Raw genomic sequence first — 538710 nt, 5'->3', positions numbered from 1 at the left:
AGTCTTTAAACAGCTATATCATTTTATTTAGTCATGCATAGGAATGTGCGGAGGTTTATATTAGGGGATTATGGCTGCATATAAAGTTATTGTATGCATATGCTAATAACTGCTAATGTTAATATTTAATAGAAACTAAAGTATGTTTTACACTGTTGTCAGAGCTTCAAACATAAAATGAACAGATTTGTGAATGCAGTAAATATTGTTGCGTAAGTTCCATTTTCACCCTCTAGAGGGAGTCAGTGCTGTGAGAGCCACACACTGCATTTGCGCAAATAAACTTTGAGGCTTTTATTTCATGATGCCTGCGATATATTTGCAGTTGATATGCAGCAACAACCACATAAAGACAAATCACTGCATTTTTGCCTGTGTGCGCTGTCGCACATGAACAGTGGTAATGATTACTGTTGTACATGGGACTTCTGCACAACGCAGTGGTTCCCTCTTTTCCCACAGGGCAGCTTATTTACACGTCTGGCACCGGGTGGAAGAGGCCTGCTTTTCTTAACCAGCATGTTGATGTTTATAAGAATATGAGGCGGACCGACGTTTCCCCCGTTGCGGCCGCTCCATCAATCACAGTGGGCGCGGAGGGGGAAAAAGCAATAACTTTGTAAGACTCCCAGTAAAGAGTCGTTTTAGAGGCCGGTACCTCTGCGGAGGAAGGTCGGGTCTCAGATTAGAGGGATTTCGGGGCAGTTTTTGTTCTTGATTATTCATTAATGAGTACTCTTCGGTAAATTCTGCCGTAAGGGATAAAACACGGTTTAAAATGTCTGCGGTTGTCGATGTGGGGGGTGGACATTCCAAGGGAGTTGATCTTCATATGGGAAGGGGGGCAGAATAAAGCCAGCCTTTGTGGCCCCTACTCCTCTGATAAATTAGTCCCAGCGACAAGCTCTAACTGGGAGCGGGGAAGAGGAGGTGAGGTCATTTGGTCACTCTATGCGACGGCCGATGAGAGAAACCGTCAGCAGCCTGAAATGAAGCTGGGCAGGTGCACCACTCCAACACGGAGCAAAGGTAACTTTAAAAGTGTGAGGCCTGCAATATCACACATGGAGAGAGTCAACCTGTGCTAGCCAACGCTAAACAGCTGCATGGGTGCTAACTGGTACATCGGGCGATCATAACACCTCATATGAAAGAAAATCTCTTCTCATATCTCTATTGTTTTTTAGGGTCCAGTGACAGATGGCAAATCTTGACTATATATTGTTGGACAGCTCAATGAGTTTAGTTTTCATATTTTTTTATCACCATTTTGGGAGAATAATGACGTAGTGAGAGTCAGTTTCTAAAAGGTCACAGGCCCACAGGTAGGCAAATTTGTTTTTACATATTTATAACGCTAAAGCCCTAATCTAAATCTAAAACATAATACAAACTATATATCACTAGAAAGCTCTCAGAATGTAGTTTTCATATTTCAAGGTCATCTGATGATAGAAATAATGTAGTGACAGTTTTTACATGACCCCCCCCCCCCCTATAGGAATGCATATTAATTTTATATGTTCATAATAAATCTGCAAAAATGTTGACAAACTATATATAATTGAAAAGCTCTAAGAATGTAGTTTCATATTTTGAAACCTTTTTGCAGTAATAATAATGCAGTGACAGTAATTTATTAATTTGTGACAAGAGTATGCAGCAAACCGTTGAAACCTAGTGGCTGTTGTTGGTAAAACCACTAAAAGTGAGAGACAAACCTCATCTTTTTGTGATTTTAACTTGAAATTTGGATCACAACTACTTGAGGCTTGTGGCTTCATGTTTACATTATTACTTTTGTGAAACATTTTTATAATTGTATTTATAAAATCATATGTTAATATGTTATTTTTATTTCTTAAAATAAATTTAAAGGCGGAGTCCACGATGTTTGAAAAACGCGTTGAAAAAGGAGACGGGCCGACTACCAAAACACACTAATAGCCAATCAAATCAAATCAAATGCCGGGTTGCGTATGTGTGGGGCGGGTCTATCAACAGAAGGTCCAGATTCTATTGGGGTAGGGGCGTGTTTGTTTAGGTGATTTCAAATATCAACATTGGCTTTCAAACATCATGGACTCCGCCTTTAACTGCTATAACAATTTTTATTTTATATTATTACTTTCAGACACTTCTGTGAATAACCTTAAAATGTCTTCTTTAAAACAAGACCAAGAATAGGCTTCTAGACCAAAAAATGTTTTATATTACAAAAAATTGTTATATTAATCTGAAGGTGTATATCACAGTTTCACCCCCCCCACACTCAAAAGGTATTTTTGCCAGTTAAGGGTAAAATATTTGGTTCATTGTTCATGTTAGATAATGCATTTACTAATTTTAACAAATACAAATACAATCTTATTGTAAAGTGTTATCAATTTAACTTTAATATTTCAAATTTTCTAGAACCACACATTATCTGGCCTAATATTAATTGTATGACTATTAGACTAATCTTTTTTTTCAGAATAAATTTTTTTAATGTCTTCTAGGAAACATGTGAGTCTGTACTTCAACTAAACACAAGTGAGATCTCCATTAATGCCCATAGCGATAAAAGAGCAAACTCTGAGCAATAAAATGTCTTTTTGACACTGCCTGCAGTATTTAAAGGGACACTCCACATTTTTTTTAAATATGCTCATTTTCCAGTTCCCCAGCTGATCTTCGGGTCTGGCGGTAACACTTTTAGCATAGCTTAGCATATTCCATTAAATCTGATTAGACCATTAGCATCGCGCTAAAAATAACCAAAGAGTTTAGATTTTTTTCCTATTTAAAACTTGACTCTTATGTAGTTACATCGTGTACTAAGACAGACAGAAAATTAAAAGTTGCAATTTTCTAGGCCAATATAGGAACTATACTCTCATTCTGCCGTAATAATCAAGGACTTTGCTGCCGTAACATGGCGCAATGATATTACGCATCAGCCGAAATTAGTCCCCTTAGTAACTTTCAATGGCAGGGGACTATTTTTGGGCACTGCATAATGTCATCAATATCACTATAGAAGAGTCAAGTTGTAAATAGGAAAAATATCAAAACTCTTTGGTTATTTTTTAGCGCGATGCTAATGCTCTAATCAGATTCAATGGATTATGCTAAGCTATGCTAAAAGTGGTAGCGCCAGACCGGAAGATCGGCTGAATGGATTCCAAAATGGTAAAAATCAAATGTTTAACTCTAGGGGAGCTGGAAAATGAGTAGGTATATTTTCAAAAAAGTGGAGTGTCCCTTTAAGAAGACTGAATTCACATTATATTTTCATTTCAGACACTTGTTACAAGATGCATTACAGAGCCAAAGATAAAACAGTGTGTGTTGGGGTCAATACGTTTTTCTAGTATCAGTGTGTGGACCACATAGCTCCACGCGAACCCTTTACATTCTTTACCCATACACCTCGCTGATAAAAAAATCGGTATAATCTACTATTTTACACTGTATACAGGCAGTTGTGTCAAGAAGTTCTCTTATTTGGAGTCAAAGAGATTAAAACATCATGAGGTTGTTAGTGGTCAGAAGTAGGGTATCATGTTTGGTGGATGAAGATTAAGCTGTGTGCTAAGGAAAGATAATCAAAGGGTTTGGGTCTGTCAGCTGCAAAAGCAAAGTGCAAACCTGTGTGCACTGTGGACCACAGGCTCACTTTCACCTGTTCTGTGAAATCCTCTGCTGAATTAAAGGTCTTTCCACAGATGTGCTGAAGCTTTTCTGCAGACGTTTTTGACTGGCCCAGAGCGGCCAACACCTCACCATCAAAAGACTCAAGAACAATCTTGAAATATTTGACCAGGATTGTGGCATTAACTAGACATTCTTTCTCAAGCAGACATCTTGTTGGTGGACCAAAAAATGTTAACCAAGCAAGACATTTGAGGATTTTTCACGTAGAACATGGAGTATTGCTTCTTCATGCGTGATCATTGCTTCATCACACACATGTGCTCAATAATAAACCTTCAGAATCTATATAATCTGGGAAAACAGACCGAGCAAAGCCTACCACCTTCACAGACCTGAGCAGGATTTGCAGGCTGCTGAATTCCTGTGGGGAGACAGCTGCTTGGTACAGTGGAGTCGAACCCGCAGCTCTCCAAAGCTTTAATCACAGTCATTCCAACACTTCATTTAGTCAGGATGTTGCCGGGCAACGAGCGTGCCAACCCGGGTAATTCCGGGCGAGGGGATCGGGCGTCTATAAAGGGAATGGGGGTTTATATGAATCAGCATGATGCCGTTTGATTTTTCATTTTGATTAAGGCACCCCTCTACCTCCTGACAGGTGGTCTGTCTGTTTCTGGCTGCCCCATTGTCCAGCCATAATCACTCTTTGGCCTGGACATGGCATGGTGAGTTGAAGAATGATCAGTCTTGTGTGTGAAAGTCTGCAGTTTATCTGCAAGCGTCTTTGAATGAGTCCACTACGGGTGTTGTGTTTCATGTGCCCTTGACCTCTCTCGTGTTTGTTTGTTTGCACTTAACCGCTCATTATAAAGGGGATTTTATGATGCCACCCCCAACATTTTACAAGCTCTTAATATGGTAGAATGGGGTAGGTTTTTTGTGGTAATATTTTGTAGTCATTGTCCTGGGCTTTGTCTTTAAAAACTGCACATGTTAAATGAAGTTTTCTCAAATCTGAGCTTTAGTCTATACCACAAACACACCAATGCAACATGCATTTTTAATAAAGTATTTGAATAAAGAGCAAAGATATCATTTGGACATTACTTTTGGTCACAATTGTATGAGGCATAATTTAGACATACTTTAACATATGGACATGTAAGTGCAGAGCCCAGGGGTGCGTTTCCCAAACAACAACGTAACTCGTTGCTGAACGACCATAGTACGATGCATCATTGGAGAAACGACCTATAGCTTCTCACGACTGTTTCCCGAAAGCATAGTAACTTTGTCGCACATTCGTGGTTTGAACCATGTTTGTTTAACAACATAATTGATGATGTCACGTGGGAGGTGAAGTACTAATTAATCTGTGCAAATCGATTTAATGGCAGATTATTGCTGTAAATGACATATATTGCATCGTAAGACTGATTTTGTTATCGTAATTTAGTTATCTGTTGTTTATTTATCTGTTGATATTTAATTCACGCGCAAGTTCCCTCTAACGTCACTCCTCCCGGGATTTCCAAGGGTCTTAAAACTCGTAGTTCTGCGCACATGCGCAGTTTTCAAATGCAGCGCTTTCATTCTGTTTACAATTTTAAAGACGTAAAATAAAATTGTAATATATTTAGAATGGTGGATATAGACTGTACTACATGTTTTTTGCTTATTTTGTTCAAAAGCATGATCAACGTAAGTCTACATATGATAATAACAAGGAACGATGCTTCTAACGACAGGTGAAGAGCTGGTTTTCCAACGACACAAGTTAGCGATGCAGTTTGCGAATGTTCGTTTGAACGATGGTTTCGGGAAACACCAAATTGTTGAACGATTTTACTAACGATGGAACTTACGATGTTCGTTGGCTAACGATGCTTTTGGGAAATGCACCCCAGAGTTCTGCACTATAATGTGTTTTTATGTGCATCAGCCAACAGTAAAAAAATTTTTAAAAACTTTTTAATTTCTCTTTTGCCCTGTAAAGTTCTTTATGTGACTGGAAACACTGCTACCACCAAGAATATTGACAAGACAGTAAAATACCAACACAATCTCACGGCAAGTCGTGTTATAGTCACAAAATATTTGTTTAATTTATTCGTGTTCATGGACACGATTTTCGGCTTTTCGTGCCATTGAGCACGAATGTATTTTTCGTTTCAATCAACACAAATTTCTATAAATAGTTTTTCGTGTTCGTGGCACGACTTTCTTTGTTTTCCTCATTGTTTTTCTTATTTTTAAATCATAGTCGCTTAGGGTTGGGGTTAGATTTGGGGTTTAGGTTAGGATGTAATTTTATGTATTGGTTTCTACATGTTTTTCTACCGATTTTAAAACTATTTTCACTTGGGGTTGGAGTTAGATTTGGGGTTTGGGTTAGGATGTAATTTTATGTATTGGTTTCTACATGTTTTTCTACCGATTTTAAAACTATTTTCACTTGGGATTGAGGTTAGAGTCGGGGTTTGGGTTAGGATGTCTGAAATGTAACAAAAAGTCATTCTAACCCCAACCCCAAGTGACAATGGTAAAAAATACGAGAAACCAACACATAAAATGACACACAAAAGAAAGTCGTGCCACGAACACGAAAACTATTTATAGAAATTTGTGTTGATTGAGACGAAAAAGACATTTGTGCTCAATGGCACAAAAAAAGCGGAAAATTGTGTCCATGAACACGAATAAATTAAACAAATATTTTGTGACTATAACACGACTTGCCGTGAAAACTCTCTTAAAAAATGCTGGGTGGTTTCAACCTGTGGTCAGGTAAAATATGGACAACCCAACCGTTGGCTTAAATTGAACCAGAAAATGTCCATATTCGACTTAACCATGGGCTGGAACAACCCAGCAGTTCTTTGGAGTCAAAAAATCATGGTGACCAATCTCCAATAGAGGAAGAAGATAATTATTTGAAGTCATTTATTTCCAGCCTTTAAAACATTAAAGAGTTTCCTATCCGGCAAAATATGGGACACATTCAGTAAGTCAAAGCCTTCCTTTCTATTTGGTGTTTGCGATGGAAACGTATGAAATAAAAAATACACACATGAAAGAGTAATTTTTCCTCTTTAAGTCGTGGAAGCACCTTTAAAAGCACATTATTAAGGGGGATGGAAATTATTTTATGTGCCCCCTTCTCAAAACAGAGGAAGCTGTATTGAACACACTTGTCCCTGCGCAGCCAGTACATTTTCCCCATTTTCCTACGCATTAACTTTAATCCATTCTCTCACCGGACCGGAGTGCCCTGTAAAAGCTTGCTCATTAGAGTAATGCTGTGTTACTGTGATTTTGTCTAGGTCAGATTTGGGTCCTGTAACGACCCTCCATCCCCACATTATAACCCACATTAGTCAAGGTATTTTTCACATAACCATGCAACTAATTGTGGCCTGAAGCAAGTCTATAAAGCTAAAAATGAATTACAGATCCAAACGAAATGGGTTCAATGGGTTTAACTAAAAATAAGCATTAAAATCAATATTATAGTGTTAATGCATTATATTGCATAGCAATGATCAGTGTTGGGTAAGTTACTTCAAAAAACTAATACTCATTACTAATTACATGATCAACATTGTATTTAAATTACTTACTCTGCACTGTAAAAAAATCTTGGCTTCCCTAATTTTTTTTGTTGAATCAACTTAAATTGACAAGTCATGTCAACTTACTATTATTTATCTTAACAAGAGATGAGTTGCTACAACTTATAAAATATAGTTGAAAAAAGTCAACTTCATTTTATATTCATCTGTTGTCAAGATAAATACTAGTAAGTTGTATTGTAAAGTATGACTTGTAAATCTGAGTTGATTCAACAAAAAAATTTAAGGCAGCAAAGAATATTTTACAGTGTGTATATATTATGGCATTACTCATTACTAGTTGCTTTATAAAAACATAACCACATGGACAATCAAAGTAAAAAATGTTTCAATCTTGACATTTCTTTACAATTTAAATTGAGATGAACTTAAAACTTTAAACATTACACTTTCAATACTATTTTAAATTTTTAACTAATTTTATATTAAGTTTAATTTAATATTGTTTTAGTTGCTGAAAATGTATACAGTAAGGCAAGTAACTAATTCAATTACTTAAAAATGAAGAATAATCAGGAGAAAAGTTATTTAACTGATCATTATGTTTATTAAAAGCACCTTAAATTATATTGACTCAATAAGTATACAAAACCTGTACTTAAGCAATGCTGGGCCCTAAACATGCATGTTTTAAATTAAGCCTAAATTTTGGCCATTAAGTAGCAAGATTTTTATTTCCAAATTATTTAAAAGCAAAATAAAAGCGCTCAAAGTTGTTAAAACTCAGTGGCGCTAATTACGCTCTGCATGTTTTCACTGAACGTTCTTACAAAAAGCCATCTTATAAAAATATACAGAAGTCCCATAAAACAGTATGATTCAAGGAATGTAATTTTGCGATTTTATTATCAAAACCTACTGAATAATTAAGACCAACATTTGTTGAAAATAATGGCCAAAAGACTGGACCTCGCTAGCACTGACTTACACACTTTGTATAAAGTGACAGAGTACCAAACGATCGTGATGGCTAAAGAAACACATGTGTACCGTGTGTCGGGTTTTCAAGAGGCCCGTAAAAAGCTGCTGGGGTGGAGAATGGCGACTTTTGGCTGTTTATAGTGAGTGATAATAGCCCCTGTATTTAACAGCCCGTGTGCTAATTATGCTGGCGGTCACACAACTGTTAGCAGTAACCAGCTAGTAACCAATGCTACTTCAATATGAGTTTCTTCAATCCTGCATTTGTGCCTAGCAAATCAGATTTTGAAGGACATTTTAATGCTTATAACATTTGTTTCGAACATATTTTTAAAATAAAAGTATATGGTCAAAAACTGGTCCAAAGCTATCACAGGGGCAGTACTTTTTAAAAAGCTCCTAACATGCACCATTTGGTGCCATTTATATGACATTTGCACATGAACTCTTTAAGTGCAAAGGTGTGGTTTTGGAAAGGGCACCGCCCCTGTGACCTCTAGGGACTTCTGAAAGTGCATTGTATTGATTTTACGGCAAAACACTGAGTATAAAAATATTATAAATTTTTAAGCATTATATAATTATTTAAAATATTTCCTAAATAAAAGAAAAACATTTTGTAAAATTAATATAAATGAAAACCTTTTTTTACTTCACTTTGAAAACGCAAGGAACGGTGTTTCTCAAATATAGTGGAGTAGATTTTGGCACTTCATATAAACATAGGAACTTCACATGAAACACACATGTATTTACATCCAGTATGCAGCCAGCTACGTCCTCAAAGTACAGATCTTGCGAATTCATAAAGCAGGAAAACACTGCTTAGTCTGCCATCAGAGAGATACCAGCTAACACCATAATGTGGAAGATAGGGGCAGTCTTTAAACATGACCCGGAGATTAGCAATTTCCATTATAGATGACTCATGTTTGTCTTATTTTTACTGGAATTTTGTAATGGCCAACAGGTGGCAAAGAAAGTATGTGAGGGAAACAAGAGAGTGATGTTTTTTCTCTGTGTATCCAAATTACACAACTCGCATTGCTCATTTTCTCTACATTCACTTAGAGACGGACATCATACACACAACACTGTGACACTTCCCAGCATCCAAGGAATCCATCACCATTAACACACAAAAATGTTTTTTATTACTATACAAGTAGGGGTTGGCAGACAACCAAATAATAACACATGTCTTTGCTAAACATATTAAGTGTGCTATTTCTGTACATTATACTTTTAGAAAAAAGGTACAAAAGCTGTTACTGGGATGACAACCTTTAAAGTCAGCTATTAGATCTGTTCTTAGTTTGTCACATCACAGAAAAAACTGTTATTAACTACCCGACTATAAATTATGTAAAAAACGGCAAGTAAATAAAATAAGTTAGCAAAATCTTGGAAAATTGGCAAGATTCTCTGTTCTCAAGCGGTGGGGGCGTGTCCACTGTATGTGATGAAACCACACCCACTCACAGGAAAGCTGCCGTCTCTCTCAACATTCAAATACCACTACAACTACAACTGAATGGATGCTTGCTATTGTGTTTTTTTGTTGTGTGCAAAAAAAAACTGTTTAACTATCTAACTCTGCAATTCAGAACATAATTTACAGTCTTTGTGCGGTGTTTTAGCAATATATTTCTAACCCTTATAATGTTTAGAACAACATGATCTCATGGAAAGTCGTGTTATAGTCATGAAAAATGTAATTAATTTATTTGTGTCCATGTCATGAAATTCATTTTTTTCATGCTTTTTCATTTTATAAATAGTTTTTTTGTATGCGTGGTACGACTTTTTCCTGTCATCTTATGAATTGTTTCCCCCCCCTATTTTTAAATTATTGTTGCTTGGGGTTAGATTTGGGGTTTGAGTTAGGATGTACTTTCATGTATTGGTTTCTACATGTTTTTCTTCCGCTTTTAAAACTATTCTCGCCTGAAGTTGGGGTTTGGGTTAGGATGTCATAAAATGTAACAGAAAGTGATTCTAACCCCAACCCCAAACGACAATGGTAAGAAAATAGGAAAAAACTATGAGAAAACAATACATAAAATGAAACGAAAAAGAAAGTTGTGCAACGGACATGATAAACTATTTATAGAAATTTGTGCAAGTGACATGAAAAAAACATTCGTGCTAAGGCACATAAAAAGCTGAATTCCGTGGCCTGGACACGAATAAATGAATCAAATTTTGTGTGACTATAACACGATTTTCCGTTTAAAAACAATTTTTAAGATTGACTTATTTTTCCTAATATGTACTATTTAGGTACAGATATGTACTGTTGAGGTACTAATATGCACCCTTTAGGTACAAAGTTGTTCTTTTTAAAAATCACTCACGGTATTATACGGTCTGTATTATACGGAGCCTCAAAGGGGACATGGAGCAAAAATTAAATAAAGTTTAGTTTTGCGTGCGCACATGAAACTATCGCATGCTTACGTGAAACTACCGCGTTTAGTTATGCGTGCTCACATGAAACTTTCACGTGCCGCAGAATAAATTCTGCACATAAAGGTTTCGCGTGAGCACATGAAAGTTTCACGTAAGCACATGAAACTAAACTTTAGATTTTTTTTACTCCAATATCACCTTAGGGGCAACAATATACTTCAGACAACCAACAGCCTTAATATAAAAGTTAATCTCACTTTCCATCCATACTGATGATCGCTATTGAATTTCGGAGAACTACAGATAACAGTTTGGCCTGCCAAAAAAAAAATTATTAGTATTTCTAGCATCAATGAAGCAATCAACCTCCACCTATTTAATCTACAAGATTTTAATTCAGTGCTTTTGCAAAAACAAGATTTATGAGCACTGTGAGGTATTTCATGAGAATGGAAAAACACACCCTTAACAGTGACCTGGCACGCGCACGTCCAAAGTCATGACTGCAGTCCTCTCTCATCAATTTTACAGCACACACTTGAAGCCCAAAAGAAATATTGGTGTATTACTATATCAGTGGTATCCAACAAGGTGCCCGCGGGTTTGTGAGTCTTTGAGTTTCCCGCCAAAGCACATTCTATTAAGCCTCAATTTTAATATTTATTTATTACATATTTTTTATATTAGCTTGGCTACCTTTATGTATGTTACAGTGGGAGCTCGTGACTGCTCATGTTACATCATGTAAACAATGTGCATCACGTGTTTTGTCAAAATAAATGCCTGCTGACACGCATCAAAACCGTTTATGATAAAGGAGACGCTCATGTTCACAAAATACATGCAAGACACTCCCTCAGTAGTAAACTTTGATTACGCATGAGATTATGCGAGTATCTGGCAAAGGCGAGCGTCTCTTTTATCATAAACCCTTTGGACGCATCTGCGGCAGGCACTTATTTTGACAAGACACGTGATACACATATCACTCAACACGCAGAACATATATTCTGAAATTACGAACCACACACATGACGGGCTACATACATGTTGTGACGAACTTCGCATTAAGCGCCCTCGAAAAAAGAAGTCACCGGCCGCCACTGGTATGCTAACATTTTAAACAATGATAAAACACATCAACAAGTAAAATAAAATGAAATCAACAAGTAAAACAAAAAGGTTTGAGATACATCCTACATAATGTAAAAAACATTCAGTAAAAATAAAACCTTGCTATTTTTAATATTGACTGAGTAAGGTCATGTCAAAGATGAAATCAATGATAGAAATTAAACTTTGATGTTCCTAATCATCATTAGATTAGGGGTCACGTATACATTTTGGTACCAATATGTACCCCTGAGGCCCAAATATGAACTCTTTAGGTGCAAAGGTGTTATTTTATAGCACAGCTAGGAACCCATTTTATGACCATTTTTCTCACAGTGTTGGATGCAAAGGGCTTGTTTGGGGTGGCACTATGCAAACGTTCTCGTCTACAAAAGCGTCTGCGAGGCGTGTTTAAGGCAGGTTGCAGTTCGCCCTTGTGTCTGCTTATATTTCACATGTCGTCTGAAGAACTAAAGAGAGAAAGCAAGTCAACAAACCCGCAGACCTTTTGATTGACCACAGGCACACACGCACACATTGTGTTACTGCACACAGGCAGATAACGCCGTCTCAGAGCTTCCATTGAGAACTGCCATCAGTCAGAAACCCCGGTGATGACAATTGCTCAGAGCAGAGAGAAAAAGTACTGTTCCCCAGAGAAAAGACTGACAAAGCGAGAAAGATGCGGATTGAAAAGAGGGGACACGGGACGGTACGGAGAAGCGAGGCAACGAAAGAAGCGCATTTGGGAAGGTGGATGAGAGATGAAGAATCGGCATGCGAGTCTTTTCCCGGCTCACCTGTGTTCAAAGGCCAGGTTGTGAAGATAGAGAGCCCTGCCCCAATCTCTCAGGGTCATGCCTCATTGGAACACAAACATCCTGCCTGGGCCTTGTGGCTTTTTATCTGTTCTCTTCCCTGCCCTCCCCTCCACCAGCGCAACCTGTAACCATATCCTACCTGCAGCGTATCCTTTACAGACATTCATCATCATCATCCATTAAGTCCTGTTTTTGGAGAGAAAAGAAAACTAGAATTTTGGGTTATAGGATGAAATATTATATTGGTTATTGTGACAAGTTACGTAAAATTACAGCTAAATGATTTTTTGTGCAAAAGCCACCACCAGTGGTTGTTTTAGCAATGTTTTAATGACCATTCGTATTTATTTTTCACTCTCTGATTGGTCTGACCTCTCTTGGCACTAAGCACACCTTGAACTCTTTTGACGAGTCCTGAAGTCATTAGATAAGATTTCAGGAGAGCCTGCAGGTAACACTAAATCCTCGATACCTCAGCTTATAATTTTATCCTATTTATTTTATTACTGCAAACAAATTTCCTGTATTTTCTTTTTTATTGTAATAAAGAGACTGAGAAAATAATTATATGGTCGATATACACTGCAAAAAAAATTTTTAAGAAAAAATGTTCTTAGTATTTTTGTCTTAAATTAAAAAAAAATCTTAAATTAAGATGCTTTTTCTTGATGAGCAAAACAAATATGAGTGCTTTGTGAAAAAAACAAGCAAATAATAATAATAATAATAATAATAATAATCTGCCAATGGGGTAAACAAATTTTTCTTGAATTTTTCTTGAATTTAGTGTTTAAGAAAAATGTTTTGCTTACCCCATTGGCATTTTTGCTTGTTTTATGCACAAAATCACTTGAATTTGATATTTTTGGTCTAAGAACTAGACTTATTTTCTTGGGTCGTTTTTGCTTATCAAGATGAAGCATCTTAAATTAAGATTTTTTTTATATTTTTACTGAAAAAAGACAAAAATACTAAGATTTTTTTTCCTGAATATCATTTTTTGCAGTTTACCGCTGCAAAAACATCAAATGGCGTAGACATTTTGCACAGTCCAATATTTACATTTATTAATTTAGCAGCAATTTCAGTACATTCAGTGCAAGTCTTAAATATGGTATTTTTCTTTAAAAAAGTTTATATATATTTATATATAATTTATTAATATATAATTGCATTTTTGTGAAGGAATTTTGTTAGAGATCAGATTCAGAACGATTATCAAAACATACACAGAGTTTAAAATTAGTAAATAACGTTTTGGCTTCAGTTTTTTCATTGGGTCATCAAGGTATTGCAGATTAACATAAAATTAATCAGAAACATGTTTTTTATGCAAATGTTTTCTCTTAATTGACAAGATAACTTGTCAATGGCGGGGAAAGGATTAAGTAAAGATCATTTTCCATAAAGATTTTTGGCATATTTCCTACTATAAATTAACAAAATGTATTTATCATTAGTAATATGTGGACTTCATTTGGACAACTTGAAGGTAATGTACACCTTGATCTTGTTTAAAAGAAAACACTTTAAAATTTTCACGGAAGTGTTTGGAGGTTGAAATATTTATATACATTTATTGTAATAAATAAAAATAATGCAATAAAGTATATATTTTATACATAAAATTATTACAAAAAATTAGGTTTGTGTTACACTTTTAGTGGTTTTACCAAAAACGGCCACTAGGTCTCAACAGTTTGCTGCATACTCTTGTCACAAATTAATAAATGACTGTCATTGCATAGAGACAGAGCGCAGTTATGCAAATTTGAAAAACACGCCCACCGGAGGGGGGGGAACAATCCAACCGTCTCAATAAGTTTTTATAAGCTGTCGAGCAGTAAAACCCAACCTTTAAGGAGAAAAAAGTGGATCGCCGACTACTTTTCCCCCTAGTGGATGCAGTTCTACTAATAGGAGTACTATGAAAAGTTGCCTGTTTTCCACTTTTGTGTCTTTAAACGCTTGTTTTTTGTGGTTGACAGCTTATAAAAACTTATTTCTGGGTTCTTTGGCTTGTTAGCTGTACATATTGTCACACAGCAGCTTTTAGGCATTATTCTGTTTTTTGTTATAAGCCAGAAATGACAAGGAGGCAGCCTCTCGCAATACAAAGTCAATGGAGACGGTTGGATTGTTTTCCCACGGTGGGCGTTGTTTACAGGTTATGACGCGCTGTGCTCTGTCTCTATGCATTATTATTACTGCTAATAGGTCTTGAAACATAAAAACTACATTCTTAGACATTTCCAATGATACATAGTTAGTATCTCAGGTGTCCCACACACGGGACAGTGACCGTTAAGGGTTAAAGGTATTTTTGCACCCTCAGATTCCAGAGTTTCAAATAGTAGTAACTCGTCCTACAACCTATACATCAATGAAAAGGTTACTTATTCGTTAGGTGAGGTAGAAATATCAATTTTTTTTAAAAAATGACCCTTGACTAGCTTTGTGGTCCAGGGTCACATATCTGCATTCATTAGCTTTTGCACTAAAACCAGCAATGGACGCATTTTTTTAATATTTGGAGCTGCACGAAAGTAAAAGCGAAAACAAACCTGTAGCATGTTATCACAAAACATGTTTTAGATTAACCTCAATGTACACGTGCCGCAGACATTCAAGATGGTCTGAGCTCATTTAGCGTGTTTAAATATAAGCCAGACTTCATAGAAACTCTCCAGAGGCTGACAACAATGTTCTGCATCATTTTGATAATGCACGCAGCTTGAATCTGACAATGGAGATATGCAGTCCTACAGGCCCTGTTTTAAGGTCTACTGAACGCCGTGAATAAAAGTTTTAGTTAGGAACAAAGATCAAAACAATTCCCATTTTTTTGTGTAAGTTTGAATTACTTTGTTTTATTAAATGTGCCTTTGCTTGTGTGACAACAGAACAAGGTTCTTCAGAACACAGACGCCACCAGCACCTCACATTTAGTCAATTTCCGGAGGCTTTAAAATTTTTACCTTGAACGTACAGCAATTACATGCCGGTTGACACATCAGATAGCGAGACTCCTCGGGCAATGGAGAAGCGTCAGTCAAATACAAATATACAGAGAGAAAGGAACTGCAGAAAGGAGACCACAACAACAACAAAAAAATCATAAGAGCACATAAAGCTGTTCTGCTTTTATATCATTCAGAAACTCTTTCACATTAAAAGAAATAATATTTAATATTAACATGTGGGTCATTGGGGCGGTTTCCTGAACAGGGATTAGCTTAAACCAGGACTAGGCCTTAGTTTAATTGAGAAATATAACTAGTTTTAACAAACATGCCTTACTAAAAACATTACTGATGTGCATTTTGAGGCAAAACAAAGGGCACTGGTGTATTTTAAGATATGTCAATGCAAATTGTTTTCAGTTTGGACAGCTATTACATTTATTTTAGTCTAGGACTAGTCTAATCCCTGTCCGGGAAACCGCCCCATAGTCTTAGAGTAGATTAGGGTAAAGACTCCTCACCTCTTCCCGTTGATTTGTTTTAAAGTAATTTTTTTCAATTGAGGCTTCTGTCCTGAATCTTTGTGCAATTGGCGGATTTTCACTTTGGTCTCTGTGTCAATGATTTAACCATGAGTCAAATGTTGAAAGATCTAAGGAATGTCTTTTGAGGTGTTAGTTTGATTTCGTAATTTAGAACAATCATCAGCCTTTAAAACTGCCTCTGAAAAAGTGTTTTGAAGATTTTTCGAGCCAACTCTTCAGAATTGAAGAGAAGTGACAGTATTACTAGCAGCTGGTTGCCTGTTAAAAAGTTAAATGAACATTAAACCTGAACAAGTCTTTATCTTTACAGAATAAAACTAAAATAACAGCCTCTTGCAAAGCATTCTGGGAACCAAAATCTGAAAGAAAAAGACTTGTTTAATGTTCCTTTAACTTTGAACAAACTGTTGCCAGTAAATAACATAAATTTAAATCTACAGTAAGTTACTGGCAACCAGCTGCGTAATTACAGCTAATTTTTACATTGAGTGTTGGATCCAGTTAGATTAGAAAGAAAAATTTGGTGGTGTGAATCCTAGTTCATATTTCACATTACCATAAATATATAAGGAGCTCAGAAGCAAAACCCCTCTTATTGTGTCCGTGTAAGTGTGTTTTCTTGTAAATTAGCTTTTTAAAGTCAGACTATGGATTCTGCCAACAAATCAATATTTCTGATTGGCCCCATCTCATTTTTGACGGAGGTGGCCCCAAACTTGGTAAACATGTTGAGAATGGATGGCTGGATAAATATTTTTATTTTTGCTTTTGTGGTTATATATTATCTGGAATATTCTTGACAGGTTTCAGCTTATTTCACCCAATGTCCAGAGATTCATCCAATAATTTTTTTAAAGCTGTTATGTGTCTAAAGAGAATGTGTTTCCCAGCAAGGATTTTAAGCATAGATGTTTTGTTCCTTAAATGCTCAGATCCAACCTTTTTACATGACAGTTATGATGGATCGCCTAAACTGTTTTGAAATTCTTTGACCCTGTTGGACTTTATGGGGCATGGGTTGGTGCAGGCATTTGTTTGAGTATATGGGTTTGGATGTGTGTGTGTGTGTTTGCTGTGGGGTTGTTCCTAAACCCGCATTTGTTAAGAGCAGATTATGATGCCCTCATCTTCTTTACACCTTGTTTACCACACCACGCGCTTTTGCCTTTACTTCTCTAAACATCTTCAGCAAAGTTGCAACAGATCCAAAATTCTTTTGTGCCCTAGTGATCCAAAGAAAGTTTGTCTGGATATGTACAAGCCACCTTTCCAGGTTCAGTTGGAGAGAGTTCATCTGGAACAGTAATAGGAAAGGTCATGTTTAATTATTCAACAATTACCACTAATCTCAATTAGCTTGCATCACCATTTGCTTGCATCACAGTTAGATTTGTTTAGAACTACAGTGAAAACACCTTTAACAGGTTAATTTTTTTATGAAATATAAATGTTTTAAAGGGGACATTTCACAAAAAAAAAGACTTTTATTGTGCTATAATTGGGTCCCCAGTGCTTTTATCAACCTAGAAAATGTGTAACTTAGTTTTGGTAAACCATTCTCTGCAAACATATGAAAAAAAGGTCATTGGAATTTGGCTCCCCCTGTGATGTCAGAAGGGGATAATACTGCCCCTTAATTTGCACTATCCAACCACTGCACTGCCATTTATTGCAGAGATCAGCTCATTTGCATTTTAAAGGACACACCCAAAAACGGCACATTTTTTATCAAACCTACAAAATTTTAACGTTATAATAAATTATCTGTAATAAATTATGTACTCCGGGGACACCAAAGACTTATTTGACATCTTAAAAAAGTCTTGCGAAATGTCCCCAGATAAATTTTATATGAAACAACCTTGCATGTAGATATATAGTAAAGCCTTAAAGAATGTATTTTGGACATAAGTGTGCTGCAAAGTTACACTGCAGTTTTATCACAATAAACATATGAAGGGCTTGTATGCAAAATCCACTAAACACCTCTTCAAAAATGAGATGATGATATTGACAGAATGCTGGTTTGTGGCAGAATCCATTAAATACCACAACAATTTTTCATCTAAATGAAGTTAAAAAGTTAATTAAGGTTCAGGAGCAGGACCACGCCTCAACTAATCAGCTCATTTCCCGTTTGTGTATATATACAACGAACCTACCTTCAACACACGTTTGTCTCAGTTTTTTCGACATGGATTCCGAGCTGCAGATCAACCCCTCTGACTCCGAAGACGACCTATTCGGAAACTCTTCTCCGTCACAGAGTATCGTCATGTCTTCACAACAATCCCTCGATCTAGCGGGCATTCACGGCACAGTTCATCATCGAAGATTTCTCCAACCCCGACTCGACAGGACCATTCTCCTCCGCAAACGAGAACTACCAACGATCGCTACAGGCACGAAAGCCGGCGCAAACGCTCTCCTCGTCAACCGCGCCATTACACAACAAACCGCAATAATTCTCAGCGCACTCACGCGACGTCCCCCAGAAGAGAGAATGCCATCAAGAATTGGACCGTGGCTCGCCTCCAGCGAGCTCTTAAAGATAAAGGTATCCACTTCAGCCGATCTGACAATAAAGCAAGACTTTTTCAGCTTTTCACAGCATCTACACAGACTCCAATTTCAAATCCCGAGCCTCCAACACTTCCGGCTCTGACACGCGATCCTCCAATCGTCACTCATGACGTCACCGCACTGCCTCCACGGCGACCTCAGCCAGAAACATGTGCGCCACCTAGCGGAGACCAAGCAATACTACCCTCAACATCCGCAACTTCCTCATCAGATTTAACACAAATTATGACATCTTTCTTTGCATATTTAAATTCACAAACAGCTCAAAATCTCTACAGTCATTCATCCCTCCATCCCAGCATCCATTCTTCTACCCTTTCTTCCGGCACCAACAGCCACATAGCTCCTGTCATTTCCGATTCTTCCTTACAAAATAACCCTATCCAAGTCCCTCTTGCAGCAAACACAGGGTTTCTACCTCTCAGTGGACCTTTTCAACCTCCTCCTATTTCTTCATTTTATCAAACTAATCCAACCCTGCTCCCCCTCCCCCCCCAACCATACCCCTCCCTTTCTCAAAACCCCCACATCCTCCAAATAAATACTAGTCCATATACCCTGGCCACAGCCGCTCCGCCTCCTCGTCCAGCTTCATCAATTCACCGACCCTCCCCAGTCTCTTCAGGCTTACGTCTTCAGATCTTATCAGGTAACTATACAGATCTAGCCCAGCTCCTCCATCCGTCCCTCATAAATAACAGCCAGCCCAGAGAGCTGCAAACCAGCCAAGGCTTAATGCAGTTCAGTCAGCCATTAAACTCTCGTTCTAAGGAACTCACTCCCACCGAATTCGCTTTAGCTTTCTCGATTTACAGAGATATAATTTGCTCCGTTTATCCCGATCGAAGAACCGAGCTAGACGATTACCTCTCAATCATTTTAGACATGGCTGTGCGCTTCGGAGGAACAGGCTTCTACAACTATCATGTTCTTTTCGCCACCCAAGTAGCAGGCCGGTTACAGCAATTCAATCAGGGGACCTACTGGGGCACTCTTGATGCAGAACTCTACTGTCGGATCTTTGCAGCACGCACTTCCATGTCGTGTGAACTATGCGGGGCACCATCACATCCAGCTTCAGCATGCACCATCACACCCTCCCAATCCCAACCTTCCTCACGCAAAACATCAGTATTCAATAGATTATCCGCAGCAGCTCCACCTCCTCCTTTAATTCCGAAACCTCTCTACACACAGCCCACAGCCAACGTTCCTCCCAAAATCATTGACAAAAGAGGACGACCGATCCTCTACCAAGGAGGCAGGATGGTGTGCAACAACTTCAATCATCTCGGCTGCTCTCTTTCCAACTGCAGATTCCTACACACCTGCTCCTTCTGCGGAGGCGCCCACTCCAAACCCTCCTGCCCCCACAACCCAACTACTGTTCCCGACTGACTATTACAGTATCTTAACACACCAGTCAAGGTAGAAGAATTAGCCACCGCCTTACTAGACCACCCCGACAGAGAATTCGTAGACTTCCTCATTAATGGATTCAAAAACGGCTTCCTTCCAGGCATAGAAATAATCCCAGACACTTCTCATATCTCACATAACCTCCAATCCGCCCTCTCAGAACCAGACATCATCGACACATTAATAGCCAAAGAAGTCCAAGAAGGTTTCATGATAGGCCCGTTTAAAGAACCTCCTTTCTCTCTTTTTCGCATCAGCCCCATTGGAATCGCCACCAGGAAATACTCCGGGAAAAAGAGATTAATTATAGACCTGTCCTCTCCACACGGCACATACGTTCCCAGCATCAATAGCATCATTCCAGCCCCAGACTTCTCCATGAAATACGCTTCCATCGAACAAGCCATCACTCTCATCCGCAAAGCAGGCCATGGGGCATGGCTCTCTAAAGCAGACATCACCAGTGCTTTCAAAGTCCTACCCATTCACCCAGAATTTTGGCGTTTCTTTGGAATATTCTGGAAAGGAGCTTATTATTTTTCAGTGCGCCTCACTTTCGGCTGCAGAAGCAGCCCGAAGATCTTCGACTCCCTCTCGGAGGCTTTATGTTGGATTCTCATCAATAACCACAAGCTTCCCTACGTCCTCCACCTCCTCGATGACTTCCTCATCATCACACCTACATCCGCACCTCCACATTCAGGACTTTCCACCCTCGTCAAAGTGTTTTCTGAAATAGGTGTACCCCTTTCAAAAGAAAAGACCTTAGGGCCCTGCACCTCCATCGAGTTTTTAGGCATCACCCTAGACTCTATCTCTTTTCAAGCATCTCTACCTCTGGAGAAAATACAACGCATCGCATTGCTCCTATCAAACTACATTCTAGCAGACAGATGCACAAAGCAACAACTGCTAGCGCTCCTTGGCCACCTCAACTACGCCATCAGAATAATTCCCCAAGGAAAGTCCTTTATTTCCAACCTACTAGCAAAAGCAGCAACAATACCCTCTCTACATGATAAAATCACCTTGGATGAAGCTTGCAAAATGGAAATGCGGCTTTGGCAGCAATTCCTGTCTTCATGGAACGGCATATCCTTCTTTTATAACGACTACATCACACATCCAGAAGACATCCAGATGTACACAGACGCAGCGCCTTCCATCGGATTCGGCGGCTACTACAGCGGTCGCTGGTTCGCTTCTGAATGGCCACCAGAGTTCAGCAATCTAATCCAGCAGTCAGATTTTCCCTCATCCGCACTTTACGAAATGTATCCCGTCATCATAGCGGCCATCCTTTGGGGGCACAAATGGTCCCGACATTCCATACTCATCCACTCCGACAACTCGGCAGTAGTCGAAATCATAAATAAAGGCAGATCCCGTTCCCTGGCTATCATGCAATTAGTCCGCAGACTGACACTTATATCAGCGCAACATCAGTTCATCATCAGAGCAGCACACATTCCAGGATACTGCAATAGCATAGCTGACTCATTGTCCCGTTTTTCTTTTCAGAAGTTCAGAATCTTAGCTCCAGAATCAGACATGCATCCCACGCCAGTTCCACCGTTTTCAGCCACCATCTTCAACTAAATCCACAGCTGGAAAACCTTTCACAAGCTTCGAGAGAAGCTATTCTCAATGGCCTTGCCCAGAGTACCCTCTCTGCTTACTTGACCGGTTGGAATTGTTTCAAGGCGTACCATTTCTTCTACCAACTCTCATTCCCTCTAATGAATGTTTGGTCCATCTGCAATTTCGTTACTCACGCCCATTCCTACCAAAACATCAGGGCTTCCTCCATTCAGACTTATCTATCTGGAATTAACTTCATTTACAAACTCGCCACTGGCGACCAATGCCAAACCATTTCTCACCCTCACGTATCTATGCTGATTAAAGGTCTACGAAAACAAGAACCAATCCCCAACGTTAAATGCCTGGCTTTAACTTCTGACCTCCTCAGCCAATGCATCTACACACTACGTTCTGGCTACTCAAGCCCATCGACCAACCAAACATTAGAATGCATGTTCCTTCTTGCTTTTTCGGCTTCCTGAGATGCTCTGAATTCGCCCCGTCGACTTCAACCTTCGATCCAGCCATCCATCCCAGCCTCTCAGACATCACCACTCATACGTCAGATTCTCTGATCTATAACCTAAAGAGAAGCAAAACCGACCAACTTGGAGAGTCATTTCCAATATACATATTTCGCCTCCACTCATTCCTCAGTCCTTATGAGCCGATTTTGGAATATGTTTCTTCTAGATATGCCAATCATTCATCTCCCAAAGAACCACTCTTTCTCACAGAAAACAGGAAAATGGCTACAAGATTTTGGTTTAACAAACACTTCCAAAATATTCTCAGGACCTCTGGCATATCCCCCGAACGTTACTCTCTACATTCATTCCGGATCGGAGCTGCCACTACAGCCGCCAGGATGGGCATCTCAGATGAGACGATCAGGGTCTTAGGTCGCTGGTCATCTGAAGCATACCGCTCGTACATCCGTAATAATCTTCACGATCTCCATCAAGCCCAAGCCCGTATCGTTTCATCCAACCTTTTGGGGGTCTTCAAGTAACTCAGCTTACTGCCTACCGAGACGAAGCCCCCACTCTGAGTCTCCCGGGTCAGACTCCCTGATCAGCCAGATGGAGAATCGACGTAACTTCTCCTTTTCCCATTCCCTTTCGACCCTTATTCTCTAATAAATCTATTAGCAATTCTATGCAGTTGTGGCGTGGTCCTTGCTAGTGAAATGAAGTTAACAAGTTAATTAAGGTTCAGGAGCAGGACCACGCCTCAACTAATCAGCTCATTTCCAGTTTGTGTATATATACAACGAACCTACCTTCAACACACGTTTGTCTCAGTTTTTTCGACCCCACCCAGCCCTCCCTTTCATCCCACTTCACCCCCGACCCCCCCCCCCCCCTCCAACCTCTAACTTCGACCCCACCCACCCTTCCCCATCTAAATTCATCCTTCCATCCCACTTCCCCCTCGACCCCACTCTTCTCTCCTTCAATCTCTAACATCCCAAATTTACTTTCACAGGCTGTATCCAGGGGGGTCTTCAAGTAACTCAGCTTACTGCCTACCGAGACGAAGCCCCCACTCTGAGTCTCCCGGGTCAGACTCCCTGATCAGCCAGATGGAGAATCGACGTAACTTCTCCTTTTCCCATTCCCTTTCGACCCTTATTCTCTAATAAATCTATTAGCAATTCTATGCAGTTGTGGCGTGGTCCTTGCTAGTGAAGTCCTCTAAATGACCGAAAGATGAACTGAATGAACGAGGGCGAGAGTGCTTCAATGTGCAATTTTTTTACCCGGTTAAAGGTAAGTTTACCAAATATATTAGTAAATTGACTGAATTTTTATGCCATTTACCTTTAATTAGAAAGCACGAAAAGAGTGAGTTGAGATTTTTGTTTCATGTATATAGAGCGTTTTGCATTTGAAGACATTTTTTTAAATACCAATAAAATAACTTAAGTAACATTTGTTAAAATAAGACATTTCAATTACTGACTAGCCTTTTAATTGGAGGGTTTTGCATCTGAGCTCTTTCAAAAACAAGTGAATAACAAGTAAAATAAGTCAAAATAAATAAATGTTGTTTCACAGGACAATTCTGTTTTGAGGGTTTATAGATATTTTGACTGGAAAACAACATAAATCGCATGTAAAGAATATGAATTGTGCCATGAAGGGAGGTTCATTGACATATTTGAAGAGTTTGGTTCCAAAACGCAATACATCCATTTTGACTAATTTGGGTAAAAACTGTTTTCTATATCAAGAAAATGACAAGATGAAAACCACTATTTTCTGTTGCAAACTTTACATAGCATCTTTAGGTTATGATAACATAAAAAATTCAAATCCATAATTTGATTTTTTTAAAGATTTATTATAAAAACTGATTATTTTTTCCGCAAAATGCAATAAATCCATTTTTTTTCAAAATGCTATAAATCTATTGAATGAATATATAAATGTGCATTCATCTTTGCCATGTTATTTTTATTTAGTTGACTAGTGGTATACACAGATTAAAAAATTAGCATTAATGGCATTAATCAAAACACGTCCTTTCTCATATTAAGAACACTGTCATTGCCGCTGTCATCCTTGGGACGTCGTTGCTGAACTTTTTTGACAGTGATCAGCTGTAAAATGTTTTGGTCCTGCTTGATTTTTGTTGACTTTGAGTAAAATAATGGAAAGTTTTTCATAAGATCCTTTGGGGTCAATGTGTAGCATGACAGAGGCTTGATGCTGTCGTGTGAGAACAAGCAACAGCCGGCATTTTTCCTGCCTCTTGTGTAAATTTTTAAATTTTGATAGCTTACGTTTCTTCGACACCACAGAAAACCACCACAGGTTTATCAATGCCATCAAAAGTATTATTTTGTTCTTGTTTGTTCTAGGATTCTGTGTGTATTCTGCGCTGCCTTTGTTGTTTACAATGCGTGAAATGGTGCGCTGTGATTTGTTGAGCGGATCATTGCATTCTGCAAAGGAGGACTGGTGTTTGTCGCGGTTTGGAAAAAATGGAGAAAAGGTGACAGAAAAACAAAGTGGATATCAGATTTTGTGTAAAATTAAGAATTTACTTATATACTGACCAGATATAATTCTGATTATGGTGGTTTGTAATTTTTTTTTAAATGTCGTTTAGCACGTTTGGAACCAAAATCTTAATTTCTTCTGCTGTTGTAAAATAACTAATCACAACAGAGCAGGTTGTATTTAATAATCTAAGTTTTAGAAGGAGTTCTTGTGCCTACCCATATTCCCCCATTTCCCATACTTTCACTCGCCCAAACAGAAGGCTTTGATTGGCTAAGCTGATAATACTAGACCTGCTTTTCAAACCACTCTCCCTTCTTATCATTTCATCTTACTTCAGCAAACAACATCAAAACTATCTGCATTATAATAGTTTTTATATTTAAAATGCTTTTATTTCAAATTGTTGTATAATTTATTTAAACTTTATGTAACAGTATGCGTATTAGCTGGAAACCCTTGACATTTACAATTATGTTTACATTTAGGCACTTAGCAGACATTTTTTCAAGAAAATAAATACATAAATAAATATGAAGTAAATGATTATTCCTATGAATAGAAAGAGATGCAAAATAATAAAAGAGACTAAACTAACACAGCTGTCCATGACATCGATAAATGTTACAGTTTACCGGAAAATGTCATTGAGTTTGATTCTAAAGAGCTGTGTAATTATAACACTTACAGTACAACAGAAAGCACTTAAGAAGTACAATGTGCACTTTGTCAAATGTTTGGATGTCTGACGGGGCCCCAAAGGGACAAAAAGCACAAAAGCAAAACAGAACTTATCTTACAGTGTTAGTGTATCTCTGCGGATCTGTTTATTTCTGTTTCGTGTTGAAAGGAAATCTTTCATCTGATCTAGGCAGTAAAATCTGTTCTCACAGGGGAAGCCGAGTTTTTATCTTTCTGAGGTTTACACAGAGAGGTTCAGAGACGAGCTACACATTAAGTGCGATTGATAAGAACTCCAACATCTCTGCCCTGATATGAAGAGTTTCCTGTGTTTGTTTACCTGAAATATTGTACTTTATCTTTAAAAGTATTTTTTTTTATAAAACCTGTGTGCTTACATCTAACAAATTGAGTAAGATTTATGAATTAAACATAAAAACAAGAGATACAAGAAGTCAATGTTAGGCAGTAAGGTGATTCTCGCGAAATTAGACTTATGAGGTGTCATGAAACATTTTGATAAAAAAGTAAATGCTATCAAAATAAGAAGCATACAGTTACATCTCTTCATGTACTATTTTGCACATGATTTCAAATGACATCATACGAACCAATTTTGTTATTTTTTCACATTTAAGGGGAAAATTTTCATTACCGCAATGTATCCATTAATTTGGGTTCTTTGACATGGAAATATTTATAATTAAAAAATCTAAAAAAAAAGAAGCTTCAGTGCGTTTTATACTATAAACATTTACAGTAAAGAAACATGTGGTATTTGGTGATCATTGGTAAATGTATAAGACAATAATAAGGAATATAAATGTGTCCAACACCAATTTTCTCATCCTCCGCAACAATTTTCAATCATTGTTTAAGCCCTCAAGGAACTAACATTTAAAAAAAATAAAAAATTGTTTGAAGGGTCATAATTGACTGTGACACTCAAAATGGCTACCAGGTAAGCAGTTCTTATTTTTTTCTCTCCAGATAAAAGTTAAAATTTTGTTTGTCATAGTACCTAGACAACTTTTTAGTTCTCATTACCGAAACATGAGTTTGTAAATGCATATATTTAATGTAATGTTGCGGTAATGATCATTTTTGATAATGATAATCTAAAAAATGTAAATAATTTTATAGAAAATATTTTTTAAATCCTTTAAAAATAATGGTTATAGTAAGTTCAGACCTTAATCTTATATGTGCAAAAAAATTTGGCTTCAAGGGCTTTTTACAAATTCTGATGCTGGACACCTTCTAATTCTGGATTTTGTGAGAATCACCCAGTATTGTCTTAAAACAAGTTTTAATATCTTGCATAATTTGTTTAGATGTATGTTTAGATATAAAGCAAGACTAAAGAAACAATATCTTCCACAAAGCCCAGAAAAGGTCAGTATGATGCACCCTACAGCAAACTTTTATTTTATTTATTGGTACAAACCCAGTGAAAGTGGTGATAAAAGGAACACAAGGTTAAAAAACACCTTTCCAACACTTCAGGGACACAATCTGGGCGTGAAATAGAAGACCACGTCCAAAAGTTGTTTGTTTTCAAACTTGTGCCGGCTGTGTACATTCCTGCACGGCTCCTCGCTCAGCTTCAGGGCTTTAGGTACACAATCAGAATCACTGTTCCGTCTCTCTTATCACCGCAACGCACTGAACTGCTTCACATCTTCTCCCGCAGCTCAGACGCACTCTGTCTTCACCCGCCGTGTCGGACGTGCCAGCCTCTGACCTGTGGGTGTGCCCATCCCCCTGTGCAGGTCATGCAGGCATCAAGCGTCATCATCACCGTCATCATTTCTGTCAACGCTGTCACTTGTGACGTCACGGTGTTCCGAATGCTCATACAAAATGTACCTTGCTGAACAACAAAATCTCTTCGGACAATTCAAAAGGTGGACAATGAGGGGGCAAGCTGTTACAACAAAGGCATGAGACAGCCCACAGCTCTGACCAGCCAGCTAAAAATTTAAGAATGTCTGACTTATTATTATTTCTTGCCGTTTTAATTAATTTCACATTTGAAAATACATTTTTGGCTAAATTTAATTCAATTGTGGATGGTGGTCCAACATCCTACATATTGGAAACCATCCTTTTACACTTAAAGGAACAGTATGTAGGATTGTGGCCAAAACTGGTATTGCAATCACAAAACTTGTGGCTAAAACTGGTATTGCAATCACAAAACTGGTGGCCAATACACAACATGACAACATAAACATCAGTTGAGGGCTGCAACTCCACTTTTTAAATGACAATATTCTGGCCAGATCACTGTTGTCAGTGATATAAGTATTTGAAGTGAAAATGATTTCTTAATGTCTAGTGACATATCAGGGACATTTTAGGATTAATTGATATAAATTTCTTACATACTGTTTCTTTAAACTCCTAAGACCTGGATCACATTTTGTTGTTATTTGCACCATAATACTTAATTCTGTGTAACTGGAACCTGTTGTACACAAACATGGACAAATACACTGCTTCATGTTCTAAGAAAAAAATTTGTTATAATATTTATTGGTTCTTTCTAACCCTAAAATAGCTGGTAGAAATCTGAAAACTCGGGTCTAGGAGGTTAAAGATCAGTATTTTCTTTTAAACATCATACACCTGAAATAAACTCTACTTTAACTCTTTCACCGCCATTGGCGGGATATCTCGTCAATTAGGAGGGGGCGCTTCCCCGCCAGTGACGAGATTTTCCGTCTTTCCGCAATACCGCTATTATCCACCTTCCGCAACTTTTTAAACCCGGAAGTATTGCCCTATGGCAAGCGGCTGCATGTCCGTGTTTGTTTTAAAGATCGCTCTAAATGGGATCTCTATGAAAAGTCCGTCACAAAATTGGAATTATCTCTGCTTTTTGCTCAAAATGTGGTGTTTTTGCAGAAACCTACCCATATTCAAAAGCATTTTCTGGAAGGCATTAAACTTTGGTGAAAATCATGAAAAACGCTGGCGCTGGCTGGCAACTTTTTAAAAAACGCTGGCGGTGAAAGAGTTAAAACATTTTAGACCAAATGTTAAATGCTTTATTATTTAACCCCTTCAGACTTTTCAGGTGTTTAATCAGCGTGCCTCATTTTGATTGGTTGATCAGCATTTTTATTGGTTTGAAACATGTGATGTCCATTCCAGTCGATGCAGGTTCTGAAGGGGTTAAAAAGCACCTGCTAAATGTAAGTGTAAGAATATGTATCAGATCATGTACACTAACAGCAGAATCCTAAGTAACCCTAAAAATTAAGCAAGGTTTTACCACATTTCAAACCAAAAAGCCAAGGTTACTCTTGTTAAACCATTGTTACCACAAAATTACCAAGGCTGTTTTACAAAAACTGTGGTTAAATGATGGTTACTTGTCAACGGTAATTAATACGCCAAAAACATGGTAACTACATGGTAACTACGGAAAGCTATTTATTTTCTGTAAAGATAAACAATACAATTAAATATGTTATAGCAAATTGCAAAAGTTAGCAATAGCACACACTGTTAAAAGATTTGTTGGTTCAACTTAAAAAAGTAAGTTACCTGCTTGCCTTAAAATTTTGATTCAATTGATTTAACAAAAACAAAAAAGTTTTTTTTAAGTTAAAAAGTTTTCTGTAATATTACAGTCTCACGATATTATGTACCTATAGTTACGTAATATTTTTTTTCGTGATACTGTCACAAATGTCCACGTTTTTTCGTGATCGTATCACGAATTTTTGTTTATGTGTCATTGTCACGTATTGGTTACTCAACTGTTTTGTCCTATTTTCTTACCATTGTCACCTCGGTTCAGGGTTAGATTTACGTAAAATGACATCCTTGCCCAAACCCAACTCTAACCCCAAAGGCAAGCGACAATGTTTTAAAATTTAGAAAATATAACAAAATATCTCAGAAAAAAAGTTTAAATCAATACTTAAAGTGACATCCTAACGCAAACACCAAATCTAACCCTAAACCGAAGCGACAATGGTTCGACAATAGGAAAAAGCAGCTAAGCAACCAATACCCGACAACGACACATAAACAGAAGCTGGGATACGATCACGAAAAAATGCGGAAATTCTTGACAGTATCATAAAAAATAATCAAAAAATTAAGTGACTATAGGTACATAATTTTGTGAGACTGGGTAGAATATTAACTAATATTAATTAACTAATCAGATAAAAATTTTCGTTAAGCCAACTTTTTTAACAGTGTAACATCCCAATGTAATTTTCCTTTGAATCATAACTTTTCTTATTTATGTTTACATTGCAAAAACTATAACAAAATTGAATATTAAACATTAGCAACATTTTTCCTTTCTCAAAATCCTTAAAAACACATAAAAGAATACCCAATTGATCTTTTCCCCTTCCTCAAGTTTTAAAAGTCTCACAAAAGCAATGCACAAAAAAGGAGAGATCTCATTTTCCCTCGACCTTCCTTCCATTCCTTGCAGAAATAGAAAACCTACAACATCCCTCCATGTCCTATTCCAGAAACAAGGCCCATATGTGTCAGCTCCAAAAGTGGAATTCAGGGGAAAAAGTGACCCCATAATATCAGTTTATGTATTTTAAATTTAATGTGGCCAGTCTCTCTGATCAACTGGCCATGTGTCAAGAACATCCTCTGTTCTGCTGCTTGAGCCGAGCTGAGATCAGACTCTGGAGTCTCGGTTTTCAAAATTGCAAGCAGGTGTTTCTTCGTCATCTTTCTCTTTAGATCACCTCACAATGTTTCTATAGTAATTGCTTTGCTTTAGCTCTGAGCTCCACGAGCGTTCTGTGCGTGCTGCTGGTCGTAAACTTATCTACACCCAAATGCCATTTCTTGGAACCGGTATGTGAGGTGGCCATAAATGAAGGCTGGTTTCCTCCTGTAAAGAACAGTCAGGGCACTTGGCACGGAAACATCGTGGAGGAACGTTAGGGAGCAATATGCCGTTTATTGCGAGACCTGACAAATACCTCTGTGATTTACTATGAAACAGATCTAAAATAAGGAGGTGGAATTATAGGCTTAATAATGTACGGATGACCACGCTCCTTACAACGCTGGATATTGTTAGGGTACGCAGCGTGAGAGGACGGAGTTTACGACAGTGACATGTGCGTTTGAGATGGGTTAATCCGACCCTCAGTACAAATGCTAAAGGCAGACGGATACTGGCTTTCAATGATAGCTCAGATCGGGGCGTGCGGCCCCTAATGCAGGTGAGGAAAGGCTGGGGCCCATATAAACAGGTTCTTTAAAGTTATTGAAAGAAAGATTCAGTGAAGAGGTTTCCATCAGTGTTGCAGTGATCTTGGTTATTAACTGATAATACACTGCGTTAGCAATAATAAGGCCTTTGGATAAAAGTGTCTGCCAAATGTCTCTTTTATCATAAACCCTTTAGACGCGTCTGCAGCAGGCACTTATTTTGACAAGACACGTGATGCACATAGGTTCATTCGACGCGCCGAACACATATTTTGAAATAACGAACCACACACGACGGGCTACATACATGTTGTGATGAACTTTGCATCATGCGCCCTCGAAAAAAGAAGTCACCGGCAGCAACTAGTACTAATATGAACTTTTTAGGTGCAAAGCTGTATTTTTAAAGGGTACACCCACATTGACAGCTGGGGTACATATATTCAGACCATTTTTTCTGACAGTGTTGAAAGCCTCATTCTAAAAATTTGGTAAAGGTTATGAATTGATTAAAATGTACTTCCCATCACACAAACCCTGACCTGTTTTTCTCAGAAACCTGAAAGGGTCCTAAGATTAAACTGCCAAGAAACATCTTAAAATTGAACAAATTAAATTCCTAAAAACGAATCCTCTTTGCGCTCATTCATTTCCAACAATGCTCAAAAGCAGTCGTGACTGAGAAGCCCTGCTGTTCGCTCGGTTTCACAGTTTAACACCCCACAGCTGGGGTTCAAGGAGGTAAGAGCTCCTTACATCATTCCCTGAGGCTTCTGGGTGCTGAGTGCTAAAAACATCACGGATCAAAGCTTGCGCTGTTTTGTACACAAAGCAAGCCAACATTGACAAACACATACTTTATCTGAACCTGTCGTCGTCACCAGGTCAGACTAAACCGGCCAACATGTGGAGCTCTTATATAGCGCAACATGATGTGACACACCTGCTCTGCTGTCTGGGAAAGTCAGTATGTTTCTGGCTGTTATTATAAACGTATCAAGACAACAGAAAATAGACAAGTATTTTTTTCGCTGATTTAGGGGTATAATCTGACAAACTAGCTGTGTCTAATAGCCGTCCAAACACAACCCAGACATCTAGGCTAAAACAAGACAAAATCTGGGCTTTAAGTGAACATTTAATAAATAAAAAAAATAAATGAAACCAAACAACTTGCAATCACTGTTAACTTTGCTTACATGATGAAATATCATACATCTCGCAAGTTATTTTGGCAAAACTTGTGTAGCCAAATTCAAGTTTACATTGGCCAGAAGTGGGTTACACATAACAGGACTACACTCACCTTAAGGATTATTAGGAACACCATACTAATACTGTGTTTGACCCCCCTTTTGCCTTCAGAACTGTCTTAATTCTACGTGGCATTGATTCAACAAGGTACTGAAAGCATTCTTTAGAAATGTTGGTTCATATTAATAGGATAGCATCTTGCTCGTTGATGGAGATTTGTGGGATGCACATCCAGGGCACGGAGCTCCCATTCCACCACATCCCAAAGATGCTCTATTGGGTTGAGATCTGGTGACTTTGGGGGCAATTTTAGTACAGTGAACTCAATGTCATGTTCAAGAAACCAATTTGAAATGATTCGTGCTTTGTAACATGGTGCATTATCCTGCTGGAAGTAGCCATCAGAGGATGGGTACATGGTGGTCATAAAGGGATGGACATGGTCAGAAACAATGCTCAGGTAGGCCGTGGCCTAAAGTGTGCCAAGAAAACATCCCCCACACCGTTACACCACCACCAGCAGCCTGCACAGTGGTAACAAGGCATGATGGATCCATGTTCTCATTTTGTTTATGTTAAATTCTGACTCTGAATGTCTCAACAGAAATCGAGACTCATCTGACCAGGCAACATTTTGGTGAGCTCTTGCAAATTGTAGCCTCTTTTTGCTATTTGTAGTAGAGATGAGTGGTACCCGGTGGGGTATCTGCTGTTGTAGCCCATCCGTCTCAAGGTTGTGCGTGTTGTGGCTTCACAAATGCTTTGCTGCATACCTCGGTTGTAACGAGCGGTTATTTCAATCAAAGTTGCTCTTCTATCAGCTTGAATCAGTCAGCCCATTCTCCTCTGACCTCTAGCATCAACAAGGCATTTTCGTATACAGGACTGCAGCATACTGGATGTTTTTCCCTTTTCACACAATTCTTTATAAACCCTAGAAATGGTTGTGCGTGAAAATCCCAGTAACTGAGCAGATTGTGAAATACTCTTGACTGGCCTGTCTGACACCAATAACCATGCCACATTCAAAATTGCTTAAATCACCTTTCTTTCCCATTCTGACATTCAGTTTGGAGTTCAGGAGATTGTCTTGACCAGGACCACACCCCTAAATGCATTGAAGAAACTGCCATGTGATTGGTTGATTAGATAATTGCATTAATGAGAAATTCAACAGGTGTTCCTAATAATCCTTTAGGTGAGTGTATATCGGGTCTATAGTTAACCTATACAGTGAAATGATGGTTATTGCTTGATGGGCAGTTTCATGTAAACAATGAAGTTATGGTACTTCCCATTTTGACGTCATTAGGCAGGCCTTGTGCAGATCTAACCAGCATCACATTGTCATGACAACAAACCTGAAAGATTGAGCATCATTTCACAAAGACAAGGTCACAAGGTTAGTAATGATCTTATAACACTACAGCCTTAAAAATTGTCAGACTGTGTGCTTCCGTAAAAATCTTTTAACATGCTCATGATTCTGTTCATTCTGTTGCACAAAATGTTTTTTTTGTAGTTGGATAGGTTAAACAAATTATAAAAAATTAAGAAATCGTGAGATGTTTTTGGAGAACAAAAATCAAAACGGTGCTTTTGGTAATTGACATGGTCACAATGTTGTCGATTGAGCTTTACTTGATTTCATGATTTTAATGATCAAATCTTGTATGCAGAGTTTTGACTCATCTAGTAAATTTGAAAATAAATCCAACAATATCTACAATCATTACACACTAAAAATGCTGGGTTATGTTCAATGTTGGGTCAAAAATAAACATTTTCTGGGTTAATTTTTACCCAAAAGCTGGGTTCATCCCCTTTTGACCCAACGCTGGGTTGGGTCAAAAATAACCCAGAATTTTTTAGAGTTTATATTCTGAGTTCATAGACAACGAAGCAAGCCACAATCATGACAGTTTTTCCACATGTCTTCCATCTTCAACTCCTTAACACTTCGATTTTAATTCTTTCATCCACCTTGAGCCCTCAAGGACTCAAACGACCTCTGTCTCGTACCAAAAAACAGAAACCCCCTCCCCAATCCCTCACTCCCAAAGGCACAAACACACTGGTACACACCTCGCCTGCCAATTTGTCTACACATATCTAAAAAAAGTCTCTGGTACGATCCGAAGCCAAATCCCTTGGACTCGGAATCGTCGCCTCTGGCCAGATTGATGGTGAGCGTAAGTGCTCTCGTTTCCTGAAGTTATTAAACACATTTATCAAGCATCTCACAATTGTTGGAAAGAAAGGGGACTTAAGTGTTGGCATGCTGTGTGACGTGATTAAAGAGCGTTTAATGAGCTGCAAAAACTTCTCCCGCAGCTCGCATGCTCTCATCACACCCTCCCCACCAGAGATGGCCAATCAGAGCGTTTGTGTGTTTTAGCGCACTGTGTGACTGTTAGGTCATTCTTCAGATGGCCACCTCACATGTGGTGCTGAATGCTGAGTAAGGTTTGATTACCAACTTGGCATATTGAAGTACAGGTGCTGGGTGGGCTAAAGCCGTCCGTGCCAGGCTCGAAGAGAGACGTGAATTTACAGTTTCTCTATTTTTCTTTGAGCACAGAGCATGGCATTACAGTTTTTCTTATGGCAGTCAGAATTATACAGGCTTAAAATCAGCATGCAAAAATTGGCCTTATTTTCCATATGAAAATTAAACATGGTTTTATTATAAAAAATGGATACAATGGTTACCACAGTTTAACTATGATTTTGCTAGCATTGTACTTGAGACTGGTCTTGGTCTTGAGACCTGTCTCAAGATCATTTCTTGCCTCAATCTCGACTGTCTTTGGTCTCGACCTGATCTTGGTCTCAGACTTACTGGTTTTGGGTGTTTTATTTTAAGACCGGTCAAAACCACAGCTGCGGGAATTTCACTGCTGCTGCAGTGTTATGTGTTAACATCATTAATGTGATTGGATATAAAACTTCTGGCTTTAAAAGTAATCACTCACTCAAAAAAATGAAATGTTGGATTTACTTAAAAATATTTTGTCAACAGGTTCCACATAATTTGTTAAGTAAACTCAATGAACAATAATTAAGTTCATTTAACAAAAGAAGATTAAGTAAACTTAACAAACAACAGTTGAGTTGATTGTACATATAATTAATGATGACAAAAATTTGAATAATGCCATTTTATAAACTCCACCCCTTTTATCTAATAACTCCTTAATACTGAATCAATCAACCAATCAATCATAGTGCAGCTGCTTAATACAACAAATCATATAAGCCTCTTAATTATAACTTATCAAGTACATCACAAATATATTTGAAATGAAATGTTACATTTCAAACCATTAATTTTTTGTTTTTGTTCTAATAATATATCAGAACAAGTTAATTCACTCATAGTTGGCCACAGGTACCTATCTAATGGTGCTACACTTCTGCAAGAGGGTGCCAGAACAACAACAATTACCCATAATACACTGCAACATCATTAGCCAATGAGATGCCAGTCTGTATTGGTTTTATTAATCTGTTAATTTTACACAACACTGTTATGTTGGCTAAACAAATAATTTTTAAGTAAAGCTGACAAGACACACCTTTTTTGTTGAATAAACTCAATTAAATTAAGTTCATGTTGTTAAATTATTTTTTTAAGTAATCACAATATGAAAAGATTAAGTAAAACTGACAAAGGCGAAAGTTCATTTTTTTGAGTGCTGACTTGAAATCATTGACATTGATTTCTTATTTGATTTCTTTTGTGCCGATAAGAGATGAATGTGGGATAGTCAAAAAATAAATCTGTGATAGCTTTTGCCCCCGTGATAGCTTTTGTACCTTTTGAGAGTGAAGAGCGTCGGTTTCCCCATCCAATGAAATGCAGATGTAAACTCTGCAGATACAGAAATTTGTCCTTGCTGAAAATCCAATTTCTCTCAAAATTAAGTTGCATTTCCAAAGTTAAATGAATTGCAAATGTCATTCCACATTGACTTTAAGTGCATTCTAGGCATGCTTTTATCAGCACGTGCTGTGTTCTTTTGGAAACAAACCAATTGCATTTTGGCAACAATCTGCCTTACCAGTGAATGTGAATGTGAATGTCTTCCTATTTCAAGACATAAAAATGAACTGAAGTTTTTAAAAAGCCTTGTATAAATAAAGAAAGAAAAGTTATTCCTCACCAAGAATGGAATCTTAGCACAAAAAAGCGTTAATGACACAATTTATCTTGTTAATTACAAATAAGACAATGCCTTCATTTTTTGCAAGTAATTTCCTCTTCAATCAAAGCGGCCGAATTCTTCTTGAAGACCATGCATCTGCTGTGTGTGTTTATTTAACCGTTGCACAACACAGTTGTCCATCACAGCTCTGTCGTGCCTCCCGTGGCCCCAACGCACGCTCGCGTCTGCCTGAAAAGTGAGAGAACGGGACCCGGCAGATTGAAACCTGACCTGAGATCAGTGTGATATTAATGACTGTGTGACTGGTGACCTCCGCTGTGCCTCTAAGCATTGGTCTCTACTGTAGCTCCCCCACTGACTGCTTCTCATTTGCGCCGGACTGTTGCTGCCCGTCTGCCAAACAATTCCCAGCATTCCATGCACACGATTTATGGATTTTATTAAGTCTCTCAAGATGCATGCCCTTGGCACTGTAAGGAAACGTCAGTTTGGCAGCATCTAAAAGAAGATATTTTTCCCCGATTCTCCCCATTTCATGCGTTCACAGAAGTTTCTAAATTCAGAGTCCTGGTCTGATTCAGTGCCTAAATAGAAAGGGATTTCTTAAGCCTCCATATTCTGGAAAATTTAGGAGGACATTGCCAGGTACGGACATCAGGATGAACTTTATTTCACACTTGGGAAAATATACCAGTTTTAACTGTTTAATTGCCACGTTTAATGTTTTGTCTCGGACCACTATAAACATTTAATCTTTTCCCTGCGTCATTTCTCCACTGCAATTTTTGCTCCGATGCCCGGTTCTGTCCAGTGTTGGGCTGGTTTAAGGCTTGCTTCAAGTTCACACTGCTTATATAAACAGACCATAAACGAAAGCCTGACAGTATTTATGCTGCATTTGTGCTTTAAACTGCTTTAGAATAAAAAAATGACTGAATGAAAGTTGTTGGTGTGACTGCCACTGTATGTAATATGCGTCACAATAGACATATTTTTGGCCCAGTAAATACTGTTGTTTGCTTTATTATATTAATCTGAGTTAATAAATAACATGGTAATGCTTTACAAAAAGGTTAAATTTGTTAAAGCATCAAAAAATGTTAACAAGTTCATTAGGGCTGGGTATCGATTCAAATGTTCCAGATCGATTCGATTCACAAGCTATCAAATCGATTCGATTTCAATTCTCGGTTTGATTCAACTCAATGAATATATATTATATTATATTATATTATATTATATTATATTATTTTATTTTATTTTATTTTATTTTATTTTATATTTTATTATATTATATTATATTATATTATATTATATTATATTATATTATATTATATTATATTATATTATATTTTACATTATATTATAATATATTTGAATATAGACTAAATGAATGAATGACAGGCTCGCCTCTCGCTCCTTGGTAACATCGCGCTAGGCAACAAATAGGGTGATATCAAGTAGAGAAGACTAGTAATTAGATTAACGTTAATCTTATGTTCAATGTTTGCGAAAATAAATATGGGAAAAAAATCTATTTGTGGCCTTTTAGAATCAATTTTGAATCGACCACGTAAAAAAAAGATTATTCAAAAAAAAAATTTTTTGCCCAGCAGTTTATGTAATATGAACAAAAACAAATAAATATAATCGTATACTTTGCCCCATAGTGATCCCTATCGTGGCAGGTGCAAAAATATTTTGGGAGGGCGCAAACATCAAACTTTTACTTTACAATGCAGAACTGTTAATAGCCATTTATTAAGTGACAATGCATCATTACTGCTTAGCTAAAATGTTACAGTCGAAGTAATGTTACTTTTAAGCTCCATAAGCAACAAAGTCGACCAAGCCATGGAAAATAGAGTTACTGGGATTATCTGAACTCTCGCTCTCATTATGTCCACGCAAAGCCAGCTCAAACTCGCCACAAAATTTTGCGCAGTCTCTGAGGCATTCAGACTTTAAAACAGCAAACTGGAAAAACAATAAAAGGCATGAATTACATTGCATCCAGCTACCCAACCCCATTTGCCATAAGTGGTGGAAAAGCACACAGACTGCAATCACTTGACTCTGTTGGTCGATCCTTTATTTATTCTTCAACTGAACGCCTTGTAAAGAGTGATTTTGTAAGGATAAAGTCATATTTTGTTTCATCTCGAGATATTTAGTTTGATTCCACTGATCAGTACTGTAACTATCCGTTACATGACAATCAGCAAGGCGTTTATGAGACTCTGAGAACGATCTAATCACAAAATCAAAAACATAAAAAAATGTATTTGCTAACAACAAAAGTGGGAGGGTTTGGGGCGCACAGTGCTGTGCCCCAAGGCAGATCTGAAACAAGCCAATTAGAGCTCAGCCTCAAGTCACATGCTTTTAACAAGATTACTGACCTACATACACACTACTTTGGGTGGCGCACCAAACACACACATATGACACACACACAACAAACATTTTTTTAATAAATGATAACATGAAACTAAATGATTTTATTTTGTATTAATTTGCACTATATATTACAATTTTTGGTAATTAAAGTAGCTTTTCTCTCTGGCTAACTTTGAGGGGGCGGCGCCCCAGCGCCTCCTATTGACCAGCTACCACTGATCGTCAGCCTGTGGGATCGCTGATACACGATATAATCAGGGGGCGGGGCATTCGTTTACTAAAATAATTATTTTTTCATTTTTACTCATTTATGACAAGCCACTGGATTGGGACTATTTTTTGACAGTGTAACCTAGATTAGTAACTTTTTAGATAAGCTTATGTTCAAGTTCATTGTTAGTTTATGATACTCAAAGCTTTAAATAATGTTAATCATTTTTGTAAAGTGTTACCAATAAGTTTATAATGCATTTCAACTAATTTTATGCTATGTGTGCTTAGAGAGGAAAGTGAGTACTTCAAACTGCCAATATATTGGCACTGAATAAATACAGGTACATGCCACTTATAAGCCTAAAACAGACAGAAAGTGAGATAAGTGAAGTGAGAAAGTAAATGTTGAGATCTCTGTAAGCACTTTTTTGAAAGACAGCAGCTGGATTACAGGTGTTTACATGCAATAGACAGGGACTGGAAGTTTAATACAAATCATTACAAAGATCCCTTGAGCCCAACCTGGCCACAAACGTTTGATCTTGCACCTGTTATACCCACATCAAGTTTGAAGCAGCAATTGTGTACAAAATATAAACAATCAACGTTTGATATTTAATCCATCTCTGTGCGGCAGCATTCTTGATCAATGTAATGAGGTTGGCCAGCAGGATCCAAAAAACGTGTTGCGTATTGAACTTGGTTTAAACAAACACTCCCAAAAGATATATTGCTTGACATTTTATCGCATTGCACCTGGTTAGTACGCTGATATGTGATAAATTATAAGTCAATGATGAAAGCTTTTCATTATTAATGCATTACTGTAGTTTACGGCTCCAGTGTTTCCTCTCAGCTGAGGACACGAGTAGCTCTTCGTCAATGAACTGAACCTTCTTCCCGGTCAAACCACAATCACAGACACATGCCAAACCTTAAACACATTAACTTTCATGTGCATTGACGGAAAACCACTTCCTCAAGTGCCCATTGCATCGCACGCTCACATGGGACAGGAACAATGAAGTGCCAAACTGATGACGGATATCAGTTCAAGTTGATGCACACTGCACAGTAGTTACTCTCCATCCGCACACATTACATCTAGTACTGACTAATGCCGCACGCACGACATGAGTTTAGTAAATACAGATGAGCCAATCTGGACGGATTGCACATGGAACCTTTAATTCGAATGCCTTTAGGCAAAGGTAATGGCATCAATATGGCATAAATGTCGTACATGAGTTTCCAATCAAGTATCTCATTTGGACTTCTCTACATATTCAAACATGCTGCGTGGCAGACATGTGACACACAGGAATCAATGACATACTGATGTCAAACCTGGCTGGTGCTATCTGAATAAACTCAAATCAATTAAATTCAGCAAATATTTACATAATTTATACGCCTGTTCCTTAGCTTTCAAAATACTTTAGTGTACGAATCATATGAAAATCAGACCTTGCATATAAAGTCATTCGGGTTACACGGTCAGATGCTTTCGTACATATTTCATCTGATAGTAGTTTAGTACTAAAGTCCGAAAACAAATGAGGTACACATTTGACTTTAGTTAGTTAAAGCAGAACTCTTGTTTATTTCAAACTATACTCATGCAATTATCTCTTAATGTCTTTGCTATGAAAATGAAAGTTTAACAACACCAATCTTGAAACAATCTTGAAAATTAGATTTTCAGTTTCTATCTAACTTTTTCCATGCTATTATGGCTCAAGCCAATTCAAGTGGTAAACAGGACCAGTGACCACTATTGCCTTTTCCTGCACAAACAACATTTCTTTTAAGTTTCTAACCAGAAAGCGTATTGAGCTTTCCCACTCTTGCGGCTATAGCTTCACTTCAGAACTGACAGATTGCACGATATTTGCTCATCTCGAAACCATACACATAACTAAGGATGCACCCCAACACAAAACCATACTGATTGACCACTAATCAGATTATTGGTGATGCATTCCTAAGCAAAACGAGTTGCTTATAGCAGCATTATTCAGAAAATGCAACTCAGCACAATAAATACGGGTTCAGTTGCAACAAGTATAAACATGCTATGTGCCAACCACAATTTGTTATGTGAAGTGAATTACTGGCATGAACCATTGAATTTCAGGGACATTTACAAACCAAACACTCCAACTGAGCAAGCCTGAGTTTTTCCATTTGTAGTTTTTCTATTAGAAATCTTTTCACAATGTTTGATTTCTTTTGTGTTTATTTTTGTAGAATTAACAGTTTTGGTTTTTGAAGTCTTGAACTTGAGAGCCACTGCTGTAGAAAATGTGCCAAAAGTGGGAACTTAGTACTATCCATTCATTTCTCAATTAAAGAGAGTCATTTAGCAGTTGCTTGTAACAGTTAGAAAAACAATGAAGTGATTTATCTATAGGGACACAATAATATAAGGGTGTTTTCACATCTGTAGTTCGCTTCATTTGGTCCGGACCAAAAGCAAAAAATTATACATTGTAATTTTTTTAGCAGTTTTGGTTTCTTTTCACACCACACTGAATGATCTGATCCGAACCAGTTGAAACGAACCAAAAATTCAGTCATGTGGTAAGATCCACATCACTCATTGGCCACATGTATTTGAACGTATTTCCTAAACTGCTTCTTGATTTGTCAGAATCAACATGCGCAAAATTCCAACGGAACCCCAGATGTAAACAAAAAGGAGGAAAATACAGCAGACACAGTGGACATACGACTGCGTGCTGTAATTACGTCGTGGTTGTTATACATAGTTTGTATACAGCAGTCTAGTTCATTTCCAGAATGAATCGCGGATGCGGCTTGAAAACAACGTTTTAATGCACTGCAAACGTCGAAGACACCAAATTTCTGAGGCTCCGCCCGCACCTCCTCACAAATCCAGGTATGTCTGCGATGTGTCATTGTGCTAATATTGGTAATAGAAACTGTCAACAAACACTTCCTCATCCGATTATGCACTGCACAGCTGACTACGGCAGCTGGTTTAGTCCAAAATGCGCAGTTCTTTTGCAATTAGGTCGATTCGATCTCGGATCGTGTTCTCACCACAAACAAACCGCTCTAGAGTTTGTTTGAAAGCGTACCGAGACCACCTCTTCAAGGACGTCTCGTTCCGCTTGTTTGGTCTGCTTTTGGTGCGCACCAGAGTTTGATTGCTGGATTCTCACCTGCCCAAATGAACCGCACCAAGTGAGCAATCGAACCTCGGTACGATTCAACCAAACTAAATGAAAACACCCTAAGGGCTCAGTCACACCAAAAGCGCTTTAAACGCTTGCAAACGCAAGGCGCGACGCACTGCCTTTTTTAAAAAAGAGCAGTGCAGCGCGGCTTTTCATATTGCTAAGCAACCACCGAGTCAGCTGTCTTGTCAATCAAATATTGAAGCGTGAGCGCTCTTTTGCTGTTAACTGTCATATTAGCAGAAACTTTAAAAAGAGGGCGCTTGCTCTGACCTTGTTTGAGGGCGAGAGGTGCACAAACACACAGGAGAGAGTGAGCGAGTGGAGTCCGGTTCTTCAAAGCAACTGTAAAATTCCCTCGCCACAACGTAAGGCCCGCCTCTCCCCTCATTCGATTGGACAATGGAAGACGCGAATGACGTCAGGCGCTCCTCCGCTCTCAGCGCTCCTTCAAAAACGCGTGCGCGGCAGGCGGCAGAAAACCGCAAGGCGCTCGGCGCGCATAAACAGCGCGCAAACGCGCCCTGCCCATAGAATATCATTCAAAAAAGGCGCCTGCAACTGCCATAAACGCTTTTGGTGTGACTGAGCCCTAAGAAGTGCAATACAAAGTAAGATGTTTTAACAAATTTTAGAATCAAACTTTCCACCAGTGAGATCTTTCTTTCAGATCAGACTATACCTCATTGGCTCATTTTATCGATAAATATTGAATCAGTCTTAATCTTCCAGAGATTGCTCAGATGCAACAGCTGCTAAACGCTACCTTGTACTATAAATTCATCAAATACTTCCACTTCAAATCCACTTAGTCCCGGCCTCAGGCCATTCAGAAATACCAAGAATCCGATTAAAAATTCCAATTTTTTATGCAATGATATTACACAGCAGCAGAAAATAGTCCTCTGCTATTGAAAGTTACTAAGGGGACTATTTTCGGCTGCTGCATAATATCATCGCCCCTCCTGCAGCCATGTCACGGTAGCGTCCTTGATTATTACGCCAGAATGAGAGTATACAAGCCATATTGGCTATCACAACTTCTAATTTTCTGTCGGTCTTAGTACACGATGTAACTACAGAAGAGTCAAATTTTAAATACGAAAAATATTGAAACTTTGGTTATTTTTGAGTGTGATGCTAAATTGTCTAATCAAATTCAATGGATTGTGCTAAGCTATGCTAAAAGTGGTACAGCCAGACCCGGAGAATAGCTGAATGGATTCCAAAACAGTAAAAATCAAATGTTTAAATCTAGGGAAACTGGAAAATGAGCAAAGATATTTAATATTTAATATCCCTTTAAAGACTTTTGCACCTGGTTTCGACCGCTCCATATGTAGACGCATCCGCCATTTTGAAACAATCCAGTTGCAGATGTCACTCACAGTTTCCAGGATACCCTAACATTGCGTATGATGTGTGATGTTATGGCAAGCGAAACTGGTACGCTAATGACTTTACATTATTGCATCCAGTCATGCTAGAAGACAAACAAAAGCATAACTACATACAGCTCTAACCTTCAAAACAAAAAGGCATCGAGTACTTAAAGTCTAAAAGCGTTTTACGGTGGAAATTTCCTTTAAGGGTTCATGCTTGTGATAAACTTGTTTACAAAGTTTTATAAAAATACATCTAAAGACTTTTAATGTGCGTGTGGTTGAGCGGGGAGGAATTAAGCATTTGGTCAGGAAGTCTCATCAGATCCCCAAGCCATGCGCTGAAGACAAAGGTCTACTTGCATGCAACCCAAAAAACTAATTACCTTAAACTATAATGACAAAAAGTCCACGCAACCCCAGCTCACGCACATGCATTCGACACGTACGTCGCAATGGATCGCTCTCGTGCTTCAGCACTGAAAGTTCAGGTACTAAAACGTACATTTTATTCGTTTCTGAAATTGCAAACAGGTCACAGATGTGCATGCAAGTCTTTGTTCTTGTTTATGTGCTTTAATCTATTTGATTTGTATGGTATCATTTTATTTTTCTGTAATTCCTAACTTTTTGTCTTTTAGATTTATGCGCCATTAGGACACATCAAAGTTACCAGGACGCATGCATCGGCGGGCGTCGTCTGACCTCAGCTGGTTAAGAGTCCTGCAGCCTTCTGATGAAAGCATCTTAGCATTACGGTCAAACTCTGCACTAAACAAGTGCCGCGTCCTCATTTCTCAACTCACAAACTAGACAATAAGGAACAAACCAAAAGCCGATCACTGCATGATGAACATATTGTTTTTATAACCGAACAGCTGCTTTGTTTCATATTAGTATGACTCTTGAGGGGAGATGATTGTAAGTGGGAGAAAAAGAAAAAGTTGGAAGATTAAACCAGGGGAAGATATATGAAACTTCAGTAGACGAGCCTAGTGATTTTCAAAAATGGGAAAAATGATCTTCCTCATGTTAACGATATATGGACAGATTAAAGAGAAGAAATTGGATTCAGAGAATTTATCCTCTGTCTTGTTTAATCTTCCTGTGGAGATTGCCTTTACAATTATTAAAACCAGAACTGCGTTTTGTATGCTTATTCCTGACCTGTTTGCAGATTTTATATTTACAATGAGTCATCAGATCAATTCAATCTTGATGTACCACCTGTATGGTCTGTATTATGGAGGGAATACATCACCCGGTTTAAAAAGGACTACAGTCCACCTATGATTGACAAACATCCTTGTAAAACAGATTGCTGTGGACTCGGCAGTTATCAGAATGGTGTGATGTCACTGTGATCCTCCAGTATCCACCTTTTCCTAGTGAGATATAGGAAGAAGAATGCCCCCATTGTGTTGTTTTGCCTCCTCTTAACCTTTCCAACATTTTGAAATCAAAATGAGCTCACATATAGCTCACACTGATGTCACTGTGATCATCGTGTGATCTCACGTGTTGACTGGGTACATACAAAGTGAATGCAAAGACACAAATAGATGCATACTTGTGCAGGGCAAATGGTGCAAATTGGGTTGCGAGATTGCCGTCAAAACACACACTATCCCCTTCAAATGTGTCTTCGTGCAAAATATCCAATTTAAGCGAAAAATTTGCATGACGCAAACTTAAATCCTACGAGTAATCTAGAGCGAGGAACGCAATGCTTCGTGCTTGGTGTGTATGCAGCATGAGGATATACACTCACCTAAAGGATTATTAGGAACGCCTGTTCAATTTCTCATTAGTGCAATTATCTAATCAACAAATCACATGGCAGTTGCTTCAATGCATTTAGGGGTGTGGTCCTGGTCAATACAATCTCCTGAACTCCAAACTGAATGTCAGAATTGGAAAGAAAGGTAATTTAAGCAATTTTGAGTGTGGCATGGTTGTTGGTGCCAGACGGGCCATTCACAATCAGCTCAGTTACTGGGATTTTCACGCACACCCATTTCTAGGGTTTACAAAGAATGGTGTGAAAAGGAAAAAACATCCAGTATGCGGCAATTTGCTCCCCAAAATTGGACAGTTGAAGACTGAAAAATGTTGCCTGGTCTGATGAGTCTCGATTTCTGTTGAGACATTCAGATGGTAGAGTCAGAATTTGGCATAAACAAAATGAGAACATGGATCCATCATGCCTTGTTACCACTGTGCAGGCTGGTGGTGGTGTAATGGTGTGGGGGATGTTTTCTTGGTACACTTTAGGCCCCTTAGTGCTAATTGGGCATCGTTTAAATGCCACGGCCTACCTGAGCATTGTTTCTGACCATGTCCATCCCTTTATGACCACCATGTACCCATCCTCTGATGGCTACTTCCAGCAGGATAATGCACCATGTCACAAAGCTTGAATCATTTTAAATTGGTTTGAGTTCACTGTACCAAAATGGCCCCCACAGTCACCAGATCTCAACCCAATAGAGCATTTTTGGGATGTGGTGGAACGGGAGCTTCATGCCCTGGATGTGCATGCCACAAATCTCCATCAACTGCAAGATGATATCCTATCAATATGGGCCAACGTTTTTAAAGAATGCTTTCAGCACCTTGTTGAATCAATGCCACGTAGAATTAAGGCAGTTCTGAAGGCAAAATATATTCATAAAAAATATAATCATCTAGTTTAGTGAAATATGATTTCTTTTTTACATACATTTTTACATCATTTGTCAAAGATTATTTAGAAAACAGAGCTGTTTTCAGCATATGTCCGGACAAATATTACAAAAACGCTTTAAAATTTATATTTAGAAATAACTTTTTATTTTCGTTTGATATTTTTTTTTGATGATTATGCTTACATGCCACAAAGGTAGATAAAATATTTAATATTTCTTATTCTTTGGCCCAATTGGTGGTAACACCATTTGACATTTTCAGGTCCATTCAGTCTTAACTTTCATAAAAATGGTGCAAATGTAATTTTTTGTATTGCTTACAATCAACAAAATTGTGCATTGAAATATACCTGATGCATGCTTTTAAAACAAATTTTTTAAAAAGATTTTTTAATTTCTTATCTTGCCAAACCGTTTTCGTCCATGACCCATCTACAGTAACTATAATGATAACTTTATTAGCATCAACACCAATACAAAAACGCTACTGTAGGGCGCTCGATGCAAAGTTCGTCACAACTTGTATGTAGCCCGTCATGAGTGTGGTTCGTAATTTCAAAATATGTGTTCTGCGCGTTGAGTGAGCCTATGTGCATCATGTGTCTTGTCAAAATAAATGCCTGCTGCAGATGCGTCTTAAGGGTTTATAATAAAAGAGACGCTCGCGTTTGCCAGATACTCGCATAATCTCATGCATAATTAAAGTTTACTGTTAAGGGAGTGTCTTGTGTGTATTTTGTGAACGTGAGCGTCTCTTTTATCATAAACGTTTTGACGCGTCTGCACTCAGGCACTTATTTTGACAACACACGTGATGCACATGGTTCACATGACGCAACAAACACATATTATAAAAACACAAGCAACACACATGACACTCCGAACACTTACTTTGAATTTGCGCCCCTCGGATGAGCAGTCACGAGCCACCACTGATCATTTGTCAGCTGTAATTACAAATCATGCTACAAGTGATTCCAATAATATCACCTGCTTCTTTATCGTTATACCTATTCTTTGCTATTCACTCAAAACTAAAATGTTTTTCAAAACTTCCCAATTGTGGACTTACTGCAGAATTGAAAAACAGTCAGGTTTGCTCCACCTACTTTTACAGCTCCACCTGGTCGAGTCGGTGCCAGATTATAAAGGTTTATCTGCATCAGGAGCAGCCACCCGCACATTGCATGCTATTTGCCTTCCTTGGCATACACTGCGTGCTGCTTAGAGGCGACCATCCCAGACGTGCTCTCTCTAATTGCCCAACAAAAAGCATCTTGTTTTGACACTTTTTGGGATGCTGGGATGGCATTCGAACGTGACCTGAAAAATAAGAAATATGAAAAAACATGATTGTGCAAGAATGCAAGAATGCCAAACATTCCGGAAAGGTGCATTGAGACATGCCGAGCACTAAAAGTGCTTTCAAAACAACCACCCATCATCTACACCTGTGGGATGGGGTCGCTGCGTTGCCATGGCGACAGACGCTACACAGTTAAAGGAAACAGTGGGGTGTTTCTTTGAAACACATCAAGACGGGGCATCAACACTTCCTCATCATCGGCACCAGGGTGTTATTACGGCTATTTTTAGGGCTGCACTAAATGTCACTAATCGCAGTTAACACGGAGCAAAACCTAACAGCTGGGTCACGAGGTCGAACTCGGCTGAAGTGGTAAGGTGGAAAGTTTATTGGGATATACAAGAGCAGTCATCAATAAAGTGGAGTTAAGTTCACTGCTGGCTTTGTTTGTTTTCGGTGGGTAAGTCATTTGTTGGGAGGGAGTTGGGTTATGGAATAACAGATCATTCATCTTTTCCTGGCGAACAATTAAGCGACTACTCAAAGCGACGGGCAGGAGAAAGGTCAAAGTTATGAAGGGAGGACCACATCACAGCAGGTGACTGTCACTGAAAATGACGCCGAAAGGAAAAAACTACACTTCACCTCTTGTCTACCATGTCGGGAGTCATAAACCTAAATAAATTCCCGCTGTGCAATGGCAGGCATCATGCAGGCAGATTTTTCCAGTCACAAACTGTGGTATCTGCCTTTATCTGAATCCCAGTCTAATATCCTGCTCATATGATCCAGAAGAAACCAGAAGTTGTGTTTTGAGTTTGCCTGCTCTGTTCCATTCACTAACCTTCCTTACAAGAGTTAAACAAGAAGTAAAAGCAGATGTCGAGTTTGTTTTAGACATGCAAAGCAGCTGGGTAAACTGCGGGCATGGGTGTAATATTCCCCTCATTCCGAGCCTTCCACATCTCCCCCGCTGGTTGTGAAAACCCAAAGCACAACCAGAAGATGTGTCTAGTGATTTATCTCCTTGGACAATTCACCTGTACTGTCATCTACTGGATATGTCACTAAAATTGTCTTTTAAACAGTAGAGTTAAGGTTGACAGCCCAAAAGATTGTGGTGTTTGATTCCCAAGGAACACACATACTGATAAGATGTACAATGTAATGCATTAAAAGTCACTCTGCCAGATGCATAAATGTAAATGTGATGTAAAAGATAAAGGTGTAGTACAACAGTATGAGCAAATGCAATCTTTTTAATCTAGTCAAAAATAAGATTAAATGGAAGTCAGATGGATCGTATTGTATCATGTTCTATTAAAAACTCTAATCTCGAAAAAGCTCATCTAAAGTTTCACAAGACATCTTAAAGAGGTCGCAAACTGCTCAGATTTGCCACAATATCAAAGTCTACAATCGAAAATCCATATGATCTTATTCCATATTAGTTTCATAGCTCTGTTTATAGAAGAATACAAATTTTAGGAGTACCATCTTCATGCATTGTATAATCTTCAAAGGTCTCTTGAGCTTTAAAAATGAGCTTCAGTTTTTCTCTGGATAAACACAAACTCAAAAGCGTTACCACATTGAATGCAAGGTTGATAAACTTCAAAATACCACAGCAAGCACTTTAGCTTGACAGCCTCAAACCGAAAGCTTTATTTTGGTCATATACGTTCGTATTTGCTAGCGCAAACCACAAACAAAAATGCAAACAATTTAAGAAGTTGGTTGAAAAGAAATTTCACTGGCATCTAAGAGGTCATTCAACTTTGCCTCTTTTCCGAAGCTGTGGTGCAGACCAGAAGAACCGTCATCTGTTTCCAATGAGCGGCCTTTTTGATTGTTGAACTTACTGAAGGGCCGTCTGACAGAGCCCTCTTTCGCATTTTGGACAAAATAAACAGGAAAAAGGGTCGCGTAACCAGGGGCCAATTGTTCAAAAATAATAGTAAAACGTAAGCTTATGGAATAAATTAAATCCCAGGGTGTGCTCGATACCAAACGTGTGCTTTTTTATTAACATAACATTGATTGGGAACATTGTTATTTTAATTTTTTTCCCCCAGATGTTAGTTTGTCCACACATAAACATTTTCAACGTAGAAGACCATAAAGATGTTTAAGTTAAACTAACTTTTCATACGACGGTGCTGCTGTGTTTGTTGAAACACTGTGATGTTTATTGAAACGATTGATAGTTTAGGTTCAGCCATTCAAGTTTCAAGCCGACGCTGTTTGCCAAGTCTGAACACACTTCAAAATCATGTCAAATCAAACAGGATAAAGTAAATTTACGATAAAATATCTACGACTACTGAGGAACTTAACAAGGAAAATGGTATGGTTTCAAATGATCCCTTTGAACTCATTTCAGACACCTCTTTACAGATGATCCAGAGGTCGTTCCAATATTATCACAGTAAATCTGCGTTTCGGGGCAAATCTTGGAGAGGAAGCTTGTTTGTTTGAGAAGATGATGTCATGTAATGGCACTAAGCTGTGTTTTCTGCATGAATGTGTTTTCGCAGCGAAGCACATTCATCCCCAAAGAGACAAATTCGTTTACGAACACTCTTAAGTGGTGCCAAAAGTATTATGAAAAACAAAGTATTATTTTACGCATTATTCGCAGTGAAATATTGTCGTTTATTATTATGGATTCAATCTTTTCGCCGCAGTTATATAAACTAGTGTGTTTGTTTGAATAAATTCCAGCTATCCAATTTGTGACGGTCAAGCGAGCTGATGTTTTGATTTTATTTATGCTAGCAAATTATAATTATATGGTGTAGCATTTCTGAGAAACAAAGTTTGAGGCACAAAGTAGTGAAATGTTGTGTTGATTCTAGTGGTCAACACTTGTAGTTAAACTAGCTTGACACTGTGCACAGTCCAGTTATTTGGCACCTATTTTATTCACATGGTAATCTTCATGTCCATTTTAATTTAAAGGATATATTCTTCAACCATCACAGTTTAAACAACTTCATTTAACCTTTATATATTTCGAAATCTAAAATGCATATTATAAATTTTGCCGTGCACCACAAGCTCTCTCAGCCGAAACCAGAAGTTCGTCTTACAGGTGTAGTTGATGTGAATTGTCTTTAGGTGTGTTGGCCTTGTATAAATGTTTCCTTTACGAAATTGACACCGAAACCACCATGTGCCATTGATCAAGGGAATATGATTTTGCACTCGGGTTACAAAAGGGCTGATATGTCTTTTGTGAATGCAAGCAAGGGTTTGGTGCTTGGATGAGTACATTGTGCTTTGGCACTCTATATGGGATCTGAGAGAGCTGCATGTATGCTAGCATGTATAGAGATGCTGGACAATGGAGTTACTGTTTTAATCTTCTCAAAGACATATGAGGCTTCTCCATACCACTGGTCCCATCACATCATATCCTCTGTTATAACCTTAGTGGACAACAACCATGTACCAAAACTGCATTTTATATGCACTTTTAACAATCTGATGCTATACAAAAACCCCACTATGATTATGTAAAAACCCAGTTACAGTATCTTCATGTGTTGTTCCTTTTAATTAATTGTTGAAAAAAGTTGCTTGATTGAAAAACCTGATTGAACTTTAAACTGTATTGTTGAATAATAGTTATTTATTTGTTTGTTTAGTTAATTCATATTCACAAGTCATGTCAACTTACTATTATTTATCTTGACAAGAGATGAGTTGCTCCTACTTATAAAATGAAGTTGACTTATTTCAACTACAATTTATGAGGCGGTTTCCCGGACAGGGATTAGACTAGTCCTAGACTACAATAAATGTAAGAGCTGTCCAAACTGAAAACATCTTGCACTGACATATCTTAAAATACATCAGTGCCCTTTGTTTGCCTGAAAATGCACACAAGTAATGTTTTTAGTAAGGCATGTTTGTTAAAACTAGTTTTATTTCATAATTAAACTAAGTCCTGGCTTAAGCTAATCCTTGTCCGGGAAACCAGCCCTATAAGTTTTAACAACTCACCTCAAGATAAATAATAGTAAGTTAAATTGACTTGTACATTTTGATTAAACTAAAAAAATTACCTTGAAACATTCTGGGTTATTTGCAACCCAGCACTGGGTTAAAAATGGACAAACACAACCTTTGCGTTAAATTAACCCAGAAGATCTTTATATTTGACCCAACAGTGGGTTAAAAACAATCCAGCATTTTGGGTTAAAACAATGTTTAATATTTACGATTAGAAATCTTGATGTGTGGCTGGAAGCCCGAGGAAAAACGCGCGAACGCTCTTGAGATTATCACGTGAAACTAAACAATATTAAATATTCTTCCTGCATATCGTCCGCCATGCTTTTTCTGTAGTCTCACGAGATTTCGCGAGATTTCCTGTGTTCACAGTCGAGACTCTGGTTGAAAATCTGTATGTGTGTGGTTTGCTGTCTTTGACACATCATGGCACACCACACACTATAGGTGCAAAACGGTAAAATCTGGGATTTTTTATCCTCATGTCTATCCCATTTTGAAAATCTTATAAGATGTAAAAAATCTTTTGGTGTGTACCGTAGACTGTAAAAAATATAGACGTAGTGTCCGTGACGTCACCCATTGGTTTGTAAAGATCGTTTTTGAAGCTTAAAGTAGGCGTTGTCTGCCGTCGCCATCTTGGCCGCACGTCACCACAAAATCACTCACGGAAAATCGAAAATGGGTAAAAAGGCGGGACATGGGTGAAGCTGAGGTGGCTGGTTGCTGAAACCACGCCCACCTAGCTCGATTCTAGTGACAGCAGTGGCCATGCACCCCTCACTCAAGTGGCCACACCCTTAATTATGCAGAACTTTAAGGCTTAATATCATTTAAACGGATGAGTTACAAAAAAATTCACCCCCCTCACAGTTGTCATGAAGGGCACAATTAGCTATACAGACCGAAAAAAAAAATTTGTACCAAGCTGTAAACATATTATTTTCTACTGTAAAGTTGGGCATTTTTAACATGGTGGTCTATGGGAATTGACTGCCTTTTGGAGCCAGCCTCAAGCGGCCAGTCGATGAATTGCAATTTAAATAACTTCCGTATTGGCTTCATCAGAGAGATCGGAAGGTTGCCCCTCGCTGTGTACCCAGCATTAGGACCAAATATGAACTCTTTTGGTAAAAAGTATGACCCCACTGAGAGCAGATTGTACAAAAACATTCAAATGAGATTGTATGAATTAGTTACTTCGTAAAATAGTTACAAACTGCCATGAGATTGGCTTAAAACTCCCTCTCTCTCTCTATAGTGGCAAAAAATGCACATGAAGATGGTTATTTGTTGAACTTATTAAAGTACTGCAAAGAATTATTGAAGAACACTTTCAAGGGTGTAACAAAGAAATTTCCACCAGAAGCTCCAAAGTCTCTTGTTTCAAATAGTGTGAAAAAGAAGTCATGCATTTGTTGAATAATAAATCTTTAGACAACATTTCACTTCCTGGTCCCTGAGTGGCAGTTAATGCTGGATTTAATGGTGTCTCTTAACCCAGGAAACTCTTGCGGTGTTCTGAGGTCCCTGTCTTCAACCTTTATGAGTTATTTTTTACATTTCTTTAACCCAAGACGTCTCCTCCTTGAAAATGAGTTTAATATTATTAATGACTTCGCACCAGTGAAGCTGTTTCCATCAAGACTAAAACTATGCAGGCCAAACATTGTGGCGCCTGGATCATCTGTATTTTGCAGCACCGCTGAACAAGCTGAGGATTAATAGCGGTTGGGGAAACTCCAGCAACCAACACAAGGCACCATTAAACAGAACCGGGGGACACTGAGAGGGTGAAAAACACGATGACCTTGCTAATGGTGTACCAGAGGTCCATCCAGACCATGACCGCTGAGAGATTTATCCAGTCTCACTCAATGCTTCTCCTCAACGTCTGCTGTATTTCCACCAAGAGCTCGGGTCTCTCCATCATTCCCTCATTCTTTCTTGTATCTCGCGCTCTTTTAGCGTCCACAGACGTCTGCGGACCCCCTGAGCAGCAACTCATCTGTCTGTCTGTCAGTGCCTGGGTAATTGGAGTTGTTTAGGAGGTCATCTAATACAGGTGGGCAGGGGCAGGAATGTGTGATAGACCAACTACTATGTTTTCTCATGCCTTGTGCGACTCAGTGATCACGCTTGTAATACTACTGGTCATACAAGAGTGACTATATAATATATGGCTAGTTAGTCAATGAGGTTGTCTATATGCTAGTATGCTCCTAAAAGTTGGCAATACTTACTTTAAGCACATTTAAAATGTACAATATTTCCTCTATGGCAAAACGAGCAAAAATACTTATTATTCAATTTGAGAATTTTAGAGATTTTATGAAGCAGATGTTTTTGGCATTTACAGCGCGATTTTTTTTGTGTGTCTTTGGAGACACGTGACTATTAATTTCAACTTCTGAACTCTATTTAAGAAGCCACGATAAAGGTGTTTAGACACAAGCGTCTGGTTTGTTAAAACCTTTCACGGCAAATTTAGATTTATAGCCTAAACGTAGCAATGTTTATAGAAACAAATGTTACAGAGTCGATTTTCAAAAGGTCAGTTTGCTATTGACTGATCGGTCTCATGTTTGTAGTGCTTTGCGTAGACTAATGATAGACCTGATTCTATTTATGAAACCTGTCAGCAGCGAGAAAGTGAGACAGTCTTTTTTCATTTCGCATAACGTAAATGTGCGTTGCGTAGTTTGACGAATGAGCCGATAGGTTTTCCATCCGTACAACTGGTTGGCCGGTGTCTGCGTGTGTACTGAACCTCTGTCAGACGTAATCACTGTGAAGGCGATTTATGCGTTATTGTAAACAAAAGAAAGAAAAAGACAAATAGATATGAAAATAAGTAACAGACAGAAGCCACATCTGCATGAACGATTGTGACATGTAATTTACAAGAGTCGAGGCAGAGCATGTTGTGATGCGATGAGTTAACAGGTTTCGTGGACAGATGCCGGGAAAAACATATGACAGGCCAGATGCATTAGGAGTCACGCCATTGGATGAGATTCGGTGGTTACCTAAAATGAAAAACGGAGAGTTATCAATCATAATTTAAGTAGCTTTTGTGCAAATAACGGGAGATTTAGAGCCATGATTTGAATATACAACAGCTTCAAAGATTCATGGGATTGCGAGGGAGAAAGCATATGTCTGGTGTTTGTGTAGGGGGTTGGATATGGGGTTGGGAAACACTGACGGCTTGTTTTCCTCTCCGCAAAGGGTCACGAGGAAAGGTCTTGAGGCTCTCGGGAATAATAGTCACCATTTACAACCAACTCACTTTCCCATATTAACCTCTAATGTGCCCCAGTGGTGTCATTCCGAAATTCCAAGCGATAGGAACTGAAATATATTTTTACTTCGAGTATGCAACCTGATGCTCCCACGTTATTTGGGCGTTCTCTGTTTAAAGTGCAATTTTAAACATACAGTACTAAATCTGTTATGATGCAAGCAGGTATCATGCCAGTTGTGATAACGGTGGTGAGATCTTGTTATGGTGTGGTCTGTTGATGTTAAACAAGGTATTTTTACAGAGGAACTCGGGCTGTTCAGCACATGCTTTGCGCTCAATGGCGCCTGTTCCAAATCTGTGAAAACCCCATTGCAAATGGTCAAACCCAGGACCGAGCTCAGACGTCAAAGGGGGGCGTGAGTGGAAAATACCCTCTTAGCACACGCTGGCGGTTTGTAGAGACAACACGAGTGTCCAGGAAGAAAGCAATGGAATATCGGACCTCAAATGTCATCTGCATTCAGCTGTGATGACAAGCTCTGTTTATTACAAGCAGATAAAATCAGTTCATGGAGATATAAGGGGACAGAGGGTGTGGACATTGGGCTCGAACTCTTCACTAGATGCCGCATCTAGATCTTTGGAGATGTGACATTGCCTAAAGGTTGTTTCTGTTTAAAAAAAACACAAGCTTTCCGAAAACACTGCATAGTAGACAAGCAGATTTTTGAACTAGTAAATACGCCAAAATATATATCGTCAATAGTGGTTCACTTTACAATTTGATGTTTGCACAACAGATCATGTTCATACTAATCATATTGAACATAACCGACACTACCTTTTGGCTGAGATTCGAGTTCGAAAAATACATCAAACAAACTCATCTCCAATGCACTTGCCATCTATCCTCTTCCCAGACGAAACCATTTTCCTGTGATGACAACTGAGTCTATCCGAGCTAATGAATCACTTAGTAAAAGGCTGATGCCTCAAAGGAACTTAGTCTGAAACATGAATCAAATACGATTCAAACAGTCGGAGATCCCTGAATAACTTATTTTATGATACCGTATTTTCCGGACTATAAGTCCCACTTTTTTCTCTCATAGTCAGGTGTGACTTATATGTCAAAATTATTTTATACGAACCAAGAGAAACCATTACCGTCTACAGCCGCAAGAGTCTGCTCTATGCTGCTATGTATTTATGTAATTCAATGGATTCAGTGATGTGGAATGACTTCGGGACCTTTTTGAACTTGATTTGGCTTGTCGTGTTAATTTAGCATATTCAGCCTCCCAGCTATGTTTGATATGCTATTGTGTTCTGTGAAAAAATATTACGTTAATATGTACGGACACCTATTCAACCTGCTGTTATGTGTGCCATTGTTTAGTTGAATAACTTGCCTTTCCAGATTAAATGTCTGTTCTTCGACTTGGATTTTGTGAAATCATTTTCTAAATAAAAGCGGCATATAGTCTAGTGCGACTTATATATGTGTCTCCCTCTTCAAAGCGCATTTTTGACTGATGCGACTTATACTCCGGAGCGACTTATAGTCCAGAAAATACGGTAAGTCGTCAAGTATCGCCAAAATACACCTTAACAGCATATGTACAGTATGAACATTCTGTAGTTTATGTTTTATGGGAAGCAGGGGTAAAATAAGCATTAGCCAAAATCCAAATTCAGAAGAAGGACAATTTCCACATTACAGTATATGGTTTAATATTTTAATCTTATTCCTGATTCCAACAAAATCCATCAGTTTTATTCATCATTAAATTATCAAAATGGACTAATGCCTGGACAAGCTTAAATTTGTAACCACTGTTTTATGTCCATGAACATTACTGCTGCTACTGTATATCTCATGTGAACATTATATAATAGTTGGCCTTTAATGGCATTGCTTTTGCTGACTGTAATACACTAACTGTAAACGTTTTAAATATGCATCACGGGACAAATAAAATAAATATAAACACTAGAACAAAGACAAAGTGCATTACCTGTTGCCAAGAAGTGAAATCATCAGCTGGGGTGAAACATCATTTCTAAAATGTCTATATCATCTCTGAATCACTATTGACCATCTCTTTTATAAAACAGGCAAGTAAAAGAATAAAGACAAGTGCAAAAAATAAAGGCAAATACTAGTAAACAAGAATAAAAATTTTAACCAGTACTAAAACAAAGAACAGCTTACTTCCCAACACTTAGCCATTTTAATGTTAGTGTTTCATGGGTAAATGATCCCTCGCTTTCACTATGGCGTTACCCAAAAAAGTACACATTTGCACCTAAAGTTCACATTAGTTCCTAAGAAGTACATATTGGTACCAAATGTATATGTAACTGGTCCTACACTTATTCAACCCAGTGTTGGGTCAAAAAGGGACAAGCCCCATTGTTGGGTTAAAAATAGCCCAAGAAAGTTTATATTTGATGCAATAATGGGTTAAAACAACCCAGCATCGGTTAAATTACAAGCAATCGGGTTGGGTTCGTCTCTTTTTGACCCAACGTCTGAAAATAACCCAGCATTTTGTGTACTCCCACACGCCCAAGCGGGACTCACACTGGCGATTATAGCAGTTGTTGTGCAAATGCATTAATGGCACAATTGACCAGCATTAAACAGTCAATGAATAGAACTTAAAGGGGACACATCATGAAAATCTGACTTTTTACATGTTTAAGTGCTGAAATTGGGTCCCCAGTGCTTCAGTCAACCTATAAAATGTGAAAAAGATCAACCCAGTAACTTAGTTTTGGTAAACCATTCTCTGCAAGCATGTGAAAAATCATTGAAATTTGGCTCCCCTTGTGATGTCAGAAGGGGATAATACCGCACTATCCAACCACGACACTGCCATTTAGTGCAGGGATCAACTCATTTGTATTTTAAAGAACACACCCAAAAACGGCACATTTTTGCTCACACCTACAAAGTGGCAATTTTAACATGCTATAATAAATTATCCATAAGATATTTTGAGCCAAAACTTCACATACGTGCTCTGGGGACACCAAAGATTTATTTGACATCTTGAAAAAATTTTTGTGAAATGTCCCCTTCAAATAAACATAAATTTCATTTCAGATGTCTGCAAATCTGCCAATATGTTATTGGTAGAATTAATTGATTTATGTATTTGACATAAACGTTAGTCCACACATTTATTATGGTGGTTTTTACATGAAGGCAGAGGGCTCAGACTGTTAATGTCCTATAATAATTATTTTAATGTCTGTTGTGAACACATTTTTTGTGAGCTGTGCACACTGTGCCCCCTTAAAAATGGTGCATGCTGTCCATGATCCGTTCCTAAATGATACATATTAGGACCTTTTTATAGGGCACTGCCCCAGTGACAGCCTGGGACCATTTTTCTGAATTCGACAATAAAACTAGCAAGCAAAATTCATCTGACTGGGAGACATAAAATTCGGTCATTGCGTACAGCTAGATATATCATCTTAAATATTGGTGATCTTCAGTATTGGATTCAGTATACAGCCTCACAGTGGGGAATGTTAATTCCTGCTTTATTACAACTCATCTATTTGCTTTATGCCTCATTGAATTATAGGCAAAATAATAACCCACCCCTGATCTACATCAAGCCTAGGATAATATAAAGAAATAGTGTATGCGTTTGTCATGAAGAACTGGGTCAGAAATTATTGCCTAATATCTAAAAGCTAACATTTCCATTTTTTTGGTAATAATCAAAAATCCCTCCTTCCACCATAGCTCGTGAGTACAAATATGATACATCTTGGGCTGCACATGCACAGACTGATAAATTGCATAGCTTTTGCACAGTATGTAACGGTATGGTTAATGCATCCCGTATATGTACTATAAACATGATTTTTGTTTCAAACTAAATGACAAGTCTAAATTATTTACTGCAGTAATCCCAAAATGCTTTCGGTAAAGCTATTGATGTTGTTCGCAAAGCATCTTGCTTTTATAATGTCATTTAGAAAGGCTAAAAATAAATAAAAGTACAACTAATTCCCTCGGAAAGACTACGGGCGTATTTTAATTTGAGTGACAACGACAAAGGAAGGAGAATTTAAAACACATTGCTCAGCCGTTTAAAATCTACGCAAATTCAACAATTAAAGATACGCTCAATAAAAAATAAACAACAGTGCCGTATTACATCCACAGACTGAGGTCTGACTTAAATAAACCAATGTTCTACATAAAACTACTTTCATTTCGCAGCGGTTTTCCACACTACTTTCACCCATATAGCGGAAATCCAAGAGAATTCCACTCAACGTGATCACGGCTCTCAAGAATTCAAATAAACAGACACTCACTAGTAACGGGTTAAAGATGTCACACGCAGACTTCTCATCCATCTTGCGCTGTGGCGGCCGCAACGCTGTCAATGCATGTTAACAGGAAACTAGAAAGGGGCCTAACAGCTACATCACACGTTACATGTAGTGCCAAAGCAGCCCGCCTCAGGATTTGGAAATAATTACTTAGAAAATAAACAAAGCGTAAGTACAATATACAAATCTAGGACTATAGACCCAGATGTACATCAAAATCTTAGCGGGCAGGATAGCGGGTGCAAATGACTGAGGCCTTGTGGTTCCTCAGAATTAATGCTAACACACATTGTAATTGTTCTTTTTTTCTTTACGAAATGAGAGTCAAATAAGGTCAAGTCCAGTTGGTGTTTACTAATTTTTTTATTTTTTTAAAGGTGTGAAGGATTTTGTGTATATTTCTTTTGTGTGTAATCAATGTCTGATGCGTAACATTGCAACTGTGCCCTGATGTTAGAAACTTTCTGATTACATTACAACTGTGCCCTGATGTAATTAACATATATGTCGGCAGTGAAGGTGTGAACCAAATGGCCTATAGAAACTGATCAGTGTGAATAACAAAGAATAACCATTCCTCAGTGTAGACTGCTCGATAGACCAATCTCCTGTAGGAGGTCCTAACAGGTTTCTATTGTTTGTAGGCCTTTTGTTATCTTGTATAAAGTTCTGTCCCACAGACAGAACTTTGGGTTAAGAATGTAGAAGGTTGACACGACAACATCGCTCCTGAAGAACTATGCTACATAAGAACCTTCATTAAATCTCTTTTCCCCACGTGCACTTGGTCGTGCTTATTATTTTACGTATTAGATACATTCTAATACGTTGGCGAGCCATGAAAGACTGAGCAGCCAAATTCAAGAAGATCTAACAATTTGGCAAGCCAGCCAGGAGAGACATAAAAGAAGAGCACTCATGACTGCAACAAGACGAGAACTGAAGAATTTGGAAGATTCTAGTTTCTGAAGATTATTGAAGACAAATCGACTATGTTTGTGGACTTTGTTTGTGGAAGCAACTATCTTGATGACTTTGTCTTAAAAAAATCTTCAATTGGTGAGTGAAACTTATCAGCTCTTTTAAAGAACTACTTAAGAAATTAAGCAGACCAATGTTCATAGTGTAGCATTGTTAATCATTTCAGACTTGGTCCTTTCTCTAAATGTCTGTAGGAATTGTTAAGAAACAATTTAGTCCGTTCATCTAGAGATTGTAGAAGTAGAAGCTTGGTCCTTTCTCTAAATGTTTGTAGGAATTGTTTAGAAACAATTTAGTCCTTTCATCTAGAGATTGTAGAAGTAGAAGCTTGGCCCTTTCTCTAAATGTCTGTAGGAATTGTTTAGAAACAATTTAGTCCGTTCATCTAGAGATTGTAGAAGTAGAAGCTTGGTCCTTTCTCTAAATGTTTGTAGGAATTGTTTAGAAACAATTTAGTCCTTTCATATAGAGATTGTAGAAGTAGAAGCTTGGCCCTTTCTCTAAATGTCTGTAGGAATTGTTTAGAAACAAATAAGTGTCACACCCCGGGGGCGGACCCGAATATGCTACTGGGCCACACCCCTCTTAACTCTTCCACCTCGAGGAGTTTCCCAAGACCACCCCAATGACCAGACAGACGAGTATACTACAATTAAAACAAACTTTATTAAATATTTAAAAGGGGAAAGGGGGAAGGGAAAAAGGGAACTTTTAAAACTAATGGCTCTTCTTTGCCTCCAGGGCCACTTGGGGAAAAGACTGGGGGCCGGGGCTCTGGCTCGACAGCCCGTGGTGCGCTCCGCTTCTCCTGGAGGCAGAATCGAACACAATCAGACCAGGGCAAACACTCCACTGATGCCCGCAGCCCTGGGGGATCCTCGTTTCCCACACAGGGCCTCACTGGTTCAGGTAGGTAGTTGCTGCAAGCATAGGACAAATTAGTCCACGGGTTGCGTTACTCACAGTGCCGGGGGATCCTCGTTCCCACACGGAGCTTCACTGGTTCAGGTAGGTAGTTGCTACAAGCACAGAGCAGATTATTCCACAGGTTGCGCTACTCGCAGTGCCGGGGGATCCTCGTTCCCACACGGAGCTTCACTGGTTCAGGTAGGTAGTTGCTACAAGCACAGAACAGATTATTCCACAGGTTGCGTTACTCACAGTGCCGGGGGATCCTCGTTCCCACACGGAGCTTCACTAGTTCAGGTAGATAGTTGCTACAAGCACAGAACAGGTTATTCCACAGGTTGCGTTACTCACAGTGCCGGGGGATCCTCGTTCCCACACGGAGCTTCACTAGTTCAGGTAGGTAGTCGCTACAAGCACAGAACAGGTTATTTCACAGGTTGCGTTACTCACAGTGCCGGGGGATCCTCGTTCCCACACGGAGCTCCACTGGTTCAGGTAGGTTGTTGCTATAAGCACAGAACAGGTTATTGCACAGGCTGCGTTACTCACAGTGCCGGGGGATCCTCGTTCCCACACGGAGCTCCACTGGTTCAGGTAGGTTGTTGCTATAAACACAGAACAGGTTATTGCACAGGCTGCGTTACTCACAGTGCCGGGGGATCCTCGTTCCCACACGGAGCTCCACTGGTTCAGGTAGGTTGTTGCTATAAGCACAGAACAGGTTATTGCACAGGCTGCGTTACTCACAGTGCCGGGGGATCCTCGTTCCCACACGGAGCTCCACTGGTTCAGGTAAGTTGTTGCTATAAGCACAGAACAGGTTATTGCACAGGCTGCGTTACTCACAGTGCCGGGGGATCCTCCGTCCCACACGGAGCTCCACTGGTTCAGGTAGGTTGTTGCTATAAGCACAGAACAGGTTATTGCACAGGCTGCGTTACTCACAGTGCCGGGGGATCCTCGTTCCCACACGGAGCTCCACTGGTTCAAGTAGGTAGAAGGCGAAGCTCTCGTTGTCACGCCCCGGGCGCAAAGCTTGATTTTCTCCCTCTCTCTATAGGATTCAGGCCGCAACGGATGTCACCATCTCGCGTCTCGTCGGAGGCTGGGCAGTTCGAACGCTATAAGCACAGCATACGCACAGCAAGTCAAGCGTAAACACCACCAATCAGGGAAACTCACCCACAGCACTCTTATACCACGTCACGTGAATTCTAGATCGTCCTTGCCACCTGACCACGACGACCTCGAGAGATCGGTTGGGCAACAACTGGATCCCAAGGGAGGGCGAGATGTATGGTATTCACAAGCCCGGCGTGTCGGTTATCACTTCCCTGGCTCACCTGCACTTCCTCTTTCCCACAGGGCCACTGGCTTACTGGCGGCGGGTGCTTCGTCCACGCTTCTGGTCAACCGCGGCTCACCCACGCTCTCCTCTCCAGTGGGGCCAGGGACCTCACGAAACACAAGAACACACACCAGGGTAATCCTTCATACAAGACATTTGCAGAGAAGTATCACAGCGGTTACTCACGCTTAGTTGCCAATAACCTCTGTTCACGGTGCTCTCGATGGCTCTGTGTCCACTCCTCCTTACATAAACTCCACAATACCCCTTCGTTCGCTGACTGCCTCTCACTCTCTTCCCCAGGAGAGCGATCCGACCAGCGTGATCCGTCTGCAAAGCAGCAACACAACGTACACAACGTATACCACAACTCCCCGTTTAATGTCTGCAAAGGTGTCTTTATACCCTGACTCTTCTCCTCGTTAGCCTATTAGCAACCGCTGTGTTAATTTGCCCCACCTGAGCGTGATCAGGCTTAATTTTGCCTTTGGGGAAACCCCGGAAATGAAGTGCGGAAGCCGGATTCCGCCCGTCGTCCAAATAAAATATGGAAGCCGGGTTCCGCCCGTCGTTCAAATAAACGTCACCTGTGACATCCTCCCCCGCCGAAATGGTTCTAGTCCCTAGAACCGCTTCCTGTAACCCACTCTCCATACCGGATGGGCGGCCGCCCCCGGGTCTCACGCTGGGGGCGCTGTGGTGGGGGCTCTGGGGCTTCTTCGGCAGGTAAGTCATCCAGCTCTCCTGGAGCCTCTGGGGCTCCTTCAGCAGGTAAGTTATCCGGCTCTCCTGGAGCCTCTGGGGCTACATCGTTCACTGGACCCACTACGACAGGTAAGTTCTCAGGCTCCCTTGGGGCCACTCGGGCCGGCCCCTCCGCCGGGCCTCTTGGAAAGATGACCCACCCTCCATACCAGGGGGTAACAGCCTCCGGCTCCTTAGGAGCCACCTCTGTAGCTAGTGGGGGATAATTTGGACAAGGGCGGATCATATTCCGATGGACCACCCGATCCGGCCCAGGCTTCCCTTCGGGCCGGATCGTGTAGACCGGCTGTCCCGGTCTCTGCTGCCGTTGCACAATGTACGGCTTCGCCTCCCACCGATCACTCAGCTTGCCTCCACCTAGTCGCCGATTGTCCCGGACTAGTACCCTTTCTCCAGGGAGCAGGGGAGCATCCCGCGCCGTTCTATCATACAACCTCTTGTTCTTCTCCCCGGCTGCCTGGATCTTCTTGTTGACCTGCTCGTAGGCAAAGTGGAGACGATGGTGGTGCCGTCCCACCCTCTCGGTCACGTTCCCTTCTTTCTCACCTCCCGCTGCTCCCAATAGGAGATCTGTGGGCAAGCGGATGTGTCTTCCAAACATTAAGTACGTGGGGGCATACCCCGTTGTACTGTGCACACTGTTATTATAAGCTTGTAATAAATTCGGCAAAGCACTCACCCAATCATCCTGGCGTCTCTGGTCCAGAGTGCCCAGCAGATTCAACAGGGTCTGATTGAAGCGCTCACATCCTCCGTTTCCTTGGGGATGGTACGAGGTCGTATGGGTCTTTACACACCCGTACAGTTGGCATAACTCTCGGATGAGGCGGGACTCGAAGTTCGGGCCCTGATCTGAGTGCAGGAACTCAGGGCACCCAAATGGCTGGAACACTGCCCTCCATAATGCTGTGGCTGTGGTACTTGCTGTCTGGTCGAGGGTGGGGATAGCCCAGGCGTATTTGGTGAACAAGTCCGTCACCACTAAGATGTTCTGGTACCGGTCCTTGGGACGACTCAGGGTCAGATAGTCCATCGCCACAATATGGAGGGGGGCCTTTGCGAGGATCGGAACCATCGGTGCTCGGGGTTCCTGCCGGGATTTAAACAGAGTACATCGGGGACATGCTTGAATGAATGTACTCACGGAAATCTCCATTCCTGGCCAATAGAAGTGTCGGCGTAGCAACGACATGGTGCGTTCCTGCCCCTGGTGTCCCATCTGGTCATGGTAGGCCTCTAACAGTGCCCGAACTTGGCTGGCCGGTACCACAATCTGGCTAACCTCCTCATCGGTCCCCGGGTCCCGTATGGCCCTACACAATACACCTTCACACAACTTCAATTTCTCCCATTGTCCCAGTATTTTTCGACCCACCTCTGTCTGGGCTTGTCTCTCGGCGGGGGTCGGTCGCCGAGCCTGCCGAAGCCACTCGCCCAGATTCCGCAGCTCTCGATCCTCCTGCTGTCTAGCCTTCCAACGCTGGGGGTCCCATCCCCAACTTACAGGTGCTGTCTCCCGTTGGCTCCCAGGTGCCTCCACTACGCCGACCATCAGTCCTTCCTCTCCTTGTTCTTCCTCGAATGGGGCCGGGCCCCTCGAATCGGCCCTAGCTGGCAACCGGGAAAGGGCGTCTGAGTTGGTGTGCTCCCGCCCCGGGCGGTACTGCAGATGGTAGTTGTAATTGGCTAGCTGAGCAACCCATCGCTGCTCTACTGCTCCCAACCGCGCTGTCTGCAAATGTACCAGAGGGTTGTTATCGGTGACCACGGTTACCTTGGCTCCCCAGAGGTAATCCTTGAATTTCTCGCTCAAGGCCCACTTCAGCGCCAGCAGTTCGAGCTTGAAAGAACTGTAATTTGCATCGTTTCGTTCCGCGGGATGGAGGCTCCGGCTGGCATAGGCGATCACCCGTTCCACTCCATCTTGTTTCTGTGCAAGCACCGCTCCCAGGCCCAGATTACTGGCATCTGTATAGAGAAGGAAGGGTTGAGAGAAGTCAGCATACGCCAAAATCGGGGCTTGTAAAAGTTCTTGCTTCAGGACCCTAAAGGCCGTCTCACATTCTGGGGTCCATCCCACCGTGGGGGATCCTCGTCCCCTTGGTCGTCCCGTCCCGACCAGTAGCTGGTTCAAGGGTTTGGCGATCTTAGAGAACCCTTTAATAAATCGTCGGTAGTAGCCAACAAAGCCTAAGAATGATCTCACTTGCCTTACAGTCCTGGGGACCTCCCAGTCCCGAACTGCCGATACCTTCCCGGGATCAACGGCCACACCAGCTGCGCTCACCACGTGTCCCAGGAACTGCACCTTACGGCGCAGCAGGTGGCACTTCTCCGGTTGCAACTTCAACCCATACCTTTCCATCTCTCGGAATACCTTTTCCAGGTGCTGCAAGTGAGTCTCGAAGTCTGGGGAATACACAATCACGTCATCAAGGTATACCAGCACAGATTCTATTAACTGACCTCCCAAACATCGTTGCATCAGTCTCTGGAAGGTGGCGGGGGCGTTGCAAAGACCGAAGGGCATCCGGTCCCACTCAAAAAGACCAAATGGCGTGGTAAAGGCGGTCTTCTCTCGGTCCCGTTCCTCGACTGGTACCTGCCAGTATCCGCTGGCCAAATCCAAGGTGGAATACCAGGCCGACTTGGTCAAACTCGTCAGGGAGTCCTCGATACGAGGTAAGGGAAATGCGTCTTTCTTGGTCAAGCTGTTCAACTTCCTATAGTCCACACAGAACCTCCAGGCCCCGGTCTTCTTCTGGACAAGCACTATCGGTGCCGCCCATGGGCTACTACTCTCTCTCACAATCCCCTGCTCTAACATACCTTGTAAAAGGGTCCTCACTTCAGTATATAGGGTGGGGGGTATTGGTCGGTACCGCTCCCGACTTGGTGCAGCTTCTCCCGTAGGGATACTATGTCGTATTACCGTCGTGCAACCATAGTCTTCATCGTGGGTGGAAAACACATGTTGCCATTTCTTCAGTAGCTTCTGTAGCTCTTCCGCTTGTTCCTGCTCCAGGTCCTCTCCTCGTAAGGAGTCCCCTGTCAAGTGGGCCGGTACCTTGTTCTCCCTCGTCCTAGACGCTCCTACGGTTTGCGTTAGTGCTACCTCAACTACTGCAGGGTGCACTCGCCGGAAACTCACATCTTCCTTGTCCCGCACCTGATGTCCCTCGACCGACGTCACCGTCACCAGCCGCTGGTGCTTGTGTAAGTGTATTGGGTAGGGATTTTCATTACAGACCTTCACTGGCACTCGGCCTCGTCGTACTACCGTCAGTCCTCGGGCCACCCTCACCTGTGTGCAGTCTTCGTGAGGTTCCACCAACACCCAGCTCTCAGAGCCTCGATGCTGTTGTGGCACCCTGGCCCACACTATGGCTTCACTTTCCGCTGGCACCGACAATGCGAATCGACATGCTACTCGACCAACCTCTTCTCGGCCATCTTGGTTCTTAGCCAGCTGCACTCGCCTGCAGTCGGCCACTACTCGTTCCCAGCCTGGCCGCTCGGCCCTCGGTATTGTCTGAACGGGCCTAGCCCGAAATAACTCCTCCCAACACTCCGAGAGGACATTCATACCCAGGAGGGCTCGATGACGGCCGAGGCAATGGTCCTGTACAATGATGACCCCCTTCTGCGGGACTCGTACTCCATACAGTTCGAAGTCGGTAAGTCGATAGCCGATGTAAGGGATCTCTAAGCCGTTCGCCCCCTTCAGGGTAAGCCAGGGCGCTTCAACCTTGTGTGCGGGGTGGGCTCCAAATAATTCATGGGACAAGCTTTCTGAAAATAAAGTCACTTGAGAACCAGTGTCGACGAGACAGCGCACCGTGGTGCCACATACCTGGGCCTCTACTATTGGGCTAAGCCCAATCATCCCGTCCTTGGGTTCCATTCTTCTATGGGGGTCACTTTGGGGGGCGCCGACCACATGACCCACTGTGGCCGGTCGTCTTAAAAACCCCCCTCGGAGGCTCTTCGTGGTCCGCACTGCCTACTCACATGCCCGGCGGTCCCACACCGATTACAAATGGGCCTCCCTTGCTCGTCCCACTCGAACCTAGGGCGACTCGCCTGCCAGGGCCGCCTCATCCCATCCCGGCCTCGCTCAGAGTACGTCCGTTCTCGGGGGGCGGGCCCTTCTTCTTTCCTTCCCGGCCCTAGGCGCAGTTCCCCTACCAGGGCCTTGGTTAACTCGGCCATCTGATCTCGCACATCTTTTAAGAGCTCCATCTTCAATGTTTGTTTCCAGTCTGATACCTCCGAGGCTGCCGCCGGGCCACTCACTGCTGCACATACGGGGGCCTCCTTGGCTTCCGCTTGGTCGCCTTCCAAGGCCATGGCCTCCTTTTTCAGGTCATCGAACGTGAGCTCAGGGTCTCGTCTAAACTGCACTCGGAGATTTTGTCGTAGGGGGCCCTCCCGTAGCCCTAACAGGAACTGGTCCCTTAACAGGGTCTCCTCATCTCCAATCCCATGATCTCGTCGTCGCTGTAGGCGGGTATACTGCTCGCGCAGCTTCAGGGCGAAGGCTCGAATGGACTGGTGGGGGCCCTGCTTACAATTAAAGAACTGCGCCCTCAGGACGGCCACTGGGGTGGTATCACCATACTGCTCGGTGAGGAAGTGGAAGATGGTCTGGGCGGTGGCTCGAACGGCTTCGGGGGCGGCCTGTACTTCTCGCCGGGCCTCTCCTCCTAGTGAGTTTAATACAAACTGCTGTTGTTGACTGGCACTCAGCCCCTGAAGGCCGGCCAGATACTCGATTTGGGCTCTCCACTCCGTCAAATGAACCTCGGACTCGACCCCAGTATACTTCTGCACCCAGGGGTTTCCCAGGAATACGGGCATGACACGGGGTGGTGTTTCCGGCCTTTCCGGCACAACACGGGGTGGGGTTTCTGGCCTTTCCGGCACAACACGGGGCGGGGCTTCGGGCAACTCGTCGTCGGCCATTGGAGGACCTTGGTCGCTCAACTCGAGGTGGAACCCTGCCGACTACGCCAAATCTGTCACACCCCGGGGGCGGACCCGAATATGCTACTGGGCCACACCCCTCTTAACTCTTCCACCTCGAGGAGTTTCCCAAGACCACCCCAATGACCAGACAGACGAGTATACTATAATTAAAACAAACTTTATTAAATATTTAAAAGGGGAAAGGGGGAAGGGAAAAAGGGAACTTTAAAACTAATGGCTCTTCTTTGCCTCCAGGGCCACTTGGGGAAAAGACTGGGGGCCGGGGCTCTGACTCAACAACCCGTGGCGCGCTCCGCTTCTCCTGGAGGCAGAATCGAACACAGTCAGACCAGGGCAAACACTCCACTGATGCCCGCAGCCCTGGGGGATCCTCGTTTCCCACACAGGGCCTCACTGGTTCAGGTAAGTAGTTGCTGCAAGCATAGAACAAATTAGTCCACAGGTTGTGTTACTCACAGTGCCGGGGGATCCTCGTTCCCACACGGAGCTTCACTGGTTCAGGTAGGTAGTTGCTACAAGCACAGAGCAGATTATTCCACAGGTTGCGTTACTCGCAGTGCCGGGGGATCCTCGTTCCCACACGGAACTTCACTGGTTCAGGTAGGTAGTTGCTACAAGCACAGAACAGATTATTCCACAGGTTGCGTTACTCACAGTGCCGGGGGATCCTCGTTCCCACACGGAGCTTCACTAGTTCAGGTAGGTAGTTGCTACAAGCACAGAACAGGTTATTCCACAGGTTGCGTTACTCACAGTGCCGGGGGATCCTCGTTCCCACACGGAGCTTCACTAGTTCAGGTAGGTAGTTGCTACAAGCACAGAACAGGTTATTTCACAGGTTGCGTTACTCACAGTGCCGGGGGATCCTCGTTCCCACACGGAGCTCCACTGGTTCAGGTAGGTTGTTGCTATAAGCACAGAACGGGTGGTTTCCCGGGCTGCGTTACTCACAGTGCCGGGGGATCCTCGTTCCCACACGGAGCTCCACTGGTTCAGGTAGGTAGTTGCTATAAACACAGAACAGGTTATTGCACAGGCTGCGTTACTCACAGTGCCGGGGGATCCTCGTTCCCACACGGAGCTCCACTGGTTCAGGTAGGTTGTTGCTATAAGCACAGAACAGGTTATTGCACAGGCTGCGTTACTCACAGTGCCGGGGGATCCTCGTTCCCACACGGAGCTCCACTGGTTCAGGTAAGTTGTTGCTATAAGCACAGAACAGGTTATTGCACAGGCTGCGTTACTCACAGTGCCGGGGGATCCTCGTTCCCACACGGAGCTCCACTGGTTCAGGTAGGTTGTTGCTATAAGCACAGAACAGGTTATTGCACAGGCTGCGTTACTCACAGTGCCGGGGGATCCTCGTTCCCACACGGAGCTCCACTGGTTCAAGTAGGTAGAAGGCGAAGCTCTCGTTGTCACGCCCCGGGCACAAAGCTTGATTTTCTCTCTCTCTCTATAGGATTCAGGCCGCAACGGATGTCACCATCTCGCGTCTCGTCGGAGGCTGGGCAGTTCGAACGCTATAAGCACAGCATACGCACAGCAAGTCAAGCGTAAACACCACCAATCAGTGAAACTCACCCACAGCACTCTTATACCACGTCACGTGAATTCTAGATCGTCCTTGCCACCTGACCACGACGACCTCGAGAGATCGGTTGGGCAACAACTGGATCCCAAGGGAGGGGGAGATGTATGGTATTCACAAGCCCGGCGTGTCGGTTATCACTTCCCTGGCTCACCTGCACTTCCTCTTTCCCACAGGGCCACTGGCTTACTGGCGGCGGGTGCTTCGTCCACGCTTCTGGTCAACCGCGGCTCACCCACGCTCTCCTCTCCAGTGGGGCCAGGGACCTCACGAAACACAAGAACACACACCAGGGTAATCCTTCATACAAGACATTTGCAGAGAAGTATCACAGCGGTTACTCACGCTTAGTTGCCAATAACCTCTGTTCACGGTGCTCTCGATGGCTCTGTGTCCACTCCTCCTTACATAAACTCCACAATACCCCTTCGTTCGCTGACTGCCTCTCACTCTCTTCCCCAGGAGAGCGATCCGACCAGCGTGATCCGTCTGCAAAGCAGCAACACAACGTACACAACGTATACCACAACTCCTGTTTAATGTCTGCAAAGGTGTCTTTATACCCTGACTCTTCTCCTCGTTAGCCTATTAGCAACCGCTGTGTTAATTTGCCCCACCTGAGCGTGATCAGGCTTAAATTTGCCTTTGGGGAAACCCCGGAAACGAAGTGCGGAAGCCGGATTCCGCCCGTCGTCCAAATAAAATGTGGAAGCCGGGTTCCGCCCGTCGTTCAAATAAACGTCACCTGTGACATAAGTCCGTTCATCTAGAGATTGTAGAAGTAGAAGCTTGGTCCTTTCTCTAAATGTCTGTAGGAATTGTTTAGAAACAATTTAGTCCGTTCATCTAGAGATTGTAGAAGTAGAAGCTTGGTCCTTTCTCTAAATGTCTGTAGGAATTGTTAAGAAACAATTTAGTCCGTTCATCTAGAGATTGTAGAAGTAGAAGCTTGGTCCTTTCTCTAAATGTCTGTAGGAATTGTTAAAGAACAATTTAGTCCATTTATCCAGAAACTGTAGAAGTCACAGAAATAGTTTGGGACTGATATTGCTGCAAGATTTTAGGATTCTTGACTGGGTGCTAATCAGTAGCCACTATTTGGTTAGATTCTAACAAGGTTAGAAAAATATGGTCTAGAACCAAAATTATGGAACTTTAAGTCAATTTGCCTTCCATTGAAAGATATGGAAAGTTCTGAGTGACAAACATTCTGAAGTAGGATTCAGAAAGAATTTGAGTTTAAACTGTAAAGTCTAATGTTTATTGGTGTGCAAACTGTAGATGCATTTTATTCTTAATTGTTGTATTAAGAACAAAACAATAAGTTAGCGCAAACTAATTATTGTTATTAAGAGTACATTTTAAAAATGTATGTTTGAGTGGGTTTGACTGTATACTCCAAATGGTCAGTCTGAATAAGCACCTTTAACAGATCTAACACCTTTTATTTTGTTTTCACACCTCTGAGGGCACTTCTCCTGTACTGGCCATGGCTGAGTCTAGGAAAAACAATGGTTGTGGATCTAACCTGAGACCCACTACAGAACGGCATGGAACAGAACCTCCAAATGTAACCATTGATCAGATGATGGAAAATCTGAATGCATATTTGGACAAAAGACTGGAGATAAGGACATGCCATGATGACATCTGTAGGAAATACAGTCTCAAGCACTCAGAGAGTGGACAGTGGGCTTTGCCAGACATCAAAAGGGCTTATGGAAAGATACAGCGCTTAAGGACAAAAAACAGGAAAGATGGATGGTCTGTGATTTTGCTCAAACAAATTCAACAGCACCTGCAGAAGTGTGAGATGGACAAACTACAATGTGAGATTGAAGCTGAAAAGGCTAAGGTTCGAGCATTAGCTGAACAACTGGAAAATGAAAAGAAAGATAAAGAACATCTGTTAAACCAGATTGAGAAGTTGCTGAATTTGATTTGCAAACAAATGGAATCAAAAGACTGTTTTATAACAAGGACATTAACTAAAGAAACTAGCAACTGCAACAAGCAAGTTACTGAACAACAAGTTACTGAAAATCAACAACGAATGGCTCTGCTAAGAGAGCTACCACATGATCACTGTGAAAGTGGTGATTTAGATAGAGAGGCTAAATCAACTATTCACACCTATGTCCCGTTGTTGATGAAAGGTTCAGCAAAACAGAGGGATGATAAGCAAGACAGCAATTACGCCCATAAGAAACCTGGATTAAGCCCTTAAAAAAAATGTCACAGACAGGCCCATGCCCATACTCAGAACAGAAGACATGCTTAAAGCTCATATGAATGACAGCCAAGTCCTGAACGACCCTGAACGACTCAGCCTGGCAGGACAGGATCCTGAAGAGCAAGTTCTATTAGAAAATTAATTAGTCTGCCTAGAGATGAGGGATAGATGGCAGTAGTGTTTATTAGAGTCCATATATTGCGGGACTAGAGTTTTTAGGCTCTAGCATGTCGTCTGAGGATGAAGAGGTACACATACCACCACTGGTAAACACTGTAGTGTCCTGCCAAAATTAAATAGGGATAGTTTCAGGTAGAAGTTGTTTGTGAATAATCTGTTTTCTTTGGCAAGATATGTTTCCCTTTTCTCTTGTGTGTGATTGCAGGTGTTCCTGAGAATAAGCAAAGACCTCCTATGCTTGACAGCTTCACCAAGCAGAAACCTGGGAAGATCCACAGAGCACATCCACGTCCGCCATTTCCACATTACTCTAACTTGCAAATAACCTGCAGGACTCCGCAGAGTACAAAAAGATCAAAACACAACCACATCCGCCAAGTCCACATGATTGCAACTTTAAAATGAAATTTTAAAAAGGACTCATGCATTTTCACAAAGAAATGCAGCCATTTTTACATTGAATCCTTTTTCAGTGATCACAAGCAAGAACCTGTATACTGCATGTGTACATGAACGACAAAATCTTTTATTTTATTTTTTTGTGATCAAAATATGATCAAATGGGGGATTGAAGGATTTTGTGTATATTTCTTTTGTGTGTAATCAATGTCTGATGCGTAACATTGCAACTGTGCCCTGATGTTAGAAACTTTCTGATTACATTACAACTGTGCCCTGATGTAATTAACATATATGTCGGCAGTGAAGGTGTGAACCAAATGGCCTATAGAAACTGATCAGTGTGAATAACAAAGAATAACCATTCCTCAGTGTAGACTGCTCGATAGACCAATCTCCTGTAGGAGGTCCTAACAGGTTTCTATTGTTTGTAGGCCTTTTGTTATCTTGTATAAAGTTCTGTCCCACAGACAGAACTTTGGGTTAAGAATGTAGAAGGTTGACACGACAACATCGCTCCTGAAGAACTATGCTACATAAGAACCTTCATTAAATCTCTTTTCCCCACGTGCACTTGGTCGTGCTTATTATTTTACGTATTAGATACATTCTAATACGTTGGCGAGCCATGAAAGACTGAGCAGCCAAATTCAAGAAGATCTAACAGGTGCCTTAGAATCTGAAACTGTATTTTTCTAGGCAATACGGGCTCTGTACATGGTAATGACATGTCGTGAGCCTCAAAAACGATTGTTTCCTCCTTCTTATGTAAACCTTGTGCATGCGAAAGACAGCTGGAAAACAGGCCAATCTCAACATAACATCGACCGTGACATTACAGTAGAGGTCTACGCCCCAACATTAAATTACGTGCATTGATTACGTTTACATGTACACCAATAATGCGATTATTTCCAATAAGCAGAGTTAAGACTTAATCGCAGTAAAGGGGGTCGCACACCGGATGAGAAGCTCACATAGTTTAACATTAAATAACATCATATTTGTCCCAAATCGTTAGCAATTAACATAGACAGCTAACGTATATTTTGCATTTTGAAGTAGATGCTATCTGACTAAGCCGCGCTATTTAATGTGCCCTTTTGGTGTACGATACCTCCGAGTTGTCCTAGATGCAACGCTGCGCTTCTCTTCTGGCGTGCGACCCTCTTAAGATGTTTACATGAGTGGAGCAGGGTTTCCCACAGCACTTTGCAGTTCGGGCGGCCCGCCAAAGCTGGGAAACCCTACCGCCTTAACTAGGTCATCAAAAAAATAATAATAAGTGCTGCACAAAAGGCTGTTTAGTGCATTTTGGAGAATAGGCCGGATGCGCTTTACAACTCGAGCGGACACGTGCTACACACGGCAGAAATGAGAAAGACGTGGTCCGGACTGTCACTGTCTGGAGGATAACTAGCCAGTTTATAAAGCATCTCGGAGAATAGTGCGGACGCGCTTCACATTGCTAGCGTGCACGCGCGCCACACGGCTGAAATGAGACAAAGAAGTGGTCCGTCATGTCTGGAGGATAGCCAGTTGTTAAAACGTGTCCGTGAGAACTATAAGTGGACTTATGTTTTGGGGTTATTTAAGCCTGTTAAGTATTAGTCTATAGTTCTTGCAAATTTAAAGTAAGTTAGCTGGTGATTTTTGTTGTTTGAGCAAGCTAGGTTTGAGTTAGCTAGGTTTCACGTGCCTGTTGATTAGCTATAATTGTTGAGCGCCCTTGCTCATGTTATTTATGTGCATTATTTACATGCTACAGTAGTTACACTCCTTTAAGATAATGTAATTAATAGTGGGACATAATCTGTTTTTACAATTTTTGATCTATCATTGTTTCGCCAGACGTTCTACAACATCTGCTTTAGTTTGTGTTTATTAACCCTTTAGTTTCACTTCATCACGCAGCTATTCCCGTTACAGGTAAAAACATTTAATTCATTAATAATCTAGTATGTGTTCATTTTCTGTCATAGTTTCTTCAAAAATAAGATTTATTTGAGTGTTTTAAATAAAAATATTTTCATTTTCATCATGACGCGTACGCCCCTCCCCTTTGCTTGCCACGCCCCCCGGCACCGCCCAACCCTACCACCTTAACTAACAGATTTTCTGCGGGAAACCCTGCTGGAACTAAACTCTTCACTCCTATTTGCAGTTTTTATTTTCGGATTATTCACACGTAGCCCAATGCAGAGCACAAATTATGATCTTACATATAGGCTACTCTCCACTTTTTTAATTTACTTACGTTAAATGACAAACACGTTCTTATCGACGTATTTCGCTATTTTGTGCCGTGATGAAGACAGAAATATTATGACAGTGCCTGTAACAATTTTATATGCTGCTGTCGCGTTATTTGAGATATTTCTGGTCGTGTTGACAGAGTTCAAGAATAACTTTCTAATGTTAAGTTTACAATTAATTTTCGCTTAAGATGCGTGACTAAAACACACGCGCACTTCAGTTAGTATGGTATAGATGCCATTAAAGCGTTCACATGGACACATACTGCGATTAAAAACGGCTTGCGCCACCTCTTTTAATACGATTATACTTACTGCGATTATCGAGGTATTGTGTTTACATGATGTAAAGTATAATAACAATATTGACAAAATCCAATTATAATCGTATTATATGGGTGCAAACGTGGTCAATGTTGTTACAAAGCTAAAAATAATTTTTGTATGTCCAATAATAGGTGTTTATTCGTAGTCCAGCTAACTACTAAAAATCATCTCTACAGCTTTCCTTTCCTCTTTATTCCCATCTGAAGAACAGAATTAAGTTGTCACTGTGTCTACAATCACCTTCCTCCATTAAAACAATAAAAAATAAAACAGATGCAAAGCGAAAGTGGATTGGTTTTAGGGTAGTGTGCGAAAAGCAACTGGAACAATGAAACTTTTTACTGCCTTGCAAATTCCTCCTATGACTACGGAGCCAGCACAGGCCATAAATTTAGCACTTTATTCCCTGAACAAATAAATAAATAAAAGGATGAGTAATGGAGAGAAGCACATGGTCAGTCTTTCACCCTGGACAGAATTTCTCTATTTATCTGCTCCCAGGAGCCTTTCTGGCCAGATGACTGTGGACAGAGGCGTCATGCCCATTCAAACTGAGGGGGCACCTGCCCCCTTGGTTTTTTTGAGCCAATGGATTTTGCATCCAACCTCAAAATCAAATAAGCGTCCATTAATCTGTTATTTGACTTTTAATCTGTTTAATATGCACAATATTATACATTCTGTGCTGCATCCTTGTCACTTTTCAGAGATTTTCGCCGTTTTGATAGTGTTTTGATCATGTTACATAACTTTTATTCTGGCGGCAGCTGGCGCTGCAGTCAGAGCGCAGTCGCAGACGTCATCAGTTTCTGGGCGCGCTCACGAGCTCTCTGCTGTTGCTGGCTTGCTGCTGCATTTGGCTATCTGAGGAATTAAAACGTGTTAGAAACGCTCACAACATTTTCAAACCCCAGTACGGTAATGTGTCCTCTGTGTAGAAAATGTATAGAGACAGAGCGCAGCGCGTCACAACCTGAAAACCACGCCCACCGGGGGGGAAAGCAATCCAACAGTCTCCATTGACTTTGTATTGCAAGAGGCCGCCTCCTTGTCATTTCTGGCTTATAACAAAAAACTGAATAATGCCTAAAAGCTGCTTTGGGACAATATGTACAGCTAACAAGCCAAAGAACACAGAAATAAGTTTTTATAAGCTGTCGAGCCGTAAAACCCAGTCTTTAAGGAGAATAAAGTGGATCGCCGATTACGTTTCCCCCTATTGGACGCAGTTTTACTAATAGGAGTACTATGAAAAGTTGCCTGTTTCCATTTCTGTGTCTAAACGCTCGTTTTTCGAAGTCGACAGCTTATAAAAAATTATTTATTTATTTTTTTGGCGTGTTAGATGTACACCTTGTCACACAGCAGCTTTTAGGTATTATTCTGTTTTTAAGTTTAATCTGTAAATAAGTTTTTATAAGCTGTCGACCCCAAAAAACGAGCGTTTAAAGACACAAAAATGGATACAGGCAACTTTTCATAGTACTTCTATTACTAGAACTGTGTCCACTAGGGGGAAACGTAGTCGGCGATCCACTTTATTCTCCTTAAAGGCTGGGTTTTACGGCTCGACAGCTTATAAAAACTTATTTCTGGGTTCTTTGGCTTGTTAGCTGTACATATTGTCACACAGCAGCTTTTAGGCATTATTCAGTTTTTTGTTATAAGCCAGAAATGACAAGGAGGCGGCTTCTCGCAATACAAACTCAATGGAGACGGTTGGATTGATTTCCCCCCCGGTGGGCGTGGTTTTCAAATTTGCATAACGGCGCTCTGTCTCTATGGTTTTAAATGTGACCGTCTCAACGTTATATTAGTAGAGATTCATATTCTTGGCACAACGCCAAAGTTCACGCGGGCGCGGAATCTCACATGCTCACATGAGGTAAAATTTAAGGCAAAAATCCGTTCCTCTAATAATTTTATCTAAACATATTTTTTTAAATCATTATTGAACATTAAAATCAATCACATGGCTATAGCTTATGTCATTTTCGTTGTTTATACTTTATGGATTTTATATGATAATGTAGTTGTTGTGCAAAATGCATTAATGACACAATTAAACAAGCCATTAAGACTTAAATGAAACATGCCGTTTCAGATGTAAATATGATGCAAATGTGTCATTATTTCGATTGAATAGTATTTGATATTAAAGTTAGTCATCACTTTTATTTTGGAGGTTTTTGCATGAAAGCAGGGGTTTTCAGATTGTTAGAAATGTAAGTGCCATGGAAAAGACTGAAAGCTCTATATTTCGTTTGATGTCTGTGTATGCACAAATTTCTGTGAGCTGTTGACACTGTGCCCCCTTAAAAAAAATTGGTGCATGACGCCCCTGACTGTGGACAATGGAAGCTCGGCTCCGTGCTTCACAGTAAACTGTTACCGACCTTAAAATGGCCAATAAATTCTCCCGTTTGGCGTGGAAGTGACGTATATAGAGCACCGCTTCAATACTCTCTCGGTTTTGGAGCCGAAATGGGCCACTGTGTCAGATGATGTCACTTATAAATGAAACGAAAAACTAATGAAAGCAATAACCAGCTCCCCTCGGTTTACTTCATCATAGCCTTTGTGTGATGTCAAACTTTAATCGCTCTCATAGTACAACTTGACTAATATGAGTTCAAATCAACACAGGTGATCAGCTGTGACTTTCCACCGTGCACTAAAGTTACTCTAGCATCCCGAGCACGTGTTGGTGCGCATAGGGGCTCCGTCCATGGCGGGGACCGGAGGGGAGATCAGTGATAATGGGAGCCACATGGTCCACACAATTCTTTTACTGTAAATACGCTTTCACGCTTAACCGCGCAGAGAGTGTGAGAAAAGTCTCTGAAGGTTCTGTTTTTGCCTCTTCTGTGCAGCAGATGTTAGGAAGTCTCTGTGCATTATGTAAGTAGTGTGTAAGGTCAAGGGCGTGTGGTCTTAATCAACTAAAGATAAGAATGTTTCACCTTTTATACGGCACAGCATTCTCTGATTTATGTCTTAAGGATGTAATTTATGCAGCACTAGCGGCACCAAATGAAAGCCTAAACTATATTTTTCAGGTTAATCCATCTAATGTGCATGCATGATCTAGGGGACTCTAAACTTTTTGTGAGCTACCACAATGGATAAAACAATCTGGAAGGCTACTATTTAATATAGTCTACTCAGATTTCATTTTATTTGGTAATTAAGCAATATCGCTCGAGTAGGAGTGTGATATAGCTCTATATCATCACGGCTGTGATTAGGCCAGAGGCACGAGGCCGTAGGCCGAGTGCCGGAGGCAATCACAGCCGTGATGATATAGAGCTATATCACACGACTCCGAGAGCGATATTGCTTTTATACAACAGTTCGACGGCACACGTTTGAAAAACGAAAACTAGAAAACAACAATGGAGTAATTTTAAAAGGCTCTTTGTTTGAGAACTACTTCTTCCGCCACGGATTTGAGGGCTGCCAGAATGACAGGTAACACTTTCGGCTGCTTTGAATCTCATAACAACTCAATGGACGGAAAAGCCGTTTCTTTATATTACCGTTTCTTGGTCACAAAATGTAGTTTTAAGATTAGTTCAGTCGAGAATGTATATGTATTATATTTAAATCTGCAGTCGATTAGTAAAGATAGCGCCTGTTTGAACGTTTGCTTAGTGAGATTCGGTACGTATGAGAACCAAAGCATGAGCGGACGTCAGTGTTCACTCGCCCCGCTGACCACCGCCCTCTCTGGGCTACATCTCTGACAGGGATTCCCTGGCTCTCACGTCGGCCTTGTTTGTTTTTTGGCGCGAGGTAAAAGTGAATAAAACTATACTTGTATAATGTTACTATTGCGTTCCCATTTACTCTTAACGCGATACGAGCACTCGATTATTATTAAACTTTGTTCTTGTCAGTACTATATAAAACGGTTTTTTATAAGTGTCAGAGAGATGGTTTTGCATGGCGATATCTCATAACATGTTTTAATAGTCACGTCACGATAAAATAAATGATCAATGTCCACATTTAAAAGCTGCGGTGCTTACCTGCAGTTCCACTGTGTTTTCGCGTTCTGATAAGAGATATTGCTCCAGAAAAAAATTGTTTACATTCCTCTTTCCAAGTGTCCACACGATGTGACAAGACATTAATCCCATTAAGTTTAACGTAACATCCAAGAGCGCTGATCTTTGACGGAATAATAACTTCCGATTGGAATTCACACACTGATTCACGAGCTAGTGTACTAATGAGACACACGGAGAGTGATTCAAAACAGCGCGTTTGTGTGTGTCCGTGTGTGTGGGCAGTCTTTCCATTCAGAGATGAGCCTGTTTAGAGGACCTCCATTCAATAGGTGGCGGAATGATACGAGAGGTGAAGTGGTTACTGTGCCGTTATCAGTAGAATATTGCACGCCTCTTAGCCAATCAGATTCGAGAACCAGAAAGAACTGTTGTATAATATGTTTTATCATTGCTTAAAACGTTAACATATGTTGGAGCTGATGGTGTAGTGGACGTTGGTCCGACATACGGTGCAAATGCACTTCCGGCAACCCCGAGTTCGAATCCTGGCACGAGGTCATTTGCCGATCCCATACACCTCTCTGCATTCTGTACTTTCCTGTCATCTCCTTAAAATTTTTTATCAAATAAAGGCAAAAAATTACTTACTTCTTTTACATACATAAAAGAAGCCAGGCTAATAAATGGCTAATAAATAAATAATAAATAGACATTAAAATTAAGGCTATTAATAAAACGTGCTTTGGCGGGCAATTCACAGACTCTGTTAGAGACCACTGATCTAGAGAAAGACTGTGCCAAGGTCAGTAAAATGTAATTCAAGGTGAAAAAATTAGTGTCAGAAATGTTTATTGTAAAAAGAACCCGGAACTTTATTTTACTAAACACTAAAAAATATTGATTGGAATTGTTAAGTATAATTTACAATGGCTTGTTTAAATCAGTATTTGAGCTGAAGTATTTCTAAACAATGTGACTTCTCACCGATTTGACCTCTGAGCCCTGGATGTGTGGAGAAGAGGCTGTAGTGAGTGGCTGTCGCTGGGAGCAGACGGGGTGACGGATAATGGAGGTCTGAAAAATTGTTGCTTGTTTAGGGGTGAGTGCGAACTGCTTGTTAATCACAGATGACAAAGTGGGAAAGTGAGTTTGGGATATATTTTACACTGAGTATATAAATAAAAATGTAACATGTGCCATATACCTCAACACTCGGTCACTCAACAAATACTAAATGCACAATTCTTTCAATAAAGAACTTTTAAAGAGCTCCTATGGTCCAATTCACGATTTTCCCTTGGCGTGTAAGTGTGTGTAAGTACATCTTCACGATATGCAAAAGGTACAAACCCCAAAGTAAACGATGATGCGAGTTATCATTTCCAACGTAAATCTCCTTTCTTGGACTACAACAAACACATGGATTGAATGCAACAGTCTCCTTACTGGGATTGGTGATGTAGACAAGACCGACATTATCATAATTCCTCCTGCTTCGGACTCATAGCCTGTAAGTTAACTCCTGTTAGCATTGGATTGCAACCGAATCTTTCAAACATGGTAAGGAGCGTTACATTTCTGGCAGAAGTCATAGATATTCAGGACAATCACAACGTACAGATTAGCTGTACCTCAATCACAAAGTGTACAGTGGCCCCCAATAAGTATTTGGACACTTTAGTCACATGTAAAATATCTAAATGTTACTATGTCACTAAATAAAAAACAAACCAAACTGCAAGATTTCAAGACTTTTTGTGAGTTTGTTAGGTTTAAATCTATAGTTTTTAATATATAATTCTCCAGAATCTAAACAAAAGTATTTGGAAAATGTCCATAGTTATTGTGATGAAGTACACCAGTGCTTACCTGAGAGGAATAGGGGAGAGCGGGGCGAAAGTACCAGAAAAACTTAATTTTGAAAGATAATGTCATAGACAGAGATATATTTTTGCTGTGGTCAATAACTCACAAGTGTGGTCTATCAATATCAGGTGGAATTTTGTAAAAATGTAAAACAACTTATACTAGCAGTATAATTTCACTTTAAACACAAGTTGTGAATTGTTACTTTTGACCCCACCTGCAGGGACGATAGTAACACAACAAAACAAGATAGATTTTTGTGTAACACTTTTTTTATTAAATATACATGACTATGACTTCGTTAATATGTAACTGCAAACATATTTTGTAATTTATCTTTGTAAAAAATAATGAAATGACAATTTAATTTTAAATTTCAGTTTGATCAAATGTTACAAAAGCAACCAACAGTACAAACCTAAGTTGTTAAAGGAATACTCTTTAATGGACACCCACACTTAACACTTAACTCAACACGTAATAGTTTTTTTCAACGGAGTTTCAAAGGACTACGATCCCAAACGAGGCATAAGGGTCTTATCTAGCGAAACGATTGTCATTTTTGACAATAAAAATAACAAATATACACCAAAATTTCTCTTCTAGGTCCGGTCCTGAAAGCGTCAGCGTGACCTCACGCAATACGTCATGACGTCAAGAGGTCACAGAGGACGAACGCGAAACTCCGCCCCAGTGTTTACAAGTGTGGAGAAAGAGGACCGTTCCGATGTTGTTGTATGTGGAATGATACTAATTAATGTCTTTGTGTCAGTTTATTGTTTACAATGGTCCGCAAATGTGCGTTTTATATATGTAACACGTGACCTCCCTACGTCACTACGCATTTACGTTAGGTCGCCCTGGACCGGACCTAGACGAAAAGTTGTGATTTAAAAGTGCATATTTTTTATTTTTCTTGTCAAAAATGACAATCGTTTTGCTAGATAAGACCCTTATGCCTCAATGGGATCGTTTAAAGTCCTTTGAAACTCTGTTGAAAAAAACTGTTACGTGTTTAGTTAAGTGTTAGGTGTCCATTAAAGTCCATTAAAATGAGAAAAATCCTGCAATGTTTTCCTCAAAAAACATAATTTCTTCTGGACTGAACAAAGAAAGACATCAACATTTTGGATGACATGGTGGTGAGTAAATTATCTGGATTTTTCTTTTAAGAAAATGGACTACTCCTTTAAGAATAAAACATTTTTAACAGTTTGAACACTATATGAAAATTTATTAAATCATATTAGAATAACACAAATTTTCAACATATACAACAGTATTAGCTCCGGGACAAAAGTAACAAGTGTTACTTTCATCCCGAAAGGATCTCCTCACATTTAAACACAATTTACTTTTATTTTGAAAAACTCAGAGAAGTCAAACTTCAGGATGTGTTAGAGCACTAAATAGCCTATAGATTGATTTAACACATGAAACCATAAACACAATGCTTTATAAGAAAAAAATGACTGCTTTAGGAATTTACTTATCATGGTTGAAACAGCTTTCTGGACCTACACGCGATAAACAGTGAGTAAATAATGTGATATTTGTCAGCTCTGTCAGGGGTTGTGTGCTAAAGATGCTGTCATAGTTTGGGATGCAAATGGTATCAAGGCTTGGAGAAAGTCGCTTTGTTACTTTCGTTCCACGTTACTTTTACCCTGGTTCTCCCCAACATCTATTTAAACCTTGACCCAAAAAAAGTTAAAACATTACTATGAAATAAGCTCTAAATGAAGATCTAGAATATTTTGTTAGCAAATGCAATAATGTGCATATATCAAATACACAAAATTCATCAATATTTAAACTAGCTTCCATGTTAAAATAACAAACCGCTCATAATACAGATGATATGATCACTATTTCTCTCCAAAGATTATATTTTTTATGTAAGCGGCCAAAATGTGAAACCACAACTCTTGTAACAAAACTGCAGTGATAGTTATCCCACACCATGATTGATGTACAAATAAAATACAATCATAGATTGTAGAGCCTTCTTCCTTACATAGACACATTGGTTTCAAGTAAAGGAAGTTTCTTTTTCAAGGCAGGCAAATGTGACACTCGTCCAACCTCTTGTACCAATTGAAAATAGCTCAAACAAGCCGTCGGCTAGGTCTCTTGTTTAGGCAGCAAGTGGGGAATGAACAGGCTGGGTCAAGCAGGGTCAAGAGAACCAGGGGTGACTGAGAAGAGTTTCCTTACAGTCGAAGGAAAGTAAAGATAACAGCCCCATGGTCAGTGTCAGACTCAGACCCATGAGTCAGACCTCATATATTTACTCCCTTCAGCTCCAAACCGGTCATGATAAAAGCAACAGGACCATCGGTCAGGTCTCTCTTAATGTGCTCATACCAGCTCTGTATAAGCATGAATGCGGGCGGCCGCATGCTGGTTTTCACTGCAGGAGTCGAAATAAAACTAAAGTCTTTGCTATTGAGCATGAAAAGACAGACTGGGATTTAATGATTTTGCCTCCATTGAGCCAAGACTGTTTGTGGGTAATGTGTTTATAAGAATTTCATGAATTTTAAAGTATATTTTTTTAAAGTGAAATTGTAAAGGATTTTTGTCGGTTCCAATAAATGTAAAGCTGGCACTTCTTTTTCCTGGAATGAGCAAAGCGAGTGACGCAGTTAGCATTTTATTTCCCAGCTGCAATTGTATTTGTATTTCAGAGGAACTGTGATCTTGAGACAGCACAGAGGAGCTTGTAAATCAAATCAGCATTAATTACTGAGTCATGGCCGTATGTGAATCATCATGACTGTCTCAGCTCTTCTGTTGAGTCAACAGGTCAATATGATAAACACCGGGTGCAGAGAATGTCAATACACTGCTAATCGGGAATCTTACGTCCTTGTGATGGATAATAAATGGAGGAGACATTGGCGATTGCTGACATCCTGGCTCTTTAAGAGTAAATGAAACCATTACGATGTCTCAATAACAAGAAATTATAAATCATGATGTGCAGATTTTAAATGAAATTTTAGGATATTACAGCAATGACGTACACTCCAAAACGCTGTTGGATTAAATTAACCCAAAAAACTTAATGGGTTCAAACCCAGTCAACAAACATGCACTGAAGTTGGTTTTGCAAGCCAGTTCAACATATTATTTTAAAGGAAAACACCACCGTTTTTCAATATTTTACTATGTTCTTACCTCAACTTATACAAATTAATACATGTCCATGTTTATTCAATGCGTGCACTTAATCTTTGTACAGTGCGTCATGAATGTGTTAGCATTTAGCCTAGCCCCATTCATTCCTTAGGATCCAAACAGGGATCAATTTAGAAGCCACCAAACACTTCCATGTTTTCCCCATTTAAAGACGGTTACATGAGTAGTTACACGAGTAAGTATGGTGGCACAAAATAAACGTGGTGATTTTTAAAGCGGATAAAAAATGAGAACTATATTGTATGGCGGAAGAACACTTATAGTTTGCAGCACTTCGACCTCAGTAACATCATCACTCCTGACTACTTCCCCTCTCTTTCAAACTTCCATCCAAGGTCAAAGGGTTGCAAACTTAACGCTCTTCCGCCATACAATATAGTTCTCATTTTTTATCCGCTTAAAATATCGTCACGTTTTTTTTTTTGTGCCACCATACTTACTTGTGTAACTACTCATGTAACCGTCTTTAAATAGGGAAAACATGGAAGTGTTTGGTGGCTTCTAAATTCATCTTGTTTGAATCCTAAGGAATGAATGGGGCTAGGCTAAATGCTTACATATTCACGACACACTGTACAAAGATTAAGTGCACGCATTGAAAAAAGATAGGTATGTATTAATTCATCTATGTTGAGGTAAGAACATGGTAAAATATTGAAAAACAGTTGTGTTTTCCTTTAACTTTTGGCTTGTGATAAGTTTACATAATTTATAAAATCAAGTTGAAATTTTAATTTTTTAAGTTAAAGTAACATAAATATATATGTTAATTTGACAAAAAATTGTGCGTTTTTTTAACAGTGTGCTGATAAAAAAATGCATACCTACACTGTAAGTCGCTTTGGATAAAGGCGTCTGCCAAATGCATGAATGTAAATGCAGATAAGCTGTATGTTTCTGCAGTGATCTACCAATGTTGATGTGACATACCATGACCCCATTCTAAGCAAGTGGGAATGTGGATTAAATTGGGAACACCTCTCTCTGTTCTCCATTCACCAGCTGTGGACTAAGGTCAAAGGTCTGACTTAGGGTCAGCGCTGTTCACAACGCGGTGGACACTGACCAGAACAGTCACTTAAGGAAAGGAAAGCCCATTAAAGAGCCGGGTCTCAGCACAGATCCCAGCTCTACAGCACTAGTGTCACATTCACTTCACATTTGTTTTGTTCATCACCCTCCCTGTTCTCGGACGTTGTGAATCCGAGGAAGCCATAAAGAGGTAAACGCAAAGCTCTCAGCCATAACAGCAAAACATCCAGAGTGAAACTTTAGACAGCCATTAAGCTAATGGGCCATTCGGGCTGTGCTAACCATCTCCTTGGGTTTCAAATTCTGGAGGCCCCCGGACTTCATATTGATATAAACATTGCACAATAAGTAACATATATGAAGCATTAAATAGACTTTGATGGACCGTCAGGTAGAGAAAATTCAATCCAGGTGTTTGGTGTTATTTCAATAAAAATAAAACATATTGCGTGGGGCATCATTTTAAACAGAATAAAAATAGAAGTACAGTTTTGGCCCGGATTATCCAAACAGTAATATATTTTGTGGAAAGGAAGACAGCGGATTGGATGAGGGAGAGTAAGTTAAGACAGCCAATAAAGATTTCACATGTAACAACATATCCAGATGTTCCAAATATTAGTTGTAATTATTGTACTTTTAGTACGAGTATGACCTGAAAACTCCTAACAGACCAACAGCAAAAGAAATATGATGTTTCCTAACATTTTTTGATGAGGTATTGAGATATATATCAGCGTTCGTGTGAGAAATGAAACTGAACATTGATAAAAACTCATATGAATAATTACCCTGTTAAAATGCATATGCACTTTGGAGAAGATGACTATTATTCTTAAAACTTGTCCCGACAGATTTGCCAAGGAATAGTTAGCTCAAGCCACACATTAACTAGTCTACGGTTCCAAGTGGCTAAAAGACGGAAATATACCAGGTGCTGCTTATACAATTTCAACAGTTTCGCAATGTTTGTTGGATGGTGTCACAGGAACACAGACACGCACAGCGGATCTGTTTTTACCAATATAAAGGAATGATACCATCAATTCGAGTGGAACTTTTTATGGGTTTGTCTCTGGAGGTGCAGGGTTGAGTTCTGAAGTGCTACGATGAATGATCGACTCACCCCGTCTCCATCACAGTCAAAGCCAGTTGGAGGTCTCATCCACAGCACACATACCAACACAACACACACAGATGGGGGGTGAAGGATTAGTAGATCTTCTCACAGGCTCCAGACGTCCCATCCTGTTCTGTTTGCTTTTACCACTGATGAAACGATATCATCCACCATTAGAGGGGAAGTGCTTTTTTATGGCCACATCCTAACATATGTTGACACACAGGTTTGCCTCACTATATCATAAAGACTTGAATGGTCAACTTTAAATTTATTGAAATTAGTTGAATATTTAATGGAATAGCTAACCATGATTTGTAATCACATCTTTCATGGGTCCTATCGCAATCTTTTACATTGCTGTTGGGTGACTTCATGCCACTCCTGAGGTTTGCTTTCGTTGGAATTTAAGAAACACTGGACTGAAATGGTCACAATGCATGTATAAATAATGATATGACAAAAATAAAAAAATCCAGCAGCTGTATGTGTACAAACACACACAAGTGTATATGGCACAAATTGATCATCAGGTTGGGATTAGGTCTCACTTCCTGAGACATTCATTTTAGTCAAAATAAAGGGACACTTCACTTTAAAAAAAATGCTTATTTTCGATCTCCCCTAGAGGTAAACATTTGATTCTTACCGTTTTGGAATCCATTCAGCTGATCTCCGGGTCTGGCGGTACCACTTTTAGCATAGCTTAGCATAATCCATTGAATCTGATTAGACCATTAGCATTGCACTAGAAAATAACCAAAGAGTTTTGATATTTTTCCTATTTAAAACTCGACTCTTCTGTAGTTACATTGTGTACTACGACCGACGGAAAATTAAAAGTTGTGATTTTCTAGGCCGATTTGGCTAGGAACTATACTCTCATTCTGGCGTAATAATCAAGGACTTTGCTGCTGTACTTTGGCTACAGCAGGCGTAGTGATATTACGCATAGCCCGAAAATAGTCCCCTTGGATACTTTCAATGGCAGGGGACTATTTTCAGGCGCTGCATAATATCACTACTATTTTTAGCGCAATGTTAAAAGTCTAATCAGATGCAATGGATTATGCTAAGCTATGCTAAAAGTGGTACCGGCAGCCCCGGAGATATTTTTGAGTGTTGAGTGTCCCTTTAACAAAAAACTGATCAAATTGGTATTGTCACGACATTGTCACCAATTGTGAAAAGCGCTATATAAATAAAATTGAATTGAATTGAATTGTGTTCACCCCCATTTCCAAACATGAAACCCATTACACAGACATTTTAAACAGTCCAATAAACATTCATATCTATTTTACATGCTTTTAAAGGCTACAATTAGGTATGGGCGATAAACCGGATTGACATGATTAACCTGTAGAAATTTATCAACCGGTAAGGATTTTGGACTATCGTCTCTATCGAGGTTACTCGCCCACGTTACGCTCCTGTGCAAGTGGTCATGAAAACATAACGTTTGTACACGTATTTAAGCACCGCAGTTTTAAGTTATTATAAGCCATTGAATCACAAACAACAGATCTTTATGCGTGCGCTCTTTTTGTGTGTGAGGAGCGCGCAAGACGCGTAATCGCTGCTCTTTCTTTGTGTGAGGAGCGCGCAAGTCGCGCAACCGCTGCTCATTAAGCTCGTGAGCATTTTTGCCACTTTATTGGCCTTAAATACATATATGCGTCAAAATTCCCGTCTTTGCAAGTATCCTCATAAACACGACCAGTTAGGGCTTAAGAGAAAGTGAACAGCTAAAAGAGAAAACGCGTGTAACAGTGTATTGGATCCGGACTTAAAGGGGAAGTTACCTAATTTTGCTCCTGTCTGTCACTCATGTTTATCAAAAAGCAATGAGAGAAAATCTCTTAAATAAAATATATATATACATACATACATAATTATTTATTATCATTCCTTTATCATTGACTGTTTATCTTCAGAGAGCTTGAGTTTTGTTTGTTTTTATCTTCTTTTTATGCTTGTATAAAGTTTTTGTGAGAATTATGAAAATTTCTACGGTACTAAAGATTTTAATAACAGAAAAACCTTATTAAAACATAAAAAAACCCTCTACCGTGATACATATCGTTATCATTATATAAAATAAATCCTATAGTGATAGAAGATTTTGGTCATATCGCCCACCCCTAGCTACAATTCAGAAGATTTTATGTGACCACTGCGACCCAACACTACATCAGGCAGACACAAAGCTTGCTTAAAGACACAAAGCCAAAAAGGTGATTTCCCATAAGCATGCTGTGCTTCATCTCCTCAGTGAGCAGACCCCTGTGAGGAACTATACTAAAGCCATCTACCTAGACCACAGGCATGCGGGAAATGACTTTCATTTCCCTATTTGAACGTCCATGCGACACACCCCTCCTTTCTTCTAAACAATAGGAGGACATGGGGGAGTTAAAGAGCAGGAGGTCTCCATCTTCACGATTGGGCCGTACATACCGGGCCCTCCTCCATAGGTGTATAGATGAAGCGGGGGAGACTGAGCTGCCTGCGCCCCCCTGGTCCACAGCGGGAGCTGGAGAGTAATAAAAAGGAGGGTGGGAGGGATGAGATTCCAGGACGCCTCTGTGGAGAGTTTCTTTCTACCGGCCCGGCAGGCAGCGAGGACCTGGTCCGCAGGTCAGGATTCCTGCACTCGCTCGCTTTATTTCTCTGACTACCAAGTTAATCACACATCTCACACTGCAGACTCCATTCTTTTGTCTGAGGAATTTTTTTTTGCTCAGAGGTTGCTCTTGCTTAGGAGAAATCGAAAAAAATAAAACTGAGGCAATTGTCCAAATACATTAAAATAAGATTGAATATTTTATTAATTATTAAAATATTTAATAATACTGACTTGTAATAATATGCAATTAACAATATTTGTTGTAAACTAGACAAATCATTGACAGTTTCTTACATTGCTGGGATCTCTTCTGCAACTCATAAATGAGATCTATAATTTGCCATAAATGAGATCTATAATTTTTCTTTTAGGTGGATATTTATAGGCCCTTTCATCTTCTTTTCCTTTTTACAGTAAAGAAAAATCTCAAATGAGATCTACTGTATATCTCTAAGCTTCTCTTCTAGACAGATAATGAAGACTTTAAAATGAGACATTAATTTTAAACATCTCAGAATCTTAAACTTGCTTATATAGACCTTTTGCGAGTCGATGTCACAGTTACTTCACGTGCGCAATGTGGTGGCAGAAACACAGTGGAAATGAATGAGACATGAGTGAAACTAACAATATAACTCACTAAAAAATGTCTTGTTGTGCTGTTGAGTGTCAGAATAGGAATGCCAAAATAGATGACCTTCATTGTTATAGTATACCGTCGTCGAAGACACCATTTGAAGATAAACGTAGGTGTTTATGGTTGCAATAAAAGCCCTCAACCGGACAGACTGGAGTGATGAAATCATTTGGAAATGTTTTAATAATTTGAATAGAAAATAATTAGAGAAGATATTCGGTGTTCTGTCGAAGTCTGATCCCTCTGTGTGTCTCTAATAGCGTTTTTATTACGTTACGTTTATAATTTATTTAGAAAGATTAAAGATTTGAATGAGTTCATAATATCAGTAATATTACCATTTATTAAAGTTTTCATTTTTTTTTGTTTTCTATTACTTCTTTTTACCTTCTATCTTAGCCTATGTCTTCTTTCTGTTTGTTCTAAATTATGATGTTATGATGACTAATAAATATATAAACATAGCACACACACACACACTCACATGATGTAAAGTGTTAATAAGATATAAACAGGCCTATACAAATTAATTTGTATGTAAACATAATAGTTTTAGAACAAACACGTAGGCTATAAATATAAGGAAGAAATTGAAAACAGGAAAATTATATTTAATAAATGATATTATACAGAATACATGATAGTATTGCTCTTATAAGTACTTCAGCGATTCATACAGTAAAAATAATTGATTTACCAATAAAGAACAATACATACATTACATACATGCACACATATCAGTAGCCAAGCCATTAAAACTTTTAATTTATTTAAAAAATAAACGTAACTTGGTGAAAATGTTATAAGAAACATTACACTTACAAGAAATATAGGGGAAACAGACTTTTACAGAACACCGGATCCATAAAAATCACAGTTTAACACTATAACACTGCTATTGCGGAGCTGTCACTTTCTGCCACCAGTTGGGCTCCGCCCACAAAAAAGGTCATCTCTGTTTGCAAACGCAAAAGGTCTATTAGCCAATATAGGCTAAGTTTCTAATTAAAATTCAAATATTTAAATCTATGCTTTATAGCTCTATACTTTTATTACGCAGGACATCAATAGGAAATGGCAAAAACAATTTCCAAATCAATCTTGCCACAGTTCTTATGGATTTAGGCTGTCTCAGTTTTTTCTGTCTTTCGTGTAACTGGACTCTGACCGTGTGACTCATAATGATTTTGCGGAAGTCTTTAATTATTATTTAAATATTTAATTATTACAATACATAGCAATAAAGGTTCATACATTTATACACTGGGAAATCTTTAAAAAACTTGGTTTTGCAAGTCATTTCAACATATTTTAAGTTTTGACCTGTGATAGGTTGACAAAATAAAAACAAGTTGAAATGGTTTAACTTATATTTTTATGTTACTTTAACTTAACCAATTACGTTGATTTGACAAATATGCTGCATTTTTTACAGTGTAAGTTAACGGACTTGTAAATCTGAGTTGATTAAACAAAAAATTAAGGCAGCAAAGATTTTTTACAGTGAACTCCTGACATACAGCACACTGTAAAAAGGAAGCTAGATTAACTTAAAATTTGATTGACTTTCTTACTTTTTATGTGAAAAGTTTATAAGGCTTACATTTTTTAGGTTTTACCAATTAAAGTAATATTTTAAAAAGTTTTTTCACCTTCAATGTTCTAACTTTAAATGAAACATGTAATTTCATAAAAGTAAAAATTTTTTGTGTTACAAATTGAAGTAATTTTTAAGTACATTTAATTTTCACTTTTTGCAGTGTACTGGTCGAAAGTTTTGAATCAGTTGACTGAAATGGTCTTAAAAAATCTTTTAATCTGAAGGTTTATATTTAAGAGGTGGTTTCCCTGACAGGGATTAGCTTAAACCAAGCCTAGATCTCAGTTTAATTAGGAAATATAGCTAGTTTTAACAAACATGCCTTACCAAAACCATTACTTGTCTGTATTTTGAGGCAAACAAAAGGCACTGATGTATTTTAAGATATGTCAGTGCAAGTTGTTTTCAGTTTGGACAGATCTTCAATTTTTTTAGTCTAAGACTAGTCTAATCCCTTTCTGGGAAACCGCCCCAATGTATAAAATAACTTTTGTAGACAAAAATAAACATATTACTACATTTTTTACAAAATATCTGAAATGTCTATGATTAAATAAATTAATAAAATAAAAAATTAATTAAATATTGAAGAAAGTATTGCAGCCAATAAGAGCCCAGAAAAGATGTGAACTCCATCAATTTTCTTTCAAATTCATCTCAGGTTGAAACCTCAAGAAGCTGCTTGATAAAATGCCATGAGCAAGATTTTGAAAATTGTAGGCATAATATTTGAACAGTATTTTGATTTATTTTGGATGCTTTTAGTCACAACCTAATTGCCACAGTTAAATGTGTGTTATTGCATAGTTTTGAAGACTTCACAATTATTCCATAACATGGAAAAAATATAAGTAAAGAATGAGTGTTTCCAAACTTTTAACCGGTAGTGTATACAAAACACATCCACCTCTGAGCAATAATATGTCCTTAAGAAAAAAATTGCCCACCAAAATTATTCCTCGACAAGTTAATCATATTGAGATGATTTAAGGTGAATCCCTCCATCTGGTCAAAAACACCTAGGGTGGCCTTTAGGAGCCCACCAAAACATGCACAAAGCCTCCATCATTTCTAAAGCAGATACCATACTCCCACTATAGGCGCAGTTCTTGCTCCTTGGTTTTCCCTCTGAGTGTGAGTCTTGGGAGGCAACCTGCCGCAGAAAGATCTGTCAAATAAAAGCTCATTACTGCTAATGTTGCTCTAACATGCCTCACACAGGGGGTGGGCTGAGTGAGGTCATGGTTCAGCAAAGCAGGGCACCAACCAAAGTTAATTACACTCTCCACAGCAGTTCCCAGATATTTAACCCACTCATGGTGATGCCAGGACGTCCCACAGACCTTCATATACAACAGGACGAAGAGACCTCATTTAACTTGCTTCTTTTATAGAAATAATATTTACGTGACAAGAAAGCTTTGCATACGAGAATGTCTTGCTAGTGATATGAGATGGATGAAGCTGGTTGCACAACACAACTCTAACTATTGTGTTAATTGTCTTACATTCAGAATGATCTCACGGAAAGTTGTGTTATGTCATATTAGGACCTCAGAGGTATATAGTGGTACCAAAGAGTGCATATTAGTACCTCAGAGGTACATAAGGTTTTTTTGGGATTCAAAAATGGTTCGTATATGGCATTGCTGCAAAAAACCCGAAACATATGGTTCAGAAGGACTTGGAACATAGCACACAAATCATATGGAATATTTTATAGCGTTTCGAAGCTTGACGAAAATAGATTGTCATTGTATAAAAAATCTTGAAAGATTAAAAAAAAAGAAAAATGTGCAAAGAAAATAAAAGCATATGGGTTTAGAACAACAGGAGGATGAGTAAATAATGACAATGTTTTCAATGTTGGCTGCATAACTTTTTTGGTAACCTTTCATTACGCACACACACTAAGTGGGTCTGTTATCACATGAGTTTACTTAGCTGCAAAGTTTATATACCAGCAAAATCGGATAGTCGAAATTAGATATCCTTTTTGTTGCTTTTGCAACATTCCTCGTAGAAACACTTCTGTTTTTAATTTAAGGCATATGGTATATACAAATCCAAAGTTAAAGAACAGCTACAATTTCATAGCTTACAAATGCAGTAATCGTTCAAAAATATTTAAAAACAAATATAATAATCATATATAAAACATTTAATAAGACACAAAAATGTCGATTCAGGCAATCTAACATCTAATGTTTTCCACATTAGTCTAAAAATGTAGGAGATTGCATAATTCAGTACTATAATTTAGTAATAAATATCAATCAAAGAAGGCCAAAAATGGCACGTGACTGATCTGGACCCTGTTCTTTCTTATATAACCGAAGAACTAAAAAACTCTTGTGAGCTAGCAGGACCTGCACCACCAGACCCAAAATAATGCATTCACATACCACAGAAAAAGTCTGGTTTTTAATGGTCTGGAACCTGCAAGGACAGATTTCCAAAGAGGTTGTTGTGTCACTCATGTCGATGTGTGGTCTCCAATCTTCACCTCATTAAAGGTGCATTTAGGGATTTCACATTAAAATTACGAAGAATATTTGCGTTCAAATAAATGAAGAGCGTAAATGCAAAACCCTCTAAGTGCATATGACATGCTTTCTTATGAGCTTTTTTTATCAGACGCTTAATGGGTTTTGCCAACAAACCAGTATTTCTGAATGAACTGAGGCCAGGATTAAGTGGATTTGAAGCGAAAGTATTTGATTAAAGGATTAGTCAATTTTCTTAACAAATAAATCCAGATCATTTACTCATCATCATGTCATCCAAAATGTTGATGTCTTTCTTTGTTCAGTTGAGAAGAAATTATGTTTTTTAAAGAAAACATACCAGGATTTTTCTCATTTTAATGGACTTTAATGGACCCCAACACTTAAGAGTCTTAATGCAGTTTAAAATTGCAGTTTCAAAGGACTCTAAACGATCTCAAACGAGGAATAAGGGTCTTATCTAGTGAAACGATAACTAAATGGTAAATGGACCGCATTTATATAGCGCTTTTAACAGACCTATGGCCATCCAAAGCGCTTTACAATTTGCCTCACATTCACCCATTCACTCCCACATTCATACACCGACGGCGGTGTCAGCCATGCAAGGCGCCCGCCAGCTTGTCGGGAGCAACTGGGGTTAGGTGTCTTGCTCAAGGACACCTCGACACTTGGTCCAGAGGAGCCGGGGTTGAACCACAAACCTTCCGGTTAATAGACAACCTACATGAACCACTGAGCCACTGCCACCCAATAAAAATATGCACTTTTAAACCACAACTTCTCGTCTTCCTCCGGTCCTGTGACGTGCCAGCGCGACCTCACGTAATAAGTCATCACGTCAAAAGGTCACAGATGATGTATCGAAACTACGCCCCAGTGTTTAAAAGTGTGGAGAAAGAGGACCGTTCCGACATTGTTGTATGTGGAATGATACTAATTAATGTCTTTGTGTCAGTTTATTGTTTAAAATGGTCCGCAAATGTGCGTTTCATATATGAACACGTGACCTTACCACAGCATTATGCAATTACGTGAGGCCGTGCTGGTGCGTCACACAGCTGGAGGAAGACGAGAAGTTGGTTTAAAAGTGCATATTTTTTCTTTTTCTTGCCAAAAATGACTATCGTTTCGCTAAATAAGACCCTTGTGCCTCGTTTGGGATCGTTTGGAGTCCTTTGAAATTTTAAACGGCATTAAAACTGTTAAGTGTTGGGGTCCATTAAAGTCCATTAAAATTAGAAAAATCCTGGAAAACAAAATTTCTTCTCAACTGAACAAAAAAAATCAACATTTTGGATGACACGATGGTGAGTAAATTATCTGGATTTTTTTTAAGAAAATGGACTAAGCCTTAAATATAATTTTCCCGTTTAGCTTTTAGCGGCTTTTGCATCTGAGCTCCTCATATTTAAAAAGCAGATCCGCATAACTTCATACCAGGCTTTTTTTTCCAGAGATGAAAGTGCTGAATCCTTCTTGCATCACAAGACACATTTTTGGAACTGTCTCGATCAATTTTGCAATCGACAAGTTGAGCCTTTTTATCTTGTAAATAAGAAATGCTACCCTGGTTGCACCCCACCCATATTTTTATAATGTTACAAAATAAAATGTGCAGTTTATTTGAAACCTGCTCATCTTTAAATATTTATCCAACGCATGTGCCAAACGAACAACTGATGGCTGTTTACGCACACTCATTGCTGGGGAGTGAGGTGAACGAAAGAAAAATGTTTTCATAAGAGGTGAAGTGTGCTTTTCAACACATTCCTTATTCCAAAGCATAGTGGTTTCGAAGTCACTGCAATATGACCTCATTACCTTATAAAAAGCACAATTATACAGGATATCATCTAAGTGGAGTAATAAATGTAGCATAAAGACATGGAGAAGAAAGGGGCACCTCTGCCACATGCTTTGAAAAGGAGCCATGGAGCATTCAGCCCATCTTTGACCAAGCAAGGCCCTGTTGACAGGTTGAGATGGTATCCACTGATAAAGGCTGTTCGTCATCAAGGCACAGCTAGAGACGATGGCCATCGACTAACTGGTCACAGTCTTGCAACTTACAAACAAAACGCCATAAATGATGACAGGCATGGTGAAGAGAGGTAGAGGAAATGTAAACAATCTCCTTTCAGAACCAATTCTTCATAAAACGGCCTCCTTGGTGGATTTACGTGTCAGGAAGGAGTGATAAAAGACCTCAGCCCGGAGAGGCAGCGTTATATATTTCAGAGTTTGAAAGGATTCTAGCGTTCCTAAGATAGCATCAAAGAGATTTCTCACAAATCAGGTAATAAATATCACAACGGGTGATATGAATAAAACACCCAAGACCTTCAGTCAAAATCTTACAGTAGTGAGATCATGACCAACAGACCCGTTTAAGGTGAACGGCTCCAAAGATCTCACATGCACTGAAGGAAGCCATTAGCGTGCCAAAAAGGTCTTCAACATATTTAAAACTGAGCCCACGTCTCTTCAACAGAGCATGTATTCTGCAGACTAAGCAAAACTAAGACCAGGCCAACGCCACATTTCTCAACTTGGTGCCTTTTTCTAGTCTTCTGAAACCAAATACACCTCCATGTTTTGTTTGGCAGTCATGCTAACACGGAGGCGTAGCTGAACAGGTTCTGGCCGGTGCGTAAACTCGAAGGATAGCGGAGTTTGAAAACTCTCTCGATTAACATGGTTTGGGTCTAAAAACAATCGCAATATATTGAATCACTTAAATCGACACAAAAATGGATGCAGTTACTCAAAATTCCATCGCAGTTATGCATTGGCGACGTTTGTGTATATCACTACATCTGTCAGGGATTACTTAAATTTCTTGAGAAAACATCCAACTTATGTCAAATAAGTGCTGTGAACGAACCTGACAGGAATGAAAGTGAGAGGCTAGGTTGTGACGTTGACCCGGTTAATGCAAGAAAACAACTTAATTACACATTGAACTAGGAAACTAGTGAAGCTCGGCCAAAAAATTCGGTATGTTTCCTTGATGCAGAAATATCACGCTGCAATATTTCTCAACTCTGATAAAATCGTTCCAAAACAAGTACACAAAAAGAAAACCGAGTCTGCATGGGAATGATACTATTTAAAACAATTAAGTTGAATTGAATTTAAAAAAGGTTTCGAAATGAACAGAATTGCATTTCTAATCTAAACAATATCTAAAACAAAGCAAATCTATATGTCCTATTGACCTCAAATCAGTTGCCATTTTGAAGTCAAGTCAACACCCTGATGGCAGCGTCAACGAAGCACCTCGCAGTATTCGCATTGCCCTGTGTTACCCAGCGAATCAGGGCCTGCCAGTCTCAGTCAGGGGCCATTGGACCTGGGGTTTGTTTTCCCATGAGTCATCTATAAACTCAGCTCAGGTGCGCACTGTCCTAATCCAGCGTTTTACACACGTCGTGTGATGTCATCCAGTCACCAGCAGAGCAAAAATAATATTTAACCTCAAAAGGTCTATGTGTTGGTTTCTATGGTTACTTAAATATTGTGAAGAGCTGGAATTGGTGGGTCACTCCTAATAATATAGGAGACGAAGGTCAAGGTTTACTTCAAGCTGCGGTGTAATTTCTCCTTAACAAGCATCACCAAACAGAATCCTGGAAGTAATGATTGAAATTTGAAAATGTATCTTGTCTTCCATCAATCAGACAAACAGATCGTCCCACCATAAACTTGCAAGCATTGTGTTACCAAACCAAAGGTCATGTGTTTGATCCCAGGGAACCCACATACTGCTAAAAATGTACAGGTAGGTTGAATGCACTGTAACAGTACATTCACACGGGGCGAAAGCGTAAACGCTTTGCAGAAGGCTTGCCTGAAGCATGGCCAACAGCCAATCACAGTGGCCGCAACACATGCTACGGTCTTCCATAAACGTAATTGGCTGGCTCTGCCTAAGTTATTTGCATAAGGCGATCTGATTGGCTGACAGACGCGTTGCCGCTTGAAAAGTTGAGAAATGTTCAAGTTCGGCCGCGAGCAGTTCGGCAACGCATGACGTCACCCATTAAAAGTAAATGGGAAGCGTCTACGCGTACGCCCCGTGTGAATGTACTGTAAGGGGGCGTGCACACCAAAGCTTTTACGCCCACAAATAAGCCAGCAGCTAGCGGTTTTCTTCCGCGCTGAAAACCGGCGCTAGGCAGTTTTTCTGTGCTCAACGCTGAGAGTTGGAAAATTTTCAACTTTGGGTGAAAAGCTCCGCTCGTCAATGTCATTTCTCACATGGCCGTCCAATCACAGTGGAGGAGGGGTGGGACATTACCACAGCAACCAACCGGCTCACAGCTGAAGTATCACAGCTACCAAAGCGCTCAGCTGAAGAAAGCTGGCACTCACCTGAAAAACAGCTGGCATTCGGTGTCCTCCAGGCGTTTTCAGCTGCGTTTAAAACCTTAGGGGGCGTGCACACCAAAGCTTTTTTACGCGGCTGAAAACGCCCAACGGATGTTGTCTGGCAGCTTTATTTCAGCCCACTGCCCACTGAGCACTTTGGTTGCTGTGATACTTCTGCTTTGTTTATCTGTCATTGTACGATACGCCGGTTAGTTGTTGTCCCGCCCCTTCTCCAGTGTGATTGGGTGTCATTGACGAGCTAAGCGTTTTACCCAAAGTTAAATATTTTTCAACTCCCTGCGCTCAGCGCTGTGTGTGGAAAAAACGCCTAGCGTTGGCTTTCAGCGCTAAAAATAAAACGCTGGCTGCTGGCTTTTTTTGAAAAACGCCGCGCTTCCAATTGAAACAATTGAAAACATACGCCGGTCGCCGGCGTAAAAGTTTTGGTGTGCACGCCTCCTAAGCTGATTTGAATAAAAGCACTTACCAAATGCTTTAATGTTTTACAATTAATTGTAACTTTCCTGACTAGAAAAATTTTTAAGCAAGAATTTATAGCAACCTGAATAGTTGTTATAAATTATAAAGTTTAAATAACTCAAGCTAACTTAACTTCATTTTTATAATTTATAGCAACTCCTTACTAGTCAAGAAAGTTGAAATTACTTGTAAATACTAGTTGATTAACCTTAAAAATTTAAGTGCAACACACAATTTTTTAGAGTGTATTAAGATGGAAAAGTATTTCATCATTTAAAAAATCACATGCTTCAGTTTTAATATCATCTGCCAGTTTTGTTTGTTTGGAAGTAGACTGGAGGCTCTGGTTAATCTTTAAACATTTTTAAAATAAACACAGAACCTGACATTTCAAAATAATTCATTAACAAATAAATCACTGATACACTGTAAAAAAGAATACGCTGAATTTACTAAAAAATATAGTGCATCATTTTTGCGTCCCTCTTTGTAAGCAAGTTTCACATGGACATTTAAGCAATTGTAGCTACAATTTTTTAGTTTGCAATGCTTAAATTTATTGGTTGGTATCACATGGAATTTAAAGCAATTTTAGCTAAAAAAATTTAGTCTGTAGAGCTTAAATTTATTGGTTGGTGAGACAAAATATTTTAAGGCATTTTACCACTGTATTTTATGTTATGTCTACCATTAAAGTCTTGTTTATACCATTACAACTTATCATTTACATCTAATTTATAATACATTACCTATAAGAAGACACAGGACAATAAAAATAAGTTTTTTTTTTATTTGTAGAACTTTTTTAAATACAACATCTATTGTTTTGAACATTTTTGATTAAGTTAAAAAAATCATAGAAACAAGGCTGTAAAAAATAAAACACTGGATTTACTTAAAAATCTGGTGAATTAATTTTGCATCCCTTTTTTAAAGGAAGTTTTACATTAAATTTTAAGCAATTGCATAAATTGCTTAACATTCCATGTGAAACTTCATTTAAAAAGTGGATGCAAACAACATCCACTAAAAAAGGCTGGATTAACTTAAAAATATAGTGCATAATATGTTGCTACAAGGCATAAAAATTCATAAAAAATTAAACAAGACATTTCATAACAATGAATCAGCATGTAATGTCTATTGTTGTATGCCGTATGTTGCTAACAGGGCAAGACATTCATTTGAAAATAAGTAAACAACAAGTAAATGTTGTAACAATAACATTAATTAACATGCTACTAAATTTGTGTTGTACATGTGTGTCTGAGTGTGGTGTATGAATGTGTTTAGAAAATTAACTCAACACTCAGTTTATTTTTTAATGTTAAAATCTTCTGAAACAGTTTTGCACTGTGTAAGTGCAGCAGTATTTTTTAAAGAATTTAAAAGTGTACCCAAGTCTTAAGATCAAGACAATATATTCGGCCAAACAAGGAAATGCACCCTTTGGTGAGACTGGACAATCCTCACAGAACCTGAACACCATTCCAGAACTATTTCAGCCTCAAATGGAGTGTCATCTGGTGCGCCCCCTCTGGTGAAAAATTAAAGAGATTAAAGTTACATAAAAACTAAATCTGATTTATAAGATACACATATAACATTGGGGGTGCACTAAAAGCCTGAAATGAATGCTGCTTATTTATTTTATTGCTTTTCTAAACATGCAGTAAATATGGTTTTTGATTAGCTGCATAGTTATTTTGAAGGAAAGCACTGCAACCTCAATGTTGCCACTGTCTCACCATAACAACCATAGTTTAACCATGATACGGTAATCAATCCTGTAAAAAAACAATACTTTCTCTTTCCTATTTCATTTATTATAATAGTGACCATCTATTTCAAACACAAGAAATCTGCATTAAACGTCATTTTATAAAAGAAATATGTACTTATTTCACGTAATGTGCGGAAGCCTTCCCACTAGGGATGCATATCAATTAATCGCGATTAATCTATAGCAGAATAAAAGTTTTTGTTTACATTATATATGTGTGTGAACTGTGTATAATAATTATTTATATATACATATGCACACATGCATGTATAATTTTAAGAAAAAAATATATTTATATATTAAGTATTTATATTTATATATAATATAAATTATACATAAATATACAAATGTATATACACATGTAAACATTGCTTAAATATATACATGCATGTGTGTGCATTTAACTATACAAAGTTATTATACACAGTACACACACATATATGATGTAAACAAAAACTTTTATTCTGCTATAGATTAATCGCGATTAATTGATATGCATCCCTACTTCCCACATCCAGTTTAATTTGCTGTTCTCATAGCGGATAAATAAGGACAAAGATTCCTGTTAGAGAATCAGTCAATGGAGAAGTAATTCCTCAAACTTCTAACTTATTTATTATAATTAAGCAGCCAAGCAATGATAGCCATATACATTGGTAGTATTATGGAGAGTAATGATGAATTACGTTGTGGTCTGTAAAATAAACAAATAAATGAATAAATCTGTATACATTCACTTCAGTAGTTAAGTTTCAGTTATGTGATTAAAACAGCCATGTAAACATTACACATAACTATTAGTTTAGTTAAGTAAATGAACAGTATATAACATGAACTCAAATAGTTGTTGAATGTGGTGCGGGGCACATGGTTGCACTTGGGCATCGGCGTGTGCGGTGCTGGCATGGCTGGTGTACATGTCGGATTGCTGCGGTCGCGTCGCGATCGTCATTTGCATATATAAACACTGGCATAACTTCAAACATTCACAATAGCAGGCAGAAGGTGCTAAAGACGTAACAATATGCGTGATTACTCACATATTTGACATGAACGCACAACATGAACGATATCAGAGAGCTCAGCTGTCTGTCACAGCTCTCAGGCCAGCGGCAACTGTTTAATGGTCCGTCGGAAACAAACTATAAAGGCAACGAAGCTCCCTTCCATGAACGGACTTTATGACACGTTACATTTAAATGTAGAATGTAATTTTACTTACCTTAATTCCTGAAGAGGTCTTAACGTTAACAGTAACACCACCGTTTAAAATGGCTGCTGCGCAGGCTCCCGATCTGCGTCACGTGACTCTTGACTTTGCTCAAAATTGCTTATAGTGTTAACAATTTTTATAAGTAAACCAAAAGCTCAGTATATTTAGTAATGATTATAGCCATAATTCAAGTAATGTGCAAAACTTAAATTAATAAGCAAAATCTTTACATTTATTTGAGCTATATTTGCTAAGGACAGGAATCAATTTTACTTAAATTTATTAGTAAAATCTGCTTGTATTTTTAAGCTATATTTGCTGAGAATTAAAATCATTTTACAGTGTTAAAAATAATTAGCTCGATTTACTAAAAAATATAGTGCATCATTTTTGCGTCCCTCTTTTTAAGCAAGTTTCACATGGAATTTTAAGCAATTGCTTAATTTTTTTTTAGCCTAAACTGCTTAAAATTCCATGTAAAGCTTACTTTAAAAATTGCAAATGCTTAAACTGCTTTAAATTCCATGTAAAACTTACTTTAAAAAGTGGGTGCAAAGATTGTGCACTACATATTATTATTTTTTAGTAAATCCAGCGTATTCGTTTTTTCAGTGTAAGATCTACTGAACAGCATATTTATATTTTTGGTTAGCCTGGTGTAGTACAGAACACACCTTTTGAAAAGTGATTGAAACTAGTCAATGGTATTTTTGGGGGGATTACCAGGTTTACCACTGTACAGAATTTTGTGAGACAGCACAACAGTTTGCTGCAACCGAAGTCTGAGATCTACCCCCTCCGTTCACCCCTAAAAAATAGCCGTTAAACAAGAGCTTCTCTCCCTGGGCCAACATCAACATCCAATAAAGCTTAAAGATAAACACGGGGAGGGAATCCATGGCAGAATAGATTTCATCCCTCGGGAGACGAGGCCAGTTCTCCCCCATCTGCTCAAACACGACCCTGCTGGCTGTAACACTGACGTTAAAAAACATTACCTGGAATTTTTATGTGATTGTCTTCACGCTGCTGGGAGCGTAATAAATGTTTTCATGGTGTCCTTCAGTTATGATTGGCTTACGTCTGTGACAAGTCCATTTCTCTTGGAATCATCAGCTCGCGTGATTCACCTCTGCACACTTCTGCGGGAGTGAGCGGTTTGGATTTAAAAACATTAGCAATGTTACCTTCTCACTTTCACAATGTCCTTGACTTTGTACCAAGATAAAGAGAACTGTTTTACGCTGGAGGACGTTCAAGTCGCGGACAAGACACAGGTGTTTCTCGCCATCGCAGCAGAGGAAACTGGTTAAGAATAAAATTTGGGTATACAACACAAAAAACAAACGTTCCAGAAGAACCAGATGCGAAAAAGATTCATCCCAAATTCAGTGAATGGATTTACATGCACAAAATAAGCGGATATCTATTAAAAATTTACCTGTTTTATACGCTATTGTGGCAAATCGATCTCTCTATCCACAAAAATACTCTTTTTCGAACAACAAAGCTGGGATGCCAAAAACCATCTCCTCTCTCAATATCTGATTCCCTACTTAATAGACTTCAAACCATGATTTTTTTGCAGACTTTCATTGGACCTGCCACTATTAATCATTAACCTCCTTTTCTCCACTTTAATTGTTTAAAAACTTTAAAAAGTTTTTAAAACAATATTAAAGTATCAAAAGTGTTTACATGCAGGTTATTCTTATGTACATATGAAAAGTTTGGTTCCAAAACGCGATACACGGCATTTTTGAAAAAAATGAGTTACTGCCAAAATCATATTATATCAGGTCAGTATTTAAATGTAAATTCTTAATTTTACGCAAAATCCAATATCCGCCGTGTTATTCTGTCATCTTCTCTCCCTTTTTTCCCAAAATGCGATAAACGCCACTCCCCCTTTTTTACAGAACGCAATAAATCCATTCCGGGCCGCTGAGTACACGGAGTCCTAGTTTTCCTCATCTACTTTGTACTTCGTGATCAACAAACAAAACAAAATTATACTTTAAGTGCATTGAGAAACCTGTGGTGGTTTTCTGTGACGGGAAAGAAACGTAAGCCATCAACATCTAATAATTTACGCGAAAGCACTCGGGAGACTGGTGCTTATCTCCCGTTAGCATCAAGCTTCTCATGCTAACACATTGACCCCAGGGGATCTTATGAATAACTTTACATTATTTTACTAAAAGTCAATGAAAATCGAGCAGGACCAAAACATTTTACAGCTGATCGCTGTGAAAAATGCTAAGCGAAGACATCAAGTATAACCGCAGCAAAGACAGTGTTCTGAATATGACAAAGTAAGTGTTTTTATTAATGCCATTAATGTTTATTTTTTTAATCAGTGAGTACAACTTTTCAACTAAATGAATATAAAATGGCAAAGATGAATGCACGTTTGATTTCTAGCATTTTGAAAAAAAAACTGTCATGGATTTATTGCATTTTGTGGAAAAAAGAATTTGTTTTTATAATAAATCTTTGAAAAACAAGTTATGGATTTGAATTTTTTATGTTTTTAGAACCTAAAGATGCTATGTGAAAGTTTGTAACAGAAAATAGTGGTTTTCATCTTGTCACTTTCTTGGTATAGAAAACACGTTTTACCCAAATTTGTCAAAATGTATTTTTATTTTTACTATTGTATCCGTTAGTTTTCTTTTTCTTTCTAAATGGATTTGTTGCATTTTGGAACCAAACTCTTCATATATTGTCTTTACTCAAAATTGTAATATGTGATGGTCAATAATTAAGTGTGTACAAGAATATTCGTTGAATATTTAAGCAATATTGCTCGAGTAGGAGTGTGATATAGCTCTATATCATCACGGCTGTGATTAGGCCAGAGGCACGAGGCCGTAGGCCGAGTGCCGGAGGCAATCACACCCGTGATGATATAGAGCTATATCACACGACTCCGAGAGCGATATTGCTTTTATACAACAGTTCGACGGCACACGTTTAAAAAACGAAAACTAGAAAACAACAACAGAGTTATTTTAAAAGGCTCTTTGTTTGAGAAATAGTAGCTTAGCGTAGCGTAGCGTAAGTTCTACCAGGAAACTCGAATGTCACGTCACTCATTTCACAAGGCACAATCAATCACCCCTGATACTGAGAGTATATAAACCTCCCACTCACCTGTCTTTGCGTTCGCAGATACTGACGCCAGCTTTACAGCGTGCTTCAGTCGCAAACCCAGAAATCATGTCACGGAAAGCCATGGTCGATAGTGATTCTACCGAATCAGATGACGAACCTGTACCACCTTCTCCACAGCCAGTGCGACGCAGCTCTCGTTTATTAGGTCGAGAGAATCCATGGTATCACTGGCCTCTGGAGCTCATAGTAACTACACTCGAAGAAGCAGGCATCCCAGTCAATACAGAGCTGTCGAGGGACGACCTGCTCCAACTCGCTCATAGTTCACTGGGCAGTCCCCGTCCTCTCTCCGCGGACGTTAATCCAGACAAACGCGACCCACCTGGTCTAACTAAACAAACAGGGAAAAAACGGACAAATAAATCATCCTCTCCTCGTCCAGCCAAACAATCCAAAGCTTCAACACAGCCGCCGTCTTCTCCTTCTCGTCACTCATCTCCTGATACCAACGCTCTGCTTCTCCAAGCGGTCCAAGGCCTCTCAAAGACTGTAAAAGCACTTGAATCCAGACTAGAAGTTATGGAAAACACGCACTCTAACCGCAGCTCCGGAACTTCGCAGGCCAGTACATTTACAGCTTCCCAGCCGGCTTCTAACCCGATCTTCAGCCTTAACCAGCCTTTGCCCGCTACTTCATCTTCATCTGGTACTCCAGCATCATCTACCCGTCCTACGGATTTAACCCAAATGCAAGAAACTTCCGCTCTGGCTACGACATCATCATACAATCTTTCCACCGCAGTACCATCACAAGCCTTCGGTAGGCGATTTGTTTCACCTACCGCCGCTACTGTTTCCCCAAAGTTAAGATCCAACATTTGTCAAGGTAAGGACATTAATCTTGCCTCTCTACTGCTTCCCACGCCGGCAGCAGATCGACAAATGGTCGAATGCGGTGACGTAACCGTATTTCTGAAAACTTCAGACCCCAGACTGCAACGTAACCTGTCGTTTTCGGAATTTGTCATCGCATTCGGAATTTATCGAGACATTTTATGCCAAGTTTTTCCCGATAGGAGGGAAGAATTAGATTTATACCTGGCTATGCTGGCAGACTTTAACCATCGGTACGGGGGAACACTCTTTTACGAGTATCATAAATCACTCTCAGCCAAATCTGCCTCCTTCATAACGCTACACAACACACTAATAGACTGGTCAATCACTGATACGGATCTCCTAGTTCGCCATTTCGGAGGCCAGAAAATTCTGGCGTGCACAGTTTGCAGTTCACACGGCCACTCTGCCTCATTTTGCCCTAAAGCTCACACCAGCGACAGCGCATGCGCCGGTCACGGCATCAAGGGCGCTAGCCATGGTCCTGAAAACTCAAGCACTCACTATGATGTAAAAGGCCGTCCTATTTCTGATTTTAACGGTGTTCCTCTGTGTAACAATTTTAATGAATCTGTCTGTTATTTTACCAAATGTAAATTTGCCCATGTTTGTAGTTCCTGCAAGGAGCCCCACCCGAAATTCGTCTGCCCACGCCGGTTCAGACCTTCAACAAAGAGAAAGGCTCATACTACGAAGAAATTCTGAATAGACATCCTTCCACCCCTGTCAATGTCCCAGCACTATCTCGCTATTTAGCGGCCCACCCTGATCCATGTTTTGTTGATTATTTAATCACAGGGCTTTCACAAGGATTTCGAGTTGGAGTTCTCTCCCCTTATCGTCTACTTATGTAGCTAAAAATCTACAGTCAGCATTAAACGATTCGGATGTCACGTCTGCCCTAGTCGACAAAGAACTTAATAAAGGCTACCTAATCGGTCCATTCAGCTCTCCCCCTTTTTCTCCTTTCAGAATTAATTCTCTCGGCATTGCCACCCGGAAATACTCCGGTAAAAAGCGCTTGATTTTTGACATGTCTTCTCCTCATTCTGATACAATAGCTAGCGTAAATGAGTGCATTCCTTCAGAACCATTCTCCCTACACTACGCTTCGGTTGATAACGCTATTCAACTAATTAAATTAGCCGGCCACGGAGCCTGGCTGGCTAAAGCTGATATCACCGATGCCTTCAAAATAATTCCAATTCACCCGTCCGACTGGCCTCTTTTCGGCGCTAGATGGAAATCCAAATTTTATTTCGCAGTTAGACTTACATTCGGGTGTAAGAGCAGTCCACACATTTTCAATTGTCTCTCAGAAGCATTGTGTTGGATTCTGCTAAACGTTTGCAAAATTTCATTCGTTTTACACCTGCTTGACGATTTCCTGCTCGTTGATTTTCCGTCTCCTCGAACCTCCATTCTTGACACACTTAAACAAGTGTTCAACGACGTTGGTGTTCCTTTGTCTAAGGAAAAAACTATAGGTCCAGCTACTTCCCTCGAGTTCCTCGGTATTTTACTCGACTCTGTAAAAATGCAAGCTTCCCTACCTAATGAGAAATTAAACAGGATCACGTCCTTTATGGACTCGGTAAGCTCCTCTCGAGCCGTATCTAAACGCGAAATGCTCTCTCTTCTAGGTCACCTTAACTTCGCAATGAGCATTATTCCCCAAGGTAGGACTTTTATTTCCCGCCTGTTAGACCTAGCTCACTCCGTCGTTAATTTAACTGACACCGTGTATTTGGACGAAGGGTGTTTTTCAGATCTCATGTTCTGGACTAAATTTCTGAAAAGTTGGAATGGCATCTCTTTTTTTTACAATGACACTACAGAATCATCCGCTGCACTGGAACTTTACACGGACGCTGCTCCCTCCGTAGGTTTTGGGGGTTTCTTTCAAGGGCAGTGGTTCGCTGAAAAATGGTCAAGTGAGTTTCGTGCCTTCGCTTCAGGTTCTGATTCATCGGCGCTACACGAACTTTATCCCATTGCAATAGCAAGCGTCCTCTGGGGGCCTCATTGGTCACGCAAACGCATTATTATGTTTTGCGATAATGAAGCAGTGGTTGCTATTATTAACAAAGGACGATCCTCCTGTCCGGCGATTATGTCTATTCTGAGACGTCTAATCTGGCAGTCCGTTACTCACAACTTCTTGATCAAAGCAGTACATATTCCCGGGAATTTTAATGCTATGGCCGACTCACTTTCTCGTTTTCGTCTACAGGCATTCCGACGTCTCTGCCCAGCGGCCAACACGGATCCAACCCCTTGCCCGACTCTACAAGAAATAATACTAGATTAACCGGTTCCCTTGACGACCTATTTTACACAGCACGATATTACATCACAAAAGGGGTAGCACCTTCTACACTAAAAGCCTATGACTCTGCTTGGTCATTATATAATAGGTTTTGTTTTTCTTTTCAGATTAACCTATTTCCTATCCTCATAACTACTGTTTGTTCATTCCTAGTGCATAATTTTGAATCAAGGAATCTAAAAATCACTACGATTCGTAAACTACTCGCTGGCATACAGTTTTATGCTAGGTATAATGATCCTAATTTTCCCAGCCTATTTTCAGCTCCAACAATACGCCTCCTTCTCAAAGGCATGAAAAATTCCTCCTGCAAAGACCCCGACAAACGGCTGCCTATCACCTTTACTATTCTACAAAGACTTGTCCTTAGTCTACGTGAAGCCCCTTTCAACCCATATATCAACATTCTCTTAGAAGCAGTCTTCCTCACAGCTTTCTATGGATTTATGCGACCTGGAGAGTTCACCTCAGATTCCCGACGCTTTGACCCAACTCAAGGTTTAACTCTATCTGACATTCGTTTTTCACCAAATTTTTTCACTATATTTATCAAACGATCTAAGACAGACCCCTTAGGGTCAGGTGTCACCATTACTATATCGAAAATCAATGACCAGTTCTGCCCCTTTACATCCATGCTTCACTATCTAAAAATCCGTCCCAGTATCTCCAACACCTCTCCTTTATTTATATTACCTAATGGCCTTCCCATAACCAAAGACTGGTTTAGAACTCATCTAGCATCGGTTGTAAAAATCTGTGGCTTATCTCCCTCTCTCTACACTGGACACTCTTTCCGGATCGGAGCCGCTACAACAGCAGCTGAACAAGGAGTTCCCTCCTCTTCCATTAAGATGCTGGGCAGATGGTCTTCATCAGCATTCGAAACCTATATAAGGTGTGACTCGAATACCATCCTAAACGCTCAGCGTGTCCTTTCTAAAGTCTAATAAGGTATGTACCTTTTGTTAATTACTGGTGGTGGTGGTGAACGGTAACGCAATCTAAATTGCGTACTTCTACGGCCCACACGGCCCCACACTCTGGCATATCTTTGCCCCTAAAGCCTACCTGGCATTTCCTGCTCGGCATATCGTTGCCTTCTACGGCCTACGAGGTCTATCTAACCCTGGCATATCTTCGCCCTTTATGGCTTACACAGCCTCTCTCAACACGGCATATCGTTGCCTTCTATGGCCTACGCGGCCTTTCCCACTCGGCATATCGTTGCCTTTCATGGCCTACGCGGCCTATCTCTATCTGGCATATCGTTGCCATCTATGGCCTTCGCGGCCTATCTCTATCCGGCATATCGTTGCCTTCTAAGGCCTACGCGGCCTATTTTCTCTGGCATATCGTTGCCTTCTAAAGGCCTACGCGGCCTTTTCCCACTAGGCATATCGTTGCCTTCTATGGCCTACGCGGCCATCTCTATCTGGCATATCGTTGCCTTCTAAAGCCTACGCGGCCTTTTCCCACTGAGCATATTGTTGCCTTCCACGGCCCACGCGGCCCTATCTCTCTGCCTATCTATGCAGCTATCTCTCTCACTGGCATATCGTTGCCTTCTATAGCCCAAGCGGCTCACCACACAGCCTCTATGGCGTCTGAAATGTTAGTCGATATTTACAGATGTCTAATATTTTCTCTTATCTCTGTTTCAGGAACCTCTAAGAAACACTGGTGGGTACCGATCATTGTTATCAATTTTTGGGGATTAGATTCTGGCCTGTCTCCATCTTCAGACAGGAACCGCAGGAATCCGCAACCCCCGGATTCGAACTATGGTCGGGGCCTACGCCAAAGAACTATATTGTGTTACATTCCAGCCTTGGCTGATAACTACTGTTAAATAAACTCATATCAACTATTAACCTATCTTCGAGTCTTTCTGGTAGAAATAGTAGCTTAGCGTAGCGTAGCGTAAGTTCTACCAGGAAACTCGAATGTCACGTCACTCATTTCACAAGGCACAATCAATCACCCCTGATACTGAGAGTATATAAACCTCCCACTCACCTGTCTTTGCGTTCGCAGATACTGACGCCAGCTTTACAACCCACCCTCCCTACCACCATCACCAGGTCGGTCCTGTCCATACTCGGGGGGGATTAGATTCTGGCCTGTCTCCATCTTCAGACAGGAACCGCAGGAATCCGCAACCCCCGGATTCGAACTATGGTCGGGGCCTACGCCAAAGAACTATATTGTGTTACATTCCAGCCTTGGCTGATAACTACTGTTAAATAAACTCATATCAACTATTAACCTATCTTCGAGTCTTTCTGGTAGAACTACTTCTTCCGCCACGGATTTGAGGGCGGCCAGAATGACAGGTAACACTTTCGGTTGCTTTGAATCTCATAACAACTCAATGGACGGAAAAGCCGTTTCTTTATATTACCGTTTCTTGGTCACAAAGTTTAGTTTTAAGATTAGTTCAGTCGAGAATGTATATGTATTATATTTAAATCTGCAGTCGATTAGTAAAGATAGCGCCTGTTTGAACGCTTGCTTAGTGAGATTCGGTACGAATGAGAACCAAAGCATGAGCGGACGTCAGTGTTCACTCACCCCGCTGACCACCGCCCTCTCTGGGCTACATCTCTGACAGGGATTCCCTGGCTCTCATGTTAGCCTTGTTTGTTTTTGATCGTCAAAATGAGATCAAATCAGCAGTATTTGGTGTCATGATCAAACTATTACTTGTTTTTTTATTCATATTTAGTGTCTTTTGTGTTGTTATTGTTTTGGCGCGAGGTAAAAGTGAATAAAACTATACTTGTATAATGTTGCTATTGCTTTCCCATTTACTCTTGACGCGATACGAGCACTCGATTATTATTAAACTTTGTTCTTGTCAGTACTATATAAAACGGTTTTTTATAAGTGTCAGAGAGATGTTTTTGCATTATGCTTATAAATATATCAGTGGCGATATCTCATAACATGTTTTAATAGTCACGTCACGATAAAGTAAATGATCAATGTCCACATTTAAAAGCTGCGGTGCTTACCTGCAGTTCCACAGTGTTTTCGCGTTCTGATAAGAGATATAGCTCCAGAAAAAAAATAGTTTACATTCCTCTTTCCAAGTGTTAATCGTCCACACGATGTGACAAGACATAACTTCCATTAAGTTTAACGTAACATCCAAGAGCGATGATCTTTGACGGAATAATAACTTCCGATTGGGATTCACACACTGATTCACGAGCTAGTGAACTAATGAGACACACGGAGGGTGATTCAAAACAGCGCGTTTGTGTGTGTCCGTGTGTGGGCAGTTTTTCCATTCAGAGATGAGCTTGTTTAGAAGACCTCCATTCACTAGGTGGCGGAATGATACGAAAGGTGAAGCGGTTACTGTGCCGTTATCAGTAGAATATTGCACGCCTCTTAGCCAATCAGATTCGAGAACCAGAAAGAACTGTTGTATAATTGAGAATATACCAACTGCGTTAGTCAAGAGCACACTTATATGCACTACATTATACTTCAGTTTTTATGTTTATCTTTTACATGCAGAACCGTGCGAACATGAACAAAACGGCGAGGAAGACGGTTAAGCCATTTATATGTAACGCAAAATCAGTGTAATGGTAAGAAACTAGGGACTGATTTTGCTTTAGCTGTTTATGATCTTTTCCCAATTAAAGAAAATTATGCATGATCTTACACATGATCAGTTTATTAAGCACGGTCGGAGCATGTAAACGCACTCAGTGAACTCAATTAGGCATTAAAGAGCATCAATTATCTGATTCACGATTTTACATTTCCTTTACATGTTAACGATATGCAAAAGGTACAAATCCCAAAGTAAACGATGACGTGAGTTATCGTCTCCAACGTAAATCTCTTTTCTTGGACTACAACAAACACATGGATTGTAGGCAACAGTTTACTTTCTGGGATTGGTGTTGTACTAAAGACCGACATTATCGTAATTCCTCCCGCTTGGACTTACAGCCTGTAAGTTAACTTCTGTTAGAATCTTTCAAACATCAGAGTTCCCACACCTTAGTTAACTTCAAATTCAAGGACCTTTCAATTACTTTCCAGGTCCAATACCCTCAAATGCAAGGACTAAATGTGGGGACACATTTCAAGTGAGAGCAAGGTTACATTGTGTTACCTTTAAAGATAAATTGTTACAGTTCCCTTTCGAGGGAACTCGCGCTGCATCACTGCAGTGATACTTTGGGGACGCCTCCAGAGGTAAGTGCGTCTGAATGTGTATATCAAATTCAACCAATGATGAGGCTTAACAACAAAGACAGAGTGACGCGGGAGCCAGAAAGTATATCATTATCTGAAATATTTCCAAAAGTCGGCATTACAGGGACGCAGGAAGTATGACAAGGGAGACACAGCGTCTCGTTCCCTTCTCCAGGAACAAGTGTTACATACATAACCCAAGACGTTTTCATGTGTCAAACACAACTATGCAATAAAGCATTTTGGTATGAATCAACATTTGCATACAGAAGATATAAGCATTTAAAGCGAACAGTTTAGCATGTGTGCTTAAAAAGTCTAGAATTTTTATGATATTATCCTACATTACACAGAGAATAATATTGATTTTTTACCAGAAAACTTCTTGCATAAAATAGATTCAAGCACTTTCAATGACCTGTATCTATGTATGTATATTTTCAAAAACATCCCAGGGCCTTGAATTTCCCCCCCAGAATCACAAACTTTAAGGACCCGTGGGAACCCTGAAACATGGTAAGGAGCATCACATTTCCAGCTGACATCAGAGGTATTCAGACCAATCACAATGTACAGATTAGATGACCAATCAAGGACAGTTTTGTACAAAATCCTTGTGTTTTAGGAAGAGATGGAGATCTGGAGCAACAAAAATGTACGGTATGTGGAAAACAATGTGTTTTTCGAACCATAAACCATGCGAACACACTGTATTATACCAAATACACAAAATAACGTTATTTTTAGCAATGAAATGGGTGCCATTTAAAAGTGATATCTTACATATATGCAAATATACTGCAGAAATCTGAACCATTTGTGTAACATTTTTTCCTAAGATGTGTCATTTTATTCGGGCTAATCACAATATTTTCCTTCCAGGCAAACCACCAAGAGTAACAACAAAGGGTTTTGATTTAACATTTATCTGCGTAATTATATTATCTAATCAGCTTAACTGATTGTGAAAACTCCAGAGGGTCTTCTTCCATCTTCTGGACCCTCTGTGTACTGTTTAAAGCCAAAGTGCTGGTCAAATCTAAGTATTTCGGCCATTGAATGCACGCTTTCCTGTCAACAGATGTTTCAAGGGAATGAAGTGAAAAGGAAAGGCTGCGGGATTAAGCAAGAACAACTGAGTGTGGCTTTTTAAGTGAAAGTGTATTCGTGCATCACACCAATCTACTGCAGATCTGTCGCTATGTGCCAATAACCAGATGTTTGGCTTTTTAATAAGGTGACATCTGTTTTTTTACAATGCCATACAATACCATTAAACAACTGACATTTACACGAAGGCCCAAATTATTTGTGATTGTGAAGTAATATGTCGTGTTACATATTAATTTGTTTGTGAGTGTGTGGGTGAGGGTGAGTTTTTTAAAAACGTTTTAGTCTTTATGGCAGGGGAATAAATGATCACATCCCAAAGCTTATTTTTCCAAAAATGTGTTTTACTGGCTTAAACAACCACAAATAGAAAAGCAACCGAGTTATTTTAAATATCCCTTATTTTCGATTTTATGATTTTACATTTCTTTTGGTGCGTAAGTGTGTGTTAGTACATGTTAACGATCTGCAAAGTTACAAATCCCAAAGTCTACAATGACGCGAGTCCTCCAACTGAAATCTCTTTTCTTGGACTACAATGAACGCAAGGATTGCAGGCAACAGTTTACATCCACAGCGAGTTAATGTGGACTCGATGCACATTATCATAATTCTGCCCATTTCTGACTCACAGCCTGTAATAGGGATGGGCGATAATTTGCATGCATTCTCATGCGCATCTCATCAGTAAAGCCGGTTCCGTGATTAGAAGTAAATCGCCATCAGCTGCTTTCAGATGGAGCGGCATTTACTACACAAAATCGTAGTATACGGACAATCGATGCAATTTCGCATTAATTACTGCGGGCGTATCGCCTGAGATATGTTTGCGATATGGCCCAGCTTGTCAGTGAACTACGGCTTTGTGTAGTAATTGCCGCTCCATCTGTAAGCAGCTGATGGCGATTTACTACTAATCAAGAAACCGGATTTACTAACGACATGCGCATGCAAATTATCGCCCATCCCTAGCCTGTAAGTAGCTTATGTTTTCATATTTAAAGAATTTGCTACTGACTATTCAAATCATGATTCAAACACGAGTTTTGAGCAGTGCAGAGTAGCGCTTGTTGTGTGATGTTTTATCTACGATCACAAATGCAGACATGGTTTTATGTTTAAGTAAATCTTTATCAGATTCGAGCTTGTATTGATAAGGTAGTAAAGACGATATTATCACCTATTGGGAGCTGGTCTTTCAAATATGGTAAGGAGCGTCACATTTCCGACACACGCCTGAGGTATTCGGCCAATCACAACGCACTCGATAGCTGATCAACCGGAGCACAATGCGCTTTTAAGGAAGATTAGCTTTGTAGAAATTGACGGGCTGCAGAGCATAGAGGAGCATAGAGGAGTGTTTTTGAACCATAAACCACATGAACACAGTGCATTACACCACATACATGAAATGTGATGCTTTTAGTAACATAATAGGGGCTCTTTAACCTACAGTAATTTGCTTAAACAAATAAGTAACGTTTTGAATACAGCTGCACAATAAATCGCATGCGATAGTCATGCGCATCTCGTCAGTAAAGGCTGTTTCTCGTTTAGTAGTAAATCGGCATCACCGCCTTTCAGTTGGAGCGGCATTTACTACACAAAGCCGTAGTTCACTTACAAGCTGTGCCATATCGCTTACATTATCACAGGTGATACGTCCGCAATAACGAATGCCAAATTGTCCCGATTAACAGCAGAGGTGGAAAGTAACGAATTACATTTACTCACGTTACTGTAATTGAGTAGTTTTTTTGTGTATTTTTACTTTTTTGAGTAGTTTTTAAAATCTGTACTTTTACTTTTACTTAAGTATGTTTTATTTAAAGTATTGTACTTTGCTACATTTTAAATCATATCCGTTACTGAGTAAAAAAATATTTTAAAAAGCAAGGTGATAAAGACGCGCAACGGATTTAAATGGGCGGGGCTCGGGGGAACGCGCAAAAAGAACCATGAAGACGGACGAGACAGGCGCGCGCTAATGCAGACCCGCCTCAGTTCAAATCTTATGAAAGAAACCCCTGGTCATATTTAAGCGACCACTTTCCACTGACGCGAAGCGAGTGTTTCATTTCTATGAAAGGTAGGATTCATGCTCTTAAGTACGAAATTGCACGACGCGTTTTTAATACAATGCGCATTATCTTCCGAGGTCTAGCAGCTTCGCGTCAAGTCAAACACAACTTCAAAATGTCCTTGAGAATGCGCAGGTCATTAGACATTGCAGAGAGAGAGAGAGAGAGAGAGAGAGAGAGAGAGAGAGAGAGAGATAGAGAGAGAGAGAGAAGAATAAAGGTCATCAGGTCCCCAGGTCAGGGAAGTAAGAAGATAATAAACATGTCAAATGTATATAGACATGGCACTCATCTCATTATATGCTCATTTAAACTATATATAGTTTAATAAAATAATGTATGTTGCAGCAATACATCAATTACAACCTTACTATAGTGATTGTATTTACAAGCTGCTGACCACCTTCAAAAGTGCATAAATCACATGTAAAAATCATTAAACAATTCCATAAATGTTTCTTACTTTAAAAAAGCTTTTTATTTTATTAACTTTTTGTTATTGCACTTTAATTGTAAAGATGTTCCTACAATTAAAAACAACTAGTTTAAGATTTATATCCCCTTGTCGTTTTTGAACTATACTAGAATCCTCCACCTCTTCCCGCTGTAAAAAAAAGTAACTTTTACTCTGAGTAAAGTTAAAATGACTTACTTTTTACTTTTACTTGAGTAGATTTTTAGACAAGTAACTTTACTTTTACTTAAGTAAAATATTATTAAAGTAACTTTACTTTTACTTGGGTACAATATTTTAGTACTTTTTCCACCTCTGATTAACAGTAAACTACGGCTTTGTGTAGTAAATGCCACTCCATCTCAAAGCAGGTGATGGCGATTTACTGCTAATTAAGAAACCAGCTTTACTGACGAGATGCGCAATGACAATCACACACAATTTATCATGCAGCCCTAGTTTTGACAATCACACAAAAGACAACAAAGCTTGTTAGGACATCAGAATGCCTCGGCTACTGAAGATCTTTATCATTATCATCTAACAGGTTGTTGTTTTGCAAATTCTTTGTAACTAATACAATCTCACAATGAAATGCTACTCTACAAGGTGGTGGATTAGTATGAATTCTTACAATCCTATTTGTGCGTTTTATTTCACTCTGCTTTTGCCCCAGTGACACTTGGATTGCTTTTTATAATAATGATGCGTATTTGTGCAATTCTCATTGCCAACTCATAAAATAGTTGCATTTTTCCATAAACCTGGTTTGTTGTAAAACATTCCGATGCTTGTACAAGAAGCATCTATTTAATGTTGCTGTCTCGGATCAGATGTAATAATGCCAATAAGAGTTCAGCTCAGGTTGAGTGGGCTAAATCAGATCAAAAGTAGAAAGTGAGTTCTGAAGCATATCAAGAACAGACATGGGTCTTTCCAAAAGATCTCCACCTTTAATAACTCTAATAAAAATCTGGACCCTCCTGTAATCAAATGCACCTGATTCGTGCTGGCTCTAATTCACTCTGAAGACCATGTTAATATTAAAAGCCCTGTTATTGGAGAATGATGTCCAACAAATTTATCAGTTCTTCTTACATCATCCATACTTTGCCCGGGGTTGAACCAGAGTAAACGGTTATTATTGTACTCTGGCATACCTCAACTATGCAGTCTCGCAGCAACCATCCAGAAATTAAAATAGCTGGTTTGTATATCAAAACCAAACATTTTCTTGCAGATCAAGGAGATCTTAAAATACAAAACTTTTATGCATTTGGCAGAGACGTTTATCCAGACAACCGGCATCCAAGGTATTCATTTTATCGGTGTGTGTGTGTTCTCTGGGTATCGAACCCACAACCTTTGCGCTGCTAATGCAGTGCTCTACCAGTTAAGCTACAGGAAGTTATAACCTAAATGGTATCTTTGGAAAGGTATCTGTAACTAATAAGGTTTGGTTTTGGCCCAGACTCCAGACAGTGATATGGGTATATCCCATTATATATCTAAACATTAGGCTACAGTCCAAAAGGATCTAGAGCAGTGGTCTCAAACTCCCGGCCCCTCCCCCTCTCTGCGGCCCGCGTCAACGTTCAAAAATATAAAATAATCTGGCCCGCAGAAAGATTTTTATTCACTTTTTTTATATTCGTTAGATTTTTTATTTAAACGTTCAAGTGTTCGTTCACATGTCGAGTCTTACAACGCGTTAAAACGAGTCAAAGCATTACTTTACAACGTGCTCGAGAGCGGAAGTTGCGCTCCGGGGCGTGGGTCGCGTCACCGGTTGCTACGCAGCCATGAACCGCACGCTCCGTGATGTCGAGGATCACTGAATGCGTGATCGGATTTTAATTCCTGAACTGAACCTCGCGTCAATCATATCATTGTCACCATGCGATCAGTTAATCTGGTCGGGACTTTGTAGTGTTTGTCTAGAGAAGATTTGTTACTTCCGGGTGGATATCAGCTGTTACTCAGAGAAGATTGAGCTGCGGTGGGCTTAGTTCACCTCACGTCACAGCATCTAATGGAAACACCGCATATGGAGGCAGAGCGGTAGATGTAATGCAACACATTTTAAACTACAAATAAGAAAAGAGACATCAAAGTGCCCAGGTTAAGAAAAGAGAAAAGATGAGGAGAAATGTAAAGAAGATAAAAGTATGTATACTGCTATATATAATGAAGTATAATATATTATTATGTAGCTTTCTATTCAATTACACATAGAGCAGTACTATTATTTTTTTCTGTCCAATATATCTTATATAACATGGACTAATTCAAAAGTTATGGGATCACTTTCAATTATAAATATTTTCCCACATATAATAGAAAATTTATGAAAACTGAAATAATAAAGAACATAATGAAGTCAATACTATGACTGAAAACAATCCAAAATAAATCAAAACAGAAACACTTACTGGTGGTAATTTTTATAATAGTTTATAAATGTATACAGGAATTAAACTTGTTAGTTTAGTGCAAGGTTTTAATAGGTCTTAGTTAAGATAAGATTAAGAAAAGATTTACTTAGGCTACTTTTATAAAATAATGTATAAAAAGATAAAACAATTGCTTGTATATTTTCAAGTATTATTATACATTAAATAATAGAAATTAAACATGACATTTACAGAAACATTGTACTTTTTTGAACGTTAAAATAGCTTTGCGGCCCCCCGATGAACTGTCTGTCTTAAAAATGGCCCCAAGCCCGTTTGAGTTTGAGACCCCTGATCTAGAGCTTTAGACGTGATTGATTCACCATCTTCTAACACATAAAAGACCCTTAACCCTCATAAGTCCCTATTTCCTGTATACATTTGTAACGTAAAAATTACTTCAGAAATTAAAAGAGTGATTACAAAAAATAAACAAATTTAATGATACAAATAATATATACATTTTTGTTTACTTCCCATCTATACATTAATGCTGTGTTTTGGGAGATATGAAGTACTTTTGTACCTGTTTACCACTAAATTACTCAACTACACCATAAGCTTGCCTGTAAAATATCAAATGTTTGTGAAAAAGTCACATAAATTATAATCTAAATTTGATTTAAACTGATTTTCTTCTTCTTCCTTTATTTCTTAACGCCATTCCAGCATCTACGGCTATATTCATGGCAAGAACCAGTTAATTCATACATAAGTTTTTATTCAGAAAAGTTGATCTATACGGGTGATTCTCACGAAACCATTGAAACACCACGGCACTAATGATTTTAGCTTTAAAATGTGTAATATAGTAACATTAAAAAGCATCAGAATTAACACAATACTGTGTTCTACCTTGCACAATGTGTGATTTCAACATAAGAATTTATAATTTTAAATTTTATCTAATTTTCTGCTGAAATTCTCATTACCGCAATGTGTTCGACTGTGTTTGAACATGCGTTATGTTGTAATTTAATCAAATTAACACAAAAATACCATGAAAAAAACAAATGGATGCCCTGCTAGACCACTCCAGATGACAGAAAAAACACCCACTGAATACTCATGTACAATAACAATGAAGAAAAATCAGGAAAATGATGTGTCCATGCCCGATGCTCCCACCCTCCGCAACACTTTTTGAGAACAGTTTAAGCACACATACAAATTTTAAAAAAGTTTGATTTTGAGTGACCAAGCACATGGACCAGTTACTTCAAGATGGCTACCAGGTAAGATCATTTTTTTACAGTTAATTTGAAATATTGTCTTGTCAGAATGCTTACACGACATTTTGATTATCATTACCGCAACAGATGCTTATTAAATGTTAATTTAATTAATAAAAGCATAATACTTTGATTTTAAATGCATGTGCAGAATCTCCAAATTATGTTCTTTCAGGTTTGTCAAGTCATTTTGAAAATATGTCAGTGTTGATGTTTTCTGACTGTTGCGGTAATGAGATTTTTTAGGACTAATTTTTTAAATTATGTTACAAAAAGTGTTAAATGATAAGTAAAAGTTTTTAAATTAATGTTCCCATTTACTCCAGACTTTGTTTTTCAATGTCTGGTGGGAAAAAAAGTAAATTTAAGCAATTTTTACATTTTCATGCTTGACATTTTTAAAACCAAGTTTTCGTGAGAATCACCCATACACAGGTTGGGGGAGTGACAATTTGGTATCTCCAATTTGCCTAACTTGCATGTTTTTGGCCTGTGGGAGTAAACTGGAGTACCCTTAGTAAACCCACGCTGACACAGGGAGAAGATGCAGAAACTCCACACAGAAAGGCCTCTTGCCCTAGCCGGGGCTCGAACCGGGGGCCTTCTTGCTATGAGGCAACAGTGGTAGATTTAAACTGTTTTTAGATAATGATCTAGATGTTATGTGTTGAATTCGGCCATCAGGTGTTTAGAAAAAAAAACATAAAAGAATTACAGTTTAGGAAATCAATCATTTCGACCAGCAGAGGCCCATATACCTATTCATTTCACTGGATGTGGCCAACTGCTCAAATCACTACTTTAGTATACATTTTGTGAATTTATGTATATATGAACATTAGAAGGACATTAAAAATAAATATTATTTTAAATAGTAGAATTTTTTGTAGTTTTTGATGCATTTTGAAATGTCTGTTTTTACAAAATGCCACAGAAATTTGACAATGTAAATGCGTGTGCACGTGTGTGTATGTGTGTGCATTTGTGTATGATTGAGCATGTCTTTTCTATATTGCATTTGTGCTCTAGTACCAGGCCTACTTTTCAGTGTTGAAATTTTCAGATTTATTCTAGATGCATTGATTTTATTTTGACATAAAAAAGGTTTTTTTTGCATTTCCCATTCATTTTCAATTGGGGTCATTTTTACCCACAAAGGGCCACATTAAGAGCCATTTTGCATGTGTGGTTATTTCACATTAAGGCATGATCTATTGAACTCAAAGACTCCAAACTTTCCAGGAAAAGGATTTTGTGTCTACGCCATTTATCAATCAATGCGCAATACCTCCAACAGAGGTCTTTTCAAAAGAGGTGCACTGCACCCCAGCCAGTCAGGTCTCCAAACTCAATGTCCAGTTTCAATTCCCCGTAAATTTCATTAGGTTATCTAATTAAATCTGCTCTGAGTTGGTCTCAGGCATTGTAAGGCCACAGCTATGCAGGTTTCTGGACAAGTATAACAAATCAAGAGTTTAGAAAAGCCAGATTAGAAGCAGGCCAGGCGAAGGGGGTGATGTGAAGGAGCCTGGGGGTATGAAAGTGCAAATGAGCTATAGCAGAGCCCCAGAGACAGAGACCAAGCACAAAAACTCAACAGCGAGCGAGGTATACGTTTAGGCCGCAAGCCAGCAAGCACTGATGGTTAACTAGCGAGGTGAGGAACTGTGTTAAACTCCTTCACCTGGAACATCATCTGTAAATATCCAGCTGCACAAATACCTACGTGTAGAGAGAGGGCCCCAGGCCGGGTGCCCTGCATGAGGGCATCCACTACGCAAACAAACTAATGCAAAGCCTTTTAAAAGTAATGACTTCTATGGTGTAATGAAATCAAGCATAGCAGATGTTTTAATTCTCACCTTCCGCCCATTACCTGCAGAAGCATATCTATTAAACGTTGGATAGGATCTAATCTGTTTGCTTTTCTTTATACGTTAAAGGTTCGTATTTTATGTCGGTTCATGGGGGATTGTAAAAGCTTATCTAAAGTGACTTGAAGGAAACTTTAATGTTTGCTACGGGTCCTGCACATAAATAAACATACCATAGACCTTCTCTTGTGGTACACGTTGTGTATTGGAAGGTGCCATCTTGTTTCTTAGGGGCTTGGGGATGGAGAGGTTTTGTTGGAGATGACGCAAGACTGAAATAAAAGCTAAAGCGAACAAGGTGAACAACAATTAGCTTTCAGCATAAAGTAGCTTTTGTGAAAATCCAGCATTGCGTCAATACCCCAATCGACCGCTGTTCCATAGTTAAGTCTTTCCAATGCGTCGTGGCAAACATTTTGGCGAGCGAAGGCGTGTTTCCAGCTCAACATTTACTAAGTGCTTTACAAGTTATGGTTAAGTTAAAAGACCAACCTATGATTGACGCCGACCTGACACACAAATGTCTGGAATGACATCAGAAGACTTGGATACCTTCTCTTCACAGTGTTTTATAACCGCAAGGGTCAGTGCAGTCCCCTGAATAACGTAAGCAGAAGCCTCACCACAAACCGTGCAAGACCGCAGAGGGGCAACAGCATCACTATGACGCGTGTATGGGTGTGGGCGTAAGAAGGTCTCTGGTTCATTAACCTGGGTTTGGACTGGATAAGCAGAAGGACCCTCTGCCCACATAAACCAGACCCTAGTGCCATCTCAGGAAAGCTTCCATTAGCTCAGCCCTACATGAGTCACAAAAAAACCCACATCCATAGCGTGATGTTCTCTTTTATAATATAAAAGGAAATTCTGAGAATAAGGAGTATATGACTGTATATGATATGTTTCTTTGGTGATGTTTAATGCAGAGTTACTATCGTAAATGAACCCTAGAACAAATGAGTAATGAAAGAAAGAATAAAAACTAGCATCATTTGGAGAAAGAACTAATTTAAAATACAAAAATACATTTACTAAAAATTGTGTAAACATACTTAAAGGGATAGTTCACCCAAAAAAGTTCTGTAATTATTTAGTCACCATCAAGTTGTTCAAACCTGTATATTTTTTGTTTTGTTTTGCTGAACACAATGTAGATATTAGTATCAAGCAAGAAACAGGAGCACCATTGAATTCCATAGTAGGAAAGAAAAATATATGGACGTCAATGGTGCTCAAAAACGGTTTGGTTACAAACATAGCTCAAAATATTTTCCTTTGTGTTCAGCCGAACAAAGAAATTGATACAGATTTGTAACAACTTGAGAGTGAGTAAATTATGACATAACTTTCATGAATTTTCATTGGGTGAACTATCCCTTTAAATGTTATCAGTTAGAACTAGGGCTGTCGACGAATATTCTAAATTCGAATATATATTCGAATAGTTTAAAAAAAAAAGAATTTCGAAGGTGAAAATTAATATTTGGATTTTAAAAAAAATGTGTAAAAAATGCCCGCGGTAGTAGAGGCGTGGTTGTCTTCTTTGTGAGTTGGCGCGCTAGTGCGCCTGGTCCGGGGACAGGTCACAGGAGTCGCACTGTCTGCATATTAATTTGGTTGTCACTTCACCTTTTAATGCTTAATCCTGTTCTGTACACACACCGTTCAGTAATTTACAACCGCATTCTACAACCGAATTAACTCCTGCAAATTGCAGGTAGGGAACCGCATTTACAGAAACTCGGCATAGTGTGTAAGTTACATAACTGAACGGAACAACTAGTTGATAGTTAATAAACGTGCATCATGGAAATGACAGGTCTCCTAAACAAAAAAAATCATAGAGGGGGGAAAAGTCTTGTGTATGCGCGGTGCAGAAAATGACAGAGGCACAAGCGTTTGCTGCTCAGTGATCTTGCACTAAAATAAAAACAGCGAACAAGAAAAATCTAATAATAAACCAAAATAAATCCAAATGCTTTACCTAAAAGATCAAAATATTGGGACCGGCACCTTCACACTTTAATAACACCAAAAACTTGATCGCTTCATGAGCCAAAAGCCATGAGACAGATCAGTGTCGTGAATGGGGCAGGCTTCAGGGAGTTCTGTCAAGCAATGTAACCGAGGTATCCCCCAATACCCTTTATTGATGTCCCTTGATTTACTTGTTTTTGTGTAGGTAAAACATTGTCAAATATGAACTTAAGTAGACTACCTATACAAGTAGTTATGTCACGTCTTTGTATTAATTTGTCCTGTCATTGACGTAATGCAATGTTAAATTGCTAATGGAGTAAATTGGCAAAATGCGCAACTAGATGTTCGAATAGTTTGAATATTTGTGTTTTTTAGTGGGAATATTCGAACATCATTTTTGACGAGTTTTGACAGCCCTAGTAAGAACATTGATTCTGACAGCGCCACAAAACTAAAAGTAGTTTTGCAGTTTTAAAGGGGACATTTCACAAGATTTTTTAAGATGTCAATTAAAGCTTTGGTGTCCCCAGAGTACGTATGTGAAGTTCTTGCTTAAAATACCATATAGATAATTTATTAGAGCATATACTTTGTAGGTGTGAGCAAAAATGTGCTGTTTTTGGGTGTGTCCTGTTAAATGCAAATGAGCTGATCTCCCGGATAGTGCAGATTAAGGAGTGATATTATCCCCTTCTGACATCACAAAAGGAGCCAAACTTCAATGAGCTATTTTTTCACGTCCTTGTGGAGAATGGTTTCCCAAAACTATACTGGGTTGATCTCTTTCACATTTTCTAGGTTGGCAGAAGCACTGGGGACCCAATTATAGCACTTAAACATGGAAAAGTCAGATTTGTGCCCTGTAATAAAATAAAAAAAAATATATTGAATAACTTTTTCCCATGAATTGGTACAGATACATTTATTCATGTAGCTCAATTGGTAGAGCATTACGTTAGCAATGCACAGGTAATGGGTTCGATCCTACATATATATTGAATGTACTGTAAGTCACTTTGTATAAAAGTGTCTGCCAAATGCATGACTTCAAATGTGCTGTCATAATTGATTTATATAACAAACAGTCTAATTAATACACAATTATATTAGAAAGTAATGGAAATATAGATAGATAGGAAAAACAAAGTGCATGCTAAATGCCCATTACGATGCATCAGGTGCTTCCATCATCAACATATCAGTTCATTGAAATAAAACTGAACTCATTTTGTTTTGTGTAAAATGAATCACTTTATATATCACCCCCAGGCACTGACATGAGCGGTTACTGGTGTTGACACCAGCAGGTTTAATGGCCCGGTGCAGAGTCAATTGATCTTCAGTTGTACCGCAAGAAAAGGTTTAGATTGGAATTGACTTCTGTATTTTCACCCTGTCTGTGGTAAATGGGTATAAATAAGTCTGACTGCAAAATTGAGACATAATGCACTTGTGATACCTTATACCTATAATTATTAGAAAATAGCTTAAGGATCATTTGAAATGCCATTAAAGTAAATCAAAATAGCAGTTTATAATGCAGTAATTGAACAAAATGGGAAACGCCTGGAACTGCAGCCAGTCAACATATTCGTCTCACCGTTTACTTGCTGCGAGTTCATGACAACTGAAGTTATGCGTCTATAATGTGCAAGCGGAGTTTCACACTCTGAAGTTAAACAAGATCAGCGAGGACTGTGGGAAATGTCCATAAAGGCCAAAAGGTGTATTTGCATGTGTGGCATCCATCTTCACCAACATCCAGAGAAATGTACCCTTTTCCAAAGGTCAGCATTTTGTGTAAATTGTGTACAACACTGATCAACTCTGCTATCGGGCGTTTTCAGCAGTGTTGCCCTCTTCTGGTGAGCATGACGGATTGAATCATGAATGCCTGGTTTTACAGAAGATTCGCCAACATCTCAAACAGCACAACAGACAAAACTCCCTGATTTGAAAGTAGATACCACCCTTCACAGTTATGAAGACAACATACATAGATAACGGAGATGAAGGCCGCCCAAGACCTACTGGAAAGTGTTATCAACAGGTTTCTCTTAAAGACTGTTGTAACAGTCTGTTTTAGGCAGAGCACAAACACTTTGCAGATCAATCGCCGGCAGCCCAATTAATTCTGACAGTAGGATTAGAGAAAGGTCTCTCCCAGGTCACGTGACCATGAGTGGGATACACTTGTAAATACACAAGCAAAGTGAGACCTAAACATTTACTTTCCTCTTGTCTTGGGGGTCAAGCCCTTTGGTCCCACACAAACAAGACATTAAAACAAGTTATTTAAGCTGAAACCAAACTGATTGTCACTTGTGTCGACACTACATCTACTAAGATACCTCTATCTGGTCCATTCTTGAATGGAGTGAAGATGTGCAAATTGGTGCCTATGATATACCACACTCCTATGTGCGCAATTTGATAGAAATGAAAAAATATAAATGCTATATTTCAAAGCATGAGAGAAGTGCAATTATGAGCTCCAAAATCACCGAAACCACCAAAACCTAGTGGTCACAAGGTTTGAGAAAATCAACAAAGCAGATGTAAAGTTGCCTTTGTTTATTAAGCTGGGATGGGAATAAAGTCGGCATGAAACGGAAGTAGGGTTCGCCTTATTTTCCACGTGGTGACGTATATCCGAGTGAAACGGCTTCTGAAATGAAATAAGGCAGGGCTGGATTTGAAGTTGTCCATTAAGATCTGATTAGATTGTTTGAAGTTGGCTCGTGTTGCTAATTGATAATCACAGCGATCTTCTCCCGGACCCCGCCCACCTGCCATGACCGTAAGTAAATAGATCGTTACCAGGAGGGGAGGAGATTTGCGTATTTGATTAAAGATTATGAGGGCACATGAATAAAAAAATAAATAAAGCTCACAGATAAGTCCTTTGTAAAAAAAATACCATAATATTCTAAAAATAAATTACAGTTCTACATTTTATTTTCATGGCAACTTTAAAGGAATCGTTCACCGAAAAATAAAAATACTGTCATGATTTACTCAACCTCATGTTTTTGTAAAACTGTAGGAGTTTCTTTCAATAATGGTAACAACACAGTTGACGGTACCCATAGTAGGAAATACAAATACTATGGAAATCAATGGGCACCATCTTTTGTGTGCTTACCATCACTAAAAATATCTTCTTTTGTGTTATCCCCTTAAGTATTTTAACATTTAAAATGTATACACAAACATCACAGTGTTGCTGCTTCATTTTTAAAGCTCACTTAAATTTTATACACTAGTATAAATGTAAATTTTTATTTTATTTTAATCAACATACAAATTACAATTCATTTCAACTTAGTGAGGAGTTGTTATAAATTATAAAAATAAAGAGGAATTAGCTTAAGTTATTTCAACCTTATTTTTCATAATATATAGCAACTTCTCACCAGTCAAGAAAGTTGAAATTATTTATAATTAAAGGGACACTCCACTTTCTTTTTAAAAATATACTCATTAATAAACCCAGCTCCCCAGAGTTAAACAATAGATTTTTACCGTTTTGGAATCCATTCTGCTGATCTCTGCGTCTGGCGGTACAACTTTTAGCATAGCTTAGCACAACCCATTGAATCTGATTAGACCATTAGCATCGCGGCAAAAAAAAGAGAGAGTTTGGATATTTTACCTATTAAAACTAGAGACTTCTGTAGTTACATCGTGTAGTAAGACCGACAGAAAATTAAAAGTTGCGATTTTCTAGGCCGATATTGCTGGGAACTGTACTCTCAATCTTAAGTAATAATCAAGGACTTTGCTGCCGTAACATGGCTGCAGCAGGCGCAACGATATTACGCAGCGCCTAAAAACAGTCCCCTTGGTAACTTTCAATAGCAGAGGACTATTTTCGGGCACTGTGTTTTAAGTTGTAAATAGGAAAAATATCGAAACTCTTTGATTATTTTTAACGTGATGCTAATGGTCGATTATGCTAAGCTAAGCTAAAAGTGGTACTGCCAGACCCAGAGATCAGCTGAATAGATTACAAAAAGTTAATCAAATGTTTAACTTTATAAGGAGCTGTAAAATGAGTAGAGCCCGACCGATTTATAGTTTTGCCGATTTTATCGGCCGATATGAGCATGTCGCAGATATATCTGTATCGGCGTATAAGCCGCAGATATGCGCCGATATGAAAGTTTGTTACAGAACACATTAAATGCATTTGAAAGATGTAAGTACTTGTTTGTCCAGCAGAGTGCGCCCTACTGGTTGCTAATGGTGACCCAGATCACTCACTGTAGTGACACCATCCAATCCCCCACCCCCTTCACTTCAGTTCAGTCAGTCAGTCTCTCAGTTCAGGTGGCATGGAAGCAGTCACGCAGTGTCTTCTTCACAACATTGTTACACCTGGTATTAAGACGCGCTTTGGTCGATTGGATTATAAATGGACAAGAGAGACGCATTCCCGCTTACATTTGGTGTTTTTAATCCGTCTCTTTGTCGACTTGCGAGTTAAAACGCAAGCGGGAGAAATGACGCGAGACGGAGAAATGACACGTTTAAACTACGCGCAGCCGTGCACTTATATATCACTATATGAGATTACTGCTGCTTGTGTTGTTAGTTAACATGCTAATTTCAGAGCAATTGATTCAATAAGCTCGCGCAACTCTACACCCTTGCTAAATAAAAGAGGCGGAGCGAAGACGCTTTAGTTTTATAAAAGTTTAAAGTTTGCACGGAACCCTGGGTTTGTGTTATAAAAACGTTGTGCACATCATTAAACATAGCGTACATTAGTATGTGCTCCGTCAAGCATTGTCTTCGTAACTGTGAGTGGCTAACTAATTTGTGAAGTACACAACTTACTGTAAAGCTAATAATCAATGACTTCATAAGTTTCTCTTTATAACGTTATTCTTGTCAAAACTGCAAATGATGCAAGTTTTATGTATTTTGTTCTCTTTGTGTTTTAAAGTTATTTATAATAAGTCAAGTTTACCGTTTAGTGCACTGATATCCGACTCATTTTGGATAATAAAGTTTATTGTTAACTTCTTGCCTATAGTACATATCTTTGTCACATCAATATAAGTGTTGGATCACCACATTTGTGAGTGATCATTGCATTTAATTGTATTTATTCATAAACAGTATATTATGTTGAAGTATATAGTGTATTCTATGTACAGTACTGTAGTATAATATACTGCAGTATATGTGTACTGAACTATAATATACACAAAGATATCGGCCGATATATCGTTATCGGTCTTTTTTTACTCCCTAATATCTGTATCGGCCCAAAAAAACGCATATCGGTCGGGCTCTAAAAATGAGCATATTTTTTTAAAAGTGGAGTGTCCCTTTAATTCTTAATCATGTATATGTAGGCCTGTAGCCAAACATCAAGCGATGATAAGTTCATTTAAAATAGGTATTCATAAAAAAATTGAGAAAACAAAAGGGATCATGTGAACTGTAAATGGATTTTTTTATTTTCATGAAATAAATACAATATTCACATGAAAATAAAATCAAAAATCTTTAATGGTCTCAATAACAAGCTTCATTGATAATATAAAATAAAAAAATCTTACATTTCATCATTTGATTTTTGGGAAAAATATGACTAGGACATTCAACATTCACCCAAGTACTTAATTTTCTCATGGGTAGGTTAGACAGATCATTTTGATTTCAAATTGAATCATTACTATCTCATTTCAAGTGGTGCATTTGATACCAAGTCAACACAGGACGGCGTAACATCATCCGAGTTAACTTTCCAGCTAAGACCTGCTTTCGTGAGCAGCCACAGATAATGGTCCCACTGTTGTCGATGGCCAACGGCCAAACATCTTGTTGTTTTACAGAGCGGGGAAAGAAACACTGCACGGTTACTCAACCGTCTGTTACCCATGTTAAGTGGTACAAATTGTTTATTAACAGGTGTTGCGTAATAATTCGTTCTTAAGAGCCGAGGGTCACCTTTGCTGCTTTAGATTTCCGGGCTTGATACTGTCCATCATCTAAAGTTTACATAAATCTTTCCCATGACCTTTACAAAGCAAAAAAAATCTAATTGACAGGAACTGAACACAGATCACACACTAATAACATCCACGTGGGATTATGACACATGCCGACATACATAGAAAATTAATACAAGTACAATTCACATCATGATGACTACCAAACTGTTAACATCATGGGGTCAAAGCTTTTGTTAAAAATAAAGTTTGATAGGAAGTTGTCCATGTTATCCACGTACACTCTTTAACAGTTTCTGTAACAGAGAAAAAAGTTATCAGTTAGAAACTGAACACACAATTTAATAAAGCAAAAAATAGGCTACCTCTTTGGGTACACCCATGTTTGCCAAATACGCCCTCTTTTCTTACACCCGCTTTCCATCAACAAGCTCTACATTACACACCTGATTCATAGGTGGCCATGCTGAACCAGTCGGTGTCTGAACTCTGTAAGCGTGGAACGTCTAACATCTTCAGTTAAGGTCATCACGAGCACTCTTCATTTGAAATAAGGTGAGGTCTGCTGCACTACAGCATCTGTGCAAGAAGCACTCGTCTCTGCACACAATTACATCTAAACCAAATAAGCTCTCCTCCCCCATGAAAATAAACGCGGGGCGATGACTTAAAATTGGCCGGATCTCTGTTCAGTGTTCTTGGGACTCATTTGATGTGGTGCCCCGTTCGCATCCACAGCCCTGGAGAAAAAATCCACCGAAAAGGTGCTTGCAAGATGACGTGGCTGGATTCCGGCTGCGATGTGAGTTTGTGCAGTTGCTGGGGATTAGGTCACGTAAGACCTCGGCTTCAAAACAATACATGAATAAATAAATAACAATAAGGGGAGCGTCAGCTGGGCCTAATCTAAAGCACAAGACTCGCATAGCTAAACTTCAAAACGCCAACATTAATCAACACAACCATTTCAGACATACTTCAGTCAATGTAAATATATCGTGAACATTTTGGGAGGGGCCTTCCTATGTGTACTAAAAACAGACTTTATTATTATTATTAATATTAGGTATGGAACAAAATTGAACAGATTACGAATGATGGTTTCAACAGAACATCACAACAAACATTAAAGGAAGATTCCATTTTCTTAAAAGAAAAATCCAGATAATTTCCTCACCACCATGTCATCCAAAATGTTGATGTCTTTCTTTGTTCAGTCGAGAAGAAATTATGTTTTTTGAGGAAAGCATTGCAGGATTTTTCTCATTTTGATGGACTTTAATAGACACCAACATTTAATACTTAACTCAACACTTAACAGTTTTTTTCGACGGAGTCTCAAAGGACTACAAACAATCCCAAACGAGGCACAAGGGTCCCATCCAGCAAAACGATTGTAACCTTTGACAATAAAAATAACAAATATACACTTTTAAAGCACAACTTCTCGTCTAGATCCGGTCGTGATGCGCTAGCGTGACCCGACGCAGTACGTCATCACATCACGAGGTCACAAAGGACAAACGCAAAACTCCACCCAAGCGTTTACAAATGTTGAGAAAGAGGACCGTTCCTACATTGTTGTATATCAACTGATACTAATTAATGTCTTTGTGTCAGTTTATTGTTTACAATGGTCTGCAAATGTGCGTTTTGTATATGTAACACGTAACCTCCCTACGTCACCACGCATTTACGTTAGGTCGTGCTGGACCGGACCTAGACGAAAAGCTGTGGTCCAAAAGAGCACATTCCCTACTTTTCTTGTCAAAAAAGACAATCCCTTCGCTAGACAAGACCCTTATGCCTCGTTTGGGATCGTTTATAGTCCTTTGAAACTCCGTTAAAAAAAACTATACATGTTGAGTTAAGTATTAATTGTTGGTGTCTACCAAAGTCCATCAAAATGAGAAAAATCCTGCAATGCTCTCCCCAAAAAACACAATCCCCTCCGGACCGAACAAAGAAAGACATCAACACCTCCGATGACATGGTGGTGACCAAATTATCTGGACCTTTCTTTCAAGAAAATGGAATATTCCTTTAAGGGTTTTGTGTTGTTACGCTAGGCACTGGCACAAAACTTCAAATTCCCAAAGATGTTTTCTGCACAATGTTTAAGTTGTTATGCAGCCTCAAAATCAGTACAGATGTTTATTTCTTCCTGTTTATTGCGTGATGGTCTGATCTCAGCTAGTCAGATGGCAGGTTTGAACTGGTAACAAAGTGGACAGAGATAAGCTGCACCTGATGTACCTCTTGGAAGTTCACCAATGATCAAATTGATTGCTGTAACGCATACTGTTGAGAAGATCAATAGAGCGGCCATAGGTGACATCTGCTAACAATGCAGCCTGATTCACTTAATATGCATCTGAAACCTAACCCAGTCAATTTGAAGTACCCACTGTCCTTACATGAAAGCATCACTGCCTGAACACACGCTGGACCTCCGGCTAAAATAAATCAATTGCAGTATAAAGAACGGACTTGGAAGGACATTTTGTTTTAAAGTTCAATGATGTTCAATTGACCAGGGATTTTCTGGCTTTTACAACGATAATCAATAGAAATAAAGCCTACGTGTCAACAATAAACTGTTTTTCATTAATGACTTTCAATGTAATAACAAAACCAATATATATGGACTATATAAAATAATAAATGGCAAAATGTAGCATAATGCATAGGGTCATATTCACTATAATAGATTTGCTTCAGAAATGAAGTCAAAGGCAATTTCTAACACTATATAATATGATATGAGATATATACTATAGGTTAGTTAATGCATGTCTCTTCATCAGTATAGTTGCCATAGATACCTTGGCGACAGCTCTGACGTGGTGATCTTTGATGGTTGCTGATTTTTCTTCAAAGGCTTTGACCCTGGACTCCTCTGCTAGACGATGTAGGACAACCAGAAGATTCAACTGAGCCTATAGACACAACAGAAATTATTTATACGCATTGATATTAAATAAACAACATTTCACAACAGTTCACCACAGCTGAAACCTTGATCCAATCCTCTTTATGTTATAATAAATATTTTTATGAAGAAAATACTTGTGTAGATCTGTTTTTATTTGCCTTTGCAACGGCATAATGACTTTTGTGTGCCTTACAGATACAATGTGTTTTCTCTTAACAACTCTTATTGTACAGCACTTTAGGCATAACAGTTGATTTTAAATGTGCTATATAAATAAATCTGATCATGTAACTTAAAGCATACTTATAACATCAGGAAAGCTTTTCTGCATCAAAAAACATGATTTTGTTTTGCACAATAAGCCGTAGGGCTGGGTTTCACATCATGCACTCATGTACACAATACACATCCCAACACATATGTCATTCATGACTGAATATTGTATTTGGATTACAGTCAAAACTGGATCAAATCCTAGGATTTCTATGAGCGTGAGCATGTCTGCAGTCAATTTCTCTAAACGGTATATATTAAAAGTGCCGTCGAATGGAAAACTCAAACACGATTGTTTCCTCCTTCTTATGTTAATCTTGTGCACACAAAAGACCGCTGGAAAACAGGCCAATCTCAACATGCAGTAACTCTGACTGTGACGTTACAGTCGTCATGTACGCCCCAACATTACAATTTTGCATTATATTAAGTACAATGCTGAGGTGTGATTGCTAAGTTAGCATTATATGCTAGTTAATCCTATATGCTAGCGTTGAGGCTGAAGTTCTACTATTGATGTTACGGTTACGTTTTGCATGTCCATACAAAAAACTCCACAAACATACCACACAGAAATGTCGATTAACAATCTCCAAACAAATGAATGCATTTGAATCAAATTCTGCATCTTTGTAAGATACAGGCTCACACATAAGGTCTGTTTACACACATAGAGAGCTACTGAAAGGAGGTGCTATGTGAAAGAGCCAATCAGAGCAGAGCTTAAAGGATTAGTCCATTTTTTTAGACAATTTACTCGCCACCATGTCATCCAAAATGTTGATGTCTTTCTTTGTTCAGTCGAGAAGAAATTATGTTTTTTGAGGAAAACATTCCAGGATTTTTCTCATTTAAATGGAATTTAATGGTCCCCAATACGTAATAGATTTAATGCAGTTTAAACTTGCAGTTTCAAAGGACTCCAAATGATCCCAAATGAGGCATAAGGGTCTTGTCTAGCGAAATGGTTGTCATTTTTGAGAAGAAAAAAAAAAAAATGCACTTTTAAACAACAACTTTAAAATCTCCAATCCTGTGACGCGCCAGTGCGACCTCATTGCGTAATGCCAGGTAAAGGTCACGTGTTACATTTATGAAACGCACATTTGCGGACCATTTTAAACAATAAACTGACACAAAGACATTAAATAGTATCATTCGACATACAACACCGTCGGAACGGTCCTCTTTCTCCACATTTAAACACTTGGGCGTAGTTTCGCATTCGTCATCCGTGACCGTGATGACGTATTATGTGAGGTCGAGCTGGCGTGACGCGGGACCGGAGGTAGATGAGAAGTTGTGGTTGAAAAGTGCATATTTTTTATTTCTCTTGTCAAAAATGACAATCGTTTCCCTAGATCAGGGGTTTTCAAACTGGGGGGGCCGCGAGATGGTGCCAGAGGGGCCTCAGTTTTATGAAATTTTATAAAATACATTAATTTATCGTGAATTCTGTGTAATTAAACATTAAAAAATAAGGCTACTAACCAAAAGCACTACTTTTTTGTATAATTTAATATGTGTTTTAGTAAAATAGTGAGTTTAGAACAGTTTTTTGTCACACAGTTTCTTTGAGGGGCGGCGAAGGAATGCACCATACACAAGGGGGGCCACACGCTGAAAAAGTTTGGGAACCACTGCCCTAGATAAGACCCTTATGCCTGGTTTGGGATCGTTTAGAGTCCTTTGAAACTGGACTGTGTTCAATCTGTTATGTGTTGGGGTCCATTAAAGTCCATTAAAATGAGAAAAATCCTGGAATGTTTCCCTTAAAAAACATAATTTCTTCTCGACTGAACAAAGAAATAAATTAACATTTTGGATGACATGGTGGTGAATAAATTATCTGGATTTTTTTTAAGAAAATGGACTAATCCTTGAAAAGTTATTATTCATGATGACACTTTCAAATAAGGTAGTAATAGACCATTTTATTCTGTGGGCAAATCCTAGGTTTATAAATGGACATTAATAGGGTAATAAAACGGTTTCTGGATCATTTTTGCACTTAATAAAGCCACATAACTTAGATATCAGAGAACAATTGAACATATTATTTCAATGCATTCTTTGGCTCCTCTAATAACTAGCTCCAGTTTGGATTCAGATTTTATGACCCAGCATCTGTAAGAGATAATGCAAACCCTGCGAGGACTTCAGATGATGTCAACTCTGAATCAACATACAAAACTTTCCATATATTGTTATTGATATGATCACAACATGTAATTGTTGCTTTAATGGGAATAGTTTCTGCTTATATGAATATATGATCTTAGCAAACTGAATCACTTGTATTATCAATATACTTTGAAACAATCACCTTTGATAATCAGATTATAATAATTACATTATATTACATAATCTAAATCAGTGTTCTTCAACCCTGGTCCTCGAGGACCCCCTTCCAGAATGTTTTAGATGTCTCCTTAGTTAACACACATGATTTAAATCATTAGCTTGTTAGGGAGACATTCTGGAAGGAGGCTGATGAGATGGTTCAGGTGTTTTAAATAAGGAAACATCTAAAACTTTCTGGAAGGGGGTCCTTGAGGACCAGGGTTGAAGAACACTGATCTAAATACAAAGAGGCATTTACGTCTGTGCATACTTTGAAAGAATTTCTTTATTCACAAGACTCATTCAGTCAAATAAACCAAATAAATAATTTTCCCGCAATGTACCGCTAAGAAACAGGTTCTGTAGATCATCTTCTGCTCTCCATGTCTTAAACACAGACAAATGAAACAAGTGGCCACATCTACTGAACCCAATCCAGCTATTTTCCTAATGATTTCAGCGGAAAAAAAGGCAGCACTCCTTGTGCATCTACAGGACAGCCATTTGGATGCAATTTAAATCTATTAATACCTCATTTTCATAATTGTGGGTCATCTCAGGGGCGTCTGAATACTTGTCCAACAGCTGGTGTTGAGAGTGTTTTCGAGATCCCTGTGCCAGAGGCTTTGCCAAAACATAACAACCGGGCTGAACTGATTAGAGCAGAGGCGGTATCTATTGCCTCATGCAGACACGGAAAGCACATGGAAACTTTACTGAAGGCAGAAAGGTGCAGAAAAAAACGATTTGAAATGCGATAGTAGGGAAAAGAATCTGTGCAATCTACCTCGAAGACTTAAGACGGGTGCACATTGTAGAGAAGTTCACTTTGCAATGTCATGCAAATGTCAACCTTATCATAAAAAGTTTTTAACCTTACTGATGTCTCAGATGTCAATTTCTGGTGGTTTAAAATTAAATACCCATGCAAAGTCTCTGTTAAAGTTTATATAGCATTTTTTCATAGTCAAGGAAATGCACATTTCAGAATTGTCAACTGCATAACAGAGAAATGTCACATCTATAATGCTGCTGCTTCTTCCTCATAACTGTGCATCAAATTTTTTAATTAAAAATAAATACTGAGTGCTATTTGAAGAGTCATCATTTCTCCCAAAAACGTATGTCATCTTTTGTTTCCCTTCATCTAAAATAGAGAGCACGCAAATAAACTCATATTTTTTTGAAGTCTGGACTCTATCATCAGGGTTTAGAAAAATATAAACAGATGGTTTAATATATTGGTAATAATACATGCACTCTGATCATTTATATTTCGAGTTTTGACTGCAAATTTCACATACATAATGCTGGAATTGCTCTGCTGCAGGACTGACACTGGCACAATTTTACTGCTGAAAAACTTATCGCAATGGTTGCTAATTGCCTGTTGGCTAACATGTCAGACAAGTGATGTAAGACTACGGGGCAGTTTCCCAAACAGGGTTTAGGCTAATCCAGGACTAGGCCTTATTTATATTAGGTCATTAAAGAAGTTTTTACAAACATACCTTACAAAAAACACAACAGGTGTGCATCTTGAGACAAAAAAAGTCACCGATACATGAAGAATTTGGTTCCAAAGCGCAAAAAATCCAATTTGACTAATTTCTGTAAAAATTTGTTTTCTATATCAAGAAAGTGACAAGATTGAAACCACTATTTTCTGCTACAAACTTTCACATCATCTTTAGGTTATAATAACATTAAAAATTCAAATCCATAATTTGATTTTCAAAGATTTATTATAAAAACGGATTATTTTTTCTGCAAAATGCTATAAATCTATTGAATCAATATATAATGTGCATTTGCCATGTTATATTCATTTAGTTGACTAGTGGTATACACTGATTTAAAAAAAATTAACATTAATGGCATTAATCAGAACACTGTCATTGTTGCTGTCATCCTTGGGACGTTGTCACTGAACCTTTTTATCAGCGATCAGCTGTAAAATGTTCTGTTCATGCTCGATTTTTGTTGACTTCACGTGAAAATAATGGAAAGTTTTTATAAGATCCACTGGGGTCAATGTGTTAGCATGACAGAAGCCTGATGCTGTCGCGTGAGGAACAGTCGCCATTTTTCCTTTGCCCAAGTGCCTTACGTTTCTTCCCCGCCACAGAAAACAACAACAGGCTTATTAATGCCATCAAAAGTATTTTTTGTTTTTGTTTGTTTGTTGATCACAAAGTCCAAAGTAGATGAGGAAAACTAGGATTCCGTGTGTATTCAAAGCGCCGCCTTTATTGTTTGCAATGCGTGGAATGGTGCGCTGTGATTTGTTGAGCTGATTTATTGCATTCTGCAGAGAAGGAGGACTGCCGTTTATCGCGTTTTGGAAAAAAGTTAGAAAATATGACAGAATAACATGACGGATATTGGATTTTGTGTAAAATTAAGAATTTCATTTTTAATACCGACCTGATACAATACTGATTTTGGTGGTAACTATTTTTTTTAAAACAACTCTTCATAAAATTAGTTTAAATTTAAGCAATTCAAACATGCATTTTAGTCTGGGACTAAGATAAGACCTGTCTGGGAAAGCACCCCAACAGATTTCAGCCTAGGATTTAAGTAATCTTTTAAAAAAAATTAAGCTAACCATCGAATCCCATTTTATAACAACTCTCTCATATCAAGATTTTTGTAGTCACTGTCGCGTTTGTCATAAAGTTCTTTGTTTTCAAACAACAGCTCTTCATCTTGCCTCGATGCATCTTCTTGGTGTGTTTACCTCTTCAATGTGGTGCCCTGTGAGACCGTTATGTGCTTGAGCGCCACCAAGTCGTGTTTTACTGGAACCTTAACCGCTCCAGGCACGTGAACAAAAGCGCCAATCTCATTGGTCGGCCAACTTTTAAAGCGCCGCGTCAAACAAACAAAAAAAACATGTCTGAGGCGTTTTTCTGAAAATGACGCTTTTGCGCCTGATGCTTTACGTGTGGCTGTGCTTACTCACATTGGCGCTCGTTCTTGAGTCACGAAGACCTTTAGATTCTCAAAATTTGTCTAAGATAGCCATATCGTGGGGGGGGACTTAGTGTACGAGCAAAAAAAAAAACAATTTTGAGGTGACTTTCCTTTGAATTAAAACAAGAGCAATGTAACATCTTATAAAAGAAATGCAATGCACCAAATAAGTGCTAAAAAGAAGTAAAAAAGTTTTAGGTAAGCGGCCTATGTGTAATGCTTTGAAAGAAAAACATAAACATGGTTTACTATTTCACGGTTACAAGGTTCATTTTTCAATTTAATTCGAATGTCTCATCAAATATTAGGGCTGGGTATTAGCAAGGGCCTCCCGGTATGATATGTATCACGACACATGGGTCATGATGCGATACGTATCACGATACGATGCAATGCGTGTTTTTTTATCAAAAATGTAAAAAAAAAATAGATCTGAACAAAGAACTGCAGGTGTTTTTAAATTTTCTGCCATTTTCTGACTCCCTCTAACTTCTGAGACGTTGGCCGAATGGCCGTAAATGGCAGACAACTGGACAGTGACAACTACAGCAGCGGCAGAGGAGGTCGTTTGACGCACAGAGGGATTTGATGGGTTTTAAAATATCGATAGTAGAGATCGAAATATCGATACACTATATGCGATAGTTAGCTGTATCGATATTTTTGCACAGCCCTATCAAATATAGCGTTTTAAAACGCTTATGGCTAACATTATTTCCGAATAACCTCACCACACATTTTTACATCTCTGAAGAACTGCACCAATCAGTGCCTAAATAAACACCAATTTCAGACCAAATGCTTTCAATGACCTATCATGCCATTACATTAAACAAGCCAGCGCCGCTCGTAATAACCCAGTGTGACAAATGCCAACAGCTTCTGGTCTGACCTCCAAAATCTAAAGAGCTATAACACCAGGGAGCACACTTTGCTGTCAGGGGGCAGAAGGGGGTCCTGGTTCAGGACAAAATCTAGAAAAAGAAAACAGATACTTTCACAGCTTCCTTGCAGGATGAAGCAGATTATTTTCGTGTTCAACCAACCATCAAATGCAGCACAGGCTCTATCAGTTCAATGAGAGAACAAAGCTACGTCTTAAGCCACTGACCCAACGGGCAAGCAGCTCTTATAAACAGGAGGGATGAAATGGTATGGCTGGGATAATCTCGCAAGCTGTTGTTGTGCTTAGAGAGACTGCACTTGTTATGGGATTGTGACCGGTCTTTACCAAAGCATCCGAGAGTCAAAACCGATGCAGCTGAGGGGGAACACATAGCTTAGTGATTGTACTGACAGGACACGGAAAAGGTAAAGGGTCGCTGCCAACTCAATTGTCTTTGAATCCAAAAAAATGGTGCAGGCTGATATATTTTCATGCAATTTTAGCAGAACTGTAAACTGTATCAGATATTATTCACCAAACTGATCAAACAAAATCATGTCATTGTTTTATGATCCAAAGTGATGTACAATGTGTAAACAAACCTGTTCTTGTTTTGTATTTTGACAGGCACCTACTCATATAGCCTACTTGAGCTTACTGAGGCATAAAATTGCCTCTGCAACTAAAATAAATACAGTATCCAAAAACACTCAAATTGAAGGTTTACAATCTGGGAACTTCATTTGAAAGCAAAAACCTATTAATAACAACGTTCAACATTACAAGCAGCGCTACTGATCCACAGGAACAGTAGGCAATGTGCGAAGGTCGACGTTATTAGGAATTTTGCCATTAAAAGCACAGGAAACCAGATCAAACCGGTACATATTCATAGCAGGGTAAAGTGAGCCTTTCTTTCATTTTCCTAAAGTTTTTCTTTCAGTTTAATGGCTGGATTAGACCCCTGTAAAGCGGAGCACCTTTCAGTCGGCTTTTACATCCCCACCTCCAGTCTCCATAAAGAAAGACCAGCTGCAATGGACCTTTAATTAGGAGCCTGTTAGTGCATGGACGGCATTCCCCATCCACCACACACACAATGCATATCCAGCCATACTAGTAGTGACAATTATGCTCCTAAACTAAGAAGCAATGGACAAGAGATGCCCAATTGTTTAATCATCTTGGCTACCTTGATCTTGAGCTACTTAGCGGTCAATATCAAGAAATCAAAGAGGCGGCATTCACCACTGTCACACACAATAATGTTTACAGCTGCTCAGAAATAAAACATTTAGCCACACAAATGTGAAGACAGCTATCTGTTAATGGGCCACATACCTTAAATTAATTTAGCTTTTTATGTCTTATCACTGTTAGGGTAGGGACTCACCAAATCGATGCCATCGACCAGACTGTGGGTAAGGCTTGCATTGTTTGCGTGATACACCAAATAGATGGCGGCCAAAAAAAAACGCCTGTGTGAGATCACTTTCCGTACCTGCTGGTGAAAGTAGTTGGTATTCATTACTCAAAACAGGAAACCGGAAGATCTAGTGACTGCTGGGATACAAAACCTAAATGTAACACTTTACAATAATGTTGTATTAGTAAATGTTAGGAGATGCATTAAAGGAATAGTCTACTCATTTTTTAAATATTAAAATATGTTATTACCTTAACTAAGAATTGTTGATACATCCCTCTATCATCTGTGTGCGTGCACGTAAGCGCTGGAGCGCGCTGCGACGCTTCGATAGCATTTAGCTTAGCCCCATTCATTCAATGGTACCATTTAGAGATAAAGTTAGAAGTGACCAAACACATCAACGTTTTTCCTATTTAAGACGAGTAGTTATACGAGCAAGTTTGGTGGTACAAAATAAAACGTAGCGCTTTTCTAAGCGGATTTAAAAGAGGAGCTACATTTTATGGCGTAATAGCACTTTTGGGAGTACTTCGACTCGATGCAGTAACACCCTCCCTCTCCCATTATGAGAGTGAGAAGGGGAGCGGACTTTTCAGGCGAGTCGAAATACTCCCAAAAGTGCTATTACGCCATAAAATATAGTTCCTCTTTTAAATCCCAACAATTCTTAGTTAAGGTAATAACATTTTAATATTGAAAATGAGTAGACTATTCCTTTAACTATCATGAACAAAAAAATAAACAATATATTTTTAAACATGTATTAATTCTTATAATGTTAGTAACTGTCAATAAAAGTTATTTATGTTAGTTCATGGTGCATTAATTAACGTTAACAGTTACAGTGCTTAATTTTAAAATTGTATTAGTAAATGCCGAAATTAACATGAACAAAGATTAATAAATGCAGTATTGTTCGTTGTTAGTTCATGCTAACTAATGCATTAACTAATTGTTAACAAATAACAATTAACATCGCTCGCCTAACAGTTTTGCACAAATTTTGCTCACCACAGACGGAATTTGTGATATATTCGTAATGTGTTTAAAGCCATATCTTTTTAAAATATTCATGAAATTGGAATAAGACATGAATAAAATAAGATAAGCATTTGGTTACATTCCCTCTTGACTTTGTTGTTTGCGTGCTTCTCACTTACGTTTTACATTTTTGTGCACTGGTTGGCTATGCTGAAACAGCCAATCAGAATGATTGACTCCCAGGCGTGCATGTAAACAAGTTAAAACAACACCTCAAACGGAATAAAAAGAACCAAACCGATTAAAAATGTAATCCGTTTGAAAGGGGTGGTTTGTGCTTTTGAGCAGATAACAAAAGGTATACGTAAACACTTGATCAGATTGATAACTGAAACTAGAAAGCTCTGCCCATGTGCAAACTTCTATTCTTTTTTAACGGTGGTTGGCATACCACCTTAAAGTGCATTTCCATCACCTACTGGATTGGAGAGCAAATGCAATGACTTAGAATTGGCGTAATGATGTATGACGCAAAGAATGCAAGCTTTTGTTGTTAAAGGAAGTCACATGAAGTGACTGTCTTGTCATTCTAAAATTTTTCAAATCTCCTTCCAATCCTCTGTAAAGTGATACGAGACAGCAATGTCTGGTCCGTCCATGATTTATACTCTGATTCACAAATGCATGGACTTGCTCTCGATGACGGTGAAGCACACTTTTTGGGCACATGTGAATGGGTGTTTCTGCCACTGCTTGATAATCAGCGTGGCACAAAGCTCCATGTGCTCGTTGTTTATTAATTTTGACCTGAAAGACGCACAGCCATTTTGGGATGATGGCTTTTATGTTATGTTGAAACCATATTTGTGTAACGTGCGCATGTCAAATGATCAAATCTGATTTAAAGCTTGTACCAAATAAACACACACATCAATCCGATCACATAATTAAGTGTTCATGTAAAAGCGAAGATAGGATTTATTAATGTAAATGTAGCTAGTGACTTACTGCGCAGAACATACTAAATAAACTAAGTTAGACAACGCTCAAAACCTGCACAACAGCTGACCGATGGCTTTGTGTGAACCTAGCTTTAGTTTTAATGTGTAGTTCATCCTTGTGTGGTTAGTACAGGTTTACTAATTATACACTTAGGGGTGGGTCCTGGACAGGGATTAGACTAGTCCTAGACTAAAATAAATGTAAGAGCTGTCCAAACTCAAAACAACCTGCACTGCCACTGACATATCTTTAAATACATCAGTGCCTTTTGTTTTGCCTCAAAATGCACACAAGTAATGTTTTTAGTAATGGCATGTTTGGTAAAACTAGTTTAAGCTAATCCCTGTCCGGGAAACTGGCCCTTAGATTTTAAGCCTAAGTGACAAGGTAAAGGAGAGACATACACGTTGCACACAATGTAAATTTGCTGTCTTGTGCTGTGCATGTCCTGCTACAATTATTCTCAATTGAACAGGTGAAAGGTTCGACTTAGAAATGCCTTGAATTTAATATTGTCCTGTTCTTGTTACTAAGCCTGAAATCAAACTAAAACTTTATAAACTAACTTAAAGCTAGCTTAGGAGGCAAAGTAGAGGTACAGTACTTTCAACAGCAAGACAACAGTACTGTCAACAGACAAATCTCATTCTGCAATGCTGCTAAGCGTACACATGAAAATAAAAAAACGGTATTTTTCACAATTCCTGTTTAATATGATCTTACTATTTTGTTTTCTGCTTTTCTCCAGTCTCCACAGTTTTTGTGCTAAAATAAACTTGTAAAGCTCCTTTGCAAGAGCAAAAAACATAAAAAGCGCAATAAAAATGAAACTGAATGTTACTACTAGTTACCAACTACAGGCTGTTTATTTGAACATGTAATAAAAATACAAAAATATACATATATATAATAATAAAGTATTTATACTGTGTATACATACATACAAAACAAACAAAAAAATAAAAATAAAAATGACAGATAAATAAGGACATGTACTTCTCAGCACTTTCAACCAAAATTATTATAAATAATAAATAATTCAAAAAAACACAAAACACAAATATATTCCCATGTTCAAAAGGAGTAGGAAGAAGTTCATAAACTTTTCAAATCCCACCCCCTTTCTCTAGTTTTATCAATTAGATAAATACACAAGGATTCCACACAATTCTTATTTACATAAATATTCACCTCATATCTACCTACCTACATCTCACATATACCCATACATACATAGACCACGGACAGATGCAAACATGCATACATACATACAACACTATTTTCATTTCTTTCAATATCCATACTATAACCTCAAGTCCTTTTTATAGCCATTCAATACATGATTTTTAAATAATCTCTTGAATTTACTAATTGTTGTACATGATTTCATCTCGTCACTGCAGCTATTCCATACATTAACTCCTTTAGTTGTAACACATTGATATTTGGCATTTGTTCTAATATGTTTCTTTTGAAAAACTGACTCTCCTCTTAAATTATGCTTGCTATCTCTCATTTGAAACAGCCCTTGGATACCGTTCGATAGCTGATGATTTTTTACTTTGTACATAATTTGTGCAGTTTTAAACTCAACCATATCTCTAAATTTTAGAACTTTTAATTTAATAAAAATGGATTAGTTGTGTGATTTAGAGTAGTGGTTGACTACATAATGCAATAAGGAATACAAATTTCAACTTGATATCTAATGATACATCAGATGTTTGTACTGAGATATTCAATAGTATTGATTACATTCACCTCCACTACTGTGAGAAACACTACACTAGTGCCGCCGCATCAAACAAATAAGCAGCCATAAACAACTTAATCACAAGGACAGCATTAAATAAACTCACAAAACCACACGTATCAAGTTCATTTAACTTACATGTTCTGTATTCTCTTCTCTAAACAAATACGGCTCGCCCATCAAAATACGTGCTAAAGCGCTGCCAGGTTTTAATGTTTTGTGTGGGCACAGCCTTTATTTCTCTAAGGAAACGAGACAGAGTTTTAAGACACAGACAACTGTATGTGCCATGGACACCGTTAAAATACAGGTAATAAAACAGGCAATAGTCTGATTAAACGACAACATTGTGGACAGGCATTTGAACTGCGTTTACTATTAAACAAAGAGTAACATATTGTCGGTTCATGATCGTTCACTCACCATTAAATCCGCGTTTTTTCCTATCCGTACATCTGCGTTCTTCTTCATATGAAACTTCAGTGTTGCTCTTGGTGCTTTCTTAGACATGACTGAAGGATTAAAGTCACTCTTTTGCCGTTCGGTTTTAACAGATTTAACGGTTAAAAGTGAAGCTCACGGCTGCAAGTTGTTTGTTTTGTTCAAAATATCGCGCGTTTTACTACCGGCTCGTCTTGATGACGTATAGGAAGCTCATTGGTTAGGATTGGCAGCATGTGTTGGGTAATGTAAGAAATCGTTTAACTGCACTTGCAGTCTCTCTTGATAACTTTTAAAATTAAAGAGCGAGACATTTTTTTTTCAAAGATCTTTGTACCCAATAACTATTTGTAACCCATTGTATTATCATTATTTTACTTTAAGTTTATTATTTTAATTGTATTATTATTTATGTTTTTTATGTTTTTCCTTTTCTTTTGTTTGTTTGATTAATTAATTATTATTTATATTTGTTTAATTCCTTACACTTCTTTGTAATTTCATATCTGAACTATAGCTGTTGACAATGAAATACGTCTGTCTTTGATAAATGTAATATACAGTAACCTAATTTTATTTGTTCCAAGTCTATTTTGTATGTACATTTGTTGAAAAACTTGCAGTTATACACATTAAACATGTAATTTTAGTTATTTAGGTTTAATTAAATGTTTTATTTAATGAAGATTTAGATATTATGAAAATGTTGCAAAGTTGCTGTGTGAATTGTGCTAGCTGTAAGTTTAAATATACATAAATGTTTTTATTGGATAGTACAATTATTTTATACACAATATATGCATACACAAGTGTTTAAATGTGTATGTTTATAAATAAAAATTGCCAATTTTTTGGGTTACTTTTTCTGATTTTTGTCCACTTTGCACAAAGAATGTACAACATCTGCAAAGCATTTGTTGAATTAAAAATTAATTAATATATAAGATGGAGCTGAACCCATGCCAGAACTTTGAGTCCATTTTAATGGCTCATGCTGTATGGTTTCTATTAATTGCTCTGGGCTTTGGCCGAGTTTAAAATGAAAGAGTAGCCGTGGGCTGTACACATTTCATTCACTAATAAAATGTATCAGCTAAGACCACTCATTCTTTTTCATCCTCAATTAGGGTTTGTAATAAATGTGAATGCATGGACATGACTGATTTCTTAACTGATCGTGATCTTAAATGACTGTGCTGTAAGGGAACAATGTGGTTGCTTTCATTGCAGCCTTTATTTTTAAGTGTTTATTGCACATATATATATTTTTAATTTTACTCTAGACCCAGAGCACCACATAAACGGCACAATTTGTACTTGTGGAAATGTACTACACAATAACAAGGAAACATATCAACACTTCAAAGGCCTGATTAGTGGTAGTTCTTATTCTGGTATTTCATGTGGGTTTCATTTACAGATTGCTGAAATCCTTTGGATCAAAGCATTTTCAGCACTGAATACACGATCAGATATTGTCAGCAGAAGAATTCCTGTAATTACATGGATAAATGGACACACAATCAGATTTCACCCAGGGGTTAAGAATGAAATTGCAAATATCTAATTGAATACTTGCCATGCTTTGAAAATAACAAAATGCTTCATATCTTGCCTAAAAAGTATTTTAAACATTGTGATTAGTGGGTTGAAAGACTTGTGGAAATGTGGACACGTGTTTAAAGCAAACAAACAAAGAGAAATACAGCACCTAAAATACATGCATTCCTTTTAACATGTTTACAAATTCTAATAAAAAGCGTATTAGAACTGCCAATGTTCATTTAATTGAAATATACTTCTATTGGATCACACGAATAATTAGGCTAACATCAATCTTTTAACCCTTGTGTCTATTTCATAAAAAGTGACACAGAAATGATGATGATGGGCTATCCTCCGAGGCCTTCATTATCTGGCCCCATGCTCCCACACTTCAGCCTTTGTTGGGCGAGTATATGGACCAGACACATGCTTCATTAAATCTGACAGACATAATGCTACACAAATGCAGATGTCATCATTGATATACTTCTGCTTTAGATGTGTGCTAAAATCACTCCAGCCCACTTAAAAGGCAGCAGATTTATAATATTCTGTGGATATCACCATTTCATAAATCAAGCAATAAGGACAGATGGATCAAGTGGGCCCAGCAAAAGCCATATATATGGACTAAGGCATTACCTTGTCTAAACATTGTTCTTATCTGCATCTAATTTATCAGGTCTTTAGTCATGTAGCTACCTAAGAGTGTAAAATCTATCTATCTATCTATCTATCTATCTATCTATCTATCTATCTATCTATCTATCTATCTATCTATCTATCTATCTATCTATCTATCTATCTATCTATCTATCTATCTATCTATCTATCTATCTATCTATCTATCTATCTATCTATCTTTCTTTCTTTCCTTCCTTTTTCAAATTGCTCAGTCTGTGTTACAGTTTCTCACAGTCACTTTGGAGCATTTCTCAGATGAGAAATTAATTTTTAAAACACTTTGTTCAACCTCCACATCATCAAGTCAGTTGTTGGTTCACTGTGAGATTTATAGAGTGATTATTTGCTACGTTGTGAGCATAGATATCTGTTGTGATGTGGATGAGAATCTGCCAGACAGCGTCGGACATCAGGATGTCCATCAGGAGGAAATGGAGGTCTAAGCCTCTAGAATACATATTTTAACAGTGTTTTTTAAAAATAAAGCATGTAGGGAGATTAATTGATTCATTTATGAAGAGAGTGTGCAACAAAACATTTATATCATAAAACTACACTCACCTAAAGGATTATTAGAAACACCAAACTAATACTGTGTTTGACCCCCTTTCTGCTTCAGAACTGCCTTAATTCTACATGGCATTGATACAACAAGGTGCTGAAAGCATTCTTTAGAAATGTTGGCCCATATTGATAGGATAGCATCTTGCAGTTGATGGAGATTTGTTGGATGCACATTCAGGGCACGAAGCTCCCTTTCCACCACATCCCAAAGATGCTCTATTGGGTTGAGATCTGGTGACTGTGGGGGCCATTTTAGCACAGTGAACTCATTTTCATGTTCAAGAAACCAATTTGAAAAAATTCGAGCTTTGTGACATGATGCATTATCCTGTTGGAAGTAGCCATCAGAGGATGGTACATGGTGGTCATAAAGGGATGGACATGGTCAGAAACAATGCTCAGTTAGGCCATGGCATTTAAACGATGCCTAATTGGCACCAAGAGGCCTAAAGTGTGCCAAGACAACATCCCCCACACCATTACACCACCACAACCAGCCTGCACAGTGGTAACAAGGCATGATGGATCCATGTTCTCATTCTGTTTATGCCAAATTCTGACTCTACCATCTGAATGTCTCAACAGAAATTGAGACTCATCAGACCAGGCAACATTTTTCCAGTCTTTAACTGTACAATTTTGGTGGGCTCGTGCAAATTGTAGCCTCTTTTTCCTACTTGTAGTGGAGATGAGTGGTACCCAATGGTACAACAGCAGAGTGGTACTTCTGCTGTTGTAGCTCATCTGCCTCAAGGTTGTGCGTGTTGTGGCTTCACAAATGCTTTGCTGCATACCTCAGTTGTAAAGAGTTGTTATTTCAGTCAAAGTTGCTCTTTTATTAGCTTGAATCAGTCGGCCCATTCTCCTCTGACCTCTAGCATCGACAAGGCATTTTTACCCACAGGACTGCCGCATACTAGATGTTTTTCCCTTTTCACACCATTCTTTGTAAACCCTAGAAATGGTTGTGTGTAAAAATCCCAGTAACTGAGCAAATTGTAAAATACTCAGACCGGCCCCTTTGGCACCAACAACCATGCCACGCTCAAAATTGCTTAAATCACCTTTCTTTCCCATTCTGACATTCATTTTGGAGTTCAGGAGATTGTCTTGACCAGGACCACACCCCTAAATGCATTGAAGCAACTGTCATGTGATTTGTTGATTAGATAATTGCATTAATGAGGAATTAAACAGGTGTTCCTAATAATTCTTCAGGTGAGTGTATATCCTAGTATAAATCTTCAAAAATGTTGACAAATTATATATTGTTGAAAAGCTCTAAGAATGCATTTTTCACATTTCAAAACCTTTTTCAGTAATAATAATGCAGTGACAGTAATTTATTAATTTGTGACAAATGTTATTTGCACCACTTAAGGGGTAAATTATAGACGGTTTCAGCAGTAACAGTAAGCTTTCGTGGTCATCACGTAACTTCCGGTAAACTCTGCAAAGAATAAATAACAACAAAGTCCTTTTAAAGGAGTTTTTTTATATAACAAATAAAATAAACAACATGCAGATTACATAGGAACCCAAAACATTATTTTCGATGAGGTAGTTCAGTTTCAGCAACTAGTCAGACCATTAAACAAACAGAAACCGGAAGTAAAGTTCGGACCACACGCTTATTGCGTCACTACACGTGCGAACAATGAAACGGTCTATACAGTGAACCTTCCTAGTTTTGTTACTTTGTATTCATATTGTAAAAGATTATTTATTCAATACCACAATGTTTGTAACTTTTTACAGAAAAAGTAAAGGTGTAAATGTAAATTCTGTCTAATCTCTTGCAATGCAATATTTCACATAAACGAATGAGTAACTTAAAACTTTTAAAATTAAAAGTGCAGCCATGTTCGTGTTCAATCATCATTATCATCATTATGTAGCCATAAAGTTTCAAATCAGAAAATACTGACACATATAATTGTCATACTGACATTATGGCTGAACATTTTGCCATTTTTAATGGAGCTGACATGTTTACTGACATAAAAAAATACTTTCAAGAGATGAAGTAGGATTTTGAACAAGTTAAATGCTTTTGCAGGAAATCCATGATGTTGTGCAGTTTATACAAATTGTTCTGAGAAATGCACTTATTATTTTGCAAATTTTAAGAATGATTTGAAAAATGCTGCACTTTACAATTAACCCCGTGTTAGTTTATGCCCCACTCACTATACTGATGAAAAAATGTGATGTAATGTCACGTTTGGATGAAAGCCTGTCAAGATCCCTGCCATATGCATAAAAAATGATATGTAAAAATTATTTGTGGCAACAGTAGAGCATGTGCAGATGTTTCCTATAGACAAAAACGAAGGTGATCTCCACACATTTTCTGTGAAGGTATATTTTCAGTATCCTCTTAGCAAATATACAATCAATCAGACCCAACCATAATTCCAATGGAAGTACAACTTCAAAGGAACATCACTGAATACAAAGTCATCTTGCCATGTGGTGGAGAGCTGCCCAGATACCTGACTCCAGCTAGGCATTTTGGTCAGGACCGAAAGTACCTGCATTCCCCCACTGCTCTGTATTTCCTGTCTGGCGTACATCTGTCTGCTTACATCTCGTTATGCCATTAAAATCATTACATAGCCTAATTGCAAACTCGATCCATCACGTCTGTGCTTATTCAAGGGACATTTTTAAAAAGTTCCCGATAGCTGTGCCCGAGCGGCCCTTTGAAACACAATCACCAAGGGAAGTGAGTTTGCCAGAGCGGGCGCGAGTGAAAGCGGAAACAGTTAGGAGAGAGAGGGGTAGTTTGTTTGCATTCCCACATGGTGTTTATGTTCGCTGCGGTACGGTAAATGACTGCAGGCCTGAGTGAAGCCATGTAAGCGGGATACACTGGAACACCCTGCATTTATTATGACACATAACAGAGAAGTTTAGGATTAAAGGGACACAAACGTTTTCTGACTGAAGAATAACAAGCAGACTTTTGGAAGTTGTAAATAAGGAAAACAATAAATGTTTGTGAGGTTAAAGAATGAAACTTTTTAATGAAGCTCAGTGGTAGAGCACTGTGTTAGCAAAAGGTCAGGGGTTTGAACAGACATGCTGATAAAAATGCATACCTTGTAATGCATTGGATAAAAGCTCAATTTTTCATTCATGATAAAACAGTTATCATAATGACATATGTCACCAAACATGACCTTGACTGGATTTTGGTATTATGTGATGTAATGATAAATAATAGATTGGGCAAGAAATCTCACATATTTATTTATTTTCATTTACTTTTATGCATTTAACAGATGCTTTTATCTAAAGCGACTTACAGAGCATTTAAGCTATACACCCGAACACTACACATATGTGTTCAAAACAACACAATCAGTTTTAGTTTAGGGACAACACACAAAATGCATTGTTCCAGAATACATGCATCTCTGTTTTTATTGGAACAACACATTTTGTGTTACTTTTGTGTTAACACAACATGTAATTTTTATTTTTGTAACCCAAATTTAACACAAAATGACACATAATGTGTTAAAAGCAGTGGCGGCTGGTGACTTTTTTTTTTTAAGCTCACGATGCGAAGTTCGTCACAACATGTATGTAGCTTGTCATGTGTGTGGTTCGTCATTTCAAAATATGTGTTCTGCGCTTTGAGAGATCGTGTGTGCATCACGTGTCAATGCTAAACTAAGTGCCTGCTGCCTTGAACTTAAACACAGGATCTCTCCACACGCAAACTCAAATTAAATCTTTTAAACAATTTAACTAACTCAAAAAATGTATTTATAACTATTTAAACGAAGTCATTTCAATACAACAGCCTCATTAAACCAAACACTGCAAATAATTACAAACTTTTGGTGAGGTTTATGGCATTCAATCTGCCAGTTAAGCTAAGAAAGATTCTGACACTACAAATTTACTTCAGTTGAACATTAAATCAACTGGTTGAGGACGATTTCCAGTTCCCATTAAATCCCATTAAGTCCCATTAAATTAAGTGACATTATATATGGTTTTCGGTAAAGAGAAATACAAATTTTTTATGTTGGAGATTTAGAAAAGTTTGCTATTATTTTTGGTTTTGTGGTAACATTGTTCAGAAGTGCAGTGCCAGTGCTTATAAGCTGTAGGTCGGATACGTAATATCATATAAACAATAACTGTGCAAACTCCATGCCAGCACTGAGCTCAGATTCTTCACACTTACATTCACGTTGCCTGTTTCTGTGACTTTTGAACAAAAAAATAAATGATAAACATTACTTAAGGTAAAGCAGCAGTTTTTAGTATAGCGTACTTAAATATTACATATAATGAAATATAGGGCAGTTTCCCAGACGGTGCTTAAGGGTGTTTTCATACCTAGTTAGTTTGAGCCCTCCAAACGCTCTCGGAGCAGTTCAGGGTGTATATGTGAACAAACCAAGTGATCTCAGACCCCCCCTAAAAGGTTTTTTTGGTTCAAATTTTTTTGAGATGTGAAATCAATGAGGTCCCGGTCCGCTTCGCTTGTTGTTTGGACATTGTAACAAAATAAACTGCTGCACAGAAAGCTGGGGTCTCAGTTCTTATGAAGTTGTGATGTGAACAAGAAAGGGTCTGAGATCACTTCAGTTCTGAAGAGGATCAAAAAAAGAACTGGGTCCTCTTTTGAGTCCACTTGTGAACACCAAAAGGACTGAGGTCACATTCGGCTAGTTATTTTGTCACTCACACAAATTTCTAGTTTTTTATGTCAGTGGCACAACTTTCTTTTTCGTGTCATCTTATGTATTTTTTTCTCTTTTTTCTATTTTTAAATCATTGTCGCTTGGGGTTTGGGTTAAGATGTACTTTTATGTATTGGTTCTACACGTTTTTCTTCCGTTTTTAAAACTATTGGGGTTTCGTTTAGGATGTCTAAAAATGTAACAGAAAGTGATTCTAACCCCAACTTCAAGCGACAATTGTAAAAAAATAGGGAAAAAAAAGAAAAACAATACATAAAATGAAAATAAAGTAGTGCGGCAGAAATTCATGTGAGTGACATGAAAAAGACATTCATGCTCAAGGCACGAATAAAGCTGAATTTCGCCATGGCTACAAATACATTAATTTTTTCGTGACTATAACACGACTTTCCGTGAGATCAGTATGGTTTAAAAACAACTTAAATGTCCTAATATAAATAAGGGCTAGTCCTGGCTTAATCTAAACTCAGTCCGAGAAACCACTCCATAAACTTTTACGTTTGGATTACTTGTAATTTATAAATATTATTTACTTTAAAATTTTTAGTATCTTTTTAGGTAATCAGATTCCACAAAAGTTTCTGGACTTGTCGGGTTTTACAGTTTATACGTTTTATCAGTACAGTATGTTTGTTCCCTGGGATTGAACCCACAACCTTTGCGCTGCTAATGCAATGTTTTAGCTACATTGAGCTGACCATTCAAATGATTTAATGAACACATAAATAAAGCCACATCTGATAAAAAGATGGATCAGTTCAAAATATTCCTTCAATTGGAAACACTTGGAATGTCATCTTTTTTCAACTTAAAATGTCACTTTAGGTGAAAAACAATTAACGTTTTAAGTGTTATCAATTGAAGTAATATTTTAAGTTGATCCAACTTTTAACTTTTACAGTCCATTCAAACTGCCTAGTCTCCATCCATCATAACAAAACGTCTTCGCCTAACTGAAGAATAAGCCATAATTGCCTCAGTATTGTGCTGTCTGAATTCAAGCCAAACGTGCTGATGAAAAGGGTGAGGAGGTTTGTGCTCCTACTGACCATTCATCTCCTCTCACTTTTCTCTCTCTCTCTCCTCACCACGTATTTTCACAACGAGTGACTTACGGTCCTGTCTGACTTCATATGGTTTGTTATCTGATGGCATTCCTTGATGTCAGAGACACAGTGGATATTCTGAGTAACTTAGTGTCTTATCAGAACATCATGAGCTCCCACTGCTGTCTTTAAGTACAGATCGACTGCAGCGTTTCATCATGTTGTGCACTTTGATAGAGTTCATTGCTGGAGTATAATGCACCATACCAGTTCTCTTCTTTTTTTCTTTTGAAGGACAGTAACGAAACAAATTGAGATTTTGTCTCAAATTTTGTCAATTTGGATTACTATTAACACTGTATAATTTTCCTTAAAGGAATAATCAATTTTCTAAAAAAAAAAAATCCAGATAATTTACTCATGTCATCCAAAATGTTGATGTCTTTCTTTGTTCAGTTGAGAAGAAATTATGTTTTTTGAGGAAAACATTGCAGGATTTTTCTCATTTTAATGGACTTTAATAGAGCCCAACACTTAATACTTAACTCAACACTTAACAGTTTTTTTTCAACTGAGTTTCAAAGGACTCTAAACGATCCCAAACGAGGCATTAGGGTTTTATCTAGCAAAACGATTGTCATTTTTGACAAGAAAAATAAAAAATATGCACTTTTAAACCATAACTTCTCGTCTAGGTCCGGTCCTGTGATACGCCAACGCGACCTAACGTAAATGCATAGTGACGTAGAAAGGTCATGTGTTCCATATATGAAACGCACATTTGCGGACCATTTTAAACAATAAACTGACACAAAGACATTAATTAGTATCATTCGACATACAACAACGTCGGAACGGTCCTCTTTCTCCACACTTGTAAACACTGGGGCGGAGTTTCGCGTTTGCCCTCTGTGACCTCTTGACGTCATGACGTATTGCGTGAGGTCACGCTGACGTATCACAGGACCGGGAAAGACGAGAAGTTGTGGTTTAAAAGTGCCTATTTTTTATTTTTCTTGTCAAAAATGACAATTGTTTTGCTAGATAAGACCCTAATGCCTCGTTTGGGATCGTTTAGAGTCCTTTGAAACTCCTTTTGAGTTAAGTATTAAGTGTTGGGCTCTATTAAAGTCCATTAAAATGAGAAAAATCCTGCAATGTTTTCCTCAAAAAACATAATGTCTTCTCAATTGAACAAAGAAAGACATCGGCATTTTGGATGACATGGTGGTGAGTAAATTATCTGGATTTTTATTTGAAGAAAATGGACTATTCCTTTAAAATAAAGGCTTGATTCCTATTACAGTAAGTGCTTCATTCCTATGTTTTTACTTGAATTATTAAACAAGTTCATGGTAGAGCATTGCATTAGTTGTGCAAAAAGTCCTGCGTTTGAACCCAGGGAACACACATACTGATAAAAAATGTATAGATTTTAATGCACTTTAAGTTGCTTTGGATAAAAGCATCTGCTAAATAAATAAATGTAAAATATTACTTATTTTTATTACTCAAATAATGGCACAATTGGTATTTTGCTTACTGTCTGCATGCTGCTCCACTTTATACATTTTATATACATTTTTAAATAATCATATTACGTACACTGTAAAAATTGAAAGAAATTAAAATACTTGAATTGTAAAGTTTCTTTTATTCAGAGGAAATGCACCGACCACCCTAAAGCGAAGGGTGGATGCATTTAAAAGAGGAAAACATAAAAAAGGCCAGAAAACCCAAAGCAGCACAATATCTGTCAAGCCAAAGAGGTCACAGGTCAAGAGAGGTGTGATCAGAGCAAACAGCAAATAAAACAGATTTATGGCACGTTTTCAGGCTGTACTCTAACTATATAAAACTGTCCAAACTTGAGTTACCACCCCTGAGCAATGCACATCCGTAAATACACATTTGCTCACAGGTCCCAGCTGAACTTAGCAGACAAGGAAAAGTTCCTGTAAATGTTTATGAGCTGAGCTTCTTTTTTAGACCGTGCTTGTATGTGTGTGTATTTGGTTGGCTGTGCCATGCTCTTGGGTCTTGTGTAAGAGTTTTTTTGGGGGGTGCAGAGCTTGTGTTATCCGCCCGATGGTGCTTGCAGACCCTCGGATAACAACAGAGCCACACTCTTTCCTCCTAACAGTAACCCCTGTCTGAATCCAATTAACCACAGGCCACTCGCTGATACACACACACATACACTAAAACTCAACTGACCTTTCGAAAACATGCATATCATATTAATCGCAGTAAAATATCTGATATTTGACACATATTTGACTTTTTATCATCAGGCATAACTAAAAAATTTACATTTGTTTAGATTAGTACCTTGTAACATTTATACAGCAGACTGCACAGCGTCACACTGATCTGTGGTGTGTTATCAGTGGATTACGCAAGTAAATTGTTTAGTTTGTCACTGCCCAGTTAGTTTGGATGGATATTGATGCATCGCTATTCAGTCGAGTGGTGCGGTTTAATTCCTATTTTGGAGAGCTCGTAATAGTTTTTTTACTTAAAGTATTCAATAAAATAAATACATATTTCAGACTTATTATTTTGCCTACCCTATCTTGACTCACGGCAAGTTGTGTTATTGTCACGAAAATTTTGATTAATGTATTTGTGTTACTGACATGATTTTCCAGGTTTTTTCGTGCCTCTGGTACACAAATGTTTTTTCGATTCAATTTCAACTTCGATTGTCAATTTCTACAAATGTTTTTTTTGTGTCTGTGCCACGACTTTCTTTATCGTGTCATTTTTTTTTTACTCATTGTTTTTTTTTAAATAATTTTCGCTTGTAATTTTAGACATTGGTTTCTACGTGTTTTTCGTCCGCTTTTAAAACTTTTCTCCCCTGGAGTTGGGGTTAGAGTTGGGTTTTCGCAGAAGAAAGTGATTCTAACCCAAACCCCAAGCGAAAATCATAAAAAAAGTTACAAATTATGATTAAAACAAACAAAAAACGAAATATAAAATGACACGATAAAGAATATCGTGGCACAGACACGAAAAGCCATTTGTAGAAATTCGTGCTGGGTGGCAAGAAAATTGTTTTAGTAACACAAATACATTAATCAAAATTTTCGTGACTATGAGATTAGGTTGTATTTTGCACATTGTTTGCACACTTCTTCCTCTTGCCATTTGTGACCCTGGACCACAAATTTGCACGGGTATAATTGTAGCAATAGCCAACAATATGTTGTCAAAATTTACGCTTTTTTATGCCAAAAATCATTAGGATATTAGGTAAACATTGTGTTCCATGAAGATATTTTTTAAATTTCCTACACAAAATATATATTAAAAGATTGAATCATCATTAATAATATGTGTTACTAAGGACTTAATTTCCTAGAGGAACAAAACATTTAACACAATAGGTTCGTAGGGTACAATTATGTACTCAAAACAAGTTATAAAGATACTAACTAGAGGTAAAAACGGTACCCCAGTGGTGCCTTTTATTCTGGGAGTGTACAGTAATACAATATGCAATGTAAACAAAAGGTCAAAGGATAACATGCTGTGACTAAAAGCATAAAGCAAAACTATATTTTTGCATCTTTATAGTCACTCTTTACTTTCAAAATTTGGAAACTTGGCTTTTCATCAAGCAGCTTGTTAAAGTCACAACCTGAGATGATTTTTAAACAATATTGAAGAATTTCCATTTATTCAGGGCTTGATTTTCTTAATTTTTGGTTCACATCATTGATTAAAAAAAATATTTTTAAACAAAATTTTTGTTTTCTTATAAAATTACAAGTCAATGTCGCACACATGTAGGTGATAGAAGACAATTAATGAAGTCCAAATGTAGATACCAAAACAGAAAATCACGCACACTATCTTCTTGCAAAAAAGTATCAAAAAGTTTTTATTTGCAACGTTTCGATCGTATGATCTTTATCAGGCATCACACTTATCAAACTCCATTGTATTTTAAAAGTTCACATGACAAATCACAATGAAGAAACTTCATTGCCCAATCAAAATAAGAGAATACATAACTAAGAACACATCACATAATTAAGACAACAATCATATTTTCACATAGAAAAGATTATAACATCACATTGAATAATGCTTCATTATTCATAAAATAACTCCGATAACTCGTCTCTGCAGAAGCAATTCAACATCACCTCCTCTTGGACACAACCTGAGATGATTTTTAAACAATATTGAAGAATTTCCATTTATTCTGGAGTTGTTTTTCTTCATTTTTGGTTCACATCATTGATTTCAAAAAAATATTTTAAAACAAAATTGTAGTATTCTAATAAAAGAATTGATTATGTTTGCAAAATTATATTTGTCTACAAAGGTCATCTCAAACATTTAAGCCTTGTATAGGGTGCATCCTCATGACATAAAAACTCAATCTCAAGCTTAAAAATTGGAATTAAACAAAACATATTGAATGATACAATGTAGTGCTGTTGGTTAGTAGCCTTATTTGCATATTATTAATATTACATATAATTAAACTGGCACCATCACGCCCCCCAGAGGGACCCGCTCCCCAATTAGAGTACCACTGATTTAAGCATATGCCTTCAGATTAAAATATTTTAAGGTCATGAGAAACATTTTAGTCAAGTGTTTCTAAACTTTGAAACACTGTAAATTATTAACTTTTATGGATAATGCCGTAAATGGCTCAATAAAATGTAAAAAACAGTGCATATGTAAGCTATTTAACAAACCTGTATACTTACATTTTATCATTATAATGAGCATCAATAGTGCCATTCATACCTCATTCGCACTTGGACCTTTACAAGTGTTTTTGCTATTTACCCACATGCACCAAGATGCAATCTTTGCCAGATGCCCCTGAAACAATTACATCAGTTGACAGTGTAAATGCGGCCTCCTTGACTTTAATAAACTGTGCTTTAAAAAAAGCCCTACCCACCAGTCTCTGTGAGCCCTGAGATCTCCCCCTGACAAAAATGCATGTGCAGTGATGCACGACGCCCTCTGTTAGCTTAACGGTTTGTTTTACTCTCAGGTTCACTGACCTCAGTCTCTGCACATATAAGTGTACAGAGCTAAGATGCTTCTCATGCCTGCAGACCCCCCTCTGTTTCTGCTGTTTTAGGGTACTTCCTCATTTGACATGTTACCATTGCAGTACATCATGTCTTCTTTGACTATCGGACACTAGACACTAACTGGCTCGCACGTTATTCCTATATGCTTCCCGCAGTCCCGCGTTCGAGAGGATGCAAAACAGCGATCACCGATGGGTTTAAATCAACATGGCTAATAAATCCTCCCTTTCGGTAATTTATTCTGTGATCTGCCACAGGGAGGTGAAATTAAGCAGATGTAAGCAGTTTTTCATGGGAGAGCTACTGATTCTAGATGGGCCTGCATCAGCTACGGGGGACATTATTTTTGAGGTTTCTTATAAGTAAGATCCTCCTTGCAACAATTTAAGCAGATTTATCAAAGTCGAAGGACAGTAATTCTTAAGATTAAGCATACTGTGCTCAGCTTTGCCATTTTTGTTCTCCCAAAAACACAGCAGACCAATGCTTTTCAGAAATGGTACAATGTATTTTACAATTGTATTACTATGGTGTCCTCTGATACCATGGTAAACTTGATTTTCCTAAATACTACACTATGGTAATGATAAAGTACTTTGCCCCAGTTTGTGAAAACCCAGCTATTTAGTTTTCTGCATTGAATATCCCACATACAGCGGGGAAAATAGTATTTGCCACATCAGCATCCCCATCAGCAAGGGAACCCCCAAGCGGGCCACTGACACAAAACTTCCACCAGATGCAGCCATCAGGCCAAATATTCATAAAAAAGAAACCAAAACATCCAAGTACACAAGTCGAGTCATAATAAACACAGTGAAATGACACAGGGAATAAGTATTGAGCACATGAAGAAAACAAGGTTCAAAATGGCATAGAAAGCCAGGAGATCACCTGAAATCTGTCAGTATTGAGAGTGAAACCTTGCCCATATCAGAACTAATTGATATCATCTGCTTTAGTCCTAATTGATGGCCTATAAAGTCTTCTCATTACCCAGGAGGCACACAGGAAAGACTTCATGACGGGTAAAAGCAAAAAACTCTCTCAAGATCTTTGTAATCTTATTGTTTGATGGGGAATGGTTATAGGCGCATTTCCAGAATGCTGAATGTTCTTTTGAGCACTGTGGGGGCCATTATCCGGAAATGGAAAGAGCATCAGTTCACCATAACCCGGCCATGATCAGGTGCTCCAAGTAAGATCCTTGTCCGAGGAGTCCAAAGAATAATCAGGATTGTTCTCCAAGAGGTAGGTGCCTTGCATCAGCAGGTACTGTTGTTTCAAAGAAAATTTTAAGCAATGCACTGAACCGCCATGGCATCCATGCATGCTCACCACGCAAGACTCCATTGCTGAACAAAGCATGTTGAAGCTCGGTTAAAAAAGAGCATGTGGAGAAGCCTGTGGATTATTGGTAGACTATAGTACAGTATGGTCAGATGAAAGCAAAATTGAACTTTTTGGCAGTCATTCTACACACCATGTTTGGAGAAGAAATGGCACTGCCCACCACCCCAAGAACACCATACCAACAGTTAAGTTTGGGAATGGAAGCATCATGGTTGGGGCTGCTTTTCAGGAAGGGATACTGGCAGACTTCATATTGTTGAAAGCAGGATGAATGGAGAAATGTACTGGGACATTCTGGATAAAAATCTGCTGCCATCTACCAGAAAGCTGAAAATGAGGGTGGACATTTCAGCAAGGCAATGATCCAAAACACAAGGACAAGGAAACAATGAGGTGATCAGTCAATCACCTGACCTAAATCCCATAGAAAATCTATGGAGAGAACTGAAGATCAAAGTTCATAAAAGAAGCCCAAGGAACCTTCAAGATTTAAAAACCATTTAAGTGGAAGAATGGGCCAGAGTCACTCCTGAGCAATGCAGACGACTGGTCTCTCCATACAAGAGGTGTCTAGAAGCTCCAACAAAGGCTTTTCTACAAAGTATTAAATAAGTGTGTTCAATACTTATTCCCGGTGTCATTTCACTTTATTTATCATGACTCAACTTGTATACTTAAATGTTCTGATTTCTTTGTATGAATTTAATATTTGGCTTGATGGCTACATCTGGTGGAAATTTTGTGTGAATAGCCAACTTAGAAATCCCCTTACTGATAAAAATGCTGATGTGTAAAATATTTAATTTCCCCGCTGTATAAAGAATATTGTGTGAAAAATAACCTTAATATCTTTAATATGTCTGAGTAAGGTCATGTTAAAGATTGAAATCAATCTGAAATCAATGATTGAAAAACTTAAATTACCCAAATCTCATAGATTGAGACTTTAACTTGGATTAAACAGACAAGGTCACATATATTGAAGTACCATGGTATTACCTTCTAACATCAGTATTGTACAATAACACCTACACAGTAGCCATCCATAGTAAATTGCCATGTGTGTTAAGAGATGTTGGCAAAGGCTTTTTCCACTTTTGAAGTCAGTGGTTGGTTACAATTTCTTTAACTTAAATTATGATTCACAAAAGTTGGAAGTCAATAAAGCTCAAATTGTAGTATCTGTGCCAATAATAATGTTTCATGTATGTACCCACTTTAAAAGACAAGATTCCTGGAGTTGGTCCCAACGATCCACACTTGCGTCCTCGCGGGAGAAAGGCGATCCGGGGGATTAAACTGGTGTTGGTTCAGGCAGGTCTTGCACAGACAGACAGGAGCTGTTTCCCTGCCAGAACCAGAGTCATGCAGAGGTGAATGTTGCTGGAAGAGAGGATGAGGAAGAGAAGAGGAGAGACACAAGAGGAGGTGAGGGTCACAGGGGTCACAGCGAGGAATTATGGGTGATGAGTAACAGAAAGGCCAGATTAATGTGGTCATTAATTCCAGATGGAAAAAGGATCGGAACTCTTGGAGTGACTCACAAAGTTGTGAAGAGAAAGTTATAGATCACAACATCTTAGCAACTAAGACTTGCTGATATAAATAGAAAATACTGCCGGGGTCTTGGTCTGTACTGCAGTAAATAACTGTTACAATGTTTGGCCTGTGACGAGTACATATTACATTTACATTTATGCATTTGGCAGAAACTTTAACATTAGCATCGTGCTGTTGTTTTTAATATGCTACACACAAACGATTGCTGGCTGCCAACAAATTGAATGTGCCTGTCTTATAAAATAATCGTATCAAATTTATTTTTGTTGATATCTTTAATATTGATTGAATAAGGTCACGTCAAAGATGGAAATCATAATGAAATGAATGGCTAAAATCGGACTTTGATGCACATTATCTCAGAATTTGATTTTGAAACTGTAGTATGGTTATTACAGACTGGGTCACATATAAAAATGTTTTTGTCATAATTGTGCTGCTTTTTTCACATATTTAGACATTTGTATCCATTTATAATTGAACTATTGTTAGAAAAGGGCTGGATGAATGAATACAGTGTGGATACCTGTTATAGACAGATATATATATATAAACAATATCCACTTCAAGTATATAGACAAAATAGTATTAAAATATTTGCCTGTAAACTTAATTTTTACCAAGTGTTACAACTAACCCCCTGCCTGTTACAATTAACCCCACCTATAGGGTAAGTTGTAACGTTTGCACTTCTGTCACGTTTGGTGTAATTGTCCAAGAATGGTAAGTACTAGAAACAAACTTCAAATGTTCATTTGTAGCAGATATGTGTGTGTTGCTTGTAAAAATATAATTAATCAAACTCAAATATTTTTTGAATGATTGAGCCAAAAGCAAAAAGTGTTGTGCCTCGCATGGGATCGAACCCCCTGACATTTGCACTAAAAAAAGCAATGCGGTTCTCAAAAACATGCACTTCTTCAAAAGTTTGCATTTTTAGAAATCCAAAGCGTCATGAACACATAACTTGAGTTGTTGGGTACGATTTTGCAGACAATGTCAGTTTTTAATTAACTATACAACTAATATTAAACATTTAAGCACACGCCTTAAAATTGAACGGTTTTATAATCACGAGCAACATAAATTCAATTAAGCCCATTCAAGTCTTATTGTAAATATGGATCAATATTTGATGATGCTGGACCTTTTCAGGTGCATGGCCTATTTTGTTTCAGTCAAGGGCCCCTGTGACCCCATCAGAGGGGGACAGAAGCTATCAGCGCCTCTCTGCCCTAACAAAGGGCTCCCTTTGCCAAGCCAAATAGGTGTGTGTGGTTGTTGCGATATTACCTCATGCAGAGTCACTCATCTGTCCTCTGCCTGGTGACCTTACCCTGACCTACGGGAGTATCTTTTTCACCTGTCTGCACATAAAACGTTGCCATTGGCTATATTGGCTTTGATTCGCACAGGGTCCTCTGGTCCAGCTGTAGCGGTGAGAGGAAACAATAGTATCTGTTAATACGCCGGTGACCTGTTTAAATGATGCTGGGAAAGGTTCTTGACCCTCTGACTCCCTCCTGTGGCCATGCTAGGGGGAGAGATGTTGGATCGGTGTGGAGAATCTAAATCTTAGAGAATCTTATTTTGACAAGACACATGACGCACATAGGATCACTCGACGCACAAAACACATATTTTGAAATTACAAACCACATGACGGGCTACATAAATGTTGTGAAGAACTTCGCACCGGCCGCCACTGCTTTGAGGTACCAAAATGGACCTCTGAAGTACTAATATGAACTCTATAGATGCATCAGTGTACCCCAGGTATTTTTTTGGACAGTGTACATTTATATTTATGTAATTGTCACCAAAACCGACTTATAGTACATTTAAGCTATACATTTGATTAGTATGTGTGTACCCTGGGAATCAAACCCACACTTTAAAAATAGCTGGGTTATTTTTGACCCATAATGGTTAAATATTGGACAGAACACAAGCTTGGTTAAAAATGACCCATGTTGGGTTGAGGTTATGCAACCATGGTTTATAATAACCCAGAAGTTGGGTTAAAACAACCCATCATTGGGTCAATTTTAACCCAGCGCTGTGTTCTGTCCAAAATATTTACCCATTATGGGTCAAAAATAACCCAGCCAAAGCATTGCTCTACCAATTCAGCTACAGGACACTTAGGGGCGGTTTCCCGGACAGGAATTAGACTACTAAAATAAATGTAAAAGCTGTCCAAACTGCAAATAACTTGAACTGACAAATCTTAAAATACATCAGTGTCATTTGTTTTGCCTCAAAATGCACACAAGTCATGTTTTTTGTAGGACATGTTTGTTAAAACTAGTTATATTTCGTAATTAAACTAAGGCCTAGTCCTGGCTTGAGCTAATCCCTGTCTGGGAAACCCCCTCTAAAGATACAATTCACTCAAAAAAGAAAAAAGACTTAATAAAACTTACCTTAGGCCAGTATCATTTAAAAAACAAGAATACATTAAAGAGCACCTATTTCATTGCTTAAAAAAACGTTATTTTCTGTATTTGGTATCCACACTATTCCTACGCCCCATGACGCTTTGCGCGAATTATGGGTGCGACTTCCGGCGCGTACTGTCACTGAACCAGAGCCGGCAATTTCCATGATGATTACGGTCATAATTTCATGTATGAACCAGTGAAAGGATGAAATTAAAAAGTGTCCTGATACATCAAGATATATTCAATCGTTTAATGTTGTTCCTCGGGGGTGACGAGTCTTCAATGAGCAAATATAAAAGTACAGAGATGCCGTATCTCTACAGTGGGACAGTCAGTCGAGTGTTTAATACATGGAATATACAGAGACTTCTTGTTTTTAAACGTTTCAGGTGATGGTTTAAAATGTCACAACTGTCCCTGGTGTGAGGTTTTTTTAAACGGCAATTTTAAATCGACTTATCGAGTTTTTATGGCTACACATCAAGCTTCACGCGATCCGACAGCAGCAGTAACTTTTGCTTCTCATTCAACACAATGTAAGTTATTTAAACAAACCATAATAAACATATTAAACTCCTATTACATGTTTTCAGTATTGTTTTCGTTTTATGAAAATATTATACAGTAAATAAGACATGAGCTTATGAAATTATTTGCTTAAAGAAATCATTAAAACATAACAAAAGTAACGGTATGCGTAATCACGAACTATTATGTACTGTAATCTCATTTTTGTAATAATATATAGTAGCAGAATAAATAAATCAGCCTATTTTTATTAGCACAATATGTTTTTTTTGAATAATTATTGTATTTATTGTTCACTGTCAGTTTCTATGAAAGGTTTTACTGGATGGATGTGTGGATACAGTTAATAGATGCACGTGCGTCACATACACATTCAGTTCACTGAAAAAAATTATTCATTGCATTTAATCAATTTTTTTAAGGTAAGTGGTTGCAATCACTGTATTTAAGCTACATTTAAACAAAAAAGATAAGTAACGTAAAGTAAAATATAAAACTTTTGTTTAAATGTAGCTTAAATAAATTGATTGCAACCACTTACCTTAAAAAAATTGATTAAATTCAATGAATAATTTTTTTCAGTGTTCTTGTGCATATTATCGTTAAAACAACTGTTTTTAGAGATTTACTGCGTTTGTATCAACAATTATGGCAACCCCAAACTGCACAAATTATGCCGGTCTTCCTGGATTTTATAATAAGCATTAAAATGCCAGTCAAAATGGCAGACTCGTATCCCTCGACTACTATTAGCTGTAGTGGCTCACCGGAAGTTTTACCCATCTGAGCTCAAGATGGCGTCGCCCGCATTTACGTCAGGAATAGTGTGGATAATACAATGTGTTCGCGTTATTTTCCACATACCGTACATTTTTGTGGCCCCAGATTTCACTCTTTTCCTGAAACGCACAAACTTGAAAATCTCTGTGTCCCTGATTGGCCAGTTAATCTGTACATTGTGATTGGTCTGAATACCTCTGACGTCAGCCGGAAACGTGACGCACCTTATCATGTTTGAAAGATTCGGTTGCTAACAGGAGTTAACTTACACACTGAAAAAATTATTCATTGAATTTAATCATTTTTTTAAGGTAAGTGGTTGCAATCAATTTATTTAAGCTACATTTAAACAAAATGTTTATATTTTATTTTACTTTACTATTCTTTTTGTTTAAATGTAGTTTAAATAAATTGATTGCAACCACTTACCTTTAAAAAATTGATTGAATTCAATGAATCATTTTTTTTCAGTGCAGGCTGTGAAAAGCGGGAGGATTTATGATAATGTCTGTCTTCTCTACATCACCAATCCCAGGAAGTAAACTGTTGCCTACAATCTGTGTGTTTGTTGTACACTGAAAAAGATAATTCATTGAATTTAATAAATTTTTTTTAAGGTAAGTGGTTGCAATCAATTTATTTAAGCTACATTTAAACAAAAAAGATTAGTAAAGTAAAATAAAATATAAAACGTTTGTTTAAATGTAACTTAAATAAATGAATAATTTTTTTCAGTGATGGTCCAAGAAAAGAGATTTATGTTGGAGATGATAACTCGCGTCATCATTTACTTTGGGGTTTGTACCTTTTGCAGATCGTTAACATGTACTAATACACACTTATACACCAAAGGAAATTTAAAAATGTGAATTGGACAATAGGTGCTCTTTAAATATTTTTTAAGATAAAAGGGCAGGGCACATTGTTAAAAATTGTTAAAAGTGCTAGACCATGCCATTGAAGATCCATATTTGCCTGTATGGTCTCATAAAGGAGCTTGAACATCTGAAGAAACCTTTTTTGGTTTCACAAAAGGTCCTTCAGACTATAAAAAGGTAAGAAATTAAAGGTACTTTTAAGAACCTATAAGTATAGTAAATGGTTCTTTGAGGAACCAAAATTGGTTATCATGGCATCGCTGTGAAGAGCCTTCTGTAGCACCTATACTTTCAAAAGTGCACAACTGCAAAGGCAAGTCATGGGAAACCTTCCTAAAAAAACAAATACAGCCTGAGAATCGGTCAGCACAGAAAGCCAACCTCAAGGTTCACTGACGTACAGAGGCCGAGCACTTGATGCTGATCGGACCGCGGAGCAGAGCTGACACTGGTCCCATCCTGAACAAGAGCTGCTGTAACCAGAGTGCTGAGAAACATACAGCCACTCAAAACAATAAAGCGAAAGATAAAGGACCATAAACGTTCATAGAAACTCTGATTGAGATGTTCTAGGCGTGCTTGGATCTTCAAAGGGTGCAGGTGAGAGAGTCATTGTGCTCTCCTGCGGCTCACGTTACCCTTTTAGCTCCCAGAGGGGGGCAAAACATCAAAGGAGAGGCTTTAAAAGCCTGTCATTGCTCACCTTAACGTACCTGCAGAGCGTAAGCTCACTCCGGTCCGCTCTGGACAACAGCTGCAGCTCAAAAGGATGAGTTCTTGTACTCTGTCAAATCAAACAATGGGGCTCTTCCCAAGAGTTCAACTCTCAGCTGTGACTGGCATAAATAAGGATATGACAGGATCTTTTATTTAACTCTGACAAATGGTTACAGATGCTTTACAGAAGAGTCGTTCATTCAGAGTGACAGTGAGCGTATGCATACTTTCTCATATGAGAGTTCCCACACCAAGAATGAACCCATTATTCAATCAATCGGAAAATGTCTTTAACTTAGGGCTGTCAATAGATCAAAAAAACCAATCTAGATCAATCGCATGATTTCATGAGCCAACTGCGACCAATCGCAAACCAATCGCACATCTCTATCCACTCCAAATCCACCCCAATTTAACACCCCTCAGGTCTCCAACATTCCAATCATATATACATATATAGATGCCCCATGCAAATGCATGTCAACAACAGCCTGTCCACATTTCAACAAAATCACCAGCCATTGCTCTGTACATGAACCTTCCCTTCAGAAGATTTTTCTTTCTCCATTTTTGTTTGCTGCTGCATCATTTGTGACCTGTGCTGGCAAGTTGAGTCGGAATTAGCAAATTTTTAAAAAAAATAGTTGTTCATATTTTGACATTCTCTATTAAAACATAGAACAATGCATGATTTGTTGAAATATAACAAAATATGACAGAACTACACGTGTTTGAAGTTGAAAGAGTCAAATTACCACAAAAATTTTCACATCCATACATTATATTACCACATCAATACCTTAAAATCACTGGTAAAACAAATAGATTTAGCACACAAAGCAAAAACATAATCAATATATGTTAAACCTTTTTTCCTTTTGTTTGATTGACATTGAGACAGACTGCTTAAAATCTAAGTGATCTAATATAATGTTACACATCAGATAGTTTTACCCAACAGTTAAACAAACATTTACTTAAAACATAACAGATTATAAAGCCTACCTGCGTGAATTCTTATCAAAGCAGATATTTGTAAAACTGTAATTTTGTGAAGATGTCTATATATCCGGGTCGCGCACTCGCGCGTCTGTGTGCACGCGCTTCAGATATCAGTCAGTCAGCGTGAGGAAATCGCTTTTGAGTCTTGTCGCTCTTAATAACTCTTTAACATTAATCAGGTACCGAACTTTATCTCTCTTAATGACTATTTTAACATCAAGCAAGTCCTGCAGTCTATTTTCTAAGTCATGCACAAAAGCGAAACCAAAATGAATTGAGACGCATTTTGTATTAGATTAAGCATTAGGAGGACGGTAACGTTACACCTCTCAAACGTATAAATAAAGATCATATCAGATGTCCAACGAGCATTTAGAGCATTGGATTTGGTAGACGATTTGCTTAATGTTCTTATTTCTATGAAAACCTTTTACTCATTTAGAGAGAGTCACGTCTGCGTCTCTGTTCATTCAACTATGGGCTGGACCAAGGGTCAAACAGAAATTGCGCTTTGCGTTAATCTCCGTTAATAAAATTAGTGGCGTTAAAATGAATTTGCGTTAACGCGTTATTAACGCGTTAATTTTGACAGCCCTACTTTAACTGCGATGTACCTAATACAATGTACATATATTGTATATACGTGTTAAATTGTACACTATCCTCATGTACACACAGCAAAACCACCAGTGTTAATTTAACTCTATGAGAGTTGATTTCAACACTATACCAGTGTTTATATAATTCTCACTGCCCAGAGTTAAAATAACACTCCAACTAGTGTTAAAGATTTTACTCCACCTTGGTGTTGATCATTTTACTCTGATAGTGTTAAAGAATTAACTCCAAACACTGCCTTTAAAACACCCATTAGAGTTAATTACACTTAAGTAGAGTCAATATTAAAACACTGATAGAGAGTTACTTGAACACTGAAAATAGTACTTCATCATACATCTTTGATTATTAATGACAACAAGAATTAAATTAAGCAAAGTTATTGACCACAAATTTATTTAACAAATTTATTTGACATTATTAAATATTTATAAAAAAATAAAGTTTCACTTGTGAACTTTTTCAAAATTTTCAGAGAGTGGTTATGTATACAGTCCTTTCAATTTTGCCAAGGAGTTTAAACAAAACTGGAAAAGTGTTTTAAAATCCATGTCTGACACACATCTAGGGCAAATCACAGCAAATCTTTCACTAAACATTCTGTAAAACAATACATCACAAAAGTAATCACAATTTTCTTCAGCACATATTAATTAGAAATTTGGGCAAGGATAAAATGCATGCTGAAACCGTAAATGAGATACTAGTTACAGCTAGTTAAAAAAAGTTTGCTCTCAGCTCTCAATCTCTAGTTTTCCCAACATGTAAACTGTTGTTTGATTAAATTAGTTAAAGTAAAGGAGTCCATCATCATACATTACATTAAAAACAAAGTCAAATGCTAATAAAAGGGAGCCTTCCGACTGATGGGGTGAGATTCTTATCAAAAGCCACGTCAAAGTTCTCAAATCTGGCCGCAGATCCTGCTAACCGCAGTAAGGTACGGTTGTTATCCTACTCGTTGCTGAAGATGTTCTTCAAGGCTGGTACAAGACTATAAAAGATAAAGAACAACAGTTATTATATTAGACCTATACATCTGCATAACATTGAGAAAATCATTAGAAGTACAGAGCCACAGAGACAGATTTAGAAAGCAGGCTCTCCTACTTACCTTATGATACACCACAAGCCTGCTCACTGCAAATCTGATGCACTGATTCCGTTGAGGTGATGGTGGAAGGAGATGGAGCAGTAAAGGCAGTGTTGCCATGTCACTATCACAGTCTATGCTCTCACTGGTTCCTTGTAGGAGTCTTCCTTAAACAACATAAACAGACATGTCACAATACTGTACAATTAGGGCTGTGCAAAAATATCGATACAGCTAACTATCGTGATAGTTGGCTGTATCGAAAGTGTATCGATATTTCGATCGCTACTATTGATATTTTAAAACCAATCAAATTCTTCTGTGTGCGTCAAACGACCTCCTCTGCCTCTGCTGTAGTTGTCACTGTCCAGTTGTCTGCCATATACGGCCAATGTCTCAGAAGTTAGAGGGAGTGAGAAAATGGCAGAAAATTTAAAAACACCTGCAGCTTTCAAAGAGCTGCAGGTGTTCAGTTCTATTTTTTTACATTTTTGATAAAAAAAAGAAAAAGTATTGCAATGTATCACAACATGCAACGCATTGTATTGTGATACGTATCGTATCGGTAGGCCCTTGCCAATACCCAGCTCTATGTACAATACATAATAGAGGTTGACCGATTTTTGGCATATTTTTAAAAATCGGCTTTGGCCGATTTTGCTGCAAAATTAGGCCGAATAATAGACAGGCGCATCTGCGGGCACCTAAGCGTTGTTGTAGAACTCGTGACGCTGCATCTTGCTGCAAGCAGATAGCTCCCGTGTGTGTGCAGTCGTGCCTTGTTCACAAACAACTTTAGTAAACGATGGCGGAACAAGACATCACTGTCAGCACAATCAGTAACTTATAGCGCCTCAGAAATGATAATGTAAATGTGTTTAGAAAGATTTGCCCTAAATAACAGTCTCAACTAAAAAACATAGACATTTACTATGTTAACTTTATGATGAATAAATAATTTATCAGGTCTACCATATAAGGATTTTATCCTACAAAGCAATAAAAGCCATGGAAAAAAACTGATCAAAGATGACAGCAGAGTGTCAGGTAATACAGGGTTCCCACTCTTTTCTTGAAAAGATTTTCCAGGACGTTTCCAGGACATTTTCAGGACATTTTCAGCTGCTACAGTGTGAGTCAAGTTATCACAACTAAGGCTGGGTAGTAGTGATAGTATCATATCATCATTGCTGATATCAGTTTAAAAATCCAAACTCTCACAGTCAAGCTGTATTCGCAATCAGTCACTAACGTTAGAAAATATTAACTATTATCGGACTTCTAAATTAATTGCGTCTGCTCGCACCAAGGCACATTACGCATCTGGTATAGCATAAACTGATGAGTTATGTGTTTTTGACTCTAAATTATTTCGATTTATCCTATCTTTGTAACTGTTTTGTCAATTATATTGCTGAAATGGATAGACCTTTTGTAAAGCTAAATGTGTTTAAATGCAAAATCCATTTAGCCTACTGGTGTATGAAATGGATCTGAAGTATATCATATATTTGAGAAGCTTTGCTATTTTCTACAATTGTACCTTATATTTTGTACATTTAACCAGATTGCTTAAAATGTTTATTCATCTCAGTCTGTCTCTCTTGTACTTTCTCAACAAAATATTTTATGTTCAATAAATCACCAAAACAATTTCCTTTACTTTATCTTTTTACTGTTTACTTACAGTTGACTTAGTGCATCTGACACCTGGGGCCTATACCATGAAGCTGGTTTAGTTGGTTAGCCAGCTTTGTTTAGGATTAGTTTGTGCAAATCCTGGGTTTTGGGTACCATGAAAATAGCTTTTACCAACAAGGCCTGCACATTGGCTTGGTTTTGTCAACCTGAAACTAATCCTGTAACCCTGAGTTTGTTTAACCATTTTCATGGTACGGGCCCCTGCATTCTTCAAGTAAAAATGAAAATCACTGCAAAAATAAATCAAAACTATAAATATCAAACTCAAATCCTATACTGCGGTGCAAAAAGGTCAATATAAAACAAAGCAATGTCACTTTATTTTTAAGAAATTCTCAATGATAAAATAAATGAATGGGAAACTGAAATCACATTATTTTGAAATGTTTTAACTAATCTAGGACTGTCCCTAACAATTATTTTGCTAATTGATAATGAAGTAATTTGATATTTTTGGTAATAAAATAATAACCTTTAACATTACATAATAATGACAATGCAATAATAATTCGTCCAAATAAAGTATCAAAACTAGTAAACGCATTTATATAGCCTAAAAAAACTGAATTATGTACTATAACAAATGCCTACAGGGGGCGGTAAATTACCCACTTCAGTTACTTTCATTTTAAATGGATGCTTTTAGCCAAACAACGTTTAAATCCATTTAAATCTTTAATATTAGTCCAATTCTTTACAGTAGAAATGATACAGTCACTGTTATTATTGAGCAAGATTTAAAAAGCAAACGCAGTAAAAGACAGAATATAATGCATTTAATTTATGACGTATGCAGTCTACAAATGCAACCTCTGGATGCAGCATTTTGTTTAAGAAACGGCAAGCATTTGACCTCCCCGAGAAATCTCGTGACATAATTAATTTCGCGATACATATTTAATCGCACGAGATCTCGTCACACCCCTATATTTTATGTATTATACTTACTGTACACAACACATTATTTTTTCACTTAGACTTCGACTCGAATGCTTTCACAGTGAATCCTTACGTGTAACGGTTCACATTTACCAAAAGCTGGCAGGTACACACACACGTACAGACACACACACGTACGCGCGCGCGCACACACACACACACACATTACCTTTTTAACTGCAGCAAATGGGGAACGGGGTACAGAGAGTGAGGCAGAGCAGTGCCATTGAGTGCTGAGGCAGAGAGGAGGAGGAGAGGGACGGGAATGTGACGTTGTAGGTTCAGTAGACTTGTTATTCTTTGCTTTTCTACAATGATTAGCTGAAACTGCTTCACCACGCTGCTGAATCGTGTTGTCAGACAGGAGTACCGCACGTGCATATTTGCCACAGAACTCACATGTCCGTAGTTTAGAGGGGCAAGTCCTACCAGCGTACTGTGTCGTCAAATTGCGCACTTGCTACGCAAACGCGTACATTGGCAGGTTTGTGTCACGTGGGGCGGTGTGCTGGCTACATGCGGAAATGAAAGCAGACAAGCGCTCCAGCCCAATATTACACGTTAAAGGCAGGTCAAAACAGACATTCATGCATAACATTTTTAACCCGTTTGCGTTCATCCTACCAGGAGGGAAAATAATTTTCCAGGACAACGCAAGCGTTTCCAGGACATTTGACGTTTCCCCCCATTTTTTATGTGTTTTCCAGTACTGGAAAATTGGTCTTTCATTTTCCAGGTTTTCCAGGTTTTCCAGGACGCGTGGGAACCCTGTAATATCTGTGTCTGATAAATGCATGGTGCAGAGGAGGTTGTAAAACTCTTCAGAAAGACCAGTCATAATTTTTTTAAATACTTTGACTTAAATAGTGACATTTTTACATTTAAAATATCTGCTAATGATGAGAACATTTTGATTATTATGTACATGTAGAAAATCAGCCAAACATATCGGCCATCGGCTGCCCTGATTTCTAAACATCGGCATCGGCCAGAGAAAAAGCCATATCGGTCGACCTCTAATACATAAGATGACAGACACATTTCAATTTGACAAATGAATAAAGATTTTGAAAGTCATCATTTATGAAAGCATGTATTTTGACAAATTAAATTAAAATAATGAAGTGCATTTACCAATATGTGCAACAAAAATGTTGACTAGGACTTCCACTATTCTGCTTAATGGCACAAATGACCATCTTCCAAAACACAACAAATGTTTGCTTGTTACTTCTTCACACACATTTAATTATGCATAGTGAAAATACTATGTGTATTCTTTTACCTCGGTCATGGAGTCATCTGTTGTCTTAGATTTCTTGAAACGACTTTGGTCAAGTTCAGATGGTAAATGACAGTGGCAGAAGCTGCTTGTTGCATCTGGTGACAAAAATTCATGACAAACACACAAAAACTGAAAAATAAACCTAAATTAGTTTTATAAAACAAAGATAATCATGACACTGTACCTTCATTTTGTCCTCTAACTGTAAGCAGCACATCTTGTAGAATGTCTTCCTCGATTTCAGTGTCATCAACAATGCATACATTAGTCCACAGTCAGTTTAGCTTACCACCTATGACAAAACACAAATTGCATTTTATATATATGTAAGGAAGCAACAAATAAATGAACAGTGAAAAAAATCACCTTCACTAATGAGCAAAAATAAATCAATCCTGCAGTTTGATACATTTCCTGGAGCCCTGATATCCAACTTCAGCAGCATGTTCCAAACCTGAAATAGTGATTGAATAAAAAACTTTGTATTATCAAACAAAATGTACTATAACATTAAATATGAAAATGTTTTTCATAAAGTTATCGCATCTTATTATAAAGTAATTTAACAAAACTATATGCAATAAAAAAACTGTGGCTTAGGTGAGTGACTTGGTTAACAAAAACTATTCAGGACAGGTTTTAGTACATTGATGATGAGTGTTCTTTTAATGTATTCTCATAAATGCACCTTTAAAGACCTTAACGCGCTTACGTGCGATTTCTTAATTTTCTACCTTCTGTAAAGTTGTGCATTCAAATCGCGCGTGGTCATGCGTCGTCATACGTAGATCAGACGCGCGTGAACAGCTTTGAACGCGGTTCAACCAATCAAATCTAATTCCAGCTATCCGTCACTATTAGGGCGAATTCCAATCGTTAGTCACCGTCCCTATGCCCTACTCCCTTCAAAGTGCAGACATACTCGTGTGTGAACTCTGAAAGAAGCAGCACACATTTAAAATGCTACATTTTAAGACAAGTTACATTAGGCGAAAAAACGAGCAAATCATTTTCTCTCACGAAGTGAATGACGCAGCCATTTACCACACCGCGTGTAACAAGCAGAAATAACTGACATTCACAATTTAATTACATTTAAACAGCGAAAATAACCCCCAAAGTCTAATTTATTAACAGTCTAAAATGAAGATATTGTGACAAATGTACAATTAAGGAGTTAGTGATAAAGGTTGAATATCACAAACACCTGCATTGCATCATGTTTCTTTGCCCACATTGCTTGACTCACACCATAATCTGAAACCACGACCCTGAACGTAAGAGAACTGCACTAACTTAACTGTTTAAATGTACCCGCAAATACAAAACTAGCTATTTTTGCGTTGTTTTGCAAATACGTCGAGCACATACAGAATTATAGATTTTATTAATTATGTAATGTTAGACAAATTAGTGTAAGTTACCTCAATACAAAATTAAGAAAGCACATTTAATAACGTTAGTCTCTTAATAATAATAATTGGTTAACGTTACATATTTGTCCAAAATCACTCAAAAATTGAACTTATTGCATTATTTAAACAAAACTGCACCGTCATGAGGTAACGTTAAACCGATTAAACAACGTCAGCCAATTACAAATTGAAATTCAGTTCAGTTCAATTTTAAAGATTTCCTTGTGGTCACCCACCAAAATATTCACGATTTAACAAACCTACACGGATTATTTGCAGTTTATTATACATTTATCACCATCATATTTAACTTATTTGGCTTACCTCAGTAACGTGAGTCCAGGTCGGTCGATGCTGAGTAACTGACTTTCCCGCTTCAGAAAGAAGGGGCGTGGCGTGAATCTTAACTCCCCGCAAACGTTATTATTGGAACACTGGAAAGCAACACCCCCTTGTGGAAGTTTCTGACACTGTGAGTGATGATAAATTATAAACGAACACTACAACTAACACCTGACCACTCTAGAGTAGCGAACTCTGTAAAATCAACACTGGTGGTTTTGCTGTGCACTCCTGTTTTAATTTTAATGTATGGGTTTATGATGTATGTTTCATGTATTAGCGATTTTAAAGAGCACCTATTTCATTGCTAAAAACAATGTTATTTTGTGTATTTGGTATAATACAATGTGTTCGCGTGGTTTATAGTTAAAAAACATTATTTTCCACATACCGTACATTTTTGTAGCTTCAGATTTCCCCATCTTCCTGAAACGCACGAATTTGGTACAAAACTGCCCCTGGTCAGCTAACCTGTACGTTGTGATTGGCCTGAATATTGGAAATGTGACGCTCCTTACCATGTTTAAAAGATTCGCTCACAATGCAGTGCTAACAGGAGATAACTTACAGGCTGTGAGTCCAAGCGTGTGGAATTATGATAATGTCTCATTTTAAGGTAATATACAGATAATATAATATAAGGTAATATAGTTATGTATATTATATTGCATTTCTGTCAATAGATCTTCCTAAAAGTTACACAATGCACTTTTAAGTCAACACCAAGGCCTTAGGCTACGTTTACACGGAAAGAAAACGCAAAAGTGGCATTGCGTTATCACTTTTAATTTATACGAGCTTTTTGAGGGGGAAATCTGCATGCATATGGTGACGCAAAAGTGTGTGATTTTCGATGTAGTATGCACTCCAGGCGGCTAGGTGGCAATGTGAAGCACTGACACACAACACCACCAAGTCGGCGCGCCTGCATACAACCTCCTTCCTTGTTCTCCCAGGTCTTGTCCAAAGCCAAGTCTATGGGCTATTCGGGGGTAGTTGGATGCTTGAACATTTTGAGTTTACTCGCTTCATTTGCGTGTGGAAGTCGTGCGTAAATTTCTTGTCATTCAAGACATTCCCGCTTAAATCAAATTTCAAACTCAAATTGAGTAAAATGAAGTCAAATTGAGTAAACTTACCAAATTGTTCGACCTCCTCACTCACTTTCTTCCAAAGAAGATCCTTTTAATTCCTGTAAGAGTACAAAGATGTCTCCTGATTGGTTAACGCGTCGCAAAAATCTGCCAAAGTTCAGAATTTTCAACTCAAAAATCCTTAAGGCGCCGCAGGATGCCTCTTCGCGTCTTTGCATTGGTCTCGTACACACTGCAAACTTTCGGGAGTGACAACCGCATTAAAATGAAAATGTGATGATTGACACAGAAATAACCATAGCAACGTTCTGTCGTCTCGCGTGCTTATCACTCACAGCTTTGACCAAAATAATAACAGCATTGTGTTTTGCAATAAACCTCTGTCTTGGCATTGTGTTTTTACGCTTTTGTGAGGCTGCTTCACAGCGCGGAGCGATCGGTCTTGCAGTGTTGCCAGGTCCTCTTCTTTTTTGTACGTAAATACCGCTTTGGCGCTTAACCGTTTATGGCTTTTGGCTCATGAAGCGATCAAATTTTTGGTGTTAATAAAGTGTGAGGATGCCGGTCCCAATATTTTGATCTTTGAGGTGAAGCATTTAGATTTATTTCGGTTTATTGTTGGATTTTTTTTGTTCGCTGTTTTTTTAGTGCAAGATCTGGCAACACTAGTCAGCAAACGCTTGTGCCTCTGTCATTTTCTGAACCGCGCATACAGAAGACTTTTTCCTCTTCTAAACATTTATTTTTTCAGAAGAGAGACCTGTCCTGTTTATGATGAACGTTTAAACACTTGATTAACTACTAGTTGTTCAGTTCGGTTATGTACACACTGTGCAGAGTTTTTGTAAATTCGGTTGTCACTAGTTAATTCGGTTGTAGAATGCAGTTGTGAGTCCCGTAAATTACTGAACTGTGTGTGTACAGAACAAGATTAAGCAGTAAAAGGTGAAGTGACAACCGAATTAATATGCAGTGTGTACCGGACCATTGACTTAACATGTAAACCACTCGCGCTTGCCACCTCTTCCGCGTCTTTTGTGAACGCACTATTATACTTAATATTAACCTTACCGTGTCTAAGTGAAAGTCAGAAAATTATCTCAGATCGGAAGTGAAAACATACATTAAAGCCAAATATTTCACACAAATGTTTTTTGCAGTCAATGCTGTATGTAATATTACAGTAATATTTTCCCAGAATGCAAAATAAAACTACAGTAACCTACTGTACAAAGCGTATGCAGTAACAACTGTTGAAAATACATTAATTATACTGTGAAAACAACAAATCAACAGTAACAAACTGTAAACACCTTATACGGCAAGAAAACAGTAAAATACTGTGAATAATTATTTTCTATGCGGTAATATAGCTCTATCTTGTTTATAGGCTTATTAATGTCAAGTATCATTCCAAGACACTTTATGAACCAATAAGATGTCCAAAATCAAACTCTTTTTACTCAGGCCAGTAAGTCAAAGTTAATCCAGCCTTCTGAAATACAGAGCAGAGCTTGGGCACCAACAAGCATCTGTCAGTGAACATTTGCCGCCGGATAAAAGAAACAATGCTCACTTGACTAAATGCCCACTTGATTAAAATTTTCAGTTATGGCACATTGACATCAACACATGCTTTTTAAAGCACAAAATGGTCTGTGCTTAAAAGGCATTTTAGCCGCTGATGAGGAGGCTGGAAATGATGCTGATTTACTGCAACATTTCCCTTAATACAGCATTCAACACCCCGAGTTTGATCCCTTTATGGTGTTTGACCACATTCTTCAAATTTCACAGTATAAATCACTCGAAATGCTCCATTCGAAAGGAAAATGCATGATGTATGAGATTACATTTGAAAAACAGACATCTCAAAACATGCCATGCATTGTGTGCAGGTCTTATATCTTAAAATTGAGTAGTTCTGGGTAGTTTACAATACATTCACATTTTAGTGTGGTAAATAGCATCATGGGAAGTGTATCTTAGTGACCAGAAACAGTGTCTGCTTCTCATTACAGGATAATCATATTGTTTTTACCCACATAAGCCACACTGTTGCTTTTAAGACATGAAGTGATAAATGACTTTTGGAAGCATCATTTCTTTTTTCCCTACAGGATGTTGAACTGCTGGAGAGCTTTGCATCTAAAGAGTTCATATTAGTAACACAAGGACAGTTACAATTAAACCTCAGGTATACAATAATGAATAATGAAAGGACAACAATCTGAGCTTCTCATTTCTTTCTTACCTTTTAATTAAGAAAATAACATTTTCCACTACAAAGAAACTTTTGTGAAACAGAAACCTTTGGATTTTGAAGGTGCTTTATAGAATCATGAAGCCTAAAAGCTAAGGGGCGTTGTTAGGCACGACGCGAAGCTGTTATAAGGGTGATTCTCACGAAACCATTGAAACACCACGGCACTAATGATTTTAGCTTTAAAATGTGTAATATAGTAATATTAAAAAGCATCAGAATTAACACAATACTGTGTTCTACCTTGCACAATGTGTGATTTCAACACAAGAATTTACAATTGTAAATTTAATCAAATTTTCTGCTGAAATTCTCATTACCGCAATGTGTCCGGCTGTGTTTGAACATGCGTTATGTTGTAATTTAATCATATTGACACAAAAATATTAAGAAAAAAATAAATGGATGTTTTGCTAGACTACTTTAGATGACAGAAAAAGTATTTTTTTCTGAATATTCATGTATAATAATAATGAAGAAAAATTAGGAAAATGATGTGTCCATGCCTGATGTTCTCATCCTCCGCAACACTTTTTGAGAACAGTTTAAGCACACATACAGAATTTTAATAAAGTTTGATTTTGAGTGACCAAGCACATGGACCAGTTACTTCAAGATGGCTACCAGGTAAGATCATTTTTTTACAGTTCATTTGAAATATTGTCTTGTCAGAACGCTTACACGACTTTTGATTATCATTACCGCAACAGATGCTTATTAAATTTTAATTTAATTAATAGAAGCATAATACTTTGATTTTAAATGCATGTGCAGAATCTCCAAATTATGTTCTTTCAGGTTTGTCATGTCATTTTGAAAATATGTCAGTGTTGATGATTTCTGACTGTTGCGGTAATGAGATTTTTTAGGACTAATTTTTTAAATTATGTTACAAAAAGTGTTAAATGATAAGTAAAAGTTTTTAAATTAATGTTCCCATTTACTCCAGACTTTGTTTTTCAATGTCTGGTGGGAAAAAAAGTAAATTTAAGCAATTTTTACATTTTCATGCTTAACATTTTTAAAATCAAGTTTTCGTGAGAATCACCCATAAAATGCACTGTAACCCCACTGCTTCGCGGGGGTTATTGCGTTTTTAAAACGTCTACTTCATATGCATAACGTTAGCGGGATTTTATAAAATAAAACACAAATAAGTTGTAATTATATTAGTACAAATATTACTCTTCCGCCAAACAAAGTAGTTCCTCAGAATCAAGTGTGACTGAAACAGAGGGCATTTCCCAACCAACACAGACGCAGCAAAGACACAATGAAAATATGATTAAAGACTGTGGTGTTTATTTTATAAACCAACATTAATCTAATTCATACATTAACATTTATATCCTGCAACTGTTGAAGTGATGATCAAATATGCTTGGAAGCATGCTGAACTCTTTCCCAGTCAGCCTTTTTTTTTAAGTTGCCATCCAGTTTTAGTTTAATGCCTTGCAGAAAAATTATCTTCTTTAAATAAACATAAAATTTCAAATGAAAGAACAGACCATCAGCTTTCAAACAAAAACTAACAAAAAAAAAAAGTTTCATCCTACCTTCATTTGTTCTCTTTACACCTCTCAAATTTTTTAGCTAAAAGCGGAGATGATTCCATTTTTGTGAAGAACTTACGTAAGAAATCAGATTCAAAGCCATCAAAACTTACACGCTGTGTTTTCAGTGTTGAGTGAATGCGTCAGTGTTTAAGTTGGGTAAGATCGCCACCCAGTGGATAATAGCGGATGTATGAACTTGAGTTAGAAACTCCTCAGACAACGTTTTCTCTTTATTGACGAGATGACTCAACAATATTTATTCACATTAATCTGGATATGGCCACAGGCGCGGAGCTATGGGCGGGCCTGGGCCCGCCCAGATTGACAGCTGGCCCGCCCAATCAGAAATGTAAAAAATACTACTCTGTATAGTTAGACATGTATACTACTTTATGTGGTGTAATTTATCTATTGCATGTTATGTTAAAAACAGTAAAATTAAGCCTGATAACTATTTAAAAACTATTAAAGCAGTTGAATGTTGCGTTATAATGAAATATTCCCGAGCAGCTTTCAGCCATGATCACTTTGAGAACTTTTTTTGCAAGCAAGTAGAAAACGTATTTTGAATAACAACACGTTATAAATATGTGCTGCGCGCTTTCCTCTCAATAACATAAACACACAACAAATATGACAGCGGGCTAAAAAATAGAAAGAAAACATCTGCTCACAGTGATGTTGTTTGATATAGCGATATAGCAGCACTATAAGTCACGCCATGTTTATTGCTACACTTTATACAATATAGCCTATTGCTTTTAAGCAACAAATAGCCTATCATAACAACCTATAAGCCTACTGTGTAATTGAGACATTAATTTAAGAAATGCATTAAAGCAGAAAGACGTAGGCTGCGGAAATATAGTGGGTTCACTTCAATCCACACCACAGACGTTCTTGGTTTGCTTCTTAGTTATTAAATCGAGGCAATTGTTTGATCAAACATTGATTAATATTAAGATACAATTTATACAAAACGAAATTCATTTTAAAGAAAGTCTTTCTACAAAACAAACCTCGCAAAATCGCTTGCCCGACGTCCATTACGGGCTTTGCGAATTCCTGTCGGGCTAAAAAAAATGATGCGCCTTGGCCGTCGGCGGAGGAAAAAATATTGTAATGTGTTTGCATTCTCTCAGATTTAGTTAGGTAATTATGTTGTATGTAATTCGGCGTCATAGCCATTACTATCCTCACTAACAAGTGAAACTGTCAGGAAATGAAGTGAAAGCATTAAATCCATTATTCCTTTCGTTCACGTCTGATATGCGCTCTCCTCGGCTCCGCTCTTCACGAGTAGGCTTGCTCTTGTGCTCATCAAAAAGTATATTAAATGTTTATTTATTTGTCATTTCGTTTAACACCAGAGTCTAACATTATTCTAGCAATTCCCTTTTTCTTTCTTTATTTAGTAAGTTAACTTAAATATGTGAGAACGAAAATATATTTTTAGTGATTTGCATGAAGAGAATATGATGTTAGAAGCTTCATTTTAAGCATTTAGTAGCCGTATTTATTTAAACACTTTAATAGGTTATTTAAAAAAGTATAAGGTTTTTTTGGGTTCATTTATATTTCCTGTCACTGTGTGCAGGTTCTTTTTTGTAGGCTATGAGAGCCCAATATTTAATAAATGTCACGTTGCATTACAATTTAAAGTATCAATAATGTCAAAAATGTGACGTGCAGTTCGGGTGTGTGTGTATGCTGTTTAAATTAGTGTTCTGAAGTTTTGACGAATTTTATAGACTTGTTATAGTTTCTTATTCAAAAGTGACACCCATAGATTCAGGCCCACCCGGACTTAATCCATGCCCACCCATATGTCACGTTCTGCATCCGCCACTGTATGGCCATTAATTTAGCAATTGTAGAAAAATTAAAAATATGATTAAGACAGTGGTGTTTATTTTCATAAATCAGTACGCAGCAACAGTGGCGCAGTGATACTTATGTAATATGGTCTAAACCATGGGGTTACCATTTTATTACGACTTAGAACGCGTTTCAACCAATCAGAATGAAGAACCAGAACTGCCCGTTTTATAATGGTTATTTTATGGCAACGTTTAACCTTCATTTTTAACAGTGTTACTTGCAAGATGAGTGTTACAGACAGACTCAGTTCAGGGGCTAGGGATGCTCAATGTGCACCAGAGTCCGAGGGCCCGATCAACGCTGCCTGCAGCTGTAATGTAACCCGTCACTTTTAAAAGTGCCGTTTCGTCACAGTGCCAAAGAGGCATGTCTGGTGTGATGAACAGCAGGCTGTGATCTGTTGTGTAAATATCAGTTCTGTTCCACGTGTGGCGGGCGAGGCTCTAGATCTTTACAGCTGCATGTGGGAAAGCCTGATGAGGTGCTAAGTGTGTCATAAAGGCAGATCAACACTCACTAAATCAGGTGAAGGCACTTTCATTCTTCAGCTCTCCAAAACCTTGCGCTGGAATAATTACACTGATGTTTAACGGCATCGTCAGAGGTGTCGATAAAAATCATTTCCCATAATTCACTTAGCGATTTTCCTCTTTCTGCAAGCCAGATTTTTTTTTTTTGTAAGGACTACTGATTATTTCTCACCGTTGCATAGCGATTTTCTGTTAAAACCATTCACCAAACCAGTTATAATTCATAATGCATCAGGATGGCAAGATCAAAGAATCAAGGAATGGAGAACTAAAGATGTAAACCAGAAGTTAACCATTTCGAAAGTGGAAACTTGGACTTGTTGGCTTTTTACAGATGAGGAAATGTTCATTACAAGAAGGCAAAATCCATAAACCTGAAAGGTTCAATCATTTTTTGAAGGAAAAGCATGTGGTGTCCCTAGATGGCAGACTTCTTAAAAAGCCTGTGAAGTTTTTATCCGATGACACACAGTACTTCATTAAGTGTGAACAGCACATTAGATCACAATGTTCAATCGGGTCCTTTCAGTACTATGATGGTGGCAACCAAGCAACATAAACATTGGCAGGTTAAGAAGCATGGTACAATTTATTGCCGATTAATTTTGCTTTACAATGTTTCCGTTTCATTTATTTTCCTTCGGTAAAAATATTACTTCTGACATTTGCAAGCCACCTTTGAGCCTACAGTCCTGCATGGAAAAACATTCAATTATGAAGTTTAAAAATATGGCACAATAATCACAACGACCACACCACAAAATAAATTATGCATAGGACTATACAAACACTGGCATACAAATGCCCCGGCGTCCACAAAGACCCCTCTCAATGTAGTTAAATTATAGTTACACAGTACAGAATGCATATCAAAGTTGAAAATATAGTGTGTGTTTACAAAGACGTACAAACGCAGAACAAATGTATGTATCATGGGAAAACGTGGCTCCCGCGTAAATGTTGATTGTTGATTTGTGCGGACGGTAGCCAGAACATGAGACGCTATGTGATTATCATGACAGAGCTGCTGTAGTTTGTCAGGGTAAAGTCTCATTTGTGTATGATGTCACTATTTGTATGTAGGAGCCCATGTGATTTGTGGCACACCACTGTATACGCTTCTGTCTTTCTGTGATATGACGAACTACAATGATATGAAAACACACGGTGATAAATGAACACAATCACCACGCTCTGGAAATATCTGTTACAAACATGCGAATCGCACATTATGTCAAACCATTAGTTAATTTCTACGTACAAACATACACAAAACATAAGTAAGTACATAAGGCTTTCCAAACTTTATGATGGCAAGGACTCCCACATATGGTGAACCTTTAGCAAGGAAGACCCCTGTCCTAAATATATATATTTTGTATAAAGAAACTTTTAAACACATTTAAACTTTTTCAAATAAATAGTAATTGTGATATTATATAGACAGCAAACTATATGTTTACAAACTTAAATAATTAGCTACACAGTACACTTTTACAATTTTTTCTTTTCTCTTGAAATCCCTGTTTGAAATCCTCACGTTTGCTGCAAAGCAGAAACAAATTGTTTTTTTGCCAGAGCGTTATTTTACCTTTAAACTAAAACAAGCATATATAAAAACATTTAATGCCAAGGAGAGCCGAATATAATGAAAGGACCACTTCTTGAAATATTAAGACTCCCCCTGTAGTTGATGATTTTATCACTTAAGACTCATCTTTGAGCATCATAATAGCATGTGTCATAGCAATTATTTCAAACCCACATTATATCGCACGAGCTCAGACTATAGGTTTATATGTACATAGATGCTACATTCAACAGTTTCAGACTATAGACTGTAAAAAGAGATGAATGCCGCAACGCCGCTTCCTTCCATTGTAATGAACTGAATGTAAAATGTCAGACGATGGGTGCTGACATGTTACGCAAAAACGTCTGGAGCCAGGGCATGCGCAGAAGGAATCATCTATGGAGCTACGGTATCAAATTTTCGGCTAAACGCTTGTGCGCTCAATTTAAACATGCCCTTTGAATGTCTCATTTGACTGGCTTGCTAAAATAAATCAAAGTAAATACAACTAATTTTGTCGGTGTGAAATTCCACAGAAATCGAAAATAGTTAGTTATATCTTCAATCGTCCCTCGATGCTCCGAAAGTCCGCTCAGAGAACAAAAATGTTACGGACTGCAGCTTTAAAATGTAAACTATTTACAGGCACACTGCAGAACTTTTTCACCAGTAGGGGGCGCTAGACATGTATTTTTCACGTTTAGCGCCCCTAGAGGCCAAAAGCGCCGCAGCACTGTCGCAAAGAAAAAGAAGACAACTCTTTAGGTCACAAAGTCTGCGGTGTGCCTTCCAGCTTGTCATATGAATATAATTTCATGGGTTTTATTTTTTCAAAAACCAAAAGATCACGTAGCTCACGTTTAGAAGCCAGTTGTAACGGTGGTTGCTTGGTTAAAATGTATATTAAAAAAATTAATTTTGCCTTAAAGGGGAATTGAACTCAGGTCGCCCGTGTCGTAGGTCCATAGACATAGACCATGGTCGCCACCATGTTACGTAAAAACGGCAGTTTGGAGCCAAGGCATGCGCAGAAGGAATCGTCCGTGGAACCAGAGGCGGAGCCACGGTATCAAACTTCTTCCCAAATGCTCGCGCGCCCAATTCAACCACACCAATCATAACAACACGCCCCATTATTACTAGCTAAAATAAAACGTATCACAAAAAAAGAAAAATTGAAGAAAAATTGATCAGCGTGATATCAGCTACCTGAAAGGACCAAAACCATCTTTCGTAAACTTTTATTGGAAGTGTAAATTATTTTTTTATTTAGAGCAGAGTCCCATTCGTTTGAATGGAGAGGGCGTGGTTTATAACTTGTAATGCAGCCAGCCACCCGGAGGCGATCAAAGGGTCAGCGGCTTCACTTTTCAAGACTTATGAGGCACACCCGGTCCGCGACAATACCACAGCGCCACAGAGTCACGTGATATAAGTTACTCTCTACACTTCCCAAGTAGCCTCCAGCAAAAAATTCAGGTAAAAAATTTGTGTTCGGGCGCCAGACAGGACTTACATATGCAAGCAATATAACATTACTTACTAACGTTAGTCCAAAAGCATGACGGCCAAGTCAGCATCGCTCAGGAACCCCTCCTTTAGTTCAAGCCAGCGAGCGAACGTTGGCCCAATATTGATCCTCGTCCTTCCTTTTATTCAGTCACTCTCCCGTTTTCTCTTTCTGGTCTACTCCGACAAAACCTTGGGTTTCTTTTTCATAGTTGCTGCTTCGGCCATGACGAAAACATCAGGAAAATAAATGGTTACGGACGAATTTAAGGAAGTGAAGGAAGTGACGTATGCCGTAAAGCAGTAGAATTTTGTAGGTTTTTGTGCTTGGGTTACTACCCGAAACCATAAAAGTAAGAGTAAAAGCGATACAGACCCCGTCAGGCTTTGGTAGACATGCCATTCAACCTATTTAAGTCGATGTAACATCAGAAGGGTCTTGAAAACATATTATGAAGGTTGAAAAACTACAAAGTGTCACTTTAAGATAATTTTTGTTTAAAGTTAATCTACTCAATAATAGTAAACCATTTTCAACTGCGTTTGACCATAATTTGAAAACCCCTTACAGATTGATCTGCTCTTGATAATGGGATCTTACAAATGAACTACTCAGAATTAAAACTAACCTTACAGTTTACAAGCCAGACTTTCACTAACACACAAAAACACAGCTGCCCCAAGCCAACACAACTAAATCACAAATCTCCCCGAAGATCTACAGCTGCAGCTTTCTTTTTCCTAGCCTTCTATAGCTCGGAAATCCATCGCTCTCCATTAAACGGCAGAGTTCAAAGAGGACAAACACTTTTCTGGCTTGGCTTTCGAAGAGTATAGGTGTTCTGGGCCCGAGCCGAGGCCGTTGGCCAACCGGTCTATTTAGCTCACCTGTGAGCCATAGACAGGTGTGACGCTGCCGCAGCCAGGGCTATGTTTACCAGCACAAAATCGTTCGCCTCGATAGGGGTGATGGCCTTTGAGGAATCATGGGGGAGAAAAGCAAGATTTCAGCCTCTTGCGTATTTCCTGGCCCTGGCTAGCGTGGACCCTCATGTGAGATGCATTCCGCTGCGCAAGGCAGCCGTGAAAGCCTGGTGTTGGCGGCTGCGCAGCCCCAATTACACACCCTCACACCGCAATCACATCCTCCCTGCATGCACTCAAGCATATCGCAGAAACTCAAACCCAGTGACCCCCACGGTAAACACCATTGAGCCTGGAGAACCCAGTGAATTTTGATATATTTCATTATCCGGATTCCAATGAAAACTGACAGAACTCACTTAAAACATAATGTTTGTTTTTTACATTGCTTTTTGACCGAATCACACTTAAGTGAAAGGCTCACCAAAGATGGAAATTATTTACCGCAAGGAAAAGAAAACATCTTTATCAGTCAATAAAAAGTAAGTCTGTTGTACACAACCCAACACTGGGATGAAAATAACCCAAGATTTTTTATATTCCCCCCCATTCATTGTATAGATAAAAAATGATTGAAGAAATTATACTATTTTTATATTTAGATGAGGTCAATTATTCCTTTAAAGCAAGATATTTTTAGGTTATCTGTATGTAGTCTATCAGTGCCGTTTTATAATAAAAAAAAGGAATTTAGAGAATTACTTAAAATTTTCCAAGATGTGAACTTTTCTTATTTAGCTCTCTGAACGTCTTTAAACGTTAAAAACATTTGGAATATGGAATGGAAAGAGGATGTTTTCACGGTAACTGCATCTGCCACTTGGCATCAAGGAGTCATTAAAATGTGTTGGGATGGACCCATTATAGGCTCCTCTCATTAAGCTTAATTACGAGGACCCTTTTGCTATTAAGCCGTTTGTTTTCCGCCAGCCGTCTCCGCAGCTGTTTTAAAGACCTCCGACTGCACGTTTAATGTCAGCGACACATTTTTTTTAACGTTTGTCAACTTTGCCTGACTGGGGTTGAGGGGAAGTTTGTGGCGTACCTCTAAAAATGCACTGTCGAAAACAGACCGTCCTGGCGCAACGGATCTTCGTTGTTTAACAAAATTAGAGCGCAAGACTTGTGTAACGATAAGTCGTGGGTCACGCTGGGTCAAGAGGAAACGGTCGCGATAAGGGGCGAGATTTTCGTGACACGCCGGTCGCTGACCCTCAATTTCCACTTTTTCAAAGCATGGCGTGCGTTCTAGACTTGTCTGGGCTTTCTCAACAAGACGTCAGTCATAATCAAATCTGGTTTATTGCATCCCAGCCACTCCACTGAAGTGAGAAAAGGTCGGCACAGTAGTGGAATGTCCAGAGGAGGAAGTGAGATGATGATAACTTTAGGAGCTGGAATGAGTAAAGACTCGGCCAAAACACAGCAGCCCACACTCAAGCGCTATGCGTGTTATTTTGAGTCATGTATTTATGGAAACGGGACAAGCGTGATGAGTCAGTGAGCAGAAATACAGAAAAAGCACAAGTCAATACTTTGAAAACAGACACAAATTTTTGTTATTAGAAGATGCCTTCACCTTACCGTATTTTCCGGACTATAAGTCGCATCAGTCAAAAATGTGTTTTGAAGAGGAAAAAACATATATAAGTCGCACTGGACCATAAGTCGCACTGGACTATACGTCACGTTTATTTAGAAAGTGATTTCACAAAATCCAAGCCGAAGAACAGACATTTAATCTGGAAAGGCTGAATAGGTGTCCGTACATGTTAAGGTAACATAAACAGTTATTTACATGATACACAATAGCATACAGAACATACCTGTGAGGTTGAATAGGCTAAATTAACACGACGAGCATCACTGAATCCATTGAATTACATAAATAAAGGAGCAGCATAGAGCGACTCTCACAGCTGTAGGCAGTAATGGTTTCTCTTGGTTCATTTGAAATAATTTTGACATATAAGTCACACCTGACTAGAAATTGCAGCTGGGTTGCCGGTAACCCACCGCAGATCCAAATGTATGTCCCCCACCGGCAACATTCTGTTCAAAGTCAAATGAACATCAAACATTTACAAGTCGTTGTCTTTACAGAGCACAACCAAAAAAACAGCATCAAGCAAAACATTCTGGGAAACAAATCTGAAGCAAAAAACAGAATAAGGTTGATGATGATTTCTGGTTCCCAGAATGCTTTGCATGAGGCTGTTATTGTATGGTTTTATTCTGTGGAGATTGAGACTTGATAATGTTTGGAATTTGTTTAACTTTGAACAGACTATTGCCAGTAAATGGCGTGGATTTCAATCTGCGGTGATTTGCCGGCAACCCAGCTGCAATAACATTGTAATTTCTACGGATTTTTTTTTACAGTGGCAAAAAATGATTTTCAAGAAAAAAGTTCTTAGTATTTTGTCTTGTTTTCAGTAAAAATTAAAAAAAATTCTTAAATAAAGATGCTTTTTCTTCAAGGGCAAAATGACCCAAGAAAATAAGTCTAGTTTTTAGACCAAAAATATCAAATGTAAGTAATTTTGTGCATAAAACAAGCAACAAAAAAAAAAATCTGTCAATGGGTTAACCAATTTTTTCTTGAATTTAGTGTTTAAGAAAAATGTTAAAGATTTTTTGCTTACCCCATTGGCAGATTTTTTGCTTGTTTTATTCACAATATCACTTAAATTTGATAGTTTTAGTCTAAAAACTAGGCTTATTTTCTATACTAAGAACTTTTTCTTGAAAATAATTTTTTTGCAGTGTACCCGCCAAACTAAAAAAAAGTGTGACTTATAGTCTGGAAAATACGGTATATGGCAGCTATATAAAAGAATAAAACACAGTTAAAAATGTATGCAGCTCATACATATTTAAATAATAATATTGGCAATTAGTGTTAAGGCATGCATTGTTTTATTTAAACACCTCATTGCAACAAAAACTCAAAGCAATAGTATCCCCCAAATAGCGTTTTTGTGCCCTTGAAGGGCAGTGTGGTAAAGGGACGCCACAAGATACAGAGAAAATTACGATGTTTTTCATTATTCAAGTCTTTCAAATGTTCAACATGGGACACAAATGCCATACACCTTTCATTTCAAGGGCTCTGCATACAGCATAGGGATGCTTAATTCCAAAACTTAAAACAGGAATTGACCAAAAAGTCTGTTAATCCCATCTACACTCACCTAAAGGATTATTAGGAACACCAAACTAATACTGTGTTTGACCCCCTTTCGCCTTCAGAACTGCCTTAATTCTACGTGGCATTCAACAAGGTGCTGAAAGCATTCTTTAGAAATGTTGGCCCATATTGACAGGATAGCATCTTGCAGTTAATGAGATTTGTGGTATGCACATCCAGGGCACAAAGCTCCCGTTCCACCACATCCTAAAGATGCTCTATTGGGCTGAGATCTGGTGACTGTGGGTGCCATTTTAGTACAGTGAACTCATTGTCATGTTCAAGAAACCAATTTAAAATGATTCGAGCTTTGTGACATGGTGCATTATCCTGCTGGAAGTAACCGTCAGAGGATGGGTACATGGTGGTCATAAAGGGATGGACATGGTCAGAAACAATGCTCAGGTAGGCCGTGGCATTTAAACAATTGCCACTAAGGGGCCTTAAGTGTGCCAAGAAAACATCTCACACACCATTACACCACCACCACCAGCCTGCACAGTGGTAACAAGGCATGATGGATCCATGATCTCATCCTGTTTACGCCAAATTCTGACTCTACCATCTGAATGTCTCAACAGAGATCGAGACTCATCAGACCAGGCAACATTTTCCAGTCTTCAACTGCCCAATTTTGCTGAGCTCGTGCAAATTGTAGCCTCTTTTTTCTATTTTTAGTGGAGATGAGTGGTACCCGGTGGGGTCATCTGCTGTTGTAGCCCATCCTCCTTAAGATTGTGCGTCTTGCGGCTTTACAAATGCTTTGCTGCATACCTCGGTTGTAACGAGTGGTTATTTAAGTCAAAGTTGCTCTTCTATCAACTTGAATCAGTCGGCCCATTCTTCTCTGACCTCTAGCATCAACAAGGAATTTTTACCCACAGGACTGCCGCATACTGGATGTTTTTCCCGTTTTACACCATTCTTTGTAAACCCTAGAAATGGTTGTGCGTGAAAATCCCAGTAACTGAGCAGATTGTGCAATACTCAGACCGGTCCGTCTGGCACCAACAACCATGCCACGCTCCAAATTGCTTAAACCGGATTTTCGCTGTAGGCTTTGAAAGAGGAATTCTGTTAAAGAAAATATATTGCATGGCAGTGAACTAAGAGCTTTAATACTTTGCAGGTATTATTTATGCTCTAACAGCAACATTACACACTAACTAAAAGTTTATAAAATGAGATCAGGAAGAACGTGACCTTTAAGTATGTAAATTTGCATGAACATTCACAAAATAAATATATGAAAGTATAATGACACAAATGCATGCAAAAATGGCCAGCAAGTGACCAGAATGTTTTGCTATTCGTCTTGCGAAGATGTAATACACAACACCACGACATGGTGGTAAGCCAGCATAACCAGATCCCAACAGCGGTGATTGTGAATAAACAATTAACAGCCACAAAACGGCTGAGCTCCATTGAGAAATTACTCAAACACAAAAAGTTTCGACTTCTCATTTGTTACTCTGTATAGGTTGTTTATATACCGTAGTACCGGTGGAGGTGAAGGGGAGACGGAGGCGAGGTGAGGTCTTTAACTCGAGTTAATCATCGCAGAGGACAGAGAACACCAAACAGCACAAATCACAAACAATAAGGACACAGAGCTTGTTCTTTCCACGAATAAACATTCATACCACTCGAGACAAAAAAAGAAATGGGTGATGAAAAGCGACAGGCCACGTGTAAACCATCAGAAGGCACAAAAGCTAAAAGCGAACTAAGAAGAACTGTTGATTGTTATTCGGTGCTTTTCCTCTAAACATCGTTCTTTGCGTGTGGGTAAACGAGCAGCGTATTTACTTTGCTGCCATCTGTAGCTAATAAAACAGTCTCGATGCTTGTCTTGGTGTGCTTATTGTTTTTGCTGGTTATTAGTTTTATTGGCTGTTCGTGAGCACTCCATTTAAACTGCACAGCTCATTTGAAAACAAAAGAGCAATGCTGGGGATTAGAGTCAATTTGGATATTTTTAAGCATTTGTAAATGAAAACATCAAGGCCTGGCAAAATACTCAACTTAACTCGTGATGGGTTTTAAAGCACCCTTATTTGCTTGGGAAACAAAGTTACATCCAAACATTGTTTTTTTTTAAGAAACAACTATATTAAAAAACTCACTTTGCAATGTGTTTACATGGAACACTTATTTAAAAGTGCTTATATTGAGGATTAAAGGGATAGTTCACCCAAAAATAAAAAATTGTCATTTTCTCATCCTCATGTTGTTGTAAATCTGTATGAGTTTCTTTTTTCTGATGAACACAGATATTTTGATAAATGATGATTGTAACCATTGACTTCAATAGTAGGAAAACAAAAATGATGGAGTTTAATGGGTTCCATCAGCTGTGTGCTTACCATCATTTAGAAAAATATCTTCATCATCATTTATCACAATACTAACTTAATATTTGTTTTCCTACTATGGAAGTCAATGGTTACAATCATCATTTATCAAAATATCTTCTTTTGTGTTCATCAGAAAAAATCATACAGGTTTAGAACAACATGCACTCCAAAAAATGATTTTCAAGAAAATAATCTTAGTATTTTTGTCTTGTTTCCAGTAAAAATATCTAAAAATTCTTAAATTAAGATGCTTTTTCTTGATGAGCAAAACGACCCAAGGAAATAAGTCTAGTGTTTAGACCAAAAATATCAAATTTAAGTGAAAAAAATCTGCCAATGCACTGAAAAAAATGATTCATTGAATTTAATACAAATTTTTAAGGTAAGTGGTTGCAATCAATTTATTTAAGCTACATTTAAACAAAAAAGATTAGTAACGTAAATTAAAATATAAAACTTTTGTTTAAATGTAGCTTAAATAAATTGATTGCAACCACTTACCTTAAAAAATTGATTAAATTCAATGAATAATTTTTTTCAGTGTGGGGTAAGCAAATATTTCTTAAATTTTTCTTGAATTTAGTGTTAAAGAAAAATGTTCAAGATGTTTTGTTTACCCCAGGGGTCGGCAAGTAACTTTGGCCGCGGGCCAATATTTTTTTTAGCCAGTAGATGGCGGGCCAACTGCTGTTGGCACACTTACGTCTTATTTTGAATTAGCCTAGTATCTGATCTTTTGTCAAGAAACATTGTCTTTATTTCCTATTTAAAATACGAAAGACGGCATTAAAAATGGTTAAAAACATGTTTATGGGTCTGTGTATCATTCGTTCAATCGTTTTTTAAATTAAAAACAAAAATGAAAAAATTAACCACCACGGGTTTTCTGATTGTGTGCTCAGATAAAAAATTGATTACTGGATTAGACAATTTTTTTATTTAACACCTTTATAGGCATAATATATAAATGAAATAATTTTAAACAGATACTATTAGTGGTAACATATTACAGGCATTTATGCTCTCATGAAAGACTCTTACAGTCCGACTTTGAACTGTATTCCTTTTTTTATTAATATTTATCCGGAACAAACACATACACACCTAAGGTTTAAGGAGGTCTCCGCTTTTTGTCCAGCTACGACAAGGTTCTATTCAGTAAACCGCTTAAAATACACTCTGTGTTCACCCGCTTTATTTCCCGACCTGACGGGTCCGCAAAACTTAACGTTAGATCTCGTTCCCAGAATCTCAAATTCAATGTCTCTAACGAAAAAAGAGAGATGAAGTAGCCTATAACAATTATAAATGTTATACAAAAATTGTGTTCGTGCCAATATAAATATTATTTTAACATTGTATTGTTAGCAGAGGAAAAAAATGTCACAGAAAAAATAATTTTAAAGAAATATAAATAATAAATTAAATAGGACAAAGCCTCTCACTCAAATTTCTAACCAACATAAACCGAAACCATTGGTTGCAGAGTTGCTGTTCAAACAAATTGCTGAAAATCCTCCTTTGCCAAATGTATTTTTAAAAGGAGGTAAAGATCAAAGAACTATGCGTTAGGAAAATTAATAATGGCTTTATTTTAATAGACATGTAAAACCATATTTTGGCGGATTACTTTCATTTTTTAACGAATTTACCTGCCCATTTAGTCTTAATAATTAACGGTAAACGAACTTGACTTGCTGTTTTCGAAGGCAGGTCGAACCTAAGGTCGGGCTCGAGCCCCAAGTTCAGTAGATTCCTTTAAAATCTAGGTTAAAAGTGTACACAACTGATCTACTAGCTGTTCTTCAACGTGATGTCCAGCTGATGCCTGACCAAAGACCACCGGCAGAACCCGCTTAATCTCCGCTCAATCTCCTTCCGTTTCAATGTGTATATATATATATATATACCTCCCAAGGGTTTTTTCCTCCTATGACTTTTTTTACTTCCCCGGCTAAAATTCCGGGGTTTTTTTCTCCTAGGGGGTTTTTCAACCCGGGGAGGCAGCCTTTTTGGGCTTAACTTCTATACGTTACATTAGTAATACGTTTGTTTATAATGTTGATTTATAGCCGTAGCAAATTTAACTGCTTGTGCTATCGTTTATTATGTTGTGCTATCTGTCGATTTTCTGTGCTTTTCACTGCATCTATTATGTAAAGCTGCTTTGATACAATTACCAAATTGTGAAAAGCACTATATAAATAAAATTGAATTGAATTGAATTAATAGTTAAAATATTACTGCAGTAAAAGAGTTTATTTTATCATATTTTGTAGTGGTTTCTAAAAGCCTGCAATTACTTTTCAGTAATTTGCGATGTCACGGAGTTGTCTTCACGCGTGATGCATTGACATGATTTACGAGGTAAATTTGCAAATGATTCATGAAGTCAAACCTCTGCAATTATTTGATTGATTGTGTTTTAGAAGTATGTTCAAAATCTAATGACAGTTATGATCGCGGATGCGCTGGGAGAGAAAGAGCGGCCGGTTAAGATTAAACTAGCTATTATACGCATTTTTTCAGGACATTCTTGGGAGCCGGTGGCAACTTGTCCACGACGCAAATATTTTTTTATCAGGTAATACATATTATTTGTCAGTGTGTTATACGCGAATAAATAATAATGAAAAAAGTTCAAAAGTCGGACTGTAAGCGAATGAGACTTACCGGAAAGGTTTCTATTCAAACCCTAATTAAAACCCTTATTAAAATGTAATCTGTTAGTACCTGATCTGTTTAAATTTATTTCATTGGTATATGTCTGCTAAGGTGTTCAATTAAAATTTGTCCGAACCCGTTTTCATTCATTTTTGTTATTTTTGATCTGAGCGCACATTCAGAAAACGAGTCGTTTGATTTTAGTTCAGGAAATAAATAATAGAAAAACAAGTCGTTTTTCTTTATTTTTTTTGGTTTTGACTTGAAAAAACGAATGAAGGAATGATACACGGGGCCATTTTTGTAAACTGTTATTTAAAAATAAAAAAGTCTGATTAAAAAAAAATTAAAAAACGGATTTCAAATTAATCTGGCGGGCCAGAAAATATTACTGGCGGGCCACTTTTGGCCCTCGGGCCGCCCCCTGGTTTACCCCATCGGCAGATTTTTTTTCTTGTTTTATGCACAAAATCAGCATTTTAATTTAAGAATTTTAGATATTTTTACTGAAAACAAGACAAAAATACTAAGAAATTTTTTTGGCAGTGTGAGGATGAGTAAATGATTAGATGACAAAATTTTCATTTTTTGGATGAACTATCCCTTTAAAGGAAAGCACCACCATTTTTCAATATTTTATTATGTTCTTACCTCAACTTGGACGAATTAATACATGCCTATCTTTTTTCAATGCGTGCACTTTAATCTTTGTACAGCGCTTCGTGAATGTGTTAGCATTTAGCCTAGCCCCATTCATTCCTATGGCTCCAAACAGGGATGAATTTAGAAGCCACCAAACACTTCCATGTTTTCCCTATTTAAAGACCGTTAGATGAGTAGTTACACGAGTAAGTATGATGGCACAAAATAAAACTTTTGTTTGGAGCCATAGGAATGAATGTGGCTAGGCTAAATGCTAACACATTCAAGAAGCACTGTACAAAGATTAAGTGCACATATTGAAAAAAGATAGGTATGTATTAATTCATCTAAGTTGAGGTAAGAACATAGTAAAATATTGAAAAACTGTGGTGTTTTCCTTTAAGCAGGTCGCACACTGGTGAGAAATGCAGCATATTTAAAATTCAAACACATTATTTTCTATAAGGATAAACATGGGGGATAAACCACACGTTTGTGATACCCTAGACCAGGGGTTTTCAAAGTTTATGTTGACAGCGACCACCCAATTAGGAAAGGTCCCTTTCCTAAAATATATATCTTTTATATTTTGTATAATGAAACATTTAAACTGTTAACGTTAAATCATAAAAACACCATATTGTTTCCAAACTTAAATAATTGGCTACACAGTACTTTAACTATTTTTGAATGATTTTTTTCTCTGAAATCTTCTGGGGTCCCCCAGAAAAAAACCTGCCCTAGACAGAATGTGACTACGTGATTCTTGCAAAGTGTTTGATCGGCTTTATGTGTCAAATTTTCGTGTCAAAAAACAACAGAACTGTTAGTATCGGCATAAAATCTGGTCCGACTCAACGCGCCGACTAACAGCCAATTATAAACTATTTGATGTTCAGTGCACAGCCATGTGTGGGATTTCATACCAATGAGATTTTACAGCACTGAAACAACATTTGTGAAGGAATTAAGCAAAAAGCATGTCTTGTTAGTTTCAACAAGTTACGCAAAAACTAATCCAATAAATGATTTCCCAGCCAGCTCGTAACGACAATCTATCTTTTAGTTTCCCTTTTATGTATAAAGAAACAATACAAAGTGACAAATGCTCTTCCTGTAATGAGAAAAGGGTTTAAACATGAAACAACTTAAAGTTGGGCAGACAGTACTGTGGCTTTTCACCTCATTAATCCTGAAAAGCAAAGAGTTAAGAAATGGGAGAATGCTTATCTCTATGATATGAACTACGATGCATTTTCTTTCACTCATTGGGTCCACCGTTGGGTCAAAAAGAGATGAACCTAAACCGTTGGGTAGAAATTTAACATATACTGGGTTGTTTCAACCCAAAATGCTTGGTTATTTTAAAGCATTATTTGTGATCTGCCTTAAATGATTTCAAGAAATGAAATACTATAAATAAGCAAATGAGATTCATGCAAACAAACAAAATGAACATCAAAGTGTCTGATTTACGATTCAGTTTCACTAAATTCAACTTAGAGGTGAAATTTCACAAGGCAGTCCTAATAGAAATGAACATATCAACCAATTTACCATTTAATGTTAAACATATTCTCAAATCCTCTCTTTATTTTCTTAGGATCTTATTTATGTTGAACTAAAGCCTTCAAAATGACTGTCTTTGAGGTGAGTTTAAGTCTAAGATGGAGACTCATTAGTCAGATGTCTAACTGCCCTTGTGTAAAATCTTCACAGAGTTTAGATAGCAGGCCGGTAGTCCATCTTCCTTTCCAAGTGCACATTACATTACAGCCTTACAACTTACCTCTTCACAACCACTCAGTGTAACAGTTATGGCTTTAATCCTCATCGCCAATTAATCTCCAACACATAATGCTAATGGAGCAATAAATTCTCTACGGCTCCCTGCAGGCAGAGCAAGATAACAAGACAAGTGTTGACAAATGATTAATCGAGCGCTTTTATTGAAATCACATTGCAGTGCTAGAAGACACTTACAAATTGTTAAAATGATATAAAAATGATAAAATGTATACACAAAGGCATAAATAAAATAATAACCGAAAAAGGTTTCATGTTTTTTTTGCGATCTAATCTTTGTGAGCCGTTTTTTGCTCCTTTCCATTCTTCTTGGTGAGACCACTGAAGTATTTCTCTCTGAAGGAGTTGTGACCCTGGTATGGTGTGAAGCTGGGGTCTGCAAGATGTGCTAGTTTGTCTGACTCCTGTGAGAAGAAAGCAATACGTTTTAAGTCACTTTTTAGGGCATTTTCGCCTTTAATTGGCAAACAGTATTGTACAAGACAACTTAAAGGGATAGTTCACCCAAAAATGAAAATTCTGTCTCATGTTGTTACAAACCTGTATACATTTATTTGTTCTGATTAACAAAAAAGAAAGATATTTTGAGGAATGTTTGTAACCAAACCAATCAGAGACCCAATTGACTTCCGTAGTAGGAAAACTAATACTATGGATTAGTGATGCGCGAGTCGTCTCATAACCCGCAGGTCGGGTTGGGGCGGGTAAAAATATTGTCACTTTTTTGCGGGGCTGTTGAGGCTAGTCATTAAAAAAACATGTATGTTGCGTGCAATTCCCTGTAGCCTATATAAAATTTTTGGGAATACATATTTTTATATTTTATTAGGTTCTTTGATAAGGTTAAGCGTGACTTCTGCACGCGCCGTGACTTCCGCGCGCGCCGTGACTTGAACGCGCGCCGTGACTTGAGCGAGGCGTAACTTGTCCCCAAATATCCCCAAACCTTTTGACTCACGTTATGAAAGCGCCAAGCAAATAAACGCGATAAACGGCATTAAAAAAATATGAGTTACTGCCAAAATCAGTTTTATTTCAGGTCAGTATTTAAAAGTAAATTCTTAATTTTACGCAAAATACAATATTCGCCGTGTTATGCTGTCATCTTTTCTCACGTTTTTCTCAAACGCTATAAATGCCACTCCTCCTTATCTGCAGAATGCAATAAATCCACTCAACAAATCACACCGCACCATTCCACGCATTGTAAACAACGCGGCGTGTTAAATACACGGAATCTTAGTTTTCCTCATCTTGTACTTCGTGATCAACAAATAAGCAAAAACCAAAAAAAAAATACTTTAATAATGGCATGGATAAACCTGTGGTGGTTTTCTGTGATGGGAAACAAACGTAAGCCATTAACATATTTACGTGAGAGGCACTCGAGAGACGGAAAATGCTGGCTGCTTGTTCCCCGGACAGCATCAAGCTTCTCTCATGCTAACACATTGACCCCAGGGGATCTTAGGAAAAACTTTCCATTATTTTATGCGAAGCCAACGAAAATCGAGCATGACCAAAACATTTTACAGCTGATCGCTGTGAAAAATATTAAGCGACGACGTCAAGTATAACCGCAGCAATGACAGTGTTCTTAATATGACAAAGTAAGTGTTTTGATTAATGCCATTAATGTTTATTTTTTTAATCAGTGTAAACCACTAGTCAACTAAATGAATATAACATGGCAAAGAGGAATGCACATTTATAAATTGATTCAATGGATTTATTGCATTTTGTGGAAAAAATAATTATAATTATAGTTTTTATAATAAATCTTTGAAAATAAATTACGGATTAGAATTTTTTATGTTTTTATAACCTAAAGATGCTATGTGAAAGTTTGTAACAGAAAATAGTGGTTTTCATCTTGTCACTTTCTTTGTATAGAAAACACGTTTTTACCAAAATTAGTCGAAATGGATTTATTGCGTTTTGGAACCAAACTCTTTATATACAGGTTTCAATAAATTATTAAATTTCCATTTTTGGGGCGAACTATCCCTTCAACAATCTTTTAAACAAATCTTCAAATCAGCCCTGACCTGATGTTGGTTTAAAGGCGTAATGTGGGTTTTATTAGTGGAATAGCGAATTGCAACCAACCTTAATTTCAAAACGCAAAGAAAGGCTACGGTAGCTGCCACAATACAAACATGTCTTCATTGTTGTCTGACGACTTCCATATAAGGAGAACTGTGATGTATGTACCTAAAAACGCTATTTCTAAGGCTATGTTTACATTAATGCATTACATACATTATTGCCTTTAAAACGCATTACTTTTGCTACGTTTACGCCTTTCATCTACACTACATCACCGTTTTCGACCCTCATAAACGGATTCGTTTGCAAACGCTGCAGACCCTGTTTAAGTTTGAGAACTCAGACGTTGCGCTGAGTGTAAATGAACGTAGACGGAGAATTATGTAAACGAACAGCTGATGTTAACGTGACAGCGCATCATTTTCAAAGTAAAAATTATTTTATTGATGTAAATGTTGGTTTGCAATGGAGGTTTTGCCAAAAATAGTAAACATCTACCAACCAGCTATTATAAACGCTATATCGGATTGTTTTAATATGTATCCTTATAGATAATGTTTGTTTTATATTTATGTTTGAGGATTGTTGTTGATTGTTGATGTGTTTATGTTTTGTTTAAATTTAGTTAGCTTATTACGAAAGATAGACTGTAATTTTAAACGCCACATAGGGTGCTGTAAAGGCCAATATGAAGGGAGAATTGTAATGCATCAGACATTATTTTCGAGTTTAATTTAAGTTTTGTTTTCTACTTTAAAATGAATTTCGTTTCAGACAATGTGTCTCTTAATTTTAATCGATGTTTTGTTTATAAGTTTTGTGAATATAAATTAATAAAAACAATAAACTCAACATCACTAATATTTAATGCTCCTTTAGTCGCTTGCGCTTTTAGCTATTTGTGTGTTGCTAGCGGAGGACGTGCACGGACCTCGCAAACTTTTAAAAATTAATGCACTAAGCATTTCTGTAGGCTAAAGCAATACTTCACCTCTTACTATGTTTGATTGAAGTTTGCATTTGCTGAAATTTATTTTTGCTTCGTTTAGTACTGTTCACTTGAATGCTTTCTTTTTAAATCATAAAGACCTTTCTGTTTAGTTATAAAATCAAAATTAACCTATTAATCATATTAATATGTTGTAGGGGGGAGCTAGAACAGTATAAGACTTTCCCAAACACATTTTTATAGGTTCAAAAATAGTGTCTGTTATAGTTGCCAGCAAAGGACCCAGGTATGAATTTTTGTCAATATCGCACACCCCTAGGCTGCATAAACGCGCAAAGGTAAGCTATTATTAGAGTAATAAGTTATTTTACACTTTTATGCGCATGCCCAGTTACGTGATTGGTCATGTTTCATGCGTTTATGGTTGTTTATAGTGTGGATGAAGATTATTTTTAAAATGCCAGTATAAATGAGGATCGTTTGCATTTTAAAATGCCGTTTTAAAACGCAAATGCTCTAATATAGACAGGGCCTAAGGTAACACCACTTATAATATAGGTGTGCACATTGCATTTCTTTCAAGAGATTCTTCTAAAAAAATAAAAAAGACAAAAACTTGTATTTTCCCACTTTCTTTGAAAAGAAATTCAATAGGGCTGCACTGCTCGCTCTTTTCCATTCACTTGCACTAAATGGTGACTGGAGTTGAAGTTTAATTCCTTCGGTTTACAGGCCTAGAGATCGCACAAAAATGTTTTCCAGATATAAAGACTTTAATGAAAAACAAAAGGCGCACTATAACAACATACAGATAGACAGATACAGACAGACGCTGGGCCATTCCCTTTACAAACTCAAAGTCAAGTGCCTAATGACAGATAGCAGAGTGTTAAGTCCGTCAAATTTCGCTGTTTAGAGTTGAAGCCAGGTTCTTAAACAGGACCTGCTGGAGGGCAGGAGAGAAGCACACTGCCCTGCACCCTAATGAGGTGACAGAAAGACTGCAAGCTAAACGTGATGATTCCAGCCCAGCGCCTGCAAACCATCACCCACACCTTCCATTATCCACTCCCTTCTGCCAGTCAGCCAGGACGCTGTTGAGGTCACACGCGTCAGCCCCTAGTTTACAATGTAACTCGCCTATCGCACCAAAAGGAGAGGATAGATGGCTTATGCAACACAGGCCACACAAAACACAGTGACAGACTATTGTGCTGCTCGGAGCGGATAAATAGACTCTGGACTTAAAAGTTGTTTGACAGCACTAGACTTATGCTAAGCTCTGATGGGTTCTGGGTTTTGTTGTAAAAAAGTATACTATTAGTTTTAATAATGCTCCTATTCTGAAACATAACCTGTGCGCCTACATTTATAATCCACGCAAAAGCATCGTTGAACAATCTGACATAGCAGTCAATAAAATTGAATTTGAGATTTAGAGCATTTGGATGTTGTTTCTTTCGCTACTGCTGGAATAAAGTTTGGCAGAGAGCTCCAATACTGCGCTGAAAGATCCCATGCCAAGATCAAAACTACTTCAACATTGGGAGATGTGCCAGTCAGACACATGCCAGTCAGCACGGATATGCATGTGCGTGTTTCGCGAAGGCTTTTATGGGAACAATTTGGGGTTTTGAAGCGGTTGTCAAATCCAAAGATGGATTATTTTCCATACACAGTGTGATTAAGTCATTAAAGCAGGGTAAAAGTGTGAGTCGACCGCAGCCAGATGGTGGGATTATTTTCAGTGCGTTCAACGTGAAACCGTAAACCCAGAGCAAGACGCAATTGCATTAAGCGTATTCAGAAGCACACGTCAAAAGTTAACATAAATCAAGCACATCTTATGAGCAGACATAAACGAAATGTCAGTGGTTCATCACAGCTTCACACTGAGACACTTAAGGGTCGCATGCAGCATCACAGAGGAGCAATAAAAAAAAAAAATTCACCCAAAAATGAAAACCAGGCCATAAATTATTCACCTTAAATGTCATCCTAGGTGATGCCTCCTTTTTTAGCCGAACACAATCGGAGTTATATTAAATAATATCTTTGCTCCAGTGGCGGCTCGTGACTGATCCGAGGGGCGCAAATTCAAAATAAGTGTTCAGAGTGTCGTGTGTTGCTCGTGTTTTCAAAATATGTGTTTGTTGCGTCATGTGCATCACGTGCTTTGTCAAAATTAGTGTCTGCTGTATATGCGTTAAAACTGTTTATGATAAAAGAGACGCTCACGTTCACAAAATACTCGCAAGACACTCCCTTAACAGTAAACTCTGATTAACTGATTACGCATAAGTATCTGGCAAACGTGAGCGTCTCTTTTACCATAAACCCATTGGATGCGTCTGCAGCGGGCACTTATTTTGAAATGACACGTGATGCAAATAGGATCGCTCGACGCTAGGGCTGGGATAAACGATTATTTTTTTAAACAATTAATCTAGTGATTCTTTTTTCGATGCATCGATTAATCTAATGATTCATTTTATCAGTCCGATTCGACTTCGATTCGATTATCTCCCCATTAATTAACTAATAGCAATTTGTATGTTTATTTACATATCTGATACCTATAGGGTACGTTGTAACGTATGCACTTCTGTTATGTTTGGTGCAAACTTTAAATGTTTATTTGTAGCAGAGATGTGTGTGTTGCTTGAGTAAAAATTAAATTAAATTAAATTAAATTAAATTAAATTAAATTAAATTAAATTAAATTAAATTAAATTAAATTAAATTAAATTAAATTAAATTAAATTAAATTAAATTAAATTAAATTAAATTAAAATTAAACTAAAAAATTTTTAATGATTGAGGCAAAATCAAAAAGCGTTAGGTTGTGCCCCAATCCCTACTGTTGTTTAAGACGCAGGTTCAGTTTGACGTCATCCAATGCAATGTTGGTTGGTCATGAGCAACTTTGCGACTGTCAACGTTTGCCACAGATGTAAACAACAAAATACGGACCGTGGATATGAGGTCAATTTCCGCCAATTCAACACTGAACTCGCCACACGCCACAGGTTACTTTCGCTTTCTCTCCGAGTGTACCGGTATTTTGATACTGATGTGTGAATGATGTCTTACTGGTAAAAAGACAGAACGTCACTGCGTGTGTGAACAGAACATTTTTGTATGTACTGGTAAATTCATTCTGGTAAATTCATGGTAATTTACCGAAATTACTGTGTGAAAGAGGCTAATGATGACACACCTCAGGCTCTTTGGTCTTTTCCATAGTGATCAGTCTTCTTGAAGTGTGGCTGGACAGAGTCTGTTCACAGTTGCTGATGAGAGTGAGACATGGATGAAGCGGGACCATCTCTTCACAGTACCTGTAGGACACAGCAAACACACAGAAACTTAAGCCAGGTTAAGGTGAATCTATGCGTTGTACTTAAAGGCTGCTATCTGTAAAGTTAAAGGAGTACTCCACTTTAAAGATGGGGTCCATTGACTTACCATAGTATTTTTTTTCCTACTATGAAAAGTCAATGGACCCCATCTCTTTCCTCGCCAGCGGTTTAAAAAAAAGTTGCCAGCCAGCGCCACCATTTCTATGATTTTTTTTCACAAAGGTTTAATGCCTTCCAGAAAATGTTCTTCTTTAAATATATAAACACACACAATATATTAAATGAAAGAACAGACCCATCATATTACCTTCATTTGTTTTCTTTTTATCACCTGTCAAATATGGGTCGGTTTCTTCAACAAAAAAAAAAGAATTTTGAGCAAAAAGCTGAGATAACTGCATTTTTGTAAAGATCTTTTGATAGAGATCAGATTCAGAGCGATGATCAAAACATAAACAGAGTTTTTACTATTTTTAAAATGTGAAAGCTTCAGGGTTTAATAAGTTGTGTAAGAGCACCACCTAGTGGATAATAGCAGAAATATGGATTGCCGTAAAAACTCGTCATTTGCAGGGAAGCATTTTTCTATTAATTGACGAGATTCAATGGCGGTTAACAAAATTCCGTTTTTGAGCAAGAACATAAAAATCACGGCTTGAAACTGCCTCTGATTTAACATTGTAAGCTTATAATAAGATTTATAAGTGGTGCTGTTGGGCCTGATTTCTTGTGAAATATCAATTTAACCTCACTGACTTCAACCCACTTACAAATAAGTGTGTAAAGTAAATTGCAATTTAATGTTTCAAACAGAGATGGCACTACAGAGTTTAACTCTTTCCCTGCCAGAGTTTAAAAAAAAGTTGCCAAAAAGCACCAGCATTTTTTTTTTTTTTTGATTATCGCAACAGTTTAATGCCTTCCAGAAAATGTTCTTTAAATACATAAACATACAATATATCAAATAAAAGAAGAGACCTACTCCTACATCCTACTGTCATTTGTTCTCTTTTTATAATCTCTCAAATATGGGTAGTACGTTCCTTCAAAATATACAATTTTGAGCAAAAAGCTGGGATAGTTGCAGTTTTGTGGAGAACTATTGATAGAAATCAGATTCGTAGCCGAAAACATGCAGAGTTTGAACTGTTTACCCTAAGGGTTGCGTCCAGGTTTTATAAGTTGGGTAAGAGTGCCACCTGGTGGATAAGAGCAAAAATAAGGATTCCCGGAAAAACTTGTCATTGGCAGGGAAGCGTTCTCTCTTAATTGACGAGATTCAATGTCAGGGAAAGATTTAAAAAAATTCAGTTTTTAAGCAAGTACATAAAAAGCGGTGCTGTTGGGTCTAATTGGGAAATATAAATTTAACATCATTGACTTCAACCCACTTGCAAATAAGTGTGTTTAGTAAATTGCAATATAATGTTTCAAACAGAGATGGCACTATAGAGTAAAAAAATATATTTCCCCGCCAGCGTTTTTAAAAAAAAGTTCCAGCAATTTTTATGTTTTCCACAAAAGTTTAATGCCTTCCAAAATGATCTTCTTTAAATATATAAACATACAATATATCAAATAAAAGAAGAGACCCTCTGCTTAAAAAAAAACATTTGTTCTCTTTTTATAACCTCTCAAATATGGATAGGTTTCTTAAGAAAATACAAAATTAAGATAATTGCATTTTTGTGGAGGATTTTTGATAGAGATCAGATTTAGAGTGATGATCAAAACATACGAAAAGTTTGAACTGTTTGCCCTAAGGGGTTGCTTCCAGGTTTTATAAGCCACCTGGTGGATAATAGCGGAAATACGGATTGCTGGAAAAACTTGTCATTGGCAGGGAAATAGTTAAATAATGCAAAGCTTGCCAAAATATGACCCAGTCTTTGAAAAGTAATTTTTTGTGATTTACTGTTTTTACATTGTATGAAAATATAACCTTGATATCTTTAATATTGACTGAGTAAGGCCAACAATGACTGAAATCAAACTTTGATGCTCCAAATCTCATAATTTAGATTATAAGACTTAAGCCTACATTTTACAGGCACGGTCACAAATGAGAAGTAATTTCAATAAGATAAACAAGTTCAAAAAAGTTGTCACGTTGGGATGCATGTGAACTCTGCTAAGTTAACCTTTAACACCTGCGTATTGTACTGAAGCTCACCAGTCACCCCAAGCCCACAAGAGCCTCACAACCACTGAGAAAGTCCAAACTATATGCTGTTCCCAGAGGCCTTAAAGAATTGGTAGGGCCATTAATTCAGCAGGGAGTTGAGCTGGTGGGCTGTTAAACGTTTACTCGCTGACAGACACGGTCGCACGCTCCAACTCCCTTCATTTTTCAGACCATTATGTAAATATGGCTCGAAAATGGCTGCAAAAAAATCGGCCGGGGGCAGCTAGCTGTAGCCGAACGTGATCCACACAAACCCACTCATCCACAAACCGCTGAGCGCACACAGTTAGCTGCGTTTCAAACAAATCATAAATTACGTGCCTTCTTTTCAACAGGCCTGACAAAGCAAAACAAGGGGGCATACGAAGCGTACATATTCTCCATCGCACTGTTTACACGGAGCTTCTGCTGTCACCTTGGAGAAATGTCTAACAAATCTTAGCGTTCCAGGAAAGGACTCTCCGGAGTACACGGTCAAGAGAAATCACATGACGGAATCATATTTCGGAATATGCAATGAGTCAGAATGGAGAGATTACATTGCTACTGCTATTGACTAACGGTCCCATGTGGATTACGCACATGTCTGCTTTCACCCAACACCAGTCGTACCATCTGAAACGGATTATTCTTCTGCTTGCGGTGATGGGCAGTGGTGACAAAACAGTTTATGAAAGTCAAAAAGATGGATAAAACATTTCCTTTGGACACACACACACAAGCTTCTTAGCACAACGATTACGCCTACAACGAAGTATACACTATTCGATAAACGTGGCCTCCTTCGAAACTGAGGCCAATATAAGGTTATTTCTCATTTTGTATCGTTTGCGTATTGGTGTGCGAAACGGCTGGATATTTACAGTAGGGTCACAGAGTCTAATCTAAAGATGAGATAGAAGAGATGGGAGGAGCGTTTAGAAATAGAACGACAGGCCAGTCTTTCAGAAAACAGATACTTCACCATGTGTGGTCTTAAAAAACACACTGACATCTATGCGACTTCTGGTGAGTTACAGCAGACACAATGACCGACCCTGTGCATCGACTAAAGAGATAGCAGATACCAATGTCACCTTTCTACTATTCAAGAGATAGATCACCCAAAAATAAAAAAAAATTGGTTATTATTTACTTACCCTCAATTGTTCAAAACTGCTTTTCATTTTTGCGTAAAAATTCCACTTTACGGCAGGTATTTTTATATATTTTTGTCAGCCAAACCTCCTTAAACTAAATTATTACCCTCTGAAATTTTAAGTCAATATTTCATTAATTAATAGTCTTATAACATTCAGATTTAAAAAAAAGATATCTTGTGTAAGCAGGGTTTGACATTAACACCCGCCAAATGCGGGTAGATTTCGGGGCGGGTAAGACAGCCAATCCCATTAGCCACTTTGGCATGTTGAATATAATTTTTTATTTGTTGTTTTCTTAAAAGTTATGCGAAATGATAAACAATGCGCAATGCGACATTAGGAAACTACAACTCCCATGAGCACTCTGCACCCAGTGCAACGCACAGAGACTGTTTTTTGAAACGCGCGCGATTAGCAGAGCGTTGCGGACCAAAGCGCCACCTTCCAGAGAGCGCGCGAGAGCTGATGGATTTGCAAATGCACAAGAGGACGCAGTCTGAGCACATACACACTTCGGGAAAGATAAAACAATTGCATGGAAGTGATTGAAGAGATATAAATTGTGTGCACACAAGAGCGAAGAGAAATTCAGCGCATACCTAAATGCACACGAAATCAAGGAAACACGCTAGCTGTGAGGTTTGCGCATCATTTTATAGGGTATATATGAAGGTCTATCATATATAGGGTTATATGAAGAGTTTGGTTCCAAAACACGATAAAACGCCATAAAAATAAAAAAAAACGAGTTAACGCCAAAATTAGTATTGCATCAGGTCTGTTTTAAAAAGTAAATTCTAAATTTTATGCAAAATTCTGTCATCTTTTCTCCCTTTTTACCCAAAACGTGATAAACGCCACTCCTCCTTTTCTGCAGAATGCAATAAATCTGCTCAACAAATCACAGCGCCCCATTCCACGCACTGTAAACAACAATGGCGGCACGTTGAATATACACAGATTTCTAGTTTTCCTCATCTACTTTGTACTTCGTGATCAACAAACAAACCAAAACTAATTATACTTTGATGGCATTGACAAACCTGTGGTGGTTTTCTGTGGCGGATAAGAAACGTAAGCCATCAACATGTAATAATTTACACGAGAGGCACTCGGGAGACGGAAAAATGCCGGCTGTTGCTTGTTCTCACATGACAGCATCAAGCTTCTGTCATGCTTACACATTGACCCCAGGTGATCTTATGAAAAACTTTCAATTATTTTAATCGAAGTCATCGAAAATTGAGCAGAATCAAAACATTTTACAGCTAATCGCTGTCAAAAAAGTTCAGTGACGACGTCCCAAGGACATCAACAGCAATGACAGTGTTTTTAATAGGACAAAGTAAGTGTTTTGATTAATGCCATTAATGTTTATTATATTAATCAGTGTATAACACTAGTCAACTAAATGAATATAACATGGCAAAGATGAATGCACATGTATATATTGATTCAAAAGATTTATAGCATTTTGAAAAAAAAACATGTCATGGATTTATTGCATTTTGTGGAAAAATAATCAGTTTTTATAATAAATCTTTGAAAACCAAATTATGGATTTGAATTTTTTATGCTATTATAACCTAAAGATTCTATGTGAAAGTTTGTAACAGAAAATAGTGTTTATCATCTTGTCACTTTCTTGGTATAGAAAACACTTTTTTACTGAAATTAGTCAAAATAGACTTATTGCGTTTTGAAACAAAACTCTTCAAATAGAGTTGGTGCTAAACTCGGCATGACTGTGGCCTTCCAGGACCAGAATTGCCCACCCCTGTTCTAGACGTTATACAAAAGTTACACAATGCACCATTAATTGTTTTATTTTGATCAACTCACGAACCCCCTACCTCGTGAACCACCAGGGATTTGAGAACCCCACTTTGGAAACCATGCCTTCTGCTTGGCTACCAACTTTTTACTTTGAGGAAAAACCCTGAGACATGAGTGAAATCTTGCTCTTAACTGTCATACAAGTCTTGTAATTGATACGAAGGTTGATGCTGGAAAACCCAAAAACACCAGGTGGACTATTCCTGCAACAATTGGAAGAGCATTGCGTCAGCAATGTAAAATTCATGGGTTCGATCCCAGTGAACATAAATACAAAAAAATTTTACAGATTGAATGCACTGCAAGTCACTTTGGAGAAAAGCTTCTGCCAAATGCATACACGTAATGTAAGTAGACCAATTTGATACTATGAGCTGGTGTCAATCCTACTGTGAAATCCTACTTCAGCAGCTATTATAAGCTACTTCAACACCAAATATTATATAAAAAAATGCTGCCAATCACACCCCTGCAAAGAAGAATAAAAAACACCCTACACTGATAGCATAGCTAGCCACAGATCTAGACTAGAGTGTTTTCCTGTGGCATACATCTGTCTTTGAAAGTCATAAAGATTTTTTTTTTTGTCATTCAATCCTTTGAATAAAGATGATGTAAGCTAAAAACATTATTTTTTGCGTCAGCAATCCCAAGTAAATAATTCCCGTAACTGCACTAGGAAAAATCTGTTGATGGTGCTTATATGACTGAGACAAAGGTGAGGTAAATCCTGGTAAATCTGAAGATCACACAGAACAAAAATCTCCTCTATCTCACTCCCTGTAATCAGTAAATAGCATGATCTGTGTACATGGCTGTTTGTGGTCAGTGGAAAAGCCCCACGGCTTCCCACCTGCTCTACTGATGGCCTGACCTCAGGTCAGCATGCCCGAGCAGGTTTAACACCACTGAACAAGGGCTTCAGCTACTGATATGCTTAAAGCCTACTTGCCTTACAAAAGAAGGTGCAAGATAGCCCTCTAGTGACGGTTTATTGCACTTATGCAGGGGACACTGCATTTTGGCTAGATTCAGGATCAGAAACATATTGATGGTGTATTCAACAGTAAACATGGCCAATATACTGAACATTAGATAAATAAGCAATTCAACTAATTTTTTTCTGATTAGATTGACTTACTCTGGTCTGTAGACTGGAAGCCAGTAGACGAGACGCCCGCCCAAAACCAAATGGCGGGCTGCAAAATTCAAGAGGTCGGCGAATATGTCACTCAAGTGATATGCCATTGAAACCGGGACATGGTTTTCTCCAGCGCTGTGCAAGAATATGAAACAATGATTTAACAGAAAGAAGAGCATCAGGGTGATTCTCGCGAAAGAAGACTTATGAGGTGTCATGAAACATTTTGATGTAAAGTAAATTCTATCAAAATAAGAAGCATACAGTTACAAACATATATTCATGTACTATTTTGCACATGATTTCAAATGACATCATACAAACCAATTTTGTTGTTTTTTCCACATTTAAGGGGAACACTTTCATTACCGCAACGTGTCTATGACTGAATTTGGGTTCTTTGACATGGAAATATTTATAATTAAAAAATCTAAAAAATTAAAAGATTCAGTGCATGTTATAATATAAACATTTAGAGTAAAGAAACATGTGGTATTTGGTGATCATTGGTAAATGTTGAGACAATAATAAGGAATATAAATGTGTCCAAGACCAATTTTCTCATCCTCTGCAACAATTTTCAATCATTGTTTAAGCTCTCAAGGATCTAACATTTAAAAAAAATAATAATGGTTGGAAGGGACATAATTGACTGTGATACTCAAAATGGCTACCAAGTAAGCAGTTCTAATTTTTTCACTCCAGATAAAAGTTAAAATTTTGTTTGTCATAGTACCTAGACAACGTTTTAGGTCTTATTGGGTGATTCTCACGAAACCATTGAAACACCACGGCACTAATGATTTTAGCTTTAAAATGTGTAATATAGTAACATTAAAAAGCATCAGAATTAACACAATACTGTGTTCTACCTTGCACAATGTGTGATTTCAACATAAGAATTTATAATTGGAAATTTTATCTCATATTCTGCTGAAATTCTCATTACCGCAATGTGTCCGGCTGTGTTTGAACATGCGTTATGTTGTAATTTAATCAAATTAACACAAAAATATTAAGAAAAAAAAATAAATGGATGTTTTGCTAGACTACTTTAGATGACAGAAAAAATATTTACTGAATATTCATGTATAATAATAATAATGAAGAAAAATTAGGAAAATGATGTGTCCATGCCTGATGTTCTCATCCTCCACAACACTTTTTGAGAACAGTTTAAGCACACATACAGAATTTTAATAAAGTTTCATTTTGAGTGACCAAGCACATGGACCAGTTACTTCAAGATGGCTACCAGGTAAGATCATTTTTTTACAGTTAAAGGCGGAGTCCATGATGTTTGAAAGCCAATGTTGATATTTGAAATCACCTAAACAAACACGCCCCTACCCCAATCGAATCTGGACCTTCTGTTGATTGACCCGCCCCACACATACGCAACCCGGCATTTGATTTGATTTGATTGGCTATAAGTGTGTTTTGGTAGTCGGCCCGTCTCCTTTTCCAACGCGTTTTTCAAACATCGTGGACTCCGCCTTTAATTTGAAATATTATCTTGTCAGAATGCTTACACGACATTTTGATTATCATTACCGCAACAGATGCTTATTAAATGTTAACTTAATTAATAGAAGCATAATACTTTGATTTTAAATGCATGTGCAGAATCTCCAAATTATGTTCTTTCAGGTTTGTCATCCCAGGTGAAAAAGTAGTACACTTCCATAGTGTACTTAAAGTGCTTTATTTTCGCACACTAATTTTGTACTTAATATACCAAAAATTCATCTCTAGCACCTCCCAAGATGTTCCCAAGATCATCCAAGTGTACTTCACTGTACCACCCTGAGACACCACCAATATGAACCAAAATGCACTTTTAACATACTATCTCTGTATTAAAAAATGTATTTAGTTAACACTTGTACTAAACCCGAACTCAACCTTTTTACAAAGATGGGTTCAAGTTCACCACAAGTGGTATCTAAATACATTTTTTAAATACATGTTTAGCACATTTTAGTTCATATTTATGGTGTCTCAAAATAGCACAGTGAAGTACACTTAGATGATCTTAAGAACATCTTAACAAGTACTAAAGATGGATTTTTAGTATATTAAGTACAAAATTAGTGTGCGAAAATAAAGCACTTTAAGTACACTATGGAAGTGTACTACTTTTTCACCTGGGATGTCATTTTGAAAATATGTCAGTGTTGATGTTTTCTGACTGTTGCGGTAATGAGATTTTTTAGGACAAATTTTTTAAATTATGTTACAAAAAGTCTTAAATGATAAGTAAAAGTTTTTAAATTAATGTTCCCATTTACTCCAGACTTTGTTTTTCAATGTCTGGTGGGAAAAAAAGTAAATTTAACAATTTTTACATTTTCATGCTTGACAAGTTTTCGTGGAATCACCCCATTACCGAAACATGATTTTGTAAATGCATATATTAAATGTAATATCATGTTGCGGTAAGGATAATTTTTGATAATGATAATCTAAAAAATTTAAATAATTCTAAAGGAAATCTTTTTTAAATCCTCTAAAAATAATGGTTATAGTAAGTTCAGACCAAAAAAAATTCTGATGCTGGACACCTTTTAAATCTGGATTTCGTGAGAATCACCCATCAGCGTTTTAAAAATAAACTTAAGTGCTAACTTAGTCTGGCATTAAACTCAACATCCACACTCATTGCCTAGCAATAATGCATACGAATTTAGAGAAACCAATATTCAATATAATAATTTATTTTCTCAAGCAAAAATTCATTTTTGTTTGCTTTTAGCTAGGCAGCATCTTTGCTGGATCGTTTGGATGGCTGGAAATCTGTACAGTTGTAGTTTTGACATCAAATGAAAAGAGCACATCTGCATTGGATACATTAAAGCACAGGTGCAGAAAGGTGATGGGCTTACAAATCATCAGGAGGTCTGATGATGTCTTTATGGGATCCTGTTCTTCTAGTTGACTCACGAATGCCATATGGAGCTGTACAAGAGAGAGAAAAAAACATATTTTAGATTTAGCTAGCGCACAACACCAAGTCAAAGGAGGAGTGAGTGAGTAAAAATTTGATGCGTCTTTATAAAGGTGAAGTGGAAGATCTGTCACTAGCAGAAGGAACCTGAATATATAATGATGATGATTTCCAGACATTCCCATTGCTGGAATTGTCCTGTCCTGAACCCTATATGAAAAATAGCTAAAACTAGCCAAAGCTGGTGGACTGGTTTTAGCTGGTCTCTGGTTTTTGAGGGGTTTGACACTTTTTTAGCTGGTCAGGCTGGAAGACCAGCTGACCCACCAGCCAAGACCAGCTTGGAGGTTTGCCCAGCTTGGCTAATCTGGTTGGCCGGTCTTAAAAGTGGTTTAAAGTAGATGTACCTGGTTTACGCAGGTCCTTTCGGCCTGGCAAACCAGGTCTTCCAACCTGGTCAAGCTAGTGGGTCAGTAGGGATGTGATTTTTGGCGATACATCAAACACTTCTTCGATGTGATTACGATTCGATTAATGTATCAATATTTTCATACTGCGTGCCTAGTTAAGCAGTTAGATTTTTACTTGCAAATGCAACCAAAATAAAAAACATGAACATTTAATTAAACTCTTTGAAAATGGCAAAATCTCTGTCCCAATTGAAACATTTACAACAACAATAACAAAAATACAAAGAAAAATAAATAAAATGTCACATAAAATCAAGCTTATGATGGCAAAAGTCAAAGTCTTTCAGTATTTTGTGCCAAAATGTGTAATAGTGACAATCACTGAGGTAGTTTTTAAAAAAAAATTAATTGAAAAATAAATTAATATAAAACTGAAAGCTGTTAAACTTAAGCAGATCTAAAAGTCAAACATGTGCTGCAGTGGTCTCTTTGAGAGATTTTTCTTTTTTAAAAAAATCAAATGATCAACATGTTCAGGAGAGAGGATACTGCGGTTTGCATGGACATTATCATCTGCAGTGTTAAACACACGCTTGACTTCTGTCTCTTTCGCTACATTTTCGCTGCTACAACTGCTTTGTTGCTGCATCGCATTCGCTTGCTGACGCTAGCAGATGAAAATAAACAGAAATGAGCTTTGGCAGAAATGCATAGATGGACGTTATGTCAAGGAATGAGGACGTGGAGAGCGTCAAAATAAAGGTACCTTAAATCAATGTTTTTTCTACGTGTGGCATCGATGAATCGGATCGTTAGAAATAAAATCGATGTATCGATCCATATCGATGTATTGTTACACCCCTATGGGTCAGGTGGTCTTCCATCTTGACAAACTAAAAAGTGGCCAAAACCCATCTAAAACCAGCCTGCTACACAAGCTAAACCAGCCTAAGCTGTCCGGCTGGTTTTAGCTGCATTTCAGAAGGGAACTCAATAGTTGAGGCCTACAATATGCTAACTTATAATTGCTTTTTTACAAATTACACTACAATTTTAAAGTGAAAATTGACACACATTTTCTTCACTAAAGTCATTTTCTCATAAAAAAACCCAAACATACGGTCTGTGATGATGGCATCAAACAATGCGTCTTTTCTCCAGGAAGGTTTAGAAGCGTCAGACACCATGACGTCCACGTACAGACTCTCAGCGCCGTACTGCCGCAGGTTTGCTCGGATGTTCTCATCTGGACCTCTCCATTTCTGATTCTTCCTGCTAGCTTTTCCTGCAACCATTTAAAGTGTTTAAAGGAGTACAGACTGAATAGATACACATCAGGTAAAAACCTAATGATCAAGATTTAGATACTTGGCAAACACTAGTGCCATACTCTTCAAACTAAGCTGAGATGCAACATGCTTGCATTTAAAACAAATCCTTACCTATTCCATGAATAGTGTTATAATCGATGTCTGTCCCACATACATAAGCCCCAAAGTGCGAACATGCTACAAGCAGACTTCCTGAAAAATAAAATCAAGGACATGAACATTAGAAAAGGTGAAAGAGGTGACCAGAAAGTTGAATTGAAAGGTAAACTGTACATTTAAAACATCATTATCTGAACCAATGGGGTACGTTTAAGGTGCGAATATCAGTTTGCGGGACGTTAAAATTTTTAATTGCCAATCTGTTATTTTTACAATTGCATTTATTGCCGTCAGTGGCGCAGAAGTGACACGCTTCACCATTAAGGAAAAGAAAATAATAAGCAGTCAAAGCATTTTTGTAAATTACAGATCTTATTAACTGCCTAACACTTTCTCTCTAGCTCTAAAACTACAGCTTATAAAGATTTCCAGCCATCCAAAGGATCATTCGACTAAAACTGGCAGTAAACTCCCACATCTGGCTGGCAGATCTCTCAGACAACACACAGCAAAAGTGGTGAAGGCACAGACTTATGATAAAGCCAGGCACGCTACAAACTCATTTACAGCGAGTCTGGGTCTGAGATAGAGACGGAGAGGTAAATTTAAGGCCCTATGATTTCTTTGATTTAGATGAAATAATGTTCAGAACTAAATAATTTACAAATGCCAGTTATGCACCGTGGTTTCATATACTGGCAAATAAGAAGAAAGACATTTCTCTGACATCCACCTGACAAATGAGCATGTTAATATGTTTGTTTTTTCTCAACAAGAACACACGCAATTACATAAACTATATGATAACCATATGCCGACTCGAGTGTTTATGTACATTAACAGGGGCTGTTAAAGATTTTGAAAGTATTTTTTGATTGATGAACTTTAAGGGGCACATATTGTGCCCATTTTTACAAGATGCAATATATGCCTCAGGTGTGCCTAGAAAAAAGCACTGTTTTCATGTCTGTACCTTTAAATGCAAATGAGTTACAGCTTCTCACTCCCTTGCCAACAGAGAGTGAGCGCTTTTGGTTAAAAATAGATCTGATTCCTTTGAATATAGACCGAGACAATATTATCTTTAGCCGCAAAGTGCTACAATGTGCTAACAAACACATTTAGAAAGGGGGGTAAAATTAACCAGTGTTGTTTGTTTTTGTGATGTCACATTAACAAAAGAATCTAAGAATAGCCTCTTTCACACAGTAATTCTGGTAAATTACCATGAATTTACCAGAATGAATTTACCAGTAAATACAAAAATGAGGTGTTCACACATGCAGTGACGTTCCGTCTTTTTACCAGTAAGACATCATTCACACATCAGTATTAAAATGCCGGTAAATTCGTTGAGAAAGCAGAAGTACCTGTGGCACGCGTTGAGCTCAGTGTTGTATTTGTAAACAATCCATGTCGTTCATATCCATATCCGTATTTTGTTGTTTTTAAGTCTGTGGTAAACTCTGACAGTCGCGAAGTTGCTCATGACCAAACAACATTGCATGAGGCGACGTCAAACCGAAAATGCATTTTAAACAACAGTACCGTTTGCACTTTAGGCTTCACAGAGAGCATGCTGAGGACGTCGGCAATTCGGCAAGTATGTGGTAAGCTGTTTTAAACAACTCTGGTGAAGAAATGTGGACGTAAACTTCAGGTGTGCTCAACTTTTAAGCAGCGTGTGTGTGGAAACGTCCGTAAAACAGTGTGGGGGTAAACGCGTCATCTGTATTAAAACATTATGATTTGTCTGAAGCTGTCAGCGCGGTCTGACGTCGTCCGTTCTAAATGCCGGTATTCCTATATTTTTCGTTCACAAACAGCGCTTACCGGTAAATTACTGGTAATCTTACAACCTGTCTTACTGGTAAATTGGGAGCACTGATTTACCGGAAAGGTTCTGTTCACACATGATCTGTTAACTGCAATTTACCAGTAAATTACCAGTAAAGACTGCATGTGTGAAAGGGACTAATGAGACAGCTTTGGTTTAATAAAAAAAAAAAAACATTACATTTAGGATTGTTGTGTTCACACACTGCCAAAACACATTTATGTCCAAACACCTTGTAAAAGTAGATTTTGCGTAATATGTGCCCTTTAACCATTAAAACAGAATCTAGATAATTTGGGGAAAATAAACGGATTGCGTGTGCCCCAAACTGTTCTAAAGCATTCCTACATTTGACTGATGACACTAAAAAGCAGTAATTTTAAAATGAAATAGAAGTGAAAAAGTGGGCCGAATATGAATTGAGAAATATGAAAATTCTGTAGCATTATATTTCCTTTTCATGAGCCCTAAGAGAAGCTCCTGTAGATGTCGGCTCCTGGTTTGGGTTATGTGAGAATGAGAAACAGAAGATGAGGATACACATCTTCAATCACTTAGACAAGCTGTCAGAGCTCATTTCAGTCAAAACAAGCAACCCAGTCTCACCCCATGGCGTCAATATTTGACGGCACTTGGCCATGCGTCAGTGCGTTGACGCGGAGGGTATACCCTTCGCGTCATTTTTCGACGAGCTGGGGACTTCAATACTATTAAGTCCGTTGCATTCTCTTTCCTATTTTCTTACCATTTTCTACCATTTTCGCGTCGGTTTAGGGTTAGATTTACATAATGACATCCTTACCCAAACCTTTCCCTAACCCCAATGCCAGGCGACAACTGTTTAATTTCGCGTACCTAATAGTGTTGAGGTCCCCAGTTCGTCAAAAAATGACGCGAAAGGTATACCCTCCGCGTCAACATATTGACGCATGGTCAAGTGTCGTCAAATATTGACGCCATGGGTGTGAGACCGTGTTAAAACAAGACACAAACACCTGCTTCAGATGATGCATCTAAAGTGTTGTGAAATGTCAAAGACACTAAAACATAGCTTCACGTTTTGGTTATGAGACTTTCATAGGTACCATCTTAAATCAATGTTCAATAAACATAATATTTAGGTGAAGTGTGAAATTTCTATTCCTCAATGCCCCCATAAATCTCACATAACTGGGCGAGCTTCTATGCTGTTAAAGGAAAACACCCCTGTTTTTCAATATTTTACTATGTTTTTACCTTAACTTTTGATTTAGATTAATTAATACATAATATCTTTTTTTCAATGCGTGAACTTTTAATCTTTGTAGGAATGTATGGGGCTAGGCTAAATGCTAACACATTCACAAGTTGCTGTACAAGGATTAAAAGTGCACACATTGAAAAAAGATGCATGTATGTATGTATTATGTATTAATTCATCTAACTTAGGGTAAAACATAGTAAAATATTGAAAATGGTGGTGTTTTCCTTTAAGTCAGGATACAAACATATGGGAGACAGTCAGGATGAAACAAAAAGCAGAATGTTTGATACAACCACAGAGACCCCAAGTTCACACTTTTCAAAAACTTCAATTCCTCCACCAAGTAATATAGTTCATTAGCCTAACTGTAGGCAATTCAAGATTGCCAAGCAAGTTGCAACGTAACAAAATAAATAAATAATGGGTGCATTAATATAGAATTTAACTGAAGGTATGATCACAAGTATGTACGACAGCTTTAAATATGGCTCATCCAACCAGATATTAGCTGGAACTATCAGTTTGCAAACAGAATGACACAGCATCATATTGCTTCACTGCTCGCATATGTGCACCGTCTGCAGCTTCTATCAATCAGACGGAAATGTGGCTCTGCAATGTGACAGTGACGAACAAACATATGGCAATATGACTGAAAACAACCTTTCGTGCATGCAGCACATTTAGGAAATGTACTGAACAATTTTAAGAGCTACTTGGAGTGATGAACATCATCTTTTGGAAACTAATTTTGTGATTTCTGAAGTATGTGATCCTGTCTGTAAAAACCCAACCCAAGTAATTTCTTGTAACTTAGTGTTTTCTACATAAAACTATTCTAATATTCTGTGAAAATATAACTGTGATGGGTTTAATATTGACTTATTAAGGCCATGTCAAAGACTGAAATCTATATGAAATTTATTGTTAAAATCAAACTTTGATGCTCTTAATCTCATTATTAGATTATGAAACTTCAGCCTGGTTTTCACATACATGCAAAGTCTGTCCAACTAGGTACATTTAAATAAGGAGGAAGCCTGTTCATATATGTGCATTAGGGCTGTCACGTTTGTGAAAAAATCATTTTCGATTTTTAATATATAAGTGTTCATTGAATCGATTGTAAAATCGATTTTCCATGTCTAAAAAAGACGTTTCCATTTAACACCAAATAACAGACAAATGTAAAGAGAGCGCCTGAAACGCACACGTCAGCAATATTTCTTATTCATTGTCATTAAGTTTCGTGCAGAATAAAAAACAGCAACAGTAGTGCAACATTCTCTAAAAAAATATGCAGAGTGGACTGCTGCCATAAATGAAAAACATTACTGCAGGTTCAACCGGCTGCTTTTATGATTTAGGCAATTCACAAATAATTTTAAATAATGATTCGATCCATTTCAAACAACTGTTCAAAAATGAAACTTTAAATAGACTTACTTGAAGTTGAGAACATGCTGTGTATTTTTTTATTAAACGTAACCGACACTTTGGGGACACTAGGCAGGCATAATGAAATGCGCAAAAGACTAGGGCCATTACAAATTATTGGTCAGGAAAACAAGTCGATCAACATTTTAGGGGTCAAGAGCAGAGCGCTTTTCATTCACTATATGTCCATCTGTTGAGAAGACGCACTCCGACCGCACTGATGTCCCAGGGAAACTCGGGTACTTCGTTGCCAGCTGCGTATTTCGTACTGCCAATCTTCCATCTCAAAAGCGGGTCGCTGTCAGCTCGCAAGGGTGGCTCCTTGTCATAACTCAACATCTCCTGTAAGGTCACAATTTCGACGTTGTCTCGTGTTGCACAGGTTTATTGACGTTGTCCTCCATTTTCTTTGCAAAACACTAGATGCAGCGATTGAAAGCGTGAAACTATAGGTGCGTAAAATTTCTGGGTATTTTCTGTCTAGCTTTCGCACACCTACTGCACTTTCGGAATTCTTTATTTTCTTTTTCTGCTTGTTTGTGAGTTTTGTTACATCTATATTTTAACTGTTTAATTCTTTTAAAATTAATAGTGTACATATTTGGTTAAAATCGATTGCCTATTTTCGTTTTCGAAACGTTTTTTGGTTGGTCCGATCGATTGTGCAATCGATTTTCGAACGAAAAGTGACAGCCCTAATGTGCATATACATTACTCACCTGTTCCAACAAAAGGATCATAAACCAGATCACCAGCCTTCACTCTGGCATGATTGGCCATGATAAAAGAAAGCCCGGCGTCCATACTAGTGTTCCCAATGAAGTGTCTCTTCTTTACACTGTAAGAGCGGATTAGGTCTCTCTGACCATCTGCAATCTGAGACACAGTATGTTATTTGTATTTACAAAACATCATTTATGTTTACAGCATCTATACTATAATTATAAATATTTCTACAAAGCATTTAATAAAATTTCTTAATATAATTACTCAGTCCAAATATATAAACATGATTAAATGGGTGATTCTCATGAAATTAGACTTATGAGATGTCATGGAACATTTTGATAAAAAAGTAAATGCAATGTAAGAGTACCAAAATAAGAAGCATACAGTTACAAACATCTCTTCACGTACTATTTTGCACATGATTAAAATGACATCATACAAACCAATTTTGTTGTTTTTCCCCACATTTAAGGGGAATATTGTCATTACCGCAATGTGTCCATGACTGGATTTGGGTTCTTTGACATGGAAAATTTATAATTAAAAAATCTAAAAAATAAAAAGCTTCAGGGCATGTTATACTTTAAACATTTACAGTAAAGAAAGATGTGGTATTTGGTGATCATTGGTAAATGTAGAGACAATAATAAGGAATATAAATGTGTCCAAGAAAAATTATCATCTCAGCAACAATTTCCAATTACTGTTTAAGCCCTATTTTTTTTCTCCAGATAAAAGTTGAAATTTTGTTTGTCATAGTACCTAGACAACTTTTTAGGTCTCATTACCGAAACATGAGTTTGTAAATGCATATATTTCATGTAATATCATGTTGCGGTAATGATACTTTTTGATAATGATAATCTTAAAAATGTAAATAATTCTATAAGAAATATTTTTTAAATCCTCTAAAAATAATGGTTATAGTAACTTCAGACCTTAATCATATATGTAATAAAAGAATTGGCTTCAATGGCTTTTTTAAAAAATCTGATGCTGGACACCTTCTAAGTCTGGATTTCGTGAGAATTACCCAAATGTATTTTGCATGTTTATTATCAGTGATCGTGCCACAGTGATTATCAAACAATTGAAGATAAATGGGAAAATAAATAATACAATAATCATGCAGTGTGTGGCAGTAAAATAAATATTTGTATAACTTTTTGCAGCAATTTCTAATATAATATCAAATTCATACTTTGTTGTAGGATGGTATAAAACGTGTATAATGGGGAACTACACAACAAATAAAACCAGGTTTACAACTTCAAACCACCAAACTAATGGATTAACATGTGATTTGTCCAGGTTTTATATTCTTTTTGCATCTGCATGGATCAATTACATTACAACTCACCCATCTCCCAAAATACATATGGAAAGGCTCATCTGGAATGTTATTAGGATCAGAGCCATAATCCTCAAGCAAACAAAATATGTGATCAGGATCCTTCAGATTGACCTTCCCTTCAAAAGGCAGAAAGTCTAGAGCCTGTGGCAACAATGAGGGGGAAAAATCATAAGATCAAGAATAAAAAGATTAACTTTTCAGTGGACCTACATTTAAGCTACTATATATAAGCTACTATATATAAAATTCTTCTACTTCTTGATGGTTTCACAACTCACATTCTGTTGTCAAAGTGTAAAAATCTGCATAACTTAGTGTTCAGGAATCTATTCTGAATCAAACTATCCTGAAAAAATGCTTAGGAATTATAAATGCACATCTTTTAAATCTTTTAGACAAAATAAAATAATGCATTTCTATAACAAAATTATAAATGCATACCTTTTAAATCTTTTAGACAGAATAATGCATTTTTCCTAACAAAATGGCAGCTATGAATATGCTATGAACTATAAATAGAATGTCACAGAAGCAATAATACAAAATTTGTTGTCAAACACAGCATAATACTTACATCAATCTTCTTGATTCTGTCCTGAAACACTAATGTCTTGTTGAAAGTGTAGACATTGATCTTATATGTTAAATTTTGCTGTAAATATGGAGCCTTTGTAGAATTAACATGAAAGAAAAAACAATTACTATTAGGAAGACTTATAAGGGTGATATATATTGACCACAATTAATTTAAAAACAAACCATGTTCTCTGTTGGATACTCTAACAATGATGTCTTCAGGTCGGATGTTGTTTTACCATGACCCCAAAGTTCAAAAGCAGACCTAGAAATGAATATTTAATTTAACACACAGAAAGCAAAGCAAATCATTGACCTTTTCAAATACATGCGGAGTCAGACTCAAGCATTAAACACTTCAACCTACTTTGCACAAACTGTTCTTGACATGACGCTGCGTATGTCATCTTCCAATAAGCCATTTAATTGCCAAAACGGAGACTGACAAAGAAATGTTAAATTGTTAAGAGCATGACATCTGAAAGCAACTAAACATAAATCAAGTCAATGTTTTATGGACGTTAAAATGCATACAATTTTGACATTACCTTTTCTTTGAATGTTTCAGATGTATCAAACGGCCTGTTCCTTAGAGACAACAATGATTTTATTTCCTGTAAAATAATTTTAAGTAATTGTTATTAACAGACTAAATAATCACTATGTAACAATGTAAACAATATCTGGATTGATTTAATCAACTGTCTAGGAAGTCTGACAGCACGGACTTATTTCCTGAATATAATAGCAAACTAAAGGTTTGGATATACAAGTTTACAATACGTACCGGTAATCTAAAATCCACGTTATCATGTGCAAGATGAAGTAAAAATTGTTTGCACGCCCGTCTACCGGGTAGCGCCATGTTTGTGTGTAACGTTTAAAACCTCCCGACGAGAACAAACTGTTAACGACGGTTCCTTTTGGCATCCCGTTCGTAAATCGCCTGACAATCCCATAAAAGGATTAGAGTTTGTACTTTTCATTTTCCGTAAAGAAAACAATTGCCAATGTGGTAAAAAAAAAGAAAGTCGTATTAATCTTTATTTACTCTGATGAACGTGATACTTTCTGAAAATCTCTGATTCAAGATATTTCCCACCTCAACCCGGAAATGATGTCTGGACCGGCGCTCTTTGAAGTTACCAAACAATTAAAATGTTTTGATATTACTAAATAATTTGTAACATTAATGTTATTAAATATTTTAATGTTACTTAATTCATACATTATTTCCAGTTTTAAAATATCCCAAATCCGAGTTGTCTGCAGCATTAGTGTCACATTATAATATCATATAATCTTATTTACATGTTGTAATCTTATTTACATGTTCATTACCTTACAGGGATGAAATCTCAACAGTTATTGGTTCATCAGAACGGACGTCACACGATTCTCTGCTCTTATTGGTTAGTTTACACGTCACTCACTGTCAGATGCCAGAAAAATATTCGCTCTGCAACTTGCGTCGCTGTTGCTGCATGACGACCGTCGCCAATAGGACAAACAAGCGGGGTAAGGTTTTATTAGTACAGTATTAGTACACAAACGTATTTGCTTTTTGATGTCAACTTTGTTAAGTTGTTTAAATCGTAAAGAAAAGACATCAGGAAAAAAACATGTGATATAAACTCGTTGATTTCTGTGTAATATGCAAATATTTTTTTATTTCTCTAAATAGTTTTCCTTTTTATTTTCTGCGTTTGCTACTCCGAATTAATTTGCTAATGTCTGTTCAATTTTAACTACATTCTTCAATTCAAATGTAATTCCCAAATAAGGTAGCAAGCAAGCAGCATAAATAATTGTAACTTAGTTGGAATTTATTACAATATCCAGACGTTACGTAATTAATGGGATTTATACACATTTTACATTTAGTGTATTTACAGTAACAATCTCATGCATTGTCTATTAACATATTTATTATATGCATAAAGTGTATATTCATAATATTTGATCTATAATTATAAAATTAGCTGTCTTATCATCACTGTGCTAGTTTAAATTCATACCTAGTATTATTTACATGAGGTCAGCCTCGTGTCTAAGTTCAGGCCCTGTGTTATTTAACGACATGCTACCTTCTCATTCAGAGCCCGTGTTGTTGTGCCAACAGGTAAACATGCTGAAAGCTAAAGCTGCGCTGTGAGCCAAAGGTCACCATGGAGACGGAAGTTGCGCTTGCGCAGTGCGCTAATGATAGCGCTGAGACCTGCACCGTGTCTGTCAAAGGTCTAACAGAGAACTGGCAGAAGTGGTCTAATGATCACTGTGAAAACCAGAAACACAACCCCTTTAGCAACGGCAGGGTGGTGCCTCCTGGCATCCAGCGAGGACAGGAGGGCTACGGCAAGCCTTTAGAAGGCTCCAGAACAGAGCAGAGAGGGAAAGATGCCCACTCTCATATTAGCAGAGAGGTCACAGAGCTCTGCCAGGTGATCAGAGACATTGGGGTGAATGGAGAGAATGGCAGGCCCGCTGTGCGTTTTGATGCACTGTTCGAACACTACGTTACAATTTCTAATAAAGTAGTGGGAGTTCTGCTGCGTGCACGCAAACAAGGGTTTGTGCACTTTGAGGGTGAGATGCTATGGCAGGGGAGAGATGATGGAGTGGTCATTACCTTGTTACAGTGATTTACTGTACAGCAATAACAAGCAACACATACCTGCCTGCCAAAGTGTATATTACTGTCAAACTTTGCATTATGGGGAGGTCACAAGCTGTATTTCTTGCACCAGTCACATTAGTTTGCCATCACTATGCAGACCTTTAAAAGCACAAATATTGTAACCTCTTAAAAATGTTTTTTATTTGTAATAAATTGCATTATACTGTAAGATGAATTTGCACAGAATGTACTGTATATAGCATACATGCTTTTCTGTATGGAAAAAATAAAGATCAAAAAAACATACAAGGAATCATTTATGATTTAGTTTTTTATATTTTATACAATGAATATTTTATGTACAATCACTAAATAATTAAATACATCCAAGGCATACAGGCCATACAATACCATTTATCTGATGGCGTAAACAAACCTGAGAAATCTGAGAATCTACTGACGTGCATTATAGCTATTGTAGTACAGAATACAAAAACACTGCAGTAAATACACTCACCTAAATAATTATTAGGAACACCTGTTCAATTTCTCATTAATGCAATTATCTAATCAACCAATCACATGGCAGTTGCTTCAATGCATTTAGGGGTGTGGTCCTGGTCAAGACAATCTCCTGAACTCCAAACTGAATGTCAGAATGGGAAAGAAAGGTGATTTAAGCAATTTTGAGCGTGGCATGGTTGTTGGTGCCAGACGGGCCTGTCTGAGTATTTCGCAATTTACTCAGTTACTGCGGTTTTCACGCACAACCATTTCTAGGGTTTACAAAGAATGGTGTGAAAAGAGAAAAACATCCAGTATGCGGCAGTATCCTGTGGGTGAAAATGCCTTGTTGATGCTAGAGGTCAGAGGAGAATGGGCCGACTGATTTAAGCTGATAGAAGAGCAACTTTGACTGAAATAACCACTCGTTACAACCGAGGTATGCAGCATTTGTGAAGCCACAACACGCACAACCTTGAAGCGGATGGGCTACAACAGCAGAAGACCCCACCGGGTACCACTCATCTCCACTACAAATAGGAAGAAGAAGCTACAATTTGCACGAGCTCACAAAAATTGGAAAGTTGAAGACTGGAAAAATGTTGCCTGGTCTAATGAGTCTCGATTTCTGTTGAGACATTCAGATGGTAGAGTCAGAATTTGGCGTAAACAGAATGAGAACATGGATCCATCATGCCTTGTTACCACTGTGCAGGCTGATGTTTTCTTGGCACACTTTAAGCCCCTTAGTGCAATTGGGCATCGTTTAAATGCCACGGCCTACCTGAGCATTGTTTCTGACCATATCCATCCCTTTATGACCACCATGTAATCATCCACTGATGGTTACTTCCAGCAGGATAATACACCTTGTCACAAATCTTGAACTACTTCAAATGTGTTTCTTGAACATGACAATGAGTTCACTGTACTAAAACGGCCCCCACAGTCACCAGATCTAAACCCAATAGAGCATCTTTGGGATGTGGTGGAACTGGATGTGCATCCCACAAATCTCCATCAACTGCAAGATGCTATCCTATCAATATGGGCCAACATTTCTAAAGAATGCTTTCAGCACCTTGTTGAATCAATGCCACGTCGAATTAAGGCAGTTCTGAAGGCGAAAGGGGGTCAAACACAGTATTAGTATGATGTTCCTAATAATCCTTTAGATGAGTGTAGTTGTTAAAATCATTTCTGGTCTGCTACTATTCAAAGATCTGGCCTATTAGCACTTCACTTACATGCGAGGTCAAAGACCAAAGTCAATACTCGAGACATTTATAACTCATTCATAGTTAGAAAGTCTTATTAGTTCAACAGAAAATCGTATTTTAGTCCAATTAGATCCAACCCAATTGTTCACCGTAAAAGATTAATGTTTCTGTCAAGTCTATCAATGTAATTATTATTCAGCAGGCTTTTTCAAAACAATTCACATGTAGCTGTAATTCTGTAGCTGCAAATTTCATTAGGCTGTCTGGCAGAGAATGACAAAATAACAAACAGCAAACGTATCATTAATGAGTATTATAGCCTCGAGGCATGCATCTGTCACATTTCATCATCGTGGATAGACTGAACTGAACTCCTGTTATGAGTACACAGCTCTGGGCATTACAATCACAATTGTAATTGGAGTTTCTTCAACTTTCTCTATTTAGCTCATCGAGTTCAGCCTTTCGAGTAACTGGTCGGCCTGCAAAGTAAAGAAAAATCATTAAACCAACTTTACAGATTTTCATACCTAAAAACATTATGACTGTATAATGGGCAGATTAATTTAAAATTAAAAATTTAATTTTAAAATAACTGCTGGATAAACTATTCCTTAACTTTATAATGATAAAGCTGAACAATTTTGGTTACAATTGCTGCAAATACATCCATGCAAGAGCAAGTTGACAAACACAAAAAGGTTTTCATACCACTTTCGCCCTGCCATTATATCAATGATAATTCAATTTAAACCAATTTGTTTGCTCCAATTATCTGGACAAAAGTCTCATTCAACACTCAATAAAGGTCAACATTTTTCCATATACAGAATACATTTTGTTTACTAATGCATCAACAACCTGAACCAAAGGATTGCTATTATTAGTTTACTTTAAGGACTTTAGAAGTGGAAAAATTGTGAATAATTTATTTTATTACCTACCGTGACAAACCAATAGGAGTTAAGCCTGTAGACCAAACGGGACAAAAAGCCCATCTGACTGGTGGGGGCAAGTACATGGAGATGCAAGTGTGTGACGGAGCAGAATGGAGGCCAATGAAACCCAAACCTTGGAGAAACAATTGACTTGTGTCAAAATGTAAATCATGCAGTTCTGCGAGCTACATCATACAAGAGGACTCTGAGGCGAGTCATTCATTTATGATACTTTACAGTTTTCTACCTAAAAATGTAAAGAACATTCTGTGAAAATATAACCTTGATATCTTTAGTATTGACAGAGTAAGGTCATGTCAAAGATTGAAATTAGTGAAATCAATGAATGAACTCGAACTGTGATGCTCCCCAAAAAAAAAAAAAAAAAAAACATTAAAGGGATAGTTCGGCCAAAAACGATATTAAACCCATGATTTACTCACCCCCAAGCTGTCCGAGTTGCATATGTCCATCGTTTTTCAGACAAACACATTTTCGGATATTTTAGAAAATATTTTAGATCTTTCTGTTGATTAAATGTAATGTTACGGGGTCCAGCAATAGTCCACGACCTTCAAGTCCAAAAAAAGTGCGTCCATCCTTCACAAATTAAATCCAAACGGCTCCAGGATGATAAACAAAGGTCTTCTGAGGGTAATCCGTGCGGTGTTGTTGTAGAAATATCCATATTTAAAATGTTATTAACGTAATTAACTACCTTCCGGTAGCGCCGCCATCTTAGAGTCATCCGCATTCAGGATGAGAGCTTACGCAGCGTACAGAGGTTACTCTGCTGCTGCTCTGTGCCCCGCCCTCCGAATGCGTCATACGTCACCAAGAAAAGTGCGTACACTACGCTAATACTCTCTCCTGAGTCTAAGAAGCTAGTTAATTACGTTAAAACAATTTCAAATATGGACATCTCTACAACAACACCGCACGGATTACCCTCAGAAGACCTTTGTTTATCATCCTGGAGCCGTTTGGATTTAATTTGTGAAGGATGGACGCACTTGAAGGTCGTGGACTATTGCTGGACCCCGTAACATTACATTTAATCAACAGAAAGATCTAAAATATTTTCTAAAATATCCGAAAATGTGTGTCGTCTGAAAAACGATGGACATATGCAACTTGGACAGCTTGGGGGTGAGTAAATAATGGGTTTAATATCGTTTTTGGCTGAACTATCCCTTTAAAGTATAAGGGCCTTATATTGATAGATGAACATACTGTACCTAACATCATTTAAATCAGTAACATTGTTCTTCTGAAGTATCTCTTTCCCCGTCTCCACCATCTTCTCAACTTTATCTAAAAAAACCAATACAAACGGAGTTACAGATGACCAGTCAGTCAAGCATTAAGGAGTGTAACTGAGTTGTGAATTGAAATGCATACATGCAACTACACATTCAAACCATCCCATTACTGTAGAAATGCTCCAGAGTAGCTAGTACTGTCCAAACTGTCAAAAAATGAACTTGCATGTTCTTTACCTAATGGTATGTGCTCCTTGCCAAGAGATTTACAATTCCCTACATGTTTAGTTGGCACCACTAGATAGTGATGAGGAGCTCCAGGGTGTATATCTCTGAAACAGGATATTTCCTCATCCTGAAAAACAAAGGGTACTTAACCATATCACAATTAAAATAATGACAAAAACTAATATTGCAAAAACTGTTTTTCAATATTTTACTATGTTCTTACATCAACTTGTACAGCACGTCATGACTTGTGAATGTGTTAGCTTTTAGCCCAGCCCCACTCATTCCCCAGGATCCAAACAGGGATGAACCCAGAAGCCACCAAACACCCCCATGTTCTCCCCATTTAAAGACTGTTACATGAGTAGTTACACAAGTAAGTATGGTGGCACAAAATAAAACGTGGCGATTTTTCAAGCGGATAAAAAATGAGAACTATATTGTATGGCGGAAGAGCACCCAGCTCGCAGCACCTCGACCTCGGCGGCGGCGCGCAGTAACATCATCACTTCTGACTACTCCCCTTCTCGCTCAAACTTCGTCAATATTACTGCACCAGAGGTCGAAGTGCTGCAAACTAAGTGCCCTTCCGCCACACAATATAGTTCTCATTTTTAGTCTTTAAATATGGAAAACATGGTAGTGTTTGGTGGCTTCTAAATTCATCCCTGTTTGGATCCTAATAAATGAATGGGGCTAGGCTAAATGCTAACACGTTCACGCCGCGCTGTACAAAGATTAAGTGTATGCATTAAAAAAAAGATAGGTGTGTATTAATTTGTCTAAGTTGAGGTAAGAACACAGTAAAATATTGAAAAACTGTGGTGTTTTCCTTTAAAGAGATAGTTCACTCAAAAATAAACATTGAAAATGAAACATTCAGAGAGAGAGAGTACTAAACAACAAATAAACAAAATATATAACACTGTGCTAGTGATTGTTGGATATTCCAAGGCCAACAATCATATATTGTGTCTTTAAACAAACTTTTGACAATTCATAAAATCAATACTAGTCAACATTTGAAGTGGATGAAAAACGTTAATCAAATTTGTCCTAAGACAAGAATGGGTACTGGTTTTAAGACATCTTTTAGGAAAGGTTTTGATCCACTTCAAATGTTGACTATTTTACATATGCTAATAACAATTGACATCAATCAACCTGTTGAAAAGTTAATATATTGTATTGCATTCTTGAGCTTTAGGAAATGTTTGCATTTTAATAGTGTAAAACTGTACGAGATTCTCTATTGTCCTGAATGTGGAAGAATCATCGGTCACTGTTAAATACAGAAAATGCTAAATAACTTACACATTCAGGCAACATCTAGTGTATGCAAGCTTCTGAAAATCTGGGACACATTTGCAAGTGTTACTTATTTGCAAGTGTTGCAAATGTGGACATATTTGATGTGAAAAGGCTTGTAATGGGCAGCACCACATAAAAACAAACTGTAATATAGTTCCTATATTTCCAGATCTGCAATGTGTATGTAAACGTATGAATGTAAATTACGAAATGAAAATAAACATGATTGGATGTTACATCAAATCATCACATTCCTATTGCTATTCCTAGGGCAACCAGAGTAAATTACTGCAAGTTATTAATGCTTTCAATGGCTAAAGAAGAGAATACATTTTTACTGATATATCCGTAACTAAAATATTTTAACAAATGTTACTTATTTTATAAATAATATTATTGCATTGTCGTCTCATATTTTATTTCTGATCTTCTGCATGTATCGATATCTTTATTAGTCACGATCAAAACGACAGCACTCACGTTGTGCAGGAGCTCCGTTCCCATCTCCCCGTTGATGATTTTACAGAAAATACATTTCTTGTCATATCCATCAGACTGATCGGTTTCGGTGATCTCGCCCTCAGAAGCTGTCGGTGTGTTTTCAATGGCTGCCATCTTCAAAGTGTGAAGCCGACGGTAATTCGATCAGCGATAACCAGACGCATTTCAACTTACAAGTCCTTACTGTCAAAACCTGCTGCCTGGAAATTACAGGATAAATACAAAAAAATACTATAAAAATACTGCAAAATATGTTGTTTTAGATTGTTGCTTTATAATTACGTGCCTGTTGTTTTTTTAAATAAATAAATAAAAATATTTATCAAGATTTTCATCAAATTTTATCCTTACACAGTCAATGTGCAACGATATTCATTTTATCCACTTGAAAAGATTCCCTTGAAATATTAGTTTGTTTACTTCCAAAGCCAAATAAAATTATATTTTGTGTAATAGCATAATAAAAAAATTAATCAACTGAGATTTTACGCATGTTAGAACTGCATTTACAAAAATACAAGCTACACGTTTATGCTTCAGAAAAAATTAGTAATGTTCCTGTTTTTGATAAAGCTTAAAGGCGGAGTCCATGATGTTTGAAAGCCAATGTTGATATTTGAAATCACCTAAACAAACACGCCCCTACCCCAATAGAATCTGGACCTTCTGTTGATAGACCCGCCCAACACATACGCAACCCGGCATTTGATTTGATTTGATTGGCTATAAGTGTGTTTTGGTAGTCGGCCCGTCTCCTTTTCCAAAGCGTTTTTCAAACATCGTGGACTCCGCCTTTAAAGCAACACTATGAAGTTTCCATGTAAAAATGACTTACAGCTCCCCCATGTGGTTGAAAAGCGCAACAGTGCCTGGTATCAGACACTCTTCTGCAGGCAGGGGGAGGGGCGGGGCTGTGTTTCCTACCCTCCACCGCCACTTTCAGAGTGTGCTTGTAGCAGCTAGGAGGCTGCTCAGGTTTCAGCAACAGTACAATTTGTCCAGTTAAAAGTTGTTCTATCACTGAAATTATTTTAGAGACATTATTTAAAGGTAAAAAAAAAACTACATCGTGTTGCTTTAACTTGTATTGAACCTGAAATAACAATTGTCAATATCATTTGAAAAATTAATAAAAAAATAGATAAATAAATATAAATAAAGATAAATAAATAAAACACTTGTTTATATAGGCTACTACACATAATACATATAGTGCTGGGCAAATGTTAATCACGATTAATCGCATCGAAAATAAAAGTGATTTTTGGCATAATATATGAGTGTGTGCTGTGTGTAATTATTATGTATATATAAATACACACACACACACACACACACACACACACACACACACACACACACACACACACACACACACACACACACACACACACACACACACACACACACACACACACACACACAATTATGCATGTATTTAAGAAACATTTACATGTGTATATATATTTATTTAAATTTTTATATATTATATATATAAATAAAAAAATAGATATATAAATAAAAAAAATCTAAAATGAATAAATGTATGTGTGTGTGATTAAATATATATATAATATTTACACACAATACACACACATAATGCAAAAAAAACTTTTATTTTGTATGCGATTAATCGCAATTAATCTTTGCCCAGCACTAACATATACATACATTTTATATGCATGCATGCATACACTTTTTTTAATTTTTCAATGAGTTAAAATGTTAACATTCCTAATGAACAGATATCATACAGTGATACCAAGACAACATAGCTTGTGAATAGGATTTTGCAGCTAATTTTGTAAGGCACAGAATGTCATTGACACATACTGACGAAATGTATAGCTTTATCTACTGTAAATCACTTTGGATAAAACCAAATGTAAATGTAGCTTTTCTACTTCTTATATCAAGTCATTCTTACTGCCCATGTCTAAGAAATGCTACGTTGTCAGAAAAAGGTGCCAAAGCTGTCACAGAGATGGTACTCTTTAATAAAGTCCTAATACCATTTAGGAGTGGCGGCTCGTGACTGCTCATCCGAGGGGCGGGCGTTAATTCAAAATAAGTGTTCGGAGTGCCATTTTTGTTGCCTGCATTTTCAAAATATGTGTTTGTTGCGTAAACCATGTGCGTCACAAAAAAGACGCTCACGTTCAAAAAATACACACAAGACACTCCCTTAACAGTAACTCTGATTGTACATGAGATTATGCGAGTATCTGGCAAACGAAAAAAAAGAAGTCACCGGCCGCCACTGCCATTTAGGTACTGATAAATGATTCAATACCCCTTAGGTACAAAGGTGCACTTTTTGAAATGGTAACGCACCAATGATAGCTTTTGAACCAATTTCCTAAGAGTGTAGCCTACTACACTTTCGTCAAGCAGCATAACAGTATTTCACATTCCCAAGCAGGCAGAGCTCTCAATGGGTTGAAGGTCAATAATCAAGACAGGTAAAAGGGATAAGTGAGTGACAACACACTATGTTAAACTGTTCTGTTTAGCGGGTCAGCCAAGCAATTAATCCTGAACACTCCAATATGTCAGGATGCCACATTTACCTCCTTAATGTATGCAAATGATGTCATTAAAATGCATGTTCATGTTTAGTCTCCAAATTAAGAGCTCATTTGCACTCCCAACAATCCAGAGATTCATTATTACAAATTACAAAAATAATAATGACTCGAGACATCAAATTTACACTCCTTGTACACCCTCCGCTATTTACGTTATAATTGTGAGAATAATTTATGTGACAATCAGCAATTTGCAGCCACTGTATTGTAGCTTGTCAGCTGGCCAAAGCTATTATGCTGTCTCTTGTTCTGCGGCTCTATATGATAAATAAAATGCTACGACTTGACTGTATGCAATTACAGTCTGGTACGGTATTGTAAGAAAGCAAAGGGTTGCAGAAAAACAGAGCTACTGATAAGTGCGAGGACTGGGGAATAAGGGAGACGAACGATGATCGTGATGTGAATGAAAAATAGAATAGCTTTTTTTTAAAAAAACAGGAAATATGGAGCTAAGCATTGGCAACAACAACGGATCCGATGCACCTTTAAATGATTCATGACCAAAATATCAACTTCAGCATCGAGGAAATCAGTGTTTTGTCCTTTAGACGTTGTAGAATTATTCATAAGGCATAGACTTTGTAAACAGATCCTGTTGATTAAAATGGAGGAAGTTGGGGGGTGAGGGGTGACAACTGCAACTCTGGCATCTCTTGAGACAGAGCTACATGATGGGAAAATTATTCAGTTTCTTTAATCATCTTCTGCCCTACTTTTCAACTTCCTCTTCCTCCAAACAGTCACTGGTCTGGTCACAGGTATGCTTAGCTTAATTAAACCAAAATCAGTCGGGGTACTTTTATAAAATGATACACTGACAGACCAAATGGTCCCTATAGCGCTCACTGGGGTTTTGGGGTTTCCAAAATTGCACCTAAAGTGTGCATATTAGAACCTCAAAAGGTACATATTGCTATCAAATTTATACATATCTGTTAGGTATGCACGATAATTTGCATGCGATATCATGCGCAACTCGTCAGTAAAGCCGGTTCCTTGATTAGTAGTAAATCGCCATCAGCTGCTATTCAGATGAAGCAGCATTTACTACACAAAGCCGTAGTTCACCGACAAGCTGGGCCATATTGCATACATATCGCAGCCGATACATCCGCGATAATTAGTGCGAATTTGCCCGATTGTCAGTGAACTATGGCTTTGTGTAGTAAATGCCGCTCCATCTGAAAACAGGTGATGGCGAAAACAGGTGATGGCGAAATGTATAATGTTTTTCCAGAGAGTTATTGATGAACGAGTATTTTGGTGGCATGTAAGTAAATTTTTTATCATATGTTTTTTTCAGTTTTTAAGTTGGGTGTGTAAGATACCAAAGCTAATGCTATGGCATATTAATCAATGTCTTGTTGAATAAAACATAGCATCGTTTTGAAATATGTCTGCAGCTCTTAGCAACTTTTTTGGTGGGCTTGAAAATATTTTGACCCAGTGGGGTTAATTGTAACGCTGTGTTACAACTAACCCTTCAGCACTTACAATATGAAAACCGCTAACGTTAGCTTAATTCTTGCCTTGTTTTAAATAGGCTACACACGGATGATTGCTGGCTGCCAACAAAATAAATGTGCCTGTCTTTTTAAAAAATCGTGTGTCAAATTTATTTTTGTTCATATCTTTAATATTGATTGAATAAGGTCACGTCAAAGATTGAAATCATAATGAAATGAATGGCTAAAAACAGACTTTGATGCTCATAATCTCAGAATTAGATTTTTTAAACTATAGTATGGTTTTTACAGACTGGGTCACATATAAAACATTTTATGTTATAATTGTGCTGCTTTTCTCACATATTTAGACCTTTGTATCCATTTATAATTGAACTATTGTTAGAAAAGGGCTGGATGAATGAATACAGTGTGGATACCTGTCTATTATAAACAGATATATAAACAATATCCACTTCAAGTATAGACAAAATAGTATAGAAATATTTGCCTGCAAACTTAATTTTTAGCAAGTGTTACAACTAACCCCCTGCCTGTTACAATTAACCCCACCTATAGGGTAAGTTGTAACGTTTGCACTTCTGTCACGTTTGGTGTAATTGTCCAAGAATGATAAGTAACAGAAACAAACTTCAAATGTTCATTTGTAGCAGAGATGTGTGTGTTGCTTGTTTAAAAATATAATGAATCAAACTGAAATATTTTTTGAATGATTGAGCCAAAACCAAAGAGCGTTAGGTTGTGCCCGCTCTCCCCTAGTTCACCCAAAAATGGGCCCTATTGATTTGATTTTTATTCCTACTATAAAAAGTCAATGGACCCCATTTTTGGGGTGGACTACTCGGCTGTGGTTGACGGACACAAGCACCAGATGCTATTGGTAAGCTTTAGCAGTAAAACCAAAGGCACAATGTATGGCACACCTGCCATACTAGTATTTGGATATTCATAAAGACAATGCAATTGTAACATGATTCAGAAACAAATATACATATATAGCTTGAAAAGTGTTCCCTTAATTCAACTGGTTTAGCAGTTCCAATTGTGTTAGCAGTGCAAAGGTTGTTGGTTTAATTGAATACAAAGGGACAGATTTACTAAACAGAGCAAATTAGTGCAAGAGGGCAATTCCAAAAATGCACCAATGGGAGTGGTAATATATGCGGGTTATTTACTAAAACAGTGCAAGTTAAATTACACAGGCGCAACGTCTGATTTCCATAATGACCAACACAATGTACTAAGAGCAGTGCAAATTAGTTCAGGAACGCAAATAAGCAGAGCTGAACTTGAGTTTAGCACCACGGACATCACAGCAGAAAATTTGAGGTGTGTAACCACAGCTATCGAAGCCATAGGACACTGAAAAGAACTGGAGAACAAAAAAAAAATTAAAGGGGACATGACTTTTTCCATGTTTAAGTGCTATAATTGGGTCTCCAGTGCTGCTATCAACCTAGAAAATGTGAAAAAGATCAACCCAGTAACTTAGCTTTGGAAAACCATTCTCTGCAAGCACGTGAAAAATAGGTCATTAAACTGTGGCTTCCCCGTGATGTCAGATGGGGCTAATACCGCCCCTTAATCTGCACTATACAACCACGACACTGCCATTTAGTGCAGAGATCAGCTCATTTGCATTTGGCACACACACCCATAACATTTTTGCTCACACCTACAAAGTGGCAATTTTAACATGCTTTAATAAATTATCTATATGGTATTTTGAGCCAAAACTACACATGCCTACTCTGGAGACACCAAAGATTCATTTTACATCTTAAAAAGTCTTGTAAAATATCCTCTTTAAGGTTTACAAGAAGTTCTGAAACATCTGGTATTGTGTGACTTCTCGACTCCTCTTTTATTTACTTCAGCAAATAATAAATAACATGGCTTGGCAAACAATCTGGCATTGCAAATAAACCATTACATGTTAAAGCAATCCTCTGCATTGTATCACACATTTTTTGCTCTTTGTGATGCATCTTCTTTTTAGCAGTAATTTCAGTCATTTCAAGAGAAAAGTCATTTTAGACATGCTTTTTCCGGCGTAAAATAATGACGCAAATACCAGTCAAAACACGCCCAAACATTAGTAAATCACGTTGCGTGAATCATTTAAATAATTTCCTCCTAAAAATTTTGTGTCTGAAAGGGAAACTCCTAGAAATGCATATGCAATAAAGTCAATCGCAAAAACACCTTTTCAGCGCTAATGAGTCACTGTGCGTCTTTAGTAAATCCCGCCAGGCGCAACCTGTTAAATCTGGCCCAATGTCTATAGCTTAAATGCACTGTCAATCACTTTGGATAAAAGCATCAACCAAATGCATGAAATCCAGTGGGAACAGGTCAAGGTCCCTGGAATCTAACCAAGCCCAAAAGCCAATTTTGTTCCCACAACCTCTGGGGCTAAACGGGCTGCAGTGGTATGATGATCATGGTGTGTGGTGTGGACTTTGGCTCTCATTCATGAAATTTGAGCAGTATGAATGTTTTGGTAAATAGTTCATAAAACCGTTCTTGCATAAATTGTGGCATTCAACACTCAGAAATTCATTCTGCTCATATTTCATGACCGAGGTCCTTTAAGTGTGTTATCAAGGTTTCTTTGGTAAAAAGATAAGTCAGCCATGTAGCATTGAACCAGCAGGAGGCAGTGTTATAACAGTACTCTGAAGTGAGCAGAAACAGTATCTTTATGTTCTTTTAAAACATCTGTACTGTATATCTACAGTAATTCTTCAACTATCATGTGTTGATAGTTGATGTACCAGCCTCACAGTACAGGTGATAAGGTGCTTTAAACCAACAGCAATTCTATGTAAACACAAAATGTTTGTACATAGCTCAAATGAATGCATTGCTGATGGTGATTTCTTGCAAGTGCCTCTGCTTTTACTCAGACATACAGTAGATATGCATCAGGGAGATATCAGCGTAGCTGAAGAAAGTAGGTAGCGTGGGTCTTTGTTTACTCAGCTGTCTGTCACTCATTCACATCTTACCTTTTTGCTCTCCGCCTGTGCGCTCCATTCAATGTGATTTGCACATGCACATTGTGTTCATTTTCCTGTGTGCCTTTCTTTGCCTTAAAAACCATCTGGGTATTTTACCACAGGACAGACACTCTCCAAACTTTGATTACATCTACGTACCTGTTATAGCAAAAATTTTACATAAATAGGTATAATAAATGTTGTGTGTACATTAAAGGGATAGTTCATCCAAAAATGAAACGTCTTCCACTATTTACTCACTCTCAGGTTGTTACAAACCCGCATAAATTTCTTCTCATGAACACAAAAACAATATTTTTCGAATTTCGTGTGTGCATCACGTGTCATGCCAAAATAAGTGCCAGCTGAAGACGCGTCTAAAGGGTTTATGATAAGAGAAGCGCAGAACACATATTTTGAAATACGAACCACACACATGACAAGCTACATACATGTTGTGACGAACTTCGCATTGTGCACCCTCAAAAAAAAGAAGTCATCAGCCTCCACTGCTTCAATAGTAGGAAAAATAATACTATGGAAGTAAATGGGGTCCACGAATGGTTTGGTTACAGACATTTCTCAAAATATCTTCCTTTATGTTCATCAGAACAAAGAAATTTATAAAGGTTTGTAACAACATGAGGGCGAGTAAATGATGACATAATTTTCATTTTTGGGTGAACTATCCCTTTAAATCTCCATAACAGTGAGTAAATACATTTTTCCCAAAGACTATCCTACCCTCTACTTGAGTCAAAAAAATGTAAAATAAATAAAACATTTTTTATTCTAAATCCCTCGTAACAGATTGTTGTTCTTATTGTATAATGTTTTCAAATGTCAAACGTTATGGACATTATGTTCCCCTATCATGTTGTTTTCATTATAATACAATACAGTCGAAAGCCTCATAAATCTTTTACCGTTTAAATGGTTAACGTTTCTGTAACCAAACAGCGGAACGAGAAAATGAGACTAAACGCAACCCATTTTAACCACGTGCACTTGCGGAAAGAAGCTGAAGTCTGGCTCTGAAAAGGCGCAAAATTAAATCTCTCGAACTCAAGCCTGCCAATGAGTCCTGAGCTGAACCACACACATTTGACCCGAGGTATGTTCATGTCTAATTAGGATGCTTAGTTAATGTTGTTATCCCATCGGTTTCCACGTTAGGCGTGTTCGACTTTGAGGCGCTGCGCAGACTGTTCAGAATGACATCAAAGTACCGCGAGGTGAATCGAAAGCTGTGTTCTCGAATCGCTCTCGCGCGACTCAGATCGGTCTAGGCAGCGCTGCATGAAGTCGAACACAAAGTACGACATATATTGCAAGTTAACACCAAAACAACAAACTGTAAGTTTTAAATGAGGATATTTCAATGTTTAAGTAAAGATCGAGATATTATGACAGGGGTGAAATATCTGTAGAAAAGCAGTATTTACATGTAAACTGGGATTTCTAGATGATATCATGGATAGAGAATAGGAATGGGTTAAATCAAAATTTGATTCACTTTTTTAAATGGTCCCTTTTGTGCTTTACATGTAAGCTTTTTGCTTGTCACAGTGTTGCTACTCATGTAGAGCCAGTCTTGCAGCTTCAAGCTGTTATGTTTTCCCAACTAAAAAAGTGCATGTTCTCATTTAATTGGTTGATTGACAGTTGTTGTCATAATAGAATACAGCCTGTCTGTCATTAAGCCACGGCCTTGACTGTTTTGACTGCCTGGATATCACATGTACATTAATTCACCGATGGCTCAAATCACCCGTCTACCACATGTAATTTTTCAGTATCACAGAAGAATTATACAGTAAATGTAAGAGCTGTGGTCACGTGATCAGAAATCACTCAGCTATAGTTATCATTCATGGCTGTGTTTATGAGAAAAGGGCAATCTTTTGCAGAATGACAGGAGATGGACAGAATACAGCTATCCTTTGCTGACAGCAGGTTTCACAGTGCAGATGCCAATTACCCTTAACCCTTAAAAACTGAAATACTTTGTAAGTAGTACTCTACCTTGAATGCTAAAATGTAATTCCATTAAACCGCTAAACAGAAAGTGCATGCATATTGATTTGGAGTTATTCCAACGCTTTCACAATGACAGAAACTGTTCTTATTTAGAGCGGTAAAAATGTTTGCTTTATCCCAGTTGCATCTGATATTATTGTGTTGAATATCTGGGTTGCGGGATGATGCAAAGTCCTATTGTGCCTCACAAACATAACCCTAAATGAGTATAAATTGAACACACACACTTCTTATGTCTACTGTACGAAGACTGATGAGCGTGTTTATATGCAAAACAGTTTGTTCAATATCTTTCTGTTACGTACGTGTGATGCTGTGTCGCACATAATGTACACTCTAAAAAGAAAAGGTTCTAAAATGAACCTTTTGAAGTTCCTGGAGATTGCAACTGTGTAGTCTAGTAGCCAGCCCATAGAGCCCCATTGTGAACCCGGAAATGTTGAGTACACCAAAGTTTTATTGCATGAATGGGAAGTATAGGTCCCCAACATACAGAAACTGCCGGATGCTAATTTGCATATGTTGAGCAATTTGCATAATTAGCATAATTAGCAATATTAGCTTAATTGTCCATTTTGGTCACATATTTTGCACTGTATGGCAAATTTCTACAATATGTAAGTGGTTTTAGAGGTTTTCGAGGATTCTGATTTCATTTCTGCCACTTTCAGACTTCAAAATGACAGATTTGGATAAATTTAGACACTTTTTTATTAATTCCGAACAAAATTTTAGGTTATTTTTATGATAAACACTATATTCTCACATTTCAGAATCACAAGAACTCATGCTCTTTGATGTGAATGTTGATAACCTCAATATGTTTACATTTCTTGAGGTCTGGTCATGTTTTTATGCAAATAAGCTGTTACAGTGAGCTGTTGTATATACAATAAGTATGTTGTGAAGCAAAGGAGCATAGTCCGATATTTTTATATTCTTATATCATATTTATGTTTTCACATTAAGATAAAAGGTTATAATGAGTTATAGTTTTGTTCAGTACATTGTGAATTTCTATTCAGATCCATTTTGTGAGTGAATCTGGTGTTCAAAAATTAGTTACCATTATTAAAAAAATTTGTATTCTTCTTTTTTTAAATTCAGACTTCTTGTGATTTGATCAGGAATGGATTAAAAACATTTGATATTCAGTGTTCTTGCTGCTTTCTCAAGTTGTTGTGTAGTATTAATTTAACCATTCGGATCTAGGTTTAAGGGACAGGTTCGGTGTTTTGCACTTGGAGCCCTGTTTTCGGATTGTTTGTGATGGGGTAGAACGGTTTTGGCTGAAATTTCGACATATGCAGCTGCCCTGAGAATTTTTGGGTGTTTGTGTTTCACCTCACACCTCTACAATGGGTTTAATGGTGCACTGGAACAATCCTTTCTAAAATGCATTAAACTTTCGTTTACAAAGACGTGAAACTCAGCGAGTGGGTGTTCACTGATATGCTCACACAAAAATCGCTGCAAAAGATGCTATTTCACTATTTCATCATAAACAATCTGAAAACAGGGCTTTAAGTGTAAAATACCGAACTTGTCCTTTAAGTACTTTCAAAACAAAGAGAAACATTTTGATCAAGTCGAAATGTCAGGAAAGAAGTGTCTGTTTGCACCATGCAGTGACAAAAATAGCGACTTTAAAATATCTTTACAATCAGAGGAACTCTGTAACCTTGGATGGAGCCCGTATGAAATTTACCGAAAGCGCAAAAGGCCCCCAGCAGTGAAAGCACTACCTCCTACAGAACGTAATATGTGCCTTCATGGAAGACGTGCCCACCTACAGGTGCTACTATGAAAATCAGCTGACCAGCCTGATCCACCGGTTGTGGATATCACCTTGTTTGGATGGGACAAGAAGATGGGTCTAAAGGAAGGAGAGGAACTGCTTATGCCCACACAGGATTCAAGTCCAGTTGCTCCTCCTGCTTTGTTAGATGTTGTCAGCTGTGGTTTCAAAGCTGTGTTGAAACCTTGTACATCAGCAAAGTGCAGCTGTGTAGCTGCAGGTCTGGGCTGTACCAGTTATTGTTCTTGCAAAGGCAATGATGGTATATACTGCAACATACTTACACAACACCAAGAACACAAAGAAAGAGATGAAGGGTCTGGAGAAGATGATGACAGAACAGAAGAGAATAGTGAAGATGATGAGGCTGCCTTTTTATTAACTGTGAGGCATAGCAGTTTGCCTGAAGGTGGTAGCCAGTTTGTGCTTTGTGTGGTGCGGAGGTAAGGCCCTCTTGGTTAGCCTTCCGTCTGGCGGGCTGACCCGGGTTGCCCAGACTCAGTTTTAACTCTTCCGTTTGGCGGAGTTTTAACTGGGTCCTCATTTGATTTTGCGACTTGCGGACCAACCTGGAAAGCACATCTGCCATTCTGGCATGGCCCTAGTGACTTGTGGGGCCTGTCTTGTATGGCATGTATATGTTGTATATTTACATGTTTGCCTTGGTGCAGAGGTGAAGCCCTCTTGGTTAGCCTTGGGTTTGGCGAGCTGACCCGGGTTGCCCAGACTCAGTTTTAACTCTTGCGTCTGGCGAAGTTTTATTTTACCCGATTACTATGTATCATACAGTTCCAGGATCCAAGTTACCTGTATGTCAAATACCCGCATTGCTTTTTCATCCAGAAATGCATAACATTCAGCCTAACAAAGATTCATTGTTTATCCAAAAAGCTATTTTGAATCTTCAAAAGTGTCAGGATTCAGCCTCACTATACCCTGTAAACAATGAATCAACATTTATAAGTGCACTCATGATTCTGAAATGTTAGATTATTTTATTAACCATAAAATAACCTAAAATTATGACTGAAAGTAATACAAATTTGAATAAATAAATCAAAATTTGTAATAAAATTAGCTCCTTAAAATCTGAAAATGGCAGAAATGAAATCAGCATCATCCAACACCTCCAAAACCACTCACACACTGCAGAAATTGGCCATTTAGTGCAAAATAGGTGGTCAAAATGGACGATTAAGCTAATATTGCTAATTATGCAAATTATGCAAATTGCTCAACATATGCAAATTAGCATCCGGTAGTTTCTGTATGCTGGGGACCCATACTTAACATTTCTGCAATAAAACTTTGGTGTACTCAACATTTCCGGGTTCACCTAGTTGGCTACTAGACTAGTGGGAACCTTTAAGGTTCATTTTTGAACCTTTTTAAAAAGGTTCCAATTAGAACCCTCTTTTAAAGGCGCTTTAAAGAACTAGCAGAGTTCCTTTTTGAACCTTCTTCTGGACATTATAATAATAATAATAATAATAATTATGACTATTATTATTCATTACTATCATTACACTTTTTCATAACAGACACAACATCATGATATTTTATTAAATGTTTATTACAAACATGACAGCAATTTAAACAAACATTAACAAATTCATTCAACATTTAACAGAATGTAACTGAATATATCATTGTAAGGAATAATTGACAACAGGCCATTGAATTATAAGAAAATAATGCACACCCAAGGTGGTAATGTGGCACGACGCGAAGCGGGTTACCGTTACACCTTGAGAGTCAATTATTCTGCTTATATCATGATTACCACACACATTGCTCTGGTTATTTTTAAGACATTTGACAAGTAAGGTGTGCAGTTATCGAAAATAATGCATACCCATGGAATATTTCTCAATCAATCAGAATAAAGCATTCAACAGCCCAGTGGTATAATTTAAATATAATTAAAAATAATGTTGATTCCTCCATTTACACTCTACACTATGCCATTACATAAACATACATTCATTTAAACAAGAAATTGGCCATTTTAATAACTGCAGGTGGCATTTTTGTTTTGTTTCATTACATACATACATAGACATATTTTTAGAGTATATTCAATATATTGATATATATAGATATTTAGAATATATCTTTTAAAATAATGTTGATTCATCCACATAATGTACACAGCAAAACCACCAGTGTTGATTTTACAGAGTTCGCTACTCTAGAGTGGTCAGGTGTTAGTTGTAGTGTTCGTTTATAATTTATCATCACTCACAGTGTCAGAAACTTCCACAAGGGGGTGTTGCTTTCCAGTGTTCCAATAATAACGTTTGCGGGGAGTTAAGATTCACGCCACGCCCCTTCTTTCTGAAGCGGGAAAGTCAGTTACTCAGCATCGACCGACCTGGACTCACGTTACTGAGGTAAGCCAAATAAGTTAAATATGATGGTGATAAATGTATAATAAACTGCAAATAATCCGTGTAGGTTTGTTAAATCGTGAATATTTTGGTGGGTGACCACAAGGAAATCTTTAAAATTGAACTGAACTGAATTTCAATTTGTAATTGGCTGACGTTGTTTAATCGGTTTAACGTTACCTCATGACGGTGCAGTTTTGTTTAAATAATGCAATAAGTTCAATTTTTGAGTGATTTTGGACAAATATGTAACGTTAACCAATTATTATTATTAAGAGACTAACGTTATTAAATGTGCTTTCTTAATTTTGTATTGAGGTAACTTACACTAATTTGTCTAACATTACATAATTAATAAAATCTATAATTCTGTATGTGCTCGACGTATTTGCAAAACAACGCAAAAATAGCTAATTTTGTATTTGCGGGTACATTTAAACAGTTAAGTTAGTGCAGTTCTCTTACGTTCAGGGTCGTGGTTTCAGATTATGGTGTGAGTCAAGCAATGTGGGCAAAGAAACATGATGCAATGCAGGTGTTTGTGATATTCAACCTTTATCACTAACTCCTTAATTGTACATTTGTCACAATATCTTCATTTTAGACTGTTAATAAATTAGACTTTGGGGGTTATTTTCGCTGTTTAAATGTAATTAAATTGTGAATGTCAGTTATTTCTGCTTGTTACACGCGGTGTGGTAAATGGCTGCGTCATTCACTTCGTGAGAGAAAATGATTTGCTCGTTTTTTCGCCTAATGTAACTTGTCCTAAAATGTAGCATTTCAAATGTGTGCTGCTTCTTTCAGAGTTCACACACGAGTATGTCTGCACTTTGAAGGGAGTAGGGCATAGGGACGGTGACTAACGATTGGAATTCGCCCTAATAGTGACGGATAGCTGGAATTAGATTTGATTGGTTGAACCGCGTTCAAAGCTGTTCACGCGCGTCTGATCTACGTATGACGACGCATGTCCACGCGCGATTTGAATGCACAACTTTACAGAAGGTAGAAAATTAAGAAATCGCACGTAAGCGCGTTAAGGTCTTTAAAGGTGCATTTATGAGAATACATTAAAAGAACACTCATCATCAATGTACTAAAACCTGTCCTGAATAGTTTTTGTTAACCAAGTCACTCACCTAAGCCACAGTTTTTTTATTGCATATAGTTTTGTTAAATTACTTTATAATAAGATGCGATAACTTTATGAAAAACATTTTCATATTTAATGTTATAGTACATTTTGTTTGATAATACAAAGTTTTTTATTCAATCACTATTTCAGGTTTGGAACATGCTGCTGAAGTTGGATATCAGGGCTCCAGGAAATGTATCAAACTGCAGGATTGATTTATTTTTGCTCATTAGTGAAGGTGATTTTTTTCACTGTTCATTTATTTGTTGCTTCCTTACATATATATAAAATGCAATTTGTGTTTTGTCATAGTTGGTAAGCTAAACTGACTGTGGACTAATGTATGCATTGTTGATGACACTGAAATCGAGGAAGACATTCTACAAGATGTGCTGCTTACAGTTAGAGGACAAAATGAAGGTACAGTGTCATGATTATCTTTGTTTTATAAAACTAATTTAGGTTTATTTTTCAGTTTTTGTGTGTTTGTCATGAATTTTTGTCACCAGATGCAACAAGCAGCTTCTGCCACTGTCATTTACCATCTGAACTTGACCAAAGTCGTTTCAAGAAATCTAAGACAACAGATGACTCCATGACCGAGGTAAAAGAATACACATAGTATTTTCACTATGCATAATTAAATGTGTGTGAAGAAGTAACAAGCAAACATTTGTTGTGTTTTGGAAGATGGTCATTTGTGCCATTAAGCAGAATAGTGGAAGTCCTAGTCAACATTTTTGTTGCACATATTGGTAAATGCACTTCATTATTTTAATTTAATTTGTCAAAATACATGCTTTCATAAATGATGACTTTCAAAATCTTTATTCATTTGTCAAATTGAAATGTGTCTGTCATCTTATGTATTAGAGGTCGACCGATATGGCTTTTTCTCTGGCCGATGCCGATGTTTAGAAATCAGGGCAGCCGATGGCCGATATGTTTGGCTGATTTTCTACATGTACATAATAATCAAAATGTTCTCATCATTAGCAGATATTTTAAATGTAAAAATGTCACTATTTAAGTCAAAGTATTTAAAAAAATTATGACTGGTCTTTCTGAAGAGTTTTACAACCTCCTCTGCACCATGCATTTATCAGACACAGATATTACAGGGTTCCCACGCGTCCTGGAAAACCTGGAAAACCTGGAAAATGAAAGACCAATTTTCCAGTACTGGAAAACACATAAAAAATGGTGGGAAACGTCAAATGTCCTGGAAACGCTTGCGTTGTCCTGGAAAATTATTTTCCCTCCTGGTAGGATGAACGCAAACGGGTTAAAAATGTTATGCATGAATGTCTGTTTTGACCTGCCTTTAACGTGTAATATTGGGCTGGAGCGCTTGTCTGCTTTCATTTCCGCATGTAGCCAGCACACCGCCCCACGTGACACAAACCTGCCAATGTACGCGTTTGCGTAGCAAGTGCGCAATTTGACGACATAGTACGCTGGTAGGACTTGCCCCTCTAAACTACGGACATGTGAGTTCTGTGGCAAATATGCACGTGCGGTACTCCTGTCTGACAACACGATTCAGCAGCGTGGTGAAGCAGTTTCAGCTAATCATTGTAGAAAAGCAGAGAATAACAAGTCTACTGAACCTACAACGTAACATTCCCGTCCCTCTCCTCCTCCTCTCTGCCTCAGCACTCAATGGCACTGCTCTGCCTCACTCTCTGTACCCCGTTCCCCATTTGCTGCAGTTAAAAAGGTAATGTGTGTGTGTGTGTGTGCGCGCGCGCGTGCGTGTGTGTGTGTGTACGTGTGTGTGTACCTGCCAGCTTTTGGTAAATGTGAACCGTTACACGTAAGGATTCACTGTGAAAGCATTCGAGTCGAAGTCTAAGTGAAAAAATAATGTGTTGTGTACAGTAAGTATAATACATAAAATATAGGGGTGTGACGAGATCTCGTGCGATTAAATATGTATCGCGAAATTAATTATGTCACGAGATTTCTCGGGGAGGTCAAATGCTGGCCGTTTCTTATACAAAATGCTGCATCCAGAGGTTGCATTTGTAGACTGCATACGTCATAAATTAAATGCATTATATTCTGTCTTTTACTGCGTTTGCTTTTTAAATCTTGCTCAATAATAACAGTGACTGTATCATTTCTACTGTAAAGAATTGGACTAATATTAAAGATTTAAATGGATTTAAACGTTGTTTGGCTAAAAGCATCCATTTAAAATGAAAGTAACTGAAGTGGGTAATTTACCGCCCCCTGTAGGCATTTGTTATAGTACATAATTCAGTTTTTTTAGGCTATATAAATGCGTTTACTAGTTTTGATACTTTATTTGGACGAATTATTATTGCATTGTCATTATTATGTAATGTTAAAGGTTATTATTTTATTACCAAAAATATCAAATTACTTCATTATCAATTAGCAAAATAATTGTTAGGGACAGTCCTAGATTAGTTAAAACATTTCAAAATAATGTGATTTCAGTTTCCCATTCATTTATTTTATCATTGAGAATTTCTTAAAAATAAAGTGACATTGCTTTGTTTTATATTGACCTTTTTGCACCGCAGTATAGGATTTGAGTTTGATATTTATAGTTTTGATTTATTTTTGCAGTGATTTTCATTTTTACTTGAAGAATGCAGGGGCCCGTACCATGAAAATGGTTAAACAAACTCAGGGTTACAGGATTAGTTTCAGGTTGACAAAACCAAGCCAATGTGCAGGCCTTGTTGGTAAAAGCTATTTTCATGGTACCCAAAACCCAGGATTTGCACAAACTAATCCTAAACAAAGCTGGCTAACCAACTAAACCAGCTTCATGGTATAGGCCCCAGGTGTCAGATGCACTAAGTCAACTGTAAGTAAACAGTAAACAGATAAAGTAAAGGAAATTGTTTTGGTGATTTATTGAACATAAAATATTTTGTTGAGAAAGTACAAGAGAGGCAGACTGAGATGAATAAACATTTTAAGCAATCTGGTTAAATGTACAAAATATAAGGTACAATTGTAGAAAATAGCAAAGCTTCTCAAATATATGATATACTTCAGATCCATTTCATACACCAGTAGGCTAAATGGATTTTGCATTTAAACACATTTAGCTTTACAAAAGGTCTATCCATTTCAGCAATATAATTGACAAAACAGTTACAAAGATAGGATAAATCGAAATAATTTAGAGTCAAAAACACATAACTCATCAGTTTATGCTATACCAGATGCGTAATGTGCCTTGGTGCGAGCAGACGCAATTAATTTAGAAGTCCGATAATAGTAAATATTTTCTAACGTTAGTGACTGATTGCGAATACAGCTTGACTGTGAGAGTTTGGATTTTTAAACTGATATCAGCAATGATGATATGATACTATCACTACTACCCAGCCTTAGTTGTGATAACTTGACTCACACTGTAGCAGCTGAAAATGTCCTGAAAATGTCCTGGAAACGTCCTGGAAAATCTTTTCAAGAAAAGAGTGGGAACCCTGTATTACCTGACACTCTGCTGTCATCTTTGATCAGTTTTTTTCCATGGCTTTTATTGCTTTGTAGGATAAAATCCTTATATGGTAGACCTGATAAATTATTTATTCATCATAAAGTTAACATAGTAAATGTCTATGTTTTTTAGTTGAGACTGTTATTTAGGGCAAATCTTTCTAAACACATTTACATTATCATTTCTGAGGCGCTATAAGTTACTGATTGTGCTGACAGTGATGTCTTGTTCCGCCATCGTTTACTAAAGTTGTTTGTGAACAAGGCACGACTGCACACACACGGGAGCTATCTGCTTGCAGCAAGATGCAGCGTCACGAGTTCTACAACAACGCTTAGGTGCCCGCAGATGCGCCTGTCTATTATTCGGCCTAATTTTGCAGCAAAATCGGCCAAAGCCGATTTTTAAAAATATGCCAAAAATCGGTCAACCTCTATTATGTATTGTACATAGAGCTGGGTATTGGCAAGGGCCTACCGATACGATACGTATCACAATACAATGCGTTGCATGTTGTGATACATTGCAATACTTTTTCTTTTTTTTATCAAAAATGTAAAAAAATAGAACTGAACACCTGCAGCTCTTTGAAAGCTGCAGGTGTTTTTAAATTTTCTGCCATTTTCTCACTCCCTCTAACTTCTGAGACATTGGCCGTATATGGCAGACAACTGGACAGTGACAACTACAGCAGAGGCAGAGGAGGTCGTTTGACGCACACAGAAGAATTTGATTGGTTTTAAAATATCAATAGTAGCGATCGAAATATCGATACACTTTCGATACAGCCAACTATCACGATAGTTAGCTGTATCGATATTTTTGCACAGCCCTAATTGTACAGTATTGTGACATGTCTGTTTATGTTGTTTAAGGAAGACTCCTACAAGGAACCAGTGAGAGCATAGACTGTGATAGTGACATGGCAACACTGCCTTTACTGCTCCATCTCCTTCCACCATCACCTCAACGGAATCAGTGCATCAGATTTGCAGTGAGCAGGCTTGTGGTGTATCATAAGGTAAGTAGGAGAGCCTGCTTTCTAAATCTGTCTCTGTGGCTCTGTACTTCTAATGATTTTCTCAATGTTATGCAGATGTATAGGTCTAATATAATAACTGTTGTTCTTTATCTTTTATAGTCTTGTACCAGCCTTGAAGAACATCTTCAGCAACGAGTAGGATAACAACCGTACCTTACTGCGGTTAGCAGGATCTGCGGCCAGATTTGAGAACTTTGACGTGGCTTTTGATAAGAATCTCACCCCATCAGTCGGAAGGCTCCCTTTTATTAGCATTTGACTTTGTTTTTAATGTAATGTATGATGATGGACTCCTTTACTTTAACTAATTTAATCAAACAACAGTTTACATGTTGGGAAAACTAGAGATTGAGAGCTGAGAGCAAACTTTTTTTAACTAGCTGTAACTAGTATCTCATTTACGGTTTCAGCATGCATTTTATCCTTGCCCAAATTTCTAATTAATATGTGCTGAAGAAAATTGTGATTACTTTTGTGATGTATTGTTTTACAGAATGTTTAGTGAAAGATTTGCTGTGATTTGCCCTAGATGTGTGTCAGACATGGATTTTAAAACACTTTTCCAGTTTTGTTTAAACTCCTTGGCAAAATTGAAAGGACTGTATACATAACCACTCTCTGAAAATTTTGAAAAAGTTCACAAGTGAAACTTTATTTTTTTATAAATATTTAATAATGTCAAATAAATTTGTTAAATAAATTTGTGGTCAATAACTTTGCTTAATTTAATTCTTGTTGTCATTAATAATCAAAGATGTATGATGAAGTACTATTTTCAGTGTTCAAGTAACTCTCTATCAGTGTTTTAATATTGACTCTACTTAAGTGTAATTAACTCTAATGGGTGTTTTAAAGGCAGTGTTTGGAGTTAATTCTTTAACACTATCAGAGTAAAATGATCAACACCAAGGTGGAGTAAAATCTTTAACACTAGTTGGAGTGTTATTTTAACTCTGGGCAGTGAGAATTATATAAACACTGGTATAGTGTTGAAATCAACTCTCATAGAGTTAAATTAACACTGGTGGTTTTGCTGTGTATTTACTTTCCACTTTATGCATTTACATAAACATACATTAATTTAAAAATTAATTTTTCAATGCTGAAGATGAAGTAGACTGCACAAGCGCTATAGTGACATCTTCTATCTCAAAGACTTTCTCACCTTCCATCATTATCTTCAGGATTGAATCTGCACCCAAAGGGCTTCCTTTTATATATATAGAACTGGGTTGGGTGTATTTGGTACCTAAACAAGAAAGTGATAATGTTATACAAAGCTCCTACTTGGATTTAATATTATAAACAAATATTATTTTTAACTTTAAAAACATTCCAACTTCCCAGTTCAGATGCTTTTTTAGGAATTTTTACCTGTCACAATCAGTGGCGGCCGGTGACTTTTGAGGGTGCACGATGCGAAGCTCGCCATGTGTGTGGTTCGTCCTTTCAAAATATGTGTTCGGCGCGTCATGTGAACCATGTGCACCATGCATCTTGTCAAAATAAGTTCATGCTGCCCATGCATCTAAGAGGTTTATGATAAAAGTGTGTAATAAGTTTACTGTTAAAGGTGCAGTGTGTAATTTTTAGAAGGATCTCTTGACAGAAATGCAAAATAATATACAAAACTATATTATCAGGGGTGTATAAAGACCTTTCATAATGAACAGTTATGTCATTATTACCTTAGAATGAGACGTTTTTATCTACATACATGAGAGTCCCCTTACATGGAAGTCGCCATTTTGTGCCACCATGCTTCTACAGAAGCCCTCAACGGACAAACTTTTTTTATTAAGTTGTCTCCGACGATGACATGTTTGTCTGATGACGGCTACCGTAGCTTCTCTATGTGTTTCAAAAGCGAGGGGTGAGCAGTGGACTGAGCTGTTGGTTGTATTTCACAACATCACCACTAGATGCTGCTAAAATTTACACACTGCACCTTTAAGTTAGTGTCTTGCGAGTATGTGTCTTTTTTATCATATCATTTCGATGCATGTGCAGCAGGCACTTATTTTGACAAGACGCATAATGCACATGGTTTACATGATGGGCTGAACACATATTTGACATAACAAGCAACACACATGACACTCCGAACACATATTATTAATTAACGCCCCTCGGAAGAGAAGTCACCAGCCGCCACTGGTCACAATGCAATACCGGCTTTAAAAAGTTGATATTAAAAGATAGGGTTGAAAAAGGATTATTATAGATTTAAACTCTTAAAAGATAAACTTAGCCACATACGCTCACCTGATTAATGACATAAAGGAATCTTGGGCTCTCCTTGAAAAGAAATGGAAGCAACATGGTAGCAGCAGCAGCCATTGAGAGACCTTTAATAAAAATTATGAAATTGCATCTGACATATTGTTTCATTGTTTATTGTCATTCTTAGTTTAACATGCTACATTACCTCTGTGTGCCAAATCAATGTAGGCTTGTTTTGCTTCATCCAGTTCGGTACAGATATGCACTCCAAAATGTCTTCTGTGGCACTCATTAATCACTTTCTGTGCCACCAGACCTAGATTCTTCAGCATGTTTCTTTCAATGTCTGTGTCAAGTATGCTTTGGACCTCAAATGCAAGCTGTAAGAATCCAATATAATGAAAATATTAACAGATACAATAATTCTTTTTTTGCTTTTTAAATTTGAACAATATTCTACTCACAACTGAAGGGACTTTAAGGGCTGGATAGGGATTTAGTCCTCTCAGTCATTGTCTATGCCATGCAGTCCTCTAAAAAGTTTAATATTTGGTGTTTTTTCAAGCATTCTTGTTTTCACTTTTTCAAAGTGCACCCCAATGCTGTAATCATCTTCCCCTGCTCAGACTTTCCACAAATGTATGCATTTTTAACTTTACTGATTTTCAGTGGCGGCCGGTGACTTCTTTTTTTGAGAGCCCTCAATGCGAAGTTCGTCACAATACGTATGTAGCCCGTGATGTGTGTGGTTCCTTTTTCAAAATATGTGTTCTGCGCTATGAGAGATCCTGTGTGCATCACGTGTCTTGTCAAAATAAGTGCCTGCTGCAAACGTGTCTAAAGGGTTTATGATAAAAGAGACACTCGCTATTGCCAGATACTCGCATAATCTCATGCGTAATCAGAATTTACTGTTGAGGGAGTGTCTTGTGTGTATTTTGTGAACGTGAGCATCTCTTTTATCATAAATGGTTTTGACAGGCACTTACTTTGACAAAACATGGATGCACATGGTTCATATGACGCAACCAACACATATTTTGAAAACGCAAGCAACACACATGACACTCCGAAGACTTTTTTTGGAATTAGCGCCCCTCGGATGAGCAGTCACGAGCCGCCACTGCTGCTTTTACTGAATCTTGAAGATCAGTCTCTTTGTGACAATTACCTCTTTCTATACTGTACATGTCTTGGTTTTCCTCAGTCTTATAAAATAAAAAACACAAAGCATTTTAAAATTATAATTGTCCATTAAGGTGTCACTTTGTCTGACATGCTTTACCTCTGCACTGGTTATCTGTTGGACTTTTGATGAAATCTTGTGGTTCCATTCTCTTACCAGTCTCTCAAGAACTGGTACAGTATTTGGTGACAAGGGATAATCACACCTTGTTTAATTGGTAACTTGTTGGATACCTGAAAATGGAAGATATATAAGTTCAGATGCAAAACCCTCTAAGTGTGCCTTGTACATGCTTTCTTTTAGCGTTTTTTATCAGACTCTTAATGGATTCTGTCAACAAACTGTTGTTTCTAAATAGCCTGAGGCAGAAGTATTTGATGAACATGTAATACTTGCCTGGAGCATTTGATGAAAAGTTGACATAACTTATACAATTTTATATTAAAGTGTACTATATTTTTTTAAGTTAAAGTAACAAAAATATATATATGTTAATTCGACAAAAATGCTGCATATTTTTTATAGTGTAAAGTAATTAGATGTAAAACACTTACTCATGACTGATGTGTGTAGTCTTGGTAGGTATTTCAGTCTTTATTTGTTTCTGTGTAGTCTAATGAATTTGACTTGATCCTTTATTTTAGGAAAACATTTAGCTCATATTCTCAGTTAGGTTAATTAACGTATCCCCATCAATTTCATTCTCTAAAACAAGGAGTAGAATATGATAATTTTAACAAAATTGCATTCTGAATTATATATTGCAGCAAACATACATTTTAACCTAATCTATAGGAAATTAAGGTTCTGTTTATTTTTCCACAACTATTTAATCCACGTGTGAATTCAAATTTTGGGCTATTTTGGTGATAAAGGCCAATATGTCTGTTTATAGAAAATGTTTGTTTGCTGCATATGACACAGTTAAAAAGAGTAGGCATTCCTGTGAGATCAACCTTGAAATAATTAGGAAATTAGGATAAATTTGTGGAAACTTTTTCCAGTCAACCAGTCACATCTTGAGTAGTCCATTGAATAACTTCTGTGCTCATATTTGTTTCAGTCCCTAGAAAAATAATTGCAGTTTAGAGGAGAATGATATCACATAACAGTTCATTTGCAAAAATAAATATACATTTATATACTATTAATAATGTATTTACAGCACTATATCAAAAATAGGTTACATCACATTTGTGATTCGGAACTGAAGATTCCCATTATTTCTAGACATCCGGTCTTAGATCTTCAAAAACACTCAAAATATGCAGCCCACGCTTTAATATTAACATAAGGCTACATAACGTTAATGTTATCTTCAATTTTTTATAAAGTGAATAGTAAAATTGTTAGGTTTTACCTCAGATAGGTGCGCTGTTCCTCTCAGTCCCTGTGCTCGCGCTGCAACGGTTGTAACGGTTTTTGGGCGTGAAACCTTGCGCGTGTATGCGCGACTGCGGCTGCTGGAATTATGTCGTGAACATTAATTACGTCATGGTGCTGATAGGTCTCGGTTTCATTGACTTACAAACGTTTGCTGCCAGCTAAACATATTGTTTCATTGGATGTGGCCATTGTTAAAAGATTATGTTCTGGCCAGCACTGTATCTTATTTATTTTATTATGCATGCATTAAATAAGTTCTGAATGACACTTGGAGATTTTCTTTTAGTGTGTGTTATAGGTACCTGTCGCAAACCTTCTATTCAGTTCATTTGAATAAACCCAAATGAAGCTTAGGCTATACAGTATGTCTATGCATTGTACATAACAGTAGGCTACTGCACACACACGCGCACGCAACCACACACACACACGCACGCAACCACACACACACACACACACACTCTCTCTCTCTCTCTCTCTCTCTCTCTCTCTCTCTCTTTGTTAATGTTTGTTAATGTTAATTAAGGATATTATTATTATTATTATTATTATTATTATTATTATTAGTCTATACAATTATAAAATCTTAACAGTCCGACTCCATTTGAGAAAAGGTTCATAAAGGAACCTTCACAAAAGGTCAGTTCTAAAATGAACTCTTTGGCTACAACAAAGGTTCTAAAAAGAACTGTCCAAATAACCAAGGGTTATTCATAGAACCTGTAAGTTCAACTTTGAACCTTTATAATTACTACAAGTTCATATTTGAACTTTTAGGTTCTTTTTTTAACTCTAAAGGTTCAATGTCTTCTAAGAGTAGTAAAATCAGTTCGCAGGCTATGAAACGGCACCAGAAGTGATCTAGGATGGCTTCTTTTCACACTGTTCTTCAAGGTTATCACACATCACAGTTAAATTTTCACATAAATCAAAGTGTATCCTCTTGAAACAGACCAGGGACATTCTTACACCGACCTTAACCGTGCCAGACCTGGATCATGCATTAGACATCTGCTAACGCTAAACCAAGACCAGAGAACAGAACCTTCAGAAATAACTTTTTAAGAGTGTCAGGTTGAACAGAAGTCAATGAACATAGCTCTTAGTATTCTGTTATAACATTTACAGGAACAGTTTTTGAGTGACAGCAGGAATTGACAGCTGTGATTGATTGTGAAAACATTGATCGATGCGTAATGCGCCTTCACAAATTTTTGCACACGTTTTTTTAAAAGCATCCACAAATGAAACAGAACACAGAGTCCTTTTAACCATTTTCTTTAACACCACCAAATAGTTTCCGATATAAAATCTGATTGGATAATTCACGTTCAAAGCTGCTGTAAAGTAACTAAAATAACCACACCTGTGCCTGCACATCAGTTGACTGCTATTATTGTACAAATTATTATTGTGCAAAACTTTCTACAAGTCAAAATTGACAATTCTTATTTTTTAATGTAATATTGCAGTGTTGAAGGCAGAGGGCACGATTTCTGAAAAACGCTTTGTAAAAGGGAGTTGGGCCAACTACCAAAACACACTTGTAGCCAATCAGCAGTAAGGTGCGTGTCTACTAAACGACATTTAGCTTGTTTACATGCACACCAATAATGCGATTATTTCCAATAATGCGAGTAAGGACTTAATCGCAGTAAGATGTTTACATGACTGGAGCTAACCTCTTCACTCCGGTTTACATGCAGTTTTTATTTTCGGATTATTCACACATAGCCCAACGCAGAGCACAAATGATGAACTCACATATATGGTCCACTGTTTTAATATACTTACGTTAAATTTTGGCACATGATGAACGATGAACCATTGACAGCCAATCAAATCTATTTTAACTTGAAGTGCACGCGCACTTAAATGCAGTAAAGCTCATTCATTGCTGAGGTCTATACATAAAATTACCTCAGGAATCCAGTGCTGATGCAGTTGCTGTGAAATTCATACTTAATGCTTTTTCTACCACACTGACTACGCCAAAAGGTAAGATATTATACACAAACTACTGCATTCATTGTTTAGTTACGCGAAACGCAGTTGAGGACATCTGCTGGTTTCCCGCTGTGTAAATGCAACAAGAACAGCATATTCAGTGACATGTAAACAATTGCAAAAAAGTTTTTATTACAAGAAATATCCAATATTAGGTAATGCCACGCTGGTTGAGCGAATTAGCATGAAGTTATCATTATGATGTGGGCACTAATATATTTATCGTTGTAATTATTGTTATAATGTCCCTAAATGGTTTAATACACTGATGTTGTGTTATTTGAGCTATTTCTGAATGTAGACAGACTGCTGACAACGAGTCGTGTTGGCGGAGTTCATGTAAAACTTCCTATGTCAAGTTTAAAACGAATTTGTGCTTAAGGTGCGTGACTAAAACACACACGCACTTCAGGTAGTGCGGTATAAATGCGATTAAAGTGTTTACATGGACGCATGCTGTGATTAAAAACGACGTACGCCACCTCTTTTAATGCGATACTTACTGCGATTATGAGCTTAATCGCATTATTTTTATCGAATTATTGCGTTTACATGAGGTAAAGTATAATCGCAGTATTGACAAAAACCCATTATAATCGCAATTTTGGTGTGCATGTAAACGAGCTCATTGTTGCCTGGGTTGCGTATGTGTGGGGCAGGTCTATTAAAAGAAGGTCCAGATTCTATTTCAAATGTTAACATTGGCCTTCAGAGATCATGGACCCTGCCTTTAATTATAAAAAATATGTTTTTTTATCCATCTGCTTTCATAAACTTATCAAAATCTTGCAGCATATCCGATAACCCCGCCCCCTCCAACAGTAAGTTTGCTGCAGGTTCTATTTCTGTATGAAACGCCTACTTTTCTATATCCAATCAATTCCCAATGGAAAACACAAGCCACACCCACTATTTCCTCATGGGATATTCCGTTTCACTCGGAAATACGTCACAATGCGTAAATACAGTACAGTCGATCGCGACTTCAAGTTCACGGACACTTAAAAGTATAATTAACTTTTTTCTTGGCAGAAGAATTGTTTGTTTTATTATATTTTTTTATATGTTGCTGTTGCTGCCAATTGTAACTTGTTCTACTCGCACTCACTACCGAGCAGGCCTTGACCTAGACTAGTAGAGCACCTCTTGAGGTCGGGAAGTGAAACTAAAAGTATAGTTCAGTTTTTACTAGGGATGCACGGAAAGGAAACTTCTTGGCCGAAGCAAATGAAAAACTCACTCTAAGGCCGAAAACTGAACAACAACCAAAAAAAATTCCAGCAGTCATTATAGGGCCTTTTACACCGGTCACTTCTCTGATCAGATAGCTATAGATAGACTTGTTAAAACTGTTCCATTTACATTCCAACACATAAATGAGTCTTGGCTAATCCGATCTTTTACTCTTGTGGAAAATGCAAGTAACCTATCTATTGCAGCGGACACGCGCCTGCGTGCACGGTCCAGCACGAGCAAAGAGAGAGAGAGGGAAAAGCCCTCAACAAAGCGGTCTAACAAAAAGCTTTTTGTTAATAGACGTTTATTTCTCGTTCAATATAAGCGTGTTTATCATTGTAGGACTTTACTGGTTTTAAGAAGTTTTTATTACATACTGCTGATGCTCTTCGTCGTTCTATGACATGAGACGAAGAGCCAAAGTCTCTCGTTCTCTGTGCTTGTGCATTCAGCAGAAAAATACCTGGGATCGCCGCCACCGTGTCTTTCTCATACGCTGCATGGTGTTCAGGATGTCTTGATTTTACAAGATAAAGGAAACTTGTAGTGCTGTATGTTTTCGCGTCTTTCTCTGACACTTTAAAATGCTTTTACCAACATGTTTGCTGCATTTGCACGTCTCTCACTCCGCCTTGGTTACTATTTGATCGCATCTTTAAAGACCTTAATTCGGCCTCTTTACTTGTTCGGCCGAACTCCGAAAATTATTTTTTGCTATGTTCCGTTGAATAATTTCGGTTGCCGAACATTTGGTGCATCCCTAATTTTTACCGAGGGGCAACCTCGCGATCTCTCTGATGAAGCCAATAAGGAAGTGACTTAAACTGCAATTCATCGACTGGCCACTTGAGGCTGGCTCCAAAAGGGAGTCAATTCCCATAGACCCCCATGTTTAAAATGGCCAACTTTACAGTAGAAAATAATATGTTTACAGCCTGGTACAAAGACAGTTTTTGGTCTGTATAGCTAAGTTTGCCCTTTCATGACAACTATGAGGGGTGTGAATTTTTTTGTAACTCCTCTGTTTAAATTATATTAAGCTTTAAATTTCTGCATAATTAGGGCGTGGTCACTTGAGTGAGGGGTGAACAACTACTGCGGTCACTAGAATCGAACTAGGCGGGTGTTTTTAACAAGTGATTTTAGAATTTTAAGTAATAGTTGGACGCCGTTTTGTATATAAATCCACTTAAATCGTAATGTCAGTGGGAACTATATCTTCTTCCGCTGTATCACCGCGTTCGCTCATTCAGTCCCATCTCCTTCCGCTGCGTTCATTCGCTCAGTCACTACCAGCACACAGTGCAAGCAGGTTTAAAAATGGGTTTAAGTGCATTGTTGCGGTCAGTTAATAATGCGAAGCCTCGTGTGACATTGAACAACAAAAAAATACGCCATTTTGGTAATACCACAAATATGACAAAGCATCAAAAAGCAAAATATCTTAGAGAGCACGACGAAGTGCAGCCTCACTGTCATCCCTGGTTTGATTTTCAGTGGATTCGAGTTTACTGACTTTTATCAGGGTTTTATTTTATTTTCAAAAGCAGTAGATTTTATCAGTATAAAAAAAGAGGCTCAAGAGGAAAATGTTAATGTCAGCATTTAATTGTTTTATCTCCAAAAAGTATAAAGGGAAGAAATCTTGTAATAATGTTCAGTGCAAAAAGTTGTCATGTCTATTTTATTTGATATTATTAATGATGGCTATCAAAAGACCCCATAAAATCACTTTAATAAACTTTAATAGATAAAAAAATTTCATAGAAGTATCGGAATCGGTATTGGTATCGGTGATTCTTGTCTTACTTGGTATCGGATCCACAAGAAAATAACTGGTATCGCCCATCACTAGCAACAATGGATTTTTGTTACTGAGCATACTTTGTATGCGTAGGTCACGCATGCGCATACCGGAAAATGTAGTATGTGCCCTGCAGATTCATTGCATTTTGTCACAATGTGCATGCGTCGAACATCTGTGTACACGTACGAGTCAAATAAACTATGGCTGTGCGTTCAACCGTACGCATATGTTCACGTACATGTAAAAAACAAACTGTACTCCGGGCTTGAGGTTTACTTTCTGCACAGCTTACACTCACTAACTGGCCTCCGTTACACAACCATGGTAAAATCCTAATAATGCATGTGCTCTTTTGGGTTAATAATATATGCCCTTGGCATGATTGTGTGTGTCAAAATGAAGGATGACTGTAGGAAGTCTATATTCTTCTCTCTCTCTCTCCCTACCTCTCTCTCTCTCTCTCTCAAATCAGCTAATGGCTCTAGCAGTTCTGTCTGCACAGGATGGCTGTGAAAATACCTTAATTTGTACAATAACAAGAAACCTGAGGACAGTGGGGAAATTCACCACGTTGAAAACTGAGCTCAGTTTAGCCGCAGTATCAGCGTTGCCAACCACTTGAGGAAAATGGGGGCTCTTTTCCTCGGTTCGTGCTTTCTTGCATTATGGCTTCACCACAAATGATAAAAAAACGACATATTGTATTGGATCAGGCCAAGCTGGGGGAAGTTGTTTGTCTTGACTGCTAATTGCTGCGGAGGACTGTCTGTGGGGTTTGTATGATCATTATTGGTGCTCTGGGCTGGTGTATAGATGTAGTCTCTGTACTGCTCCTATGGGCAGGAGCATTCCAGCCTCTTGCTTTGTTTTTGCTGAGCCAATTAGCGAGCACGATAACATCTGGTGCAAGAGGACAATGCGACTCCGTTCACATCCCCTAAGTGAGTGTCTCTCTCTGAAGCAGTGAGGGCTTGAGCAGGCATGCCGGGAAACTGGAGAAGGAACAGCATATGGACCCAGCTACTTTGAAACAGCTGAATGACTTTCACTTTTTCTCTGTTTCTCTCTCTCTCTCTCTTGCTTCACTTGTGTGTGTGTGTGTTTTGAGATAGGATGAGGTACAGAGAACCTCATTTTGTCTCTGAACACACACACGTAAACACACTTGACAGAAACGCACACCGCCTGACTAAACAGGATTACTGGGAGATTTGAAAGGGGCATGGAGAGATGACGGAGGATAGCACAGATGAGATTGAAATGCTTTTTAGTTTGTAAATGCGAGAGGACATGGGGGTTTTAACGAAACCAATTGTGCCGTGACTGAGCTTCCAAAGAGAGTGGAAATAAGGCAGTTTTTACTTCGATAGCTTGGCCCGAACCTTATTTCAGTAGTCATTTTTTGCCTCATTTGAAAGCTTGTGAAAAGAATGCGCTTCAAATACAGTTAAAGTCAGTGTAAAGTCCAATATTAAATGTGTTCTCAGTTTGTCACACCACAAAAAATGTGTTATTAAAGGGATAGTTCACCCAAAAATGAAAAAAATATGTCGTTGATGCCTCGCCCTCGTGTCGTTCCAAACTCGTAAGACCTCCGTTCATCTTTGAAACACAGTTAAAGATGTTTATATTTAGTCGGATAGCTTGTTGACCCTTCATTGTAAATCTATGTACGGTATACTGTCCATGTCCAGAAAGGTAATAAAACCATCATCAAAGTAGTCCATGTGACATCAGTGAGTCAGTTAGAATGTGTTGAAGCATTGAAAATACATTTTGGTCTAAAAATAACGACTTAATTCAGTCTTCTCTTCCACGTCTGTTTGGAAGCACATGTGCGAGACTAAATTCACGTGACTGCAGTGACACGGATGACGTGTTATCCTCAGAAATGTTTGCGTGCGTCTCCCTCATACTGTAAACTAAGCCCGGGCACACAAAACAAAACAGCTGGGGCGCACCAGATAACACGTCAGCCGCGTCACTGCAGTTATGTCACTTTAGTCTTGCGCAGAGAAGACAATGCTGAATAAAGTGGTAATTTATTTTGTAAAATTTGAACCAAAATGTATTATATGATGCTTTGACACATTGTAACTGACCCACTGATGTCACATGGACTACTTTGATGTTTTTATTACCTTTTTAAACATGAACATTATACTGTACATAGATTTTCGATGAAGGGTCAACAAGCTCTCAAACTAAATATAAAACATCTTAAACTGTGTTTCGAAGATGAACAGAGGTCTTACAAGATTGGAATGACATAAGGGTGAGTCATTAATGACATTATTTTCATTTTTGGGTGAACTATCCCAAATTTGAATGATGAAAAAGTAAATAAAATAAGTTACCAAAATCTTCAAAAAATTGGCAGGAATTATCTGCTCTCGTATGGTGGGGGGGCATGTGAGTCCATGAAACCACGCAAAATTACGGGAAAACTACTGTCTCTCTCAACTTTTATATACCGCTACAACCTGAATGGATGCTCGCAATTGTGTCACAATTGGGGGGGACATCCTCTGTGGCTCTTTGCATCATCGAGCCAGCATTTTAACCATGCCCAAGTAATCCTGGACTCAGAAATAAGGAAAATCTGCTTAACGGTGTAACTCCATAATTCAGTACTACATAGTTAACATACTTTGTAACATATTTCATCAATACATTTGTATTTAGAAACAATTGTTAGAAATGACTTTACCCGGCCTTTAAGTCAGAGGCAAACATTGCACCTTAAAACATTTGAGAAACATGCTCTTACTCTAATATACATCAAAAGGTACAAGCAATGATTATATTATGTGAGTCCCAGAGTCTGCCATTTGTATTCAGTGGTTGCACTGATATAAAATGAGCGGATATGAATTCGGAAATTTCCAGGAGCGAAACAGCTTAGTTATTTGCGTAATTATAGTACACAGAGAGCCTCTGCCCTGATTAGGCCTCAGACTCTCCTCCCCACACACTCGCTGTCTTTTCCCGGTTATCAATTTGTCGGAGCAGAGCAGCGTTAAACATGCGCAGCTAGCTGGGTAATTTGATCAGATCGGTAATTTGGGAATCAATCACAGATCGGATGAAAAAGGTAAACCGTTACGCCTGTGTGACATGACCGCTGTCGATGAGCTTATTTCGTCACCCACGCCCGAGTGAACAGTAGAATCGTTCTTTACTGACTGAACTAGCTATAGAGCACACTAAGGATGCAATGAAGTTTCTGACTGTAAGGACCTTTGAATGCATTTATGGGACTTAAATTAAGGGTTTTTATATAAGCATAAGCATATAAGCTTTTTGTGCATTCAAAATGTGCAAAAAAGTGTGCAGATATATAACTTAGAACCAGAGGCTGCGTACACACCAGAAGCGATTTTGGGCGAGTAGAGTACATACAAAGTAAATGCAAACTCAAAGACACAAATAGAGGCAAATTTGCATGGACCGATGCTAAGGGCACGATTTGGGTGGTACGATTGCTGTGAACATTCGTTATTCACCTCTTTAGTCTTCTAATATTTTAGTTTAAAATATTTAACTCAAGCAGAAAATTCGCATGACGCGAAATTAAAGAGCCCATATTTTCCATTTCCTTTGATGTGTGTTACTACATAAAGAGGTTCGTTCCAAAACGCAACAAATCTATTTTGACTAACTTCATAAAAATTAGTTTTCTATACCAAGAAAGTGACAAGATGAAAACCACTATTTTCTGTTACAAACTTTCATATAGCATCTTTAGGTTATAATAACATTAAAGATTCAAATCCATAATTTGATTTTCAAAGATTTATTATAAAAACTGATTAATTTTTGTTTAAAATGCTATAAATCTATTGAATCAATATTAGGGATGCACCGATAGGATATTTTTGGACCGATACCGATTTAAACAGACAACTTCTGGCCGATGCCGATACCGATATTACACACTACTAATACAATACTATACAGTTGGTCTATTAGCTAGTTTATTTCTGCATCAAATTATTTGTACTTAAAAATGGATTTAATCTAATTCACATTCAACTGACCAACATAATAAGAGAGGCACAAATTAAGCTAAAACAAATATAATAAGACAGCATTACAACCTTCAAAGGTGGTTTTTGCTATTCAGCATTTATTTTATTAACATCATTAGCTCATTTTTTACATATAATGGATTTCTTTATGCAGTTAAGTAATAAACAATCGGTATCGGCCTTTCTCGTGCTATTGCCGATATGCCGATGGTTTCAAATTCATCAAAAATCGGCCGATAAATATCGGCGGCGATACATCGGTGCATCACTAATCAATATATAAATGTGCATTCATCTTTGCCATGTTATAATCATTTAGTTGACTGGTATACACTAATAAAAAAATAATAATGGCATTGATCAGAACACTTCATATTAAGAACACTGGCATTGCTGCTGTCATCCTTGGGACATCGTCCCTAAACTTTTTTGACAGCGATCAGCTGTAAATGTTTTTTTATTATATTAACTCCTGTCAGTATTGCATTGGGAGGTAATCTTTCAAATACGTTAAGGAGCGTCACACTTCCGGCTGACGTCAGAGGTTTTCAGGCCAATCACAACGTACTGGTAAGCTGGCCAATCTGAGGACACGGCACTTTTCAGAACGATATGAGCTTTGTACAAAATCAACACTTTATAGGGAGGCAGGATATAAAGGAGAAACAATAATGTACAGTATGTGAAAAAAATTGCTTTTTAAACCACAAACCACGCAAACACATTGTATTATACAAAACACACAAAATTTAAATTTAATTTAAGTTTACATATATATATATATATATATATATATATATATATATATATATATATATATATATATATATATATATATATATATATATATATATATATATTTACATTTTGAGGTCATTGCATCATTCCCATAATTCTCATATTTCTATTTGTGTTATAGTTTTTCTGACCTTAATATAATTCTAAAATATAGACATAGTAATGACAAAGAATGATAGGGTTGTTAAAACCTCCGACTGGGATTGTCAGTTTTGTAGACATTTGTATCACGTCTTTTAGATTCACGATGTAACCTAGACTCTCATATTCTGCTGAAGTTTTGCAATATAACAGTGCATCACTGATGTCTCATGGGATTGCCAGCCATTTGTTATCTTCCAGATTTCACACCGACTACTTTGTTTCATAATTTATACTGCAAATGATTCTGAGCTATAATGAAACGCTGATAAAGCTAATAACGTATGGCGAAAAACGAAGCTAATTAGGCTGCGTGCTAACACTTGTTTATTTGCGGGTTATGTAAAGAAAAGGCCACGACAGATCGTGCCAACCCTTTTTGAACTGTAAAGCTGAAATGCAGAATCTCAGCAGGGTGGAAGCAGGTCACATCCCTACCTGCTGTTCAAGAGCCCATAGCTGTGTGATCGTTTCCTTACCTCTGCTAAATGCTAGAAGAAAAGTGCGCGCTTTGCTTCGGCAGGCTGTCTGACCATATGGCCGCATTCATCATGTATCAGCGCTCATTAAAAGAGCCGTCATTAGGCAACGATGCTCGGCTGGGTGCAGCTGCCCACACCTGACAACCCCACCGATTCTCTCACCTGAAATCTGCTGCATAACCAGTCTGCTGTGCAGTCAGGCCATACTGTGCCTACTGCATAACCAACCATACAGACGCACACAGTAACCCTCAGCTGGCAAGACTAAGTGCTCAGGTAATAGCTATATTAACATCGGATTTGATGTAAAGCGGTGTGATGTTAATCTAATATGGTAACTCTAATGGTGTGTGCACATTGAATATGTGAGTTGCATTACTAACAAGATTACTTGTTTTCATGTCCAGTGTTGGGAGTAACGCATTACAAAATATAATATATTACAGTAATATATTAGTTTTTGCTGTAACGCAGTAATGTAACGCATTACTAATAACATTTTGGTAATATTTTACTCGTTACAGTCTTAGTAACGAGCGCGTTACAACAATGCATTTCAAAATTAGACCGTGTTATTTTTATTTTTGACCAATGCGCGCGACCAGCATCCACACATGAAAAAGCTGCGACTGCGTGTCTGCGTCCCAAACCGCCTACTTCCATACTATATAGTGGGCGAAAAGCACTACTTCTCGTGCTCTTTGCCTACTATATAGTATGGAGGAAGGCGGTTTGGGACGCAGCGTATGTCTGTTTCCACGTGCTGTATGCAACATGTTCATTTTTACTTTAATGTTGTATTTGAAATGCGATTTGGACGCGGTGCGCGTCAAATAGACATGTTTCTTAAAGAGCCGAATCTGGGAAGTCCTTTATAAGCATTGACTAAAGTGGTCGCAACCAGGTCCAGTAGCGCGCACACGCATAATTTTGCGAATAAGAGCACTAAGTAAAAGCAAAAGAACGTTTCTATCGGTCTCCTGTGCTGCTTGAACCTCAGAAGTAAATATACTTTTACAAATCTTGCCAGTAAAATCCATATCACACCAGCAATGACAAGGTAAGCTTTGCTATGATAACAGTCCATATACATAATAGATTGCTAGGCTATTCCTATGCTATCTACAGTTTTATTACAAACAGCAACCTAAACTACAACATAACATTAGTGAAGACTTAAACATGGTTATCTAAATAATACATTTAAACATCACAGTTTAAAGTTTTTACCAGCCTTTGTATGGGAGCCTATATTCATTGTTTGGCAAAAAGCAGTGTTCCTCTGTTTGTCTGTGTTTTATATGTTAGTCTACATGTAATCCTTATATTGTACTGAAATGAGCTGTATTCCTTGAGGCCTGATCCTCCAATAGCACTTTTTGATAAGTTGTGTCAATCCAGTGCATGCCAGGTTTGTGCTGTGAATCTGAATTAAGAGTGATCACTTAAGAATAGAAATGAAAAGAAGTTGCGTGTCTTGCCATGTTATTAGGCTATAGGTTGCATTATAGTGGGCTCTATTGTGTTTGGTATGTGTACCATAATTTACCAGACTTTTACCAGATCATTTGTCTATGTTTATGATTCTGACAGTGATTGTTACTGTATTTTGCCATAAGTCTTCAGTGCCTATTCAAAGCTCGAGGGCCAACACATAACTAGATTTATAAGCAGCAACAAACTACATTTTAAAATTTTATAATGCCTAGTCATACTTCTGTTATTTTGATGAAAGTAACTCAAAAGTAACGCAAAAGTAGTGTAACTCATTACAGTTCAGAGACAGTAATATTGTAATGTAACTAATTACTTTTAAATGACAGTAATTTGTAATATATAATGTATTACACTTTGGAAGTAACTTTCCCAACACTGTTCATGTCACTCGCACAAAAGAATACAATGCTATTTTCTGATACAATCGGACGTGTCAAACCTAACTTGTCAACACGCTCTTTACTGATTGGCTTGCGCAACAAATTATTTTAACTTGCGTGGAAAACGCGATTAAAGCGAATATTCGTGGCAATCACATCGCCCATAAAACAAATTAGACAAAAGCTTTAATAAGTTTTCTAGTCTGTTTTTTGAAATATATAAATTAATTTATTGAGGAGTCTCTGATCACCACTTACTGTGGGTTTACACCAGACGCGAGTTCAATGATTTGTTTGAGTAGATTACATACAAAGTCAATAAAAAGACGCGATCAGACGCGTCCTCGCTTGGGACGATGCGGATGGCGCGATATGAGCGGTGCGTTTACTGCGGAAACAAGCGCTATTCGCCTCAAACGTGTCTTCGCCCGTGTCTTTGAGCAAAAAATTAGCATGACACGAAATGAATTCCCGCGAGTAATCTAGAGTGAGTAACGTGATGCCCCGTGTTTGATGTTTACGTAGCATTAATGCTGCGTTCACACCAGCTGCGGTAGAGGCATAAAGCGCGAGTGATTTCAATGTTAAGTTAATGTAAAGACGCGTTGATGTGCGTCTGGAGGTCTCACAGTGCGAATGAGCCGTTTACCGCGGCAAGCACGATTCCACCTCATTCGTGCATCGAGTTTGCGCAAATAAAGCGTTGCCGCGGAAAACACATGAGCTTTTTTTTCTGGAAAAACGCGCTGCGTTAACCAATCAGGAGCTTGCTCTAGTAGTGACGTGATTACAGGAAGCGAGCGGAGTCGCAGAAACTCCTCCCATGACGCAAATTTACGTGTGAATGATGACTAGAACTTCACGTGCAGTAGATTTTACGTCCAGACTATTTGTACATCCGGGTGTATGCCCAGCTAGTGCAACTGACCCCTGGTCCCTAGATTTAGTTCAGATCTCTCACTCGTTGAAGAAAATCATTAGCATAATTGCTAATAGCAAACCTTAACTTCATGATGTCATAAGGGAGTTACTGGCCAAAGTTTAATACTCAGTTTTGGAGGGTTTGTTTGAATCCTTTGTCTCTCACTGTAGACAGTGGCTTCAGGCAGGTTGCATCTTGAAATGCATTTTCCCCGGTTACCTGATGCGGCCCCAGGGAGAGATGCAACATCGGGGCCAAACCAGGAGCTAATCTCAGGAATGTATCACATGTCTGAGCTCTGCTTGTTTAGTCTCGTCCAACTTTGGCTCACGTTGTTCAGCTCTGCGCTGGTCTTCTCATCACTCTCTGCACATCAGGGAGAGCTAACATACGCTACGGTAAACTTCTTCAGCACCAGCGCCTTGTCCCAGATGGCTGCTGTGGAATTGTTTGATTTTCCTTGTCATCAGAATGTTAACACCCATCACTCTCACCCGACTCTTGGCTTCGCATGAAGCTTGAAAGTGGATTTTCCCATTTACATACCAGACCATTATAACAGACTGACAGCGTGTGGAGTTTATAGTTGTGTGATCTCTTGCCTGTAATTTACAGGAAACTCCTGAACTTGGCTTGAATAAATGAAGCACATCTCGGTTTTTATCTTGTGTATCGTTGCATATTTAAATTAAAATTTTTCACAAAACGGTGTGTTTTGGTAATCTGATTTAAATATAGGCCTACATTTTCCTTCAGCTGTTTATGGATGTTGCACAAAAGTGCTGATGTCTGCCTGAGAACTGCCACATACTAGGGTTGCACATTTTGAATATACCATTCATTAACCGTTATCTGAAAAATGGTAAATTGTGTTTTTTTTCTTCATTTGTTGTTTTCTCATAACAAGAGGTTTATGTTTTGTGAGCAAATATCAGTATAAACAGAAACAGAACATGAGGTCATCATCACGCACCTGCAGCACTGATGTGAATGGAGAAAAATATTCACAATACAATATATATTTCAAATATATATTTCACTTAAATAATTAGCAGATTTACAAAAGAAAGTGCATTGAAATCCGTGCTGTGTAAAGGATTGAAGTTAATTTGTTATACACACGGAAGGAACGCTTGTGACCCAGAAATTAAGTTTATTATCATAGAGTAAAAGACTCTATGGTACCTCGCTCTCTTTCTTTCTCTTCTTATCTCGTCATCTTTAGCATTAAACGCATTATATCACAAATATCTTAACCTAAACTTCTGCGTAGGACGAGTCATGAAGTGAGAGTAGTGTTGCACGGAAAAGACGGCACTATCGCTTCATAAGCTATCCACAATAACACTATGTGCGCATATAAAATTCATGAAGCATGTGCTGCTGGCTTATGAGCCGATGGCTTATAACATAATAACACTTTATAATATAATAAGGGAGGACAGACGAAAAAGAGCTGCGGCTGTAAAGTCTAAGTCAGGGTTTCCCAAATTGGAGTTTGCGAATCCCTGGGGGTTAAGAGGGAATTGCAGGGGGTTTATCAGCTGATGATAAACACTAAAGTTAATTAATTACAATTAAATCATAAAATGTAAATAATATTTGAAGAGTTTGGTTCCAAAACGCAATAAATCCATTTTGACACATTTTGGTAAAAACGTGTTTTCTATACCAAGAAAGTGACAAGATGAAAACCACTATTTTCTGTTACAAACTTTCCCATAGCATCTTTAGGTTATAAAAACATAAAAAATTCAAATCCATAACTTGATTTTCAAAGATTTATTATAAAAACTGATTATTTTTTCCACAAAATGAAATAAATCCATGACAAGTTTTTATTCAAAATGCTATAAATCTATTGAATCAATAGCCTATATAAATGTGCATTCATCTTTGCCATGTTATATTCATTTAGTTGACTAGTTGTACACACTAATAAAAAATATAAACATTAATGTCATTAATCAAAACACTTACTTTGTCATATTAAGAACACTGTCATTTCTGAGGTTATACTTGACGTCGTCGCTTAACGTTTTTTCACAGCGATCAGCTGTAAAAATTTTTGAGTAAAATTATGGAAAGTTTTTCATAAGATCCCCTGGGGTCAATGTGTTATCATGACACTAACTTGATGCTGTCGGCCCGGGCAAACAAGCACCCGTCTCCTGAGTGCCTCTTGCGTAAATTATTAGATGTTGTTGGCTTACGTTTCTTTCCTGTCACAGAAAACCATCACAGATTTATCAATGCTATTAAAGTATTATTTTGTTTTTGTTTGTTTGTTAATCATGAAGTACAAAGTAGATGAGGAAAACTAGGATTCCGTGTACTCAACGCGCCGCCATTGTTTGTTTACATTGCGTGGAATGGTGCGCTGTAATCTGTGGAGTGGATTTATGGCATTCTGTAGAAAAGGGGGAGTGGCGTTTATTGCGTTTTGGGAAAAAAGGGAGAAAAGATGACAGAATAACACAGTGTATATTGGATTTTGCGTAAAGTAAGAATTTACTTTTTAATAATGAACTGATATAATACTGATTCTGGCAGTAACTCATTTTTTTTTTCAAAAATGGCGTTTATTGCGTTTTGGAACCAAACTCTTCATTTAAATAAAAAATCTACTTACACCCAAAATTACTTAGAGACGCTTTCATCGGATACAAGCGTATTGTCGCGGTTACGTGTCTGGATGGAACTTTCAATCGGTGGATGGTTGCATAAACATAGACGTGAAGTTCAGAGTGTCTTAAGAACTAGTATAACCAATTAGCAATTATTTAGGGCTGATCGGTCTCACTACAGTATATGGATTAAAATTCAACCAATCTACAAATGCCCGAAATCACAGGCAAATCGATGCTCGTGCACGCGAGTGACAGTGTGATTTATCAAAGACGTGATCTGAGAGAATCGCAGACGAGTCGCTGACACCCATGCGATATTTGGCATGCTAGATATCTGAAATCGTAGGCGATTCAAAATCATGCAGTGTGAAATGTGTCTTGACTGAAAATAACATCGGCGATGACCTACAGCCAATGAGAGAACAACATACAGAACAGCTGGAAGTTCGGGGAGGAGTCTCTCTAACCATTTCCTCCTTCATTATCTTTATTTCTTTTTCTTTCTGCTGCAAATGAGCGCACATGCAATTTGTATGGTAAGCTTCTTGCGAGCTACCAATTTTAATAATAATTCCAGTCTTACGTGAGAACTTCGGTCTTGCACCGGTGACCTCGCATTGTTTCCTTCGTGCCACTTCTCGTGTGTGTTTGGTTGTATAATCTTTGGAACAAAAACCTTTTCAAAAATAACTAATTGGTTTCCTAAAGACGAGGGGAGATGCCGATCATGGATCACCACTATATGTGAAAGGAGGTTTGCCAGCTGATCTGTAGATAACATTGTATACGTTAGCACACATTTTACACAGTAACGTTAGCTGAGTGTGTTACGGGCTTTGACATTACACAAACGGAAAATGTTTCCGTGCATTTGGATTCCGTGATTCCATCTGCGTTATCTGCATTGCGGAAATCAAAGGGCCCTACTAATAAATAAATATAACTTGCCTCATCTTACTCCACTTTTTCAAGTCTAACTGACACTGATTGTAAACAAGACCGCACAGCCGTAAGTGCTTACGTAGCATTACACACAGTGCGTAAACATTATAAATCCCTTATCGAACGGTCATTATCGTTTTATTGGGAACATTTATATCGGGAAAATTAGCGATTTATCGAATTATTGCCCAGCACTACTACTTGTTATTTAATTTGCTTTTTATCAGACATAAACTACTCTAAAATTACTTCTTGTTATTAATTTAGAGTTTTCAGAGAAGTTATGTTTGTTCAACTAAAGCCGTTTGTTTTGTGTTGTTACTGCTGAGACCATCTATACAAAAGATATATTTTATTTGTTTAACCTGAATGTCATGCGACCATTGCACAACACTACAATATATCAGGAAACTGAGAATTCATGTCAAATGGACAGATACATTTCCAATAATAGAAAATTACCAAATGAAGGTCCAAACACAGGTAATAATAACAACAGCTATGTGAAATACTCCTGATAAAAACTTCCAAACGAATGAAACATTAATGTTTTTGAAGTTAAAGGCGGAGTCCATGATGTTTGAAAGCCAATGTTGATATTTGAAATCATCACCTAAACAAACGCGCCCCCATCCCAATAGAATCCGGACCCCCTGTTGACAGACCCGCCCCACACATACGCAACTCGGGATTTTATTTGATTGGCTATAAGTGTGTTTTGGTAGTCGGCCCGTCTCCTTTTCCAACGCGTTTCTCAAAGATCGTGGACTCCGCCTTTAAACATGAAATTGTGCTATTTTAAATAGTGCTGGGCAAAGATTAATCGCGATTAATCGCATACAAAATAAAAGTGATTTTTGGCATAATATATGAGTATGTGCTGTGTGTAATTATGATGTATAAATAAATACACACACATTCATGTATGTATTTAAGAAACATTTACAAGTTTATATATATTTATTTATATTTTTATATATTCTATATTTAAAAAAAAATTATATATAAGTAAAACAATTCTGAAATGAATATATGAATGTGTGTGTGGTTAAATATACACAATAATTAGACACAGTACACGCACATATATTATGAAAAAAAATCACTTTTATTTTGTATGCGATTAATCGTGATTAATCTTTGCCCAGCACTAATTTTAAATTATTAAAATATTAACTTAAAGGGGACATTTCACAAGACTTTTTTAAAAATGTCAAATAAATCCTTGGTGTCCCTAGAGTACGTATATGAAGTTCTACCTCAAAATATCATATAGATAATTTATTATAATGTGATAAAATTACCACTTTGTAAGTTTGAGCAAAAATGTGCCGTTTTTGGGCGTGTCCTCTAAAATGCAAATGAGTTTATCTCTGCACTAAATGGCAGTGCCGTGGTTGGATAGTGCAGATTAAGGGACGGCATTATCTCCTTCTGACATCACAAGGGGAGCCAAATTTCAATTACCTACTTTTTCACATGCTTACAAAGAATGATTTACCAAAACTAAGTAACTGGGTTGATCTTTTTTACATTTTCTAGGTTGATAGAAGCACTGGGGACCCAATTATAGCACTTAAACATGAAAAAAGTCTGATTTTCATGATATGTCCCCTTTAAAATTTCAGAGCTACTATAAGAGCTATTTCAAACTGTAGCACCTGTCACATTAATACTCTGATTTCTATAGAGATCCATCCGTCTATATTGTATTGTATTTAGTCTAACTGCATGTTTATATGGTGATGATAACAAGATTTATATGATCATATCAATAGTCCCTTGGCATAACTAGTATTTCCTCCCACTTTGTTGTTAGTAGTAAGCTTTCTTACATGCAATGTAAAATAGTATAAAATGCATATCTAGTGATCGAAGACAGTCCAGTTATCTCTGATGTTTTCTCATAAATTACCCATGAACCATCAGCGCCCTGAAGTAAATTCATTAATCAAGGACTCAGTAATCAGCTGCGAGTAATGAGGTAAATTAAGCAAAACACACAGTGTTAAGTGTCTGAGAACTTCAGTTTGTTTCTCTGCCGAACATGGACTACTCATTATAAACATCTTCAGAGTCTTCAACTGAGCTCTTCCCCAACCAGAACCTCTCAGGCCACGATGACGTGGTGTGTTATTTTACGACATGAGCTAATTGTCTCAGGGACTTGGCTTGTCTTTCGGTTTTGCCATTCAGCTAAGGGCCCTGGTGTTGTTTAATGAAGACTTATGAGGGTCGCGATAGCTGTTGGCTGCTTGTAGGACGTGGGTCTGGAGCACGGGGCCAGGACTGCTTTGTGTCCGCCCGTATTCTGGCAGCGTTTGGAGAACAGATCTGTGGACATGTGTTGATATCTGTCGAGACGAAATATTTAATGAGAAAACTTAGTTATGCCGTGATCAATGCTCAGCTGCAGCCCGTTTGAGCATCTTTAGCCCAGCTCCAGTTTGCATTTGTGAATTCACACAAATCCAGCCAAATGAAAGCTCACTTTTACCATTACCGCAGTGTTAACAGGAGTTTGCTATAAATAGGGTAGACAGACTGGTGGCATTTAATGAATTTTGGAGAGGATGTGTGTCTGCTGAGGGGGATAGAGATTTGTATGTGCTTTATTGTGCGTATTCTGATGTGTGTTTGACTACATCAATCCACGACTTCAGCCCTTTTTGGCACATAAAACCACAAAGTAGAGGAAGAGTTTATGGTCATACAGTGACTTTGAGAAAATAAACCAAGATTAAATAATACTTCTCTTTCTTTCGCTGTTTTATAATACTGTGCATGACTTTATGCTAAATGACACAACACATTTTTTTTTTAAATAAAGCTCAAGAATGCATAAAACAGTAAAAACTGGCTATAATCTATAACAGTGGAAATACAGTGCTATCCAAATGTTTGGAAAAATATTGGAATATTGAATAACACAAAAGTAACTACAGGAATTATGTTGACTATACTAATTCTTTAATAAACGTCATCTATTTTAAAAATGAATAGTTTTACAATGAAAGAAATCAATATGTTTGGCACAAGTATACTTTTGTCTACAAAAGACATTTCAAACATTTCAACATATACCTTTAGAATAAAAGTCAGGTGTTTTCATGTGTTTTGAGAGAAACTGGTTTAAAGAGAGGCAATGAAAATTAAAATTACAAGTAAAAGTCACTTTACTGCGATAAAACACTTATTTTAGTCACAATACATGTTTTTAAAGGGGCAATGAATCTGTTGATTTTATTGTTTTATACTGTTGTATGAGGTCTACTTATGATGTTCGCGTGTTTTTTACATTCAAAAACATCAAAAGCAATAAGTAATAGGATATTTTGTAACATGGATTAGTGGCTCTCTGGAGAAATGGTTAGTTTGAAGGGGCGGGCCGCATTGAAGACCTGGACGTAAACGCCCACTTCTATGTTTGGACAGCTTCATTCCCCGTCATTACATGTGGGGAAATGTTTAAAAACATTAATGTGTAAAAATAGCAGACGAACACATATATGTTTGAGCCACAAAAGATTCTGGGTGATAAAGATGATACACATAAATGACAATCCGTATAGTAAAGTTGAAACAAAACTTTAAACTCTATGTGACTAAATTACCATGTACAACACAGTAAGCGCGCATCAGAATCTAAACTGCGGCTGGTAAGTCCTTATCAATAACTTTTTATATTTTTATTGTGCTTGTGAGGTTGCTCTTACATACACGTAACGTTACATACCACAGTTATTTGATAAAAAAGCTTTGTTGAGTGTTGGACCTTTTAACGCAACTTGCCTAAATTACAGTATACAACACAGTAAGCGGCCATCAGAATCTAAATTGCGACTGGTAAGTCCTTCCTTATCACTAACTTTGTATATTTCTACCGTTATATTACAGTCGTATTGTTACGTGTTGCACCTTTATTAATCCTTTAATGTTTTTAGTAAATTAAAACAGTCAAACATACGCGTTAAGACACGGATGTTACAACAGGACATATCAAGCGATCTCTTAAGCAATAGTGAAACACAGTAACGTTAGCTTAAATAAAGTAAAATGTTTTACTTACTGTGTATACTGGTGTGTCATTTTTCTCTGCAAATCCAGCATCGACTTTGGCTTCTTTACAAATTAATCTGCGGTACACAAAGTAAACAAACACTCCCCACGCGAGCTGAAACAAACATTAACCACGCATTCCTAATGTAATGTTCCGAGCCTCCGAGTTAAGGTTATCCAGCATCTGTGTTTTTCCCAGATGGTTCTTCCACAATGGTTTCCAGATCACCGCGTCAAAATAAAAGTCTCTCAGGAAAAAATTATTTAAAAGTCATTTTGGGTACATTTGGCAATCTTTAAAGACATGTTTACTGATTGTTGAGACACTGCATGGTTTGCTTTGCACCTGGCCCACACATGTCACACGAAGCTGTGGGCGGGGCTACAAAAGTGGTCGTTGTATGGAGGAGGTGTTTAAATTCTAATCTGATGTCATATTTCAGCATATTCCTGAATCGACTGTTTTAATGGTTTGGTTATATTTCAGTGAAGAGAACGTTTTCAGTTCTCAAGCTTGCAGGATGTTCATTTAAGTATGATGACCTCTTATATAACAAGAATATCAATTCATTTTTTGATTCACTGCCCCTTTAAAGATACAAAATGCTCATTTTGACCCCAAGGAACAGACAAAACTTACTAACATTTGCACATTATTATGTTATTATAGTATGTAAACGGCATCTATTCACATTTTTTGTATTTTACTTTTAGTGAAGATTGAGGTTGTTTATCATGGGCATAGTCCCTGAATAAAAAAAAAAAAAAATGTTTTTTCACCTTTTGTATGTTTAGATGGCACGACTATTTTACTTTGTAGCTTACATGTGAAAAGCAAGAACAATACAAAAATGTCTTCAGTGTCATCTGATCCTTCATCTCTGGATGTGAAATAGTCCATTGTAATATCGTTTAGGGCACTGACATCAAAAGGATTTATCAGATTGAGGCGATCATGTTTATCATTAAAGTAGAAGCTACTTGTTTAGACTCAATGTTCTCATGTTCTTTGTGATTTTATGACTTTTTATTTAAATAAAATTTAACAAATTTTAACAGCATTGATACACACGTTATGTGGTTTATTTTAATAGGTAAAGGCAATGGCTACTGTGTTGCACCTCCACCGGTCCGGGTGAATAGTATTGCATTAAAGCAAATGTTGCATCTGAAACTGCCTACATCCATACTTTATTTTAGGTGAAGTAGTGCTTTTTGCCTACTATAAAGTATGGAAGTTTCTAATTTTGACAAAATATTGACATTCTACATATTTTTATATTTTTCTGAAAATGTTCCAGCGTGACATCCGACAGGTTTTTTCAAAACGCATCACATATGATAGTTACACACATACCTACATAACAGTTCTTATATGTGACTAATGATGTTCCTGTAGAGCACTGTACGAGCAACGCCAAGGTCATGGGTTCAATCCCACAATCACACACACACTGATAAAATATGTATAGATTAAATTCACGGTAAGTCACTTTGGATAAAAACACATAAAATAATAAAATGCATGAATTATAAAAATGCATAATTTAAATTTAAAGTGTCTTAAGAAGGATATTAAAAGGAAGTATTTTACCTTAATTTTACTTTACGAATGTAATTAGATTTTTTAATCTTTAATGATCAGCATTTCTTAAAGCAAACCAGCAAGACATCAGTATTCCCCAGCAGTGAGACAGTGTTTGTCTAGTGTAATACCTCAGTACTTCACAGCATTATAGGGAACTCAGGTTTTTCTGTCTTTTTTGCTATAAGGAGTGCGGTGGTCTGTAATTAAGACTTCAAAGACAGATGTGAGCAAGACGAAGACCACATGGTGGGAAATCAGACAGGAATTGTGCTGAAGTATTTTTTCGAGCGGAGTGATCTTTGAGGTTGAGAGTTTGATCAGAGGAGAGCAGAGGGAGAGATAAATGGAAGGGGACTCCCAAGACCAAAGCTGTGATTGGGACAAATTAGTTTGGATTCTGAGGAACAGCTGCAGGGGTGTCTTTCACACACACACATACCCATACAGAACAAAAATTGTCGAGGGCTGTTGTGACTGACAAACCAAGTGGTTTAGGAAATGTGTCTAAGAGGAAAAGATTGTGTAGTATTCAGGTTTTGCTTGCGACATCTGCTGCGTTGGTGACTGCATCTTCACCCCGTATCGCTGCTCGTAGCCTTTTCAAAGCTGACTTTGATGGTGGTTGAGACAAATGTGACAGCTGTTAACCCCCCTTCCTTTCCCATGGAGAGTATGTTGCATAATGGAATAAAACCAGAGAGAGAGAGATAGAGAGAAATGGAGAGAGAGAGATCTAATTAACTTACTACTGATCACTCATTGCATTGAACTTTGGGGAGACACCTGCTTCGCCACTGTAAAGTATGTTTTGTCTTTCAAGTCTTACCCTATTTGTACCCCTCTTTTTGTGCGTTTCTGTATCAGGGTATTTTAGTCCGGTAGAATTTTAGAAAAAAACATCTTAAAAACCACTTAATACACTTTTCTTGTTTATTTAATTTTGTGCACTAGCAGTGTCCAACATTTTCAACCACATCAACTTCACTGAGAGGCGAGATGAGAGAACCCTAATGCAGTTTTATTAAACAAAGATATAAAAGTGAACAAAGACTAAGGGTCCTATTTAAACGATCTAAGCGCATTGTCTAAAGCGCATGGCGTACAGTCTAAACGGGGGTGTCAGATTTCACTTTGGCTAATTTAACGACGGGAAAATGTTTTTGTGCCAAGCGCACTACCTAAAAGGGTTGTTCCTATTCTCCTAATGAGTAATGAGTGTGTTTTGGGCGTAACGTGCAATAAACCAATGAGAGTATCAGTTATACAAGCAAACCTGCATTGTCGTCCCGTTTATTGGCGCATAAACAAAAACAATATTGACTTTAGAATTTAGACCAGGTTTTAGTTGGTCAATGATGTAGTCTATTGTAGTTGCCTCAAAATAGCAACGTGCCAACAATGCGCCTGAACATGTCACAAGGTGACGATCCTTTTTTTCTTTGGGGCGGAACCAAAATTATGGAAGTTTGGTTCCGCCCGGAAGTGTTTCCGCCCGGACCGGAAAAGACGAACACCGGACTTCCGGTAAGCGCCGCGGGCGGGAAAATCGCCGAATTGGATGCACCTGTGCCTAGTTATGAAGAGCGGTTGGTGATTGGAGGACACGCTAAACAGGGCAGTACTTAAGACCAAGTTTAATCACAGTTTGGGAGGCTTTTTGGTGTGTGTTGAAGCGCTGTGTTGTGCTCGTTTGGCGTGCTGCTGGTGGTTGTCTGCACTCTCTCTCTCACAGGCTGGAGTCGTATGGTGGCGAAGATATTCGTGGACCTAAAAGGGAAACGGGAAAGGAATATATTGTAAACGGAGACAAAGTGAAACGGAACTGAGACGGGCCTCGATGTGAGTACTCAGATTATATTGGAAACGCATTGCTATTTATCTGCCTTTGTGATAGATACCTCCAGGAGAAGGAGGGCAGCCCTACCCCTAAAACAGCGCGGTGGGTGAGCCGAAGGAAACCAGACTAAAGCAGTCACAACGACGATACTACCAACTAGGCCGTACATTTCATCGCCAGCTCCAACCTAAGCGAAGTGGAGGAAGACGGGTGTTCTTTGTGTTCACTAGAGTGTGGTGGGTGAGTCCTTGTGCTGTGGAAACCTTTATTTTGACGTGGTGCTGTATATTGCTGTGGATTGCTGTGCATTATTGTGTGTCTTGTCAGATAAACCCCCGCCTTCATACACGTCGTCGAGGGAGGACGAAGAGGCTGTCGGCCCTTATATACTTCAGTACAGCATATGTTGTGAGCGTGCTCCAGGCCTAAGGTAACAGTAAGGTGCCTCGGAACGATCTTTCCCCGTCTAGACATTGGGTGAAATTGGAGAGAGTGGCGGTGGAGAACAGAAGGACTAGCAGACGTGTGAGTACGATCAGGGGCTGTCATTTTGGATGTGTTCAACTGTATAGGAATTGCTGTTGCAGAGTGAGAGGTGTAGGAACTTCACCGTCCCGAGGCCTCTACAAAGGGGTGCCCCTGTCCAGTGTTCGATCGCCTAACGGTAGCGAGGAGAGGGCAGCGCTCGGCCCGGTGAGACGGTGTGACGTCCACCCCTCTGTAACCATCGAGCCAGTCGAGAGGGTTCGCCCCCGACGCCACGTAGGAACTGCTTGTCCCATCAAACACATCGCAAACATTTGACGTAAGCCTGCCACATTTGCTAGAAGTCATATATACTAACCTCTTTGAGCCCGTTCATCGACAGATACGGAGAACACACTGTCTCCGATCGGCACAGAGTGAGCGCCACGAGAAAGAAACTTGTACTTACGGTACGCTGTGTCCAGCAGAGAGGTGAGAGCCATACGAATCGAATTTACTGCACCTTTGTGTCCTAGTCATCACCTGTGGAGAAGGAAAGAGAAAGAGTGAACAACACGAGAAGGAAACGAGTGAAACTTGTACTTACGGTACGCTGTGTCCAGCAGAGAGGTGAGAGCCATACGAATCGAATTAACTGCACCTTTGTGTCCCAGTCGCCCCTGTGGAGAGATAGAAAGGAAAAGTGAGCGGCACGTCCAGAACTGTGCGAGAACAAGGGAGAAGGCTCCACGAATTAAGCTAGGTGCTCAAACAGGAGGTTACTTCTAACACTCACACTGCTTTGATTTCTGCCTCCAGGAAGAAGAAGGAGGGCGCCACGGATAGTAGAGACCAGGCAGGAGCCTGAGTCTCCTACCCCAGTCCACCGGGCCTTGGACCCCCCCCCCCCCCCCGTTGTCCCCTTCCTCCCTGTCACCCTCTTGGCCGTGGCCTACCTGGAGGACAGAGCCAGATACTAGTTTTAATTTCCCTTCCCCATTTCCCCATTACATTTTAAATATTTAAGCCAATAAATAAAGAGTGTTTTTATACTTACCTGTCCTCGTTGTTGTCTGGTCATTGGGTTGGTTTTGGGGACCTCCTCGAGGTGGAAGTTGAGAAGGGGCGTGGCTCTAGCCATAAAGCATAGCCAGCCCCTGGATGTGACAAACACACCTCGTTTTCAGATCAGAACACCCATGGGCACAAAATTGGGTGCAAATGCATTTACTATTTAAACAATGTGGCGCTAAACGTGACAATGATCATCGGGTTGTGTTGAAACTAGCAAAACAGACTTGCTTCGCGCATTGCGCTTGGTGTATGATAGATCCCAAAATGTGGTATGACTTGAAAAACCTCACCAAAAAGCAGAAGACATGAACAAAGCTTGACAAAAGACAATGTGAAACACTAGGGTACGCTCTCTGAATAAATGGTACGCAAGCTGTCACTGGGAGGGTACCCTTTTATAAGTCCTAAAATGTACCATTTAGGTACAGATATGTACCTTTGATGTATACTGATATGCACTCATTAGGTGTAGCCTAGTTTTTGAAAGAGTACCAGGGTTTTCCGCAAAAAAATTGTTAGTTAAGGTGGTAGGGTTGTGCGGGTGGGCGGGGCCGGGGGCATGGCAATCAAAGGGGCGGGGCGGGGCGTATGCTTCATGATGAAAATATTTTTATTTTTAAAACACTCAAATAAAACTCGATTTGGAGAAACTATGACAGAAAATGAACACATACTAGATTATTAATGAATTAAATGTTTTATCAAGTGGCTAGTTATCCTTCAGACAGTGACGGACCATGTCTTTCTCTCATTTCGGCCATGTGGCGCGCGTGCCCGCTCGCGGTGTGAAGCGTGTCCACGCTATAAGGTGGTAGGGTTTCCCAGCTTAGGTGGGCCGCCCAAACTGAAAAGTGCTGTGGGAAACCCTGAGTACTACCCCAATGACAGCTTTTGTACCTTTCTTTTTATATACAAATGGACTAATGACTAACAAGAGACAACTAAAGACAGTTAACACCGTGAACCAATCAGAACGAGCCACAAGAACTAACAGGTGGATAACATCAAAGAACCACAAGAGCGATTCTAAAAATCATTGAGTGGTACTTTAAGTCATCTGGCTGTCGGCCAGCATGGGGCCGCATGAAGTTAAACACACATAATAACACATTGGACAGTGGGAAAACAATGGGAACATGACACATTAGGAAACAGAGAAATCAGAGACAAGCATGATAATGCTAAACTTCAAAATGAAAGATATGACAAAAGCAATACAAAAACCCTTGCAACTACGCTGTGGTTTGCCTTTTTACCAAATTACTTTGTCTAATAAATAGATTTTATTAACTTAAGTATTTTGTCCATTTTGTACCATATATCTCATATACCTTGGTCGCTGTGATTTCACCAAGTAAGATGTGATTCTGGATCAACGTTTAAATCAAAGATACCCCAACTTACCCTTAACTCAAACCCTAACCATTTTAAACCCTAAAATTAGTGTGAAATAATATCTAACATACACCCTAATCCTGCAATCTTATTGGTTAATGAAAATGTTGATCCAGGACCAACAATGGTGTTTTTCCAGGATCACATCCTACTTGGTGAAATCACGTTCACCCATATGGTCGATGGTTTAATCCAGTGGGGCCGGGGACTTCTTTTTTCGAGGGCGCTCACTAGGCTTGCCGCGATGGTCGGTGAAACAGTGATAACCGTTTCAGACGAAGGCAGAAGCCGCGTGGTTACTCGTTTTTGTTATAATATACATATATGATGTTTAATATAACCGAGATCATTTTGTTCTTGTGTTTTTCATCAAGAAAAATAATAAACCCATCATTGATCATTCAAGCAGCGCTTTATGGAGAAGTAGCCGGTTGCTCTGCTTGGGACTGGCGGGTTCTGTGCGAATTACCTGGGCACATTAACTTAAGCACTTAAAGGGATACTTCACCGATTTAGCATTCAGCTTTGTATCTGTAGAAACCCGGCAGTATTACTGAATGACCATGTTTCCCTCCATCATTTCCCCCTGAGAGGAGAGATATCTGCATTTTGGTTCTGCAAAAAAGTCCTCCGATGATGCAAAAATCGTCATATTACATCATCGGAGGACTTTTTTGCAGAACCAAAATGCAGATATCTCTCCTCTCAGGGGGAAATGAGGGAGGGAAACATGGTCATTCAGTAATACTGCTGGGTTTCTACAGAAACAAAGCTGAATGCTAAATCGGTGAAGTATCCCTTTAAATAAACCAGCTGTTGCACTCGCATTGCACGCAAATTCATACGCGATTTAACGCAGCGTACGCAAGCACTGCATTTAAACAGTTGCGTAATTCAAAAGTGAAAGTAAAATGTGCACGTCTGCATGCGCATTTATAAGCCCCTCCCACCCGGTGAAACCGCGATCACCGGGTTTGGGACGCGCCGATTAACCGGTGAGAAAATTCTGTCACCGCGGCAACCCTAGCGCTCACTGCGAAGTTCGTCACAACATGTATGTAGCCCATCGTGTGGTTCATAATTTCAAAATATGTGTTCTGCACATCAAGTGATCCTATGTGCATGTCTTGTCAAAAAAGTGCCTGCTGCACACGCGTCTAATGGTTTATGATACGCATTTGCCAGATACTCGTATAATCTCATGCGTAATCAGAGTGTACTGTTAAGGGAGTGTCTTGCGTGTATTTTGTGAACGTGAGCGTCCCTTTATCATAAACGGTTTTGACGCGTGTGCAGCAGGCACTTATTTTGACAAAACACATGATGCACATGGTTCTGTCACGGTCCTGTCAGACATCTGTGCTAGATGTTGGTCTGTGTGCATCTGGCAGGACCGTGATAGTATTATGTTCTGTGTGGGGACATGGGGAATCACATTGTATGCGTGGTTTCCACATGTTCCCGGTGTCTTGTTGCTGTCATTATCTTGCCAGACTAGGGATGCACCGAATCCAGGATTCAGATTCGGATTCGGCCGAATACTGGGCTTTTTGACGGGGTTCGGGTTCGGCCGAATCCTAGATTTTTTTTCCACCGAACCGAACCCTTGGCTTGCGCTACGCTGGTCGACGTCACGCGGCCGTTGATTACACACATCGGGTGCTGACGTGGAGATGAGCTTTTTCTTTCTGTGAGCCTTAGGGGCTGGACACACCAAAACTTTTAAACACGGCTGAAAACGCCTTGAGGACGCCAAATGCCAGCTGTTTTTCAGCCGAGCGCTTGGTCGCAGTGATGCTTCAGCTGTGAGCCGGTTGGTTGCTGTGGTAATGTCCCGCCCCTCCTCCACTGTAATTGGACGGCCGTGTGAAGACTGTGACATTGACGAGCGGAGCTTCAAAGTATATAGTTTTCAGCGCGGAGCTGCTTGCTTATTGGAAAAACGAGCGTGTCGCAACGCAACGCTTTTATTATGTATAGGCTTATGGTTATTGTCAAAATAGTTTTCCAACTTGTCATCCTGGCATAATGTACAGTTAAAATAAAATAAAATGAAAAATACACTGCTGTGGACGTTGTTTACTTCATTAATGTGCTTTACTGTGTTTATGGAATAAGGATGCGAGTAGGATTCGGTATTCGGTTTCGGATTCGGCCGAATTTTAAACAGTGGATTCGGTCGGCCGAACCCAAAAAATCTGGATTCGGTGCATCCCTATGCCAGACCTTAGTATAGATTCAGGTCTGTGTTAGAGAGCAAGAGGTTCACATGAAGCAACAAACACATATTTTGAAAACACGAGCAACACACACAACACTCCGAACACTTATTTTGAATTTGCGCCCCTCGGATGAGCAGTCACGAGCCGCCACTGGTTTAATCTAAGTACATTTTTACACATTTTTCATAATTTGGTAAAATTGCATCTTGATTGAAAATATATTGTTACCAAGTGATTTAATCTGGCTTTTTTCGCCTGTTACATGACTCTTGTTTGCATCAAGCACTCTCTTTACTGACACTGTTAATGTTTATAATAATCGCATACACTAACTTGTAGAAATAAAACTAATGTTGGAAGTGGCACCACTAACTGTGACAATAAAATATCTGAAAGTCTGGGTACTATAGGACAAAAGTAAAACAACACCTACAACACGAGAGGCAATTGTTGTGTTAATGTAACCTTTACAGCACAAATAGAAAACAAGCTAACAACAAAACTTTAATTAAAATCAACCATGGAAAAAGTGCCCTAAAGTTGAAGTCACACCAGCGCTTTCCTGTAGCCCGACGTCTCGCCAGCATAAACACAATTATTACCATCGTTACTCTCTTTCTCTCTGTCTCTCTCGCTTGCTTCTTTGGCCTTCCGCTTCCACTTTGTTTGAGTTTTTGAAAAATGAACTTTAATGAGAAATTCATTTTTGTGCTTCTTGTTGATAGTGCATTAATTATGGGGCATTTTCTAAACGTTCACATCCACCTTTGGGAAATTCTACCAACTTATTCATTCAACTGCAGCATTACATTATTCTCTATTCTCTGTGTCTCTCATGAAAAGGAATCGGATGTGCAGGGCCAATAACCTCGAGAGCCCCCATTCTCAATGAAATGAATTACTGCTTGTCATGGGCATAGAATTCAATTTACATTTCCACATAACTTACGCCGCTCGTTTTTCTACTCAGCTTGTCGTCGTGTAATTGCACAAATATGCATTGTGTAAAGGCTGTTGTGAAAATTAATGGAGAAATCGGAGAGAACCTGGAGGGCACACCGATGTTCCCCGAGGGCAGTCTCTCCAAATTCAGGTCCTGGGGATGCCTGAACATTTTGGATTTCCTTTATCTGTATAATTTAGTTCGTGTTGCTGTCTGCCAGCAAGGGTTAGATTGACTTTAAGGTGCATCACATCAGAGTACAATCAAAATATGCAGATTGTGTAAACCAGGGGTGCCCAAACTTAGTCCTGGAGGGCCGGTGTCCTGCAGAGTTTAGCCCCAACCCTAATCAAACACACCTAAAGCAGTTAATTAAAGGAATATTCCATTTTCTTAAAAGAAAAATCCAGATAATTTACTCACCACCATGTCATCCAAAATGTTCATGTCTTTCTTTGTTCAGTCGGGAAGAAATTATGTTTTTTGAGGAAAACATTGCAGGATTTTTCTCATTTTAATGGACTTTAATAGACACCAACAATTAACACTTAACTCGACACGTAACAGTTTTTTTCAACAGAGTTTCAAAGGACTATAAACAATCCCAAACGAGGCATAAGGGTCTTATCTAGCGAAACGATTGTCATTTTTGACTAGAAAAATAAAAAATATGCTCTTTTAAACCACAACTTTTCGTCTAGGTCCGGTCCAGCGCGACCTAACATAAATGCGTTGTGACGTAGGGAGGTCACGTGTTACATATATAAAACACACATTTGCGGACCATTTTAAACAATAAACTGACACAAAGACAATAATTAGTATCAATTGACATACAACAACGTAGGAACGGTCCTCTTTCAACACACTTGTAAACACTGGGGCGGAGTTTCGCGTTCGTCCTCTGTGACCTCTTGACGTATTGCGTGGGGTCACCTGGCGCATCACGACCAGATCTAGGCGAGAAGTTGTGCTTAAAAAGTGTATATTTGTTATTTTTCTTGTCAAAAATGTCCTCAATGTCACATGGACTACTTTGATGATGTTTTTATTACCCTTCTGGACATGGACAGTATACCGTACGTAGATTTTAAATGAAGGGTCAACAAGCTCTCAGACTAAATATAAAACATCTTAAACTGTGTTCCGAAGATGAACGGAGGTCTTACGAGTTTGGAACAACATGAGGGTGAGTCATTAATGACATTATTTTCATTCTTTAATCATGCAAAATCGTATGATTCTCATGAAAAAACAACAACAACGAAACCTAACCCCAACGTCACAGGGGTCAAGGCAAATCGTAAGAAAACTTACGAATGCGGTTGTATGAATTAGCCAACTCGTAAAATATGTAAAAATTTTTGTGAGATAGAGTTGGATCCACTACTTTATAGGTAGCATGCATGCATTTACTTAGTAAGCATGTTTTTTAATTCTGTATTATTTAACGTAAAAATAAGTAATTTTTTACTGTATAAGACTTAAACCGTCTATGTCTCGTTTGCTTGTTAAACTCAATAGGATGTAAAAAGAAAAGTTCTGGGGTTAAATGGTCACTTTTTTTAACTCAAATTCCTTAAGACCTATCTGTTGCAACGCACCCTTCATTTCTAAAGAGTTTTTATGGACAGTACTCAAGAATTCCTTTGCTATTTTGTCTGGTAATTGCTTGTTACACAATATTTGAACATTGGTACACAACGAGTCTACAAAGAATGCAAATATAAATGCATGTAGAACGGAGTTTGTCTCTCTTCTTCGATCAAGGACTTAAATGTTTAACTTCTCCAGCTCAAGGACTTCACAAAGATAATATACTCTTGTTTGTGTTCGTTGTCAATCCGAAAGTGGGCGAATGCGCTGATGAAAAAGCCCCAGGCATTCTTTAAAGGACGCTAAACATTAAGTAAACTCCCTTTATGTTTTTGACAGCGCTATTATTTCGAATGCCAAAGCTGTATTAAACTGAAAAATGCCAGAACGAAAAAGCAAGACCAATAAATAAATAAATAAATAAATTCCCCGGTGATTTGTTAACTCTTGGATGGTCTCTGCTTTAGAAAAGAAAGTGTCTTTAACATCTAATTGAGAAAAATTGCAGATGTACATACTTTTCAAATCTTTAGACAATAGATATAATTGTGAAGTTCATTCTTTTGCATGTTTCTCCACTCCTGTGTGCCTAAATACAATGGTGTGTGCATGGCTTTACTTTGATAGCCTGATTGCTTGGGTTGGGAAGAAGAATCAATGTTCTTTTTTGTTTTCGTTAAGAGGATGTGGGTGGGTTGATGGGGCTGTCTTAACATCTGCAACCCTTCTGAAGCATCCTATGTTTAAAGTATAGGTTTAGGACTTGACAACAGGCTTTTAACAACCTTGTTCGCAATATTTTTCCATATAATGAAAGCCTATGGTGGTTAGGGGCTTTCAAGCTTAAAAAGTACAAAAACATTTAAATTTTTATTTTTGGGTGAAATAATTGTCATCATTTTCTTACCCTTATGTTTTTCGAAGACTGTATGGTTTTTTTTCTGTTGAACACAAAATAATATATTTTGATTAATAATGGTATTAGGTAACACAATTGAAATGAGAGTTTTAACACAATGTGCTATCATCAAGTGCAGCAAGGTATAATTTTTTTTCTGAAAACAAATGGCTTTCAATAAAATTATAATTATTGTTCATTACTGTGGGTTTTAAGTGTGTGCATCCCATTTCGAAGGCTGGATCATTCAAAGGACACAGACTTCACCTATGGTTCCCTTCCCGCCCACCACGGCTGTCAGCGGACACACACACACAAAAAAAGTTTCAAATCGTTTTTTTTTAATAAATATGGAACCAGATTTCTTATTTTTTATTTTAGAGAGTATGATGCGTTGATTAAACTACCCAACAGTATATCAAATTTAACAACCTTAGAAATTAGGGCTGCCTAATTATTAGTCATGACTATTCGTTTGCAGAATAAAAGTTTTTGTTCATAATTATTATGCACATCAACATATATTATGTATATATAAATACACACACATGCATGTATAATTTTAAGGAAAAATATATTGATATAATAAATATTTATATTTATACATAATACAAAAATTATATATACATTATATTTAAATATAAAAATGTATATACACATGCAAATTTTTCTTAAATATATACATGGGTGTTCATTTATATATACATATTATTATACACATTAAACACACATTTAATATGTAAACAAAAACTTTTATTCTGCAAACGATTAGTCGCAAATAATTGTTACTGTGGGTAACGTCTAAACCACAGCGCTAAACGCCTCATTCGTGCCGCGAGACCTCCAGACGCGCGTCAGTGTGTCTTCACATTGACTTAACATTGAAATCACTCGTGCTTGACGCCTCTACAGTGGCTGGTGTGAACGCAGCATTAGGCAGCTCTATTAGAAATATACAAAAGTTAAACGCAACATGCACAGTATTGCAATAATAATATTAATTCAAATCATTAAAACATAATTTATAATAAAAAAACAGTGACAAGGAACTTAAATTTGAAAAAAAAATACTGTTCTGAATGTTTATTTTAAAATATCTAGATGTTACAGGCACGTATTAAATCTTGGGATAGCCAAGGCTGTGAAGGATCCATCTGAAAAGTGCAATGTGTCTTAAAATTTAAATTAGATTTTTTTTCCATAGCAAATGGTTGAGAAATAAATGGTAAAATGCAGGTAGAACGTTTTGGCCACAACACATCCGGTTTAATAGAGTTAAAGCAGTATGAATTTTACTAAATATTATTAAGCTTAGTTTTTTGTATTACTTTTATTGCTGGAGGTGACTCATCTATTGAAATCAATTCTGGGTTTGGTGCGTCTGAAAATATGGACCATCAGATGTGAATATATTTCACTTTTCTCTGAAAAATGCACCTGTGGTTTCAGTGTTTGGCAAGAGTGGAGCCAGATGCTGTGCATGTGAATTTATGAGGTAGGACGGGTCACGTGGCCAACATAGAAAAACTCCATCTGTGCCTTTAAAAGCGTGAGAAAGCGCCAGTTCAATTCTCCTGTCAGCGCAGAGGTCCAAGCAATGTACTCGGCTGTAAAGTTCAAAAGTTCAGCTGTTAAACTGAAGGACTGATTTCTGACGATGGCTCTTGAATCCAGTTTTTAAATCCTTTTGGTTTTCCAAACCCTCCACAAAGACAGGTCTTTAAACTCTGATTGGTCACACAAACCGGTGGTGAGGCGGACCCTGCGCTTTGCATTTGCTAAAAGAGACAGTGTATGAAGTGGAAAATGTGAACCGTGTCTGAGTGTCACGTCCAGCCCTGCAGTCAGCGCTCAGACACTATTAACCCTCCTTGGCAGTCTTGTACCCTGAAGTGAAATATGGTTCATGTCAGCATATTTAAGAGTCAAAAAACAATCTTCTCCTGATCAGCTTAAGTGCAAAATGAGCTTCAGTGAAGGCATCGAATGAAAATAAGCCTTGGTTGTGTTGATCTTTTGATCTTACGTACTTATAACATTATATTGAAAGTGAAATTATGTCATCATTTCCTCAGCCTCAGGTCAGCATGTTTAACTTTATTATGTAGAAAGCAAACAGAAGATTTTTAATAATTAGATTTTTGCTTTTTTCCAGTTACAGTAAATGAGGTCTGAAGCTTTCAGGCGTCATAAAGGACACAAAGAGGAATCATTAAAATTTTTCATATGACTTATACATCTCCTGAAGCTAAATGACAGCTTTGTGTGATGAAAGGACTGAAATTCAAATAATTTATAAAGATTTGTAACCTCTGCCCATGCATGTTCATGAGTTTATTATCCGTGCATTGAAGAATTATTCTTTAGACTTTGATCTATAAAATGAATTGGTTGATCTGTTTCACCTAACATGAATAATAATTTGTAAGCTTTAAAGCTTCATTTGCGTGTCATTGTAAACACAAAGAGCACCAGTTGTAATAATACAGATTCATACAATTCACCATTTTGGTTTTTATTTATTAAAGTCACTGTGGAATAACATGTCTTACACGAAATACGTACCTAGTCACGTAATTCTGTTTTTCGTGAAACTGTCACGAATTTCAGAATTTTTTTGGTGATCGTATCACAAATTTCTGTTAATGTGTGTTACGTATTGGTTACTCAACTGTTTTGTCCTATTTTCTTACCATTGTCGCTTCGGTTTAGGGTTAGACTTACATAAAATGACATCCTTACCCAAACCCAACTCTAACCCTAATGCCAGGTAATAAAATTTTGAAAATATAAAAAAATTAATCAGAAAAAAATAGTATAAACCAATACTTAAAGTGACATCCTAATGCAAACACCAAACCTAACCCTAAACCTAAGCGAAAATGGATGTAAATAGGAAAAAGCAGTTGAGAAACCAATACGTGACAATGACACATAAACAGAAATTCGTGATACGATCACGAAAAAACGTGGATATTCGTGACAGTATCACGAAAAAGAATCGAAAAATTACATGACTATAGGTACATAATTTTGTGAGACTGGGTAGCAGCTATATTATGTCAAAATTTTTATTGTTGCCATTTATGTTTGCTTGTGTGTGTTTGTGCCTATGCGGGCATGCCTTGTGTCTCGGTTTGCATGTATGCAATCACACGCCTGTGTGTGCATGTATGCAATCTGACGTTGTGTGTGTTCATCTCTGACAATTTCTCTAAACCAGCCGGCGTGAAACTCTCCAGTTTGTAATACAAAGGCTCGAGTCAAACATCTTCAGCCTCCCTGTGCACTCACACCCCCCTCTGAGTTTATGTCACGGTGATGGATTTAACCCAAATAAACCCATTCATCTTTCAATTAGCACCAGACTCATAATATGGTGTGGATTATGAAGTGATCCAGGCGCTGAGCTCCGAGAGGAGGGGCGACAAGAGGGACGGCACCTATTTAAAAAATCTGACAGAGCAGCCACACGTGCACGTAATTCTGAGCTTTCGCAGACCGTTTCCTCCGGTCTTCTTGAATTTGTTATTATCATCATACTGATTAAATTGTTCGGCTTTTAGGTGAGTAATGTGGTTGGGAGGTGGCGGGGCGTGAGTTTCATCTCGTCTAAACATAACAAATACTAATGATCACTTAAATCCCCAGTGGTCCGTGAAACGGTGAAAACAAAACCAGACAAGTTGCAAATGTTGCAGCTCTAATTCTGATACTGGGTTATAATTTTTCCTTCAGATGTTCATGAAAATCTCTAAATTATGTTGTTTGGGCAAATAAGAGTTAAAATTAAACCATTATTTACTGTTTCGGACCCTGTTGCTATGCCCCGAATTTACTACTTTTAAGCCCTAGTGGCCAGAAACTTCTCTTCCGAGGGGCGCGGATTCAAAGTATGTGTTCGGTGTGTAATGTGAACCTATGTGCATCATGCATCATGTCAAAATCTACCTCACGAGGTTTCGTGGTATAGTCACGTAATTTTTTTTTGTGATTATGAATTTCCGCGTATTTTCGTGATCGTACAACAAATTCCTGCTTTCGTGTGACTATCACGCATTGGCCACTCAACTGCTTTTTCCTATTTTTAACCATTGTTGCTTCGGTTTAGGGTTAGATATATATTGGTTTAAACTATTTTTTTCTGATTTACTTTTTTATATGTCGCCTGGCGTTAGGGTTAGAGTTGGGTTTGGGTAGGGATGTCATTTTATGTAAATCTAACCCTAAACCGAAGCGACAATGGTAAGAAAATAGGACAAAATAGTTGAGTAACCAATACGTGATAATCACACGAAAACAGGAATTTGTTATAGACCGTTTCAGCAGTAACAACATAAACAAGCGGCTGCACGTAGCTTCCGGTAAACTCTGCTAAGAATAAATAACAACAAAGTTCTTTAAACTTAGTTTAACAACAAAAAAACAACACATAGATTACATGGAAAACCAAAACATTTGTTATTTTCGACGAGGCATTTGTTCAAGAGATCAGTTTAGCAACTAGTCAGAGCATTAAAAAAAATGAAACCGGAAGTAAGGTTTGGATCCAGACGTGTATCACGTGCTTCCAATGAAACCGTCTATACGATCACAAAAACGCAGGAATTCATGATAATATCACGAAAAAAGAATAAAAAATGACGTCACTATACATTGAAATTTCGTGAAACTGGGCTGGTCAAAATATGTGCCTGCTGCATACGCAACGGAAGGGTGATAAAAGATGATGATATTTATTATAAAAGACACGCTCCGTTCACAAAATACTTACAAGACACTAACTTAACACTAAACTCTAATTACACATGAGATTAAACGAGTATGTGGCAAGCATGAACATCTCTTTTATCATAATGCACATATTTTGACATGACGCGTGATGCACATACGTTGACATGACAGGCCAAACACATATTTTGACATGACAAGCAACATCCACATGAAATACGTATTTTGACGAACTTCGAATTGTGTGCCCTCGATAAAGAAGTCACCGGCTGCCACTGCTTTTAACTCATTCCCCACCAGCCATTTTTTGAGAAGTTGCCCGCCAGCATTTGTGATTTTTACAAAAGTTTCACAAAATGCCTTCCATGAAAATTTTCTTCTAAAAATATATAAACATACAAATATATCAAATAAAAGAACAGACCCTCTTCTTTCAAACAAACAATAAACAAACAAACAAACAAAATGGGGAAAACGTTACATCTTATCTATATTTTTATCTCTGCTTATAAACTCTTAAATATGGGCATTACTCTTTTTTTCCAAAAAGCTGAAATAATTGCATTTTTGTGAAGGATTTTTTTCAGAGATCAGATTCAGAATGATTATCAAAACATACACAGAGTTTAAAGTAAATAATTTTTTTGCATCAGATATCATGCTGTGTGATTTTTTTTTTTCAAAATTGTATCTATCAGTATCAGTAGATATCATTCTAAGTAATCGAATATTGCTATCATCACAAAGATTTTGCATGGATGGGTTACTACTTTTAAGCAAAGATGTCAAAATCTGATGAATCGTGAGGTCCTGCAGCAGCTGTCTGACTGCCACTGAGGTACCAGGTATTATTGTTAAACATAGAGAAACAACACTATATTCATAATGTTATTCTTGAAACAAATGAAGGTTTAAGTGCATTACTTCAATTTTGATTTGATACCTAATTGGCGGTGTCACATAAAATTAGCGTCCAAAGTACTACAGAAAAGCGTGAACTCGCGGGTATTGGTACTGGAGCGGCAATATTCCTTTCTGCCCCGTGCGACAGCCTCTAATGAATGTGAATGAGCGCTCTATTTGTTTTTTCATGTTTTATTTATTTTTTGTTTTTCCCAGCAAATTAAATCGACCGCAGCAATGCCTGTATTAATCCAGAGTAATACATCGGCCTGCCATTCTGATTATGTTCTTGTTACAGAGCCGTTCATTATTGATCCCCCTCCATTTTTTCTCTTTCCATCTTTATCCCCATCATCCACCCACCCCCCTCTCAATTCGTCCCTTGTTTAAGATTATTATAAGGCGTCTCTGTCATTTTGAATCGTATTACAGTCTTCTGGTGGGTGGTGCAGGTCTTTAAGATACAGTAGACCGACAAGAGCTGCAACACAGGGCGACTGTGACCTTTTCGTCCGCGCCCTCCTCCTCCGCCAGCCTCGCAGCCTCCCGTTTAATGGGCTCCACTTTCCTCTGACCTGTGGCTTTATTTGGACGTTTTTCATATTGGTTCATTGCACTCAGTCTGCAGGAGTGTTATTCTCCCCCTGCTGAAGTACCCAGCTCTCCTCCGAGTGGGCTGGAGATCCTAGCACTTGTTTGGAAAAGTGAACTCCAAGTGTACCAGTCTGCCTGGGTTTTTATTTTATATTATAGAGCGGTTATTGTAATTCCACAACACCAGCTGTGGTTAAAGAAAATGAATGTGTTTCAAACCTTTCTGTCTGTGAGATGGTTAGAGAATGATCATGGTATTTAGGCTTTAGATCTCTAAACTTAAGAAGGGAAATGCTTTACATCCTCTATTCATTTATGCTGAGCCAAAACATTGGTTTGTAGCTAATGATAAACATATTTCACATAAAATAAAAATAATGTTTATTCGATTTTTCTGTACAGTTACTTTAAAGAGTAAAGATTGATAGATTGTTCTGGTTGAATACAGTCAACACAACATGATTAAGGATTAAGATGGAAAGAGATTATTCATATGTCTTAACAGCGACATGGTAGAAAGGGTAAATAATACTTTTAGGTGTCAAAATGATTGAAACCAGATTTGTTTGCAATAAGGGAAAAGCTTGCGGTAATGAGAGCTTTAGTAGTTATGAGACTAAAAAATGTTTCTTATTTGTGGAACGTGCCTTAAAGGCTTAAAGTCTGTGTGCTGTGTCTTTGGGACAGAGACCGGAAAAAAATGACTACAGTAGCATTCAGGTTTGCCAAATCGTTTCCCAAAGAAGTAATTCGTGTTTGCAGTCATGTTTATTGGTGACAGGCTCCATCCATTATAATGGAATGGGATTTTTGGGAAGGTGAGAAATGTTATGGGTGTCTGCTCTATAAACTTCAAAAGCCTAACATATAGTCAAATCAACAAAAGAGCAACAGTGCATAAGTGCTCCGAAAACTAGTCTTATTTTCACAGATGTGACCCTGGACCAGAAAACCAGTCATGAGTATGGGTATTTGTAGCAACAGCCAAAAATACGTTGTTTATTAATATGTTTTGTACCGTATATTATTTTTTATTTATCATTAGTAATTTGTGTTGCTAAAGACTTATTTTTTTCACTATCAGATTCCAGATTTTTTTATTGTTGTATCTCATCCTAGATATTGTCCTATACAAATAAACCATATATCAATGCACTGCTTTCATGTAATTTATAAGTATAAATTACAAAAGTATAAATTACAAAAAAGGGTGGTGATAGCGCAGTGGATAAGACAATCGCCTTTTGTGTGAGAAACCCGGATTCGAATCCACTGTGACACACCATTGTGTCCCTACGCAAGACACTTAACCCCTAGTTGCTCCAGAGGCGTGTGACCTCTGACATTTATAGCAATTGTAAGTCGCTTTGGATAAAAGCATCAGATAAATAAATACATTTCAGAAAATTTAACCCAATGGCCGGTTTTGTGATCCTGGGTCACAAATGTCACTTTAGTTATTCCATTGGTATTTGACAAATTTGACTGTCTTTCACTGCAAAAACCTCTTAAGTGCATGCAAGATATTTTGACTAAAACTTCCACTTCCAAAAAACCTCCAATCATTCTTCATCTGCCCTTTTCTGAATAAAGGTGAAAGTCTCAAATTGGTCAATATCCTAATATAATATTGCGCCGCCCCACCCAAACCCCCCCCCCCAAAGTTGGCCAGAGGCCAGAGAAGAAAGCTACAACGTTACAAAAAAGTTAAATATCTAATGCAAATTAATACAAAATAAAATTGTTTAATTATACTATTTCACTGCTAAGCCGCATTCAGACAGTCAGCGATGTTATCGCTGTTTGTCGCCCGTCTCTTTCAATGAGGCGTTTCTAAATCTGCTTGTCATAAGCAAATGAGTACCATCCACGCCAGTAACTGATGAGAGAAGGATGACGTGAACTCCACTGCTTCGTTCTCATTGGTAGTCGCTCTCGAAATGCGCTCGACATTTGCATAAAGTTAAAAATTTCTTTACTTTCTTGCGTCGCTGGTAGAGATGTTCCGATACCATTTTTCTCTTCCCGATACCGATTCCGATACCTGGGCTCAGGGTATCGGCCGATACCGAGTACCGATCCGATACCTGGGTGTATATCTGTAAAATATACATCTATACATACTACTAGTCCTGTATGAATGGATATAACGGTTTTATGGTGTGCTTCAGACTTATTCCTGTATAAAACATGAACAAATACATACAGTGAACTAGGGTATTTTTATTATCTGAAAGACATTTGACAGTAATATTTATTTTTCCTAAGAGAAAACGAGCCACAAATCTAACACTGTACACTGAAAGGGTATTTTAGTTTTAGAATAATTTGAAAAATCTGTGGAATTCTGTGAGATGATTTTAAATGTTTTTAGAAGAAATAAGAGAATTTAAGCTATTAAATATTACAAAATTGCATCTAAAATAATTACTTTTTAAAGGCTTACAATTAAAATGAATACACCAAACCAATGAGTCCTCTGAATTAAACTGGACCAACATGAACCAGATAATGTGCATGTCAAGATAGAATTATAGTTTGTAGCCTATATAAAATGACATATATTATTGTTAATATATATTATAGCAGCAGAATAAAGAAGCTTGTGTAAACGTTCTCATTATGAATTAAGCACGTATGAAGATAATTTCATCATTTTTACAACGCAATGTAATCTTTATATTAAACATAACAAGAGCATTCGTCTTGTAAACGGATTTGAAATTATGGATGTGCTGTGCTGACTGTCGCGTCACATAGACGACAGAGACAAGTAAGATCTGCGGTAAAACTCAGTGGTAAGTTTTATTTCATCTCAAATATCAAACGGTTCATGCTCTTATCATTAAAAAACAATCACAGCAAACAGCACACGCAGGGCTTATGTACTAATCAATGCTGCTCACAAACGCGCGAGGCTATGTATGTGTACTTGTTGTCAATGACAGTACTGGTCACTCACAAACGCGCTCAAACGCGGGGTATGTGTGCTTGTCAATCACAGGCATTAACTCCGTTGAGTACTCCGCCAAAATCTGCGGGCGCGGATTCCATTGAGACATGTCGATGTTTTGTTTTATTAGTCTGAAATACTAACAAACAGCGGACATACGGCTGCATGCTTTAATTTCTTTGCCGCTCTAAGTAAACAGTGGTTGCGTCACGCATGAGGTAACTTCCTGGTGTTTGCATTCAGAGCAGCGAAGAAGAAATGAGTTTCGCTTTGCAGCGTTAGCTATAACGGGCATAACTAGGTTTAGTAAGAAAATGGTATCGGATCGGTACATGAGTTCAAGTACTCGCCGATTCCGATGCCAGAATTTTTTGTGGTATCGGCCGCATTTCCGATACTGGTATCGGAATCGGAACAACTCTAGTCGCTGGACACGCCCATATGGTCGGCAACGGTCACTTTCGCTCGTGCCGCCGAAAGTCGCCCGGTTTCCATTGAAATAAATTAGATTGGGTCGCTGGCTGTCTGAATGGGGCGTTAGTCATATTAAAAAAAATCAAAACTGAGTTCGTAATGTGTGTGTCATGTTTGTGTGTCTGGGGCGCACCCCTCATGAGTGTCTATGTAGGTCAGAAAAAAGGGTAAAAACATGTGACCTGAGGCTGAGCTCTAATTGGCTAGTTTCGGACCCGCCCTGGGGGCGCAGTACTGTGCGCCCCAAACCCTCCCACTTATGTTGTAAGCGAATCAATATTGTTGTTATGTCTTTGACCTCATTTGATTGGATAGTTTTCAGAGTCTCATAACCATGTTGCAGAATGCCATGTAACTTCTAGATACAGTACTGATCAGTGAAAACAAGTGAAATACCTTGAGATTAAAGAAAATATTATTTTTATGTTTACAAAATCACCCTTTACAAGGTGTTCAGTTGAAGAATAAATAAAGGATTAAGGAGCTTGGACCAGATTGAGCAGAAGGAAATTATCGTGGTCGAGTTTACATGCTTTTCCGGTATAATATTTTCCAGTTAATCCGGTATTTTCCATGGCTTGGTCAACTTTGTTGCAACGTACTGGTCTGTGATTAGGCAACTTTTCTGAGCATGATGTGATGATGTGTGTGTGTGTGTGTGTGTGTGTGTGTGTGTGTGTGTGTGTGTGTGTGTGTGTGTTTGTTTGTTTGCATGCATGCGTGTGTGTGGTGTGTGTGTCAGATCATGTTAACCGAAGCGCAATGTAAAAGCCTGCGATCAATATCCAGAACAAAAGTAAAACTGCGTTGTCTATCTGAGGTAAAAACACAAAATCTATGACAAGAGTCTGCATTTATTTGCCTTCATGCATTTATTACACAAGATGGTTTCAGATACACAGTGTTCAATTCAGATTTTTACACATCTGTTGCTATTTTAATCGCAATAGTATTTTGTGATTTGATTTGTTCATATTTGCCTGTTCAGCACAAAGTTTGTGTTTTATCGCCTCAGCTGTCTGTCACGGCGAGAAAAAATAATTTATTAATCCGCTTTATGTGATGTTAAACATGTAAAGTGATTCACGGTCTCTGTTCATCTGTTCTCTTCAGAAATAAACACATTTAAACTTGAATGCTCGTCTTGTAAGTTCATGATTAGAAATGAACAGGTGAACGAAAACAATTATTATCATTAAAACATGAAATGACGGACTATGTCGGGATTTTCAAATGAAATAGTCTAACGCAAACTCTTGTGTTTGTGTGTGTGTTTTTGAGTAAATGATTACCATGATTAGTTAATAACTGATAATAAACCAACATTATACTCAGATTTACACATTCATGGTAAATTTATTTCATATTTTAGTTGACTTCAACAATAACATTTTCAACATTTTAGCTAAGCAGTAATGATATTCATCACCTGATAAACGGCTATTTACAGACCTGCATTACTACTGTAAAAGTTTAATTTTAAGTTTGTATGCGCCCCCCCAAAAAAAAATTTTTTTAGCACCAGCCTCCACTTTTTACGAGGACATTGAACGGCCTAAAAACATACTAAATGGTACTTTTTCATAGGTTAAAGACTGCCAACAGGTTTTTGTGATGGTTTGGGTTAGGAACTGGGGTAGGTTAGGGGAAAAGAATATACAGTTTGTAAAGTATAAATTGCATTTTGTCTATGGAATTGCCCCTATAAACCATGTACAGTATGCCTGACTGTGTGTGTGTGTGTGTGTGTGTGTGTGTGTGTGTGCACATGCATGTGTGTTTTAAAAGTTTTCATATATATTTCTTTACTTTTCATTTATATTTGACATGACAGAAAGTGAAACTCCCAGAAAGTGATTCACAGTCTCAAAAGCTGTATTGAAATTTGAATGAGACCGTTTAGCTCTTCATCTTGTCCAAAGTTTAATAGAGAAAGGACCATGAATAATGTGAATTTAAAACAAGATTTGTAGCCATTTGGGCAGTCCTTGAAGAACTCAATGCATTGCTTTTATATAGATCAAAGCTATGAAATGGAAGCGAAGGATATAAACTGTGAAGGGCAACACAATGTGAAAAGAATAAAGACTTTCCAGTAAAATTCATCTTCAAGGATAGTTGTACTGGAGACAATGACACAGACAAATGAGAGAAGCGATGCCTTACACGAGTTTGTTGTGTATTGTTTGTTAAATGTCCTGCAGTCTGTAAAGCAATAACAGGAAATGCTGTAGTATATTAATAGAGCGTTCATTATAGATTCACAAATGCTCAGACAATTTAAGCTTGTTTGTTAGGCATGACTAGTACTATTATTCATAGCTATATGCTTAGGGATGTCATTGTACATAAAAGATACAGGGTTATTTAGGAGAGGTGTGCTATTACCTGTCTAAGCAATACAACTTGCATTTTTGCCTATACTTAAACTTTCTGTTGGACAAAATGTTCTTCTTAGTTTAAAGGCTTTTACAGACTATAAAAAGGTAAGAATGAAATAGTAAATTTAATAAAAATTGACTGAAAGGTTCTTTGGGAACCAGAATGGTTCTTCAGTGTCCTTGCTGTGAAAACCCCTCTTTAAAAGCTTTAGTTTTAGTAGTGTAGTAGATTTATATTTAAGGAATGCACCTGACCATGTCTATATACTATTACAAGGTATTACAGGCCTATAAGCTAGCAATCATTCAGAACATCCTAGCAACCAAATACTCTTAAAGGGACATTCCACTTTTTTTTAAATATGCTCATTTTCCAGCTCCCCTAGAGTTAAACATTTGATTCTTACCGTTCAGCTGATCCCTGGGTCTGGCGCTATCACTTTTAGCATAGATTAGCATAATCCATTGAATCTGATTAGACCATTAGCATTGCGCAAAAAAATTACCAAAGAGTTTCAATATTTTGACTCTTCTATAGTTACATTGTGTACTAAGACCGACAGAAAATTAAAAGTTGCGGTTTTCTAGGCAGATATGGCTAGGACTATACTTTCATTCTGGCGTAATAATCAATGACTTTGCTGCCGTAACATGGCTGAAGGATGCGGAATGATATTACGCAGCGCCTGAAAATAGTCCCCTGCTATTGAAAGTTACTAAGGGGACTATTTTCGGCTGCTGGGTAATGTTACAGCAGCCTGTATCAACAACCTGTTGACCAGCCACAACACCTTACAATATGCAACGTCCAATCACAGTGCAGCCTGATTTATTTTTTGTGTAAAGCCTTACTCACTTCTTGCGGTGCAGTCTAGCATGAAATATAACCTTTGTAACCTTTAAACGTAAGGTTTTTGTTTCAGACAAGGCTTTGTCAAGTTCGCATTCAAAGCCTGTCTTGACAAATTTTCCTTTTCATCTTACAGATGTATCAAGGTGTGCGCACATGCATGGTGCTGCATGGGAAATCGGTGATGGAGTTTGGTCATTTCATGCTAGACTGCACTGCAGGAAGTGAGTAAGGCTTTACACATTCCGTCTTTCATGGGACGCCAAAAACGATTTAAGCAGCAGGAACATTTTCGGGAAGACAGTATCCAGTGAGACATGGAGTAAAAGATGATTCACCCAGAGGAATGGAGTAACCAAAATATTAGCCAAGAACAGAGATAGAAACAAGTGAATAAGGCGAAAGATCAAATAAAATGTTATATAAGGGCCATTCCACACAGTCATTACATCATGCTATTTGCATGTTGTAACTCGTCAGAATTGAAGTTCATGTTTTATCTTTGTTTAACATTAAATCTAATAACACACATATTTTCAAAATGATTATTGGTCAATCTCAGGTAGTTTATTTTTTTAACATTTTAGCAATTGGACTGAAAGTAACAGGACTGAGTTTTTAGCATAGATTTAGCAGATACATAAAATATAGCTGCATTAAATATGTGCTAATATAGCATGCAGACACTGAGCAAATTCTAGTGATTTACTAAATGTTTTTATTTTAAAATAAACATAATAAAATAACATTAAAGAAATAATATATGTAACATGACTGAATATTAAAGGGACACTCCACTTTTTTGAAAATAGGCTCATTTTCCAGCTGCCCTAAAGTTAAACATTTTTATTGTTTTGGAATTCTTTCAGCCGATCTCCGGGTCTGACAGTACTACTTTTAGCATAGCTTAGCATAATCTATTGAATCTGATTAGACCATTAGCATCTCGCTAAAAATAACCAAAGAGTTTCTATATTTTTCCTATTTAAAACTCTTCTGTAGTTACATTGTCTACTAAGACCGACAGAAAATTAAAAGTTGCCATTTTCTATGGATAGGAACTATACTCGCATTCTGGCAAAATAATCAAGGACTTTTCTGCCATACCATAGCTGCAGGAGGCGCAATGATATTACGCAGTGCCCGAAAATAGTCCCCTGCTATTGAAAGTTACCAAGAGGACTATTTTCGGGCAGTGCGTAATATTATTGCACTTGCTCGGCCATGGTACAGCAGCAAAGTCCTTGATAGGGCAATATTAAAACTCTTTGGTTATTTTTTAGCACGATGCTAATGATCTAATCGGATTCAATGGATTGTGCTAAGCTATGCTAAAAGTGGTAGTGCCGGACCCGGAGGTCAGCTGAATGGATTCCAAAACGGTAAAAATCTAATTTTTAACTCTAGGGGAGCAGGAAAATTAGTATATTTTCAAAGAAGTGGAGTGTCGCTTTAAGATTGAGATTCAAAGTCATAGCATCAATATCATAAAAAATAGAGAAAAGAAAATGGGAAAAGTGACTTTTGATCTTCACATGGCCTTCAGATAATGATCCAGATAATGTAACTTCCTCTTGAAAATGTGACTTCAGATTTTCAGAAGGGGGAATGTGTTAGGTAACAGGACTGAGTGAAATCCTGAGCACATGACTAAAATATGAGTTTTATCTAAAATATTATGACTTTTTCAATGGTATAAAAATATGGTCCCACACAAAATTCAAAAAAATTAAGTATCTGAGTAATTGTATTCTCATTTTTAAAGGTAAAGTATAAAAATAGAGGGAATGAATGGATAAAATGTTCTATGTAGTTTTTATTAATGTATTAATTATTTAGTTTAAATTTGGTGTTAGATTAGGATGCAAAACACTTTGCTTAATAATAAAATTAAATTTAGAGTTAATTTTCTTGCATTTTATACATATAATGTCCTGGGGACAAAAATGGCACCAGTTTGGTGGAATGGCCCATAAAACGGCTAGTTGAAATTATATCTTTACTCTTAGACAGGTTATAGTAGCTATAGTAGAGCAAGACTGTGACCTCTGAAATGTCACAGTTCCTGGTTCATGTCCGCCCCCAGCAGTCCTGATATCAAATCCCTCATCTTTCAGCCAGCAAGCCTGATCTGTAACTACACCTTCACCCCTCATTAGTCCCCTGTGGCTGCATGTACAAGACAGCAATTTTCTCCAGCGTCAATAAATCAATACGTGCTCTATGCCGGACTCGTGGGACTTTATTTACTATAAAGGAATTGTTGTTATTCTCTTCTTGCTCCAATGAAACAGCTTACATTTAGACTGCGGTCGCATTGCAGTACATGTACAGGTATAAATGCTGCCTGACTCATCTCCTGTTTTATCTTATCTTAACTTGGCACTTTTTCAATCTAATCTCTTTAGCTCTTATGACCTTACAAGCTTCCTATTTAAGGTTTTGTTTAAATTTTTGTATGTTATTTAAGCTTTTTTTACCGAACTCGCATTTATATATATATTTTTTGTCACTGATTTTAAATAGTGCACATAATCCAACACTTCTAAAATGTAATGCGAACTGTAACTAAAATTTGAGATATAATCATGCTTCTCTATAATAATAACCACTGACATTTATGACCAACTCCCAAATTATTTTGTGGAAACGTACTGCCCTTTGAGGCGTTAAAGTGCATCTCCCTTCCTTTGACAGATGAAACTTCCTGTCTGTTTTATAACAAGAGCCGCTACAAAAAATCTGCTTTACCCATTTGTTTTACCGACTTTTGGTAGTGACAGGTTTTGTTTGTAGCTCCGCCAACATTAACTGAGAATAATCTAGACCCTAAATACAGTAAGCGGAAATTGGCCAGCCCAACAGGAAGCGGAGGAAGAGGAGTTGCCTTACACTGCGGAAGATCTGCTGACTCCTGGCAGCAAGTTTCTCGCTTTGTTTCAAAATTTAGTGAGTTGCCTACAAATGTGGTTTTAATAGGTATTGCAAATTAATTATGCTGACTATTATACAAAGTTTGGGCCAAATTCTAAGCCCTTGTGATGTATGTGTCCTTCAAGAAGGAGGCAATCCAATAATCCAATCCAATGTCTTTTTATTGTCTTTTTTAAAGTGCAATGCATACAGCTGGTATTAAAGAGCACCTATATTATTGCTAAAACCAACGTTATTTTGTGTATTTGGTATAATACAACGTGTTTATAATACAACGGGTTTATGGTTAAAAAACACATTATTTTCCACATTTTTGTAGCTCCAGATTTCACTCTCTTCCTGAAATTTGAAAAGCGCTGATTGGCCTGAATACCTCTAACGTCAGCCGGAAATGTAACGCTCCTTACCATGTTTGAAAGATTTGGTTGCTAACAAGAGTTAACTTACTATACAGGCTGTGAGTCCAAAGCGGGAGGAATTATGATAATGTCGGTCTTGTACATCACCAATCTCAGGAAGTAAACTTGCCTACAATCCGTGTGTTTGTTGTAGTCAATCAGATCACAAGGACAATGCTAAATGCAAATATAAACACGGTTTAAACGTTTTAAGCTCGTCCCATTCCAAGGTAGTTAAAAACGCATTCGACCAGATTGTTTTTGTGGTGTAGACGCACATGTGGTCCAATGTGTTTGAGCAGCCACAAAAAATCCTACTTTCCACCTGCTAACCTAATGTGTGATTTACTGAGCACAATGTTTTTCCATCAGTCCTGACATCTAATGTGAACCCAGTGTTTTGCACAATCTTTAGTCATTATCATTATATATGCGGGTTTCACATAGCACTCATTTTATGCGCATTTTGAAGTATCGCATAATAAACTAGTGATGGTAACGCCAAATTTCGAATAAAAATCCCTTAATTTGCAAAAACGTTTTTACGCTAGCTTGAGGTGGTTTTTGACTTATGCGAAAAAGAGTAAATGCGAATAATGAAAGATGGAAACGCATTAAATGAATAAATTTTGACGTACCGCACATTAAATCCACCTGACTGATCATCTAGCTGTATCAGCTTACGGCTGGTCAATAGGGGGCGCTGGGGCGTTGCCCCCTTAAAGTTAGTCAAAGAGGAAAGCTACTTTAACGTGTTACCAAAAAGTTAAATGTATAGTGCAAATTAATACAAAATAAAATCATTTAGTTGTACTATTTCACTGTTAGTCATGTTATCATTTATTTAAAAAAAATCAAAACTGAGTTTGTTGTGTATGTGTCATGTTTGTGTGTCTGGGGCGCACCCCAAACGAGATTCTATGTAGGTCAGTAAAAAGCTCTAATTGGCTGGTTTCGGATCCGCCCTGGGGCGGAGGACTCTGCGCCCCAAACCCTCCCACTTATGTTGTAAGCGAATCAATAATGTTTTTTTTTACGTTTTTGACCTCCTGTGCTAGTGCCTGTATCAAAAATTCTGCATTTCTTTTTCTGTGCACACAGCATTCAGATTGGCAATGACAAGCTACACTGCTAGTAAATTTATAACTTGCCAAATCGTAACTTAAATGCAGTCCTGTCCCCATTTTCTAAGCGTGTCTTGTTTCATTAACCGTTGGTTACTAAGTTAATTTTCACCAATTTAACAACTTAATGGAAATGCACCTATTTTGCCATTTTTGTTTTTCTTTTTCTGTGAATTTTGAAAATATTGGCTAGCCTAGCTTCTGATGAAACTAAAGCGGCTGCTCTTCCACTTTTTCATTTTTATTTCATTTTTCGAGTGAAAGTTGTACGAGCTTATTTCATCAATTGCTCTGAAATATCTGAGACAACTCTTACATGTACAAAACGTTGTGCAGCATGTTTACTAACAACAAAAGCGCGGTACTCTGGTGTAATATTAGTGCGCGTCAACTTAATCCCATAATTTCTCCGCTTGTCATCCCCTTGAAGTAATCCGGACAGAAGCAGTCGAAAGTGGACAAAAGAGACGGATTAAAACATCAGGTGTGAACGGTAATGTCTCTCTCCCTGTGATCCGATCTACCAAAACGCATCTTAATACCAGGTATAAACAGGGCCTTTGTCTCAATGTGCTGTGAGCTCTTTCCATTTATAAACTGCAAATGAGTCAGGAAAATAGGGAGTGGTGGTAAAAGTGCTGACTAATGCGGCAACCCGTCCAAACTCTCCTGCGACTGAATGACCTTGTGCCGGTCAGGAAGAGACCCCTCCAGTGTGCCAGCAGACAGGTGATCTGTCAGCTTTGCGGCGGTAGCCGAGCCAGGGCAAAGAGCTGAGAGAGACGTGGTAGACGCTGGAGGACACGCTCTCACACATGTGCTCCTCGCTGCAGTTTAATCTATCACACAAGGACGGCGCTCCTCTAATTCATCATGTGTTTTATTTTTCCGCACGCCGCTTAAATCTCTCTTATTCACGGCGGGGAGGAAGAGGAGATGCCGAACTGCTTAACCGGTGAAAAATGGGCTCGCTCTGATTCGTCCTGCGGCAGGTCTCCAGTTTTAATCCCAACGTGAGGGAAGGCAGCTAGAGTTTGACTTTTAGATTAATCTGCAAAGCCGTTTATTATTTAAATGCACGAAAGGGTTTTTAGGGGAGCGAAAGTGTAACATTACTCTTAATGATGTCTCGAAATGCGGTTACATTATTTATCCCCGTAGTGGAGCTGTCAGTTCAAATTCCCCGTAAAACTTAACAAAAATAGCGGGGGTAAATTGTCCGTCTCCTCAAGGTAAACTTTAACTTAATCTGTGTATTCGGTATCAAATGTGGTGGACGAGAAGACACCGAGCGTCTGCGTTACTCGGAATTGCATCAGAAGCTTTGATGCTGATGTCATGTGGTTTTTGTATCAGTTTCCATCGCAATATAGCAAGAGAACTCAACACCCATTTGCTAGAATTTCATGGATTAGAACAGTACCATGTTGCTTTCAATGAGGTCTGCTTTCTCGTTCTACATCACTGTTCATCATCAACAGTAATCAAACTCTGTAATGCAAAACATTCTGTGCATGGCCTCCAAATGATTGTTAAAATATCATTGCTATAATGCTATATGACAGCCATAATATTTAAATTAAAACTCAGTTTTTATTCTTGTAGGGTGTTCCTGTAACTCAACTTGTAGAGCATTAAGTTAGCAGCACAAGGTCAGAGGTTCAAGGTCATAGGTTCAAACCCAGGGAACACATACTGTACTGTTAAAAAATGTATACCTTGTAATGCACTTTGAGAAAGACTGGTGTCTGCCAAATGCATAAAAAGGAAAAAATTAAAGTACTACTTGTATAAATAAATGATGTAACTTCTCTAAAGCAGTGGTTCTCAAACTGGGGGCTGCAAGATTTTGTCGGGGGACAGTTTTATGACATTTTATAAAATACTTTATCATAAATTCTGTGTAATTCAACTTTAGAAAATAAGACTATGAACCAACAGTACTGCACTGTATAGTTAAATATATTTTGTTTAATTTAAAGGGGACATTTCCCAAGATTTTTTTAAGATGTCAAATAAATCTTTGGTGTCCCCAGAGTACATATGTGAAGTTTTAGCTCAAAATCACTGGTGACCCAATTATAGCACTTAAACATGAAAACACAAGGCGCTCAACATAACAATAATTCCAACTATAAACGGGAATGTTTTTATCTGGTTTTGGCTGCACTCAAAAAAATTATTCAAGCCCTTCTTAGAAATGACACTTTAAAATTGTGTTCGCTTAATTTAAAATAACTCATTAAGAGCAATAAGTATGCTCAGTGGATCAGTGGATCATGTAGGTTGTCTACAAACCGGAAGGTTGGTGGTTCGATCCCCGGCTCCACCGGACCAAGTGTCGAGGTGTCCTTGAGCAAGACACCTAACCCCAGCTGCTCCCGACGAGCTGGATGGCGCCTTGCATGGCTGACACCGCCGTCGGTGTATGAATGTGAGGCAAAACTTGTAAAGCGCTTTGGATGGCCATAGGTCTGTTAAAAGGTCTATATAAATGCAGTCCATTTACCATTTTACCATAAGTATATTATATTTAATTAGTCTAACACAAAATGAATATGTACTATAATTTATTGATTTCTTTTTAATCGCGTTAACACAATTAGTTTGAGTCTGGGTTCTGGAAAAAATAATTTTCCAGCATGCTTTGCATGCAACTGCTTTTGGAGAGTAATTTTTTTAATTAAGTGTTATTTTATGCATTTTTAGGTAAAGAGAAAGACTTAATAGTGTTTAATGTCCGTTTATCTTATTGATTTAGAAGCGATTGTGTTATATTTTCAAATTGTTTGATTACCATCTTGCAGAAGAGTGGCACTTGTGGTTAGGTTGTGGATGTGATGTATTTCTCTCAATGAGCACTAACTGTGTTAATGCCTGTTTGGAGATCAGTCTCTTCTCACATGCTCATCCAAAGTATCATATGTTATTATTATTAGCATGCTAACATGTGCTTATGCTAATTAGTATGATATAATAACGTTTTATATAAAATAACAGAATTGAGTTATTCAGACTACACTACATTGAGTTATTCAAACTATGCTAAATCAAGTTATTCAGACTACACTAAATTGAGTTGAGGCAACTAATTGAGTATTGCCATTTACTTTAAATTGAGTTGGACTAACTCAATATATTTTTATTGTGTAAAGCAGTTTTTTATGAGTTAGGGGTACACATTCATATTGTATGAAAATCCTGCCCACAATTTTATTGAGTTTATCCAATGAATCTTTTTTTTTAGTGTGTTTGTTTACACAACGATGGCGTTTTGGGGTCCTTAAAATTCATACTTTTGAAAACGGTGTTTCAAAGTGCCTTGTTATCTCCAATTAAACGACAAAAACATGAATCTGTGTTAATGGTCACATCATGTGCATGCGTTGTTTCAGTCTATAGGCATGCTTGAGCATTGTTTTGTTTTGTGTTGTGTAAGTCTGTTACTGAATTTCTTGTACTGCTGCTCATCTTGGCCAGGTCACTCCTGTGAATGAGATTTTTAATCTCAGTGAGTTTTTACCTGGTTAAATAAAGGTTTTATAACGAAAATAAAACAACAATGGCGGTTAACAGGACTGTTCATGAGATACTGTAGCCTGGGAACCACATGCTCATTTTCTCATATTTGAGGCGTGGTTTACTAAATGCTCAGAGCCATTTATTGGGCGCTACGAATGTCTATCAAATGCGTCTGTACGTAGCTCATAGCCATCGTTTTAATTATACCAGATGACGATATTATTAATAAATACCACTTTCCATTTATAAGTTAAATGGACTTTGTTGATGACGATGCCTTAGCAGGTTGGTCCTATAAAACTCTGTGGCTAACATGTCTTGCCACTTTGTGCTCACCAGGCCTTGGGACTGGCGAACAGAAGTTGGTATCGACCACATTTTCTTGGATGTGAAATTGTTTAACGCCAAAAGTTGCTCTTTTTTAAATAAACTTGCATTCAGAACTACTTAGAACACTATCTTAGGCGCATTGAAAGGTAACTGCGTCTGCTGCCATGTTGGATCCACAGATATAAACAAACTGCTTTGGTGTGTCGCATAGACGTCGTCATCGTCTTGCTGCCTCCTCCCCGTTCTCTGATTGGTTCCCTATTTGATGGGAAAATGTGGTCCATGGTCTCCATGCTACACTTGCAGCGTGAATAAATTTGCACGCAAGGCAGCATGGGGAAACCCAGGCTAATGATAGTGAGTTTATTAACGCTTCTTCAACAAAGTTCAGAAAATGTTGGCGCTTTATAGTCCAGGGTCAACCTACCTATTTGTCCATTTAAACAAAATTGCTCAATCTTTTTGCCATCTTGATTGTTTGTGTTTATCGCTTTTTAGAAGAAAGCATATGTGTGTAGGCTTAGCGGTTTTTTTTACAAGGTTACATTACCACCTGGCACACGCAATACTGCAAATTTAGTAATCTTCGCGGATATCGTGTAAACACAAATCTTTTTGTCATGTGTATGTGAATTTTTATAAATGCAAAGAAAAAAAACTTCCACTTTTTTACTTCATTGTTGTTGGGTAGGCTAAACATAGCCTTAAAGGCATAGTTCAACATTCTGTCATTAACTGTAAACATTTCTTTGTTTTGCTGAACACTAAGGAAATATTTTAAACAATGTTTGTAACCAAACATGAGCACCATTGACTTCCATATTATTATGTTTTTCTACTATGGAAGTCAATGGTGCTTCTTCTTCTTGCTTGATTTCAAATATCTTCCTTTGTGTTCAGCCAAACAAAAACATTTGTATTGGTTTGTAACAACTTAAGGATCACTAACTTTAATGGAAGTGGCTTGGTATGAAAATGTGAAAGTTTGTTAAAGTCAAATAAAGTTATACGTCTCTAATGTATTGTGCTAAACTCTGCTTGTTTGCACTAATGTTGGTGCAATTCACGATCTGCATGGTTGAGATGGCAGGTGTGGGTCATCAAGCGTCTGAGCGTCTGTGGAGAGGTTTGTGTTGTGCCAGGATCAGGCATCCAAACGCTGCATGGGCTTCAATTGGAGCCCAGCAAGATTCACAGCTTCAACTCTCTCGCATACGGACGGTTCTGGGTAGTTTAATTAACACCTTCAGAAAATCTCTTCTGCGAAAAATGAGCCCAGGCCAAAGTGTACCCCTACATGGCAGCAGAGGACAGGGCGGCTGGCCACCCTCTCCGCCTTTGATGAATGTGCTGTCTTGACAGCAGGACTGTTTTTGGGCCTCTCTTCAGCATCGTCCCCCAGCTACCCCCCAACCTCCCTCTGAATTGTGATTTATACATCTGGTCCTCTCCTTCCTGTGTGAGCAACCAGACCAGAGGAAATGTATCGGCCTCAATTGCGATGCAAAAAGCAGGACCCTGCGTAACTCACCCCAATTTTTAACTGTTCCTCATCTAATAGACTCTGACAGGTTTCTATTTTCATGTTCATCATGGTGTGATTGAATTGCCAGAGATCAACTCGCATGTAAATGACGACTGCGCTTCCTGCGTCACGATGGAACGATCGTGGAGACCCTCTGAGGGACAGGAGCTGCTCCCATGACATTCATTGTGCTTGACATCTCTGACATGCTCCTAAATCTCTCTCGACTTGCTTTTATCTCTTCATCCTTCTGCTGTCAGTACATCTTTTCCTCCGTTCATCACTCTTATTTCTGTGAAAAAGACTTTAATGCCTTCAGGATGGTCATGAGCTAGCCAGGTTTAATATTGCTTTTGCCGTTAAAAATCTTTAAATCTTCAACAGTTGTAGTTCTAAGTTTAGATGATAGCTTGAAAATATGTCTTTATTTTTAAAAAAAGTTTGAAGACAAGTGGAAGGCTGTTACACAAATTGAGACACCTTGAATCCTTTAGTGGAACTGCACTGATGAGGGGTGCAAATTGTAAAACAGCCGAAGGATAAACATAGAAATGAGATGAGACGTGCTCTGAGTCACTTTAAAAGAATGCTTTGTTGACTTGTTTTTTTAGCAACTGAGAATAACTGCGCATAAAGACTGCCTCATTACTTACTGCATGGTAATCATTATCTTGCTTATTTACACTGGGGTGCTATCGCCATCAGTTTTGTTTCACTGTAGGTGTACATGGTACTAAAACAGAGATGGAACACCTTTGTAAACATGGCCAGAATACTATGACTAATACTGGAAAGCAGAAATTTAAATCAAAGGTAATATTTTTTATAACCCGTATAACATTTATTCATTAATTTTCAATGTGTTTGTGCCATTTATTGAGTCTGGTGGTAAAACAATGCAGATGGTGCACACATAAAACTGTGCCATCAGCGGGTGCACTTCATTCCAAGTGTTTACCTCAAAAAGAGTTGAACCGCAGAATGGTCTCATGGAAAATGTGCATAAAAGGTTCTTCACAGTGACGCCATATGAGAACCATTTTTGGTTCCTTTAAGAATCATTCACTCAAAAAAAAAAAAAATTCTTTAAAGGATTAGTCAATTTTCTTTAAAAAAAAAAATCCAGATAATTTACTCAACACCATGGCATTCAAAATGTTGTCTTTCTTTGTTCAGTCGAGAAGAAATTATGTTTTTTGAGGAAAACATTTCAGGATTTTTCTCATTTTATTGGACTTTAATGGACCCCAATACTTAACAGTTTTAAAGCAGTTAAAAATTGCAGTTTCAAAGACTCTAAACGATCCCAAACAAGACATAAGGGTCTTATCTAGCAAAATGATTGTCAATTTTGGCAAGAAAAATAAAAAATATGCACTTTTAAACTACAACTTCTCGTCTTCCTCCAGCTGTGTGACGAGCCAGTGCGACCTCACATAATTGCGTAATGACGTCAAAAGGTCACATGTTACATATATGAACATTTGCGGACCATTTTAAACAATAAACTGACACAAAGACATTAATTAGTATCATTCCACATACAACAATGTCGGAATGGTCCTCTTTCTCCACACTTGTAAACACCGGGGCGTAGATTTGATACGTCATTTGTGACCTCTTGACGTGATGACGTATTACGTGAGGTCGCGCTGGTGCGTCACAGGACCGGAGGAAGACAAGAAGTTGTGGTTTAAAAGTGCATATTTTTTATTTTTCTTGCCATAAATTAGAATCGTTTAAATAAGACCCTTATGCCTCGTTTGAAAATCGTTTAGAGTCTTTGAAACTGCAATTTTAAACTGCATTAAAACTGTTAAGTGTTGGGGTCCATTAAAGTCCATTAAAATGAGAAAAATCATGTAATGTTTTCCTCAAAAAACATAATTTCTTCTTGACTGAACAAAGAAAGACACCAACATTTTGGATGACATGGTGGTGAGTAAATTATCTGGATTTTATTTTTTTTAAAGAAAATGGACTAATCCTTTAATACCTTTTTATGATCTAAAGAATGCTTTTTACTACAAATAACCTTTTTTGAAACAGAAAGGTTGATGATAAAGGTTCTTTATGGAAACATTCAGCCAAATTTTTATTTATTTATGGCAATGTGAAGCACCTTATTTAAGAGACTTTAAAATGAAAGTCTGGTGGATTTACATGTACGTTGTTGTTTTAGTGTTCTGTAGCAAAGCCAATCTTTAGATCAGAAACTTTGTTTTAATCAAGGTTTGACATTTTATGAGCTGACATTAAGCCTTCTGGTTTTGGCATTTACAAAGCAAACAAAAGTCACCTCCTAACCACAGTTCTTTATAAATAGACTTTGCTAAAGTCATAAAATGTATATTGTTCTATTAATTTGATAATTATCTGTTTCAAGCTAATTATTATTCCAAGTAAATTATTATAATTTGTAATGTAATTTAATAAAAATTATTTGTAATTTTTTGAACGTATATAAACACACTTGACTTGACTTCTTACAGGGAGATTTGAAAACATCAGGGTCACAAAAGTTAAACTGATCATATGTATCTGTATACATAAATATGCCAGACTAACCTTTCTTACACATTTTCTGCTTGTTGCTCTTCAAGGGTCCTAAAACTAAATCCTCAGGCTTGACATCAGTTCTGAGGTTTCTCTTCATAGGTGTGGTTACACCACTGTTTTCATATGGAAATGAAGTCAGACTGAAAGCAGCTCTGTAAAAGTTCATTACTGCTTGCGTTTTCATCAAAAGGACTGTTTGGGTAAAGCAGAAATACATAACCTTAAAGGAATAGTTTACCACAAAATTACATTTCTGTCATCATTTACTCACTCAGCACCACTGACATCAACTGTTTGTTGTGTCATGTGAACCGTGTGCATCACATGTTTTGTCAAAAAAAGTGCCTGCTGCATACACGTCAAAACCGTTTATGATAAAAGAGATCCACAAAATACACGCAAGACACTCCCTTAACAGTAAACTCTGATTACGCATGCGATTATGCGAGTATCTGCCAAACGCGAGCGTCTCTTTTATCATAAACCCTTTAGACGCGTCTACAGCAGGTACTTTGACAAGACACGTGATGCACACAGGATCTCCCGGCGCGCAGAACACACACCCTGAAAAAAGGAACCACACACATGACGGGCTACATACATGTTGTGACGGACTTCGCATCGAGCGGCCTCGAAAAAAAAAGTCACCGGCCGCCTCTGTTTTACAGTTAATTATTTATAGTATAGTTAGATTACCGCATCAGTTTTCAAGATTTAGTGTACATATTTCCTGTTCATGTTCCTGTTTAAGTTTTAAAACTTTGCTTAAACAACAAAGCTGGTGGTGGCCTAAGGCTTTTGGACAATACTGTATACATAAATTGAAAAAGAACAGTTCAAGAGAAAACATAAACAACGGATTTGTGGGAACTGAATGTCAGGCATGTTGTAAGGCAACATGAAATTGCTGAATAAGTGCTTTCCATTTCTCTCCTGGTGTTTTATTTGAACCTGAAACTTGTGGTTTCTCCACAAACCCAAAGTATATTCTGTAGACTTGCACTGTCAGACAACACAGATATTTAGCCAATAACTACTCTAGCATAAGTGTCCCGCACCGAGTCGTGTTTATTTCCCAAAGCTTTGCTCCTAGCAGACCCAAAACTTTTTATTTGCCACAAATTGTTCTGTTAACAGAAAGTCAATGTAACTTAAATGAGCTTGGGCAGACCAATTCTGCAAACCTGAGTGAAAAACACAAAAACATACATACTGTATGTATTTCTGTGTGTGTTCCCAAGAGAATATATGTTGAATATCTACTGTAGCTAGGTTGTTGTTAAAATTACATGAATAAAATTTGAAACAAATAAATTACTAAAATAATAATTATTCATATACTCACCTAAGGGATTATTAGGAACACCATACTAATAATGTGTTTGACCCACTTTCGCCTTCAGAACTGCCTTAATTCTACGTGGCATTGATTCAACAAAGTGCTGAAAGCATTCTTTAGAAATGTTGGCCCATATTGATAGGATAGCATCTTGCAGTTGATGGAGATTTGTGGGATGCACATCCAGGGCATGAAGCTCCCGTTCCATTACATCCCAAAGATGCTCTATTGGGTTGAGATCTGGTGCATGTGGGGTTCATTTTAGTACAGTGAACTCATTGTCATGTTCAAGAAACCAATTTGAAATGATTCAAGCTTTGTAACATGATGCATTATCCTGCTGGAAGTAGCCATCAGAGGATGGGTACATGGTGGTCATAAAGGAATGGACATGGTCAGAAACAACGATGCCAATTGGCACTAAGGGGCCTAAAGTGTGCCAAGAAAACATCCCTCACACCATTACACCAACACCACCAGCCTGCACAGTGGTAAAAAGGCATGATGGATCCATGTTCTCATCCTGTTTACGCCAAATTCTGACTCCTGAAATTCTGATACCATCTGAATTTCTCAACAGAAATCGAGAATCATCAGACTCATCTTTAACTGTCCAATTTTGGTGAGCTCGTGCAAATTGTAGCCTCTTTTCCTATTCGTAGTGGAGATAAGTAGTACCCGGTGGGGTCTTCTGCTGTTGTAGCCTATCTGCCTCAAGGTTGTGCGTGTTGTGGCTTCAGAAATGCTTTGCTGCATACCTCGGTTGTAATGAGTGGTTATTTCAGTCAAAGTTGCTCTTCTATCAGCTTGGATCATTCGGCCCATTCTCCTCTGACCTCTAGCATCAACAAGGCATTTTCGCCCACAGGACTGCCGCATACTGGATGTTTTTCTCTTTTCACACCATTCTTTGTAAAATGGTGAACCCTAGAAATGGTTTTGCGTGAAAATCCCATATTATTTACAGCCCATTTCCTGACTGCATTCAGTCTGGCCCGGCCTTCATTCATACCTTCCTATTAATCAAATGCACCGTTGGACCTTTCTCTAGTGTGTAAATAATTTTAATCTGTGTCACAGAGTTTCACTTCAGTACTGAAAATCAATGGCCATTTGACTCCGGTTCATATATCTCCAATTCAAGAAATCCCACGCTTTTTCCCACATATATTTAAGTCTGCCTTCTGTATTTTTTCCATCCCTGCACAGTTTAAAGGCAACGTTCCAGAAAGTGATTGCTTACAGGTGAACACAGGCCTCATTCCCTCTGCCCGGTTTTAATCTGCAGTCCGACCCGGCCGCAATACGTGTGACACGTGTTTAATGAGAAAGATAAGGATTAAGACATTGATGAAACAGACAGTGTCGTTCTCCGCCCTGCAGTGCAAACATGAAGGAAAGTGGGTGAATTACGACGCTCCGTGTCCGCCCGCAGTGCTTCTGTAATTACAGTGGAAGTCACCATATTTCTTACCATTAATATAGCATGAAAATCCCTAGGGGAGCTGTCAGATTCCCACAAAACAAAGCATCGTGGGTAGGTGGCGCTGATGATAATCTTAAACCTTTTGTTTTTTTGCTGTTGCAAAATGTATTCTGCAATCCCTCCAAACAAACAGCACTGTACAAGGACAAGTTACTGACTTATGAATGTAGAACGAAGTACGAGCTGCATCGGTTATCTGAATCTATAAAACAGAGTGGACATGCCCTTTAAAAGTACAGCAATATTATTTACATTTAAATTGACAATAAGATTGTTTGTAGGACGGGTAATATTTTATACATCTCTGCACGCATGCTGAGTCAGAGAACAGTGAGTGCATACGCAGGAACGGTGGATTATGTAAACCAGACGATTTAATGTTATTGCAGAACGAGGATGTTTCAGTTCATGGCATTCTTTACAGGAGCAGCTTGTTCCCTGATCTGCTGTTCTCTGGAGTCTCTACTGTCATTAAACTTGCCAAGTGGAAAAACAGAAGCCATCACGGTAAAGAGGTTTTCCAGCGAGACAATCCTCCAAACGGCCATCTTTCTAATATAACACCTGATGGAACAACTGTGTAGGATGCATAACATCCAGGTATGCATAATGGACACCTAGTTAAAGCAGTGGATTTCTTGCCGTATTTTTCGTAGCACTTTCAGAACTACACATATTTTAGTCTCTTAGGCCTTGTATACACAGCAGCTAAATTCGATTATCACTTCACCTTATAATGCTTAATCCTGTTCTGTACACACATAGTTTAGTAATTTACGAGAGTGACAACCGCATTTATAGAAACTCAGAATCGCAGAACCGAACTGAACAGCTAGTTGTTGATTAAGTATTTAAACGTGCATCATGAACTTGACAAGGTCTCTTCTAAAAGAAAAAAATACCTAGAAGAACAGAAGAAAGAGCGTTTACTTACATGTGTTGCTAGATCTTGCACTTTACCTCAAAAACCTAAATATTGGGGCCGGCACCTTCCCACTTTAATAACACCAAAAACTTGATCGCTTCATGGGCCAAGGCCATAATTGGTATGTTAGCCCAAAAAAGACATGGACATGGCAATACTGCAAGACAGCACTCTGTGAAGCAACCTCACAAATGGGTACTACAAAAAAGCCAAGACGAAGGTTTAAATTTGCAGAACATAACCCTGTAATATTATTTTGGTCATAGCAGTGAAGGGTAACTACGTGGGACAGCAGAATGTTGCTATGGTTACCTCTGTAACAATTGTCGCATTTTCCGTACAAACGTGGAACGAACATTTAGGAGATTCACTCTTGTTGTCATTCTTGAAACTTTGAAGTGTGTACATTTCTTTAATTTAAAAAACAAAAGGGTGTTTTTTGCAGAGTTTGCTCTGTTACAGCTCAGAAGATTTGATGGATTTTTCAGTTGATTGATTTAAGTATTAACTTAATGTTTCTCCTAAAATTGCTTAAGCATGATTTATACTAATGCATCGGACCTAGGACGTAACTACACCATAGGCTGTGAGTAGCACTGCCTTGCCTGAAAGCCTATGGCATAACTACAGCGTAGGTCAGACGCAGAAGATCTGCTAAAACCCCTTTGTCAGGTAAAACAAATCTGCATCGCATTTCCTCATGAATTTTTGCCTATGACGGTATAAACAAAAATGGACCAAGTTGAGGAAAGATCAAAAGTCGCTGTCTATTTACCACCGTGACTGCTGATGCTTCTCCAACATTGTACAAATTTTTTTTGCTTTTGCTTTGATACTATGACCGTTTCATCGGACATGTTAACTTCCAGTTTCTGTTTGTTTAATGGTCTGACTAGTTGCTGAAACTGAACTCTTAAACAAATACCTCGTCGAAAATAACAAATGCTTTGGTTTCCTAGGTAACTTCCTGTAATCCCGTCACTACTAGAGCAAGCTCCTGATTGGTTAACGCGGCTCGTTTTTCCGCCAAAGTTAAGATGATGCGCAAATGAGGCGAAATTGCGTCTACCGCGCCCCGCTAAACGCCTTATTCGCGCTGCGAGACCTTCATTGACTTAACATTGAAATCACTCGCGCTTGATGTGAACGCAGGAGTTTACCGAAAGTTACGTGTTGACCATGAAAGCCGCTTGTTTTTGTTGTTACTGCTGAAACCGTTTATAGGCTACACCAGTGACATATCTGTGGACATAGGTGCCGATTTATTTTCCACCAGTGGGTGCTCGGTACAACATCATGCAATGCTTAGGTTGCTTAGTAACAGCAGATGGTACGGGAACGCCTAAGCGTTTTGGAAAGAAGGAGGAAAGTGCCGCGGTGCTACATTGCTGGTGTAGCAAGCTGGTCTAGCTGTGTTTTGGTCACTTTTTAAGCTGGACTTAGCTGGTCAGACTGGAAGACCAGCTGACCCACCAGCTTGACCAGCTTTGCCAGGCTGGGAGGACCAGCTTAAACCAGCTACTGCCACCTTAAACCAGCAAAAAACAGCTACCAGCTTATGCTGGTCTTAGCTGGATTTTTAAGTATTTTCTTTGTTTGGGGTAATGTTGTCCATTAAATGTTAAAATACATGAAGATTTAAATATAATGCATGTAAATAAATATTACAAGATATTCGTCTACTACTCTAACCATCAATTTTATTTTAAAGGTGTAGTGTGTAAATTTTTGCGGCATCCAGTAATGAGGTTGCCAATTGCAACCAATGGCTCAGTCCACTGCCCACCCCTTGTTTTGAAACGCATAGAGAAGCTACGGTAACCGTCACTGGAAAAACATGTATTTGACGGAGACAACTTAGTAAAAAAGTTTGTCGGTTAAGGGCTTCTGTAGAAAATATGGCGGCACAAAATGGCGACTTCCACTTAAGGGGACCCTCTGTGTATGTAGATAAAACGTCTCATTCTAAGGTAATAAACACATAACGGTTCATCATGAAAGGTCTTTATACACCCCTGATAATATAGTTTTGTATATTATTTTGCATTTCTGTCAAGAGATTGTTTTTTACAATGGTTTTATCAAGATTTAAAAAGTCTTTCCAGGCAAGCACTAGCTGAAATAAATAGTAAAACACAAAAAAGAAAAAAATCTGAATTATAAAAGCTTATGTGCACTTTATTAATTGTTAATGCAGTGGCAAAAAAAGAATCCATTAGCCTTTACCCCCGACTCGCTTAGATAGACTGAGCAGAATATAGTTGTATGATGGCACTCAGCCAGTGTTCCCCATCAAAGGGCCATTCTCATTCAGAGGTTTATTTTTGGAAAGAAAGATCTCTCTCCCTTTTCCCCTGCCTCCTTCCATCCACTTTACAACCCTTTGTCTGGATAATCCAGAGAAAAATGGGGTGATTTTCTAAGCACTGTAGCGCTATATGTTGTGAATGGTCCTCAAAAGCTGCCTTTTTACGCTCTAGGAGTAAATGTTGTTACTGTACATACAGTTTACCCTCTGTATTCTTCTCTGTCATTGTGATCCAGGGGTCTTTTCCAGGGGGCGGAGGCCCCTCTGAACCGCCGTCCATCTCCTGCTGCTCTGTAATCAGCAGTAAAAACACATTTCACCGGCCTGATTACCCAGGGCGCCTGCACAACTACAGAGACAGGACCTTGAGTCCGCCGTACACACTCCCGCTTAAAGAGAACTGATGTGTGAGCCTTTCATCAAAGCGCCCTCTCCAGCAGGGTGAGAGGGTTGTGAAAAAAGACTTCGGACCCAGAGGGTTCGCCATAACACGGCGAGTGGGAGGGTTACGCTTCTCATTCGGCGCTGATGGGTTTTGAAAATCCCCCCCGTGTCTCCCGCCCGCTGTTCGACAGGCCCAGTGGAAGACTTTAAAGTTAAGCTTTAGCGACCAAAAACCGTGTTCAGTAAAGAAATACAATTTGGGATCCATAAAATGGCAGTGGGTACTCGTTCGAAACTTGTTTTCGTTTCCTTGGCCTCGTGTGCCACTTTTCTCACTGTCGTATTCCGAAAATTGCCCCTCCATTTTGTAATTATTTCTGCATGCGCCCGGCATGAGAGACGACATTATAGGAGATGATTACGACCTAGTGGATGTGGAGCTCAGAGGAGGGAACATTAATTCCAGGGTTCGCACACACATTCGACACGCACATTCTTGGGTATTACACACTTCCTCTCGAAAGCTCTTTGTAGCGAACATGACTGCTCACCCACCAGTATTGAGTAACTGACTGAGGGGAGCGAAGCTGCTAACTTAAATACAGTTCTTATTCCTTATCCCGGAGCCCTACGATACTGCACATTGTTTAAGTCTCTCCTGTTTTACACCCTTGATTTAAATCAAGAGCTCATTAGCTGAGAGACCTTTGAAGAGAACTGGGTGTGTCAGATAAGGGAAACACATAATGTGGAGTACTGTGGGTTTGAACCTATTTAAACGGTCCTGTCCAGCATGTAATGTTACAAAGTACCATTTATTTTAATGAATAGCTGTTTTGTTTAATAGCTTTTACTGCATCTAATTTTCTTTTTAAGCGGGTGCACAGTATTGAAGAAAAATTTAATAAGCAATATCTTGCTAAATAATATTGGTGTAACATTCATCGATTACATTTCTAATTTCTTATGCATGGATACCACAAATAAAATGTCAATATAAGATACCATTATTTTCCCTCGGGTCCTTGAAAGTTTGTGAATCTAGGGGGAAAAAATCAAGGCCCTGGGAAGTTTTTGAAAATATACAAAAGTGCTTGAATCTATTTTATGCAAGACGTTTTCTGGAAAAAAATCCATATTATTCCCTGTGTAGTGTTGGAAAATATCATAAAAATTTTAGACTGTTTATAAGCACACGTGCCAAATTGTTCGCTTTAAATGCTTATATCTTCTGTATGCGAATGTTGATTCATACCAAAATGCTTTTTTGCATAGTTGTGTTTGACACATGAAAATGTCTGGGGTTACGTATGTAACTGTTGTTCCCTGAGAAGGGAACGAGGCACTGCGTCTCCCTTGCTATGCTTACTGCATCCTTGTAACGCTGTCTTTGGCAATATTTCAGATAGCGATATACTTCCTGGCTCCCACGTCACACTTTCTTTGTGGTTAAGCCTCACCATTGGTTGAATTTCATATACACATTCAGACGCACTTACCCTTGCAGGCGTCCCCAAAGTGTCACCACAGTGACACAGCGTGAGTTCCCTCGAAAGAGAACTGTAACAATGTATCTTAAAAGGTAACACAATGTAACCTTGCTCTCGCTTGAAATGTGTCCCCATATTTAGTCCTTGAATTTGATGGTATTGGACCTGGAAAGTCCTTGAAAGGTCCTTGAATTTGAAGTTAACTAAGGTGTGGGAACCCTGTATTTTGACACTCTCCGCATCCTCATTCCTTGATGTAACGTCCATCTAGGCATTTCCGCACATTTTCGTTTCTTTTTGTCTGCTAGCATCAGCAAGTGAATGCAATGCAGCAAACAAAAGCAGTTGTAGCAGCAAAAACACTGCAAAAGAGGCAGAAGACGTTGTGACTGCTATCAGATGCAAATCGTGGGTTTGGGAATATTTTTTATTTGGAAAATGAATTGGACAAACAGATTGGCAGAAAACCTTTGCCAGCACCAGCTGAAACACTAAGACTTAGAGGCCAATCACACAAATCGCATTTAAAAGCTTGGAAATGCAAGGCGCGCCATAGAAAATGATTCAAAAAAGGCAGCTGCAACTGTCATAAATACGTTTGGTGTGATTGATCCCTTATGCTACGTACACACCAAATGCGGGGCATCGCTTTACTCGCTCTAGATTACTCGTGGGATTAACTTCGTGTCATGTGAATTTTTCCTCGAGTTGAATATTTTCAACTTGGGCGAAGACGTGTTTTAGGTGAATAGCGCGTGTTTTCGCGGCCCCCATATAACGTGCTGCCATATCGTGTCATTTGCATAGATATTCGAATAGATTTGTTTGTATTTTAGCTGGATTTTTCAGTAGGGGCAACTTCTTCAGCCGTGACTTCCAGTATTGTTTTTATTAAACGGTTACCACACAATACAGATATTTAAAAAAAAATTAGTATCAACACACCTTTCATGAAGTAAATTACTTCTTTCCGCTGAACAAAAATAGTCACTGACCGACTGTGAACAAAAAACAATATGTTTCCCTACTGAAAAATCCACATAAGACCAGCATAAGCTGGTTTTAGCTGGTCTCCCAGCTTGGTTTTAGCTGGTATTGCTGGTGTAGCAAGCTGGTCTAGCTGTGTTTTGGTCGCTTTTTAAGCTGGTCTAGATGAACTTAGCTGGTCAGGCTGGGAAGACCAGCTTAAACCAGCTACTGCCACCTTAAACCAGCAAAAACCAGCTTATGCTGGTCTTAGCTGGTTTTTCAGTAGGGTACGTTGCTATGCACACAATCGTTGGTTGCAGCGATCATAGCAGTGTTTAATCGTAAATAAATCGCAGCTATAGACCAAGGACTACAACTGAATGCTTTATAAAATATAGTAATCAATTAAAATATTAATAAAATATAATTGAACCTGAAAATTATTGTTGGGTGGGAATCAGATTTTTTGTCATATTAAATCATTCAGTTAAGGCATACAATTGCAATATTCCATATATATCTTGCAGTCCTAGTAGTCCAACTATTTTTATGTTGTGCAGCTAGGGAAGTAACATGGGAAGCTCCAATTACAAGCGTAACAATATTATTTGCTCACAAAGTAATGTTGCTCTCCCAGAATGCCGTTGGGGAAGTTAATCTTTTATATTATATGTTTTCTGTATGTCTGAGCAATGTGCAAACATCTCAGTGCCGAGTTATTACAGACGGGCTGAGCGGCTCACATTGCACTTGTCTGCTGTATAGAATTACAAAAGAAACTCAGAAATGTCACTTTCCACACACGGGCCGCACCATTCTGCAAAGAGCGCGGGGGAGTCCTTGTGACAATTTATAAGTGTTCTGTGACAGCTGAATGGTAGCCGTATTATGAGATGGAGAGCTCATATCAAACTCCAAACGCAGGTCTATTCATATGGTCAGTGGTTTGCGATAATCTATCTCTCTCTCTCTCTGTGTCAGTTCCCCTCAATGGGGCTGGTTAAATCGTCCATAACACATAAACGGTCGTTTATAAAAGCTGACAGACATGGCAGTCGTTTACAGAAATTAATTACCTTCCACTGGTGCTTCTTGCGTCAGTCACGCCAGACCAGTTTCAGATACTTTCATTACACCTTCACCTACTTCAGATACACCTTCACCTGCTGAGAGACAGGACCATAAAACAGATCCTTTCCTGCCAATAGTTTTATTCAGGATGAAATTTCAAGACAGAAAGCCAAATTGTTTTGCTCTCTTTATTGTTTTTCTGGAAACGCTGTCGCTTTCATTAATCTGCGGTTGGTTAAAGGAGCCAGTCCGTTGAATGTTCAAATGATGCCTCCATAACTCTCTAATTATGGACACAGATCAGTTGAGCTTGGTTAGCTTTTAGCTTAATGAATGCAACATGGCAGAAAGTGCTACATCTCAACTCTGTTAACACAAGAGTCATTTATCCGTTGCGGCTTTTGAAGTGAATGAAACAAACTGGTAATTTTTGTGCCATTTGTTTAGGTGTCCAGCAGTGAATAGTGGCTATAAAGGGAAGTTTTGTCTTTCATATGCGTATCAGGTAAGAGAGAGTATGGATGTTTGTAATAGCCTACTTTTTGGCTTTTGCTCATTCATTCACAAATATAGCCCACACCTTTGCATTTTTGCATCCAACATTGACCTTTGATGCAATAATTTGTGTTAAACAAGGCGGTAGCCACAACTTGAAAATTGGGGGGGGACCAAAACATTCTGGGCTATATGTATCAATACATACCAGATGGCATAAACCTACGTCCATCTGTAGCATATTAAAGTGTACTTACCATAGCTAAAGGCGTCAGGTCTCCAAGTGAAATCTCTTAAGAGCTTCATCTTTCCACTCATGTATACATTTGCATGTGAGATTTTTCTCAGACGTGAGCTATATGAGCTGCTGATGATGACAAAACCGCCAGAATTAGTTTTAAGACTGCATGCATTGTGCAGCTGTGCGGAAGGAATCACAAATTAACCTATAATACTATATAACCATTTTATATAATTTATGTCTCCTATATATTATACTACAACCAAACTGCATATTTAACTTTTAATAAACAATTACTTCTAAAACAAAAAATATTGAAGGGTGTGTACTTGGAGACTTTTGTAATTATTATTGTGTTATTTATTATGTTTGTTATAATGCGTGAAATTTTCTGATTTATATTTTAAAGATGAATTCTTTTTAAGTTACCGTTGTAGAGATCAGTAGTACTTTTACTTTTTTGCTAAGGAGACTTTTCATATACAGTACATACACCGGCACACTAGGAGTTACTTCACTTAGGTGACCAGACGTCCCCGTTTTCTGCGGACAGTCCCGTTTTTTGGTGTTCTGTCCCCTACTGGAGCTGTCCTTGGAAATGTCCCCGTTTTATAGCACGTCCAAAACAACCAGCACATACACTAAAAGACCCGATCAACATGTAGTCTTTGTGTACCAGACCGGAGCAGTCATGTAATGATTATTTTCACCAGTAGAGGGAACTGCGAGCTACACTGATTTTTTGTTGCACGCCACTGATTTAGCGAAGAAGAATTTATCACGTCATCCATCTTTTTTTACAGTCTATGACACAGACTGAAGCCCTGTTAAAACATCCCATATTTTGGGGGGGGGATTTTCCGGTGTAGAAGTTCATTTAAGCCAATGTAACAAATAAAGGTAGAGAGACGATTGTGTTCATGATTACCATTTTGCATGTAGAAATCATAAGTCTCTTTTCAGATTTTGCACATGAAAAATACCCCAGTCACCCCAAATTTGTCTCTACAGTTTCACAAGATATCTCAACAATGTCTCAACTATGCCAAGATACCAAAATCTGCAATCAAGTGTAAGAGATTTCATATGAACTCTCTTTCTCTCTCCCTAAATAGGGAGACTTTGTAAGCTAATAGTGATTACTTTTATAAGTCTCACTGGATAAAAGCGTCTGCTAAATGCCTTAACATAAAAGTTACTTAAACATTTTCATTGTAATCTATCCATTCAATTATGCAACCAAGATTCATTTTCTCATTTGTTATTTCTCTACTGCTCCAAAAACATTCACAACTTTAGACCCAAAAGGTTTTGTCTGGCCGTTATTTCTTTTCAATGCATATGATGTCTTTACCGAGAATCAAGGATTTTCCCCAAGTGTTCTGTGTGGTTCTCAAACTTTTTGCCGTGTGCCCCCCTCCTTGTGTAACGTTCATCCATTTTCTGTTTATTCATGACATAAACAATCTCAAACTTAGAATTTGATAAAAAAAAAAACACATATTAAATGATACAATGTAGAGCTGTTGGTTAGCAGTCTTATTTTTTTTTTAGGTTTAATTAAGCCAGAATTTATGATAAAGTAATGCATTTTATAAAATGCCATAAAACAGGACCCCCGGCACCATCACGCCCCTTCCAGTTTAAGAACCACTGGTGTGCGGCAATTGATTATTAATTAAATATTAACCATTATTACCTAATAATCATGTGTCTTTTCTGTCTTTTCCAGCTTTCTTTTTAATTCACCTTAAACCTTCTTTTATATCTAGAAATTATCCCGGTGTACCCACACTGATGCTTGTCCTCTTCTTCAGAACAGCTTAATGTAGCGCCGCCACTTCCTCAAATGACACACTTAAGGAAACATACGATGAAATCAGTCATTTGGAGAGCTGAAGATATGTCTGAATCTGTGACCGCTTTTTGCCAGAACATCTAATAAGTGCGCCACTGTGCTGTGGGTCGCCCAGTGTGAGATTAGAGGAACTCTATTAAACTTTATGGCTTCGAGTCTAAGCGTGGGGAACAAAGCTGTGTGAAATGAACCTCAACTACCCCGGGACTTAACAAGGCACTCTTAAGTGATAAAACACGCTGGGATGTTTTCAGAGTATTGTTTGGGGTGTGTTTTCGAGCCCTACCTACTTTACCGGGGTTTCAAAACGTCATGTTTTCTTTGTTGAAATTATGGGTGTTAATTTTAAATATAACTTTTAATAAATAAGGTCATGACACCAAAAACTACACTGTACAAAACAACCTATAGAATCTATTCAATAAAATTTTGGTAACAATTTGCACTCACTTTGTTTGGGAAGATTCTATCCTACAGTATATATTTAAGTAAATAATAACTAAATTTAACAACTATGACAAACAAACAAACAAAAAATTGGTAAGGCCTACTTAATATTTCTCATATATATACACTCACCTAAAAGATTATTAGGAACACCTGTTCAATTTCTCATTAATGCAATTATCTAATCAACCAATCACAATGCATTTAGGGGTGTGGTCCTGGTCAAGACAATCTCCAGAACTCCAATCTGAATGTCAGAATGGGAAAGAAAGGTGATTTAAGCCATTTTAAGCATGGCATGGTTGTTGGTGCCAGATGGGCCGGTCTGAGTATTTCACAATCTGCTCAGTTACTTGGATTTTCATGCACAACCATTTCTAGGGTTTACAAAGAATTGTGTGAAAAGGGAAAAACATCCAGTATGTGGCAGTCCTGTGGGCAAAAATGCCTTGTTGATGCTAGAGGTCAGAGGAGAATGGGCCGACTGATTCAAGCTGATAGAAGAGCAACTTTGACTGAAATAATCACTCGTTACAACCGAGGTATGCAGCAAAGCATTTGTGAACGCACACAACCTTGAGGCAGATGGGCTACAACAGCAGAAGACCCCACCGGGTACCACTCATCTCTACTACAAATAGGAAAAAGAGGCTACATTTGCACAAGCTCACCAAAATTGGACAGTTGAAGACTGGAAAAATGTTGCCTGGTCTGATGAGTCTCGATTTCTATTGAAACATTCAGATGGTAGAGTCAGACTTTGGCGTAAACAGAGTGAGAACATGGATCCATCATGCCTTGTTACCACTGTGCAGGCTGCTGGTGGTGGTGTAATGGTGTGAGGGATGTTTTCTTGGCACACTTTAGGCCACTTAGTGCCAATTAGGCATCATTTAAATGCCACGGCCTACCTGAGCATTGTTTCTGACCATGTCCATCCTTTTATGACCACCATGTACCCATCCTCTGATGGCTACTTCCAGCAGGATAATGCACCATGTCACAAAGCTTGAATCATTTCAAATTGGTTTCTTGAACATGACAATGAGTTCACTGTACTAAAATAGCAAAGAAACAAAACTCCAAATGTCACGGCTGGCCAATCAGAAACAAGCATTCCAACGAGCCGTGTATTAAAAACAAGCACACGGTTCACATTTACTTAAGACATAACTGACTATGTTTACGAGCATAATTGTGTCAATTTGAAATAATTTTGTGAAATAATGTCCGTTCAACCGCAAAAAACTCAGTATGTGTTTGATCCATTTGCCTGAAGCCTTGAGATGTGTAGACTCAAACTGCTAAATTTCTTCATTATGAGTATATAATGAAAATAGGAATAATTCGTTTTATAGGTTGTTTATACATAAAAAAACACAATTTGCTACATTTACATAAAATTGGGGAGCTGTCCATACAGTGGCATTAAATCTGTTTTGTATTACCCTGCTCATACTTGCTCCGAGATCAGACTTAGATTGCAAGCTTTATGATATCAGATTGTTTTTTCTCTATTGTTGGTAAACAATGACCCATAGATAAGAAATGAATATTAATGCAGCGAAAGATTGTTTTGATGAATTGTGTCGGTGGGGTCTGATCGCAAATTGATTATGTATGAATGCATGTCGGATGCACTCTGTTTCTATCTTCTTCTCATTAGTTTCTCGCAAGCGTTCGCTCTCGCACTCCTTTACCCTCCCTTTCTCGTTACGTGATTGATGGTATTGCAGCTTTTATCTCAGGTAAGCTTGTGCTGTTACTTATCTAGCCTGACTGTCACTGGACGAGAAAGGTGTTTGCTAGCATTGCACAGACAGCAGATTGGCTGGGCCGGTGCCAGGTGGGATAACCCTCAGGTGGTGGGAACTCTGGCCAATGTGGCTGCAAAAAAGTGTAGATGATATATCCCGAAACTAGATTTTTGGACATGAATGTTATTTTGCGTGGTTGCCAGGGTGTTTCTCTTTGGTGTCTGGATGGTTCCTCCTTAAATGTACTGTATGGATTTTTGGTTCCTATTTCAATTGTTTGCAGTGTGATTATCATAAGTCTAATAGCTTAGCTGACAAAGCCACACATTTTGTGGCTTCAGTCTTTTTTGTAGCACAGATCCATCAAAGGTGCATTTTGTAACTTTTAGAATGATCTCTTGACAGAAATGCAATATAATATATAGGGCTGCAGCTATCGATTCTTTTTGTAATCGATTAATTTAGCACTGAATCGATCGATTCATCGAGTAATCGGATAACAATTTTGTGTGTGTTTTTAAGCAACCAAAACAAATAATGCATAACGAAAATGACGTGGCTGTAAAATGTTCAAGCATTTGGCTTTTATTTCTAAAAAAAACAGAGGTATTTGGCTCCAAAAAATAAGCCTATTTATTTCATTCATTATTTTTACCCATTTAGTGTTTATAAGTGCCAGTACTAACAATTAAGCACTTTAATTTATTAATATGCTCAACAGGTTTCATGCTGTAATCTAGCCCTGACATCAAAGTAAATATCTGGTTTATGTACATTTCTACAACTGCAGCATTTACCATTAGGCTACTAACAAATAATATATCATTTCTGGGGTGAGCCTATTTGCTATGGTAACAATCTGTGTGTGTGTGCGCGCACGTGCACCTGTGTTTGTATGTGTGTGTGCACGCGTTCTGTGCGTGAGGAAAAGTGACACCCCAGTCAGACGTTCAGTTGCTTCATTGCATTTTGGTACGGCAGAAATACATACATTCGTTTTCAATAGAACGCTGCATTTAGTTTGCATCACTTGCATTGCGGTGCATTTTAGGTGAAGAATCCGTTCGAAAAATCACAACATCACGTTCCGCTGTACACAGTGAATGAATGCAGCTGAAATTATTGTTGCGTGGCTACATAAAAGTTTAAGCATAATGATGCATTGCGCGATCGGTCTGACTCGCGTGAGAGAGAATAACTTCATTATGCTAAACTCCAATAAGACAGAGATTATTATTATTGAACAATATATATCAGATTACAAGTTGCCCATATATGATTGCACTGTGGTGCCGTTTTTTTGGTGCACACGCCTGTAAAGTGCATGCGTGTGCGTGAATGGGTTCTTTTTTAAGCTATACTCTCCTACAATTGAACGTGAATACGAAAACATCAAAGCTAAACATCATATCTAGTCAAACCGCATAACGACATCGCTACAAATACAGTATGGGATTAAAATCAGCGGAAGCTACGTTATCTTGTTTCATCGACGCTTGGTGAAACTGCAGTGGATGTTTTCGGTTCAGATGCTGACTGTAATGATAATGTAATGATCCCAAACTTTAGACGTTCTCTCTCTAGCGTTTATGGACATATTCGCTCTCCACCATCGCGCCAACTAAATTCAAAATGTACCACGCACTATCATGTGCTTCCTGAACATTGAACAACGGTCCGTGTGAATCAGATCTTGGCGCGTGTAGTGCACGTCATAGGAATTTAACGAGGCTTCAAGGCAGAATTTTTGCCTCGAGGAATTTTTTGAATCGAGTTAATAGAGTAACTCGATGAATCGTTTTAGCCCTAATAATATACATAACTATATTAACAGTGATGTATAAAAACCAGACAAAATTATTTTATTACCTTAGAATGAGCCATTTTTATTTGCATACACTGCGGGTCCCCTTACATAGAAGTTTTTTCTACATTTCTACAGTAGCCCTAAGGATTTATAAGGATATAATAGTTACTGTATGCTTGTGTAACCAAATGGTATTCTATGGATTACCTCAGACATATGGATTAACTCTGTCTGACGCACCCACCGCTAGCCTAGCTTAGCACAAAGACTAGAAGTAAATGGCTCCAGCTAGCATCCTGCTCTCAATAAGTGACAAAACAACCCCAACCAGGACTCTAGACTAACTTTTTTCACTAGGAGCACAGTAGCTCCCAACTGAAAATTTTAGGGGCGCAACCAGAAAATTTAGGGGCACACACCGTAAATCAACATGCTAACCAAATATTCACATTTCTACTAATTTCCACTGTATTACTAATAAATACTTTGATGATAGATGCAGAAAGTACAACGCACTGTTTCAAATTCAGTGTCACATCACAAAAACGGTCAAATTTACTGGTCGCACATGTGCGACTGGATGTAAAATTCAGTTGCACACTCTCAAATTTTGGTGGCAAAATGCCACCATTTGGTGGCAGTTTGGAGCCCTGCCAACATTTTCCTATTTACATGTTGTGATTTCTATAGTCACATCGTGTACAAATAACAAGGTCATATGAGACACAGCCATCTTTTAACCGTATACATACTGGGAACTATATTCACAGAAGGCAAAGCACTGATACTTGGGTAGTTATAGTTCCCAGTATGTATACGGTTAAAATATGGCTTTGTGTCATATGACCTTGTTTTTTGTACACAATGTGACTATACAAATCACAACATATAAATAGGAAAATGTTGGGGTTATTTTGTCACTTATTGGGAGCAGTACGCTAACCGGAGCCATTCACTTCCATTCTTTGTGCTAAGCTAGGCTAGTAGTGGGTGCATCAGACAGAGTTATGGGATGCACAGAAGAAAAAGGTTTGTATGGACTTATCTAACTCTGAGGGATACATGAATAAGCTAAAATCCGAAAAAGTCGCGTGTTCCTTTAACGCATGCAGAGCCAATAGTGGTGATATTTTTCTCTTTTAATATACAGCGCAGGTTTTCGAATAAGGCTTCCTCTTCTATCTATGGGTCACAGTTATCCCATCATTTTTCTGTGTGCCCATGAATGAGAGCAGCCAATATACTCTGTTTTCCCAGCTGTGCTCCAGTCCAGATGAGAGCACTTTTTCTTCTTGGCTTTTTGAGAATAGTACCTCTGAGTTGCAGGGAGCGTGTCCAGCTCCATTTGCTGGGTTCTTTGAAGACCGTAGCAAGAACAATTACAGAGGCATGGCAGCACTCCCATTCTGAGCGTGTACTCACGCTAACCCTGCACAATAACTCCAGAAAAACCTCAAACCATTAGGCAGAGTAAGGAAATAAAAGACTGTTAATTTCCATTTGTTTACCCTACGAGAAAACATTGAGGCTTTGAATAATACGTCTAACTATGTAGAGCATGGCTGTTGTATAAAATATCATAGGAAGAAAAATGAATCACAAAACAAATCATACAGTTTATATCTTTGATGCAATTAATGTATCAAAGGGGTCATAAGAAATCAAAATGTCCTTGCTCTTTTAGGACAGTTTTGTGATTAAAGTTTCTTAAAGAGATAGTTCACCCGAAAATGAAAATGATGTCATCATTTACTCACCCTCACATTGTGATAAACCTGCATTAAACTCTTTACTCTGCTGAACACAAAGAAAGACATTTTGAGCAATGTTTGTAACCACACCGTTTTTGAGCGCTATTGACTTCCATAGTAGTATTTTTCCTACTATGGAAGTCAATGCTGCTTCTATTTCCTGCTTCATTACAAATATCTTCCTTTGTGTTCAGTGTAACAAAGAAATGTATACAGGTTTGTAACAACATGAGGATGAGTAAATGATGACAGACTTTTCGATTTTTGATGCAGTGACCAGAATATTAGGAGCGGTTCGCATTTAAAGCTGCATGGAAAATACGGCCACGCCACTTCCCCTCCTTCTTTCCAAGAGCTTTCGGTGCGGCATTCTAAAAGGTTGAAGTATTTTCCCGGCGTGCCTGATAAAAGAGTGCGTCGCGTGTGCATCGCGAAGCACGCTTGCCGCACGGCTACATTTAACGTATCGTCGCTGCCCGATGAAATTCACGTATGTCCAAAACGGTAACTTTTTAGGAAGTGAAAAAACACTGTATTTCAAAAGCAGTTGAATGTAGCGTTGTCATACTTGGTACGGCATCTTTACATGTAACCATATTCTTGCCAGTGTAATGATATAATCCACATTTGACCAAAATTGAGTTTAAATGGACATACGTGCATATTTTACAGTAAAGGTGGTCGATACACGTTCTTCCGATCATTAATTAGAATGGCCAAGTCGTTTTATATTGACGGATGAATACGCTCAGTTTATTAAATAGCCTACGTCTTAGTTTATTAAATGCGGTAAGTTTATTTAATATTAATTATACATTTATTAAATGTCTCTTGCAAACTATGAAGGGACAATGAATCAATACACTGACATGGTAATGCTAGACAGATACATTGTTTTCACAGTCCTACCGTAATTTTGTCACTCCTAGACGTACGTCTGGCGTCAGGGGGGAAACATTTACCTCGATGAAGAAAAGTCATTGTCTCAACAGGCTATGTTTATTTGGCTATCCAGTGTTGAGCTTCGATGAAACTTCACGAGACCGGCGAGATGCTTTCACCGGGCGGGAGATACGTGGCGTGATTGACAGCTTTGACGCCAAACGGATATACATGAAAATCAGATGGCATGATTTCACAATTTTTCATTGGCCATTTAGATATGTGAAGCATACTGTATACGGAAATGAACCTGGACATTCAATCCGTCGAAAAATCTCAAAATCGGCAAAATGGACATTTGTGGTTTTCATCGGACAGCGACGGTATGTTAATAGATGCATCCTAAATTGCATACTTCACTTTATACTATACTGTAGATGTGTGAGTAGTGTCTTCAAAATAAAATCCCCAAAATTAAGTGTGTAACGCCTGACTCGCTCATGTTTGCAATTTTGCGTAACAGAAGAGAGGCAGGTTTTTAGATGCTGTTAGAGCAAAGTTCGCTTGAAGAGACGATTACAGTCTTTAAAATTAAGGTGCTACACGATGCCATAGAAGAACATTTTCTTGTCTAAATGGTTCTTTAACCTCCTAAAGCCCGGGATACACTGCACTATTATTGTCTAAAGATTGCCATCGTGAAACAATCGTCGCAATTTCTGTGAACGTGGCTCTTCCTGGATGGTCCTATGTCATACAATGAAAGAGGTTCAAAGATGGTCGTTTTCCCGGTATTGCATTCAAAGATAGCCTACGATAGGAACCTGTTGTACATAAACATGGACAATTACACTGCTTCATGTTCAAAGAAAAATATTTGGTTATTATATTTATTGGTTCTTCCTAACCCCAAAAAAGCTGGAAGAAATCTGAACAAAAGACAAACCAAAGCTTGGATCTTAGGAGGTTAAAGCATCTTTAACATCTGAAGCACATTTCTGTTTCAAAAAAGGTTCTTTAAGGTATTAAAGGTTACTTTACATTATAAAAAGTATGAAAGAAATGGTTCTTTGAGGATCCTCAAAAGGTTCTTTTATGGCATCGCTGTGAAACACCTTTATTTTTAATAGTGTGGCTCGTGACTGCTCATCCGAGGGGCGCTAATTCAAAATAAGTGTTCGGAGTGGCATGTGTGTGGTTCCCTTTTCCAAAATATGTGTTCTGCGTGTCGAGAGATCCTGTGTGCATCACATGTTTTATCAAAATAAGTGCCTGCTGCACACGCGTCAAAACCGTTTATGGTAAAAGAGATGCTCACGTTCACAAAATACACGCAAGACACTCACTTAACAGTAACTGTGATTACGCATGAGATTATGCGAGTATCTGGCAAACGTGAGCATCTCTTTTATCATAAACCTTTAGACGCATCTGCAGCAGGCACTTATTTTGACAAAACACGTGGTGCACACAGGATCTCTCAAAGCGCAGAACACATACTTTGAAAAAAGGAACCACACACATGATGGGCTACATACATGTTGTGACGAACTTTGCATCAAGCGCCCTCGAAAAAAGAAGTCACCGGCCGCCATTGCATCTGAAGCACCTTTCGGTTTTAGAAAAGGTTCTTTAAAGGGACTGTAAGTAGGATTTTAAGTGTTTTATTAATCAAAATCAATGTCTTTATTCATAAATATGTCCTCGTTGTTGTCAAATGACCTCTGCCAGTGATCTGACTTTTCTTTGTAAACTTAGAATTACTTACATTGAACTGGTAAGTCCAAGGAGGCATCCATATCGTTCAGCCGTATTGATAAACTATAATAGCAGAGAGGGACAAAAAGCACTAGCCTACCAACGCGTTTTCATTCAGAACACGTGAACTGGCTGCAACGGACAAGGAGATCAGTGATTACATAACGGCTGTCGTTGTTGCCATAGATATGTATAAAGGCTAGATGGCTCAAGGCGGAGTCCCTAACGGCATCACCTGGCGGCCATCTTAGGACAGGGCGCTCGCTCACTCGTAGCATTGAGTTTAATGGTGCAGGTACTTTTAAATGACCATAACTTGCTCAATTTTCTACCGATTTTCAAACGGTTTGGGTTTTTACAAACGTTATTAACGTGGCTATAATTCTGGATGCTTTAACATGTTTCATGAATTTATTTTTTATTTTTAGTATAGGTATGCAGTGTCATAGGTACATCTTTGACGTTTATAACAAACCAAACCGTTTGAAAATCGGTAAAAAATTAAGCAAGTTATGGTCATTTAAAAGTACCTGCATCATTAAAACTCAATGCTACGAGTGAGCGAGCGCCCTGTCCTAAGATGGCCGCCAAAATGCGGACGTTGCACTCAATTGGCCAGCAGCACGGACGAGCCATCTAGCCTTTATATCTATGGTTGTTGCAACACGCATTTGGAAAGGCGAGGCGCTAGAAAGCACTGTTCGTTTGAATGCAAAATACAATTTCACCACTAGATGGGGGTAAATCCTACTTATTTCCCCTTTAAATAATAAAGGTTTCTTTAGATATTATTAAAATATGAAAGAAATTAAGAGTTTCGTTGCAAAACGAGATAACCACCGTTTTTTTAATTGTTCAGAAATCTCATTTTTTGGTTGTGCATTCCAATTCATTCCAATTCAACTGCAGTTGGTTTGTTTTGATTTAAACCTTCATAACTTAAAAAATACAGCTAAGTATCAACATAAAACAAAATAATAACATGATAACATAATAATAAACATGTTTTGACAAAAATGTTAAAAAATGGATTTATCTCGTTTTGCAACGAAACTCTTCAAATGTTTTTTTGAGGATCCTTAAATGGTTCTTTAATGGCATCGCTGTAAAGCACTCTTTATTTTTAAGAGTATATACTATGTTCTGATGATGACTGACGTCATATTGGGCAAAACAAGAAATTAATGACAATAAAAGCACCAAGAACAAATAGATTTTTTTGTGACTTGCATTGCGACCTTGTCTGAGAAACTGCTTATACTTCCGGTTAGTAAAAAAAAACAGCAAGTGTTTAATATTGGACAATATTAAGCCTTTTAAAATTTATACGCTAGATGGTTAAGTACAAAGGGCATATTATATGTTTTTTCGTTCTTTACACAAAAATAAGTAAAATTTTGCCATTGACATGAAAGTCTTACAGAAGTCGTAAGGGGATGCCAGCATATAATGGCCCATTTGATGGTAATGTGCAGAGAGGAGGTTGAAGGTATTAATAAAAAATTTAACTAGAAATGTAAGATATGGATCTAAAATGAAACGTATGAAAAAGAAAAATTTTAAAGTATGAAAAAGTCACCTTTTTGCAAAGCAATTCAATTTGTGTCTAATGTTGTTAACTCCTTAAACGTTTACTGGCTTTGCATTAAAGTTTTGTATTCTGTGCCCACCCCTTCCTCTTTCTCTGGGCCTCGACATTCCAAACATAGTGATGAGAAGGCTTGACTCGTACACCTCTCTCTCTCTCTCTCTCTCTCTCTCTCTCTCTCTCTCTCTCTCTCTCTCTCTCTCTCTCTCTCTCTCTCTCTCTCTCTCTCGCTCCTCACACTGCAGATTTGTATGCAACCCTTTCTTAATGAAAATGCATTGTTTGTTATCTTAGCAGATTGCAGCTTACTAGGTTGGCATTTTTGCATTCATTTCACTTCACTGCAGTCTTTGGGAACAAGTGGCTAAAGCTCTCATAATTACCACCAGCAGTCTGCAAACCTTTAAAATCTGCTTCACTTTTGTGCTAATTTGTCCAACCCTAAAACTGTCACTGCCTATCTGCAACTCAACTTCATTACTGTAAAAAGCACAAAGCAGAGTATCTCTGAAAAAACGCAGTCATGTCAAAACAATGATCAAAGTTTGTTCTAAAACAAAGAGGCTTTGTGGTTGGTTATGGAGCGGTTTTTGAGTTACCTTTTTTTGGGTACAATTTCTCTGTGGCAAATAATTGGCCACTGCACACATACTATTGCAGAGCTTGTGGGATAAAGCATCTGTTTTCTATTAGCCCTCTGAACTTGATTACTTGTATATGTATGAGCTTAGTGTTAGTATGGAAGAATCTGGTCCATGGCTAAGCTTGCAGTACCCTTATGTACTAGTATGCATGTCAGTGTGTCAGTATGTCAGTGTATCAACCAACGCAAGTCTGCCAGCATGTGTCAGACAAGAGCACAAAGAGACATCTCACAGTCATTCATTTTTTATTTATCGAGGAAAGTGAAGTTAAAAATACACTCTGTGAAATAAAACTGAAAAGAGCTGGGATGAAAAGTCTGAAAATGGATAAACAATGAAAACAGGTGAGGCGAGAGTCTCTGGTCGACCAGTAGGGGGCCTCGATTCCTTGCTGTGATGCCTTTGTTCCCTCCCCCTAAATGTGTGAGAGGGAGTAAGTCATACTCTTCTGCACTAGTGAAGCCGTGCAGCGAGCAGCAGCTCTTTTAAGAGAACAAGCAGAGATAGGCTGTTTAAGACACTCCCCCTGCCTGGGAGTGGTGCAGCCGGCTTTCAGCCCCTCCCACCAGGCTGTGAAGGAGGAGGAACGCGGCGCTGCCCGAGCTGATCCCTTCAATCTTACCCACAGTGTGGAGCAGCCGGCAGCGCGCACACACACTCACTCACACACTCTCACACAGGCACACACACTCACATTCACTCTCGCACACACACTCGCGCACAACAAAGCGGGCAGACAAGGGAGGCAGAACGAGAGAAGAACATCACAGAGAAAAACGGCGCCGTGCACCGCGCTCACATCTGGAGTTTTCGGATACTGCAGTCTGCCTGGAGTTTGTGCCGTCTCCTGCTTGGCTCGAGATCCAAGTCCGCCGACTGTCTACATTGCTGCTTTGTGCGTCAGACAGACGGGAACAAAGTGTGCAACTGGGATATCTGACAACCTCCTTTGGGAACTGACGCTGTGCCGACTGTCAGAGAGCAAGTGAGTTAAGAGAGAAAGAGAGATAGAGAGACAAAGTCAGGGCATGAGCAGGAGACCAGAAGCCGGCTTTCCGGAGAAGTGATCGCCACAGTGCCCCCCTCCTTTTCCCTCACCTCCCTCCTCCTTCCTCTCCTCTCTCCTGTGCTGCTCCTTCTCTGTTCGTGTACACCTCCGCTGCTATCCCTCCGTTCTCCTTCCATCACCTCTTACTCTCCTTCCTCGGAAGACGGCGTGAGAGGAGAGGCACGGCACAGACGCGCGCCGGTGTCCGTATAGTCCCATTCTCTCTCTCTCCATTCTCCTTTGGCACCATCCCTCACACGGATCTAGCCTCCAGCTGCGGAACCAGGAGGAGAGGCTTTTTGAGTTGTTGGATCCCACGCGAGTCTCCGTATCCAGCTACAGCCAGAAAGATTCCAGCTACATGGGCAAACGTTTGGAACAGCAACCAATGTACCCCCAGTACACTTACTATTACCCCCACTACCTTCAGACTAAGGTAAGAGACTTTGATTGTTGAGTTAAGGGCTTGGTGATGTTCTGATTTTCTTTCACGTGCTTCCTCTCATTCGCACCCAAACCACATGACTTGGTACTTGACACTCAACAGAAGAGGTGTAAGGTGCATGGTTGGCAAGAACGCACCCACACGCAAACTCATGATCCTGAGATTTTGTTCTCTCAGCTGTGTAGCCTGTGGTGGAGGGAGTTGAATAATTGCATCCATCTCTCAAAGCCCCTACACCACCCGGACGTGGAGAATTGATTACCACGCGGTGATCGATAGTGCCGAGATGCTATCGGGGAGCTGGCGATCTCGGCCTCCCCTTGTGATTCATGAATGTTTTTATGCAACGCTCCCCATAAGAGGCCAGCACTCGTGTTACATGAGTGAATGAAAGTGAGGGAGGGTTATGATTGGATCAGAGCAACAACAAAAAAAAATGGCTGTCAGAACAAAGGGTAAGATATTAAACAGGATAAGATGAATTTTCATGATCAACTTACACTAAGCAATATCAAGATGAGGGAGTTGAGTGTAGAAGGAAAATCTCTTTACTGGAAGCATTTGCTTGCACAACATTGGCCAAATATGCAAGCGTTCCCAAAAGACACATGATATACTGCAGCGGCCAAGTCACTCTCCATCAAGAACGTGTTTACGACCTTTCGCTTTCCTGCTTTCTCAAGTGTTACACTTTTAAGTTTTAGTAAGTGCTTGGTCAATCTTCACCTCCAAAATCTATATACAAAGATGAAGGGCTTTAATCAAGCTATTTTGTATCTGCTACTAGCAACAGGCACCATATTGTACATCAATACATGCGCACACACCTCCCTGCATTCAAGGTCAAGTCAAATTGGATCTCACCCGCTTCCGCTGTCTAATGAGTTTTTCAGTGTCTCTGAGGGATGGGAGGGCCTGTCCCGCAGATGATGTTTTCATCCTCTCTTGTTGCGACCAAAAACGAAGCACAACAATAATTCACGTCGGTGATATCTGGTGGATATCTGCACCGAAGTGAAGCATTATGGGTAATGCTTAACCATTGTGGGTAGATGGCCCAGTCTGGGAATAATTATCGATCTGCAGATTATTAAAGTAGATGGAGAAGGTTTTTTGGCGCTGGCCCTAAGTTTCACATTTCAGATGTGCCTGTAAAGGATGGGGACCTTGCGTAAGCGCGCATGAGTACGGGTCAGCATGAGTGCGATTGCGTGTGTGCGTGTGATTGGGGATGTAAATGGGCTGTTATTAATCTTGATTCTAGCGTGCTCTCCGAGAAGAGGCATTCCTCCGGGGGAAATCAATCATGTGGGGGGAAGAAGGGCAGCTGACACACAATCACTGCCCTTCCTCTCTCTCCCTCTCTATCGGTCTCTCTCTCACACTCTTTCACTTCCCCTCTCTCTCTCTCTGCCCTAATAACTCTGTGAGTTCAATCAGAGGCAAATGTTAAGCAGGGGAAATTATGATGCTACAGTAAGCTGTTGATGTCGAGATTCTGCAATTCTGTTAAATTATACAAAGACCCTGGTATCAATTACAAGTGAATGTGTTTGCGTTGAAGTGGGTTCAAAAGAAAATGAAACATTCATCCATGGGTTTATAATGTGGGATATCACAGCTTGTAACATTAGGTGCATATAATACCGGGCCTTGCAGTGAAATGCTGTTTGGAAGCAGTCATGTGTGATCGGGTTCAAAGAGCATTTACTTTTGCTTAAGACAGTTTGTCCATGATTTTACACTGAATGAAGAGCAAAAATACCACACTAGACAAAGCTCTAATGGAGCGTTTGACAGATACGGTAGGAATGCATAATATCTGTTTTAAGGTTGTGAAAAGGGCCTAGTCGGTTTAAAATCAATTGCGACTACTGCAAATTGGATTTTTTCAACTACAATTGCCTCTCTGAAATTTTCATTGGTCGATGGATGCCTACATCAGAGCATGCTGCAGCAAAAGTATAGCCTACATTTACATTTATGCGTTTGATGATTTAATCCTAAGCGGATTGCATTGCATTCAAACTGATTGTTTGTCAGTTTGTGTGTTCCCTACACCAGTGGTTCTCAAACTGGGGGACTGAGATAGTGCAGGGGGGCCCCAGTAGGGTGGTCATTATAATGGGTCAATTTTTTATGTTCAACACTCACCCCCTAAATGTGTTAGGATATGAATAAGAAACAAACTGTACAAAATGTTGAATTGTTCCTACAACATCTAGAGGTTACTCAAAGCCTTTGAATATTGCCGAAATGACATATTTTTGCAAAAACTGTACTATTTAAAAACGCACAACACACATAAAACTTGCTTCATGGAGGGTAACTTTGTTCCAGTTATTTTAGTCTCTTCTGATCTAAGTAACCATATAGCGGACTTGCTTCGTGTTGCTTCAGCCATTGTCTCAGTGTATATTTTCTATTGTGCTTTATTCACATTGAAGCTTTCTTGCTTTGAAAGATATATCACAACTAAAACAGGAGTTTTAATTGCATGGAGCATGGTCAAATAAGTCCATTGCTGCCATAAGTATATATTATTAAACAATTATACATGATAGCACAAAGTATCACATAATACGCGAATGTGTTAAACTTTAAAGGTCTTGAGCAACCTCTAAATATTAATTAATATTGAAAAATGTTTGCCCTATTTATTTATTCAAACATATTGGTGTGGTGAGAGCATGAACTTTTAAAAGTTGAAAAATAAGGACCACCCTAGGCCCCAGTTTTAGGACATTTTATAAAATACATAAATTTATCATAAATTCTGTGCAGAGTTTCGTTTTGTTTTAATCCCAATTTTATGTTTTAGAATGTTTTATGTCATACATTTTCTTTGGGGTGGCACGAATGGGTGCCACGGTACACAAGGGGGGCGCACACCGAAAAGTTTGAGAACCACTGCCCTACACTGTCAGAAGAAATAGTCCCTAGCTGTCACTGGGGCAGTACACTTTCAAAAGCTGGGTGATTCTCACGAAATCCAGACTTGGTATCCAGCATCAGATTTTATTATTTTTTTGCACATATAGGATTAAGGTCTAAACTTACTACAACCATTATTTTTAGAGGATTTAAAAATATGTCCTATAGAATTATTTACATTTTTTAGATTATCATCATCAAAAATGTATCATTACCGCAACATATTACATTATTACAAACTCATGTTTCGGTAATGAGAACTAAAAAAACTGCTTACCTGGTAGCCATCTTGAGTGTCACAGAAAATTTTAATACCTTGAGGGCTTAAACAATGATTGAAAATTGTTGCGGAGTATGAGAAATTTTTTCTTGGGCACATTTATATTCCTTATTATTGTCTCTACATTTACCAATGATCACCAAACACCACATGTTTCTTTACTGTAAATGTTTATAGTATAACATGCACTGAAGCTTTTTATTTTTTAGATTTTTTACTTATAAATATTTCCATGTCAAAGAACCCAAATCCAGTCATAGACACGTTGCGGTAATGAAAATGTTCCTTTTAAATGTGAAAAAATGTGGTTTGTCATTTGAAATCATGTGCAAAATAGTACGTGAACGGATGTTTGTAACTGTATGCTTCTCATTTTGATACTCTTACTTTGCATTTACTTTTTTATCAAAATGTTTCATGACACGTCATAAGTCTAATTTCGCACCAGTGTAGGAATCAATCCCAAGACCTTTGCAGTGCTAATGCAATGCTCTACCAACTGAGCTACATAAAATGTACAGCTTTATGTAATGGTTGCAGCAATAAATCTTTCAATGCACATTGCGCCGTAATAGATGGATTTACAGCCGCCTTATGCAGATATATGTACACTGCCGATATCGCGTCACTCCTCCACCTCCCTGAGATCGCAGGTTTGAGAATGGACAGATATATGTGTGCGAGTGTGTGGGCTGAGATATCCTTGACAGCAATCATACACCATGGGATATAAAATAAAATTTAAGGGAGGTAATTCCCTTCTGGTATTGTGTCAACAGAGGCCAGTGGGAACCGGTCTTCCATTCAATCAGTGGCAAGTCCAAGCTTTACATTGTGTGTGTGGTGTTTTAAAGTGAGGCAGAGAGGAAAAGAGCCAGAGTAAGCACTCAAATTCAGAGCTGTGAGATTGGGTATATGAGCAAGTGTGTGTGTGTGTGTGTGTGTGTGTGTGGTGTACGGTTTCACTCAGTGGGGTCAGCTTTATGTACAGCAGAAATAACATCCAGTCGGCCGTTTAAACCTCTCCTCTCAGCAGGAGCGCTCGCTAACTGGGCTGCAGCGAGGTGACATGCAGCTTGCCAGCGACGGTCCCGCTGCATTATGGGAAACGGTGCATATATGTGCCTCATTATATTCAACCGCTCTCAATGTCATTTAGGATTATTACACTGTGATATTTACCCCGCTCGTGGATAATTACCAGCCGGATGCTTCATATTCCTCTAGTGGCACTTATTTTTTACCACAATGCTGAAACGCTGCCATTTTTCCTCCTCCAAACAACCTTCATCTCAATAATTAAACCTAGTAATGGATGAGCAATTTTCAGGTATCAACAGCAAGTGATTTTGGGAATTTAAATCCAACAGTGTCATTTAACAGGTGAAAGGACGGATTAGACTGCACAAACACTCTCAGCCGTTTCGCAGTTTAAGCCCAAAATATATATTTAATCGTCTGGATGTTGTTTAAAAACGCAAAGATCAGATATTGTTAGACTACTGACCACTTGGCCCGCACAGCGTTCTCCCTCAGAGAATAGAATAGCATTAGTTGTAATAGCATTACATTATGTTCGGCTATAATGCTGTTTCTAAAAATCAAATATTTGGCGAGGTCGTTTGCGCTGTAATGCGTTGCTTTTTTGGCGTGAGTTTTGCTACAGAGGTCCTTCTGGAGGCGAGCCATAATGAGATACGCAGAAATGTGAACTAGGCATTGTACACATGTGTGAATTATGCATGTAAGCCCTTCCGTCAGGAAAGCTCGCATTGTAAAATACTTGCTGTAAGTGTCTGCATGTAACCGAGTTGGGAATGTCATGGTGCAGAGAGTGATAAATTATGCTTGTCTATAATTCTTCTGTTCCAAATGTGTGTCTACATCAAAAACGTATTTTGTTTGAAGATGTTGCTGCAAAAGCGTAATCACTTTTGTTCTACTTTTGTAAAAATTGGAGAATATATTTTTCTTTACTGTGAAGTTTCTAATGTGGTAAATGCTGGTAAATGTTATATATGTATAATTCAGTTCTATAGTAATATTTGCATGAAAAAATGTATATACAACAAACGTTTTTATATTTTATGGCATTAGTGTTTGCTTCTCTGTCTTTTCCTCTTCTTTTCCCTCCCTTTTCCTCTTTCTCTCCCACTGTGTCCTGGGCATTCTTTCCCACCATCTGTTCAGAGGGGTGGAGTTCACTCTGAAAAGAGGAACATACTTGGCACACGTACCCCCGATAGGTGGATAAAATTTGATGCCCAAGATTGTCCTCGTTTCAGGGGCTCTGAATTAGATACGAACATGAAAGGAAAAAATACAAAGCACCAAAAAGAGCTGTAGTAGTGCTTCAGTATTTTCTTTTCTGAAGGTGAAATGTGTTCTAGATTTTCAATTCTTGCATCATAGTGCAATCGCTTTCATGTGCATCCAGTGACACGAAACCATTATTGAGAAAGCTTAAGAAAAAACTGTTTGTGTCACCCATATGCTGGTTCTTGTACAAAGGCATTTGTAAGACAGATAGTTCAGGCTTTGAACTCAAAATGACACACATGATGACATACAGTATATATGGCTTGGTGAGATCATTCACCAAACGTACCTAGACGGTTTCATCGCACGCACGTGCGGTGACGCGATACGTGTCTGGTCCGAACTTTACTTTTTTTAATTGTCTGACTAGTTGCTAAAATAACAAATGTTTTGGTTTCCTAGGTAATCTACTTGTTGTTTATTTTGCTTGTAATGCTGAGTTTACACCAACAGCGTTTCAGACGTAAAAATTGCGTCTACCGCGCCTAGTTTGCCGCTTGAACACTTTGAATGCATTCCCGCGTGTAGAGCGGAGTAGACGCGCGGAAAAAGCAAGCATTTGACACGCGTCAGAGGCAAACTCCGCTTCTTGTGGTAGGGGCAAGTGCTATGCGGTTGTCTGTTTGCAAGATGACTGATGTTGATTGTGCATTTATCGAGAGAGTTACCGGTTTGTATTTACTATAGGGTAAAATAAACAGTGCGGGTTGATAAACGTCACGTGACTCAAAAGTGAAATGTGTATTACAACTAACCAGGTTGCCCGATGTCATCATTGACACTCTTCCAAGCGAGGTCCTTTTTATTCTGATATAAATAAGAACTTGTGTCGTATAGCTCCGGGTGACTGCTTACAGACAATATCAAGCGTTCCTTCAGGTTGAATGAGTGACTCCGGGCGGGGCTGCCTCCACAGCAGCAAGCAGGCTCCTGATTGGTTAACGCGACTCGAAAAAGCACTATTTGTGCGTGCGACGCGTACCACACACAGCGTTCAATTCGCGCCTTTCACGCGAGCTAGACGCGCGAATGAGCCGGAAACGCGTCTTCCGCGTCACGCCAAATGCCCCATCCGCGCCGCGGGACCTCCTGACGCGCGTCAACGCATCTTCACATTGATTTAACATTGAAATCACTCGCGCTTCATGCCTCTACCGCGGTTGGGTAAACGCAGCATTATATTGACGGTTTCAGCAGTAACAACATAAACAAGCGGCGCTCGTGGTCAACACGTAACTTCCGGTAAACTCTGCTAAGAATAGATAACAACAAAGTACTTTAAACATAGTTTATTTATATAACAAGCAAAATAAACAAAACCTAGATTACCTAGGAAACCAAAATTTTTTTTTTCATCGAGGTATTTGTTCAAGAGTTCAGTTTAGCAACTAGTTGGACCATTAAAAAAACTGAAACCGTAGTAAAGTTCGGACCAGACGTGTATTGCGTCACCGCATGTGCGTCCGATAAAACTGTCTATAAATAAACTACGTTTAAAGTACTTTGTTGTTATTTATTCTTAGCGGAGTTTACCGAAGTTACGTGTTGACCACGAAAGCCGCTTGTTTATGTTGTTACTGCTGAAACCGTCTATAGTGACGTCATTTTTTAATTCTTTTTAGTGGTACTGTCACGAATTTCCAAGTTTTCTCGTGATCGCACGAATTTCTGTTTATGTGTCATTGTCATTTATTGGTTACTCAACTTTTTTCTCTTATTTTCTTACCATTGTCGCTTCGGTCTAGGGTAAGATTTACATAAAATTACATCCTTATACCCAAACCCAACCTAATGACAGGCGACAATGGTTTAAAAAGTGAAAATGTAAAAAAAATCAGAAAAAACAGTATAAACTAATACTTAAAGTGACATCCTAACGCAAACACCAAATCTAACCCTAAACCTAAACAGAAATTCGTAATACGATCACGATAAAACGTGGAAAGTTGTTACAGTATCACGAAAAAGAATCAAAAAATAACGTGACTATAGGTAGGTAATTTTGTGAGACTGGGTGGGACATTACTACCATTTACACAGGAGACCTATACATATTCTCTCCATTCAATCTCATAATACCCTTTATTTTAAACCCAGCCATTGGGTTACATTATCCCAGAAAATATTCATATTTATATAAACAACTCAGAAGGTTAGGTTTGTCCCTTTTTGACCCAACGCTAGGTTGAAAATGGGGGTGTGAGGACGAGACACCGGATTTCCATCAAAACGTGAAGCGAAATGTGAATAAGGGTGTGTTTCCATCAAGTTGTTTAAGCGAATGACGGTGGTATTGGTAACCTAGTAAACAACAGTAAATAAAACAAGGCATAGAGACAAGAAATAGAGACCGGACTGCATTTAGTTACGATTTGGCAAGTTATAAATTTACTAGCAGTGCAGCTTGTAAATGCCAAACTAAATGCTGTACACAGAAGAGGAAATGCAGAATTTTTGATGCAAGCACTAGCAGCAAGGGAATTGCGAAGACGTCGAGCCCCATATAGTATATGAAAAAGACAACATCAGCTGATACATCCAGATGATCAGTCACATGGATTTAATCTTCGCTATGTCAGAATTTATTTGGCTAATGCTTTTCCATCTCCAAATTTACATTTACTCTTTTTCATATAAAAGCAAGCATAAAACGTTTTTGTGAATTAAGGGATTTTTTATATATTATTTTTTTTTTGCCCATTTTGCCTTTATTTGATTGACAGTAATTACGACATGACAGGAAAGTACATGGTGGAGAGAGGGGTATGGGATCGGCAAAGGACCTCGAGCCGGGATTCGAACTCGGGTCGCCGGAAGTGCGTCTGCACCACATGTCGGAGCACTGTCCACTACATCATCGGCTCCGAAAATTAAGGGATTTTTATTCAAAATTTCCTGGAAACCCAGCTACTTACTAAACGAGACAAGACACGAGATTGGTTTCACGAGAACGAGATGAAACAAGATTTTTGTACTTTCTTACACTTTTTACACAAGAAATCCCTCAATGATAAAATATATATGTTTTTAGTGTTGTTGTGTATCTTGTATTTGCATGTACTGTATGTGTGGTTGTTCTGCTGCCTGGCTTGGCCAGGACACTCTTGAAAAACAGATTTTTAATCTCAACGAGTCTCTTCCTGGTTAAATAAAGGTAAAAAATATACAGTATATGGGAAACTGAAATGACATAATTTTAAAATGTTTTAACTAATCTACGACTGTCCCTTACAATTATTTTGGTAATTGATAATGAAGTAATTTGATATTTTTTGTTAATAAAAATAGACCTAAGTGAACAATAACCTTTAAAATAACATATACTGTAACAATGATGATGATGCAATAATAATTGGTTCAAATAAATTATCAAAACCAAGTTAACACACACTCTAAAAAATTTGCTGTAATTTTGCAGCTGGTTGCCAGTAACTTACTGTAGAAGATAAAGTCAAAAAATGTGTCATGTTCATTGAACATTGAACAAAATGTTGAAAGTAAATAACATAAATGTAAAATCTACAGTAAGTTACTGGCAGCTAGTTGCCAGTAATACCCAGTAATACTGTAATTTCTACAGACATTTTTTACAGTGCATGGTTTTATTAAACAAAAGCATATTTAATAAAACATCATTATGTATCATAACAAATGAGTGCAGAGGGCGCATATGTTATCTTTACTTTCCAATTGAAAACACTTGCTTTTAGCCAAACAATGTTTAAATCTTTAATAGTTGTCCAATTCTTTACAATAGAAATGATACAACCACTGTCATTCTTGAGCAAGAACATGCAGACATTATTAGGGCCCTATAAAATCCGTTTTATTTTTTCCCAAATTCCGTTTTATTTTTTCCCAAATTCCGTTTTCTCCGTTTTAATTTTTGCAAATTCCGTTTTATCCGTTTTAATTTTTGGAAATTATATTTTTTACCCTTTACTTTTATTTTAGTCATAAAAAGAGTGTGCCTTTAATGTTAATGATTAAAATGTAAATGATTTGGGGGAAAAACTGGATAACAGAATTACTTAATGACTATAAAAGATGCATTTACACACGCACATACACACACACACGCGCGCGCGCACACACACACAACCCAATTCAATGCATTGTTTTTTAGTGTTGTTGCAGGAGGCTACAACAAGGTGTCAAAGCAGCGGTGCCTTCAGAAGTGCCTTAAACACATCAATCCACCGGATCGCGATCCATATTTTATACACAATCGCTTGAAATGCATATAACTTTACAAACATACACAGGATAGTGATCTGACTTAGGACAGCATGAGCACGCAGCTCATTGCACGTGCGAGCGAAAGAGAGACAGAGAGCGGCGCCATGATGCAGATGATTATATTTTAAATGCGAGGGATAGTTAGTTTGCCTCAGCTCGCTTGAAATGCATAAAACTGAACAAATACATGAGGATTTGTGTTCGCACTTCGGACAGATGCATGAGCGCGGGCAAGTGAGAGGTACAGTGATGATCACAGACATGGATGAGAGAGTGCATGTATCTTTGCGCTCACCGTGAACAGAGTGTTGACTAAACTTCCAAAATAACAGTTCTCCGGTCACATAAAAGTCATGTGAGACCTGCTCGGAACTAAGTGCTTAGCGTCGAATTTCTTAATTTTTTCGCTGACGAAAGCAGAGTCGTGGAGAGCCGCTTCACCATGGTTTCAGTGTTTTGGAGGGGGTCTGAAACGACGGGAGGGGGCGTGTCGCCCAGATTTACTTCCCCCGGTCTGCATTTCCCCCAGACATACATTCGTCTCCCACACAAAAACATAATTTTATTCAAAATATGTAAAATTCCGCAAAATTCCGCGTTAATACTAGATTCCGTGTTAATTAGCCAATTCCGCGATTCCGTCCGCGATTCCGTGATCGCGGAAATTATAGGGCCCTACATTATGTAAAATCTGTTGAGACACTTCACATCTGACACTGATCAACAGACAAACACAATGTGTCTCAGACTTTATGAGTTCCCAAACTAACATTATTGGAAACACAAACAAAAAATCGAATGCAGTAAAAGACAGAACATAATGCACGCACTGTAAAAGTTCTGTTCTACGAGAAATCTCGCGAGACATATTTAATCTCATTACATGAGATCTCGTCACACCCCTACAGTAGTTGAAAATAAGCATTTTTTTAGATTGTAGATTATGAACTATATCATTACTAAAATAATAATGTATAGTTGGATTATTGATGTAATATCTTTCTCCACATCCCATTAACTCTACCGTCATTTTAACCTCCCTGTAGAAAAGCGAGCATTTCCAGTATTTATCTATGACCATCACTAGCGTGTGGTCCCAACTATAATGGGGAGATCTGATCTGACTAGTTGGTTTCTGTGGGTTTGAGAGAGCCAGAGGAGAAAGGCTCTGGTCCTGAGGTAATGGCCCTGCTGCATTTTTAATAGAGGACAGCTTTGTAACAACCCCAGCCTGATGGATTCTCCCCTTTTAAGGGCCCTGCTATTCTTTTTACACACAGCTTGCTTTTAGGCCACTGGCGTAAGTGCTCGACAAAGCCTGTGTTCAGGGATAAATGGATGAGGAGGAATGAGCCAAAATCACGGAGGCTACGACAACTCATCGACGTTTTACTGTCGATGTCCGTCCTTTTCCTTACTGGCGCTGTCGCTGCCGGGCTTTCCGTTCAGCAGTCAGTGAATCTCAGGGATAAGTGTGGAGCATGGTTTTAGTTAGAGGCTGAGTGATATTTAGAAAGCACGTTTAGCTACAAATAAAGATCTGTAGTGGCTTCTGGGAAAGTATGGTGTTTTCTTGGGGATTTTAGGAAAGATCAATCATCTAGATATAAAAGATTATGTACGAGGGATTGTGTGTGTGTGTATAACTCGTGGTTTAATGAGCTCTGAGTCGTAATTAGCAGTTGGAAAAGTTGCTTATGCGATAATTTTACACATACGAGATAAAGAGCCTGTGCACGAATACGCCATTGGAAGTGCTAACCACTCAATTTCGAGAAAAAAGGAGAGATGTTGGACCGTGCTCCTCCTATAAAAAACGTATTGCCTTTGAGACGCTCCTGTCATCATCCCCAACCCCTAACGCCCTCCCCCCACCCAAAGGTTTTTCATCTAGAGACAGATTCCTCTTGAAGCAACCCGGTCGAAGCCAAGGACGGTGTAGGCGAGTTCAGGTGTCATAAATCCTTGAGGATGCTCCTCAAGGATCCCACTGACCCCGCCCACTCTGCCTCATCTCCAACCTTTTTAGCTTCAAGAAAAGTACACACAAGGGCTCGGCTGCGCACACACATCTTTTTTAGTGTCAGGAGAGGCTTGCATAAAAAGATACAGCTACAACGATTCTAACACGCCATAACTGTATCCAATTCTCCACGGTCAGGCTCAGAAACAGGCCCCAAAAAGGTAGATTAAAGACTGCTTTAGGAAAGGCCATTTGTTGAAGACCGTAAAGATGCCATCTGAAAGGACTTTTCCTTGCCTTCGCTTTCCCAGTTGGATGAAGACACTTTGGGGTCACTAAAATGCCCATGGAGCGGATGATGTTGATGATTCAGTAGAGTTCCTCACGCCTTTGTAGGCTGCTTGGGGTTGGCACGGCGGTTAGCACGCTGCCTGGGATTAACTCATGTAAACAGTGCTTTTGTTGGGTTTCGCTCGAATTAATTTGCTCGCCCCATGTGTTTTTATCGGGATAATTTGTGCGGCAGACACTCAAAGACTTGTCCAAGCATATCCCCAGCCTCAGGGCTAAATCCAGAGCTCGCAATGACACTCAAATGTGCCATGTGCCTTTTCCCCAAACTTCCTGTCTAAATACGGGATCTGAGGTCATAAGATTTCTTTGAACATCCAGGTGAATCACAGCTGCTGGTAAAGTCAATACAGTGAATTCAGTAAACGGTTGCGGGAACTTTAACAGTGCAAATATGTATTTAAGCACATAAACAAGCTTTTCCGCAATCCAGTTTAAACAGCCATACTGTTTTTATTTTTAGTGCACGCTTGCTTTCAATGCAAATTAGGCAAATCACAAAAGTTTGAGCTATTTGCATGATGGAAAATTGTGGTGTTTAAATTGCGTTCAGTAGTTGTTACTTAATTTGCATAATTATTTAAGTGTATTGGGTGCATTTTTTTGCATATACAAATAAGCAACGTTATCTTTGAGTACAATTTATTCTTAGTTAATTCCCCCCTCTTATTTTTTTTACAAATATAAATGTATCATAATAATTGAAATGTTTCAGCAGGGCTTTCAATTGCTCATTAGATTACTTGTTTATATGTCTGTAATATTTCTTGTTTTAGTTAGCTGGTTGGTGGTAGATTCAGTGAACAGCTGTGCTTGTTAGTCATAGCATCCTTGAAGGCAAGAGTTGGCTCTTGATGGTTCAGTTCACTTGAGCGCGTGGCTGCTGGAGGTGTGAGGTGATGAAGAAGGCCAGCCTGGACTTATTAGCCGAGCTATTTTTCACACAACAGCACCCTCGATTGCAACTTCTAAAGCTCCCTAAAATTGCTGGGAGAAATGTACAGAGAAATAAGGAACGAAAGTTTAACCACCAAAGTGGTTTGTGCATGTGGTCTGGCATGTTTTGTGCTGGTGGTGACTTTGTGGCCAATGTGAGTTCAAGTCTGGTGATCATTTCCATGATCTTGTCTTTAAAAAAGTATTTTTATTGCTTAGAGGTTGTTTATATAGTTAGCTTTTAAAGTTAAGTTTAAGTTACCTTCTCGATTTTATGTGTGAGTGCAATATGAATACATTTTGGTCATACTGCAACGCCATGTTTTCATTGTCCTGTGACCCATATACAGTACATAATTTACCTATTCTATTGTTCGGCCAAAAATTAAATTAAACCCACGATTTACTCACCCCCAAGCTGTCCGAGATGCAAATGTCCATCATTTTTCAGACGAACACATTTTTAGTTATTTTAGAAAATGTTTTAGATCTTTCAGTTAATCAAATGTAAAGTTACAGGGTCCGCACAGTGTTGTTGTAAAAATATAAAAAATTTACAACTTTATAAACGAAAATAACTAGCTTCCGGGAATGCCGCCATCTTAGTCGCTTCCACATTCAAGATGAGAGCGTACGCAGTTTATGGAGGGTTTTGTGCTGTTGCTGTGTGCCCCGGTCTCCTAATTTGTCATACGTCACTAAGAAAAGTGTGTACACTACGCTGATATTCTTTCCTGAATACAGAGGAGTCTAAGATGGCAGCGCTACCGGAAGCTAGTTATTTTCGTTTATAAAGTTTAAAATATGGACATTTCTACAACAAAACGGCGCAGATTACCCTCATAAGGCCTTTGTTTATCATTGTGGAGCCGTTTGGAATTATTTTGTGAAGGATGGATGCACATTTTTGGGACTTAAAGGATGTTGACCTCGTAACTTTACATTTAATTAACAGAAACATCTAAAACATTTTCTAAAATAACTGAAAATGTGTTCGCCTGAAAAACGATGGACATATGCATCTCGGACAGCTTGGGGGTGAGTAAATCATTGGTTTAATATCATTTTTGGCCAATATATCCCTTTAAATCACAAGGAATACATTTCTTTGTTACCTAAATCACTTAAAGAGCCACCCGGTATTTTTATTACATTCACTTATTTTCAGTATATTTCTTAGATAGCATGTTCTCACTGCGCAGTAAAGTGTCACTTAAAAAGCACAAATCTTAAAAATCTTGCCGGAAGTAGTGGGTAATTCAGGTCCTTTTTCGCCTACTGTTTTCCGAATACTTTGAATTCAGACATACTATTTGCCTTGCATTCTGATTTTCGCATGCAATACATAATGGAAGGCGGCAATTTTGGACTCAGGGCTTAAAGGAATACTTCACTTTCATAAAAAATCCTGATAATTTACTCACCCCCATTTCAAGAGCTCTTCAATGGCTCTAAATGATCCCAACGAGGCATAAGGGTCTTATCTACTGCAGGTAAAGATTGTCATTTTTGCCAAAAAATCAACTTTTAAACCACAACTTCTTGTCTTGCACTAGCCTTGTGACGAGCCAGCACAACCTTACGTATTATGTAACCTTGTCGAAAGGTCACGTGTTACATATGTAACTTTTAGACGTGATTATGTAATATTTAATAATATGTACTTTTTTTCTTTTTTTTCTGAAAATTATGATTGTTTCGCTAGATAAGACCCTTATGCCTTGTTAGGGATTGTTTAGAGCCCTTTAAAGCTGTGTTGATGGGGGGCGTGCACACCAAAGCTTTATTACGCGTCGAATGCCAGCTGTTTTTTCAGCTGAGTGCTTTGGTAGGTGTGATACTTGAGCTGTGTGCCGGTTGGTTGTTGTGATACTTGACCCGCCCCTCCTCCACTGTGATTGGATGGGTGTGTGAGAACTGACATTGACGAGCAGAGCTTTTCACCCAAAGTTGAATCTCTTTCAACTCTCGGTGCTCAGAGCTTAGCGTGGAAAAACCGCCAAGCGCTGGCTTTCAGCGCGAAAAAATAACGCTAACAGCTGGCTTATTTGAAAAACTCAGAGCTTCCATTGGAAACAATTGAAAACATGCGCCAGGCGTGACGTAAAAGCTTTGGTGTGCACGCCCTCATACTTCATTTTAAAACTGCATTTTTAAACTGCATTGTGAACTGTTGAGGTCCAATAAAGTCTAGTAAATTGAGAAAAATCGTGGAATGTTTTTTCCTCTAAAAACTAAAGTTCTTCTCAACTTAACAAAGAAATCATAAATATCTTGGGTGAGTAAATTATCAGGATTTTTTATAAAAGGAGCAAGCCCTGTTGTGGTGGGGCAGTGGGCATGTACAACTTGATAATGAGGTTTGATGAACAGTAGTGTTTTTATTATTGAATATTATCAGTTATTTAATTAGCTGTTGCAGCCCTAGAGGAAATTAAAAACACAAGTTTTTGTTTTTTGAGTTTTTTTTCTGCATTAACATACAATTACAATAAGGCAAAAATATATTGTAAATTAACCTTCTCAACAAATAAAGCACAAAAAATTGGAGTTTATTTATTTTCATTTTATTTTTTATATGTCTTTTAGTTATTTATTTTTTTGGTAACACTTTACAATAAGGTTCATTAGTTAACATTAGTTAATGTATTAACTAACTTGAACAAACCATGAGCAATACATTTGTTACAATATTTATTCTTTGTTAATGTTAGTAAATAAAAATTTAAGCTTTAATTGTTTGTTCATGTTAGTTCAGAGTCCATTGACTAATGTTAAGAAGATTTTAATAAAGTATTAGTAATTGTTGAAATTAACATTAACAAAGATTAATAAATGCTGTATAAGTGCAGTTCATTATTAGTTCATGTTAACTAATGTAGCTAACTAATGTTAACTAATGAACCTTATTGTATTATTTTATTATTTATTTTTTTTATCATTATTGTTTAAAATTATAAAAACAAGTGAGACAATTGTTGGTATAAAGTAAAATAATAATAATATTTGATTTCATATGACATTTTAGCATAGCTCTGTATGTATTAATGTGCTGATGTTTTTAATTAAACTGCTTGTGCTGCCGTCTTGACCAGGACTCTCTTCAGGAAGGAATATTGTATCTCAACGGCACTTTACTGATCAAATTAATTAATTACAAAAATAAAAAAATAATGGATAACATTGCAATTTAATTTTTTTTATCTGAGTTTGAGATGTGCTGTCTGAAGACACGAACACAATTACTTCTCTGATCTCCATTTGATCTAATTGCTCTCTATGAGAAACAATAGAAATGTTGCAGAATTCTCATTTGTGATTTTATTTCCTGTAAAGCCCCTCCCTTATCTCCCTATCATTTCCTGTCTCCACTCTCAATGGCTCTGTTAAAGTGAAAAGTTTACTGAAAAAGCAAGTTTAAAAGGCCAGAGAGGAAATGAGTAGAGACGTACAGAAGTCAGGAAGTATGGGACAGAATTCACCCCACATATGCTACAAACATTCTGGCATCATCCTTCAGGCAAACAGTATTTATGTGCATTTGGTTTGCTGTGTCGTTTTAAAAGTTTAGGCAGCGCAGGAGCACTTTGCCGCTTGCCGCATTCATTTGCTGCATATTTCATTACCTTCACTAGCGTTATGAATGATTAAGATCCTTTGTGTGCACAACCCGCTCGACTACGGCCAGGTCTCAGCCTTAGCATGGTATTCACATCATCTAAGGCCTGCGTGTGAAGCATTTCCATGTTTTCTGTGCACGTATGTAACAATAACAATGGTTCCCGAAGGGCGTACACTGCCCACAGTGTGCCAGGGTTTTACTCTCCACGTCCTTTTGAGCTAGCGTGCCTGTGTTTGAAATGCTGGTCTAGACTCTTCCCTTTGCACCCAGATTGTATTTCCCCAAGCTTGTCGCAGTGAAGAGATGCATTTAGCTGGCTAAAGTGGTTCTCGGCACAAAAAATAGCTTTTGTAGGAGCGCGAGCGCTTTCATCTCGCTCCGCGGTAGCCAGAAAGCGGATGGGCCTTTTGGGGGGATGTTAAACTTTAAAACGTCTTTTAAACTCTCCGACGCATCTATATTCTGCCACTGTCTATCTATCTATCTTCCATCAGCTCGGTTCCCCTTCAAGCTGTCTTCCACTTCAAAAAAATGAGCTTAAACGCTCACACACGAGTCAGAATCGCTGATAGTGGTGTTGTTATTTCTGCAAGAAATGGTGGGCGGTTTGACAAATAGGTGTAAGACGAGAGGGGACACGGGGCAGGTCAGGGACGGCGTGCTAATGGCTTCGCGGACACATTCCATAAGAGATTGCGTGTTGCAGTGCACACCAGCGTCACACTAATATCTCACTCTCGGCTTAATGGCCAACATTTGTTTAAGGAAAACAGGGAAGCCCACACGAGCCAATTTGAGCACGTATTGACATTCATGAAGGAAGGTTCAGCTTCCTCGTGCACGTTTGCATGCCTCCGTGAGAAAGTGTGTGTTTGTGGGATTCGGATTGAACTCGCGGGCGCCAGCAGGCAGGTCAGAATGCGAGGTCGGAGAGAGTTTTGGGTCACAGTCACTCTAACTGTCCGAACCTAATTAAACTGCAACCGCATACGCAAACACACTCGCAGACCGAGACACACATACACGCACAGATTCTGTACACCCTAGCCTTACTAATGAGCCTGTCACTGTCTAAGACGAGCATCTCATATCTCTAGTCACACACACACTAATGGCTCGGCTCACTTACTGTCCTCTCCTCTCTGACACACAAGCCTCTCAAAGAAGAGAGCTCTGCAGATGGTCTGCTGGATGAATGCACACAAGTGACTGCAACTTCATCTTGGCAATAAACAGAACGGCAACGGACATGAAAAGAGCTGTAGGTTTATGAAGAATAGTCTGATGATGCAAGGGAATTAAACTAGATATTTTAAGCTGGTTAATAAAATGGTGAGGTGCTTTGTACTGTATATTAGCTGCTGGGAAGTTTTTGAAAATATACATACATAGATACAGGTCATTGAAAGTGCTTGAATTTATTTATGCAAGAAGTTTTCTGGAAAAGAATCCATATTATTCCCTGTGTAGTGTAGGATAATATCATACAAATTCTAGACTTTTTAAGCACACGTGCTGAACTGTTCACTTTAAATGCTTATATTTTCTGTATGCGAATGTTGATTCATACCAAAATGCTTTTTGCATAGTTGTGTTTGACACATGAAAACGTCTCGGATACGCATGTAACTGTTGTTCCCTGAGAAGGGAACGAGACGCTGTGTCTCCCTTGCCATACTTCCCGCGTCCCTGTAATGCCGTCTATGGCAATATTTCAGATAGCGATATACTTCCTGGCTCACGCGTCACCCTGTCTTTGTCGTTAAACCTCACCATTGGTTGAATTTGATATACACATTCAGACGCACTTATCCTTGGAGGCGTCCCCAAAGTGTCACCGCAGTGATGCAGAACGAGTTCCCTCGAAAGGGAACTGTAACAATGTATCTTTAAGGGTAATACGATGTAACCTTGCTCTCACTTGAAATGTGTCCCCACATTTAGTACTTGAATTTGAGGGTATTGGATCTGGAAAGTCCTTGAAAGGTCCTTGAATTTGAAGTTAACTAAGGTGAGGGAACCTTGTAGACCGACAAACAGGCCAAGACACAGACCGGCAGACAGATGGACCGATGGTCAAATGGACAGACAGACAGATACATAGATAGACATTATATGATAGATAGATTGATGGATGGATGGATGGATGGATGGATGGATGGATGGACATTATACAACAGACAGACAGACGGACATATAGATAGATTGAGAAACAGGCCAAGACACAGACCGGAAGACAGATGGACCGACAGACAGATAGATAGATAGATAGATATTATAGAAAAGATAGACAGACAAATAGATAGACAAATGGACGGACAGACAGATAGATATATAGATAGACAACAAACCGACCGATCGATCGATCGACAGACAGACCGACCGACCGATCGATCGATAGATAGACATATGAAGTCTTTTCACCTATTTCAGTTTCATGTGCAAAGCCATTAGGGGTGTTTGGGAATCAATTTTTCTTTAACTTTTTGAGAAATAAACAAAATCAGTTATTAAGAACACAAAAATCTGTTTGTCATCATCATGTATTATATATATATATATATATATATATATATATATATATATATATATATATATATATATATATATATATATATATATATATATATATATATATATTATATATATATATATTATATATATATATATATATATATATATATATATATATATATATTATATTAAAAAAATTATCAAACGCCTATCTGTAAGTATCTTTATTTATATACATATATATAAATGTATATATGTATGTATATGTATATGTATGTATATATGTATATGTATAAATAAATAAAGATACTTACAGACAGGCGTTTTATATTTTTTTAATGTACAGTCTTTATTAGACAAATAGACAGACAGACAGACAGACATGTACAGTTAGATATGAGACAGACAGCCACAGAGAGAACCTTTCTTAAAAGAGAGACCATAAGCTGTCTGTCTCCCTGGTTAAACTCCTTGCGCCTGAACTGAGCTGCGTTTGCATAATTCAGCAGGGTGGGCAAGTCCAGATCTACAGATTAACATGGCACAAAGGCACATGAGAGCCAGAGATGAAAAGATAAGAAGAACACACACAAACACACACACGCACACACATGCGCACGCACGCGCGCACACACACACACACACACACACACACACACCTATTGTCTGTACACTGTATAGATTACATCCATGTATAGCCACCAATAGTCCTGTTTACATACTGTGCACACAAATGACAGCAATTAGGTCTGTTTGGGCGTGCGCTCAAAATTTCATACAGGTTTTTAAAAACTTTATAAACCCCACAATGTGATGTTTGACTTGATTTTCTGTCACACATATATATATGTGTGTGTGTTTTATTAAAGCTTCTAATGGAGGACAGGGAGCTGGTGTTGATTATAAGAAGGACCGTGTGTTACCTCAAGGCAAATCTCGTCTCCAGAGCAGGTTTTAGCATAATAGGAGAGAGGATCTTCAAAGTCAAGAGTTCTCGCAGGCAGCAGCTCTTTTTTCACTAAAGGAAAAGCTTCCTCTGGTCTCCACAGATGTTATCTGGTCAAATTGGCTCTGGTCTTTGTCATCAGTGCGTCTCTTTTTAAATCCATGGTGTGTGTCTGTTGTAAATACCTCACTGTTTCCATCGTGGTACTGGTTTGTGTTAAACATTGACTTGGGAAATAATCCAATATGTGGATAAGGTCACGTCATGGGCAGTTCTGCATGGTATGGATGTCAGGTTTTTGTATAAGTCAAAATCGTAATGGGACACAATGGGGATCATTATCTTATGAAATATTGCAAGCTTACGAGTTTGTAAAGTTAAACAAAATCATGTTTGTCGTTAAAATGAACAGGGTAGGTTGCGGCCTCTGGTAAAGTAACAAAAGTGCGCCGGCTGATCCGGAAAGGTGTGCATTTTCCATTGCTTTAGAGCGAAGTCCCTGCAGACTGCAGACGTTGCTCGGGTCGCTCTTGGTAGGTTTCGATTTCAAATGCATCTCTAGAAGTGGAGCACTGCTCTCTCGGCCAAACGTTGAGCGTGCGTTACTGGAAACCAGCTGCAGAGAGACTCCCAGAGGTGTGTGTGTATGCCAGGATCACCGCTTACCACCAATTAATCCACACAGTCTTTTTAAAAGAATCAATTATTAACAACAAGAGGTACTTCACAAGAGCCTGCCTTTCTTGCACTACCTCACTCTCTCTTTCTCTCATGTCCTTTCAGGACCTTCAATTGGATATTTCAATTTTTAATAAAATGAGCTTCTTTGCCAAAGCAAATATTTAACAATCACATTGCCAACGCATTTACATACAGATATACGATTACAGCGCTGATCTATTGCTTTTTTTACTTTGTAAACGTTCCAAATCATTTATGCATCTCTCCCCACCCTACCTTCCCGCGGCGCTCAGGCTTTTCTCAGGTAACACTGCTGCATTCCAGCAGAGGACAGCGATACGACCGCATTGTGCTAGACACGCAGAGCTCAAGGAAAATCCCCACCCTTGCATTAATGATGTTGCAAGGGAACAGCGTGCCATCTACTTTGGTAACCTGATCTGATCGCGTGCATGCATTGTGAGCTTGTGCACTAGAGCAGTTGTAGTCGTAGTGTTCGACCTAACAGCAAATCATGCTCGGTGCGGCTCCTAATGGGTCTTGCGGAAAGTGGCTCGGCTCAAGCGGATATCCGCCGACTGTTCCGTAATTGGCACTTAGATGTAGGAGAGACACCGGGACGGCTGGGTTAGCGCTTGCCGCCAATGGCAATGGCCGATTGTTATTATGCACGAATAATTGGATTTTTTTTGTCCGTTCCCTCACTCCCACACTTTTCCATCAAGGATTAAATGTAGACAAGCCACATTGACATTGCGCTGCGACTCAACCCTGATTACTTGTATGAATGATCGCATTGTGTCCGGTAACACAAATATCTCAAGAGATAATTACATTGAGTGGGTGGGCAAACAACACCGAATTCGATACAGAAAACAGTGTCCATCCAACATTAGATTTTGTTTGGATGTTGAAACTCAAGTGGAAAATGCTATTAAGGCCCGGTGACTGCAAAACATTGTTTAGGAAATCTTTTAGCATGTGAACCTCTGGGTACGTGACGAGCGAGTGCCGTTCAAATCAAGTTGCCCTTGAGTTGACAGGAAATTAAACAAGAAAAGCAAGGCTAATTATTTGTATAACACAATCTAAATTCAGTGCACATGATATTTTGTAACATGTCATCCTGTTTGCATTATTTCATGCGACTGCCAGACACGTGTTTAATGCGTAGACGCATGGTCGAAACATCGTTTAGCTTGCAAACGTCCTACGCTTGGACCGCGGCCACGTCCTTGAGTGCACGCTCTGACACAGCAGCACATCTCACATTGTGAATCTCTCATCAGCTCCACCAGCATCATCTGCACGCCCGACACACAACTTATCATGCAGTACACCGCATAGGACGTCTACGTGCTTTTAGCATAAAAGATTGGATTATAGCCAGTGTCAGAAACGAGCTTGTTTATTAATCAACAATACAGTATTTGTCCTGTAGCACAACTGGTAGAGCATTGTAGAGTTAATAGCGTCATGGGTTTGATCGCAAGGAACACACATATTGATAAAATGTATAGCTTGAATGCATTATACAGTAAGTCGCTTTGGGTGAAAGCACCTAAAGGCCAAATGAATACATGTTTGTTTAATAATTTAAAATTAATTTTAAAGCTCCCGTCCATGTTAGATAAGTATTTTGGGAGTTTTGCACAGCTGCATGCCCAAAAATAACAATATAATAATAATTATTATTTTATTTTATATATACGCCTTTAAAGGAAAACACTGCCGTTTTTCAATATTTTACTATGTTTTTACCTCAATGTAGATTCATTAATACATACCTATTTTTTTAATGCGTGAACTTTTAATCTTTGTACAGCGCTTCTTGAATGTGTTAGCATTTAGCCTAGCCCCATTCATTCCTATGGCTCCAAACAAACGTTTTATTTTGTGCCACCATACTTACAAGTGTAACTACTTATTAACACTCTTTAAATATTGGAAACATGGAAGTGTTTGGTGGGTTCTAAATTCATCACTGTTTGGAGCCATAGAAATAAATGGGGCTAGGCTAAATGCTAACACATTCACAACACGCTACTAAGATTAAAAGTGCATGCATTGAAAAAAGATAGGTATGTATTAATTCATCTAAGTTGAGGTAAGAACATAGTAAAATATTGAAAAATGGTGGTGTAATCCTTTAAAAGCAGCTTCTCAAAGCACAATATCATATTTTATGCATTTATAATGGTTAATCCAGCAGTATGTGTAAGCTATTTAGCCACCGTAGTATTTCTAATGCTGAAATATCATTTTTGTTGCACTTTTAAAATTTCTGGATTATTTCTGACCTATAATGGGTAAATATTGGGCAGAATATTGTTTTAAACCAACTGCTGGGTTATTATACCCCATGGTGCATGGTACCTAACATCAACCCAGCATTGGGTCATTTTTAACCGAGCACGCGGTAATTTTTAACCCAGCATGTGTTCTGTCCAATATTTACCCATTAAGGGTTAAAAATAACCCAGTCATTTTTAGAGCGTGTTATCCATGAATTTTCGAATTTGCTGTTTTACAAGAAAGTCGGAAAAATAGTACAGAACCCAATTATAGTTATTATAGTTATTTACTTGCAGCTCTTAATAGAAAAATACAGTTTAATGCTTGACCAATTTCTGACTTCTGAGAAGTTGAATGTGTCGGCTCAAATTTGGGTATAAAACGAAAATTTAATTTGACATTCCTCACTTCTGTTTAAAATGGTAAAATAATAAGAACTACCTGGAAAGGTAAAAGTGCGCATTAAAGTTTAAAGTATTTTATTTTATTTTATTTTATTTTATTTTATTTTATTTTATTTTATTTTATTTTATTTTATTTTATTTTATTTTATTTTATTTTATTTTATTTTATTTTATTTTATTTTATTTTAGCTACACAGTAAAAACATTCGTCCTTTAGTCAATAAATGCATAATAACTCTGCTGGTGTCTTGTTAGTTTACTAAACCTGCTACATTGCTGTAGCACTAAAACAGAATAAATATGTCAAGTAACCAGTTACTGTAACAAAACATACATTAATAACTAATGTATAAATATCTAAGGACATCTTTGTCTCTTTCTTGTTTTTTCCATGCTTTAGATGATTTCTGACCCTGTCTATAAACTACACCTTTTAAGCTTTTCTTTATGGATGGGAATGCTCCACATGCTTAGCGCATCAAATTACAAGAAAGAAAATGCTTCATTGGACTAGCCTAAAGCGACTCTGATCCCCTTCGATGCAAGAAAAGAAAAAAGTTTGAACCTTTCACGGTTATTTGATACGGCTTTTAAATCACTTTCAACTCAGAGTATGGTTTGATCGCGATCGGCCCGGCTTGCGTCCACGTTCCCTTCTTCCTCTGTTATCGATCATATCAGGCTCCAGCGTTTAGTGAACTGATGAAGGACTAGCTATGAAAATTGATTAATGGCCGCTTCAATGTCACTCGTATCCAGTGACCGTTTGAAGGAATATAATACTCGGTCCGCGGACCGGCTATCTCTCTATCTCGGTGTCAGCATCGAGCTTGGCTGAGGTTTCTGTAACACACAAGAGGGTGACATTGAAACATGGATCGGTTCCTTTTTATCATTTATTTATTTATTTGCGTTTAAATGAGTGTGGAAGTGCAAGGCTGTGCGGCGGTCTCACCGTATAGATCACATTTGAAGACCACACACACACATGCTCACGCTCTTTTCTAACATGATGTGACAACATTTGATGATGTGTGACTAATGGAGTGCAGAGCTGATGACTCAATGTGGCGGGAGGCACAAGGACATGTGCTGTGTAAGACTCTTTATCATCTGTATGCTTGTGCGTGTGTGTGTTCTGGCTATAGAGAAAGTTCAAGAAGAGCGGTGATTAATTCAATACACACACACACACACACACACACACACACACACACACACACACACACACACACACACACACACACACACACACACACACACACACACACACACACACACACACACACACACACACGCACTCACACACACACACACACACACACACACACACACACACACACACACACACACACGAGTTTGGTTCTAAAAATAAATACATTTTGACTAATTACGGTAAAAACGTGTTTTCTATATCAAGAAAGTGACAAGGTGAAAAACACTATTTTCTGTTACAAACATTTCACATAGCATCTTTAGGTTATAAAAACATAAAATATTCAAATCCATAATTTGATTTTCAAAGATTTATTATAAAAAATGATTATTTTTTTCACAAAATGCAATAAATCCAGTTTTTTTTTTCAAAATGCTATAAATGTATTGAATCAATATATAAATGTGTATTCATCTTTGCCATGTTATATTCATTTAGTTGACTAGTGGTATACACTGATTAAGCATTAATGTCATTAATCAAAACACTTACTTTGTCATATTAATAACAGTGTCATTGCTGCTGTCATCCCTGGGACGTCGCCGCAGAATTTTTTTCACAGCAATCAGCTGTAAAATGTTTTGGTCCTGCTCGATTTTTGTTTGGTTCGCGTAAAATAATTGGAACGTTTTTTATAAGATCCCCTGGGGTCAATGTGTTAACATGACAGAAGCTTGATGCTGTCGGGAGAACAAGCAGCAGCCGGCATTTTTCCATCTCCCGAGTCTCTTTAGCGTAAATTATTCGATTTTGATGGCCTATGTTTCTTCCCCGTCACAGAAAAATGTATCAATGCCATCAAAGTATTTTTTGTTTGTTTGTTTGTTGATCACAAAGTAGATGAGGAAAAGTAGGATTCTGTGTATTCAACATGCCGCCATTGTTGTTTACAGTGCGTGGAATGGTGCACTGTGATTTGTTGAGCGGATTTATTGTATTCTGCAGAAAAGGAGGACTGGCGTTTATAGCGTTTTGGGAAAAAGGGAGAAAAGATGACAAAATCGGATATTGGATTTTGCGTACAATTAAGAATTTACTTTTAAATACTGACTTGATACAATACTGATTTTGGCAGTAAATCTTTTTTAATGACGTTTATTGCATTTTGGAGCCAAACTCTTCATATGTTCTTTTTAGTAAGTGTTTTTAATCATCCTATAGCAGTATGTGTTGCTATAATAATGACACGAAAATATACAGCAAAAAAATACAGCATTTCTACTTGATTCATTTCTTGATATGTTCGGTTCGTTGAATTAATCCCATCCAAGGTGAACAGACCCATCAGATTGATATTTTACCATATGCATATTACTGTCACTGCTGAATAAAGCAATGATTTAATTTAGCAGCTCTCCATCACATTACCGTGACTTGGACGTGACCCCTAAACCCACCCAGCTGTCATGTGATGACAATTAACAGTAGCTGCTTCCCAGATAGCCTGGAGGAGGAAAAGATTTTGGAGAGAGAGCCTTGAATGGCCCTTGTCTGGAGTTCTGGGAACCCCATTGCAAAAGATGAAGGAATTTTAATGAAGGTACAGGAAGTCAGCTCTTTCTAAGCTAAATGAATTCTGTATGACTCTTGACAAAAAAAAAGAGTCGAGTTCCAATTGACTTCCTCTGTTAGGATTTCGCTTCGCTGTGAGAGTCTTATACCTGCATTCTCTTAATGGAAAACTGTTTCCGTTTGAACTCTAACGTGATTTATAAACTAAATTGGAGCTTGATTATATCGCTATCGTACCTGGCGTAAAGACAGAGCTGAGAGTAGGTCTGTACGATTACATTTTTAAAAACGAATCCACTGACTGAGGTGCCAGACGTTTGGAATAAGTGTTTTTGAACCACGATACCGCTCTGGCACGGCATTAATGAGTTTGACAAACTGAAAAGCAATCACGACCCAGCAGCTCAAAGCTTTAGCTGAACAGAGACATTTCTAATTGATTGATAAGACCTCACGATGTCCTCCTCTTTGTTGCCGAGGCAACAGAGGTTGGCGGACCGTTCGGTCTGGTCCGAAAGCGAGCGGCATATTCGGATGTTAATTTCAGCAGGAAGATTGCGAGACGGAGGGGAGAAAATGCTATCAGACTGTTTCTCGTAACAATAAAGAGGAAGTCATTGTCGGATTAAAATGGACTGCCGCGGATTTGCGGGCTTCCATCTTCCGTTCATATGCAAATGGACGCACTCTTGATTGTTTCCTCGTATTTGAATGTACTGCGCTTGCCCCCGGGGGCTGAAGATTTTGAGGGTCATGAAGGAAGGGGTATTTAAATCCAGAGAAATCCTGAAGCTGCTACTAATGTGTTGTGCGAATTAACTCAGAATTTGTCCTAAAGTGTAGTTGTGTTTAATACGTACGTTTTAATAGTCAAATAAAAGCTAAGCTCCTTTGCCGTTTCTATACACGCCAACTTATTTAAACTTTGACCTCGGTGAGCAAAGAGGCGGAGTGCTTATTGAATATATTTAAAGGAAATTAGCATAGATTTGCATACTAAGGAGGTGACGATGATTATTCATGCGTCGCAAATACTCAAGAGGTCGAACAATTCTGGTGAATAATTCTTTTTAGTGTCATTACAGCGTAGCCGCAGATGTGAACGCATGCTATGCGCAACAACGCACCGAGTGTCATATGTTGCGTTGGTGGATAAGTTTGATTGCAAACTGAGTGTGAACTTTTGCTTGCTTTGCTGTCGTGAGAGAGGAAGATGTTGTTAGTCCGTCTGGGTGAATGTTTGCGTACCTCCTTCGTGACATTAACGGTGCGTGGGCCTGACGTTAACAAGCTGGAGTGTGGTTTTTCTAAATTAAAGCCAGCTTATTTGTCCTCGGAGTTCTGCCAAGAAGCGTATGGACCTGCGCTCTGGCACCTGTTTGGTCTGTGTGTGGTCTGATTCACTTTATAGTTGTTGTGAAGGTCAATGACATGAACAGCTATGCTAAAGTTTTTGGGAGGAGACTGAACTTCATTAGGACCTGGCTTTTTCTAATTTCATCTTATAGTACGCTCATAAAAATAATGGTGCTTTACGATGCCATAGAAGAACCATTTTTGGCTAAATGGAGCTTTTGTTTGTTTGCTTCATTGTTTTTTTTATAGTACCATTGTAATGGGTTGAAGGCATTACCCACTGTAAAATCATAACACAGAACCACTTTATTCGAACTTATATTTTTTATTCTGTATGCAAATAGTTTTTTAATCTAATTTTATTTGTCCATGTGCCTCCTCAGAAAAAACACCCATGATGATTGACATCTGTGTCATTGACACATTCACCTCATTCAGCTGGCTTTTGTTTGAGGAGCAAGCCAAGTGTCATGCGTTTTACACTGTAGTAGGAAAATAATTTATCGTTTCATCTGTATCTTTTTTTATAATGATCACTTTCAAATTCTCCAGCACAAAGCTCTAGAAGACCGCTCGTTTATTTCAAAAGAAATTCTGCAATTCAAAACAGCACTAATGCAGCACGTTATCGACTATGAGCTTTTAATGGCAAGAGCACTCAATGCCCACATGCACAGAGGACTTAGAGCTCTCTCTCTCTCTCTCTCTCTCTCTTTCTTTTTGCACGAAAGCATCCTCCCACCTTTTCTGCAGTAACTCTAATGTATAGATCTTCTTGAGAGCTTAATGGGCTAATGCATGTGCTAATATATTTCTGGGTCAGATATGCTCACACGTTTATGTCCATTGGGTGCGTGTGCATATACTGTAGTGTAATCTTTGGGGCTTCCTCAGGCCTCCGCTTTCCGGATGCGAGGGATCTCGGACCCTTTCCCTAAATAGCCGGCATTCTTTCCCTCGCCCCAAGGGGCCCCGGGGTAAAATTGAGGAAGGGAGATCGGTGCTTGCTGTCTCCTGCTCTCGTCCCTGTGATGGTGAGGTCACGGCGTGTACTATCGATCGCTGCCGTCAAGAGCAAGGCTGAGAACACACGCATGTGGGTGTGCTGGGAATACTGTCTGCGGGAGAAACCAAATTGTTGTGGAAGTTGCACGACTTTGAAACTTCTTGGTAGAAGAAAGGTGGAAAAACACACGAGGCGATGCAGCGTATATATGGCGTGTTTATTTTATATACATGCATGCTGGGTTATTTTCAACTCATGGTTGGGTCAGAAGGGGACAAAAATGATACAAATTGAGTAATGAATTAAAGGGACACTCCACTTTTTGTGAAAAATGCTAATTTTCCAGCTCCCCTAGAGTTAAACATTTGATTTTTACCATTTTGGAATCCATTCAGCTGATATCCGGGTCTGGTGGTACGACTTTTAGCATAGCTTAGCATAATCCATTGAATTGGATTAGACCATTAGCATCACAATCAAAAGTAACCAAAGAGTATCAATATTTCTCCTATTTAAAACGTGACTCTTCTGTAGTTACATCATATACTAAGACCGACGGAAAATTAAGAGCTACAATTTTCTAGGCTGATATGGCTAGGAACTATACTCTCATTTTGGCGTAATAATCAAGGACTTTGCTGCTGTAACATGGCTGCAGGAGACACAATGACATGACGCAGTGCCCGAAATGTCCTCTGCTATTGAAAGTTACTAAGGGGACTATTTTCGGGGCACTGTGTCACATCATTGCGCCTCCTGCAGCCATGTTACGGCAGCAAAGTCCTTGATTATTATGCCAGAATGAGAGTATAGTTCCTAGCCATATTGGCCTAGAAAATTGCAACTTTTAATTTTCTGTCGATCTTAGTAAAAGATGTAACAACAGAAGAGTCAAGTTTTAAATAGGAAATATATCGAAACTCTTTGGTTATTATTAGCGCGATGCTAAATGGTCTAATCAGATTCAATGGATTATGCTAAGCTATGCTAAAAGTCGTACCACCAGACCCGGAGATTGGCTGAATGGATTCCAAAACTGTAAAAATCAAATGTTTAACTCTAGAGGAGCTGGAAAATGAGCATATTTAAAAAAAGTGAAGTGTCCCCTTTACATATGCTGAGTTATTCCAACCCAAAATGTTGAGTTGTTTAAATTAGTGGTTGAGTCAAATTTTAACATGTTGTGTGTTAATTTAACCCAACTGTTGGGGTTGTCCCTTATTGACCCAACCATGGGTTGAAAATAACCCAGCATTAGTGCAAACTGTTTTTGTTTAATAAGGTAGAAAAAAATGATGGTCAGGTACATCAGCATATGTGGTGCAGATGAAAAAATGTATTATTGTTATAATATAGATTGAATATTTTGCATACATTTACACATTGGCAAACATTTTAATCCAAAGTGCATTCAGTGTTTGTGTTCCTTAAGGATCAAACCCACAACCTATTAGCTATTAAGTATACATGTAGCTATATACAAACTGCATACTGTAATACAATGCATGATTACAGTTAGTGGATGCAGAGCGTAAACCATATTGCTGGAAGTTATCCTGCTGTGCCAGAAGTGTGAAAAAAATGGTGGCGAATCACATATGGCGCATCACATTCGACAATGCAGCACATGCTGCTCGGTGTCGCATGTTCCCTCGCCATGATGCATTGAAAACATTTTGTATGCATGCACATGAACTGCCCACTCTTGCGCATTTCCACAGCCTCAGCATAATCACAGTCGGTGAAGGCAGGGGTTAACTTCGCACACTCGAAAGCTGACCTGAAAGAGGTCAATCCCTCTCTCCAAAGAACAGCGGAGGAGAAATAATGAGAGACGGTGAGGCAGACGGACACACAGAGGGTAGGTGGGAGGGAGAGGGGTGCGAGGAGAGGAGACGCGGCCATTCGAAACCCATTTTCGAGGGCTCTCCAGGAAGTACTAATTGTTTGGTGACTGGAGTACTCTTTAGGGAAATGAAGGCTATCTGGGCGTGCAGAGAGGAGATAATGTGTGTGCACATCACTCACCCTTTAATAAAGAGCAGAGCACGGCTGCGCACCGGCCAACCCTGGGATACGGCAAGAGGGCGGGAGAAAGGGAGGGATGGATAATCCGTAGTAAAGGAGGGGGAGGAGACAGTTTATACAAGACAGGCTGTGGAAGAAAAGCAGGGTTGGATGTACAGATTACAGTCATTAGATTGGTGGAAGACAGGAATGAGAGAAAATCACTTAATTAGCGGACAATAACTTTTCTTCTCGGAGAGAAAGTAGAGGAGGAACTGAACTGACAGTGTTTGCAAAACGTTTTTCGAAAGCTAGACAGGAGGTACTGGAGGGGAGCAAGGGGTGCAACTCAAATTCACGTGGCCTGTATAAGCACCAGAGCTGAGTCTATGTATCAAAATGGGTGAAATATTTCATAGTTTGTTTGCATTATAAAATTTACTAGCTTTGTGAATATTGTACTAGTTTTAATGTACTTTTTATTTGACCACTTTGTTTCCTAGAGACCGTGCCTCTAGGCCACTTTCACTCCCACGACTCGACTCGCAACTACGAGTATTAAAATTTAATAGCATCTCTGATTTAAACCTCAGTAGAAAAACACTGAAATAGTTTTTCTCAGTTTCAATAAATTGTTGATGTAAAAACTCTGACGTGTTTCATTTTGTAAGCGTTTAGCTTAAATGATAGAGAGAGGCGTGAGCAGCGCAAAAGGTTGTGGGTTCAATTCCAAGGGAACACACATGCTGATAAAAAGCATGAAAAAATTAGTGTACTGTAAGTTGCTTTGGATAAAAATGTCTGACATATGCATAAATGTATATTAATGTTGGAAATTACATGCTTAAAACTGTTGTTTATAGTAGATTGTTATATTTTTGCATAGTTTATACTTACATTCTTAAATAGTCTCACTTCATTTTTTTTAGGGAAATGCATTTTACTATGGTTACTTGCTTTAAAAAATCCCTTTGCAGTAATGGTTTGTTTACTTATAAGAAACAATCAGTACATGCATACTTAAAACAATATCAGGTAACACTTTACTTAAAGGGGTGTGCATAAGACTGACACACCACCTTCATAATCATTTTGAAGGAGATTTTATCCATATTTATGACAACTGTCATTAAGTGTCATTTGTACAATTATGTAATTTTTATTGCAAAGATAACATTGTTTTATATTTTGTTATGACAACTTGACATAAACCAATACATCATAACTTGCATAAATTTGTCAGAATTATAGCAGAATAATGATCAAACTTAAAGAAACTAACTAGCTTTATGGGTTAACATTACATTAAACTGTCATTTAAATGTCATTAAGTGTTAATAGTCTGTCAACAGCATCATGAATATTTTTCTTACCTCAACTACAGTAGTGCAAATTTAACTTGTCATTAAAATGTCTATTAAAGTGTTAATACTAGTGCTGGGCAAAGATTAATCGCGATTAATCGCATACAAAATAAAAGTGATTTTTTTGCATAATATATGAGTGTGTGCTGTGTGTAATTATTATGTATATATTAATACACACACTTTCATGTATGTATTTAAGAAACATTTACATGTGTATATATATTAATTCATATTTGAATATATTCTATATGATACATAATTTTTTTTATTATATATATAAATAAAACAATTCTGAAATGAATATATGTATGTGTGTGTGGTTAAATATACTTAATAATTACACACAGTACACACACACACATATATTATGTAAAAAAAAGACTTGTATTTTGTATGCGATTAATCGCGATTAATCTTTGCCCAGCACTAGTTAATACTATGTCAAATAATTTTAAATACCTTAACAAAATGCAACAGACACATCAAAAGATTATACTTAACTTTATGTTTGTGCACAATACACACAATCTTTTTTTTCTAACAAAAACTAACAAAACATTTAATTAATTTAATGTAATTAACTGTTTTCCAGTGATATGGACCCAATGCTGCATGGCTTAACCCATTATTGTACCGTTTTCATTTCATTTTAGGTGAATTGGTCTCCAAATTAATTAAAATATAATTTTATCAATTTTAATTATTATAATTATTATAATTATTGGATGAATGATTTTATTTCTTAAACATCTGGAGGAAACTTAAAAAAAACATTATGAACTGAAGATTATTCATGACGCTGTTATTAAACTATTTGACAGAGTATTAACACTTATAGAGCCAGTATGATGCCAATTTTAAGCATCCTATCACTGTTTATAAGTCCCGGACAACAGGTTTAAATGCATGAAAGGTCAAAAAAGCCGTTCAACGACTCATTCTGCCTAAACCCCCCCTTTCAGTAGCCTACTCTGCTCTGATTGGTCAACTGACAGAGCCTCCGCACAGACCACATATCAGTGGCACAGACCAACAACAGTGCAACATGTATTGACCTAGAGCTAACATGATTTACTGAGAAGACATTATGGACATCAATACACATCATTCATCATTAATCCAAGCAATAAAAACGACTATAAAAATCTAACATTTTTACACTCATTTAAGCATTTATGCAAGCTAACCAGACCATAGCAAAACCGTAAGTGAGCATGCGTTAGCCGCTTGCTAACGTGACTCTCTGACAGTATATTAAGAGTTTAAACAACGACATTTTTCATCATTAACCCAAGCAATAAAAACAACAATAGAAACTAACATTATAGAAACATTTAACATTTAAGCATTTATGTAAGCTAACCGGGTCATACTGTAGCAAAACCGTAACTGAGCATGCGTTAGCTGCTTGCTAACGTGACTTTCTGACAGTATATTAAGAGTTTAGAAAACAGCATCTATACACATTATTTATTATTAGTCAAGGTTATAAAAACAACGACAGACATTAACATTTTTACACTCATTTAAGCAAGTATGTAGCTATAATCATACTTACAGGTTGTGGTTAGGAGACGCATGTTGTTCCAAATAAAGTGGGTACTGAACCATCTTTCATTGCCAAACGTCTAGTAAATCCCTCTGTGAAAAAGTAATTTTAACCACTGATTCTTGATAGCCAAACGTTTAGTATATCCCTCTTTGAAAAAGTAATTTTAACCACAGATTCTTCATATATCTTCATCCTTTGGTAGTGAAAACAACACAAACTAATAACACAGCGTGATATGATGTTTACACACTAACTAGCTGTGGTCAGGTCATGTAGGCGGAGATTATTATGCAAAGTGTTGGTATTACGTGGATAAAGTCAGGCAGGAGATTCAATCCATACGAAGACTCGTTTCAGCGATTCAGAGTCGACTCACTACTTTAGAAGCCAATAACTTTATTAATCGTGCACTTTTTGGTTCAACTACTTTGCAAATTGTTTACATTGATGGACAGCTACATGACACACTGCAATACAGGTCATTTTCGATTTTGGATCTGTGTGGCTCTTTAATGGTGTATAGACCCCTTCAAGGTTTGTAAACATCGAATGACTATCGGGTGCGCGCGCAGCATGGGGTCAAACTGTTCATACCATCCAGGCTTTATAATTTCATCTAACAGGGCTGAAAAATGATGACTTACCTCAAATGAAGTGAGCACTACAAACACAAGCCTCTTTGATCCTTGCATTGTCCCAGTCTGCACGTTAATTGCTTGCAGCCGCAGATGTTGTATTTTTTGTTTTTGAGATTCTGCATGAATCGCAAAAACTTAACGGAAGACCTGGTGCGATTTTCACAGCCCACGACGTAAGTAGGAATTTTTTTACGATACTGAATAATACGCAACTCAAACTGCTGTAATGACTCTTCTGACCCCGACATGCGCAGTGGGAACCGCCTGTGTCGTGAACCGTAAAGGGGTCTATTGGTTAATGTCAAGTTGTTATAACAGCGACATCTCAAACAATGTAATCTTTGCATTAAAAAATACATCATTATGACACTTAATGACAGTTGTGATAAACGTGAATTAAATTCTCCTTTATGTTCATGGCACATGTCATGTCATGATTATGAAGGTGTCTTGTCAGTCTTATGAACACCCCTTCAAGTAAAGTTTTGCCCAATATGAAAAGGCTAGCATAAATATACTTTTTTGCTTAATCATCTGCTACTAAACCAAACAATAATGCATCTCAAATACCGTATAAACATTTTATGTGCTAAAGTCAGCATATGCACAACACAATACATCAATCTGTCTCTCCGTGGACAATTTTAAAGTCTCCGTGGACAAGTTAAACGCCTAAAGCTTTACGTAGTACAGGATGGAATTTGTTCATGCGTGTGGCTTCAGAGACGCCCAAAAATGTGTGCGTGTTTGATTCCCGTCGAGTCTGTTGTAGAAGCAACATCATCTCTCCCCTTTAATCCGGGCCCGTCTGACGGCAATGTGAACGTCTTTGACGTTTCAAAGGCTTCCCCCATCATGACTCCTGACACACTACACACCCCGACGCGCTATCGCCGTGCCCCTGACAGCTGCACAAATTGGCTGAAAGAGGTGTCTGCGGTGAGGACTTTGATCAGCCGAGCTTTGCTCTCTCACGCTCGGTCTGTATCTGTCCCGTCGTTGTGTTGCAAAGGCCAGGCTCACGATCTGCCGAGAAGAACTGGGCCGGGTGGGTCTGATAAGCTCACCCAGGAAGAGTTTTGTGCGGTCAGATCATATGTGTATGACCGCCTGGAGCCATGTCAGACATGAATATGGTATCTATAGTCTGTGGGAATGTTGTGTATTTATTATATCCAGATTTTTGGCATACTATGCCACAGTTGTCTATGTGTGTGTGTGCATCCATTAGTGCTGGGGAATGTAATGTATTGCAGTTTTGCAGTAATCCTAATTTCCTATTCTAACTAATTTCATTGCATTGTTTCATCCAGGACAAAGCAGGTGTCCACCTGTATCTCGATATTCATGCAAGCACATCTTTGTCGTAGACCCTCGTGTCTTCTCTAAAATCCCCTACATTTTTTATTTGAATATGGGGTATATGTTTCCATCTAAGCACAATATAACAAATGTCTGTTTTGATGGCAGTTTGTCATCTCTTGTTTCCTGTCTGTGCGCGTTGTATTCCTGAGAACTCAATGGCTTCATTCATAACTGTAGCCTGAGGGGCAGGGGTGTGTGAAGTATATGAATGCAGAATCTATTCAGCCCACGATAGGCCTGTCCCCATGTCTATCTGTCTGTCTGTCTGATGGAAATAGCAGGCTGTGTGCAAGTGCAGGTAATAGATTAATGCCAGGGGAGACTTGCCAGTGTACAGCACAGCTGACAGCCAATGATTATTGTAAACATAGAGAATGAGTTTCAGTGCCAGACAACCTCACACATATACATCCCACTGCATGCTGTAAATAACAGCACTTATCCTATAGTCTTACTGTCAGAGTGATGTTTCTATATCTGACTTTAGTGTCTGTCAGAGCCTTGAACACTTTATGTGCTGTTTTTAGTGTTTAGTAACTACAGACCAATCACATTTGACTTACTGTGGCTTGGGTTGGTTTTTAAGATAAAACCGATAAAATGTGACACTTATTCACTAATAATTGTGTGCATGTAGATTATTTATGGTGATTAAGAGGTTGGGGGTTGGTTAAAATTTGGATTTAAGTACACACTTATTTATGACTTTTGGGTGATTCTCAAGAAATCCAGACTAAGAAGGTGTCCAGCATCAGATTTTTTTTTTTTACAGATTTTTGCACATATAAGATTAAGGTCTGAATTTACTATAACCATTATTTTTAGAGGATTTAAAAAGTATTTCCTATAGAATTATAAAATTTTTTTAGATTATCAAAAATTATCATTACCGCAACATAATATTACATTAAATATATGCATTTACAAACTCATGTTTCGGTAATGAGAACTTAAAAGTTGACAAAACAAACAAAAATTTCAACTTTTATCTGGAGAGAAAAGATAAGAACTGCTTACCTGGTAGCCTTCTTGAGTGTCACAGTCAATTATGTCCTTGAGGGCTTAAACAATGTTTGAAAATTGTTGCGGAGATGAGAAAATTGGTTTTGGACACAATTATATTCCTTATTATTGTCTCTACATTTACCAATGATCACCAAATACCACATGTTTCTTTACTGTAAATGTTTATAGTATAACATGCACTGACGCTTTTTATTTTTTAGATTTTTTAATTATAAATATTTCCATGTCAAAGAACCCAAATCCAATCATGACACGTTGCGGTAATGAAAATTTTCCCCTTAAATGTGAAAAAAAATTGGTTTGTATGATGCCATTTGAAATCATGTGCAAAATGGTACATGAAGAGATGTTTGTAACTGTATGCTTTTTATTTTGATACTCTTACTCTAAATGTTTCATGACACCTCATAAGTCTAATTTCGCGAGAATCACTCTTCTGAGTTATCTGTGAAGACATTCACAATGTGAATGTAAATGCATACAAACTGGCTAAACATGAATTTTAAAAATCACCTGCTGAGATATAATAATAATAAGTGTATGTTACAGAATGCTCATAAATAGCAAATAACAAGTGTTTCTCTTTCTTTGTTCTGCAGCAGTCATATGCCCCGCCCCCTCCACCCATGGCTCCGCCCAGCCCCAGCACCAACAGCAGCAGCCACCACCACCACAGTGCAGCGGAGCAGCTGAGTAAAACCAACCTGTACATCCGGGGCCTTCCGCCTGGGACCACCGACCAGGAGCTCATCAAACTCTGCCAACCGTAAGTGGCGTTCTGTCCATCAAAACTCTCCCTGTCTAAACATGACTGGCAGTCGACATCTCGCTATATGCGAGCAAGCTCTCTATACCTATTTAGGCTGCAAAGACTTACGCATGCATATACACACTCATGCAATCATGTAAATGCAGGCACAGAAGGTCATGGAGAAACAACAAAGTCGCAACGCTTGGTTAGAGGGAAGAATACGGCCCTTTAAATGGAGACGGCCTGTCAGCATCATTAGTGGAGGGAGGTCATTATGAAACGCTGTACAAGAACCAGGGGGCAGCTTGCATAATCTTCTCTGATGACTCATGCAGATATCAATCTACTTTTCTGCGTGGGGGCTTTCTAGACGTTTACTCCAGCGGCATGACCTTTCATGAATATTTTTGAATTTCGTAACTTTCCCTCTGTGGAGTTGACCGAGAGAATACAGATCTGGGGTCAGTAATTTCTTGGCAACATTTAGTGTGAGGTGGGGTTTTCAAAATACCAGTAAAATGCTACAATATTTAATATTTGACGCTACAGCGAGCGATGTTCAATAGCAACAGATTCGGTAACATTAGTTAATGCTTTACTTAACCTAACAATGAACAATACATCTACAGCATTTATTAAAGGGATAGTTCACCCAAAAATTTAAATTCTGTCATAATTTTCTCATCCTCGTGTTGTTCTAAACCTGTATGAATTTCTTTTTTCTGATGAACACAAAAGAAGATATTTTGATAAATGATGATTGTAACCATTGACTTCCATAGTAGGAAAACAAATATTATGGAAGTATTGTGATAAATAATGAAGAAGATATTTTGATAAATGATGGTAAGCACACAGTTGACGGTACCATTGAATTTCATTGTGTTTGTTTTTCCTACTATGGAAGTCATTGGTTACAATCAGCAGTGTGTTTACCATCATTTATCAAAATATCTTCTTTTGTGTTCATCAGAAAAATGAATTCATGCAGGTTTAGAACAACATTAGTATGAGAAAATGATGACAGGATTTTTGGTGAACTATCCCTTTAATCTTAGTTCATGTTCATTTCAGCATTTACTTATATATTTAAAGGTCCCATTTCTGTATTTTTGAAGCTTTGATTGTGTTTACAGTACGCAATATAACATGTGTTCATGTTTTACGTGTAAAAAAACCCACTGTATTTTTCACACAATTTGCTTATCTGTATAGCGCTTGTTTAGTGTGTTGTGATTCGATAGCAGCTTAGCTTGTCATTAGCCTAGCTGGCAACTGACGTATTCCTCTGGGCGGAGTTTAGTCAAAAAACTGTTCTAGTGACGTCATTAAAGCAAGAAGTAGAGCGCTGTAATTCAAACCGGCCGTTCGCTGTAGGCTTTGAGAGGCGATTTCTGCTAAAGAAAATATAGCGCCAGTGAACTTTGAGTTTTATCATTTTACAGGTATTATTTATGCTATTAAAGCAACATTACACACTAACTAGGGTTTAAAAATGGAAGAACGTGACCTTTAAAGGCGGGGTGCACGATCTCTGAAAGCCAATGTTGACATTTGAAATCATCTAAAACACGCCCCTAAACCAATAGAATCTGGACCTTCTTTTGATAGACCCCATAGATATATACACTAGATGTCGCCTTGGGGCTTTGAGCATGCGTCAAAACCGCCGCCATCTTAAAACAGGGGTCTTGTCATAGGAAGTATCTATGTAAAGCTGCTATCTCTGCCTGTACTTCAAATTCATGAACGATGCCGGACTTTTGTGCTGTGTATGGATGTTAGGCCTACTAGCACAATGCATTACAGTAAGAAAAAGTAAATTTTCATAAAATCAAAACTTTAATTTTTTCCTGTACTAAATGGTAATGTCTGACTGTTGAAACGAACCAAAAGAAAACCAAGAAAATCGCGGTCATGACGATTTATGGTGATTTTATTTCCGTTACACCAATGCCTACAATGCCGCTGATGCGGGATTCCCCTGTTTCAAGATGGCGGCTCTGTTTGACGCATTCGGTCCAATGAACTGCCGTAGCCAGGGTTTAAATTGGGCCGGGGCTATCCGGGGCTAAGCTCCGGCACATAGGCTGAAGGTCGCGCTCTGCTCTTGCCAGTGTACTCGCTGCGCTGGTGCGTGTGCACTGACGCGAAGGGAATAATGTGTTTTCATTCATTATGGGGCATACTTACCAATGCAAGTTCAACGATTTGCGCGAGCAGATTACATACAAAGTCAATGCAAAGACGCAACCAGGCGCGTCCTCGCACGGGGCGATGAAAATGACGCGAATTGGGCGCCGCAATTGCCGCGAAAACACGCGCTTTTCCCTTTAAATGCGTCTTCGCGCAAGTTATGGAACTCAAGCGAAAAAACTCAGAACTTCAAGAACGCGCTCTCACGCAGGATCATTTGACGAGAGAGAGAGAGAGAGACAGAGAGAGAGAGAGAGAGTGGTAATAATGGTGCCCACGTCGAGAAAACTTCATAGAAGACTAGAAACGTGTAAAGGATTAAACTATGTATGTCACTCATCTAATTACATTATGTTAAGGATAACACTGGATATAACTCATTGTATAGTTTAATAAAATAATGTATTTTGATTAAACAAATCAAACCTAACTATATGATTGTTTTAGCTGCTGACCAGCATAGGGAATCTCTATGGCTAATTTATAAGACATGTTGATGATACAGTACTGTGTGTGTTGTACCTTTTCTTGTTATTTTAGTCTTTTGGGGTAGCCTATCTTATGCCTAGAATTATTCAAGGAGGTTGATTCTTTTAACTTCCTTTAAAGTTTGATCAGTTGTGCATAATGACATGTGCAACAAATGGAAGGTGTCAAACTCATAGATTTGCATCATTTAAAATTCAGGCGCTCTTTTTCAAATATTTTGGGTCAACCTCTGGCACAGCTTTAAAGCTGAAACTTATCAAATCCTATCAGAGATCCAGAATGTCATTGAAACACACCAGTGGCTTTGCTATAATCAGTATTAAATATGTTACCCCTTGAAGTACCCCTCCACGCAGAGCCCCCCCACATAACAAATCCCAATTTAACCCCTGGCCGTAGCCAAGGCGACATCTAGTGTACATATCTATGGATAGACCCGCCCCACACATACGCAACCCAGGCAACGATGTCGGTTAGTAGACACGCCTCTTACTGCTGATTGGGTGTGTTTGGGTACTCGGCCCGACTCCCTTTTTCAAAGCCTTTCTCAAATATTGTGCACCCCGCCTTTAATGTAATGTAAAAGTAATGTCAAACTAATTTGAGCAATTGTATTGTCCTTAAGCAACATTAACAAATATTCATAAATGCTGAAAAACTATATCCCTCATTGTTAGTTCATATTAGCTAATTCATTTACTTAAAGAGGATATTTCACAAGACTTTTTTAATATGTCAAATAAAACTTAGGTGTCCCCAGAGTACATTAAGTTTTTTTTTTAAAGTTTTTTTTGGGGGGCATTTTTGCCTTAATTGGATAGAAAGTAATTAAGGAGATGACAGGAAAGTATAGGGTGAAGAGAGGGTCGCCAGAAGTGCGTCTGCACCATGTGTCGGAGCACCATCCACTACACCATCGCCTTCCAATGAGTACATGAAGTTTTAGCTCAGAATACCATATAGATAATTTATTATAACATGTTTAAATTGCCACTTTCTGGGTGTGTCCTCTTAACTGCAAATACTCTGCACTAAATGGCAGTGCTGTGGTTGGATAGTGCAGATTAAGGGGTGGTATGATCCCCTTCTGACATCACAAGAGGAGGCAAATTTCAATGTCCTATTTTTTCACATGTTTGCAAAGAATGGATTAACAAAACTAAGTTACTGGGCTGATCTTTTTCACATTTTCTAGGTTGATAGAAGCACTGGGAACTCAATTATTGCACTTAAACATGGAAAAAGACAGATTTTCATGATATGTCCCCTTTAAGAAATAGGACTTTTTTGTATTTAATTTCCACAAATTTTTACACACTCCCTTATTTAAGTATTCATCAAAACAATGGCACATACAGTAGCATTCAAGAATTTCTCAATTAGGGAAACATTTATTTAAGATTTAAGTAGGGGAGATTATTAAAGCAAACAGTATGAAATGAAAATGAAAGAAATAAGAAGTGAGTGCTTTTCTCTGTTTCTCCTCACTATAGTTGTTTGATTGATGATAATAAACATTGTCAGGTCCATTAGGCTGCATTTAGACCGCAAGGCCTAATGCACTAAATCCAATAATTTCACTTTTTGTAGTCCAATCTGTTAACAAAAGACATAACCCTTTCTCTTACAAGAGCATTTTGACCAAAGTGCATTTGATTGCTCATGGGCGACGGCACTTCACAAGCCATGCCACCTCTTACAGCCCAAGACTGAGGAAATCCTTGTTCGTATATACCACCACACAGATGTGTGCAATTACCAGGATGAAGGTCCCAGAATGCATTGCAAATTATTTTGAGTAAGTCGAGAGGTCTTACCATTATTTGAATTTCATAAGGCTGAAAAGGCTGCGACTTAAAATGCCCCCAAATGTTAACACGTCAAAACTCATGAGGTAAATGACAAAACCTCGGGGCACGACACACGTGCAGGTCTTTCAATCTCTCCCAGGGTCTGATGCTACCACGGTCCAGGTTAGCCCAAGGCCTTGAGCGGGATTGGAATAAAAAATTCATGATGATGAAAGTTTTATTAGCCCAGGCTACCATGCCAAATGGGCAGTTACATTTTGGAAAGGTCAAAGGGGTTCGCCTTGGGGCTCACTTCCGAAGCTCAGCAGAAAAAGAAAGTGCCCACAAACACTTTTTGCTTTTTTAGCATAGCCCCATAGCGATTCAGGTGGCATATGCATATCTGCGCCACAGTGCGGAGATTTAAAGCTGACTGTCGCACACGTGCGAATGTCGCATATGCATGCCCGTGCTTTTCTTTTCGTTCTCTCGTGGCTCCAGCGCGGTGCCGGGAAGGGCAGTGAAAAGTGCTTCTGTCAGGTTGACATTTCAGAGATCCTCTCCTGTGATTTCCTGCTGAAGATTGGCAGGGTTTCCAGGCAGAAGGTACAATAGAGTTAGACTCTAAAGATGAAAAACGTGGCCTCAGCAGAATCCGCAACCCTTAGCCTTAAATAAAAGATCTTGCCTGGTTGTCAGCTCGCCACACTAACTGTGCTTTAATTAGATAATCGCATAATTGAAGAACAGCACGCGAAATGGTTGCAAATTGTGACTACTAGATTTTAGGATCACAAAAGAGGTAAAAAGGTCAAATTGAGGGAGTGTTACATTTACAAAAAGCCTAGAAAATATGCCAGGGCGTTTTCATAAAAGGACTGAATGTGAATCATGAATTTTTAATGAAAGCCTTGGGTGAACACATTGTCATCATGTTTATGTACTTTCATTTTGCATCTGCGATATGTGTGTGTGTATGTTGGGTGTATGAGGGTGGAGAGTCATGTGTGTGCCAGTTCATTACTTTTCCTTTCCATGAGTCGATATCATGCAGTATTAAACCTCGGGACAGAATTTTACAATACCATTTAAAATAATTGCATTTCAGAGCCCCTCATTACATCTCTGATTTTAATCTAATGCTACAGAGAGAAAGTGAGCACCACGTAACTCGGTTCATACTTACACTTGAAGCAAGGTTACAAAGGAATAAATTAGGATTTCATTTTTAGTTAATGTTTTTTTTCCCAGCGTGTCTGTCAGTGTATGTGTAAGCCCAGACTAAAACTTCATCTCTTATAGACTGACACAAAATCTGTATGCGGTTATTTGCAAAATTGGCACCTGTCGTACACAAAGTGCTACATGGCCTGAAAAAAGGTCATTGGGGCAGTACCCTTTTTTTTTTAAAGTACACCTTTGTACTGGGTTCATATTTGTACATAAGAAGTAGGGGAAAGCGGGGCACAACCTAACGCTTTTTGGTTTTGGTTCAATCATTAAAAAAATATTTGCGTTTGATTAATTATATTTTTACACAAGCAACACACACATCTCTGCTACAAATGAACATTTAAAGTTTGTTTCTATTGCTTAACATTCTTGGACAATTACACCAAACATGAAAGAAGTCCAAACGTTACAACTTACCCCATAGGTGGGGTTCATTGTAACAGGCAGGGGGTTAGTTGTAACAATTGCTAAAATTTAGTTTGCCAGCAAATATTTCAATACTATTTTGTCTATATGCTTGAAGTGGATATTGTTTATATATCTGTCTATAATAGACAGGTATCCACACTGTATTCATTCATCCAGCCCTTTTCTAACAATAGTTCAATTATAAATGGATACAAATTTCTAAATATGTGAGAAAAAGCAGCACAATTATGACAAAACATATTTTTTTATATGTGACCCAGTCTGTAATAACCATACTACAGTTTCAAAATCAAATTCTAAGATAATGAAAATCAAAGTCTGATTTTAGCCATTCACTTTATTTTGAATTTAATCTTTGACGTGACTTTATTCAATCAATATTAAACATATAAATAAAAATTAATTTTGACAATTTTTGATAAGACGTACATTTATTTTGTGGCAGCCAGCAATAATTGGTGTGTAGCCTATTTAAAACAATGGCAAGAATTACGCTAACGTTAGCTGTCTTTATATCGTAAGTGCTGAGTGGCTAGTTGTAACACAGTGTTACAATTAACCCCGCTGGGTCAAAATATTTTCAAGCCCACCAAAACAGTTGAGCTGAAGACATATTTCAAAACGATGTTATGTTTTAGTCAACAAGACACTGATTAATATGACATAACTTTGGTTTTGGTATCTTTCACACTCAACTAAAAAAAAATATGATGAAAAATGTACTTACATGCCACCAAAACACCTTTTTATCAATAACTCTATGGAAAAACATGATACCTTTCCAATAATTTGCGTGAGACCGTCTTTTGGCAGCATGAAAAAAATACGAGAAAAACAAATCGCTCAACCATTTGCAACAATGTACACGGTCCATGTTACAATGAACCCCACGTTAGTTTTTGCCCCGCACACCCCTACATACACTGTCAAAAATAAAGGTACGAAGCTGTCACTGGGGCAGTACCCTTTAAAAAAGGTCCTAATATGTACCATTTAGGTACAAATATGTACCTTTAAAGGTACATTTTGGCAGTTCAAAGTACTAATATGCACTCTTTGGGTACAAAGGTGTACCTTTTTGAAAGGGTACTGTCCCAGTGACAACTTTTGTACCTTTATTTCTAAGAGTGTACGTTAGTACCTCAAAGGTACATATTGTTACCAAATGTATACATATTTGTACTTAAATTAAATTTAAGACCATTTTTAAGGGTATTGCCCCAGTAACAGCTTGGGACATTTTTTCTGACAGTGTATTAATTCCTCACCCATTGTATGTGTATTTAATATAAATATTATGGCTAAGTTGATTATGTTTTTTAGCAGCCAATTAGTGTAGCACGCTCAGCTTCATTTACAGCTTCATTTACATATTTTACCATTTTTAAATCCGTTCTGCAAATTACAGATTTTTTTTCTCAACTATGAACAGAGAAAATGCATTAAAGTCATCAGGGTGTGCTTGTACAATCGGTTGCTCAGTACAGTATGCTCTCTATTACCTTTGGCTTTCATTGAAAATTAAACAATTGTTCACAAAGTATGGGAAGCATAAAACTCCAATTGTACCACAACCTCCATTTGGTCTTAATCTGAGCTATCTAGAAAAACACAGAGATATAAAATAAACAAAATACGTGTGCATTTGTGAGTGACACTGTAGGTATGTGACAAAAATTTTGAACATGGTTAAATGCTAAAACTAGTTGTTCAGGTAGAAATAGCTTGAAAAAAAACTTTACAATGACACCAAGACCATGTCTACGGGTTGAAGAATAACAAAATACTGGCCATTTGAAACTCGAAAATCACAGTAGAGCCTCACTGCAGAACACGACGGGCGGGGTTGGATTCAGGTCCAGGGGCGGAGCTGGATCTCTTCCCACTGCATTTTGATTGGTCGGCAGTTTTACCACAAGACACGTCATACACGTGTTGTTGCGTTTCCCCATTGAGTCGTAACTAAATTAAGTTATTTTGACAGAAAAACAAACTTTACTTATGACCTAAAAAAAGTAGTGACTTTAAGATGAAATGTAAGTGTTTTTGCTATGTTTTATATACTGGTTAATTTGGCGGAACAAAGTATATAAAGTGGGAGGAGTTGGATCTAGATCCAACCCCGCCCCCTGGATCTCATGTTCTGCAGTGAGGACCATCTCGAAAATCATCACCTTATTTTGTCTCATTGTTTTCCATTTTGCGGTTGGTAAAATAACCCTTTAGCAATTAAACTAAATCTAAGTTACAATTTCAAGAATGTTTTTACTCCGCACGTCGTTTGAGGTAATCCGAAGTTTCGTTTCGAGATTGTCACGTACCTAGATACTGTGTGAGAGTTATTACCTTTTTCCATGGCATTTAGCAGTTTTAACTTTCCTGGTTTTACAATAGGGGTGAACCGGGGCAAAAGTAACGTGGGACGAAAGTAACAAAGTGATTTTCTCCGAGCCCTGATAATATTTGCATCCCAAACTATGACATCATCTTAGGCAAACAAACCCTGACAGAGCTGAAAAATATTGCTTTACTTACTCACCGTTTGCCGCGTGTAGATCCAGAAAGGTGTTTTCAAACATAATAAGTACATTTCTAAAGCGGTAAATTTGTTTTTAAAACGCGTTGTGTTTCTGGTTTCATGTGTTAAAGAACTGATCAATCTACAAGTTATTTAGTGACCTAACACATCTTGAAGTGTGACCTCTCCGAGTTTTTCAAAATAAAAGTAAATCGGGTTTAAATGTGAAGAGATCCTGTCGGGTGGAAAGTAACACTTTCTGCTAATACTGTTGTATATGTACTGGCTGTCAAAAAGATTAATCGCGATTAATCACATCCCAAATAAAAGTTTGTGTTTACATAACATATGCGTGTGTACTGTGTGTAAATATTATGAATATATAAATACACACACACACACACACACACACTCATGTATATATTTAAGAAAAATTGGTTATATTTATATATAAAATATTTATTTTCTATATAATATAAATTATATAAATGTATATACAGTATATAAATGCAAATATTTCTTAAATATATACATGAATGTGTGTGTATTTATATATTCATAATATTTACACACAGTACACACACATATGTTATGTGGACACGAACTTTTGTTTTGGATGCGATTAATCGCGATTAATCTTTTGACAGCCCTAGTTAAAAATTGATATTATTCTAATTTGATTTAATTTCATTTTCATATAGTGTTCAAACTGTTGAAAAATATTTTATTCTCAACAATTTAAGTTTGTACTGTTGGTTGCTTTTGAAAAATTAGAAAAAACTGAAATTTTAAATGAAAATGTAATTTCATAATTTTTTACATAGATAAATTACAAAATATGTTTGCAGTTACATATTAACGAAGTCATAGTCATGTATACTTAATAAAAACAAGTGTAACACAAAAATCTATCTTGTTTTGTTGTGTTACTTTCGTCCCTGCAGGTGGGGTCAAAAGTAACAATTCACTACTTATGTTTAAAGTGAAATTATACTAAAGTCGTTTTATATTTGTTCAAAATTCCACCTGGTATTGATAGACCACACTTGTGAGTTACTGACCACAGCAAAAATATATCTCTGTCTATAACATTATCTTCAAAATGAAGTTTTTCTGAAAAATTGTAGTTTCGCCCCCCGCTCTCCCATATATATTTGATATATTTAAACTCACAGAAAATATAACCAAGGCCTGCAACCCAAAATGGCAGCTCTCTCTCTCTCTCTCTCCCGGTCTTTCTCTTTCTCTCCTTGTTTCTTTCTGTCTCTCAGCCTGATTGACTAAGTGACTCAGTGGAGGAATTGCCCTCATGTACACGGCTGCCATATCTACAGGAGCCTCTGGGGTGGGATCTCATTTTCAGTCAGCAGAACCTCCCGGGCTCGAATAACTCAGGCATCCAGAGCATGCAAACCATTTCAGAGCCAGTGTGACAGGGCTAGTAACAGGTCATGGTTTTTATTTCAAAGTGTTGCTTTCTTACAATACGCTTGTCGTCTTCTCTGTGGTAGAGTTTCAACTCATACAGTACTTTGATTTATGTCTCTTTCTCATTGCTGTAGAAACGTCTAAGTCATGGGAAGAAAAGTGGGCCTGTATTACTAATGATTTGAAGAAGAATACATAATTCATATTTTTTATCTGGGCTTTTGCTTTCCATAATCATTTTTCATTCATGTCGGCACCGTCGTCCAAAGTTATAACATGCTGTTTTGCAGTACTTGAAGGATGTATCTTTTCATTCTTTCATTCTCAAGTTTCATTACATTTTTTTGAATATTTAAAAAGGCATCAACGATGCCAAACGCCATTGGTTCTTGTATACAGTATGACAGATTGTCATGCCATACTTTATATAAATGTTTATTGTTTATTGTTTATTTTTAAATGATAAATTTACAGCTACAAAATATGTGCATTTAATACCAACCAAAATTGTTATTAGTTGTAAATAGTGGGTGGGGTTAAATTTTCATATATAATATATTTTAAAATATTAGTGTGCAAATGTGGTGTTATTTTCAGCTCAGCATTGGGTCAAAATGGGACAAACCCAGTCGTTGGGTAAATTAACTCAGATCAGGTTTATATTTGACTCAGCAATGGGTTTAAACATCCCAGCTTAGGTTAAATTACAACCCAATGGGTTGGGTTTGTCCTTATTTCACCTGAAAATAACACAGCATTTTTTAGAATTTATATTATTCTATAATATACCATTATATACACCACTATGCCATTTATAATTATACCACTGTCATTGAACCCACGTCTGTTTTATCTAAAGCTTTGACAGAATCCTCCCAACTGAGGTTATAGCGTTACAAAAGCGAATTTTTTTGGTGCCGTATTAAAGTCAGTACATTGAAGAACACCCTTCGATATTACCCGTTATTTCTCAATGCTGTTATTTTTTTATAAAAGCTAACATTCAAAGCTATCCCGAGGTCAGATGAATAGCCGACTCCTCTTGAACAGCACCTGTTCTGGTTATGTTCAGAGAGCGGACGAGGGCCAAAAAGCCGCTAGCCATCAAAAGCCGTCTTGAAGTCTTTGCAAACTCAATCTCTCTGTCTCTCAGTATCACACGGGTCTTGTCAGTGTGTGTGTGTGTGAGGTGGAAAAGGAAGCGGGAGGCTTAGTGAAAATGTGAAAAACGCTGGGAATAAAGATCCTTCAGGCTGGATTTTGTGCCTTACAGACCTCTGGGATGAAAAGGAAATGTCAGGCATCATTTTAAACCTCTGGTTCCTCTTAGCAGTTTAAACCATAATCTATTAGCAAAGCTTGCAATACAATGTGGGACAGAAGTGGCGAAATTAGCTAAACATGGAATATCTGTGCTAATAACATACATTGCCCTTTATATATAATGCAGGGTATTGTGAATTACTATTTTTTTTAAGTACCTGTAATTTATAAGTGTTTTTTTTTTCAGAAACCATTTACTTCACTACATTCTGAGGCAAAATATTGTATTTTTTCTCATTAATACATGCATGGTTTTAACCTTTAATAACTTAACTGTTCCCTGCCACTGACTAATTTTCTCATCAATTAAAAAAAACATTTGCATAAAAAATGTGTTCCTGGTTCATTTTTATGTTAATCTGCAATACCGCGCACTTACCTAATTTATGAAAAAAACTGAAGCTAAAACGTTATTATCAATTTTAAATGTTATGTATTTTTGATTATTGTTCTGAATCTGATCTCTAACAAAATTCCTTCACAGAAATGCAATTATTTCAGCTTTTTTGCTAAAAATTTTTTTTTTAAAGAAAAATACCCATATTTAAGAGTTTATAAGCAGAGAAAAAAATATAGATAGGATGAAACTTTTTTTCCCATTTTGTTTGTTTGTTTATTGTTTGTTTGATATGTTTGTATGTTTATATATTTTACATTTTTTTCCTGGAAGGCATTTTGTGAAAATTTTGTGAAAATCACAAAAAAATGCTGGGGGGGGGAACTTTTCAAAAAATTATTTGGGGGTATGAGTTCATTACAACAAAGGTCTTTCTTACGTTTACTTAAGTAAAAGTGTTACATGAGTAAAAGAAAGAACTGTATTTAATGTTTTTAAGTGTGAAAAGTGAAAGCGCCTTTATGAAATGTTGTGGACTAAAAGATAAACAGTAAATGATAAAGTACACATTTTTTAAAACTATATTTGTGACCCTGGACCACAAAACCTAGCATGGGTATATTTGTAGCAATAGCAAAAAATGTATTGTATGGATAAAATTTATAAATTTTTCTTTTATCTACAAAATTATTAGGATATTAAATAAAGATCATTTCAATATATTCAAACTTTTATTTGTGTGATTGGATGCAGTGCTACTTCCTTTGGACAACTTTTAAGGCAATTTTTCTATCTTAACAAACTATACATCAATGAAAAGCTTATTTATTTAATTAAAATTGACCCTTATGACTGGTTTTGTGGTCATGGGTCACATTTGAGTAAAAAAAACTACAGTTAATTTTTGTTTTTATATTATTTATTAGACTAGGGTTATTCATACTAATTTTTATTGTTTATTCATGTTATTCACAGAACTAATGTTAATTTATATAGCCTGTAATAAAAAAAATGTAAAATTTATTTTTTTGCACTACTTACATTATATTTAAATGTGACTGACATCAGTCTCATGTGTGAATCGTATTCTGCCCTAAAATGACCCGCATGCAAATGACCTGCAGTGTGAACGTAGCCAAAGCAGAGATGTATAGTAACGAAGTAGAACTACTTCACTACTGTACTTAAGTACTAAAAGACAGTATCTGTACTCTACTGAAGTATTATTTTTTTCTCCTACTTCCACTTTTACTTCAGTACATTTTTTCTTTGAGTTTAATACTTTTACTCCAATACATTTTTTATGTGCTGCATAGTTACTCGTTACTCTCAAATGTTACGAATCTTGGTCACATGGTGGTCTGAACCAATTGGAGATAGTGAAGGGCGACCCCTCCCTCCCTCCCTCTCACTCACAAATATGAGCCGGGGTTGTGGATAAATGTGAAGCGAAGAGAGAACCAAAGTGCGCGAGAAAGACAGAGAGAGAGAGAGAATGCGCAAAAGAAAGGGCGAGTGTGCGCGAAAGAAGGAAACCTAAATTCAATGAAACACCTTGTACCTTTACCTATTACCATTTTATCGACTAATATTTCATTAATTCTGAATTCTCTATCGCCATATCAGTTAAATTAATCTGAATTATCTGAACATTCATGTCCTTGTACTCCTGCTACAGCCAAAGGAATTGTGAGTGTCCTTTAGCTTAAACATTTGAAATAATATAAACAATATTATATTCAAACTTTAGACTGTTTTCTTTAATAACTACATTACACAATACTTGTACTTTTACTTTCAGTACTTGAGTAGTATATTTTAAAATAAACTACTTGCAATACTTAAGTACAAAACATGTTTAATACTTTAGTACTTCCACTCAAGTGCTGTGCTTAAAGAGCACTTCAACTTCTACTCAAGTCACTTTTTTGATAGAGCACTTGTACTTTTACTCAAGTCTGGGTCGCTAGTACTTTATACATCTCTGAGCCAAAGTCATACTTTTAAGCACGAAAATGCCTCCCTTTTATGTAAATGAGACCTATTATAGATTATGTTTTTTTTACAGAAGTCAGCGCTATTTGTGTGATGCTATTAAAAGTGTCCTATTGCATCTCCTGGAAAGCAGGCGGTAGATTTATATTAGTTTTAAAGAGCTGTACAGTACGTATAGTACACATTTTTATTGATTATGTCATGATTATTCATCAAACTATGATAAGGAAGACAAGAGTATTCTAGGCTTTTATAAAGGCTGATTCATCACAGTGATATACAGTCATAGTAAAGTATGATATTACGGTGGTTCTCTATAACCCTGCGTTTACAACCTGAATAGGTTTCGGTGAATATAAGTCAGCTTATACAAATTAATGGTGCAAGCGCAAGTTGCGATTTAGTCAAAGTGAATCTAAGATAATTCCACTTTTAGAAAGTCTCAGTCCTCTTTCCTGAAACCAGTGGAGCAACCAAGCATACAAACAAACATCAGATGTGCGTAGCTTAATTCAGAAGTACCGAGTGGCATGTCAGACAAGACAGCTGCATTGGTAGCCAATTAAGAGATCCTCCACACCCACCTGGATAGAAGTTGAAAGAATGCTGGTTCACATCTCTCGGCACGAGACATCAAACGGTCCGGCATCCGTGGCTGCTGGCGCTCAGGGGAAAATAAAAACACAGATCAGAGTGTGTGTGGGCCCTTTGAGAACTGTCATTAGCACTTCACACACTGCAGTTGAAAGCTACGCACACAAGACGTGTTGTCTTGACGGCGATCGAATCAACTGGGATTCGTTCCCAGCTTGGGCTGTCACAGCACGTCGAGTTGAGACGCGCAGTGATCTTTCAGACGTGTGCGTGTAGGTAAAGAAGAATATTGATCTTCATTTAAGATGCTTTCGGGCGTTTTGGTTAAAGGATTACTCAATTTTAAAAAATAAATCCTGATAATTTACTCACCCCTGTTTCATCCAAAATGTTGATGTCTTTCTTTGTCCAGTTGAAGAAAACATTCCAGGGTTTTTCTCCATATAGTGAACTTTAATGGACCTCAACAGTTTACAGTTTCAATGCAGTTTTAAAGGGCTCTAAACGATCCCAACCGAGGCATAAGAGTAGTTGAGAGAGTCTTAAGAGTCTTATCTAGATTTTTGGCAAGAAAAATAAAAAATATGCTCTTAAAAACCACAGCTTCTCATCTTGCACCAGCCGTGTGACGCGCCAGCGCGACCTCTTGTAATTGCGTAAGCAAGTTGAAAGTTCACATATGTGACATGCACACTTGCGGACCATTTTAAACAATAAACTGACACAAAGATATTAATTAGTATCATTTCACATACATTAAGAATGGTTCTCTTCTCCACACTTGTAAACACTGGGGCGGTAGTTTTGCATACGTCATGCGTAACCTCACTGTAAAAAGTGTTTCTGTGCCTTAGTAGATTTTAAAAAAATTAATTGAGTAAACTGTATTAAAAAAAATTTAATTCTTGTTTTTTTTATCAAAATATGAGTTAAAATAAAATAAAAATTGGAATAAATTGATTAATTCTAAATGAGCACATTATTGAGTAAATTCAACTTAATTTTATTATCTTTAATCGATTTAAATTTGTAAGAAAGAAATTAACTTATTAATTTTGTGTTAAAACTACATGAATTATTTGAGTAAACACAACTAACTAGGCAGTGGACTTGCAGTTCCCAGCATGCTTTGCATGGGACTGCATTTGGAGAGTGAAATTTGAATTGAAAATTCGAATAGATTTTTTTGTTTTGTTTTTAACTAAAAAGAAAGACTTGTTAGTGTTTAATGTTCATTTATCTTCGATATTTGGAAGAGTTTCTGTTTCTTCTTTGAGTTTTGTATTGTTCAGAAGACTGGTGCTTGTGCATAGACTGCATACTGAAGTATGTCGCGCTTTACAGCTGCGCAAAACGAAATTGAGTGGGTGTGTTGTTTGAATAAACGTTTCTAGCCCTCATCTGACGGCATAAAAAACAACAACTAACCATAAATACGCTACCTGTACCAAGAAAAGAAGGTTTATCTAACTGAGTAATACTAGCACAATTAGTTAACTCAACTCAATTTTATTGCATTCATATTAAGTAATGTTAGTGTGTTCAATATACTTAAAAAAGGTTGAAAGTTGACTCAACCTAAAACTTCCCATGCAGTCACTTGCCTCACTTTTTATAAGTTAGATCTAGGTATTATTTTTTACAGTGCTTTCGGTGTGCTGACGCATTACGTGAAGTCGCGCTGGCGCCTCACACGGCTAGTGCAGGACGAGAAGCTGTGGTTTAAATTATTTTTTTGCAGGAAATGAAGATGGTTTTGCAAGATAAGACCCTTATGCCTCGTTTGGGATCATTTAGAGCTCTTTGAAGCTGTGTTGAGGTCTAATAAAGTCTATTAAATTGAGAAAAATCCTGAAATGTTTCCTCAAAAAACGTAATTTCATCTCGACTGAACAAAGAAAGACATAAACATTTTGGATGCACTGAAAAAAATGATTAATTCAATTTACTCAATTTTTTAAGGTACTGTAAGTGGTCGTAATCAATTTATTTAAGCTACATTTAAACAAAAAAAAAAAGTGAAATACAAAAACCCAAAAAACTTTTGTTTAAATGTAGCTTAAATAAATTGATTGCAACTGCTTACCTTAAAAAAATGAATAAATTGAATGAATCGTGTTTTTTTCAGTGTGGGGGAATACATTTTTGGGATTTTTTTAAGAAAGTGAAGTATTCCTTTAACCTCATAGGATGTTTACAGTTATTTGTTGTGTTCATGGACAATGTTGGGTAATGTTTCTTTTAAAAGTTACACTTTCATTAAAATCCAGGCTAAAATCTTACAATCTAATTATGAGATTAGGAGCATCAAAGTAGTCAACGCCATACAATTTATGAAAATGGGTAATGTGTGTCTATTGCTGTTTATTTTGGGATATTGTACTTATACTGTACTGTACTTTCCTCTATAATACTGAAATTATATTTTTTTATTTAAACTACTTGTAGTTATACTGTAAAAAGTGAAAAGTTGGATCAATTAAAAAAAAAATTGCATTGTAACGTCTAAAAATATTTTTTCAACTTACATTTTTACTTAAAAATATAAGTTTAAACACTTTTTACACTGTAAAAAAATTCTGTAGAAATTGCAGCTGGGTTGCCGGTAACTTACCGTAGATTCAAATGTATGCTTTTTACTGGCAACATTTTGTTCAAAGTTAAATGAACATTAAACATTTACAAGTCTTTGTCTTTACAGAGTAAAACTAAAAAAACAGCATCAAGCAAAACATTCTGGGAAACAAAATCTGAAGCAAAAAACAGAAAAAGGTTGATGATGATTTCTGGTTCCCAGAATGCTTCGCATGAGACTGTTATTATATAGTGTTATTCTGTAAAGACAAAGACTTGTCAATATTCAAAATTTATTTAACTTTGAACAAACTCTTGCCAGTAATTTCTACAGATTTTTTTTACAGTGTAGGTGTCGAAGAAACTTTTTAAGTGGATCCAACTTTTTACTTTTTAAAGTATATGTTGTGCAAATAAACACCAGGAACGTTGCTTCCTAAACATTGATTTGAATCTGTGGCATGATAAATACATTAAAGATATTAAGGTTATAATTTTATACAGAATGCTTTTTTCTGATTTTATGTATAAATAATCTAAAATAATAATAGCATAATAAAACGGTAAATCACAGACTTCACATATTTTATTTAGCTTTAACTTTGTGCTATTTTAGTCAAAAATGTCTTTATCTCCTCAGTAGTTTGCAAGCACTAATATAATTGCTGTAGTTTAATGCATTTTAAATAGATATTTTTTAAACAGTATGGGGCAGGGCTTATCCTAGTGTGCATGTTTGAGCTGCCTTAATTTTAAAACACCTTGTTCTGATGTATCTTAACATATGTCAGTGTCATTGTTTTGTCTCAAGATGCACGCAAGATTGTTTTTTTTATAAGGATTGTTTGTAAAAACAACTTTAATGTCCTTATATAACTAAGGCCTCGTGGATTAATCTAAACCCTGTCCGCGAATCCGCCCCTATAAGTGTATTTACAGGAGCAAAGACATTCGTTCCTGTAAACATTCAGGTTTACGGCAGCCGCACCTGCGAGTACAAGTGTAGAGCAAAAGTACCGCTGCTCTGAGGCCACACACAAATCTTGTACTGTTTCCTACATCGCTTCACTGAAGCATCCCGATTTATTTTCATTTACCAGCACCATTTCGAAGTTCTTTAACCATAAATCTCATGGTAGACTGAAGAAATCTGTTATGCTCCGTACTATCTGATAAGCATGACACATGCTGTCTACAATACCTATCACGTTCATTCTACTTTCGTTTAACGTTTCTAAGGCCATGTGTGTAAAAAACAGAAATTTAACTACAGTATTTCCTATTTGAAAAATGTAAGACATAACCTTCAACACTGTTTATGTTGATTTGCTGTTTTTTTGCAGCACTTAGAGGGTTCAGTGTGTTCTGGGTTAGAAAAGAGGCGGTGTTTGTGTTACTTGTGGTTCTCTTCGGGCCTGATCCTTTCTGGTCGATGTGGAGAGAAAGTTTTTAGATCCAGATGACCAGAGTTAGAGCGGTGGAACATTGTGATCCCACATGCAGGCTGAACTTTGGTATTTCACAGGAGACTTGTGTGTGTGGTATCAGCAGTCTAATTCAAGCTCTATGGGTATCTATTATTGTCAGGGCGTTGTTGCATCCTTTCTTTCTTGTTTGCGTCTATTCGGTCCGTCACATCTGGTTTGCTTTCCGTTGATATTAATAGTTGTGACTTTGTTCACAAAGGTATAAAATGTATTAATGTTCTGTACCCCTTAATTCTCCACTGGTATTGTTTCTTGTACTTACAGTACAGTACGGTTAGTAATTTGACCCAAACCTTGTGGACAAGATTGCTCTTGTTTTTGCTATGGTGTTTGTTAGGCTACATTTACTCAACAACGATTCCTTTTCCGTATTGAAAAAAATTCACAGACATATGAAAATGCTGTCAAAAAGATTTGTGTTTACCAGGCACGTGCGCCTGCCCCTTTGCCTAACGTGCCTTTTTTGATGCCCAAAGTGTCCTCTTCCCAACTGGACAAAGGGACTTCCTCCCGGAAAGGCCTTTGTGACAGGCGGCAATGCGAGGCTGACAAAATCTTAAGCACCTTCACCTCCAAAGCTTTCAGCCCTCTGCATGGTGTTTACACTGATACACAAACATGACTATAAATGCTGTATTGTGTGTGCCAGGTCAGTAGATGGCGATCTTACTTTGTAGGGAAAAACTACACGCATACGCACATTCTTCTATAGAGCAATACTTGGATACAATACACAATAAAGACGATTAAAGCATCGGGCAGTTTTGTTTATATGGATGATGAGGTAGGTTTGTTACTGCAAGTGACACTGGACTATAAAGTGCCAAAATTTGTAAACTTTGTTGGAAAAGCGTTAATAAACTCTTCAGCAGCACAAACACAGTCATGTTGGCCACCATTGCTGTTTTGGTTATATTCACACATGTCTATAGATTGAATTAAAACATGCGCATGACATCACCGTTATCACAGATTTGCATCAGTGGCGGCCGGTGACTTCTTTTTTCGATGGTGCTCGATGCGAAGTTTGTCACAACCTGTATGTAGCCCGTCATGTGTGTGGTTCATAATTTCAAAATATGTGTTCTGTGTTCGAGTGATCCAATCACATGTCTTGTCAAAATAAGTGCCTGCTGCAGACACGTCTAAAGGGTTTATGATAAAAGAGACGCTCGCCTTTGCCAGATACTTGCATAATCTCATGCGTACACTGCAAAAAATGATTTTCAAGAAAAAAAATCTTAGTATTTTTGTCTTGTTTTCAGTAAAAATATCTAAAAATTCTTAAATTAAGATGCTTTTTTGATGAGCAAAACGACCCAAGAAAATAAGTCTAGTTTTTAGACCAAAAAATCAAATTTAAGTGATTTTGCGCATAAAACAAGCAAAAAAATCTGCCAATGGGGTTAAATAATTTTTTCTTGAATTTTTCTTGAATTTAGTGTTTAAGAAAAAATTTCAAGATTTTTTTGCTTACCCCATTGGCAGATTTTTTTGCTTGTTTTATGCACAAAATCATTTAAATTTGATATTTTAGTCTAAAAACAAGACTTATTTTCTTATTTTGTTTTGCTTATCAAGAAAAAGCATCTTAATTTAAGAATTTTTAGATATTTTTACTGAAAACATAACAAAAATACTAAGAATTTTTGTTCTTGAAAATCATTGTTTGCAGTGTAATCAGAGTTTACTGTTAAGGGAGTGTCTTGCATGTATTTTGTGAACGTGAGCGTCTCTTTTTTATGAACGGTTTTGAAGCGTGTGCAGCAGGCACTTGTTTTGACAAAACGTGATGCACATGGTTCACATCAAACGCATAATTTGAAAACAAAAGCAACACACATGACACTCCAAACACACATTTTGAATTTGCGCCCCTGGGATAAGCAGTCGCCTGTCGTTTTAAAAAATGTGCACTGTGAAACCTGTCTTCAAAATTTTGCATGTTCAGGACCCCAAAATGCTGTTGCCACATAAAAACATGTTTAAGCTTATGGTTAAAAATGTTGTCGGGCACTTTCAAAAAATACTTTCTTACTTAGTATTTTTGTCTTGTTTTCAGTAGAAATATCTAAAAAAATTTTAAATCAAGATGTGTTTTCTTCATAAGCTAATAACTTAAGAAAATAACTCTAGTTTTTAGACAAAACATATCAAATTTAGGTGAATTTGTGCTTAAAACAAGCAAAAAAAGAAATCTGCCAATAGTATAAGACATTTTTACTTGAATTTATTTAATACAAGAAAAATTCAGCAAAAAATGTCTTATTCCATTGGCAGATTTTTTTGCTTGTTTTAAGCACAAATTCACCTAAATTTGATATGTTTTGTCTAAAAACTAGAGTTATTTTCTTAAGTTATTAGCTTATGAAGAAAATACATCTTTATTTAAAATTTTTTAGATATTTCTACTGAAACAAGACAAAAATACTAAGTAAGAAAGTATTTTTTGAAAGTGCCCGACAACATTTTTTGGCTCAACAACATCATTTGCTCATGAAGAAAACACATCTTTATTTAAAAAATGTTAGATATTTTTTGCAGTGTGTAAATGGAAAAAGCGAAGAAAAGTAATTTGTCAGTCCTCATTGAAAGTGAAATGCAAAAGTGAAAGCAAAGTGACTAAAACACAGCCAGTCAGAACACGTTGGTTGTTTATTATGCGTAGAGCAGGACTTTAAAGCCAATTAAAATGCATTGTAGGTGGGGCTAGTTTGTGCAATGTGATGAAAATAAAAATAAACGACCAACAAAATGTCTTGTCATGCACCGGTTGTCGCGGTCACGGCTGGTTAGGACAAAAAGTCAGATTAGTACGGAAGAGGTTTAAGTGATTTATTGGTTGCAGCTTTGTAAAGTTGCGCTTCACTGGGACACAGTGTATTATGTTATTATTGTCAGTGTTGTTTATAATGTTGCTATATATCATTATCATGATATGTCATTTAGTGTGTGGTGTACTGATATTGTAACATGTGTCTGCTCTCACTGTAAACCATTCTCCTCTTTGGCTTGATGTTATTTAAGGTCAGATTCTTGGCACAAGCGATAACCATGAGGGGAACTCCATGCCTGAAGTTTTGAACTGGTAAACAACGTAAACATTCAAAGCTTGGTCTTAATCAGTTTGTAAGGGTTTTTAATAACACATGGATGTTTTACAGTAACCCCATAACAAAATCCCAGCTTTGACTTAAACCAGAGCAGTATGATATTTGAGATGTGCACATGTGCGCATCTCCACCTTTGCCTTCTGTGTCATCCTGAAAATATGAGCAAATATATTTTTTTACATTTTTCTATATTTACATTTTACAATTTACATCAAACACGATCTGCGTGCATTGTTAGGAAAACGTCCTGTTTGTGAGTTTCATGTTACGGAGACCCCAGCGTGCCACTCGCCTGCGGAAACGTTGCCAGATACGCTGCGTACATTCCTCCCTGAACCCCGCCCTCACAGACCCACTCACTCATCTGCAACGTCTGTGTTTGTCCTACCACTTGTTTTGCAAGATGAAATGGCAGTAAATCAAGCATTCGATTCAAATGGTTCTCATGTGTTTCCTCACATCGGTCTGGTACATGCTTTCTCCAACAGAGCTCTTCATTTTCGTGTCTCCTTCTTTCTGTTATGTGGTTGCCGGTCCCCTGGGCTTCTTCTTTGTTTACCGACAAACTATGTTACAAGTATTGTTTCTATAATGAGTCTCTGTAATTCAAGAGTTGTGATTATCTGTTTTCAAAAAACATCCGCCCTCACTTGCACAGCGTGTGATGCCGCGACTTTGTTGATAAATTGGTATGAAACCTCATATTGCAAACCCATATTGTTTTCACCGTACCATTGATTACTTCAAGGGATAGTTCATCAAAAAATTTAAATTATATCATAATTTACTCACCCAAGTAAGCAAAGGAAGCTATTTTAAATAATGTTTCTAACCAAGCAGATCTGGGACACCATTGACTTCCAGTATGAAAGTGAATGGTGCCCCAGATCTGTTAGTTAAATATCTTCACTTATATTCAGCAGAACAAAAAAAATGTGTACAGGTTTGGAGCAACTTGAGGGTGAGTAAATGATGACCAGATTTTAATTTTCGGTGAACTATCCCTTTAAGGAGGCTGTTTTCCATTTTATAAAAGTACATGGTGACCGAGGACTGTAAAGCACCCTTACAAAAACGAAAAACAATAAAATTTACACGTATGACTTTCTGCTTTCCGAATTAAAGTTTTTTTATAAATAAAGGCTCAAGAACATAATGCATTAGTTATATAAACCCCATTTTTGGCACAGGTCACCATTTGCACCTTTATTAAATGGAATTCTGCTTAGCTTCTTATTTGTTCCAAAGGAAAATGAAAATCATACAGGTTTGAAACGACATGATGACAGATTTTTTTTATTTTTAGCCAAATTATTCCTTTAAAACAGTCATTTTTATTTCCTCTATAAAGTTTATTTGCCATAGTTGCTTTTGGCGTTCTCACCGGAGGCTTTTTAAACAATAAAGCATGCTTTACTATTGCCTAAAGTCACTGAGACATTGTTACATGTAACGCTGCTTTAAAATTATATTAATTTTGAGCAGCAATCCGGACTTAACTTTGCCGGTAGCATGCTTATAAAGCACATAAGCATGCTTTTGATGAATTTTCTGCCATTTTGCAGACATCAGCGGTATGATATCTCACTCGTTAAGGTGACAGCACAATGATCTTTCCCTTATTAAACACCTCCATCCTTATAAAGGTGGTGTAATATAGTCCCTTGCTTTTACCTGGAGGTGTCCGCCGCATTAACTATGAATTAAAAGTCACATCAGCCTTCCCGGTCTCTTCAGGCAGAGACGAAAGCGATAAGTAACTTTATTATCTCCATCGTGGATGGAAGGGAGGCGAATATGTTTAAAAAAAGAGATGTTTGTGATTCTGCGATTGTGCTGTGTGAATGGAGGTTTTGTGGGGGTTAAAAGGAAAACGAGAGCAAGCGAGAGAGAATAAGGTTTTTTGGTAAAGATTGAGGCTCTGTGATGCGTCCAGTGTTTAATTAATCCTCTAGGGGTTTAAAGCGAACATCCTCCCTAAATTCACCTCCCCTTGTTTACGGTTGTAAGGAATGTATTGATGTATTGATAAACACCCCTTCGTTAGGGTTTTAATGAAGCAGAGAGTTAAATCTTTATTAAACCTAACATGAGTTAGGTTGAAACTTTTAATTGAGTTCATAGCAAGCATCGCCTACAGTCACGTATGAATGCTGCCCATGTAGGCCAGTGTAAGATTTTATGTAAGATTATGAAATTGACTTAATCTAGCTGTATTTCATTTTAATTAATTAGCTTTTTCATCCTAGGTAAGAATCAGACATGACCAAAAGTAAAAAAGTGGTACTTTTGCCAAACATTTATGGAGACTTGGGTTTAAATTTCATTATTAATATTATATTATAAAATATAAAAATGCACTTGGATTTGATTTAAGTTGATTTCTTTCTGTTTTGCAGGTATGGAAAAATAGTGTCGACAAAGGCAATCCTGGACAAAAACACCAACCAGTGCAAAGGTGAGTAACAGTCAACATTACCAGGCATTTAAAAATGTACTTAAAGGATTAGTCCATTTTCTTAAAAAAATAAATCCAGATAATTTACTCACCACCATGTCATCCAAAATGTTGATGGCTTTCTTTGTTCAGTTGAGAAGAAATTATGTTTTTTAAGAAAAACATTCCAGGATTTTAATGGACCCCAACAAGTAACAGTTTTTCAACGGAGTTTCAAAGTACTCTAAATGATCCCAACGAGACATAAGGGTCTTATCTAGCGAAATGATAGTCATTTTTGACAAGAAAAATAAAAAATGCACTTTTAAACTACAACTTCTCGTCTATCTCCGGTCCTGTGATGCGCAAGAGCAACCTCACGTAATATGTTATCACGCCGAAAGGTCACGGATGACGTATGCGAAACTACCCCCAGTGTTTAAAAGTGTGGAGAAAGAGGACCATTTCGACATTGTTGTATGTCGAATGATACAAATTAATGTCTTTGTGTCAGTTTATTGTTTTAAAATGGTCCGCAAATGTGCGTTTCATATGTAACACGTGACCTTTCCACGGCATTACGCAATTAGGTGAAGTTGCGCTGGCGTTTCACAGTACCGGAGATAGACGAGAAGTTTAAAAGTACATATTTTTGTTTATCTGGTCAAAAATGACAATCGTTTCGCTAGATAAGACCCTTATGCCTCGTTTGGGATCGTTTAGAGTCCTTTGAAACTGCCATTTTAAACTGCATTAAAACTGTTAATTGTTGGGGTCCATTAAAGTCCATTAAAAGGAGAAAAATCCTGGAATGTTTTCCTCAAAAAACATAATTTCTTCTCCACTGAACAATGAAAAACATTTTGGATGACATGGTGGTGAGTAAATTATCTGGATTTTTTTTTAAGAAAATTGACTAATCCTTAAACATACACAAACTGACTTATTTATAATCAATAAACCTCACAAGCTAACAGCTTTTGATAGACTGTGGTTGCTTGGGATATTATTAAAGGAATATTCCATTTTCTTAAAAGAAAAATCTAGATTATTTACTCACCACCATGTCATCCAAAATGTGGATGTCTTTCTATGTTCAGTTGAGAAGAAATTGTGTTTTTTGAGGAAAACATTGCAGGATTTTTCTCATTTTAATGGACCTTAATAGAGCCCAACATTTAATACTTAACTCAACACTTAACAGTTTTTTTCAACGTAATTTCAAAGGACAATAAATGATCCCAAACGAGGCATAAGGGTCTTATCTAGCGAAACAATTGTCGTTTTTGACAAGAAAAATAAAAAATATGCACTTTTAAACTACAACTTCTCGTCTAGATCCGGTCGTGATGCGTCAGCGTGACCCCACGCATTACGTCATGACGTCAAGAGGTCACAAAGGACGAACGCGAAACTCCGCCCCAGTGTTTACAAGTGTTGAGAAAGAGGACAGTTCCGGCGTTGTTGTATGTCGAATGATACTAGTTAACGTATTTGTGTCAGTTTATTGTTTACAATGGTCTGCAAATGTGCGTTTCATATGTAACACGTGACCTCTCTACTTCACTACGCATTTACATTAGGTCACGCAGGAAAGGACCAAGACAAGAAGTTGTGGTTTAAAAGTACATATTTTTATTTTTCTTGTCAAAAATGACAATCGTTTTGCTAGATAAGACCCTTATCCCTCGTTTGGGATCGTTTATAGACCTTCGAAACTCCGCTGAAAAAAACTGTTAAGTGTTGAGTTAAGTATTAAATGTTGAGCTCCACCAAAGTCCATTAAAATGAGAAAAATCCTCAAAAAACATAATTTCTTCTCGACTGAACAAAGAAATACATCAACACCCTGGATGACATGGTGGTGAGCAAATTATCTGGATTTTTTTTTTAAGAAAATAGACTATTCCTTTAACATCATCTCTACCATCAAAAACGTGTTTGCGTGATTGTGAGAGAAGTCTTCACAACCAGATGAGACGCTAGCGTGACAAACAGGGTTGGCCACAAGAAAAAGCTCAGGGCTCCTCCTGTGTTGATTTGAAAAGTCCAGGCCTTGTTGTTGGGGGGGGGGGTTAAAAATAGCTACGGGGCGAGGGAAGCGTCCTGCCGAAAATGATGATTTAGCAGACAGTGCCTTTTTTTAGAAAACACTGTAAATAAACAGCCCGGCCTCCTACACAGTCTGGCAAACCTGGACCTGTTCTTCTGCAGTTTTATTCGTATGTGCTGTACGGTATATATGCATGGCTTTGTTTTGTTTATATTCGCACATCCTAAATGCATCCTAAAACGAGCATTACATGCATGTGAGACGGCTGTTTGGAAACCACTCCGGGGCTTTAAAAGTCTTCCTCATCCTGAAGTTTACTACCGTCCTACCCTGCTATGTTTCTCCACCCTGATGGGATTCAGCCAGGACTTATGAAAGCCAGGCGTATCAGAAAACGACTTTATTAACATCGCACATTTTGTCAAGCGTCAGTGAATGGATTTTTATAGTACATGTTTGTCCTGTTTTCTTCCACTTCCTTCCAGGATGTGCAGCTCAGCTTTTAGTTCAAAGATGTTGATCATTAAACCTACTTGCAATTAATCCCATATGATAGAGACAGATTTGTTTGCAATTTTTTGGTCTGTTTGCTTCTGAATCCTGCATGTCAAGATCATTCGTAGGTTATCCATAAAGCGATGTTTTTAATCGTTTCCCATAAATGGGTACTGTAGTTGGTGGTGCATTAACCATTATGTGCTTTGATAGGCGACTCTTTCTTCAAGGATTCTGCCGAACGGTAATTACGAACTTGTTTGCGCAAAAAAAACACATTTTCAGTTTCAGACAGCTGTTTTTTCCCCTTGTCCTCAAATACAGATGGAGTGGGTGGGGGTTTGCAGGCGACGGAGAAGGGTGTGTTTCTCTTTGGCTCAATCACGAGCCTCTCATTAGACCAAGCGAGTGTAAATATTTGTGTGTTGTACAACACACCAGCATGACGACAAGGTCTCTCTTTCAGTCTCTCTCTTTCCTTTTCAAATCGGAATTAGCTGCAGATAAATGCGATAGTATGCGTGTCTTGGGAATCTTTTTCCCACAATCTGAGCGTGCACGCAAAAGAGAGAGAGAGAGAGAGAAAGAGAGAGGGGTCCGGTTGTGTGTTTGGTGTTGGAACGAAACCGAAAACAGAATACGTGCACTCATTCGAAGCGAATTTGTATTTATGGATTTAATTACGCAAGGCTTCCATCCAAAACCCCAATGTGCGTGATGTACTACACACAAACACGCACTTTTATCTATCAGCTCTGCGCCGGGTTCCGTTTGAGGCCTGTTCCGGTACTGGGCGTCACGTTGTTAATAGGAATTGATCCCAACATTCTTCAACTTGGATCTTTCCCAGCCCACTTCCTGATGCCTGCTGTTTAGCTCTCTTGGTCAGTGACCTCAGGAATGCTCGCAGCTTTCTTTCAAACCAGAAGTGTTCCTCTTTCTGGATGAAGAACAGTCTACTGGAAATCCTTTTTCTCACACACACGCTCTGTTTTCTTAGGCTTATGAAACATCTGCAGTCTTTGGGACATCTGGCTGGATGAAATCTCCGCTGTAGAGATCTTTCTCCCTCTCTTTCTTACTTCCATGTTTGGTGGGCGACTTCAAAGCGGATGGCGTGTTGTTCTGTATGCGAGGTGTGTGTGCGTAAGCGAACACATATGTTTGGCATATAGAGCTGTTGGCTTAAACCCTTCACGGGCTCTCGAAAGCTCGACTTTCTACCATCTGTGGTTTCGAATGTCAGTCAGGCTTTGAGAATGTGTGTGTTTAGAGTTTAGAGAGGCTTATGGTCAGAATGCCTCCGCTGAATGAAGACACAGTCCCTCAAAAGTGCCTCAGATGTGCCGAGGGTCAGCAAAACCCTCAGTCACTCGCTGTTAATCTATTTCACTTCATATATGAGCTGATGAAGGGTTTGTCAACAAGAAGAGAGCTAAAAGGGAAAACTGCAAAAACAAACCATGACACATCATGGACATGGGGTTGGGTACACAAACAAAACCATACTGTTATCACATATGTACACAACTCATACTATCAAATGCACCTTACCACCTCAACTGTGTGCTTTTTCACTTGGCCCACTTTTACATCCTGCACTAATGTACAGTAAATGTACCTTTATATCTTTTGATACTGAACATTTCTTAATATTTCCTTCTTTATTGTATTGTATTTGTTACTGTCATTATGCACCATTACATCAAGAAAATTCCTTGTACATGCAAACCCACAGTACTTGATAATAAAGGTGATTCTGAATAAAGTAAAATAAATATTATATTTAAAAGTAAAGTGTATTTATAAGTTGTATATATTTTATATGTCCTGTAGGTAACACTTTACTTAAAAAGGTGTTCATAAGACTGACATGTCACCTTCATAATCATGACATGACATGTGTCATGAACATGAAGAAGATTTTATGCACATTTATGACAAATGTCATTAAGTGTCATTTGTACAATTATGTCATTTTTAATGCAAAGATGACATTGTTTGAGTTGTCTTTGTTATGACAACTTGACATTAAACAATATGTTATAGCTTCAAATAGATCTGTCATAAACATGACATAGCAGAATAATTATCAGCTTTATGGGTTAACATTACATTAAACTGTCATTTAAATATCATTAAGTGTTAGTACTATGTCAAATAAATTCAAATACCTTAACAAAATGAAACAGACACGTCAAAAGATTATGCTTAACTTTACGTATGTGCACAGTACATAAAAAACTGACAACTAACAGAAGTTGTTATTCCTCACGCGAGGGTTCTGAAATTTTCAGAGATAGAAGAAAAACTAAAAAAACATTTAATTCATTTTATTTAATTTAATGTAATTAACTTTGCAGCAATATGGACCCAACCCTGCATGGCTTAACCCATTATTGTACTGTTTTCATTTAATTTTAGGGGAATCGGTCTCCAAATGCAGTAAAGTATAATTTTATTAATCTTAATTATTATTATCATTATTATTGAATCATTTATTTCAGGGCCGGAGTGGGGCCACTTTTCAGCCCGGGAGTTTCAGGCCTAAGACCGGCCCAAATTTTCCATAGTGTTATTAAAAAAAATTCAAATTGGACAAATAAAGCAACATTTCAGCTCTTATTATAGTTTTTATTAATATCATGGTAAAACAAATAAGGTAAAAGTTAAATAATATTTCACTTAAGATGAGAAGTTCACAAAAATATTCCTCTGCACTCTAAAAAGGCTGTGTTATTTTTGACCCATAATGGGTAAATATTGGACAGAACACATGCTGGGTTAAAAATAACCCAATGTTGGGTTGTTGTTATGCAACCATGGATTAATAATAACCCAACAGTTGGGTTAAAACAACCCAGCATTGGGTCAATTTTAACCCAGCAGCGTGTTCTGTCCAATATTTACCCATTATGGGTCAAAAATAATCCAGCCCTTTTTAGAGTCTATTCCACAAGGAAAGGTTGATAAATTATTAGATGATGATTATGATGAGATTATTAGATGATAAATTATTAGACTATGATTAATCAGATGCAAAAAGAAATATAAAACCCAGTCCTAATTAAAAAAGAAAACAATTTGACATAAATATTGAATCCAATATTGGGTAAATATATAGCATAACAAGTGATTTATAAGCTTTTTTTCGGCTGGTAATTTTTGACTGGGAACACAAAAGGGAACTGGCTTATCTACTGCTCAGAAGCTGCTTGCATAATATTTGCAAAGTCTATGAATCGCCATGTATAAACAAAAGGCAAATATTTTAACAAAAAAAAAATGTTGGCTTGTAAATAGTAGGTGACAAAATTTTCAAAAAACCCAAAACTCTAAATTTGACATGACTAGACAGAGCAGACATTCCCATTTGCAAAGAAACAAGGATTGTAAAAATCTGTCGAGTATTAAGAAAGTTATGACATTTTTAATATTAGAAATCAGAGGAAAAAGTTATATATGGATGTCTATGGAATGTGTGTGACCGAAATGCTGCTTATTCACATGTTTTTGCTTGTAACTTTCTCATTTTATCAGATATTTGCATGAAATTTTAACAGAAGGTAGAATTTTATTAGTACTTTCAAAGTAAATTATAAACATTTACTGTTTTAGTTGGAATGGGCATCAAACTTAAGTTGGAATGTGCATCAGACCCATGGTAACCATGGTTTTTAGAAAGATACATGCAGTGGACGTTCTGACAGATTAATAGATACGCGACTACGAAATTTCCGCGGTTTATTTAAATACCTTCTCCACCATAGACTCAGAGTACAATGTTTCAGGACCAAGATAAAACATATTTATTTGGGTCCATATACCTGTCATTAGAGACCAGAGCTTAGTGGAAGCACACCGCCCGGTTAAAACTGACACAAATGTTTAAACAGTTGCTGTGAATTAAAAACACCTCCGAGTTGAAAGTTAAAAATATCAAACCCTTCCGGTGGTCGGACTTGACCTATTTATTGTCGTATTTAGTAAAAACATACTACAACCTTGCGGCGAGAAGTGGATATTGCATGACACACATTTAAAAGTACTGCGTGGGCTGAAACATATTCTTCGACCCAGAAATTCGACGCGCGTGCCCGCGATGTCAGCATTGCTATAAATATTTTGACAACGGCATTAGCCGAATAATTACGTTGCTAATGCTAATCATTACTAGGCTTATTTCTCTTTAAGTTACCTGTTGTTGTCACTTTTGTTTGTCCTCTTGAAAATAAATCTGCAAGTTTGGCACATTTGGCAGCATCCTCCTTCAATGGACTTTTTCTTCAACCTGTTTTTACGCCCTCCTCCTCTCAGAGGGCCGGCCCAGCCTACCGGAGAAAAGTTTTCTGGGACGTGCTATGGACTGAAACCAACTCTATGGGAGGGGAGGGGAAAACTCCCTCACATGGTACAACCCATGCAGAGGCTGCGTGCTGTCAATGCGAAACGTGTGAAGTGTCATTTAAGAGAAGATAGACTCACTAACGTGACAAATGTAAAAAAAAAAACTCGACCGGCCCAAAAGTGAAGCGGCCCACCGGGAATTCTCCCGGTTCTCCCAATTACCCACCCCGGGCCTGATTTATTTGTTAAACACATGGAGGAAACTTAAAAAAAACATTATGAATTTTAAAGAATATTCATGATGTTGTTATAAAACTATTTGACAGAGTATTTAAATGACAAAAAATATATTTGTACCACTGTAGTTGAGGTCAAGAAAAATATTCATTATAAAACCATAAGACAGAGTTTTAACACTTAATGACATTTTAATGACAAATTCAATTTGTATCACTGGTAAAAAGTTGTCATGTATGTTGTCTTGGTAATGTCAAGTTGTCATGACAAGTTATGATGTATTGGTTAGTTGTCATAAACGTGCATAAAATCTCCTTCATGTTCATAACACGTGTCGTGTCATGTCATGGTTATGACAGCCCAGTCACACGAAATGATGTACCTATAGTCACGTATTTTTTTGTGATACTGTCACGAATTTCCGTGTTTTTCGTGATCGTATCACGAATCTCTGTTTATGTGTCACTGTCACTGTATTGGTTACTCAACTGTTTTGTCCTAATTTCTTACCATTTTCTCTTTGGTTTAGGGATAGATTTACATAAATTGACATATCCAAACCCAACTCTAACCCTAACGCCAGGCGACAATGGTTTAAAATTTGGAAAATATAAAAAATAAATGCGAAAAAAATAGTATAAACCAATACTTAAAGTGACATCCTAATGCAAACACCAAATCTAACCCTATACCAAAGTGAAAATGGTTTGAAAGTAGGAAAAAGCAGTTGAGTAACCAATACATGACAATGACACATACAGTAAACAGAAATTTGTGATACGATCCCGAAAAAACACGGAAATTCGTGACAGTATCATGAAAAAGAATAAAAAATTACGTGACTATAGGTACATAATTTTGTGAGACTGGGTAGGATTATGAATGTGTCATGTCAGTCTTATGAACACCCCTTGAAGTAAAGTGTTACCATACTGTACAGCAGGGTTTGAAATACGGATTATATACTCTATATGTACAATGTATGTACTTGGTGCAAAATTTGCGTTTGATCCCAGGAAACACATATACTGGTAGAAAAAAATTATAGATTAAACAATAAAATGTATTATGTATATATGTGTATATTTATATATGTATGTACACACACACACACACACACACACACACACACACACACACACACACACATGTAAATACATATTTATACATCTGTAAGTCGTTTGGTAGGCGTTTTATTCAAAGCGACTTGGACTGCATTCAATCTATGCATTTTTTATATTAGTTTATGTGTCCCCTGGGGGTCAAACCCATGATTTTGCGTTGGTAATGTAATACTCGAGCATATGCACTTTATGTATGTATGTATGTATGTATGTATGTGTGTGTTTGCATATCCAAACAATTGCATAAGCCAAACAATTTCAATACTTAACATAACTGTCACTGCAATGTTTTATTATAATACTCTGTAAAGGAAGTCACAGATCATTTTCTCTCCCTGTCTGCCTGTTTGGCAGACATGTTTGGTAAAAGAGTGACTGCGGGAGGGGTGAGGTCAGGGTGAATCTTCCTCTGTCCTGTTACTGAGGAAATAGTTGACAAGCATAAGCCTTGAACAAAATGGCTGTTTCCTGTCGCCCCGTGCGCACACACGCAGACTCAAGCGACTGTGCTCAAACATGCAGACTCTCTCCACGATCTGCGTGATAAGACAAATAACGGAGCATTCTTGTTTTGACCCATACATTCAAAATCTGATAAACACATCTGATTTATGTCTGATAAAGAATTTTTCAGTTTTGGCACAAACATAGACATGTGTGTTGTAACGGGTATAAATAACTCACTCTTATCTCTTTTTTTCTGTGTGTAGGATATGGCTTTGTGGATTTCGACAGTCCGGCGGCCGCGCAGAAAGCTGTAGCGTCCCTGAAGGCCAGTGGTGTGCAGGCACAGATGGCAAAGGTAAGCTGGGCTTTACGCCGTGCCCTAAACACGCGCGTCGTGACTAGAATCAAGTCGTTTTGGTGTTCTCCTTAAAAGGAAAATATTGTGTGAAGTCACACAGCCACACGGGATGCTTGATGTTAAATCAAAGTGTTACATGATGCCATAGAAGAGCCATTTTTGACCGAATGGTTGCATGGTAAAAGTTTAAACCCAACATTTGACATCACACCTGCTTAAGATATGACCTTGAAGTCCAGTGCTAACCAGAAATAACCTCTTAAACAAGTGTAAGGGTGTTACTTGGTCTCCGAACCTTGCTAGACAAGTCTAGATGGTCTGTATTGATGGTTTTGAAGCGGTACTGGCAGGTAAAGCTACCTTAAGGTTAACAATTTTGTTTTTGCAATGATTTTTTTGATGATTACGTGGAAGATGAATACGATAATAAATATGTCGGTATGGTAAACATCTGCGCAGGAAGTATACATTCGATTGACAGGAAGTGGTGGAAATACACTCGTGTAGGCCGACGTCCAGTGTTCACATACAGACGCACGCACAGTTGTTTAAAGCATCTGTCCTCTAATATTCATAAGCGTGCGTGCTGTCAGGATGCAGATGGTTTGTGTATCTGAAATCCCATTTAAATGCGTGCCTGTCAGAGCTCTGTGCAACACAGCATGCCTCATATGAAACAGACAGGTCATCTTACACTGAGGGAGAGAGAGAGGCGGCGCTTTGGCACATGCATGCATTTACACTTGACATTTTTATGTGGCTTACATTACACGGTTTTCCCGTTTTGCTTGGTTTACAGACTTAAACCGTCGTTCCAAACTGCATTTAATTAGTAGGAAGATTTGATAATCATTTTGGAGGCTCTTCATAGGATCTGTTCCAAAACTCTGTGATCCTAGCCAGTATATTAAGGCATCATAGGCTGTTCCAGAAGGTAGGCAACATAATTATACTGCCTGCTAAGTTAGGTTTTTTTAAGGCAGTATCTCATCCTTTATGGTTTAGCAATGAATACTGTTTATTGCAAAAATATCTGAGGATAAACAATTATAGAAGCTAGGAGATGAGAGAATCATGATATATTGAAGTTATAATATAACATAATATAACAATAATAAATAAATTATTATAGTTGTTTATTATAGTGAGTTTTTGCACGGTGGGATGTCTGTATTATTAAATGAAGTGCATCTGACATGTTTTCTTGTAAATCAGTATTTTCTATCAGACTCTTAATGGATTCTGCCAACAAACCAGTATTTCTGAATGGCCTGAGGCCGGGATTAACTTAATTGAAGGGAAAGTATTTGATGACGTATAATACGTGCCGAGAGCATTCGGTTAAAGGGGACATTTCACAATACTTTTTTAAGATGTCAAATAAATCTTTGGTGTCCCCAGAGTACATATGTGAAGTTTTAGCTCAAAATATCATATAGATAATTTATTATAACATGTTCAAATTGTATCTTTGTAGGTGTGTGCAAAAACATGCAAATGAGCTGATCTCTGCACTAAATGGCAGTGGCATGGTTGGATATTGCAGATTAAGGGGCGGTATTATCCCCTTCTGAAATCACCAGGGGAGCCAAATTTCAATGACCTATTTTTTACATGCTTGTGGAGAATGGTTTACCAAAACTAAGTTACTGGGTTGATCTTATATGTATGATAAAAGCACTGGGGACCCAATTATAGCACTTAAATAAGAAAAAATTCAGATTTTCATGGTATGTCCCCTTTAATATCATTATCCTGTTTTTGACAGAGGTGGCGTTTAGCGGCTTTGGCGTATGAGCTCCTCAAATTTAACCTTATTTCAAAGTGATACCTTTATATTTCAAAAAAAATAAATTAAGAAAATTGTTGATTAAATAATTGAATGCAATTACTGTAAATTCTGTACATTACCAAATTACTGTGTGCTTTGCATACTATACTTATTCCAACATATTTTATAATGTACAGTGTTGCACCTTAAGAGTTTATATCAGTATCTCAGAGATATAAATTAGTATCTCAAAGGTACATACACTCACCTAAAGGATTATTAGGAACCCCATACTAATACTGTGTTTGACCCCCTTTCGCCTTCAGAACTGTCTTAATTCTACGGGGCATTAATTCAACAAGGTACCAAAAGCATTCTTTAGAAAGGTTGGCCATATTAACAGATAGCATCTTGCAGTTGATGGAGATTTGTGGGATGCACATCCAGGGCACGAAGCTCCCGTTCCACCACATCCCAAAGATGCTCTATTGGGTTGAGATCTGGTGACTGTGGGGTCCATTTTAGTACAGTGAACTCATTGTCATGTTCAAGAAACCAAATTAAAATGATTCGAGCTTTGTGACATGGTGCATTATCCTGCTTGAAGTAGCCATCAGAGGATGGGTACATGGTGGTCATAAAGGGATGGACATGGTCAGAAACAATGCTCAGGCAGGCCGTGGCATTTAAACGATGCCCAATTGGCACTAAGGGGCCTAAAGTGTGCCAAAAAAACATCCCTCACACCATTACACCACCACCAGCCTGCACAGTGGTAACAAGGCATGATGGATCGATGTTCTCATTCTGTTTACGCCAAATTCTGACTCTACCGTCTGAATGTCTCAACAGAAATCGGGACTCATCCGACCTGGCAACATTTTTCCAGTCTTCAACCGTCCAATTTTGGTGAGCTTGTGCAAATTGTAGCCTCTTTTCCTATTTGTAGTGGAGATGAGTGGTACCCGGTGGGGTCTTCTGCTGTTGTAGCCCATCCGCCTCAAGGTTGTGTGTGTTGTGGCTTCACAATTGCTTTGCTGCATACCTTGGTTGTAACGAGTGCATTCTCCTCTGACCTCTAGCATCAACAAGGCATTTTTGCCCACAGGATTCCCACATACTGGATGTTTTTCCCTTTTCACACCATTCTTTGTAAACCCTAGAAATGGTTGTGAATGAAAATCCCAGTAACTGAGCAGATTGTGAAATACTCAGATCGGCTCGTCTGGCACCAACCACCATGCCACCCTCAAAATTGCATAAATCACCTTTCTTTCCCATTCTGACATTCAGTTTGGAGTTCAGGAGATTGTCTTGACCAGGACCACACCCCTAAATGCATTGAAGCAACTGCCATGTGATTGGTTGATTAGATAATTGCAATAAAGAGAACTTGAACAGGTGTTCCTAATAATCCTTTAGGTGAGTGTATTTGTACCAAATGTATACATTTCTGTACCTAACGGTACATACTGCCTTTAGTAACAGCTTGGGTACATATTTTGACAATTTGACAAACAGCGTAGAGCTTCCCGAATAAGTTACTTATGAGGTTTATTACATTGGTGATAAACTAAATTTTACTCTCATTTCATACATTAAAAGCTTAATATTTAGAAGCTTTGAGTTTTATGAAAAAGTTAGTTAGCTTATAGCATGAACCAGTCAGCAAAGTTCCTTCTCATCTCTTCCCACTTCATTAAAATAGTCAGAGCTGAATATGAATTTCACAGAAACAGCTGTGTAATCTAAAAGTCCAAAATAATTTTAAAATGACTTTTTATTGTGCTGTGTTGTTTTCAGTGGGATACAGGAGGAACTGTTGAGGCCTTCCCATGCGTAAGAAACTAAACTGTTGTTCAGAGGACTTTACGCTGTGGAAGATGGCCACATACGTCTTTTTAACAATGAGAGAAGGGCAATTAAAAGAACTAAATCGCCTGGCTTAAGGCTCATTAAATTAAACAGGAGTGCAATCGAAGAGTTTCCCTCTGCCCTATTAAACCTGTTTTCATTAAGAATTCTCTCACTTTACCAATGCCTCCGAGCAGGAAAACCGACCTCTTAACGTTATTTCGCCAGCGTATCCAGCTTCTGAGACACGCTTGTGTAGCTGTCCATGCTTATTGTAGAGAATTTCTTTGAGGTAGAAACGCATTCGGGGGTTTAGGTCAAAATGTGTTTTGTAGAGAGTTATGGGAAAACACGAAAGCCTGCTTTTAGAGTATGTAAATTCAAAGCGGTGTTTTCGTCTAAAGATACAAATAAACTCGACTGTGGTATTCATGTTCACCTTTAGATATTCAAGGAATAATATAATAACATATTGCACTGAAAAGACCCTTGCAGAATCCTTTGGTATGTTGAAATATTTATGAGACATGTATTACTGCCACATAGTGCTATTATTTGAAAAGATTTGCTAATCTAAGAAAACATATGCAAACATATACAAAAACCTTTGCATTTTTTTAATCAGGGTCTTATGTTTAGGTTCAATAATTTCACTTTAATAGCAAGGTCATTAGTCATTAATTGAAATGCCTTATTTTCACAAATGTCACTTAAGTCATTTCATTGGTATTTAAAGGTTTATCAACATTTTATGTTCTTACCTCAACTTAGACGAATTTATACATACCTATCTTTTTTTTCAATGCGTGCACTTTTAATTTTTGTACAGCGCCTCGTGAATGTGTTAGCATTTAGCCTAGCCCCATTCATTCCTTAGGATCCAAACAGGGATGAATTTTGAAACCACTAAACACTTCCATATTTTCCCTATTTAAAGAATGTTACTTGAGTAAGTATGGTGGCACAAAATAAAACTTTTGTTTGGAGCCATAGGAATGAATGGGGCTAGGCTAAATGCTAACACATTCAAGAAGCGCTGTACAAATATTAAAAGTGCATACATTGAAAAAAAGATAGGCATGTATTCATCTAAGTTGAGGTAAGAACATAGTAAAATATTGAAAAACTGTGGTGTTTTCCTTTAACAAATTTGACAGTCTTTTTCTGCAGAACCCTCTAAGTGCATGCAAGCTGATTTGGCACGTTGCAAAATCACTAAAGATGCAACTAGAAACATTGCAAATGATGGAAGTCGGAAATTTGTAAAAATGAAGAAACTGAGGGCACACTCACACTATCCAAACCAAACCATGCTCGGGCGCATTTGACCCCCAAAGCCTGGTTCGTTTGACTAGTGTGATCGCTCTGTTCCGTGCCCGGGCACGGATTGGTTAATCGCGCCGCGGCCGGGTTGGAGAGGTGGGCCGTAGCGCGGTTCACTTGGGCTCAGGCGCGGAAGGCTGTGGTGTGAGCACAATCACGCCTGAGCGCGATTCAAAAGGTGAAGACGTCAGTTGTGCGACCACTCACCTTCATCTACCTCCGTAAAAACCTTTTGATGCGAGCAGCGGGTTTACATGAATGTCCGAGCTGCACACGTGACAACTAAGCAATATGATGACATGTGAGAGGGCTGTCTGTAATCGCGCACCACATGACTCCGAATAAAAAACACCAACTTATCATTACGGTGGGTTCCAGTGTTAAGAGACAGCTTTACTTCCTGCATTTTTTCAAAATAATCACATCTTAATGGCGAAAGCGCACCCGGACTCGGATCGATAAAAAGTACAGTGTGACTGCGTGCACCTGGGGGAGTAGGGAGGGGTGACAATCGCGCTGGGGCATGGTTTGGATAATGTCAGTGCGCCCTGAAGCACACATTAGTGATCCATGTCACTGCCACATTTGGATTGTATTCAGGTGCAAGTACTTACAAGGGACACTAGTTTGAATGTGAAACAAGGTCATTTCGCATGCCGTCCTTCATCCAATTCATCTTCCGTGCACTTTAGTGAAAAATCAGATTGGCATTTAGCAGATTTTGCTAACAAAGTGATATTTCTGAATGGCCTGAGGACAGGATTAAAGGTGCAGTGTGTAAATTTTTGCAGCATCTAGTGGTGAGGTTGCGCATTGCAACCAATGGCTCAGTCCACTGCTCACCTCTTGCTTTTGAAATGCATAGAGAAGCTACGGCAGCTGCCACCGGACAAACATGTCATCGTCAGAGACAATTTAGTAAAAAAAGTTTGTCCGTTAAGGGCTTCTGTAGAAACATGGCGGCACAAAATGGCGACTTCCATGTAAGGAGACTCTCGGTGTATGTACATAAACACATCTCATTCTAAGGTAATAAAAAACATAACGGTGCATTATGAAAGGTCTTTACCACTGATCATATAGTTTTGTATAATATTTTGCATTTATGTCAAGAGATCCTTCTAAAAATTACACACTGCACCTTTAAGCAAATTTGAAGCATAGTAATTTTTTGGACACACTCATTTTTGTCGGAGGTGTTGTTTAGCGGCTTTTGCATCTGAGCACCTACACTGTAAAAAAAATCCATAGAAATTGCAGCTGAGTTGCCGGTAATTTACCGTAGATTTAAATTTATGTTATTTACCGGCAACATTTTGTTCAAAGTTAAATGAACATTAAACATTTACAAGTCTTTGTCTTTACAGAGTAAAACTAAAAAACAGCATCAAGCAAAACATTCTGGGAAACAAAATCTGAAGCAAAAAACAGAAAAAGGTTGATGATGATTTCTGGTTCCCAGAATGCTTTGCATGAGGCTGTTATTGTATAGTTTTATTCTGTAAAGATAAAGACTTGTTAATATTTAAAATGTATTTAACTTTGAACAAACTCTTGCAAGTAAATAACATAAATGTAAATCTACGGTAAATTACCGGCAACCCAGCTGCAATAACATTGAAATTTTTACGGACTTTTTTTACAGTGTACATGTAAACGGTCACTGTACGAATAAGCCTGTCTTAAGAAAATATCACATATCCGATCTCTATTAACTCAGTGGTTAGATAAAATAATTAAATTTTTTGGATACGGATGTCTGAATTATCAACCATGCTTGATATAATTGCATGGCATTCATAGAAGGTGTCACAGAAGATAATAATTCATGGCCTCATTACTGTGATAGAGTCACTGATGCAAACCTAATCCATTATGTTTTCTTCTTCTAGTGTATTTTGCTCTCTTATTGGTTATCACGAATCATTTTGCTCTTCAGTTTATTGTTTCGCAGCACATTGTTCTCATTTGATTTGCATCATCTTGCCATAAAAGTCTTTTCTTTCTGCTTAAAACTGTAGGTGTAAGCAATATGAGCATTTCAGATGGATTTGTTGTTTTATTTTCATTTTATTTCGCCATTCGTAAAATCATTATGGGGAAAGTAGTCAAACTTTCTGTCTCTTTTATTCTTGTTTATTGCATTGTGATTTCTCCTGCTTTGGCATTCTGGCTGTTTTTTTTTGTTGTCTAAATGCACTTTAAAGAACTTCTGTTACCACTTAAATAGATAATAATGTATTTTCTGAAATGTAAAGTCTTCTATTTCTCACAGTTAAACAAACAAAAGATGTTTAAATCAAGCTGGGAGTTTGTTTGGCAGGAATGTGTTATAATTATGGCGAAGTAATGAGGTACTAGTGAGGAGTACTGTAATTGTGAAGCGATGAATTATTCATGGGACAGTATTTATGTAAATGGTTACACATATGTTAACCGTATAATCAGTAAGTGAGAAACGTGTGCGTGTGTGTGCATTATTCAAGTACGTGTGTTTCTGCCTGGAGATATTTTCTTCACATCTCCACACACAAACACTTTTTTACATGTTTGCTGGCAATGCATACATGTAATTTCTCAAGAGAGGACATTTGAATTTGGTTTGGAATTTCCATCCCACGTAAACTCGTTTTTGTCGGAATCTGTGAATTTTCTCGCTCTATGCTTGCGTGTTGAATTGAACCATCATGTAAAATGTCAGGTGGTCTTAGAAAGCGTTTGAGAGCCGTTGTGTGAATGCTGTTGGTGAGGTATATTGTTTTCTCAATTTTCTGGTTACTGTGATAGACAAGCAACAAATGAAACAAAGGAGAATAGAAACAAAGGAGAGAAACTTTTTCTATTATGTGGCATGCATTCATTCTGTATTGCCATTACTGAAGTTGCCATTCAGACGGATTACACCTGGAGAAAGTGTGCGTTTGTTGTACTGCTGTCATACCATAAATCTTTGCCTCAACCACACCAGACGTATTCATAAGCGGTTTGGCCAGAAAGATCAGCTGGCTGACCAACTAAAACAACCTAAACCACATTAGACTGGTTAAATCTGTTCATTTTAGCAGGGTTTCACACTGTTTAGAAATAATAGTCAAAATGTGTAGCCCAGCCGTCACTGGGGCAGTGCCCTTCAAAAAGGTCCTATATGATCCATTATGTATACATTTTGAGGTACTAATATGAACTCTTTAGGTGCAAAGCTGTACTTTTGAAAGGGTACAGTACCAATGACAGCTGGGGTGCATATTCTGACCATTTTATTTCTGACAGTGCAGAGAAGTATATTAAAAAAATCAAATTGCACATCCGGCTTATCAGAATCACATATAGCTTTTATGCACCTGGTGTAATTAAAATCACACATTAAACCTTCACATCAACCAAAGACAGATGACTACTGTGAAGTGACTTGAATATGTAAATATTAAAACTCGATTTTTGCTGTTGTGATGAGGTTATAAAAATGTAAATTGAAACTTGCTCTTGATTCAAATGTAATGTCAGCCATTACCATTTTAAAGTGTAATGTTAGTAATCTTTTATTGATACAGTCATCATTTTTCTATTATTTAACAGCTTCGGATGGTCAGGCCCTCATTAGCTTTTAAATATATAACTGGTGGATTAAACTATATGACATAAACATATATTTTTGGAAAATGTCCTTACGTATACAGTAGTGAAATGTTTCAAAAGCAATTTTGAGGCAACTTGTGGTCTCTCTTAAGGGGGTCGCACACCGGACGAGAAGCGCATCGCCATGAAGCACCGCGTCTAGGAGAACTCGGAGGTATCGTACAGCGGAAGTGCACATTAAATAGCGCGAGCTTAGTCAGATAGCGTCTACTTCAAAACGCAAAATATACGTTAATGATTTGGGGAAAATATGATGTTATTTTATGTTAAAGGGGTGGTTCAATGGTATTTCATGCATTCTGACTTATTAACACAGTTATAGAGTTGTTTCCTCATGCTAGACGTAGGCAAAGTGTCAAAAAAGCAGTTGGGCGTGTTACAGAGTATTTCTGTGCTGAATGCACTTCGCCAGGGATTACAGGTCCAGCTGACATTTCAGGGGTTTCTATACGTATCACTTCTTTTTATGGACACTTCCCCCGGAAAACCCCGCCTACCCGTCAATCAGCGGGAGACGCTAGAACTTGCAAACATCATATCACGCGACACAGCTTTGTTTATTTTTAAAACTCTACAATGGCACGAAAGAAGAAGTGTGTTTTTGGATGTAAGGAGAAGAAAGCCAGTCTTATGGAAACAATGGATGTAGTTTATTATCTGGGGTAGCAGCCGAGTGTGTTTGATGCGCTGGATTTTCCCACCCGGGTCATGAGTTGCATGCGGTAAGTAAGACTTCTGTTTTACGTTGGAAATAGGCGCGTGCATATTATATAAATGACACGAACATGTAGTGAATCATAAGTTATAAGTGTTGTATAGTGTTGCATGACTCGTACTCGCTCCACCCGCAGTAGTAACTCCTTCTTCTGCATTTTTATTTGTACATTATTGGAAAGATTCGGTAAAGCTAATCTTTCTTTTATAAAACTGATTAAACTGAAGACTCTTCGGAGATATAAAGGATGTAATACTACTCTGTAGGTACTCCAGATTAACATCAGAAATGCAGAAACTGTGTGTGTTATGTGAGCTTTAAATGTGAGTGGTGCTCTGTGGCACGACAGTGATTTGAGCAACTTCCTGGAGACGGATTTCCACCAACTGCGTAGCGGCTGCAGATCGGCTCCGCTGCGTTACGACTCCGCTGTCCGCCAATACCCACCAGTTCCGTATTTGTTGCAGAGCGGCTGGGTGCTGAAGTGACGAGGAACCATGAGGTCTCACAAATTCACGTGATAATCGCGCGATATCAAGTTCTGTCTCCGCCCATTATGACGTTAAATGATGACGTTTTGCTGGACCAGCCCAGATCATAACCAACATGAGATCTCGCAAATTCAGGTATGATCACGGTATATAGTCATGGCTCCGCCCTTCGAAGCTGTCCGGCATCCGGCAAAAATAGAAGTTCTGTGTATTTGTTCCGGAGGGCTGCAGATGGCCGGAGCTGTGACGGATTCGGAATGCAGTCAGTGGAAATACACACATTCACTTGAATGGAAACTGATTGACTCTGCTGCCATTCCGCAGCCGTTCCGCAGTCGGTGGAAATCCGGCGTGAGTCGTAGCTGGGCGGCGCGGACAGGCGCCACCTGTTGGCCCCGTTGTGCGTATACTCATAGAAAACAATGTGTTCGATTTTTTTAGAACGGAGCGGCGCTGAGCTGCGCGTCTGGTGTGCGACCCTCTTTACAGTGTCAGAAAAGAGGTCTTTTATCTAAAATATACCTTTGCACCTAAAGAGTTCATAGTAGTATCTCAGAGGTACATATTGGTACCAAATGTTACACATCTTTTTAAGGGTACTACCCTAGTGACAGCAAGGGATCATTTTTGGACAGTTTTTCTAAAATGCTAACATTAATAATGTCACTTAGTAAATATCATTATACTGGTATTAAAACCATTGTATGAGAGGTTCACTGTAATATAGCTTCCAAGGTTTGTGTGTGTGTGTCCATTTGGTCCTTGGCTTTTTTACGAGTGGGAGCAAAGTGGTAATATTACGGGCTTTGCTTCACCTTTGGCTTCTGTTATGATTTCTTTCCTCAGGCCGTCTGAATAGCGGTGAACACTTAGATAATATTGTGGGCTTGAGCGTGTGTGTTTGTCGCTGAAGGCCTGGTCTATACGTTTGCCAACGAAATGATCGAAATACTGGGGTTGCACATTATCAACCGTATCAAATTCATAAATAATAATTGGATGACATAACATTCACACAGCAGTCATTGCAGAGTAAGGCCCAGAAACACGTACTGTATATAATACAGATATTTTATCAGAAAGCAACGGAGACGTATTCTAGTCATAATGGTTTCTTCGCTCCCGGTGGAAACGCACAATGTGCGTATTTACATATCACATATACGTTCTTTCTGAGCTGTAATTGCATTACTCTCATGGCTTTTATGTAGCAATGCTTTCTCGCAGCGCATTCCTTTGCTTAAAAATGGTTTTGTTTTTAATATAGCCATATAGCAGAAGGCGGAGAAAGTCCCTCGGGGTATTAGACGACGAGAGGAAGTGTGGAAAATGCTCTCATTCTTTTCCGTTCTCAATTTTGCGCGTGTCACAGGGTTCCAGTGGTGCCAAATGAGGGTGAATAATTGCTCCTTAAAGAAGAAGGCCTTTCCAGGCTCACGGACACCCTCGTATGAATAAACCAGTGCAACGGCTTCAAATTGAAGCTAAATTGTTTCCCCTCTCCGTGTGCTGTAAGCAGACTTATCGTTTCTTCCCAGAACCTCAGCAGTTTTCTCATAACGTCTTTCCCTTCGTTTAAGAGGCTCGGGTCCAGACAGAAAAGTTGTGGAAAGCATTCCCTGCGGTAGAAGGTTGGCCCTGCTAGTAATAACCTAACCAAGGTCAGGTTGGTAATTAGAGTGTGCGTGTGTGTGTGTTTGCCAGCCCCCATCACACCTTAAGCCCAGACGTGAATTACGCTGTGGGAGCCGGAGCTGCACCTGTCGCAAAGATTCCTACTGCTGGGTGACTGGCAGGTCTGCCACACGTATTCGGCTGTGTATTAAGAAACCTTGAGGCCTGCCTGAATGCAGCTTTCTTAGACAACATATTATTTTTCATCCGCCTGTTTAATTAATGATGACTTTTTTATTTTTTTCTGTATTGCAGGTCTTGGAGTGGTTCCTAGGTTGCTAGGATGTTGCTGCGAGGTTGCAAGGATGTTGTGGATGGTTGCTAGGATGTTTGCTTAGTAGTTGCTTAAAGGTCACGTTTTTTCTGTGTTTTCAAATCTTTGATTATGTTTACAGTGCGCAATATAACATGTGCTCATGTTTTGTGTGTAAAAAACGCAGTATTTTTAACACATTTTACTTTTCTGTATAGCGCTGTTTTCACTGACCTAAAAACGGGCTGATGTCTTCCTTGTTCTATAAAGTCCCTCTTTCAGAAATACATAACGAGTTCTGATTGGGTAGTTTGTTTAGTGTGTTGTGATTCGACAGCAGCTTAGCTTAGCAGAGACGTTTGAGCTTAGCTAGCGACTGGTGTATTCCTATGGGCGGAGTTTAGATAAATACTCTTATATTGACGTTAGAGCTGCACGATTAATCGATAAAAGATTGTGATCTCGATTCGGCCCCCCAAACGATCTTAATCCAGCATTTCGACGATTCAGGTAATTATATTTTTAAGGAGGAAAGACGCAGTCTCGTCAGTTCTCTCGACAACACGCAACAGCGGGCGCATTGACGTCACATTTATTATTGCGCAAGCCGGATGTGCTCGTGTTTGCTCCATTGGTACAGCGGATGCTTTCGCCGAGAAGTTAGACAGAAAGAAACAGAAACTTAAGAGAATGAGTGACGCAGAGCAATACGCAGGTACGTCCGACAAGAACCTTGACTTTGTTTTAGTACCAAAAAGAGGATCTTATTCCGGATCTTATCCCATTCGAAATGTTTTTTAGCACAGGGGGAAACATTGGCTGCGTCCAAATAACCACACGCTGTCCACTTGACTACTTGACTACTTACATTGTGTTTTCCTGTATTTGGCCCAAGTGTTCTAGTGGCCGTGAAGATTAAGCGTGCATGTAGATTTATTCACCCGATGGACGTTCACGCCACCAGCGAGAGCGTCAAAAAACGCTCAAACACATTCTCTGGAATCCTCTCAAGTGGAGGTTTCCGGCTTCCGAATGGTTGCTGCTGAATGTTTTCGCCTTGCGTTTGGTTGCCGTCGAACCGCGTCATAGCTCATTACCATAAAGTAATGTTAATCCATGTCTACTTAAAATGTATATTTAACATTTTTTCTTTAAATAAAATGAATACATAATCACTCTACGATTAACATTAACTGAATTTAAAGATTATCTACTCTTATGTTATTGTCATTAGTTATTGTTAAACTAATGGTCAGGGGTTGTACAACTTTACAATAAACAAGGTTCTCGAGAATCGTGAGAGAATCGTGATCTTTATTTTAAGCAAAAGAATTGTGATTGTCATTTTATACAGAATCGTGCAGCTCTAATTTGACGTCATACATCCAGGAAGTAGAGGGCTGTAGTCCAAACCGACTGCTCGCTGTAGTCTTTGAAATGCGAATTCTGTTAAAGAAAATATATCGCTTGGCATTGAACTTTGAGCTTTATCATATTGCAGGTATTATTTATGCTCTAACTAACAGCAACCTTACACCAACTAAAGTTTAATACAAAACTGAATCATTTTAAGAAATCCAACCACCACAGCTCCTGGATTGTTCTTCTTGTGATGGTGCCGGGGAGAGAACGGAGAGAGCAGACAGGAAGGGAAATTGTGATTGCTCTTTGCCTTCCACCATTGACATCAAATTCACATTTCCTAAATGTTCTGTGAAGTGCGTTGCTTTCTCCCTGGGCTTGCCGTCGCTCCGTGTGTGTATTGCGAGAGCGCGTTCTTGCTGTTCGGTTTGTTGTGGGCCCACGGTGATTGAAAACAGATGCCTTGTTTTTTGTAGTTGTCTCACCGGGTAAAGTAATGGACAAAGCAGAACGCAGGACAGCGAGAGCATAAACGAGATCTATTGCGACACAATGAAATGGGCTCGGGAAGCAATAAGCACCAGGCGCATTCCAGTTATATAAAATGGTGGTTTCTCACTCTCTTTCACTTGCAGATGATTTGTATAACATAATGCGGCTTCCGTTTGCCTATGATTTTGCAGCCGAGCCGGTAGTCCAATATGAAATAGAGCCATGAACGCTCACTGCCAGTGTTTTGGTTTGTCATAAGTCTTCGGTAGTTTGTGGCAGGGTTATCTGGAAACTTTGTGTTTTTTGTTTCAGTGGAACACTCCCAGAGCTGTTTTTCTTTTATTTTTTCTAATTATTTTTCTAGCACTTTCTAGCTATTTTGGAGAACTGTTATCACTAATGTGTAGCCTGCATCTTCTTTGCTGTTCTTACCTGTATCTTCACTTTTCTATAATCTTAAAAATAATGGTGCTGCGTGATGTCATAAAAGACCCATTATTGGCTGAATGGTTTTCATAAAGAACCTATAACATCCGAGAACCTTTCTGATTCTTTGGTACATACACCCGGCGCAATGCAGCACAACGCAGTTTTCATTGTCACGTTTAGCACCACGATAATTTAAATATTTGCACCCATGGGCGTTCTGGTCTGAAAATGAGGTCCGAAAACTAAGGTCAATGGCACAATATTGTTTTTGTTATTCAAAGACTGCGTTAGTAAAATGTGCCTATAAATGAGACGACAACTCGCGTTTGCATATTACACACATGGATGCGCAGCAGCACACACACGTTTTTAAATATGAAAAATTAAAGGATTAAAATGTTAAAGATTATTATTGAGTCTTTCGGACATAAATGAGGACCGATTACGAGATGTTAGACGGCATAAAGAGCTGCTTCGCCTGTAGCCTGTTATGTAATTAAATGTTTTGCTTTAAACAAGTGCAAATATTGCATCTATTTTGAAAAGTTTTTTTTTAAATACTAACTCACAGATTTATTGTATATGATGACTTTGTACCTTTGGATATTCTAAGATGAAAACCTTAACGCTTTTAAAAACACTCATGGCGCTGTCCGAGTGCTGAAACGTTTTGGCTCTCCACACGTTTGTAAATTCTTTATCTCCTCTTTGTTCCAAATAAAGTATTTTTAGAGTACAAACCTTTACTTGTATATTTGTAAATTATTATTTAAGATTACACTGATCATGTAGGCTATCCATACATTTACAGCAATTAAAAGCCTGCTAATTTTACTTCCATGACTGAAAGAAATGACGTTTAAAGAGATCTAAATAATTTTAAATTTTAATACAAAAAACAAACAATTTCAAAACAAATAAAGACGAAAATATTTAACATCAATCTTAAACTGGTGGTATTCTTCCTCCGCTTAGTTTTTCAGTTTATAAATTCCGCCATCTAAATAGGGAATGGGCATGGCGTGAGCACAACTGGCTTTTAAAGGGGATGAGAGATGAGACTCTCATTGGTTTATTGCACATTACACCCAAAACACACCCATTACTCATTATGAGAATAGGAACAACCCTTTTAGACTGTGCGCATGGCGCACAAACCATTTTCCTGTCGATAAATTAGTAAAAGTGGATTTGGACACGCCCTTTTAGACTTTGCACTGTGCGTTTTTAGACAATGAGCTTAGATTATTAAAATAGGCCCCATTGTGTTTCTTTGTTAGCCGTACAGTTATCATCTCATATCAAATTAGTATGATTTTTTTCCATGTTTAATTCAGTTTTATATATAACTATCTGTCATCCAAAAATATATTGAATCAGATATAGTTTGGTATTGGCTAATATTTTAAAGTGCATAGCATTGTGGGTGCGTGTACACAATCCCTTTAGTACGCACTGGTTTGTATACTGCAAGTCATCTTTCCAGAATTTACACACGACTTAATGCTAAAATAGTATGCGTAATATAAAAATGTGCTATTATGAGCATAGCCTAAGCTATGGTTATTTTTGTTTGTTTTAGAGAAGGATGTGGGTGTGGCATTAAAGCCTCCCTTTCACGAACAAAAGGAAAAGGACCAAGCTGGCCCAATTGAATTATGGGTGATGTAGTCAGAATGTTAGTGTCTCTGTGCTTCTATCATCCTCTCACCAATCTTATTATCTGTGCATTAGCAGCTGGGTGAGGAAGGAAAGGGGCTTTTAGTGGGTGCACTCAGGAGCTGGAGGGCTGGGCACAAAGCGAAAGGAAAGTTGAGAGCTCAAGGATTTGCAATCGCTGTTGTTTTTAATGACGATAATGTACACGGATGCATTTGCAATGTGCAGTCCCTATTCTCTGAAGATTAGAGCACACAGAGAGCAGAGAAAACGTGTGGGACTCATAATTCAAACATGAATAGATTGGTTGCGCTCAGTCTAGACCATCGATGAGGAAAACGCATCCCTCCAGCTGCTGGCACTAGACACCTTTTAAAAATGAAACTATTTGTGAGAGAGTGAGACAGAGGAAAGCACACAGACAGGAACGTCCGGATGCTCCTATCTGTCTGTGTCATATATATACATAGACCCGTCTCCCTCCAGCGCTGTTGTCATTTCTCACAAGGGCTCTGCCTGTCTGCAGGACCTACAGTAAGGCCCTTCTGCATATCACCGACATCTTGGGCAGTCCTGTTTGGAGAGCTTGTATAATACAGTGTATGCATCACTATAGATTAATAGTTTTAATTATAGCATATTTATTAATATTCCTGTTTTCTATTTAAGACAATGCAACATTGTTAAAAGCGCTATATAAATAATTTTGAACTGAAATTTGAATAAATGCTTATACATTGTTAATTTTATAATGTACTTTTTCTTCTCCTATTTTTACTTGAGAAGCTAATTTTAATAAAATATTATTTCAGATATAATAAGTATATTTTCTATTACATCTTGGCAATATTGTTATGTTTTCTATTTAACCTCCTAAGACCCAAGCTTTATTTTGTCTTTTTTACAGATTATTTCCAGCTATTTGGGGTTAGGAATAGCCAATAAATATAATAATCAAATATTTTGTGAACATGAAGCAGTGTAATTGTGAACGTTTGTAAACAACAGGTTCCAGTTACACAGAATTAAATATTATGGTGCAAACAACACATATGTGGACACACCAGGTCTTAGGAGGTTGAACATTATTTAACAACTTAAAACAAAGATTTATGCTTGGTGCAAAAAAAAAGTAAATTGAGAGAAATAAACAATAGTGTACAAAAAGTGTAATAAAGTAAGTAAACGTGTCTTTTTTTAAAGATGATTAGATGTCTGTATTGAAAAACAAGACAAAATTATTTGAAAAAAAATATTTTTACAGTGTGAAAATTGTTTACTTGATCATCAGGTTTCATTTTAGTTGGAAATATGCAATTATTTTTATTTTTCCTGACATCCAAAAACAGGTACATGTTTGAGTTTAGTTTTTGGTGTTTTACTGTAGGCAAAATACTAATAAATCAGTAAAGTTGTGTGGAGAGTAATAATAAAATTAAAATGACTTTACACTTACAATAATCAAACCTGCTATTGAAAGTAACCAAGGGGACTATTTTCGGGTGCTGCGTAATATCATTGTGCCTGCTGCAGCCATAGTACGGCAGCAAAGTCCTTGATTATTACGCCAGAATGAGAATATAGTTCCTAGTCATATCTGCCTAGAAAATTGCAACTTGTAATTTTCCGTCTGTCTTAGTACACGATGTAACAACAGAAGAGTCAAGTTTTAAATAGGAAAAATAGAAAAACTCTCTGGTTATTTTTGAGCGTGATGCTAATGGTCTAATCAGATTCAATGGATTATGCTAAGCTATGCTAAGAGTGGTACCACCAGACCCAGAAATTGGCTGAATGGATTCCAAAACGGTAAAAATCAAATGTTTCACTCTATGAGAGCTGGAAAATTAACCTTTTTTTTTTAAGTGAAGTGTTCCTTTAAAGATGTATGTACAGTCTAATATTATTAGAATAGGAACAATTCCACTTGTTTGGCTGGCTACAGGCACATGTGGATACAGTAAACCTACTATGTGTCACCCTTTACATCAGTTTAAGATAAATTTTCACTTCATCCACAGAGAAGTCATCCAAAACAGAGCCACAGACATTCTGTTAGCATCATTGTATGGACTGCATTCAAAAAAAGAAAGGCTAAGAAAAATCTGGAAATGCAGAGACTGGTCGTCATTCCGCATGGAATTGCATTGTGCAAGCAGCTGCTACTGGCGGAACAGCATGTTCTCTGGGCTGAGAAAAGAGTGAGAAAGCAAAACAGACTGCGTAAGAACGAAAGAAAAGGGAGACTTGTTTGGAAGATTTTGGTATGTGACATAGATAACCCTGTTTCACTATCCCCATTTCATCAATCGTCTGATCGGAGTGTAAATTGTGGATGTCTCGTTGAAATGCCTGCTTGATAAGCTAAGGCAGAAACGGGGCCAGAATCCGTGCGTGCGTCACACATTTCTCACCCTCGCCTGTGCGTGCGAGCCTTGCACCGGTCGACGCCAGCACTCGAGCAGAATCTTAGCCGTGAATCGAAATCGATTGGCTCCAAAGAGCAGCTCACTCTAAACAAAGACAAATGAACGATCCTCATTTCCTCTCACTCCACCCTTCGAAAAGTCTGTAACGCTCACCCTCTGGGCGTACGAAACGTGCAAGGCGAACTAGCGATGTAAAGGAAAAAACAATGGACCTGATACTTTTGACGTGTAATAAATCAAAAGTTATATAATTCATATGAAATCTCCCGCTAGATGAGAAGGCTAGTCGCGAGATGGCCTGCGCTGAGTGATTAATGCCTCTCTTTACATTTGATCTCCAGGCTCAGGCCTCTTAAATGCGCAAAAACAACACGAGGGCGTAAGCAGTCTGCGAACCAGAGGCGGAAATGATTCTGAACATTTGGATATGAGCACATGATAGATGGATAACGGGAATGATAGAGTTCAGGAGGAAGTGCCATGGAAATCTCGCCTGAAAACATTGACTGATGTGGTGCAAGCCCATCGCGGGTGTAACGCGGTAGGCGTGGTATACGCGGCTACGTCAGAGAGCCAGCTCTATGCGTGCCAAACTCCAGCTGTCCTGGAGCCAGATGTCAAGTCAGGATGACCTCATCACGGATACTAAGTTGCAGCTGCTGCTCTTACTGTATGTCAGGCTGATTTGAGCTCACTGAAACACTCGCTGGTTACCGTAAATTACGCAGCCAGAGCTCCATTTGTGATGTATCATAGATTATCTTTGGAGCTGAACTGTGCAATAGATCCATCCAATAATGTAGCTGCCGTATTGCACACGGTGCAGGAGATTGAAATGTTCAACTCAGAATCAGAAAGAGCTTTATTGCAAAGTGTGCCAGCACATAAAAGGAATTTTCCCGGGTGATGGAGGCGTTTGGTACACAGATCCAAGTACAAAATTAAAGTCAATAAAAATAAAAAAGGCAACAATGTCTGTGGACAGCCTATCTGTGAATAACTTTTATTTTGGCCTGTATCTAAAACTTTATATTTATCAGTCTATGGTGTTTTTTGGGAATGCTTTGGGAATAAGCAGTGTGAATGTCAAGATAAGCCTAATTGTGACCCTGTACCACAAAACATAAATTGCACAGGTATATTTGTAGCAATAGCCGACAATACATTGTATGGGTCAAAATTATGATTTTTTATGCCAAAAGCTGTGGTGGGCGGTGACTACACTGTAAAAAATACGTTGCTGCCTTAAAAATTTTTGTTGAATCAACTCGGATTTACAAGTAATTTCAACTTACTATTATTTATCTTGACTACAGATGAGTTGTTATAACTACAGGTGAGTTGTTATAACTTTTAAAATGAAGTTGACTTTTATCAACTATATTTTATAAGTTGTGATAACTCCTCTCTGTTGACATGACTTGTAAATCTGAGTTGATTTAACAAAACATTTTAAGGCAGCAAAGTATTTTTTACAGTGTACTTTTTTTGAGGGCCCTCGATGCGAAGCTCGTCACAACATGCATGTAGCCCATCATGTGTGTGGTTCCTTTTTTCAAAAGATTCTGTGTGCATCACGTGCCTTGTCAAAATAAGTGCCTGCTGCAGACGCGTCTAAAGGGGTTTATGATAAAAGAGACGGATGCGTTTGCCAGATACTCACATAATCTCATGCGTAATCACAGTTTACTGTTAAGAGAGTGTCTAGAGTGTATTTTGTGAACGTGAGTGTCTCTTTTATCATAAACGGTTTTGACGCGTGTGCAGCAGGCACTTATTTGGACAAGACACATGATGCACATGGTGTACATGACGCAACAAACACATTTTTTGAAAATGCAAGCAACACACAACACTTCGAAAACTTATTTTGAATTAGCGCCCCTCGGATGAGCAGTCACGAGCCGCCACTGTTTGTATTACTTTTACTAGCTATTGCTGCGTGAAAAGCCATATTTTGTGTTATTTAATAGAAAATCATGTTGACTTAGAATGTCATGATGATGATTAAATAAATGTATATTATGTCTATTATGTAATCTAATAAATGTATAGTAGTAAACTGATTACTTTGAACGAATTGTGAACAATAGCAATTAAACAGGGATGCAAATACACAAGACTTCTTGTACGGTATGTGCTGGTTGTAAATGTTACCACAGGACAAATGGTGCTCTCGGATGATCTCCACTGTTTCATGGGCTCACAGTTTTGGCAGGTCTTGAGTTGCGATAGGCTTTGTTGGGCAATATACAGGCTTTGGCTCATGTGCTCAGCATACTTGTGTTCAGGCGTGAGGGCTTCTGAGTTTATGACAGAGCAAACTCCACGTCGCTTGGGCCCGTGATGGACATTATAGTCGCAGCATAATGACCTTACTGGAGAAAGTCTCAGATAATTGAAGCACATAAGGCTCTTAAATAGCCGTGTATGTGAAAATGGAATTGTAATGTTATGGCTATAGAGGCTGTGTCTGATTTGTCTCATTATGAGACATAATTTGTTTGTGTCTTGTATTGTGACTAAGTTGCACATTCGAATTAGTCTTTTTTGCTTTTTAATTACGTTTTGGCAGTGTGTGTTAAATGAGCTATGGCAGGTAAGCACTCTATTCCTCCTCCATACAAGAATAAAGCGCTCAGATTGAGCGAGACACTAATCTCTTTATACCAGTCACTTTGGTCTAACAAGCGTGCTTTCTAAAGTGATATGATGATCTGATCTGTTTTTTGTTTTAAACAGAATGTGAAATCTAAATTGGCCATATTTGCTTTTTTAATGGAGCATACAGTTTATTACAGTGAATCCCTAATGTGTCTTTATTTAATATTTTCTATTTGTGAAAGACAATTTTTTTATTTTTGCAAAATGTATCTGATATTACCAAACCTTGAAAGTGTGTAATGCGAGTCGATATTACAAAAGATCTGTTATTAAAGGGATAGTTCATCCAAATATGACAAGTGACATTATTTACTTACCCTCATGTTGTTCTGAACCTGTATGAGTCTCTTAATTTTGTTAAATACAAAAGAAGATATTTTGGTAAATGATTGTAACCACACAATTTACGGTAACCACTGTCTTTTATAGTAGTAAAACTATAATGGGTACTGTCAACTGTGTGGTTACTAGGGCTGGACAATTTTTCAATATAAATATATTGCGAAATTTATATATTTTTTCCAAATAACAGTGATCTGGTTTCTAAACTCATGACCGGTATTTTGATATATATTACAGTGTCCCGTGACCGTTCACATGTTATGTCTAAAAACACGTGTTAAACGCAGGTTAAGGTGCTTCATCCTTTCAAAGCGCGCTCCCGTGGTGTCTTTCATAGCTAAGCAATGTGAGCCGCGCTCTCCGGGACAGCGAGGAAAATAGAATTCCTGATTGCTCATTTGTACTTTGCGTCAAATCATATCATTGTCACCATGTGATCAATAAATCTGGTTGGGACTTTGGAGTGTTTGCCCAGAAAAGAGCAGTCATTCAGAAGTACGACAGGAGGTACGGGGTTAGTTTGTGTCAAGTCACAGCTTCCAATGACAACACCATATAGAGAGAACGGGAGATACGTTACAACACAAACTGAATTACGGATAAGAAAAATAGGCTTCAACCATCAGATATGCCCAGGTTAGAAAAGGGGAAAGTTGAGAAACATGCAAAAGATAAATATATGCATGCAGCTATGACACTCGTTTTATATTATTACTACTATAATAGCAAATTGATCAAAATTATGGAACTATAAAAGTCAATACTGTGACTGAAGAAATCCATTAGTTTGAAACTACTGCATTAAAGCATTTATCACTGACTTATGGGTGCACCTTATTAATATTAAAGCTGAGCTAATAAGTATGATGTTTATTTGACAGTAAGTTTGCATTTAATTTCGTATGAAGGCTAAATAAAAATTAAAAATGAACATCTATTTATTTATACCATTTTTATTTTTTTAAATATTATATTGTTTTATAAGAGGAGGCTTCATAGACTTTAGACTCATTTGTTTAGAAGTTTGTAGGTAGTGATATTCATTGTGGGCATTTTTTTGCATTTTATCCTATTAACATTCATACTGTTAGCGGATCTATACCGTATCAATCGAAACTGAGAAGTATACATGCGATAGAAATTTTGGCCATATTGTCCAGCCCTAGTGGTAACCATCATTAATCAAAATATTTTCTTTTCTGTTCAACAAAATAAAGAAACTCATAAAGGTTTTGAACAACAGGAGGTTGAATAAATGACAACCATTTTCGGGTGAACTATCCATTTAAGTCATCAACATTATTGAAAATATTAACTGTTTTTTTCGGCAAAGTTTTATTTGGTCAACGTTTAGCAGCACACAACTTAATTTTTAATTCAGTATAAGTGTGGCATCTTAATGTACACTGCAAAAAAATGACTTTCTCACTTAGTACTTCTGTCTTGCTTTCAGTAAAAATATCTAAAAATTCTTAAACTACGATGCACCTTCCCGATGAGCAAAATGACCCAAGAAAATAAGTCTAGTTTTTAGACAAAAAATATACAATTTAAGCGAATTTGTGCTTAAGACAAGCAAAAATATCTGCCAATGGGGGGAGAAAAAAAATCTTGAAATAAGTTTACTTTTATCTTTGACACTTACACTGCAAAAATGATTTTCAAGAAAAAAATCTTAGTATTTTTGTCTGGTTTTCAGTAAAAATATCTATAAATTCTTAATTTAAGAAAATAAGTCTAATTTTAAGACCAAAAATATCACATTTAAGTGATTTTGTGCATAAAACAAGCAAAAAATCTGCCAATGGGGTAAGCACATTTTTCTTGAATTAAGTGTTTAAGAAAAAGGTTCAAGATTTTTTGCTTACCCCATTGGCAGATTATTTTGCTGGTTTTATGCACAAAATCACTTAAATTTTATATTTTTGGTCTTAAAATTAGACTTATTTTCTTGGGTTGTTTTGCTCATCAAGAAAAAGCATCTTAATTTAAGAATTTTTAGATATTTTTACTGAAAACAAGACAAAAATACTAAGTAAGAAAGTAATTTTTTGCAGTGTGTTAAGGGACGTATCTGTATACACTGCAAAAAATTATTTTCAAGAGAAAAAATCTTAGTATTTTTGTCTGGTTTTCGGTAAAAATATCTATAAATTCTTAATTTAAGAAAATAAGTCTAATTTTAAGACAAAAAATATCAAATTTTAATGATTTTGTGCATAAAACAAGCAAAAGAAAAAATCTGCCAATGGGGTAAGCAATTTTTTCTTGAATTTAGTGTTTAAAAAAAAATTCAAGATTTTTTGCTTACCCCATTGGCAGATTTTTTTTGCTTGTTTTATCCACAAATTCACTTAAATTTAATAAATTTTTTCTAAAAACTAGACTTATTTTCTTGGGTCATTTTGCTCATTAAGAAAAAGCATCTTAATGTAAGAATTTGTAGATATTTCGCTGAGGACAGGACAAAGATACTAGGATTTTTTTTCTTGAAGATAATTTTTTGGAGTGTAGTTATATGGAGATACATCATATGAGGCAACATTTAAAGCTACAGTTCACCTAAAAATGGTCCCCATTAACTTGACCATGGTAATTGTTTGATGGGGACCCTTTTTTTGGGTAACCTACTACTTTAATACTAGATTTAATGAAAGAAAAACAAGAATACTAACTTTTTCCGCACCTGTGTCTTTTTTAAAGTTGCCAAAAGTTTAATGCCTTCCAGAACCCAGATTTTTTTTAAATAGTTAGTTTTTCTTTAACTATATAAACATACAATATATCAAATGAAAGAACAGACCATCTGCTTTCATATAAATACCAAATTTTGAGTAAAAAGCTGAGATTATTGCATTTTTGTAAAGGACTTTTAATAGAGATCAGATTCAGAGCGATGATCAAAACATACACAGAGTTCTTACTGTTTGCCCTAAGGGGCTGCTTTCGGGTTTTATAAGTTGGGTAAGGGGTAAGGTGGATAATAGCAGAAATACGGATTGTCGGAAAAACTCGCCGATGGCGGGGAAAAAGCTAGAGCATTCCATTAGCAACACAAAGCTCATGTGTTTGATTCCCACACTTTTAGGAAACATTTACTAGAAGTTTATAAATGAACTATAAGTCATTTTGGATAAATGAGTTAACCAAATGCATAAAAGTAAATGTAAAATGCATTCAGAAGAATGAGTTTAGTGGCCTTGGCAGTGTGTACAGTATAAAAACTGTATTGGTATGCCAAAGCTAACAGACATGGACTGACATCTACTAAATGACGGTTTTGACTTCAAGGTGTTTAAGGTGAATTTTGACGAAATGTGTACGACTCCTGTTGGTCGAAAGCAATAGCCCTACATTTCAGATAAAAAATATATAATCTTCTCTCTTCTTGGCATTTTCAACCTCAGACTTCACAGTAAGAGCTGTAAGTGTTCAAATTTTTTAGCACTGCCTATTTGATCACTCGACTGTGTGTGTGTGTATGTGTGTGTGTGTGTGTGTGTGTGTGTGTGTGTGTGTGTGTGTGTGTGTGTGTGTGTGTGTGTGTGTCTCTCTGCTGGTGACATGGTTCAGCAGCAACAGTGTGATCCCTCACTGGCTTTCAGAGCTTCTCGGCTATCCTTTATCATTTTCTATTGCCACTAAATCCGAGGTCATGACAGATAAGTCTCCAGGTGGCACGGTAGTACACAGTGTATGTGTGTGAGTGGGCAGGTTTGTGTGTGCAGCTTATCAAAAACAACCCACACCCTATCAGTTCGACAATAATTGAGAAATATCAGGGCACTCATGTCGAAATTTAGAGGAAACGTCTATAGAAGTTTGTGTGTGATTGTGATTGAAGTGTATATTTGTACCCATGCCCGTGTGTGTGTGTGTAAGTGTGATAAAGTAAAGGAGTTCATTTCTCAGGGGCTCAATAGTCTACCCTTTATCCCAATCAAGATGAAGAGGCCACGCCAAGTGAAGATGAAAGCACAGACGCTTCAACACCCGCGGCTTCGCGATGCCTTTGGTAATAACCGGCTTTCATCAAGAGCGAAATGGCAACAAATGTCCGTTTGTGTTTAGCCATCAAAAACGGCATTCCTGACTGAAAGTGGACAGATTAGCACGAATCTACGGATCGGTTAGGTGAGTGTTTTTCTCATGCGTTTGATTGGGATCGTGTACGGAGTGTTGAAAAAGCCATGTTTTATGGACGTGCCAGGCCTGGCCGTGCTGATTGGATGGCGGTGAGAGGATTTACGGGAAGAAGTCTCAGCCGTTGATCAGAAAGTGAGGACAGAGGTGAACAAAGTGCCAAATAGGGAGAGAGAAACCTTTAATAAAACAGCTTAAATCACACACATACTGTTTGGGTTGGAGGGGTGCAGGTTTAATGCTACTAACTATAAAGGCTTTCTGGTTTTATCCCCATACAGATAGCTGTTTACTTGTATCAGTAACACTTTACATTAAGGTTTCATTTGTTAACATTAGTAAACACAATAGCATTCACTATAACAATACAGTTTATTACGGCGTCTATGCCAATGCAGTCGTTCATGTTAGTTGATGGTGCATTACCAACCAGTTACAACTTTTGATTTGTATTGTTATTTTTAAATGTATAAGATAAATGCTAAAGATAACATGAATTAAGATGAATAAATGCTGTAGAAGTATTGCTCATGGCTAGTTTATGTTAGCTAATGCATACTAATGTTAAAAAATACAACCTTATTGTGAAGTATGTTTCCATTGGATGCATTTTTTCTTATTGAATATTCGTTTAATATCTAATCATGCATATTTTGGAATGAAATGTAGAAAGGCGTTCAAGAAAAGTTGAACCAAAAATGTGGCCATGTATTTTGTGGTTGAAGCCCAAAGCTCTTGTGTCTAGTGAAATTCGATTTGACTTGTTTTGGTTTGTCGTAATATTTTGCAGGTGGAATAACTTTTCCTCATCCTCTAAAGTCGTAAACAACACAATTCAGAGTAATAGAAAAATTGGCCAAGGATATGTTAAATACAGACTTTTAATGATAAACAGTCTGTGCTGACAATGTTTTTGTCTTTTTGTATTTGGACAGGCGTGTCTGAATCCACTTTTTCTAATTTAACGACGGGAAAATTGGTTTGTGAGCCTAAATGTATTGTTGCTATTCTCGTAATGAGAAATGGGTGGGTTTTGGGCATAACGTGCAATAAACCAATGAGAGTCTCAGCTCTCATCCCCTTTAAAAGCCATTTGCCCTGGCGGCATGCCGATTCCCTATTTAGATGGCGGAATTTGAACGGAACTAAAAAACTGAGCGATGGAAGAAGACCCCCAGTTTAAGATTAATGTAAAAAAATTGCGTTGTTTTAATTTGTATTGATTTTTTTTATTAAAACCTTTAAAAGTTGTTTTCTTTCAGTCATGGAAGTAAAATTAGCAGGCCTTTGATTGCTTTAAATGTATGGATAGCCTACATGATCAGTGTAATATTAAAGAATAATTTATAAATATGCAAGAAAAGATTTGTACTCTAAAAATACTTTATTTGTAACAAATAGGACATAAAGAATTTACAAATGTGTGGAGAGCCGAAACGTTTCAGCACTCGGACAGCGCTGTGTTTTAAAAAGCATTACTGTACATTAAAAAAGGTTCTCATCTCACCATATCCACAGGTACAAAGTCATCATATACAATAAATCAGTGGGGTAGCATTTAAAAAGAAAACATTTCGAAATAGATGCAATATTTGCATTTGCTTAAAGCAAAACATTTAATTACTTACCAGGCTACAGGTGAAGCAGCTCTTTACGCCTTCTAACATCTCGTAATGGGTCTTCATTTATGTCCAAGAGACTCAATAATAATCTTTTACATTTTAATCCTTTAATTTTTCATATTTAAAAGCCTTTTTGTGCTGCTGCGCATCCATGTGTGTGATAAGCAAACGCGCGTTGTCATCCCGTTTATAGTCGCATATTTCTAATGCGCTCTTTAAATAACAAAAAACATATTGCGCCATTGACTTTAGACTTTAGAGCAGGTTTTTGTTGGTCAGTGGCGTAGTCTATTTTAGTTGCCTCAAAATAGCAACGCACCAACAATGCACCTGAACACACCTCGTATTAGACCAGAACGCCCAAGGGCGCAAAATTAGGCACAAATGCATTTGCTATTTAAACAACGTGGTGCTAAACGTGAAAATTATCATCGCGCTAGGTTAAAACTAGCTAAAGACACTTGCGTAGAGCCCAATGTGTGTGTTAAGCAAACGTGCGTCGTTTCGGTTATAGGCGCAAATTACTAACGCGCTCATTAAATAACAAAAACAATATTGCGCCATTGACTTTAGACCAGGTTTTTGTTGGTCAATGGCGTAGTCTATTTTAGTTGCCTCAAAATAGCAACGCACCAACAATGCACCTGAACACACCTCGTATTAGACCAGAATGCCCCATGGGTGCAAAATTGGTCGCAAATGCATTTGCTATTTAAACAATATGGCGCTAAACTGATAATGATAATTGCGCCAGGTTGAAACTAGTAAAAGACACTTGCGCGGCACATTGCGCTGCATTGCGCCGGGTGTATTATAGGGCCCTCAGTTAATCTATTCTAATAGACCCAATCCGGTCCCTCATTCAAGATGTGCTTTTAGAATGATTTATTTGACTAAATAACAAAAGTAAATGAAATGCATAAAAATGAATGTTTGTTTATTCAGTAAATCAACAGATTTATTCGATTGGTGTTAACAGCACTGAAGTTTCCCCGACACTTGCCAGTCGCTGTTCGGTTTTGTGATTAGCTTTTGCCGGAACATGTTGTGCTTCGGTGGTCATTGCTGGAGCAGGTGCTATCAGACCCCTGGTGATTCCAAACACATCTTTCCACTCTGAAAACCATTTCGTGACATCCTGTGACACTTGAGTGGCGACTGCAGAGGGCCGTTGCGATCGCTAGCACTGTTTTAGTCTGTTTTTTTAAGTAGTCTTTGAAACAGACCTCAGTTTGCCCTTGAACTTCATGCGTAGGTTCTGCTGTTGGAAGCTTGCGGACATTACGTCCCCGCCAGCACAGGTGTCTCGTGGCGTGCAGGTGGGCGATAGAGAGAGGGAGGTTGATTTGGTCATAAGTTGTTTTTTTTGAGACAAGCCGAGGATCATTAAATACACACACTCTCATTTTTTGTCCTTTTTACAGATTCTCTCATTCCACCCACCCGCCACTGCTGAGATAGAACTGCCTTGTTAAGCTAAGATCAATGTGTGTGTACGTGCATGCACGGGCGGGCGCGCATCTGCGCCCATTTGTGTCAATCTAAGGGAGAATGCATTAGCATTTATGACTTGCGATGGTGGCCTTGATAGTGAGACAGAGCTGACACACACTCTGACACACACACGGGTCCCCGTCGACCCCTCGTCGCGCTGCGCTGTCACACACACACACCCCCATTAGCATGGCGGCTAACCGCTCCTCTGCATCCATTAGAATAAATGTGTGTTAATGGATCTGCTTCAGCTGCCAGTGGCTGATTAGAATAAATGCGCTTCATACAAAGCTGAAGCAGATGAGTGTTCACACCCCAGCTTTGACCTGACACGCCTGAAGTCGGCCATAGAAAACCAGCTAAACGGATGCTTTGCATTAGTGTGTGTGTGTGTGGGTAGAGGAGATCAAGAGTGATGGTGTGATGGGTGTGCGCATTTAGCAATACTTTGGGGGCGAAAGTCTCGCAAAATCTTAGAGAAATCTTGCAAAACCTGATTTTAATGAGAAATATTTTGTTTTTTATTCTCAAATTGCTGTAAGTCAGGGGTTCTTTTCATTTCAATTCCCCTCTGTTGTCCACAACCATATTTAAAGCCCCCAACCAAATAAAATATACTAGAGATTGGCATAATAATAAGACAGATGTACATTTCTCACAAAAATGAACAAATAGTACGTTTTTTTAAAGGGGACATGTCATTAAAATCAGACTTTTTCATGTTTAAGTGCTATAATTGGGTCCCCATTGCTTGTATCAGCCTAGAAAATGTGAGAAAAACCATTCTCTACAAGCATGTGAAAAATAGGTCATTGAAATTTGGCTCCCATTGTGATGTCAGAAGGGGATAATGCCGCCCATTATTCTGCACTATTTAACCACGGCACTGCCATTTAGTGCAGAGATCAGCTCATTTGCATTTAAAAGGACACACCCAAAAACGGCAAATTTTTGCTCACACCTACAGAGTGGCAATTTTAACGTGTTATAATAAATTATCTATATGAGATAGAATGAAGTTCTATCTAATTTTTTTTAAGAGTGCATGCATTATTTTGGACCCTGCAGCGAGCATGTGCAACAGAATATGATGATTTATTTGGATAGTGAAAAGTTGTATTTGCGTTGTCCTGGTTAATAATATTTTCTCCTTCCCACACAGCCCATTAGATATGAAGAGTTGTTTCAGAGGTGGAGCAAGATATTACATTTTAATGAAAGATTATAAAAACAAACTATTCCATTTCAAAATAAAGCGCAGTTGTGAAATATGCACAGTACAATAAAACCAAGAAAATGTTATGTTTTGAGTTTACATTGTCATTCAGAGAACTAGTCAAATGCAAGTGTGTCTGTGTTTGCTTAAACTTATTCATACAGTACTGTGCAAAAGTCTTAGGCCAACATGCTACCATTATATGTGATGTTTTTGCAATTGTATAGTGATCATATATAATTATTTCTCAGTCTCTTTATTAGAATACAACCAGAAAATACAGGAAATGTGTATGTAGTATTGAAAACAGTATAAAAGAATAAGCTGAAGTTTCAAGTATTTAGGCTAAACTTTTCTTCCACTTGAGCAATAGCAGGAAACTGCAGGATCTCTTAGACCTAAATAAAATTAAATCCTAATTCTAATCGAATGACTTCAGGACTTCAGTCTCCTCAAAAAAGCTCAAGATGTGTTTTGTGCCAAGAGAGGTCACACTAAATACTGACTCATGCCTGAAGAAGACATTTAGTTCTGAAATTTTTGTATGTGTGTACATATTTCCTGTATTTTCTGTTTGTATCTTAAAAAAAGAGAAAGAAATATGGATGGACATTAAAACTTTGCTAAAACAACAACGCTGGTGATGGAGGCCTAAGACTTTTGCACAGTACTGTACATAGTCACATTTTGGTGACTTTGAGCTGTGTCGGACGAGTTTTTTGTGTGTTTGTGCATGAAGTGTGCGCTCTCATGGGTTTGTTGGCTGTTTTCATTGTATGTGTTAAGGGAGTTGTATTAGCATGTGTTGTCCTTGGTCAGACTGTTGAAAGCGGCTAGATGGTAATGAAGCTGAATTCATTAGGTCTCTGTGTTGATCTGAGAGCGTTTGTCTGAAGCGCCACCCGCTTTTCGCTGACTTGCTCGGCCTCACTTCTCAAAAAGAACTTTTAAATAACCTTGTACTGCCAAGCCCATACCGGCCCTGCTGTGAGACAGACAGACAGAGAGAGAGAAAGGGAGAGAGACAGTGCCATCACAGTCAGGGACACACTCGCTCTATCCACACACAAGCACAAGAACAACATATGAGAAGAGACATCGTGTGTCCATGTGTATCGTATTTTTCGGACTATAAGTCGCTCATGAGTATAAGTTACGTCAATCAAAAATTGGTAAATATATGGCTACACACATGCTTTTATGAACCAAATGTGAATTCGACAATTCGATTTATATACTTATAGTTAAAGCAGTAAGTTATGTTGTATAGTAGTTAGAGTAAAACTATAGTTTAATCTGATTTAGGTGAGATGTAGTTATAGGCAGTGTTGGGGAAAGTTACTTTTAAAAGTAATGCATTACAATATTAAGTTACTCCCCCAAAAAGTAACTAATTGCGTTACTTAGTTACTTTTCATAGAAGGTAATACTTAAAGGCAGGATAGGCAGGAATTATCTAAAAAACTTTTTTACAAATTTGTTAAAACTGTCTTTTATATACAAATACATCATTAAAATGTAAGTACTCTGAAAAAGAGAGTATAAAACTTGAGTGTCTGTAGACCTTTCACGACTGTTTTAAACACAGTTAATTATTTCCATTCGGGACGAAACAAATTATTGGCTTGCGCGACTATCACTCTCTCTCGCGACCATGGCACCACCCCTGTTGCTATGGGATCTGCCCACACATGCGCACACCCGATTGATTTGAACGTGCACGAGGCACTCTAGGAAGAGCAAAAGTATGGCAGAGAAAGTGCATTCAGAACTCACAGTACCTGCATATGCAGTCAGCGAAGGCAAACGAGGCAAAAAAAGAAATAAACGAAGAAATCAAATGAGAGTAAATATCACGTGGCTTTTCCTCGAGTCGACGATGTGGTAGCAGTATTGTCTCCGGAGTGTATTCCTCAGTCAACAATGCTTTCATCACGGAAACTCTTCCATGCAAAACACTGGCTTAATTGTGAGTACTAAAAGCCATCATATTTGTTTATATTCATAGTGATAAAGTTAGGTGTATTATTACATGTGATTCTGACATGATGTTACTACATGCACCGAGCTCCTTCCTCTCCGCTCGTCTGAGGTAAATGATGCTTCTCCCAGCAGAGCCGGTGTTGTGCGTTCATGTGTTTTGGGGGCTTGGCTTTAGAAGAAACCCAGAAGGGGAGGGGGTGAAGTGAATGGAAAAATGAGCTGTGTTTAAAACAATGGTGAGACGTCTACAGACACTCGATTTTTATACTGTATTTTTCAGAGTACTTACATGTATTGGTATATAAAGACAAACAAATTTGTAAAAAAGTGTTTTTAGATAATTCCTGCCTATCCTGCCTTTAAGTTACTTTTGCGTTACTTTCTTATTTGGCTTCATCTCTTTAGGCATTGCTGGTGTTTTTCAAAGATCTGCATTAAAAAAATTGCATATTTCCATCACAAAAATGTCAAGTTCTGGCCTGCCATCTCCGTTTCTGACTCAAACTGTTCCCGCTCATGCATGCATGCAAGCACGCATAGAGTGCGTTATTTCTTTATGACTATGTTCAGTTTAATTCAGTACATAATTTTTTTAAATATAATAAATTAAATTGAAAAGTAACTTGCGTTACTTATTTTAAAAAGTAACTCAAATATTAATGTGTACATTTATAAAGTAATGCGTTACTACTTGTTACTTCAGAAAAGTAATATTATTACGTAATGCACGTTACTTGAATGCGTTACTGGTTATGGGTACATTTATAATTTTTTATATATATATATATTTACATAAATGTTTATATACATATACTTTTTCTTGATTTTTTTCATATTTTTTGTCTGTTTTAAATAGGATACTAAAAATTGTATGCTGTGGTTTAGTTATAGTAAAACAGTTTTAGGAAAGCTTTATTTTTTTATTTATTTTTATGTGCTTTCACTACAGCAACACATTCAGAACGTCCTTGGCTGTTCTTCTGTGTTGGGTCTTTTGCCATTTTTTACAACTTTGAGCGATGTGAAGTTCAGGATCACTGCCGTCTGTTCTACAGTATTTCATTGTGCTCCGTCTTGATGTCTTTCAGCGCAAGCTTTGCTTTTCGTAAACGTCCACCAGATCTGATCAGGGTCATGTGAACCAGGAGTCTGTTTAATTATGCACAGCTCCTTTAAGCTTCGGGCTGCCAATCTGCATATTGGTAATCTAAAGATATGTAGGTTTAAATTTGCTTATCCTAATAAAAAAAATTGCTTATCCCTAATGTTAAAATTGATCTGCATACATTTATCTATCTGTCGCTCTTTCTGTTTGCAACCAATCAAGTAAATACTTTATGAAAGTACTATAAGAAAATCACCTGCATGCTGGAGATGAGTTCAACTAGAAAGAGACAACACTTCACCTCTCATCTCTCTCCTCTCTATCTCACGCTCCTTCTCTCTCTCTTTCTTTGATCACCTTGCCACAGAGAGAGTAAGAGCCCTTTCTCTCCACCGAGGTTAATCCTTCCGGTTTGCACACAGAAATAACCATGGCAACAGGTTATTTTGTGCCGAGCATCACCCGGCGGATAATTGATCAGACTAGTGTAGAGGCAGGTATTCTTTTCTCCCTTAACCTTCCGGTCATTAATGAGACGCCGCACACACACGCACCCATGCACACGATACACCCCTGACCTTTGCGTTTGAACTGGAACCCATGAAAGGCAACACGTGGTGAATATAAAGTAGAGGTAGGACATCCCTGTGTTTGTGAAACCCCTCACGTCTCAAAGGACGCAGTACAGAACAATCTCTCCGTTGGGCCGTAACCCTCCCTTCGCCCCGCTTGCATTTCGCATTTGCAGGAATAACTCGCATAGGCGCAATAAACTTTATGAACAGACTCCAGGTGGAGCTTATGTCGCCAACAATATTTGACAATGCATGTGCGAGCTAAATGATGTTATTATTCATATGGACACGTGCTGGTCATTTACACGTATGCATTTGGGGGACACTTTTATGCAAAATGACTTGCAGGGCATTCAAGCTTTACAATGTACTGCAAAATATGTGCACTTTAAAGGGACATTCCACTTTTTTGGGAAATATGCTCATTTTCCAGCTCCCCTAGAGTAAAACATTTGATTCTTACCGTTTTGTAATCCATTCAGCTGATATCCGGGTCTGGTGGTACCACTTTTAGCATAGCTTAGCACAATCCATTAAATCTGATTAGACCATTAGCATCGCGCTAAAAAAATAACCAAATATTTTTCTTATTTAAAACTTGCTAACTATACTCTCAAACTTGGTTAATTTCAATGGCAGGGGACTATTTTCGGCTGCTGCTTAATATCCCTACGCCTGTAGCAGCCATGTTGCATCAGCAAAGTCCTTGAGTATTACGGCAGAATGAGAGTATAGTCCTATCCATATCTGCCTAGAAAATCGCAACTTTTCATTTTCTGTCGGTCTTAGTACACAATGTAACTACAGAAGAGTCAAGTTTTAAATAGGAAAAAAAATTAAACTCTTTGGTTATTTTTAGCGCAATGCTAATGGTCTAATCAGATTCAATGGATTATGCTAAGCTATGCTAAAAGTGCTAGCGCCAGACCTGGATATCAGCTGAATAGATTCCAAAACTGTAAAAATCAAGCTGGAAAATTAGCATATTTTCAAAAAAAGTGTAATGTCCCTTTAAATCTAAGAGTATTCATTGGAATGTGTGAGACACTTTGTAGTATTTGTGTCATTGGAAAACTGTCGCACAATTGTGTCCACGATTTCTGGCACAGCATGTTTCAATAAGCAAGCCCGGTGGACTCATATAGGACATTTCTCACAAAAGCTGTCCATAGCCCATGTGGGTCCGACACCTCTCCTGAGCTTTTATTGAGTTTTGGGTATTGAGTTTTTGATGGCTAACTTCAAACCTTGTAGAATTGTCAGGACAGACTCCAGACGCCATTAGCTGAAAATACATTGGCTGTGATTGTCTTTTTGTCTCTCTCTCTCTTTCTCTCACTCTGGCGCTCTGTCGTTTTCTCACTCGTTCTCTCTCGCTAAAAACTTTTATTATTAATTTTTACTCTCATATCTCAAAAAGCGCTTTTCGGTTATAATCCACCAGACTCTTTGGTTATTGCATTTATTTAATGAAAAAATCCAGGCGCCCTGGAAGACATAGAGTTACGGAGTGTGTGCTCATGTGGTAATGTGTGTGTATGTGTGTTTATATAGGAGAGAGACAGGAATAAGTAGGATGGGGAGGGTTTTTTTCTGTCCACGGTGGAGGCCGAAGTTATTAAGTGTAGCGATGGAGTGGAACTTCAGGCTGTGTTCCTTTGGCTCTGGGCTTCTTATTAAAGCAGGAGAGATTGAAGCGATTTCACACAGATCTCTTTCTGTCTCGCTTTCTCTTCACCGCGCCAAATCCCGAATCGCAGACCAATCACAAAGCTTCTTTCCCGTACGACTGAAAGAAAACGTATCCTCTCTGTAAGAATCTTCACCTCAGGTGACCGTATTGAATGTGAGAACAAACATCGCAGTCAATGGTTGGCATCATTTTCCCGCCTCGGTTTCGCGAGTGCACGCTAAACGTGCTGTTTTTTGGGCCAAGCTTCGAGAATCACATTTCATCTTATTTTTGGCATCACGAGCGCATCAGCGGCCCACCGAGAACAGACATCTTCGACTCGGTCTGTATTTGTGCCAGTATGTCGTACGACAGCAATCTGTCCGCGTGGAGAGAGTTCGGCTGTTCTTCCGCCCCGAGTCTTCGCTCGCTCCATCACTCCCTCCCTCTCGGGGTGCCGGCCCCCTCTTTTCCTCAACTAATGAGTCCCTCTGGACGTGCATAAAAGACCCTCTCATCAGCTATCATGCACATGAGTGAGGCTTCAAAGAGTCTCCCAAGACATTAGCATAACAAGGCTACCTGCAGATGCTGGCAGGGCCCGAGACCCGAGATAGAGACAGCTCTCCTCTTTTACCTAGACAGCATGAATCATTTAACGTCTTGGGCAAGCCGAGTCTCGGCTTGTGGCCAGGTGCTCTGCTCTCTGCATAAGTGGTCTTTTTTATTCTGAAAGCCCCTCGCGCTGTTGGGAGGCAGGGAGTTGGCGACAATTTACATTGTAACTGAGATTAAAGATAGCTTTAGGATGATTTTTGTTGTTGATTACAGAGCACTAAGTGAAACGAAGTTTGAATTTGTGTATTGTATGCTTCTTTTGAGGTTACAAAACACAAATCATTTTATTTTTTACGTAGATAGCCATGAAATTAAAAATAGATCTTCTCATTCGATTTTATCTTATGAAAAGGACCCAAGGAATCTCTTAGGAATGTCTTGAGATAATATTTAAACTGTGCTGTTAAATGTATTTGCATGAACTTGAATATTTCTCATTTAATTATTCTAAGATCGTATTATTCAATTTATGCTGTCTACATTAATCTAGTAGCCCTGTACTCTTACTGTACTGTAGGTTAACTATTGGCTAATGCCTTACTAAAAACATTACTTGTGTGCATTTTGAGGCAAAACAGAGGGCACTGATGTTTTTTAAGATATGTCAGTGCAAGATGTTATCAGCTTGGACAGCTCTTACATTTATTTTAGTCTAGGACTAGTCTAATCCATGTCCGGAAACCGACCCTTATGGTGCATTCACATCAACCGCGGTAGAGGCGGCGCAAACGCGTTATTCGTGCGTAGTTGGACGCTTGAACATTTGAGTTTACTCGCTTCATTCGCTCGTGAAAGCCGCACGTGAAATTCTAGTCATTCGAGAAATTCACGCGGAAATTCGCGTCATCTGAGGGTCTTCTGCGACTCCGCTGAGACTTCGCTCGCTTTCTGTAATCACGTCACTACTACAGCAAGGTCCTGATTGGTTAGCGCGGCGCGGAAATCCGCCGAAGTTCAGATTTTTCAACTCGCGCATTTCCGCGGCAACGCTCAATTTGCGCAGCGCCGCAGGATGCCTAATCGCGTCTTTGAATTGACTTAACATGTAAATCACTCGTTTACCGCGTCTGGTGTGAACCCTGCATAAGTGTTTAACTAAAGTTATTATGTGACCCTGGATCACAAAATGAGTCGTAAGGGTCAATTATTATAATAAATTTAATTAAAAATCTGGAATTTGAGATTTGCAAAAAATCGAAATATTGAGAAAATCACATTTAAAGTTCAAAGTCCAAATGAGGTCTTAATAACACATATTACAAATGAAAAGGTTTGTCAAAGTGCTCTCCAAAGGCTTACGGCAGTAATGACCTTGTGGACAGAAGTTCAATGGGAAAAACCCAAGGAAAGTTTGTCCCCAAAGCGAAGTTTGTAGGTGAATTTCTGGCCCATTATGATTTGCGATTTTTGCTGCATCTAATCACAAAAATAAAGTTTTAATATATTTACGGTAGGAAATGTACAAAAAATCTCTTTATGGGACATGATCTTTTACCTAAAATTAAGAGTTTGGTTCCAAAACAAGATAACTCAAGTCTTGTTTTTTGATTGTGCATTCCAATTAATATCAATCAAACTGCAGATGTTGTGATATAAGCCTTCATAACTAAAAGCAAACCAATAAAGCACATAAGTAGCACAATAAAACACAATAAAAAAATGATAAAATAATAATAAATATTAATTAAAATTTCTTGTTTTTATTAATAAATAATAATAATAATAATCTTGTTTTGGAACCAAACTCTTCATATCCTAATGATTTTTGGCATTAAAGAAAAATGTATAATTTGAACCCATGTATACAACTGGTTTTGTGGTCCAGTGTCACATATTACGTTTACATTCTGCATTTTGTCCAGACGTTTTTATCTAAAGTGAATTACAGCGTACTCATTCGATACATTTCTTTTTCATTGTGTGTTTCCCTGGATCAAACCCATGACCTTTGTGTTGCTAACGCAATGCTTTACCAACTGAGCCACATGAACAAGCCCCTTCCAGAATAAATGCCTATATATACTTTTCATAAACCACCAGAATTTCTAGTGAGTTTTTTTTTTAAATAGCTTGCGAATCAAATCTGGCAGCATTTGCTACAAAAGCTTTTATAAAAGAATGTATGCCCATATATGGGGAAACTTCAGGTGCATGCTTGCTAGCACAGACTTACGTAGCATTCGGTACAATATAGACGCTATCGACTGCTCAGTACTGTGAGTTTAAAATATGCAGAACAAAGGCACACAGATAGCTGTAGGCCTATCCTTTAGCTCATGTTCAAACTGACAATAACACGTATCTTCAGACAGGTTGTTGTTTGCGCTTTAGACATCCCTCAGGTACTGTACACCTCCTTGTTTAGCTTAGCCACGAGTCTTTACTCTAAGATGCGGTGAGCCTTTCGGTTTCTGCTGTATTACATTTACTGATAAAATCAGACGCTCATTTACTAAGCCTGTAAAGGTGTCGAGCTCAAGGGATTTGAGGCTCTGTTACGCTGTCGATCACCGAGAGAAGGCTCAAAACAGTGAACTGACCCGAGTTAAACTTTTTGTAATGATTAAATGTGACATTAATGGCTGATCTGAGACCAGTTATGTCTTTTCTATGCGAGTTAACCTAATAGATGTTGTTACGTTGTTCCGTGTATGTGTTTTGTTCGAGTATATTATCCAGTTTCCGACAAACATTACTTAATTATTTATTTGTACACTGTTGTAGTTATAAAAGTACTTTTTGTTTAGTTAGTATTCTGCTATGTCATATTTGTTAACTCTGACTGGAATAACATATAATTTTACATGTATTTAAAAATAACATTTTGGTTTGAAAGGGAAAATAAATTACTAGGTTGAGAACTTTTCATAATATTGTGCTTATGTTGTAGACAGGGCAGTAACCACAATAGACATTGAGGGGGATATGTCCACCCCAAAAATCATAAACAGCCCAATTCAACAACAATATCTGTCTGCGGACTGCAAGACAGGGGCGTAACAAGGGGGGGCGGGTCCAAATCACACAGAATCGTGCAAGATGTCAAAAACGAGATGTTGTTGACAACATGGACTCTCGTATAGACTCAGCAGTACGAAAATTTTCTACAATATTGGAAATAACAATTGTAATGTGTAAGTGATTTTCATACCATATTAACACATATTGGTATTGTTTCTGAAGTTGATAATCTTTTAAAATGTGTGATTTAATCTTACGAATAATATGTGATGTTCTACATACATCCCAAGGAAATCTAAGTCTTGTAAATGATGAATTAATGGACAACAGTGAATAAAATTGTATTGTGTATTGTAAGTCGTGCTCTTCTTTTTTTATTTAATAAATGTCCACAGTGTTCTTATGCATGATTTACTTTGTGTGCTCGACTTCATGGTGTGTTTTTCCTAGAAGGGATACAGCAAACCCCTAAATTTCTTCGGATGTTGGGTTTAGGGTTAGGTTTGATGGTAGGCATATGATGAAATGGCGGTTCTGGCTTGATGGAATCCAATACGGTCTAAATCCTGTGAGATGTTGGGTTTAGGCTTAGGTTTGGGGTAGAATTAGGATAAAAACAGTGCTCATCTGGCGAGATTTCACAACATTTGCTGCCGGTTGTTGTGTTGTTTTGACATCTCCTGTGGTTCTATGTGATTTGGACAATGTCAAGTGAAGCCCCCACTTCAAGTTACGCCCTGTCCTGTTACGTCCCTGTCTTGCAGTCCGCAGACAGACCCATCTCCAATTCACCCCTATGTTTAGGATGTGGTTACGGCCTTGGTTGTGGATTCATCTTGTGCATCTTATATATTGTTTAACTAGTGGAGCATTGCGTTAACCCTCCAAGTAGTTGTGGGTTCAATCCAGGGTACACACACACTTAAAACATGTATAGTTAAATGCACTGTAGGGTAGAGCGGGGCACAACCTAGCGCTTTTTGGTTTGGGCTTAATCCTTCAAAAAATATTTGAGTTTGATTAATGATATTTTTACACAAGCAACACACACATCTCTGCTACAAATGAACATTTGAAGTTTGTTTCTAGTACTTACCATTCTTGGGCAACCAAACATGACAGAAGTGCAAACGTTACAACTTACCCCATAGGTGGGGTTAATTGTAACAGGCAGGGGGTTAGTTGTAACACTTGCTAAAAATTAAGTTTGCAGGCAAATATTTCAATACTATTTTGTCTATATACTTGAAGTGGATATTGTTTATATATCTGTCTATAATAGACAGGTATCCACACTGTATTCATTCATCCAGCCCTTTTCTAACAATAGTTCAATTATAAATGGATACAAATGTCTAAATATGTGAGAAAAAGCAGCACAATTATGACAAAACATTTTTTTATATGTCTCAAATTCTGAGATAATGAGCATCAAAGTATGATTTTAGCCATTCATTTCATTATGATTTCAATCTTTGACATGATCTTATTCAATCAATATTAAAGATATGAAAAATTAGACACACGATTTTTGATAAGACAGGCACATTTATTTTGTTGGCAGCCAGCAATCATTTGTGTAGTCTATTTAAAACAACTGCAAGAATTATGCTAACGTTAGCTGTTTTCATATCGTAAGTGCTGAGGGGTTAGTTGTAACACAGCGTTACAATTAACCCCGCTGGGTCAAAATATTTTCAAGCCTACCAAAAAGTTGCTGCAGACATATTTCAAAAGAATGCTTTGTTTTAGTCAACAAGACACTGATTGCTATGACATAGCATTGGATTTGGTATCTTACACACCCAACTTAGAAACCGAAAAAACATATGATGAAAAAATTTACTTTTATGCCACCAAAATACTCGTTCATTAATAACTCTCTGGAAAAACATTATACTTTTTCAATAATTTCTGGGAGATCGTCTTTTGGCAGTGTGAAAAAATTATGGAAAAACAAAACGCTCAACTTTGTGCAACTATTTAAACAGTCCGTGTTACAACTAACCCCGTGTTAGTTTTTGCCCCGCGCACCCCTACCATTAGGTACAGATATACATACAAATATGTACCTTTTGAAATAGTATGTATCTTTGATGTACTAAAATGCTTTAGGTGCAAAACTGTAGTTTTTAAAAGGATACAGCCCCAGTGACAGCTGGGTTACATATTTTGTCCATTTTGTTTTGACAGTATGCGTTTGAAGAAGCTTTTTAAGTGGGTCAATCCCCAACACACTGTACTATGATTGGGTTATTTAAACAAATCTTTACTCATTGTACTTTTATCAAGAGTATGATTAAATTTAATCTGTTTAATTTTTTTTTTTTTTTTTTTGGCTTGTCTTTCTTGTTTTTGTCAATACATCTGCATCAAGATTGTCCTGCAGTGAATGTTCTTCTACAAGCTAACTTTCTCTAAATGTGAAAACTCTACTCATTTCTGTCGATGCTATAATCTGAATAGTTCCTAACAAGCTCCAGTCCTCTGTTTGGCTATTCTCTCACTGTTACGCTATCCACAACTTCACGAGAGCGTGAGGCTTTACGTTATTCGCGAGGCATGCTTGGAGCCGAAAGTTTGACCAGATGCGTGTTGTTTTAGTCACACGGAGGATAAGAATTGTCCACAGAGAGCATGACGCCCTCCTCTCCCGGATCTGGGCCAGGCTGTCTCTGTAACACTCCTCCCTTCAGCTGATGCAGTGTGGAAAAGTGTTGTCGCTTAGTGACCCGGTCTGCATTCCTGCCCAATTACATCCAGTCCCAGCTGACTTCCATTAAACCCGATCATAGCCCCAAAGCGAGGGGAGGGGTGCGTTTAGGGTGCTGTGTGATGTGTGAGTTTGCGTATTGTGGTGACAGATTCACTAGCTGTATGATCTTAAAACAACCATAAGAGAAACATTTACACTTTTTGGCCACCTGTTTAAAAAAAACAATATTGTATAATGAGCTTGTGATGTCATATACAGTAACTTCATAGCGATATGAGACAGTATGAGATCAGAATGAATCTCATAAGGGCTGAATTTGAAACATGAGTACTCCATTAATCAGATAACCGTTAATGTTGTGAGGAGGTGTGTCCAATGTGGGTGTTGGGGAAATGCACGTGTTATGCCAGGGTGGAGTCTCACAATTCCAATATAAGCTTCCCAGTCTGGTGAGAAAGGGCCTGGTTGCTTGACTCAAATAAACCAGTTGAATCACCCACATCCATCTTAAATATGGGTTCAGGATCACCAAAATACTACATATGAACAAAGAAAAGATCCGCTGGTTGCTTGACTTTCCTATGGTTGAGTTAAATATGGACAAACATTGCCACTAGGTTTAAATTGACACCTGTGCTGGGTTGTTTCGACCAATGGCTGGGTCGAATATAGATTTTTTTATTGTTGGGTTGTCCATATTTTAACCAACCATGAGTTTAAACAAAACAGCATTTTTTTAAGTGTAGTCTGCTTACGACACAAGGAACGTGACAGAACCAGAATGATTCAAGATACTTGTTTGTCACAAACATAGTTATATGTCTTTATAAAGAATACTTTAATGGAAATAGAAATAACCTTAAAATCTATCATACTGATCAAACTGCACTTTTCATACTTAAAAGTAAGCAGTGGCGGCTCGTGACTGCTCATCTGAGGGGCGGAAATTCAAAATATGTGTTCGGAGTGTCATGTCCCTACTGAAAAATCCAGCTAAGACCAGCATAAGCTGGTGTAGGAAGCTGGTTTTGCTGGTGTAGCAAGCTGGTCTAGCTGTGTTTTGGTCACTTTTTAAGCTGGTCAGACTGGAAGACCAGCTGACCCACCAGCATGACCAGCTTTGTCAGGCTGGGAGGACCAGCGTAAACCATCTTAAACCAGCTAAAACCAGCTACCAGCTTATGCTGGTCTTAGCTGGATTTTTCAGTAGGGGTGTGTTGCTCGTGTTTTAAAAATATGTGTTTGTTGCGTCACGTGAATCATGTGCATCACGTGTTTTGTGCCTGCTGCACATACGTCAAAACCGTTAATGATAAAAGAGACGCTCACGTTTACAAAATAAATGCAAGACACTCCCTTAACATTAAACTCTGATTACACATGAGATTATGCGAGTGTCAGACAAACACGAGCGTCTCTTTTATCATAAACCCTTTAGACGCGTCTGCAGCAGGCACTTATTTTGAAAAGACACGAGGATCTCTCGACGGGCAGAACACATATTTTGAAATTACAAACAACACACATGACGGGCTACATACAAGTTGTGACGAACTTCGCATCAAGCGCCCTCGAAAAAAGAAGTCACCAGCCGCCACTAAAAGTAAGGGGACTGTAAATAAAACGTCTCATTCTAAGGTAATAAAAACATATCAGTTCATTATATAAGGTCTTTATACAGCACCGAAAACAAAGTTATGTATATTATATTGCATTTCTGTCAATAGATCCTCCTAAAATGTACACATTGCACCTTTGTGCATTTTTTTGTTTTTCTCAGAATCGTATTTAGTATGTGTATTAAGTTGTTTTTCTTGTGGGAGCCGTTGGCTGGTCGTCTCAATAGAGGTGATTTCTGGTTTTACTGGCCTTTTGGGTACGCTAGGTTCCCATTATGTTGGCAAAGCCTGGCCCACACACACAGACAGACACACACAATCCTCTCCGGTTTACCCACAGTGCCTCTGCACACTTTGATCGTATGAAACTGGGAAAATAGAAAAACCTCAATAGCACAATTCCAAAATATAATCCGTTCTGTAAGAAAAGCAATGATTCGCTTAGGAAATCCTTTCATTTAGATCTCCTAAACAAGCGTCACTTTTTTTGCCAGTGTCCTGGTAATACATCAAATAAACTGCCTCCCAGGGTCTCGTTTTTTAAATGTTCCCACATCTGTTCGCCAAGATGCTGCTGCTAAAGCCGCTTTCTGATGCGGTCCCTCACCCAGAGCTGTCAAAATGATTTCTGCTGCTTCTCTCTCTCTCTCTCTTTCTCACTCTTTGTATTTATCTTGGAACATTTAAGGCATATTTTTAATGCCAAGCATTATCCATGACTGCGGTTTAGTAAGGTCAAAAAAAAAACATAGACGTGCACGTTACACAAAACCAATTCTTGCTAATAGTTGATAAAAAACACTAAACCTCATCCAGATCTATACTGCCATCCTGTTGTTACCATTTTATATTCGGGCTTTGGTTCTTTTAAAGGGATAGTTCACCCATTAATAAAAAACAAAATACTATGGAAGTCAATGGTGCTACAAACATTCTTCAAAATATCTTCCCTTGTGTTCAGCAGAACAAAGAAATTTATACAGGTTTGGATCAACTTGAGGTTGACTAAATGATGGCAGAATTTTCATTTTTTGGGTGAACTATCCCTTTAAAGGAATAGTCTACTCATTTTCAATATTAAAATATGTTATTACCTTAACTAAGAATTGTTGATACATCCCTCCACCATCTGTGTGCGCGCACGCAAGCGCCGGAGCACGCCGCGACGCTTCAATAGCATTTAGCTTAGCCCCATTCATTCAATGGTACCATTTAGAGATAAAGTTAGAAGTGACCAAACACATCAACGTTTTTCCTATTTAAGACGAGTAGTTTTACGAGCAAGTTTGGTGGTACAAAATAAACGTAGCGCTTTTCTAAGCGGATTTAAAAGAGGAACTATATTTTATGGCATAATAGCACTTTTGGGAGTACTTCCAAAAGTGCTATTACGCCATAAAATATAGTTCCTCTTTTAAATCCGCTGAATGAATGAATGGGGCTAAGCTAAATGCTATCGAAGCGTCGCAGCGCGCTCCAGCGCTTACGTGCACGCACACAGATGATAGAGGGATGTATCAACAATTCTTAGTTAAGGTAATAACATATTTTAATATTGAAAATGAGTAGACTATTCCTTTAAGTGCATTTACATTTGTGATAATGGCCTAATAAGCCAAAAGCTCACCCCTGTATTTCATGTAAACACGTCAAGTCGCGTCTAGGACAACTTGGAGGTATCGTACATTGGAAGCGCACATTAAATAGCGCGAGCTTAGTCAGATAGCATCTACTTCAAAATGCAAAATATACGTTAGTAGCCAATGTTAATCGTAAATGCTTTGGGACAAATATGATGTTATTTAATGTTAAACTATGTGAGTGGCGCTCTGTGGCGTGACAGGGATTTGGGCTGGGCGCCGCGGACAGACGCCACCTGTTGGCGCCACAATGTGTTCGATTTTTTTTTTAAACGGCACAGCGCTGAGCTGCGCGTCAGGTGTGCGACCCCCTTTATTCAATCTGAGCATTTACATTTGTTCAAATGCCTCGTGAAGGACAAACATTTAATCCATACATTTTATCATTTGGGAACAAAACCCATGACCTTTGTGCTGCTAACGCAATCCTTTAGTAGTTGTGCTACAGGAAAACTCTTTATTTGTTTGTCTGTTGCTGAATTTTAATCACTATCAGTATTGCTGTGCATATAAATACAGTAATTGGCTCACGTACTGTACTCAGCTTAAAAAACACCAAATATCTAATGTGATATCTCTCGTGTCTGACAGTCCCTTCTCCTCGTTTCTGTTTTGCACATTTTGTTTTCCCAAGATTGAAGTCTTTGAGATTGATTCAAGCTTTGCTGGCAGCCCATGTTTGTTGCTACCCATAATTCACAGCTCTACCCCATGACTGACAGCGCTGCTCTGGATTGGCCGCTACAGCTTTGTGATGGATTACTCTGGAATCAAACGCATTACTATAAACACACAACCATTTGAATTGTTCACCAATTTTTGTGAACAGGTTAAACGTACACAAAACCGCACCTTTTCCATACAGGCTTTACTTAATTACATGCACAGATTCGCTTATATTACGCACAAACACGCACAGCTAGTCACACAAACAACAAATGCAGCCCCTCTGGTTGGGTCTCTTTAACAAGGTAATGCATCATAAATTCATTTGGCTCCCGGTAAACATTGTTGAAAAATGAGAGTGATGGATGTATGCCACAGGGAGGAGTGCCACATGCTCCTGCAGTGTGCGCGGATATGTGAGACAGGGAGAGAGAAAGAGAGAGGCTGTGACTTACTACAGTATATAAATGGTTGTGGGTGATTGTATAGACATTGAGTCGTACACATGTTTTCAGGTCATGGGCTGCTAATCTTTATGGTGGTCATTTAGCTGTAGAGGGACCTTCAAGAGAGAGGGAACAGGAAAGGAAAAGCCAGCAGGAGCGAGCAGTGAGCAGCGGGATGGAAAGAGCGTGAGCGTGAGAGCTGCGTTTTCCATTCAGCTGCATCTGCAATGCAGACACGGTCTCTGCATCTTTGCACTTTTAAGGCCTTAACCAAAAACTCAAGTTGAATTTTGACTAGAATTTAACTTAATTCAAGAATTACAAGTTCTTTTTTGTTTAACCAAACAAATATGATCTGTTAATTTTTTTTTCATCTGCCACATAAGGCCTGACAGAAAGTGCTCAGCAGGCTTCCATAGAAATTTGGTTGGATGAATAATAATGATAAGAATAAGGAATGCAAACAATAGGTGCCCACACACCTTCTGTGCATGGCTCCTAAAGATTATGTTGTGCATATAGATTAATCTCATAAATATAGGAGGCATTTCGGTGAGCTGCGGTAATTAACCTGCTTGCAAAATGGCATTCAGTTTTGCATGAAACATACATTTCTTTCTGCTTGAACCATTGTTAGTGCATTATTTATATTTTACAATTCAATTTTTGTCGTATTTTAATTAAACTCGTTCAGTTAAACACACATATTGATAAAATGTACACATTGAATGCACTGTAAATCATGACTGCCAAATAAATATGTAAATTTGTGTCTTGCTTTTATTATGGCTCATAATTTAAAATAATAATTTCATCGCCAAACATTTTTATCAGAAACAAAATGACTGCAGTATTGATCAAAACAGGGGTATTTTGAAACATTTCCCAATTCAAAATTCACTCTTACCCCTTTTCTGGATAAAAACTCCTAATTCCACTTACGATTCCAATTATTGCTGCCCATTTATTCTCCTTCCTCTTAAAATGTGGAGCTGCGGTCCTGATGCGGTGATTAACTCGAAATTGCAACAGCTGTTGATGGCAACTCCAATTAAGACTCCAGGCATCAATTTAGTAGCAATCTATGGCATTAGTAGGTTTCATCTTTTACCAGCCCTGTTAGCCACCTAATGCTGACAGAAGCCTGTCACTCATTTGAACCAATTAATGTGATTGGACAAAGAATAGTACAGAGAGCAGACTGCAAGTGGCCGTCGTTCGGCATGCTGCTAGTTTTGTTGCGCGCACTTTTGTTTACAAATTACTATGAGATTTTTTAATAGAAACTAGTTATTGTCCATGATTGCTTTACATTGATTAAATACTATTGTTAAAAATGCAGGGTTGTTTTAATCCATGGTTAGGTAAAATATGGACAAACCAAACCTTCAGTTTTAAATTAACCTATGCTGTGTTTCAGCCCAAAATGCTGGGTTGTAAAATTTTCTTTGGACGTGGATATTTTCTAGGTGAATTCTACCCAACATGTGGGTTCATCCATGTTCCTGTGCAGGGTTCCCTTGAAATCCTTGAAAGTTTGTGAATCTGGGGGGAAAATTCAAGGCCCTGTGAAGTTTTTGAAAATATAAATACATCGATAAAGGTCATTGAAAGTGCTTGAATCTTGAAAGTTTTTTTTTTTTTTTTTGAAAAAAATTCATATTATTCCCTGTGTAGTGTTGGATAATATCATAAAAATTCTAGACTTTTTAAGCACATGTGCTAAACTGTTCACTTTAAATGCTTTAATCTTCTGTATGCAAATGTTGATTCATACCAAAATGCTTTTTTGCATAGTTGTGTTTCACACATGAAAACGTCTCGGGTTACGTATGTAACTGTTGTACCCTGAGAAGGGAACGAGACGCTGTGTCTCGCCATACTTCCTGCGTCCCTGTAATGCCGTCTTTGGCAATATTTCAAATAGCGATATACTTCCGGGCTCCCGCGTCACCCTGTCTTTGTCGTTAAGCCTCACCATTGGTTGAATTTGATATACACATTCAGACGCACTTGGAGGCGTCCCCAAAGTGTCACCGCAGTGACGCAGCACGAGTTTCCTTGAAAGGGAACTATAACAATGTATCTTAAAAGGTAACACAATGTAACCTTGCTCTCACTTGAAATGTCTCCCCACATTTAGTCCTTGAATTTGAGGGTATTGGACCTGGAAAGTCCTTGAAAGGTCCTTGAATTTGAATTTAACTAAGGTGTGGGAACCCTGCCTGTGGCTTAATGGGTAGATGATTGTGTTTGCACAACAAGGGTCATGGTTTCGATCCCAGGGAACACGCATACCTGTACAGAAGAAAGTCGTTTTGGAAAAAGCGTGCCGAATGCATGTAAATAGTTTATGTATGCATTGAAATAACACATTTTGTAATACATAATGTTATAAATTCTATATTATTTGAACTTTAAAAACATGTGACACTTAAATCTGTTAAGCCCTATTTGGACAGGATTAGTTTTATGTGGGTAATTTCTTTTTACAGAAGGTAGAAGTCGCCGTAATCTTAACTGACATTGTCCGTAATGATTACTGACATTGAGCATTCGGACAGCACTAAAATCACAGAGAAGCTCTGATAAAAATTGCTTTACCCCACCTCCCTATGTAAAACTATAATCCCGTCTGAATAGTACTTTAGTTTAAGAGTTCAGGTGCCGTTTCATGCTTTATGTACCACTACAGTACAGTAGCTTTACACCTTCGACTTCAATGTACTTTTGTAATCCTTTACAGTCCAAAACAGTTTTTTAGACCATCTGAACCTTTTATTCCTCTTTGCCAGTTTCTAGTGTAGCTTTATCTTTATAAACTTTAAAAAGGCCAAAAACCCAATATCCTTACTGTAACAGATGATATTGGGGTTTGGTTTGCTCTGTTCAATTAAGCTGCCAGAGATGAAAAACTGTAATGTAATGTCCTCTTGTTGAATAGCAGGGTCAACCAATACTATCACTCTCTCCTGTTCAAATCCAGTTTCTTTTCCTTTCTAAAGACAGTAGCGCATACTTCAGTGTGAAACAGCTTAAGTTTTAAGCTGTTTAGCTTATCTCTCAAAAGAGCAATACTCTGATGAGTTTCAAGAGAAAGATATTTCTTTCCACTAGTGTTTAAACCGACCATGCAATGAAAGTTTCCTCAATAATTCAGCGACTGACAATGTATTATAGTTCCTACATTTATGCAAGTTGCATAATCTTCATTTGTGCTGAGATAATGTTAAACTTTTCTTTAGTACTTTATGGCAATTTAGAAGAGTTAGGCAACATTGATGCCTTAGTAGGCTCCCGTATAGATCAGTGGTAGAGCACTGCATTAGCAGCTCAAAAGTTCATGAGTTTGAACCCAGGGAACACACAAATTGAGACAAACGGAAAGTGTTTAAAACAGCGTTTGTGCTGGTGGATGTGTGTGTATGACCATCCGCTCTGGTGGCAGCTTTTTCCAGTCAGACATGAGTGTATGGCTCAAGTGTTTGAAGAAGCCTCCCTCACTAATTTTAAAATGACCAGTAGGTGGCGGAATGATACAAAAGGTAAAGCGGTTACTGTTATGTTATCAGTACAATGGTCCTGTCCCAAATGGCACACTCCGGACTTGTGGACTTCCCTACGGTGCATTCACACGGGGAGTAAGCGTTAACGCTTTCCATTCACTTTTAATGGGTGACGTCATGCATTGCCGACCTGAATTGTGGATCCGTCTGTGCCGCATCAGTGTTGTTGCTCGCGGCAGAAGTTAAACATTTCTCAACTTTTCAAGCGGCAACGCGTGCGTCAACCAATCAGATCGCCTTATGCAAATAACCTAGGCAGAGCCAGCCAATTACGTTTATGGAAGACCGGAGCATAGGTTGCGGCCACTGTGATTGGCTGTTGGCCACGCTTCAGACAAGCCTTCCGCTTACGCCCCGTGTGAATGTACCGTTACAATCCACACTTTGATTACATCATGTTGTGCAGACTTGAGGGACCCTTGACGCTAGTCCCCAAGGGTGCACTGGAGTCGTATTTTGGGACAGACTTGAGCGTCACGCCGGAAATAGGAAGAAAAGTTGCCCATCAGTTTAACTCCTCCCATCCGTCGTCTGATTGCTCTTACGCAAGGACTTCTGGGTTGGTAAAGTGTGTGAAGCCTGCAGATGTGCGAGCTTCGCTGAAGACTGCATCAAGGCTGCAAAGGGGGCGCTGTTGAGCACACCTCGTACCAAAAAATGGTAGATGGGTAGATGGGACACCCTACAAACTCGTAGACTAACTAAGCGAGCACGCGCAATTTAAGGCCACAAGACCGAAAGTCCACATGAAGTGCACCATTTGGGACAGGGCCATGATCAGATTCAAGAACGGAAAGAGCTGTTATACAAATCTATTTATCTCTCAATATTCTGTTCTATATGCATCTTGATCATGTTTTGTTATCATGTTAAGGTGTCTTTCATAACAAGACCGAAGATTTATAACCCGACTATTTTAGTGCCAGAAGCCTCCAGTGTCTCTTTATATGGTCCTACAATGTAATCGAAAGATGATATCGATTTTATCATTCGTCTTTAAACAACCATCATTTTAACATCCTAATGGATCCTCCAGCTTTCTATTCTCACCCAAGCGTCCTGTTGGTCTTTACTGGCAGAGCTCCAACTAGAGCACACCGTCCCTCTGGGCCAATCAGCTGAGCATGGCTGCGTTGGCCGGGCTGTTAGTTCTGGCTGTAATGCAGGCGATGGGAATGTGTGTGAGCTTACCGTACCCAGTTTAATCTCTGTCCTCTCTCTGGAATGCTGAAGTATTGCTTCAGTGCCATGGGCCGATCTAAGCATAGCTCGAACAGCAACATCAGGCCAGGACAAACCTTGAAAACCCCATGCACAAACATCACCCCTCTCTCCATTTGCACGTGAGACTCCTTCAATTTGCATTTTGTGCAGATAAGGGCTGCCCGTAACGAGACTCGTGGGCACCGAACGGTTTAGATGTTATTAAATATTTACATTGTGTTCATTAAGCATTTAAAAATCTATTTTAAGAGCCATCTGAAAGTCTCTGTCTTTCAGTAGCCGTCACATGGTCTTTTCACAAAGTTCCCGTTTGAAAGAACGAAACAGAGTTCTGACTGTTCTGACGGCTCAAAGCGAAACACAGAGGTCCGGGTCAGGCGCAGATTGCTATGACATTCGCAGATGCTTTGCTCAAATCCCCATTGCTCAGTTCTGGGAAAGAACTGCAGCAGCAAGAACAGGATGAACTCTGGCTGTTTGTTGCACTGTGTAATACGGAAATCTGCTTTTCTTTAGTTCCTGTGGTGACAATAAACTTGTTTACTTTTTTGCTCTTTTTTTGGATGCTGCAGGCCAATAAACAAACATCTTATGTAAGAACAATATGACTTTTATTTTGTCTCAGTAAAAATGAAGAATGAAGATCTATTAAGGCACTTTTTATCAGCTTTGTAAATTAGATATTTATTTAGTCACAAGGATATAAAGGATATACACATAATTTTAAAAGTAATTTAAACATTTGTGTTACTTGAACGACTCTCCTCTATATTATTCTATCAGAGCAATGTCTTCAACAGGACAAGGACCCCTTAGATAGGAGAGTCATGGAGCATGGACCCCCTGATACTAAGAGCCAGATTTACTATCAGCGCAAACCATCATTTTTGCGTTAAATAACGGCTATTGGTATTTACTAAAGACGTGCAGAGGATAATCAGCGCTGAAAAGGTGTAGTTTAGTTATTTTAGCGATTGACCTTATTGCATATGCATTTCTAGGAGTTTCCCTTACAGACACCAAATTTATGGGAGGAGAGTATTTAAATGATTCACGAATCACGATTTACTAATATTTGCGCATTTGATATTATTGGTATTTGCACCATTATTTAAAGGCAGGGTGCTGGATTTTTTAAAAACACTTTGTGAGTCGGGCCGAGTACCACAACACACTGGTAGCCAATCAGCAGTAAGGGGGGTGTCTACTAACCGACATCATTGCCTGGGTTGCATATGTGTGGGATGGGTCTATCAAAAGAAGGTCCAGATTCTATTGGGGTATGGGCGTGTTTGTTTAGGTGATTTCAAATATCAATATTGGCTTCAGAGATCATGCACCCCGCCTTTAATGCTGAAGAAACATGTCTTAAATCAATTTGTACTTGAAAGGCTGCAATTGTTGCTGATAGGAGATGCATTGCATTGATCAGAGAACGCACGGTACAAGGCAGAGGCTTTTTTAACACAAATGCCAGAGAAACAATTATTCAAATATATTGCTTATTGTATTAAGCCCGGGATACACTGCACGATTATTGGCTGTCCCAGACGAAAGATTGCCATCGTGAACAATCGCTGCGATTTCTGTTATCGTGGCTCTCGTGTCAGAAATTCAGCATGATCACCGCACAGTGTGTTTGCTGCTACGACCTGCGTACTGGTATTTGTTTACCACGAGCGCATGCTGGTGACGTCGCGCAACGTGTGACGCTGCCGCCGAAGCTTCCGTGTCATCATCGTACAGTCTACATGCCTGTCCTACCTTAGTTTAAAAGATCCATGTCGCACAGTGTGATAAGTTAATGATCTTATAAGAGGGCAAAAATCCTGCAGTGTATACTACTACTTTAGGCACAATCTAAAGCCAAGTAAAGCACAACTATTGACCAATCAGAGTCAAGGACTGGAACTAACTGTTTTATAAATAAAAACAAACCGTATTCTCACACAGCCATACTAGGTTAAAGGCGGGGTGCATGATTTTTGAAAAACACTTTGGAAAAGGGAGTCAAAGGCTGAGACCAAAACACACTTGTAGCCAATCAGCAGTAAGGTGCGTGTCTACTAAACGACATCGTTGCCTGGGTTGCATATGTGTGGGGCGGGTCTATCAAAAGAAGGTCCAGATTCTATTGGGTTAGGGACGTGTTTGTTTAGGTGATTTCAGTTATCAACATTGGCTTTCAGAGATCATGCACCCCGCCTTTAAGACAGTACATTAGCACTATTATGCATGCTTTTGTTGTTAAAGCAAATTTAGTTGTTTAATTATAATTTTAAGGTATTTGCAGTGTAATACATTTACATTTTAGTGTGATATGGACAATTTACATGAGCTTTTAGTTTATGAAGGTGACTGATCATGAATGGTGGAGTGCTTTGCAAACGCGTCTTTTTGCTTCTCCGTGTTTTGCTGCGAGTGAAAAACACACACATGCCACTTTTTATAATTCTGAGTTCATTTGCCTTTCACGTGGTCGTGGATCATTATTGTCATGAGTTTGAGTTACGCAAGTTTATTTTCTGCAGAAGAACAATATGCAACGAGTCTGCTGCATCTTTGGGACAACTTGTTTGGCAAGTGCTATTAGTCCCGATTTCAATCCGACTAACCTTGCACCATCAGTACCACGACACACATTTCATTGATTTTAATGCAAGTTATAGTTTTGTCATAGTTTATAATGCAGACGTGGTGTGGTGTCATTTGCCTGTAGAATTAGCGCTTGACAGGATATGTATTTTGATATTAGTGATTGGATTACGTAATTGTATATCATTCATATTCACAAATAGTAGCATCAGGCAAAGAAGACAAAGCATACGCACATACTTTATGAAACAGACGTGAATGAGATCTCGCTCTCTCTCTCTCTCTCTCTCTCGTTCTCGCTCTCTCTCTCTGGATTTAATTAGTTTGTGCCCATCATCCATAACCAGTAAAGGTTCCTGGTTTGTGGACTTGAAAGGTAGAATCTGAGGAGAATAATTTGATCAGTAAAGAAGTAGCTCTGTTTATCATCATAGAGGCCAAAGCCACTGAGATTAATCAACTACTGTTTATCCACACAAGCATAAATGTAATATTACAACCTACATGCAAAACGTATATAAATATTATGCCAAAAATTGTACTACTTGTTGTAATAGTCTATTGACGGTATAGTTACTAATAGTTTTTCATTAAGAGTCTGCAAATCTGCTTATTTCTTTTCCAGTCCTTTGCACAGTTAAGCCAGGACTATAGTCTTTTTTATGCAAATGTACATGCATGTGCATTGCAACATCCTGGGCTACATACTACATTCTCCTGTATGCGCATGCGCAGCCGGCATGTGCAAAGTTCACACGGTTACAAAAATCAAGCGTTGCGCATACAGTACATGCATACTGTTTTGATTATGAAATTTGCGTCATGCTCACTACCATCGTGTATGCGTAAAAACACTATACTAGGTTTACATGTTAGTGCATTTTATTATTTATGTTTCTCCCTTACGTCTGCATAAGAACAGAAAGAGCTGGAGACGTTGGGTCCTCAGGTTGCGATGACAGTCCACAGACATATGTTAATCTAAAGTTTCAAAACAAGCATTTCAGAGGCATACTTAAGCATACTGATCCATCTGGAAGGTATATATCACACTTACAGCCCGGCTCTGTTTTTAGATTCGTTCGAGGGCCTGAAGGAAAGGCCGGTGTTTTCATTTCATATTCATAAATCATTCATACATCTCACAACGTCAGTCCTTTAGAAAATCAGCCCCTCGGTTTTATATTGAGATTTGAAATGTATTTTCTCATCCACATCACAGGAATAATGCCTTAGCCTGCCACTCTTTCCCAGCTCACACATTTGACAAGAGTGACACATTTATGAAATATTTTCACTGAGCTCATATTCTTTGTATTTCAGAGGGTTTGCCTCAAATACAATTAAACAGATGTTTTACTGTTTGAGAGGAACAGGCCGGAAATGAGGGTACAGTGCAGTTTAAAACGATGACCCCTGTGCCTTTGCCTCTGGGCGAGGCGCAACAAGTGGCTCAGCTGGTATAGCATTATGTTAGCAATGCAAAAGTGGTGGGTTCGAATCTCAGGAAATACACATAATTTATATTTTCGAATTCATTTTACATCAGAACTCCTGCATTACTGTCATCTGAATACATTGTTTTATAACAGGAGGAGATACAATTTTACAGATGCCACCTTAAGAAGCAATTATCTTTCATTGTCTTCACCATCATCATCTTTAACAGTGTTGTTTTTGTTTACCCTTGACATAAGTCAATACCATCACTAAAGATTTTATGTTATTTTATAATTGCTTCTTAGCATTTTTATAGTTTTCATTTCAGTGTACTTCATATAAAGCTCATATAGCCTATTTCTTACGGTCAATTTTCAAAAGGCTTTATACAGAAGACCCTAACAAACAGAGCAGTTGATAGTATAACCCATTAAAATGCCCTGCGTGGGGGTTCAATAACTCGTTTGGATCTCAGCCAGGCAACAAGAGCGACTAGAACATCTGGTCTGTGAGATGTCATAAACCGACCACAGTTGTGCTTTTAATCACTTTCACTTAATAAAGAAGTAATGTTCACCTGCAGGGCTGGGCTTCACACATCACATTAGACATAGGCTTACACACGTGTCAGATAACCCCTTAACTTGCCAGCAACACTTTATTCTCTCTCACAAAGATTCCTTATTATAGCAACTTTGAAAGCATTTAAGCAGTACATTATGTTTCATTACTACAGTATGTGCAATCCCTAAGATTCGAACCCATGACCTGGGTGTTAATAGCACAGTGTCTACCAGCTGAGCAACAAGAGCGTGTGGTGTTTTATGAAGAAGCTTATATGTAAATAGAAGCTGATCAGATCAATAAAAGTATGCTTTTGTATGTGATCTCATCCTGATATATAAAAATACGCAAGGTCCAACCTCATTCCCTGCCAGCCATTTTTTGAAAATGCATTTTATGTAATTTTCACAAACGTTTCACAAAATACCTTCCAGGAAAATTTTCTTCTAAAAATATATAAACATACAAATATATAAAATGAAAGAACAGACCCTCTGCTTTTAAACAAACAATCAAAACAGGGAAAAACTACGGAGCCCCTTAGGGGACGTGGAGCAAAAATTAAATAAAGTTTAGCTTTGCGTGCGCGTGTGAAACAATCGCGTGCATGCGTGAAACAATCATGTACGCACATGAAAGGCGAAAGTTTCACGTGCGCACACAAAAGTTTCACATGAGCATGCGAAACTAAACTTTTACAAAAAAATCTGCACATGAAGGTTTCGCGTGAGCACATAAAACTAAAATTTAGATTCTTTTACTCCACTGTCACCTTAGGGGCTCGGTAAAGAAACGTTTCATCCTATCTATATTTTTTCTCTGCTTATAAACTGTTAAAAATGGGTATTTTTCTTTAAAAAAAAATTAGCAAAAAAATGAAATAATTGCATTTTTGTGAAGGAATTTTGTTAGAGACTAGATTCAGAACGATTATCTAAACATACATGGAGTTTAAAATCACTAAATAACGTTTTAGCTTCAGTTTTTTTGTTATTGGGTAGGCCTAGTGGATAATTGCGGTATTGTAGATTAATATAACAATTCTTCAGAAACACGTTTTTATACAAATGTTTTTTTTTCTTAATTGACAAGAGGTGAATTTATTTGAAGTAAACATAATATTTATTAGATTTTTTTATTAATTTGAGTATCGCAACAGGTCCCCTAGGAAGTTACGGACCCCCAAACTGATCTCATGGGAATCCGTAGGTATATTACGAATTAGCTAATTCACATGAATTTGTATTATGTACGATTATTAGTAAATAAAAACAATAATGATACCCTACCCCAAAACCGAGCGTCACCTAGGCAAAGCAAAGTGTACAAATTTGGTTGTATGAATTCTAGGAGGTTGCACACATAGATATGTATAAAAAAGGCTAGATGTCTATGGCGGAGTCTCTAACGTCATCACCGGCGGCCATCTTGTCTCAGTCAGCTTGCCCACTCGTAGCAATTTTCTACCGATTTTCAAATGGTTTGGTTTCTTACAAATGTTATTAACGTAACAATAATTCTGGATGCTTGAACATTTTTCATGAACATTATTCATAAATATGCAATGTCATAGGTACATCTCTGACTTTTATAACAAACCAAACCATTTGAAAATCGTTAGAAAATTGAGCAAGTTATGATTATTAAAAATGTCATGCACCATTAAAACACAATGCTACGAGTGAGCAAGGTGACTGAGACAAGATGGCCGTCAGGTGCGAATGTCCACCTCTATTGGCCAGCAGCGCAGATGACACATCTAGCCTTTTATTATACATATCTATGGTTCGCACACCTGGGAAGTTAGCTAATTTACATGAATTTGTTTTAGGGCGGCAACGATTAATCGCGTGTCCCATTAAAAATTAAATTCCAAATATTCTTTATTATCATGAAAATACCTGAAACAATTTGAAGAACAGTGATATAAATATTCCTATAGACATTTCAATAGCGTTTGTAATGCTACTTCTTCTGTTGCACAAAGGGAGTTTCTGCACGAGTGCGCCCCCTGGCTTTGGGATGTGCCGGGATTTCACCGTAATTCATTAAAATGTATTAATTGAGAAAACGCACATTTGCACGATTAATCGTGGCAGCCCTAATTTGTTTTAAGTGAGTCGTACAAAAACGTATGATTATTAGAAAACAAAAATGATACCACCCCTAACCCCTAGTGTCACATGGGCGAAAGCAAATCGTACAAATGTGGTTGTATGAATTCCTTCGAATTAGCCACCCCGTAAAATACATTGCTATGAGATTGTGTTGGGACCACCGTTATGGATTCATGGCTCATACCATCTGTTCGCTTGCTTTGCGATTGTTACTGTGGCATCCTGTCGAACATTTTAGCTTGAGTTTCAAAGAGACACATGGATGTTCTCTGTCCAAGTGCTCTAATCCTGCTCATTTTGAACTTTGTACTGTACACACACAAACCCCCTTCAACCACCATCATCCAGTGTCTGTGTTTTATCCTCTCAGACCCCCATTAGCCGCCTCACAGTGTCTCTAGAAGAGGCCATCGACACAACAATAGATTCCAACAGTGCATGTGCTGAAGAGAGAGAGAGAGAGATGTTTCCAGCTCAGGCCCTCCAGCGTCCCATGTTCTTCATTTACACAGCTTTCATTTTTAACAACTCACTTTTTCCTCCCCCTGGGTCTCCAGTCCCCCATCACAAAAGCAACATGGGAGAGCTCAGTCAAAATTGCCCCTGGACACATCTCACAGATGTGTCCACGTAAATTGTAACAGGTGCATGTGAACAAAATGGGCATTTCTGAGCTGTTGTGTAATGGGCATAAAAAGATGTTTCTTTGTTCACTTTTTCCATTATTAAAGAAATGCAGTTATGACCAGAACTGCTTTAAAACATGAGATTTAAACGCTCCTACAGTCCTACATATTGGGACTCTAAATCGTCTTCCCAAAATAAGCAGTTCAAATTCTGATTTGGTCCAATGCCACTTTGTTTAATGGACTAGTCATCCAGTTTCTTGCCTGAATGAACTGCAAAGTGGACCGATACCCGAAATACTTTTCTAATGTAAACTGTGTGTGTGTTCTCTCCACAGCAACAAGAGCAAGACCCCACAAACTTGTACATCTCTAACCTCCCGGTTTCAATGGATGAACAAGAGTTGGAGAACATGCTGAAGCCTTTCGGACACGTCATCTCCACACGGATACTCCGAGATGCCAACGGGGTCAGCCGAGGGGTCGGCTTCGCCAGGTAACCTTGACAACCTATACGTATAAAAACATATTTTTTTGTTTCGTTTTCTTTCTGACCCCCTCCCAACCTTTGTGTGGCACGCGCGGGGCGGGTTGGCTGGTTTTCAGGGTCACTAGCTGTGTAAGAGATCCCAGCAGAGGCTGTGTGTGAGTGTATGTATGCGTGTGCCAGCCAGGCAATTAGCCGTTCAGCCATGATTGGGTGAGCAGAGCTGAATGGGGCCGCACAGAGGAGAGAAGCCACTCCAGAGAGCAGAGACTAAATAAAGTCTCCCAGCAGCCCGAGACACTACATAACACCCTCGCCGCTCCTTATTTTACACTCGGTCGAACACTCCATCCCTCATACTTTAAATTAAAATGTAAAGCGGAGGATTAAAGAGCAAACTTTTCATTGGCTACACACACACACTGCAAAGTTATGGGAGTCAATGCAGGAGTGAATCCACTTAATTGTTGTGTGTGAACAGCATAGAAGAACCAAAACCAAAATTGTGATGATTGACAGTGAGAACAATGCTGTATCTTCACAGATATGTAAATCAAACATGCTATTTAGTTTAAACTGTTTGGTAACATATTTGGTGTCATACACAGAAAGGTCACACAATATATCGAAAGTAATGCAGTATCGCATAACTCATATCAGGGTTCCCACGGGTCATGGAATTTCTGGAAAATCATGGAATTTTACATTGAAAGTCAGGGAAATTTATTTAATTTTTTATCATGGAATATCAAGGATTTTTGTTTGTTGCTTTAAATTTTATCATTTCTGGGTCCGAGCCTCCGCTCACTACAATTTAAACAGCTTTATTGTCACTGTTCATTTCACACATTTACATGTAGGCTACATTTTTATAAACTTAGTGTACACTACATTATTCAGGCTCATGGCGTCGCGGACATAAGTTAGATTTTTAGTCAATGTCAGGGAATTTGACATTTGACTTAAAGTGAGAACCCTGCAATATGCATATTGTTAATAAAGGCCTTCTGAGGGCAATCGATGCGGTTTTGTATGAAAAATATCAATATTTAAAGCTTTACAAAATAAAATAACTAGTTTCTGGTAATGACGGGAGTGCATTTCCAGCATATGATGTACAACATAGTGTACGAGACATAGTGACATAGTAAACACGGATGCGCAGAGAGCAAAACAAAGCGCCAGTCAGGCAATAGAAATCTAAAACGGGGATTTTTTTCCGCATTTGTCTGCTGAGAGGTTTTGTAGGCCCCCCACACCCTCGATTTACCCTCATTTTTTTATTTTTTTAAGTGTAATATCTAGGTAATCTACATCACAAAATGCATTAGTTTCTTTCGAAACATACAACAGTGAGTTTTCCCTCTTTGACCCAGAAAACACCATAATATCATTATTAACATATCACTGAGCCCACTTAAGCATAAACACAAGACACTTTATTTAACAACAACACACAGCAACTTGTGGTGATAATAAAACAAAAATGTGTCAAAGTATATATGTTTATAAGCTTTATGTTTATATAGTTTTTGGAATATACAAATTTGCAGAAAATTCATTGCCACTCACTAACCAAATGCTCAGCACAGTTTTAAAAATATAAGAAGTGAAAATGCATTAATGATAACAAAAGATAAGTCTTTATAGACAAAATCTTATTTTTTAATCAGTTATTTATTTTGTAGGCTATTGAAGATTTAGTATGCATTGTATTTTGTATTAATGCATACATAAGCATGTAAAACGAACAAGCATTAATATGCACAAAACAGACAGGGAACATACCTGTATATATCTTTAGATAAGGAGATTATAAATATGAATGGTGCTATCAGGGGATGATCATTTGAGATGGTCTTGTTGCTCTTTACTTTCTAGACTTGCACCTTTACCGTTGCGTCTCTATCTCGTCTTTCTAAACCAACAGATGTGTGTACTGTGAGGTAAAGTCGCGTCAAACTACATCGCTCCAGCTGCACACGCGTCACTGATATGAACGCGAGTAAACTTAAACTTTATAACAACTAACAGCATTATGTGTGGGAACTCTTTTCTTTATTTGGTGGCACAGTTTCTTGCGCATGGTTGAGAGACGTCTGCATTGCCAGAATCTCAGCTGCTCGAGCACAGAGAGAGCGAGTGCGCGCGCGCGAGAGAGAGAGAGACCTGCACCTCACTAGTGCTTATTATGAAATTTCAGAAATTACTCTTTCATTTGTTGGTGGATAATTTCCCGGTTCTCTGTCACACTCAGTCTAACATGCAGGAATGCCAAGTTGACAACGTGCACTTTAATTACCATATGCGGAATAGAAAAATCTGTTACGTCTCTAACATTTTATTTCAAGGTGAGTTACCACGGACCAATCAGCAGCCATGTAATGTGCAATTAGAGTGATTGACAGAAAACCTGACGAGTTCCAAAACAATATGACATTTTCAGCTCATCATGAACGCGAACATGGGAGGCCCCTGAACTTGGGAGGCCCCTGGGCTTCAGGCCAGGTAAGCCTGTGCATTAAGGCGGCCTTGACTACGCCACTATGTCTCGCACACTATGTCTTGCACACTTTGGGCCCTATTTTAATGATGCTAATTTAACGACAGGAAAAAGGTTTGTTCGCCTAGCACACAGTCTAAAAGGGTTGTTCCTATTCTCGTAATGAGTAATGAATGTGTTTTGGGCAGAACGTGGAATAAACCAATTAGAGTCTCATCTCTCATCCCCTTTAAAAGCCAGTTACACTCACGCCATGGCGATGCCCTATTTAGATGCCGGAATTTGTAAACTGAAAAACTAAGCGGAGGAAGAAGACCACCAGTTTAAGATTGATGTAAAAAACTTGCATTGTTTTTATTTGTATTAAAATAGCGCCAACAATGCACCTGAACACACCTTGTTTTCAGACCAGAACGTCCATGGGTGCAAAAATGTATGTGCTATTTAAACAAAGTGGGGCTGAACATAAAAATGACAACTGCACCAGGCTAAAATATAGCAAAAAAACACTTGCGTCGCGCTTTGCCGGGTGTATGATAGGGCCCTATGTCCTACGTCGTACACTAATACAATAACCATATAAATGAAGACTGGCTTGAGGGTGAGTAAATCATGGGGTAATTTTTATTTTTTGGGTGAGCTGCCCCTTTAACAAGCAGTTGATAATGCAGTATGAGACACCATGCAAATCTACTGAAAAAAATATATCCGAGAAGTCACTCTCATTTATAAGCAACCTTTTTGTTTACAGATCAGGACTAAGCATCCAGAATTAGAGACAATCATATATAACTACAATACAGTGTCTATGTGTGCATATACATAAAATTCATGCACACCCCTCAGAAAAAGTCATGACTGACGTCTTTAATTTGCATTGTCTCACATTATTTCTCTTTCTCTGTCACAGGATGGAGTCCACCGAAAAATGTGATGTGGTGATTCAGCATTTCAATGGAAAATTTCTCAAAACCCCACCAGGAGTACCAGGCAAGTCAACAGCACTAACATCATGTCCTAACCAGGCACTTCACATTTCACTTTCGGTTCAGACAGAAAAATTACTTACTGCTGGAAACCTGTCACATTGTGCCTGGATAGGATGTGGTGTCAAGCTCTATACACTATACCTCCACATGTTTCTGTGTCGTGTGTGCAAGTCCTGTAGTTCGAGCAAGTATAGACTTCCACCCACTTTCTTACTAATATTGTTTGACAGGAACAGATTTATAGGTTTATTAAGCTTTAATTTAAGTTTGCTAAGAGTTTCCCGTGGGCTTAGACTATACTGTGAAAACAACCCAAAATATGGCATATGAAATGCATTTTACTTCTATGATGTGACACATTTCTGAGTTTAACAAAAGGTACTGTGAGATTATAATGTACAGTTAAGGACTTTGATTGGATTTTAAAACGATAGGATATCCTAATATTGGATAGCTTCCAATTTTTTTCAAAGGTAGAGAAAGTTATTAAGTTCTGATTAAAACAATGCAGTGGAGAATAAAGTGCAGTGATAAATTGTGCACAGTGATACCAAGGACATTTATTACAAAAGTAATCACGGTCCATTTTGATACATGCAGTCATGTTGCAAAGACTTTATATCACAGATGCACCAAAAGTGTATAAACAGAGCTATTTAATGGCAACGCGCTGGGTATTTTATTCAGTAATAGGTGGCATTTGTAAATAAAGTGAGAAAACTGAGCTGGAGAGGTTTGGATGTATGAGAGGACGTATATGGAACCAGTATGTGTTTGTGTGTGTGTTTGTATCTGTCTGTTTTCTGTTTAAAAGAGGCAGGCAGAGGGCTTGGAGGGGTGTAGAGCAAGTGACAGGAGAGAGAGACTAAAGGGAAGAGAGAGATTGGAGAGGGCAGCCTGCATCTCTTGCAGTTGCTGTGTGATTTGTGGTGTGTAGCGTGCGGCTCCGTGTCAGACCTTAAGACAGCGCGATGATGGATGACTTCATCTCCACCTCTCTCTCTCTCTTTTGTGTTTTGTCTCTCGCCCTGCATCTCTCTCTCTCTTTACCTCAGTGCTAACAGACTATAGGCCAACTTCTTTACCCTTAACTTCCATGTGTGTGCGTGCGTGTGTGGAGTAGCAGCACATCTGGTCAAGGGTATATAAGGTCAAGGAGTGAGTAAATCTTTTGCGAGAAAGGCTTGCATTGATGCTTCAAATGGATCTTGAAAAACGAGCTCTTTTAAAATGAAATTCAAAGGGAAAGAGAGAGATGATATTGTGCAGAATAAAGTCAGAATATTGCTGCAATCTTTGCCAGCCTTCCCATAATGCATTCAGCCTTGAAAAGGAGCCATGCATGTATTGATATCCAGGTTTAAAGCTTGAAATAGCACCTCATTGATTTTCTCTCTCTTTCTGTCGCTCACTCTCTCTCAATCTCTACTTACTATCTAGCACATGAATCGTGCAGTGATCCTTCATGCAATAGGTGTGTAATAACTGTTTTGTACAATAAGTGTCTCTGTCGAATCTCACTGTGGTTCATATCGCCAGATACTCTCAGACAGGTGTATCATTATAAAAACATCAGGTCTAAAAGAGATCAGCTGTATCGTTTTACAACAAAGATTTACTCACCAGCTTCACACGCAAACCATTAACACTTCGATTCTTATTTATACCTGTACTGTGTGTATTTTCAGCCTGATTTCATGAAAAATTATACATATTTTACGAGTTTGCTAATTCGTGTCAATTCATACAAAATTAATCATGCAAAATTGTACGATTCTCATGAAAAAAAAAAACGAACCCCTAACCCCGCACCTAACCCCAACGTCACAGGGGTCAAGGCAAATTGTACCTAAAGTTACGAATGTGGTCGTATGAATTAATACGAATTAGCCAACTCGTAAAATATGTATGAATACTTTTGAGATAGCATTTTTGTATCTTTATAGTATATTTGTGTTTTATTTGTTTAAAGGAATATTCCATTTTCTTAAAAGAAAAATCCAGATAATTTACTCACCGCCATGTCATCCAAAATGTTGATGTCTTTCTTTGTTCAGTCCAGAAGAAATTATGTTTTTTGAAGAAAACATTGCAGAATTTTTCTAATTTTAATGGACTTTAATAGAACCCAACATTTAATACTTAACTCAACACTTAACAGTTTTTTTCAACGGAGTTTCAAAGGACTATAAACAATCCCAAACGAGCCATAAGGGTCTTATCTAGCGAAACGATTGTCATTTTTGACAAGAAAAAAAAAACGTTTAAACCACAACTTTTCGTCAAGGTCCGGTCCAGCACGACCTAACGTAAATGCGTAGTGACGTAGGGAGGTCACGTGTTACATATATAAAACGCACATTTGCGGACCATTTTAAACAATAAACTGCCCCAAAGACATTAATTAGTATCATTACACATACAACAACGTAGGAACGGTCCTCTTTCAAGACGCTTGTAAACACTGGGGCGGAGTTTCGCGTTCGTCCTCTGTGACCTCTTGACGTCATGACGTATTGCGGTGACGTAGTGGGGTCAGCTGGCGCATCACGACCGGATCTACACGAAGAGAAGTTGTGCTTTAAAAGTGTATATTTGTTATTTTTATTGTCAAAAATGACAATCATTTCGCTAGCCTTATGCCTCGTTTGGGATTGTTTATAGTCCTTTGAAACTCCGTTGAAAAAAACTGTTAAGTGTTGAGTTAAGTATTAAATGTTGGGTTCTATTAAAGTCCATTAAAATTAGAAAAATTCTGCAATGTTTTCTTCAAAAAACATAATTTCTTCTCGACTGAACAAAGAAGACATCAACATTTTGGATGACATGGTGGTGAGTTAATTATCTGGATTTTTCTTTTAAGAAAATGGACTAATCCTTTAAGGCAGATAGATAGATGCAGGTGACACAAGACTGAATATAGTCATTTTTTGGGTGAACTGTTCCTTTAAGAGGATAAAGCACTTGCTTAAACATATGCTGCTTTTCTCACTCTTTCTATTTGTCTCTCAGTCCCGGTTTCTCTCTCTTTTCCATCTGCTGTGCTTTCGCACACGTGTTGTCCTGATCCAGCTTACTCAGGCTTTACTAACAGGCCACGGTGGGCCCATCACACCGGTTCGCCCGGATCTCATAATTACACAGACGCCTAGCAACATGCTGAGGCTGGGTGCGATAATGATGAGCACCGTGTAGTGCCATGACCCCTCTATATCGCACACTCTCCATGTTACAAGACGCCCGGTGGTCTTCGTGTTCTGCTGATCTTCACATCCCCAGCTTAAGCCAGTGTCAAAGGTTGGAGTGTTTTGGGAAAATTTGAATTTGGCTTAAATTTGTTTCTTTTTTGTACCTGTTTACCTCAAGCAGCTCCAAAATACATGCAGAAAACCAATGAGAATTGCCAAACGGCTAGCGCAGGGTTTTTCAAAAGCATGAAAAATGGAAGCTGGCATTGTTGCCACTGATACTAGTTTACTTAGTATCTACTGTCATGTAACTTGCTCACAGTGCCAAAAAATGTATTTGTCATTGGGGGTGTACCCTTTTAAATATTACAGCTAAAGAGTTTATATTAGTACCATGTTGGTACCAAAGAGAGCTTGTTAGTACCTCAAAGATCTCACCGGTGACTAGCTGATCACATATAGGCTCTTCCAATAGAGACTCTACAGAGCTGTAATGTCACAGACCAGTTTAAACTATAAAAAAATGGACGTAGTGTCTGTGAGGTCACCCATAGCCCATAGGTTTCTGAAGATTGTTTTTGAAGCTTAAAGTAGGCGGTGCCTGCCATCGCCATCTTAGCCGCACGTCACAGCGCATCACTCATAGATATATCCGAAAATAAGTAAAAAAGCAGGACATGGATGAAGCTGAGGTGACTGGTTGCTGAAATCATGCCCGCCTAGCTCGATCTAGTGACAGCAGTTGCTGTTCAACCGTCACTCAAGTGGCCACGCCCTTAATTATGCAGAACTTTAACCTGATAAGGAACACTGTGCCATACACGGTACACCCCCTCCCTTGCACGTAAGGCTGCATTACATCATTGTAACTTTGAAGCATTAAATCTTCAAAATATACGGTCATGCGGCACATCGTTGTAAAGTTTAGACTTTCGGAATTCCGTTTAGCGCACACACAAAGAATAATATGATTTTTAGCAGTCATAAAACTGTAATCTAGTTGTTAGTTACCTGAACCGTGTGGCGCCGATTTAGGGTATTTACTTACCTTTAAAATCTTCCCTTTATCCGCTTCGGTGAAATTGTCCAAAACAAATTGTTCATAAATCCCCAAAAGTCCAAGGAAATGGAATATCCAAGCCTTTTAATCCAAAACGATTTGTTCGTCTCTCAATCTTGACGTTTCTGACCCAATTACGATATAAATAGTGTATACAATTAGTTCACTAACGGACATTTGTTCGAATCTCACTTTTCATTCACGATTTATAATGAATATATTCGGATGTCACGTTTATTGTGCAACGTCTGAGGAACAAATACGCCCCCTTGTGGAATTTCAGCCGTTTCATAAGAGGCTACGGCTTAATATAATTTAAACGGATGAGTTACGATAAAATACTTCCCCTCTCAGTTGTCATGAAGGACAAAATTAGCTATACAGACCAAAAACAATTTTTGGACCAGGCTGTAAACATATTATTTTCTACTATAAAGTTGGGCATTTTAACATGGAGGTCTATGGGAATTGACTCCTTTTTGGAGCCTGCCTCTAGTGGCCAGTCAATGAATTGCAGTTTAAATCACTTCGCCCTCATCAGAGAGATCGGAAGGTTGCCCCTCGGTATTAACACTTCAAAATCAAAACTGCAATGTAATTAAAGATTTACAATTGACATTTCACTTGTGACAAAATGTTCTCAGAATAAATAGCAGCTTTTTGAATAGCTGTCAATGGAGAAACATGCTTTTAGCCATCCTAAGGGAATGTGCACACCAAAGCGTTAAAACGTGGCTGAAAGCGCCAGATGGACGCCAGCTTTTTTTAATTGAGCGCTTTGGTTGCTATGATCCTTTTGCTTTGTTTATCTGTCGTTGAACGATGCACCGGTTGGTTGTTGTGGTATTTGTCCCACCCTCTTCCACTTTGATTCGGCGGCCGAGTGAGAAATGACATTGACAAGCTGAGCGTTTCACACATAGTTGAAAATGTTTCAACTCTTGGTGCACAGCGCTGAGCGCGGAAAAACCACCGCCGAGCGTCTGTGCTCAGCGGTGGTTTTTCCGCGCGCAGCGCTGGCGTTTTTGAAAAGCGCCGCGCTTCCATTGGAAACAGTATAAAACATATGACGTAAACGCTTTGGTGTGCACGCTACCATGTAATTCCAGTTTGTATACTAGGGGCTAAAGGGGTTATGTTAACCAGCTAATTTCTGACCCCCTACATTCACCCTGTTCAAATGGGTCTGAGGTAAGTCTTTGTGAGATTGGCACAGGACTTACACTATGGGTATGATGTCATAACACACACACACACAAATGGATTTAATTTGGGGGTAATTTTAGATGATTGAATGTGGAATAGAGAGAGAAAATAAGCAGAGCAACACTTTCACTTTTACGATGAGAAACTCAGAGACGTGAGAGAGAAACTCTCAAAAACCTTTTACCTTCTCCTGCACTTTGTTGTTTTACAATCATTGTGACCTCAGTATGTGTAGTTTTTTTGCAAAATTGTAACTGCAGTATTTTAGGATGCAATGACCTTTAGTCTTTTTAGACCAATGGTTCAAGGTTTGGCTGCATGGTTTGCAAGGCCCAGACTATAAAAAAGTTGGACGTCCACAGTTGAAAAATGGACCCCAAATTCGTTGTTGACATCTTACTCCAACTGATGTCATGTGGTGCCGCGGTGTCAAAGTCTCACCCATATTCCCATTTTACTCAATCAAAGACACAAAGATCATGTTGTCAAATCCCTTTTTAACATCTTAAAACTAAAACCAAACCAAATGAACATTTAAAAGTACATCAATGTAATAAAAAATAACCATCTTTGGGAAAGTGTAATTTTATGTTGGCACATGCCACTTTCTGTTACAAGGAGAGGGCGGGGTTCATGACATATACTGCAGCCAGCCACCTGGGGGCGATCAAAATGTTTTGGCTTTACTTTTCAGGATATGTGTGGCACCCCTGGGTCTAGTTAGCTCCTGCTGGTGGAAGATGTAAAGCTAGATTTACTCATACATTACAGAATCTGCTTAACTTAAAAAAAGCATGATTCTCTCTCTCTCTTGGTGACCACTATATTTACATTTTATATAGTGCTCAATTTTTGGAGGGCTCTTAAAAAACATGTAATGTATTTTTCCTTGTCTGCTGCTTCTGACACCAGCTCTGGATAGTTGCGTAGTTTGGGACTATATGCATTCTTATGCCGTTGTCAGATTAAATAGTCACAAGTATTTATGGCCAAGGTGATTGTCTTAAATAAAACATGGACTCATAACTTTATTTAAGTTTATACCACGGGTCTGTTGAATGCTTCATTCTAACTGGCTGAGAAATGTTTCATGGGTGTTGATTATTTTTCTGTAAAACGCACACTTAACCTGGCAGAAGAGCAATGTTTGTGGTATAAGGGGAATAATTGACTCCCGGTCCTTTGAATTATTTGACAATTACCACCTTGGGTGTGCATTATTTTCGAATAATTCAACAGCCCGTCGTCAATTATTCCTTAATTTTATTGAGACTTGTATTGATTTGTCAAACAGGAGTGCCAGAGAGTGCTTTGAAAATGAAACATGGAGGGAGAAAGAGGCACAGTACAGTATTATTTTTTTGCACTGTATGTGTTTCCCTACAGGCTGATTACCAAAGTGACTTGTTAAATTGCATTGTATTTGTGTGTGTGTTAGTTGTGACTGAAGAAAAATTTCGGTTTGTACTGAATTGCTTACAAGCTCCATATCAGTAAGTGACAGAGAGAATACTTACACCCCTTTCTGTGCTGATGGAGGGGGAGACTACAGTAAATTACAGGCTCTGTCACTGTGTGAAGGGCCAAGTGATGTGTGTATTTGTGTGCATGTCTGTGTGTATGCCTGTGTGTGTTTGTGTGTTGGGGTGACCCATCAAATTTGGTTCCACTCTGCTCCCTAATGCCTATAAGACTGGAAATCAAGCTGCCACCGAGGGATACACTTTGAGGATTTCTTTGCCAGCAGACTTAAATTGTGTGTGTGTGTGCGTGCATGCATTTGTGTACTGAATGTGTGTGTGTGTCTTTTAGGGAAAAAGATCTAAAGAGAGGCACTTGGTTTCATTTAATGTCTTTTATTAACACTTAACCTAAAGTTACACTGCTATTTTTTTAAGCAGAAGGAAAAGGCAAGCAAGTTATATTGCGTTTTAAAGACATTGTATGAAGGGTCTGAATTAAATTTAAGTATGATTTACTTGCTTGCAGGGCAACCGGTAGAGTATTGCGTTAGCAGTGCAAAAGGTTTTGGGTTCAATTCCCAGGGAACACAAAAACTGATAAAATATCTTGAAAGCCGCTTTGGATTAAAGCATGAATGTAATGTAATGCATTCTGTTTTAATACTCGACTTAAGTACAAATTACAAAAACTATTTCAGTTATGAAATATATTTCAGGGCTCCAGACTAACTTTTTTCACTAGGAGCACAGTAGCCCCCAACTAAAAATTTTAGGGGCGCAACCAGAAAATTTAGGAGCACACACTTTAAATCAACATGCTAACCAAATATTCAAATTTCTACTTATTTCCACTGTATTACTAATAAATACAATGTGCTGTTTCAAATTCAGTGTCACATTACAAAAAAAGTCAAATTTACTGGTCGCACATGTGCGACTGAATGTAAAATTCAGTGGCACACTCTCAAATTTTGGTGGCAAAATGCCACCATTTGGTGGCAGCCTGGAGCCCTGTATTTACTTTATTACATTACATTAATCATTTTTGTAGTTTTTTATGTAGACCAATAAAGGGTTAACCACATATCCCTTAATAAAATGCCCCTTTACCCTGTACATACCACAGCATGCCATTGAAATATAGAAGTTCACACCCCTCCAAGATAAATCTGAGAGTAATCTGTTGATCTGGTGTGACTTTGTTATATTTGGACTGATCTGGGTTCAGTTCAAGGAACATTTTTGTTCCATTAGTGAGGTCATTGCGGAGCGGTCTCAGGTAAAGCTTCGGAGGGCTGGCGGTGAGGCGTGGAGGTTTTCGGAAAGTTTTGATGTATTAACGAGCGCTGAGGTAGCTTCTGACTGACGTCTTATGTTTGGATAGTTTGTTCTTCAGACCAATCGTTCACATGCTATGTGTGGGAAAAAGAGAGAGAGAGACTGTATAAAGGAAGCGCTAATGAAGCTGTTTGTTTTCACTGGATTTCTGGTGAACACAATGGGTGCATATCTTCCTCTCACATTCTCTGTGCATTTCGTTCCAACTATTTCTTTATGCCTTACCTCCCTGTTATCTGTGCTTTCGCTCTTTATATTTATTCAGCAGATTTGAATAAACGCCTAACAGTAAAGATTAAACTCCGGTGCATAACTCATCCTGCACCGTTTTTGTGCGGCGGACATGAATGATGCCTCCAGACATGCGGATTGTTGTGAAGAGGTGCACTATTTCTCTTCTGAGCGATTTGACTTATGATTTTTTCCTGCATGGCAGATGATAAAACAGGCAAAAATGCAATAGATTTACATTGAAGGAAGCATCTGACTCATATCGAGAAAAAGAGCGAGACTTGAAAGTGAGATCCTTTGACTAGCAAACACCCACTAGTGCCACATAGCAAGATGATATAAAGCTTAGCAACACCCTGACAACACATCTTCTCCAAATACCTACTCATCTTTTCATTTTCCTAAACCTTCTTATTTTGCATTAGTTATCGGTTTCCTCACTTCGCCTTTCCCTTGTTTTCTGCAACCTCTGAATAAGCATGGACCTGTTTTCTCAACAGGGACCCGACAAGCAACCTAAGCATACAGAATAAGAAGGTGTTTCTATTAAGCTGTAGTCTTGAGAAAGAGAGACAGTGGTTAATGTTGTAGGAGGGCAGTGGAAACCCCCTGTGATCTCTGGTAAGGTCTATTCAGCAGAAGGATGGCTTTTAGAACACTCGTAAAAAAGGAAACAAGGCACACGTAACCCCAAATGGAAGAGATGCTGCCGGCCCTTGTGATCTCGTCGGAGACTGCTTTTAAATCATGTAATAAATAATGTACAGTATATTTACGTTTCCTACTGTATATGCGTAAAATAACCAACAGGATTTTGAGCTTTGAGCTTACCACACCTGGTAACCGGGTCTTTTAAGTGCAGGTGTGGGGAAAGGATCAGGTGTTTTGGAAAACTGCTTGAATATGTGTTAGTGGTTAAGGTGTGAAAATAGCATCTGAGATGTGGAAACGTATAAAACTTCTTGTTCTGCTTACAGTATGGGTGTTTTTGTAGATATTTGTGCTTTAATTCTTATCAAATGTAAACACCAATGTGCTAATCTTAAATGTGAAAAGCAAATGCTCATTTCCACATTTATTTTGTCATGCTTTGCTGTTTAACAGAACTGTATAGTTAGTACATTTTTTTCCAAAGCTATCATTGGGGCAGTACCCTTTTAAAAGGTCCTAACATGTACCAATTATGTACAGATATGTACTGTATACATTTGGTACCAATATGTAGCTTTGAGGTACTAATTTGCACTTTTTGGTACAAGTATGCACATCTGAGGTACTAATTTGCACTCTTTGATATCAATATATACCTTTGAGGTAACAAAATGTACCTCTGAGGTACCAATATGCATTTTTGAGGTACTAATAAGCACTCTTTGGTACCAGTAAGTACATTTTAGGTACCAATTATGTACAGATATGTACTCTATACATTTGGTACCAATATGTAGCTTTGAGGTACTAATATGCACTTTTTTGGTACCAGTATGCACCTCTGAGGTACAAATTTGCACTCTTTGGTATCAATATGTACCTCTGGGGTACCAATGTGGTACATGTAAGGTACCGTTATGCACTCTTGGTACCAATAAGCACTTTTGAGGTACTAATAAGCACTCTTTGGTACCAATAAGAACATTTTTGGTACCAATTATGTACAGATATGTACTCTATACATTTGGTACCAATATGTATCAGGGCTCCAGACTAACTTTTTTCACTGGGAGCACAGTGGCCCCCAACTGAAAATTTTAGGGGTGCAGACAGAAAATTTAGGGGAACACACTGTAAATCAACATGCTATCCAAATATTTACATTTCTACTAATTTCCACTACTTTATTTTACTAATAAATACTTTAATGATAGATGCAGAAAGTACTATGTGCTGTTTTCCAATTCAGTGTCACATCACAAAAAAGGTAAAATTTACTGGTCGCATATGTGCGACTGGATGTAAAATTCAGTGGCACACTCTCGCAAAATGCCCCCATTTGGTGGCAGTCTGGAGCCCTGTGTAGCTTTGAGGTACTAATATGCACTCTTTAGTATAAATATGTACCTCTGAGGTACCAATATGCATTTTCTGAGGTACTAATAAGCACTCTTTGGTACCAATAAGTACATAGGCACCAATTATGTACAGATATACTTGTATACATTTGGTACCAATATGTAGCTTTGAGGTACTAATATGCACTTTTTGGTACCAGTATGCACCTCTGAGGTATTAAATTGCACTCTTATGCATTTTTGAGGTACTAATAAGTAGAGATGCACCTGGGCCGATACCGATTTAAACAGACAACTTCTGGCCAATACCGATGCCAATACCGATATTAAACACTTGTATAGAATACTATACAGTTGGTCTATTAGCTAGTTTATTTCTGCATCAAATTATTTTTACTGAACATGGATTGGATCTAATTAACATTCAACTGACCAACATAATAAGAGAGGCACAAATTAAGCTAAAACAAATATAATAAGACAGAATGACCACCTTCAAAGGTGATTTTTGCTATTCAGCATTTATTTTATTAACAACATTAACAAATTTTTTACATATAATGGATTTCTTTATGCAGTTAATTAATAAACAATCGGTATCGGCCTTTCTCGGGCTATTGCCGATATGCCGATAAATATCTGCGGCCGATACATCGGTGCATCACTACTAATAAGCACTCTTTGGTACCAATAAGTACATTTTAGGTACCAATTATGTACAGATATGTACTGTATACATTTGGTACCAATATGTAGCTTTGAGGTACTAATATGCACTTTTTGGTACCAGTATGCACCTTTGAGGTACTTATTTGCTCTCTTTGGTATCAATATGTACCTCTGAGGTACCAATATGCATTTTTGAGGTACTAATAAGCACTCTTTGGTACCAATAAGTACATAGGCACCAATTATGTACAGATATTTTTGTATGCATTCGATACCAATATGTAGCTTTGAGGTACTTATATGCACTTTTCCGTACCAGTATACACCTCTGAGGTACTAATTTGCACTCGTTGGTATCAATGATACCCCTGAGGTACCAAAATGTACCTCTGTTTTACCAATATGCATTTTTGAGGTACTAATAAGCACTCTTTGGTACCAATAAGTACATTTTGGGTACAAATTATGTAGAGATATGTACTGTATACATTTGGTACCAATATGTAGCTTTGAGGTACTAATATGCACTCTTTGGTACCAATGTGCACCTCTGAGGTAATAATATGCACCCTTTGGTGCCAATAAGCACATTTTAGGTGCTAATATGTACTTTATGGTACAAATATAACCTCGTTGGTATTTTTGATGTACAAAATATGCACTCTTTGGTACCAATAAGCACATTTTAGGTGCTAATATGTACTTTATGGTACCAATATAACCTCTTTGGTATTTTTGATGTACAAAATATGCACTCTTTGGTACCAATAAGCAGATTTTAGGTGCTAATATGTACTTTATGGTACCAATATACACTCTAAAAACAAACGGTGCTATATAGCACCAAAAGTGGTTCTTTGCTTGTAATCATAGAATAACCGTTTTTAGTGCCATACAGCACCGGCGAAGCACCTGTGCAGAACCATATAGTGCCACGCAGAACCATATGTGGTGCTATAGTGGTGCTACATGGCCCCTATATGGTTCCACACAGGTGCTACACAGGTGCTTCGCCGGTGCCACATGGCACCAAAAACGGTTCTTCTATGGTTACGATTCAAATCAACAGTTTTGGTGCTATATAGCACCATTTGTTTTTTTAGAGTGTAACCTCTTTGGTATTTTTGATGTACAAAATATGCACTCACTGTCAATAGAGCCTAACATGTATTTAAAAAAATTGTTTTTCACTGAATGAGGTGTTTATAAGCAACAAAAATTAGTTGTGAAGAGCCTGTAAGTTGATCAAAGAGAACGATTAAAGTGTTATCACCAAATCCCTCTGATTCATTTCTTAACAAATCAATAAATCTGAAGTCCTTATCAGGAAAAAAACCTGACATGCCCATTGGGTTTGAGTGCGGCAACTGGGTAGACCAGGACACAATGCTTTGTCATTTCACACCAGTGCTATCTAGAGACTTACCAAACCAAATTTTCTAAACCTCATTATATTTTGATGTATTCACGTTTTGTTCGTCCTCGACGGTGCCTTGATTGATTTAGCACCGTTCTGACACAAACAAAGCCGGGCACAGATAATCACGTTTATACAAGATATAATTCAAATGGGAGAGAAATGATGTTTCAGTGAAAACTATCTGATCTGGAGTGTTCTCTAATAGTCCCGTCTCTATCTGACCCAAGAGAGGACAGCAGTCGGCCCCACTGTAGGCAAGTGGAGAGCCTATTAAGAAGCGATATTGCCCATATTTTTTTCTTTTTATATCAAGCGCTCATTAGGGCCGCTGCATGAGTCATGCATATCCAAATTAGACAGATTTGATTTTGTGCACACACACGCAGGAACTCGAGCAAATGCTTCTCAATTACTTGCAGATGAAGGAAACGATTTACTGCGTTTTTAACCAACCATCTGAAAACACAGGCAGGAATGCAGTAAGAATGCGCCCACTGATGGCATCGATTCAGCACTCGACTCACTAAATAAATTATGCAAATAAGGTCACAAAAAATATTTGGTGAAGTACTACATCTCAAGGTGACACAACTGGTAATTTATCCTAGCAGTCCAAATGCTCTTTTTGAGCCTTTTGTTTAAATGAAACATGAACTTCAACCTTTAAATGAGTATGCAGACATCTGGCTCCTGACCTTGCATTCGGCAATGTTTTATTAGAGAACTGAGACAATACTCTCTCTCTCTCTCTTTTTCTCTCCATTGACCTGCTCTCAGGACGTGCTGTGCAAAGCAGCATTTACCAAACCAAAGTCAGACAGACCCATTAAAAGGCAGGAAGTGGGGAGGCTAAGCTGATTATGCAACGTTTGTATTCTGCTCCTCATGCCTTGCTCTCTCTCTCTCTCTCTCTCTCTCTCTCTCTCCATGGAGAGTAGATGTCAAACAGGCCAGTGATATTTACCCGCTGTAGCCCAAACAAACAAACCAGCTCTCAGAGTAAACTGCTCTACCAGCACTGATCCAAGATCAGGGTATCACAGCAGGAACAGGCTGTTTCATTCAAATTTGTCTCCCCTTTGTCATTTCTTTATTTTTATATATATATATTGTAAGACTTAACATTAGCATTGGGGCTATAAAGAATGCACGCAGTAACGTGTGGTCACATCATATATTGATATAACTATAAAGTATTCGTATACAGTATGTGTTGCTTTAGGTCAATTGGTAGAGCATTGCATTTGCAACGGAAAGGATAGATAGACAGACAAATAGATAGATAGACTGTGTCGGGAAAAGTTACTTTAAAAGTAATGCATTAAAATATTAAAGGTCTGATCCTATTTTTTAAACCCTAGTTAATGTGTAATGTTGCTGTTAGAGCATAAACAATACCTGTAAAGTGATAAAGCTCAAAGTTCACTGACAGGCGATATATTACATAAAGGTGCAGTGTGTAATTTTTAGAAGGATCTCTTGACAAAAATTCAAAATACTATACCAAACTATATTATCGGGGGTATAAAGACCTTTTTATAATGAAAAGTTGTGTTTATTACCTTAGAATGAGACTTTTTTATCTAGATACACCGAGGGTCCTCTAACGTGGAAGTCGCCATTTTGTGATGCCATGTTTCTACAGAAGCCCTTAATGGACAAACTTTTCTACTAAGTTGTCTTCAATGATGACATGTTCTCCAGTGGCGGCTAGCGCTGCTAAAATTTACACAGTGCACCTTTAACAGAATTCGACTTTCAAAGCCTACAGCGAATGGCCGGTTTGGACTACAGCCCTCTACTTCCTGCTTTAATGACATCAGTAGAACAGTTTTTCGACTAAGCTCAGCCCACAGGAATACGTCAGTCGCCAGCTAAGCTAACGGCAAGCTAAGCTGCTATCGAATCACAACACACTAAACAAACTACACAATCAGAACTCGATACGTATTTCTGAAGGAGGGACTTCATAGAACAAGGAAGACATCAGCTCGTTTTGACGACAGTTAAAACAGCGTTATACGGATAAGTCAATTGTGTGAAAAATACTGCGTTTTTTTACACGCGAAACATGAACACATGTTATATTGCGCACTGTAAACACAATCAAAGCTTCAAAAACACAGAAAGAATAGGATCTTTAAGTTACTCCCAAAAAAGTAACTAATTGCATTACTTTTCGTGGGAAGTAATACTTACGTTACTTTTTAGTTACTTTTGCATTACTTTTTCTTGGCTGAGGCTTGATCTCTTTCAGGCTTGCAGGTGTTTTTATGACTGAAAAGTTCTGCATTCAGAAATTGCATATTTCATCACAAAAATATCGAGCTCTGGCCTGTCATCTCAGTTTTTGACTCAAACAGTTCCCACACAGGTGTTTACACATAGAGTGCATAATGTGACTAAGTTTAGTTTAATTCAGTACATATTTTTTTATAGAATTAAAAACTAAAAAGTAACTTGCATTACTTTTTTTAAAAAAGTAACTCAAATACTAATGTGTACATTTAAAAAGTAATGCGTTACTTTGCTCGTTATTTCAAAAAAGTAATATTATCATGTAATGCGCATTACTTGTAATGCGTTACCCCCAACACTGTAGATAGATATGTGCTTGAACCTTTATTTTCCTGTTGTCAGTCCATGAACCTGTGTGTCCGCCGCATGCAGTTTCTGCAGGGAATAGAAATTGCCTATTGAAGGGATTCTTAATGTAGAAGCACCGCATTGTATAATGCAAGAGATTTTTAGTGAGTAAAACTTCAGGAAAAAGCTCAGCGCCTGTGGCTTTGTGCAAAGAAAGGGTTTCCATCTCGCAAACAAACGCCACATACGTCTCATGCGCGTTGTTGGTGTTGTTTTGTACGGTATATTCTCATGTGTGGGTTTACCTCACGGCAGTTGTCAACTGTGGGTTGTGTTTTGTATGTTTTCTCTATTCGCATCATACAGTGCTGGCTGAATTTATATGCGTATTGCGACGTCGTTCTTGGACCGAATGCCGCTGTGCTGAGCTGGCAGGGTAACGGATCTGTGCTGTAGGTTTCTATTAGAGCGTGGGCGATGTGTAGACACCAGCTTTGTCAGGGTCACACGCCCCTCCTACCCACTCAGTGCACACCGTTCCAGGGCAAACAGTACTCTTCCTGTTAGTAAACACAATCCTTTATTTCCTCTCTTCATGCTCGAGCAAAACATCTTTCATGTGTAGCACATGTAGACGTGATGTTTTCAAGGACTTTGCGGATTGGGGTCGATCCAGACCTGTTTCCGGAACAAGCAGTCCAGACTTAATGAACGCTCCTAATGAGAGAACATGACTAAACTTTACTTTGTATCCAGTTTAAGCTAGCATATGTGTTTTGGAACCTGGTAGCTGGTTTTTAATAGGCCATTACCAGCTAGAAACCACCTACCAGCATCTAAAACACAGGCTAAAACTGGATTTTCCTGCTCAAAGGTAGCTAAAAGATGAGGAATGGGAATCGAGTGTTCTGGGAATGTAAGGGCCAGTATGGGGTTGAGGGTGGGAAACTCGGGTGTGGCTGCAGGAATGCCTGCCGCCCACAGAGAAAACTGGAGGTCTGTGGGAGCCCAGCAGGAGTTGGCAGGCCAGACGATGGGCCGTAGATTAGAAACACATGTCTATCTTTTTGACAGACCCCCTCCTGCGCTCCCTTCTCAACATAATTTCTGAAGTGCCGTGACCCAAAGTTAATAAACAGCTTGGAAATGCGTGTGGTTAGAGCTGTCCGCTTGGGTAAATGTTATGGAAACACTTATGGACACACACAATCCAACCTGCACTTTTACACATGAAAATTGCTGTGCAATACAAAACAAGACCAACAACCATATTGTTTTGTTATATAGTTTGTATGCGTCTTTGGAAGTGTGTTTCTAAAATGACTTGAGCTGTAAAGTTTCTGTTAAGCCGTTCAGTGAAAAATCCTCAATACCCTTAATGCGTCTGTATTTAGGCCTCCAGTGAAAGAGCCAAAAAAAAGAGAAACCAACCAGTCTCAGCTTGCTATACATCATGACAATAATATTCCATTAATATTATTCAGCTACAAGTATTAACAGAGTAAACTGTGAATATAATTTATAAGCAATGTTGGGATGTAGTTGAAATGATAAAGTGTCTTTGAAGTTTGTTTGGATTGGCTGGTGTAGTTGATGCACTGTCCTGTGCTTGGTGTACTGTCATGTTTTTGCTCATTAAATTTGATGGAGTGTCAGATTGGGAATACACCGGAGACGCAAGTATACTGGTAAACCTTCTCAACTCATTGTATAGATTATTCTGCCCATACAGTACCTGCCAGTGTGTGTTTACATTTGTGATACTTGCAAATATGTTTCTGTTTGTGTTGATGGCAAGTTAAAAATAGTTTACGTTGTCTTGCTGGTCTCTTATAAAATGTACTATTGCATGGGTCTTCAGCGGGGGTCCGGGGCCCCGTGGGGGTCTGTGGTGGTATGAGTGGGGGTCCTCCAAATATTGTTTGAATTCAAAACAAATATGCATAAATAGGTTTATAATAGAAATAAATTAAATACTTGATTAAATATTAAGGTTCCCATATACAGTAAAATTATATAAAACATGATTAAAATGAAAGTTCCCCCTTTAAAATCTATTCATTAATTTTATGTGTATGCTACCAGTATATGTGTATACAAAAATGCTCATTTTAATATATTTGTACTGTGACCCTCATAAAGTATGCCTATGTAAATACAGCCTTAATTTGATACACTGGGGGTCCTTGCTCCTCCTCTCTATACATTAAGGGGTCCTTTAAATATTCAATAATATAGACTTTTGGTTGCAGATCTCAATGTTAAATACTCTCTCATTGGTACGCCACTTTTAATTAATAAATTAATAAATTAATAAATACAAATTAATCAATTAATAATAATTAAATACATTTTAATATTATAAATGCAAACATTTATCATCAAATTGATCCAATATCAGCTTTAAAATATTAAGCTATAACATCTGCAATTTTAGGAGAAACATTTGAGACAAAGTTGATACTTAAATGGCATTCAGACAGCCAGCGATGTTATCGCTGTGTGTCGCTCGTCTCTTTTAATGAGGCGTTTCTAATTCTGCTTGTCATACACAAATGAGTACCATCCACGCCAATAACTGACGAGAGAATGATGACGTGAACTCCCTTTAACCAGAGTGATAATGTTACTACCCAAACCATACCCTAAGTCCAAACCCTTTTTATACAAAATGTTTAAAATAAGTAATGTTTTTTTTTTATATTATGCAACGTAGCAGACAGATATGTGTAGGAACATTTTAGTAACAATATAGCATTTCAAAGATATTTTAAGCCGCTAATACAGTTCTACCCAAAACAGTTTATTAAAATCATGTAACGTTATTGTTATAAAAAAGCATAACAACAGGCAAGTGTAATCACAATAACTTACTTTTTGCGAAATTTCAAAATCAGTACCAAAAGTAGTTAAAACGACAATGTGCTGCAGTCGCTACCCAGTCTCACAAAATTATGTACCTATAGTCACGTAATTTTTTTATTCTTTTTTGTGATACCGTCACGAATTTTCGTGTTGTTTATGATCGTATCACATGTCATTGTCACACATTGGTTACTCAACTGCTTTTTCCTATTTTCAAACCATTTTCGCTTCAGTTTAAGGTTAGATTTGGTGTTTGTGTTACTTTAAGTATTGGTTTACACTATTTTTCTGATTTATTTTTTTATATTTTCTAAATTGTAAACCATTGTTGCCTGACGTTAGAATTGGGTTCGGGTAAGGATGTCATTTTATGTAAATCTAACCCTAAACTGAAGCAAAAATGGTGAGAAAATTAGACAAAACAGTTGAGTACCAATACGTGACGATGACACATAAACAGAAATTCGTGATACGGTCACGAAAAAAACGCAGAAATTCGAGACAGTATTACGTGAAAGAAACGAATAATTACATAACTATAGGTATGTAATTTCGTGAGACTGGGCTGGCAGTCGCGGTCCTCTCTGGAGTATATGAAGTAGAAAGAAGAATTAAAGTTATTAATCCATGAGAACGTCAAGGTGCGCATTTCAAATTTCAAATGTACATCGACTGAAATGAAAAACAGGAATGACGCAAATCTGTGACGTAGCACGCAAAGAGCCAATAAGCGTTTGATATCGCTGCCGTAAATCAATGTGTCGTAATAATAATTCGTTACATTTATATTACATATTACATTTTCTCAGTACTCAAAGCGCTTTACATATGAATGGGGGAATCTCCTCAACCACCACCAATGTGCAGCATCCACCTGGATGATGCGACGGCAGCCATATTGCGCCAGAACGCCCACCACACACCAGCTTCGTAAAGCTTCTTGAGGCGCAAAATTAAAAGTTATAACACCGCGCAATTTGACTTTTACGGTCACTTACGAGAACTCAGATCAAGATCGCTGTATAAAGGGCTGAATTTGGATTTGTTCCTCACAATCTCACAATGAATTTTAAAGATGTGGATTACAGTGAATGAATAAAATTAAAAAAAAATTGTGAATTTATGTTTTGTTTTTGTGTAATTATTGTTGCATAAGAGAAGACAGCATAAGAGAAAAAGCGTTTTTTGTGTGTCATGGCAAACAAACGAAATATTACAAAATAGTTCAATGATTACAAAAATGCTATATATTTTAAGGTTTTAAAGTGAAACAGTTAGTCTTGTTTAATATTGTGTAATTCTCTGAATATCTAAATATATATTTATTTAGGTAAATGGGTAAACTGTCTTAAATAATTCTGACTGAAAACATGCCATTAATATGAGTAAGAAATGCCAATGCCCCTAATTTTAATATTTATAAATAGAAATAACTTGCGTACAAATTTGTATGACTGTAAAGCTGTTAATATGTAAATAATTAACGTTATTAGTCCTGTCAAAGCGTCAATATTATACGCTTTAGTTTGTTTTAAATGTATGTGTGGTACAACCACACTTTACGTAAAAATACACACGTATTCTCACAAGATCATGTTGGATGTATGCAAGGTTTTCACTTGGAGGAGTTTGTGTGTGTTTGTGTATACAATATGTAGCATAATTTCCTTGGATGACATCCAGGTCTGAAATCTGTTAGCATGTCAGATAGTCATTTTCAAAGGCTCAAAATGTTCCTTGCTTCAGTGGGAATCAAGACTTTGAGTTCAGGGCAACCTGACTATAGCTAAACAAACAGATCTAATGCCAAGCAGAGCCTTCTCATAAAATCAGCATGGATATTCCAACACGCTCAGAAAGCGGCAAAAAACCTCCAGAGATATTTGGCTTCTCTGTTTTATGATGGTGCTGGTTGTTATTTTAGAGTTAGACCTAAGCTGTGAGGGAGTTTAATATAGGGTGTTTCTCACTGTCTCAGCTAAAACACACACACACGCATACACATACATACACACACAGACTCATTGTTTCTGAGATAGGGCAGAGGAGAGCTGCATGCACTAACATTTTGAGCCTGCCGCTAAAGCTGTGATCTTTCCTGTTGCCTGGTTTTCTTTCTGTCCTTTACAATGGAGCTGCTTGTGTTATGCTGCCGTTATCAGCGCTGGCCAGCATGTGTATGTGTGTGTAATAGGAGGGTGATGACAAGACTGCAGGTGTAGACTTATGACTTCTGTGCAGGTGGAGGAGAGAGACTTTCCCCTTAACTCACTTCAGCTCAAAGCACACTGAGATCACAGGAGTTCCTTCTCTTTACCCCTTTTTCTCTTTACTTCTCCTTTACTTCTCTCACCTCACTCTTTTCTTTCATTTTCTTTTCATTTGATCTTTTTATCTCATTGCCTTGTCTGCTTGTCTTGCCTGATTTCATCTCTCTTCTCCTCTTCTCTCTTCTCTCCATTCTTCTTGTCCTCTGATCTCCTTTGGTCTCATCTCATTATCACGTCATCTCTATATTTTCTTTTGTTCTCCTTTCATCTCATTGCCTTGTCTCAACTCATTTTGTTCGTTTTGTCTTGCCTCATTTCATCTTCTTTTCTTGTCTTCCTCTTTACTATCTTATATTTTTTATTTTCTTATCTCCTTTGGTCTTTATCTTTTTATTTTATTTGATCTCCTATCATCTCATTGCCTTGTCTCATCATATCTCTTTGAGGCTGTTTAGGTCGATCGGATCACGATTAGACGACGTTTAAGACAGGTGTCAAGAGTTTGATTCCAGAACGCAACAAATCCATTTTGACTAATTTCGGTAAAAAATGTGTTTTCTATACCAAGAAAGTGACAAGATCAAAACCACTATTTTCTGTTACAAACTTTCACATAGCATCTTTAGGTTAAAAACATACAAAATTCAAATCCATAATTTGATTTTCAAAGATTTATTATAAAAACAGATTTTTTCCTTTTATTATAAATCTATTAAAATCAATATAAAAATGTGCATTCATCTTTGTCATGTTATATTCATGTAGTTGACTAGTGGTATACACTTATGATGCCGTCGCTGACAGCGATCAGCTGTAAAATGTTTTGTTCCTGCTGATTGATTTTAAGTAAAATAATGGAAAGTTTTTCTTAAGATCCCCTGGGATCAATGTGTTAGCATGACAGAAGCTGTCGGGAGAACAAGAAACAGCCGACATTTTTGCATCTCCTGAGTGCCTCTCTCATAAATTATTTGATTTTGATGGCTTACGTTTTTTCCTTGTCACAGAAAATCACCACAGGTTTATCAATACCATCAAAAGTATTATTTTGTTTTTGTTTGTTTGTTGATCACAAAGTACAAAGTAGATGAGGAAAACTAGTATTCCGTGTTTATTCAACGTGCCGCCATTATTGTTTACAATGCGTGGAATGGTGCGCTGGGATTTGTTGAGCGGATTTATTGCATTCTGCAGAGAAGAAGGACTGGTGTTTATTGTGTTTTGGGAAAAAAGGAAGAAAAGATGACAGAATACCACGGCGGATGTTGGATTTTGCGTAAAATTAAGAATTTACTTTTTAATTCTGACCTGATACAATACTGATTATGGCGTTAACTTTTTTTTTTAATGGCATTTATCGCGTTTTGGAACCAAACTCTTCAAACAGTGTTTAAACCGTTTTGAACTCATTCACTTTTGGCCACATTCATAGGCAGTGTTGGTCAAGTTACTTGGAAATAGTAATTAGTTACTGATTACTTCCCTAAGAAAGTAATCCCGTTACTTTACTGATTACTTATTTTCAAAAGTAATTAGTTACTTTACTAGTTACTTTACTATTTACTTTTCAAAAACATGATGCATGACCTGAATGCTACAGTATAAAGCAACAGGGCTCGGTTGCATAAAGCACCTTAAGTGTAATTTTCCCTTAAATTCACCCTTGTGTTTCCCTTAAACTTTAGGGTGTTGCAAAAAAAAAACTTACGTTTTTTCTGTTGCATCTCCATGGCAACAATAGTATTTTATAACAACAAACCTGGGTCGCTGTCGTGAAACATTTAACGATTACCCTTACCTAAGAGAACCATTTAAGGGATTATACGTATGCAACACCCTTAAATTATTGTCTTACAAGTAGGTAAGGGGAATTTACCCCGTAAGTGTCATACTTAAGGGAAAAACTTTAGGTGCTTTATGCAACCGGGCCAAGACCTTTCAGCCTAATTCTATTCTTTCTGCATATTCCATCATCTAAAATTGAATCAAATGAAACATTCTCTGTTTTTACCTCTCAACACGCACTTATTTGTGGGCGTGATGGCGTCGTTTTTTTTAACGCTGCTAACAATATCTACAGTATATAGCCTACTGTTCATTTAACAATATTAAATTAACATTACTATACATCGTTTAAAAGGTCTACGGGTTTAGCATCAGTGTATGGTCTCTGTTTTGAGATACAGATGCTCTAGCATCATAAATGTAGTATTTTGTTACAGAAGCCCAGATGACAACATGCTGAATATAAACGGGACTTCTTACCTTGGTGTATAACGATCGCGAGTCGAATCCAGTCTGTTTCAGATGTGTGAATAACCCATGAAATCAGTATAATAGAATTCATCAAATGACCATTTTTGTTCACAAATGCGTATAATCCATGAAATATAGATATATAGTCTGTTGTTTACATTAGATTTTGCATGAACGTGTATGAGATGGAGCCGCAGTGGTCATGTCAGCTTGTCCACAAATGCGTATAATCCATGAAATACAGATATAAAGTCTGTTTACATCAGATTTCGCGTGAACGTGTATGAGATGGAACCGCAGCGGTCATGTCAGCTGGGGGTTCAGGGATTTTTTTCAGTAAGTTTCACATTCCTGTGCCGGCTTGCTAGGTGTTTGCTCAGATCTGAGGTGGATTTTTTTAGTGTGTATAAAAGTTTTATTCCCACACAGGGTGTACAGCGGACGCTGATGTTTTTGTCACCTTTAACTGGGTTAAACTCAAAGTGATGTCGGTACTTCCAAGCATTAAACACTGCATAGTCTTGCTCTCTTCCGCGCTCCATGTTGTCTTTTCACGTTCAACACTACACTGACTGACGGCGCGGCGCTCATACATCATTGTCACTCGACTCACATCACGACACGAGAGAGTCTCACGAAACAAAATCAAGATTAAAAAATAACGCAGTAATGCAGCCTGCTTACGGGGAAGTAACAGTAATCTAATTACTGTTTTTGCAATTGTAATCCCTTACTTTACTCGTTACTTGAAAAAAGTAATCGGATTACAGTAATGCGTTACTTCTAACGCATTACTGCCCATCACTGTTCATAGGTAGTCAAAAACGCATTTGACCGAATTGCTTTTGAAGTGCATGTGATCGAATGTGTTCGAGCAGCAACAAAACACTGCCTACTCTCTGCCTATTGATGTAATGTAATATACAATGTTTTATACAATGAGCACCCATGGTGTTCAGCGCGATTTTTAGGCTTTCATTGATAAAACTGAAGTGGCTGCTCTCCACCTCTATAATTTTTTTATTTTGCAAGCGTTTGAAAGTGAAACTCATTAAATCAATTGCTCTGAAATATCAAAGAAAGCTCTTACTAATATAAATAGGACTCTGACCTAATATTAGTTCGGGTCATTTTAAACCCGCTCATCATTTCTCCCGCTCGTGTTTAAACGACAGCAGAGGGACTCGCCCACAGACCACCCCCTCAGAAAATTTGGACGGAAGCGGTCGAAAGTGGACAATAGAGACGTGTTAAAATAGCAGGTGCAAACGTGAATGTGTCTCTGTTGTCCACTTGTGATCTGATTGACCAAAATGCATAATAATACCAGGTATAAACAGCTCCTTCTAGTCCTTCTTTTCTATTCTTTTCTCTTTCTCTATTTTTATTTTTCTTCATTTTCTTGTCATTTGATCTCTTTATCTCATTGCTTGTCTTTCTTCTCCTCCATTCTCCTCTGCGCTTTTCTGTTTTCTTGTCTTCTCCTTTGTTCTCATCCGCCATCATGTAATCTATTTATTTTAGTTTTTTCTTTTCTTTTTTTCTCCTTTCATCTCACTGCCTTGTCTCCTCTCATCATTCCCTTCTTGTCTTGCCTCATTTCATCCTCTTCTTCTCCTGTCTTCTTTTCTACTATCTTCTACTTTCTTGTTTTCTTATCTCCTTTGGTCTCATCTCTTAATTTTTTATCTCCTTTCATCTCACTGCCTTGTCTCATCTCATCTTGTCTCTTCTGGCTTCGGTCATGTCTCATTTACTCTCTTTCTCTTTTCTATTCTCTTCTCCTTTAATCTCCTTCTGTCTCACCTATACTCATTTTATTGTCCCTCTTTTTGCTTAATTTCTTCTGTCTCATCTTCTTCACTTCTTCTTCATGTCTTTTCTTGTCTTATGCCATTTTTTCTCACCATTTCTCCCCCACACTGTCTTGCTTCTCTTCTCAAATTAAAACTTTTTTAAAGCGCTGCATTTTATTCAGTTCATCTCATGAAATCATGTCAAATGACTGTTTTTCCAAGACTTTATTGTGAAATCTTTTCTACTCCATGTTTGATGTTCGATTCAAAACAATGGGCAATAAAGAACAAACATCATCCATTAAATATCCGGTCTACAGCAGAATACTAAATATTTCGTAGAGCTCTTTCAGCTTCTGCTTGTTTTGTATTTGTTTATCTGCTGCCGTGCAATATATTTGCTTATTTATGCATACACGGCATGTATGCGTTCTCTGCAGATCTTTAGACTAAAGGTCTGTAATGCAACATAGTTTCCTATTGATTCACAGACCGGCTGGAATATAGCAACGGAGGTAAGAATGTTAAAGAGAAAGCGTTCATTTTTATCTGCCAAACTAACATATTTGCAGAGGTGACTGTAGAGTCATATCGCTGAAGGGCAGGAGTACTCGGAGCAGTCATACGGACAGCACAAAGAAAAAACCCATCCTACTGCATCTATCATTGCTTTTTTGCCAGATCACATCATCCAAGAAGTTTTTGCCGGCTGTAAATGAGTTTTTCTGGTTGCCGGGGAAACCAAATCAAGTTTAACTTAGATGTGGCGTACAGGAATACGTTCAACACCGATCGTGTGCATTCGAAGGCCTCAGAGAGATGCTTTACAACTCATATCGCCGTCATGATTGAATGAAAACATTGAGCAGCGCCTGTCATCCTGCTTAGCACTTTTGGAAGGGAATTCTTCTCCCGCCCATCGCACAGCATGAATTGGACCCTCCGGATCCTAGAGAAGGTTTCTCGCTTTGCTTTCTTGTTTTGTTTGGTGTAATGAGATAGTAAGTTGAATTCACACACCAGTGAGCGCACAAAACAAATAATCGTACCATACTTTCATGTCGGCGGAGTTTAGATGGTTATGATGTCGTTTAAGTTATTTACAGTCGCAATCAGATCGTCCGTTATTTCACAAGTATTAAACAAGGCGCTTTGAAGGCCTGCCAGGCTAGTTGTTTTGATGGTGGGGATTTGAAAGGAAAGCCGTGCCAAAAGCGGAGCCAGCGGTCTGAGCGTCAAAGACATAATGGGAAGGGGGTGGGCGGAGAGGGGATGCGTGCGGGAAATAAACAGAAAAGATGGTCGAGGGGAGTTGAACTTCAAAAGGTCATTGGATATTCCTCTGCTGCTCTGTGGGCCCGGTGTGGGTGTGATACCTGCGGTGTAACATTTCCCTCTCTGTTCCAAACACACTCGACTTTCTTTGCCGAGGTCATGACCTTTCCATCAATCGTAGTGCGGTTGACCTACGGGGGGCTCTTTCGCTCTTGCCTCTCGCGCCCTGCTGGCATGCTGACTGATCTTATGTCCCTCTCCTCTACAGCCCCGAACGAGCCGCTGCTGTGTAAGTTTGCAGACGGGGGACAGAAGAAGCGGCAGAGCCAGAGCAAGTACCCTCAAAATGGCCGACTGTGGTCGCGGGAAGGAGAGAGTGGTGAAGGTTTACAGCATAACCTATGGACTTACTGTATTCCAGCCCGGTTTCCTTCTTGCCCTTTTACACCCTTTCTCTAGATGAAAGTGTAAATGTTACATTTCTTGAAGCAGGAAATAAATGCCATTTCATGTTGGAGAAATCGTAGTGGTTTAGTTCTCGCTTCAACACGGTCACAATTCACACTTTACTGACACATATCTCTACATTGTAAAAAATTTGCTGTAATTTTGCCGCTGGTTGCCAGTAACTTACTGTAGAAGATAAAGTCTGAAAATGTTTCATGTTCTTTTAACTTTGAACAAACTGTTGCCAGTAAATAACATAAATGTAAAATCTACAGTAAGTTACTGGCAGCTAGTTGCCAGTAATACCCATTAATACTGTAATTTCTACAGAATTTTTTTTACAGTGTAATACATTTTTCTGTAATATACAGAACATATAGGGATGGATCAAAAATTATAAACAGAAACAATAAATTTAAATCTTAATAATACCCAAAGTTGGTGCATTGTTATAGACAACTCCAAAATAAAATTTGCACCTTTTCAATATTTATTTGTGTCTTGTCAACGTGTTGGCTGTCTGAGCTGTATAAAAGACAAATTGTCAAGCATGCACAATAACAGAGTTTTATTTAAGTTTTATTTTTAAAATCAAGCATAATATATTGGGTGATTCTCACGAAATCCAGATTTAGAAGGTGTCCAGCATCAGAATTTTTAAAAAGCCCTTGAAGCCATTTTTTTGCACATATAAGATTAAGGTCTGAACTTACTATAAAGGATTTAAAAAAATATTTCCTTATAGAATTATTTACATTTTTTAGATTATCATTATCAAACATTTTTATTACCGCAACATGATATTACATTAAATATATGAATTTACAACTCATGTTTCGTTAATGAGAACTAAAAAGTTGTCTAGGTACTATGACAAACAAAAATTTCAACTTTTTATCTGGAGAGAAAAAATAAGAACTGCTTACCTGGTAGCCATCTTGAGTGTCACCGTCAATTACGTCCCTTCCAACTATTTTTTTAAATGTTAGTTCATTGAAGGCTTAAACAATGATTGAGAATTGTTGCGGAGGATGAGAAAATTGGTCTTGGACATATTTATATTCCTTATTATTGTCTCTACATTTACTAATGATCACCAAATAGCACATGTTTCTTTACTGTAAATGTTTATAGTATAACATCCACTGAAGCTTTTTAATTTTTTAATTATAAATATTTACATGTCAAAGACCCAAATCTTGTCATGGACACGTTGCGGTAATGAAAATTTTCCCCTTAAATGTGGAAAAAACTAGTTTGTATGATGTCATTTGAAATCATGTACAAAATAATACATAAAGAGATGTTTGTAACTGTATGCTTCTTATTTTGATACTCTTACTTTGCATTTACTTTTTTTATGAAAATGTTTCAATGCACCTCATAAGTCTAATTTCGCGAGAATCACCCTGTTGTTAATAAAGCATTTAACTATTAACAAAGTTTAATTCAGTTACCTATGTACTTTATTTTTACGTTATTATATATATATATATATATATATATAGACAAAGCCTCCTTTGATTGACAGGGTCATTTGGCCATGGTTAAGTTCACGATCTATCCCACAAGCCCTTTAATCTCTCCTCTCCTGTTTTTACTACCAAAAGCGAGTCTTGTTCGTTGATGTGAAAATGGCAGCAAGGTGAAAAACTGGCGTTTTCTGGGCAGTCCCAGCTGCTGGCATGACGCAGTGGTTCGGGGAAGCGTGCCCAGATACCGACCAGACCGTGAACGCCCATTATGAGTAGCTGGCAGCCGCCTTAACTTTGGCTGCACTTTCTCATGAAGGCGTCTATTTTTTCGTGATGGATTTTAATACGCAGGCTCAGGGGTTCATATTAAGCGGAGAGAGAGAGCCTCAAACGCAGGTTAGGTCGATGGTTTTCCCACCAGTCTCCAAGGGTTCTCCCCTGCCGAGGAGAACTTGGCATCGGACAAGCTGCAGTATATGAGCGTTGTTTATCTGCTCCAGACCAATACGGGTCTAAGCGGCCAGCTTTCCCCCTTATTCACTTAGCTGGCGTGGCTCTGTCAACATGAGCTATGCTTTCTGCTGCCTTGTAAATACCAAATAACTTTGTGCCGTATCGAACCCGAGCCCGTCTGGTATTACAGCTCAGTGCTCAGAGGTAATAGATCCACAGCTACAAGTCCAGACTATGCGCTTTTAAAGATATAAAGAGCCGTCGGCTGGCCCCTATTAGATGACCCTGTTCTATTGCCGGCATTACTCAATAGACTTTATAGGACGCTTGCTTCGCGAAACGATCTTTCACTCTTTGTTCTGTCTGTCTTGTGTTTCAGAGTGGCATGACACTGACCTATGACCCCACTGCAATGCAAAATGGGTAAGAGTTGTTTGCTTTTTGTATCATTATCCTTCTGGAAAGACCAGCTTGTACAATTTATTTTCTGGTCCAAGCTGGTTTATGTTGGCTGGTTAAGGATTGTTCACCCAAAAATGAAAGTTCTGTCATTGTTTGATCACCCCCAAACCTGTGTAAATTCAAACACAAAAGAAGATATTTTGAACATTGTTTGAAGCACCATTGGCTTCCATAGCATTTTTATCCTACTATGGAAGTCAATGGTGCTTCTGCTTAATTCTTGATTACAAATATCTTTCTTTTATTCTACTTTATTTATTTATTACTATCATTTATCAAAATATCTTTTCCTTATTCATCACAATACTTCCATACTATTTGTTTCCCTACTATGGAAGTCAATGGTTACAAGCAGCTGTGTGCTTACCATCATTTATTAAAATATCTTCTTTGTGTTCATCAGAATAAAATAAATTCGTACAGGTTTAGAATAACATGAGGATGAGTAAATAATGACATAGTTTTCATTTTTGGGTGAACTATCCCTTTAAGAAACCTGGTAGATACTTTTGATGAACAGCAGTGAAACTTACACTGGAAAAATGATTCATTTAATTTACTAAATTTAAATGTAATATTTCAGCTTTTGTTTCATATTGGTCTTCACTGAAAAAAAATTTTTTTATTTAATTTACTCAATTTTTAAGGTAAGTGGTCACAATAAATTTATTTATGCTACATTGTTTTGTTGCTCTTATTTTTTTTTTTAAACGTAGCTTAAATAAATTGATTGCGACCACTTACCTTAAAAATTGAGTAAATTGAATGAATATTTTTTTTTCAGTGATGACCAATATGAAACTAAAGCCGAAATAAAGAAATTATACACTTCCCAATGTTTCATGAATATCTTCACGTGTTTCTGTAGCTTAATTGGTACATGGTTGCATTAGCACCGCAAATGTCACGAGTTTGATTCCAAGCGGACATAGATACTAATAAAAATGTATACCCTGAATGCATTGTAAGTCACCTTAGATAAAAATTTAGAAAAAATATGCTTTTACAGTCATTTCCCAGTATGCACTGCAAAATGTCCATATTTGTTAATTTATCAGAGAAGGTAGAAACACAAAGGTCAGAAATGCTACAGACTTCCTCTTAGCAAAGATTAAAATGCAGTCTATAAATAAATAAATGTCTATATTTCTGTCCATTTTATACGAGAGTATCACCTGACACCTGTCCAGTATTCCCATATGCATGTTTACTGAACACAAAAATTGCTTTGGATAAAACCGTCTGCCAGAAGCATAAATGTAAATATAATGTAATGTATATCTTTAGCTTTTCTTCTCTCCCTTTGGGATGAGATTCAGTCTTCTAGTGTGAATTTTGACACTTCACTTTTTTTGAAAATATGCTCATTTTCCAGCTCCCCTAGAGTTAAATATTTGATTTTTAACGTTTTGGAATCCATTCAGCCGATCTTCGGGTCTGGCGGTACCACTTTTAGCATAGCTTAGCATAATCCATTGAATCTGATTAGACCATTAGAATTGCGCTAAAAAATAACCAAAGAGTTTAAATTAAAAGTTGAGATTTTCTAGGCAGATATGGCTAGGAACTATACTCTCATTCTGGCGTAATAATCAAGGATTTGAATGCCGTAACATGGCTGCAGGAGGCGCAATGATATTACGCAGCAGCCAAAATAGTCCCCTTAGTATCTTTCAATAGCAGAGGACTATTTTCAGGTGCTGCATAATATCATTACGCCTCCTGTAGCCATTATACAGCAGCAAAGTTCTTGAATAGCTGAATGGATTCCAAAACGGTAAGAATCAAATGAACTGGAAAATGTGCATTTTTAAAAAAAGTGGAGTGTCTCTTTAAAGGTTGTTACAGGGTAAAGTAAAGCAAATAATGCATCCTCACACTAGCGTTTATAGTCTTAACACGGTAAGAAATAAGGAATTGTACAGATATGTCACGCCCAGTCGCACGCTCAGGTACTGCCATGTCCCATCTGCATTATAGTAGCACTGTAGGGTGTAAGTGTTTTATCAGGTGTTGGGTGCTGGGCTCAGGGAAATAAAACCCTCTCTGTCAGTCCGTTCCTGCGGACGAAGTGTCCAGCTCTGCGTGTGATCCGGCCCTCTGGGGAACAAAGTCGCCACCTCTGCTGCACACTTTCGCACCCTCTGCACTTCTGACTCAGCACTTCTTGTCTTCCAGAATGGGAGACTGACAATAAGAATGCAATGGGGAATAGAAAGCAAGATTGTGAATTTTAAATAATAGAGCCGGCTAGAATGTGCTGAGAAGGGGAAATGCTTTATGTGCTTTACTTGTAATTTTCATCACTATATTATTAGCAAATCTATTGGGGAGAATTTACTAAACACTTTTGTGGGTGGTACTTTGTGGGTGGAAAAATTATGTCTAATTCAGCAAGCACCTGCAATCTGCGACCAGTTGCATAAACTACTTATGGCGCTTTTCCATTGCATTTACCCCACGGTTTGGTTTGGGTCAGCTTACTTTTGGGGGCTTTTCCATTAGGTGCAGTACGTAGTCCCCGATACTTTTTTTAGTACCACCTCGGTCAGGGGTTCCAAGCAACCTGAGCTGATACCAAAACGTGATGCGAAAACACTGTAGGAGGTCACTGATTGGTCTGAGAGAATCGTCACTATCAGTGTCATCACTATAATGTAAAAGATTAGCTTTTACCTTCATGCTAGCTTGCGCTGTCTCGAGTAAACCTGTTGTCATCTGTGCTCTGCTATAAGTTCCCAAACTCCCTTTTAGCGATGACAAACAACCACAGGTTGAGAATCAGGAACACCATAACAGTTTTTTTCCAGATTTGCAGTTTGTGGCGGCACATTTGCGATACGCACGCCTGCATATTTAAATGCAACTTAAATGAGACTCAGCGGAGCGCGTCGACTGACGCCACGGGTGTTTGTACAGAAACTGTCATGTGAGACAGAGGTAGTGATAAACGCGATGTGCAAAGATCTATTTGTGGTGGTCAATTTAAATTTTTTTGCGAACTAAGAAATAAATAAATGTATGGGAATGTACAACGACGCTCTCATTTGTATGATGTCACAGCAGTAGGCAGCGCAAATATAACGACACACCTATAATCCCTCCTACTCTGAAGTGTTACTAAACTCAATGGAAAAGCAAACCACACCAAAGTGAGGTGAGCTGACCCGACCCAAACCAAACCGTGGGGTACTATGCAATGGAAAAGCACTATAAGACTACCAGTGCATATAGTGTACAACATTACTCAAGTAAAACAGCACAGACAACCAAGTAGAAAAAAATCGACAATACCAGCTCACGTAGTACAGTAATAAATTTTCTCCAGAGCTTATAATTCAGTCCTCTTAATTGTTTAACCTGTGCCATCTCAATGGCAGCTGGCGGCAGCTAATAGCCTGCATAAATAACAGCATAGCTGGCGTGTAAAGAAACACTTCAACCACATTTCACGTTTTAACCCTGCTATTGTGTTACATCCTTTCCGGACATGCGACACGCTGCTCTCACTCAGGTCGTCTTGCGCGAGTCTGACAGCTCTCGGGGAGCGTTAGCTCTCTGGGGCAGACAGTGTTTCGTTCCCCACGCTCCATTTCTCAGCTTCCAGACAAGCCAATCAATACAACCTAGCAATGGCGCTTGCGGATGAAATATGTCCGCCCTAGGTACACAGTGATAAATAAGTCCTGCCCGAAAGCTGTAGCTATTGGAAAACACTGTTGCTTGGCTAAAACAGAGGGGGGGTAAACATTCGCAACTAAGCCTAAATGCATGTGAATATACACATAAACAGAAATATGATATAGGTACTGTATGTAATTTCATCATTACCACATGCAAAAATGCAATCAGTTCCACTTGGTTTGTCTCTTACTGTGTTCAGCACACATGCAAGTGGATATTATTATTGTTTATACTTTGTAGGGAATTGATCGAATATTTATTTTGCACAAAGTGAAACAGATGAATACTTGCAGGGAGACTGACAGATGATGTATATGTGTTTTTTGTATCTTATAGATTCTATTCCTCACCGTACAGCATCTCCACAAACCGCATGATCGCCCAGACGTCAATCACTCCATTCATAGCAGCCTCTCCCGTCTCCACATATCAGGTAAGATCAAAGACTAAACACACCATTCACAAATCACATATTTGTTTTCTGCATTTGTATATTTTTAGTGTGTTTATATGCCATTTTCCGCAAAACTTTATATACATATACAGTACTTTGCAAAAGTCTTATGCTACGTACACACCAAACGTGGGGCATCGCGTTACTCGCTCTAGATTACTCGCAGGATTTAATTTCGTGTCATGCTAATTTTTCACTTGAATGTTTTCAACTTGGATGAAGAAGCGTTTGAGGCGAATAGCGCATTATTTTTTCACGACAAACGCGCCACCCATATCGCGTCATTCGCACCGCCCCACGCGAGAACGCGTCTGATCGCGTCTTTGCATTGACTTTGTATGTAATCTACTTGCGCAAATTGTTGAACTCGCGTCTGGTGTGAATGTACAGTTAGGCCACCATGCCACAATTAGATTTGTTGTTTTTGCAATGTTATAGTGATCATATATAATTATTTCTCAGTCTCAAGTTTTTTTGATTTCACTCATTGTTTTCAATCTTTAACATGACCTTGCTCAGTCAGTATTAAAAATATTAATGTTATAAGTTCACAGAACGTAATATACACAATCTTTTAAACAACACATGGCATGTTTTCCCACTTTTCTCCATGTGTTAGGAAAGCTCTGTTCTTCCGCCCCACAGACAAAGTGAGCAAACAATGACGACGAGCATCCTTAATTGATTTAGCTTAAGCTAAACTAAACAAAACATTACTGAGCTTAGAGAATAGCTAAGCCTTTTAGATCCTGCACCTCTTGTCCTCACGAGAACCTTGTACTCATGCAAACATACACACACACATGCAAACAAATATATATCAATATATACAACCACCCACGGTGACCGGACCGGCGCTAGACCTATAGTCTGCTTTCCTAGCGAACGTTTATCATGATAAATTTCAAACGCAAGGGAGGTTATCTCTTAATCAAATTTCACAATAACATGTGCAAAGCACGCCTCTGGCCGGTGAATTAATTTTAAATTGCCAACTGCACTGAAGCCACCAAAGTGAGTTCAAATCCGAGTCGACACGAAATCAATACGTTCTCCTCTAGAACTTCCAAGGTATAGAACAAGAACCGCTTTTCTCTCTGGCGAAAGGACAGGAAAGGGAGAAAGAAATCGAGAAAGAGTGAGATGGAGGGCATGAATCTTTTAGCGGTTGGAGAGACAGACAAGGTGTGTGCTTACACACATCTTACTGGACTTAGTGTGTTTAGAGAGAGAGAGAGAGACGCCTGAGGCAGATCACAGTGATGAACAAATCCCAGAGGCTTTTCTTCCTAGAACAACATAAAAAGACACAGAATATAAATTTAGACACCTGCAACTGCTCCAGCTCACTTTCACAATGAGTCAAAGAAACCTAAATGTACTTTTAGAAACAAAGGTTCCAAAAATGGTCTGTGTTGAGCTCCATGGGTCCATGAAAAACCTTTCACATCCGCAGAAGCTTTGAAAATTTTTATGTAGTGGAAAAAGGTCGAAAAGACTATAAAACCATACAAAAGAAATAATTGTTTCAAGAACCTCTGACATAAAATGTTCTTTGAAAAGCCAAAAATCATTCTTCTGTGGCATCGTGGCTTACAACCTTTTTTTAAGAGTTTTTGAGAGTTTAGAGCTAGTATATCTCACCAAGTATATTTCGCTCATGCAAATGTGTTTGAGATGCATAATTTGCATGAATACCACTGAGAGGTGAGTTGAGAGATCCCAGGTGCAGTTTTATTAACCACAAAATCACTAAACATGGCATGACTTGAAAACTACACCAAAGAGCAGATGATTTAAACAAAGCTTGACAAAAGACAATAGGAAACACTGGGGTATATACTGCATATACTGACTAATCAAGGGTAACAAGATACAGCTGGAGACAGTTGTGTCCGAAAAAGCTCCCTATACCCTTAAATAATGCACTATTTGAGGGGACAGCTATATGTAGTGGTGTCTGAAATTATAGGCCCTGTCCCAAATAGCACACTCCGGACTTGTGGACTTCCTCAAGGCCCGGGTATACTTTTTTTCCGCGTCCGCGTCCGGCTCGCGCGCGCACGCGTCCGCGCAGCTTTCCGAGTATAGTCCCCGCGGCTACACGCGGATGGCCGCGTTCGACACTATACGCAATTCAAATGATTTCTTATTCAAATTATTAGTCTAACAGGCTGTCAGGGCAGCACTGATTTGGCGACATTTACAGTACATTAAAACATTAGGATAGGTGAAGAAAAGTAACTGATCCACCATTGCAAACACAGTTTAGAACAAACAATAAGACAACAAAGAACAGGAATCAAACAAACATGATCCAGGGCTTTCTGTTCATGGAAGAAGTAAAAGTTAAAGAAGAAAAACGATAGTGTGTGTGCGAATGCTGTCTATTTCCTTTGTATAATTGTTTATAGTGGAGTGCCCTGTCTAAATATGTTCACGCGCATGCGCTGTCGTACGCGGACTGTACGCGCACTGTCCGCGCGGTCTCAAATTTTGGGCTGCACGCGGACGGTCCGCGCGGCCGGCCGCGGGCCCTCTTGATGACGAAAATGACGGCATGCGGACGGCGCGCATACGCGGACGTCCCTAGTATACTTTCGGCTTCAGAGTCCACACTTTGATGACATCATGTAGTGCAGACTTTAAGGATCCTTGGCGCAAGTCCACGAGGGCACACCGAAGTCATATTTGCTCAAGTATGCTCATCATGGCCCCCTTTGCACCCTTGATGCGGTCTGCTGCAGACTGCATTCAAGAGTGCAAAGGGGGCGCTGATGAGCACACTTCGGAGTGTAAAAATTACAGATGGGACACCATACAGACTTGTAGACTAAGCGGGCCCGCGCAATTTAAGGGCACGAGACCGAAAGTCCACATGAAGTATGCCATTTGGGACAGGGCCTAAGCCAGCATGCGCAATTTAAGGCTGAAGACCGCATCAAGGGTGCAAAGGGGGCGCTAATGAGCACCCTTCGGAGTGTAAAAATTACAGATGGGACACCCTACGGACTCGTAGACTAAGCCAGCACATGCAATTTAAGGCCGAAGACTGCATCAAGGGTGCTAGGGGGGCGCTGATGAGCACACTTCGGAGTGTACAAATTACAGATGGGACACCCTACGGACTCGTAGACTAAGCCATCATGCGCAATTTAAGGACGAAGACCGCATCAAGGGTGCAAAGGGGGCGCTGATGAGCACACTTCGGAGTGTAAAAATTACAGATGGGACACCCTACGGACTCGTAGACTAAGCCAGCACATGCAATTTAAGGCCGAAGACTGCATCAAGGGTGCTAGGGGGGCGCTGATGAGCACACTTCGGAGTGTAAAAATTACAGATGGGACACCCTACGGACTCGTAGACTAAGCCATCATGCGCAATTTAAGGACGAAGACCGCATCAAGGGTGCAAAGGGGGCGCTGATGAGCATACTTCGGTGTGTAAAAATTACAGATGGGATACCCTACGGACTCGTAGACTAAGCCAACACGCGCAATTTAAGGACGAAGACTGCATCAAGGGTGCAAAGGGGGCACTGATGAGCATACTTCGGTGTGTAAAAATTACAGATGGGATACCCTACGGAATCGTAGACTAAGCCAACACGCGCAATTTAAGGCCGAAGACTGCATCAAGGGTGCAAAGGGGGCACTGATGAGCATACTTCGGTGTGTAAAAATTACAGATGGGATACCCTACGGACTCGTAGACTAAGCCAACACACGCAATTTAAGGACGAAGACTGCATCAAGGGTGCAAAGGGGGCACTGATGAGCATACTTCGGTGTGTAAAAATTACAGATGGGATACCCTACGGACTCGTAGACTAAGCCAACACGTGCAATTTAAGGACGAAGACTGCATCAAGGGTGCAAAGGGGGCACTGATGAGCATACTTCGGTGTGTAAAAATTACAGATGGGATACCCTACGGACACGAAGACTAAGCCAGCACGCGCAATTTAAGGATGAAGACCGCATCAAGGGTGCAAAGGGGGCGCTGATGAGCATACTTTGGAGTGAAAAAATTACATATGGGACACCCTATGGACTCGCAGACTAAACCAGCACATGCAATTTAAGGCCGAAGATCGCATCAAGGGTGCAAAGGGGGCACTGATGAGCACACTTAGGAGTGTAAAGATTACAGATGGGACACCCTGCGGACTCATAGACTAAGCCAGTATGCACAATTTAAGGCTGAAAACATAATCAAGGGTGCAAAGGGGGCGCTGATGAGCACACTTCGGAGTGTAAAAATTACAGATGGGACACCCTACGGACTCGTAGACTAAGCCAGCACACGCAATTTAAGCCTGGAGACTGCATCAAGGGTGTAAAGGGGGCGCTGATGAGCACACTTGGGAGTGTAAAGATTACAGATGGGACACCCTATGGACTCGCAGACTAAGCCAGCACGTGCAATTTAAGGCCGAAGACTGCATCAGGGGTGCAAAGGGGGCGCTGATGAGCACACTTCGGAGTGTAAAAATTACAGATGGGACACCCTACGGACTCATAGACTAAGCCAGCGCGCAATTTAAGGCCACAAGACCAAAAGTCTACATGAAGTGCGCTATTTGGGACAGGGCCATAGTGGATAATATCAAATGCACTAATTCGATCCCATAATGCACCACAATAGTGAGTGTACAACCAATGTACACTGAACGGCTAGCCGCTACCCCTTCACTTTGAGGTGTGTGCCGAAGAAACGCTTATGCCCCGCAGTGTCCGAATTCACTTACTCGTTTTCATTTACTTTATTAAGTGGACTATAGATGGTGTCAGCAGCAACAACAAACGGCTTTTGTGGACTAAACGCAACTTCCTGTAGACTTTCACATAGAATCAATAATAACAATGTCTATTTACAGTAGTAAAAAGAGGGAAACAAATGACAAATGAATTTAGTGTGCAGTACTTGATGGACATTTGAGCGGGAGGGGGCGTAGTCAGGAGTGATGATGTAACTGCGCGCCAAGGTCGAAGTGCTGCAAACGAAGTGCTCTTCCGCCATACAATATAGATAATTTTTTATCTGCTTAAAAATCGCCACGTTTTATTTTGTGCCACCATACTTACTCGTGTAACTACTCATATAACAGTCTTTAAATAGGGAAAACATGGATGTGTTTGGTGGCTTCTAAATTCATCCCTGTTTGGATCCTAAGGAATAAATGGGGCTAGGCTAAATGCTAACACATTCACGACGTGCCGTGCAACGATTAAGTGCACGCATTGAAAAAAGATAGGTATGTATTAATTCATCTAAATTGAGGTAATAACATAGTAAAATATTGAAAAACAGTGGTGTTTTCCTTTAAGGATGAGTGTCTGTATATGCTTTTTATAGTCTAAAGAACGCTTTTCCACTACAAAGAATCTGTTGTGAAACAGAAAGGTTCTTCAGATGTTAAAGGTTCATTATAAAACCATACAGCTAAAAATGGTTCCCCTACAGAATTGTGTATCACATTCGTTTTAAAAAGTGTAGTAGTGTCTAACTACACAAAAAAATCTATTTAAAATACAGTAAAAGTAAATAAAATTAACATATTAACTAGCCTCAGGTTCACCTACCGTAAATCCACATTCTCAGACGGAAGTACCCGCACAAACAATACACAAGCATATTGTGTCTTAAATGGGACAATAGTTGAAGTGTCTGCATTTTTGTTGAGAATTAAAATGACGGCGAGATGAAAGCAAAGATTTTTGGGGTCCACATCGGCCTCAGATGATGAAATTGCTGCGGCAGCACTGTAATTAGAAGGCAATATCGCTGTCTGTAGAATTCCTATCCCTGTGTAATTATCACACTGTATTACTCGCCCCTGCCTCGGATCTACTGTGGGAATCTGGGCTTCGAGGCAGCGGGGGGAGGCGTAGGAGGGGGGTAAGGAGTGAAATTAAGAAATGCTGGTTTCCGCCCACAGGTCCAGAGTACGTCGTGGATGCCTCACCAACAGTATGTTATGCAACCTACGGTAAGTGCTGCTCAGGAGGTGCTCATTAATCTTGGTGTGTGTGTGTACGTGTGCGTGCGCATTTGTGTCAGGAATGTATCGTGTTGAAGGAAACAGATAGGATTGAGAGGAATGAGGAGAGGTGAGTGATTGAGTTTATCTGTGTGAAAGAGAACATCAACAGGAAAAGAAAACCGTTTTCCGGATTGCGCCCTCTTGTGGCAGCGCAAGTAGGTGCAGGAGCAGTGAGAGGTCAGAGACAGGGTGTGTGTGTGTTTTTAAAGGAATATTACATACAAGGACGAACATTTTTATTCATCCTTGTCATCACGATGCAATGTTAGTTTCTTTTGTGAACATAAATAAAAGCCAAATGATAAAAGCTATATGAAAGCATCATTAAAGTAGCAAAATGATTTATTTTTTATTTTTGGGTGAACTGTCCCTTTAAGAGCAGAAGAATCCAGTGCAGTCCCTGTTTCTCCTGCCTCTAGTCAGTTTGCAGTCTGGATCAGATAAATAGATCCCTTGTCTGAGCCCCATCGACACAACCTTGTCAGCCTGAAGAGATTGTCTACTGTTTCTCCATCTTACTCTGCAAATACACACACAAACAAAGCTCACAAACTACCCCTCCTTATATATCCTTACCTGTTTTGTATTAAAAAGGTAAGCCGTGACCAAACTCTGGAGGTCTGCCCACTGTCTCTCACCTGAATTTGGTTTTGTTGTAAGCCAAGGGTCTGCATTCCACCTTGGAAATGAACAAAGGTAGTCTGGGATGAGGGCTTTTTTTTGGCGGAGGCTGAAAAAGGCTTCGGTCAGCTGTTTCAAGATCCGCAGCAGGCAGACGGAGGCAAATGCAGGGATTCATCCCATCCTTCTCAAGGATTGAGGGGAGAGACAACAGATTAAGGAAGAAGTGGCAGATGTCTGTCTGACTAGATAATACTATTCCAGATTGTGTGTGTGTAATGGGATGGGAGGTTTGATAATGATGATTACGTTGGGTAAATGTGTTTGTAACCAAACCCTCATATCTAATTATCTGGCAACCCGTCAAATACGACCTCAGCTGCCTGGAAGAGAGAGAGAGTGAGAGGGAAAGAGAGAGACCATCTAAAAGGAAGTGGGAGTTTGTGAACTGATCTCTAATTTGAAATTCCTGGAAGAAAAACAAAAACCTCGAGAAATCGTGTTTTTCTTTCTCTTTGTGGATGCTGCAAAGAAAGAAAGCAATTAAAAGTGGCTGAGAAAAGGGAAGCATTGTTATGAGAGAATGCTGCTGCATTCGGCACCTTGTTACCGTGGAGACACGTGACCATAGCGACCGGAGTCGACGATGAGGGTTTAAGCAGATCAGCAGACAATGGGAGCACTTTCTCTCTCCGCACTGCAGTGTGTGTGCGTGTGTTTCAGTACATCACTGCCTTATGTGCACCTGCTGTTGTAACCTGCTGATTAAGTTAGTCATACAGATGAGTTTTGCTTTACTAACCAAATCAGATAAGCTTTGTATTTGTGCGTATGTGGGTGTATACGCCAGATATAACACACACACCTTTGTTTATCTTAGGACACAGATGAAAAAAATTATAATTAATATTATTATGTCATGTTTTATGCTAGTCAATTCCTCTTTGCTTGTGGGTAACCTAAACATGTCAGGAGAATTTAAGTTGTAATTTTCAAGTTGTGGTGCCCGCATGAAAAAATACTGTAGTATACTTTAATATTTACTATAATAAACTGCAGTAAATGGTATAGTAATTAATATACTTTGTTATTGTATTCTGCAGTATTAACTAGAGTAATTTGATTACCTGTTGTGTACAGTGAGTCCTGTAGTATACTTCAGTATTTAGTATAGTAAAATATAACATACTATAGTATGTTTTACTTATTACTAACCTTTGTTAATGTATTCTGTAGTATTAACTAGAGTTATTTGATTACCTTTTGTACAGTAAGTACTGTAGTATACTTTAGTATTTAGTATAGTAAAATGTAGCATACTATATTATACTTATTACTAACTTTTGTTAATGTATTCTGTAGTATTAACTATAGAGTAATTTCATTACCTGTTGTACATTTTAAGTACTGTAGTATACTTCAGTATTTAGTATAGTAAAATGTAGCATACTATAGTATATTTTACTTATTACTAACCTTTGATAATGTATTCTGCATTATTAACTAGAGTAATTTGATTACCTGTTGTACAAGTAGTACTCTAGGATACTTCACTATTTAGTATAGTAAAATGTAGCATACTATATTATACGTATCACTCATTTTTGATAATGTATTCTGTAGTATTAACTAGAGTAATTTGTTTAACTGTTGTAAATACTGTAGTGTACTTTAGTGTGTTTAATATTGTAAACTGTAGTATAATTTAGTATAATTACTGTAGCTTCTAATCTTTGTTTATGTATTCTGTAGTATTAACTAGAGTAATTTGTTTAACTGTTGTAAATACTGTAGTGTACTTTAGTGTGTTTAATATTGTAAACTGTAGTATACTTTAATATAATTACTGTAGCTACTAATCTTTGTTTATGTATTCTGTAGTATTAACTAGAGTAATTTGTTTAACTGTTGTAAATACTGTAGTGTACTTTAGTGTGTTTGATATTGTAAACTGTAGTATACTTTAGTATAATTACTGTAGCTACTAATCTTTGTTTATGTATTCTGTAGTATTAACTAGAGTAATTTATTTAACTGTTGTAAATACTGTAGTGTACTTTAGTGTGTTTAATATTGTAAACTGTAGTATAATTTAGTATAATTACTGTAGCTTCTAATCTTTGTTTATGTATTCTGTAGTATTAACTAGAGTAATTTGTTTAACTGTTGTAAATACTGTAGTGTACTTTAGTGTGTTTAATATTGTAAACTGTAGTATACTTTAATATAATTACTGTAGCTACTAATCTTTGTTTATGTATTCTGTAGTATTAACTAGAGTAATTTGTTTAACTGTTGTAAATACTGTAGTGTACTTTAGTGTGTTTGATATTGTAAACTGTAGTATACTTTAGTATAATTACTGTAGCTACTAATCTTTGTTTATGTATTCTGTAGTATTAACTAGAGTAATTTATTTAACTGTTGTAAATACTGTAGTGTACTTTAGTGTGTTTAATATTGTAAACTGTAGTATACTTTAGTATAATTACTGTAGCTACTAATCTTTGTTTATGTATTCTGTAGTATTAACTAGAGTAATTTATTTAACTGTTGTAAATACTGTAGTGTACTTTAGTGTGTTTAATATTGTAAACTGTAGTATACTTTAGTATAATTACTGTAGCTACTAATCTTTGTTAATGTATTCTGTAGTATTAACTAGAGTAATTTGACTACCTGTTGTACAGTACACTGAAAAAAACAACTTGTAAAATTTACTTTAAAAAATCCTCGTAACAATTTGCACGAACTTTTTTTAAGTAAAATTTACTGCTTTTTTATAAGTAAAACTTACCTACTAAAATCAAATAAAATTTACTTAAAATTGCATGATAAAACATATGTTAAATAATTAATTAAATGTTACTTACTTATTTTATTTAGAAGTTAGATTTATTTTAATCATTTAGGTAAAGTCTATTAGGGTTTTTTTTTTTTTTTTGAAAATTGAAGCATTACTGTCCTAATAATATTAAATAAATCATATTTTCTGTTTGTTATTTTCTTTAACATATTCCTATGGACCTAGTTATTTTTAGTGTTATAAATGGCATTATAACACAAAATTCATGACTGACAACAAGTCAGTCATTGAATAAAGTTGATTCGGAACAGAAACGTACACAAACTGTGTTTCTGACATGCATTATCAGCACTGTGGAGAGAATTACAATATAATGTTCTGAACAGCCTCCATGTAAAGAAACAATGATCACCTGAAGGGTGACTTCACAAAATTATTATTTACAACAAAACAACATCAATAATATAAGAGCTTAAACCTTTTTGACATTTTGCTAACAAATATTTAAGTAGTTAAAGTTCTTATCAGTTCTTATTCTGTGATAAAGCTTAAAAAATAAAAATATTCAGGCGCAAAGAATTGTGGGTATTCCTTACAACATGTGCAAATAAATGTAAGTAAATTTTACTTAAATAATACAAGAAAATATCTAATAAGACTTACTATTCCCACACAGTTCATTTTTTACATTAATTAATTGTGTATTTATCATCATTTTACTTAGGAAAATCTAGTTTTCAATAAATGTTAATATTATTATGTAGAAATTATGAGAGTTAATATATATTACTACACCAAAAAGTTCGTTTTTTCAGTGTAAGTACTGTAGTATACTTCAGTATTTAGTATAGTAAAATGTAGCCTACTATAGTATATTTTACTTATTACTAACCTTTGATAATGTATTCTGTAGTATTAACTAGAGTAATATGATTACCTATTGTAGGTACTATAGTAGTACTTACTATAGTAAAATGCAGTGAGATGTAATATACTATACTATAGCATATTATACTATTTACTAACCTTTGTTAATATATTCTGTAGTATTAACTAGAGTAGTTTGATTAAAATTGAAAAAAATTTGTTGTAAATACTGTAGCATACTTTAGTGTTTACTATTGTAAACTTAGTATACTTTATTATACTAACTACTAACCTTTGTTAATGTATTCTGTAGTGTCAGTTGTAGCAAGCTGAGTAAATACTGTAATATATTTTACTATTTACTCTACTGTACTGTGTTAAATTGTAGTATACTGTAATATTAGTATTAGGGGTGTAACGGTTCGTGTATTCGAACCGGACCGTTTCGGTTCAGGGCTTTCGGCACGGTGCGCACGTGCACCGAAAGCATTTTGTGTGCGCCTGTGCGGAACATAATACGTGCGTTTCCGCACGAACATATTAAGTGGCGGAAGTCTCCGCGTTCAGCGCAAGTCTTCTGTCAAACATATAACATAATTCGGCCCACAGAAAGATTTTTATTTACTTAGTTGTATATCCGTTTGATTATTGATGTAAACGTTTACGTGTCATGTCTAAAAGCGCATGTTAAACGCGTGTCAACGCGCTGCTTTGTTCTTTCAAAAGTGCGTGAGAGGATGCACGTCTTTCGTTGCTACGCAATCATGAGACTCGCTTTCTGTGACAGCGAGAATAAGGAATGCGTGATCAGATTTTTCATCTGCATATCACGTCAATCATATCATTGTCACAATGCGATCAGCTGGTCGGGACAGAGAAGAGCTGTAACCCGGGCTTACTCAGCTGTTACTCAGCTGCGGAGGGGTTCGTAAGTAAAGTCACAGCTTACATTGATGACACAAGCAAAGATTAGGAGAAACGTGCAAAAGATCAAAGATGGCTATGTATGCAGCTCACTAATCTCAAAATGAGTGTATAATAAGTATATCATCATGTTGCTTGCTATGCAGTTACACATAGAGCAGTAATATTATTTTTATACAGAGATGGTACATAGCCAATTCAATACTGTGAGTTAAACAATCCAAAATAAATCAAAACAGAACATTTTTAGTGGCAAAAATGTAGGCTAATAGTTCATAAATGTATTCAGGAATTGAATTTGTTAGTTCAAGGTTTTAGTAGAAAAAGTTTAAGAGAAGGTTAAGATAAGAGTTACCTTCTGTTATAAAATAATGTAAAAAATAACTTTGCAGTAGTATTTTATTTATTATTTTTTCATTTTATATATATTTTATCTGTTATACTTTAATAAAGTGTTTAAAAAAGTGTAAACAAATTGTAAAAAAAAGTTTAAAGTAATAAACAACCTGCAGTTTAATGTTTGCATTTCTCCCTTACTGTACCGAAAATGAACCGAACCGTGGCTTCAAAACCGGGGTTCGCACCGAACCGTGATTTTTGCGTACCGTTACACCCCTAATTAGTATATATAATGTATAATAATTAGTATATATAATGTATAATAATAGTAACTTATACACTTTATTAATATATTTTGTAATGTTTATTATACATTATATAAAATCCTTTTTAGTATAGAAAACTCTAGAAAATTGTAGTATACAGCAACAAGAAAGATTTAAAAAATCATCAGGATATTTTCTGATAACTCTTACAATGTTTTACTTCTCAAGTAAATATGTCACGTTTTAAAGATGTATGTATTTTCACAGTAAAATAAAACACAAAATACTGATTAAGAAAATGTTTTTTGCAGTCTAGCTGTACTGGTCTCTTAAGCGACGGTGCACACATACTGTACCAGCCAGCATACACACATTACCCATAATGCACCACCCAGAGGGCCATCACTCAACAGTACCTGTTACTTTCCATCATAGTGTGGAGAAGAATCCCCAGCCGCCCTAACCAAATCACATGCTGGAAATGAACATTAATGAATCAAGACCGCAGTGCATTACAGCAAAGCTGCTTAAAGTGGAACCGCCACGCAAGACGAGAGAAAAGAAATGAAACGCTTCTCTAAGCCCTGCTAGTCACGGCCATTTGCGGAAACAAAGACGCCCATGTTTGAATAAGGATTTGAGTTTATCTGAGCTCCATCGAAGTCCGCTCTGCCGGGAAGGCTCCGTCCGAACTGTGGGAATTGGCAGCTGTGCCCCGGCACGGGTTTTGTGTGTGTTTGCGTGAGAAATAAAAAATGTACGGCATACGTTAATAGCCGTCTTTAAATGGTGGGAATTGGTGGCTATGCCATGACACATATTGTGTGTATGTGTAGCAAATATGTTTAAGATTGATATCAAACATCCTCCCTGGCAGCCTGTTTTCTTAAGCACCGGTACCTGAAAGGGACAAAAAGAGTCACTTCCCTTTCCCGTCTCTATTTAAGATATCTTGGCAAAAACTCGTCTTCCTGTGATGTCACATGAGATTTGTGGTTGTCTGGTTCACATTAGAACATTGGGCTTTAAATTGCACTCCCAAGCATTTTTGGCATCCGTGCCCAAAAAAAATCTGCTTAGATAAATGTATGTTTTGTCTGAGGCTGAAAATGAGTATACAGGCTGTTGTTTGAAGGGAAAAGACAGGGACACAGATTGAGGAGAGAGAGCGAGCGCTTGATGCAGAAATCCTCTCCGAATGTCACTCACTTCCCCTCAGAGAAATGAAAACACGCACACACACAAGCACAGCTTTAATCATCCAAGTCTCACATTGATACGGCTGTAAATTAGAGAGGAGAATTATTCAGCGTGGATTTGTTTTTTTCTTCCCTCATTATGAAAGCTTGTCGTGGGGCGGGGGAACTGTTAGCTTGAGGCTCTCTCATCTGAAAGCTAAGACATACGGCAGGCACCAAAGAGGCAGAACGTTTTACCTCTCAAAGATGGAATAGAGACAGAGAGCTTCTGACACACAAAGTGTCTGTGTGGTTTATTCTTCAAACGCAGGCTTTACTAAAGGCACCAGCACCACCATGCTGTATTCACTGAGAGACAGACAGGAGCTGCTAAAGTTACATGTTTGTGTGTGAAAAAGCTTATTTGCTTTTGTTGTATACTCCATATTATCTTTGCTCTTTTAGGGAGAGTGCCTGTTTTCACAGCTCTTCAGAAACTGGTGCTTTTTAGTTACGGTAACCAGTCAGTTATGGCAAAGAAAATCAGTTTTCCCAAACAATATAATGAGGATTGTTGTTACTTGTGTGCATTAATGGAAGAGACAAATATATTTATTCGTTACAAAGAAAACAAAATATGCTTATTTAAATGGACATTCCACTTTTTTTAAAATATGCTTATTTTCCAGCTCCCCTAGAGTTAAACATTTGATTTGGAATCCATTTAGCTGATCTCTGGGTCTGGCGATACTACTTTTAGCAAAGCTTAGCATAATCCATTGAATCTGATTACACCATTAGCATTGCGCTCAAAAATCGCTATTTAAAACGTGACTCTTCTGTAGTTACATTGTGTACTAGTAAGACCGACGGAAAATTTAAAGTTGCGATTTGCTAGGTCGATATGGTTAGGACTATACTCTCATTCTGGCGTAATAATCAAGGACTTTGCTGCCGTAACATGGCTGCAGCAAAATAAACCCCTGCTATTGAAAGTAACCAAGGGGACTATTTTCGAGCAATGCGTAATATCACTACGCCTGCTGCAGCCATGTTACATCAGCAAAGTCACTGATTATTACGCCAGAATGAGAGTATAGTTCCTAGCCATATCTGCCAAGAAAATCGCAACTTTTAATTTTCCGTCGGTCTTAGTACAAGATGTAACTACAGAAGAGTCAAGTTTTGAATAGGAAAAATATCCAACCTCTTTGGGTATTTTTGAGTGCGATGCTAATGGTCTAATCAGATTCAATGGATTGTGCTAAGCTATGCTAAAAGTGCCAGCGCTAGACCTGGAGATCAGCTGAATGTATTCCAAAACGGTAAGAATCAAATGTTTAACTCAAGGGAAGCTGGAAAATGAGCATAGTTTCAAAAAAAGTGGAATGTCCCTTTAACAAGTGATTTATTAATAGAGCATAAATCAACCTTATTTTCAACCCAACCTTGGGTCAAAAAAGGGCCTAACCCAACCCGTTGGTTTATAACTCGTTCTCATAAATTAGGAGAAAACATTTGCATGAAAAAAAAACTTTTTTATGGCAAGCTGTAATACCGCGATTGTCCACTAGTTGGCTCTTACCAAATTTATAAAAAAAACTGAAGCAAAACGTTTTGATAATCATTCTGAATCTGATCTCTAACAAAATTTCTTTAAAAAATGCAATTATTTCAGCTTTTTGCAAAAAATTTAGTATTTTAAAAAAAAATACCCATATAAACATAAATGTTTTTTCCCATTTTGTTTATTGTTTGTTTGAAAGCAGAGCGTCTGTTCTTTCATTTGATAAATTTGTGTTTATATATTTTTTGAAGAAAATTTTCCTTGAAGGCATTTTGTGAAACTTTAAAATCACAAAAAAATGCTGGCGAGCAGCTTTAAAAAAAAAAGGCTGGCAAGGAATTAAATAATTTAACCTATGCTGGGTTGTCTCAACCCCAAACGCTGGGTTGTGTTAACCCATAGTTGGGTCAAATTTAAACTATGGGTTTAAACAATCCATAATTTTTTAGAATGTGGGTTAATTTAACCCAACAGCTGTTTCAACCCAGCATTTTTTAAAGCAACACTTAAGAGTTTTTTTTACCTTAAAATAACGTTACCAAAAAAGTTTCAGTTGTTCATCCACTTGAAACAGGGTGAACGGCACTTTCACATTCGCTTTGCAGCCCTCTATCTAACAAAACTGCACTAAAGAAGTTTCCAACAATCGGGTCGCGGTCCTATAGTTCAAGTGAAAACTACAAAAACTTGCTTTACGGCAGACCTACAATCCAATCAGAGCCAGCTTTGCTGCAGTAGGCTAAATTATATACAACAGTGGTAATGGACAATTACGCTTCCAACCTGTAGGGGGAGCAAAGAGCAAAAACTCTTTAGTGTTGCTTTAAATGCATAATTCACAACAGTAAGCTTATAATGTTTTAAAATTTGAGGTGGCAAAAAAGTTATGTCAAAAATGTGAATTCAACATCATTTGACTATCAAGTCATGTAAAGATAAGTATGCAAAGTAACCTGCAATTTTACATTCCAAACAGAGATGGCAATATAGTGCTTATAGAAGCAAAAGTTATGCTTTCTCAAACTTTTATATTTTACTATATCTTTAAATCCAGCTAACATTCAGTATTTCAAGAGAATATTAAAATTTGACTAAATTAACGCTCATATATGACCAGCTTAACTCTTTCCCCGTCATTGATGAGTTATCTCGTCAATTAAGAGAAAACGCTTCCCTGCCAATGACGAGTTTTTACGGCAATCCATGTTTCCTCTATTATCCACTAGGTGGTGCTTTTACACAACCTATAAAACACTAACGTATCCATGGATACAAAAACAGTAAAAATTTCATGTATGTTTTGATTATCATTTTGAATCTGATCTCTAACAAATGTCCTTTACAAAAATGCACATATCTCAGCTTTTTGTTCAAAATTTGGATTTTTTTTAAAGAAACCTACACATATTTGAGAGGTATTTAAAAGAGAAAAAATTAAGATAGGATGAAACTTATTTTTAAAGCAGATGGTCTGTTCTTTTATTTTAACAATTCAGGAAGGCATTAAACTTTTTTGAAAATCATAAAAAGCTGGCTCTTGCAAACAAAACACTGTCGGGGAAAGAGTTAAAAGGGGTCATATTATTTGTTTGTGTAGTTGGTGTAATTGCGTGTTTACATCATACATTTTTGTTGCTCCTCTCTAATCAGTCTTTCTAACATGCATTGATTATTACAAAGCTCATCGTTTAGAAAAATGCACTGTGCTCTGATTGGCCAGCTGTCCTCTGTAAAATGCACTGCACATGCTTAAATATTTTTCACTTGTGGAACAGTTTTGTAAATAAAACATAACCACTGGTTTTAAATCGTGTCCTCCTTTGGAAGGCCAAATAAGGCACCTTTGCTTTCGCTAGCACACACAGCTTTTTTGCGTGTACATTTGGGCACCATTATGATAATATTCCCACACAGTGACATAGATATGTTGGGGGGTCTGATCAAGGCATTTTTCTTCATTTTAGCTGTGTAGCTTTGAGCTTTTGCATGGTCTTATACATACACAAACAGCTACGTAACACACTAAAGAGAAAGAAAGACATGAAATCGTATCATATGCCCCCTTCACATCCATGTTAAGCCAGAAACTAATCTAAAATCGGTCATTAGATGTACTTCGGTTGAGGTTCTGATAAAACCATCTTAAAACCAGCATTACTAACAGGAAACAATCTCTCACGCTGTGTCACCAAAGCTGAACAACAGTTTCTCATAATCTCGCCCTTTGCCAAACCATCTGAGATGAATTGAACTTCCTGACAATCTGCTTGACAAAGGGTCGTCTCTGAAAGATTAATCCTAATCAAGCTGACACGCGAGAACGGGCGTGCGCAGAAGTTTCATGGCTTACTTCAGTCATGCGACCTCTTCGGATGATGGCTCGGGTCAACGGTTACAAATCGTAGCCTGTCTCACTTTCCCTCTCTCTCTCTCTCTCTTTATCCCACATGTGTTAGCACTCTCATCCCGGCGTGCCCGAAACGTAAACATGCGCGTGGAGCCGAGCAGCTCCGCTGTTAAGTGGGCGATGCATCATCTCTGCAGAAGTATGCATGACGCGCATTTGGATCGCATTATTTCACTTGTTGAAGTGGAACAGTTCGCGTCTGGCCCCCATAATAGGGCCCAGCTGCAAGCAAACAGATCGTATGAGATGAGTGAAAGTGGCTTTCGTGGAGAGCATGACTGCGTGAATGACCTGGACGTCGCTTATGAAGTGTCTAGATGCATTGCTGAATGGTACCTCATTTCTTCTGCCATTCTTCCCATGGTTTGACCCGTAATGGTGTTTGTGTGTTTGTATGTTAGGGTGCTGTGATCACGCCAACCATGGACCACACCATTTCCATGCAGCCAGCTAACATGATGGGTCCCCTCACCCAACAGATGAACCATCTGTCAATGGGTACCACTGGAACTGTAAGTATCCTGTCTCCAAACATCTCCGGAAGGGATGGGCAATCTTCCCAAAAGATCATATCTCACAATCTTTAAACCACACAATTATGCTTCTCAATCTGTATTGTAATCTTTTTCCAATTTTAAGATCTCACACAATATTAAACACAGGATTGCATTAGAGAATTAGTTGTCAAAATGTTCATTAAACAAAGTAAAACTTTCTGTATTTTAACGGCACTACTATGGAAAGTTTATTAAAAAATTAACCCCTTATCCCCATTCTTTTGTGTCTGCTTTTCCATCCCTCGTGACTCATTCACACCAAGATAAACAAAACAATTAGCAAAAAGTAAAACTATTCACAGTGAGACAGAAATGAATATTCATCTTTATCATGTATTCAATGCAAAGTAAACTAAACTTGCACAATACTTTCAGCTCTTTTGCCAGCCACTATTAATCGCAGAGGAGAAGAAATGCCAAATACTAATTAAAAGTTTGCAAACAGCCATAGGAAGAAAAATAAAGGACAAACTCTACCCAGGGGTGTAGAAAAGACTTATTAATTATACTGAAAGTTAGATTATGGTTACCCAACTTAAAAGTACCCTGCCAAAAAGATTAGGGGTGCACCGATATACACTAATAATATGTGGCCGATAACTATTCACAGCTATTTCATGTACTACGGCTTTTGATCAGCAAGTCCTTATCGATCTGAAATCACTGTTAGTTTGAGTCGTTTAAAACATGCATTTGAAAAAGCAACACTCGTCAAACATAATCATTATACACCTTCTTTATTATCATGAAAATACCTGAAAAGGTTTGAGGAACAGCAATATAAATATATCCTTAAGCCATTTCCTGGAGCTGTGTGTGTAATCTTTCCCAAGCATCATCGACCGATATATCGGTGCACCCCTGAAAAACATACATACATACACTCACCTAAAGGATTATTAGGAACACCATACTAATACTGTGTTTGACCCCCTTTCACTTTCAGAACTGCCTTACTTCTACATGGCATTGATTCAACAAGGCGCTGAAAGCATTCTTTAGAAATGTTGGCCCATATTGATAGGATAGCATTCTGCAGTTGATGGAGATTTGTGGGATGCACATCCAGGGCACAAAACTCCCGTTCCACCACACCCCAAAGATGCTCTATTGGGTTGAGATCTGGTGACTGTGGGGGCCATTTTAGTACAGTGAACTCATTGTCACGTTCAAGAAACCAATTTGAAATGATTCGAGCTTTGTAAGATGGTGCATTATACTGCTGGAAGTAGCCATCAGAGGACGGGTACATGGTGGTCATAAAGGGATGGACATGGTCAGAAACAATGCTCAGGTAGGCCGTGGCATTTAAACGATGCCCAATTGGCACTAAGTGGCCTAAAGTGTGCCAAGAAAACTTCCCCTACACCATTACACCATTGCATTAATGAGAAATTGAATAGGTGTTCCTAATAATCCTTTAGGTGAGTGTAGTCAATTTGTATTTACATTTCATTGCTCAGATGTTGATCTTTCATAGCTCAGGAGATTTGATGGAGGTCTCCGTTTTGTTTCATTTAGGTGTCAACTTAATCTCAGATGTTTCACCTAAAATTGCTTGCTAAGCTAACCATACGGCAAAATATATATTTTCAAATATAATTTAAAATATATTTCATAATGTTTCAAAAATATACAAAACATGGCAAAAAATATATGTGCTGAAATATATTTTGAACTATGTTTACAAAAATATATTTTCACCAATATATTTTTGGCCATTTTTGTATATTTTTTAAATATATTTAAAAATAGATATATTTTAAAACATTTATATTCATGACGCACTGGAAGATAAACGTTGTATGTTACAAACCTGTAAACATAACAGGTTTGAAAAGGTTCAAATTAATAACTGCAAAAATATACTTTTTTTATACATTTTATACAAACTTTTATATTATGGCCAGGAAAATATATTTTTGGCCAGAGACTTCTTTTGTTTTTGCTGAATGGGAATGGAGCTTTTAATGTGGATTGTATAGATAAAATAATCTGCATTTGTAAAAATTTGATGAGAAATTTTTAAGTTCATATTGAAATCTACTTTGACTTGGCAAATCTGAGCTCAGTTTGTGACAGTAGCTGTGTTTCCATTACCCTTCAAATTGCGCAAATATGCGTAGTATGTTTGATTGGAGGACAAGACAGAAGAGGGACAAACTTCATGTGGCGTAACCAACGCTATCTCATGAGAATTTGTGCATATTTTACGAGTTGGCTAATTCGTATTAATTCATATGACAACATTCCTAAGGCCATGTTTACATTAGAGCATTTGCGTTTTAAAACGGCATTTTAAAATGAAAACGATCCTCGTTTATACTGGCATTTTTAAAAGAATCTTCATCCACACTATACACCACCATAAACGCATGAAACATGACCAATCACGTAACTGGGCATGCGCATATAAGTGTAAAATAACTTATTACTCTAATAATAGCCTACCTTTGCACGTTTACGCAGCCTAGGGGTGTGCGATATTGACAAAAAGTCATACATGGGTCCTTTGCTGGCAACTATAACAGACACTATTTTTTAACCTATAAAAATGTGTTTGGGAAAGTCTTATACTGTTCTACTTCCCCCCTACAACATATTAATATGATTAATAGGTTAATTTTTATTTTATAACTAAACAGAAAGGTCTTTATGATTTAAAAAGAAATCATTCAAGTGAACAGTACTAAACAGTAGCGAACTTGAAGCAAAAATAAATGTCAGCAAATGCAAACTTTAATCAAACATAGTAAGAGGTGAAGTATTGCTTTAGCCTACCAGAAATGCTTATTGCATTAATTTTTAAAACTGTGCGAGGTCCGTGCACGTCCTCCGCTAGCAACACACAAATAGCTAAAAGCGCAAGCGCCTAAACGACCATCATATTAATGACGTTGAGTTTATTGTTTTTATTAAGTTATAGTCACAAAACTTATCAACAAAACATCGATTAAAATTAAGAGACAAATTATCTGCAACGAAATTCATTTTAAAGTAGCAAACAAAACTTACATTAAACTGGAAAATAATGTCTGACCCATTACAATTCTCCCTTCATATTGGCCTTTACAACGCCTATATTGCGTTTAAAATTACAGTCTATCTTTCGTTAGCTAACTAAATTTAAACAAAACATAAACACTTATACTGTTCTAGCTCCCCCTACAACATATTAATATGATTAATAGGTTAATTTTGATTTTATAACTAAACAGAAAGGTCTTTATGATTTAAAAAGAAAGTATTCTAAACAGTAGCGAACTTGAAGCAAAAATAAATTTTAGCAAATGCAAACTTCAATCAAAATATAGTAAGAAGTGAAGTATTGCTTTACCCTACCAGAAATGCTTAATGCATTAATTTTTAAAAGTGTGCGAGGTCCGTGCACGTCCTCCGCTAGCAACACACAAATAGCTAAAAGCCAAGCGCTTAAACAAGCATTATATTAATGACGTTGAGTTTATTGTTTTTATTAATTTATATTCAACAAACTTATCAACAAAACATCGATTAAAATTAAGAGACAAATTATCTGAAACGAAATTCATTTTAAAGTAGCAAACAAAACTTACATTAAACTGGAAAATAATGTCTGACCTATTACAATTCTCCCTTCATATTGGCCTTTGCAACGCCTATATGGCGTATAAAATTACAGTGTATCTTTCGTAAGCTAACTAAATTTAAACAAAACATAAACACATTAAACCCAACAATACTCAAACATTAATATAAAACAGACATTATCTATAAGGATACATGTTAAAACAATCCGATATAGCGTTTATAATAGCTGGTTGGTAGATGTTTACTATTTTTGGCAAAACCTCCATTGCAAACCAACATTTACATCAATAAAATAATTTTTACTTGGAAAATGATGCTCTGTCACGTTAATATCAGCTGTTCGTTTACATAAGACTCCGTCTACGTTCATTTACACTCAGAGCAACGTCTGAGTTCTCAAACTAAAACAGGGTCTTCAGCGTTTGCAAACGAATCCGTTTATGAGGGTCGAAAACGGTGATGTAGTGTAGATGAAAGGCGTAAACGTAGCAAAAGCAGGCATGGATTAACCCACGGGCCTACTTGGCACTTGCCCAGGGCACTGGGCCAGCAGGGGGCCCTGTCAAATTTACTGTGTCTATTCTTTTCAAGTAAATATTTTAATTTTATTTTCAGTAAAATTTTGTTAAATATTGAGGAATAATGTGCATTTTTTTGCAGTTGCAAAGTATTAACTAGTAAATAAATCAAATAAATAATTTTAATGTATTGCTGCGCTGTTGAAAGGGACATCTAGAGGCAGGTGAAAAGCATTGCGTAATATAAAAGTCACACGTAGAAGACGGTTACTCAAAAACCAAAACAAAAATGAGTTTAAAACCACAACCAAGTGGATCAATGAAAAGAAAGCAGCGCTGAGCGTCGAGAGTTCAAAAATATTCAACTTTGAGTGAAAAGCTCCGCTCGTCTTTTTGGAGTATGTTGTACAGTATGTTGACAGATACTGGTGAGATACAAATAAACCAATTTGTGGTGTGAAAGTACAGAATATCGTGTGCATTCTCTCCCCGCGTATTAGTGCCATTGTTAATCCTGTATGATGGGGCATACAGGCAGAGGCGAACCAACACTTGAGCCCTGTGCATACAGGTGCAACGCTGTTGCCCAAAAAATTGGTAAAGGGGGCCTTTTAAACATCTGTGCCCAGGGCACATCATCGCCATAATCCGTCCCTGAGCAAAAGTAACGCGTTTTAAAGCATAAACGCATTAATGTAAACATAGCCTAAGTTTTGGTACGATTTGCCTTGACCCCTGTGACTTGGGGTTAAGTTGCGGTGTTAGTGGCGGGGTAGGGGTTCCGTTTGGTTGTTGTTTTTCATGAGAATCGTACGATTTTGCATGATTAACTTTGTATGAATTGATATTAATTAACCAACTCGTAAAATATGTAAAATTGCTTGTGAGACTGCTCTGTATGGTTTCGAGTCGCTCTCTCTGTATTTTGATGTCATTCGCATGATGGTCTGCGCATGATTTCTGGAAAGACAAAATTACATTTTAGCTTAACGGAAACGCCTTCATTTTGCATTAGTTTTTGTCAACATAACGTTTAAATGTTTTGCGCAAATCTTTAATGGAAACGCAGCTATTGTTAAGCTCTCTTCTGAAACTCAAATGGAGACATTTGTAATAGTACACCCTTAAAACGAATGTGTTAAATTAACACATCTTGTGTCTAGTTAAGGACAACACACCTAGTGTGTTGTCCTTAATTTAACACATCTCTGTGTTATTTTTAGAACAACACACTTTGTGTTGTTTTAACACATCCTGTGTTGTCCCTTTTATTTACATGAACTCTAAATCAGCACGAAATGACACATAATGTGTTAAAATTAACACATAATGTGTTAAAATTAACACATAATGTGTTAAATAGTTTAACACAAAGCAATGTGTTAAAATTAACACACCCTGGATGTGTTAATTTTAACACATTGCTTTGTGTTAAACTATTTAACACATTATGTGTTGTTTTTAACACATTATGTGTCATTTTGTGCTGATTTAGAGTTCATATAAATAAAAGGGACAACACAAGATGTGTTAAAACAAAACAAAGTGTGTTGTTCTAAAAATAACACAGAGATGTGTTAAATTAAGGACAACACACTAGGTGTGTTGTCCTTAACTAGACACAAGATGTGTTAATTTAACACATTCGTTTTAAGAGTGTACTGGTTTTTTTTTTAGGATAAATATCTGAGACGCAGGAAACTTAAGCAAACGTTGCTCCATTTGCTTTACCTTTCATCATATTGAAGTCTAGTAATAATAATTGAGATATTAAAGAGCTCTGTGTTCTTTTTTCTTCTTATGGATGTGTGTATATTATATGTAATGGTCACATCTAAAATCAATATCCTGAACCCTGCCAACTGTGTATCTGTATATGTTTGATTGCAGTACATGACTGCGGCTGCTGCTCCTATGCAGGGGACTTATATTCCCCAGTACACTCCGGTGCCTGCCTCAGCTGTCTCGGTGGAGGTGAGTTTCTGCGCGAATGAAAATCCATTCACCTCTCCCACTGATCAGATGACTGCTGCTAATTGAACGTGTGCGGATCGGTCGCCGCAGGCCAAAATCCGCCCACGACAAATTTTATTCCGGCTTTACAAGGCCTGACTTCAGCGTGCTGCTGGATGTGTTAAGTTAATTCCAATCTGGCAGTCCGAGTACCCGACACAGCCCGAGGTTTCTTTTTGGAAGAGGGTTAAAAAGCATGAAAAGGCATTTCTTGTGAAGAGACGTTCTGTAATTATGATGACATCACTTCCTTCCAGGGTGTGGTGACGGAGGCTTCTCCACAGAGCGTTCCACCATCGTCACAGGACGCCAACGGTCAGCAACAGCCCCTGGGTGTGGACAACAACAGCGATCACGCGCCCACCTACTCTTTTCAGCCCGCTAAGTGAGTTTTTACCTACTATGACAACGTATTTCTGTAGCTTAACTGGTAGAGCATTGCGTTAGCCGTACAAAAGGCTACCCAAGAACCACACATACAGTACTGATAAAAAATGTATTCCTTTTAATGTAAGCACTGTAACGGTGTGTTCACACGGGGCGTAAGCGTTAACGCTTCCCATTCACTTTTAATGGGTGACTCATGCGTTGCCGAACTGAATTGTGGATCCGTCGGCACCATGGCAGTGTATGCTCGTGGCAGAAGTTGAACATTTCTCAACTTTTCAAGCGGCAACGCGTGCGTTAACCAATCAGATCGCCTTATGCAAATAACCTAGGTAGAGCCAGCCAATTACGTTTATGGAAGACCAGAGCAGGTGTTGCGGCCTGTGATTGGCTGTTGGCCATGCTTCAGACAAGCCTTCCGTCAAGTGCTATCGCTTTCGCCCCTTGTGAATGCAACTTAAGTGGTTGATTCTCACGAAATCCAGACTTAAAAGGTGTCCAGCATCAAAAGCTATTGAAGCCAATTTTTTGCACATATAAGGTTAAGGTCTGAACTTACTATAACCATTATTTTTAGGGGATTTAAAAAATATTTCCTCTAGAATTATTTACATTTTTTTAGATCATTATAAAGAATTATCATTACCGCAACATGATATTACATTAAATATATGCATTTACAAACTCATGTTTCGGTAATGAGATCTAAAAATTTGTCAAACAAAATTTCAACTTTTATAAGAACTGCTTACCTGGTAGCCATCTTGAGTGTCACAGTCAATTACGTCCCTTCCAACAATGTTTTTTAAATGTTAGTTCCTTGAGGGCTTAAACAATGATTGAAAATTGTTGCGGAGGATGAGAACATTTTTCTTGGACACATTTATATTCCTTATTATTGTCTCTACATTTACCAATGATGACCAAATACCACATGTTTCATTACTGTAAATGTTTATAGTATAACATGTACTGAAGCTTTTTATTTTTTAGATTTTTTAATTATAAATATTTCCATGTCAAATAACCCAAATCCAGTCATGGACACATTGCGGGTAAAGAAAATTTCCCTTAAATGTGGAAAAAAAACGAAATTGGTTTGTATGATGTCATTTGAAATCATGTGCAAAATACTACATGACGAGATGTTTGTAACTGTATGCTTCTTATTTTGATACTCTTACTTTGCATTTACTTTTTTTATCAAAATGTATCATGACACCTCATATAAGTCTAATTTCGAGAATCACCCAAGTTGCTTTTGATAAAATTGTCTGCCAAATGCATATTTGTAAATATAAAAAAGACGTAAAGAATGGATATGCTTGAATGTTAATATTAGTGATCTCTCTCTTATTGATTCAGATAACCAGAGGAGGAAGGCGGGCGTTGAGGTGACTGTGTTGCCTTGAGACTGGGGGACTGCGACGAGGGAGCATTGAAGACGTAACGCAAGAGATAGGAAAACACGTTTGTGTCTACTTTTGCACAAGCATCAAAACAAAAAACAAACAATTTATTTAACATCGGGCCCACATTGGAGGACCTTTGGAAGACTCGCATCCAGACCTTCAACGAGAAAAATGCAGTGTGGGAGTTCGAGCTACCCGAATAAACTTTACCTTCATGAAGTGACGAATTCAAACAAGTACAAGTTTTCCTAATCGTTTTTTTTCTCTTTTTTTTTGAATGTGCAGGTAGGTTTCAGAAACAGTGGGTTTTTTCGATTAGACGAGGAAGCACGTTCTTGTCAAACAGTGAGAGATGGAGCTAAAGAAGTCTTCCTCGGATTCTAAGCTATTGTTACTTTTCTTTTTTTATGAGTTAGATTTTAGTTTTCTAGAGAATATCGATGTTTTTCATCTTTGTTGCCTTAATTTCGAGAACATCTAAGACTTTCCTGTTTGAATTGAACAGACTGACCAATGCAGTGAAAATAACGAAAGGAAAATTATGTGTATAGAGCTTAGAGAGAGAGAGAGAAAGAAAAAAAAAGGTCTACTGGAGACGTTTTAAATTATCAGTGGTGACTTTGTGTTTAAAAGAGAAGACAGACAAAATATTGTGGTGGTGATGATGATAATGATGATGATGAAGATTAAAGAGAGTTGCATTTTTTTTAGAAACAGAGGAAAAAATGTTAATCCACTGCATCGAGAGAAATGCAGTTTATTGTGTAGTGCAGATCATTTTTAATGGCATTATTGTTTTTATCTGCAATATTTTTTATGAGCTTCAAGGTGTTTTTAGCCTGCTTTGCTTGTTTCATTGCGGAAAAAGAAACTAAAACAGTAAAAAAAAAATGGCAGTGCAAATCTAAATAGATAAGAGCTTATGGATTAAATCAAAACAAAAAAAGCAAATGTGTGCAAAAAGCAATAGAAATAGGAAATTGTTGACAATTTCTTTAGTCTTTCTTAGCTGTGGATCAAATGCAGCCCATGGATGGCATATTTTATACCAAAGATGAAGACCCCCCCTCAAGACAGTGGAGTGGATTGATTTTCATTTTCGTTTTTCTATTTGATATTTTTTGGTGTTTTAATAATTATGTTTCGTGTATCCGTTTGACCTTGACGGCCAAATTGGTACCTCAAAGGTTTAAACCTTCCACTGTTGCAGAATCTCTGTCATTTGTCTGTTTGAGAGGCAACGCCACCATCACAGATTTTGCATGAGTGTGATCTTACCACCAGAGGGCGCCAGAAGGCGACTGAACCATAATTTGTTGTTTTCTAGCCTCTGGCCAGCTTGAATGACCGATACCTCTCTATCACTGCACCTTGTCAGCCCTGACCTAAGGTCAGACGCTGTAAAACACATCACACATCCATTTGGCTTTCTTACAAAGAAGGCTGTTTTCATTTAAACTCAACAGGAAGGAATCAAAACGCTCACTAGAGTGTATTTAAGCTCAGATCACTACCTCATCGAAAGCAATTTCACCATGAGGAAACACGGGAATATAGTGGGTCATGAAACAGCTTGGCTTCAGGGCCACTGAGATAAATGAGCAAAATTAGCATCCGTTTAGTCCGTTTGACAAATGTTGCTAAACAAGCAAGCACCCCCCGGTTCTCCACTGTGGACATATTTGTGGTCTTATCGATTGAACGCCTCATGTCATATGCAAGGTCTCTTGCCATTGGAAATCCTCATTACTTGGAAAAGCAAAGTTGTCCTTATCAGCGGTGGATGCTCAGGTTAGAAATTAGAAATATCATGAACTCCATGTGCTTTGATTTATCAGGCTTTCCATTACAGAGGGGGGAACTTACAACACTAGAGTAGATAGAACTAAACATCTCGTTTTTTTTTTATATAAAAAAGGCTGCTGACTATTTACAATGGTAATTTGATGCAATCTGACTCTATTACATAGACTGCCTTCACACCTCCTAGTTTTACAGTCCGGGTAATTTTAATTTTCAAGGTGCTCTGGGAATTATTCATCAGCTGTCATTAGGAAAAAATCAGCTGTACTTGGAATTGTTTTTTTTCTGGGAATTCTAAGAAGGAACTGCATCCGTAAGGTCGAATTGTGTATTGATAGAGTATGAAAACAACAAAGATCATTCTGATTTATGTATGTGCTTGTCATCGTGGTCCATTTTAACATAATCTTTTACTGTGTTTGCAAAGAGTTGAGTCCCAGAATTCCTGCAAAAGGAACTCTACACTTCACCAATTAGCCACCAGGGGACAGTATTCAAGCAAATTTGGTGACTATCCACCGTATTTTTGACGACACTGTGGATTTAATCGATGTGAGAGCGAAGCAACATGAGCAGTGTTTTGATAACCGTGAGGACCAAGACAGTACTGCTTTAGAAAGGAAAACAAGCTAGCTTTTTATTTTTCAGTTCTTGAAAGAAAAACACTTTAGAGAAAAACATAAAAAAGAAGTCACTGTATTTTGTGTCTGTTATCCACTGTCTGTTTGGAGAGTTATTTTTATCATGTGCTCGCTGCTATCAAGCATTCAGTATTTTTAAGAGACAGGGCCCCCGGAGACGGAGAGGTGAGAAGTACGCATGAAGTACACCATGCATTCAGCAGCCTTTATGCTTATAACGTGAATTAATGTGTGAGATTATAAGCTGGTGGTTTTCTTTAAACTTTAGGACGGAGTTCTCATCTCAATTGTAAGCTAAAAATCATCTTGGTCTTTCGCTAGCTGACTTTGTGCATCATTCATTTCTCATTGGATGTGAGTTCATGCTTTGTTTATCTGGACATTTGATTGGCTGTCACGGTTGAGGTCTTTGAATGAAGAATGAGCTCATTGGACTGTCAAGACTTTCGACGAAAGATCGTGGAATAACGTTCAACCAAATTTACCGAAAACAACAAAACCTCAATTAGAGACTTACTGGCGGATGAAATAGAGAAATATTTATGGATTTGTTTCTGTACAGGTGTTGCCGAAATATGAAAGCCGAACGGTTTTTCAATGATTTCTTGAGTTGCTTCACTTTTTTGCCTCCCATGTGCTCGAGCTGTGATCCTGAGAGCGTCTGTAGACCAGTGGATGTTAGGTTTAAACTTCTGTTTATTAATTTTTCTTTTGATGAAGCTTTCAATAAAAAAATCTACAAAACACACCATTTTATTCTGTTTGAGCTTTCGTTTTTTTGTTGCTTTTTACACCGTGTGCTGCTGATAGATAATTAAAATGCTGTTGTATCAAAGTAAGAAGCCATTTGTGTAGTAAAAGGAGTTATTTGAAGTCAAATGAAAATGTGAAGTATGAGATTTCTGCAACACGAGTGGCACCAAAGTATTTAAAAAAATTGCAAAAATAAAATGAATCAGAGGTTTCATAAATATTTGCTAGGGCTGCTTGATTTAGGGCTAAATCATAATCATGGTTATTTTCATAAAAATCTGAATCACGGTTATTCAACACGATTACTCCGTGACTCTGAAAACATGCATTTTAGCTAACACACAACGTCCTAGTTATGTAATTTATTGGTCACTTTTGGTAATTTCATGACTTACCAGCTGGCAACGTAACTGTTGCGTCCTAGGGAGGCAATTTCATTACCATTACAGTACCAAATCACTACATCGCCAATCCCGCTCTCAATCAGAGTGCGTGACCGCGCGTGCACAGCACGGTGTTTGACAGGACCGGTCGTTTCCCTGAACTGAGACCCAAACACAAAACTTACCAACACAAAACTTTTAATCCATTACGTTGTCACAACGTGCCCACCACAGGCAGATTACGTTGCGAAGTTACGTCGAGGCAACGAATCCAGGAATTTCACTTTTTCAGTCACCACAACGTAAATTTGGTCATCATATTACGTTGACGTTACGTAACAGTTACGTATTTGGGTGATTCTCGCGAAATTAGACTTATGAGGTGTCATGAAACATTTGAATAAAAAAGTAAATGCAAAGTAAGAGTATCAAAATAGGAAGCAAACATCTCTTCACGTACTATTTTGCACATGATTTCAAATGACAAACCAATTTTGTTTTGTTTTTTTCACATTTTAGGGGAAATTTTCATTACCTCAACGTGTCCATGACTGGATTTGGGTTCTTTGACATGGAATATTTATAATTAAAAAAATCCAAAAAATAACTTCATTGCATGTTATACTATAAACATTTACAGTAAAGAAACGTGGTATTTGGTGATCATTGGTAAATGTAGAGACAATAATAAGGAATATAAATGGACATGTCCAAGACCAATTTTCTCATCCTCCGCAACATTTTTCAATCATTGTTTAAGACCTCAATGAACTAACATTTTCAAAAAAAAAAAAAAAATGTTGAAAGGGACATAATTGACTGTGACAATCAAGATGGCTACCAGGTAAGCAGTTCTTATTTTTTCTTTCCAGATAAAAGTAGAAATTTTGTTTGTCATAGTACCTAGACAACTTTTTAGTTCTCATTACCGAAACATGAGTTTGTAAATGCATATATTTACTGTAATATCATGTTGCGGTAATGATAATTCTTTTATAATGATAAACAAAAAAAAATGTAAATAATTCTGCAGGAAATATTTTTAAATCCTCTAAAAAATAATGGTTATAGTAAGTTCAGACCTTAATCTTATATGTGCAAAAAAAATTGGCTTCAAGGGCTTTTAAAAAAATCTGATGCTGGACACCTTCTAAGTCTGGATTTCATGAGAATCACCCATTTGTGTTAGCTGGGATTTTTATTAAGTAAGTGTTGCATTAAGCTAAGCAGTGGTGCCTTTCAAGTGCCTGATAAACACAATGGTCCACCAGCACGCAATTTCTATATTAATCGCACAATAATTGTTTTACCTCAGTTATCTTGTTTTTGTAATTGTTTGAATCAAGAACTGAAAAAAAAAACGATTATTGCACAGCCCTAACATTTGCATTACATAACAACATAGCCTACATCAAGTGTCGTTTATATAAATAAGCGATTTTGCAAGTACACTCTTAAAGCAAAACATCTGGCGAATACATTTGTTAGGTCTCCTTGATTTTAAAACAATATGTGACCCAGTCTGCACAAACCCGCCATGTTTTTGTGATTTACTGTTTTCTACATAAAATCATCCTACATAATGTAAAGAACATGCTGAGAAAATATAAACCTTGATATATTGATATTTGATGTATATCAAACTTTGATCCTCCTAATCTAATAATTACTGTATTATAAGACTTTAGCCTGGATTTCACAGACAGGGTCACATAAAAAACAATTTGAACACTAATTTTAGAGTAATACACTTGTATGAACTGACTATCACCACTAAAAGTCACAAGCTGATTTCTAAATGGAACTTATTTTGTTGCTAATGATAAACATAATATATTTAAATGTATATTTTGGTCCAAATACTTTTTGGTCCAAGTATTTTTCAAGGAAAAATACGGTAACACTTTACAGTATGTTTGCATTTGTTCACATTGATTAATGCTTTACCTAACTAATAATGAACAATACTTCTACAGATTTATTAGTTATTTTTTAGCACTAATACATTTAAAAAAATAAATGTTATCTGATAACATTAGTTAATGCACAATGAACTAAAATGAACAATTGTATTGGCATTAAAGGGGCCATGGCACAAGACTTTTTTAAGATGTCAAATAAATCTTTGGTATCCCCAGAGCACATATGTAAAGTTTTAGCTCAAAATACCATATCAATAATTTATTATAGCATGTTAAAATTGCCACTTTGTACTGTGCAAAAATGTGCCGTTTTGGGTGTGTCCTTGAAAATGCAAATGAGCTGATGAAATTCAAACACTTATCACAACTCAATTGTGCTTTTCTCTGCACTAAATGGAAGTGCTGTGGTTGGATAGTGCAGATTAAGGGGTGGTATTATTATAATAAGAGCTCCTTATGACATCATAAGGAGAGCCAAATTTCAACTACCTATTTTTTAATGTGCTTGTAGAGAATGGTTTACCAAAACTAAGTTACTGGGTTGATCTTTTTCACATTTTATATGCTGATAGAAGCACTGGGGACCCAATCATAGCACTTAAACATGGAAAAAGTCAGATTTTCATGCCATGGCCCCTTTAACTAAGATTAAATGCTGAAAAATAGTGTTACTTAATGTTAGCTAATTCAAAAACATTGTGCTAAATAACACTGAAAGTGGTTCACTGGCTCGTAATAACAGGGGAACTATTTTTAGTGCTAAACAGAACCTATGTGGAACCAGAGTAGCACCTTTGTAGAACCATATTGTGCTATGTTGAACATAAATGGAGTTATAGTAATGCTTTAGCACCACGTATGGTTCTATAGAGGTGCTACACAGGTGCTATATAATGCTAAAAATGGTTCCACTATGAACTACAAGCTTTTAGTAATATTTAGCACCAATTTTTTTTTTTTTGGCGAATACATTTTTTTTTGGAGTGTAATATTAAAGTCGCCATGAAACAGAAGTAACGATTGTCTTATGTTCCCCATCAAAGTGAAATGGCTTTTGAAACGAAAAAAGTAAAACTGGACTTAAATTCGTCCATCGAGAACTAATTGGATCGTTTGAAGTTGGTTCATGTTACTATTCCCTAATCACTGCTATATTTTTCCAGACCCCGCCCACCTGCATATGACTGGAAGTAAAGAGAGATCGTTTCTGATTAAAGATTATGAGGACACATGAATTTAAATAATAATAAAAAATAATGAAGCTCGCAGATAAATAATTTGTAAAAAAAATACTACAATATTCCAAAACAAATTAAAATTTTTCATTTTAATTTCATTGCGACTTTAACAAACACAACCTTATTGTAATGTGCTACAAAAAATACAATCCCATACAGTTTCTTGCAGACAAAACTATACGTGAAAGCCATGCAGAACTTGGAGAGCAGAGATACTTTAATGGAAAATCTGAGAGCTCTATGACCTCTGTGCCTCTCTATAGGGCCCAGTAACCATTTGGGCCGGTTCTCCTCCCACTGCTTTGAGTCTGATCGATGGAGGGATTGTTCGTACACACAAGCGACCGTTTCAGTCCTGCCTTGACCTTTCAGCCTGACCTCACCCACCCCACAACCCCTGTCCGTCTTTATCCAGCATACAATACTCATTTTCATATCTGACATTTAGACAGCTAGAGGGAAGGGAGGGCTTGGTCTGTACATACACTACTCAGTTTGTTCTTCTGTTTTATGAGCTGGATCAATTTAGCATCTCGTTCGACGTGTTTTCTTGTATGCATTAAGCTGTTTTAGACTGCAAGATTAGGCTAGATTCTCTTTTTCTGTATGTAGTGAACACAGCTGCTTTCTATTAAATGTATCTGTATTTGCCATCTATTGGTGAATATGGATCCCATAGAGTACAACCTTTGTAGATGTAGAAGAAAAGATGGGATCAGTAGGGAATGCAAACAGAAAGCTTTTCCAAGTATCATTGACCTTGCTATTCTCAGATGCATCATCAATCATTTTACTCCGTGATGCACGTTTGCTGGACCCATCTGAAAAATACTGTTTTTAAAATGCAGCATTTTCCACTTTACCTGCATGCACAGAAAAAACTGCCAAGTGCTTTATGAATATGGCCGACAAGCAGACTTGTTTAAACTTAACTACACTTTTTGATGCAAAATCTGGCTTGTTATCATAGGGGAATCACTTTATATGCTATATAGCAGTGGTTTTCAAACTGGGGGCCGCGAGATGGTGCCAGGGGGGGCCCAGTTTTATGACATTTTATAAAATACATTCATTTATCATGAATTCTGTGTAATTAAACCTAAAAAATAAAAAGCCAACTAACCCACAGCACTACTAGGGTGATTCTCACGAAACCATTGAAACACCACGGCACTAATGATTTTAGCTTTAAAATGTGTAATATATTAACATTAAAAAGCATCAGAATTAACACAATACTGTGTTCTACCTTGCACAATGTGTGATTTCAACATAAGAATTTATAATTGGAAATTTTATCTAATTTTCTGCTGAAATTCTCATTACCGCAATGTGTCCGGCTGTGTTTGGACATGCGTTATGTTGTAATTTAATCAAATTAACACAAAAATATTAAGAAAAAAAATAAATGGATGTTTTGCTAGACTACTTTAGAGGACAGAAAAAATATTTACTGAATATTCATGTATAATAATAATGAAGAAAAATTAGGAAAATGATGTGTCCATGCCTGATGTTCTCATCCTCCGCATTTTTGAGAACAGTTTAAGCACACATACAGAATTTTAATAAAGTTTGATTTTGAGTGACCAAGCACATGGACCAGTTACTTCAAGATGGCTACCAGGTAAGATCATTTTTTTTACAGTTAATTTAAAAATAATGTCTTGTCAGAATGCTTACACGACATTTTGATTATCATTACCGCAACACATGCTTATAAAATGTTAATTTAATTAATAGAAGCATAATACTTTGATTTTAAATGCATGTGCAGAATCTCCAAATTATGTTCTTTCAGGTTTGTCATGTCATTTTGAAAATATGTCAGTGTTGATGTTTTCTGACTGTTGCGGTAATGAGATTTTTTAGGACTAATTTTTTAAATTATGTTACAAAAAGTGTTAAATGATAAGTAAAAGTTTTTAAATTAATGTTCCCATTTATTCCAGGCTTTGTTTTTCAATGTCTGGTGGGAAAAAAAGTAAATTTAGGCAATTTTTACATTTTCACGCTTGACATTTTAAAAACCAAGTTTTCGTGAGAATCACCCACTAGGTATAATTTTACATGTTTTGTTTAATTAAAATATTACATTTTAAAACTGTTTTTGTCATAAATCTTCTTTCGGGGGGCCGCGAAAAAATGCACTGTACACAAGGGGGGCCGCACTCTGAAAAAGTTTGGGAACCACTGCTATATAGCACATAATAGCACGACTCACCACTTATGGTTCCACATAGCACCATATGGTTCTGCATTGCTGCTATCTAACACATAAAGTGGTTCCCCAAGCCACTTTTAGTGCTATTTAGCACATTTGTTCAAGTGTATCCAGTCTGCACGAATGGTCATGTTTTGTGCCTTTAACACACTTATCATGTCTTTCTACATTTCCCTTCTTCTCTGCTCCAATATGTCACAATGATTCCTTCCTCGCTGCATCTTTTTCTTCTTTTGTCATTTTCTCAATGTTAATGTTTCATTCGGTTGTATCATGCTGTGCTGGCTGCAGGAGTCTGCGAGCTATGAGCTCTCTCTCTCTCTCTCTCTCTCTCTCTCTCTCTCTCTCTCTCTCTCTCTCTCTCTCTTTTTCTCTCTCTGTCAAGATGTAATAAGAAAAACGCAAATATTAGCAGGGTTAAAGAACATATTAACTGTAGTTGGAAACAGTGACTGGAGAGATTTACACAAAAGGTTCCACTTAAAAAAATAGATCAATGTTTTTTTTTTTACTGAAATGATTCTTTTAAATATGTTTTGCAGTATTCGTGTCCCCAGTGTTTTTATTTTCCAGACAATAGACTTTTTTAATATGCAGCTTTACAGATTTCAAAATCACAGGACTATGAAGCAATCCCGCGGTCCACGGGCATTGAACTATTGTTTCCTGTAACTGCTTAAGTATTGACGCAACATCTCCTCTAACCACGGAAAGTGAGTTATGGGATGGGAACTAGTGCACACTTGCTTTCGTGCTCAGAGGATCTTAAGCAAAAAGGTTTAAAAAATATCCATAGACTTTATAAAACGACTTAAGCACTTCATGCACAATTTCCATTTCTTTAACTCTAAATTGATAATGGTATTACACATATGGTCTTTTTTTCTACGAAAGCTAAAGCCATTTTGGACAAATGCCTGGTTTTGATTGGTTAGTTTTAGTTTTTGCAGATGCCTCTGAGTCTGAAGTTCTGTGATGTCCCAAGTCAGTCAAGCATCACATCTGGAGAGCACTAGGATGAACCTGGATGTCTCGCATGAGGAACCAACCAACTCTTTGAGCTGTTTCTATGGATACATACAGACCAATAACAAACTTTAGTTAATGCCCTAAGGCATCTCTTTACTTTGTAGCTATACAAGTACAGAAACTATATGTATTATCGTGCTCAAATTGTAGAAAATTTTGGTAGCAGCACAAAGATCCTGGGTTTGATACTGATAAAATGTACTTAAATGCAATGTAAGTCTTTGGATGAAAATGTCTGTCAAATTCATACAACCCTCTAAAAAGTGGTGGGTTGTTTTTAACGTATAATTTTGGGAAACGTTTATATTTTTATATTGGGCTAAAAAACAGAATAGATTATATTACAACCAAGTGGGTTGCGTTCGTTCCTTTTTGACCCAGTGCTTGGTCCAAAATAACCCAGCATTTTATAATTACATATATATATGTATATGTCCTATTTTCTTACCATTGTCGCTTCGGTTTAGGGTTAGATTTACATACAATTACATCCTTACCCAAACCCAACTCTAACCCTAACGCTAGGCGACATATAAAAAAATAAATCCGAAAAAATAGTATAAAGTGACATTCTAATGCAAGCACCAAATCTAACCCTAAACCAAAGCGACAATGGTTTGAAAATAGGAAAAAGCAGTTGAGTAACCAATACGTGACGATCACACAAAAACAGGAATTCGTTTTACGATCACGAAAAAACGTGAAAATTCGTGATAATATCACGAAAAAAGAATCAAAAAAAATTATGTGACTATATCACGAAACCTTGTGAGACTGGGTAGAAAAAAAAACAGGATATTACGTAAAGATCACGTTCCATGAATATATTTTGTCAATTTTTTACTGTAAATATATAAAAACTTTATTTTTGTGAGTGGAAGCAGTTTATAAGGACTTTATTTGGACAACTTTAAAGGGGTTTTTCAGATTTTTTTGGACCTTCAGATTTTCAGATCTCTGCCAAATATTGTCCAATCCTATAACAAACCATACATCAATGGAAAGTTTATTCAGCTTTCGGATGATGCATTAATCTAAATTTTAAATAATTGATCTTTATGACTTTTGGTTTTGTGGTCCAGGGGTCTCCAACCTTTTTGTGAGCAAGGGCTACCACAACGGATCTGGAGGGCTACTTGATATAGTCTACTCAAATAAAAATTGTTTTACTTGTTGATTTGATGTTATTTTACTTGTTGATATGTTTTAGTATTGTTTAAAATGTTACGTAAGCCAGGTCAAGCTAATATAACAAATATGTTATAGATAAATATTACAATTAAGACTATTAATAAGGGTGTCATGATTTCGATGTTAAACAGCATTTAAACATGACTTATTGGGGTATAGTATCACAATCTCATCTGACGGTAATAAAAGCGTGTTTTTAAGGTGCAAAGTACTGACAGATGTTCATTTGACAGGAAGTTTCGTTTTATCAGGTATGTGCATGTACCATATTTTTCCACTTGCAGCACGACTAACATGGAAGGATATCTCCAGGTTCAAGGTCAGATATTATATTTCATAAACGTCTAGTCTAAAAATGGCATAGCATTTTTTGTGCTTTCAAAAAAAGTAAAAATCGAGAATCGAAACCATCGTGACCTTAGAATCAAAAATGTAATCGAATCAAGGATTTGGAGAACCGTGACACCCCTAATTAATAGAATGTGCTTTGGCTGGCACCTCACAGACTCTCACTGCACCTCGGGCCCCACGTTGGAGACCACTATACTTTCTTTGCCAAAAAATAGTTAAGAAACCCCTAAGCATTGCTTAAACCTCAGTTCCAAGCCAATATTGGATTTGTGTCCTGACGTAAAAGGACATAATGCCGAAAAGTAAAACTACATTGTTCTGAAAGTGTCTTTCCGATGTTCTTGTTAGTGTGAACTCCGTTCCACGTCTCCTAAAAAAGAGCTACAGCGTTTCTTGCTGTGAGACAATATTCAACAGTCTATGCGTTTCGGGAAGTAACAGAGACAGATGGGTTAGTGTCGAGTTTCATTTTATCATAACAACCTCTGCCTTTCTCTTCACCTAATGGAAACTGACAATCACATAGCTCTCAAAGACAGCGGATGACACAGCGGGGCTCTCAGCCTGCGCAGAAACCAAGCCTCCATCTCAATTCCCGAACACCAGATCGATTACCTCAGAGCTATGGAAACTGTTTCGAAAGATCTCATCCCTCATTACGAAGCGCAGGCACGAAAGCCAAACCTCTCTGGAGGCAAAACGCAGTAACAACCTTCATAAAGGAGGAACACTGAACAACCACGTCTTGGAGAGATAATGCCTTTATCGAGATGACAGGCGATAATGTACTGTATACTGTGATGCCAATGCATTTACTTATTATTAATAAAACCAATGTTAACTCATAGGCACAAAACATCTTGCACTTTCGGTTTGTAATTGTAGACGTTTCGTGTAATGAAGTGTGCTTAAACATTTGGAAACGTTCATGTAATTGGCAGGATGTTTGGGGGGAACAACATCTCTCCAGTTTTCGATCGACTAGACGTGATATCTCTGGACCACTTTGTTTC

At 38.0% G+C, this 538710-nt stretch overlaps 6 protein-coding genes and 4 long non-coding RNA genes across 19 annotated transcripts; 4 read left to right on the top strand and 6 right to left on the bottom strand.

Moving 5' to 3' along the window:
• The first annotated feature begins 20228 nt into the window (after positions 1-20228).
• Positions 20229-21647, top strand: LOC129419421 (uncharacterized). Its single transcript, XM_055174558.2, has one exon. The coding sequence runs from the start codon at positions 20259-20261 to the stop codon at positions 21645-21647; it is 1389 nt and encodes a 462-aa protein (XP_055030533.2). The 5' UTR covers positions 20229-20258.
• Positions 21648-129165: 107518 nt separating this feature from the next.
• On the bottom strand, positions 129166-144165 carry cenpw (centromere protein W). 2 transcript variants are annotated; one of them, XM_055210896.2, is made up of 3 exons: positions 143929-144165; positions 131750-131863; positions 129166-129771 (listed from the first exon to the last, which is right to left on the bottom strand). In XM_055210896.2, exons 1-3 carry the CDS (start codon positions 144013-144015, stop codon positions 129751-129753), a joined length of 222 nt encoding a protein of 73 aa, XP_055066871.1. In that variant the 5' UTR covers positions 144016-144165; the 3' UTR covers positions 129166-129750. The 2 variants fall into 2 exon arrangements, with proteins under 2 accessions (XP_055066871.1, XP_055066870.1); XM_055210895.2 differs by having other exon boundaries at positions 129166-129220; positions 143929-144153.
• A 23678-nt stretch (positions 144166-167843) lies between these two features.
• LOC141367288 (uncharacterized) lies at positions 167844-174464 on the bottom strand. Of its 2 annotated transcripts, none has more exons than XR_012371608.1 (6): positions 174222-174464; positions 172849-172936; positions 172667-172774; positions 172483-172577; positions 168579-168724; positions 167844-168458 (listed from the first exon to the last, which is right to left on the bottom strand). It is a non-coding gene; the product is annotated as an uncharacterized lncRNA (long non-coding RNA). The 2 variants fall into 2 exon arrangements; XR_012371609.1 differs by having other exon boundaries at positions 168579-168720.
• A 21882-nt stretch (positions 174465-196346) lies between these two features.
• Positions 196347-221947, bottom strand: trmt11 (tRNA methyltransferase 11 homolog). Its single transcript, XM_055210891.2, has 13 exons — positions 221646-221947; positions 221407-221472; positions 221226-221299; positions 221042-221123; positions 220857-220949; positions 220289-220423; positions 218919-219075; positions 213695-213775; positions 213373-213537; positions 211781-211853; positions 208896-209030; positions 202450-202570; positions 196347-196635 (listed from the first exon to the last, which is right to left on the bottom strand). Exons 1-13 carry the CDS (start codon positions 221721-221723, stop codon positions 196501-196503), a joined length of 1395 nt encoding a protein of 464 aa, XP_055066866.1. The 5' UTR covers positions 221724-221947; the 3' UTR covers positions 196347-196500.
• A 270-nt stretch (positions 221948-222217) lies between these two features.
• Positions 222218-223518, top strand: LOC129448477 (actin-binding Rho-activating protein). Its single transcript, XM_055210894.2, is given in 2 exon segments — positions 222218-222376; positions 222981-223518. A coding segment is annotated over 1 exon segment (492 nt). The 5' UTR covers positions 222218-222376; positions 222981-223026.
• Positions 223519-223788: 270 nt separating this feature from the next.
• Positions 223789-229642, bottom strand: hint3 (histidine triad nucleotide binding protein 3). Its single transcript, XM_055210893.2, has 5 exons — positions 229419-229642; positions 227637-227754; positions 227376-227445; positions 226144-226270; positions 223789-225681 (listed from the first exon to the last, which is right to left on the bottom strand). Exons 1-5 carry the CDS (start codon positions 229551-229553, stop codon positions 225643-225645), a joined length of 489 nt encoding a protein of 162 aa, XP_055066868.2. The 5' UTR covers positions 229554-229642; the 3' UTR covers positions 223789-225642.
• Positions 229643-237462: 7820 nt separating this feature from the next.
• On the top strand, positions 237463-529357 carry rbms3 (RNA binding motif, single stranded interacting protein). Of its 7 annotated transcripts, none has more exons than XM_073872380.1 (14): positions 237463-237612; positions 373238-373404; positions 397295-397353; positions 406299-406390; positions 464434-464591; positions 467996-468075; positions 493975-494086; positions 496466-496504; positions 500564-500660; positions 506626-506676; positions 518107-518217; positions 524241-524324; positions 524621-524748; positions 526093-529357. In XM_073872380.1, the coding sequence occupies exons 2-14, from the start codon at positions 373265-373267 to the stop codon at positions 526160-526162; spliced, it is 1221 nt and encodes a 406-aa protein (XP_073728481.1). In that variant the 5' UTR covers positions 237463-237612; positions 373238-373264; the 3' UTR covers positions 526163-529357. The 7 variants fall into 7 exon arrangements, with proteins under 7 accessions (XP_073728481.1, XP_073728480.1, XP_073728476.1 ...); XM_073872379.1 differs by lacking the exon at positions 237463-237612 and adding an exon at positions 299165-299248; XM_073872374.1 differs by lacking the exon at positions 237463-237612 and adding an exon at positions 335072-336100.
• LOC141367286 (uncharacterized) lies at positions 242482-249107 on the top strand. Of its 2 annotated transcripts, none has more exons than XR_012371606.1 (5): positions 242482-242729; positions 244015-244284; positions 244374-244468; positions 248231-248372; positions 248493-249107. It is a non-coding gene; the product is annotated as an uncharacterized lncRNA (long non-coding RNA). The 2 variants fall into 2 exon arrangements; XR_012371605.1 differs by having other exon boundaries at positions 248227-248372.
• Positions 249435-253454, bottom strand: LOC129433467 (uncharacterized). The gene is made up of 9 exons (XR_012371604.1): positions 253163-253454; positions 252759-252868; positions 252357-252507; positions 251902-252035; positions 251788-251824; positions 251081-251243; positions 250822-250996; positions 250659-250741; positions 249435-249642 (listed from the first exon to the last, which is right to left on the bottom strand). It is a non-coding gene; the product is annotated as an uncharacterized lncRNA (long non-coding RNA).
• On the bottom strand, positions 507056-507609 carry LOC141367287 (uncharacterized). Its single transcript, XR_012371607.1, has 2 exons — positions 507369-507609; positions 507056-507250 (listed from the first exon to the last, which is right to left on the bottom strand). It is a non-coding gene; the product is annotated as an uncharacterized lncRNA (long non-coding RNA).
• Positions 529358-538710: the final 9353 nt, after the last annotated feature.

The sequence above is a fragment of the Misgurnus anguillicaudatus genome, chromosome 10 (assembly GCF_027580225.2).
Source record: "Misgurnus anguillicaudatus chromosome 10, ASM2758022v2, whole genome shotgun sequence".
In the NCBI taxonomy this organism is placed as follows: domain Eukaryota; kingdom Metazoa; phylum Chordata; class Actinopteri; order Cypriniformes; family Cobitidae; genus Misgurnus; species Misgurnus anguillicaudatus.
Note: the sequence above shows the minus strand (reverse complement) of the source record. Positions and strands in the feature narration are given on the sequence as shown.

What these genes read in the sequence shown, in the direction of transcription:
- cenpw (XM_055210895.2), bottom strand. Translation starts at nt 144,015, where the DNA reads ATGTCTAAGAAAGCACCAAGAGCAACACTGAAGTTTCATATGAAGAAG. An exon ending in GAAAAAACGCGGATTTAATG is followed by an intron (nt 131,864 to 143,928) that starts GTGAGTGAACGA and finishes TTGTGTCTATAG; the next exon opens with GCTCAGTTGAATCTTCTGGT. An exon ending in ACGTCAGAGCTGTCGCCAAG is followed by an intron (nt 129,221 to 131,749) that starts GTATCTATGGCA and finishes TCTCTGTTACAG; the next exon opens with AAACTGTTAAAGAGTGTACG.
- LOC129419421 (XM_055174558.2), top strand. Translation starts at nt 20,259, where the DNA reads ATGATAGGCCCGTTTAAAGAACCTCCTTTCTCTCTTTTTCGCATCAGC.
- hint3 (XM_055210893.2), bottom strand. Translation starts at nt 229,553, where the DNA reads ATGGCAGCCATTGAAAACACACCGACAGCTTCTGAGGGCGAGATCACC. An exon ending in CAAGGAGCACATACCATTAG is followed by an intron (nt 227,446 to 227,636) that starts GTAAAGAACATG and finishes TTTTAGATAAAG; the next exon opens with TTGAGAAGATGGTGGAGACG. An exon ending in ACTGATTTAAATGATGTTAG is followed by an intron (nt 226,271 to 227,375) that starts GTACAGTATGTT and finishes TGTTTCTCCAAG; the next exon opens with GTTTGGGTTTCATTGGCCTC.
- trmt11 (XM_055210891.2), bottom strand. Translation starts at nt 221,723, where the DNA reads ATGGCGCTACCCGGTAGACGGGCGTGCAAACAATTTTTACTTCATCTT. An exon ending in CTGAAACATTCAAAGAAAAG is followed by an intron (nt 221,300 to 221,406) that starts GTAATGTCAAAA and finishes TTTCTTTGTCAG; the next exon opens with TCTCCGTTTTGGCAATTAAA. An exon ending in AAAAGACCAAAGAGCCTGAG is followed by an intron (nt 196,636 to 202,449) that starts GTGTGTCATCAT and finishes TTCTTCTCACAG; the next exon opens with GAGTCAGACAAACTAGCACA.
- rbms3 (XM_073872374.1), top strand. Translation starts at nt 336,026, where the DNA reads ATGGGCAAACGTTTGGAACAGCAACCAATGTACCCCCAGTACACTTAC. An exon ending in AACCCCACCAGGAGTACCAG is followed by an intron (nt 468,076 to 493,974) that starts GCAAGTCAACAG and finishes TCTCCTCTACAG; the next exon opens with CCCCGAACGAGCCGCTGCTG. An exon ending in TCGCGGGAAGGAGAGAGTGG is followed by an intron (nt 494,087 to 496,465) that starts TGAAGGTTTACA and finishes GTTTCAGAGTGG; the next exon opens with CATGACACTGACCTATGACC.